Source organism: Rhinatrema bivittatum, chromosome 2 (assembly GCF_901001135.1).
Source record: "Rhinatrema bivittatum chromosome 2, aRhiBiv1.1, whole genome shotgun sequence".
Taxonomy (NCBI): domain Eukaryota; kingdom Metazoa; phylum Chordata; class Amphibia; order Gymnophiona; family Rhinatrematidae; genus Rhinatrema; species Rhinatrema bivittatum.
The window spans coordinates 691,074,364-691,576,380 of NC_042616.1; the positions used below are offsets into that span (position 1 = coordinate 691,074,364).

Consider the following 502,017-nt stretch of genomic DNA (forward strand, 5'->3'; position numbering starts at 1 on the left):
TATTGCTGGAAATAACTACACCTTTTTTCCTGGTGTTAGGCTGTGTGATATGCCTGAAATGGTCATAATACAATTTGTGACTCATTTTTAGAATTGCATTTCAGTCATTTCTGGGCTTGGGAAGGGAGAGTGAGAGAGAGAGTGTCTCTGGGGAGGCCCTCACAGTGTGCAACTATTTATATCTCAATAGGAGGGCCCTCTAATAATTCAAGGTGAGGTGCTGGTGGTGGTTTAGAGTTTAGGAGCCAGTTTCTCATGTAGAGTGAGATGTACAAACAGCACAGTACACCTTGGTGAAAATTTGACATCATTTGAAGTGGGAAAAGTCTCAGAAAGATGAAATTTTGTACTATGTTATCTCGCCCTAGCTTGATGGTACCCTGTTATAGAGTCCATCAAGCTAGGGTGAGAAAACATAGAAATATCATCTTTGTGAGACATTCTTCACTCCAAATGATGTCAAATCTTCACCGAGATGTATTATGCTGTCCATACGTCTCACTTTACATGAGAAACTGGCCCCTAAACCCTACACCACCACAACACCTCACCTCAAGCTATTAGATGGCCCTCCTATTGAGATATATAACACATTTTGATGAATCTAAGGTAAGGGTGTTATAGATGATGTGGCTCATGCAGTACTGACTTGTTCTATTTCATACATTTTCCAGTATATTGCACAAGATTGTTGTAATTGTTTTGTAGGAAAGTGTGACTGCCCTTAGAGTTATTGGCCAACGAGCCATGTTTCCAAAGGACATTGTAGTTGCTTCTGTGTCATTGCTGAAGTGAACAAGACTTGTAAACACTTTAAATCAACACGATAATAAAACTCAACTTGCAAAATGTTTGTTCACTTTTTTTGCTGGATACACTACTATGCATAGGATCTTTATTTAATTCTTCATTAGTTGATTCTAGAGTCCTATATAGGGTTGCCAATTGGCTCCAGATTTTCAGAACAGGTTGATCCAGTCCTTGTTTTACCCAATTGCATGCTGGAACTTATTCTGATTTCCCTATTGCATTCCCTCAGAAAATCAAGACTGTGTGCAGGGGATTAAAATCAGGACTGGATAAACCTGTCCTGAAAATCTGGAGCCAGTTGGCAACCTTAGTCCTATTGCCTTGGATTAATTAGAAACCATAATATATTTCATGGAAAGAAGAAAACTGATTATGAATGAAAGAACCACAATTTGCACAGAAACATAGAAACATGATGGCAGAATAAGACCATACAGCCCATCTAGTCTGCCCATCCGCCCAATTAATTTAGCTTTATAATTCCTATTACTCCTTGATCACACACCTGATAAGTGAAACACATCTAGTACTAACCAGCTATTGCCATTTTATTATTTAATGCATATTTAGATGGCTCAAGAGAAGATGATAAAAACAAACCCTACAAATACAGGATGAACAAGTTAATAAAAGCCAAGTTAGATTTTTAAAAATCCTTTTACAAATTATTTATGAAAAGTCATATGTGTAAGGTTCTATATCTGTCTACAGATTGGCTTGTTTTAACATTCTATTTTATGATAAAGGAATACTATAGGACCTTTTCATCTTTCAAACATGAGCTGTTGTTAATTTACCTGTGATATGCCTGGAGGATTCAATGTTAGAGCCTTGCATTTTCATTATGTTTTAACCTGTTTTGCTCTCAATACAGCTGAGCTGGGACATTTTGTTTAATTAAGGAAATGTATGCAAGTAATCTAACTATGGTTTACTATGATGTACCCAAGTGAAAAATTAATCAATAATAATAGAATTGTGTATATTTATAGCAAAATGTAGATTTGGGATCTGATTCACTAAGGGCTGGATTTTAAAAAGTTTACGTGCGTAGGGCCTATTTTAAAAAGGACCGGCGACGCGCGTAAAGCCCCGGGACGCGTGAAAGTCCCAGGGCTTTACTAAAGGGGTGTTCTGGGGGCGGGATCGGGGCGGTCCGGGGGTGGAGCTAGGGCAGGGCCAGAGGCCTCCGACACAGCGGCCATTGCCGCTGTGTCGAAGGATCATGTGCCGGCAGTCTGCCAGCATGTGCAACTTGCGCCTGCCCAGAGGCAGGTGCAAAAGGTAAAATAAAAATTTTGGGGGGGTTAGAGTAGGGCTAGGGGGAGGAAAGGTTAGGGGAATGGGTGGGAAGGTCAGGTTAGGGGGAAGGGAAGATCCATTCCAGGCCACTCCGATTTCGGGAAGGCAGCGTGGCTCAGCATGTGCAAGATGCACAGTTGTGCACCCCCTTGCGCTCGCCGGGTAGCATGTGCACCTTTTTAAAATCTACCCCATTGGTTTTTCTTCCATCCTGTGTCTATGGGGGAACAAAAAAGCTTCATGAATCAGGGCCTTAGTGTCGGTCAGAACAATGTAATTATATGGTAACTTGTACTGTATTCAACTGTGCTCTCTACGCTTTATCTCAGTGATACCTCTAGAATAGCAAGAGCCTGTACAATGGCAGAATATTATATTTCCATGTACTGAATTCCATACTTCTCACTCGATTCTCTGGGATTTGTTCATCTTAGCTGTTATTTATAGATTGCCTTGTGCTGCACAGTATATATCAAAAGACTGTGAGTTCTATAGTCCTGTTTTGAGAAATCGTCTCTCCTGTAGGAAGTTACTGTATCAATCTATGAAAACAGCATGTTAAAAATCTGCAGCTTTTCATCAAAGATAACATTGGTTGTTTGGATAAATCAAAAAGAATAGTGATGGTTATATTTTGTACTTGTTTTTACTGTTTACTTGTATTACTCAGGATGTTAACAACCAGGCCTTAGGGAAATGTAGGAGAGACTGGGGTATCTTTTACTGTAAGAAGAAGGAAATGTGGTTGGAAGAATTAAAAAGTCAAAAGAATAAACTGTGAAAAAGGGGAGCTATTGTTGTGAGCCTGCTCACGGCAGGGCTGCGAACAGGCTCTTACCTTCGCAGCCTGGGCCACCATCTAGCCGGCACGGCAGGAGCCACACCGGGCTTCTCACATGTGGCAAGAGCCGCCATCAAAGCTGCTGTCCTGCGGCGGGAGCCGCCATCTTCCCAGCTCAGACTGCCACCTTCCAGGCTTCTCTTGCAGCGCGGTGCCACTCCCAGAGGCCTCTTCAGTAGCAAGGAGCCACCTCTCATGACAGGGCTTGCTCTGAGGCCCAACTCCTCCTCTTGCAGGGCAGCAACAGGGACACCACTGTCCAGGGTACTGGACTTCCTCTTCCTGTTCCTCCTAAGGGGCGAGGCCATACCTCTCTCCCCTTCTTAAAGGGACAGGGAGGTGTAGTCCATTGGTAAGCTCCTCCTCGGGCGTAGTCCTCTTCCTCCTACAAAAGGCTCCTGCTGTCACTTCCAACCTGCCTTCGCAAGGAGCCAGTACTTTTCTAGGATCCCTCGTCTTCTGCTCCAGCTTGGCACTTCTTCTTGGGATCCCAATCCATTCCTGGTCTCTTCTTGATGTTCTGTTCCAGTTCTGATGTTCTGTTCCAGTCCTGATGTTCCGTTCTCGTCCTGATGTCCGTCTTGTCCAGATGTCTTCAAGCTCCGCCATGATCCATTCTAGAGTGGTCCACGACCAGCCCGGCTGGGCTGAGTAGGGCACACTGCGGCCCAGTGGTCTGCAACCACCCTTGCTGGGGTGTGTAGGATGCTGGTGGGTCTTCTCCATCAAGTGGAGCCGAAGATCTCCTTGTCCTTCATCACCTCCAAAATCCGGAGTCTTCAAGATGTCTTGCTCGCTTTTCCTCGCTGCCCTTAACTGAGTGTCTTGGGAGTTCGTATAGGATGTCCAGGGCCTTTGCTGAGGAGGCCTGATGTTTTAACCTGTTCCAGATGCTTTGGTTCTGGATCCGACTCCTAACTTTCTTCCGTTCTCTGTCCAACTTCTCTGGCCTGTTTCGCCAGGCCTACGAAGCTCAGTCCAAGATAGAGGTCGCTACAGGCATTGCCCGGATTCCTTCTTATGCTTTTAACCTTGTCTCGTCCAAGTCTGATTTTCAGTTTCAAGTCCTCATCTTCTCCTAATCTTCAGTTCCAAGTCTTCATCTTTCCTGATATTTAGTTCCAAGTTCTTGTCTTTGTCTGACCTTCAGTTCCACTTCCGTCCTGTGCCAGATGTCTCCTTCCACCCTTGACCTCTGTCCGGCCTGCCACTTTTTGCCGTTACCCAGAGGCAGGTCCGAAAGGGCTTAGAGTGGTCAGAGGACTACTCAGAGACCAAACCTTGCGTGGTTGGTCTCACTGAGGCTGCGCAGGTCAACAGGGGCTTGGGTTGCTCCATTCCCAAACATGGATCGTCTCTCCGCAGGGCACACAACACTCGTCCCGCGCTGGGGAGCGCCCCCTGGTGCTCTCTCCCATTGCAGCACAACAGCTACCATATATATAAATGAGATTTAACCAATACTTTAATTGTTACCCTTGTATTTAATCATCTGCCCCAACAGTCTGTGTATAGTTAAAAAATCAAATTCAACATTTATTTCATTTCATATATATATATAAATCGCAAAAATTAAATTTAATATCACATCAAGCTTAACATACCTTGATAAGGTAGTATTCAAGGTTTATTAAAAATGCTTGTTGTAAGAAAAAGCATAGAAAAAAGAATAGTTCTGGGATATGAATGACAACTCACCACTAATAAATGTTTAGTCATTGTGGACTTTGAGTCTCAAATATATAAGCAAGATTGGTGGACTTCAGCTTATCAAAATAAAGCAGCATTGAAGAGCCGACATTTGTGATGAATCTGCACCTACCATTCTTTTTGTTGGGAGTTCTGATGAATAGGAACGTATCTCTGAAGTAGGAAGAAGTATCTGAGGAATTATTATTGATACTAAGAAGAGCTGCTTATAACATTTAATTTTAATAACATTTGATATACTGTGCAAAAGGTCACAGTGATTTACAATTAAGATCATAAAAATCATAAATACAATGAAACATAAATGGTAATGGTAAAATGATAATATTCTATTTTCTTACACCAATCTTCATCAAAACTTTAAAACAACTTTATTATCTAAAATAAAGCCATATATTTAGGTCTCCCACCGTAATCCCTTAAATTGGGACAAATCTTTCTCACATTACCATTGAGACTTGTTAGGATCCTGCCCGCGGCTGGACCTACAGGCAGTCCCCTACCTTTTCCTTTAGCGAGGTCATCGCCAATGCCATCCTCCACAGCCCAGAGACCGCAGCTGTCGCCTGTCCCTCGCAGCAGGCTGAGCCGCCCGATGCCACCTTTCAACTCTGTGGCTGGAGCAGCTGCCTGTCTCCACCATTTCACGGCAGGGAGCCGCTTCCTGTCAGGCCTTCCATGCGGCAGGGACGCCGCTGATGTCTTCTGCCTTCCAGCTTCCTCATAGGCGGGGGCACATGCCTCTTCTCAACTTTTAAAGGGCCAGCAGCGGGAAAAGCCCCGCGGCCCTCAGCAATGATGTCATCAGTCTTCACCAGATCAGCCCTATAAAAGGGCCCAGCCTCAGTTCCTCAGGGCCTTCGGATCCGGTCTTCACAGCGTCTGTGGTCTTCTTCCTGATGCAGGTCCTCCATGGTCTTCCTGTGCCTTGATGGATCTTTGTTCCATGTTCTTCGTGTTCCTGAACTTCGTCACCTTGATGTTCCTTGTCTCGTTCCTCGTCGTAGCTTCCTCATCACCTGTTTCTGATGTCCCAGATGTCCAGTTCTCCTGATGTCCAAATGTTCCGTGTCCAGATATCCTGATGTTCTGTGTCCTGAGGTACCATGTTCCATGTTCCTGATGTCCGATGTTCCTGTCCTGACTCTGTCCGACTTATCTTCAGCTCTTCGTCCAGTTCCTAGGTCCCTCGTCTGTTCACCCTTCCTGGCATGCCACCATCATTGTCCGTGATCAGCCCATGGGGGGCTGTGTAAGGCGCCTCGAGGTACAAGGCCTTCTTCTCGTCTGCAGCGCAAGCCTCCAGGAGGCTTCTGTTTTTAATGCCTTGCTTCTGAGAATCCTGAGTCTTGAATCCTGAGTCTTGAATCCTGTCCCGGTCTTCGGAGTTCCTTGTGCCTGCTTCCTTCCATGTCCAAGACTCTGCCAGAACCTGCTCTGCTCCAGCGGGTCCACGACCAACCACAGGCAGCTGTGTAGGGCACGCCCCGGTGCAGGCCTCTACTAAATCTTCGTCATGTTCCAGTCTCAAGTTCCACTTCTTCGCCTGGAGTCTGCTTCGCGTTCAGCGTGGTTCACGACCAGCCATGGGCGGCTGTGTAGGGTTCGCTGCGATGCTGTTCTCACCCAGTACTTTCGCCTGAGTCCTGAATCCTTGCTTGAGATCTGAATCCTTGTCTGAGTCTTCTGAGTATCCTAGTCCTTGTCTGAGTCTCCCGACTATCCAAGTCTACATCTGAATCCTCCGAGTATCCTGAATCTTCGTCCGAGTCTTCTTGTTCCTATCCTCAGCCTCCGTCTGGCCTCACACACTTGTCGTTCCCAAGTGATGGGTCCAGAAGGGCTATCAAATGGCTGGAGAGCTACTCTCGAGACCAGCATTGTGTTGCTCGGTCTCATTGGTGCATGTAGGTCCAGTGGAGGACTGAGCCTGACTTGTTCCTGTTCCGAATATTCCTTGCCTTCTCTTCAGTCCAGCCTTACTCTGCCCGTGCTTGTACCTGCTCACCTCTCGCGGTGTGTCTTGGGGCTCCTCCCTGAGCCGCGCCATGATCCAAGGGCTCACAACCTCCCTTGAGATAGGACCGCGCCTCCGCGCACCTAACAAGACTTTCTCTTCATGTTTGGGGTTGTTTTTTTTCACAACATTAATCTCTGTATCTAGAAGAAATGTAATATATTAGAAGACTGCAAAAATTGATCTAGTCCTAAGGGGCTTGTGTGCTAACTGAAGTTAAAATCGTCCATTAACATGGGCGATTGTCTTTCTTTGGGACTCTAGGGGGGCACATCTAGGAACTGAGGGGCAATCACACACTGCAGGCTTCTGGAGTTTTTCTGATAAGGATAAAAGACAATCTTTCAAGACCCTTTGGCTTTGGTATTCCTTCATTACCTCTCAGCACAAACTATTCAGCCACATAGGGTTGGTGTCATTTGAAAATAAAGTTTATTAAGGTACTTGAAAAATAAGAATGACTTGGTAGACAGTATACTTTCATCTTTTTAATCTTTACAGAAAGATGGAGGAAAAAAAAACATCTGACTACATAGTCAGAGATGTTACTGTCTCAGAAATCTGCTGCATAAAGGAACCCTTTTCTGTAAACTCCTTCATCAAGGTACTCTTTAGAGATGCTCCCACTCTGGGGCTGTTCCTCTTTTGGTACCTGATCAATTCTGTGCAGAACTGGGAAAATCTACAGATGAGCTCCTGCCAACCCTCCAAAAAGCAGCAACTCTAAACCACCACTTCACTGACAAGTGCCTGTGGAGAGATTTAGCTAAAAGTAAGGGATTAGGAGACATACATGCGTACTATCGGATAATTTTACACAGACATTATCTTCCCCAAAACACTGAATTAAACACTGAGAGGTAGATCTTTAAACAATACGCGATCGCATACTTTTGTTGGCGCACCAGGCGCAAACAAAAGTACGCTGGATTTTATAAGATACGTGTGTAGCCGCGCATATCCTATAAAATCCGGGATCGGCGCGCGCAAGGCTGCCGATTTTGGGCAGCCTGCGCGCTGAGCCGCGCAGCCTGCCTCCGTTCCCTCCGAGGCCGCTCCGAAATCGGAGCGGCCTCGGAGGGAACTTTCTTTTCGCCTGCCCTCCCCTTCCCCTCCCTTCCCCTCCCTTCCCCTGCATAACCCACCCCCCCCCGGCCCTATCTAAACCCCCCCTTACCTTTATTTCGTGATTTACGCCTGCCCAAAGCAGACGTAAATCAACGCGCGCCAGCGGACTGCTGGCGCGCCATCATCCGACCCGGGGGCTGGTCCGGAGGCCTCGACCACGCCCCCGGGCCGGCGCCACGCCCCAGCCCCGCCCCAGCCCCGCCGCGTCCCGCCCCTGAAACGGCGCATCATTAGGCCCCGCCCCCGACACGCCCCTTTTCAAAACCCCGGGACTTACGCGAGTCCCGGGGCTCTGTGCGCGCCGGCGGCCTATGCAAAACAGGCGCGCCGGCGCGGGAGGGCCCTGCTCGCGTAAATCCGGCCAGATTTACGCGAGCAGGGGGTTTAAAATCTGCCCCTGAACGTACTAAAAGGCATTAAATCTTTTCTTCTTAACTAAGGCTGATTTCCATGAACCCCTTCAGTTGCAACATTTTCTGGAGCATTCAATAGGAAAGAAGATTATAAAAAAAAGAATAAATCTACTTTAGAACCTTTGGCGTGTAAAGGAAGTGAGGCAGGGTTTTCATCTCAAAAATCTATAATGGTTTATTCCCTTTTACAGAGGGGAAACTGAATTATGAGGTGAAGTGGGTAAAAGAACTTCAATGTACATTGGATGTGGAGGTATGTGAGAATATTTGTAAGAGAGCAGCTAAATCTTCCATTTCAGCCACTTTTACTGAAAAAACATATAAGATTTACTGCAGATGTTAGCTTTCTCCAGATTGGCTGAAGAAAATATACAATTTAGGGTAGATTTTTAAAAGTGCGCGCACGTCCATGTGCACGTAGTTCCCGGCGCACGTACATGGATGCAGCTATTTTATAACATGCACGAGTCGGCGGGCGCATGTTAGAAAATATGTTTCCCATCATGTCCGTGCATGCATGTATGGGCGGGTGGCCTGCTCCACAGGCAGGGGGGGGGGAGGAATTTTAGAATAATACGTGCGATGATGTGAGTAGGGCTTCCCCAGTTCCCTCTCAGTCCGCTCCAATAAAGGAGCAGACTGGGAGGGAACTTCCTTACCCCAACCCTACCCTTCCTCCCCCTCCCTGACTCCTAAACTAACCCTACCTATCCCCATTTTTTTTTTTTGTACTTACTGCTCCTCTGGAGTAAACTCAGCGCTCTGGCCGGCTGCCGGTGCACACTTCCTCGGGACAGCATTTAATGGTACTGTCCCAGCCCATCTCCCGCTTCGCCACTCGTCACCCAGACCCCTGCTCCCTCGGCCTGCCCCTTTCAGCAGGCCTGGCACTTGTGCGTCTATCAGAGGTTACGTGCGAGGTCGGACCCGTTATGAAATGTGCGTGGCGCGTGCAAGGCCCGGCCACGCGTGTAACCCCCGATTTTTAAAATTTTATGCTCAATGCTGAGATCAATGAGCTCCCAAGGAAAGTTGCCAAGTTGGTTTCACTTGTACTTTTATTAGCTGGATGTGAAGTGGCTGCTGCGGACTGGAAAAGGATGGTTGTGCCTAGCGATCTTGGTTAATTTAAGCGGATGTAGAACGTTTACCACATGGAAAAGCTGACAGCACAGTGGAGAGATAACCTTAATGCTTCTGAAAAAATCTGAGAACCCTTTGATGCTTGGGTGAAGAAGAAGGCGAGGGCGGGTTATTAAGTAAAGAGAGGTATGTGAATTTGCAGTTGTTTTAAAGAATGTGTACATGTGGGCTGTTGAAGTTTGGTCAAACATTTTTCAATAAGCAATTAGTTACAAAAAAAAGAAAAGTGGCAGTTTACTGACAAAGTTTTACTCGATATTCAATTAAACTTGAAAAATGGGTAAGAAAGAAAATTAATACCATTAGGTACAGAAAAGAAAATGTATCTGGTGATATGAATTTAATTAAAAATTGTTCAATAGAAAGCCAGAATACTGTTTATTTTAAAACCTGCAATTCAGCTGAGTCTGAAAAGATAGCCCTGGGGTCCCCTGCCGCATAACATATTTCATTCCAGTAAGAATGCGTGTTGGAGTAATGTAGGTGGTTTTGAATCTGAATAAGAGGGAAAACAATGTTTGATTTAATTTGCTGAGGAACTATGAACACTTATGCTGCCAGAAGCGGAACAATTTTGATTGACTGGAAAGCATGGGTGGCTGAGGAGAGAGCCTTAACAAGGGTTTAATTGGTGATGTGACTTTTAACCAATTGGTGGCAGATTTAATTGATAATCTCTGTTCCTCCAATGGTTTATTACTTTGTATTTTTTTTTTCTTATCTTCTAAAACCTATCATTTAGGGATGCACCTGGGTATTCTGAGGTGTAATGAAAATCTAAAAATGAAGAAAAGGCATTTGTGGCTGTGGTTTTTCAGTTCCTTCCAAGTTGGGGGAGGAGACTCAGCTTCAGAATTTGAATGAAGGGCAGTCTGGTGGCAAAAAGGCCTCTTAATTGCAGAAACTTAGCTGGCTTGCTGGGTTTTGAAGCAAAGGTAGCAGGGACTCAAAGCTGAGTTTGAGAAGTCTAAGAAGCAACAAAGGTAGTAAATAAAATAACAACTGATTTTTGGTCAAATGCGTTAACTATGTCAGTGTACAGAGTGCCAAAGAATTAGTGAGTACAGCCCAATAACATCTTGCCAATCCATATTAAGAGTTAATGTGAAAATAAAGAGAAACGAATGGCAGACTTCTTTGCTTATATTTTATTAGGTGGATACAATGCAGCTACTGCATGCTGAGAACAGACAATTCAATTATGTGTATAATCCTGGAAGATAATTCGGTATCATGAGGGTAGTGGGGGTTTTCTTTCATTTTGTTAGTCCTGCTGGTGTAGGCAGTGTAGTCCTTACTTTCAGTACTAGAGACAATGAAAGACAGGCTTTAGAAAGTGAGAGACACTCATGAAACTTTCATTGACAGCTCAATTACTAGACATCATCATCCCATGCCATCTCATTCCTTCTCCACAGCATAGGACGTTCAAAAAGAAAGACATTAGCTCCACACCATTAAAAATATAATTCTGATCAGAATAACTGAGTCAGAGTGAAGTGGCTAAAAGTTTCATTTGAAATAAAAGCTGGGAGTGTGCTGTAATCTTACCTAAAGTAGTAACTGATGTGAACTTATCTGAAGTCAAAACCAGTTGCATTCTGACTGGCGAATTTTAAAAGCACGACACGCACCAAAGCCGGGAGATACGCGCGTGACTCATCCCAGCACGCACCTCAACGATTTTAAAAACCGCGCTAGTATGCGCATATCTTCTGGAACGAACACAAATCAACAAGTTCAAAAAAGGGGCAGGGTTTGGGTGTGGCATGAACAGGCCAAGTCTGTAACATAAAATCTGCGCGGAAGTATTTATGCGCAAAAGTGCGCCTGGGGTCCCCTGCCGCATAACTTTACTTCTGCTATGGACGGCATGTAAGTAATAAAATAACAAAAACTAGGCTAGTCAGCGGGGTTTTAAGGCTCGGGGTAAATAGGGTAAAAGGAAGGCAAGTTAGCTAGGAGGTTTAGGAAGTCCTCTCCTTTACTGGGGTGAACTGGGAATGAACTGGGGAAATAGATAATTGCGTCGGCATGCGTATCTACTAAAATCCCCCCACACTTACAAGATCGAGGCAGCATTTGGATGCACATGCGGTCTCAATATAAAGTCATGTGCACATATATGAGCGTATAGCCAATTTTATAACAGGCACATGTATATTCGTATATAGCGCGTATGTTATAAAATCACTGCATCCATGTGCGCAAGCCGTCAAACGCGCACACATATGGGTCTTAAAATTCACCTCTCAGAGAAAATCTGTAAGAGCAATAAAGAGGTGATACATTTTTATAGAACTAACAATACAGTTCTTGACTAGCTTTCAAGAGCTAATATTCTCTTCTTCAGTTGTGCGGCTGTCATAAGTGAATAATAGGATGAAAGGGAAGGGGAGGAGGGGAAAGGGCGAGGGGAATTTGATGGGTGATCAGAAGATGACAAGCAGTATAATTTTATGACACATAATGTGATAGGAAACCTAGATCTTTGAGTCCTTTTTTGTCAGTTCCAAAGCGACTGATCATTTTGACTTCAAAAGTGTTGCCGTCCTGGATTGTTATATATTTTCCTTTGATTATCCTAATCATAAGGTCAATAGGATCATAAGGTCATAGGCAATCAAAGAGCTCATTTATTTGAGGCAAGGAGTAGTGTTCCTTCATGGTGATGGCATTCAGGGCATGGTAGTCTAGTTACAGATGGAGGGATCCATTTTTCTTTGCCACAAAGAAGAATCCAGCACCCGCCGAAGAAGAGGAAGGCTGGATGAATCTGTGATATAAACTCTCTTGTGTTATGTTCGGTGTGTCTTGAACTTAATAGTGGGCCCTTGGGTAGAGGCGAATAGAGACTCCGCCCACAGGGTGGAGCCCTGTGGGCCCTTACTCCAACAGGCACGATCTCAGTAGTGATGACAACAGAGGAAACAACATTATTGTACAGCAATAAAACCTGAAGAGCAGAGCAAACGAGTCTGTACTGAAGCTGATCAGTCCAGTAGAACTCCGCAGTGCGGAGAGGTCTGGTGAATACCTTATTTAGGCTTGCTTGTATTGCCTATCCCGGTAGTGGTCCGCAGTCTGGGGTAGTCCAGGAGCCGCTGGTAGAATGCACAAGACACGATGGATTCGGTAGTGGTCCGCAAGCGGGGTAACCCGAGAATCCATGCCACAAAGGTAGTGTACTCACACCGGTAAAGTAGAGGCAGCTGTAGCAAGGCCCCGAGGATGACTGGAGCAGGAATAGCCGAAGTAGATGAGAGCGATGCAGGAACTCACTGAAATGAGAAGAGAGAGAGATGGCTCTCCGAGGAGTGGATAGCCCTGAGTGTGGCAAGGCCCCCGAGGTCACCTAGTAGTCATTGAGGAAGTCCCAGGGTAGTGGAACTAGCAGGACGAGATTCCAACTAGAAGAGAGGAATTAGGAAGGAGTAACTCACCGGATGAGAGAGAGAAGCCTAAAATACCCCAATGAGAGTGATGTCATCTGGAGGATTGGCCCACGGTTTCCTGCCCTAGGCACTTTAAAAAAAAAGGCTGCCGTCGGCGCACGCGTCTAAGCAGTGCTGGGGGCGGGGCTTAGATGGCGGCGACTTCTCTGCCGTGAAGGAAAGCCTCTCGTTCGTGGAGCAGACCACGCGGGGCACCGCCGCTTTGCTGACCTTGGTGTCGGGCGGCCCCGAGCAGACAGTCTCCTGCGAAGGGAGGAAAGTATGGTCGACCACAGGTTCCGTGGTCAGCCAGCGCAACAGTTGCCCCTCTTCAAGGCCCCCCTCAGGAACATCATCATCAGAAGAGTCGTCGTAATCTGTGATCCAGTTGTCATCCGTGTCTTGCGAATTCCAAGTATAAACCTCTGGAATGTAGAGAGGAAATCCTCTCTGGCGTATCTTGCAAATTAGCCTCTGGTTCCAAGACATTAGGGGAAGATATGAAGGAATCCCCTCTTGTGCTTCCCTGCTGCAGGAGGGCGTGTAGATTCCGAATCTCCTGCTCTTTATAGGCCAATACAGAGATAAGGCCTTGAGTGGTTTGTTTATGCGTCTTCACCAGGGCTTCATTTTCAGAGGTCTTGGATACTAGCTGTTCTCTTAGTTGAGTGAATACAGCTCTCAGGACGTCCTCACGAAGTGATCCAGCCCTGTTGAAATCCCCTGGGTGGTTTTGCCCAGAGGAGAAAGAGTAGTTATGGCGGTAGCGATGGTCAGAGGCTGAGAAGGCTTTGAGGGTTCAAGACAAATCCCTGTACACCGAGGACCCCACTGGATTTGGTCCGGTGAAGACCAGTCAAACTGTGGCTGATGTCTCCATAACCATGGTAGGCCCAGAATTATAGGGCTCATGGCCTCAGGGAGAACGTAGAAAGAAATATGCTCGGTGTGATCAGCTCCAACTCTCAATTCTACAGGTCGCATGACTCGTATAACCTCCCCGGGAAGAGGAGAGAATCAGAGGAGAGAATCAGAGGAGCATTCACCAGTAACGTGGGGAGTTGATGTTCATCCATGAGGTTCTGTTGAATGAAGTTCGCTCCTGCACCAGAATCAACCAAAGCTTGAGTAGGGATGTTTGATGAAGATAACTCTAAAGAGGCGGACAACAGGCATAAAGATGAGCCATACTTGAGCCCAAGAGCGATGACTTCGGCCTTCTCCCAATGTGCAAACGTCTTCTCTTTGATCGGACTTTGGTTTAGGGCACGTTCTCTGCCCCCACAAGATTCCAGTGGAGGGTGAGGTGCAGTCACCACCACCGAAAAGCGAGTCTGGCCTAATTGCATGGGTTCCTCAGAAGGAAAAAGAGGATCTTCTAATAGGCAGAGTGGATCCTTGGAATGTCCTCATCAGGGAAAGTGACTCTCCCATGCTCGTTCTTGGAGTCTTCGGTCGATCTTACCCGTGAGATCAATAAGTCCTTCAAGAGAAGCAGGAAGCTCACGAGCCACTAGTTCGTCCTTGATTTGGATGTTTAAACCCTCCAGGAAGATTGCATTCAGACTGCTTCCTTGCCAATTCAGCTCTGTGGCAGGAGTACGGAATTCTATGGCGTACTCGTACAGGGAACGAGATCCCTGTCGGAGCCGAAGTCCCAGGGTAACGTAACTAGCAGGACAAGATTCCAACTAGAAGAGAGGAATTAGGAAGGAGTAAACCTTTGCTAACTCCCTGGATGAGACAGAGCGGAAGCCTAAAATACCCCAGCGAGAGTGATGTCATCTGGAGGGCTGGCCCAGGGTTTCCCGCCCTGGGCCCTTTAAAAAAAAGGCTGCCGTTGGCACGCGTGTCTAAGCAGTGTCGGGGGCAGGGCTTAGACAGTAGCGGCGTCTCTGCCGCGAAGGAAGGCCTCTCGTTCATGGAGCGGACCGTGCGGGGTACTGCCGCTCTGCTGACCTCGGCGTCAGGCAGCCCCGAGCAGACAGTCTCCTGAGAAGGGAGGTAAGCATGGTTGACCACGGGTTCCGTGGTTGGCCAGCGCAACATCTTGGCTATAAGCTGACATGGCTTGGATCTCTGGGAGAGATCAAAAATACACCTAACCTCATGGAGGTGCAGCTCCAGTAATGAGCTTGATACTGCAGTCATATGTGTGGTGAGGAGGTAGGATCTTGGCACTCTTTTTTGAGAAGGCATCCGCGTAATCTGCATATTGAGCAGGAAGACCTGGAAGTGCTGAAGCCACGATCACCGGGTGAGAGGATTTCACAGGTACCAAGCAGGAGTCTGTACATCCATGGCCCCAGCAAGTGTTTTCTGAAAAGTGGTCCCCCATAGAGCTGTCAACCTGGTCTTCCCTGTAGTATTTGATTTTTATATATTTTTTTTTACATTACCTCAATGAGTACTGACATACAACCCTGTTCACAGCCATGACAGCAGAAAGTGTTCATGGCATTTTAGCCTACAAGATATTATGCCAGGCAATATATGAGCTGGATGTGTTGTAGAAGGTGGCAGATACTTGCATGAGTGCAATGAATAAAGGTAAAGCAGGGATGCAGGTAGATGATACAGTGATGGAGCTCTTGTATGTGACAGGTGAGGATCACTAGTCATTGCTCATAGACATGACAGCAATGCGGGGGTGCAGAATTACATGGTATGTATAAGTTAGAAGTGTACAGATAATGTACCGTAATGCTGTTCCCTGGGCAGTCGGACAAATCTGTACCCTGAGCAAGGGTTGCTTTCAGCACTCTCATTCCCTTACAGGCTTTTATGCTTGCAGACTCACAGAATGACTCAAAAGGGCAGCGTGACACCACCATCCCCCACCCCCGGGTCTCACACCCAGTGCTGTCACCCTACGTGCCCACTCTTGCAATGGTCCTAGCTGTACCTTCATGAAAAAGACAGCTGTGAGTGAAGGAAACAGAATAAAATTTGCTCTATTTGCCATTATTTGGCCTCCCTTGAAGCCCCCAGCTCTAGCTTTAAACAACAAATATTTTTATTCTCTGGCCTGCTCAAATAGCTATTCCTTTCAATCTCTATTCCAGTCTCAAAATGAATCACTCTTTGTTATTTTGCCATAGCAATTGAACTATTGCCAGAGCTGATTAGGTGCTAGAGGTGAGATATTTATTTATCTATCACTTTTATATTCTGCAAAATCCAATTTCTTGAACACTGCATATCACAATTCTACACCCATAAAGGTGAATTTTAAAAGCCTAACGCATGCCAAAATTAGAGGATGCACAAATATGTGAGGCCGGTGTGTGTGGAGTGTATTTTAAAAGTTGGCTGGATACACGCATACTTGCCACTGAGTGCACAAATGTAAAGTTTTAAAAAAGGGGAGGCATGTGGGAGTAGTCTGGGCGGGGCATGGGTGTTCTGGGATTGTAATCTAAAATTTGCGTGTAAATACTTACACACACTGGCATGCACTGGGGACCCCTGCCCTATAACTTTACTTCTGCTATGGATGAGGTCTTAGTTGTAAAATTAAAAATTCTAGCAGATTAGTGGAGTTTTAAAGTTTGGGGCCAAAAGGGGAGGAGACTATTAAACTAGGGAGGTTTGGAAGTCCTATCCTTTAATTGGATGAACTGGAAATATACTGGGAAAATGGCCAATTACCACTTACATGGTAGAAGCGGCATTTGCACGCACAAGTGTGTCCACTTAAAATTCAGCACATATGTCGACGCTATCAAGCTATTTTATAACATGCGCGCATACATGTGCATATGTTATATAATGGGTGCATCCCTTGGCGCGGGCTTACAAATGTACAACACGTGCGCCTGCACAGTGCTGAGATGGCAGCAAACCATTTATGTGCAGAAAGCTAATACATGCTGTTGTGTCTGTGAACTCTTGGGCCGAGATGAGACTGACTCTTCCTGCAGAGAAGAGCCCTGTAGGTTCTCACCGTCGGCAAGCGGCCCCTGGCAAAGCAGAGACCGATGGGACCTTCACCTATACTAGCCCACGATCCCCTCAGGTAGCGTATTTGGGTGCCAGGGTTGGCAGGACATAGGCACGGGCCCCTGCTGATGACAGAAAGTTTGATCCAAGGCCAGACTAAGGTCATAGACAGGCAGTGGTCAAAAGAGTCGGGGATCCAGGCAAAAGTTGGTGGCAGGCAGCGGTCAGGCATATCCAGAGTCCAGACAAACGTTAAGGGCAGGTGAGTGGTCAGGCATATCCAGAATCCAGACAACGGTTAAAACCAGTTATCCGTCCAAGGAAGGAGGAACAGGATGGATTGGGCTGAGCCAGGCAAGGATTGGAACAAGTGGGGCAATGAACACTGGAAGAGGCTATGACCAAGACTGTAAGAGGCTGAGATGAAGACTGGAAGAGGCTGGGACTAGAACAAAAAAGCAACACAGACTACTCTTCATAGCTGGATCTGTTACTCAGGTAGGTTGTGTCTGGGAAGCTGCCCTTCTATAGGGCAGTGGTGCTGATGTCATCAATAGGAGCTGCGGGGACTTTCCCATTGTGGTCCCTTTAAAGCTGGAGAAGTTGTGCGCGTGCCCCTAGGGAGAGACACAGTGAGTTGTATCAGGGGCTTCCTGATGCAAGGCCTCAGGTGATATGCTGGCGGCATTTTGCCACTCCAAAGAGTCACATGGCCAGCCCAACACCTGAAGTAAGTGCGGTGGTTTGCGGGAATAGTAGGTGGGCCGCTGAATGCAACAGTACCTCCCCTTAAGTGCATTCTCTGAGATTTTGGGCTTCTTAGGGTACCGTTGATGAAAGTCCTTGAGGAGATTGGGATCCAATATGTTGGATGATGGTTCCCATGAATTTTCCTCCGGGCCATAGTTCTTCAAGGATATCAAATATTCTATTCTTGTATCCCTTCAGTGGGAAACCAGGATCCATTGGACTTTGTATGTTGTCTCTCTGTCAGCAATTATTTCTGAGGTTCTGGTGGCACTCTAGAGGGCCAAAAAAGTATTACTGGTTTGAGCAGAGAAACATGAAATACGTTGTGGATTTTCCAGATGGATGGCAGCTTTAGCTGGTATGTGACTGGGCCCACTTGTCGTACCACTGAAAAAGGCACAATAAAGCATGGCACTAAATGCATTGAGGGGAGCCAAAGGTGCAGATGTTGGGTACATGGCAGACTTTTTCACCTACCTTGAACTGAGGTGCTGGCCTCCTTCGGGCATCTGTCGTTGTTTTGGCTCAGGTAGTGGCTTTCACGATCAACTGATTGGTTTGTTCTCAGAGTTCATGCAAATTTTGGGAAGAGAACTGAGCTGCTGTTGAAGGAACTGTTACAGGTAGTGGTAACACTTGCAGAGCAAGCACCAGTACCACTCGGTGAACTGAATTCCTCTATCTGATAATATATGCTTCAGTAAGACATGTAAGTGAAAAACATGGAGGGTAAACAGGTGTGCCAGCTCAGGAGTGAAAGGAAGGCCTAGCAATGGAACAAAGTGTGCCATCTTGGAGAAACAATCAATCACCATCCAAACTACTGTGGCACCATTAGAGACAGGGAGGTCCATGATAAAGTCCGTGGACAGGTGGGTCCAGGGCTCCCTGGGGGCTAGCAATGGCTGTAACATCCCCCAGGCCATGCAGAGCGTTTTGCTGTGCGCAGGTGGCCTTGACATCTTGCTTCATCTGTGGCCACCAATAATGTCATTGAAGCAGTTCAAGTGCTCACGCCCATCCAGGGTGTCCTGCCACACAGGCCCATTTCAATACTTTCTTGCATAGCCTGGAAGGCACTACCATCTTCCCTGGAGGGACGGGTGCAACAGTGGCCAGAAGTATCTTAGAGGGATCGATGATGTGCCTCGGAGGTTCTGGGATGTCCTCAGTCTGGAAAGAGCAGAAAAGGGTGTCTGCACTTGGATTCTTGAATTTCCAGTTGATATTGTAACTCAAATCAAAGGACCAATGGGCTTGTCTGGTATTGAATTGCTGAGCTTGATGAAGATGCTCTCAGTTCTTGTGGTCCGATTATATAATGATGTGATGTTAAGCCCCCTTGAGAAGATGATACCATTCTTCTAGAGCCAACTTGACTGCCAGAAGCTCTTGATCACTAATGCTGTAGTTGCGCTCAGCTAGGGAGAACTTCTTGGAAAAGAAGGAACATGGGCAGAGTACCCCTTCAAGACTGTGCTGGCTGAGGACAGCCCCTAACCCCAGGACAGAGGAATCTACCTCTAGAATGAAGGGCTGAGTCAGATCTGGGTGGCATAAGCAAGGCTTGTTAGTAAAGGCATTTTTCAATTTCTGGAAAGCTTCAGAAGTCTGGTGGCCAATCTATGGTGATGGCACCATTATGGGTAAGGGGGGCCATCAGGGAGGAGTAATTAGAGATAAACTGGCAGTAATAATTTGCAAACCCCAGAAATCTTTGTAAGGCCTGAAGTTCTATTGGGTGAGGTCAGTCCATGATGGCTTTTACCTTGGCTGAGTCCATTTGAAATCCATCCCATGAGATTATCTACTCGAGGAAGGGGAGTTCCTCTTGTTTGTAGAGACATTTTTCCAGTTTGACATAGAGGTTATTCTCTCGAAGGCATTGCAGGACAGTGTGAACATCTCTACGATGGGAGTTCAAGGCCTGGAAAAAATAAATGTCATCCAGGTATATGACCAAGCAGGTGTATAACAGATCATGAAAGATCTTGTCAACCATCTTCTGGAAGACTGCTGGGATTTTGCAGAGCCCTAAGGGCATGACCAAATACTCGTAGTGCCAGGTGTTAAACATGGTCTTTCACAAGGTTGTACGTATCCCTGAGATCAAATTTTATGAACATCTTAGCACCATAGGTGATCAAAGAGCTCATTTATTAGAGGCAAGAGATAACTTTCCTTCATAGTGACGGCATTCAGGCCACAGTAGTCTAGTTATGGACAGAGGGATCCATCTTTCTGTGATATAAATTCTCTTGGCTATAGGCCGACATGGCTTGGATCTCTGAGAGAGATAAAAAATACAACCAACCTCATGGAGGTGCAGCTCCAGTAATGAGCTTGATACCGCAGTCATATGAGTGGTGAGGAGGTAGGATCTTGGTACTCTTTTTTGAGAAGGCATCCACATAATCTGCATATTGAGCAGGAAGACCCGGAAGTGCTGAAGCCACGGTCACTGGGCGAGAGGGTTTCACAGATACCAAGCCCCAGTTAGTGAGATCCAGGATGGAGCAGTCAAAATGAGGTTGATGTTGTTGGAGTCATGGCAGGTCAAGGGTGATAGGACTAACTGCTCTAGAAATCATGTGGAAGCTGATCTTTTCCAAGTGCAAGAGGCCAATGTGGTGGGTTAAAGGCTCCGTGGTCCAGATAACCTGTCCTGGAAGTGGATCCCCATAGACTGAGGAAATCACGAGTGGGCATGTCATCTAAACCGTGGGTATTCGGAGTTGGTTAACCAGATCTTGCAGGATGAAGTTTCCTCCTGAGCCAGAATCAATAAAGGCCTGAGTGGAGATGTGTGTAGGGCCCAGTTCCAGGGTGACTGGCAGAAGGAGTTGGGGAGCCAGAACCGTAAGGTCTAGGGTCATCTCCCCAAAGGACCTTAGGCATTTAAGTTTCCCGGCCTCTTTGGACATTGGACCAGTAGGTGGCCTCAGGCTGTGCAATAGATACATAGGGTCTGTTACCTGCAATGAAGCCTTTCTTCTGGAGCTAATTGGCAGTGGCCAAACTGCATCGGTACTTCGGAAGGAAAAGGAGAGGCCAAAGGCTTGGCAGCCTCAAGCGAGAGTGGGCATTGGAAGCGGGGTGTAGAAGAATGTTTCTCCATACCGTACGGGTCTCTCAAGCCCTTTGCTGCAAATGTTGATCAATCTTCCCAGTTAGGGCAATGAGGGCCTCTAACGAGGTGGAAAGCTCACAGGCGGCAAGCTCATCCTTGATTCTCCTGGAGAGGTGTCCCAGAAAGATGTTTTCTAGCCAGTTTAACTCTGAGGCTAGTGTCCTAAATTCCACCACATACTCATCTAAGGTCTGGGATCCTTAGTGAAGGTGAAGTAGGTCAGAGGCCATTGCCGCTGCTCGACTTGGCTCCTCAAAAACAGTGCAAAATTGTTCTGTGAACTGATGGAGCTCGAGCAAGATAGGATCTCCATAATCACAAAGAGGGGAAGCACATGCCAATACAGTTCCAACTAAAAATGAAAGGATCTATGTAGTCTTGGCTTGTTCATCTGGGAACAGCAGAGATTGTAACTGAAAGTGCATCCTGCACTGATTGAGAAATCCCCGACACTTCTTTGGATTCCTGGCATACCGGGGAGGAGCTGGCAGTTGGGGAACTAGCTAATTGGGCAAAGAGGGAGACGGCTGCACTGATACCACTGGTGGCAGGGCACCCGGCATGGTCAGGGCATCCTAGTGGGTGGTGAGCCAGTCCATTGTGGCAGACAAGAGCTCCAAAGCCCCCTGTTGGTCTTGCAACCTGCGAGCTATGCCAGGGATGGCCTGAAGTGAAGTCCGCCGAGTCCATGGCCTCAGTAAACTGTTGTATCTGTGAACCCTTGGGTCGAGGAGAGATTGGCTCTACCTGCAGGGAGGAGCCTTGTAGGTTCTTCCACGCAGCGAAGTAGAGACCAATCAGGACCTTCACCTATACCAGTCCATGTTCCCCTCAGGTTGAGCCTTTGGGTGCCAGAGCTGGCAGGATTTAGGCATGGACCTCTGCTGATGACACGAGGTTTGATCCAAGGCCAGGCTAAGGTCATAGGCAGGTGGCGGTCAGATGAGGCTGTGATCCAGGCAAAGGTTGGAGGCAGGCAGCGGTATGGCATATCCAGAGTTCAGGCAAAGTCAGGGGTAGGTAGCAGTTAGGCATATCCGGAGTCCAGGCAATGGTCAAAATTGGTTATCCGTCTGAGGAAGGAGGAGTGGGCAAAGACTGGAAGACTGGAAGAAACTGGGCAAGTGTTGCATCTGTCGCTTTCAGACGGCTTCGACTTCTGTGCCTCACCTTTCTTCCTTCTCTCTCCTCAAGCCTTGAGAGGATGGCTGCTGCTGCGTCTTCATGCCGCTCTCTCCGGCGTCCCCGGAACGGCAATGGCGACGGTGTTCACCATAGATTTCCTGATGGCCTACTAGGGTGCACACGCGCACGCCACCCATGTCTTTATCCACGTCATGGCAGGAACCTCAGGGGCGTCCCCTCTGAGTGATGCCCTTCATTTGCTTACAAACTGAGTTAACAAGGATTGGAATGCCTCCAGTCTAAGCTGCTCTACTGCTTCCTAGCTGCCGCAGGAAGCCTTCTCTCTGCCCTTTGGGGTAATTCATCGCTAACCTTGGTACCTGCTCCTCGGGGGCCCTTATGGTCTCTTACAGGTACCTATCTGGGATATCGGGTACTCGCTTCTCGAGGGCCTGCTCTTCCTACTCTGGTGCCTTACTGATCTACTTCTGCCTGCCAGGATCTTCATCAATACAGCTATCTACTTCAGTGAGTAACTAACCTTATCAGTCTGTCTCACCTCCAGCTTCAGCGCTCAGAGTCTGCATCTGGGACTTTCCTCTACTATCCTGCACTGCCTACCATCTACTCGAGTGTGGGACTGGTCTCCTCTGCTGAGGACCCCTGGACTGTTTCTACTAAGTTACCTCACTGTTGCCCCTCCTGGGCAGTACCACCAAGCTGTATAATAAATACAAATTCTCTGTGTTTGCGTGTATAGAGTCTAGCCTAGTACTGCGGCCCCTCATGGGGCTCCACCCTGTGGGCGTGTCCATCACTGCAGTACCCAAGAATCCACTCCAACACCTCAAAACCATAACAGCAAGAGGACTGGAAGAGGCTGAGACGAAGTTTGGAACAGGCTGAGACGTAGCCTGGATGTGAGGAAGCAACACGTAGTGCTCTCTGTAGCTGGATCTGTTGCGGAGGCAAGTTGTGTCTGAGAAGCTGCCCTTACACAGGGCAGTGGTGCTGATGTCAACAGTAGGAGCCGCAGGGTCTTTCTCGTTGCAGTCCCTTTAAAGTTGGAGAGGTCGTGCACAGGTGCACCTAGGGAGAGGTGCAGTGCATTGTGTCGGTAGCATCCCACTGCAAGGTGTTGGGTGCTGTGCTAGCAACGTTTCACAGCAGCAAAGGATTGCGTGGCCGGCCTGGTGCCTGAGGTAAGGGTGGTGGTTCACAGAGATAGCCCATGGACCACTGAACACAACACATGCACTCCAAGGAATGCCTCTTATTTTTATGTGGATAAGAATGTATGCTTCACACAACTCTTTTTCCACCGAGAAATCTACAATCCACGCACCCCACTCCCCAGGTGTGAGAAAGCAGAAAAGAGGAGGAAGAGCACAACCTATCTTTAAGAAAATGCCATACTGGGTCAGACCAAGGGTCCATCAAGCCCAGCATCCTGTTTCCAACAGTGGCCAATCCAGGCCATAAGAACCTGGCAAGTACCCAAAAACTAAGTCTATTCCATGTAACCATTGCTAATGGCAGTGGCTATTCTCTAAGTGAACTTAATAGCAGGTAATGGACTTCTCCTCCAAGAACTTATCCAATCCTTTTTTAAAACACAGCTATACTAACTGCACGAACCACATTCTCTGGCAACAAATTCCAGAGTTTAATTGTGCGTTGAGTAAAAAAGAACTTTCTCCGATTAGTTTTAAATGTGCCCCATGCTAACTTCATGGAGTGTCCCCTAGTCTTTCTACTATCCGAAAGAGTAAATAATCGATTCACATCTACCCGTTCTAGACCTCTCATGATTTTAAACACCTCTATCATATCCCCCCTCAGTCGTCTCTTCTCCAAGCTGAAAAGTCCTAACCTCTTTAGTCTTTCCTCATAGGGGAGTTGTTCCATTCCCCTTATCATTTTGGTAGCCCTTCTCTGTACCTTCTCCATCGCAATTATATCTTTTTTGAGATGCGGCGACCAGAATTGTACACAGTATTCAAGGTGCGCTCTCACCATGGAGCGATACAGAGGCATTATGACATTTTCCGTTTTATTCATCATTCCTTTTCTAATAATTCCCAACATTCTGTTTGCTTTTTTGACTGCCGCAGCACACTGAACCGACGATTTCAATGTGTTATCCACTATGACACCTAGATCTCTTTCTTTCCATATTAGGTTGTAGCACCTAATATGGAACCCAACATCGTGTAATTATAGCATGGGTTATTTTTCCCTATATGCATCACCTTGCACTTATCCACATTAAATTTCATCTGCCATTTGGATGCCCAATTTTCCAGTCTCACAAGGTCTTCCTGCAATTTATCACAATCTGCTTGTGATTTAACTACTCTGAACAATTTTGTGTCATCTGCAAATTTGATTATCTCACTCGTCGTATTTCTTTCCAGATCATTTATAAATATATTGAACAGTAAGGGTCCCAATACAGATCCCTGAGGCACTCCACTGTCCACTCCCTTCCACTGAGAAAATTGCCCATTTAATCCTACTCTCTGTTTCCTGTCTTTTAGCCAGTTTGCAATCCACGAAAGGACATCGCCAGCTATCCCATGACTTTTTACTTTTCCTAGAAACCTCTCATGAGGAACTTTGTCAAACGCCTTCTGAAAATCCAAGTATACTATATCTACCGGTTCACCTTTATCCACATGTTTATTAACTCCTTCAAAAAAGTGAAGCAGATTTGTGAGGCAAGACTTGCCCTGGGTAAAGCCATGCTGACTTTGTTCCATTAAACCATGTCTTTCTATATGTTCTGTGATTTTGATGTTTAGAACACTTTCCACTATTTTTTCTGGCACTGAAGTCAGGCTAAGCGGTCTGTAGTTTCCCGGATCGCCCCTGGAGCCCTTTTTAAATATTGGGGTTACATTTGCTATCCTCCAGTCTTCAGGTACAATGGATGATTTTAATGATAAGTTACAAATTTTTACTAATAGGTCTGAAATTTCATTTTTTAGTTCCTTCAGAACTCTGGGGGTGTATACCATCCAGTCCAGGTGATTTACTACTCTTCAGTTTGTCAATCAGGCCTACCACATCTTCTAGGTTCACCGTGATTTGATTCAGTCCATCTGAATCATTACCCATGAAAACCTTCTCCATTACGGGTACCTCCCCAACATCCTCTTCAGTAAACACCGAAGCAAAGAAATCATTTAATCTTTCCGCGATGGCCTTATCTTCTCTAAGTGCCCCTTTAACCCCTCGATCATCTAACGGTCCAACTGACTCCCTCACAGGCTTTCTGCTTCGGATATATTTAGCCTGTCTTATCAATGTCTTACATTTAACTTGCCAATGTTTATGCTTTATCCTATTTTCTTCTGTTGGATCCTTCTTCCAATTTTTGAATGAAGATCTTTTGGCTAAAATAGCTTCTTTCACCTCCCCTTTTAACCATGCCAGTAATCGTTTTGCCTTCTTTCCACCTTTCTTAATGTGTGGAATACATCTGGACTGTGCTTCAAGAATGGTATTTTTTAACAATGACCACGCCTCTTGGACATTTTTTACTTTTGTAGCTGCTCCTTTCAGTTTTTTTCTAACAATTTTTCTCATTTTATCAAAGTTTCCCTTTTGAAAGTTTAGCACGAGAGCCTTGGATTTGCACACTGTTCCTTTTCCAGTCATTAAATCAAATTTGATCATATTATGATCACTATTGCCAAGCGGCCCCACCACCGTTACCTCTCTCACCAAGTCCTGTGCTCCACTGAGAATTAGATCTAAAATTGCTCCCTCTCTCGTCGGTTCCTGAACCAATTGCTCCATAAAGCTATCATTTATTCCATCCAGGAACGTTATCTCTCTAGCGTGACCCGATGATACATTTACCCAGTCTATATTGGGGTAATTGAAGTCTCCCATTATTACTGCACTACCAATTTGGTTAGCTTCCCTAATTTCTCTTAGCATTTCACTGTCCATCTCACCATCTTGACCAGGTGGACGGTAGTATACCCCTATCACTGTAGTCTTCCCTGATACACAAGGGATTTCTACCCATAAAGATTCAATTTTGTATTTAGTCTCATGCAGGATGTTTATCCTGTTGGACTCTATGCCATCCCGGACATAAAGCGCCACACCTCCTCCCGACTGCTCCTCTCTGTCATTGCGATATAATTTGTACCCCGGTATAGCACTGTCCCATTGGTTATCCTCTTTCCACCATGTCTCTGAGATGCCAATTAAGTCTATGTCATCATCTTTCTCTTACCACTGCAACAGTCCTCTAGTGAATAGCAGTTTTACTGCTTTGTATTTTGACTTGCACGTTGCCCCCTCCCCCTCCACCTCAATGTCCTGCAATTGTATTTATCACGTCCATATCTCTGGGCCAATAATGTGGGCTGGTGGGGAACACACAGATCACAGCCTTGTTAAAATGGCCACAGTTGGTTTGATCATTATCATCATCATCATCATCATCAATACTGTAATCTATTTCTGATTTAGTGACTAATTTGGATATAATTCTGTTAGCAAATATGAATTGTGGTGATATGTCTGGTCCTGGAATTATCTGGTCCAAGTTCATTAGTCAGGAGATTATGAAATATCAATAGTAAATTCCCTATAAATACCTTACCTCTAACTTTAGATACTTGGGAATTGAAATAGCACAAACAATTGGTGAAATTTACAAGCATAACCATTAAAAATGATAAGCATAACTAGAAAAACTGAAAGATGGCAAGATTTGCCATTAACTTGAATGGAAAGAGTGAACAATTGAAATGGTGGTACTTCCACCGAGAATTTCTATATTCACCAAGGGATGCCAATATTATTATACAATGGCGATGTGCACCTTTCTGTATTTGGTTCACTTTCGGTCATTTGTTTTTCGTCCACTTTCTGACCGCATTTCGTTTTCAGGGAAGGAGGGGGAGAGGTTTGAATGTTCAAATTTTTCAGGTTATTCACTTCGTTGCAGGTTATTAAAAAATAGTGCGCACTATTTGCCAAAATGAATAATCCCAGTATTTTCAGAATGAGTCAATTTTATTTATTTATTTATTTATTTATTTAAGGGTTTTTTATATACCGAGGCACGTTTGCAAAACATCACCTCGGTTCACAATGTAACATAACTTAGCAACAAGCTTTACAATAATAACATTAACAGGGAGAGGGTTAACAAAGGCAGGGGATGATAATACGTGAATTATATACATATGTACATGTTAGTTTTAACAAGTGAGTTAAACAAAGCAATCAGGATAATTAGCAGGGGAAAGTAAAAAAGGGAAGGGGAAGAAGTGGAGTATACCCACAGTGGGTGGGGGGTAGGGAGAGAAAATAGAAAGGGCGAGGGTCAGTTGGGCGGTCATGTTGCATCTTTGGGGAGAGTCAGTTCGTTAGTCAGGGTAAGCTAGTTTGAACAGCCATGTTTTAAGATTGTGCTTGAATTTTTGTGGCAAGGTTCCTGGCGTAATTGGGAAGGCATTTTATTCCAGTGGGCGGTTCCTGCAATGATGAAGGATCGCTCTCTAAAGGTGGTATGCTTCATGAGCTTAGGAGAGGGTATTTGGAGTTTGGCCAGGTGATGCGTTCTTGTGGGTCTTGTCGGAGTGTGAAGCAGGAGGTGTTCTGGGAACCATTGCATGTCATGGTTATGAATGGCTTTGTGTATGAGCGTGAGTACTTTATATACTATCCTGGAGGTTACGGGGAGCCAATGTAATGATTGAAGGACGGGAGTGATGTGGTCATGACGGTGAGTATTGGTAAGAATGCGTGCCGCGGCATTTTGTAATAACTGTAGAGGTTGTAGAGTACTTTTTGGTAAGCCTAGGAGGATAGCGTTGCAATAATCAAGTTTGGACAGGATCATAGCTTGCAGAACTGTGCGGAAGTCAGAGGTATGTAGAAGAGGTTTGATTCTCTTCAAGGTGTGGAGTTTGAAGAATCCGCTTTTTATGGTGGCTGAACTGAACTGAAAATCGATTAATTTGGATCAATTTGCCCATTTAGATTATCTGAATGTGCATCCCTCTTACAAAATAAATATTTTTACAGCTATACTCTGCATTTAGAAATTCTTGTGAAATGCTAAATGGACTAGGGCAACTTTGTAAACCCTTTATAAAACTCTTTGCACAAGAATGAATTCCAGATTCCAGACATGAAGTCTTATTATATAGCAAGTCATTTACAATACATACTAAATTTGTTTAGCAAAAGATCAACTTCAAAGTGGTTTTAGAACAAGAATTGGCAGGAAGGCTAGCACTTACCAAAATTGTGTACAGTACATGGAGCTCAATGAAACTAAAAGCAAAAACATAATAAATGTTAACACTTCTGAGATCTGGCAAGAATGTTTAAAAAGGAAATATAATAGATGGGAATCCTAGGGCCAAATGTACTAAAAGTTTCTCCCATTTTGCATCTATGGGAAAAAGCTAAGGCCTACATTTTCATAGCACCGTGCGCGCTAAAAACATGGGATACGTGCATGGCTGGACGCATTTTAGAAACGGCCCGGTCACTCGTGTATCTCCCAGCACACACAGAAGTGCCTATCTAGTGAAAAGGGGTGGGCTGGGGGTTGAGGTCTAGGTGGGGAGGGGCAGGGCAGGGGCTGATGGCGCGCACTTTCCTGCACCAGGAAAGTGCGCGCCAGCAGTCGGCTGGTGTGCCAAAGTTACTTCTGCTCCAAAGGTGCAGTAAGTATTAAACAAAAAAAATGTGCCTAGCTAGGTAGAGGTTAGGGGTCAGGGAGGAGAGGAGAGGAGAAAAGGTAGGAAGGATACTTAGAGGGATAGGGAAGTTCTCTCCCAATCCGCTCCTTAATTGGAATGGACTAGGAGGCAACTGGGGAAGGCCCTATTGCGTCACCACACATATGTTTTTTAAATCCCCCCATTGCACGCGGCAGAGGCCACCTGCTCGCACACGCTCGCAGACATTAAAATCTGACACACATATGCACGCGGGAATCGTATTTTATTAACATGCGTGAGCCACTGTGCACATTTTATAAAATAGCCATGTCCATGTGCACTGTTGTGTTGAGAAAGCAACAAGGAAGGCTATCTAACAAAGCCGTTGGGGCAACAAAAGGAGGATTAGAAGCCAATATGTCCAAATTCCGATCTTTTATTGAAGACTTGAAATATGACAATGCCCGACTGCATCAGGGGCTTCATTAAAAACAGATCATATTCATATCGGTACAGGTGGAGCATACTAAATTGCATCAAACTGGTCTTCAAATAAAAGTCGTAACTAAAAACTTTTTTGTGTTGAAATCACTGCGGTCCTTTCATGAACACATACAGCTGCAGTGTGCCCTTCAGTTGTAAGCAGCAAGTACACATCCGCTCTCGGTGCATTCGCGGGTAAATCGCTGCTGCTCTCCTCCGCGGCCCGGATCCAAGATGGCCACCGCCATCCTTGGATGCAAGGCCACGCCCCTTCACCAGAGTTAAAGGGACCTCGCCCCTTTAATTGCCTGCAGCTGATTCTTAATTCCAAGGCCAGAGGAAGTATATAAGGAGACTTCCTCTGACCATTCCTCGACTTGGCAACGTCCTCCAACGCTGTCTAGTCTGCTTGCTTCGGTGAGTTCCTTGTGCTCGGACTCTGGTTCCTGTTTTCGTCTTGGTGTTCCTGGTTCCTGACTTCGGATTGGCTTACAGTGATTCTCTGGTTCCTGACTCCGGATTGGCAAGCGGTGATTCTCTGGTACACGACTTCGGACTGGAGAGCGTCGACCCTCTGGCACTTGACCTAGGACTCCTTCAAGACCACCGTCTCCAAGGGCCCACCTAAGTCCCAGCGGCCCGGGTCCCTACGGGCTCCTCCTGGGGGGACCGCGGGCTTCCAGGGCGAAGCTCCAGTTGGCCTTTGCACCGTTACCCTGACCTCTCTAGGTCCACCTATGTCCCAGCGGTCAGGTCCCTACGGGCTCCTCCCGGGGGGACTGCAGACCACCAGTGGTGAAGACCGCCCTTCTGCTCATCTCCTTGTCCGTCTCCACAGTAGGTTCTGTCTTCAGTGCCAAGTGTCAGCTGCTCTCCTCCTCTGTCCTGCCTCGCCACCCGACGAGAGAACCTACAGATCCTCCGCAAGGTGTAACATCCCCTCGTCGGCCCAAATGTCCACAAACCTGAGCATAACATGCCCGCTGGGAACCGTGTGCACATGGATGCCAACATGCGTTTTTTAAAAATCGACCCCTTAGTGAATCTGGCACACAACTGACACAAAATGAGAGAAAATCCTTAGGACTTTATGTCCAAACTGCATTAAATGTATACAAATTTTAAATCCGGTGTCATATAAATAGTGTTAGCTTATCACTATGTAAAAATTCTAGTGTATAGGCACCTTAGGATAATCATCCACCCACATCAATTTTTTTTAAAAATAAAATTCTATCCTGAATCAGTGGTGTATATATCACTCACAAAGTGCAATTCAAAAATATGTTATAAGAACACAAAGTCTCTTCCCATACCCACTGATTGCTCAGAAATCACAGCATTTGGGCCTCTTCCTAACCCCCATCCTTCCCACCCACCTGCAACCCCTACCACAAACCTTCCACCCCATTTGGATCTCCCCAGACCCCCAGAAATGTGGTATATTTGTACCACTCCAGGCGGTATTCCATGTTGCATTGACAGCTGCCAGCTATCAAAGCAATGCAGGACGCAGCTGGGAACTGTACAAATGACCTGCGTTCTAGGTGGGGCGGGGGTTTCGAGGAGGTTCAGGAGAGCTGGGAGGATTGCAGGTAGGTGGGGAGGGTCGGGCTAAGGAAAGGGCCTTGGAATTTTTAACAGTTTTTTTTAACTCCTAGTGAAAGGGTAGCAATATTAAACTTGTAGTTACATGATGTTGGCTTCCATAATAAAAGTTACCATCCAGAAAGAAAAAATGACATCCTAGTGGACAATACTTTATAATCCTTAGTTCATTATGCAAGAGTGATCAAGAAATCATACAGAATATTAGGAATTATTAAAAAAGAATGGAGAATAAAACAGAGAACGTCATAATGCCTCTGTATCGGTCCATGGTGAGGCTGCATCTGGAGTTCTGTGTGCAGTTCTGGTCGCCGCTTTTCAAAAAAAATATAGTTGCATTGGAAAAGGTATAGAGAAGGGCAACCAAAATGATAAAAGGGATGGAATGGCTCTCCTATGAGGAAAGGCTAAAGAGGTTAGGGCTGTTCAGCTTGGAGAAGACACAACTGAGGGGAGGTATGGAGAGGTAAGTTCCTAGAGGAGAAATCTGTTATTAACTAAGTAGACTTAGGGAATAGCCACTACTTGTCACTGCACAGTAGCAGCATGAGATCTGGTTACTATTTAGGATCTTGCCAAGTACTTGCGACCTGGATTGACTACTGTTGGAAACAGGATACTGGGCTTGACTGACCCTCAGTCTGACCCTGTATGACAATTTTTATGTTATGTTAAAAATGTTTGGAAAGAGTTAAAAATCAAATGACCTCTAAAATATCATGAAAGAGTTCAAGTTATTCCAAGAACCATAAAGATATTCCTGGGGCTAAAAGTCAAACTGTGGTCATCCTCTCTGTTAAATGTCAGACTCGGTGAGGAAATCTCTCTGCCGTCTTCTCACATATTACAAGATTCAGCAAGTCCAGTTAACTGTGAGTGGGGATTTGAGCCAGAATCTGAGCTGGGTGACAGCTGACTTGCCCAGCCCTTCCCTTTGCTATTCCCACTATTTTATTTTCCTTGCTGCACAGTTGCCAGTAACCAGCGAGTTTCCCCAGCCCAGCTATTCCTGATCTGATCTAAAATTACCACCTCCTGTGACATCTTCAGGCATGCAGTCACTCTAGGGGAGGGGAAGGGTGGGGGCAATTTTCAGACTGTCCACCCTGGGGTAACATCCATGGGTACTTTAACCTGTGAACTTTGTACCAATTCTCAAAGTGAAAGTACACGTGCAGTTCCGTACCTGCGGACATTTCAACCTGCTCTTTCGGCCAGTACTTTATTCATGGAAAAGAGACATTTTTTGAAAATGCAATCTCCATATATCTTTTTCCTCCTATGACCTACAAAAGCTCCTGGGAATGGCTGCCTCTAAATGCAGCTAAAAGCATGCATGTTGTGGGAAAAAGCTTATATTTTTTTTCCATGATTCTCAGACAGCCAGTTTACAAGCGTAAATCACTATTTACACATGTAAATGGTTTTGAAAATTGTCCTCTGTACTACATACCACGATGATTCGGACTTCTTAACATTAGATACCTTTTATGAAGCCAAACTAATAGCTGCCTCTTCCCTTACCCACACTAATCTAATTAAAATAAGTAAACAACAATGCAAGGTAGCTAGTGGCACTTAATGCATGTTCTTACAGTATTGCTTTTTTCAGTCTCGCCATACCACATTTTCTGATATTTACACTCTGACTTACTGGATTTCTGCACGCTCCGGTGAAATGTTAGTTACATCCTGTATGAAAGTCACTGCAGTTTACTGACTTCACCTTAACTTGGTAAATGAAGTTACTCTGCACCCACCTGGCCTGGGATCCTATTGTTTCATTCCTGGAATGAGTGCACTTGAGCTCAACTTTTGCTGTAGTCTATAGTTGGTATTCTGGGATGGGTTCTCTAAGGTCTGCGGTTTGCAAGTTAGGGGTAGGCATTCTTGAATTTGAGTTCTGTGGTTCGCATTCAGTTTGTGACCTGAGTGCAGCACATGCACTCTAGACCCAGTCGATCCCTGGTTACTAGCCCTTAGTGACAAGAATCTCGGTGTAGAGTTGGGGGAACGGGGGAAGAAGAAAACAGAAATAAAAGAAAGGCATAATACAACCCAATGATTCATCTCTTCTTCTATTACATCTACACCTGTCCATCCACTGATATAAATTCCTCATCTTTGTTTCTCTCTTAGTTCTAATGCCTGTAAAATAAGACAAACAGGATGGTGGATTTTAACACCTTCATCTTCTGCTTTTATTCGAATCTAATTTTGCATATGTTATTTACAACCATGCATCTATATCTGCCAGGAGCTAAATGTGGCGGCACTGCTCATTTCCCTAATGAACGTGACACAAAGCAAGAGAGAAGGAAGTCTGAGAACATTTTCTTATACAGAAACACCATGTCCTAGAGCCAAAGATTCATGAATCATGCTCAGTACTTCTGCTGACCACACTAAAAGGAAATATATTTCAAAGCAACATGAATTGGCAGGAAACCGACCTAGGAAACTTTTTAAACTAATTACATAATTTTCTACCATAAAGGCTGAGGTGCAGGAATCTAACCAACTACCTGCAGAATCATTTGCTGCTTTTTCGAGGTGAATATTGAACGGATTAGGGTTGAGTTTCCTTTATCCTCTCAATCTTCATTTCTTGACCATCTTGCAATTAGTTTGAGAAAATCTGCTTGCTCCTCACTTGGCCTCATAAGTAAATATAAATCTTTTAATCCACTTTTATTGGTTGTGTTGCAAAAATTCTTAAAATCTATGAACTGATTTACCTCTGCTTTCAATCTGTTACCCCCTGGTTAGTTAAGAAAGCCGAACTGAGTTTAGATCAACATTTACCTACAATTGTTAATAAGAGCTTAGAGCAAGGTTATTTTATATTTTCCTTAAAAGAGGCTAGCATTCGCCCTCTCCTTAAGAAACACTCTCTTGATCCAAATGTACTTAACACATGCAGACCAGTGTCTAATCTCCTTTTCCTGGGGAACATTACTGAAAAGACAGTAATTAGGAGGGTCCTGATGCAGGCAGGAAGTTGCTGCTCTGTGGGAAGATTGTTTGCAGTTTTGACTAAGGAACGGGAGAAAGACAGGAGTCCCCTTACTGATGTCATCATCCCAGGACCTGAATCCTTATTAGAACTGAGGCACACTGCACAGAATTTGAGGGTCCTGGTGCAGGCAGGAAGTTACTGTACAAATATCATTTGCAGCCTTGACTTACGGCATGGAAGGAGGAGGGGAATAGTACCCCTGCTGATGTCATCATTCTGGGACCTAAATCCTCACAAGAATTGAGGCACATGACCCAGAGTTCGAGGGCCCTGGTACAGGCAGGAAGTTGCAATGCTGTGGGAAGATTGTTTGCATCCTTGATTATAGAAACGGGAGGAGGAGAGGAATCTCCCCACTGATGTTATTATTCTGAGACCTGAATCCTCATAAGAATGGAAGCACATGGTGCACAGCCTAAGGTATACAGCCTAAGGCACAAGCCAAAAGAGCACCTTGGGGAATAACTGGAAGACTGATTAGCTATGAGTATTGTGTCTACCAAGATTGGACTTGAGCATTTAGATCAAGACTCCTCTCTTTATTTATGTGGGCAAGAAAAGGAAAGGGAAAATATGACATCTTGGAGCCACAGGTTTCTGCCTTAGGGCCTATAGATCATTGGGAATATTCTTCTGTTAGCCATACCTCTAAGACTGACTCAGGAGATAGGTCAGTGTCTGGAATTCTATTGTCATCTCCAAGTACTGACTGTTCCTTCAGTCCTGAAATTTAGAATCCTCTTTTTCCACCTATACAAGCCCACCCTCTTTCTCTACTCTCTGAAGATGGAATGAAGTTGAATATAATATGTGGAGGAGAACCCCAATTACATCTAGATGTGGTTTCCTCTCAGCTACAACCACATTCCAGGACTGGAGTCATTGATATTAAAAGCAATAATTGGAAATTGCAGGACACTTCCACTAGATTGGTTCCAATCACTGACCTGACTTTCAGAAATATAGGCCGAGCTTTTTATGAATAGTCACCTCCTTAGAGGATTTGGGACAGTCGTTTTCAAGAGGTGAATCTATATTAGACATATGTGTAGCTCAATTATGTAAATTTTCAGTTGAAACAGCAATTAAACCTGAATAGTGTAAGAGGGGGTAGCTTTGGTCAAATTTTTGACAGGTTGGTTCAGCCAGTAAGTGTTTACTTCTGGCTCAAGCCCTGCCCACTGACCTTCTCCCTCAGCTAATATGTTCACTTCCTAAGCCCCACCTCTTGTCTGCTTTAGCTCTGTCCCCTTGATGACATCACAGGAAGTATGATATAGCCATGCCCTCAAACACGTCCCTTTCTGGCCCATTTTGATGACATTGCAGAAGGGCATGCCCCTTTCTGTCCCTTTTTAATGATGTAGACTGGAACTGGAAATATGTTTTTCCAAGATGATGCCAGCTGTTGTGCGTCCAGGAAATGATGCTCTGCAAAGATGGCAGCTGCTATATAGGGCTAGGAAATTACATCACGGCCATGCTTGTGCAGTAAACCCAAAACAGAATTCCTTTTTCATTTCCAAATCATCTCTGTATTGTTTTTGCAGTATCCCTCCTTCCTGGTACTCACAGCCATGAACAGAAATGCATTTATAGGTCAGAGGAGACAGCATTAGATCCCAGGTTCGAGCAGTCATTTTTTATTTCTTGCAGTTCATCAATGATCAAGTTTTGTTTTAAATGTATATGACGAAAAAGACAATCCATGCTGTAGTATTTTTTTTTTTTTACAAGCAAACAGCAATGTGTGTGTGTGGTGCGTGAAAGGAGAACTTGATGGGGGTTGCCCTAACAACAGAAGAAGCCAACCAGCATGAATTCTGTTTCTTCCACGTCACCCCCACAGTATGGCAGCTATTTCTGTCTGTATTCTTTTCATTGCTATACATTTTCTTTCTTAAGACCAGTTTGCAAAATATCTCTTTATTTTTTTTTACAAAAAGTGGCTGCATTTCTGTGATTGCTTATTCTGTATCTGGTGAGGGTCTCTTCTGGTCACAGCTGTCAAAGCCAAAGATTAGACCGACATAGCCTGCAACTTCTCTCGTTCCCCCTTGCAAAACCCATGGAGGAAGGGTGGGGGTTACTATGCTGAAATTCTATACCTATACTTTGGTTCTCTGCTAAAGAATGTGACAGAAAACAAAACATTTATTTATAGCTTTTCAGATAAGGCCATTTTACTTTTTTTTTCTTCAAGCAAGGTTTGTCTTTTTAGTACTACACATTTTAAAACGAAGCATGATCATTGGTGAACTGCAAAATACAAAAATGAAAAAGGACTGCCAGAATCTTGGGTCTAACATTCTTCCCTCTGCGCTATAAGTGCATTTCTGTTTGTAGATGTGAGTATCAGGAAAGGGAGTGCTGCAAGAACAACACAAAAACACTTAGGAAATGAAAAGGAATTGTTTACAGTCTAAGAGAGTGGTACACGACTGGTACGTGTTTTCAGGATATCCACAATGAATATGCATGAGAGAAAATGTGCATATTATGGAGGCAAATTTTCTCTCATGCATTTTATTTATTTAAAAACTTTTCTATACCATCATTAAGTTAGATTACCATCATAACGGTTCTCAAAAATGAACAAATAGAAATAAAAGTTGATTAGTATAGATAACATAGTATAGGTGTGCCATCATAGTACTGTAACATATTTGTTATAATAAAAAAAACCTCATAATTTGAATTTAGTTGTTGAGAAGGGCCTCGAAAGGCCTTGCATATGTTGAGAAGGGCCTCGAAAGGCCTTGCATTCTGTTGAGAACGGTGTTTTCGTGTGCCCATGGGCCTCAGCCCGACCCAGACCTTCTAGGCCAAGCCAAGGGTTGACGGTGGCTCCGCATGGCTGACGGTCTACCCTCTCCCAGGCCGGCAAGCTCCCATGGTCAACATCCGAGGATGTTGGAAGGTGAATGGTCCTCCGACCATTCTGGGCCCTTTCGGACCTGCTGCGAGCAGCATGGAGCAGCAGGCCTGGCCTGAGGTTGAGGGCAGATGGGCCTTGACATGAAGACATGACTGTGGATTGATGCGACGGCATCCAGACAAAGACACATGGCTGATGGAACGGCATCCAGGGACAAAGACACATGACTGATGCGACAGCATCACGAGGCACGAAGACTAGGGGTTGATGCAACGGCATCCATGGCGAGGACACAAGGCTGATGCAACGGCATCCATGACGTAGACACTTGGGATCGATGCGGACGGCATCCAGACAAGAGACTCTTAACATCCACAAAGGCAACACGAGGCATGGACATTGGCACTGTCTCTCAGGGCGCCCTACTCAGGCCACCCACGGGACTGAGTCGCGGACCACCCTGTCCGTTATGCGCCCTACACAGCCCTTGCAGACTGGTCACGGACCACGATGGGAGCGGGACAGCACAGGAACACACATCAGGACTAGACGGCTCAGGAGCACAGGACAACCGTCCACCGGCAGGCAGTCCACCCAGGAGTACTGCATCTGAAGGACCCCCAGCCAACTGGACCAGAAGGCTCGAGAGCAAAGACGAGGCGTGGCGTAGGAAAGGACATCACGGAAGGCAGGAACACCAGGACGAAGGAGATAACGAAGACACCTGGACATGGACCTCAGGCACGAAGACTTGGACATGGCACAATGGACGAGACGAGGAGCTCCATGGAGAGAAGAAGACCTTACAACAGGCTCTGGCAGGCAGGAGCCTCCAGAGCGAAGACTCACGATGATGCAAGGCAAGGAACAACAGACGGAGCAGCCCTTTATAGGGCTGGTACAGGAAACAGTCACCAAGGTGGGGCCAAGACACTTCCTGTGTCTGGCCCTTTAAATGTTGAGAGAAAACGCGGCCGTGCGCCTAGGAGAGAGCAGGAAGCTGTGCAGGACCGCGGACAGCGGCCTGCACCGACGCAGAAGACAGAAGAGGCAGGGCTGAGCCTGGACACAGGCTCCGACGTCGGCGGCGGCAACAGCTGCTGCCGGAGGCCCCGGGGGCAGCTCCTGCCGCCACTCCAGCCTGGGGCTTTTGCGGCCTTCAGCCGCGAAAATGGAATCGGCATCGGGGGCGGTCCCAGCCCCGAAGACAGCTGTGGCTCCAGCCGCGGAGGACAAGATGGGGCAGGGCGGCCTCCGGGCTGCATAGGCAGGCCGACGGCGGCGTCCTGCCGCATCGGTGAAGAAAGGCATGGTGAGTCAGTGAGCCTGCTCGCGGGGGAAACCCGCGGGCAGCGCAAATTCATAACATTAGTTGAAATGTTGATTAGAAAATTTCTGTATGCTGAAAGTCTAAAGTTAACACTCTAATGTGTATTTGGAGATAGTTGAAAGAAATTAAAAACTGATTACTTGGTGCCTACTTTGCGTTTGTTTGGTTTTCTTCATTCTCCTTATAAAAAGCTTGTCTAAAAAGCCAGGTTTTTAGGCTTACTTTGAATAGTTTCAGACTTCTCTGCAGTCTTATTTCAAGTGGCATTGAGTTCCATAGTACGGGACCGGCCAGCGACAGCGCTCGCTCCCTTACTTGAGTGAGACGTGCTGATTTCACAGATGGAACAGCTAATAGCGCCTTATTAGCTGATCTTAGATTTCTGTGTGGTACGTGTACCCGAAGTGCTGTGTTTAGCCAGTCTGCCTTTTCATCGTGGATTAGTTTATGAATTATGCACAGTGCTCTTTATATTGTATTCTTTGTTCGATAGGAAGCCAGTGGAGTTCAGCCAGGGTTCCTGTAATGTGGTCTCTTTTGTTTTTTCCTGTTAATACTTTGGCAGCCGAATTCTGCAGTATTTGAAGTGGTCTAATGGTTACTTGTGGTAACCCTAGTAGGAGAGAGTTACAATAATCAGTTCTAGCAAATATCATTGCCTGTAGAACTGTATGGAAATTTGCCAGGGTTAGTAGAGGTTTCAATCTTCTGAGGACCATTAATTTGGCGTAACCTTCCTTTACTTTCAATGAGATGTGTTGTTTCAGGTTTAGTTCAGGATCAATTATTACGTCCAGATTTCGTACTTTCACCGCTAAATCCATAGTTTGATTATTTTTGATTGTTATCAGAGATTGGATGGGATGCATGTTCATTGTGGATATCTGAAAACCCGACTGGCTGGGGGGGTCCCTAGGACAGGGTTGGGAACCACTGGTCTAAGATGAGTTATTTTGCAAATCCTGGTTCTTATATTTTTTTAAAAAGCACTGAGTGAAGATGGCCGCACGGAATGATCCTTAAGTCAGAGGTCTCTTGAAGATTTGTTTTTTCCTTCGAAATGTCAGCTAAGAGGAAGGGGAAAGTTCGGACTTACCCATCTGTGACGACCCCTTCAGTAAGTTCTCAGCCAGAGATAACCGGCTTTATGTATCCAGCATCTCAGACGCAGAGAACCGAGGAAACTGGCATGCGTGACGGCGTGGGAGAGCCGACTACGCCTGCAGGGGAGGTGTCTCTAAGCCCCGAACAGAGACAACCGCCTGTTCAGAGGGCAGATGAGGAGACGCGGAATGTGGAACCAGCAGTGTTCCAAGCCGGCCTTAATCCGGAGAACCCCTCATGGACTCCTGCTAGCATGGAACCGGGACCCTCTACATCGAGTCTGGTGGAAGGACAATGGCCTGCGGGGTCACCAGGTACCAGTGAATCGCTGGAAAGAGGTATGATCGCAGAAAGTGCTGGTAGTAGAGAGTTGATTGTTATTCCAATGCGGCCCACACAGGTGACGCTTGACTCTCTATGGGATTTCATGGCTGGGATGGCCGCTGCTTTAAACTCTTTGAATGATAAAATGGATCACTCCAGTTCACAATGCATGCAGAAATCTGTGGATTTGCAAAACCAAGTTGATTTCTTAAAGGAGAAAGTTATCGGATTGGAAGAGAAAGGGGAAGAGCTTCAGCAGTATAAGATGGCTGCAATTAAAGATCGTGAAGTTTTATCCAGACGTATGGAATTTCTTGAAAATAAATCAAGACATTTAAATCTGCGCTTGATAAACTTTCCTAGAGTAGCTGGGGAAATTCCCTATACTATTTTAAAGAAGTTCCTTTTGGAAAAACTTGAAATAAGCGAAGGGAACTTTCCATCTATCAAAACCTGCTTCTTTCTCTCTCCATCAAGAAGAATGGGAAATGCCAGCAATGTTCCTTTTCAAGGCAATTTGACAGGCTTCTTAGAGGATTCAACTATAGAAGTAATCAATAGATGAACACTTTTGGTTTCGTTTATTACTACTAAGGATTTCGCATGGTGATGAAATCATATTTCAGGAAATATCAGATAAACTTTTATGAAGCCACAGTGAAAATATTTCCTGATTTGGCCCCAGCCATGCAGGCCAGGCGTCAGGGTATTTTAAACCTCAGACAAGAGGCAGTAGGGTTGGGCTATACCGTCAAAATATTGTTTCCTTGTAAATGTTTCCTAAGGGAGTTGAACGTTTTGTGTTTTTTTTTTACCTCTGATCAATTAAAAGAGTTTATAGATGCCAGGAAAATAAATACTCCAACCCAGTAAGGATTAGAAATGGAAAGCTGCTTAACACAACTTCGGCGGAGGAAATTTATTTCAATGAGGTCAGAAGTTGTAGGAAGAGGGGCTAAATTCATTCTTAGATTTCCTTGTAGGTGTCTGATTCTATACCAAAATAATAGATACCTTTTTAATTATCCTGAACAATTAAGACAGTAGCTGGACTCCCACTCTTAAAAAGACCAATAGAAGGGTTATAATGGAATATTGATGAAGTATGACAATGTTTGTCTTGTGAAACATGTTAACCTTAAATCGCTGCTTGAAACTACTGCTATATAATGTCTCTATATTTCTTGTAACAATGTTTTGAATTTAGAGAAGGGTATATACCCTTCTCGTTATTCTACTTTGTAATTATTGAAAATATTTCAAAAGAAAAAATTAAAAGAAAAAAAGAAAAAAAAAAAGAAATGGAAAGCTGTTGTAACGTGCAATATGTGTTTAGATAATTATGGTTTTTTTCTTTTGAACTTCCTTAAAAGATTTCGAATCTCCTCCTCACTAAGTATTCTGCTAGGAGTGGGACTTAATAGCTGAGAAACAAGTGATACAGATTTTTTTTTGTTAAGTTACCCCAACTAAGGAAATATTATCACATAACTTGATTAATATGTTTCTTTAAAATAATTGATGGGTATTGGGGAATAAGGAATATGATAATTAAGAACCCACAGTATTTCTTTATAAGCAAATGTGAATTTTGTTTATGTATTTGGAAAATGAATAAATAGAGAATTAGAAAGCACTGAGCAAGTACAAACCACGGGGATTATTGTGCATGCTTGGTAGTGATGTCATTCATTAAACATGGCTACATTTGAATCCTCCTCCTCGGAAAACAACAAGAAATTTTGACTGGGCATGTTTGGTGGTAATGGCATTAAACATGGCTGCCCCTGCATGGTCTGTGACATCTCCGCTAAAAGGCATTTTGTTTTACTTTTACTGTGCAAGTACAGCTATGATGATATTTCATGGCCCTATACAGTGACTGCCATCTTGGGAGTGCATCATTTCCTGGCTTTATACAGCTGACACCATCTTGGAAAAACTTATTTCCAGTTCTGGTCTATGTCATCAAAATGGGCCAAAAGAGATATGTTTGAAGGCATGGCTATGTTGTACTTCCTGTGATGTTTTCAATGGGGTGGAGTTAATGTGGGATAACTGGCAGGACTTAGACAGGAAGTGAATGTTGATTGGCTCAGAGGGTCAGTGGGCGGAGGTTGACCAAAAAATGAATGCTGATTGGCTGATCCAACCTATCAAAAAAGGTTTGTCAAAAGTTACCCCCTTATACTAACTTGAATGTCATAGTTGTTTGGACAATCATGCTGCTCAGTTAAAAACTGTTTCTGTGCAAGTTTCTGACTTACAGACCCTCAATAATCATTGTGTCTGTGGACCCTTGATCTAAGGTGAGATTGGCTATACCTGCAGGACGGAGCCCTGCAGGTTCTCATTGTCAGCAGGTGGACCTAGGCAAATCAGAGACCATTAGGAACTTCATTTTTACCAGCCCAAGTTCCCTCCGGTTTGAGCCTTTGGGTATCTGGGCCGGCAGGCGAGGGTCTCTGCTGATGACTGGAGACATGGTCCAAGGCCAGGATAGGCTAATAGGCAAGCATCGATTGGGCATACTGAGAGCCTAGACAAGGGTCAAAGGCAGGTAGCGAACAGGTGCATTTAGAGTCCAAGCAAGAGTCAAAGGTAGGCAGCAATCAGATGTATTGGGAGTCCATGCAAGGAACAAAACCAAGTATCCATCTGCAGAAGAAGATGGGTAGATAGGGCTGAGGCAGGCTGAACAGGAAAGGACTGGAACAGGTTAGTCAAACGAAGACTGGAATAGGCTGGGCAGATGAGGACTGGAACAGGCTGGGCAGATGAAGGCTGGAACAGGCTAAGATGAAGGCAGGAACAGGAAGCAAAGTCCAGCTACCACAGTAGCTGGACTTGTTGCTGAGGCAGAGTGCATCAGGAGAGCTGCCCTTATATAGGACAATATCAAATATATCATAACTAGGGCCCGAAGGGACTTTCCTGCTTCATTTCCCTTAAATACTGATACTATCAACTATAGTATTTTGATTGACAGGCTTTCAGAAATTGGATCATCAGGAAAAACATTGTCTTGGTTTAATTCTTATCTGCATGATTGCTCATATACAGTAAAGATTGGAATTTCAAAATCTGATAAAATTCCTCTTGATTCTGGCGTACCCCAGGGTTCAACTTTATCAGCGACTTTAATCTTTATATGTTGCCACTTTGCAAACTGTTATCTGGAGTAGGGATAATACATTACATATTCGCTTTGATGTACAGATGCTTTTAAGAGATCCATTGAGAATACATTGAAATCATTAGAAATATATATGTCTTCAATCCAACAACCGCTTGCACACATGAAATTAGCACTAAATAACCAAAAGACTGAAATAGTGCTCTTAAGCAATAGACTAAAGCATAATATATTAATGTCCTATAAAATTGGTTATTCTAATTTTAAGTTAGTTAATTCCACTTGGGATCTAGGGGTATTTTTGGATAGTGAGCTGAATATGAAGATATCTGTAAGTAATATGATTAGAGATGGTTTTAATAAACTCCACATTTTCAAAAAACTTAAACCGCCTTTATATCTTAGTGATTTTAGAACCATATTACAAGCATTGATATCTTCTAAGATCAATTATTGTAACGCTCTCCTTTTTGGTCTTCCATATAATACAGTAAGACCTCTTCAGCTATTACAGAATGCAGCTGCAAGAGTCCTAAATGGTGTAAAAAAGTATGATCATATTGCACCCATCTTGAAAGAATTACATTGGCTACCGATAAAATAAAGAATAGAGTATAAAGTCCTTTGTTTAATACACAAATCGATAAACAATGAGAAAATAGAAACGTTAAATGCTTCTTTGCGGATTCAGACTCCACAGCGCAATCTACGATCAGATTCCTTTGGTTAGGTCTGCCCATTTGAGCTAAGTCAGGGAAAGAACAGTATCTTTAGCTGGGTCTAAGTTATGGAATTCCCTTCCAATTGATTTAAGATTATAGTCTAATTATCAAACATTCAAGAAAGATTTAAAGACATGGCTATCTACACAAGCATTTGGAGAGGATATAATGGAGTCATATTTTATTAGGGCTGTTTTTGATTGAGAGGGTGAAGCTTTTAGGTTGATGTTTCTTGTACGCACTTTGTATATTTTAACTGTTTTATTAAATTATTGTATTTTTATTTTGAGGTAGATTTTAAAAACATACATGCACGTGTACTTTTGTTCGCTCCACCGGCGTGAACAAAAGTACACCGGATTTTATAAGATACGCGCGTAGCTGCGCGTATCTTATAAAATCCGGGGTCGGCGCGCTCAAGGGGGTGCACATTTGTGCAACTTGCGTGCGCCGAGCCCTGCGCGTGCTGCCCGTTCCCTCCGAGGCCGCTCCAAAATTGGAGCGGCCTCGGAGGGAACTTTCTTTCTACCCCCCCCCCCGCACATTCCCTTCCCTTCCCCTACCTAACCCACCCCCCGGCCCTATCTAGACCCCCCCTACCTTTATCGGAAAAGTTACTACTGCCTCCGGGCAGTAGTAACTTACGCGCGCCGGCGCGTCAGGCCCCGACACAGGCCGCTGTGTCGGGGCACTCGGCCTCACCCCCGGACTGCCCACTCGCCCCCGGACATGCCCCCGATCCCAAACCGCGCCCCTGGCCACGCCCCCGACCGCCCCTTTTTGCAAGCCCCGGGACTTACGAGTGTCCTGGGGCTTGCGCACGCTGCCGAGCCTAAGCAAAATAGGCTCGGCGCATGCAGGGGGGGTTTGGGGTAGGTTTTCGGGGGGTACGCGCATATCTTACGCGCGTACCCCTTTGAAAATCTACCCCTTTATTTTTAAGTTAGAACTTATTTTAATTGTATTATTGTAGTTTTTTAAAGTTTTTATATGATTTTATTTATACTGATGCTGTAAACTATTATGATTATCAGAATATCGGTATACAAAATAATATAAATAAATAAAAGGCTGAGATTGGGTGTGCACATGCCTAAGGGGAGGCGCATGGGGAGTTGAAGCTGGCAGGCTCCTGCTGGGGAAGGAGTCAGCAGTATCCTGCCAGATCAGAGGGAAGAATGCTTGGACCGGCCGCGAAGAAAAAGGCTGTGGTTTGCAGGAGCAACATGTGGACAGCTGAACATAACAATAATGCTTTGATTAAAGATCATATTTCTGATTGCTCTATGGTGGAATCTCTTGGGAATATCTCTTGATATAAAATTTACATTTTTTTAAATTTTCCTAGAAAAAATGTAGCGGCACCACATGAAATAATTACAAAATATTTTGTTGCAAATTTAAAGATTCCATCCCAGAATATTCCACTGATTTGTAGAGCAGATTATATTCCTTTACAGAAACGCTCTACACCATTGCAGGAAGGGAATTCTGATCAATTAGTTTCAATTGATGGTCTTTATGTAACTACCTTGTTTGAAACAACTCAAGAATAAATTCTAGTTAGAAAAACCTTGATTGTAATTTTGCTCTTGTGATGGATAGAGATGTAGTTATGAAGCTTTTATGAGTAGACTTTTTTTTTTTGGGAGATAATATACATCTGTTTTCTTAAATTTGTAAACAAACTCAAAACATAAAAAAAAGCTTTTCTGGATTTAAAATCTCAGGTAGGGAGTATAAGAGTCTTTTTCCTTAAATTTCCTTCTAAATGCATTGTGATTTATTAGAGTAATAACTTTTTTATGAGTTGCTCAACTGAAAGTTTTTTTAGTTGATAAAACCACTTCCTAGACATCCCAAACCAGATGTTGTGTGTGTAATTTGAGGATGAATCCGATTTATTAATTCATTGATTTGTAATTGCTCATCCACTTGTCATGCTACTCGCCATTTGTGGTCAATTCATGAATTTTGTTGCTGAAGTATTTATGCTACAGCCCGCTGATTAAAGAATCAGAATCTGAAGGTTGAATCCAGATAAATCTGAAGCTTTCTGAATCACTAAAAAAGCTAAGCCCCCGATTAAAAATCCTCGTATGGCTGATATAGAGGTTGTCCCATCTGAGTCAATCTCAGTATTGACTTGGTATAAAGACTGATGCCAGTCTTACCTGTTACGCGTGCTGTCCGTAACAGACCCGCGGCACGGCTCCCTCACCTTTCCACAGTGACTCCAGCTTTTGGTTCCTCCTAGCTGGCGGCGTGGGCCATCAGCTTCGTTCTCGGGCCTTCCCCGGTGCCTCCGGCCCTGCCATAGTCCCTGGCATTCCCAGTCCTGCTACTGCTTCTCGTCGGGCCTCTCCACGTGGCTCACAGAGCGACACTGCTACTCGCGCCGTGCCCCTCCCTAGGCGCGTGCACGTGCACCATTGATCCTAGCCACGGCCCCTGATGATGACGTCAACTTAACTACAGTATTTAAGCTCAGGCTCCACTCCCTAGCATTGCCTTTGCAACAGGTCTCCTTGCTGGTTGAGTACTCGTTGCCTCCTAGAGATTCGTCTCATCCCTGCGTTCCTGTTCCTCATTGTTCCTGGTTCCTGTCTCCTCGTTCCTACCTTGCTTCATTCATCGGATTGACTACACGGACTTTGACTTTGCTTTGCCTGACTTCACCATTGACTCTCTCCAAGCCCGGACCTCCGCTGCGCCTGACCACGCCATTGACTCTCTCCAAGCCCAGACCTCCGCCTCGCCTGACCATGCCATTGGCTCTCTCCAAGCCTGGACCTCCGCTTTGCCTGACCATGCCATTGACTCTCTCCAAGCCCGGACCTCTGCTTCGCCTGACCATGCCATTGACTCTCTCCAAGCCCGGACCTTCACTTCACCTGACTATGCTACTGCCTATCTCCAGACCCAGACCTCTGCTTTGCCTGACTACACTCTTGACTATCTCCGTGATCAGACTTCAGCCTTGCTTGCCACTGCCTTCGGATTGCCGTCAGCCCTGACTCTAGCTTGCCCTTGGACGCCTCTCCAGCTTACTCCCTGGATGTGGGTTTCAGGCTTCGGCCTGCTTTTGCTCAAGCACCCTGTCTGCCTCTATTCATTTGGCATCCGAGTTTCCAGGACATTATCCAGTCCAGAGTAAGTCTGTACCATCTCTCACCTGCTGTCTCTGGGCTGAACCAACTCCTGCTTTGACTACACACAGAGGCCCACCTAAGTCCTGCTGGCCCCGGCACCCAAAGGCTCAACCTGCGGGGAACGAGGGCTGGTATAGGTGAAGCTCCAGCGGCCTCTGTCTATCAGCCCACTCCGCCTGCCGACAGTAGGGACCTGTAGGTCCTTACCTATGGGTTGCATCAACCCCACCTCAGTCCAAGGGTCCACCTTCCAGCACAACATTACCTTTATTATTCAAATATCTGTGATTCCATCTTCATTTTTTAATCTATGAATTATTCATTGGATAATACATTTTCTTGAAATGCACAAGGTTCAAATGTTAATTCGTAGTCTTGTTCTGTCAAGAATAGACTATTGGACCATTTTATATTAGAGCTGGTCTCTTGCTTCTCATGGACATCTTCAGCTATTACAAAACACAGCTGCCAAACTGATTTATGTTTTTTTTTATTAAAGTTTGATTATGCTACATCAATATTAGAAAACCTCCATTGGCTCCCTGTTTTGCCAAGGATTAAATTTAAAATTGTATGCCTTGTTCTCAAAGCTATATTATGTCAACCAAATAATCTAGCTAATTTGTTAATTCCATATGCACCATCAAGAGCTCTTTAGTCCTCTCAGCAACAACTTATTGTATTGCCTCACCTTCTGAAATCAGGCTGGATAATACCCATGATTTGTCACTTTCCTATCACATGCCTTGATTATGGAATGGATTGCCAATTTGTATCTGCTTTCAACAGAATTACAGAAAACTTTGCTGTTTAGGAAAGCTTTTAATGCTAGTTGATGTTAATATTTTTATTTGAATACACAGTTTAACTGTTGGGATCTGTGGGAGGGAATGCTAGGGAGCGCTCCCAATTCCGGGGAGATATGTGCCCTTGGACCACGACGCAACTGCAGAGAGGAGCTCCGTGGAAGTGCCACGGCAGGCAAGACGTGTCCAAGCATGGGAGGAGCAGACTGACCACCGCCCTAACCTCCGCCAAACCTGCACGCACAGGTAGAGATCCAGCAACGCTATGCTGTCTCTGGGGTAGCCCTCCAGCCACTCGATAGCCCTTTTGGACCTGCCACTGGGTAGCACCAGATGCGGCAGGATGGACAGAGGTCGAGGACAGGCGATGGTCCTGGAGCTTCGAACAAGACAGGACTTCATCCTTGGAATAGGCTGTAGACTTGAACAAGACGAGGAAGCTCGGAGGCTCAGATGAGTCGAAGACACGTGGAGCTTGGGACTCAGGTAAGACAAGGACACTTGAAAAACTCAGGCGAGGCGAGGACACTTGGTATTTAGGAACTCAGACGAGGCGAGGACACTTGGTACTTGGAAGCTCAGACGAAATGAGAACACTTGGTACTTGGAAACTCAGACAAGACAAGGACAAGAGGAAACTTGGAACTTGGGATAAGCGAGGATATGAGGAAACTTGGAACTCAGATGAGAAGAGGACAAAGCTAGCTTGGAGCTCAGACGAGACAAAGACGTGAGGTAGCTTGGAACTCAGACGAAGCAAAGACATGAGGTGGCTTGGAACTCAGATGAGACGATGATGTGAGCTGACTTGGAACTTAGACGTAAGACGCTCAGACGTAGATGAAGATCAGATGTGGATTCTAGAGAGTCAGGTGAGGATCCGGATACTCCGACGAGGACTTGGAACTTGGGAAGACTCAGGCGAGGGTAAGGACTCAGGATATTCGGAGACTTAGACAGGCGCTGCCCCTCAAGGCGCCCTACACAGCCGACGTGGGCTGGTCACGGACCACCCTGTCCCATGGCGTGCCCTACACAACCTGAAGAGGCTAGTCACAGACCACGCGGAGAGTGGAGCGAGCACAAGACTGAGGCTCAGGACAAGGAAGGAATCCGGGCAGTGCTCGAAGATGGATCCTGCCAGAAGAGGACTCCAGCCACCAGGAAACGGACACCGGATAGGAACGGATTTACTCCCAGGAAAGATCAGTTGGAGACGAGGTCCGGGGTGAGCGGGCTGAACCCAGAACTTGAGGAGTGATGGAACTTCAGGATTAGAACCTGACAGAGGGCATCAGAAGCGAGACTTGGAACATCAGGGTTGGAATGTAGGACATCGGAGATGAATGAACACCGGTACCTCGGGACATCTATGGCATCTGGACATCAGAGGACTTCTAGAGAGGAAAACCACAGGGATGACTGGAACATGATGGACGAAAACATCAGAAGGCTGAGACGCCTGGACATCCAAAGACAAGGGAAAGTCAGGACGTCTAGACATGGAGACACGTGACATCAGGACATCTGGAGATGTGGACATCAGGACAACTGGAGACGTGGTCATCAGGACATCTGGCGACGAGAGGATGGGATCAGTTGAGAGACCAGGACATGGAAGACAACGACGAAGGTTCAAGGACCATGGATAAAGACAAAGAAGACCAACGAGGAACAGAGTACCTTGAAGAAGTGATGAAGGATCACGGAGGACTCCTGGAGTGAAGAGCTGGAACTGATGGTCCAGGAGCAGTCCGACTCCATGACTGACTCCTTGTGAAGGCGAAGAATGACTGAAGGCTGAGCCCTTTTGTAGGGCTGAAAAGGAAATGCCTGGATGACATCATTAGGAGGAGCTAGGAGGACTGGCCCTTTAAATCTGAAGGAGAAGCACGGCCCCACGCCTAAGGAGGCAGGACCAAGGACAGCAGCCATGCTGTGAAGACGGAGCCGAAGCAAGGAAGCAGGCCTGAGGCGTCGGAGGTGGCTTCTGCCACTGAAGAGGAACTGAAGACGGGTCCACTGCGTGGAAAGAAGACTTGAAGATGGAGACTCCCCATGCAGGGGAGGAGACAGCGTCAGCGGCCCCTGCCACGAAGGCAGGCTAACAGCGTCAGGGAACTGGCTGGCAGCGGAGAGAGATAAGAGACTGCTCTCGGCCTAGCCGCGGGCAGGATCGTAGCATTAACTTACTTTGAAATAAGCGGTCATTGATTTATGTTTTTTTTTTATTGTGCTAATATTGTTTCTAAGTGTCCATTATATGTTGCTTATACCCACTTATGTTTATTATTGCTGATGAGTATTTTTAATTGTAAACTGCTTTGATTTGTTTATAAAAAGCAGTATAATAAGATCTATACACCAAACTAAACTCACATAGCTTTGATTGTATCAATACTGCTATGAGTTTCATCTTAATTTTCACTCTCTTCTACTTTGTCAAAGATGGTCTCTTTTTTTTGTTGAAACTTGGCAGAGAGGTTAAAGTATGAATTCCTCCGATTCTGCCAAATTTCAGAGAAGTCAGGTCACAAATTAATGAAACATAAAAAAGTAAAATAAACAATGCTGTACTGTTTCTTTCTTTTCTTCCTAGTGAGTCTAATACTTGTGGATAATGCCAGTTTGACACTGGAAACCAAAGCCCTTCATTTATTTTCTTTAAAGAAAAACTATCATGTCCTTTCACAGTGCAGCCCTTGTGTCTGGAGGCTAATGATAAAAAAAAAAAAAAGCAGATTTCCGGTCAGTAGGCATAAAGATCCTTCTCCTCAGTTGCTGTGCATCCATCCCCTTTCTGAAGACAATGGAGCAATGAAGCAGGCTGCTGTTGCTCCTGGGCGTAAGAAGATGGATGTGCTTGGCAGTTGAGGAATGGGATTTTCAAATTATTTCACAGACCAGCTACCAGAGGTTAAAGTTGCTCCACTTCATTTATTTAAAAAGTTTATATTCTGTTACATCATTTACAGAGCACATCATGATCGTTATCCTTTAAAGAAGTCATTTGTTTCCAGCTAATTATGTTTGGACCTTCCCCCATCTCCCCACTTTCTTGAAGGTAAAAAAAGTCATCAAAGTGACATTAAATGAAACCCTGGCTGAATACCATAGTTTGTTTTCAAATTCTGAAGGAAAACAGGTGAATGTTCAAAGGAGTTAAACATGTAAATGTAACATATCATAGCAATTTTCAAAAGCCATTTACCAATGTTAAGTATACTTCACACAAATATAAAACCTATTGGCAATTCAATGGCATATATCGCAGCAATTTTCAAAAATCCATTTACACAGGTAAAGTGCATTTAAACCCAGTTTTAATTGTATAAATGCTTTAAAAAATCAGGCCCATAGCTTTGAACCCTTATAACGAACTGCCTGTGTCTCTCCACCTGTTGCCAGAAGCATGGACAGTGCATGTATAGGAGTGTGGTACAACTCAGATAGCAGACAAGAGCTGGAAGTGGAGATGGCCAGTGCACTTCTTCTCTACAGCCTCCACCTTCACGATGTGTCCACGAACATGGTGGCACTCCTTCTCTACGCCCCCTCAGCAAGACACTCTTCCTCAACACTCCTTCTTAGCCTGTGACCTCTTTTTCCCCAGTCTAACCCTTCTGTAATACTCCTCCTCCACAACCTCCTCTTAGTGCCCCTTCTCTACTCTCTCCTCACCATACACGCTCCATACTCTCTTACTTGTAGGCAGGCCACTGCTTATTGTTCTACACTGCCATGCCACTCCTCGAACCTTTTCTTCCCCACACAGTTTTCAAGTGCTCCAGCCTCCTCCCCCCACACACCTCTTAAGCATTGTCATCTGCAGACTATTGTCTGTTCTACCCTTTCCCCTCCCCATCTTACCTTCTCTATAGTCATTCCCTTGCAGATTTCCACTGCATCTTCACCCCTATTCCTTTCCAACCCACCAGCAGTGCTTCTCCATATCCACTGCAGATAAGTAGACCACAGAAATACAGTCCTTTGCAGTTCTCTTAAAACAGCTAAAAAATAAGATAATATTTATGGTCAAACAATATCAGTATACAATTCTCCACATCCAAATTAAACCCTCAAGGCTCATTTTAACCAGATAATACTATATATAATCAAACAATATCAATGTCGATTTACAATACTAGACATCCAAGTTATAATCCAAAAGCTTGTTTATACAGCTCTTTTAATTTGTTTCTTTTAGTTTGAGCTTCTGCTGGAAGTAAATCTTAGTCTAGCTTCTGCTGGAAGTAAATTTTAGTCTAGCTTCTGCTGGAAGTAAATTTTAAAGTTTTGGCAGGCAGCATGGAAATGCCTGCTGTCTAATCCGCGCCAAAGAGACAGCATTTTATGTAGTTTCCTGTGCATTTTTATTGTATGTTTACTGTTATTTTTATTTGTATTATGTAGATAGTTAATTTTTATGTTATTAGGTTTTGATTTCTCAGTCTGGGATTCTGTTACACAGACATAAGGGAAAAGGACTGCTTTTACAGCCAAATCCTGAAGGAAATGGAATTGCTTGGGGGCAATTTGTTGGTGCGGCAGTTACTATCCTTAACAGAAGGCATGGAGATTACTACCCTTAACCAATAAGCCTTGATGCTTTTAATGCAACTGCAACATTGATGCCAGGAGGAAAAAGGGGAATTTGATTCAGCAAAACCAAGTGGGCCCCGACTTCCATGGTCTGGGGTACATAACAGAAAATGCACAGGACTGCTTCTGTGGCCAAGACCATACACAAAACACATTGAGCAGCACTGTCTGAATTTTCAAGAACATAAGAACATGCCATACTGAGTTAGACCAAGGGTCCATCAAGCCCAGCATCCTGTTTCCAACAGTGGCCAAACCAGGCTACAAGAACCTGGCAAGTACCCAAACACTAAGGGGTAGATTTTAAAAAGGTGTGTGCACTACCCGGCGCGCGCGCAAGTTATAAAATCCGGGGTCGGTGCACAATTGTTCACCTTGTGTGCGCCGAGTCGCGCTGCCTTCCCCCGTTCCCATCCCCCTAACCTTACCTTCCCACCCCTTCCCCTAACCTTTCCCCCCCAGCCCTACTCTAACCCCCCCCAAAATTTTTATTTTACCGCACATGCTGGCAGCCTGCCGGTACGCGATCCTTCCACACAGCGGCAATGGCCGCTGTGTTGGAGGCCTCTGACCCCGCCCCCGGCCCCACCCCTTTTTGCAAGCCCTGGGACTTAGATACATCCCGGGGCTTTATGTGTGTCGCCGGGCCTTTATAAAATAGGCCCAGCGCACATAACCTTTCTAAAACCAGCCCACAGTCTATCCCATGCTACTGATGCTAGTAATAGCAATGGCTATTTTCTAAGTCAACTTAATTAATAGCAGGTAATGGAATTCTCCTCCAAGAACTTATACAAACCTTTTTTAAACCCAGCTACACTAAATGCACTAACCACATCCCCTGGCAACAAATTCCAGAGTTTAATTGTGCGTTGCGTGAAAAAGAACTTTCTCCGATTAGTTTTAAATGTGCCTCATGCTAAATTCATGGAGTGCCCCCTAGTCCTTCTGTTATCCGAAAGAGTAAATAACCAATTCACATTTACCCATTCTAGACCTCTCATGATTTTAAACACCTCTATCATATCCCCCCTCAGCTGTCTCTTCTCCAAGCTGAACTGCCCTAACCTCTTCAGCCTTTCCTCATAGAGTAGCTGTTCCATCCCCTTTATCATTTTGGTTGCCCTTCTCTGTACCTATAAGAATTTTAAAATAAATAAAATAAAATAAATAAGCTCCTAAGAAAGTTCTTCATTTAGTAAAAAATGTTGCAAGCTGCAATTTTTATGGGTTATCATAAGGCTTGTACAAAGAGGCGGTTACTACTGAAACATGGGAGTAACCTGCACAGAGAGGCAGTTACTACCTTGAAAAGCTTGCTGGGTAGTCTGGACCATTTGGTCCTTTTCTGCCATCATTACTATGTTACTGTATGTATTGCTTTTATGTATTTTTTTTTATTATATGTTGTAATGTTATCCACCTAGCACTAGCATGATTGTTTTATAGTAAGCAGGCTAAAAGAATTATTAAATAAATAAAATAAAATAAATAAGCTCCTAAGAGAAGGCATTGAAAGAAGGGCAGCCTGGGCTGAACATAGAGCTGTCTTGCTGGAAAATAGGGCCCTGGTAAAGCTCGCAGATACGTTGGCCCATCTAAATAGAGACCCTTAAAGGCTCTTAAATTGTACATGCCACACCAATGATAGATATATAAGATGCGAGTAATAGGACCATTGTGGATTGTATTTGAAATGAGTCTGGCTACAGTATTCTATATTAGCTTAATTTTACAAAATTAGATTTTCTGGCAGTCCTTGAAACAAGCCATGTACAGAGGTCTAACTAGAGAACAAGCATCGCCTGAATAACAAAAATTAAATCCCTTTTATTTAAAAATGGCCACATTTGTTTAATAGTACGAAGAAGAATGAATGCACTTTATGACATGTTTGAAAAGTGTTTGTCCAGGAATAACTTATTCCCCAATAGGACACCAAGGCTAGGAACAACCTTGGGTGGAGGCAGAACTATTCTGCCCAAAAGCACTGACTTTAGTAAACTTTGTTCAGGAGAACACCCCCCCATAACACCTCTTTTTTTTTGCAGTGAGGCACACTATTTTTGGTTAACCAAATCTGAATGTCAAGGCCTTGATTTAAAGGAGCAAAGTTATTTCCCTCAACCTGGGGAATAACTAAATATCATCTGCACAGCATATTAGAGATAAGAAATAAGCACTAACCAGTTAAATAATTGTGGTGATAATACAGAGCCTTGAGGTACATCAGATTTGAGAGGTTAGGGGGTGGATTAAAACTCACCCAGAAAAGCTAGTGGGGACCTTCTAAAAATGAATGAAACAAGCATAAGACACTGTGCCCCAAACCAAAAGAGGAAAGATGTTGGAGTATGATACAGTGGTCCACAGTATCAAAGGTGGAGCGAAGATACAAAATGATTAGAATTGTTGAAAAAGATTCCTCATCATAATGAATCAAATAATCATGCAGACAGCACCCTCTCTGTACTGGGGCCACGATGAAAGCCAGTTTGCCTAAAATCCAGTATATTTTGTTCAGTTATGAATTCTTCCATCTCATTCTATAATCTTAGTCATAACGGCAATATTTGAGATATGCCTTATATTAGCCAGATTTTCAAAGTCAAGGCCAGATTTCTTCAATAATAGGTGGATTAATGATCCTCTCAAAATAGAAGAGAATACTCCCTCATTCAGTGCTGTATTAATTATTTGTAGTAGCCATTCACCTAATCTTTCCTGATTTTCTTTTATCAACCACAATAGTCCAGGATGCAAAGGGTATGATGTACAAATTCTTTTTTTAAAAGAATTTCTATATATAGTACGAAGAAGAATGAATGTACTTTATGAAATGTTTGAAAAGTGTTTGTCCAGGAACAACTTATTAGGGATGTGAATCATTTTTCTAACGAAATATGATACGATATTTCTAAATTCGTTAATATATCGGGTAAAAAAAGAAACTATCACTTTCCCCCCAAATTTTCGTAAAAATCGTTTTTCGGGTTAGTGCGAGCCAATGGGAGTTAGTCCGCGCTAACAAAAAAACGTTTATTTTTGTTTTAGTTACTTTTGCTATTTTTGTTAGCGCGCACTAAACCTAGAATTAACTCAAAAGGGGGAATATGTACAGTGGAGGGATAGGAGGTTGTCAAATAAGAGGCCTTGACATTCAGATTTGGTTAACCAAAAATAGTGTGCCTCACTGCAAAAAAAAGAGGTGTTATGGGGGGGTGTTCTCCTGAACAAAGTTTACTAAAGTCAGTGCTTTTGGGCAGAATAGTTCTGCCTCTGCCCAAGGTTGTTTATAGCCTTGGTGTCCTATTGGGGAATAAGTTATAGGGATATGAATCGGGTGCCTAATCGTTCCCGCTTTTGGGATCGTCTGGCCACGGGAAAATCTTGTTTTCCCGCAGATCTCCCCCCCTTTTTTTTTTAGTGAGAAATCGTTTTTCGGGTTAGTGCGCTAACTCATGTTTCTTAAACCAGTTACCTGTTCCTCTAACATCTCCCCCATTACCTATCCGCTCTTCTCTATCCTTTTCTCTTCTCTTAGCCTCTTTTATTTAATCAGTTATTTGTAATAATATAACTTTTTTCTTCCAATTTCTCTTCCTCTTCTTCCCTTTCGTTTTATGTAAACCGATGTGATGTCCATACAAACTTCGGTATATAACAGTGTTTAAATAAATAAATATGATCCTTGCACACTTATGGTCTGAATTTTATTTTCTCATTCAAATATATTTGTGGAGGCACATTTTAAAAAGTTTGACAATCTTGATTTACTTCTAACTTTTTCAGTCAAAAAGTCACTTACTTTCTCACAATTTGCCTTAGAGACTGATGGAACACGTCAGAGATGAAGGTTTAGAGATGGTATTTACAATTCTAAATAACTTGTTTGTTAAGTTCTTCACTTTACTAATCTGTTGGGTGGAGTAATCCTTTTTTGCAGTGTCAATTTTTTCTATATATTATTTATGAAAATTCTGGACAATGTACTTATCATCTGGGTTCCCTCCTCTTTCGCCTCTTCTCCAATTTCCTTTTCTCCAATTTCATAGCCCACAAGAACATAAGAATTGCCAGGCTGGGTCAAACCAAGGTCCACTAAGCCCAGCATCCTGTCTCCCAACAGTGGCCAGTCCAGGTCACAACAAGTACCTGTTCAGATTCCACAAAATAGATCTATTTATTGTTACTAACTCCAAGGGCTAGCGATGGCTTTCCCTAGTCTACCTGGTTAATAATAATTTTATGAACTTTTTCTTTAGAAAGTTATCCAATTCTGTTGTGAATCCTACTCTTTAATGCCTTGATTACATCCTCTAGCAACGGATTTAACAGCTTGATTGTGCACTGAGTGAAAAAAAAATACTTTTTACAATTTGTTTTAAATTGGTAGTTTAATGTTCCCACAACATGGGAGTATGTTCCCAACATCCTCCTCTGTGAAGGCTGAAGCACAGCCCGAAGATCCAAATGAAACTTGGGGACAAACTATTTTTAGAAAAAGTGGCAGCTTGAGTAGAGGAGGTGGTTATGCTACCACTATGCCGCCATGTGCCACACTGCCAACCTAGGAAACTGCCTACTAGAATAGTATGGATTGCCAGTTTCTCACACTGTGTGTTGGTCAAAATTATAGACTTGAAGTGAAAAAATTATGATAAAAGCAACAGTGATAAAACTGTTGCAAAACAGAAGGGAATAACAAGAAGATAATTATTTTAGCATGCTTCATCCTCCTGCTTTGACTGTGGTTATTCTATAATTGGGATGGATAGCAGAGTATTAACCATGCCTGATCCTTATATCTAGGGAGTTTTTTAAATTTTATTTTACCTAGAAATTTCAATGTTAGAACCAAAAAAAATAGTGGAAAATGATTTTGCTCTAAAACACTGGAGAAAAATCAGTGAAAAGTCACATTTCCACTAATATATTTTTTGTTCTAACATTGAAATTCCTAGGCAAAATAAAATAAAAACTTAAAACAAAGGTCCCTACTCATCATATCATACACTTCTTAATTTCAGCCAAAATGTCAAGAAAGGCTCGTGCTCATCTCGTAGTGCAGACCCACACTTAGATCTTAGTAAAAAAGAAACAAAAAATAAATCAGATAAAGTGAAGTTAAGATTTAGCACCTATGTTATCGAGTGTTTTCTCATAGGCAATGAAAGGGAACATTCACTTAAAACAAAATTGTGTATCTTGTGGATTGTGCAGTATAACAAAAATATAAACAGCAAACAGTAGTAGTAACAGTGCTTCATATAATGTAATGTTTTTATGTATTTTTACTATGCGCCTTAAAATGCGCTATGCGCGCTAAAAATCTTTTAAATAAACTAGTATCTTCTTATTTTAATTGTAAAGCTGTTCCAATGATATAGCCATATTAACAATAGATAGGAACGATCTCTGGCAACACTGGATTACTCCAGCTAGCCTATGATGTCATAAATGAACGTTTGTATCAATCCTGAGATGCCATTCAGCTAGAGGTGATTTCTGAGACTCTTCTGGATCCGGCCACGCCACCCTTGGAATCCTGAAGTCCGCACTTGGATTCTGAGCGGCATTCCAGTCATCTAATCACGCGTATTCGACCACTTCTCACTTCCAAAAGGGACCCAGCCAAACTTCGCCACTACGGCTTGCCTCCTACCTTCCAGCCGCAGCTCTGATCGACTTCTCAGGGTGGTTGGCCGGCCCGCCGACGTACACCCTGCGCCAGAGCCCCGCCCCCTTCCCCCGGCCCTCGGAAGGACTTGCAGGCAGCAGCTGCTTCTCCGCCCTCTAGCGTCAGTTCGAGAGGGCGCGCGCCGGCCGGTGGCGGGGGCTGACGTAAGCGAGGCGTCGTTGCGGCGGAGTGCGGGGCTGTGAGATGGCATTCTCTGCAGGCTGCCGCCGCATGAACGGGTGACGGGCAGTATTAGTAGTGGCGGCGGCTGAGGCCGACGTGCTACGCGCCTCGGTAAGTTACAAGAAAAAAAAAAAAAAGAGAAGTAAAAAGCGGGGCATTAACCGGGCCTTCTGCCCTGTCTCCGGAAGGTAGCGACCTCGGAGCTGGAGTGAATGTGTGTGCGCTCAAGGCGCTGCTAGGTGCAGACCCCCCCTGCCTCTTCGCTGCTGTATACTGTGCCGTTTCCCTCCGTAGAAGAAAAACAGGCTTCCCCTCCTTATCCCGCCGCGGTGCCCGGGCCTCGGAGGCGCTGTCTGCTATGCCCGGCCCGTATCGTATCTGGCACAGCTGCGGCCTTTCCCCGAGCAGTGGTTCCTTTTTGTTGTGCTGCGGACACGGTGTAACTTTCAGGACTCGAGAATAGTAGTTGGTACTTGTTTTTGTCATGGCTTTGTTGTTTTGTAATACTTCCATTTGTAACTGTCAAGCATCAGATGTCTTGGCGTGGAATAAGCTATGCAAAATATATGGCCATTAAGGAGTGTAGTGTGAGTTATGGGTGAGAAATGCACAGTACAGTTGATTTACTTTGCAGCATAAGGTTGATTGCTAAACATTTTCAGGTATGCATAAAGTTTACTGCTTTCGTGCTCATTTCCAAATGCCAGAAAATTTTGCTAGCAGTGGATAGTTTTGTAACATTATAGTTTTATTGATTTGCTATATCTTGTTCACTGTATACAAGTGAAGGGAATCTTTAATTACTACTGAATCCTTGCATCAATACATATTAAAGTAGTGCCATAGATGTACAGCATAGACCTAGTTACAATGCCCTGCTACAGAGTCTACAGCCTAGGTATGAGCACAGGTATTCTAAGAGACTTGCTAAAGGTCACATACTATATTTTGGCCACTTGATTTGCTACATGTACATTTGAATGGTGACTGTACTGTACTTCTATTTCATTGATCTATTATTAAAGCTTTGGGTTTGGGTTTTTTTTTTTTTTACTTTCAAAAAAACACAGAGGTAATGTTTCTTCTTAGCTTGATTTTTGCATAAATTATTTAGAATTGTCAGGAATTGTTTTTACAAGGAACGTGATTTCAATTTCTTTGATCTCCCTGTTCATAACCATATTCTGCATAGTCAGATATTTTCAGCAGATTTACACCAGTAGAGTCATGTGACTTGTTTTATGCCACCCTGATGAGTTGCTTTGCAGTCTTGCTGCTGCAGAACACACTATTCTGCCTGTCATTTGACTGCTAGACTTAATTTTTTGCTCAGTAATTTCCTCCAAGCTTTCAACTCTGAGTATTTTAAGACTCACAGAGGCTCCAGCACTGTGAGTCTTAAAGTCCCTTGATATTTTGCCCATTTTTAATACACTTGCCATCCCACATAGGCCAGCCATCAAGGTGATAGTCTTTTGCCAGGGGTTAAAGACCATTACTTTTTTCTAGAATATGTATATATGTATGCATGCTGTACTTGGCCAAAAGGTATTGCTGGGATCTATGAACACTGCCTTTATCACCCTGAGCCCTTGATGGCTCAAGAAGCAGCAGCTGTATGCTGGTCTCCTTACTTGCTGGTGATAGACCATTAGGCTGGCTTCTTAGTCATTTATTGTTTAAATTAAATTCAATTGATTTATTTAGTTAGCACCATTAACATAAGGGATTTTAGGCTAAGCCAGGGTAGGCAACTCCAGAATGCCATGATAATGCAGGATAACCAGAATGAATATGTATGAAGTGTATTTGCATGCACTGCCTCTATTGTATTCAGATATACATTGTGGATATCCTGGAAACCAGGCCTGTTTGTGGCACTCCAGGATTGGAAAATCTTCAGAGGGTTAGCTGTTGGTCTGCTGTAGCAAAAAATGACAGCAGTTGGGTGGCACCTTATGGATTATCCAGTTTTCTGACTAAGTGGACATTGTCCTCGAAAGCTCATACTTAAATAAATTGGTTAGTGTATAATGTGTCACCTGACTCTTGTCATTTTTTTCCAGGATTGGAGTTGCCTACTTCTGGGCTAGACACTAATTTCTGGCTTTGCTACCTGAACAGCAACTTGTTTTTGAATAACTGACTGGATGCTATTCTTAGTGTTGGTTCAGTGGAAAATGCCAATCAGTTTCACTTGTTAAATAGCACATAAGACTTGCTATACTGGGTCAGACCAAAAGTCCATCAAGTGCCCAGTATCCTGTTTCTAATGGTGGCCAATCAGGTAACAAGTTTTTGGCAAGATCCTAAGGGGTGGATAGATTCCAAGCTGCTTATCCTAAGAATAAGCAGTGGATTTCTGTAACTTTACCTTAATGGTTAATTGACTTTTTCTCCAGGAACTTGTCCAAACTTTTTTTTAAATGCAGCTACACTAGCTTTCACCACATCCTCTGGCAACGAATTCCAGAGCTTATTTGTTGAGTAAACAAATATTTTCTCTTATTAATTTTAAATGTATTACCTAGTAACTTCATTGTGTGTCCCCTTGACTTCATACTTTTTTGAAAGAGTAAACAACTGATTAATATTTACTCGTTCTAACCACTCATTTATTTTTTAGACTTGTATCATATCTCCCCTCAGCTGTCTCTTCTCCAAGCTGATGAGTCCTAACTCCTTTAGCCTTTCCTCATAGGGGAATTGTTCTATCCCCTTTATCATTTTGGTCACCTGTCTCTGTACTTTTTCTAATTCTGGTATATCTTTTTTGAGATGTAACCAGAACTGCACTCAATACTCAAGATTAGGTTGTACCATGGAGCGATACAGAAGCATTATGATATTCTCTGTTTTATTCTACATTCCTTTCCTAATAATCTCTAGCATTCTATTTGTTTCCTTGGCTGCTGCTGCATACTGAGCAGAACTGACACCTAGGTCCTTTTCCTGAGTGGTGACTTCTAATGAGGAACCTTGCATTGTGTAGCTAGAATTTTGGTTCCCTGTACGTACCTGGATCAGTTCAGACAGCTGGGTTTTGCCTCCCTTCTAGCAGATTGAGAGAGCCCTCTCTTAACCCGGTGTGCCTCCTGGTGTTCCCCAGTATTTCTCGCGTATTACTTTGCACTTGTTCATTAATTTTCATTTGTCATTTGCATGCCCAGCCTTCCCGTTTTGCAAGGCGCTCTTGCAATTTCTCAGAATCCTCTTGTGATTTAACAACTTTGAATAATCGACAAATTTGATCAGCTTACTTGTTGGTCCCAATTACCAGGTCATTTTTAAATATATTAAAAAGCGGTGATCCCAGAACAGATCCCTAGGGCACTCTACTATTCACCTTTCTCCATTGGGATCATTTACCATTTAGCCCTACACTCAACTAGTGGGCAATCCTCAATAGGACACTGCCCCTATCCCATGACTTTTTAATTTCCTAAGAAGTCTCTTATGTGGGACTTTGTCAGATGCTTTCTGGAAATCCAGATTCACAGTAACAACTGGCTCATCTATATCCACATGTTTATTAACGCCCTCAAAAAAATGTAGCAAGTTTGTGAGTCAAGATGTCTTTTGGCTAAATCCATGTTGGTTTTGTCCCATTAAACCCTGCCAAGCTAAATATTCAGCAATTTGCTTTTTATTATAGTTTCTACCATTTTGCCTGGCACATTCATCAGACTCGCTGGTCTGTAGTTTTCTGAATCACCCCTTGATCCCTTTTTAAAAATTGGCATTTCATTGGCAACCCTCCAATCTTCAGGTACCATAGACGATGTTGCTGATAGTTTACAGATTTCCAATAGCAGGTCCGCAATTTCATTTCTCAGTTCTTTCAGCACTCTGTGATTTATACCATCTGGTCCAGGTGATTTGCTACTCTTTAGTTTGTCAATTTGCCCTAGTACATCTTCCAGGTTCTCTGAGATTTGTTTCAGTTCCTCTGAATCATCCCCTTTGAATATCATTTTTTGGCATGGGTATATCTCATACATCTTTCTCGGTGAATAACGAAGCAAAGAATTCATTGAGTCTCTCTGCTATGGCTTTGTCATCCCTAAATGCCCCTTTTACACCTTGATAATCTAATGGTCTGACTAACTCCCTCACAGGCATTTTACCTTGAATGTACCTGAAAAAGTTTTTATTATGAGTTTTTGCTTCCACAGCAAGGTTCTTTTCATATTCTTTCCTTGCCTTCCTTATCAGTGCTTTGCATCTGACTTGCTAGAGCTTATGCTGTTTCCTGTTTTCTTTATTCAGATACTTTTTCCATTTCTTGAAAGATGTTCTTTTAGATATTATAGCTTCTCTTGCCTCATCTTTTAACCATGCCAATAGTCATTTAACTTTCCTTCCACCATTTCTAATGCATGGAATACATTTGGCCTGGGCTTCCAAGAAGGTATTTTTAAACAACTTCCATTCTTTAGCTAAATTTTTAACCTTTGCAGTTGCTCCTTTTTATTTTTTTCTAACCATTTCTTTATTTTATCACAGTCACCTTTTTGAAAATTATATGCTGTTGCAGAAGATTTGTATAGTGTGCTCCCTCCAGTTAAGTCAGACTTGATAATATTGTGATCACTGTTGCCAAGTGGCTCCAACACTGTTACCTCTCGAACCAAATCCTGTGTTCCATTAAGGACTAGGTCTAAAATAGTTTCCCCTCTTGTTGGTTCTTGTACCAACTGCTTCATATAGCAGTCATTTATTTCATCTAGGAACATTACCTCTCTAGCATGTCCTGATGTGACATTCACCAAGTCTATTTATTTATTTTATTTAATGGTTTTTATATACCGACGTTCATCAAAGGTATCACGTCGGTGTACATTGAACAAAAACATTACGCCAGAGGCGGTTGACAAGGCATTGTATTCCATAAGACAGGACCAGCTAAGGAGAGCGCTCGTGCTTTGGAGGATGCGAGGTTGGTGAGTTTGGGAGAGGGAGTACATATGGTGGCAAGATATTGGTTTTTGGTCAGTCTGGAGGAGGAGTGGAATTGGAGAGAGTCCTTAAACCAGTTCATGTCAGGGTTGTGTAGTGCTTTATGAATGATTGAAAGTGTCTTGTATTGTATGCGGGAGGTGATTGGTAGCCAGTGTAATTCTTTTAAGACAGGTATAATGTGTTCGTTGCTGTGTGTATTGGTGAGGATTCGGGTGGCAGTATTTTGCAGAATTTGTAGTGGGTGGATGGCGTTTTTGGGTAAACCTATGAGAAGAGAATTACAGTAGTCGATTTTGGAAAAGAGCATAGTTTGTAGGACCGTGCGAAAGTCAGAGAAATGAAGCAGGGGTTTAAGTTTCTTTAGGGTATGTATCTTGTAAAAGCACTCTTTAAGTGATGAGTTGATGAATTTCTTTAAGTTGATTTGATCGTCTAGCGTGACCACTAAATCTCGAACCTGTTGGGAAAAGGAGATGTGGGGCGGAAGCACGTGATGTAGGGAGAGGGCGTGGGAGTGGGTTGTTGGGGAAATAAGCATAAACTCAGTTTTTGCAGTGTTAAGGGCAAGATAGATGCTATTTAAGAGCTTATTGATTGACATTAGTGTGGATTCCCAGGTGTTGAAGGCTTTGGGTAGAGAGTCAGTGATAGGGATGAGAATTTGCACATCGTCTGAGTAAAGATAGTGTGGAAGCTTGAGATTGGATAAGAGTTGACAGAGCGGTAGGAGGTATATATTGAAGAGGGTAGATGACAGGGAAGAGCCTTGAGGGACACCTTGGTTAAGGGGAATTTCTTTAGACTCATGGTTTCCAATTTTGACTTTGAAGTTTCTGTTGCTGAGGTAGGAACTGAACCAGCTGTGGGCAACTCCAGTTATTCCAATCTCATTAAGCCGCTGGAGGAGTATATTGTGGCTGATGGTGTCAAAGGCCACTGAGATGTCTAAGATGGCTAGGATATAAGATTAAACCCAAACCAAAAGGAACAAAAAAAGTCTTATCCGTCAAACCCAAACATAACAAAAAGACCCTTTATGTGTTATTATTTCTCCATGCTGTGTCAACTATACAATATCTTTAAATTGAAGAATGCTGCATCAGCAAGCCAGACAACGGCAGTTGTATAACTTGCCGTCTGGACTACTCGTCACTTGCAGCGTATTGTGTCTTTTTTTATATATTATTTAAGAAGTGTTTTCAAAGTCCCAACTTATGAAATAATAGTTGCAAAAGTCCCAAAACCTTAGGAACACACATCTGTGCCTTGAAACGAAGTTGAGAAGCCCCGACAACGGCCGGTGTTTCGCGATAGCTGAATCGCTTCTTCAGGAGTAATTTTAAGCTTAAATCTCATGCCTTTACCCGCGCAAGATTCATTAACAGAGATTGGCTTTTTTTTACCACGCACTATTGAACCCACTGATACTTTAACTTGTGTTTTGCCCTTTTCTTCTATGACTTCAGTCATGAAGCGTATCATCTACAACAACTGGCACATGCTACAGATCCATAATGAATTTCAAGAGGTCCCCAGATTTGCATTCACAAGAGGTTCCAATTTCAAGGACCTGTTGGTACATTCTGACTCATCAGTCCCACAGCCGGGCATCAATGTAGGTGCACATACAGCATGCGGAGCATGTACAGTCTGCCATGTGATGATAGATACATCTTCTTTATATTTCACAAAAATTGATTTCACTTTTGTTTTGAGGAATTTTACAGATTGTCGATCTACGGGGTTAATTTACCTCATAAAATGCCCATGTAACCTATGGTACGTGGGTAAAACTCAGCGAGCATTGAAGACCCATCTTATTGAACATCGATCCTGCATCTCAACAGGTCGACTGACAGCTCCACTGACATCACATTGTATTCAATATCATCATACCTTTGACGACTTAAAAGTGTGTGTACTTAAGCAGCTATCCCCTAACTGGAGAGGAGGAGATTTTAACATCCGGCTATTACGTGCAGAACAAAGATGGATTCACCGGCTTCAGACCGTGGAACCCAATGGTTTAAATTCAGCACTGGAACTTCAAGTGTTCTTATAAAAATCACAACTTTTCATTTATCGTATACTTGGAATCATGTTAACTATCACCTTACAATTGGCTGGGTACAGCTTTCAGATTGTTTATACATCACCATAACAACGTGTGTTAAAGATGGAAGCACGTCATGACGACATCACGTTTGAAAAGCGCAGGCTTTTTTAAAGGGAAAGCAGTTCGGGCTTCGCTTGGTCCCACATATCGCAAAAAATTTTTTGGAGACGTTCGCGTCCGGGAAGAAGGTTTGTGCTGTGGACATCTTGAGTTAAGTATTCATTCATTTATGGATTTTCTAAAAATGATATTGTCTGATTTGTATTTTTAAATTAACAGCATCTGTCCTGAGATTTAAGCTTAAAATTACTCCTAAAGAAGCGATTCAGCTATTGCGAAACACCGGCCGTTGTCGGGGCTTCTCAACTACGTTTCAAGGCACAGATGTGTGTTCCTAAGGTTTTGGGACTTTTGCAATTATTATTTCATAAGTTGGGACTTTGAAAACACTTCTTAAATAATATATAAAAAAAGACACAATACGCGGCAAGTTATACAACTGCCGTTGTCTGGCTTGCTGATGCAGCATTCTTCAATTTAAAGATATTGTATAGTTGTTTATTTATTTATTTATTTAACGGTTTTATATACCGACATTCATCAATGATATCACATCGGTTCACAGCGAAACAAGAAACTAGTGCCTGTGGCGGCGCTTTACATCAAACAAGTTTAACATAATACAATTAGAACATATTGAAACATAATAATTAGAGAGTAAGGAAAGGTAGGGGAAATAAAGCATTAATCTAAAATTAAAATAACATGAATACAAGAGGGTAAAAAGAGAAAAAAGGAGGAAAAGTGACAGAAGAATGAAATTAGATTAATAAATTAGTGTAGGCAAAGATTGCAGGTATATACAAAATGTACAATTATAGGGAATAACATGAAATAACAAATGTGAAGGGAAGGGGTGAGGAGACACAGCATGGAGAAATAATATCACATATAGGGTCTTTTTGTTATGTTTAGGATATAAGATTGCCATTTATCTAGACCTTTGATAAGGTGGTCAGTCAAGGACAAGAGGAGGGTTTCTGTACTATGGTATTTACGAAAACCGTATTGGGAAGGAGAGAGGATTTTATGGTCATCTAGGTAACCGGTGAGTTGCCGGTTGATGGTTTTCTCTAAGATTTTTGAGATGAACGGTAGATTAGAAATGGGGTGGTAGTTGGACAATGGGGTCAAGCATAGGTTTTTTTTTTTTAGAGTGTGCTGGGTACTACTCCTAATTTGATGGATGCATTAATTTATGTTAGCAATGGGTTGGGCTATTACGTTGGGAATGGTAATGAGTTTTGTAGGGATAGTGTCTGAGGGGTGGGAGAATGGCTTGGCTTTCTTAAGTATGGACTCTTATTTCGAGAGCCGTGGTGAGCTCTAATGATGTAAGGTTTGTAAGGGGATTATTTGAATAGGAGGGGTGGGTTTTTTTGGGGATGTGGGGGATAGAAGGAAAGTGTGTTAGCAATTTATTGGTTTTGTCCTGGAAGAAGGTCTCCTTTGTAAAGGTTAGTACCAGCAACCTGGTTCCAGTCTGATTAAGGTGGAGCCCATCATTTCGGAAAAGGCCCTCCCTTCCCCAAAGCGAAGCCCAGTTCCTAACAAACCTAAAACCCTCTTCCGTGCATCATTGTCTCATCCATGCATTGAGAGTCTGGAGCTCTGTCTGCCTCTGGGGTCCTGCACCTGGAACGGGGACATTTCTGAGAATGCTACCCTGGAGGTTCTTGATTTTAGCTTTCTACCTAAAACCCTAAATTTGGCTTTCAGAACCTCCCTCCTGCACTTCCCTATCTCTTTGATACTCACATGTATTAAAACAGCCGGCTCCTCCCAGCATTATCTAAAATCCTATCATTTGATGCATGAGGTCCTCCACTTTTGCACCAGGCAGGCAAGTTGCCAATCAATCCCCACATCCACGAGCCACTCAGCTATCAATGTTCCTAATAATTGAATCATCAACTACAATAGCCGTCCTAATCCTTCCCTCCTGGTTACGTGCACCTGGAGAGTTCTCCTTGGTGTGAGAGGATGCAACATTATCTTGAGGGCGGGTCCTAGCTACAGAATTGCTTCCTCCTCTTCAAGATGATGCTCTCCTTTCTGGTGACTTTTCTCCTCCAAGGCAGCATAGAAGCTACCAGATTGGAGGTGGGACTTCAGTACTATGTCCCTGACTGAAGGTCTCCTCTATATACCTGTCTGTCTCCCATAGCTCCTCCAGGTCTGCTGCTTTAGCCTACAGAGATCGGACTTGTTCACTAAGGGCTAAGAGCTCTTTGCACTGAGTGCACACATACAACCTCTCGCCAGCTGGGAGATAATCATACATGTGGCACTCAGTGCAAAAAACTGGCAGCCTCCATCTCGCTGCTATAGTTTTGTTGATTTGTTATCAAGTTAAAATTTCTAAGGGACCAGGGACGTAAAGCTGACCTAACCTTTTAGTCTATAAATTTATTTTAGATTTGTCTGGCAATGACCCTGAAAATATTATAGTCTACCTATATCTTCCTAGTTACCCATCTTCTTGACTCAGGTTTTGCATTAAATTGCTTCTGTAAAAATCAGTAGAAAATTACTCTTACCAAACACAATTATCATGTAAAATCAAAATATATCAAAACAGTTAAGTCTAGTAAGCAGATAAGGTATAGCAAGGTAAACGGATAGAGTATAGTAAGGAGGTTTGAGGTCTGTGCGCTTGCAGTCTTCTGCTGCTGCCAGGGGTGTGAGGCTTCTGGAAGCTGGGGTTGTGGAGTTCGAAAACTGGATCAAAAACTGAAATATAACATTTAGATAAGTATTTAAACCCTTTACTCAGTGTTTTGTTGAGGCGCCTTTTGCAGCAATTACAGTCTCAAGTCTTCTTGGGTGCGATGCTATCACCTTGACACACCTGGATTTGGGAATTTTCTCCCATTCTTCTCTGCAGATCCTCTCAAGCTCTGTCAGGTTGGATGGGGAGTGTTAATGCACAGCTATTTTCAGGTCTTTCCAGAGATGCTCGATCGGGTTCAAGTCCGGGCTCTGGCTGGGCCACTCAAGGATATTTATGGACTTGTCCCAAATCTATTCCTGTGTTGGCTTGGCTGTATGTCTTGTTGGAAAGTGAATTGACACCCCAGTTTGAGGTCCAGTGTGCTCTGGAGCAGGTTTTCATCAAGGATCTCTCTGTTCTTTTGCTCCATTCATCTTTCTCTCGATCCTGACTAGTCTTTCAGTTCGTGTAGCTGAAAAACATCCACCTTGCTTCACTGTAGGGATGGTATTTGCTAGGTGATGAGCGGGTACTTGGCTTATGATGCTTGGCATTCAGGCCAAAGAGTTCAGTCTTATGCTCTCTGTGAACATTTCTCTGTCTTTCTTGATGTTAACAGTTCATGAAAGAAAGGATCCAATTAGAATGGATTCACAAGCATCAGTGATGTGGTAACAGTCATATTGTGCTGGATACACCTTGGTACTTTGCATTTTTGTGTTTAAATGTCAGGCTTAATAGTCATAGAATTGCTTGTTTTCTCCGGAGGACCCTTTGTTTCTTAGTGTTTTGAAAGTGCTTTAGCATTCTGTGAATGCTTTTGTAACTCAAAATATCTTTGATTAAACAGCATGTTATAATATTGCACTGCCATGATGATTTGGTAGTGGGACAGCATAGTGCCTTGAAAATCATCTGGCATGTCATGATAACTTAAACTTAATAGTAGAGATGTGAATCGGAACTGAAATCCGAACCGATTCTGGTTCCGATTCACATCTCTACTTAATAGTACATTTTGGTGTTAGTGTTTCAGAACATTTTGATAGGAGGTGTACCCTCTGTTGGTGGTGCCACTAGATGAATTTGCTTGTCATCTTGCTAGTATGTCTGTGCTTTGGGACACTGTTGGTTCAACTCTGGTTTGATAGTGCTTTGGTGTGTTGAAACTACCTTTGATATGCATGCTCCAGTACCTTAAACTTGTTTGTTTGTGTGTTAGTGCCTTGAAAATATTTTGAAACCTCATGTGCATTGATATTCTCCAAACAGTCATGACGAAATACTTCAGGTATGTTTGTATTTTTAGAATGCTTGGTATCTTTCTGTCTCTGTTTTGGTACCTCAGAAATACTTTCACTTCTCATTGACTTACCACCACTTTTTCCTTGAGATAGCCTTAGCACAACTGTTTTTGGCTTTTTTTTTAACTTGATTGTCAGTGCCTCAGCACTGTTCTGGGTACCTTGATGGGGTCTCTGTGTCTTGCATTTCTTTTCTTTTGCTTTTGTGCCTGAAGATATTCTTTTAGTGTTGATGCATGGAAAGTACTGCAGTGCCTTAACAATATTTTTTGATGTCTCAAGAGTAATTGGATTCCTGTAAAGTGCTTCTTTGTATCGCACCCCTTGATGCCTTAGTAGTGCTTCAAGCGCCGGATCGGACCGAGAGCGTGCTAGGCCTGTGCAGTTGGCGCCAGAGACCTGCCGGGGTAAGGCCTCAATTACTCCACTTACCCCCAGCCGCTCATAGCGCCGACCGCGAAGCTCCACTCCCCCTTCCTTCCTCCGGTGACTGACACCATCGATCTCGGCCCTCTTCCGGGCCGGCACCCAGCCAATCAACTGAGCTGCGGAGCAGCTAATCTGGGGACAGCCCCGTCGGCCCTTTAAATTCCACGCGGCAGCTAGGCGTTGCGTGCCGAGCGTCGCGCAACAAAGGGGCAGGCCCCTTTGTGCGCCCCTTCGTGCAGCACCGCAGTGCTACCTCAACTCTTTCCAGACCGCAATCACATTCTTTCACGTAAGCTATCGCTCCAGACTTCTCCAAACCTACTACTACCTTTCAGCCTCTCAGACCGGCAGACAACCAATGCCCCCCAGCTGCAGCGCAATCCAACTTTTTTTTTCTCCTTCCCCTAGCTTTCATACCCATCATCTAAATTCAAGCTGACCCCAGCACTCATCCAGTAGTCAAATAGATCCAGCTCTCTTCTTTCCCTCATACAACTCGCTCCAGAACTCAATAACTTTCAGTCAAAACCTCCCTCTGCAGTCCACAGTAGATAGCCTATTCCGACTGAGACATCCTTTCTCCCAGCCACCACAGATACTTCAGGGCCTCAAGAAACCCACCCGGGGCAACACTTGACTACGTAAGCACTCTAGTCTTCTAATGACGCAAGGATACTCAATACCTATCTTATACCAAAGCTCCTCCACTAAGATGAAATCACCAATGCAGCACCAACACAAAACCGATAGAAATCTCATTCCGGTAATGATCTCCCCTTTCATCCAATTCCTGGGGCTTGCTGTATTCACCCTAACACTATTCAATGCTCAATCGATCACCAAGAAAACCCACATCCTACACGACTACCTGCTTGACTCCAAACCAGACATTTGTGCGATCACAGAGACCTGGCTGAAGCCGACAGATGCAGTTTTAATAAATCAGCTTCCCACTCAGATATATGACGTCTTCTCAATTCCTAGATAAAAGAAAAGAGGGGGAGGTCTTCTCTTAGTGGCCAAAAAAGATCTTAATCTCACCCTACAACCTATCAACTCAATATCTAAACTAGAGGTAGGCCTGTTTAAATCCAAAACTCTCCAAATTCTCCTCACATACGCACCCCTCTGGTTTGCTAGACTCGGATGCCTCACCTCTAGTGGAAATCATAGCTAAATACCTGACCCTGGATTCACCAGCTATTATCCTAGGGGACTTCAATTTACACATCGATACCAATCCTCTTTCATCCAACTGCGAAGCTTTCTTATCCTCCCTCACGGACATGGGCTTCAAACAACTTGTCAACCAACCCACACATAAAGCAGGTCATACACTCTATCTCATCTTCAAAAATGCCAGCTTCATACAACATTCACCCCCTTATGCCTCCCAGTTCCATGGTCAGACCATTTTATTATCACCTCCACTCTCAAGACGAAAGGAAGATCTCCTACACCCTCCCCGCTCACCACTCTGCACTACAGGAAATCCTGCTCTTCAGAAGCCCTCAGCAATTCTCTGGTCAAAGAACTTCCCACCCTGGATCTATCAAACCCCAACGCGTCTATACTCTCTTGGCAAAATATCACAGAAGCCATAACTAACAACTTATGCCACCGTTCGACAAAGAATATCAACCCTGCTCAGAAAAACAAACAACCGTGGTTCTCAAAGGAGCTCTGCTCACTAAAACAACACCTGAGACAGAAAGAAAAGAATTGGCGGAAGACCCCCAACCCCAACACCCTAGTCATATATAAAGCTACTCTCCACTATTACAGAACTGCGACACTACGAACTAAAAGAGATTTTTGCGCCCTTCGTATTCACGATAGGATATTCGACGCGAAGGCTCTCTTCTCTTACGTTTCGGAACTCACTAAATCTGCAACCTCACCTATTCCTGATAACCTAGCCCAATGGAAAGCCAGTGATCTGGCTCTCTTCTTCCAGAATAAAATCTCCAACACCCTAACTAGATTATCTTCCAGCCCTAACACACCACCTTTGGACCCTTCCTACCTCCCTAACTCTGATGCGGTGTTGGAATCTTTCGAACCCACTTACACCACAGAGATTGAAACCATTCTAAAAAGAATGAAACCCTCCACTCGCCCTCTAGCCCAAATTCCATCCAAATCACTACTAATACCGGACGCCATCTCTAAATATCTAGCAGATATCATCAACTGCTCACTCTCACAAGGAATCTAGCCGGACGCTCTCAAATTGGCCACTCTCAAACCTATACTCAAGAAACCGAACTTGGGCCCGGACGACCCTAACAATTATCGCCCTATTTCTAATCTGCCATTTGTAGCCAAGATCATGGAGAAAGTGGTTAATAATCAACTATCAAATTATTTGGAAGAACATAAAACTCTCCATCCGTCGCAATACGGATTCCGGAAATCACATAGTACAGAAACCCTCCTCATCTCACTCTTAGACTACGCATGCATGGGTCTTGACAAAGGACACTCCTTCCTGCTAGCGCTCCTCGATATCTCTGCAGCAATTGACACAGTAAACCACTCCACCTTATTAAACCGGCTATCAGATATAGGAATCACAGGATCCGCTCTCAGATGGTTTGACTCATTCCTTAGCAATAGAGGCTATAAGGTTAAAATCAATGACAAGGAATCACCACGCACCAATTTTCCACTCTGAGTCCCCCAGGGCTCCTCTTTATCTCCCACCTTGTTTAATATCTACCTCCTCCCTCTCTGCCAACTACTCACAACATTAAAACTGAAATTCTATATATACGCAGACGACGTTCAAATTTTGATTCCCGTAACTGACTCAGTTACAGCAGTCAAGCAATGGAACACTCACCTGCAAACGATCAACCGTCACCTTACAGGCCTTAACTTTGTGCTTACCACTGCCAAGACAGAACTCCTGCTTATCACTCCAGAAGACAGTCATCTCCAACAACAGTCGCTTGCTAACATCCAAATCTCTCATTCAAGAGACCTCTGAGTCATAATCGATAGGCACCTGAGCTTGAAGTTTATAAACCACACCACCAAGGAGTGCTTCTATAAATTACAGGTACTCAAAAAAACTCAAGCCTCTACTATACCACCATGATTTCAGATCTGTTCTCCAAGGTTGACTATTGCAATTCTATTCTACAAAGTCTCCCTGCAGCTACAATAAAACCCCTCCAGATGCTCCAAAACGCGGTGGCGAGAATCCTGACGAATACTAATCGGAGAGAGCACATTACACCTATACTAAAGGATCTGCACTGGCTCCCAGTTAACTTTAGAATACTCCACAAATCACTCACTGTTATTCACAAAAGCATCTACCATCAGACCCCCCTTGACCTGCTATATTCGCTCAAACTACACTCTACGGCCAGACCTATAAGGGAAGCCTACAAGGGATCTCTATACGTCCCCCCCCAAACAAAGTTGTGCACCGATTAAACATCAGAGATTGGGCATTCTCAACAGCGGGTCCCTCCATCTGGAACGCCATACCTCCGGACCTCCGGCAGGAATCCTGTTTCCTAACTTTTAAAAAGAAACTCAAGACATGGTTGTTCGGTCGAGCCTTCCCCTGTTCCTAGACCAACATTACTGTTACAGAATCTAATCTAACTTTTCTTTCGCTATACCTAGACAAGCATTAAGTTCACATAAACGTCATAATTTAGAGGTATGCTAGCCAAGCCTCCCCACACACTTATCAATATTTAGTATTTATTATTGTATTACCCCCGCTTCATTTCCAATTCCCAATTGTAGTCCCTTTGTTTTATTGTAACTTTATACTTCCTCTAATTCTGTCTCATGTTAATTGTTATTGTGTTGTTATTGTTAAGACCTTTGTTCTATGTAAACCGAGTTGATTTGATTTGTATCAAGAAAATTGGTATAAAAAAGCTTTAAATAAATAAATACTTTATCTGGTCCTATAGCATCTCTAGGGCAGTGCTTCTCAACCAGTGTGCCTTGGGAAAATTCATCCTGTGCTGCAGTTCTGGCAGCCCCTCCTACCTGGGCTCATGCTCTGATGTAGTTGGACAATACCTCAAATCTCCTGCTTGCTGCTACAGCCGCTGTGTCCTGTCCCCTCGGCAACCAGACAGCACTGAGGACAACTGGAAGAGGAATCCAGCAAGGCAGCATTAAATGCAGAGAAGAGTGTCTGCTTCCTGGTCCATCCCCTCCCCACCTGTCACTCTCTACCCCCATCTGCTACCTGGAGTATAGGGCTCCTTTGTTTTGCCCTGTTTGCTTGGAGAGTCAGGGCTCCAGGCCTTAGATGTATGTGCTGCAGGGATTTGAAACTCAGCTGAGTAGGGACCTACCCAGAGCTCAGGTGAGAATGATTTGTGGGAAGGGAAGGGGGGTGAGGGGAGACGTGGGGAGTGCAAAAAGGTGGTGAATGTTGAGGGAGGAGGCCCAGGACACTGTCATAGTGTGTTATGCATTGCAGCTCCTGCCTTCCAGGGGCAGTGAAAGAATTGGGAGGACAAGCTGGGGCATATCAGGGGAGGGGATAAATGGGGAAGGAGGGAGAGGATTGAGTATGAGGGAGATGGTGGGGGGAAGCTAGGAGGGTGCAGGGGAGAGAGGGGACCAGGGACTGAGAGAGAAAGGAGAAAGGACCCTGGATAAGGGGCAGGGTAATAGAGAAGGAAACTGGACCCAGGATAGAGAAAGAAAGAGAGGACCAAGAACTGGGATGATGGATATGGAGCAATGATATGGGATTAGGGAGAAAACGGAGGACCAGGAATAGGGAGAGGAGATCTGAGGATGGGGAGCCAGGAAAGAAAGAGAGAAAACTGGAAAAAGTGAGAGATGGGATGAGAGAGAGATGATCTTGGATTTGAGGGTGAGGAAATCCTGAAAGATAATGGTGAAAGGGATTGAGGAATGTAGGCGAGAGAGGAGGAATGAGGAAAAGAGTGCATTAAGGAAAGATTGAAAAGTATTAAAATATCCACTCTGAAGGAAAGAGAGAGAAAAATGAGACCCAGTTCAAATGGAAATGTCTCCCGGTTAGAATTTACATGTTGGTAATAGCTGGATTTTGTTGGCTAACTTTGATTTATTCTGGTATATAATTCTCTTGTATGTAAGAGATGCCTACTAGCACAGAGGCTTTTGTATCTGGCTCAAAAACGTTTTTGGTAACAAAACTTAAAGAATGTGCTTTTAGGTTTGTTTTGAGATTAGATTAGATTAGCTTAATTTTCCATTGGGACAGTCCACCAGACTTCCCCCCCCCCCCCCCCCCCCCCGCCCCCAATCAAAATAAACTGCTCACTCACTATTAACACTATAGAGCAGTGGTTCTCAACCTTTTTTCTATCAGGACACACTTGAGAGATGAAGCTCACATTGTGTGACACACTGAACACATGACAATCATAGAAGTAAATATAAGCATATGCTCTGCATCCACAGGGAGTACCCCGCTTCCTAACAATGGGTGCAGAGCAGAACTAAGACATTTCCTTATACAACTCACCATACAAAAAAGATATTCTGATTCTGGTCTCATCTCAATAACAGCATCACAAACTCTCTCTGCTACCAGATGCATTGTAAAATAATACAAACAAACCTCACTGTACATGTCTATCAAACCTGCCATACCGCAGAAACACTAACTCCAAAACATGAAACAGCAATAGCCCTAACCATGAAAAGGCAGCAGTTCACCACCAATGTAATATAATATTGAGAAAATACAATACATAAGGCTGATACAAATCTCTTGTAAAGAACTGCTTTCACACCCAGGCTCCATGTGGTAAAGAGAGCATCAGCAGCCTCATTGCCAGGTCAGGCAGGGGGAGATAAAATTGCTGTCCTGCCGGGTTCATATGAACAGGAGTTGGTGATATCTCACTCTGATCTGGGTGAAGGAGGAGGAAACAACCTTCCACTGGGCCAGGAAGAGAGCAGCTTCCTGTCGTACCCAATAAAGGAGAAGTCGGCCAACTCCTGCCCAGGCTGATGAAAAAAGAGCAGCCTTCTGCTGGATCTGCAACACTCCTCCCGGATCATCATGACACACTAGTGTGTCCCGACTCACCTGTTGAGAACCACTGCTAAAGAGAACACATCTCTCAGATTAATCCACCAGAACTCTGGTAATCTTACCTTCTTTCCCACTGGCAGTGTTTCTTACCTGTGTGCACCTCCTTTGCAAGCTCCTGATATATGGGGCCCTGCAGTCTCGCAGGTCCCTCTGGTTCCACAAGTTAAGATGTCAGATTGATTCTCCCAGGACAAGCGGGATAGTAGTCCTCACATATGGGTGACATCATCAGATGGAGCCCTGTCACAGAACACTTTTGTCAGAGTTTCTAGAACTTTGACTGGCACACTGAGCATGCCCAGCATGCCACTAACTCTGTGGCCACATGGGGTCCCCCTTCAGTCTCTTTTTTTTTTTTTTCCCACACAGCAAATTGCCTTGTGGTTAGGAGCTCTGTGAAAAAATCCACACAACTTTCCTCACGGAAATATTTGAAGTTTACCTTCTTAAAATCACCCTCACCGGGGTTCCCTCCGACGCTTAGTAAGCGTCTTTCCTGTGGTTTGCGGTTGGTTCCCGATGGCTTACCTCTCTGTGCCCAATGGTCACTGACTGCGTGTCCGCCATTTCTTTTCGGCATAGCAACCGGGTTTAGGAAATGCCCCAAGTGTCTGAGAACCATGTCCATAATGGACCCGCACAATGTTTGCGTTTTGTGCTTAGGTCCCTCGCACGACGACCGTCAATGCCCCAGTTGCGCACAAATGACCCCTAAAGGCCGGCGCATTTGACTGGACAAGATGGAGCATTTGTTTGCTTTGAAACGTTCTGCTCCATTGACTCCAGTTCAAGTGGCACCAACAAGAGAGGGTCCATCGACCTCAGAGACGCCCCGACCGGATCATCATGGAGCGGGTGACCATCTGTCACTGACACCCTTGAAGGCATCGGCATGATTGTCCTCTGTGCCAGAGAGGGACCGGACCGAGCACTGAGGGAAACATCACTGGCACTGACGTGCGTCCCCGCCCGGTGCCGGCACTGATACCACAGCGGCATTGACTTCCATCAAGCCACCTGCAAAGAGGGCCCGGGGAGAAGAGCCCTCATCCTCCTCTGGACCCAGGACCGCGAGGCATTCCCCACAGATATCCGTGCTGGGTATTGAACCTCCACAGATCGCCTAGCCTGCCTTCTACCCCAGGCGCAGTGCTATCCATACCAGCCTTCAGGGAGGAATTGGACAGACTGGTCCAACAGGCAGTGCTCAATGCCCTCCGGGTCTTCCAGTTGGTGCCGGAACCGGCGCCTTCTATGTTCGCACCACTCTCGAGTGCCTGGACACCCTCATCGGTGCCCTGCCGACTCAGCCTGTGCCATCAGACTTGCAGGCATCGAGTCTACCATCAAGGCCTCCGCAGGTCCCGATTCCCATACCGGGTTCCTCGGAGGATGAAGAGGGCCCTTCCGGCCCAATCCCGGCATGGGATCCACCGATGCTGAAACCCGTTCCAGGGCCATCGGGACTGTCTGTGCCTAAGCGCACGTCATCCACCTCGATGCCAGCACCGCATCCATCGATGCCACCCCGACCTCTAGTGTCTGGCATCCTTCTTCCCTCAGAAATACCGGCAGGTGAGGAAGAAACTCCCTATGATCCATGGGAGGAGGCATCCTCGGACTCACAAGCTTCCAATGAGTTGCTCTCAGAGCCTTCATCCCCGGAAGAAAAGCATCGTTCTCCTCCTGAAGACCTCTCCTTTGCTAGCTTTGTCAAGAAGATGTCTGAAACTATCCCATTTCCATTGGTGATGGAGGAAGACGCATGCCACAAAATGCTGGAGGTCTTACAATTTGTAGATGCTCCAAAGGAGATAATGGCAATACCAGTGCATGAAGTTCTTCTTGATCTTTTGCACTGCCTATGGGACCATCCAGATTCCGTGCCTCCAGTCAATAGAAAGCCCCGGGATTTCAGAAAAGCCAGTTGCCACATCATTCTGTAGTGGTGGAATCAGCCCAAAAGAAGGCTGAGATTCCGTCCACACTCTTCTGCTCCTTTTGGTAAGGAAAAGAAGACACTGGGGCGCAGAGTCTTTCAAGGGTCCGTGTTAATAGCGCGAATAGCTGCATGCCAATTATACTTGACCCAATACAACAAAAATTTCTGGAAAAAAGTCCAGGAATTCGCTGACACCTTAGCTTCCATCCTACAAAAGGGTTTGGAAGCAGGTAGACATGAAACAGCTTCCAGAGTCTCGGCAGCAGGTAACAGTACTAGATGCTGGGCCTGGCTTAAGGCTTCAGACCTACACCCAGATCTACCATGCACAGGAGAAAAACTATTTGGAGACAAAATTCAAGATGTAGTGGCCCATTTAAAGGACCACCATAAAACCCTGCATCAGCTGTCCACTGGCACTTCAGAGGTACCCTCCATAGCCCGCAGGGCCATACATAGGGACACCAGGAAACAGTTATATAGACCACATAGGTGGTCTATAGAACTGAGGGGTTGCGGGAGCCTAGGGATATCCTGATAGCCAGAAGAAAGGCTTGAGTGCTGTGGCATATTTTTCTAAAATAAATGTTTGCTGCTTCAGTGTGGCTGAGAAGGCAGCGGCAGCACTGGGAAATCTGCCACTGCGAAATTAAAGGGGAACACAGCATTGGGGCTCTAAGCAAAGTGTGTGAGAGACAGAGACTGGGCAGGGAGGTGACTGGGGTGTGTGTGAGAGACAGAGACTGGTCATAGGGTTTAATTGGGGTGTGTGTGTGAGTGACTTGTGGGCCCTAAAGAAGAGGACCTTGAGGACAGAGCTTCAGCAGCCGCTGCTGCTCCTGGTATGTGCTTTCAAGGAAAACAAGTAAAGGTGGCATTTTACCGTAAGTTTATTTTTCTTGATTGACTGCCATTTTAATTATTGTGTATTATGTGATGTCTGCTGTTTTGAAATATTTTATTGATATTTGGACAATTTTTAATAATTTTTATGAGTTCTAATTGTTTGACCTTATTCTGTTCATCAGCTGTTTTGAATCATTTTATTAATATAGTTTTACAGTTATTTCTGTGTGGGGATCTATAGCAACTTGGCTTGTTCTGTTTTTCTAATAGGAGGTGTATAAGTGTATAGGACCTGATATAATATTTGTAGTGTTGCCTTTTCATAGATAGGGTTGTTATGTGTTCCATAATGCAGGTGTAACTTTGTGTGGATTAGTTTCTGTGCATTATTGCAGATCCTGGGACTATGGTAGGTACTATATTTCTCTTTCCATTTCTCCAGGTTTGCACTGCATGCAGAGTGGCTGTTTTGGTTTTCCATTCCAGTTTGTCTCCATATTTATAATGTGTGGTCTTTCTGTACTTGGTGAAGGTCTGTGTGTGTGCCCGAGGTGAGGTATTTTACTAGCATGTAGGCAATGTATCAATCTTATTTGTTGTGTTTTCTCAATAGGATATGCATTAGTGGTAAATTATTGCCTTTTCATAAGGAGGGCTATTGTGCCTGGTAGTAAAGGGAGTTTGTTTTGCTTTTACTGAGATGTCATCAGAACCAGAATTTTTTTTTTTTTTTTTTTATGCTGAGTTCTTTGGGTAATGCTCTAGTTCTGCTCTGCTTCCATTGTTGGAGGTCAAGGGGGTTCCCGTGGATTCAGAGTGTATGTTTTCATATAGCCCCGTGACAGTCATATGTTCAGTGTGTCTCGCATGTAGAACCATCTGTCAGGTGTGTCCCGGCTGAAAAAAGGTTGAGAACCACTGGTCTAGACCATGCATCACATACATCTGCTGTATTGCTGACTTCCCTCGGCTGCAGGAAAGTAAAGAGGGGAAAGTCTATATGAAATATAGTTTGAAAGTCAAGCCAGGAGCAAAATGTTCCCTGGACAAACAAATGAGAAGAGGTTTTCAAAGTCGAATTTCAATACTGAACACAAATGGGTGAGCACCAGAGTCTACATAAATCTTCACATCCCATGGTGCCCCCCCCCCCCCCCCCCCCCTTAATCTTCATGCAAGACCACCACTCCCGAGTAGCAACCTTTGAGCCAAGCTTCATTTTATGTATACACAGACTCCAGGAATACCATCCACCCCTGCTATCCAAGGCCCTCTGTCAGACTTTCCTGAACATACCCAGATCAGTCCAGACAAGCGGGTTTTATTCATCCCTACCAGCAGATGGAGGTAAAGAACAACATTTTGGGCACTGCCACATATACGAGAATGCCACCTGCAGTCCCTCAGTATTTCTCTACCTCCAGCAGATGGTAGAGGTGCTAACCCTGCTGTACTGACTGGATATTTTAAGGAAAATTGCTCCCCGAGATGACAGGCTCTGCAGAAGGGTCATCCCTCGGGTTGAGCTGGGTTTGGATGCCCCTGGCCAGCTTCAGCCCATGACCCCGGGACCACTGACAGCCAGTGGTCTGGTTCCCTCGGTGGGCCCGAAGCCCTTCCACCTGCCCAGGACAGGGAAGTACCCTTACTTTTATTTTTGTGCTTTCCTATGTGTTTGGGCCTTTAAATCTTTGTTGTAAAAAAAAAAAAAAAAGTCACTGGCAGCTGTCTGCTTTTGCAACAGCATGTGTGGCCTAGCAGGTTGAATGCAACAGCAGAAGCATGCGGTAGGCTGTACGGCCTAGTAGGCTAAAATCCTTGGTGAGATCGGGTGCAGGCCAGGCAGTAAGTGGGTGGATCGGGGGATTATTAGGAGAAGTGTGGTCCCGGTCGGGGCAGATTCACTCCGGTGGGGGCTGGCTGTACTCCCGAACCAGCCGCGTGGTTTTCAGTTGCAGCAGCGACCTGTGCCGCCAGGAAATTCTTGGGGCAGTACACTCTTTTCAGGGTTTGACAGCTGCTGCGTGGTGCGCCCCTCCCCCTAACGATCTGGGCCGCGTGGAAGCGCGGCAAGCATAGGATTGTCTGTGGATTTTTATTTTGCCTTGCTTTATTTCTTGATGCTTGTTATGACAGATAAGCAGCTCAGTGAGACCTGCAGGGTCTGTAGTAGCCCGTCGGTCGGCCTGAATGACCTCCTCCTTTGCACGGAGTGTGCTGGAGGGGGAGTCTGAAAGGCAAGCAAAGCCGTGGAGGCATTCACGGACCACGGCGGTGGTGCTGGAATCACCAAAGGGAATTGACTCTGGCTGCAGAAGCGGAGCTGGATAGGAGGGCTTCTCCCCAGGGCTCCGGGGGGTCCCCGCCGCTCTTGTCTCCCATGGTTCGACCTGGGGGAAAAAGGTCCGGATGTCTCAGGCCCTAGCAGCCCCAAATGCCCTTCGGGGGCCCCGGGGTTTTTTTTTTGCCCGAATTCGTACTTTTACTGCACGAGGCCATCCTGGCTAGGCAGGCAGGTAAGCACGGTGTCACAGAAGGCCCGACAGGTTCGGCAAAGTGGGGGAAGGTCCCCCTAAAGGTTCCGCGGGCCCGCAAACTCTGCCTCCTGAAGGACGGCTAGTGCGATTGGAATCGGACTCAGAAGATTCGGACGAGTCTAAGCAGGAGGATGATGTCTCCTCGGAGGTCTATCAGGATGGGGACCCGATTGGGGGTCCCCCTCTAGACTCAGGGGACTCTAAAACTGAACAGAGGACCTTGGAGCGTCCGGAGGCTGGAAGCGATGATCTGCGGGTGATCCAGCTTTTCAAGAGAGAGGAGCTTCACCCGCTTATATCTCAGGTGTTGGAGGAGCTGGGGATTAAGCTCACCCTGGAGGATTCAGATGATGAAGGGGTTAATCCAGTTCTGGATGGCCTACGGAGACCCCCCAGCGCTTTCCCAATTCCGAAGAAAATCCAGAAATTGATCAACCGAGAGTGGGATTACCCTGACTCGGGTCTGCGAGTTGGCAAAGTGATGTCCAAGCTTTATTCACGTCTGCAGCACCATTTGGACGTTCTCAAGATCCCGAAGGTGGATGCGGCGGTTTCGACGGTCACTAAGAAGACCACTATTCTGGTGGCTGGAGCTTCTGCTCTGAAGGATGTTCAGGATCGGAAGTTGGAAGTGCATGTCAAGTGAGCTTTTGAGGTCCTGGGGCTCGGCCCGTGGGCGGCGGTATGTGCAAGTCTGATGCAGCGGGCCTGTTTGTGTTGGATCCAGAAGCCGCAGGACCAGTCTGCCTCCGGGACTCTTTCCCCAGTCCAGGCGGCCCGCCTGGAGGCAGGGGTTGCCTACGGCACGGATGCCTTGTATGACCTGGTGAGAACCACGGCCTGCGCTATGGTGTTGGTGGTGTCCAGACAATACTTGTGGCTACGCAACTGGTCAGCGGATCTGTCATCAAAATCGCAGCTGTATAGTCTTTTCAGGGAAATTGCTGTTTGGTGAGGACCTCGATCGTCTGAAGTTGCTGGGAGAGACAAAGGGCAATAGGCTGCCAGAGGATTGAAAGTCTGGCCAGAAACCTTTTCTCTTCTCGGCCTCGCTTTCGGGAGTCCAGATGTTTTCGTCAGACGAGGCCCTCGGGGGCCTCGGCCCCAAGACAGTTCTCGCATAGGCAACAGTCCTTTCGAGGGGCTGGAAGGTCAGCTAGAGGCGGATCCACCCAGGGTGCGGGTGGCAAGAAGTTCTCACAATGAGATCCGGCAGGTCCACTCCTCGTCTCTGGTAATCGAGGGCAGGCTGGCCCGGTTCTACAGGGAGTGGACCAAGATCACTTCCGACCGGTGGGTGCTGAGCGTGGTGAGAAACGGCTATGCCTTAGAATTTTCTCGTCCACTGCGGTCTGTCTTTCTGGAGTCGCGTTGTCTTTCCCGAAGCAAGCGGGCAGCGGTCCAGGAAACGCTTCAGCGGTTGCTGTCTGGAGGTGCTTGTACCGTGCCAGTGTCCGAACAGGGACAAGGCAGATATTCCATCTATTTCATGGTGCCCAAGAAGGAAGGCACGTTCCGACCTATCCTAGACCTGAAAAAAGTCAACCAGAGTTTGAAGGTACCACGTTTTCAGATGGAGGCAGTATGGGGAGGAGAGTTTTTGGCGTCTCTAAATCTCACTGAGGCTTATCTGCATATCCCCATCCATCAGGAGCTCCAGAAGTTTCTCAGATTCATGGTTCTGGGACAGCATTATCAGTTTCAAGCGCTGACTTTCGGGCTGGCCACCGCCCCACGGACCTGTACAAAGGTGATGGTGGTAGTGGTGGCGCTGCAACAGGGGAGATTACTGGTGCACCCGTACATGGACGATTGGCTGATAAAGGCGAAGTCACTAGAGGAATGTGTGCGGTCTGTGGACAGAGTTCATTCGCTCCTGGAATCTCTAGACTGGGTTATCAATGTGCAGAAGAGCCATCTGGTCCTCTCCCATTCCCTCAAATACTTGGGAGCCCATTTCGGCACCCAGTGGAGCAGAGTGTTTTTTACAGACGACAGGGTGAACAAAATTCAGGGGCAGATAGCACATCTGCTTTGTCTACGGTTGCCGAAGGTCTGGGATTACTTACAGGTCCTGGGCTCGATGGTGTCCACATTGGAACTGGTGCCCTGGGCATTTGCCCATTTAAGGCCTCTGCAGAGACCCTTGTTGTCCCATTGGAATCCTCTGTCGCAACAATATTTTCTGCCCCTGGCTCTGATGGAGTCGGCCAGGGCCAGTCTGGCCTGGTGGATGACGTGGAACAATCTGGAGAAGGGTATGCCTCTCGAGGTCCTGTAGTGGGTGGTGGTCACCACAGATGCAAGTCTTCGGGGCTGGGGGACAGTTTGTCTGCTCAGGGCCTTTGGTTGACATCTGAACAGACATGGTCAATCCATCGACTAGACGAGAGCGGTGCGCCGAGCTCTGGAGCAGTTTCTACCCTTGGTCCGCGATCGGATGGTTCGAGTTTTCTCGGACAATTCGACCACGGTGGCTTACATCAACCACCAGGGGGGAACCAAGAGTCCCACAGTAGCACCGGAGGCTCAGCTGCTGTTTGAGGGGACAGATTTATCTCGAAGGCATCGCCGCCTCCCATGTCGCAGGAGTCTACAACGTCCAGGCGGATTACCTCAGCCGGCAGCAGTTGGATCCAGGGGAGTGGGAATTCTCTCAGAGGGCCTGGGAGCTTCTCTGCGAATGGTGGGGAACCCCACAGTTCGATCTCATGGCAACAAGTCTCAATAACAAGATGCAAAGGTTCTTCCGCTGCCGGAGAGAGTCCGGGGCGGTGGAGCTCGATGTCCGTGGCCAGAGTCGTCCTGTACATCTTTCCTCCATGGCCGCTGATAGCAAAGATACTCAGGCATGTAGAGGGCACGTGGGGTCAGTGATTCTGGTGGCTCCGGAATGGCCTCGCCGTCCATGGTTCGGATCTGGTGCAGCTGGCAGTGGATGGACCGCTACGCCAGACTCATTTACTGGAGCGTGGGCAGGCTCTTACCTTCTCACAGCCAGTCGGGCTGCTGACGCTGCTGCTTGCTTTCTCCCTGAATCAGCTGGGGCTGTCCCCGCAGCTGTTCCCATGCGGTCGGCTCCTCTGTTCCTGCCTTCTCCCGACGTGCTGCTGCGATCCCGGGCCCTCCAGTCAGCAGGCCGTCTCTGCTGGTGCCTGCTACAGCCCGGGTCCTTGCCTGGCTGGGAAGCCGTCCCTGCCAGTGCCTGCAGCCTGCTACAGCTCTCTACTCTGCCTGCAGTCTTACCTTTCCTCCTGGGGCTGTCTTCACGGCATGGAGCCGTTCCTGCAGTCAGCCCTTCTCCTGCTTCAGTCCTTGCAGCTCTCTGTTCTCTCTGCCGGTGCCTGCAGCCAGCCTTACCTCTCTCTGCTTCTTCCCGCTTCTATCCTTGCGGCTGGGAGCTGCTCCAGTGAACTGCCTTCACCCAGCTCCAGTCCAGGGCTGCTCCACTGCTTCCCTGGGCCTTCCACGTGGCTGAGGACGCCACCAGCTTCCAGCTCTTCTCTCCAGCTCCCTAGGGCGCGAGCGCACGCCTCTCTGCTCCTCTTCAAGGGCCAGCCAGGTGTGCCCTGCTGACCCCTCTCTGGGCGTTGTCCTCATCAGCCCTACTAAAGGGCTCAGCATTCAGTCTGTCTTTGCCTTCGCAAGGAGTTGGTCACTCCTGAGATCCTTCGCTCCAGGAAGTCGTCCTTGTTCCAGCCTTCTGCAAGGTCCTATGTTTCTTGTAACCTGTCGGAGCTCCTCGTCCAGTCCTGATGTCTGCCTGCCGTTCCAGTCCCAAGGTCTGTCTCTTCGTCCAGTACTTGTGTTCCAGTCCTGATGTTCCTGCTGTTCCAGATGTCCTTGTTCCAGCACTGAGGTCTGTCTTAATCCTTGTTCCTGATCCTGATGCTTTAACCTGCCTTGAAGCTGCCAGGAGTGCAGCGTATCCTTGCCTTGAAGCTGCCAGGAGTGCAGCAACCTGCTCTTCCCTGTGCTCTCTGGCTCACAGGGTGGTCTGCGACTCAGTCCCGTGGGTGGTCTGAGTAGGGCGCCCTGAGGGACAGTGCCCATGTCTTCCTTCAGCCCTCGTTCCTGACTCCACCTCTGTGCATCCTGCACCTCGTTCCTGAAGTCCACGTCTATGCCTGAGTCTACGTCGTTCCTGAGTCTCGTCTGAATCCATGTTCCAGTCTTCGCTGCCCTGGCCTCCATCCGGCCTGCCGCTTTGTGCCGTACCCTGCGGCAGGTCCGAAAGGGCTAGGAACGGTCGGAGGACTGTTCACAAGACCAACATTGCGTTGTTGGGTCTTCCGAAGTGTGCAGGTCCGGAGGAGGGCCTGTCTTCCATGTCTCTCCAGCCCTGCTCCCGGTCCAGCCCATGCTCGGGCATGCCACGCCTCCCGCTGCACCTCTTCAGAGCCCTCTGGGGTCGAGCCGTGGCCCAAGGACACACATCACCCAGGAGTGGGATCGCTCTCCTAGCGCTCCACAACACCAAGTCTGACAAATAGACCAGAACATTCTCCGCATAAAATGCCACTTTAAGCTCCTGCCTGCTAAGTGAAGTACCTTTAATATCCCCTGCTCTCTGAATATGCTCTGCCAGGGGTTGAATCAATAGAGCCAAAAGCAGTAGGGAAAGGGGGGCATACCTGCCTAGTCTCTGTATGTAACTCAAAGCTACCAGGGGAAAATCCCCTTAACCTTCACCTCCACCTTGCTTTCACTCATTGTCAAAAGTTATTTCCAAAACTGAATTCAGGCTCCCCTAAGACTACTTCCAAAAAAACTCCACTCAACCCTTCTTTTTTCCGCAGCTTCTTAGTCAATTATAACTAGTGTCCTCAGTGCATTGTCACTGGAGCACTTATCTGAAATAAAACCTGTTTGATCTCTATGTATTAAATTTCCCATTAAGAGATCAAGCCTATTAACAAATATTTTATCAAAAACTGTCATATTTGTTTAATAAAGAAATGGCAACAAGCAACGAGGTCATCCCTTGGTTTCCCTTCCTTATGTATTACTGTTATAGTCGCCTCATACAATGACGGAGGTAACATGCCTACCAACAGCACATGCTAGAACGGTCTAAGACAGGGGACAGCTTTTCTGAAAACTTCTTCTTATAATCTGTCTATCCCAAAACCATCCTTACCACAACCCTTTCCACTTTTCAGTTTGCTAATCGCTTCACCCACCTCAAATACTGTAATTGGGGCATTTGTAGCCAAAGGTAGGGAAAAGCTTAGAGCTTGTGTTTCTTTCCCTCCTACCCACCCCTAGTTAATCCTTTGATTTATAGGCAGGAGACACTTTCACGTTAAAAATCAATCAGTCTTTTATCTAAAACTCAGGATTTCCCCAGCCCTTATCAAGAGTTTAATTGTCCTGTTGCAGGTCACTACCAAATTCATAGTGAATACACCAATAAATTTAAAGGACTCATATTTACTCGTTCCTGTCCCATTAGCAACTTAATTTTGTTGAGTTCTTAGGTAAGTTTTTAAGATGAAGGCAGCAGTCCAGCAGAAAGAGAGGGGCCTTCCAGTTTTCTGCATTGAATGTCACATGTATGACTTTTTACGCACCAGTGAGATGTTGTAAGTGTGCACCTAGTGCAAAGCGCTCTTGGCTGTCAGAGAATGAGTCTGATCTCTGGAGGCTAGAGTGGAGCTGAGGCAGACAGATTTACAGATGGGGCTTGGCTACTGTATCCCTAAAGGTTTCAACTCTAGTCTGGCAGTCGTGGTGCTGCCTTGGAGGAGGAAGGTCTCCTGGTCAGAGAGCATCAACCTGGTACAGCAGGAAGTGATCCTGTAGCAAAGACCTGCTCTTCAGGTGATGCATTGTCCTCTCGCAGAGAGGATTTATCTCCCAGGGCTGCTGCCCAGGACGAAAGGGCTAGGTCGACCATAATAGTGGGTGAATTGATTATTAGGTATGTAGATAGCTGGGTGGCTGGTGGGCATGAGGATCGCCTTGTAACTTGCTTGTCTGGTGTGAAAGTGGAGGATCTCGCGCATCACCTAGATAAGATTTTAAATGGTTCTGGTGAGGAGCTTGTTATGGTACATGTGGGCACCAATGATATAGGAAAATGTGGAAGGGAAGTTCTGGAAGCCAAATTTAGGCTCTTAGGTAGAAAGCTGAAATCCAGAAACTCCAGGGTAGCATTCTCTGAAATGCTCCCTGTTCCACACACAGGTCCACAGAGGCAGGCAGAGCCCTGGAGTCTCAATGTGTAGCTGAGACGATGGTGCAAGGAAGAGGGATTCAGTTTTGTAAGTAACTGGGGAACATTTTGGGGAAGGAGGAGTTTTTCCAAAGGGACAGCTTCACTTTAACCAGGGTGGAACCAGGCTGCTGGTGTTCACCTTTAAAAAGGAAATAGAGCCACTTTTAAACTAGAACAAAGGGAAAGGATGGCAGTCATTCAGCAGCTTGTGGTTCGAAGGATACTAATGAAGCAGGAGAGTTAGGGTATCCCAACAGAGAGGTTCCAATAAAAGCAAAAGTAGTCCAAGTGCCTTCAAGTAAAGAATCACCTGAGGTAATGGATTCAAAATTATCTCAATTAACTGAAAAGCAGGTTGTTAATACAAACAAACACACTTTGAAATGTTTTTATGCAAATGCCGAAAGTCTAAGAAGTAAGATGGGAAAGTTAGTGTATAGCAGTGATTGATGAGATAGACTTACTTGGCATCTGAGACATGGTGAAAGGAGGATATTCATGCCATACCATGCTACAAACTTTATCATGATGATAGGGAGGAACAGCTTGGAGGCGGGGTGGTTCTTTATGTCTGGGATGGAAAAAGATCCTGCAAGAGACTAAATATACAATAGAATCTTTCTGGGGAGAAATCCCATGTCTGTCGGGGAAGAATATAGCGATAGGAGTATACTACCGTCCACCTGGCCAAAATGGTGAGATAGATGATGAAATGCTAAGAGAAATTAGGGAAGCTAACCAAATTGGTAATGCAGTAATAGGAGATTTCAGTTACCCCAATATTGACTGGGTAAATGTAACATCAGGACATGCTAGAGAGAATTCCTGGATGGAATAAATGACAGCTCTATGGAGCCAATTGGTTTAGGAACCAATGAGAGAGGGAGCTATTTTAGATCTAATCCTTAGCAGATCGTAGGATTTGGTGAGAGATAACAGTGATGGGGCCGCTTGGCATAGTGATCATAAGATGATAAAATTTGAATTAATGACTGGAAGGGGGATAATAAGAAAATACACGGCTCTAGTATTAAGCTTTCAAAAGGGAAACTTTGATAAAAGGAGAAAAATAGAAAAAAACTCAAAGGTGCAGCTACAAAGGTTGAATGTACAATAGACATGGACATTGTTAAAAAAAAAAAACCATCTTAGAAGCACGGTCCACATGTGTTCTATGCATTTAAGAAAGGTGGAAGGAAGGCAAAATGATTTGCCGGTATGGTTAAAAGGCGAGGTGAAGGAGCCTATTTCAGCAAAAAGATCTTCCTTCAAACATTGAAAGAAGGATCCATCTGATGAAAGTAGGAATAAGCATAAGCATTGGCAAGTCAAATGTAAAACATTGATAAGACAGGCTAAAAGAGAATTTGAAAACAAGTTGGCTGTAGAGGCAAAAATCATAATAAAAAGTAGGAAGCTTGCGAGGGAGTCGGTTTGACTGTTAGATGATTGAGGGGTTAAAGGGGCACTTACGGAAGATAAGGCCATCACGGAAAGACTCTACACATTCTTTGCTTCAGTGTTTACTGAGGAGGATATTGGGAAGATACCTGTTCCGGAGATGGTTTTCAAGGGTGACGATTCAAATGAACTGATCCAAATCACTGTAAACCTGGAAGATGTAGTAGGCCAGATTGACAACTGAAGAGTAGCAAATCACCTGGACTGGATGGTATACATCTCAGGATTCTGAAAGAACTAAAAAATGAAATTTCAGACCTATTACAAGTAATTTATAACCTATAATTAAAATCATCCATTGTATCTGAAGACTAGAAGGTGGCCATTGTAACCCTGATATTTAAAAAGGGCTTCAGAGTTTATCCAGGAAAATATAGACCGGTGAGCCTTACTGCAGTGCTGGAAAAATAATGGAAACTATTATAAAGGCTAAAATCACAGAACCCTTAGACATCATTTAATGAGATGCAGCTAGCATGGATTTATTTACCCAAGTGAGATCTTGCCTCACAAATCTGCTGAGTTTTTTTGAAGGGGTGAATATGCATGTGGATAAAGGTGAACTAGTGTATTTGGATTTTCAGAAGGGGTTTGACAAAGTCCCTCATGAGAGGCTTCTAAGAAAACTAAAAAGTACTGGGATAGCAGGAGATGTCCTTTTGTGGATTGCAAACTGGTTAAGACAGGAAACAGTTGGATTAAGTAGTCAGTTTTCACAGTGGAGTGCCTTGGGGGTCTGTACTTGGACTGGTGCTTTTTAATATATATATAAATGATCTGGAAAGAGGTACAATGAGTGAGGTGATCAGATTTGAAGATATGACAAAACTATTCAGAGTAGTTAAATCACAAGCACATTGTGATAAATTGCAGGAGGACCTTGCGAGACTGCAAGATTGGCCGTCCAAATGGTAGATGAGATATATAATGTAGACAAGTGCAAGGTGATACTGTTCTGAATCAGGTACACCTCTGTGCTTTTTCCTATTCAGGCCGTTAAACTTTCTCTCCAATCAGTCCTCAAGACAAAGATTTTTTAAGTTTGAAATCATTTATTGAACAGGTAAATTTTACTTACAGTTGTTGAATCTCAAACATAAGCTCCTAGGCAGAGATCTTTGTCAAATGGAGGAAGGGTAACAGGAGGGATCTGAGGCTGATTTAGTCTTCCAATGATAGCAGTAAAAGAGAAGGTAAAAACCCGATCGTTTTGACAGGGTTTCACAGAGCGTTGCTGGCTCAGAGGTGAACATAGGCAAGACTGATTCTCGTTGAAAGCTGCTAAAGGAAACGCCTCCACAAGCTGGGGGCAGGGGCAAGGTCCAATGGCAGCGAGCCTAAGAAACAATTAACACAGGGAAAACATGAAGGGCAGTCCCTTGAGCCTATAGGGCACCTAGAAAGACTCAAGTTAGATTGAGAAGCATTCAAGCCTTTCCAATAGTGAGAGAAAGAGGAGGGGGGGGGGTGGGCTCTTAAAGATAAAGGCTCACATCTTTTTATCCTAGGTTACACACAGCGCTAAGAGAGGATTGCATTAAACACAGTTAAACTACAATATATATAGATACAACATGTACAGAACAGATACATATAGGGGAAATTAACCCATACAGTAGCTACATGTTAGATTCCATTTTAGGAGTTACTACCCAGGAAAAAGATCTTGGTATCATAATTGTTATTACATTGAAATTGAGAGCTCAGTGTGATGTGGCGGTCAAAAAAGCAAGCAATGTTAGGAATTATTAGGAAGGGAATGGCGTATAAAACAGAGGTCATAATGCCTCAATGGTTAGACCGCATCTTGAGTATTGTGTGCAATTCTTGTTGCCACATCTCAAAAAAGATATAGTTGCACTGGAGAAAGTTTAAGAAAAGGCAATCAAAATGATAAAGGGAATGGAATGGCTTCTCTGTGAGGAAAGGCTAAAGAGCTTAAGGCTGTACAGCTTTGAGAAGAGATGGCTGGGAGAGGATATGATAGAGTTCTATGAAATCATGAAAGGTTGTGAACGGGTACATGTAAAATGGATATTTACTTTTTCAGATAATTCGCTCATCGCACAATCAAGCTCTGGAATTTGTTGCCAGAGGATGTGGTTAAGGAAGCATAGCTGGGTTTAACAAAGGTTTGGATAAGTTCCTGGAGAAGTCCATAAACTGCTATTAATCAATAGGGTACAGCCACTGCTTGTTGCCGGCATTAGTAGAATCGGATCTATTTAATGTTTGGCTACTTGCCAGGTACTTGTGACTTGGATTGGCCACTGTTGGAGACAGGATACTGGGCTTGATGGACCCTTGATCTGATCCAGTATTGCATATCTTATGTTCTTATGTATGTTATGTAAGTCTCTCCCTGTCCTCCATAGCAAGCTTAGGTAGCCCAGCACTCTTTAAAAAAAAAAAAAAAGGTTAGGATTACCTGCTTATCCTTCCCATTCAGGGAGAAGTATAGAGCTTAATAGAAATGTTTGAAGGCCTCTGCGATAGCCATTGGGGAATCCAACATTTTCCCATCCACCTTAATACCCTTAGTCACATTACTAATACAATAACTAATAGTTATTGTGCTAACAATCTATCAGGCTTATTTCTCTCAAAATATTGTGCCCTTGAAAGCTTTAGTAAATGACCTATGCTCTCATTCAATAAAGCATTGTACTGGGCTCTCAATTTACATAGTTCTTTTTTTTTTTTTTTTTTATTTCTGCATTTTCAACAATCTTTACAAAACCAACATTTGTACCGAATACAGAAGATACAACATCTCTGTTTAAAGCATTTTAAACTTAACATAAATCTAATTTGTTTTCTCTAGGAAATCCAGGGGAAAAAAGCAAAATGTATAATGAGCGATATCAAAGTAAATAATATACAAGAGAAGTTATGTCACCCTTCTCTCAACTATTAAGAGATACAATTGGTTTTATTCATTTACTCCTATCCTAGATTCGAATCTGTGGGGTGGGAACTCCTGCAACTTAAAAGATTTCTGAAAAAACATATTTATGCTCCTTGTATATTATTTCACATTTGCAAGGGTATTTTAATAAAAACCCAGCTCCTCTAGCTGAGACCTCATATTTCAATTTCAAGAATTCTTTCCGTCTATACTGTGTGGGTCTTGCCAGGTCTGGATAAATCCAGACCTGTTGCCCATGAAATTTCTCTTTCCTATATCTAAAAAATAGACGCAATACAGTGTCTCTTTCAGAGGAAAATACAAAGGATACCATAAGTGTACCTCTCATAGAAATATCTGTTCCAATAGAAGTTTCAAGTACTTCAGATAAATTAGAAACATCTAACTGTACTTTTTCCTTCTGCCTTCCTCTCTCAGGAATATAATATACTTTTGCTATTGCGGGCAGGGCTTGACTAGGCATTTTCAATATAAATTGTAAATATTCCTTAAACATATCTATTGCTAAAGTCAAGTCTTGCTTAGGAAAATTTTACAACTCTTAGAATACTTTAACTGATTTTCTATAAATTCCATTTTATTATAATTATTGATTTCAGACTTAACTAAATTACTTTGTACTTTCTCTGTTTTCTCAAGTCTCTCTTCACATTTTTCCAATTTATTTTGAGATAATAATATAGTTGCTTCAGCATTCGTTATCCTCTGTTGAGAGTTAGAAGTATTTTGAGTTAATCTTACAATCGCTAATTCCAAATATTTTGTCTGTCCACAGAGTGTCCATTGTAATTTCAGAAGATTTTTGGTGCAGAATTATATCCAGCCCAGGCTGAGATTCCTCCTCTCCCCCCTCGGCTAGGTCTCCATTCCGCAATCCTATTTCAGGTAGATCATCAGTACCTTCACCCGACACAGTCAGTCCGGGTACTTTTACAAATGGTGGGGAAGGAGTTTTAGGAGCTCTGGGACTTAGAGAGATGTCGTTGGCCATTGAGCTAGCTTCTCGCCTTAAAACTGTACTCAAAGCTGGCCTCTCTCCCGTTTTTCCAATTGTAGCATTGAAAAAGGAGGAAATTTGAGGCTGTGATGGCATTAGTAAGGGAGACGAAGTTTGAATCTCCCTTATACGGGCCTTCCTTTTTGTATGAGGCATATAGTTAACAAATGTAAATGTAATAAGAAAAAAATGAAAATTTCCCCTTTTTCTATGCTCTCTATATTATATATTTCCCCTGGAATTGGGGGATTAGGAGGAGAGTGGAGAGAGAATATATTTAATGAAAGCAATCTTACTTGAAGTGGTTAAAGTTGAAGCTACAAAGTCCTTCCAGTCCTCAGTCATCGGATTTTCAAACAAAGCCGTGCGTCCCTTTGGTGCATGCGGCTTAGGCTACGCGCCGGTGGCTCTTACGCGCCGCAGGAGGGGCCGGCTTTTGTAGTCTTCCGGTCCCTCCCTGATGACGTGTAAGGCGCGACTTCTCTGCCTCCAGGGCCAGGCCAGCGTCCTCACCCTCTGAAGCCAATCACTCCGGGCCCGGGTCAGCTTCCTCACCCACTGAAGGCAGCCAATCCGGGGAAAAGGCAGCGTCCTTAGCCTCAGAGGCCAGTGCAAATCCACAGGTAATTTCTCCGAATCTCCTCTTCCCGATCCCTGAGTCTGCCGCAGGAGGGGCCAGCTTTTGTAGTCTTCCGGTCCCTCCCTGGTGACGTGTATGGTGCGACTTCTCTGCCTCCAGGGCCGGGCCAGCGTCCTCACCCTCTGAAGCCAGTCACTCCGGGGCCGGGTCAGCTTCCTCACCCGCTGAAGGCAGTCAATCCGGGGAAAGGGCAGCGTCCTTAGCCTCAGAGGCCAGTGCAAATCCACAGGTAATTTCTCCGAATCTCCTCTCTCCCCGATCCCCCTCAATTTACATAGTTCTTTTTAATAACATATCATGTCCCAGCTGCTTATGTTCCATTTACTTAACTGCTATAATCTGCAATAAGTCATAAAGCATAGCATACTATATCTTTCTTTTTAAAGGCAGCGATCAAAATATTTTCCCTCATAGTAGCCTTCCCAGACTCTCAGTGTTTTCATATCAGTATCTAGTAAATCATTAGATTTTAAAATCTCTTTTCAGCTATTGCAAATATCCCGACAGACTTCTGCATCATGCAGGAGAGGGTCATTCAAACTTCCAATATTCCCACGTCTGCTGAGGGAAAGCTGTCAAAGTCAGGTCAACCACCACAATCCAAAATTATCAGGGTATCAATGTCAAGGTCTGACCTGTCAAAAATACTTCTTTCCAAACCACCACTTATCAATTCAGGAATACAAACACTAGGTACAACCCTTCTGTCCAGGGTGGCACTTTCTTTAAACATTGATTAACTCAAGATCTCTCATAGAATGCTGTAATAAGGTGAACATTTCCTCTCTGGTTATAAAATGCAGCAGCAGTTTTGCATGCGCTCTTATATACATGTAAGTGGGTGGACGTGAGCAGTTTTGAAAGTTGGCCTCATGGTTTGGCCCACTCATTGGGAGCATAAATGTTTAATATGGTTACCATATCCTCATCTATCTGCCCTCTAACCAGTAAGAGTCTTCATTCAGGGTCACAAATAGTCTTTTCAGAGTAAAAATGCACAGGCTTCCCAATCGAGATTGCCACCCCTCTCCTCTTTTTCTTCCAATAAAACAGAGTTGCACCCAGCAATCCAATGGGCCTTAAGCCCATGCTTCTTGAGGATATCTGGCCAATGTGTCTCCTGGAAAAAAGTTATCTACCTGCAGTTGTTTCAGTCTGCTGAGTATTTTTTTCCTCTTGATAACGTGGTTCAAGCCTTTTACATTCCTCTAAAGGAGTTTGTTAAAGGGGGGTGAAGATTTTTCAGTGTTCTTCCTTTTGTTCCAAAGTGTCTTCTCTGAGATAAATTTTCTATTTTGAAGCGTTGTGTGTATGTTGCCTGTAAGATTACATGGAATACCTATATCCTTTGACTATGTTGTCCATACTCTTGGGTCATGCACATAGAGATTCTGTTGTCTGTGACTATTGGGTCTTTTGCTTAACTAATAACATTACTGCTTAGTTTGAGATACTGTGATGTTCAGTGTGTTCCTCACTCACTTCCAATATTCTTAAGAATATAAAGAACTCAAAGAACTCAAGAGTAAATAAAAAAAAATTGCCATGCTGGTTCAGACTAAGGCCCATCAAACTCAGCATGATGGTTTTCAAGAAATTTATTGTTTAGACTTTTTTTTTTTTTTTTTTTTTTTTTTTTATTAACAAAAACACTGTTTTCTCTGTCGTTGTGAATATACCTTTGACATGGTAATTCTTACCTTAATCACTGTATTTTCAAATATATAATATTTAAGGGCATGATTTACGGTAAGTTTCAGGCAGAAAAAATGCAAAAAGCTCACAAATCAGTTTGCTTGCACAATTTTAAAGTAGTGCATTTTTGTTCAAAAGCTTAGTTAGATTTTCCTGTGAATTTAATTATGTAAAAAAATATGCAAAGTAATACATGTCCAGTTGCATAACTAATTTACTCACTATTTTATTGGCATACATCAGGTGTGGCCAACCTTTCATGTACCAAGAGCCAAAAATGAGAATACACAGTGCTAGTCTCATATTTTCCAGAGAGCTTTGAGGAGCAGAAGTATTGCCAACAGACATCTCTTATAGAAACATAGAAATGACGGCAGAAGAAGACCAAACGGCCCATCCAGTCTGCCCAGCAAGCTTCACCCTTTTTTTTTCTCATACTTATCTGTTACTCTTGGCTCTTAGTAACATTTTGATTCTATTTCCCTTCCACCCCCACCATTAATGTAGAGAGCAGTGTTGGAGCTGCATCTAAGTGAAATATCTAGCTTAATTAGTTAGGGGTAGTAACCGCCGCAATAAGCAAGCTACACCCATGCTTATTTGTTTACCCAAACTATGTAATTCAGTCCTTGTTGGTTGTTGTCTGTATATAGATCCTCTTTTCTTCATTTCCCCTGCCATTGAAGCAGAGAGCTATGCTGGATATGCCGAAGTATCAGACTTTCTCCCCTGCCATTGAAGCAGAGAGCTATGCTGGTTATGCATTAAAAGTGAAGTATCAGGCTTATTTGGTTTGGGGTAGTAACCGCCGTAACAAGCAAGCTACTCCCCGCTTTTTGTGAATGCAAATCCTTTTTTCCACATTTCCTCTTGCTGTTGAAGTTTAGAGCAATGTTGGAGTCGCATTAACTGTGTGTATGTTTATTGAATAAGGGTATTATCTCCAGGTAGTAGTCGTCATTCCCGTGAGCCACCCACTCTTCGTTCACGTCCTCTAGACTTTATGGATCCACAGTGTTTATCCCATCATCTCCACTACCAGTCTGCCTCAATGCACCCACCAGTCTCTCTGTTCCCTCACCATGTCCAAACCAGTCTCTCTCAATCCTTCTACTCTGTCCCTACTTCTCTCTCTCTCTCTCTGTTCCCCACCCTGTCCCCACTAGTCTTGTAATTCTTATCTTTTCCCCACCAGTCTTTCACTCCTCCCATCAGTCTCTCTTGATCCCATCTTGTTCTCATTAGTCTCTCTCAAACCACCACCTGCTCTCCCCACAATTCTCAGCAGCAACAGCTTAACCACCCCCATCTCCCACAAGAACAATGATGGCCCCTTAGAGGCCCCAAATATAAACATCTTCTGCACCAGTATGTTCCTGTACCCACCCTCACCTCTCTGTTTTTCATTCTCCCTATTGATACCTCTCTCTCTGACAGCTTCACTGTCTCCTCCCCCCCCCCCCCCCCACCCACTATTTTCTCTAGCTCTCTTATGCACCTTTTGCCATCACCCCTTCTGGCTCTCACACCCATCCTCTTTCACCCCTCTGTGTCTCTCAAACCCTTCTCCCATCTCAATCACCATCTCTCTCTCCCCTCCATCCCCATCACACCTGGCTCACATCGTTTCTCTCCCCCCACACCCCATGATGACCTTTGACCCACCCTGTCTTGATACCTACTCCCTCCCCCCCCAAACATCTTTCTACTCTTATTTCTAAGTCTTTCATGTACCCTGCACTCTTCCCACTCAATTTTGCACATGCACACCATTCCCCACACAAGGCTCTCATACAGTCCACATCAGCATTCACCTCCTTTCCCTTGTCACAAGTCATTCTGGCCTGACAGAAGCTCCAAATGATTGTCTCCTTTCTTCTTTCAACCGAATCCCAAGTTCTGGGAGCACCAGGATCTGCTGGAGCTCGGATAATATCCACTCCAGTTCCTTCCCTCCAGATTTCAAAACAGAGAATAGCCCAGTTGGACAGGATGGGGAGGGCTGGTATTTATTATTTATTTAGAGCTTTTTTATACTGGCATTCATGATACAATCACATCATGCTGGTTTACAGGTAACAGGGGGAGTGTTAAACTTTGAACAATAAACCGGTGATGAAAAGCAAAGAAGTAAAAAGTTACAATAAAACAGGGGAAGTTGGAAGAAGAAGAGAAGAAGGAATAATTTAACCAATAACAATGAGAGGAATAAATTATTTACATAGTGCTGTCGGGTATCTTATAGGGGAATTGACTGTTTTCTGCTACCCTGTCAGGGGTATAGGGAATTGACTGTTTTCTTCTACCCTGTCAGCTCCAACCTCTTTGCCTATCCTCCAGTTCTGCTGGTTACAGATGGGAGGGGCAGAGCAGAGATGGCCAGAATCAAGTCTCTGCTTCCTGCCCAGCCCTGCCCTCCTGTCTCCATGGCAACCAGCAGCACTGCTGTTCTTTTCTTTTCTGCTGTGTGTGCTTTCTGCTCCAGCCCATATCCTCCTTCCTCCACGTGCTTCCCTGTTGCCATGGGGACAGGAGGGCAAGAGCCAATAGGTTGGCCCCCTCTGGCATACATTATTTCAATCTTGACCCTTTTTTTTTTTTTTTTTTTACCAGCTCATTTGTATTTATTTATTTTTTCACTTTATCACTTATACATCTCATTTCCTTGAGTGCACTTGAAATAGAGTACACTCTTGTATTCCTTTCTTCTCTGTAAGTATATTGCTTTTGATGGAATTTCACAACTCTTCAACCTTATTGGGTGAGTCTCTTCCTGTGGGTCACGTTTCTGTCACTGTTCTTTCATGATAAAAGCTATGAGGATGTGTTGTAGATCAGTAAAACAACTTCTTTAATGCCTTTTGAATTGTATTTTTTAGACAGCAGAATGTGAAAAATGTATGAAGTGTGAAGACTGAAGGCACTTTATCTCTTCTAAGCATACTCTAATACTGTCACAGTACTGGTTTCGCCACCTGTCTTGGTAAAGAAGTATTTTTTCATGTTTCCTCTGAGCCTTCTTTCCTCCAACTTTGTCATGTACCTTTGCCTCCTTTCATATGGAAAATTTTACCATTTGATTCATTGACACCTGTCAAATATTTGAATGTTTTTATCATATTTCTACTTTCTCTTCTTCCAGCAAGTGCTTTTTGAATGTCTTAAGCCTTTTTTTGTAAAGTTTTACTTGCAGGTTGTTATTTTAGTACCACTTCTATGAACTGCTTCCATCCTCTCTATGTTCTTATGAAAGTATGGCCTCTAGAACTGAACACAGACTCGCATTAGTAACCTACACAAGAGCTATATATGATTGGGGGGAAGCAGTCTCTCAGAAGCGTATGGATTGGAATGATATATCTTTGAAGGATACTAAGAGAACAGGGAAGTTAAGGCATCCCAGTAGACAGGTTGCAATAAATGTCAAAGTGGACCAGATGTCTTTACATAAAGAGCAGAAAGATTAGGAATTACTCTTGTCAGCTGAATAGGTTGTTAATAAAAACAAAAAAGATACTTTGAAATGTCTGTATACCATGTGTTGCATTAACTTTGCCTCCCCCCAGCGCCGCACTAGATTATCCTGCTAATATAATTTTTTGTACCATTTTGTAGGCCATTCAGTTTGGAATTTAACAGTACCTTACACATTACATAAAAGTATTATTTATTAGAGATGTGAATCGTGTGATCGATCGTCTTAACGATCGATTTCGGCTGGGGGGGGAGGGAATCGGATCGTCACGGTTTTGTTTCTTTAAATATCGTGTAAATCGTAAATCGGAGGAGGGCGGGAAAACCGGCACACTAAACATCCTAAAACCCACCCCGACCCTTTAAAATAAATCCCCCACCCTCCCGAACCCCCCCAAAATGCCTTAAATTACCTGGCGTCCAGAGGGGGGGTCCCGGTGAGATCTTTTACTCTCGGGCCTCCGGTGCATTTTGTTTTTTGTCCCCCGACGTCAGGAGCATAGGAGATCGCTCCCGGACCCCCGCTGGACCCCCAGGGACTTTTGGCCAGCTTGGGGGGGCCTCCTGACCCCCACAAGACTGGCCGGCGCCATTTTGTACGGCAAAACGATTCGAGTGCAAGGAGGTCATTCCCGGACCCCCGCTGGACTTTTGGCAAGTCTTGTGGGGGTCAGGAGGCCCCCCCTCCAAGCTGGCCAAAAGTCCCTGGGGGTCCAGCGGGGGTCCGGGAGCGATCTCCTACGCTCCTGACGTCGGGGGACAAAAACAAAATGGCGCCGGCGCTACCTTTGCCCTGTCATATGACAGGGCAAAGGTAGCGCCAGCGCCATTTTCACAACGCACCGGAGGCCCGAGAGTAAAAGATCACACCGCGACCCCCCCCCCCCCCCACTGGACCCCAGGTAATTTAAGGCATTTTGGGCAGGTTCGGGAGGGTGGGGGATTTATTTTAAAGGGTCGGGGTGGGTTTTAGGGTTGTTTTAGTGTGCCAGTTTTCCCGCCCTCCCCCTTCCCCTCCCCCGATTTACGATTTTTGACGATAAATCGGGGGAATTCCTATTAAATATCACCTCTAATGATTTTTAACGATTTAAAATATATCGGACGATATTTTAAATCGTCAAAATACGATTCACATCCCTATTATTTATGGCTAGAGCACACAATAACTAGAAACAGCATCAGAATGACCATATTAGGGTTATTGAATTTCATGAGGCATGTGATGCTGGAGCAACCTTTTATTATAAAAAAGTGGATTGCTGAAAAATTAGGTTGAAGTGAAAGCTGGGTTCACAGGAAATGGGGCAAGACTGCCAACAAGTGTTTTACCGAATTTGGTGACGGTCGACCTCTAAAATTATTTTAAGAAAATTCTAGCAACAAGCAGAAAAACTGTTATCAAATGGCACGAATGATTTTGGAAGAGAAGAGGAAAAAAGTTGATAGAGGAACAGTTTATCATTATTGTGTCAGGGCTGGTATCCAGAGTAATTAAATCACAAGCAGATTGTGATAAATTGCAGGAAGACCTTGTGAGACTGGAAAATTGGGCATCCAAATGACAGATGAAATTTAATGTGGATAAGTGCAAGGTGATGCATATAGGGAAAAATAACCCATGCTATAATTACACAATGTTGGGTTCCACATTAGGTGCTACAACCCAAGAAAGAGATCTAGGCATCATAATGGATAACACATTGAAATCGTCGGTTCAGTGTGCTGCGGCAGTCAAAAAAGCAAAACAGAATGTTGGGAATTATTAGAAAGGTAATGGTGAATATAACAGAAATGTCACAATGCCTCTGTATCGCTCCATGGTGAGACCACACCTTGAATACTGTGTACAATTCTGGTCTCAAAAAAGATATAATTACGATGGAGAAGGTACAGAGAAGGGCTACCAAAATGATAAGGGGAATGGAACAGCTCCCCTATGAGGAAAGACTAAAGAGGTTAGGACTTTTCAGCTTGGAGAAGAGACGGCTGAGGGGGAACATGATAGAGATGTTTAAAATTATGAGAGGTAGATGTGAATCTTTTATTTACGGGTAGATGTGAATCTGTTATTTACTCTTTCGGATAGTAGAAAGACTAGGGGCACTCCATGAAGTTAGCATGGGGCACATTTAAACTAATCGGAGAAAGTTCTTTTTTACTCAACGCACAATTAAACTCTGGAATTTGTTGCCAGAGGATGTGGTTAGTGCAGTTAGTATAGCGGTGTTTAAAAAAGGATTGGATACGTTCTTGGAGAAGTCCATTACCTGCTATTAAGTTCACTTAGAGAATAGCCACTGCCATTAACAATGGTAACATGGAATAGACTTAGCTTTTGGGTACTTGCCAGGTTCTTATGGCCTGGATTGGCCACTGTTGGAAACAGGATGCTGGGCTTGATGGACCCTTGGTCTGACCCAGTATGGCATTTTCTTATGTTCTTATGTTCTTTCTTAGGTGTTTCATGTTATTTTGAAACCATTGAAAACAGAAACCCTTATCCAAGACAGGCTCTGGCTGGTGAAATGGATACGAAATTGGAATGAAGTGGATAAGAACATAAGATACCTCTCTCCGAACCGTGCGCTGCTGAGCGACTATTGGCTTTCCCCTTTGTTCTAGTTTAAAAGCTGCTCTATCTCCTTTTTAAAGGTTAGCGCCAGCAGTCTGGTTGCACCCTGGTTAAGGTGGAGCCCATCCCTTCGGAAGAGACTCCCCCCTTCCCCAAAAGATTCCCCAGTTCCTAACAAAACTGATTCCCTCTTCCTTGCACCATCGTCTCATCCATGCATTGAGACTCCGGAGCTCTGCCTGCCTCTGGTGACCTGCGCGTGGAACAGGGAGCATTTCAGAGAATACTACCCTGGAGGTTCTGGATTTAAGTTTTCTACTTAGTGCCTTCTGATGAATTTTTCATTTGGTCAGTTTGAAAACCAGATTTTCAGAATCATTTGGTCAAAAATTTTGAATGAAATTAGCAATGAACATTATTCAAAATTGTCAGAAACCCTGCTTGCATTGGTATTTTTTTTTTTGTCATGTTCACAGCGAAGAAAATGTTGTGGTAATCAAAGAACATGGGGAATCTTCAGATGGCGCCTATTTTCGGAATACAATTTTAGAAGAAAATGTTCCATTTTTGAATGATCCAGAAAACATTTTGGTAGTAGGCGAAACTACTTCTGTCCATAAGACGCCAAACAATAGCTGCTTAAAAAAAATGGCATTGATTTTTGGGGTTATGACGTTTGGCCAGGGAACTCTCCAGAACTGAATGCTGCCGAAAACATAGGTGCCATTATTATGGATGAGGTGGAGAGTTTAATGTTGAAGGAAAGCGGTCAGGGACATTGTTCCTTCGAAACTTTGAGTTGAAATTTGGAATTCGTCTTATTACATTGGTATCATTTTTCAAATTTATTTCAAAATTTTGTGTTTATACCCCCTCTCGCTTTAAAGCAGTTTTGCAAGCTAATAGTAGCCACACCATCTATTAATTATATGTTTAATTCCATTTTGAATGCTGTTTAAAATGGTATATTGCATATTTCTATCAAATTTCTGGTTGCTGCTGCAATGGGAGAGGCATAAGTTATGCAACACTCGGTACAAATGCTAGAAGTCTAAAAAATAAGACGGGAGAGTTAATGTATAGCACTGAATGAAGAGACATGTTGGCATCGGAGACCTGATGGCAGAGGATAACCAATGGGACCACTTGATACCAGGGTACAAATTATATTGAAAAAATAGGATGGATCAAATTGGTGGAGGGGGTAGCACTATAAGTGAAAGAGGGCATTTAGTCAAACAGGATAAAATTTCTGCAGGAAACAAAATGCAATGTTGAGTCTTTATGGATTGAAAGGTGAAAAGGATAATAAAATTGTAGTGGGGGTATATTACCGTCCACCTGGCCAGAATGAATGAACAGACAATGAAATGCTAAAAAAAAAATTAGGGAAGCTAAGAAAATTAGCACAATAATGAGGTGAGTTCGAGTATTCCAGTATTAACTGGGTGAATGTCTAGTCAGGACATTCTAGAAAGGTAAAGTGCCTAGAAGAAATAAATGACTGCTTTATGGAGCAGCTGATACAAGAACCAGCAAGAGGGGAAACTATTTTAGACCTAGTCCTTAGAGCAGAGCTTTCCAAAGTGTGTGTCGCCACACTTTAGTGTGTCGCCTGAGGTGTGCCGGTGTGTTGCGTAAGCCCGGTGCACGTGACACACTGGCAAGTGGGAGCCAATGCAGCCGCCGGTGGAGCTCATCCCACTGGCGGCTGAGCAGTGAAGTTTCGCTGGGCTGTGCCTAAGACGCACAGCAGGATGATCGGCAGAGTCATGGTGGAGCGCACGTCACCATGGCCCGAAGAAAAAGGTGACGTTGAAACGTGCAGATGCTCCTCCTCCTTCCTGCCCACGCAGCCCCGGAAGAAAAATGTTGCCGGAGCCGCACAGGCAGGAAGGAGGAGGAGCATCAGCCGCGTGCAGAAGAGGAGCAGCGGGCTGAGAAGAGGAGGAGGCCCGGTAGCAGGGTCCCCACCGCGGATCGGCCTGCGAAGAACAGGGATGTTGCTGCTGCGGATCGGCCCGCGAAGAACAGGGACGTCGCTGCTGCGGATCGGCCCGCGAAGAACAGGGACGCCGCTGCCGTGGATTGGCCCGCGAAGATCAGGGCTGCTGCAGAGCCCAACCTGCAGCGACCCGTGAAGAGCCTAGAGGTAAGAGAGAGGCTGAGGGCCCGTAGAGTGCGTTTATGAGATGAGTTGAGAGATTGTGTGCGGGAGTGAGGACCTGAATGTTTGCAGAGACGGCATGTGAGAGCCTGTGTGTGTGTGAGAGAGACAGACAGCATGTGCCAGTGAGAGCCTGTGTGTATGAATGATTGTATGAGAGAGAGCATGTGACAGTGAGAGTCTGTACTTGAGCAAGACAGCATGTGGGAGTGAGAGAGAGCCTGGGTGTGTGAGACTCAGACAGCACGTGCAAGAGAGAGACTGTATGAATGATTATATGAGAGAGAGCATGTGACAGTGAGAGTCTGTGCTTGAGCAAGGCAGCATGTGGGAGTGAGAGAGAATCTGGGTGTGTGAGAGTCAGACAGCATGTGCAAGAGAGAGACTGGTGTATGAATGATTGTATGAGAGAGAGCATATGAGAGTGAGAGCCTGGGTGTGTGTGAGAGAGAGAGAGAAGTGAGAATGAGAACCTGACTGCATGTTTGAGGGAAGAAGATAGATGGAGAGAAAAGAAATAGAAAAAAAAGACAATATGAAAGGAATTGGCAAAAAAATAAGAAAGGGGAGGTGGAACAAAAAAGCCTGTGACCAACCAATTAGAAAACTAAGATTAGACAGCAAAGGTAAAAAAAATAAATAAATTACTTTTTACTGATTGGCACATGTAATCTTTGGTAATATGCAAGAGTAGCACTTTCTCTATGCGGATCTCACAATGTACGAGATCAACATGGAGGAAGTGGAAACCCACAGGGCCTGCACAGAGGAGGCAGCAGAATGGGCTTCAATGCCAATAGCAGCAATCAGTTCCTCCCAAATAGCCATGCGGCATCAGTGACAGTGGCAGCAGAGGAATGAGAGAGGCTCCGAGGTTGCTGGCAAAAGAAAGAGAGGGGGTCTGCCTTTAGGGTGCATGTGTATGAATGGGAGTCTGCCTGGGGGTATATGTGTGTGAATGCATGGGTGCCTGCCTGAGGGTGTGTCTACGTATGAGAATTTATGGGTGTCTTCCTGGGGTTTGTATGTGTGAGAATAGGTGCCTGCCTGTGTGTGGTGTATGTGTGTGTGTGAGAATGAATTGGTGCCTGCCTGGAGGTCTGTGTCTGTGAGAATGAATGTGTGCATGCCTGGAGGATGGTGAGGGAGTGGTGTGAAAATGAATGGGAGCCTGCCTGGGGGTCAGTTTCAGTGTGTGAGAATGACTGGGAGCTTGCCTGGGTGTGTGTGTTTGTGTGAGAATGATTGGGAACTTGCCTGGGTGTGTGTGTTTGTGTGTATGTGAGGGAGCCAGAGAGAGTGAGAGCATGAGTGTGTATAAGAAAATCCAGGGGAGTAAAAGTTTGTGTGGGGGGTGTGTGTGGAGGGGGAGAGAGTGTCTTAGAGCCTGAGAGTGTGTCATTGTCTGTGAGAGCGAGAAGTTATGGTGGGTATAAGAGCATGAATATGTATGTTTGTGACAGTCTATGTGTAAGAGAGAATGGACATGTGAGTATGTGTGAGAGAGAGAGGATAACCTCCTAATCCTTGACAATATCAGGGTGACTGGAAATCAAGAGCTCCCACGTATGGACAGCAGGGGCTTTTTAAAATCCTTATTAGTTTTAATTATTGGGTGTTATTTGATATATGTGCTGTTTTTAAATATTTTATTGGTGTTTGGGAAATTGTAAAAAATGTATATGATTTTAATTAATAGAAATTCTATTTATCAGTAGTTTTAAAATATTCTTTTATTAGTATGGTTTTACTGTTATAACTGATGCTTTATGTTTCTTGATTTTATTTGTTTTATGAGGAATGGTGGTTCTGTTTTTCCATTGTTAATACACAGAGTCTGGTTTCTTGGGGTTTCCATTTCAGTTTTTGTCTAATTTGTGCCCTTTATTTTGAGTTCTGTATTTGGTGAGGGTCTGTCTCTGCTCTGTATGTGTGACCATGATGAGAGATTCTGCTAGCATAGGGATCTATAGCAATCTGGTTTGTTTTGTTTCCTCAGTAGGTAGTGTATTGGTATTCTAGGACCCAGTGTAATATTTACCCTTGCTTTTTCCACAGGTAGGGTTATTGTTGTTTGAATCCTTGGTGTTATTACTGTTGTGTTACAATGGGATTGCAGTATAGATTTTGAGTGTCTTTTTTGCGAGGTTTTGTGTTAGTTCACAATGTGCCTGGCAGTGGAAGGTGTTTGTGCTGCTGTTACTGTGAGGTGACACCAGAATTTGAAAATATCTTTTAGTATGATGAGCTATAAGGGAAACATCCAAGCTCCATTGTTTGGGGGAATTTCAATGGATGCACAGAGTTACAGAAGTGGAGGTGCAGGATTTATATTGACATTCTGTCCCTTCCTATAAATTCCAGTCTTCACTCTCATAGCCATATAGAATTAGTTGAATGAGGCTATCAAATAATTTTATAGTGTGAAACTGGTCAGCTTTTTAAAATTACACAGAAGACCCTTTGGACTTTCTTATTAACACCAAATATTCAAAAGCTGTGTTCATCCCATCAAGCTCATTTATCTCATTAAAGAGGTAAATTGAATAACACAATAACTTTGTTTTATTATTGTTATTCATAAATTAGAACAATAACATTAATCTTGGAATATTATATATTTTTAATATAAATGAAAGGTTTTCACAAGATAGGTTGTGTCGTGAAACATTTTATTATGTATATATTTAAGGAAACATACATAAATTGTCAAAATACATTTCGTTCGTTTAACCTTTAACCTCTGGTTTGCTAGTAGACTGAATTACTGTGTCCCAAAATTATGTTTGTCTAAAATGTGTGTCACCAACATGAAAAGTTTGGAAAGCTCTGCCTTAGAGGAACATAGGATTTGGTGCAAGAGGTAACAGTTTTGGAGCCACTTGGCAATAGTGACTAAAACATGATCAAACTTGACTTAATAACAGGAGGTAGAGCACTAAAGAAATCTCCTGTGACAGCATTTCACTTTCAAAAAGGTGACTGATAAAATGAAAATGGTTAGGCAAAAACTGAAAGGAGCAACCACAAAAGGTTAAGAGTTTAGATAAGGCATGTACGTTGTTTAAAAATACCATCTTGGAAGCCCAGACCAGATGTATTAGAAAACACGGAAAGAAATCTAAATGACTACTGGCATGATTAAAAGGTGTGATGAGAGAGGCTATAATAACTGAAATAACATCTATCTTCTGAATGAAGAAAACAGGAAACAGCATAAGAACTGGCAAGTTAGATACAAAGCATTGATAAAGAAGGCAAAGAATTTGAAAAGAAGCTTGCTGTAGAAGCAAAAACTTATAATAAAAAATAAAAGCCTGTGAGGGGAGTCAGCTGGACCATTAGATGATCAAGGGGTAAAAGGAGCACTTAAGGATGACAAAACCATATCAGATTGCGGGCTGGCCGTTGGCTGGCGCACGCAACCTATGCCTGCCTGGAGGCAGGCGCAACTTAGAAGATAAAGGTAAGGGAGGGTTAGGTAAGGCTGGGGGGCAGGTTGGGTGGAGGCGTGGAGAGAACGGAGGAAGGTTGCTTGGCGCACAAGTTGCACAATTGTGCACCCCCTTGCGCACGCCGACCCTGGATTTTTATAACATGATAAAAGGGATGGAACAATTCCCCTATGAAGAAAGGCTAAAGAGGGTTAGGACTCTTCAGCTTGGAGAAGAGACATCTGAGGGGGAGATATGATAGAGGTCTATTAAATGAGTGGAATGGAATGAGTAAACGTTAATCAGTTGTTTACGCTTTTGAAACACACAATACCAGGTGACACACAATCAAGCTACTAGGTAATACATTTAAAACTAATAGAGAGAATATTTTTTTACTCAATGCATAATTAAGCTCTGGAATTTATCTGAGGATATGGTGAAATCTATTAGTGTAGCTGTGTTTAAAAGAAGATTTGGACAAGTTCCTGGAGGAAAATTCTATAAACCATTACTAAGACAGAGCTGCAGAAATCCACTGCTTATTCTTGGGATAAGCAGTTTGGAATCTGTCTACCCCTTGGGACGCTGAACTGGGTGAGGTGTTAAATGCTCCCTCTTTCTTTGTCCAAGAAAGAGGAGGAACCACTAGTGGCTCTTGGGATAAAATTTTACAATTGAATAAGAGAATAGTAAGGACAGAAGCACACGCTGGGACCCTTATTGAATATTGTAAAGCACAAAGGATACCAAGGGGATTACGTATACAAAAAGAGCCACGTTTATACCGTGAGGATAGTGAATTTGTTCGGGATTGGAATAGAGTGTGGAATAAGTGTGCTCTACACCTGATGCTTTTAATTATTAAAAAGGCACAAGTCTCATCTAAACAGCTTAGAGTTGATTTGGAATTAGAGGTGAATTTAGTAAAATCTAGATTGTCTAGTGAAGCATTTGACAAGTTTGATAAAGATTTAAAAACACAGATGGAAGATTTTACAGTGGAATTACATAAATTTAAATATTCAAAATTTATCAGGGATGAAAATGATTATAAAAAAGGAATGGTATATCATTGGATGGGACCCAAAGGAAAGATGGGGGAGCGAAGAGTTACATTTCAAAATTCATCAGATGATTCATCAGGAGATGAAAGGGAGGAAATAAGGAAGAGAGAGGAGAGTATTGGAGCAGGGGGTAGAGGGAGGGGAGGAGGTTGTAGGGGGTCCTTTTTTAGGTGTCAGGGATATCAGATCGACTGGATGAGGGGCCATACAGGGCAACAAATATTCAAATGGATGGAACAGGGGCAAGACTGGGTGGGATGCACAGACAATACATGACCGAGAACACGGGCACAATTTCAACAACAACAGCAGTGGTGAACTTATCTTCTAAAACACTGTCATCTGATCAGTTAAGTGTTGGAATGGGAGTTATCATTTATTCCAACTAATCACACAGATTTGTTTCAAATTTCAGTTGCAATACAAAAATTTTTACGGACTTTGCGATTGAAATTATATTTCGGCAATGAAGGACCATCAAAATTTGAAAAGTCATTGGTTCGACCGAAATCGAGTTGGTGCCCCCCAGGTCCTTTAGACCCGGCGTTACATACGTTTATCTCCTTGGTTGAAAGGGATATAAAACAAATTGTTCCAAAGCATTGTATAGGAGGAAAGAGTGATAATCTTACCAAAGGGGAAAGATATGCACTTAAAATGTTACAACGGGATGAAAGCATCACTATAAAGCCCGCTGATAAAGGGGGTGCCATTGTTGTAATGGATACATCAAACTATATGGAGGAGGTGGAGTCCCAGTTAATGAATAAAGATTTTTATTTAGAACTAGAGAAGGATCCCACTAATGACCTGAAGAAGGGCATAGTTAAATTGCTAGAGGGGGCTTTGTCTATGAATTGGATAACCCAGAAAGAATATAGATTTCTAAAGGTTGATGCTCCAGTGGTACCAGCATTTTACACCCTCCCGAAAATTCACAAGCGGTTAAACAAACCCCCAGGTAGGCCTATAATGTCATCATGGGGATCCCTTCTGGAACCTTTATCAATATTAATTGATCATTTGTTACGTCCATCTATGATGGCCTTACCAGCCTATAGTAGAGACTCTGGGCATGTCATTACAATGTTAGAGGAAAGTGGAATGATGGGTGATAACATTTGGATGGCAACTTTGGATGTAACTTCCCTTTACACTAATATCCCTCAGGGTGAAGCCATTGAGATGGTGAGACAATATATGGCCCAGAGAGGCGATAGGGGTAGAATCCCAACTGAATTTATAGTTGAACTCACTACATATGCTATGACACAAAATTACTTTTGTTTTGGGAATAGATACTTCAAAGAAGTAAAGGGGGTTGCCATGGGGGCTTCCATGGCCCCAGATATTGCGAATTCGAGAAACAGGTGATGGTTTCAGAAATGTATAGATCCCATGTTAGAATGTGGAAACGTTTCATTGATGACATATTGATTATCTGAGATGGGTCCCGTGAAGACCTTGAACAGTTCATTGAATGGTTGAATATCCAAAATAGACATCTGCAGTTCACAGCGGATATTAATAATAAGGTTATCCATTTTCTAGACATTGAGATCAGTATACAGGGGAAAGAATTCACATTCTCTATTTTTAGGAAGGAGACGGATAGGAACACAATTCTCCATTTTCAGAGTTGCCATCCTGCAAAACTAAGAGAAAATATCCCTATGGGGCAATTTCTACGTTTGAGGAAATTGTGCTCCTCAAATTCGGAACATCTCTTGAAAGCAAATGAAATGTTTAATAGGTTTAGGGAATGGGGGTACCCCAAAAAAATATTAAAAAGAGCAATGAAACAGGGGAGATGGGCCAATAGGGAGTTATTGTTGACACCGAGACAGAAAGAAAAATCTGCTGAGCTGGTTTGCGTTTTACCATTTATGCCTGACTCCTGGAGAGTAAGAAAAAGTATTTTGCGCCATTGGGAAATTTTGGGTTTACACTCTATATTTAATACTAAACCCATGTTTGCATTCTCAAGAGCACCTAATTTGAGGGATAATTTGGTTCATGCAGGGATTAAAAGTGAGAGGAGAAGTGGGGTTAAGGATAGTGGACATAGTGCATGTGGTCGGTGTAATGTTTGTCCCCTGGCGTATCAAGGCAAGGAGATACAGTTGTCAGGTGGTAAGATTTTTAAATTACTTGGTAAGACCTCTTGTGAATCGGAGCAGGTAATATATGTGATATGGTGCCCATGTGGGTTGAAATATATTGGGAAGACCATGAGAAAATCGAAATTGCGCATTCAGGGACATATGAGCTGTATACGGTGTAATCGGGTGGAAGCTCCACTGGTTGAGCATTGGGTGTCTGCACAACATAAGATTGAGGAATTAAAATTTGCGGTCATTGAACAAGTTGTTCGGGTGAGAGGGGGAGACATTAATAAAATACTTCTATTTAAAGAGCAAAGATATATCTTCCAGTGGAGGACGGTGATCCCCAGTGGTTTGAATAAGGAAATAGAGTGGAAAGTGCTTTTCTAAAAAAAAAAAAAAAAAAAAAAAAAAAAAAAGGGTTCAGAAATGAGACACACCCACCAGTGGGCATCCTTGATGACATAACGACTGGGAGGGGAAGAGGGGGGAGGGGTATAGAAATGATGCGGTATAACTCACTGCCGCTGAAAGATTGGTGTGTATGACTATGGGTACGAATGGGGGTTGGTGTGGCTGATGGGGATTTTAGTTTTAGTGAGTGAGTATAAATACATTCATTGAATAAGCAATAGTAATGAATGTGAAAATCGTCAGGGATTAAGAGCATATACTTATGGATGGTGATGACGCTTATGACGACATGGGGGGAGGAGTTTGGACTTTTAAATTTGATAGGGAATATGGTGAGGTTCACTGATGCCGAGATATGAGCAGTAGGAAGGTGCAGTCAGAAAAGAGTGGGTGAGTGTAGTGCACTGGTTGATTTTGGGGTTGTGGAGTGGACCTTAATTGGTATGTTTGGTATTTAATTTTAGCGGGGGCTTGATCGGGTTGAATAAGGAGATATGAGTAAGAGAAATGGATGATTGGACAAGAGGGGATTAATATACTAGTACATTTATTAGGGTGAGTGGATGTATTAGTTTGTGGTGGGATAGGAAGTGATTTGAAAGGGAGTAGATATGAATGCATATAATAGGTCTTGAGACAGCATGTAATTAGGGGTAAGAATTTGTCATACATACCGTATATATTGTATATTTCACAGATGATCCAGATAGAATTTGGAGGGGCTTCTAAATATTGAAAGAAAGTGAATAAGTTGTTAACCATTTTCAACGGATGGGGTTTTGAAGGAGAGTTCTGAGTGCAACTGTGATAAAAGCAGTGGATACAAAGTTGCACGCACAGCAGTGCGGCACTGGAAGTAGAACATTGAACAAACAGCTTGGAATGAGAGAGAAAATGGTGGCTGTTATGCATGGGATGTAATGTTCGGGTCTTCAATATTTAATGGTAGCCCTGATAAAAGTGATTTTTAATACAAAGAGCTTGATACAAAGGCTAAAAAATCATCGTGGTGGATTTGAATGTGCCAACATCTTTGTGAAGTACTCCTGATGCAGGCGGGACACCGCCAAAACGCCATGGCATCGGGCTTTTGAAACAACATTTATACATCTTCCCTTCCATTGGGAGTTGAGCTGGCTTTTTGAAATAAGGGCTGTTGAAACAACAGTTTTCATAAATTGAGCTGGGTTTTCGAAACAATATTTTGATACTTTTATCTTTGGGAACTAAATTTTGAACCATCGAGGATCCATTTTGTGAAAAAAAGATAAAAAGAAAAAAGATTCAAACGTTGATAAGAAGTCAGCACTCATTTATAAGAAGAAGGTTGGATCTGTATGGGACTTTGATATGTTGGGGTGGATCTCTGTACATTTGTGGTTATGAAATAAGTGTGGGTTTTTAAAAAAATACTAGTATATTTTGAGTGGGATGTTGGTAGTGTGAATGAGGTGTGAATGTTTTATTTAAATAAGTGAAAACGTGAATATAGAATTTCTGAAATTTATTTAATGAATATGACAATGTGTATGGATTGATAAACTGGTGAGCAGAACAGTAATGGTCTCTTGTTTCTTTTGAAAAAGAATTATTATTGGACAAGGGATTTTCGGTATTGGTATTGTTTGTAGTTCTACTCCTATACTGTTCAACTTGTTTACTAGTCTTCTCTGAGAAACACTGTCAGAAGCCTTACTGAAGACGACATAACCAACATCTTCTGCATGGGTTCTTAAAGATTTTGCTTCAAATGTTCCCAATCTGCTGTAGTAAAAATTCTTTGAGCCCACCCCATATAACAGCGTGAATGTGTTAAACATTTTTTTTTGTCACATAAATTAGCTAAACAAACACTTATCCTATGGTGAAACTTGTTGCTGGTGTTGAGCAACAGTTCTGTCAATATGGGGTTGGTATCATCAACAAGCACATGTGATATTGTGGTTAATGTTCATCCTGTTTTGGATGCCCAGTCTTCCTCCTGCAATTTATCAAAATCCATATGTGATATAACTACTATGAATAATTTTGAGTCCTCTGCAGATTTGATCACCTCACTTGTCATATCCCTTTCCAGATCATTTATAAATATATTGAAAAGCAGTGGTCCAAAAACAGATCCCCGAGGCACTCTACTGTTTACCTTTTCCACTGAGAAAACTGACCATTTAATCTTATTCTTTTTCCTGTCTTTTAACCAATTTGCAATCCACAAAAGGACATCAGCCTCCATCCCATGGCTTTTTAGTTTTTCTTAGAAGCCTCTCATGAAAGACTTTGTCAGACATCTTTTGAAAATTTAAATATTTCAATACTCCACCTACCGGTTTACCTTTATCCACATGTTTATTAACCTCTTCAAAAAAAATGTAGCAGATTTGTGAGGAAAGACTTCCCTTGGGTAAATTCATGCTGGCTGTGTCCTATTGAACTATGTTTATCGATAAGTTCTGTGATTTTGTTCTTTAGAATTGTTTCCACTATTTTTCCCGGTACTGAAGTCCAGCTCTCCGGTCTGTAGTTTCCTGGATCACACCTGGAGCCCTCTTTAAATATCGGATTTACATTGATCACCCTCCAGTCTTCAGCTACAATGATAGGTTAGAGATTTTTACTAATAGGTCCGAAATTTCATTTTTTAGTTCTTTCATAACCTTGGGGTGTATACCATCCAGTCCAGGTGATTTGCTGCTGTTCAGTTTGTCAGTCTGGCTTACTCTGTCTTCCAGATTCACCGTGATTTGGTTCAGTTCATCTGAATCATCACCCTTGAAAACAGTCTTCAGAACCGGTATCTCCCCAACATCCTCATTAGTATACATGGAAGCAAAGAATTGAGTCTTTCAACGATGGCCTTTTCTACCTAAGTTCCCCTTTAACCCTTCAATCATCTATCAGTCCAGCTGACTCCCTCGCAGGTTTCCTTCTTCAGTTATATTTAAAAAGTTTTTAATAGAAGTTTTTGCCTCTACGGCCAACTTCATTTCAAATTCTCTTAGCCTGTCTTATCAATTTTTACATTTAACTTGCCAATTCTTATTTTTTTCCTATTTTCTTCTTATGGATCCTTCTTCCAATTTTTGAAGGACTTCTTTTTTTTTGGATAAAAAAGCCTCATTCACCGCCTTTTAGCCTGCTGGCAATTGTTTGCCTTCCTTCCACTTTTCTTAATGTGTGGTTGTATGGTAAGATCAAATTTTAACCTTACATGGTGTCTGGTTTGCAAATTATAGGCTGTCAAGACTTATCGAGTGAGATATATGGCTATTTCAGTGGTTTATCAGGGCTGCTTCTGTTGAAAACATTTGCAAATGTGCTCCTTGGTCATCTGGTCACACCTTCACATCCCACCCACTGTAGTCTGGAAGCATATCCTGAGGAGACAAAAACTTTGGGCAAGCAGTTATGCATAGCCTGTTCACCAAGTAATCCACTCTCCACCTGGTGGGGCTGGGTTGTTTTTAAGCAAGTGCTTCTGGAATGTGTGGGTTTTTTTTTTTTTTTCTTCCCATGGAGCTGGGTGGTCGCGGAAGCCATGTGCTCACGGTATTCAGCTTTGCTCTCTTCTCACAGTTTTGTAAGTGATTTTTTTCTAGAGCTGGACGTCTTCCTTAAGGATAGCTAGTGCGGGACCCTCCTCTGTGAGGAGTTTCAGTTCATCAGCTGGGCAGGTCGTGCCTTTCCACCCTTTTGCCATGTCCATGGCTGAGGGAGTTGGGGAATAGGGTACCCCGCAACAGAGTCATTGCCTTCTGCTCGGGGGTAGCGTGCAAGCTATTCTTCCCCCTTTTCGGGATCACCCTCTACAGACAGAGGAGTCCTAGGTCAAGCAGTGTTGTCCATTGCTGGGCCACATGCTTCCTTAGGAGGGGAAGTATATGTGCTCATGGCTGGGGTAGTGATACCTCAGCTAGTGCTTGGTACTCTGTTCCAAGATCGCCCTGAGCCTTACCTGATGCCCTTCGAGTTTCCGGGCTGGTAATGAAATCATGTTTTACCGGGGTTTGTGCATGCAACTCTCCAGCTTCCTGTCTCCTAGTGGAGCCTTTGGGATTTCTCCACTGGGGCAATCGCTCTGTTTCCACTGTTTCAAGAAGGTTGAGGGCTCCATCTCAGTGGGTTTTACTCCCTGCTGGTTTCGGCAGTGAGTTGTTCGCTTGGGGTTGATAGACAACCAAGCGACTTGTGCTTACCCTGGAAGTCCTCCTGTCTGCCTCCTTGTGTTCTTCGTTCCTTCCGACTTCGATTGGATTGGCCGTGGGGGGAGGAGGTAAAGCTCAGGAGCCCGTTGTATATCTCTGTATACCTAATGTACCATGTTTTTTTCCACTTGTTTTCGCCATTCTCTGGCCAATACTGCATAGTTTTCTTCATTCTCTAGATTGCCCAAAGGGCCTTTCTGCTCCTCTTGTGATTCTGTGACAGGATGCTCTTGAGTGAGCTTCAGGCCTATCTCATCTCCCTGCTTGGGAGTTTTGGACTACGGGTCTGTTTCGGTGATGTGATGCAGGTTTGTTCGGGAGGAACATTGTGAGGGGGAAGGTGGCCAAGGGTGTTGATCTTATATGGAAGAGACATATTCGATGAACTGCCTAGAGATGCTAGCCATCAGATGGGCATTGAGAGCTTCCTTCCAATAGTCAAAGGCAAGGCTGTCCAGATTCTTTCAGATGATGCCACAGCCGTGGTCTTTATCAACAGACAAGGAAGAACAAGGAATTTGTGAGGAGTGGAGGTCATGGAGATAGAGATCTTGGCCACATACCATTACTCAATATGCAAGCAGCTTTCCTAAGCAGACAGATGGATATGCGCATTCTGCTGGCTCGTTGGAGTTCACAGTCTTAAGACTATTTGATACGGTTTTGCCTACTGGTGGAGATCAGCATACAGTTGCTGTGATGGTTGCAAGTGGATCATCTAAGGAACGGGGTTCCCTACGATCACTGGACTGGCTAGTACTCTTGACAGATGAGAGCCTCCAAGGCTGGAGGGCTCACTGTCAGGAATTGACATGATGTAAAGTTTCATGTTAAGAGTTACCACCCAGGAAAACAATCCAGGCTTCATAGTGGAAAATACATTGAAATTGTCATCAGAGTGTGCTGCGGCATTTTAAAAAGCAAACGGAATGTTAGGAAATATTAGGAAGGGAATGGTGAATAAAACAAAGAATGTCATAATGCCTCTGTATTGCTTCATGAGACCACACCTTGAGTACTGTGTTCATTTCTGGTCGCTGCATCTCAGAAAAGATATTGATGCATTGTAGAAGGTAAAGAGAAGGGCGACCAAAATGATAAAAGGGATGGAACAGCTCCCCTATGAGAAAAGGCTAAAAAGGTTAGGGCTTTTCAGCTTGAAGATATTGGGGGGGGTGGGGGGGTGGGGAGGGATATGTTGAAGGTCTGTAAAATCAAGAGAGGACTAGAGTGGGTTAATGTTTAGTCTTTCAGATAACACAAAGACTAGGGGGCACACCATGAAGTTAGCAAGTAGCACATATAAAACATATCAAAGAAAATGTTATCACTCACTGCATAATTAAGATCTAGAATTTGTTGCTAGAGGATGTGGTTAAGGCAGTTAGTTTATTTAGTTTTAAAAAAGATTTGGACAAGTTCCTGGAGAAGTCAATAAATTGCTATTAGTCAAGTTGACTTTGGAAATAGCCACTGCTGATTTCTGGCATTAGTAGCATTGGATCTGTTTATTGTTTGGGTATGTGCCAGGTACTTGTATCTTGGATTGGCCACTGTTGGAAACAGGATGCTGGGGCTTGATGGACCCTTGGTCTGACCCAATACGGCAAATTGTGTTTTAAAAATCTTCTGCAACAGAAAGATGATTTTTGTAAATTTTACCGACATGTCTCTTCAAAGCAAATCTTCTTTATGCAGTTTTAACTTGAATTTGTACTTTAATTTGTTTTAATTTTGCAGGTCTAAAGCTGCAGACTGTGACATGGCCACAGCCTCACCAAGATCTGATACCAGAAATAACCATAATGGAAGACAGCAGCTGCATGTAACTGGTAGGTTAAAAAAAACAGTGGCTATCTAAAGAGGCAAGATTTTTGTTGAAAATTGACTTGAACTATTTTAAACTTCTAACATTCTTTTTGAATAACATTTCATTTTATATATGTTTGCTTTATAATCTTCTAGATAGCTATTGATTTGTTTTGTTATGAATGTGCCCACAGCCTCACCAAGATCTGATACCAGAAATAACCATAATGGAAGACAGCAGCTGCATGTTACTGGTAGGTTACAGTAAACAGTGACTATCACAATCGGGCAGTTACATACAAACAGAAAAGACTTGTTGAAAATTGACTTGAACTATTTTAAACTTCTAACACCTTTTTTGAATAACATTTTATTTATATATTTTGCTTTATAATCTTCTAGATAGCTATTGATTTGTTTTGTTATGAATGTGCCCATTTCAATCTTGTTCTTTTATAGAATCATGAGGTTTATATCATGAGGTTTCCTGCTCATTAATTCATGAGCAGGAAAACAGCATTCAGTTTAATTCTGAGGAAGTTTTTTTTTCCCAGTCTTCACAATCTTTACAACATCTAGGTAGGAATGCTTTTATAAGTGTACAAGTAACAGTATTCTAAATACTTTTGCCATCCTGCTTTTTGAGCTATAACCTATTTTCATGGTTTCTGCATTTTCTCATGAGAAACGTTCTCTCTAATGGGAGAGCATTTATACCTTCTTCCCATGAGCATGTTCAGCTCTGATTATTGAACAGACTCTTCAGACTGTTTTCAGCATTTGTCTCCCAAATTTATGGCCTTTCATTCTTGTTTAGTCGTAGCACTTCTGTTTGGCACACCTGTGTCTGGAGGTGATACTCATTGGTGCACTTATTTCTTAGGACAGCCAGCCATAGTGCATCCATTCTAGTGAGGGCTACGTTAGTGCACCCATGACAGTGAAATACTGGCTAGAATCACGCTTCTCTTCAAATCTTTATTTATATATGCCTTTATTAGTGGTATGCAGCCAAAATTTTCGGATCAGTTTTTGTTTTGTTTTTTTCTACTTTTTTTTTTTGTTTCATTTTGTTTTTAGTGCACACTCAAAATAGTGTGCACAAAAAATGAAATGAAAAAATTGTTGCACATCCCTGTTATTTATGGCAGTTGCCTTTGCTTTGTGTCCCTCCTTTGTCTCCAAAATGGTTATCCTTCAGAGATAGTGGTGTGGGTTGTTTTTTTTTTTTCATACTACAACGTTCACAATCATAAATTGGCTTATTAATGATTTATGAGTTCTCAAGTGCCTTTGAGCTTGCAGTTCCTAAGAGTTAGGTGTCTGTTTATCCTGGTCTTTGTTCATTTCATATTTTTACACTCATAACTGAGGCAGTCACTGCACAGTCTAATTTCTTGGTATGCTTTGAAGTATTTTTGGGACCCACCATCTTGAAGAAACCTTCAAAGTTTTCTCAGAACACTGGACAGTAGCATTTTTGGTTCTGGGCTATACCTAGATTTCTTTGAATTTTGGTAATTTGGCCTTTAGGATTCATATTTTTCTCTGCTTAGGAAAGATTCATATTTTTTTCTGCTCAAGAGTATTTCAGAATTCTTCTGTTAATGGTGTCTCATGTTCCTGCATTTTTGATTTGGTCTATTTGGATTGCTTTACATTCTCTTTTTTTGCTTGTATTTAATTGCTTTAATTCAGCATAGTTTTGGGGTAACATATAGTTATCCTGGTGGGAGGAGAAGGAAATGATCATCCAGCTCTAAACTGCTGTTGTTCTCCAGGGCATCGTAACTTTTTTTTTTTTTTATTATTAATAGTTTCCATTTTTCCTCTTAATTTCTTTAAAAGGAAGGGAAGGCTACAAACAACTTCTCCTGAGCCACAAATGCCAGTTACAATTAGCAACAAGATTTGACACCTTCATTCAGGCTTCTATAATTGGAACAGTTGTACTGTGGCTGTTGGAGGACTATGGAGAACAGATAAAGCCGCAATTCTGAGTATGGCAGTTTCCTTGAGCCCTGGAATGAGAATGCATTCACTGTTCCCTGGAGAGGAGGTGTTGCTCTGACTTTTCCCCAGTGTTATTTCAGAATCCAAAACGTTCCCTCAGCAGTTTGGTCAGAGATGAGAATGCAGAGATTTCTTCAATAGTGTGGGTCAGAGCTGCTTAGTGAGTCATTTGTGTGGACGACAGAAGGAAGAACTGTGGCAACTGAGACCAGAGAGTAAGCCCCTTCATGTGTAGCATCATCTGTTCTGGAGGCTGGGAATGTGATCCAGGCATGTCTTGAGTAGGCATGCAGTGCTCATTTAAGCTCCCTGCTTTGTATAGGGACCCCCAAGGAAAGCTTAGGTATGTCCTTTGACTACATTTCAGGAAATATGGATTTTGATCTTGTGTAGCAAGGCTACCCTTACTGCTTGTGTTAATCAGCTGTGCTCTTTTTCAGTGGATTTGGCCAACATGTTTCATGAGCAGGATCTAATTTTGGGAGTACCATAATGCTAAATTTGGATCCTTCAAGCTTCTAGTTCTGCATTTGTGAAGGAAAGTGCTATCTTACATGATAAGACTGAGGTCTTAGAGAATTATAATAGAAAAATAAATCTATGGTTGATTTTCATGGATTAATTTTAATAACATCTCAGAAATGTTGTAGAAGTATTAAATGTTACTTCTGAGACTGCTTTCCACAGCTAGGATTTAATATTTCCCTACAGCAAGATAGAAAATCTGTCCGAGTGAAGAATGTATAGGCAGGCTAGTAGCATCTGAGAGCCTTTATTTTTTTTGTCTATATTTGAGAGCTATCTGGAAGAACCATCACCCATACAATGTTGTTGGTTACCTTTACATTGATCCTGAATAGAAACTGATTTTTGAAATTATTTTTTGGCATTAAGATTTTTAGTGCATAAAATAAGACATAGGAAAATAATCATTCAGTCTCCAGCCTTTCCTTTTTATCCAAATTAGTGGAAAAAGTGGACTGTTATCAGCTCCTAGATTTCCTTGAGGCCAGCATCCTACCCCCTCACCAATTCGACTTCAGGAAAAGCTACGGAACCAAATCTGTCCTATTGGCCATCACCAACAGGATTCACCGGAATGCAGATCAAGGGAGGTGATTCCCTCCAAGTCCTACTTGATCTCTCTGTCTCTTGACACTGTTAATCACCAACTCCTGATGCCACGCTTAGGACGCATTAGTATTGAAGGCACTGTTTTCAGGTAGTTTGAATCTTTTCTAACAGAGTACAGTCTGTTTGGTTGGCCCATGAACAGTCTTTCCCTAAGGACTTCACTTGCGTCTCAGTTCTTTTCAATATCTTCATGCTTCCAATTTGCGACCCTTATTCAATCCTTCGGCATAGAATGCCACCTTTCCAAAATTGACATCCAACTTTGCGTCAAAATAGGCTCTCATTAAACTTCCTCTACTGCTAATCTCAATAACTGTCTTACAGCACTAGTTCAGTGGCTCAGCAACCATAAACTCAAACTAAACCCCTTCAAATCAGAACTCCTCTGGCTAAGCTGCCAAGAACATCTCCTGGCAGGAAGATTCCATAGGGTCCTCTGCACCCTGTGGAATCTGAGTTGAATCCCAATTCACAAAGGTGCTCAAAACCTCCTTTATGTACTTAACATCAATTGCACAGCTATCTTAATTACAATATAGCTACCATGATTCATACATTGATCACCACCCGAATTGACAGTTGCACCACACTCTGTACAGCCTAAAACACCTTCAGCTCTTGCAGAATACCGCAGCCAAGATTTTGGTAGGGGCCAAAGCTATAGACCATATAAGGCCCATCTAAAACCAGTTGCACTGGATCCCAGTTGCAAGCAGGAAAAAGTTAAAGTTAACCCTTTGCTTTGCCTGTAAATATATGAATAAACAGTCCTTGAGTATCTCTCTCAACCTCTTGCCTCCTACATCCCAACTAGAGAATGCCGATCCTCCAAATTGGCCTTTCTCTCCTGTTTTCTGGTGTTTACCAACTGACTTGCACAAGACTTCGGGGCTTTTAGCTGCTATGCACTTAAAAACTGGAATGAATTACCGTTTCCCCTCCATCTTGAACAGTTACCTCACTTTCCGGAAAAAAAACTAAGGCATGGTTGTTCATGGTCTGCTGATAGAGAAGAAGAAAGAAACTTGTAATGCCACTTTGACTGGACCTTTGATTCAACTATGATTCCTAATGACACTGAAACTATTGTCACTGTTAGTTGTAGTTTGAAATAGTTTTTTTTTCAGTGATAAGCAGGGCGGACTTAGCATGACGTGGGGTGATGTCATCTGGTGGCACCAAATGGACTCTTCTGTCCTAGTAGAAGAACTTTTAGCTCTACCCAGCATATGCAGGAATTCCTGGTGCAGGCATTACCCAGTGAACTTCCTTAGTCTTTTTTCATCCAAGCATGGACATGTAATCTGTTTTTTTCTAATTTTTTGTACACTGGATTTTATCGCTGTAAAAAGTTGTTTCGCTACCTTTGCAGCACTCTCAGCAGCACTTTTCACTGCTACTGGTGGGGAAAAAAAGTATAAAAGTACTTTCCATCTCAAGATGTCTAGCAAAAATAAATGAGTGAATTCAAGAACTGTATTTGTGGCAAAGTAATGTCTGTTACAGATGGACACTAACTCTGGTACTGTTACATAACCAAGTGAACTGTTATAGCCACTGATAGATGACACTGTGGACACAGTGCGTCAGCGCTTATATAATGAAGGAACAGCATAAGTCTCAGAAGTTTTAGTTGCTCCTCCTCCCATAGTGAGCATAGTCTGCTTCACTGGGAAGAGTTGAACCAGAGCTCTTCAAAAACTCCCCCTTCAGCAAGGCAGGCTGAAACATCGGGGACAGGTAGTGCTAACCAGCCTGCATCAAAGAAAAAGTGGTGTCACTCTGCGGAAACTGCTGAAGCAGCCAGTGTTGAAGGAAGTAGGACGTGATATTTTTCTTGCACTGGGCCAACATAACTGTACATGTATTAAATTTAGAGAAAAAGTTTCCAGTGGATATTAATCTGTGTGAATCCATTCTGATTATAATAGAGATAAGGAGTTCAGAGTCAGCTTGAGGAGTAATGGTGTAAGTTGCACTGGTTTTTGTTAGTGTTTTTGTTAGTGTTTTGCATGCTGGGTGTCTCCTCAATAACACTTCCTATAATGTTTTTTTCTTTTGTCCCTACTGCTCTGTTTTTCCCACTCATTTGAGGACTTGAGAGGTATTGTCCGGGGGGGGGGGGAATATAGATTTTCTTTTATTCTTTGTCCTATTCCTCTTGATTTTTGAACAATCTTTCTATTTCCTGTTTAATATATTCTATATGGGGTTGCCTTAGAGGAAGCATACAGCAGAGTCTTCCATCACTTCCTAGATTGCACACCTTAGCAAAGCTGAGGCTAGAGATGCTATATGTTCACAACTCCTGGGGTTGGGAATAGGGGGAAATTATGGCCATCAAAATGGGTGATGCTCTGACTGGATTTGTAGTGCATGATACAGGGTTTCAGAAGGCTTCTGACATCATGACTATTACTGCAATGACTAGACTGGGAACAGTGGGAGGGAAGGTATGTTAAAATAGGGAAAAATTCCTGGGTAGCTGCAAATGAAAGCTCATGACACCAGGATCCCAATAGTGATTCCAGTTTTGTTGGAAGAATGAAAGGAGGAATTACCTGACAAATTTGTTCTAAATGAATTTACTTGGACAATTTATAAATAGGTGGTATTTTTTGCTTTCCGTCGATAAGCAGGCTGAATTAGGTATGCTGTCTGGGTGACATCGGGCGCTCATGCAAACTTTCTCTCTCCAAAAAGTTAGAGCTTTGCTCTGCTGCACTTGCATGGCACTTCTTGTGCGACGTATCATCGGTCTCCTCAGTCTTCTTTTTTTTCCATGCTCACGCATGGATGTTTTCTCTCCTCATCGCGTCTCCTCAGTCTTGGAGGTTCAATTTTCCTCATCTTTTCGCACCAGCGATTCCCCAAAACGTACTTTCCTAGCGTGTAGATGGATGGACTCTGGACCAGTGGATTATGCTCCCCTGCCAGCAGATGAAGATGGCGAAAGCTGATGTGTCAGTATAATCACTCCTGCAGTGACCCAGCCTGCCAGTATTCTCAGTCTCCAGCATATGGGTGAATGTGCATCTTCCTAAGGGGATTGCTCCAGATTTTGGAAGGAGAATTTTAAATTACATTTTATTTATTGATTTATTTGTTTTTCTATACCGATGTTCATTGGACATATCACACCGGTTTACAGGGTAACAGAGGAGCATTTAGGTAACATTTTAGGTTAAGCTTTGTAATATTTTACATTGAACATGTTACATTGAACTTTGTAGCATTAAGTATTGGACTTTTATAAAAAAAAAAAAAAAAAAAAACAAAAACAAAAAAAAAAACTTGCATTGAATTTCAATATAATATTGTAGTGAACTTTGTAGCATGGGTATTGATTGGTCTGTGAGGAGAGGTTATGTATTATAATAGCATCTAGTGTAGTAAGAAATCTTGGGTGGTGGGTGGTGGTTGGGTATGCTTTTTTGAAGAGCATGTTTTGAGGTTCTTTTTGAATGATTGGGTTGTTGTGGTTGAGTCTGAGTTGGGGTGGTAGGCTGTTCGAGAGTGTGGGCTGCCACTGTTAGGGATCGTTCCCTTGTTGAGGTTAGGGGGGCCATTTTTGGTGATGGGTGTAGGAATGAGAGCAGTGTTTGTGGATCGGAGGTGTTCTCTGAGTGGATTGAAAGTGAAGGGCAGGGCTCTGCCATGTTTAATTTTTCAGTGTATAGTGCTTTGTGTATGAGTGTTTAGGACTTTGTATTGAATCCTGTAATGTGATACGGCAGCCAGTGTAGGTTTTTTGAGGATTGGTGAGATGGTGTTCAGATTTTTTGGTATTAGAGAGTGATCTTGCCTGCTGCATTTTGTAGCCATTGGAGTGGCCCTGAGGGTGTTGGCAAGGGAGGCCAAGGAGTAGGCATTACAGTAGTCAAGTTTGGAGAAAAGTAGAGCTTGGAGAACTGTTCTGTAGTCTTGGGCATAGAGGAGTGGTTTGATTCTTTTGAGTATTTGCAGTTTGTAGAATCCATCCTTTATTATTGATTTGATATGATTTTTCATGTTGAGTTCATTGTCTATGATAACAACCGAGATCTTTGGCTAATACGGTATTCTGATTCTGTCCGTCTTTTGCAGGTGCTGGGTTTTGGTGGTCTTTGAGAGTTGTGATGGTCTTGTTGATGTGAAGTATTCAGTTTTGCTGTGGTTGAGGTTGAGGGACATTTGAGGATAGTATTGGTGTTATCTTTGGGAGGAGGTTGTCCCAGGTTTTTAGTGTGTTTGTGAGGAGAATCTGAACATCATCGGTATATAGGAAGTAGGTTAGATTTAGTCTGGTTAGAAGCATACAGAGGGGGGAGGATGTAGATGTTGAAGGAGGGTGGAGGAGAGGGATGATCCTTGAGGTACACCATGTTTAAGGGGGGATTTGTTTTGGATTCGGCGGTGTTGAGTCTGACTTTGTATGACCGGTTTGTCAGGTATGATTTGAAACCATTTGAGTGTGGGTGTTGCAAAGACCGATGTCACTTAGTCTGTTTAGTAGGGTTTCATGGTTGACAGTGTCAAAGGCGGCAGAGATGTCGAGATGGATGAAGGAGGTATGATTGGTCGCGGTCCAGGTCTCTTATGGATGTGGTCCTATGAGGGAAAGAGGAAGCATTTCGTGTTGAAGTGTTTTATATGAATCCGTGTTGGGCATGGGATAGGATATTGTAGGTTTTCCAGGTGTGCTGTGAGTTGATGGTTTGGACGATTTTTTCAAGGATCTTGGCGAGGAAGGGGAAGGTTGGAGTTGGGTCGGTAATTGGATGGATCAGCTTTGTTGAGTTGTGTGTTTTTTTTGAGGATTGGTTTGAAGCTGGCACACTTGAGAGAGTCCAGGGAAAGTGCCTTGTTCGAGTGATATATTAACTATGTCCTGCTATGGTGTTTGGGATTTGCTTTAGGAGTTTTATAGGGATGGGGTTGATGCGGTGGCAGCTTGGGTTTAGTTCTTGAGTTTTTGATTCTACTTCGGTTGATGCAACTGTTTCAAAATTGAGTCCAAGACGGTGTGTGGAGAGATGTGTTTAAGTTGTGTGCAGGCTGGTTGGTGTGCGTATTGGTGGCGATTATTTTAGTAATTTTGTCGGTGAAGAAGTTGGCGAGTTCATCACAGTTTTCTGGTGGAGAATTCTTGGTGAGGTGTGTTGGTGGTAGGTTTGTATCAGGTCTGAGACATATGCAAATAAAGTTTGGGGTTAAATTGGTGGTCGTGGATCTTTTTGGAGTAATAATCTCTTTTGGCCTTTTCAATGTCTGTTCTGTAGATGTATAGTATGGTTCTGTATCTGTCTTTTAGTTGGGGGGATGGATCTTTTCTCCATTTTTTTTTCTGATTGTCTAAGAAGGTGCTTGATGTTTTTTTAGTTCAGGTGTATACCAAGGGTGTTTTGTGTGTGTTAGCGGTCTTGATTATTTTTTTGATGGTTGGGCATTTGATCTTTGCAACTTCTGTGTTGATGGCTGTCCAGGAGTTCGTGGCGGTGTTTGCGTCATTCATGTCAAGATCTTTCAGTTTAATTGGCAGGATTTCTGTGAGTTCGTTGAGTGGGCATAGTTTGGTGAATTCGATGAGTTTGGTTCGGTTTGCTTCGTGGTGGGTGGTTTAGTTGTAGGTTGGTGTGTATGAGTTTATGGTTTGACCAGGGGATGGTGGTGGTTGAAGGGGGATGAGAGTGGTCTATGAGATTGTTGATTGAATATTAGGTCAAGGGTGTGTCCGGAGTTATGTGTGGGGGTGTTGACGCATTTGTTTGAAACAGATGGCTGTCCTGGTTTCTAGGAGGAGTTCACCGGTTGATGGGAGTGGGGGATTTGTCCATGTGTAGATTAAAGTCCCCCTAGAATGATAGCAGGTACGGTCATGTTGATGTTGGAGGTGATGGTTTCAATTAGGGCAGATATTTTGTGTTGTAGAGTTCCTGGAGAGGCATATAGTAGGATAATTTGTAGAGCTTTAGATTTGAAAAGGCTGATTTCAGTGGGGGGTGGATGGTTGATGGGGTGGAGTGTGATGTTAAGTTTCTTTAGGGCCATGAGGAGTATGCCGCCGCCTTTCTTTTTTGGTCTTGGTATGGAGTAGATGTTGTAGGTTGCTTTGGGTAGTTGATTGATGAGGGTGGTGTCTGTGTTTTTGAGCCATGATTCGGTTATGCAGAGTAATGTCGGGGTGCTAGTCAATAGGAGGTCATGTATTATTGGCAAGCCATAGTAACAATGGGGTCTACTCTAGAAACAACAGAGTCCACTTTAGAAATGGAGAGAGACAAAAATGCTGCTGAGTTCTCCATAAGCTTCCATAATAATTCTAATGTTATCAATGCTGGTTTGTCCAGAATCTGAAGCGCTTCCTTCAGCAATGGACCCGCACAAGAAGAAACCATAGAAGTTAGAGGAATCAGCACAGCTCTCATGGCCTCTTACCAACCCAGATCCATCCATAGGGGAGAAAGCGGGTTCTCCAGTGCCGATTGATCCTTCAGACACTTGCAGATATGACTGGAGAGGTGCCATTTCCTCCCCAGCTTGTGTTGCGTCATCAACCAGCCGCCCGACTGTGTCACAGGAAGAATTGTGTCGCTCACTTGGTGGCAGTCTAAATCTCGGGGGCTGAGAACAACCTAGTCCTCAGGCAGCGCTGACGCTTCCCTGCCAAGAGCAGCAACAGGGACTTCACCACCGAAAGGCCAGGATCTAGAGGAGACATGAATGGCAAAATCAACTGCTGGCCAGGTAAAGGAGAGAGTTTGATGGGGTAAACCTGAACTTTACCGTTTCTCTTCGGAGCCACAGATTTAAATGCAGAAACAAGCAAGAAAATGGAGCACAACAGGACCATGTCTACTCACTTGTTGCCAGCCCTAGTTTTAATAAACCGAAGAAACCTCTTTTTACCTTATTTTATTCATGGTTATCATTTTTCTCCATGTTTACCCTTCTATTTGGCATAGAAATGTCTTTTTTTGTTTTTAATTATTTATTTATTGAATTTTTCAAATACAGACAAGAACACTCTTGAATTGAAAATAGGTATTGCTTGACAGAAACATTTCTCAAGGCAAAAAAACAATTGTAATCACTAAGCATCTCCGTAAAGCACATACCAGTGAAAGTCCTCTATAATGGAGAGAAACAAGGACACAATCCAAAGAAAAATTAGTAGAATACTAAATATAATTTAGGCTATATGGCTGATACGGTGCAGTAGTATTTTCATATTTGAGGAACATTATCACGAGAACCCTCAGTTAAGGGATAGTGGTTAGATCTAACCTCAGGGATTTTCCCCATCAAAAATTGTGACAACTGAGGAGGGTCAAAAAAACCCCATAAGAAACATTTTGGTACTTCACCAAACATTTGCAAGGAAACTTTAGAATGAAATGACCCCCGATCTGTTGTACTAAAGACCTCATTAATAGAAACTGTTTACGTCTTTTCTGCATAGAACGAGAAACATCAGGAAAAATATTCACTTTAAACTGCATAAAGGTTTCTAATCTATGTCTGAAAAACAATTTCAGCAGCCAATCTTGATCTGGTTCAAGAACCAATGAAACTATAAGTGTAGCAGGAACCGCGATAACATTATCATTGCTGTTAAGTTCAATGATACTTCCACAGGCTGTAGTATATCTATTCCTTCCCTCTGCTCTCCTATCTCTCTTCTATATGATGGTAAATAGAATACTTTTGATGTTGGAGGGATAGCATTTTCTGGAACTTTTAATATTTCTATTAAGTATCTCTTGAACATATCCCTCGGAGGAACTAGAGGGACTTTAGGAAAATTTATAATCCTCAGATTTTTGTTTCTGAGGATTATAAGCTTCCACTTTCAGAGCTAAATTGGCATTATCCTTAGCCAGCAAATGCTGGGACTGCTGCATAGAATTTGTTTGTACTCTAATAGTAGAAATTTGTTGATTCAAATCTACTGTTGTATTTCCCAAAGTGATTATTTTCTGTTCCAGTTCATTACTTTTCTTGACTATAGGTGACAGCTGTTTCGCTATAGAAGCACGGAGCTCAGCAATTGCATCCCAAATCGATAGTAAAGATATCTCACCGGGTCTTTGAACTGGAGGCAGCTCTGGAATTGCCAGTTCAGTCCAGGGAACCTCCTGGTCAGCTCTCACACGTCTCTCTCCTTCCCCGCATCGCAAACTCCTCCTGTCCGAACCTTCTAAGATGGCTATCGGGCTTGCAGCCTCTTCCACCACCTCGCTGTTCCCCGCTGAATATGTCGTCAAAACCGCTTGGGTCCGCGGCGTCTCCACAGCCATTGAGGTGGCTCTTTCGGCTGCCGGATTACCACGAGGCGTTCCTCGTACCGGGCTCAGTGGTGACAAGGAGCCAGGGAAGAGGGGAGCTCAAATTCCCCTCCCCCTCTCTCCAGCGGCTGGTTCCCCGGTAAAGGACTGCTGCGGGACACACGGGCGTCCATTGGGCCTGAAACAGACTGCCCCAAGGAGGTTGCGGGGTAAGACACAAACCTGGGCTTTTTTGGCATAGAAATATCTTATCTCCTAAGGCAATATTTATAACCAGTATATTCTATTTTAGTGGTTAAGTTGTTTGCCACATGTTTACATTAACTTTTGCATGTATTTTTATTGTAGTGCTTTAGATCATATCCTTAAGCACGTGTGAATTAGTATCCACAAAACTTTGTGTCTGATAGTTTCCTATTTCAAAGGCCAGTCTGGTGGCTCAGTGGCGGTGTCATATGAAGCCAATTAGAAGGACCTGTGTTTTGTTTGCAGGTAGCCTGAGAAAGCTGTGGAGTCGTCATTCACCTCCCCTAGGTGAGAGAGCCCCAGTCATTGTGTAATAGTAACATGTAGTGCCTGTATTTAGCACCCATGGTTACAGGACTCTGAAAAAGAGCCCTGCTATATGGCTCCTGGCTGAGTACTGTCACTGTAGTGACTAGACAATTTGTGAGGGAATATAAAAATAAAGGAAAAAAATCCCTGGATGATTGCTAATGAATGCTTATGTTACCAGATCCCAACCCTAGTTCCAATTCAGCTGGAAACCCAAAGGAGCAGGAAACTGCCAGCTCAAAAAATGTGCCATTTCAGTATAACCCTACAATTCTAACAGCAAATTTTCTCCTTTATGATATATTAACAAGCAAACTGATATTAGTTGGGACAGTTGTATATGTACTTTAAAATTTTGTTTCACCCCAACATTGTTCCTAAACTTTACATTGGTGAATCTCCTCTCTTTTTTGGGGGGGAGGGGGTCTAGAATTTTTGCATTTCAGTACTTCACAGACGCACGTATTTTTTTCCCGTCGATAGCAGGGCTGAATTAGCCATGCTGTCATGGGATCTGTCAGTCAGGTCCGGGAGGCGGAGCTTTACCAAGCAGAGATTTAGATTTTAGCTCTCTGCGGCTGCTCATGTGTTCCCACGCAGGAACTGCGCGGGGCAGACTTTCTCCTCAGCATTTATTATTTTTTCTTAGAAATGTCAAAAAAATCGGGGTTTAAACCCTGTACCAGTGGCAAGGTAATGTCGGTCACGGATGGCCATGACAGATGTTACCGATGCCTGGGGCCAGAGCACAATTTACAAAATTGTGAATTTTTGTGCCTGAATGTCCCCAAGAGCCCAAAAACAGCGGGCTTATAAGATACGGGAACTTTTCGATTTTTCGGAACCATTAGAGGCTCATTCCTCGCCTGGCCCCTCAACAACAATGGCTCCATCGCAAAAACGAGTGTCGTCGTGGGATCCTCAACCCTCCAGGCTTGGAGGTAAGGACTTGCCGAGACAACATAGGCCATCAGATCCGAGAAGATCGAGAGAGCCTCAACGATCGGTGCCTAAAACTTCGGCGTCCACAACTTATGCGCCCAAAGTACCTTCTGCGCCCAAATCACTGTCGGCGCATAAACCTTCTGCGCTGAAAACGACATCGGCGCTGAAGACGTCTGCGCGCACAGCAGCAAAGAAATCGAAGCACAGTGGACTACAACAGTCCAAACACCCATATCATTCAATACCATATGGGTTAAAACGAAGACATCAGTCTCCAGATGTACCTCATTCCACCTCTTCAGATTCCAATTCTACAGAGGTGAAATCAAAATGTATAAGACAATCGCCGTCGGGAAATGGAATCCATACAGGATCATCGTCACGCCATCACCATAGGCGATCATGTCACTCACATCAAAAGGCTGTGAAGACGAGGGACACATGGGAAGTGAGCCCTTCTACTTCTAGATCATCTCACGCACGAAGTGCAGGCACCTTATCTCGTAGAGACATAATACAAATCACTTCCTCTGCTGCATCTACATCCTCAGATAATTCTGTTAAGACCACAGAGGGCAAGATGGGGAAGCAGTATGATGTGCCAAGTGCTTCCCCTCAAATTCCTCCGGGGCAACCTAAAGCACATGAGTTACCAAAACAATCTGGTCGTTCAACAATGCCTCCTCAAACAAAAGAGGCATTTTTTCAATTATCCCAGTCGTTGGCAGGGTTTTACGAAACTCTTCAATCATCCTTTAAGATGTCTAACGAACTATCTGTGAGTTCCCCGGAACACAATATACATACCTCTAGAGAACCTTCGGTGGAGCCTCCGGCATCCCCAATAGAAAAAAGACCAATTTCACCAATACAACAACAAAATACACCTATCGATTCTCTGTCTCCGCAAACATCCCCATCGTCATCTCCCGGATTCCCATCGGATCCGCAGGAACAACCGCACGAACCATATTCCCCTCCAGAGGACCTGACATACCCAAAATGTTGAGAAAAATTGGGCATGATATTACATCTGGAATTACAAAAGGAGACAGACCCTAGATCAGAAACCTTTGGTCTCCTAAAGATTTTCGATGCTCAGGGAGAACCAACATCTCTTCCACCACAGGAACTATTACATACCGTCTTACAGAAATCTTTGGAAACACCTTTCTCTGTCAGCGGTTTCAAAGAAAACGGATATAAAATTTTGTATGCGGAAAACATCGCCTTACTCTATGCCACAACTACCACATGCTTCAATTGTGGTAGAATCTGCAATGCAAAGATTCAAAAAAGCAAAGTCGCATACCTCATATCCACCGGGCAAAGACAACTGATATTTAGATGAGTTTGGCAGAAAGATGTACCACAACTCAATGTTGAATGGCCCGCATTATGCACCATCAATTCTACATGGTACAATACCTATATGAGTGCATACAAGCCACAAAAGGTATGCTTTCCTCGACGGCAGATCAGATACCAGCGCCTCTTCATGACATGGAGGAGTGTTCTCGACACCTTCTGCGGTCGATATATGAGGGATTTGAAACATCTTCTAGAGCGTCTGCAAAAGCCATCGCAGCCCGTAGGATGGCATGGTTACGTTCTAGTACGATACGAGAAAATTTACACGAGAAACTAACGAACCTCCCGTGTACAGGAGACAACCTGTTCAGAGAACGATTTCAAGACACAGTCGGCAAATTAAAAGAGGAAGTTCTAGCAGTCCAATCCTTAACATCATAACCTCACTACTCGACCACACGTTGTTATATAGGATCTACTTGTAGACAATCCTATGCTTGTAGGCCTTACATATCTTATCAATCCTTTCATACACAGACGTATCCATCTTACCAGCGTCCTCCGCCACAACATCACAACTCAGCTCAACGTAGGGGTAAGCCACGTAACCAAAGATAGCAGACACAGTAACCGGCTGCTGCAGTAAAATCAACACCATCTTTTAATAACCCAGCCACCACCACTACATCAAGCACCACCTGGCAGAATTCATTCTTGCCTGGCAGCCTGGGAGAGAATAACAACCGATCAATGGGTTTTAGAGAGAGTACGACATGGCTACCAACTCCAATTTGCCACAAAACCCATACTACCTCACCTTTCCACTCTAAAGAGTCAAAGCTTCCAACCACAACTGGGGGAGGAAATTGCTTTGCTTCGCAAACAGCAGGCCATTCGGATTTTCCCGAAAACCCGACAGACAGGGTTTTATTCCCCATACTTCCTCATACCCAAAACGTTGGGTGGCCTTTGCCCCATATTAGATCTACGGGAATTGAACAAATTCCTGACCAAAGAGAAATTCAAGATGGTATCGTTGAAATCGATCCTACCTCTGATTCAACCCAACGACTGGATGTGTTCCATCGATCTAAAGGATGCTTACACACATATTCCAATCCATCCATCTTCTTGGCATTACCTATGCTTTCACTATGGCCATCAACACTACCAGTACAAGGTTCTTCCCTTTGGACTATCTGCTGCACCCAGGGTTTTCATCAAATGTATGGTTGTGGTGGTGGCTCATATCAGACAACAGGGTAGGACCATCTTTCCATATCTTGACGGTTGGCTAATAATAGCCTCGACCCCGGACATCTTACTTGATCACCTTCGGGTGATACAGTGCTTACAGGAATTGGGGCTAGTGATCAATTTTCAGAAATCACATCTCCAACCAACACAAAGGCTACAGTTTGTAGGAGCAGGCCTGGACACCGTTCGCAATCGGGCATATCTCCCAACAGAAAGAATAACACAACTACGTCAACTTCTCTACTCGTTGAACAACACTCAAAGGCAGTCGGCGAGACAAATTTTGGTAGTCCTCGGCCACATGGTGGCGGCTATTTTCACGGTTCCCAATACCAGGCCACACATGAGACGCCTGCAATGGGGACTAAAACGTCAATGGAAACAACACTCACAACCATTGACACAGAAGTTATCGTTGATCTCCGAGATGAAACAGGACATACCATGGTGGCTCCTAGACTCCACCCTGCCCAAAGGAGCATTATTTAGTCGTCCTCCTCACAATGCAATTTTAACCACAGATGCGTCTCGCAAGGGATGGGGAGCACATCTCGAGATTTACGAAACCCAAGGGTTATGGACAATCTTCAAGCAGACCCTACAGATATATTTATTGGAGCTCAGAGCAATTTGAAATGCGTTACAAGTGTTTCAAGATCACATAAAGGGCCGCAGGGTCATGATCTACATAGATAATCAAGTGGCAATGTTTTATATCAACAAGCAAGGAAGGTTCGGTTCATGGTCCCTTTGCAAGGAGACCCTGACAATCTTCAAACATGCTCACCAACATTGCATACATCTGCAAGCAACTTACCTACCAGGAGTAGCAAATACAAGAGCGGACAGGCTAAGTCGCATCTTTCATCCTCACGAATGGACACTGGATTCGGATGTAGCCCAAGACATCTTCATTCAGTGGGGGTCGCCTGCGATAGATCTCTTTGCAACAGAGATCAACGCTCAAGTTCCCAAATTCTGCTCGATAAGACCAAGTCAGTTCAGGATCGCCCAGGATGCCTTCCTCATTCCGTGGACGACAGGCCTCCTGTATGCCTTTCCTCCCATACCACTCATAACAAGGACAATTCAAAAGTGCATAGCAGAAAAGGCTCAACTGATACTCATAGCTCCAGCCTGGCCAAGGCAACCGTGGTACAGTTTCCTTCTCAGACTGTCCATTTCAGACCCAATTCGGTTACCAAATCGCCCAGATCTTCTCTTCCAAGATCAAGGAACGCTTCTACACCCGCTACACTCATCTCTCCATTTGACAGCATGGAGATAAATATTGCAGTTTATTTTGGTGGACAGAAGGAGAATAAAATATTAAGCAGATTCCCCCATTCAGCAGCATCCCTATCTCTAGTCCATCTTCTGCTTAACATGTCCCTTTCTTTCCCCACAATCTCAAAGAGAATCTCCCTCTTCCCCCACCCACCCTCATTTCAACAGCATTCATCTTCACTAGTGGTGGTTCCAGATTTATCTCCTCTCTCCTTTGGCAGCAGCTTGCTGAGGCTCCCGTGCTCTGCAGCACTGTGCTTCTTTTTTGTGGGGTCAGAAGAGCCTCTAGTGGGCATGACCCACTTCAAATGCTGCATTGGCAGTACCAAGTAGTAGCTACTTTGGCTGTTTGGAGGGAGGGGGAGGCAGGACTTGAAATAGCTCCTTTTGGTAGAACAGGGAGTTTCCACTTCGGCACAGTCCATTTTGTTAGAATCCAGGAAACTCTCAACAAGGAAAAACTATAGCTATAAATGGAAACGATACTCGACCTGGTGCACTTCTAACGGTGTACCACCATTAGACTGTTCACCTGAGTTACTCATGGATTATCTACATACACTGTACACAGCTGGTCTTGCAACATCTTCCATTAAGGTTCATCTCAGTGCCATGGCGGCATATCACAGACCACTTAACAATATTCCTATTTCCAGTCCCCCCTTTCTATCTCGTTTCATCAAGGGGTTAAATCACCTTCGTCCTCCGATCTCCAAACCTCCATTTCCATGGAACCTGAACATAGTTCTTAAACAGCTTATGCTTCCCCCGTTTGAGCCCATGGACTCAGCACATATTAAATACCTCACATAGAAAGTGGTGTTACTGGTTGCAGTTACATCAGCACGATGAGTCAGTGAATTACAGGCCTGGGTCCATTATTCTCTGTATTTACAGTTTCATCACCAAAAGGTGGTTCTCCGAACTCACCCATCCTTCGTACCAAAAGTGGTTTCTCAATTCCATCTCAATCAGATAATAGAATTACCCATTTTTTCCCTAAACCTCATACAAATGACAGGGAAAAATTACTGCATACACTAGATTGCAAAAGAGCTTTAGCATACTACAGAGAAAGAACAAACTCTGACTCCCAAGTTTCTCAACTCTTTGTCTCTTTCAACCTGAAGGTGCCTGGACTACCGGTGGCTAAATGCACCATCTGCAGCTGGATAGCACAGTGCATCAAGTTTTGCTACGACAAACAGAAGCTATAGCTACATTCTGTTCCCAAAGCTCATCAAGTTAGAGCCGTGGCGGCCTCCTTGGCACACCTTAAACATGTACAACCCATAGACATTTGTAAGGCAGCTACATGGTCATCGCTCCATACCTTCACATCCCATTACTGCCTTGATCAACAAGCAGCCACCAATGCGAAGATAGGGCATGCAATCTTCCAATCTCTATCCTCTTGTACACGGTGACTGCCACACTGTTCATGATCACGTACAAACATAAACAACGTAATTTGAGCTTGGGACTCCCATCACAGCATGGCTAATTCAGCCCTGCTATCGACGGGAAAAAGCAAGTTTGCTTACCGTAAACGGTGTTTCTGTAGATAGCAGGATGAATTAGCCATGCTGACCCACCCTCCTCCCTGGCAGTCACCGCCTTTTCGACTACACTACAGCTTAATCACAGACTGAGGAGAATCTGTTACTTTCCTGTGCGGGAACACACGCACAGCCGCAGAGAGCTAAAATCTATGCTTGGTAAAGCTCCGTCTCCCGGACCTGATTGACAGATCCAATGACAGCATGGCTAATTCATCCTGCTATCTACGGAAACACCGTTTACGGTAAGCAAACTTGCTTTTATATTTGCAGTTTTGTTAAGATTTACAGAGTAGACCATAAGAAACAGTCATATTATTAAGAAGATTTCAAAAATATAAAACATGTAATCAAGTTCCCATTATTGGGGAAAGTACAAAAGGAAAAATAATACCTCAGAAAAACACTCCTCAACATTACCAACAGACAAGCTGTTGTATCTTATATAAACCCCTTACAAAAAAACAAGAAGAAAAATAGTTATACCTTTTTTGATTTTTTTTACTTGGCATTCCCTCCTGGACTGTTTTTACTATGCAAATGTTTTATGAGGTATTGGTGCCACCTCTTTGTATATATCTTTTGTTTGCTAACTCATGAAAAACACTTCTTTGGAGGACAGATCTTCATATTCAGGGTTCCTAATTTGGTTGCCTCTCTATAGGGGCGATGGCTATGGAGGAGTTAATCAAGATGTATCATCACTGTTTCTGATCTATCAGAACCAGACTATTGAGAGAGGAAAGCATGTCTGAAGATAGAAACATAGAAATGACGGCAGAAGAAGACCAAACGGCCCATCCAGTCTGCCCAGCAAGCTTCACACATTTTTTTCTCTCATACTTATCTGTTTCTCTTAGCTCTTGGTTCTATTTCCCTTCCACCCCCACCATTAATGTAGAGAGCAGTGATGGAGCTGCATCCAAGTGAAATATCTAGCTTGATTAGTTAGGGGTAGTAACTGCCGCAATAAGCAAGCTACACCCATGCTTATTTGTTTTACCCAGACTATGTTATACAGCCCTTATTGGTTGTTTTTCTTCTCCCCTGCCGTTGAAGCAGGGAGCTATGCTGGATATGCTTGAAGTATCAGTTTTTTCTTCTCCCATGCTGTTGAAGCAGAGAGCCATGCTGGATATGCATCGAAAGTGAAGATTTGTCAAGTTGTCCTTGCTGATTATATAACTGCAAATGAAGACAATTCTCCATTTCATCTGAAAACAGGTCTCTAAATCTTTTTTGGTTTGTTTTTGCCCTGTACTGAAACTTGTTTTGGATTATCTTTAGGGTCCTTTGTTTTCAGTTTACATTGATTTTGTCCAATAGTAGCAATTGGTTTAAACTGATTTTCACCCTAATTTTAGGGGTGGAAGGGAAATAGAACCAAAGGCTACTAAGAGCCAAGAGAAACAGATAAGTATGAGAAAAAAAGAAGTGTGAAGCTTTCTGGGCAGACTAGATGGGCCGATTGGTCTTCTTCTGCCGTCATTTCTATGTTTCTATGTTTCACTTTTAGAGCTACTGATGTATTCTCTCAAGGCCTCCAGCCACTATGGGCCAAAACATCTCCAGTGTTTCAAGTCCTGTCCCCTACAAGCAAAGCACTCGCTCTCCAGTGCCACTGATGTGCTATTTCAAGTCCTGCCTCCCCCTCCCTCCAAACAGCCAAAGTAGCTACTACTTGGTATGGCCAATGCAGCATTTGAAGTGGGTCATGCCCACCAGAGGCTCTTCTGACCCCATAAAAAAGAAGCACAGTGCTGCAGCGCACGGGAGCCTCAGCAAGCTGCTGCCAAAGAAGAGAGGAGATAAATCTGGAACCACCATTAGTGAGGATGAATGCTGTTGAAATGAGGGTGGGTGGGGGAAGAGGGAGATTCTCTTTGGGAAAGAAAGGGACATGTTAGGCAGAAGATGGACTAGAGCTAGGGATGCTACTGAATGGGGGAATCTGCTTAATATTTTATTCTCCTTCTGACCACCAAAATAAACTGCAATATTTATCTGGAAAAATGAATCACATTTTTTCCACTGATTTCTTCCTGTTTTTTGTTCTTATAAACTCCTTGGAAAATTTTTAAAAATAAAAATCGAAATGAAGATCCCTATCTTCTGCCAATATTATTCTCTTTTCCTGAAGAGTTTATCCCAGCAAATTCAACTTCATGTTTGAGATATGTGGCTGGGTTTTAAACAAAAATAATAGAGTATCATGGAGATATTACTTTTAAGGTTAGAAGGTCGTTTTTGAATTCATTTCTTTGAAATTAGGGTCTCATTCTGGAGTTGCATAACCTGTCCTTCAGATCTGCAAGCACCTCTGTTTTTTTCTGATATCTATGCTGAATATCTGTTAGATATATTTGCATTTATTTGATCTGAGAACCCAGTTTGCCTGTTCTTTCTTCATAATATATTATTAAATGATTTCAACAAGGATAATCACTTGTATAGCAAAAATCAGAATAATCATTTGTATAGCAAAAACCCTTCTGGAAAACCAGAAAGGATAGGGCTTCCTCATTGATAGCCTCACTGTACTGTCTGCCAGTTGCTAAGAGAGCATAATTCCAGCTGACTCATTCCTGCATCATAGATATGAAGTTAGAGTTGTCACATAGGTTTTAGCTAGTAGTGGCCTAAAAAGGGGCCTTTACTGCAAATGCACCTCAGCTATGGAATGGCCTGCCTGTATTGATAAGAAATGAGTGCACGTATTTGAAAATTGGTCAAGACATATCCCCCCACCCCCACCTTTTATGAATAGTGAGGGGATTTAGAGGTGGTGTTGCTGGGGTTGACCATTTGTGATTTGGAGTTGAGGTGGGATTATGTGAAGCAAGATTTTTATATTTTGTTTTTATTTGTTATTTTCTTTTTGGATTATGTATTTTGATAATTTTGTTTTGTTCTGTGGGTTCTTTTCTGTTGGTTTTAATTATGTGTGGGTTCCATTTTAAACCACTTTTATTATATGAATAGATTATGCGGTATATAAGTTTTATAAATAAATATAACTGCATATTTACTTGAGTGTAGCAGATGGACTCAAAACAAGTGGGTATAGCGTGCTCTTGCTAGCAGTTGGAGACGGATCTGACGTCAGCACGGGTACATATACCCCAACAGGAAGTGCAGCAACTCAGTAATTTCCGTCTCCAAAGCAGTTTGGAGCTTCCTAACGCTTGCTGAGCGTTCATCCAAATTCTACTCGACTAAATTCTTGAAGACTTCTACTTGAAGATCGAGCCCCGCACTCCTGCGGTGATACCCTACAGTCCCTCCCCCAGTTGAGTTTCCCGAGGCGATTTCCGTGGTCCCTCGGAGGTGAGAGCCTCGGTCCGGTGGCCGAATCGCGGCAGGGACCTAGCCCCCGAGTGAGAAGGGCTCGGGCGCGGCGTAGAGGCGGCCTCGGTCCCGACCCGTGCGCGGTGAGGACTTAGCCCCCGAGTGAGAAGGGCTCGGGTGTGGCTTAGAGTCAGCGGGTGCACTTCCTCGAGTGCGGCGGTGAAGGTACTTATCCTCTCCTCCCGCGGCCGGAGACCGCCCGGGTCACAACCGGGAAGCGCCGAAGATCAGGTAAGGCGTACATCTTGGTTTGGTCTCCGGAGAACGAGAATTAGCGGGGTCGGCCTCCGTGGCGGCCCGCCATTTTGCCTGCCTGTTCACTTCCGTGTTACACGCACATTGTTACACACAACGATTGGTTAGGCGCAGGCCGTAGAGCGCACATAGTTATGCGCACGCTGTTACGCGCACGTTGCTATACGCACAAAGTTGGGCGCACGTTACTAGGGTTACTAGGCGCTCGCTGACAGGCACACATTTATAGGGGCACAGCTTTCGCGCATAGCGATACGATACGTAATGGAGCGTATGAGAGCCCAGGCGTCCATGGAGTTGGGACCTCCAGAATCTGGCATTAGAGCTCTAGTCCTCTGCTCAGCATGCCATCTCAGAGCCACACAGAGCGAGGAAGCAGACTCCCTATGTGCCCAATGTGAGGAGGCCTTGGGAGTTCCAGGGCAGGGACGATCCCAGCCCTTATTAAGTGCCAGCTCCTCAGGAAACACCCCGGACCTCGCAGGCCGAAGTGAGCAGCCGGGGAATCCTAGGGACCTGGTGCCCCTGAGACCAGACCCTGCTTCTCTCTCCTGGGTGGACTTATTCAAGGGAATTCATGCCTTTGTCCAAATGCAGGCTGCTCCTCGACCGGCCCCATATGTACCTGATGACCCTGCCCCTGGACCTTCGAGGCCTAGACTCGGCCACTCGCCACCCGGGAGTCCCATTTATAGGGATTCAGATTGCTCTGAGGAAGAAGGTGAGCTTCCCGAGCACGGTGAACCTCCCTCGGAAACCGAGCCGTATCGAACCATGAGACGCTTCTTCGTTAAGGAGGATCTCCCTGACCTGATCTCTCAATGCCTGTCTCGGGACAGGCATTGAGAGATCGGTCTCGGGCCAGGGCACCCCAGGGTGCCCTGGTCCCGGGCCAGGGCACCCCAGGGGAACCTAGAATGAACCCCCTGCCAGAGGGCCTTCGTCAGACGACCCATCATTTTCCCCTCCTCCAAGCAGCACAGCAGTTGATCGATCTGGAGTGGAATGCGCCAGAGGCCTCATTTAAAGGGGGGCGGGCCTTATCAGGCGTGTACCCCCTGGACCCGGCAACTAAGGAGCTGCTGGCGTGCCCCAAGGTAGACGCCATAGTCTGTGCAATGGTGAAGCGCACGGCCATTCCAGTTGAGGGAGGGGCGGCCCTCAAGGATGCGCACGACCGGCGCCTGGACGCCATCCTGAGGCAAGCTTTTGAGGTGGCAGCTATGTCCCTACGAATCGCGACCTGCTGCACCGTAGTGACGCGTTCCTGTTTGTCACAAGCCAGGAACAACACCCCGGAGGAAGAAATGGAATCGGCTCTCTCATTCCTCACTGATGCTGCCTCCGACTTAGTTCGTACGGCAGCCAAGGGAGTGTCCTCATCAGTGGCAGCCAGGAGGCAGCTCTGGCTACGGAATTGGTCGGCCGACTCCTCTTCTAAGGCACGCCTTACCAGAATGCCTTTTAAGGGGTCTCTTCTGTTCGGCAGCGACCTTGAGAACTGGGCTACCAAGTGGGGCGCCTCTCCATTGCCCCGTCTGCCAGAGGACAGGCCAAGAAGGACCCAGCGCCCTCTGCCTAGGCCATCCAGAGGTGGAGGCTCTCAACGCTTCAACCCCTACAGGACTCGCTATCAGGCACCTCGTTTTCAGACCAGGAACCAGTCCTTTCGGACCAAAAACAACAAGAAGAGAACCGGCTCGGGTTCCGGTCCCGGCCGCATCCCACAATGACAATCAGCCGACCCATCCGGGGTTAGCAGCCATAGGGGGCAGGCTGACCCTCTTCTACTGCAGGTGGGTCGAGATTACTTCGGATCAGTGGGTCCTCGCCATCATCCGAGACGGGTATTACCTGGACTTTCTTCGGCTCCCGCCGGACAAGTTTGTGGAATCTCCTTGTTCACCCCTCAAGAGGACGGCACTAGAGATTACCTTGTGGAGACTCCTGTCCCTAAATGCCATAATCCCAGTGCCTGCAGGGGAGATCAATTCTGGGCATTATTCTATTTATTTCATAGTGCCCAAGAAGGAGGGCACTTTCAGGCCCGTCCTGGACCTCAAGTCAGTCAACCGACACCTACGGGTCCCCAGCTTTCGCATGGAAACTCTGCGGTCTGTCAAAAATGCAGTACAGCCAGGGGAGTTCCTCACATCCCTAGATCTGTCAGAAGCCTATCTACATATCCCAATCCATCGGGATCACCAGCGTTATTTACGCTTCAAAGTCCTGAACCAATACTTCCAGTTCAGAGCGTTACCCTTTGGGTTGGCCACCGCGCCGCGGACCTTCACCAAGGACATAGTAGTAGTGCCGGCGTCCCTCAGGAAGGAAGGAATCCTCGTCCATCCCTACCTGGGCGATTGGCTGATCAGGGCGAAGTCACCGGAGGAGAGCCACCAGGCAACCAACAGTGTTATAGCTCTTCTGGAAAGCCTAGGGTGGGTAGTAAACATGAACAAGAGTTCTCTACAGCCTTCTCAGTCGCTGGAATTACCTAGGAGTCCGATTAGACACCCAGGAAGACAGGGTCAGTCTGACCGCCAAGAGGAGAGCAAAGCTCCGGAATCGTCTGCAGGCCCTGCTGAGCGCCACCCGGCCCACAGCATGGGATTACCTACAGGTCCTCGGCCTTATGGCATCCACTCTGGTGATACCATGGGCGCGGGCTCATATGAGACCATTACAATGCGCCCTCCTATCTCGGTGGAGCCCACGATCACAGAACTACACCGTACACCTACCTCTACCAGCCAGACTGCGGGCTCAGATACGGTGGTGGTTGCAGCCCGGCCACATGAGCCGGGGGTCGAGAATGTCCTCCCCAACCTGGACCCTGCCCACTACAGATGCCAGGCTGAACGGATGGGGAGCACACTGCGAGGAACTCGCCGGTCAAGGGCGGTGGAACATCAACCGACTAGGGCTCCAGGGGCGATCCGGGAAACTACAGACCGGTTAGCCTGACTTCAGTGCCAGGAAAAATAGTGGAAAGTGTTCTAAACATCAAAATCACAGACATATAGAAAGACATGGTTTAATGGAACAAAGTCAGCATGGCTTTACCCAGGGCAAGTCTTGCCTCACAAATCTGCTTCACTTTTTTGAAGGAGTTAATAAACATGTGGATAAAGGTGAACCGGTAGATATAGTATACTTGGATTTTCAGAAGGCGTTTGACAAAGTTCCTCATGAGAGGCTTCTAGGAAAAGTAAAAAGTCATGGGATAGGTGGCGATGTCCTTTCGTGGATTGCAAACTGGCTAAAAGACAGGAAACAGAGTAGGATTAAATGGGCAATTTTCTCAGTGGAAGGGAATGGACAGTGGAGTGCCTCAGGGATCTGTATTGGGACCCTTACTGTTCAATATATTTATAAATGATCTGGAAAGAAATACAACGAGTGAGATAATCAAATTTGCAGATGACACAAAATTGTTCAGAGTAGTTAAATCACAAGCAGATTGTGATAAATTGCAGGAAGACCTTGTGAGACTGGAAAATTGGGCATCCAAATGGCAGATGAAATTTAATGTGGATAAGTGCAAGGTGATGCATATAGGGAAAAATAAGCCATGCTATAATTACTCAATGTTGGGTTCCATATTAGGTGCTACAACCCAAGAAAGAGATCTAGGTGTCATAGTGGATAACACATTGAAATCGTCGGTGCAGTGTGCTGCGGCAGTCAAAAAAGCAAAAAAATGTTGGGAATTATTAGAAAAGGAATGGTGAATAAAATGGAAAATGTCATAATGCCTCTGTATCGCTCCATGGTGAGACCGCACCTTGAATACTGTGTACAATTCTGGTCGCTGCATCTCAAATAGATATAATTGCGATGGAGAAGGTACAGAGAAGGGCTACCAAAATGATAAGGGGAATGGAACAACTCCCCTATGAGGAAAGACTAAAGAGGTTAGGACTTTTCAGCTTGGAGAAGAGACAACTGAGGGGGGATATGATAGAGGTGTTTAAAATCATGAGAGGTCTAGAATGGGTAGATGTGAATCAGTTATTTACTCTTTCGGATAGTAGAAAGACTAGGGGGCACTCCATGAAGTTAGCATGGGGCACATTTAAAACTAATCAGAGAAAGTTCTTTTTTACTCAACGCACAATTAAACTCTGGAATTTGTTGCCAGAGAATGTGGTTAGTGCAGTTAGTATAGCTGTGTTTAAAAAAGGATTGGATAAGTTCTTGGAGGAGAAGTCCATTACCTGCTATTAAGTTCACTTAGAGAATAGCCACTGCCATTAGCAATGGTTACATGGAATAGACTTAGTTTTTGGGTACTTGCCAGGTTCTTATGGCCTGGATTGGCCACTGTTGGAAACAGGATGCTGGGCTTGATGGACCCTTGGTCTGACCCAGTATGGCATTTTCTTATGTTCTTATGTTCTTAGAGGCACGGGCAGTCAGGTTAGCATGCCTGCGGTTTGCCCACAGACTCCGAAACCGAGCGGTCAGAGTGATGTCGGACAACGCCACCACAGTGGCATACATCAACCGACAAGGCGGAACCAGAAGCCGTCAGGTATCCCTAGAAATAGCCCCCCTGATGTCTTGGGCGGAAGCAAATCTCCAGGACATCTCCGCCGTCCACATTGCCGGGAAGGACAACACCACGGCGGACTTCCTCAGCAGAGAAAGTCTAAACCTGGAGGAATGGCAGCTGTCGCCCACAGCTTTTCAGATGATTGTGGATCAGTGGGGGACCCCGCGCATGGACCTACTAGCGGACAGGTCCAACGCTCAAGTACCCAGATATTTCTGCCGCAGGCGGGATCCTCTCTCCCAGGGGATCGATGCCCTGGTACAGCCATGGCCTCAGGGGATCCTGCTATATGCCTTTCCTCCATGGCCCCTGCTGGGCGCCATTATACACAAGATTCAGCGGCACAGAGGCCTAGTTCTTCTAGTGGCCCCGGACTGGCCAAGAAGACCCTGGTATGCAGACATGAGAAGACTACTGGCAGGGAATCCATTACCCCTGCCTCCACACAGGGACCTGCTGCAGCAAGGTCCCATCCTCCACGAGGATCCAGCTCAATTCTCTCTTACGGTCTGGCCATTGAGAGGGCTAGACTGAAGAAAAGAGGATACTCGGGGCCGGTAATAGATACACTCCTCCGAGCACGCAAGCTCTCCACATCACTAACTTATATCAGGATCTGGAGAGTATTTGAAGCCTGGTGCGACACTCACAGCACCAATCCACATGCCGCTAAGATCCCTATCATTTTGGATTTCCTGCAAGAGGGACTTCAGAAGGGTCTGTCCCTCAATTCCATCAAGGTTCAGGTGGCAGCGCTATCCTGCTACGGTCCCAGGAGTGAAGGCCGCAGCATTGCCACACACCCGGACGTTTCACGTTTCCTGAAAGGAGTCAAACACATTCGCCCGCCACTGAAGTGGCCAGTGCCCCTGTGGAACCTCAACCTCGTTTTGGAATTTCTAGCGGGACCCGCCTTCAGACCCCTTCGAGGCCTGTCCCTCCGTTTGTTAACCTTGAAGATGGTGTTCCTGCTGGCCGTATGCTCAGCACGCCGCATCTCAGAGCTACAAGCACTGTCCTGCCGTGATCTGTTCCTCAGGATCACTCCAGAGGCTATCCATTTTCGCACGGTTCCTTCCTTCTTACCCAAGGTAGTCTCACACTTCCACCTCAACCAAACCATTTCCATGCCAACCACGGAAGGTTTGAAGAAATCGGAAGAAGGTCGAATACTGCGCCATCTTGACATTGGCAGGCTGCTGTCCAGATACCTGGAAATGTCAGAAGCGCTACGAAAGACGGACCACCTGTTCGTCCTTCATAGCGGGAAGAAGCAAGGGGAAGCGGCCTCACGGTCAACCATCGCCCGCTGGATTAAAGAAGTTATGAAGGCGGCCTATGTAGAAGCGGGAAAACCACCACCTCTACGGGTCAAGGCTCACTCTACCAGAGCTCTGGCGGCCTCCTGGGCAGAAACTAGGATGTTGTCGCCGGCAGAGATATGTAAAGCGGCGACGTGGTCCTCCCTCCATACCTTCTCCAGATTCTACCGTCTGGACGTCCAAGCCAGGGAGGACACGGCATTCGCTAGGGCAGTCCTGAACTGACCTCGGGCAGCCTCCCGCCCAGTCCGGGAGTAGCTTTTGTACATCCCACTTGTTTTGAGTCCATCTGCTACACGCAAGGAAATGTGGAGATTACTTACCTGATAATCTCATTTTCCTTAGTCTATGCAGATGGACTCAGCATCCCGCCCGGCTGCCGGTATACATGAGGATTCACCGACTCACGGTAAGCCATGCTTTCTTAAATAGGGCATCCACCCTGCCGGGTGTTGACGCTTTCCGGTTGAGAACACTGGCGGTCTCAATTGGTCAGGGTAATCCTGTTCATTTAATCGATCGGTCAGTCACACATATATCCATAAAGCTTTTGCAAGGAAGATTACTGAGTTGCTGCACTTCCTGTGGGGGTATATGTACCCGTGCTGACGTCAGATCCGTCTCCAACTGCTAGCATGAGCACGCTATACCCACTTGTTTTGAGTCCATCTGCATACACTAAGGAAAACGAGATTATCAGGTAAGTAATCTCCACATTGGTAAAAAGGGAAACATTTCTAACCTGCCTTCACTGGGATTAAAGAAATTAACAACCTATAAAAATCCAGTAGTAAATTATACAAGTCCAAAAGAAAAAGGGTGGAAAGGAAGGAAATGATGAATACCTAATACGATATTAAATTAGAAATGAAATATGGCTGTTGTACAATTTAATAGCTAGATCAAAACAAGACTAGTCTTCCTTGCCATGTGCTCCAGGGTTGTTCAGTTAAGGACTGATTTCTTAAGTTTCCTGTGAAATGTATTGAGTATCAAATGGTAAACTTTGTGATTTATGGATGCTTTGGCCCTAACGATGCAGGTGCTGCAATCTCTGCATTTTGTCATCAACTACTCAAAATCCCTTCCCTGCCTGTCTCCCTGGCTGGACTTCATAGGATCCAGGTTGGACATGGCTCAGGCATTCTTGCCCCACGATCGGGCCCTTGCCCTATCTTCGTTGGCAACCTTGGTGCACAGCAGTTAGAGTGTAAGTGCCTGCCTTCTGATTCGTTTGTTGGGCCACATGGCAGCCTCACTCCATGTTATCCCATTAGCCCATCTTTGCATGCGCAGTGCGCAATGGACATTACGGTCGCAATGGTAGCAGGCATCCCAGAAGTTCTAGCCCATAGTCTTCTCTCGCAGCAGACTTTAGCCACTCAGATGAGGTACATTAGGCCCCTCCAAGGTGACCAAGGACCTGGGCTCAGTCACCATCTTCATTACTAGAATCTTGGATTAGCATTCCCTCACCTCTGGGATCTAAAGAGGGTTTGATGGGGATACCATCTGTTCCACCTCCAGAACTTTCAGAATACTCATTTCCCCTGGAAGATCTTTCCTACTCAATAATTTTGGACAAGCTTGGAAAAGCCTTTATGATAAATGTGCATAAGGAGAAAGGCCATGCACAAATGTTACGAGTCTCCTTCAAATACTAGATATACCAACAGATCCAGCAGCTCTTCCAATCCATCAAATCCTGCAAGAATTAAAAATGCAATTTTGGGAATATCCTGTTACCTGCATCCCAGTATCAAGAAAACTAGACTTTAAATACAACGTACAAAAATCTTCAGGGTTTGGCATTGTGTCTATCTGTAGTGGTAGAATTGTCTTTAAAGAAATACTCTCATTCTCCACCAGGGAAGGATCCTAGACAATTTTGGGAAAAAATGTTTTAAAGCTCCATTCTAATTGCAAGGATTTCTAACTACCAATTCTACATGGTCCAATATTTACATGACAGTATACAAAAGCTGAAGCCTTTTTTTCTGACCAGGGATAGTGGCATCACATTCTCTCAACCACTTTTAGATGCTGAAGAATATATAGGTCATTGGAGAATGGCGAGATTCTCTACAAGACAGAGCGTTGCTTCTCTTAGACTGAGTGACTATTCTCATGTCACTCATACACAGCCTGACTACACATCAGTCGACAGCTTGTTCTGGACCACATGGCAGCAGCGATCCATGTGGTTCCTCTAACTTGTGTTTATTTATGATATTTATAATGGGGGTTTTATTCTCAATGGGACTAATTCACTCAGCCTTTGTCTAAAAAAAGAACACATTTCAATAAAAATGAAACAATTTGTGCTGGTGGCTAGACCCTCTCACCCTTCAGAAGGGGACTTCATTATGTTTCCCTCCTCTTCAAGTGACATTGGTGACTGATGCCTCAAAAAAAGGATGGGGGAACCCACATCGGCTCATTTTAGACCTGAGACTTGGTCATTCCAAGAAAGACAGTTTCAAATCAAACTCTTGGTGACAGCGATTATTTATTTCTCTTTGCAATGTCTTCCAGAAGGTTGAACTTACTGGGGTAGATTTTAAATATTTGCGCGATCGCGTACTTTTGTTCGCGCACCAGGCGCGAACAAAAGTACGCTGGATTTTATAAGATACGCGCGTATCTTTTAAAATCCGGGGTCGGCGCGCGCAAGGGGGTGCACATTTGTGCAACCTGCGCGCGCCGAGCCCAGCGTGTGCTGCCTGTTCCCTCCGAGGCCGCTCTGATTTCGGAGCGGCCTTGGAGGGAACTTTCCTTCGCCTTCCCCTCCCTTCCGCTACCTAACCCACCCCCCCCCCCCCCCCCCCCCCCCCGGCCCTATCTAACCCCCTCCCTTACCATTGTTGGCAGATTTACGCCTGCTAAAAGCCCCCGGGCCGGCGCCACGCCCCCGGGTCCGCCCCCGAAACGCCCCTTTTCGAAAGCCCCGGGACTTACGCGCGCCGGCACGCAGGGCTTTTAAAATCCGCCCCACTGTGTATTGTATTGTGGTGTTCTATGTTCTTACTCTGGAGGACCTATACATGCCCCCAGCTGTGCAAACCTGGGAAGTTTAATAAAAAATTATTGTGACAAAAAAAAAGAAATAAATGAGCATAATCCGATTCACTTTCGTGAAAGTCCATCTTTAATTAGACAGACAATCATGTCTCAATATTCTATATATAATACAAATAAAGAAGAACAGGCTAATAGACTTTTTGCCTAGAAGTGATACAGATATGGAAATGGGTGACCAAACATCATGCCAAGCTGCAATCAACCTACCTTCTGGGAATCTCCAACATGCTAGCAGACTGGCTCAAAAGAGTCTTTCAGCCACACAAATGGTCTCTGCAGCAATCAACAGCCAACATGGTGTTCAGTCTGTGGAGTCTACCAGCAGTAGACCCGTTTGTTTCACAACAAAAACAGAAAACTGGAAAAGTTTTGCAACATTGTTCCCAGCAAACTCAGAACAACTCAGGATACTTTTCTGCTTGACCGGAATGCAAATCTCTTGTATGCTTTTCCACTGATCCCACTGATATCCAGAATAGTGCAAAACGTGCTCAAAGATGGGGCCCATCTGATCTTCATAGGTCCAATGTGGCACAGATAAGTTTTTGATTTGCATATCTGGAAAGTTCTCCAATCTCTTGTCCTATCTGGGCTAGATTATTGTATTGCCTTACATAAGAACATAAGAAATGCCATTCTGGGTCAAACCAAGTGTCCATCAAGCCCAGTATCCTGTTTCCAGCAGTGGCCAATACATGTCACAAGTACCTGGCAAGTACCCAAACATTAGACAGATCACAAGCTACTATTGCTTATTAATTACGGTCATAGCAGTTTATGGATTTATTCTTTAGAAACTTATCCAAACCTTTATAACACTTTCCTGCTAATTCTTTGCGGTCCCTTTAAAATTGTTCAAAATTTAGCGGCCCTCTTGCTTACCGGAATAGCCATTCGTGAACAGACATCTGTCCTTAAATCACTATGCTGGCTCCACTTTACCGGTGTATCCAGTGCAAACTAGCAACTATAATTTTCAGTTTACAAAACAATGCTTCATCTCCCTGGCTTATCTTCTTCCTCAGTCTATATCCCAGTTATAGTCAACCACACTCAGGGTGACCCTCTACCAGAAAAATTCAATGCAAAAAAACACCTTGTTGAAAAAAGATTTTACTATTTTGGCTGTCACAAGAAAACAGTATTTAAAGGTGAGCAGTGTTGGTTTCATGACTAGGTTACCATTAATATCCTACTCATTAACTACTACTAAAGCCACCTTGTTTTCTTGCAATCAGTTGAGTATTAAAATGATTTTTCTAATTTTTTTAATAGTTTTTCATGCATATCAAACCTTTTGCTTAATACTTTTCAATAATAATTTGATGAATGCATACCATATGCTCCATTAGTGATTGTTTTTCTTATAAGCCAAAAAAACCAACATTTCATTTCTCAATTCTAAATAGCTTTAGTAGTCCAAAAAAACTTAGCTTTGTGATAACATCCCAACGTGGTTGCATTTCAAAGAAAAATCCTTCATCGGAGTTCTACAGTATCCTTGATGTTAACAGAACAAAATCCATGTTCTTCTGTCAACAGTCTGCATTCCATCTCATCTTTAAATATTGTTTTCTTTTGAGTAAAATCTTTTTTCATCAAGATGTTTTGCCCTTCAATCATCTAGTTTAGAGATATATGACTTCCCATCCCCTGTAGCTGCACATGTGCGTGAAATCCAGGCGAGAGCATTCTCTTATCATAGGTCCTGTATTATGGAACTCTTTACCTGCAACTGTACGCAACTTTAAAGAGCCGAAAGCCTTCAAGATAATGTTAAAACCCTATTTGTTTAAAACTGAGTTTGATCCTTCTATTTAGATTTTTGATTAGACATCTTATTCCCCTGTGCTGGCAGTCATGATTATGATACTTTTTTTTGTTGTTGTTTTGTTTGTACTATATGCTTTTATGTGGTTACTGTGTGCTTATTTTATATACGTAAATTGTACTCTGTTCCGAATTATGGAAGGGTGAGTAATAAATATGTTAAGTAAATAAATAAAATAGTGAAGCTATACAGCAGTCCTCCAAACCATCTCAGGGTCTGATCTATTCTTATTAACTCAAGAAAGAAGATGCCTTTTCCATCCAAACCTTGCATCCTTTAATCTGATGGCTTGGATGTTAAGTGCTCACTAATCTCTGGTTTGTCCTTGCCAAAGGAAATTGAGGACATCATAGTATCTGCAAAAAAAAAACATGAACTAGGAGAGCCTATGGCTTTAAATAGAAAAGATTTTCTGCATGGTGTTAGTAAAATTCCTTGGACCCATTCTTATGTGAATCCAAGCTTGCTTAACTTCTTGCTTTCTCTGTCTGCTTCAGGATTCATCACTTTATCAGTGAGTACATCTCAGTGCTACAACCACTTACATATTCAAGAATAAATGTATCTCTACTCACCTGTTAGTGTCCAAATTTATGAAAGATGTATGGCAGCCTAAACCTTCAGTCGCACATCCATGTTACCATGGGATCTAAATCGCACAACTCATTAAACCACAGTTTGAACCGTTGGAGTCTGCTCCTCTTAAGTTTTTAAATGTTGAAAGTACTGTTCTTGGTAGTAGTAACATCAACCAAAAAAGGTCCATGAACTTCAAGCTTCACCCTACATGAAATTCTTCCACAATAGGGTAGTGCTCTACACTCACCTAAAATTCCTACCAAAAGTTGTATCAGCTTTCCATGTTAATCAAGCCATCATACTTGATATGTTCTTTTCAAGGCCACATGAAAGTGAAAAAGCCCTTCACACCTTGGACTGTAAAAGGGCCTTGATTTATTACGAAAGAAGAACCCAGCCACATCATCAAGCTTCCCAGCTCTGTCTCTTATGATCCTAATCGTCTAGGCATAGCAGTGGCCAGACAATTATTATCTAATTGGCTAGCAGATTGTATTGTACATTACTATACCCTAGCAAGCATCCAGATTACAAATTGAATCAAGGCTTATTAAGTGAGAGCCATGGCAGTATCAGGGCTCATCTACGAGCTGTATCTCTCAAAGACATCTGCAGAGCTGCAGCTTGGTCATCAGTACATACCTTTGTGTTCCATTACTGTGTGGAAAGTTGATCGAAGAATTGCAGTAAATTTGGAAAAGCAGTTTTACGTAGCCTTTTTACCCAGTAGTCTACTTTCCATGGTGGGGTCCGGATTGCTTTTCAGTACTCACTTTGCTGCAATCTTCAGCTTGGGACTCTCCACATGTCATGGCTAATTCAGCCCTACTTATTAACAGAAAAAGCAAGCTTGCTTATAAGCAGTGTGTTCCATAGATAGGATGAAATAGCCATGCTAAATACCCACCTGTCTCCTTGGAGAGCTAGAATTAGGTGTCAAATCGACTGAGGGGGGGCTCATGAGATAATGCTTGAATGGGAATTCCTATACATGCTCATAGAGCAAAAGATCTACAAGCATAAAGAGAGGTCCATTCGGTGCAGTTGGATGATGTCACCTACATATCATGGCTAATTCTGCTATCTATGGAAAACACCACTTACAGTAAGCAAACTTAATTTTCTGATGTCAGAGAAAGCGGCCAGTGGCTTCAAGCATTATCCAGAATGTGGGCAGAGATCCAAAGCTATCACAAAACGTGTTACAAAATGTCCAGATGAGGATCATGTGCCCTATGACACCTAAAAGAATTCTATCACCCTGTTAGCAGGACAATTGTCTTTTCCCCCTGTTTTTGTTGAAAACAACCCTTAGCTAGGGAGTCCCATGTATATGATTACAGTGAATTGCTGGTTTTCAAAGAAAGCAAAATTGCATGTCTCTTATCGATCTCCTCTTTACCAGTCTTATAAATTCTCCCAGTTCCCTGTAGCTACGTGAGCGTGGGAATGCAGGAACTATTGTATGTTCTAGAGAGAGCTTGAAGCTTTTCGAAAAAGCTCTGGAAATGTTCCTCGCATTGCATGGCTCAAGACATCACCCCATATGTATGACTGTCTTCAGAGCAACAATAAGCAATGTTGCTTTCTTTGTGTTTGTCATTTATTGTGCCCACCATCCTTCTCATTTTTCACTGACTTCTGAAAGCTAGTCACAAATTTGTTTAATAAAAACTTGATTCGTTGTGCATAATTTTGGTAGATGTTAACATAGATTGTCTTAACAGTGGAGCCACATCATTCATTGTGTTTTAATTACATTATAGTTTCCAGTGCCAAACTGAAAAGAAAAAAGAACTGGTTTGGGACGTCTGTTTATACAGAATTAGCTGCTGATGGAGAAATCAAGAAAACAGCCAAATCAAATAGCTCTTCTAATCCAAAATGGGAAGAGCAGTTAACTGTGTAAGTAGAAGACTCTTGCTTTATCTTGTAACTTGTAAAGCAAAAATGTGATTTTGAAATTAGGTTGAATTGTCCTCTATCTTGTACTCCAGTTTCTGTGTAGTAAATCTTAGTAAAACAGGGTGGCCCATGGAAAAGTAGTCTGCTTCCAATACCAGTGCATTGGAGGCAGACTACTTTTCCATGGGCCACCCTGTACTATGTAAGCATAAACATTTTAAACATTTAGTTCAGTTTGTGAAGGTGGTGAATAGCTGGAATTGCCTAGTGACAGAGAGGGTACCAACCAAAACTTTGATAATATTCATGCACGCCAGAAACAGATACAGAGAGCAGTGAATGTGTATAAGTGAGGCACATACCGTATTTTTCGCTTCATAAGACGCACCTAGGATTCAGAGGGGGAAAATTAAAAAAAAAAAAAAAAAAAAAATTGTGCTAAACCGGCTCTGTCCCCGGGCTTCTGTGCGTCTTATGGAGCAAATTAGGGGAGTGCATAACATTTTTTTCTCCCCATTTTGTTTTCGGGTCTGGGGAGGTCCATTTCGGTCCATTCCCCAGATCGGAAAACTTTTGTCTTTCTAATTCTGTGGGAAACCTCCCCCCCCCCCCCCCCAAAAAAAAACCCAAAAACATCCCAACACTTTAAATTAACAACCCCCCACCCTCCTGACCCCTCAAGACCTGCCAAATTAATTTACTACAGCCCCCCACCCTCCTGACCCCCCCAAGACCTGCCAAAAGTCCCTAGTTTTCCAGCGGGGGTCCAGGAGCGATCTCCTAGATTTGGGTCATCTGTTGCCAGCAATCAAAATGGCGCCGACGGTCCTTTGCCCTTACTATGTCACAGGGGCTACCGCTGCCATTGGTAGACCCCAGTGACATAGTAAGGGCAAAGGACCGTCGGCGCCATTTTGATTGCTGGCAGCCGACGGCCCAAGTCCAGGAGATCGCTCCTGGACCCCTGGTGGACCACCAGGGACTTATGGTAGGTCTTGGGGGGGTTCAGGAGGGTGGGGGGGGTTGTAGTAAATTAATTGGGAAGGTCTGGGGGGGCAGGGCTTTTGTTAGATTTTTAATTTTTTTTATATTCGCTCCATAAGACGCACAGACATTTTCCCCCCACTTTTGGGGGGAAAAAAGTGCATCTTATGGAGCGAAAAATACGGTAAGTAGTTGGGCTGTTCCTGAATTCATTTGGTAAATTTAAAAACAAAACACAAAAAACCTTGATTATTTATTATTTAATTTTAGATTGTAAAGCAGATTTGGTTTTGATCACAGAAACTTGGTTATCAACTGAGTCCTTTCTCAGCTGTGTCCAGAGGCTATCAGACTGTACTGGTGTCTCGAATAGGTAAAAGGGGGAGGAGGAGTAGCAGTTTTTAATAAAAGTTGGGTGATAAGGAAAAATGATGCAATTTTTCCTGCTGATTTTGAGGTATTGTATTTGAAATGTTTGATACCCTGTGTTTTTAATCTGCTTTTAGTGTATTGCCCTCCCAATGTGTCACGAGTAACTTTTACTAGAATGTATTACTATGGTAGCACTGGAGCACCATTTTTGTTAGTGGCAGCAGAATGTTTTGTATTAGGTGGATGAAGAGGAGAATTGGTGGGTTCATACATTTTTTTAAACTGATTTTGCTAGATACTGGTCCTACACACCCAGCAGGTCACGTTTGATTTTGTAATGGGATCCACAGTGTTGCGCACGGATTTTGCTTTTTATTTTAGAACTTCTTGGAGTGTGCTGTGGAGTGATAATTTGATATTGTGTTTTTAGTACCTAAAGGGGGTAATATCTGAGAACATAAGATGGAAGAAAAAACTAGAGGTAGAATAGACATATCCCAATTTAATGAAGTTGTAGAAGATGTCATGCAGGATTTTGAGATGGGTTCTGGAGGAATATTGGTTAGTCAGTGGTATGGGGGGAGGGGTAGAAAAATTTCTAGATGCTATAGCATCATGGAGATTGGTTTAAACAAAAAACAGTTTACTAGTGAGTTATGAAGTTTGAAGAAGAAAGTATGAGATTATGGAGAAAGCATGGTTCAGCTTTTAATTTTAAAAAAGTGAAGAAATCTGTATCACTGAGAGGTGGTTTTAGCAAAAAAAAAAGTTTTTCAGAAGCAATAGGACTGACTACTTAAAGTACTAGAATTTTGTATCAGATAGTGAATAAACTATTAGGGCAAGAAATGATTTATACCTTTGATCCTCGTTTAGATCTGTTTTCAAAAAAGATTGCGGATTTGAGGATTGGTTTTATAGAAGAGGTGGTGATACAGTTTACAGAGCTTGAAGGAAAGGTGGAAATCCAAAAGGAATATAGACTGTTTTGATAATTTGGGATTTTTGGAATTTAAATATTTAGAGGATAACTTTAAAGCAATCACTCGCATGCCCATATACATGTGCATGCATATGAAAAAGTAAATGAATACACTTTTGCACTTATCCGGATAAATTCCACATTATCTGTCTAAGTAGTTGCATGTATCCAGATAGCTGGACAAGGAGTGGGGTTTTTTTTTTTTTTTTTAGACTTATCCAGCTATCTGACATACAGCTCAATACTGTAAAGTGTGGCCACGGTTACCCTGCTCCTAACCTGCTTTCTACTCACTTTCCGGCCGCGTTAGCCCTTCCTGCGATACACAATCCCCTTTAACCGATTTTTACCGCCTCTTTAAATCACCGGGTAACCCCTTCCGCACGCGGCATTTTTTTATCAGATGTAAACGAGTGAATTAGCTATTCCCTCCCATACAGTAACGTGCGCCCCGACTATCGCTATTTTACCCTGCCATTTTGCCCCGCGTTTAACCTGCTAACACCGCCTACCCCTACCCCTGCATTAGAGGCAAGCGTTAAGGGTAGACGGCAAACTTTCCCACAAAAGAAAACCTAAAATGGGTATAAATACCTTGGATGTCACTTTCCGAATCCCCCATCTCCACACGGGCGTGCGGTCATCGAGGCGGGAGCCGGCGGGCGTGCGTTCATCCAGGCGGAGGGAGCCGGCGGCGAAAGCGGCCTCCAGCAGCCCTCGCCGGCAGTGAATGAATGCACACCTGTGTACGCCTTTGCAATTTCGGTGCTCAAGGCAGGGCATTAGAGAACGCCGTCGTCACATGCCGTGACGTCAAACATCGTGACGTCACACCTTGAGCGCCGAAATTGCACGGGCATACACAGGTGTGCATTCATTCACTGCCGGCGGGGGCTGCTGGAGGCCGCTTTCGCCGCCGGCTCCCTCCGCCTGAATGAACGCGCGCCCGCCGGCTCTTGCCGCCGCCACCTGGATGAACGCGCGCCCGCCGGCTCCCGCCTCGATGAACTCGCTCCCGGCTCGAACGCGCGCCCGCCGGCTCCTGCCAGTAAGTTTACTTTTTTTACACTTTATTCCCTTTTGTTTTAATTTTCGCCCTGCGCCTTGCTTCGGGAGGGGGGGAACCATCCACTTCCTAGTACCTGTCATTTCAAATATCAGTTGAAATGACATTTGAAATGACAGGTACCAGCGCACCCAGGATACTGTATAGGCGCTGTATTAAGCGCCTATACAGTAAAATGGGTTGCGCGGGCCTAACGCTTCGCCTAATGCTTCGCAGAGGCAGCTTGCATTTGCAAGCAATTTAAATAGAGTATCGAGCGGTATGTGAGCAGGACTGTGCGTGCGGCGAACGAGGGTGCGCCTGGCACTGCCTCACTCTTTCTAATGCGTCCTTACTGTATCGACCTGATAGCCAGATAAGTAGTGTTTTAAGACTTATTTGGCTAAGTTAGCGGCTTTGCTGCTATTACCCAGATAAATCGGAATTTATCCGGATGAGTACAGGAATTTATTCTAAGTCGGTTTTTACAAGCATAATTTGGGAGATTTTCTAACATGAGCACGTCACTGAAATCACCAGTTTTTCCAGTCCATCTGCAGGTTATCAAGACCCTCCTGGCTTTTCAGCCTGAAGTTTCCCCCATTTCACTTGGACCCCCATCCAGTCAGTACATAAGAACATAAGTTGCCATACTGGGTCAGGCTGTGAAGGACCATCATGCCCACCATCCTGTTTTCAAAAGTGGCCAATCCAGGATGCAAATACCTGACAAGTTCCCAAACATAAAATAGATCCTATGCTACTAATGCCAGTAATCAGCAGTAAGTAAGTCAGCTTGATTAATAGAAATTTATGAACTTCTCCTCTTTCTTGTCCAAACCATTTTTAAACTCAGATAAGCTAACTGCCTTAATCACATCCTCTGGCAACAAATTCCAGAGTTTAATTATACGTTGAATGAAAAAGAATTGTCTTCGATTTGTTTTAAATAAGCTTCTTGCTAACTTCATGGCGTGCCCCCTAGTCCTTGTATTATCTGAGAGAGTAAATAACTGATTTACATTAACCCATTCTAGTCCTCATGATTTTATAGTCTTCCATCATATCCCCCCCCCCCCCCCCCCGCCTCAAATGTCTCTCCTCCAAGCTGAACAGCCCTAACCTCTTTAGCCTTTCCACAAAGGGAAGTTCTGTCACCTTTATCATTTTGATAGCCCTTCTGTGTACAGTCTCCAGCACATCAATATCTTTTTTGAGATGCGGTGACAGAATTGAACACAGTCTTCAAGGTGTGATCTCACCATGGAGAGATACAAAAGCATTATGATAGTCTCAGTTTTATTCACCATTCCCTTCCTAATAATTCCTAATATTCTGTTTGCTTTTTTATCCACTGTAGCACACTGAGCTTACAATTTCAATGTATTGTCCACTATGACACCTTGATGTTTTTAATGGGTGCTAAATCCTAACATGAAACCTAACATCGTGTAACTACAGCATGGGTTATTTTCCCTATATACCTCACCTTGCACTTGTCCACATTAAATTTCATCTGTCATTTTGATGCCCAATCTTCCAGTCTCACAAATTCCTCCTGCAATCTATCACTAGCTGCCTGTGATTTAACTACTCTGAATAATTTTGTGTCATCTACAAATTTGATTACCTCACTCATCGTTCCCCTTTTCAGATCATTTATAAAAATATTAAAAATTACCAGTTCAAGTACAGATCCCTGAAGCACTCCACTATTTACCTCTCTCCAATGAGAAAACCAACCATTTACCGTATTTTTCGCTCCATAAGACGCACCTAGGATTTAGAGGAGGAAAATGGAAAAAAAAAATTTTGTGATAAACCGGCTCTGTCCCCGGGCGTCTGTGCGTCTTATGGAGCAAATTAGGGGAGTGCATAACTTTTTTTTTCTCCCCATTTTGTTTTTGGGTCTGGGGAGGGCCATTTCGGTCCACTCCCCAGATCAGAAAACTTTTCTTTCTCTGGGACCCCCCCCAAAAAAAAAACCCATCCCAACCCTTTACATTAATTAACAACCCCCCACCCTCCTGACCCCCCTTCAAGACCTGCCAAATTAATTTACTACAACCCCTCCACCCTCCTGACCACCCCCCCAAGACCTGCCAAAAGTCCCTGTACGTACCAGTATCAGTCCAGACGGTGGGTTATGTCCCTTGTCCAGCAGATGGAGTCAGAACGAAACTCGAGGAGGGGGAGGTCCTATATAACCTCACTGCCCTTACCTCAGACCTCAGTATCGTCTGACTCCAGCAGATGTGAGCAGGGGACTGTTTGTCCCCAGCACCTGAGTTTAGGCTTTCTAGGCTACTTGGAGGGATCAAAAAAAAAAGAATTTAGAAGTATAGAAGGAAGAAGCCACCTGCCTTAAGGGAGCGGGGTCTTGCTGACAGGTCTGTTCCTCAGCTTGTTTCTTCCTTCCCTCTCGCTTCCCCTCTCTCTCTCAGTTTTCTGCCGGTTTTTGGGGGTAAGTGGTGGTGTTCTTTCCTTCTTACCTAAGGTAGTCTCGTCCTTTCATCTTAACCAGTCGGTTGAGCTACCTTCATTTTCCTCTTCAGACTCCAGAGATCTTCGTAAGCTCGATGTCCGGCGCAGTTTGATGCAATATTTGGCGACCACCAATGACTTTCGGCTCTCGGATCATCTGTTCGTCCTCTGGTCGGGTCCTAGGAAGGGTCGCATGGCTTCCAAGGCTACCATCGCACGTTGGCTGAAAGGGGCGATCACTTCCACTTATATTGGAGCTGGTCGGCTTCCTCCGTTGGGAGTCAAGGCGCACTCCCTTCGTTCGCATTCTACTTCCTGAGCAGAGAGTACGTCTGTTTCTTTGCAGGAAATCTGCAGGGCAGCTACATGGAAGTCGCTCCACACGTTCTCGAAGCACTACCGCCTGGATGTTCGGGCGCCAACTCTTGTTTCCTTCGGGGATAGTGTCATTCGAGCAGGGCTGTCTTTGGCCCACCCATAGGAAGGAAGCTTTGGTACATCCCACCGTCTGGACTGATCCTGGTACGTACAGGGAAAAGAAAATTATTCCTCACCTGCTAATTTTCGTTCCTGTAGTACCATGGATCAGTCCAGACGACCCTCCCTGTGCGCCGGTGGGGGGCTGTTCGGGGGTTCGCCTCTGCTCGACTGTATTCTCGGATACACCTGTGGTCTCCCTGGGGATTCAGGGGCTATCCTGTGTTCCCCAGTCCTGTTGGCAAGTCCCCCTGGAGGGCCTTGCTTTGAGGACACCTATCTAGTGTGTTCTTCCTTTACATTGAGAATGATTGGATGCTTGATCCCTCCGCCTCTTCTCCTCTTGGCTTTGCTAGGCTAGTTACTGAGGTCTGTGGTAAGGGCAGTGAGGTTATATAGGACCTCCCCCTCCTCAAGTTTCGTTCTGACTCCATCTGCTGGACGGGGGACATAACCCACCGTCTGACTACTCTGATCAGAATTGTCCTCATATCTCCATGAATATTTACTCTGAGCCAGAATCAAAGGTTGGCAGTTCGATCTGAGACTGCATCTGGTTAGAAAACAATGCCTTTGTGAGAGTATGTCTTGCCTGTTAGTGTCTAGACCTCAGTGAACTTGTGTGCCTTGGGGAAGCTGCTACTCCTGAAGTACTGGAAATGGACACTGGTGCAGTGGTCCTCGATGATGCTTCTCCAGGAGCTGACATTAGGGCCCTTTCACTGGATGCCATAAGTTTTCAGCAGAGTGGAAATCAATTTGCAAGGCTTCTGATGAAATTGATGCCAATGTGCCTGGGCTGACAGCTCTAATGATTAAATGCTACTTGGATCCTTTATTTCAATTCCTCCTTGAGATCACATATTTTCTTGGGATATTTGAGGAAGATTGGTGGCTTGTATTTGAGTTCTTGGAGCTTTGGCAATTTTTTGATTTTGTTACAAAGGTGAGCTGCCCTCAATTTGGAGGATTTACAGCCACAGCCAGATTCTTCCTGCTTCCATCATCACATACTGATGTAGACCAATGCTTTTTGGCCTTTGCCTGATGCCCAGCATCAATACTTCTCAATGCCAGTAAAGATTTAAGCGGATTCCTTCAATTTGATTGGATAGAGTTAAGCTAAATGATGGTCTGAATTCCTGGCTTCCGTGGGTGCTCAATGTTGAGGGAAATCAATGTTTTGTTGATGCACTGCCAGCATTGGTTACTGCTTCTGGGACCAGATTTAAGTTTTCTGCAGAATTTCTGAATGAGCCTTAGGCAGGAGTTATGTCCTCTGGGCATCATCTTCCTACACATGAAACATTCTGAGACGACATGGACATCCCCCATGCAGTGCATTAATTTATCACAGGGATCCATGAAAGACTTGATGTGCCTGTAGTAAAGACACTTATTGATGCTGCTAGTCTGCTTCTCTTAGTGACATCTGCCAAAACATTGAAACATAGAAACATAGAAATGTCGGCAGAAGAAGACCAAACGGCCCATCAAGTCTGCCCAGCAAGCTACGCACTTTATCCATTTTTTTCCCCCTTTTTCTCTCTCCCACCTGTTACTATTGGCTTCCAGTACCCTCCAGCCCTAATTCCCCACCACTCCACCACCAATTTAGAGAGCAGCTCCGTATCTGCATCCAAGTGACATCCAGCTCAATTAGGGGTAGCAACCGCTGTAACAAGCAGGCCACCCCCTTGCCCCATACTCTTACCCACCCCTGTTTTTATTTTTTTTTTGTTTGTTTTTTATTTTTTATTTTTTTGGAGATAGCAGCCCTCCATCCTTCCGCTCCGTGAAGGTGGAACACTAACTACTAGCCACTGGCATCCCGCTCCGTGAATGCCTCTGTGGCTACTGCCGCTCCGTGCAGTGTTTGAATGCCTCTGTGGCTACTGCCACTCCGTGCAGTGTTTGAATGCCTCCACTTTATTCATGCCCTCTAGACTTGATGGATCCACAGTGTTTATCCCACGCCCTTTTGAAGTCGTTCACAGTTTTAGACTTCACCACTTCCTCCGGAAGGGCATTCCAGGCATCCACCACCCTTTCTGTGAGAAGTGGTGAAGTCTAAAACTGTGAACGACTTCAAAAGGGCGTGGGATAAACACTGTGGATCCATCAAGTCTAGAGGGCATGAATAAAGTGGAGGCATTCAAACACTGCACGGAGCGGCAGTAGCCACAGAGGCATTCAAACACTGCACGGAGCGGCAGTAGCCACAGAGGCATTCACGGAGCGGGATGCCAGTGGCCAGTAGTTAGTGTTCCACCTTCACGGAGTGGAAGGATGGAGGGCTGCTATCTCCAAAAAAATAAAAAATAAAAAACAAACAAAAAAAAAATAAAAACAGGGGTGGGTAAGAGTATGGGGCAAGGGGGTGAATCAGATGACTCTCTTTAAGAAAAAACTGATACTGCTTGATGGATAGATGCCGATACATATGGCACTTAACAAAAAAATGTAAAAACTTACTGATGCATTTGCTGTTCTATAGGAATAGTTAAAAACTTTGTGGGGACAGTGCAAGGTGATATAAAATTGATTTTGATTAAGATTTAAATGTAATGTTTTTATTAATTATAAATGGTGATTGTAACTCATCTAGAATTAGAATGGAGAGAATAATAAATAGCTTTAAACTTTACATAACAAAAAAACTAAAAAAAAACCTGATCAAAATACCTACTAAGCGAACCTAAGAAAGGTGAGAGGCCTTGTGACAAAACATGCAAAAAAATTTTTCTCTCGGAGAATCATGCAACTGTTAGGCGCTACTGAAAAACAAGAGGTACTGCATGATGTCTATTATATGTGCAGAATGGTGCACATATGCTCAGAACATGTAAAAAAGCTTCTAATAGCTTTGTAGTAACCTCCATTAGTTGTGCTTCATTGGATGACATCACCACCTATAAGGTTTGCACATTCTACTTGTACTTGGAGAATTTCTTTAGGGGAAATTAAGAAGCAATCCTTTCAGTAGATTAGTTGCATTTCTTTTCTATACAAGAAGAATAAACAGTTTGAAGGCTGCTCATTGTTGATATGGGTCGTTTTGGAAGCTGTTACATTTTACTTTTCTATCTTATATTTGCATCATTTTATTCTGTAACAATGTAAAATGTATAACTTGGGAAAGTTTTAGATTAAAAAGATAAATATTTTATTTAGTGAATTTAACAGTTCATAGTGTACGTTCAGGAGCCAATCTCAGCCAGTTGCAGTTGATGCAAAAAAGTTATTTCCATCTTCAGGAATTGAGAGTAATTAGTATTGAAGCTTATTGTAAGGTCAAAATCTTTGCTGTCATCCAGTTGTTGAAGAGAATGGGTCTAAACTGACTTTTATTAGAAATAAATTGTCCATTTTCTTCTAATACTCTTGTTTTATTTACAACTAGTTTAACTTTCTGAACTGCACCAATTGGCTTGAAACTTGGAGGAAAGGTCCATCATAACGCTAGATATTATACCATTGTAAATAACCTGATAAGGTTCAGATAATTTATTTTATAGAATAATGCTGAAAAGGGTTAGATAATGTATGTCTATGCATGATTTTCATCTTCTCCCTTGTACAGAATGTTTTGTTTTTTGATGTCTTGCATTTAATTATATAGGCATCTCTACAAAGAATTAAAATAATTATTTCAAATGGTTATCTGAAACAACTTGAACAGTTAATCCATGTTACTATATGTATGTTTAATTTAAATTTTGTTTAAATAGGAATGTAACACCACATACCACATTGGAATTTAGAGTATGGAGCCATCACACTTTAAAAGCTGATGTAATACTAGGCAAGACCACTGTAGATTTAAGACAAGCTTTGGAAATGCACAACAGAAAATGTAAGTTTTCCTAATCCATTTTTATAAAGGAATTGTTAGTTTGTATGATACTAACCCAGCATGAATAAAAGGAGATGCATTGTGTTCATTAAGGGATCAAAATGCAATACTGAGTCTTTATGGATAGCAATTCCAGATGGAATGGGGAATAAAACAGCTTTGCAGATGTATTACTGTCCACCTGACCAGAATAAACACAGGCACATGAAAAAAATAAATTAGAGAAGCTAACAAAATCAGCAGCACAGTAATAACGGGTGACTTCAATTACCCCAGCATTGACTGGGTAAATGCCACATCAGGACATGCTAGAGAGGTAAAGATCCTATGTGAAATAAATGACTGCTTCATGGATCAGTTTGTACAAGAACCAACAAGAAGGGAAATTATTTTAGACCTAGTCCTTAGTGGAACACAGGATTTGGTGCAAGAGGTAACAATGTTAGAGCCGTTTAGCAATAGTGATCACAGCATGATCAAATTTGACTTATCTGGAAGGAAGGCACTAAAGAAATCTGCAACAGCATTTAACTTTCAGAAAGGTGACTATGTTAAAATGAGGAAAATAGGAAAAAAAAACTGAAAGGAGCAGCTGCAAAGGTTAAGAGTTTAGATCAGGCATGGACATTGTTTAAAAATACCATATTGGAAGGCCAGACCAGATGTATTCTATGCATTAGAAAAGGTGGAAGGAAAACTAAATGACTACCAGCATGGTTAAAAGGTGAGAGAAACTATAATAGCTTAAAATAACATCTTTCAAGAAATGGAAAAGGGATCCAACTAAAGAAAACAGGAAACAGCATAAGCACTGGCAAGTCAGATGCAAAGCATTGATAAGAAAGGCAAAGAGAATTTGAAAAGAAGCTTGCCCTGGAAGCAAAAACTCATAATAAAACCTTTTTCAGATACATTTAAAGTAAAAAGCCTGTGAGGGAGTCAGTTGGATCATTAGATGATCAAGGGGTAAAAGGGGCACTTAAGGAAGACAAAGCCATAACAGAGAGACTAAATGATTTCTTTGCTTCGATCTTCACTAAGGAAGATATAAGAGAGAATCCCATACCAAAAGTGATATTCAAAGGTGATGATTCTGCACAACTGAAACAAATTTCAGTGAACTGGAAGATGTACTAGGGCAAATTGATCCAGGTGTTTTCCCACTCTTTAGTTTCTCAGATGATATACATCCCAGAATGCTGAAAGAGCTGAAAAATGAAATTGTGGACCTGCTATTAGTAATTTCTAAACTATTGTTAAAATTGTCTATGGTACCTGAAGACTGGAGAGTTGCCAGTGTAATGCCAATTTTTAAAACTGGATCCAGGAATAATCCAGTAAACTACAGACCAGGGAGTCTGACATCTGTGATAGTTTCTACCATTTTGCCTATCATAAAGAGCAGAATTGCTTAGCACATAGATAGGCATTGTTGTTGGGGCAAAGCCAAATGGATTTAGCCAAGGGAGGTCTTGCCATACCAAATTGCTACTTTTTTTTGAGGGCGTAAATAAACGTGTATAAAGGTGAACTAGTTGATGGTGTATCTGGATTTCGAAAAAGCATTTAACAAAGTCCCTCATGAGAGGCGACTTAGGAAATTAAAGTCATGGGATGGGGCATGGGATTGCAAACTGGTTAAAAGATAGAAAACAGAGAGTAGGGCTGAATGGTAAATTTTCCCAGTGAAGAAAGGTGAATAGTGGAGTGAGGTGTTCAAATTTGCCTATGACATCAAATAAAGTTGTTAAATCAAAAGAGAATTGTAAGAAATTGCAAGAGGATCTTACAAAATTGGGAGACTGGGCATATAAATGACAAATGAAATTTAATGTGAAGAAGTGCAAAGTGATATACTTAGGAAAGAGTAGCCCAAATTATAGTTACACAATGCAAGGTCCCACATTAGGAATCACCTTTCAGGAAAAGGATCTAGGCGTCATTGAAGATGATACATTGAAATCTTTGCTTAGTGGGCAGCAGCAACCAATAAAGCAAGTAGAATGCTAGGAATTCTAAGGAAAGGAATGCAGAATATGAGAGAGAATATTATAATGTCTCTGTTTCACTCCATTGTGTACCTTTTCTAATTCTGCAGTAATTGTGTACTGTTCTGGTCACCACATCTTTGCAGAATTAGAAAAGGTACAGAGAGAGAAGGGCAATCAAAATGATAAAGGGGATGGAACTATTCCCCTATGAGGAAAGGCTAAAGAGGTTAGGACACTTCAGTTCCCTCTAAGCTGAGTGTGTGAGCGATTGCTTATACATTTCAAAGCATCACTCTCTGGTTTTTACTTGGTTATTCACACAAATTTCTTTGTACTATATATAGACATGCAATGCTAATACTGGTGCTTAATGTTTGGTTTAAAAAAATTGTTGCTCACATGAAAAAAATGTGCACACACATAGGAGGGAACACTGGCGATATGATAGAGAAGTTTATAAAACAAGTAGAGTTGTTTACTCTTTCAAAGAGTAGAAAGACTAGGAGATAGACAATGAAGTTACTAGGTGATACATTTAAAACTAAGAGGAGAATTCTTTTTACTAAACACATAATTAAGCTCTGGAATTCGTTGCTGGATGATGTGGTGAAAGCTATTAGTGTAGGAGTGTTTAAAAAAGGTTTCGACAAGTTTCTAGAGGAAAAATCCCTCGGATAAGCAGCTTGGAATCTATCTACCTTTGGGAATTCTGCCAGGTACTTGACATGGTTTGGTCATTGTTAGAAACAGGATACTGGGCTTGATGGACCTTTGGTCTGACTCAGAATGGAAAGTAGTATGTTCTTAAGGGATCAATTCACCAATTTGAAGGTTGAAAATGTGGCTGAGACAAATATATTCAGGAAGGTGGACATATAAAAATTTATCACTTTTCAAAGCTGGAGCAGAGGCTGTGCTTCAGATCAAATAGGGATAAACAGTGCAATAGTGAGTATATAATGGATCAGTGGGGATCTGCTGTGCTCCAAAATGCAATAGTTTCCTTATGTTTGAGCCTCATTATCTGTGTTTGCACATGCAAAATCACTCTGATATTGGTTTTCTTTAGGAAAAGGCGGAGACTGCGCTACGTATGCTTTAGCTGTGATTTTAGCGTGAGCTAAGGTAATGGAGCCACAAACATTTGCCCACATCTTTCTCCACATTGCCTCATTTACGTAGTCTCCAAAACACACATTCATCCTGACTTTATAAGCTTTGGTGGGGGGAAACTCCAGCATACATGCATGGAAAAAATTGCTAATTACAGTCAGAAAAAATACCAGTGCCTTAGCAAGCTACAGTAGATGAAGAACTGGTGACAGTGCATTTGTCCAAATGAAAACAAAAGCATTTGTTCTAATATACAAAATGTTTAATCTGCCTACTTCAGTCGCAGCAGTTCTCTCCTTGAAGGGACCGCATTCTTGGGTCACTAGTCACACACCTTTCCATTACCACATGTATATCATGTAGTCTTCCAAACCTGAATTAGTTTCATGGATTCACAGTCCTGCAACACTGCTTCAGACAATGGTATTGGTATCACACGAGAACTGCATTACTGTATTGCCTACTGCATAAATCATAACCTAGGGACTGTTCTTCCTTCATACATCTTACTTCTGCAATGTATCTACCACTTTCTGCACCACAGACATTACTTGACTAGGATTCTCTGTATGCACCATCTGCTGTTGCTGCCTTGAACTGGGGTGTATGTCGGTACTCACCATACTGTGCCAAAGGAATGCATCTGGAAACTAAAGAGTGATTATTGCCATTCATTCTTCCTGTCCTTCACTGATACCTGCTGTTTGGAATCATTCAAAAGCAAAGGATTTTGTTGTGTCTAAGCAGCACATACAGATTTACAAAAATGATAGAGAATGTAATGGCTGCCCTATGAAGAGAGGCTATACATGCTAAGGCTCTTCATCTTAATGTATATAAAAACATAGAAATGAGGGCAGAAAAGGACCAAATGGTCCATCCAGTCTGCCCAGCAAGCTTAGCAAAGAGACAGCTAAGATGGAATATGATGGATGTTTATGAAATCATGAGTTGCGTAGAATGGATAAAGGTTGTTTTCCCTCTCAAATAATACTGAAACAGGGTGTCATGCCATGAAACTAATAACCAACAGATTTAAAAGAAATCTTGGAAAATATTTTTTCACTCAATGCACAATCAAGTTGTGGAATCTATTGCCAGAGGACATGGTCAAGGCGACTGGCTTATAGAGTTTGAAAGAGGCTTGCATAAGTTCCTGGAGGAAAAGTCTCTAATAATATGCTAATCCTCCTTTCCTCTATTAACAAAATGCTATTCACTAAGACGCTGGTATCATCTTTGTTTCACTTAACCTCACTACATATCACACGGAGGATAGTGATGTTTGTTCAGGAAAAGTCTATAAAACATTGTTACTTAAGTAGACTAGGGAAAGCAGTTGCTGTCCTGGGAGGGATCAATAAGAAATCTGTTTTTAGGATCTGCTGGAAACCTGTGACCGACTGACCACTGTTGGAGATGGGATGCTGGGCTTGATGAACCTTGGTACCTCCCTAGTGTTCGCAGTGAACACTGTAAACTTGCAAGCATTATGTACTCATAGCCTAAGAATGAATTGTAATCCCTATAATTTCTCCCTCTTCCTCTTCCTCTCCCCAACCACCATCCACCTTGTTGTAGTTGGTTTCCCAGGGTAATTACTGGGATGAGGATGATTACCCCTTGTGGGTATTCCTCTCAATGTTGGTAAGTCCGACATGTCTTCATGCACATTGTTGATGGGGTCCAATGTATGCTGTAAATGGAAAGCAAATCTTTTCTCATGACTAATACTTTGCTTTGCTTCTTGAACTCAGTAAACAAATGAGTGTTGTCCTTTTTTTGGGGGTTTTTTTTTTCTGACTAACCAAAATCAGATGATGTGTTTCCTCATGGTTTAGTGGTCGGAGCATGGGTTCCAGGATGGCTCAAAGAGGACCTCAAGGGTCTGAGAACCCATAAGACGATCCATCTTATGAGTATGTACCTGTATAGGTGAAGTGCCTGTAAAAGCAGAATATAAATCAAATAAATAAAATAAATGTCTTGTCATTTAATGGAATCTGGTGTGTGTGTGTGCGCCTGCAAATGTGTTTTCATGTGGTATTTGTCTCTGAGTCTGCTGATGTGGCACTTGCTGTGTTCTGTATTGTGTGTGTCAGTTGGTCTAAGTTTCCCAGAATATATGCTTCCCCTCCTCCTATCTCTTTCTGTTTTGCCTGTGTGTGTGCATACACATTATAGTGTTTCTGCTTTGTGCAGAGTCTTCTGTTTCACACAATGGCAAGTTGTGCTTTTTCTGTGTGCCCCTCGTACTGTCTATCTTGTTGCTTATCTTTGTCTGTCTTGGTTACATTATGAGAGCAATTTTCAAAGGGATTTACCTGGGTAAAAAGCATTTTACCCATGTAAGCCTCCTGTACCCACACTTTATACCGGTAAAAGTACATGTGCTATTCCATAAGGCACATAGTTCTACCCACACTGTAGTGGAGATATTCTCAGGGTGTGGTTAGATCAGGGAGAAAACAGCATGCATAGATTTGGTTCGAAAAAGCAGGTGCAAATCTCTGCGGGTGCTTTTTCATTTGGCAGGTTTCAGGCAGCAATGGGGGGCATTTTGAAAATTTCCCCTTATGTCTTCTCTTCTTTGCATTCTTTGTTTAGGCTGCTTAGTGTAAATGTTGCCCTTTTGTAGTTTCTTGTCTTTTCTTATCTTTTTGTCTGACTATTCAGTGTATGCAAAAATCTCTTGTAAGGACCGTTGTCTTGCAGACCATGCATGCTTCCACTAGGTGTTTGTTTGCTCTGGTGGTAAGGAGGTGCCTCCTATTAGAGGTATGATTGTATGTGAAGCTGCCTTTTCTTTGTTGCACCTGCTGCTTGCCAATTTGTATGAGAGACATTTGAAATGCCTGTTTTGGTTTTTTTTTGTTTTGTTTTTTTTCACCTCTTCAGTCTCATCCGGACATGCTCATGCTGTGCCACCTGTTTGCAGGAGTAGTTCCAGAGATTGGCCCTCAATCCTATCACATCGAGAGGTGCTAGAAGTTTGGCATCTGAAAATGGGGACAAAATGTTAAATGATGTGTTTTTTTTTAAATACAAGATTAAAATCTCTTCTTTGATATGTTTGATGTCCTTTCTGGAATTATTTTTCCCTAGGCTTAGTGATGAATGATGGGTCTGAGTGCATGTTTACAGAGTAGGTTCAGGGAGAGTATGCTTGTGAGTGATTATAAGCTAGGGGGACACTATGTGAATAGTGTGAGATGATTGTAGAGTAGGTAAGTTTTAGCAAAGCTGGCTTTGAACAGAGTTCCTATAGGTGCTGTGGTGATAGCTGTATCATCTCTTTAAAAGCATTAAGTAGAGCTAATTCTGAGGCTTACAGTAGTAAGTGCTGTGCGCTGCTATGTAGAAGGTCCCTGGTTTGATCCCTGGGTCTGATCTTCTGCTTCCTTGGGTTTGCTGGAGCTGGGGATGCTGTAGAAGGCAGTACTCCTACCCCTGGGGAAAGGAGGGAGCCATGGTTCTTGCTTAAGGATGACACTTGTGGCCAGATTCAGGGCCTATGATTGAGGGATCTGGAAGGAGCCCTGATGCTAGATTCCCAGCCCGGGACTGCCACTTCGACTGGACTAAATGTAATTTAGGAGGAGAAATATGGGTGGAAAATCCCTGGTAGTGACAAATGAAGGTTCATGGCATTAGATCCAGCCCTAGTTAGGATTGAGCTGGAAGCACAAAAGAGCAAGTGGAAAGTGCCTGATAAAAAAAAAAAAATCATAGTGATGGCTTAGAATTGGGGTTATTTTGCAACTTATTCTAGAGCCTTTTTCTGATTTCACACCTTTTGAATTGGATAAAGTAAAACAGTAGCATAGGTTAGCTCCCATGATTTTCCATGGCGAAAAATAAAATTTAAAATACATTTCTCCTCCTACAGGAAGACATAGAAGCTTCAAGGGCAAAAAGAAAGACCGCCTGGACTGAGTTGTGCTGCAAGCTAGAGTATATATATATATATATATATATTAGGAGTAGAAGTCTTTGGAAAGTAAATAAAGGCCACATATTTAGGTGGATGAATAACCATTTTAGAGGTGGGAGAAGAGGCAAAGTAGAGTTCAGTAATGGAGTATATAGATGAGCTCAACCTCCTGCATGGAAGAGAATTTTAAAATGGCCAAGTGTCCTCATTTACAACAGCGGATATTCGATAAAATTAGATATTCAACTGCTCTTTGCCATGTGGCAGCCCAGACTTCCAGGAATAAATTGATTCTGTAGTTGTATCACTAAAATCAATAGTGATGCAGGGATACATAACTGGGTAGATAACTATGACTTATGTTGGTGTCTTGCACATATTTATTTTTCATTGTGTCCAAAGTCCTATTTTTTTCACCTTTCAGTTGAACCATGATTAATCATTTATTTGGGTCCTCAGACACAAACATGTTTTTGTGTGTGAGTGGTCTGGATTTGAGCTTTGTTTTTTTTTGTTTTGGTTTTTTTTTAATCTTTTCTAACTGGCTGAACTGAGGAAGTATTATTAAACCTTAGCTAAAGATCTGAGACCAGTAGGGAGGGCTCTTATTACAGTCTCTAGTGGCCTGCCAAATAAACGAGGAACTAACTCTGGCATAAGCTGCAGTCCTGCTAAGTTGACTTTATATTTTGGAGGAAAAAAAAGGAAAAATTTTGAAGGCAGTGGAAGGAATATTTTGCAAAATGAGTATGGAACAAGAATTGCAGAACATTTTGATGAAATACTATCCTTTGATTTTGCAAATACCGGCGTGATTAGGCCTTCATTGCCTTATGATTAGTCATCAGGCACCTGACTATAAATGTTAGAATTTTTTTTTTTTGTAATGCAAGTAAAAAAGTAATTTATCTTTATGCAGATCAAAGTCTGTAGTGTCCACCCAGCGTTTATGAATCCTGATCCCTGACACAGGGCCATGTTTCCTAATCTGAGTCAGGGGGTTGGTGATACAACAGTGGTGCTGAAAAGCTGTGATGCCTTCTTGGCAAGTTAATTTCCAAGTCACTCAACAGTGGTATTTAACTCCATTTTCATAATGAAATAAGATTTTAAAGCTTGGCATCTCGGCTGCTCTTAGTGCCAAAAGTTAACTGGTTAACTTACAAAATTACAAAAAAATCAAAGATTTATATTCAGGTGACCAATGATTATAAGGGAGTGAGGGTCTAATTAAGCCAGTAGTGTCTAGTATGACTGGACACTAGCCCTTCTGGTGTACGGGTGGTCAGCAGAAGGTTTATTTGCAAAATTATAGGCATTGCTTTCCCTCTTAAGTCTAACACATTCACATGGTTTAGAATGCTATCTTTTGAAACATTTTGGCATGCTCTGCTATGCGGAGGATTTGGGTTCAGTTCCCAGATCCGCTCTTTATTCTCTTGACTGAGGATGCTGTGGAGGCAGCATTCAGTCTCTGGAGTGGAGAAGAAATTTCATCCATTTCTCAGTGATTTAGTGTTTATTTCAAGCCTCCAATAGCCAGGTATAGGGTCCATGTTTGCTGTATTTCCAGAAGGGGGCCAAATTATGTGGCCCTGGCCTAGTACCACAGTACCTAGGCTGTATTGAGAATAGAAAATTAGGGGGAAACTTCAGATAGTAGTGATGAAGGCATAGGGCCTCATAACCCAGGAGATTGAATTAGAACCCCTAAGGAGCGAATAAGAATCTCAAAACATTTTGACTTGAACATATTCCCTGGCCCTCTTATTCTTGCTAACCTGACTTTTCAAGGTAATAGGGCAATCAAGGTAGAACAGTGGCATATGTTACCCTAATCTCCTTGGGGACATTATTTGTATCTGGCTGAAGTCTAAAACCAGATGACCTAAAATAATATTTTTCTTATTTTTTTTTTAGGCTAGCTTAATCACTAAAGTGATTTCATGCTGGTTGTATTCCTTTTTCTGTTGTAGTGGAAAGGGTAAAAGAAAAATTAAAACTTTTTCTGGAAAACAAGAATGGCACAATACAAACTGGAGAACTGACAGTGGTACTTGATGGTTTAATTGTCGAGCAGGAATTTCTCACAAACAGAAGTTCAGAATCGGCAACCAGTAAGCCAGATTTGTGTTTCTGTATATATGTATCTGTCTTTCTGTGTTATCTGTTCACCCATTTGTCCACTGTTTTGCTTAATGCTCACAAAAACAGAAAATTTCAATTCATTTTTTATTTATTTGCTGTTTAGTAGAAGTCCAGCAAAATGGGGACACCGTTCATGAAAATAGAGGTGAAGCGTCTTCAAGGACTAGATCCAGGTTGGGTTTAATTTTATCTGCTTTAAACAGTAGCAGTACAAGGAGATACGTGAAGTTCTGTTAATAACAGAGGTTTATAAGTAAATTAGGAATTTTAACCATATTACCTTTATTATGCCACATATGTTTTATTCACTTAAGTCTCTTATGCAGGGTTGAGAGAGTCCTGGATGTTATGCATAACAATAAATCTCCACACCAGAGATAGATTTGCTCCAAACTGGCTCAGTCTTTTATGCATCACAAGAAGAGTACCATAGGCTGAATATCTCCCAATATTTAACCATTGATGCAATTCAGAAATTTTACAGAATAGAGACCATACATAACAATTCGGCAGGTTAGGGCAAGTAAAATACAGGGCTTCAAGCTAGTTTACTTGCACAATTTGTAAATAGCATGTTTTCCCAAATAGTTTAATTTCCTGCATATACTGTAAGGGAAAGATTTTTCCAAATATAACACTGTGAAAGCAAAAATTTGTACTTGGAACCTTTATAAAACTAATAAAATTTAATTAATTCTGGCAAATTTCTCATTTTTTTTTTCTGAAGTTTCAGCTTGCACAATTTTTCTTTGCCAAACATTGCAGGAAATGAATCTTGGCCAAAATGTGTGATTTCAAAAATGTGCAACAGGCTGGCTTTAAGGCTGGTTGTTCTGTTTTTACCTGTTCCTTAAATCTACCTGATAGACTCTTTATTAAAAGCATGAAAATTATTGTGAGACTTAATTTTTCAAATTATAGTTAGAATAATTTTATTTAAAGCTATTTATGCTGCATGTTTGACTTAACTCAAGAGTAACCAAACCGTTTAGGATCTACTAGTGCAGTGAGAAGGCAGAAGGTCCTAGGTCAAAGTTTGAAATTTCCATGAAATAACTGTTTAAAGTGATCTGCTGATTTGTGCAGTTCTGGGTTTATCAGTAACTGCAATTCATTGCCATTACTTAGTAAAAATGTAGTGAAGTTAATACATATTTCATACTTAACCCTGTTAATACAGTTTTGCATTAGTTGGAGCACTCTGTTGATGAGTTTGGGTACAAGAATTAATTTTTTTTCCAGCTTTTTTGAATATGATAGAAAGTAGTCTAAAGTTGTCCAATAGGATAGTTACATGCCATTGATAAGTATTTTTCTTTATTGTACATGTTGACTTCCTAAATTGCTTCATATGATGAACTGAATTCTTCTTTGTTTTCCTTCGCAAGATCTCTGAGTGACGTTCCTAATAGAATAGATACCGAAACGCCCTCCAGCTCCACAGCACAGAATGTGTTTAATACACATGTAGTAAATGGAGACAGCGCACATTCCCCTTCTCCTGTTGCAGCCAGACCCAAAAATACACCAGCACCAAATTCACTTACAACCCAGCCTGCTAACAGTACTGGTAAGAATGAGAAACGAGCATCACACAATATTTTTATGAAGAAGTAATGCTTCAAAATGCAAACTGAATTCATAAGCAATTCACATCTTAAGCATTTTAGTATTTAGCTTCCAGTTCCTCGTTGAAGTTTTTATTCCATATTTGATTTTGTGGTGGTATTCTTTTAGTTACACATATTTTAAAAGATCTGGAAACAACAATGTAAAATGATAATGCTTCAAACATATTTATCTGAAGACAAGCAAGTTCATCATGTCACACTAGTGGCTCACGTGACCACATGGTGCCAAATAGAATAAAACTCCAGAGCTTTCTAAAAGACACTTTTTCTGTTCATATGCAAGACTTCCTGTGCTGTGGTAGCCCTGCAGTATCTGTCGTCTTTTTTTCCATTGGTCTAGTCTGATATTTTCCAGCAGACTCTAGGATTTTCCTGGCCTTGGTTAGAAATTTTGTTGTATTAGTTCCCTAGTTAAGTTTTCAGCTCTTTATGGTATTTTCTTTTTCAGTATTCCTATGTAGTACCTGTCTGGTATTTATTTTCTGCTTTTTGGCCCTTCAAAGCAGATTACAATTCAATACCTGAATGTAATTTCCCTATCCACAGAAGTCTTACAATCTAAGGCCTAGAGCAGTGGTTCTCAACCCTGTCCTGGGGACCCCCCCAGCCAGTCGGGTTTTCAGGATATCCACAATGAATATGCATGAGAGAGAATTTGCATGTTATGGAGGCAGTGTATGCAAATTTTCTCTCATGCATATTCATTGTGGATATCCTGAAAACCCGACTGGCTGGGGGGGTCCCCAGGACAGGGTTGAGAACCACTGGCCTAGAGCTACTAAACCACAATGTTGTTTTGCAGGAGGGATTTCACTATTGCGAGGGGGTATCGCTATGATAGTGGGACTCCTCCCCTGAAAGATTGCAGTTCTGTGATGCATTCTTTTGTCTCGCAGCCAAACAGCGCTGAACAAAAGAATATGACGAGTGGCCTTTAGGTGTGAAGGTGGCTTCCAATCTCAAGGGACTGCCATTGTCTTAAAGGACTGGCTGCTGAAGAAGTTGTCCATTGAAAGAAAGCAAGGTTGAGTTGCAGCTCAACCCAGTGCTGCCACTCAAGGCGGCTCAGACTCCCCAAATTTAAAATTAAAAAATTAAATTTTCATGCACAGCAAAGCCCCCCCCCCCCCATCTTCCTCCAAAGTTTCAAAGTCTGTGGTGGTTCAGAGGTACCCCCACTCCAATAGACACATAAGCACGTTGGGGTATAGTGTACCCCCCCCCCCCCCGGCACCCTCCTTCTCCTCAAAGGTGTGAACTTTAATGGGGTTCAGGGATCACTACCCCCGGATCCCCAGGCAACCCCCCCCCTCCCAAACCTTAAAATTAAGAAGCAGGTCTCATGATCGAGCTGGGGTGCTCCCTAACACCCAGCCTGGTTGATGCCATTTTTCCAAATGTTGCCAACCTTAACCTTGCCCCTATCACATGATAGAGGCCTAGGTCTAGGGGGTGTCCCAGCCCCATTGTGAAACCTTCTTATTTTTAGGGGTTGGGGGTCCCTGAACTCCATTTATTTAAGTTCACACCTGAGGAGGGGGTCTTGGGGGCCCCTATACCCCAACCCACTTATGTATCTGTTGGGGTGAGGTATACTACTGAACCCCCAAGTACTTTTATTTGAAACTTTGGAGGGGCCATTGCTGTGTGTGAAAATTTAGCTTTTTTTTATATTTTAACTTTGATAAGTCAGGGCCGCCATGGGATGAGCCAGAGGTCCCTGTTCAACTTTTCTTTTGGCCATGGCTTTTTTTATTTTCTTCTGGGCATTTATACGTAACATGGTAGCCTTGGGACTTGCGTTCACATTTAACACTTTCTGAGGATGTGGTGTTTTATCACAGCTGACAACTTGCTCAATCGGCTGCGATAAAATATTAACATCAAATTGCCTATTAATGACCATTGCATGCATTTGCATTATTCATGCACACAAATCACCTGCATGAATAATGTAATGAATAAAGCAGGCTATTGTGATAGGGGAGGCAACCTCGGTGGGGCCATGGATATCACGTATTTCGCGCGATATTGCCACAATAGTGCTCTGTTGGGCAATATATACTGTTTAATTTATATTAGAGCACTACAATCGCCGAGTAAGTTTGTACCAGAGGCAATGGGGAGGGTACAAGGAGCAGCAGTGGGATTTGAACATTGGTTCAAAGATTCTGCTAATTCTTCCCCCTGACTCCCACTGCTACTCCCACCCCTCTGAATTTTCATTGGAGAGAGAGGTCATTGGTGGCCCTCTGCTTTTTTTATCTGAATAATTACTTTCTTCTGGTTTTGGGTCATCTGTTTTTCTCATAACAGAGAGAGAAGCTAGCGGCTTTAAGTTCTGTCTTTAAAGTTTGCATAGAATATGTCCATCATTAACCATCGCACAGTGTACTATGTTAGTCTTGGGAAATACAATGCTGATGTGTCATAGTGGATAACACATTGAAATCGTCGGTACAGTGTGCTGCGGCAGTCAAAAAAGCAAACAGAATGTTGGGAATTATTAGAAAGGGAATGGTGAATAAAACGGAAAATTTCATAATGCCTCTGTATCGCTCCATGGTGAAGACCGCACCTTGAATACTGTGTACAATTCTGGTCTCCGCATCTCAAAAAAGATATAATTTCGATGGAGAAGGTACAGAGAAGGGCTACCAAAATGATAAGGGGAATGGAACAACTCCCCTATGAGGAAAGACTAAAGAGGTTAGGACTTTTCAGCTTGGAGAAGAGACGACTGAGGGGGGATATGATAGAGGTGTTTAAAATCATGAGAGGTCTAGAACGGGTAGATGTGAATCTGTTATTTACTCTTTCGGATAGTAGAAAGACTAGGGGGCACTCCATGAAGTTAGCATGGGGCACATTTAAAACTAATCAGAGAAAGTTCTTTTTTACTCAACGCACAATTAAACTCTGGAATTTGTTGCCAGAGAATGTGGTTAGTGCAGTTAGTATAGCTGTGTTTAAAAAAGGATTGGATAAGTTCTTGGAGGAGAAGTCCATTACCTGCTATTAAGTTCACTTAGAGAATAGCCACTGCCATTAGCAATGGTTACACGGAATAGACTTAGTTTTTGGGTACTTGCCAGGTTCTTATGGCCTGGATTGGCCACTGTTGGAAACAGGATGCTGGGCTTGATGGACCCTTGGTCTGACCCAGTATGGCATGTTCTTATGCTTTAAAATGTCATTCACAGTGGTTTGGTTCTGGAATGATTTGCCCAATACCTTTCTTACTGTTGAATTTAAGATATTGAGTTTAAGAAACTGACCTTGACACATGGGAAGCAGATCCACGGTCCTGTTTACCAAACCTCCACTGAAGAAGTTTTCAGCAGTTTCGGTGCCTCCTACTGAGGATATGCATTGGGGGTCAGGTCAAGACAATCTTTCTGACTGAATCTGAGTAAGAGCTGTAAAGATTTGTAATTGGAACCAATGGCAACAAGTGACGAGTCTCAAATAGAAGCGTCAACACTTCAGCATGATAGAGATTTCACACGATATAAAACTGGGGATTCCTGGAGGCTAGCTCAGTGTCCTGTACCGAGGACACTTTTTGTGCTTTTTATTCCTCAAATGGGCCATCTTGGATGTATACTCTATAACATATAGAAACACAATGGCAGAAAAAGACCATATGGCCCATCCAGTCTGCCCATCTATCCAGTTAATTTAGCTTTATAATTCTCATCACTTCCTTAGAGATCTCCTGTATATATTTCTTGCTTTCTTGAATTCAGATACTGTTTTGTCTCCACTACTTCCACCGGAAGGCTGTTCCATTCATCCACAACCTCTCCGTAAAGAAATATTTCCTAAGATTACTCCTGAGTCCTACCCCCATTCAACCTCATCGTATGACCCCTTGTTCTACAGCCTCCTTTCCATTGAAAAAGGCTCACCACCTGAGCACGAAAACCTTTGAGAGATTTGAATGTCTCTAGTATATCTCCTCCATCTCATCTTTCATCTAAGGTATGTATGTTTAGATCTTTGTCTATCCTCCTATGCTTTAGAGTAAAGACCACTGACCATTTTAGTAACCATCCTCTGGACCAATTCCATCCTGTTTATATCCTTTTGAAGGTGTGATCTCCAGAATTGTACACATTATTCCAAGTCAAGTCTCAAGGGACCTAAATAGGGGCAATATCACTTCCCTTTTTCTGTTGACCATTCCTCTCCCTATGCAGCCAAGCATCTTTCTGGCTTTTACCATTGTTTTATCCAACTGTTTGGCCACCTTAAGATCATCAAATACAATTACCCCTAGATCCCGCACTTCCATTGTGCTTTGAAGAATTTCACCCCAATCCTGTACCTTTTCCATGGGTTTTTGCATCCTAAATGCATTACTCTGCATTTTCAGCATTAAATCTTTGATGTGTTCTCCATGAGGAGTTAGCAATCTGTTGTCAACCTGTTAACAAAGTTCTGTAGTGAAAGCTGGGAGTTAGCAATCTGTAGTTATTTAGAATAGTTGTGAGTGGATCCTTGGACCAGTGGCAGATGACCACGCCCTCGGGGGAAATCCCGAGAGGGACTACTGGTCAGGCTTAGTGTAGGAGACAAACACACACTAGTTCTTTTATTAGACAAGATAGTAAATCACCAAAGGTGGCAGTAGTGGCTCGGCTGGGCTGTAGTCCCTCAGGTTCTGGAACAGCAATCCCAAGGTGGCTGAGCTGTAGAGAAACTAAGAAAGTGAGTAGGCAAAGCTTGCGGCGTTCAGGAACAAGTCCTTGATGGTAACACTCCCACAATAGTCTCTTAAGGCAGCCCAGGAGTTGATATACATTAGGCCCTCGAGGAGCGAGTACCTGGTTCCAGGTAATGCTCTGAGAGATGGATACAGACTCACTGATGTTAAGCAACAAAGACTTCTTAGAAGCAATATATTAAACCACCAAAGGTGGCAGTAGTGAGCTGGAAGCGCCCAGCTGGGTTGTAGTCCCTCAGGTATTGGAACAGCGATCCCAGGGTGGCTGAGCTGTAGAGAAACTAAGAAAGTGAGTAGGCAGTATATGCAGAGTTCTGGAACAAGTCCTTGATGGTAACACTCATACAATAGTCTCTTGAGGCAGTCCAGGAGATGGTATGCATTAGGCCCTCGAGGAGTGAGTACCTGGACCCAGGGAAAGCTCTGAGAGAGAAATGGAAACTCACTAATGTTGTAAGCAGCGAGGACTTCTTAGCAGAAGTGGTATTCAGGAGCAAGTCCGGGACGTGGGCTCTCGAGAAGCGAGTACCTGTTCCGGACTGCGACCTGCAAAGAAAAAGGAGAGCCAGACCCCCGAGGAGCAGGTACCTGTAGTGAAGTCCGAGGAGGCAGAGTAGCTGGGTTTGCGGAGAGCGAATCCCATCCGCAGTGACCAGGAGGAAGCGAACCCTTGCTAACTTGTCTTGTTAGCGAAAACTGAGACCTTAAATATCTGGAGCTAGTGACGTCATCTCAGGGGGATGCCCCTGAGGTTCACGCCAACATTGGTACATCAGTCGGGCCGCGCGCACGCGCCCTTAGGCATCTGGTCAACATGGCGGCTTGCAGCGTCGAGCCGGTCCGGGAATGCTGGAGGAGGACAGCCTGCAGATGCCGCAGCAGCTAGCCTTCCATCAACCCCGAAGGGAGTCGCCAACGAGGTAAGGTAGGCGGAGCAGAGATGTCGGACAGCGACGGACACAACAATCTTAGCTGCCAGACCTTATACCATTCCTCTAATTTCACTAGATCCCTCCTCATATTTTCCACAGCTTCGTGGCTACCTACCCTGTTACAGATTTTGGTATCGGCAAAAAGACAAACCTTTACCAGCAATCCTTCCATTATGTTGCCCATACAAATGTTGAAAAGAACCAGTCCAAGGACCGATCTCTGAGACACACTGCTAGTAACACCTCCCTTCTCAGAGAAAACTCCATTTACCACTACCCTTTGTCATCTCTCACTCAGCCAGTTTCTAACCCAATCAGTCACTCTAGAATCCATACAAAGGTCAGAATTTTTAGGTGGTCTGTGCAGAACTGTGTCAAAGGCCTTGCTGAAATCCAAGTACATTATGTTTAATGATCTCTCTTGATCCAATTCTCTAGTCACCTAATCAAAGAAGTTGATCAGATTCGTGTGACAAGAATTACTTCTGGTAAAAACATGCTGTCTCGGATCTTGCAATCCATTGGATTCCCAAAATTGCACTATCCTCCATTTTAGCAGCGATTCCATTAGTTTTGCTTACCATAGAGGTCAGACTAACTTGCCTTGGGTTCCTCGATTCCTCCTTACTTTCACTTTTATGAATAGGAGCCACATCCACTCTCTTCTAGTCCTATGGAACTACTCCAGACTCTAAAGAAGCATTGAAAAGATCAGCCAGTAGAGCTGCCAGGACATCTAAGTTCCCTTAGTACACTCCCATCCGGCCCCATCACCTGATCTACTTTAATTTTAGTTACACACTGTTCTGAAAATCGATTGAGGTTTACCTCATTTCCAATCTTATTTGTTTGTTTTATGTGGTCCTGCTCCAGGCCCTTCCACAGTAAATATTGAACAGAAAGATTTGTTAAGTAGATTTGCTTTTTCCTCATCAGCTTCCACATAAAACCTGCTCTGTTGTCATCTGCGCTGAATGACATAGAAGAATCTTGCTGATTCTCCTAGGACAAGCAGGATAGTAGTCCTCACAGATGGGTGACATCATCAGATGGAGCTGTAGGCAGGTTGGGGTGCAGGGATCTGTCTGTTACAAGACACTGCTAATTGCCCTCCCACCTTACTTGCGATCCTAAGTCGTGGAAAAGGCAACATGTAGTCTCCTCAGAAATAAAATTTTATTTATCAGATTTGGTATGACACAGGAATTGTGGTCATTTTCTAAATGCTATCTCTAACATCCTGGCCACTAAGCACCAGTTTTCCCTAAAGAAAATTCTGTATCGTGTGGTAACAAAACATGCCATAAACTTGAGCCTACTTAAGATATGAATACTTATGGCAAACTTACTTACCCTTGATTCCAACGTTCAGGTGATACCTCTGTTCTCCTCTGAAGCAGGTTCCAGCTGAAGAACTGGAGAAGGTGTGCAGGGAAGAGGCTTGCTTCCTGGCGTGGTGCTGGCAGAGTGGGCAGGCTGTGCAGGAAGAAGGCTAGCTTCTGGCTGTGGAGTGTGTTAGGTGTCTGGGCTGGTTCTCACTCTTCACGGTATATGACTCCGTGTCACTCCCCACACCTAAGCCTGGGTCTCCTTTCTCCGATCATCACCCCTCAGGGGTCCTCACTCTCTTCTACTCTGTTCAATATTTATATACTGCCCCTCTGCCACCTGCTCTCTGACCTAGGATTGAACTTTTTCTTATATGCCGATGACGTTCAAATCCTCATTCCTATCCAAAATACTCTAAATGAAACCCTTCAACTATGGGACTCCTATCTTACATCCATCAATTCTCTCCTCTCCAACCTCCACCTTGCCCTCAATGCTTCTAAAACTGAGATACTCATAATATCTAATCAACCTGAACTTACCCTCCCCAATATTACATCCTCCCCCCACGTCTCATCTCCAACTGTCAGAGACCTTGGCATCGAACTTGACCAGCGCCTCGATTTCAAAGCCCACATTAAATCCCTTCTTAAGGGAGGCTTTTACAAGCTTCACATCATGAAAAAGCTAAAACCACTACTCCACACACAAGATTTCCGTCTAGTCTTGCAGACCACTATCCTTTCCAAAGTGGATTACTGCAATTCCCTCCTCCTTGGCCTTCCAGAGTCGACCATCAAACCCCTACAAATCCTGCAGAACGCCATGGCAAGAATCCTAACGAACACACGAAAAAGAGACCACATCACCCCCATACTGAAGGACCTTCACTGGTTACCCATTTCTTTCCGTATACAGTATAAAACCCTCACCATACTACACAACCTCCTCTACAAACCCAACCCCTGGCTCAAGGACTCACCCCACTTCCGCATAACCAACCGTCCTACCAGATCCTCCCACGCAGGTACCCTACATACCCCCTCCCTCAAAATCGCCCATCTCACCTCCACGAGAGAAGGGGCCTTTACCATAGCGGGCCCTTCACTCTGGAATACTCTCCCTACCTTTCTCCGCCTTGAACCCTGCCTGGCCACCTTCAAAAAAGGCATAAAAACGTGGCTTTTCAGAAAGGACCTACCCGGAAAACCAACCAAACCTAAACATTTCCACATAATCTACCCCGAATCCAACCAAACCTATACATTCCCACATAATCCCCCCCCCCCCCCACTCAGATTCCCAGCCTCCATCCCCCCACCCCACCCGCCCTTTCCCCCCCCCCTCCTAAGGCTTTCCCTTTTTTCCCTTTTTTCCATTTTTTCCCCTCCTTAGGCCTTTTTTCCCCCCTCCTTAGGCTTTTCCCCCCCTCCCAAGGCTTTCCCTTTCGCCTCTCCTTGCCCGCCCTTCCCCTTTTATCTTCCTACAATTTTACAAAATTGTTCAATTTAGTCCGATATAATCAATCCTATGCTAATTGTCACTAATGTAAATATTCCTTTTTCTGTAAATAAGTTCCTTTTATTTCTTATGTTAACGGTTGTTTTTTATACTCTCACTCATGCTACCTATCTTTCCCTCTCTTCTTCCTGTCTCCCTTACCCCCCCCACCCCCCCTTTCTGGCCTGCTCCCATCCCCCGGCCCCCTGTTCATTGTAATTTCCTCCTTTAACTGAGTTACTTGTAAACCGGCTTGATGTGCCCCACGAACGTCGGTATATTAAAAGTTGTTAAATAAATAAATAAATAAAATCTGGCCACTCCTAGTCTTCTCCCTTCTCGATAGGGAGATCTGGTTGGCCTCGGACCCTCCTTTCACTTCCAGGGGTCGCCTCAGCACAGGTTCCTGCTCTCAGGGTTTCCTCCCCGGGGTTGTGTTCAGGATTTGTGCCTTCGTTTCTGTCTTTCAGGGCTGCTCTTTCCCAGGGGTTCTTTCTTTTTCTCTTTCTCTGCCTTACCCCCCTTGTCTTATACGTCCCAGCTGATAAATGTGTATGACCCCCAAAGACCGTCGTGCCCAGCTGGATAAGATGGAAAAGCTTTTGGGCCCAAAATGCCTGATTCACCTACTCCAGTGTCTGAGATGTCGACACCTAGAGGCCGAGGGGATTCGTTAGATACACCGTCCCTTTCCACTCCCCCAGCGGGCCCATCTCTCCTGAGAGGAGCTGGAGATAGGCCGTCTCTGGTGTCATTACACTCCAAGACGCCAGGATCTTCAGCCTCCTCGGCGCCGGGGAAAGATCGGGCCGAGTACCGCAGCAAACACTGTCACTGGTCGCCATCGATGCACAGCACTGGGACCAGTATGGCCTCGGTGGCCGCTGTGCCACCACCAAAGCAACCCCGTGGGGAGCTGTACTCTATCAGACCCGGGACTCCCAGGCGTTCCCCATCGATAACTGTGCCAGGCACCAAGCCTCCTGGTGGCTCCAGGGAGGCTCTGGTAACTCTTCCTCCTTCCATCCAAGCTTCATTGGGTTTCAGGAGGAGTTGGACTGCAGGGTTCAGATGGCGGTGCTCCGAGCTCTGCAAGGTATCGAACTGGCACCAGTCCTCATGCTGGTGCCAGAGCCTGCACTGTCTCTCTTGGTACCCGTGGGACATCCTTTCAGGCATCCTTCCGATGAAACCGGTGCTGGGAGGACCATCGGATTCTCAGCAGCCTCCGATGCCCCTCTCTGGAGCGATACCCATTATTGGGTCCTCCGATGAGGAAGACTCACTATGGCCATCGGCGCTTACAGAGCCATTGGGCCCATGACTAGATTTTCCTGCTCCCATGCTGGGGACCATTGGGGATCTCGATGCCCTCAGCGTTGTTGATGCTCCCGGGGTCCTCGGTGCCTTCAGAGGACCTTAGGAAGGAAGAGGCCCCATATGACTTCTGGGGGGACAACACCTCTGAATCCTCTTCGGAAGATTCTGGAGATCTTCCCTCAGAGCCTTCTCCACCAGATGAGACGTCGATCTCCCCTGGAGGATCTTTCCTTTGTGGGCTTTGTCCAGGCTATGGCTGAAGCCATCCCATTTCAGCTCCTCATGGAAGAGGACACAAAATGCTGGAGGTCCTCCAGTTCATAGATACTCCAAAGGAAATAGTGGCAGTCCCAGTCCATGATATTTTAAGGAGCTCCTCCTCAGGATCTGGGAACACCCCGTGTTCGTTCCTTTGATTAATCGAAAGGCAGATGCCATCCACCTGGTCTAACAGGAGTTGGGGTTTGAGAGGCGCCATCTCCCACACCAGTTGGTTGTGGTGGAGTGCACCCTTAAAAAAAAAACCAAAACCTCAAATGCTCTCGCACACACTCCTTGGCTCCTCCAGGGAAGAGAGCACAGGACGTTGGATGCCTTGGGTAGGAAGGTGTATCAGGGCATTATGCTCATCGCCCATATCGCCTCCTACCAACTATATATGATCCAGTACAACCGGAACCTGTGGAAGCAGGTCCAGGAGCTGTCAGCGCGCCTGCCTCAACAGCAACAGGAGGCATTCTCAGCGGTAGTACAGCAGGGTCTAGAGGCAGGAAAACACAAAGTGAGGTCCACTTACAATGTTTTCGAAACAGCAGCAAGAGTGGCTGCAGAGGGTATTGGCACCCACAGGATGGCCTGGCTCTGAACCTCGGACCTTCAGCTGGAGGTCTAAGAAAGCTGGCAAATCTACCATGTACAGTTGCAAATCTCTTCAGGGATAAGTCAGGGATGTGGTGGCCCAATTGAAGGACTACCATGAGACCCTTCAGCATTTGCCGGCTAATGCTTCTGACCTTGTGGGCTTACACGCCCCACGCTGGTTCCAGAGGTCGTTCCTGTTAGCAGGCCTCAACCAGCACCCTAGCAGAACTCTGCCACGGGGTTTTGACTGGGAGTGAGGGAGCGTGAGTCAGATTCCTATTCTCTCGGCATCCTGCTCTCCGGTCATAGGCAGGCTGTGTCATTTCGTGGACCTCTAGTCCATGTCACGTCGGACCAGTGGATCCTCACTATCGTTCGCCGAGGGTACCGGGTGAACTTCAGGGAGCCCCCCCTCCCCTTAAGACTCTCCCCCACGTCCGTTGTGGGCTTTGCTCCTCAGGAAATATAGAGCTCTGCCTTTTTAATAGCCAGAGCAGTAGAACCTGTTCCCCTCTGCCAGCAGGGCAGAGGGTTCTACTCTCGGTATTTCCTGATACCAAAGAGACCTGGGGGCCTACGTCCCATTCTTGACCTGAGAGCCTTGAACAAATTCCTTCAAAGAGAGAGGTTCAAGATCTCTTTGGGCACCCTGATCCAGCCGAGACAACCATAGTATGCTTATCTTCTCCATCTTTCTGTTCACCCTCCAATTCTCCTGCCAAAGGACCCAACTCTCCTTTTGCAAGACAAGGGAGCCTTGATCCATCCGATGCAAGCCTCCCTCCACTTAACAGCATGGAGGTTGAACGGCACATATTAAGTTCCTTAGATCTCTCATCCGACATTAGATGTTCTCATTGCAGCAAGAAAACCCTCCACCAAACATAACTACACCTTCAAATGGAAACGATACTCTACATGGTGCACACACCGCAAACTTGATCCTTTTTCTTGTCCACCAGAGTCAATACTAACTTATTTACATTCTTTATCCCTTTCCGGTCTGGCAGTCGCATCTATTAGAGTTCACCTTAGCGTTATTGCTGCTTATCATCTCTTGGAACAAGATCATTCCATCTCTTCCCATTCTTTGATTTCAAAATTTATGAAGGGTTTACTACGCTTACACCCACCTCTTAAGAAACCGATAGTACCATGGGATGTCAACTTAGTCCTCGATGCATTATTGCATCCACCCTTCGAGCCCATATCGACTTCTTCCCTTAAATTTCTAACCTGGAAGGTGCTTTTCCTCGTAGCTATAACTTCTGCAAGGAGGGTAAGTGAGCTTCAAGCACTTGTAATCAATTTCCCATATCTCCAATTTCATCATGATAAATTAGTTTCATCCTTCTTTTCTACCAAAGGTGGTTTCTGCTTTTCACTTGAATGAAACGATATCCCTACCAGTCTTCTGCCCGAAGCCACACACTGATGATTGCCAAAAACTCCTTCATACCCTAGACTATAAACAAGCCTTAGCTCATTACAAAAGCACCACTGAAGGCATCAGACACTCATCTCAATTATTTGTTTCCTTCAACCCCAACAATCCAGGTCAACCAGTTTCAAAACAAACTCTTTCTAATTGGCTAACAGCTTGTATCCAATACTGCTATTCTACAAAGAACACGCCTCTGGTCGGTCCAGTTAAGGCCCATCAAATAAGGGCCACTGCAGCTTCCATTGCGCATATACAGGGAGTGCCGATTCAAGACATCTGCAAAGCAGCTACCTGCTACCTGGTCTTCCATTCACACCTTTACTTCTCATTACTGTCTCGACCTGCAGTCAGTGGAAGATTCCTCACTGGGTTCTGCGATTCTACAAACGTTTTCTAACTCATAGCTGTCCATGTTTCTACCGGTTGCAAAAAATTTAAATAATATTTGTTTTAATAAACAGTGGTTCTCTTTAATATTACTGTTTTTCTGTTATTTCATATCTGCAACCTGTACACTTGGAACTCCCATTATGCATGGCTAAATGCCCTGCGTATCGACGGAAAAAAGCAAGTTTGCTTACCATAAACAGTGTTTTCCGTAGATAGCAGGGAAGTTAGCCATGCATTCCCTCCCACCTCCCTGGACAGACATATGTCTTACAACACCTACACCAGCATTAGCTTGGAAAACCAACTGAGGCAGGCTCAAGGAGTGCGGGAAGTCGCGCTCATGCGCTCTTCAAAGCTCTTCGAGCTTAGAGAGAAAGCTCCGCCTCCGTGACATCTTGGACAATGCCACCCATTATGCATGGCTAACTTCCCTGCTATCTATGGAAAACACCATTTACGGTAAGCACACTTCCTTTTCCCCCTTGAACACCTTTTTATTCTAGATTTCATTCAAAGATGGCTAAGGCTATTCTTTTTGATTTTCAGTTACAAGGAAAACACAAGATCCCGTTGTTAGGTCTGCTGAAGTACCCTTATGCTCCAAAAGAGTTGGTTGCAGTTCCCATCCACCTTCATTTTCTGGGTGTATCTAAGGGTATGGGATATCTATTATATTGCATTTATAATGGGTATGAAGGCGGGCATGAAGTATGTATTTAAGAACACAAGACAATACCATACAGGGTCAGACCAAGGGTCCATCAAACCCAGCATCCTGTGTCCAACAGTGGACAAACCAAGACACTAGTACATGGCAAGTACCCAAACATTAAATAGATTCCAAGCTACTATTCATTATTGATTGATATAAGTTTATGGTTTTCTCCTCTAGGAACTTAACCAAACCTTTTTTTTTTAAAATCCAGTTTCACTAACTGCTGTAACCACATCCTCTGGCAATGAATTGCAGAGCTTAATTATGCGTTGAATGAAAGAATTTTCTCCAATTTGTTTTAAATGTTACTTGGTAACATCATGGAGTTGCCCCCTAGTCGTCCTATTGTCTGAGAGAGTAAATAACTAGAACATAAGAAATTGCCATGCTGGATCAGACCAAGGGTCCATCAAGCCCAGCATCCTGTTTCCAACAGAAGCCAAACCAGGCACAAGAACATGGCAAGTACCCAAACACCAAGAAGATCCCATGTTACTGATGCAATTAATAGCAGTGCTATTCCTTAAGTCAACTTGATTAATAGCAATTAATGTACTTCTTCAAGAACTTATCTAAACCTTTTTTGAACCTAGCTAAACTAACTGCACTAACCACATCCTCTGGCAACAAATTCCAGACCTTAATTGTGCGTTGAGTGAAAATTTGTTTTCTCCAATTAGTCTTAAATGTGCTACCTGCTAACTTCATGGAATGTCCCCCTAGTCCTTCTATTTTTTTTTAAATTTTATTTTTATTAAGTTTTATAAACATATTTGAAGCATTCAATATATTCAGAACTAAAGATATACATCCTTCCATTGGAAACAATAAGAAAACATATTTGTTCTGTATATGAATTATTTACATTCAAGGAAATGAGGGGAGAACAAGGTGTAAAGGAAGCAGTTATCTATAAAGAAAATACATTTCTACACTAACATACTGTAAAGTTAACACCGCTTACTTAAATCATACCAACCCCTAGTGGTGGTCTAAATAAGATCTTAGTTGATCAGGGTCGCTAAACATATATCTAGTATCCTGATATACAATCATACATCTGCAGGGAAATCGTAATGTAAATTTAGCGCCTCTAGCTATTACCTCCCCCCTCATTGCAATAAACTTCCTTCTTTTAAATTGAGTATTCCTTGCAATGTCAGGAAATATCCTAACCTGATAACCATAAAAGTTCATTTTTTGATAGCAGAAGAAAGTTCTAAGAACAGAATCGCTCTCCATTGGAAAAATAAACTGGACAAGCAGGATAGCTCTGGAATTTATAGTTGTCTCGAAGGATTTCTCCAATGTCTGAAACATCCACATTCACATCTAGTTGATTCTCTTGCTGTGTTGCTGTAACTTCAATTGCTTGAGGGAGATAGTACATTTTAGATATCGCGGGTAATGCTTGTTCAGGGTGTTTTAAAATGTTCATAAGATAACTCTTGAACAAATCATTTTGCGGTAATTAACTTGGTTTTAGGAAAGTTTAATACCCTAAGGTTAGCTCTTCTCAGTTGATTTTCCATTGTTTCCAGTTTGTCCATATGGATCTTTTCAGATTTTATTAAATTACATTGAATTTTTTGAACCTCTTCCATTTTTGCATCGATTGTTTTTACAGATAATTCTATATTCTGTATTTTCGTTTCCAAAATTTGAGTTTTATTCATAGCTTCTTGTGCTGTCACAGTTAAATTATAAATTGAATTTTGCATGGTTATCAACATATTCCAAATTTCTTGCAGAGTGATTTTTTGCAGTGTTATGAGCAGGGTATTACATAAAACTCTTATTTTTGAATTCCCAATTCCTACCTCCGCTAGGCTCTCTCCTGGGTCGTCATGGCTTTGTTGTTGCAGTCCAACTTGGCTCCTGGAGCCCGGATCTTCTGGGTTCACCGAAGCGGTGGCTATTCCCTCAAGATTGTTTTTTCCATTGGGTTAACAGGTAAAATTTCCAACTTTCTCGAGCCGGACGGTGGTTCAGGGGTGGTTGGAGCGCCAGGGCTCAGAGATGTTTCATAGGACAAGGGGCTAGGCAACTGCTCCTTGCCGACTTCCCCAGCGACCTCACTTCCTGGCTGAACTGGCGGGGTCCCTCGCGAACAAAGTCTCTATCCGTGGCTGATTCACAACTGAAACCGGTGTCAGTCAATTCACGAACTCTGGCTTTCCTCTTTGTATGAGGCATATCCAGAGAGAGTTTTTTTCAAGAATAGAGGTTTATCCAGAGATAACGAGGCACTAGCTGGAGCAGCTTTGTTCGTGTGTTAACTGCACAGCAGCCATCTTGTCCCCCGGTGTGAGTATTATCCAAAAGTGTAAATAACTGATTCACATCTACTCATTCAAGACCTCTCATTATTTTAAAGACCTCTATCATATCCCCTCTCAGCCATGTCTTCTCCAAGCTGAACAGCCCTAACCTCTTCAGCCTTTCCTCATAGGGGAGCTGTTCCATCCCCTTTATCATTTTGGTTGCTCTTCTCTGTACCTTCTCCATCGCAACTATAGAACCTCGGTATATAAAAAAATGTTAAATAAATAAAAAATAAACTATATCTTGTTTGAGATATGGCGACCAGAATTGTACACAGTATTCAAGTTGTGGTTTCACCACGGAGCGCTACAGAGCCATTATGACATTTTCCATCTTATTAACCATTCCCTTCCTAATAATTGCTAACATTCTGTTTGCTTTTTTGACTACTGCAGCACACTAAGCCGACAATTTCAAAGTATGATCCACTATGATGCCTAGATCTTTTTCCTGGGTGGTAGCTCTTAATATGGAACCTAACATCATGTAACTACATCAAGGGTTATTTTTCCCTTTATGCAACACCTTACACTTGTCCACTTTAAATTTCATCTACCATTTGGATGTCCAATCATCCAGTCTCGCAAGGTTCTCCTGTACTGTATCACAATCCGCTTGTGATTTAACTACTCTGAATAATTTTATATCATTCACAAATTTGATAACCTCACTTGTATTCCTTTCCAGATCATTTATAAATATATTGAAAAGCACCGGTCCAAGTATAGATCCCTGAGGCACTGCACTGATTTACATTTACCTGTTCAAGTGATTTTATGATTTTATAGACCTCTATCATATCCCCCCTCAGCCGTCTCTTCTCCAAGCTGAATAGCTTAACCTCTTTAGCTGTTCCTCATAGGGGAGCCATTCAATTATCATTTTGTTAGCCCTTCTCTGTATTTTCTGCAGTGCAACTATAACTTATTTTGAAATGTGGTGACCAGAATTGCACATGGTATTCAAGGTGCGATCTCACCATGGAGCGATTCAGAAGCATTATGTCATCCAGTCTTTTATATGCCATTCCCTTCCAAATAATTCCTCACATTGTATTTGCTTTTTTGACTGCCACAGCACACTGAGCCGATGATTTCAATGTATTATACACTTTGATGCTTAGATCTCTTTCTTGCGTGGTAACTCCTAATATGGAACCTAACATCATGTAACTATAGCAAGGATTATTTTTCCTTATATGCATCACCTCGCACTTGTACATATTAAACTTTATCTGCTATTTGGACGCCCAGTCTTCTAGCCTCACAAGGTCCTCCTGCAGTTTCACAATCTGCTTGAAATTTAACTACTCTGAATAATTTTGTGTCGTCCGCAAATTTGATCACCTTCACTCATTGTATCCCTTTCCAGATCATTTATTAATATATTAAAAAGCACCGATCCCTGAGGCACTCCGCTGTTTACCTTTTTTCCACTGTGAAAACAGACCATTTAATTCTACTGTTTCCTTCTTTTAACCAGTTTGCAATCCACAAAAGGACATCGCCTCCTATCCCATGGCTTCTTAGTTTTCTTAGAAGTCTCTCGTGAGACTTTGTCAAATACTTTCTGAAAATCCAAATACAACACATCTACTGGTTCACCTTTGTCTACATGTTTATTCACCCCTTCGAAAAAATATAAGAGATTTGTGAGACGACTTCCCTTGGGTAAATTCATGCTGACTGAGCCCCATTAAATCATGTCTATCTAAATGTTCTGTGATTTTATTCTTTATAGTTTCCACAATTTCTCCCAGCATTGAAATCAGGCTCACTGGTTTATAGTTTCCCGAATCATCCCTGGAGTCCTTTATAAATATTGGATTTACATTGGCCACCTTCAGGTGCAACAGATGATTTTAATGATAGGTTACAAATGAAATGTAATAGATCTGAAATTTCACTTTTGAATTCTTTCAGAACCCTGATGTGCAGGGTTCAGGTGATTTACTGCTCTTCAGTTGGTCAATTTGGTCTACTAATTCTTCCAGGGTCACAGTGATTTGGTTCAGTTCTTCTAAATCCTCACCCTTGAAAACTGTCTTTAGAACAGGTATCTTCCTCTTCACTAAACACTGAAGCAAAGAATTTGTCTTTCCGCGATGGCCTTTTCTTCCCTAAGTGCTCCTTTAACCCCCTCAATCATCTAAAGGTCCTACCGTCTCCCTCACAGGCTTTCTCCTTCAAAGTTTTTATTATGAGTTTTTGCCTTTATGGCCAACTTTTTTTCAAATTCTCTTACTTGTCTTATCAATGTCTTACATTTAACTTGCTAATGCTTATGCTTTATTTTCTTCTGATGGATCTTTCTTCCAATTTTTGAATGAAGATCTTTTGGCTAAAATAGCCTCATTCACCTCACATTTTAACCATGCCAGTAATTGTTTGGCCTTCTTTCTTAATGCGTATAATATATCTGGACTGTGCTTCTAAGATGGAATTTTTTTTTTAACAATGACCATGTATGTTGCACACTCTTAACATTTATAGCTGTACCTTTGGTTTGTTTTTTGTTTTTATTTTAATAACTGTTTTTTTCATTTTATCAAAGTTTCACTTTTGAAAGTTTAGAGCTAGAGCCGTGAATTTACTTACTGTCCCCCTTTTAGTCATTAATTCAAATTTGATCATGTTATGATTACTATTGCTAAGTGGCCTCACCACCATTACCTCTCTCACCAAATCCTATGCGCCACTGAGAATTAGATCTACAATTGCTTCCCCTCTTGTCTGTTCCTGAACCAATTGCTCCATAATACTGTCATTTATTCCATTCAGGAACTATCTCTAGCATGCCCCGATGTTAGATTTACCCAGTCAATTTTGGAGTAATTGAAATCTTCCAATATTACTGCACTACCAATTTGGTTAGTTTCCCTAATTTCTCTTAACATTTCACTGTGCATCTAATCATTCTGGCCAGGTGGATGCTAGTATACTCCTATCACTATACTCTTCCCCAACACACAAGGGATTTCTATCCATAAAGATTCAATTGTGCATTTAATCTCTTGCAAGACCTTTATCCTGTTGGACTCTATGCCACACTTCCCGGTCCCCCGCTGAGCCAGCTGCTCACTCAACTCAAGGAAATAGGTCCTCCTCCCAGGCTTAAAATGCTGATTGCCTGGGTGGAATGCGGCAGGACAGCTGGAGTCAGCGTCACCGGCATGCTCTCTTCTTCCCGCTCCCCGGAAGAGGATGTGGTGAGAGGCAGGTGTGTGCGCAGGAAGAAGAGACCATGCTAATGCGGGCAGCATCGGCCCGAAGAAAAGGAGAGGTGCGGCCTGAAGGATGATCAGCGCAACTCAGAGTAAAATGAGGAACAACGCCAACCCCCCCATGGCCGATGGGACTCCTTTCTCCGCAAGGGCTGAAAATGAAGGAGGTTGCTGCTGCCTTTAGGGTTGGGAGGAGGCTGCTGTTGCTGCCGCTAGTTTGGGGGAGGGGGGGAGAGTGAGTGAATGAGTAAGTATGTGTGTTTGAGATCCTGTGTGTGTGAGTGAGATAGCATGTATGTGAATGATTGAGAGCCTGTATATGTGAAAGAGAGTATGTGTGTGATTGAGAGCTGGTTTAGGTGAGCGTACATGTGAGTCTGTGATTGAGAGCCTGTGTGTAAATGAGAAAGAGAGCGAGAGAGAGCATGTGTGTCTGTGTGTGATTAAGAGCTGGTTTAGGTGAAGGGAGCATGTGAGTATGTGACTGAGAGCATGTTTGTAAGCATATGAATGAGAGTCTGTGTGAGAGAGAAAAAGACAGCATGTATGTGTGATTGAAAGCCTGTGTGTGTAAGTGTGAAAAGATAGCATGTATGTAATTAAGAGCCTATATAAGTGACAGAGAAAAAGCATGTGTATATGTGAGGGATTGAGAAGCCAGTATGAGAGAGAGAGAGAGAGGAGAAAGTTGCAGGCAAACCATCCCCCCTCCTCCTAATTCACAGCAATCTCAGGGCACCTGAATATCAAATGTTCCCAAGTATGCAGAGCAAAAAATTTTTTTGTATCCTTATTTTTCATTACTGGATCTTTGTGTCTGCTATATCGAAATATTTTATTTATTTATTTTGAACTTTTATATGCCGACATTCATGTGCAAAACAGTACATATCATATCGGTTTACAGCAAAACGAGGGAAGCATAAAACAAATGCCTTACATCAAACAATGGTTACGGGAACTGGGATGAAATTTAACATATAAATACTGTGGTCTTCCTGATATATAGCAGGCGACAAAAACTAGCTTAGATAATAAGATGTCATGATGGAAATTTCATTTTATTGGTATCTAGAAATTTTTGATATGAGTTTTTAATTATTGGATATTCCATTCATCAGCTGTTTTGAAATTTATTAATTTTGTTATGGTTTTACTACTGATTTTATATTTCTTGATTTGTTTTATAAGGATGGGTGATGTTTCTTTTTTTCCTTTTTTTACACTGTGTACAGAGACTCTGGCTTGTTGCAGTTTCCAGTTCAGTTTTTGTCTACATGCTTCTAGTTATGCATTTTGGTCTCTTTTTTCTTTGTTAGGTGAGGGGTCAGCACATGTGATTCAGGTGAGGTTTTCTGCTGGTGTGTAGTTTCTGTGTAGGGCTCTGTAGCAGCCTGACTTGGTCCGTTTTCCTAATAGGAGATGTATTGGTGCTTTAATGCCTGATGTAATATTTTCAGTGTTGCCTTTTCTTAGGTAAGGTGGTTACTGTTTAAGTGCTGGAAATTGGTGGTGTTTTGGTGTGGGATGTTTACTATTTATGCAATTTCTGTTCAGACAGAATATGTATCTTTTCCTTGTGTCATTCTTAACAATAAAAATAATACTGGACCTTTATTTTTTATTTCCGCTGTGAATTGTAATGAACAGTGTGTCACATGTGAGTGTGGTCTGTTAGGTGTGTCACGATGGGAAAAAGGTTGAAAAACCACTGCTCTATGCCATCTCCTACATAAAGTGCCACCTTGCCAGCAAGCTGCACCTTTTTCATTGCGATATAATTTGTACCCTGGTATACCACTATTCCATTGATTATCTTTCTTCCGCCATGTATCTGAGATGCCAATTAAGTCTGTGATCATTCACTGCTATACAATCTAACTCTCTTATCTTAGGCCTGGATTTATCAAAATGCGATAAGTATCGCATGCGATAGCAAAAGGGGCGTGGTTTATGCTAATAGTTTATTGCAATTTGTGCTAATTACCTATGCGAAGAGGTAAGTTAGCACAAATTGCAATTACATTTTCAGACTTTGCGATAAGTGCCAGACCTGTTGTATTTCCTGCATACAACCACTGGTGAGAGAGAGAGACTAGCCATAATGTCCTCTCCCTAGATAGGTATTTGTATCCCTATGGGAGGCCCACCTAGTAACTCGAGGTGAGGTTTAGGTAGTAGTGTAGGGGGTTAGGGACCACTTTGACATTCAACGTGAGACGTACGAACAGAACAGTGGTCTCTTGTGAAGATTTGATGACCTTTGGAGTGAGGAAACTCACTCCAAGATGATATTTGTGCAAGGTTCTCTCAACATAGCTTGATGGACACTCTACCTGGGTAACATCAAGCTAGGTGGAGAGAACATTGCACGCCCACCAGCCACCCAGCTATGAAACATTTTATATCCCGCCACTTCGTATACAATAGTCCAGAGAGGTTTACAGTATGTAACATTTATATAAAATAATACAACACAGATCAATCATTAAACAATCTGACATTTATTTAGGTTTTATATATACTATCATTCCATGTGAGAATCACCAGATCACAACGGTGTATAAGGTTAAAAATAATGAACAATGAAAAGAAAAAGGAGGAGGCCTGTTCTGCCCTTAGGGCCAGAATTGCGAATCTCACTGCTCAGCACAGTAAATCCGGCTCTCATCGTCTACGGACGAGGCTTATGCAAGCCAGGGAGGAGCTTCACAGACTAGAGCTTGATCATATCACTCATGCCCTCAACCTCACCCGGCAACTCCATTTTGAGGGCGGCAATAAAGCAGGCAAGGTATTGGCCCATCAGCTGAAAAAGCAATCCTTTCAAAACCACATTCTTAAAATTAAGAACGATCAGGGGCAGATTGAAACGTCCACTGCAGCTATCACCCGACAATTTCTTCACTTCTATCAGACCTTATACTCAGCTGAACCCCATATCCAGACTGCTGATATTGGCCACTACCTCCGCACTCTCCCTCTCCCTAGACTCACGCAGGAAATGCACGATACATTGAATGCGGACATCACGACCCCTGAGATCCTTGAGGTCATTAAGACCCTCAAGGCGGGTAAGGCCCCGGGACCCGACGGGCTAACAGCTACCTTTTATAAATCCTTTAGGTATGTCCTGGCACCACATCTTCAGAGCCACTTTAACTATCTCAGGGGTGGGGGCCAGCTAAACCCAGACTCCAACACCGCGGGTATTACTATCATAGCCAAGCCCGGCAGGGATCCGGCGCTGTGTGCCTCCTATCGGCCAATCTCCTTGATTAACTTGGATCTCAAAATTTTGGCTAAGATTCTTGCGGATAGGATTAACACTTTTATTATGCACATTATCCACCCTGATCAGGCTGGCTTCATACCGGGTCGAATGGCTAGTGATAATGTCCGCAAACTTATTAATATAATCTGGGGGTCCAAGCAGAGCCGGGATCCCTACCTTCTCCTGGCCATAGACGCGGAAAAGGCCTTCGATATGGTGCATTGGCCTTTTTTGTTCCATACACTGCAAGAGATGGGGTTTGGCTCCTCTTTTCACAATTGGATTCAAGCCCTCTATCATAATCCTCTAGCGTGTTTAAAAATCAATGGTAGATACACTGTCCCTTTTTCAGTTCAGAGGGGTACCAGACAGGGTTGCCCTCTGTCACCTCTACTTTTTGCTCTTTTTCTCGAACCCCTGGCCATTTCTATTCGAAACAATGCAAAGATACAGGGTTTTCCCATACATACCTGTGAGCCCAAACTGTCACTTTTTGCTGACGATATTATTTTTACAGTTGGTAATCCTATGGCATCCCTCCCGGTGCTGGAGTCGGAATTGTCCCATTTTAGTGCCCTTTCGGGTTTCAAGATAAACTGGGACAAGTCCGAGATTCTGAATCTTACTTGCTCACCTGATATAGCAGCTCACCTGCAAAACGCTCATGCATTTCGATGGGCGCCCACCAAACTTAAATACCTTGGGGTGTACTTGAGTAATGATATAGGTGATTTGTATAAGCTGAATTATATACCTTTACTTCAGAAAGTGGATTCTGACTTGGAGAAGTGGGGCTCCCTGCCGCTTACATGGCTTGGCCGATTAGCTACCATCAAGATGAACTTGCTGCCTCGGTTCCTTTATCTTTTTCAGACACTGCCAATTTCACTCTCTCGTGCCACGTTGCTTCAATGGCAGCGGAAGCTGCTCCGTTTCCTGTGGCGCCATCGACCTCCTCGTGTGGCTCAAAATATTCTTTACCAGCCCAAGTTGGTGGGTGGTCAGGGACTACCTAATTTGACATGGTATTATGTGGCTGCCCAGCTTCGACCCATTATTGATTGGCACTGTACTACTGCTGTGAAGCCATGGGTAGCCTTGGAACAGGCGTGGACTGCACCGGTTCCTCTGACTTCTCTCCTTTGGCAACCTTCCACCACGTGGCGACCTAGTCTTCAACTCACTCCTTGCACTAGGCATACATACAATCTATGGAAGCAGTGGAGACATCGACTGGTGGGCCGTTATGCTTACTTTTCACTTACTCCCTTATTTCATAATGTTAACTTTCCAGCTGGTCTCCCCGATAGAGCATATGATCTTTGGAAGGCTGGAGGTATTTCCTGTTTTTATCACGTCACGCATCAGGGCCGACCCTTGGCCTTCAACACTCTCTGTGATCAATATCATTTGCCAACCACGGAATTTCTGCCCTACATGCAACTCCGCCACTTCTTGTTATTTGTTCAATCTAGGGGACTTCTGGCTCCTTCACGTTCACTATTGGAGGGATATTGTGTCTCGTCTAAAGCCATTGGAGGCCTTATCTCAAAAATTTATAAGCAACTACTGCACCGCCCGTTCAGTAAAGATGCCCACATGAAGGCATGGGAAGTTGATCTTCAAAAAACCCTTTCTGAGGAGGACTGGATTTCCATATTTTCTAAACTATCTCGTGGTAATGTATCCACCCGGATTATAGAGGCCAACTATAAAGTCGTATACCGGTGGCATTTAACGCCGTCTCGGCTACCACCGCTGCTATCCACGAGTGGATCGTCAGTGCTGGCGGAACTGTCATCAGGACGGGACTTTTCTCCATATGTGGTGGAACTGTGTCTTTATTAGTCCCTTGTGGTCTTATGTCTCCGGGCTGCTAACTGCCCTACTTCAAACTCCTTGCCTGCTTACGATGGAGCAGGCGTTATTATTTTCTGCCTGCGATTCTCTACCTTCACATGCTCAAATTCTAGTGCAACAAGTATGCACGGCGACTAAAATGGAGATCGCATACCGCTGGAAACGACCACAACCACCAACTTCTGAAGAGTTGCTAAAACGCCTGGATGGTGTCTGTCTTCTTTATCGACTTACGGCGTTGAAACATCAACGACTTTCCAAATTTAACCGGATATGGGAACCTTATATCACCTGGAGACCCTTAATTTTCAAGCCTCTTTGAGCAATCACCTGACTTACTTTTCAAGACTTTTTGAGCAACCACTTGTCTTCTTTTCTAGTCATCTATCCATACCTACCATCTAACCACTCTGTGTTTCAACTTCGAGATGTTGTAGTCTGGAGTGATATATTTTTGTATATGACCAATTGGACTTTCAATGGCATGCTGGGGGGGTGGGGGGTTGGGGATCATTACCGAAATTTTGCTGTTCTTACTGTGTTATGCTGTTTTCCTGTTTTTGACTTAGGATCCGGATGACGGTTGTGTTATCCTTGCTGTTGTATTTGTTACTTGAGTGACATGGCAATAAAAATTTCTAATTTAAAAAAAAAAAAAAAAATAATGAACAATGGAAAAGTTAAAAGGAAGATAGATAAACAGGAGGACAATGAAAGGAAAAATTATAGATTTAAGTAGAAAACGTTTAGTTATTGAGTTAGTAAGATGGCATTGTTGAAGAGCCAGGATTTCAGATTTTGCTTAAATTTCTTGGTGTTGGTAGATATTCTAAGGTTTTCTGGTAAGGAGTTCCAGAGCATAGGGCCTGTAATTGATACAGCTATCTCTTGTTTGTTTTAGGTGGTAGTTTTTTATAATTGGGATTTCAAGTAAGCCTTTGCTATGAGATCTTAGTGGTCGTGTAGGGATTACATTTTATTCCTAGTAATTCATTGTTGGGATTCAAGTTATGGTGAATTATTGTTAGAACTTTGTAGATGATTCTGGATTGCACTGGGAGCCAATGTAGAGCAATCAGGGTTGGGGTGATGTGATCAAATTTTCTTTTTCCGGTCAGAAATCTGGCTGTTGTATTTTGAAGAAGTTGGAGAGGTTTAAGGTGATTGGCTGGAAGTCCTAGGAGAAGGGAGATGCAATAGTCCAGATTAGAGAATATAAGTTATTATAGTATGGTTCTGAAATCTGATAATGTCAGTAGGGGCTTCAGAAGGCTTAGTATTTGTAGTTTGAAGAAACCAGTTTTGTTTTCAATTTTTTTCTAAAAGCCTTTACGTCTTGTTCTTTCTTTAAAACCATTGGACGGTATTCCACATAGGGCAGAAAAAGCCATTTTCCTGATTGTCTGCAAAAGATACTCCTGATTCACATGTAAAGTGAAAATCCTATACCTTCTGATCTTATGGATCTCTTCAGCTCATTTTGTTGTAATTTGCTAGTAGTTGATTTATGGGAAGCCAATGGAGCTCTTTAAGCACTAGGGTCATATGCTCATATTTACTTGTTCCACTGATTACCCTAACAGCTAGGTTTTGCACCATCTGCAAAACCCAAAGAACTTTCTCTGATAAACCCACAAAAGGCCCATTGCAGTAATCAACATGGCTCAGCACCAAGTTCTATTCACATCCAGGCAGGTACAAGACTTGACAAGCCCCCAACTAACTCACCACGATGTGATCATCAAATTTGCCCTCAGAAAGGCCAAGACTACCAAGACCTGTAGCTTGGTGCTCTTGGGTCATTATTAGGAGGCAGAATTACCAGAGTGGTATACTACAGTCCTGCATTGCTTCTTATCCACTCTGTATAGTTGAATATTTCCTTAGCATTTCAAAAGATGCTGCAAAATGACCACCTTCCTCAAGAGAAGCAAAACAAATTTCACGCCTTTATGGAAAAAAAAGTGAAGTATGAGAGACAGCTAGTTTGGCCGATGTAGCCTCTGCAGTGGCTGTCGACACTCGTAGGCTGTCATGTCGGTGAGTTCCTGGCCTTCATTGAAGATGTGCAGGAAAGGCTTGCTAATGCTGTGCAGTGGAGGCAATCTCTTTGGAGATGAGATCAAGGAAACAGTGGATTCTTCAGACACTTTCCACTGTCTGTACATTTGGTTTAAAGACCTGGCTGTTTTCTCCTTTTGGGCTTCCAGCTCATTTAGAACCAGAACTCAAATCTGGCACCATGAGATTTCATTCACAACTACCCAGTGTTTTTTGTTTTTTTTTACCCACTGTTCTATTTCTCCTTGCATCAGCTCTGAGTTTTCACCTAACTTCTAGCTGTTGTAACAGCTTACTTATGCAAATTGGGGATTCATATGCTTCTCTACCTGGAGCTAACTGATCACGAACACATTTTATTCAGGGATAAATGAAGCAATGCAAGTTGTGGCCTTGAAATAGGTTCCTGTCATAATAAATTTGTACTATCCATCTTCCATGGCCTTTTCAAGAAGTAGAACCCAGTTCCCCTCTTTATAAGGACTATTTTATCATGTTGGATTGTGTTCCCTGTTAAAAAAAAAAATATATATATATATAAAAGGGATTTCTCTCAACAAAATTATTCCTTGCTATTGATGGCTCTTTTATTTATTTATTTATTTATTTATTTCGGATTTTTATATACCGGCATTCGAGACAGCAGTCACATCATGCTGGTTCACATAAAACGGGAGTGCATAATAAACATAAACTAGAACATTGGTGCGGAAAAGGCAGTTACATGTAACAGGGTGGCTAGAACTTGGTGAAGAGGAAGAGAAAGGACAGTTATTAATTAATAATGGCTAACGATAGTAGAGATAGTTAACAATAGTGTAAATGACAATGGAGGTTGAGGTTGTGGTGTTGAATCAGGTGGAGTCCGAGAATGCTTGTGTGAAAAGCCAGGTCTTTAGTCTTTTCTTGAAGGTTGAGAGGCAGGGTTCCAGTCTAAGATCTGGGGGAATGGAGTTCCATAAGGGTGGACTGGCTGTGGAGAAGGCCCGATCTCTTAGCGTGATGTGTCTGGTAGATTTGGAAGGCAGTACCTGAAGCGATCCCTTGTATGCATCTCTTGTCGGTCTTGACGATTTATGTAGTCGGAGAGGGATCTGAAGGTCGATAGGAGCCAGTTGATGGATGTTTTTGTATGTGGTAAGTATGGCCTTGTATATTATTCTGAAGTGGATGGGTAACCAGTGAAGGTCCTTTAGGATAGGGGTTATGTGATCCCTTCTCCTAGTATTTGTCAGTATTCGAGCAGCTGCATTTTGCACCATCTGAAGCGGTTTGGTGTGAGAGGAAGGAAGACCAAGTAGGATGGTGTTACAATAGTCTAATTTTGAGAAAATGATTGCTTGTACAATCGTTCTGAAATCTTGGGCGTGGAAAAGAGGTCTTATTCTTTTCAGCACTTGTAGTTGGTAGAAGCGATCCCTTGTATGTCTCTTGTAACTCCCCCCTTCTTTTCTTGGTTGAAGTCACCCTTAATTAGGCAGTCCCACTTGTATTACATGGTGAGCCTGCTCTTCTTCTGAGAAGCAAAGTTGACTAACTAACAGATGTTCTCTGGATATAGTAATTTAATCACACCAACTCTCCCTTTTTCCATTGGAAGTTGTTCTATTCTTATTTTTGCTAAATGGGAACTGAAAGAGTTGCTTGGTGTCTTATGCAATTACATATCCCCTTGTATGACTGTTATCTCTAGAAAGCACTTGTTTTCAGGTAAATAACATTGCATTCCATGGATTTAACTTTAGAAGAACTGAAATGCTGTTTAGAGCAAAACTTCCTATAGTCTAATATTAGGTAATTGCATAAAACTTGCCAAACTGGATCAGACTAGCCTGTCTCTGACACTGACAAGCAGCTATTGCTTTAAGCCATTGTGTCCCAGCCTCCTGTTTAGAGGACAGCTTCTTAAAAAAAATTGAGACATAATGGGTTAAGGAAAAGCGTATTTCAAATGGGGCATGTCCATCCCCTTCACTGAGCTCAGAGTGAAATTCCAGTCTATTATAGTTGATAACGTGCTTTGTTTAAGATAAACCAATAGAGGCCAATATCTATTCTGTTTTTTAAAATAACCTATCCGGCAACCTTTAACTGGATACGTTATCCTGTTTATTCAATGGGATAATTGTCCCACTGAATATCCTGGATGAAAGTTATCCATCAACCTTTAAACGGATAACTTTAAACCTAACAGGCTATCTTTTGAATATTGCTGGTTAGGTTTAAAGTTATCCGGCCAAGTGGCCCAAATCACAGTCCCCATCCTCCAACATAGTAATGTAGAAAGAATGGGGTGGGATCGCAATAGCAGCATACCATTATCCTGGCTAAAGATAGAAATTTCAAAAGGTACTGGTGGGGGGAATTTGAGAGGGAGGGGAGGCATGTTAGGGGGCTCATTATTGCCTATGCAGAACTGGAGAGGGGGAAGACTGGCCCTGGGCCCCTTGTAGTTTTAGGTTTAACAATACTATCAGAGGGTTTTAATGGGGCGGAGAAGCATGGCCTGACGGGGCCCATGCTTTACTGATTGAGTTAGTGGGGAGGCAGTAATTTGAGATGCTACGCCCACAAGTTTTTTTTGTTTTTTTTTGTTAAGTCAGCATGGCTGTATTCTTTTTACTATAACCAGTTAAGTCTAAAGTTTTCTGGCCACATGAGGTTGGATAACTTAAGACTTTCTGCAGAGCACATAGGCAGACCATTTAGTCCTTTTCTGCTGTCATTACTATGTTACTGTGTGACTGGAAGAAGCAAGTTTCCAGAGAATTTTTAAAACAATTTGTTTGTGACACCAGGTGCCCAGTGCATTTCTGAAAGGATAGTGGTAATATGTTCTCACTTCTAGGATATAGTTTAGACTTACTAAAGACATATTTGAAAATAAGGAGCTCATTAGAGAACTAAGAAAATTACAGTGAAATGAAGGGAAGAATCATAAGAGAAGATGAATGATTTAAGGGCAGAAAACACAATGTGGTGAAAAGTGTTTACTTATGGGGTTTTTTCCCATATTTTGGGTGGAAACCTAAACCCCATAATTCATCATCTTAATGCTTGAGTTATCTCTACATGCACTAGCAAGGAAGAACTGGTTCTCCTTTTCCTAAAATGGTTTGGGGGGCCCATATGATTCATGTTGTAAAGCTTTAACCTCTAATTTTTAAATATTAAACATTTTAATTGTAATATATATGCAGATATTATACAATGCCACGTTCCTGTACCTTTTTTTTCGGGTTTCAAAAATTCTTTTATTTAAATTTTTTTGGCCTGGCAATTTCTTCCTTGTCTTTTGGACTTCCAGCTCATTTGTAACCAGGCTCTGTTGGGCCAATTGCAATGAGTCGTCTTTCATTGCTACCTAGGGTTTTTCCTTAATTTTATATGCTCCTCTCAACTCAGCCCAGTTATTGCAGCAACAGTCGTCAGCTGGGGGACATAAATTGCAGCTACCTTAAACTAATCTAAGGTGACTCTTAGGTGTGACCTGTAGATGTTGCATTAAGTGACTGCTGTGAAACATGCCTCCATAGTATCCTTGGCTATCTTTAAGAGCGCCCTCATTTTGAGCCGCTGCAATCATGCAACCTGAAATTCCTCACCTGGAAAGTCATATACCTGGTGGCGATCACTTCAGTTCGTAGGGTTAGTGAGCTTCAGGCCCTTGTCACGTATCCTCCTTACACAAGGTTTTTCCATGGTTGTGTAGTCCTGCGTATGCATCCTAAGTTTCTGCCTAAGGTTGTCACTAATTTTCACCTCAGTCTGTTGTTTTACCCACCTTCTTTCTGCGGCCTCACTCCCTTTTGGGGGAACAGGCTGTTCATATTTTGGACTCTAAAAGGGCCTTGGCTTTCTATCTAGATCGCACCGCTGACCATAGACAGTCCATCCAGCTGTTTGTGTCCTTTGATTCCAACAGGCTGCGAGTGGCAGTGGGTAAACAAACCTTGTCGAATTGGCTTGTGGATTACATTGCCTTCTGCTATGTGCAGGCAGGCCTTCTGCTAGCTGGCAGAGTAAAGGCTCACTCTGTGCAGGCTATGGCGACGTCTGTGACTCATTTACGGGCAGTCCCTGTTGTCGAAATCTACCGAGCCACAACCTGGAATTCTCTTCACACATTTGCAGCTCATTATTGCTTGGATAAAGACGGGTGTCAAGACAGTGTTTTTGGTCAATCCGTCCTGCACAATCTGTTCCAGGCCTGAACCCAATTCTTCGTGCTTCTGTGGAAACTAGACAGTCCCCTATTTTCCTACAGCACCGAAGTTGTGTTGTGCCCGTTGGCACCTTGTACGGTCGCTATTGGTCTCTCCTGTTCTCAGGGACAGTCTGGAGCTTGGTATTCACCCACATGTGAGGACTACCATCCTGCATATCCTAGGAGAAAGCGCAATTGCATACCTGTAACAGGTTTTCTCCTAGGACAGCAGGATGTTAGTCCTCAGGAATCCCGCCCACCTCCCCATGGAGTTGGGTTCTCCTTCTGGTTTGTTTTATTTTTTCATTCGTAATTTTTTCCTTCTATGTTATGAGACTGAAAGGGGACCTCGCATGGATGCGTGAATAGTCAAGTGTGCTGGTCAAACCTTCTAGAATCTTTGACAAAAGTTTTCTGTGCCAGGCTCCATCGGATGATGTCACCCATATATGAGGACTAACATCCTGCTGTCCTAGGAGAATACCTGTTACAGGTAAGCAATTGCATTATCACCTTCCTGAACATCTAGTTCTCCATTTGTAGTGGTTTTGTAGAGTGGTGAAGTACTCATGGTTCCAGAAGGTGTTGGTAATACTTTGTACTTGTCTCCATTAAATGTTTGGTGTCAAAGTCCTCAAGTGGTGCTGGAGTCACAGCAGTTTTTTGAGTGAGAAACATGGCAGGAGTCAGGATAATTGATGCCTCATGATCAGTAGAAACTGGGTCTAAGAGTCTTGCATTGATGATAGAGACTTTGGTCAAAAGCGTTGTTAGAACTTCATGGGTCAGGTGAGTGGGCCTTGTCTCAGAGAGCATGGAGTCCAGGATACACCTAATGACCCAATCATATGTTCCCAGACTCCACCCATTTGCAAAGAATGAGCAAAATGAAATGTCCAGGTATACTTTTGATCTGCAGGTACCTGTTAACAGCAGAAGCGTCAAATTCTGAGTTAACTTTCAACTTTCTGCAGGCTCCAACAAAGTTGATTCCACAGTCAGAACAAAGCTGTTTGGCAGGTTCTCTGATGAAGAAGAAATTTGAGGGCATTTATAAATCTGGAGGTATCCATGGACTCAAGTGACTTCAGTGTGAACAACATAAATGCTAATGGCGTGAACGTCACAACCCATCATTTGATAGCGAGTCTTCCTCTTGATCATTAGGAGCTGAAAGACCATGGTCCAAAGACATTTAACCCTACATAAATGAAGGATGGTTCCATCCTGAAACAGCTGGCAGGTCTGCTATCTTCTGTTCTTGCTATTGGCCTTGTAATTTGCAGCATTTGATGCATTCATGAATGATGGCAGTGATGCATTGTTAAGCACCGATGATCTAGATGCTGATGGCTCTGACTGCTCCTTTAATGAAATGTTGGCCTTGGTGTTTGACTTGCTCATGGTAATAATGTACAAGCAGTAAAGCAATGTGATGTGATGCCAGACAGAGTTAATCAGGGTTTTTATTTCCCCTGATGTCAGTTTGGCCTGATATAGCTGATGAGCTCCTCTGACTAGGCCATTTTCATCAATTAAAGGGTTTAACTCTTGGTTTCTGTCTTGGCAGATTTCTTTAGCATAAACTTCTTGCTATATTCAATACAGGATGACATTCTCTGAACATGAGTTCTTCAACTGTGTAAAGATTTTGTGCAGAGATGCCAGTGGTAATTATGCATCTGCTGTACTGTCCGGGGTCTGAAGAAAAAAGCACAATGTGGATGAGATTTGGCATTGCTAGTCTCAACACTGACCACTTAAAAAAAAAAAAAAAAAAAAAAAAAGCTTGAACCTGTGTGCACCTAATTTGCCTTCAGGAATGATGTTAGTGGCAAGTATGAGCACCTGTGGACAGATCTCTGTGTCTGATCCAGGTTTCACGAGCTTGAAAGAGTCTCTTTCAGCTGGGAATCCATAGTTGTTTTTTGTGAGGAACTCTGGTCCAGTTAACCATGTCTGTATCAAGTGAGCTGCTGGGGCAGAATTAACAAATCCATTAACTCAATGGATTTGAAGTTAATTGAGTGAGTCATTGAATGAGACATCCACCTCCATCTTTACAAATTTTTTATAAAAAAAAATAATAGACATATATTGGTGAGGTAAATAGAAAAATATATAACAAAAGAGAGAAAAAAAATCGGCACCCCATAGAAATATTTTTGTGGATAAATTGGGATAAAGGGGGTTGAATGAGTATTCTGTGGGACATAATTTGTATCATGGTCCACTGTGTTCTGATTGGTAGGCACATGATGCCACTGCTGTGGTCGTGTTGACTTCTGATGTGCTCATCTCTTTTGCTTTTATATATGTAGAACCTTCTGGTTTGGTTGTGTGTATATATATATATATATATATATATATAGCCTAGCACTACTTTGGTGTAGAACTTGACCATGTCTGGCTGAATGACTTTTTCACTTATCAGCTGTGCTATCTCTACTGCTAATACTGCTCCGCATAATTCAAGCCATTCATTATATGGTGTGGTGTGGTTAGGATGAGCTGCTAATTTAGCCTTGCCAAGGATAAATCCTGTGTGGAATTTTCCTTCTGCATCTTCTTCACATACGCCATGGTGGTTATAGCCTGTGCGAAAGCATCAGAAAAGACACAAAATGCTTTGTGATGAGCTGAAGTGAAGAGATAGAGATATACAATGTGGAATCTGGAGCTGCACGAGATCTCACAGGGAATCCTTTGGTTCCCATTCTTGTTTCTTCTCTGGAGGCAGTGGGGCATCCTATTCTTCTGTCTCTGATGAAAGTTCTCTTAATAAAGACCTTCCTTGTATGGTGGCTGAAGCCATGATAAGTGGATCATATAAGCAGTTTACTGTGGAGAGGATTCCAAAGCGAGTATATGACTTCTCTTCGCTTGAGACTTGGAACATGTACATTTCTCTTTTCAATTCCCAATTTAGTCTGAGATTATACTGGAGTGGTGGCATGTCTACTCATAAATCTAAGTTCTTGAGGTCTTTTGTATGATTTTCTGAAGGGAATGCTTTCATTACTTTGGTACTGTTTGAGGCTATTTTATGAAGCCTCAGATTGGCCTCAGCTAACGTCGACTTTGTTCTCTTTAACAAGTCTGGTAAGTGGGCAGAATAGAAATTTCTATAAATAAATAAGTCAATAGCAGCAGCTTCTGTAGGTACTGACTTCAGTCCATCATTCATATAGAAGTCTCTTTCTATGAATTGCCTGGCATCTGTGCCATACTTATCTCCTTCTTGTTGTGTTCTGAATCCATAAGTAGCCACCACAGGGGATTGACTGTTGCTGAGACATGCACATGCATCCTGTACTCAACAGTCTTGCTGCTGATATTGTTGTCTCGGTACCACAGGAATCTTAGATAGTTTCTATAGTCTTCATGGACAATAAAACAGTAGACACAATCCAACTGGTGTGTTGCAAAATCAATTGCAAAGGTCCATGTAAAACAAACCAGAAAAAAACAATTTAAACAGGAAAAGTTAATAACTCCAAAATGCCAAATCTTTAATAAAATGTCAGTCCCCTGACACAGACCCTGTTTCGCAAAGGGACCAATTACATTTGGTAAATTAAAGGGCATTACAATGCAGCCTTTGCGAAACACGGTCCGTGTCGGGGGACTGACATTTCAATAAAGATTTGGCTTGGAATTATTGAACTTTTCCTGTTTAAATTGTCTCTTCTGGTTTGTTTTACATGCACCGTTGCAATTGATTTTGCAACACACCTGTTGGATTGTGTTTGTGTTTGCTCACCGTTCCACACTTGATTGTGGGTTTATCCAATAAAACAATGGAACATCTGGATATTGACTCAATATTAATCGAAAAAATCCCTTGAGGATTACTGCTAAAAGGCAGATAACTATATTATTATTTTTTATTCAAAAAGAATTTACTGGAAATGGTATCAGATTATAAAGTGCTCCCAGTCTCATGGGCTCTTGCCCTTACAGGGCTACAACCCCTCTCTTGTTTAAGCACTGTCTGGTTACGTCACCTACCATTTCCAGATAAGATTATTTTCTTTTTTTCTTTCTGTGAAAAAATCCACCACACACTCCCAATAAAATTGCTACAATAAAAATTCACACCCAACCCTGTCTTTAACTTTTATGTGAAATTTTTCTATGTGATTATTTATACAATTATCTCTTGCGTCCAAATCACAATCGCCTTCTATGCTGTCAGCTGTTGATTCTCCCGCCCGACATTGGCAATGTTTCGGCGCAATTATTGCGCCTGCTTCAGGGGCATGCAACTAAATACCTATGAAAAAAATATATTTTATGTAGAATTAATCTATATTACATCTAACTTATAGACGGTTAACTCAATAGTACTTACTATTCAGCTCAGCGCTAACACTCCCGATTTCTTACAGCTTTCAAATATGGCGCCTAGACGCTTTCCGTATTCCACTGACGGAAGTAGGTTTTTTTATACCACATCACGGATGATAAAATGATCTATCAACTTTGTTTTACAAATACACCGACCAATCAACCTCTTTGTTGAGTCCTGCCGGGACTACCGTGTTTAACTTAAAGATCCACCTCTGTTCACGCTGTAATAAGCAGAGATTTAAATCACCTCCTCGCTCATCCTGTTCCATTATTTCTAACACCGTACATCGCAAATTATAAAAGTTATGAGATTGTTCCAGACAGTGTTGCACCAAAGGAGCTTCTAATTTATTGCGTTTTAGTGCACTTTTGTGCTCTATCAAACGGGTTTTTAATAACCTCATTGTTTTGCCTATATATAATAGCCCACAAGGGCACCATATAGCATAGACAATATTGCTTGAATTACAAGAAGATTTTGCTATAGGTTTAAATCTACTAAATTTCTCCAAGGGTATGTTGACATTTGAATGACCTAATGGGCACATTGTACAAGACCCACATGGGGAATGTCCCTCTCGTTCTACCACTTTTGTAAATGATGCCTTAAAATGTGATCTGACTACTCGATCTTTAATGTTAGTTCCTCGTTTAAAGGCTATCAAAGGTTGTAATTCAAAAGCTGCATGCATTATGCAGCTGCATAGTAGCCCTTGTGGGCTATTATATATAGGCAAAACAACGAGGTTATTAAAAACCCGTTTGATAGAGCACAAAAGTGCACTAAAACGCAATAAATTAGAAGCTCCTTTGGTGCAACACTGTCTGGAACAATCTCATAACTTTTATAATTTGCGATGTACGGTGTTAGAAATAATGGAACAGGATGAGCGAGGAGGTGATTTAAATCTCTGCTTATTACAGCGTGAACAGAGGTGGATTTTTAAGTTAAACACGGTAGTCCCGGCAGGACTCAACAAAGAGGTTGATTGGTCGGTGTATTTGTAAAACAAAGTTGATAGGTCATTTTATCATCCGTGATGTGGTATAAAGAAACCTACTTCCATCAGTGGAATACGGAAAGCGTCTAGGCGCCATATTTGAAAGCTGTAAGAAATCGGGAGTGTTAGCGCTGAGCTGAATAGTAAGTACTATTGAGTTAACCGTCTATAAGTTAGATGTAATATAGATTAATTCTACATAAAATATATTTTTTTCATAGGTATTTAGTTGCATGCCCCTGAAGCAGGCGCAATAATTGCGCCGAAACATTGCCAATGTTGGGCGGGAGAATCAACAGCTGACAGCATAGAAGGCGATTGTGATTTGGACGCAAGAGATAAGTGTATAAATAATCACATAGAAAAATTTCACATAAAAGTTAAAGACAGGGTTGGGTGTGAATTTTTATTGTAGCAATTTTATTGGGAGTGTATGGTGGATTTTTTCACAGAAAGAAAAAAAGAAAATAAGCTTATCTGGAAATGGTAGGTGACGTAACCAGACAGTGTTTAAACAAGAGAGGGGTTGTAGCCCTGTAAGGGCAAGAGCCCATGAGACTGGGAGCACTTTATAATCTGATACCATTTCCAGTAAGTTCTTTTTGAATAAAAAATAATAATATAGTTATCTGCCTTTTAGCAGTAATCCTCAAGGGATTTTTTCGATTAATATTGAGTTGATAATTTGAGGAAGTGAGCCATTAGTTATAGTTATATGTGTTATATGGTTTTTTGTTAAGTTAACCCCTAAGTTTGATGTAAACCGGCCTGATATGAAGCTTGTCATGAAGTTCGGTATAGAAAAATGTTAAATAAATAAATTAGTTCAACAAACATCTGGATATTGACCATGATGGCATTGAGGTTTTTTCTGTAATGAGTTAAAATGTGGCACAACATTTGAGAACTACCATCCTGCTTGTCCTAGGAGAAAGAGTTGCTTACTTGTAACAGGTGTTCTCCTAGGACAGCAGGATGTTAGTCCTCAGGAAACCCACCCACCCACCCCACAGAGTTGGGTTTCTAATGGTTTGTTTTATTTTTTTTCACAAATTCTATACTATGAGACTAAAGAGGGGACCCCGCATGGATGCGTGGATAGTGTCGTGCTGGGCATGCTCAGTGTGCCTAGTCAGTTCTAGAAAGTTTGACAGAAGTTTTCCATGCTGGGCTCCATCTGATGATGTCACCCACAGGTAAGGACTAATTCCTGCTATCCTAGGAGAATACCTGTTACAGGTAAGCAACTCTGCTTTCTGACTTCTCAAGTTGTACCTTGGGGTATATCGTAGACAGACATATCTTGGAACAGTAACTTCTATAATGGCATTCTTTGCAGACAGTGCATTTGGGTGTGACTTCATGTACCACTGTTTGATACACTGTTCTCACCGCTGTGCTTCAACATAGGGGAGCAGCATTCTGGGAATTTGGCTTGTTTGATATCATCATTGAGATACCTATTGATAAAACTATGTTCAATTCCTTCAGATTTGAGTAAATTGGATAGATTTGTTTTAGTATGCATCTGATGTTTAAATATTTTGTTTATTTTTCAGTTAATGGTGAGTCGTTATCTACTGCAGAAACTGATAGTACATCAACCCCTGCAACTTTAACGTGCGCTGTAGAAACATCCATATCTACCACTTGCACTGGTACTGAAGCAACTGTAGAAGCAACCGAACTCTCTGATAACACATCTGCTACCAACAGCAGTACAAATGTTGCACCTGAAGATCTGACTGACTCTGCATCTTCTGCTGCTGGAGATAGCACAGCCATAGAAACAACAAAACCAAGGCAGTTGTCTTCAAATGTATCTGAGGAACCTGTCAGACAGCAGCCCAGCAGCACCAGTGCAGAATCCTTACCAGCGGGGTATGTAGACTTTACTTTTAGTAAGAAGTATCCAGTCCTACTGTGGTAAATAAACTATCCTCATTGTTATAAACCTCATGGATAGTTTTCATGCCATAGTTTGTACCAATTATGAAAGCAAAATTACACAGGTAGTTTTTGATTGTCTCCAAAAAATTTACTCTGAGATTTGTTCCTGCTTTCTCTCAGGTAATTTTTCCATCAGAAGTCATGCACATAGTTTTGATTATACAAAACTACTTGTGGTATTTCTTCCCCTGACAAACTCTACCCTTAGGAATGCTTCAAAACAATGTGGACAAAACTACACGTGGCAAACACCACATGTAATTTTACCTGAATTAAAGATGAGTAACAATCAAAGAACCCATTTCTGAGAATGAAAATTTTACTTGTAAAATGTCTTTCATTAGTGCCCTCCCTGAATCTAGCTTATGTAGAATGCATAATGGTTGTTCATTAAAGGAATATTAGTGATAATTTTACGTTGGGGAAGGCAATTTCAAAACTTGTTTCATAGTCACAAGTTAAGTTTGAAAAATCTTCCGCCCAGGAGTGGACAAAGGGAATAAACTGTGATTATAATGAGCAAATATTTGGGTATACTTATCCCCTGTACAGCTCACTCTTGTTTAAATAGAAGTTGAACTAACTCCTAATAAGAACATAAGAAGTGCTGTGCTGGGTCAGACCAAGTTCTGTCAAGCCCAGCATTCTGTCTCTGACAGTAGCCTTTCTGGGTCACAAGTACTTGGCAGATCCCTAATAGATTATCTATTTTTTGGTATTTCACTCCCAGGGATAAGTACTGGCTTTCCTAAGTCTACCTGGTTAAAAACTGTTTATGGATTTGTCTAAGCCTCTTTTGAATCCCACTGTATTAGTTGCCTTGACCATGTCCTCTGGCAATATATTCCATTGTTTGATAATACACTGAGTGAAAAAATATTTCCTATGATTTGTTTTAAATTTGCTAGTTGCTAGTTTCATGGTATCCCCTAGTCCCAGTGTCGCTTGAAAAGGTAAGTAACCATTCCCTATTTATCTGCTCAACCCCCACGTATGATTTTTATAAATTTTATTCATATCCCCTCTGTTGTCTTTTCCAAGCTGAAGAGCCTTATCTGTTTAGCCGTTCTCCATAATGGAAGTGTGGGAGACAGAGCAGTGTTTCCCCAGGCTGGAGACGTAAAGCCACATAGACTCCAGCTTTTTCAGAGCACTTTTAATTTATTCAAGTTCACAGTACTTCAGCAATAATCAGGACTGCCTACCTTTGCAGTACATTCCCCACTCTCTGGGGTTTGGGTCAGCATAGATTAACAGGAGCTGCCTCTCCTAGAGATGTAGGGGCCTCTTGAACCCAGTTGGGCATACACTCTTATGCTCCCAAGTTGGTCCCACCCTCAGGCCTCTCCCCTGCTCTGCAGGGAAGAGGCCTGAGGGTGGGACCAACTTGGCCTGAGAGAGCTCTGCAGGCCAAGACCAACTTGGCCTGAGAGGGTGGGACCAACTTGGCCTGAGAGAGCTCTGCAGGGTTCCACCCACAGGGCTCTCTCTCTCTCCTCCTGTGGGTTTTAATGTGGACCAGGCCTCTAGCCTGGTCCTGCACTTACAACAAGATGGAAAATGAGATCACTCCACTACAGGGAGCCATTCCATCCCATTTTTGTTACCCTTCTTTGTACCTTTCCTATATTCACAATGTCGTCTTGAGATGGGGCAGCCAGAATTGCACGCAGTACTCAAGAAGTGGTCGCACCATAGACCTATACAAAGGCAGCATGATATTCTCAGTTTTGTTCTCTGTTCCTTTCCAAATAATTCCTAACATATTTGCCTTTTTGATTGCTGCAGCACACTGAAAACAATTTCAAGGTATTGTCCATAATGACTCAGGTACTTTTCCTGGGTGATGACTCCTAACATGGAACCCCCAACAAACTCATTAATAAACACTGAAGCAAAGAATTCATTTAGTCTTTCTGCAATACCTTATCTTCCCTAAGAGCCCCTTTAATCCCTCGGTCATCTAATGGTCCAACCGACTCCCTCACAGGTTTTTTGCTTCGGATATATTTAAAAAAATATTTTATTATGAGTTTTTGCCTCTTTGGCCAACTTCATTTCAAATTCTCTCTTCGCCTGTCTTATCAATGTTTTACACTTAACTTGACAATGCTTATCCTATTTTATCCTATTTTCTTCAGATGGATCCTTCTTCCTCACCTTTTAACCATGACGGTAATCGTTTTGCCTTCTTTCCACCTTTCTTAACGTGTGGAATACATATGGACTGCACCTTTAGGATTGTATTTTTAAACAGGATTGTATTTCCTGGCGTGTAGCCAGATGGACTCAGAACAAATGGGTATAGTATGCTCGTGCTAGCAGTTGGAGACGGATCTAACGTCAGCACGGGTATATATACCCCCACAGGAAGCATAGCAACTTAGTAATTTCCGTCTCCAAAGCAGTTTGGAGAGCCTGCACTTCTACTTTCTTCTTACTAAACTTCTACAGCACCATCGAGCCCCGCACTCCTGCGGTGATACCCTTGGGGTCCCTCCCCCAGTTGAGTTTCCCGGGGTGATTTCCGTGATCCCCCGGAGGTTTAAGTCCTCGGTCCGGTGGCCGAATCGCGGCAGGGACGTAGCCCCCGGGCGAGGCTCGGGCGGGGCGAACGAGGCACCTCGGTCCCGGCGTGCACGAGGCAGCGGGTGTATTTCCTCAAAGCGTGGCGGTGAAGGTACTTGCCCTTTCCCCCCGCAGCCGGAGACCGCCCGGGTTCCAGCCGGGAAGCACCGAGGATCAGGTAAGGCGTACATCTCTTACTCTTTGGTCTCCGAGGAACGAGGATCGGCGGCGTGGCCTGTGGGCGGCACGCCGTGGAAGGGGCGCCATTTTGTTGGCCTTGCTCAGGTATTGAGCACCCATGATAGGCGCCTGTCTATGACTGCGCGCATATTATATATATTATTAAGCGTACATTGCTAAGCCGCATATTGATGAGAGCATATTGCATATTGTTCAGCGTACATTGCTAAGCCGCATATTGCTGAAAGCATATTGGATAACATTGAGCGTATATTGCTAGCCGCATATTGCTGAGAGCATATTGCATATCATTGAGCGTATATTGCCAGCCGCATATTGCTGAGAGCATATTGCATATCATTGAGCGTATATTGCTAGCCGCATATTGCTGAGAGCATTTTGCATATCCTTGAGCGTATATTGCTAGCCGCATATTGCTGAGAGCATATTGGATATCATTGGGCGTATATTGCCGCCGCATATTATTGAGCGCCTGTTGTATTAAGCGTAGATTGCTGCCGCATATTATTGAGCGCCTGTTAGATCAAGCGCATATTGCTGCCGCTTCTCATTAAGCGCATATTTTTCAATGGAACAGAATGCCTCAGCGGCCTCAGCAGGGGCGCCTCCGGCATTAAAGCTCTCGGCCTCTGCTCTGCATGCCAGCTTAGAGCCACGCACAGTGAAGAGCCATACTCCCTATGTGCCCAATGTGAGAAGGCCGTGGGACCCTCGGGCGAGGACCAGTCTCAGCCACGATTTGCTGACAGTTCCCCAGGGGCCACCCCAGATTTAGCGGGCAGTCTCGACCAACCTGGAATCCCGGGGGATCTCGTACCCCGGCGATTAGAGACCGCTTCCATTTCCTGGTTGGATCTCTTTAAGGGGATTCATGCCTTTGTACAGATGCAAACAGCTTCCCGTCCAGGCCCTGCTGTTCCTACTGTTCCTGCTGTTCCCGCTATTCCTGCTGCGGCTGTGGTTGCGGCTCCAGCGGATCCTGTTCCGGGACCCTCGCGCCCTTATCGGGTGCAGGACCTCCCGCCTCCAGACAGTCCGGATCAGTCGGACCCGGATGTTTCACCGGACGAGTCCGAACTCCCGGACGAGGGGGAACTTCCCTCAGGGATTGAGCCATATAGAACCATGAGGCGGTTCTTCCCTAAAGAGGATCTCTCCGACCTGGTGTCTGTGCCTGGCGGAGTTGGATATTACAGGTCCCAGCGCTACGGTACCCTCCGCGCAGAACCCCCTGCTGGAAGGTCTTCGTCCTACAGCCCGCCATTTTCCATTCTTACAAGCAGCACAACAACTGATAGATTTAGAATGGGCTGCACCAGCAGCCTCATTCGAAGGGGGTCGGGCCCTGACAGGCATGTACTCCCTGGCACCGGCTATCCAGGAGCTGCTGGCGTGCCCTCAGGTGGACGCCTTGATTAGCGCTGTGGTCAAGCGCACTACCATTCCAGTTGAGGGGGGGGGGGGCGGCCCTCAAGGAGCCTCATGACCGGCGACTGGACGCCATTCTGAAACAGACTTTTGAGGTGGCAGCTCTATCTTTGCGGATCACAACCTGCTGCACAGTGGTGACGCGTTCCTGTTTGTCACAGGTCAGGAATAACACTCCGGCAGCAGACATGGAGTCAGCTCTCTCGTTCCTTACGGATGCCGCATCAGACCTAGTCCGGACAACAGCCAAGGGGATCTCATCCTCCGTAGCCGCCAGGAGGCAGCTCTGGATCCGGAAATGGTCAGCTGATGCTCCTTCGAAGACACGCCTCACCAGATTGCCCTTTAAGGGCTCTTTCCTGTTTGGTAGCGACCTTGATAGACTGGCCAGCACATGGGGCGCCTCTCCAGTACCTCGACTGCCGGAAGATCGGTTCAGAAGGAACCAGCGCGCCTTTCCGAGGCCCTCCAGGGGTAGAAGCTCCCAGCGCTTCACTCCCTACAGGAGTCGCTAACAGGCGCCTCGTCCTCAGGCCCGGAATCAGTCCTTTCGGACCAAGCAGCGCAAGAGGGGAGCAGGCCCGCGCTCAGGTCCCGGCCGCGCCTCACAATGACAATCCGCCGATTCATCTGGGGGACGGAGCCATAGGGGGCAGGTTAACCCTCTTCTACCCCAGATGGGTCGAGATTATGTCGGACCAGTGGGTCCTCGCCATCATCCGAGAGGGGTATTATCTGGACTTTCATCATCTCCCTCCGGACAAGTTTGTGGAATCTTCATGTCCCATACACAAGAAGGCAGCATTGGAAGCTACCCTGGCGAGGCTCCTGTCCTTGAAAGCCATCATCCCAGTACCTGCATGGGAAGTGAATTCTGGACACTATTCCATTTATTTCATGGTACCCAAGAAAGGGGGCACCTTTCGGCCCGTACTGGACCTCAAGTCAGTCAATCGATACTTAAGGGTCCCGAGGTTTCGCCTGGAAACTCTGCGCTCCGTCAAGACCGCAGTACAGCCAAAAGAATTCCTCATGGCCTTAGACTTGTCGGAAGCCTACCTGCATATCCCGATCCATCCGGATCATCAGCGCTACCTACGCTTCAAGGTTCTAGGACGCCACTTCCAATTCCGGGCTCTGCCCTTCGGGTTGGCCACGTCACCGCGGACCTTCACCAAGGTGGTCGTAGTGGTAGCAGCGGCACTGACGGGAAGGAATCCTGGTCCATCCCTACCTAGACGACTGGCTGATCAGGGCGAAATCACGAGAGGAGAGCCATCGGACAACCGACAGAGTGATCGCCCTTCTGGAAAGCTTAGGCTGGGTAATCAACCTCAGCAAGAGTTGCCTACAGCCTTCCCAGTCGCTGGAATACCTGGGAGTACAGTTCGACACCCAGGCAGACACAGTCAGTCTCACTACAAGAGAAGATTAAAAGTTCAGACGCGTATCCGGTACTTGATGGGAGCCAGTTGGCCCATAGCTTGGGATTATCTGCAGGTTCTCGGCCTCATGGCATCCACCCTGGAAGTGGTACCTTGGGCAAGGGCCCATATGAGACCTCTGCAACGCTCCCTGCTCTCTCGCTGGATTCCTCGTTTCCGGAACTATTCCACGCACCTTCCTCTGCCAGCCAGAGTACGGACCCAGTTACGGTGGTGGTTGCAGTCCAACCACATGAGCAGGGGGTCGAAGATGTCCTCACCCACGTGGACTCTGCTCACCACAGATGTCAGCCTGAGCGGCTGGGGAGCACACTGCGAAGAACTCACCGCACAAGGGCGGTGGAACAGAGAAGAGTCAGCGTGGAACATCAACCGTCTAGAGGCCCAGGCAGTCCGATTGGTATGCCTATGATTTGCTCACAGAGCAGTCAGAGTGATGTCCGACAACACCACCACGGTGGCATACCTCAGCCGTCAGGGCGGGACCAGAAGCCAACAGGTATCTCTGGAGATAGCCCCGCTGATGGCTTGGGCAGAGGCGAATCTGCAGGACATTTCCGCCGTCCACATTGCCGGGAAGGACAACACCGCGGCAGACTTCCTCAGCAGAGAAAGCCTAGATCCGGGAGAGTGGCAGCTGTCACCCACAGCCTTCCAGATGATTGTGGATCACTGGGGGATTCCGGACATGGACTTACTAGCGGACAGGTCCAATGCTCAAGTACCCAGCTACTTCAGCCACAAGCGCGACCCGTTCTCACACGGAATCGATGCCCTGGTTCAGCCATGGCCTCCAGGGACTCTGCTATACGCCTTCCCTCCGTGGCCTCTGTTGGGCGCCATCATCCACAAGATTCAGAAACACCGGGGCCTAGTTCTTCTAGTGGCACCAGACTGGCCAAGAAGACCCTGGTACGCGGACATGAGAAGACTGCTGGCAGGGGAGCCTCTTCCCCTGCCTCCTCTATGGGACCTTCTACGTCAAGGTCCCATCCTCCACGAGGATCCAGCTCAATTCTCTCTTACGGTCTGGCCATTGAGAGGGCTAGACTAAAAAAAAGAGGTTACTCGGAGCCCGTGATAGATACACTCCTCTGAGCTCGCAAGTTTTCCACATCCCTTACCTATGTCAGGATCTGGAGAGTATTTGAAGCATGGTGCGACACTCATGGCACCAACCCACATGCGACTACTATCCCTATTGTTTTGGATTTCCTGCAGCATGGACTTCAGAAGGGTCTCTCCCTCAGCTCCATCAAGGTTCAGGTGGCTGCGCTGTCTTGCTATGGTCCCAGGAGGGATGGCAAGACCATTTCGATTATTAGGAATGTAGATAGCTGGGTGGCGGGTGGGCGTGAGGATTGCCTGGTAACATGCCTACCTGGTGCGAAGGTGGCGGACCTCACGCGTCACCTAGATAGGATTTTAGACAGTGCTGGGGAGGAGCCGGCTGTCGTGGTACACGTGGGCACCAACGACATAGGAAAATGTGGGAGGGAGGTTCTGGAAGCCAAACTTAGGCTCTTAGGTAGAAAGATTAAATCCAGAACCTCCAGGGTAGCATTCTCTGAAATGCTCCCTGTTCCACGCGCAGGTCACCAGAGGCAGGCAGAGCTTCGGAGTCTCAATGCGTGGATGAGACTCCGCAAGGAAGAGGGATTCAGTTTTGTTAGGAACTGGGGAACCTTTTGGGGAAGGGGGAGTCTCTTCCGAAGGGATGGGCTCCACCTTAACCAGGGTGGAACCAGACTGCTGGCGCTAACCTTTAAAAAAGGAGATAGAGCAGCTTTTAAACTAGAACAAAGGGGAAAGCCGACAGTCGCTCAGCAGCGCATGGTTCGGAGAGATGTATCTTTAAAGGATACTAATGATGCATTAGAATTAGGGCATCCCGACAGTGAGGTTCCAATAATTAGAAAAGTAGTCCAAGTGCCTGTAACTAAAAACTCACCTGAGCTAAAAAAATTCTAACTTATCCCTATCAATTAAAAAGCAGAATAAAAATACAAACAAAAAACAAACTTTGAAATGTTTGTATGCTAATGCCAGAAGTCTAAGAAGTAAGATGGGAGAATTAGAATGTATAGCAGTAAATGATGACATAGACTTATTTGGCATCTCAGAGACATGGTGGAAAGAGGATAACCAATGGGACAGTGCTATACCGGGGTACAAATTATATCGCAATGACAGAGAGGAGCAGTCGGGAGGAGGTGTGGCGCTTTATGTCCGGGATGGCATAGAGTCCAACAGGATAAACATCCTGCATGAGACTAAATACAAAATTGAATCTTTATGGGTAGAAATCCCTTGTGTATCAGGGAAGACTACAGTGATAGGGGTATACTACCGTCCACCTGGTCAAGATGGTGAGATGGACAGTGAAATGCTAAGAGAAATTAGGGAAGCTAACCAAATTGGTAGTGCAGTAATAATGGGAGACTTCAATTACCCCAATATAGACTGGGTAAATGTATCAGCGGGTCACGCTAGAGAGATAACGTTCCTGGATGGAATAAATGATAGCTTTATGGAGCAATTGGTTCAGGAACCGACGAGAGAGGGAGCAATTTTAGATCTAATTCTCAGTGGAGCACAGGACTTGGTGAGAGAGGTAACGGTGGTGGGGCCGCTTGGCAATAGTGATCATAATATGATCAAATTTGATTTAATGACTGGAAAAGGAACAGTGTGCAAATCCAAGGCTCTCGTGCTAAACTTTCAAAAGGGAAACTTTGATAAAATGAGAAAAATTGTTAGAAAAAAACTGAAAGGAGCAGCTACAAAAGTAAAAAATGTCCAAGAGGCGTGGTCATTGTTAAAAAATACCATTCTAGAAGCACAGTCCAGATGAATTCCACACATTAAGAAAGGTGGAAAGAAGGCAAAACGATTACCGGCATGGTTAAAAGGGGAGGTGAAAGAAGCTATTTTAGCCAAAAGATCTTCATTCAGAAATTGGAAGAAGGATCCAACAGAAGAAAATAGGATAAAGCATAAACATTGGCAAGTTAAATGTAAGACATTGGTAAGACAGGCTAAGAGAGAATTTGAAAAGAAGTTGGCTGTAGAGGCAAAAACTCACAGTAAAAACTTTTTTAAATATATCCGAAGCAGAAAGCCTGTGAGGGAGTCAGTTGGACCGTTAGATGATCGAGGGGTTAAAGGGGCACTTAGAGAAGATAAGGCCATCGCGGAAAGATTAAATGATTTCTTTGCTTCGGTGTTTACTGAAGAGGATGTTGGGGAGGTACCCGTAATGGAGAAGGTTTTCATGGGTAATGATTCAGATGGACTGAATCAAATCACGGTGAACCTAGAAGATGTGGTAGGCCTGATTGACAAACTGAAGAGTAGTAAATCACCTGGACCGGATGGTATACACCCCAGAGTTCTGAAGGAACTAAAAAATGAAATTTCAGACCTATTAGTAAAAATTTGTAACTTATCATTAAAATCATCCATTGTACCTGAAGACTGGAGGATAGCAAATGTAACCCCAATATTTAAAAAGGGCTCCAGGGGCGATCCGGGAAACTACAGACCGGTTAGCCTGACTTCAGTGCCAGGAAAAATAGTGGAAAGTGTTCTAAACATCAAAATCACAGAACATATAGAAAGACATGGTTTAATGGAACAAAGTCAGCATGGCTTTACCCAGGGCAAGTCTTGCCTCACAAATCTGCTTCACGTTTTTTGAAGGAGTTAATAAACATGTGGATAAAGGTGAACCGGTAGATATAGTATACTTGGATTTTCAGAAGGCGTTTGACAAAGTTCCTCATGAGAGGCTTCTAGGAAAAGTAAAAAGTCATGGGATAGGTGGCGATGTCCTTTCGTGGATTGCAAACTGGCTAAAAGACAGGAAACAGAGAGTAGGATTAAATGGGCAATTTTCTCAGTGGAAGGGAGTGGACAGTAGAGTGCCTCAGGGATCTGTATTGGGACCCTTACTGTTCAATATATTTATAAATGATCTGGAAAGAAATACGACGAGTGAGATAATCAAATTTGCAGATGACACAAAATTGTTCAGAGTAGTTAAATCACAAGCAGATTGTGATAAATTGCAGGAAGACCTTGTGAGACTGGAAAATTGGGCATCCAAATGGCAGATGAAATTTAATGTGGATAAGTGCAAGGTGATGCATATAGGGAAAAATAACCCATGCTATAATTACACGATGTTGGGTTCCATATTAGGTGCTACAACCCAAGAAAGAGATCTAGATGTCATAGTGGCTAACACATTGAAATCGTCGGTTCAGTGTGCTGCGGCAGTCAAAAAAGCAAACAGAATGTTGGGAATTATTAGAAAAGGAATGATGAATAAAACGGAAAATGTCATAATGCCTCTGTATCGCTCCATGGTGAAGACCGCACCTTGAATACTGTGTACAATTCTGGTCGCCGCATCTCAAAAAAGATATAATTGCGATGGAGAAGGTACAGAGACGAGCTACCAAAATGATAAGGGGAATGGAACAACTCCCCTATGAGGAAAGACTAAAGAGGTTAGGACTTTTCAGCTTGGAGAAGAGACGACTGAGGGGATATGATAGAGGTGTTTAAAATCATGAGAGGTCTAGAACAGGTAGATGTGAATCGGTTATTTACTCTTTCGGATAGTAGAAAGACTAGGGGACACTCCATGAAGTTAGCATGGGGCACATTTAAAACTAATCGGAGAAAGTTCTTTTTTACTCAACGCACAATTAAACTCTGGAATTTGTTGCCAGAGAATGTGTTTCGTGCAGTTAGTATAGCTGTGTTTAAAAAAGGATTGGATAAGTTCTTGGAGGAGAAGTCCATTACCTGCTATTAAGTTCACTTAGAGAATAGCCACTGCCATTAGCAATGGTTATATGGAATAGACTTAGTTTTTGGGTACTTGCCAGGTTCTTATGGCCTGGATTGGCCACTGTTGGAAACAGGATGCTGGGCTTGATGGACCCTTGGTCTGACCCAGTATGGCATTTTCTTATGGTCTTATGTTCTTATTTCCACGCATCCAGATGTTTCTCGCTTCCTGAAAGGAGTCAAGCACATTCGTCCGCCACTGAAGTGGCCAGTGCCTCTGTGGAACCTCAACCTGGTTTTGGATTTCCTCGCGGGATCCACCTTCAGACCCCTTCGGGGCTTGTCTCTCCGTTCTCTAACCTTGAAGATGGTATTCTTGCTGGCTGTATGTTCAGCACGCCGCATTTCGGAACTACAAGCACTGTCTTGCCGAGATCCCTTTCTCAGACACACTCCGGAGGCTATCCATCTTCACACGGTTCCCTCCTTTCTACCTAAAGTGGTCTCGCAGTTTCACCTTAACCAAACTATATCCTTGCCTACCACGGCGGGTTTGAAGAAATCTGAAGAAGGGCGTTTACTACGCCATCTCGACATAGGCAGAATGCTGCCCAGATATCTGGAAATGACACAAGAAGTACGAAAGACGGACCATCTGTTCGTCCTGCACAGCGGGAAAAGACAAGGGGAAGCGGCCTCTCGGCCCACCATCGCCTGCTGGATTAAAGAAGTTATCAGTGCAGCTTACGTAGAGGCCGGGAAGTCTCCGCCTCTACAAGTCAAGGCTCATTCTACCAGAGCACAAGCGGCATCTTGGGCAGAATCCAGGATGCTGTCGCCTGCAGAAATATGTAAAGCGGCGACGTGGTCCTCCCTCCATACCTTCTCCAGGTTCTACCGTCTGGATGTCCAGGCCAGGGGGAGACACAGCATTTGCGAGGGCGGTCCTACAGGGTCCTCAGGCAACCTCCCGCCCAGGCTGGGAGTAAAGCTTTTGTACATCCCATTTGTTCTGAGTCCATCTGGCTACACCCCAGGAAATGTTGAGATTACTTACCTGATAATCTCCTTTTCCTTAGGTAGACAGATGGACTCAGCATCCCGCCCAGCTGCCTGTGTACATGGGTTTCACAGATTCAAGGTAAGCCATGTCATCTGTTTCCATAAGAGTGTCCCCTTTGCCAGGTGTCGACGCCTTCCGGTTGGGAATGCTGGTGGTCTCCAGCTACTATCAATCGGTCAGGGGAATCCTGTTTCACTATTTCACTGAGCGTCAGTACACACATCCATAACAGCTTTTGCAAGGAAGATTACTAAGTTGCTACGCTTCCTGTGGGGGTATATGTACCCGTGCTGACGTCAGATCCGTCTCCAACTGCTAGCACAAGCATACTATACCCATTTGTTCTGAGTCCATCTGTCTACACTAAGGAAAAGGAGATTATCAGGTAAGTAATCTCAACATTTTTAAACAATGTCCAAGCCTGTTGAACAATTTTAACCTTTGCAGCTGCACCTTTCAGTTTTTTTCTAACTATTTTCCTCATTTTATCAAAGTTTCTTTTGAAAGTTTAGTGTTAGAGCTGTCGATTTACTTATTGTCCCCCTTCCAGTTATTAGTTTAAATTTGATCATGTTGTGATCACTGTTGCCAAGTGGCCCCACCACCGTTACCTCTTTCACCAAATCCTGCGTGCCACTAAGAATTAAATCTGAAATAGCTCCCTCTCTTGTTGGTTCCTGAACTAATTGCTCCATGAAGCAATCATTTATTACATCCAGGAACTTTGTCTCTAGCAAGTCCTGATGTTACATTTACCCAGTCAATATTGGGGTAATTAAAATCTAACATAAATCAGAAAGGTGATTTAATGCTCTTTTTGTTTGTGAATGCCATACCTCTTCTTAAATTTAATGTAAATATATTAGTAATGAATTAGGGACCGTCATACCACCCACTGGGCTTTCAAGTTAGTACTTGTATTTTGCACTTTGATGGGTCCTCTTTAATCATAGGTCCAGAAAGTCCAATATTCAAAGCGAGACTTTTTTTATATGCTTTTTGATTTTTGCTTAAAATATAGAAGATACTACTTCCCTTAATTGATGTCTGAGTCAGTGGTCCGCGTGCGTTTCGCGGTCCGCTACTTCAGGGACATATTTCGGCTGACTCTCTTAGCCCAGCGCTCCTCGCATCACTCAGGAACGGGACTTAGCTGACTTTCTTAGTCCGGTGCTCCTCACATCACTTCATCGGATGCTGCTGTGAGCGACTAAATTAGTGAATTTAGGGTCCCTCATGGATTCAGACCCGATGCCATTTTTCTATCTCGTCAATTTAGGCAAAAATCAAAAAGCATATAAAAAAAAGTCTCGCTTTGAATATTGGACTTTCTGGACCTATGATTAAAGAGGACCCATCAAAGTGCAAAATACAAGTACTAACTTGAAAGCCCAGTGGGTGGTATGACGGTCCCTAATTCATTACTAATATATTTACATTAAATTTAAGAAGAGGTATAGCATTCACAAACAAAAAGAGCATGATACCACGTTTATGATTTATGTTCATACAAATCGTGGGTTCACATACAAAGAGATATTTCTTATATTTGGTAATTGAAATCTCCCATTATTATTGCACTGCCAAATTGGTTTGCTTCCCTGATTTCTCTTAGCATTTCATCATCTGTCTGACCATTTTGTCCAGGTGGACGGTAATATACTCCTTTACTCTTACCCAATACAATTGGGATTTCTACCCATATAGATTCCACTGAGCATTTAGTCTCTTGTATGATCTTTATCCTGTTGGGCTCTATACCCTCCCGGCATAAAGTGCCATACCCCCACCAAGTTGATCCTCCCTATCATTTCGATATAATTTGTACCCTGATATAGCACTGTCCCATTGGTTTTCCTCCTTCCACCAAGTCTCTGTGATGCCAATTATGTCAATCTCATCATTTGTTGCTATACAGTCTAATTCTCCCATCTTACTTCTTAGACTTCTGGCATTGGCATATAGACATTTCAAAGTGTGTTTTTTGTTTGTTTTAACAACCTGCTTTTCAGTTTGGGATAATTCGGAAATCATTAGCTTCGGTGATTTTTTTCTCATGGGCTTTTAGCCTCAAATTTATTTGAAAACGTACTACTTGTTTTTACCTCTGTAACAAGCTTCTGTTCAAATTCTCTCTTAATCTGCTTAATTTTTTACATCTCACTTGCCAGTGCTTATGCTCTTCCCTTTTTCCTCATTTGGGTTTGCTTTCCATTTTTTTTTATTGTCTTTTGACTGAGAGCTTATGATTTTACCAGTCCCTGTAAAATTTTCCTGAACCTCTTATGACTTTGATCACAGTGGATTGTCAAGCATATGTTGTATCACTTAATTCTGCAAAGATGAATATCCCTAAAAGTCATACTGATGAGTTTACATGTTCCTGTGAGATGAGGGAGACTAGGTCAGCTATAGAAGATAATGAAACTGACAGTACTTGGAAACTGAGGAAGGAGGATGACGCTTGTATAGATATGTGTTTGGGGGGGGGGGGTGTGTGTGATAAAGTTTTAGATATTATGTGACAGAACTTGTATGGCTGTATATCTGATAGTAGCATTATTCATACATTATAAAAGTGTGCCAGATACTACTGATCTTACTTCAATAGAGCTAAAGCCATTAACATACTGTTAGGTATCTACTAGTTGAGAGATAGGCAACTCTTGTCCTCAAGTGCCACAACTTGGGTTTTCAGGATATCTACAATGAATTTTAATGAGATGCATTTGCATGCACTGCCTCCATTGCATGCATATTCATCGTAGATATCCTGAAAACTTGACTGGCGTGCAGCACTCAAGGACTGGAGTTGCCTACTCTTTCACTAGTTAACTCACATTGTGACATGAGGTGTTAACCCGCCTACTGTTAATTTAAGTGTTTTCTAATATCAGTACTATAACAATATTTTCTTGTTGCATAATTTGCCATAAAATTCTGTGCTTTCATAAATCCAGTTTATTCCCTTGGCAGTATTATTTTTTGTCCTAAAATAAATAGAAAGAATAGAAATCATGTTATGATTTAGAGAATGTGATTTGTTTTAAATATACATGTTTTTATGTTGCCCAAACTTTGTATGGCTGGGAATACATTCTTTAAAAATTTATAAGATTTCATTTTCAACACACGAACAATCTTAATTAGAAATACAAGCTATGAAAACTACAAAACCAAATATATAAGGAAATACAACATAACGAAATTATAATAACTAATATGTTCTGCAGACACCACAGTTTTGAAGGAAGTCCCAAGCAGGTTCGGAAGAAAACCAAACAAGAAATATAAGAATACTGTGAGGGGATTAAATCATAATTATTAATATAGGATAAACCCCCAGATGTTGAAATTGGAGGGTCCTATTTACTTACCTAGAATATTAACCCTTTATAATTTGATACGAGTCCTGGGGAGGGGATTACTTAAGGTTCCAATATTGAAGTATGCACACCTAATGGAAACTAGAAAAAGCAGAGTTACTTACCTGTAACAAGTGTTCTTACAGGACAGCAGGATGTTAGTCCTCACATATGGGTGACATTATTTATTTATTTAAGAATTTTTATATACCGCGGCACGTTGGGAACATCACCTCTGTTCCTTGACGGCTTCATCAGGATGGAGCCCAATCACGGAACACTTTTGTCAAAGTTTCTAGAACTTTGACTGGCACCTACTGGGCATGCCCAGCATGGTACTAACCCTGCATCCAGCAGGGGTCCACCTTTAGTTTCGTGTATAGCAAGAAGTACATGTGAAAAATAAAATAAATCACGGGGTGGTGGGCGAGTTTCATGAGGACTAACATCCTGCGGTCCTGTGAGAACACCTGTTACATGTAAGCAACTCTGCTTTCTCACAAGACAGGATGGTAGTCCTCACATATGGGTGAGTAGCGAGCTGAGGATCCCCGAGCAATGCACCAAATGCACCCAAAGACGTGCAACAGGCACAACAGGGATGGATTTGGGTATGAGGGCGTCCTGAAAACCCTGAACAGGTTGCTGGTAGGATGTTGGGTAGTTAAGCTGAGAATAAGTTTCATAGGATAGACTAGCCAAAAATGGAATCTTGCCGGCCAGCCTTATCCAAGCAATAATGGACTACGAAGGTATGGAGAGAGCTCCAGGTCGCAGCCTTACATATATCAATAAGTGGCACTAAACGAAGGTGTGCCATTGAGGTTGCCATGGCCCTATCAGAGTGTGCTTTCACACGGTCTTGTAGCAGAATGCCTGCTTGCTGGTAGCAAAAGGAGATACAGTCCGCCAACCAGGAGGAGAAAGGGTCTGTTTTCCCACTGGATTTCCCAATTTGATGTTGTTGAAAGAAACAAATAATTGAGTGGACTTCCTGTGGGCTGAAGTGCATGCCAGATAAAAGACTAGGGCACGTTTGCAGTCCAGGGAATGTAGAGCCTTTTCTCCTGGGTTTGAATGGGGCCTTGGAAAGAAAGTAGGTAAGATGATGGATTGATTAAGATGAAACTCCAACACTGCCTTTGGTAAAAACTTAGGGTGTGTACGGAGGACCACTCTGTCATGTAGCATTTTAATGTAAGGCGGGTAGGTGACTAATGCTTGTAACTCACTAACTCTGCGAGCGGATGTTATAGTGAGAAGAAATATTACTTTCCAGGTGAGATAGTGGAGATCACAGAAGTGGAGAGGCTCAAACGGAAGTTTCATGAGCCACCCTAAGACCATGTTAAGGTCCCAAGCTGGGGCCGGAGGGCATAATGGATGTTTCAGATGGAGCAAACCTCTCATGAAGCGTGTGACTAAGGGCTGTGTCGAAATAGAGACATCTCCTACTCCGTTGTGGAAAGCAGCTACCACACTGACTTGTACTCTTATAGAGGAAGTTTTCAGGCCTGATTCTGACAGATGCCAGAGATAGTCCAGAACCTTCGTGGTGGAACAAGTGAAGGGGTCTATGGACATGGACGTGCACCAGACCGTAAACCTTTTCCACTTAGAACGATAAGAGCATCTCGTGGAAGGCTTTCATGAAGCTACCAGGACTCGGGATACCGACTCCGAAAGGTTAAGGGGTTGGAGTATTAACCTTTCAACATCCAGGCTGTCAGGGATAGGGTCTGGAGGTTGGGGTGGCAAAGACACCCGTCGTTCTGAGTTATCAGAAGCTGATCCTCTCTTAGAGGGATGCGCCGGCGAACTGATAGGTCCCGGAGGATTGGAAACCAGACTTGGCGTGGCCAGTGAGGAGCTATCAGAATCATTAAGCCCTTGTCCCTTCGTAACTTCACGAGAGTCTTTGATATGAATGGAAGTGGAGGGTGCGCGTAGACCACGAGAGAGCAAAAGCGTTTCTCGGCTGTGAGTGGCGGCTGCGAGTGAGGGAGCAGATGTTTTCTACTTTGTGGTTGTGGATGGACGCAAAGAGGTCTATTTGTGGATACCCCCAATGTTGGAAGATTCTGTCTGCTACCTTGGGGTTGAGAGGCCATTTGTGCAGATGGAAGGTTTGACTCAACTTGTCCGCTAGAACATTGTCCACACCCACCAAGTAGGTCGCTCTGAGGTACATCGAGTGGGAAATAGCCCACGCCCATATCTGTGCAGCTTCCTGACACAGAAGGTAGGAGCCCATTCCCCCTTGCTTGTTGATGTACCGCATCGCCACTTGGTTGTTGGTCTGAATCAGGATGGCCTTGTTTGAGAGGCAATCCTGAAAGACTCTGAGGGCATATCTGATCGCCCGAAGCTCCAGGAAATTTATCTGATGTTTGACTTCCTCTGGAGACCAGGTTCCCTGAGTCTGGAGGCCGTTGACATGAGCACCCCAACCTAGGTTGGAGGCATCCGCTGTCAGGATAATTTGAGGTTCTGGAATTTGAAAGGGAAGGACTTGAAGAAGATTGGAGAACCGCATCCACCAGGCCAGCGACATGCGGAGCTGCTTGGTAACGTGGATAATGCAGGACATTGAATGATAAGCCTGAACCCACTGGGACTTCAGAGACCATTGCATGACTCATGGCAAGGCATGCCATTAGAGTGACATGTACAGAGGATGCCATGTGACCCATGTGAACTGTCATGTAATCTCGATCCTGGAGGCATTGCGCTAGGGACATGAGAGTACGAGCTCGATCCTGAGGGAGGAATGCTTTCGCCTACACGGTGTCCAGGTCGGCTCCTATGAAGGATAGGGTTTGAGATGGAACTAGGCTGGACTTGGGATAGTTGATCAGAAACACGAGAGACAGCAGTGTATGGAGAGTTAGACGTAAAGAGGCTAGTGCGTCCTTTTGAGTTGGATCCCTTATCAGCCAATCGTCGAGATAAGGGTAGAGATGGACGCCCTGACACCTCAGCTAGGCTGCGACCACTACAAGGCACTTGGTAAAGACTCGAGGTGCGGATGCTAGGCCGAAGGGCAGTACCCGGTACTTGAAGTGCCGGGGGCCGACTAGGAATCGAAGGAATTTGCGGTGAGACAGAGTGATCGAGATGTGTCTATGTACGCGTCTTGAAGATCCAGAGAGCAAAGCCAATCTCCTCTTTGCAGAAGAGGAAGTAGAGAGCCCAAGATTACCATCCTAAACTTTTCCTTCTGTAGATACTTGTTTAAGGCAACCAGGTCCAGGATTGGACGAATGCCTCCTGACATTTTTGGAATGAGGAAATACCGAGAATAGAACTCCTGCCCCTGCTGGGAGAGGGGCACCGGTTCTATCACCCGGGATTTCAGGAGGGTTGAAACCTCCTCCAGAACAGAGGAGTGGTCAGATGATCCCCACGTCGGCTGAGGTGGGGAGTCTGCTGGTACAAACAGGAAGTTGAGGTGGTAACCTTGAGTCAGTACAGCAAGTACCCACTGATCTGAAGTGATCGTGTGCCATATGTTGGTGAAGTGGCACAACCGACCGCCAACGGTATGGACGGTAGAGGAGGTTGGCTTATGCTCTCCAGCGAGGAGTCAAAATCCAGCAGCTGGGCCCGGTGGAGGAGCTGGCTGAGTTTTCTGAGGCCTGTATTGTCTGGCCTGACCTTTCTGGTAAGGTCTGGAGGAGCGACCTTGAGTAGGAGGAGGATAATATCTCAGTGGCTTGAAGAACGGCCGCTTAGTCTCTTCGCAATGTCCTTTTAGAGGTGGACGGAAAATCTCCTGCACAGGGCAGGTCAGCCAACCGGTCCTGTACTTCTGGTCTTAAGTCAGAGGACTTCAGCCAGGCCCATCTTCGTGCACTAATCCCCGCTGCAGACACCCTAGAAGCAGTGTCAAAAATGTCATAGGCAGCGTGGACCTCATGCTTGCCAGCATCTAGACCCTTCTGAGCCAGGGTATTGAGTTGATCCTGAAACTGGTCGGGTAAAGGCTCAGAAAATTCTTGGATCTTTTTAAATAGGTCCCTGTTATACTGGGTCATGTATAACTGGTAGGAAGCAATGCGAGAAATAAGCATTGAGCCATGGAAAACATGACTGCCAAATGCATCCAGGGACCTCTGTTCTTTCCCTGGAGGTATGGAAGAATGAGGCTTAGAATGTCATGCCTTTTTTTGGGCTGATTCTACAACCACAGAATGGTGATCCAGCTGTGGTTTTTGGAAACAAGGGGCTGTCTGTACCAGGTAGGTGGCTTCTGTTTTTCGATTCCCCGGTGGTACAGATTCTGCATGCTCCCAATTCCTCTTCAACAAGTCCAGGAGGACTTCATGAACGGGTATGGACATGATCTCCTTGGGTGCATCTACGAAATGGAGCACTTCCAGCATCTTATGTCTGGAGTCTTCTTCCGTCTGAAATTGGAATGGTATGGCTTCAGAAATTTCCTTTATAAATTTAATAAAGGACAGGTCCTCTGGAGGAGAGAGTCTTCTCTCCTCAGGGAGAGATGGCTCTAAAAGTAGATCATCAGAATCCTGGGAAGAATCATCGGTGCAAGGATCGTAAGGCTGATCACCTGCTCCCATAGGATCTCCAGAGGGACGTAATGGTGCTATTCCTGAAGGATCAGATCTAGGCACTGACGGCATTGGAGGAGGCACCGACTGTATCGATGGTGGCACCGCTTGAGGATGAAGCGGTATCGATGGTATCGGTGACATCGATGGGCGAGTCGGTGGCAAGATCCCAGACGGCCCGGGTGTAGGTTCCGGCCTCGGAGCTTCATCATCGTCCGATGACAAAGGAATCGGGGTGGAAGGCGTTGGACATACCCTTAGCTCCACCGGTGGAAGGGCACTGATCAACGTATCCAGCCTGCCGAATAGCGGTGCGAGTGTCGTGGGAATCGGGTCGGCGACCAGAGCTGAGGTCGATGGAGGCTGGAAGCCTTGCAGTGCCTTTCCAATGGCCTCTTCGATCATCCAATCCAATTCCTTGCGGAAGCCTGGGGCGTGGAACCCCAGCTCCGGAGTAGGAGGCAGCACTGGCGTTGCTGGAGGGTCCACTGGTGAAAGTGTAGTCGCAGCTCCCTGCACCAATGAAGGTGGGGAACGCCTCGGTGACCCAGTCGCAGAGGAGGATAGGGCCTTCTCTAGACGGGATTTATTTGTTGGTGACTCTGTCGACGCCAATGCCGAGGGCTTGCCTGGATCAGCGGATTGAGCCTTCCGATGACTGTGTCGACGCTTTTCACGATGTTCTCCTCAGTCCTTCTCCGGAGCCGAAGAGGAAGAAGTCGATGCCTTCAGAGTAGTTGGTGCCGGGTGGACAGTACTGGTGTCTCGCTGCTGGCGAGAGGTCGATAGCACCGGCTCAGACGATGTCGAAGCGCTCGATGGAGTTGGTGGCTTTGCCTGAAAAAGAAACTCCATCTTCTCTGCACGGGCCTTACAGCCCTTCGGTGTCATTTGGGCACATTTGGTGCAAGTTAAGATGTTGTGTTCCGACCCCAAATACAACACACAGACCCTATGCGGGTCTGTGATGGACATTATCAGAGGACAATCGGGGCAACGACGGAAACAAGACGCCATGGCTTCGACACGATGGCCGATAGGCCCCGAAGGGAAAACTCGATGGGAATCGACCGCAAATGAGGGTAAAGCCTTACCTTATGACCGCGGACTATGGAATCGATAGGGGGGACCCCTATCGGATAGAATGTTTTTGAAATTTTAGAAATAAGTTCTGTGAGGAAAATTCCTGTCAGGAATCTCTAGAGAGCTCCTTAACTCGTGTGGCTACTGCTGCGTGTAAAAAAAAAAAGACTGTAGGGGGACCCCTGCTGGTTGCAGGGTTAGTGCCATGCTGGGCATGCCCAGTAGGTGCCAGTCAAAGTTCTAGAAACTTTGACAAAAGTGTTCTGTGATTGGGCTCCATCCTGATGTCACCCATATGTAAGGCCTACCATCCTGCTTATCCTGTGAGAATGGGCCTTATAGCCTCCCTGATGGTTTACGTGATATGGGTGATTTGACTCCGTTCCATTAACTAAAGGCCTTGCTGTTTCAGGAAGCATTCATGATGACTTAAATCAGGGGTAGGCAAACTATGCCCATGGGGACCAAACCTGGCCCAGTGAGTTTTTTTTTCTGGCCCTCCTTTCTATAAAAATTTGCCCCGTAAATGTTGTAAATGGCCCATCGGCGCCTTACATTGATGTCTTCAATGGCCTGAAATCACGGACCTTTGTTGATGATGTCGACCTAGCTGTCAGCGGCTGTCAGTGATGTTCCCCCTCAGGTATTGCAGCATTAGCAGAGCATTGCGGCTGGCGGGGCAGGAAGAGAAGAAGCATCGCGGTAGGAAGAAAAGTATTGCGTCCCCGGCAAAATTGATTGTGTAGTAGGCAGAGCAGGAAGAGGAGGAGTGTTGCCGTAGAAGGAAAGAGAAGCATCTCATCCCCAGCGGAATTGACTGAGTAGCTGGCAGGGCAGGAAGAGATGCATTGCATCCTCTCTGGAATGAATACGCGGCTGGTGGGGCCTTAGAAGAGGATCATCATTTGTTGCTGGAGGGGGAGAAAAGAGAGCATGTGTGCATGTAAGTATGAATGAGAGAGACAGCATGTGTGTGTGTGTGTGTGTGTGTGTGTGTATGGATGGGGAACCAAACTTGCTTTTTTCAGTGACCTCTCCCTCAGCAGCAAACAGAGCAAGCTGTGTACTAGGGAAAGAGCACAGCCCAAACAGATACAACCAAAATCTAACCCTGCTTTTTGACTAAAATATCAAAAATTCTTCCCAGCTATATGGAAGTTCTCTGAATGAAAAAGAAATGTTTGAATATATTTTTCTGGCTTCTGGAAGTTTTAAAATATCTTTAAAAAAAAAAAAATTGAAGAATTTTCCATATTATTGGTAGTTTTTGTTGTCAGTACGTGCTAGCTATACAGATAGTCAAAATCAGCATAATAATAATTAATGACCAGCATCATTTAAAGCCTCCTGCAGGAACAAACTGTAACACCTTAGAAGTCTTTATTAACAATTCTGTATATTTTAATAAAAATGAAACAATGGTACAACATGGCTGTTATTTTTATAGTCTTCTTTTAATCTATCCACCGATTTAGCAATTTACACTTTCATATTTATTTTTGTATTTGTGCATCACCAGACCTTGTTCATCTTTTGAAAAACAAAAATGTTAAATGGGTTAAAACACTTTAACAGAGTTTTATATGCTGATGTATATTATATGCTATATTATAATAAATTTTAATTTATGGTATATCATGTATGTAAGGCTTATTGCAACATGTTTTGGGTGTGGGCTTTGTCTGCAGAAAGATGTGAGTAAACAAATGTAATAAGTGTGATTTTATGGGTTGCCGTAGAATTGCATGCTAACAAAATTAACAGGGTTTTGTTTATTGATAAGTTATTTGCTTTGAGAAAAAAAAGGGATAAAATCAGAGGGAGAGGTAAGTGGACTGGAGATGCTGCAGAGGTAACATTCATAACTCCTTGGGGGGGGGAAGAGTCAGTCTTGCACGATGACACCTAGTGGCTGCATTTAGCACCCATGATATTACAGGGTTCCGGAAGAAACCCTAGGTCTTGGACCCTGGCCAAGGGTTATCTCTCAAATGACTGTTGGGAAGGGATATAAACCACGGGATATATCCTTGGGTTGCTGCAAATGAAGGCTCATAGTGCCATTTCGCAGCCTTAGTTTCAGTCGAACTGGAAGTCCAAAGGAAGAGGAGGAAAATGCTAGGTAAAAAAAAAAAAGTGTGGAGAGGGTGAGAATGAAGTGATTGTTGGAGAGGGACCAGTGAATAGTGAACTCTGCTTGTATATTCACAAAACCTTCAATTTTTTCATGAGATTGTTCTATGAACCACCTCTCCAAGTTCCTTCTGAAAGCGGTATCTGTGTTCCACATTAATAAAGCTATTTAGCTGCTTGCATTCTTTCCAAGACCACATGCAAACAGAGGAGCATGGACCCTTCACTCCTTGGACTGTAAGAAAGTCCTATCATATGACCTAAATAGGGTTTGACCTCTCCATCAAGGTTCTCAACTGTTTGTGTCCTTTGATCCCAATAGATTGGGCTCTCCATAAACAGCAGGATGAAATACCCATCCGCCTTCCTGGAGAGTAGACTACCTTGCTAATGCTTAAGCTCTGGAAGAGCCTGAGGAGCTCACAAGGCAGCATGCACCCAAGGGAACACCAGTGCATACTTAGTAAAGTCTTTACTGGTTTCTGAGATCTGGATCTGTGTTGGCACTGTTAGAAAATGTCACCCATGCACAATGGCTAATTAATCCTTGCTGTGCTTGTATAGACACACTTTAGGAGAAAGCATTTCTTCCTGTCAAATGAGCTGGAGTTCTGATGGGCCTGTTGAGGACACTTCAGCAGGACTAGATATCAGCGAGGTCAATTTTTCTTCTAGATTGATTTGACCTTGCTATGCATGTGATTCATCTGACTCACCAGCACATGTGAGGTCTTCATTGGGCCCTCTGAGGCCAGTGAAACCAGCTCTGTCAGCCATTATCCCATCAAATCTCTGTAACACCCAAGATGTGAATGTCCCTTCAATGGTGTACAAATCTGGAAGTTCTAACGACGGGCCTCTTTGCATTTTCCTGCACATCAATACTTATTTCTACCAACAACTCCACCAGGGTGTGAGGAGTACACACTGGTGCTTTGTAGATCCAAGAGACTTGATCCCTAGCAGAGAACCACCTGCAGATCTATTTTCTGGATCTATGGGCCAATCATTATACTCTTAAGGACTTTCTCTCATCTTTCAGACAAGAAAATCTTGATCCAGATGGGCAACAAAATGATCTTGTTCTATATAAACAAGCAAGGAGGCATGGGCTCTTGATTCTATGAAGAGACCTTCCAAATCTGGTCATGGACAAATCTTCACATCGTCAATTTCCAGATGACCTACCTTCCAGGAATCCCCAGTTGAAGGACTGTCTCAGTAGAGTGCTGTTATTGCACAAGTGGTCCTTGGTTGCGGATGACTTGTTCAGAATCCTGGGAATGCTGGGATTTGATGTTTTCACCTCTGAGACCAACTGTAAAGTCTGAGGTTCTGCTTCATGCATCTGAGCAGTTACAGATCAGTTCCCGATGCTTATATGTTAGATTGAAGTGCTGGTCTATTCTAAACATACTCACCAATTGATCTCATTGCTGGGATTGTCCAGAATGTCCTGCTTAGACTCTCCAGTGTTTGCTGCTTTCACCTGTACTATGTATGCTGACACTTGCTTGTCTGCTGCCTTGTTTTTCCATTGTGCTCCTGCTACTGAGCAGCTCTCCTTGATCGTCCCGCACTGGGAGATCTTGGACCCACCCACTCGTGACATCGTCGCGGGACCCATTTAAAGACTGCGGCAACATCAGATGTAGTGGGCATCAGTAAGGAGCACACCTTTGTTCACATGGAGAGTGCACTAAGGTGCTTGCCGCTTTTTGCACCCCTTCATGTGCACCACAAAGATGTGCCAGTAGGGAGTGCACTTTTGTTGTGCTTACTAAGAGCACACAAGGGAGCGTGCCCATTTGTGTGTACTGAGAGTCATCAGATTTAAGACATCTTCTTTGCACAAATCCAGTTATGGGGCAGGGTTGTTATGGTGTCTTATCTGGGTATCACCACAATAAGCCAAAAAAACCCTCCAACTCAGGTTTCTCTGAGTATAAAGCCAGCTGTTACCACCATATCTCTGTTTCTGCTGAATACATGATCTGGTAAGAAAATTCCTGTCATTTATGATTTGCTTTATGCCAGTTCTTCTGATTGCTTCTGCCTCATAGAATCATGGTTAATTGCTTCTGGTATTGTCCTGTTGAAGCAGATTTCTCCTCAAGATTACATATTTTCCCAGCCATGCCCACATAGATGTGACAATGGATTAATGATCATTGTTAAATGAACATTTAATGATCCCTTGCTTTAAATGTACTCAATTGTGTATTATGCCATCCACCATTTGAAATATTGCTAGTAACATCTACTGTTGTGACTTTTGCTTATTCTATTGTCCACCAGGCTACCTCTTCAAACAGTGTCTCTCCAGTGATAGTTATTGCCACAAAATGAATTTTAGAGCAGATTATTGTTTTTGGCGATTTTAACATTCATGTTGATAAGGATCCCCCCCCCTCCCCCCCTGTTGCTGAAGCTTTCTTGACTGCAGTTTCTGGCTTAGGATGGCAACAGCAGATTTATGGTCTCATACATAGGCAAAGGCATGCATACCCTTGACTTGGTCTTCATGAGCTCTTCCTCCTTCACCCAGAAATCTATTCAGGTCAAACAGAAGATTCCTTGATCAGACCATTACTTATTAAATATCTTTTCTACTAATCCTAGATCAGTTATAACTAATAAGAAACCACGTCAGATGTTCAAACAAGGATATATTGAACCTAAGTTATTTAAAGGAGCCATATTCCGTAGCCTATCTGAACTTCCAAATTAGCAACATTGAGGAGGCAACTGATTTCTGGAATTCTTGTGTTTGAGACATACTTGATAAAAAAAAAAAAAAAATTGTCCCCTTGTAAATTTATCTTTATCATCTGGCGTTCTGCTTAATGCATTCAAACACGCATCCATTCGCCCCTTGCTAAAAAAAAAAAAAAAATCCATTTGCTGATCAACGTATATTAACTAATTATAGACCTATTACATTATTTAGCTAAAAGCAAGCAAACGTGAGAAGAAATGTCTTTCTAAAATAAATAATAAAAAGGAGAGGTTTTCTGACCTATGATTGCAACAACTGGCACTGAATTCAGTTGGTTACATTTTCAGCCAGTGCTGAGGTCTTTCCTCTCAAGTGATAAAAACTAATATAAAAATAAAATATAAATAAGAGAATTATAGAATATCAATGACACATTTTTTGTTGTTTGCTGTTAATATATGGATCTGCACTAGCCATTGTTTGTATTGGATTCTATCACAATGTATCACCAATAGGTTGAAGGAGCACTGATCTCTATCTACCCATTAGTATCGAAGTTCATGAAAGAGCTGAGGCATTCCAAACCAACGGTCAATAAACCTCCAATGCTTTGGGATCTTGGTGTAGTTCTAGTGCAATTAAAAAAAAACCTCCCTTTGAATATATTGAGTTAGTAGACTTAGTTTCTCACCTGGAAGGTTTTTCTTGTTGCCATCATGTTGGCACAAAGAGTGAGTGAAGAACAGCCTCTGGCTTCATATTCACCATATCTGCAGTTTCTTTATATAATAGGGTTGTTCTGGATAAGCACGTTAAATTCCTTCCAAAAGTGGTGTCTGCTTTCCACATCAAGCAAGCTATTTTGCTGCCAACATTTTTTTTTTCAAGATTGCATGCACACAAAGGAGAACAGGCTCATCGTTACCTGGACAATAAGAGAACCCTAGCCTATTATCTAAAGAGGATTTAACCTCATAATCAAACTTCTTAGCTGTTCATGTTCTTTGATCCCAATAGATTGGGAAAGGCCAAGCAAACTGTCTAAATGGTTATTGAACTGTATGGCGGACTTAAGGTGGCTTATGGATTACAGATTCGATCAAGGCTCATCAAGTGAAAGCCATGGTGATTCAAGTGGCTCATCTCAGAAATACTTACTTTGAAGACATATGCAAAGCTGTTATTTGGTAGTCTGTTTACATCATTACATCTCATTGCTTTCTGGACAGCATGTCATAGAGGATCAGTAACTTTGGACACGCAGTTCTGCACAGCCTGTTCACTCAGTAGTCCACTCTCCGCCTGGTGGGGCAGAGTTGTCTTAATTGGTCCACAATTACTCCTCAACTTGGAACTCCCCACACGTAATATCTAATTCTTGCCTGCTTGTTGACGAAGAAACAAGGTTCTACATAGACAGCAGGATGAATCAGCCAGACTTAATAACCACTCACCTCCTTGGAGAGTTGACTATCTCGCTAAAGCTTAAACTCTGGAAGAGATTACAGGGCTTACGAGGCATTGTGTGTACATTGGAACTCCCATGCATGCTCTTTAAGACTTTTACTGAGCTCTAAGAACTGTCTTTGTTAGCACTATTGGATGACCTCACCCACGTGTTATGGCTGATTTCATCCTGCTGTCTATGGAGAATATTTTTATGTAGGTAAGCAAACATGTTTTTCTCCATTTTCTCCTCATTATATTAATAAGTATAATCTGTGATCTTGTCTCTTGAAATCAAGATAGATCAATTTACAGTTTTCCTCTTATTTGCAGAGTTTATTACACGTTTTTCTCAAGACTGCCATTTTTGTAATTCCATTTTTTGCTTTAAAATAAGCTTAGAATGTTTAGATATTTTTGAATCTCTTAATTAGATGTTGCTTTGTATACACTATCATAAGTGTACATATATTTGGTAAATGCATACACAGAAATTTTTACAATATATCTAGCATTATGTTCCTTCCCTTCCACTCACCTCACTTCCCCTTTCTTATTTGTTGAATATTTAATCCTTTTACATTATTATTAGCATGATGTAAGAATGAGACTTGAGTTGGCAAATTAATACTTTCAGAGAGGGAAGGACAACAGAAATCGTTAACCTTTTGCATAAACCTATGCATTAACCAGTCAATTTGAACAGCACCCATATATTTGATGCAGGCCTCACTGTCACTTCATAAGTAAACATTTTATGTTTTCTTTTGTTTAAAGATGGGAGCAGAGAAAGGATCCTCATGGCAGAACTTATTACGTTGATCATAACACACGGACTACAACATGGGAACGTCCACAGCCTTTACCTCCAGGGTAATGGAAAACTTTCCCTTCCTATATTTACATTTTCTCTTCATATTTTTCATACTAAACATAGATCAGTGTTTTCTTTCCCACCAGTTTTCTCTTCCTCCTTTAGGGCTTCTAAGTTGATTGGACCTGACCCCTACTGGAGTTAAAGTACCAGAATCCATAATATCTGCCTTTCTTCTAGCTCAGCCAATGCTGTGTTAGTCCTCTGGCTGAGAGGCATGAAACATAGTTCCCTTCAGAATCCAACGCAAGTGCATTTTTAGCCATTCAGTGCTTGGACCTCTACCCTTTCAGGCCCTTTCTTCTCTGCCTCCTGGGGGTGGAAAGAAGGGGGACAGGCTATGGATGCTGTTTCTGACGTATTTTCAGCACTGTAGAAGATGAGTTCAAGAATCTAATTCTGATCTCCAACACTGCCACTAAGCCAGCAGGCCAGACCCAAGATATGTACTCTAATTATACATATAAGTAAAATGGGTAAGAAAGTAGAATCCTTACTATTTATGGTTACTGCATTTAGACATATAGAGGCCAATATTCAGTGAGCTGGCGAGTGGACAAGTTATCCGGCTGCGGATAACTTGTCTTGGATATTTAATAGGATAAATGTATCATTGAATATCTCTGATTAAAGATGTCCAGCTACAGTTAGCTGGATAACTTTAAACCTAACAGGCCAGGTTTTGAATATGTCTGATTAGATCATACGTTATCCAGCCTTGTGTGGCCAAATAACCTGCTACTAAATCTGATATCTTAAAATGATACCTGTTTAAGAGGCACTCTCATGGTTAAAAAAAACCAAAACCATAGGCCGCCTGGCCTGATTTCCTTCCCCACCACCACCATCTGTCTTTAAAATCCCTGTTGCCAGACCCTCGAACCTTTCCAAAATGAAAGGATCTATAATAAGGCTGCTGGCCCTCCTGGCCCCCAGTCCCTTACTGGAGAATTACAAAAATTTAGGCTGCTTACCCCTTTGCACCCTCACCCCCCATGCTACCCACCCCTTCCTCCCCTTAAGCCCACTCATCCATCCAGTACCTCAATCACTGCCCTGTTCGCAAGCCTAGGATCACAGTAGGATGCCATCCTGGTGCTTCCAGCATAGCTCTGAACAGTCACACTGGAAGCATAAGCTATCAGCATAACTGTTCAGCCTAGTTGCTGATCCCAAAAAGTAGATCAATTTCTTTTTACTAACTCCCAGGGTTAAGCAATAGCTTTCTCAAGTCTACCTAGCTAATAATTATTTATGGACGTTTCCTCCAGGAACTTGTGCAAACTTTCTTTAAACCTTGCTTTGCTAGTTGCCTTGACCACATGCTCTGGCAGCATATTCAACAGCTTGTCTGTGCATTTCGTGAAAAAGTACTTTCTATGATTTGTTTTAAATCTGCTAGTGTTTAGTTTCATGGTGTGTCAGCTTGTTTTAGTAATAGAAAAAGGGTAAGTAATGTTCCGTGTTTGTTTCCATTCATGATTTTATTAACCTCTAACATATACCCTCTCAGTTGTCTCCTTTCTAAGCTGAAGAGCCTTAACATGTTTAGCCTTTCTTCATAAGAGCCATTCCATCTCCTTTATCATTTTTGTTGTCTTCCTCTGTACTTTTTCTAGTTCTGCTGTGTCTCTTTGGAAGCATTATGATATTCTCTGTTTTATTCTTCATTCTTCTCCAAATAATTACATTCTATTTGCTTTTTGACCACTGCTGTGCACTGAGCTGAGGATTTCAAAGTATTGGTCCACAAGGACGCTAAGGGCACTTGTCCATATTGAATTTCATCTTTTATTTAGATGTGCAGTCTCAATGTTGCTTCTTCATTTCTTCAGTCTGCTGCTGTTTTTTTTTTTATAATTAATATTTTATTGAAGTTTCATAAAGTAGAAAATACTGTGCAACAACCTATAAACCACCATAGCAACATGGAAATACAGCAATGTTCCCCCATTTCCCCCCACCCCAGAGTTGTCACCTGCAATGTCACATCACTACAGCTTCAATATATGTTAAAGCACTATATAAAAAGAAAGAGAGAGAAGAAAAGAAAAGGAATAAAGTCTCTGTCAATATTTAACAAGCTTACCCCTAGTACACAGAAGGTATTAAATATGTCCCCTGACGGATATACTTCCACATCAAAAAACTGAAAGCAGTTAAACTAATACATCAAAAGTTTGGAGTTCACAAACACCCCTCAGGAATAAAAATTTATAAAAGAATTCCACACAGAATAGAAAGAAGACATACAATTATTCTTGGCAGCAGTTAGGGATGCTAAATCACAATGGTGATGCAATTTTTCCAGACCACTTGAGAAAGGAGGTACCGTCTCGGTTTTCCAATTAACAGCAATAACACTTCTGGCTGTGATAAATACCTGTATACAAAACTTCTGTTGATGCTTGTTCAGCCCCTGGATAAGGGAGATTGTGTAATACAGATTCAACTGAAGGGGGAACAGGTAAAACCCAGGACCTTGCCCATCCAATCAAACACTGCGTGCATTAATTGGTTATCATCTAGTCTATGGAGTTCTGTCTTAGCCACTAACAGTTTATGGTAAACATTCTGAGATTGAATGTGCATGTGTTGTTGAGATAGCAGCTCAATCTTGGTTAATAGGGCAGATCTTACTTTCTCTCTTTCCCGTTTACACGAAGCAGCTTATGAGATAAGACCTCTAACTACGGCCTTGGAGAATTCCCAGACCGCTCCAGGCAAAACGGAAGCTTGAGTTTAATTGAGAATATTCCCATAATATTCCCAAGGTCAGGACAAAAGCATCGTCTCTAAGCAAAGACTCATTCAGGCGCCAATAACGCAGGCCACTGTCCTCTGCAAAGAAGTACCGTATTTCCACGCATATAACCCGCGGGTAATGTGCGTTTTTACCTACCCCGCATGCCCCCGCGGGGTATAAACGTGGGCGGGTTATCCAGAAAAAATTTTACAACCAATAAAGTTTCCCGACTCTGAATAGGCTGCAGCTGAGAGGAGTCCGTCCTATCCCTGCGCCCGGCCGCTTCCTGATTGGTCGCGTGTTAAATCTAGGCCGCAGGCGGGTGGGCGCTTGTTCCAGGCGGCGGCGGGGCGGGTGGACGCGCGTTAGTTCGAGACGGCCGGCGGGTGGTCGCGTGTTAAATCTAGGCCGGGTCGCACAGGCGCGCATTCATTCACTGCCGGTGGGGGCAGCCCCCACCGGCAGTGAATGAATGCGCGCCGAAAGCAGCTTGTTCCAGGCGGCGGTGGCGGGTGGACGCGCGTTAGTTCGAGGCGGGTGGTCGCGTGTTAAATCTAGGCCGGGTCGCTCAAGGCAATCTAGGCCGGGTCGCTCAAGGCAGTCACATGCCGTGACGTCACGGCATGTGACTGCCTTGAGCATCGAATCGCAGGGGTCGCATTCATTCACTGCCGGTGGGGGCTGGGGCAGCCCCCACCGGCAGTGAATGAATTCATTCATCCAGGCGGAGGAGCCGGCTGCTTTCAGCTGCCGCTGCCGGCTGCTTTCGGCGCTCAAGGCAGTAGCGGCGAAAGCAGCCGGCTCCTCCGCCTGGATGAATGAATGCGACCCCTGCGATTCGATGCTCAAGGCAGTCACATGCCGTGACGTCACGGCATGTGACTGCCTTGAGCGACCCGGCCTAGATTGCCTTGAGCGACCCGGCCTAGATTTAACACGCGACCACCCGCCTCGAACTAACGCGCGTCCACCCGCCACCGCCGCCTGGAACAAGCTGCTTTCGGCGCGCATTCATTCACTGCCGGTGGGGGCTGCCCCCACCGGCAGTGAATGAATGCGCGCCTGTGCGACCCGGCCTAGATTTAACACGCGACCACCCGCCGGCCGTCTCGAACTAACGCGCGTCCACCCGCCCCCGCCTGGAACAAGCGCCCACCCGCCCGCGGCCTAGATTTAACACGCGACCACCCGGCTCCCGCCGCCCGCCTGGACCCACGCGGCCCTCCGACAGGTATTTAAAAATTTATTTTTTTTTTGAATTGCGGGTTATATGAGGAGGCGGGGTATATTAAAACTTTTTTTCATAAATCTTGAAAACCTGCGGGTTATGTGTGTGGGCGGGTTATATACGTGGGCGGGTTATTGTCGTGGAAATACGGTAAAGGTCCAGCTACACAGGGGTGTGGTCTGACCAAGTGATGGGACCTACTCCTGCTGTGTTGATCCGGGATAGCAATGTTTTATCAGCAAGAAAAAAATCTATGTGGGAATAGGTATCATGGAGGAGAATAGAAAGTATAGGATTGTAATGTTGGGAATTATTACCTCTAAACATCTATTAAGCTCCAGTCCTCCATGATAGATAGGAGAATCTTTCTAGATCCTGGTAAGACCTTAGCATGAGTGTTGGAGCAATCAAGACCAGGGTGTGGCGAAAAATTAAAATCACCTCTTAAGATGATAAACCCTTCCCCATAAGAATTGAGTAACCCACTGATCCAAGACAAAAAATGACCCTGGTTCTAGTTAGGGGCATCTAATGATATGAGAGTAAAAAATATCACTCCCTATCCATATCTTCACTAATATATACCGACCTCCCAGATCTAATATCTGCAGTAAAAGCTCATGCACTAGATGGGAGGAGATAAGGATACCGGTTCCCGCATATCTGGCATCTTTCCCACTAGCTGCCAAGAATTTGTGTGGATACTCTTTAATAGATAGCAGATGTTCATGTCTTTTATGGAGATGCATCTCTTGGATGAAAGCAATTGAGATTTTCTGCAAGACCAACGCACTGTGAACCAAAAAGCGCTTTCTGTAGGTGTTAAGGCCTTTGACATTAAGCAAGAGTATACGAGTCATCCTGAGAGTGTTGAGACTGATAAAAAATGAAGAGACACGTATGTAAGTATGGACAAGAGGTTATTCCGCAAGAGAGAAAAGGAAAATTTGAGATATACCCCATTTTGTTGCTGCAGTGATACAAAAAGATAGTGAATGACAAAAACTGATTCCCAACAAATTCCCCCCCAATATGATTCGCACCACCCAGACTGCGATTCCCACCCCATATAGGGCAGCTCTGTGGGTAGGAAATGTCACATCACTACAGCTTCAATATATGTTAAAGCACTCAGTCCGAGCCTCCCTCCACCTAAGAGAATATCTATAGAAAAGTAGAGCAAATGAAAACCAAAGCCCAATTCAACCCTCAAGGTGCCTAAAAATCATAACTTGCAAGGCAGTCCTGGAATTCTAGCATAATAACATCCAAGATGACTTGAGAATGGGAAGACAATCAATACCGCTCTGCCCAATTAAGTAAATGGGCATAATTACTCAAGTCCAGCAAAAGAATAGGGCGGAGAAACTTCAGCCCTGGTCCGAGTGCTGCTCCCTGTTCGTCCAATTGATGTAGTAATCGTCGACCCCTAGGCCGACACTGTGCCATCTTGGAGTCGGGTCCACGGTTATCACGGCCGAGGCTGTAGATGGAATGGAAAATTCCACCTCCAACCCTGCTTGTTTAAAAGCTACTGCTGATTCAGAAGGAGTCTTAACCCGGTATGAAACCCCTTTGTATTGAACAAGTAGGGCAAATGGAAGCGCCCATCAGTACCGAATATTTTTGCGGCGTAAAGCACTGGTGACTTCTCTTGCTATGATACAAACCAACACTAACCTTTGAGACTTTGTCTGCTAGCAAGAACCATGTCCATGCCCCCGACCTACCAGTTGGGCTTGGACTGAATATTCCTATGGATATGGTTATTTAGATTTTTGTATTCCACTTTTCAGCACTTCAAAGTGTACATCAAAGTGGATTACATTCAGGTACTATAGGTATTTCCCTATCCCCACAGGACTTACAACTAATTTTGTACCTGAGGCAACGGAGGGTAACGTGACTTACCCAAGGTTACAAGGAGCAACAGGTTATGAATCTGAAGACTTCTCTGATTAGGAATCATCAGTTCTCCCTGGCGACCCATCTCCTCCACAGGAAAGGAGAAGGTCTCTGCCTGAGATCCTGTCCTTTGCTAATTTTGTTCAGAGAATGGCAGAATCCATTCATTTTCCTTCGCAGAAAGAGAATGAATCCAAAAAATAAAATGTTTGACATTCTCCAATAAAACCTCCTAAGGAAATTGTAGCAGTCCTTGTTCATGAGATCCTTCAGGAAGTGCAGATGAGAATGTGGCAGAACCCTCACTCTGTTTCTCCCATCAACAAGAAGGTGGACATGATATATCAAAACCAGTAGGCTCCAGGATTCATAAAGCAGCAGCTACCATACCAATCTGTATTGGTTGAATCTGCTCTGAAAAGCCCAAAAGGTCCCGGACCAAATCCTCGGTGCCCCTGGGCAAGGATTCTTGCATCTTGGACTCTTAGGAGTTTCAGGAAGCTGTACTCAGTGCTCACTAGCATCCTGCCAGCCTTTTATGGGCCAGTATTTGTGGAGCTTTCTGAAGAAAATAAGGGAAGCAGCAGAGTGACTCCTTCAAGAACAGCGTGAAGACTTCCAGTCACTGATGGAAAAGAGTATGGAAAACCAACCTTTGATGTCTTCGAGATGGTATTGAGTCTCTGCAATGGGGATTGATGCCCGCAAACTCATCTGGTTGCGTGTCTCAGACTTCTGACCAGATGTTCAGAGAAAACTTACTGATATGGTTTGCAGTGGAGAGAATTTATTTGGTGATAAGATCAAAGAAGCCGTGCTTCAAATCAAGGACCACTTTGCAATGCTTCAGACTCTCCACTGTTGCTCCAGACCCACCTTCCTTAGCCAGGAGATTCCCAAGTGGAGAGCCAAAGAGATATTTCTATCAGCCAAGGAGATTATTTCCTTCACCCCTTCAGCAACAGAGGGCTCTCAATACACAACCAGAATACCAACCAAAACCTGGGATATGGATTTGACTGGATTGTAGAGATCATTGCCCAGATACCAGTACCCATGCCAGAAGACCTTATCAAAAGCAGTCAGAGGTTTTATATAAACTGCTGGCCCAGTGTAACTTCAGACACGTGGGTCCTCTGCATGATCAGGAAAGGGTACAGACTATATCTATCTGACATCCCTCCAAAAGGTCAACAGGGTAGGGGGAGGTATCTCAGCATTAAAAACTGCTGAAAAAGTTGCTGTCCTTCCTCCTGGAGACCAAATACAGTCCAGGGGAAAGAGGGCCAGGATTCTATGCCAAGTATTTCTTAATCCCAAAGAAACAGTCTCATCCTTTACCTGAAGACCTTTTACAAATTCCTAGAGAGGGAACAAGATGGCTTCCCTGAGTACCTTAATTCCCTTTCTAGAAAAATGTGATTGGCTGTGCTCTTTTGATCTAAAGAATGCCTACTCCTACAGAGAGAGATTTTTCAGTCCCAGGAAATCTCAGGTTTGTAGTAGGGGAATGCTAGCTGCTGAATCACTTGCTGTCCATCAGCTTAGTATCAGCACCATGTGTATTCACAAAATGTCTCTCAGTGGTAGAGATGGTGGTGGTGGTGGTGGTACTTCTGCACAAACTGTAGTTACATGTATTCCCCTACTTGGATGATGGATTGGTCAAAAGCACATCTCAAGAGGGTACTGCAGAATCGATGTGCAAAATCATCTGGGTATTGGAGTCACTAGGGTTCGTCATCAACCCCCAGTGTCCCACTTGAGTCCATCATCTTGATCAAAGTTTTTATAGGAGCACTGCTTGACCATGAGTCTGGCAAAAGTATTCCTCCTACAGCACAGGATTATCACATTGATATCTGCAATAGAGAAGAGTGAATTGAGTCAGCAGAGCAAGGGACATGCTGAAATTGTTGGGCCTCAGCATCAACAATGCATGTGACTCCTTTGGCACATCTTCACATGAAAAGAGCTGAGTGGATCTTCAGATCATTGTCTCATCAAGTCACTCAAAATCTTCGAGACAGCATATGCATCACTCTGCAACTGAAGGGCTCCGTGTCCTCCTGGCTGATCCATTTCAATTTGTGCAAGGATATACCCTTCCATGTTCTTCCATTTCAAATTGTCCTGATTACTGATGATTCCAACTTGGAGTGGGAAGCCAACGAAGAGGGGCTTTGCATGCAAGGCTTCTGGTCAGCACAGAAAAAGCTTCATCGGATGAATTTACTAGGGCTAAAGATGATTCGGTACACACTAAACCAGAGGTGACCAACTCCAGTCCTCAAGAGCCATAAACAGGCCAGGTTTTCAGGATATCCCAAATTAATAAGCATGAAGTAAATTTACATTCACTGCCTCTATTATATGCAAATCTGTCTCATGAGGATATCCTGAATGTCAGGCCTGTTTGTAGCTCTTTAGGTCTGGCACTAAAGGCTTTTAGAGATTGGCTGGCCAGCACAGTGCTTCTGGTCCAGACAGACAATCAAGTGGTCATGTTTTACATCAACAATGGGGAGGAACAGAATTGTACCTTCTGCATTGGGAAACTGTCCATATGTGGAATTAGGCCATTTCTCAAGGAATGGTTCTCAGGGTCATGAATCTGGCAGCTGAGGAGAATATTCTGGCAAACAGAATGAGCAGGGTCTTGGAACCTCATGAATGGGCCGTGGATTGAGGGATAGCAAACCAGGTTATTTTATAAGTGGGGCATCATGTTTGTGTCTCTTCAGAACAGAAAGCTAAGAACACAAATACCATGCTGGGTCTGATCAAAGTACATCTAGTCCAGTATCTTGTTTCCAACAGTGATCAATTCAGGTTGCAAGTACCTGGCAGATCCCATAAAGTAGGTCTGTTTCCTCTTAACTCACTCACAGGGAGTTGCACCAAAAGATATGCCATATTGAAACATAAAATATGCCATACTGGGTTAGACCAAGGGTCCATCAAGCCCAGTATCCTGTCTCCAACAGTAGCCAATCCGTCACAACTACCTGGCAAATACCCAGACATTAAATAGATCTCATACTACAGTCGGGTTTGTTGCAGTTTCCACTTCCGTTTTTGTCTGCATGTTTCTATTTCTACTTTATGGTCTATTTTTGGTTTGTATTTGATGAGGGTCCATGTGTGAAGTGGCCAACTATCAACTCATGAGCTTTATTAACTGACTGTGGCACCAGTGAGTCTCCTGGAGTGTGTGGGTGCCAAGAAGAGTGGGAGTGGGAAAGGGAGAAGACTGCTGCAGGCTCTAGAAGAGCTGGTAGCAAGAACTTTATATAATGTAGCAGTACTGGGGCAGGGGCACTCACGGAGTGAGCCAAGAGCACAGCAGCAGAATGTGTGAATGTCAGAGGGAATGTGTGTTAGAAAGTGAGAGTGCGTGTCAGTTGTCATTTTCTTGAGTGTGTGGATGGCATGATAGCTCTCTGCTTCTGCTTCGCTAAATTTCTTTAGTTTGCTTGGTTAATAATGTTAACATTTTCCTCCAGAAACTTGTCCAGACCTCTTTTAAACTCCACTATGCTACTCGCTGTGACCATGTCCTCTGGCAACAGATTCCACAGCACGATTGTGGGCTGAGTGAAAAAGTGCTTCTACAGTTTGTTTTAAATCTGGTTATTCCTTGGAGTTTTCTTGTTTTAATATTTTTTGAAAGGGTAAATAACTATCCTTTACCCATTCTCTTGTTTCCAACAGATGAGTTGCTGGCTCTGATTTTTCAGACATTGAAAATGCTGAGAGTAACTGTGGCTGAATCTGTCTGAACCAAAGAAAGATCTTATTTTGACTTCTTTATGTAAAGCCTCATGTTTTTTCCCTATAATGGAGGCCATTCAAGAATTAATTGATCTTGTGGGGTGCCCCTGAAGGGAATTTTAAAGGGGGATGAGTCTTGGAAGGACTGTAACTCCGCTGGAGCCAGCTGCGAGAGAGTGGTTGTGCTTTCTGAATGTGGATATGCTTATGTGTGCTGGCACCAAGCAAACTGCTATTCCCTGTACGTACCAGGATCAGTCCAGACGGTGGGTTATGTCCCCTGTCCAGCAGATGGAGTCAGAACAGAAGACTTCTGGGGGAGGTCCTATATGACCTCACCACTCTGGTCTCTATCTTCAGTATCGTTCTGACTCCAGCAGATGTGAGCAGGGAACCCAGAGTTCCCCACTGTGGTAGCTTAGTTTTCTAGGCTCTTTTCTTTTAAAGTATTAGGGATCAAGTAAAGAGAGTGTTTTAATATTAATAAAAGGATAGAATTTACATTTAAATTTAGAGAAGTTTTATTAGCAATGCTAGTACTCTGAAGGGTTGAAAATTTCCCCTTCACCGGAGCTTGCTGACAGGCCTGCCTTCTCTCCTCCTTTACATTCTCTTTCCCTCTCGTGGGTATAGGTGCTGGGGTAAGTGTTTTTATTTTTACCTCAGGAGGTGTTTTTCTCACGTCTTTTAGGTCGAAGCTTTCATTTGGGGTGTACGCTGGTGGTGCCAACCCCCCCACCCCACGGACGTTATCGCTGACCCGTGGCCCCGCGACGGTTCAATTCCCCGGGGCCGCCAGCTACCGAGAGGGATAATTCCTCTGTGGTTCTTCGGGTTAGCGGGGGCTAGCTGGTTCCTCTGAGCACAGTCTTCAGCACGAGGTAGTTTGCTGCGCTCGCCGCCATTTTCTCCTCCCCCTCAGCGGGTCAGATGCCGCATTCAGCTGTTTGCAGTTCCTGCGGCCGGCAGGGAGAGAAGCTCTCTTCAGAAGGGAAGTGCTCAGGCTGCCTTCCCAAAGGGGAAGCCAGCCCTCCAGCGGGGGACATTGGGGGCGGTTCAGACCGCGCACCAAGGAAGCGGCAAGCCCCGTTCCCGCTGAGCGCGGGAACGGTGGCCATTTTGGAATCTAATTCTGAAGGGGAAATGTCTGAGGAGGACTCCCCGTTTACTTCAGAGCCGCTTCCCAGGATATCTTCGACCAAGTTAGAGACTGGACACCGGGAGGGGGAACCCCCGGGGGTCTCTACCGGGGGAGTGTCTTCCTTTTCCCCCAAATTTATCGTTTTGATGCACAAAGCTTTTCTGCACTACCAGGATGCACTGCTGGATCTCCCGGGTCCCACGCCTCCCAAGCTGGTTCGTTTGTCAGCTCCACTGGGGGGACCTTCCTCACAAGCCACAGCTCAACCTTTTGGAGTCAATCCTGGACCCTCCAAGAGCCATCCTCTGCCCCCTCGAGCCCTCTCTGAGAGTCAAGGGGGGGGGGTCCCTTCTGGGGATACTTTGGGGGATGATCCCACCTTAGCAGTCCCAATGGAAGGAGATGACCCGAGAGTTCTCCGCATTTTTCAACCTGAGGAATTAGAGGATCTTATTCCCCACATTCTGAAAGAGATGGACATCGACCCCCCCCCCCCCGGAAACGGTCGGACCGGACCCTAATGTCAGGAAGGGAGACCCTCTACTAGCGGGGCTTCGGCTTTTGGCTAAAGCCTTTCCTACTCATCCTTCCTTTCTCCAGCTCATTTCCTGGGAGTGGGATACCCCTGAGGCGACCCTCAGGGTCAGCAGGGCTATGGAGAAGCTCTTTCCCCTGCCACAAGATTTTTTGGACATTCTAAAAGTTCCTGCAGTGGATTCGGTGGTTTCGGCGGTTACAAAGCATACTACCATCCCCGTCACGGGTGGTACCGCCTTGAAAGATACTCAGGACAGAAAACTAGAAGTGTACCTCAAGAGAGTCTTTGAGGTTTCGGCATTGGGGATACGGGTGGCTATTTGTACGCCTTGGCACAGAGAGCGGGACTACGATGGGTCCAACAACTTCTCACTTCGCAGGAATTGCCAGAAGCGGAAGGCCAACAGGTGGATCGATTGGAGGCAGTCATGGCTTATGGGGCGGATTCCTTTTATGACCTCCTCAGGGTCCTTGCGCGCTCCATGGTGGCGGCGGTCTCGGCTCGGCGTCTCCTGTGGCTTCGGAATTGGTCGGCGGACGCCTCTTCTAAGACGCGTCTAGGGTCCCTTCCCTTCAAGGGTAGGTTCCTTTTCGGTGAGGATCTGGACCAAATTATCAAGTCTCTCAACGAGAACGCAGTTCATAAACTCCCTGAAGACCGTCCGAGGACTTCGAGGTCCTTCTCTTCCTCCGCTAGGTATCATGCCAGAAATCAGCGGAAGATACGGGCCACGCGTCAACAAACTCCTCGTAATCCATCATATCGTTCAGGTTCTTGGAACCGGTCCTTTCGCAGGCGCCGTTCCGGTAGGGAGGGACAGGGTCGGAGCTCAGCTAATTCCACCTCCCTCAAGACTACCCAATGATGCCAGGCGGACCCACGATCCGATCCCCAAGGTGGGGGGCCGGATTGCCCTCTTTTACAAAGAGTGGGTCCAGCTGACATCGGACCAGTGGGTCTTAGACATTCTAAAGCACGGCTACGCGTTGGATTTTGTCCATCTGCCCAGAAACAGGTTTCTCTTCTCTCCATGCGGTTCCCGTTCCAAACAAGTGGCAGTTCGTCACACTCTCGATCGGCTCTGCGCCCTCAGCAATAGTGCCGGTTCCCGCCTCCGAGTTGGGTCACGGTCATTACTCCATCTACTTTGTGGTACCGAAGAAGGAGGGCACTTTCCGTCCTATTCTGGACCTCAAGACGGTGAACAAGTTCCTCCGGGTTTCTCGTTTTCGTATGGAAACCCTTCGGTTCTGGCAGCGGTACATCGGGGCGAATTTTTGGCGTCATTGGATCTCACGGAAGCCTTCCTTCATATCCCTATCTGCAGGGAGCACCAGCGCTATCTCAGGTTCAAGATTCTGGGTCGTCATTTTCAGTTCCGCGCCCTGCCGTTCAGCCTGGCCACGGCGCCCCTGGTATTTACGAAAGTCATGGTTGTGGTGGTGGCGGCCTTGCACCGAGAAGGCATCCTAGTTCACCCTTACTTGGATGATTGGCTGATACGGGCGAAGTCCTGGAACCAAGGCCGTCGAGCAGTCAGCAGGGTACTTCGTCTGCTCCGGTCTCTCGGGTGGATTGTCAACTAAGCCAAAAGCCATCTCGTCCCCTCTCAGTCCTTGGAGTTTTTGGGGGTGCGTTTCGACACAAGGGAGGGCATGGTGTTCCTCAAGCAGGAAAGAGCACAGGCTCTCCGAGATCAAGTTCTGAGTTTCTCGTCCCTACTGGAACCCACGGCGTGGGATTACCTACAGCTACTGGGAACCATGGCCTCCACTATCGATCTTGTACCGTGGGCTTTCGCTCATCTGCGTCCTCTTCAAAAAGCCCTACTATCCCGATGGAAGCCAGCGTCGCGGGACTATCGGGTGCTCTTTCCAATACCGAGAAAAACCCTAGACAGCCTGCACTGGTGGCTGGACCCTGAAAACCTAGCCCGGGGATGCTCCTTGGAGGTCCCCGATTGGATTGTTGTCACCACAGATGCCAGCCTTGCCGGCTGGGGGGCTGTCTGTCAAGAGAGTTCACTCCACGGCCGGTGGACAATGGTACAGTCACGATGGCCCATCAATCGGTTGGAGACCAGAGCGGTTCGTCTAGCTCTGAAAGGGTTTCTTCCACGAGTGCATCACAGGGCGGTTCGGATTTTATCGGACAATGCGACTACGGTGTCCTACATCAATCGTCAGGGGGGCACGCGAAGTCTCCAAGTCTCCTTGGAAGCGGACAAGTTGATGAAATGGGCGGAACGTCACCTCTTGCGTCTCGCAGCCTCCCACATCACAGGCGTGGAAAACGTGCAGGCAGACTTCCTCAGTCGGCAGCGCTTGGATCCAGGGGCGTGGGAATTATCGGACGAAGCGATGAATCTGATAATCTCTCGCTGGGGGCGCCCTCACCTAGACCTCATGGCCACCGCAAGCAATGCAAAGGCCCCACGCTTCTTCAGCTGCAGAAGGGAACATGGAGCGGAAGGGGTCGACGCTCTAGTTCTTCCATGGCCAAGGCACGTTCTCCTCTACGTCTTTCCTCTGTGGCCTCTGGTGGGAAAGGTAGTCCGGAGGATAGAGATCCATCAAGGTCCGGTGATTCTGGTAGTGCCAGAATGGCCCCGTCGTCCCTGGTTTGCGGACCTTCTTCTCTTAGCCAAGGACAGACCGGTACGCCTCAGTCATCTTCCACGTCTACTTCGGCAGGGTCCCATATTTTTCGAGCAGGCAGATCGCTTCTGTCTAGCGGCTTGGCTTTTGAAAGGTGCAAACTGAGACAAGGTTACCAAGAAGAAGTCATTTTGACTCTACTGCGGGCGCGCAAGCAGTCTACTTCGGTAACTTATATCCTGGTCTGGAAGGTCTTCGAGACTTGGTGCGGGTCACACGATATTCAGCCCTCTAATGCGTCGGTTCCTCAGATTCTCTCGTTCCTACAGGAGGGGCTGGACTTGGGCCTCGCGTATAACTCGGTACGAGTTCAGGTGGCGGCTCTAGTTGCGTTCTTACATTCCGGGACGGACTCGCTTCTCTCTTCCCATCCGGATGTTGGCCGTTTTCTCAAGGGGGTCAAACATTTAAAACCTCCGCTACGTCCTCCTTGTCCATCTTGGAATCTGAACTTAGTCCTGAGGGCGCTTAGTGGTCCACCTTTTGAGCCCCTGCGTAACTCCTCTCTCAAGGATCTCACCTTCAAGACTATCTTCCTGGTGGCGATTAGTTCGGCGCGACGGATATCGGAGCTTCAGGCGCTATCCTGTCGAGAGCCCTACCTCCGTTTCTCCGCGGAAGGGGTGTCTTTGCGCACGGTTCCATCTTTTCTTCCTAAGGTGGTTTCGGCTTTTCATCTTAATCAGTCGGTAGATTTACCTTCCTTTGAGGCGAACGAGTCTAGGGAGCTGCGCAAGCTGGACGTAAAAAGGTGTTTGATGCAATATTTGCACGTTACGAATGAATTTCGTACATCTGACCACCTCTTCGTTCTTTGGTCGGGCCCCAGAAAAGGACAAATGGCATCCAAGTCTTCCATCGCCCGTTGGTTAAAAGGAACAATCGTGGCCTCATATATTGGTGTCGGTAAACAACCTCCCCTGGGGGTTAAGGCCCATTCCCTCCGCGCACAGGCGGCGTCCTGGGCGGAAAACTGCGCAGTCTCACCTCAGGAGATATGTAGAGCGGCGACTTGGAAGTCGCTCCATACCTTTGCGAGGCATTATCGCCTGGATGTCCAAGCGCCTCCAGGCGGTTCTTTCGGAGATAGAGTTATTCGAGCAGGGCTCTCCATAGTCCACCCATAGGAGGGAAGTTTGGGTACATCCCACCGTCTGGACTGATCCTGGTACGTACAGGGAAATGAAAATTATTCCTTACCTGCTAATTTTCGTTCCTGTAGTACCATGGATCAGTCCAGACACCCTCCCTATTTTTTTTTTTGGAGATATTATTGGGGTGGGTCACCTCTACTCTATTATCCTCTCCTGTCTTTTTCTGATCTTCCTGGTTTTTTTTTTGCCAGGGTCTGTTGTTTATCAGTTCTGTTTTTGGCAAGTTCCATTTTACCGTTAATGTTGGTTTCCACAACAATTTGTGTTTTTTTCTAGGGATTATTTACTTGATCCCTCTGTTATTTTCGGCTTGGCTTGGCTAGGCTAGATACTGAAGATAGAGACCAGAGTGGTGAGGTCATATAGGACCTCCCCCAGAAGTCTTCTGTTCTGACTCCATCTGCTGGACAGGGGACATAACCCACCGTCTGGACTGATCCATGGTACTACAGGAACGAAAATTAGCAGGTAAGGAATAATTTTCATTTCCCGTAGACTACAGGGAGGAGCGGTCTTGAAGGATGCACACAATAGAAGATTTGAAGCTATCCTTAAGCAGGCCTTTGAAGCAATGGCAATGAATTTGCAGTAGCTTCTTGTGGTTCACTGGTGGCTCGCTGTTGTTTACTTCTTTCTCAGGAAATCGATGAATCTGGTGTGAATTCCAGGGCAGTGATGGAAATAACAGCTGCCTTTTTGGCAGATGTGGGCTGCGATTTGGTTCGCACTTCAGCCAGAGGAGTGGCTTCGGTAATAGTGGCCAGGCATCAGTTTTGGCTGAGAAATTGGTTGGCTGATGCAACCTACAAGTCTAACCTTACGAAGTTGCTCTATAAAGGCTTGCTCTTGTTTGGGAGCGAAATGGAGAAAATGGCTAATAATTGGGATGGATCCCAGTTTCCTCGGTTGCCAGTGGATAAGAAGCAAACACCTCGTTCCTTCAGCATGAGAGGCCGTACTAGGGGATCCAAATGGTTTCAACTCTATAGAGGAGTGGCCTTTCAGAGGGCTCGACCTTAGGGTAATCTCAATCCTTGCAGCCCAGGCGGTGCCTATGGTCTGCCAGGAAGCACTATGTCAAATTAACTTCCTGGAGCTCTGGGTGATCAGATACGCGCTGTGGGCTTTCAGAGATCAGCTGTCCAACAAAATTGTCCTGATCCAGACAGACAACCAAGTTGTGATGTGGTATGTCAAAAAACAGGGAGGCACAAGGTTATACCTCTTGTGTCAGGAAGCTGTCCAGATCTAGTCCTGGGGCGTGTCCCACAGGATGGTACTCAGGGCCATGTATCTTGCCAGAATGGAGAACATGTGATAGCAGACAGACAGTCGTGCCTTCAGACTGCATGAGTGATCTCTGACAAGGGGTGGCAAACCGGATCTTCCGCCTCTGGGGAAACCCAGATGTGGATTTGTCATGTCCCCCTGGAACAGAAAAGTGGCTGAGTTCTTCCTGTACAGGTCAGACAGCGAACCAGCCTTGGAAGCCTTTGCCCGCCATTGGGGCAGAATTCTTCTGTACGTGTATCATCAGATTCTTCTGGTGACAAAGACTCTCTTGAAGCTACATGAGGACTGAGGGACTATTGTCCTCATAGCCTGTCATTAGCTTAGACAGGTCTGGTTTTCACTCCTGCGGGAGTTGTCCATCTGGAGACCAATCAGTCTGGGGACTTCCCCAGATCACATCATACAAGATCAGGGCAGGCTGTTTAGGTTCAGGCTGTCTCCCCTTCTGTTACCAACAGCACTTGGTTGTTGTGCCCGTTGATACATGGTTAGTGCTTACTGGTCCCCATTTGTTTGGGGAGCAGTCTTATAGCTAGGGATTCACCCATGTGTGAGGATTACCATCCTGCTTGTCCAAAGAGAAAGTAGAGTTTCTTTCCTCCAGGCTTTGCCTCACATTTTGCATGTTGAGAGGTTAATTCTGCAGCCGCTTGATCTCTTTGAAGATGTGTCTCAGGTCCTTGTGGCCTCATCTGTTAAAATCTTTCCTGATTTAGCCTCTATTACACAAACTCAGCGAAAAGGTTTTTTCTTTTCGTCAGGATGTCATTTCTTTAGGTTTCTCCTTTGTTCTTTGTTTTCCATGCAAATGCATAATTAAAAAAGGAGACAAATGTTTTATTTTTTTCCTTCCTCTTTATAGTAGCCATCCCGATTTCACATTCGGAAGTACTTTCACTTCATTGCTAAGGACGGTAATGAGGTTTTTCATGTTAATTTCATTTTTACTTTTTTCCTTGATGTTTTTCTATTTTCTCATTTATTTTCTTTTTCTCAACGTTTACTTCTTTTTCACTGGTTCCTTCTAACCGTGCAACTGTTTTCGTGGAACATCACATTTCTAGCCTGACACTATAATTACATACCCTGTTTATGATAAGCTCCTTATTCCTATAGTAATTTGTTTCCACTTCTTTAATATGTTCCTCCTTATGTCTTGCAGTACACTATTGAACTTGTGAATTTATAAACTACATGTGGTATGTTATTTTACTATTATAGTACCTTTATTTTCAATATTTTTTTTTTGTTTACTGTTTTACTATTTTCTTATTAATTTTTGCAGGATGCCTCCTATCTAAAAATTTAAATATTTAGACATTCAGACCTTATCCTTTCGGGTATGTGTGTTATGCTGTGCATTTTTTGTTGTTTCTTGTTAGCTGTTTTATATGCCGCTGTTTTGATTTTTTACTTTTTGTTTAGATAATCATTTAGAAATTGTTCCTCATGAGTCCCTCCCAATGCAGCCCCTACAGCGAAACATGTCTGTGTTGGGGGACTGTACCTTTATACTTCTTTGAAACTGTCTACATAAAGCTGTTTTCTTGAGAAATCCCTCGAAGTATTGTCCCTTTATTCCACATGGAACAGCATTACTGATTGGTTTCACACCCTCTTTCTTTTTTTCTATGTGCTTTCTTGTGTGATCTGCATTTACTCCATACTATTTGCAGTATGGAATGCTATACATCCCTCAGTATGACATAGAGCTCTAGAAAATTTGAAGTTTGTGCTTTGCTCTATCCATTGTTGTCAATTGTAAACCTCTCTCCTATTGTGGGAGGGGGCCACATATCTCCACATCTCAGTTGTGTGTTTAGGGACAGACACATGTATTGCACCCACACAGTTAAAGGGTCTCCCAGGAATGGAGAGGAGAGACTGGAGCATAACATAAATATGTAGCTACAGAAAGTGCATATAAATTCACTGCATGCACAGTTACACAGTGCATTAGGATTCTTATACTCTATAGCAAACACAGACAAATGACATTATAATAAAAAAAAACAAAACCCTTTTCTACCAGAGACATTACATCTGATATCAATCAGAAAAAGTTTCAGACGTGAATTGAAAACCTGGCTTTTCAAAAAATGCATATGATCTAACTTAAAATATCAACATGCAGAGAGCTACAATATCAAAAACATAGACAATGTTAGAAAAATGAGAAACAAGTAAAGAGATGTAAAATGTATTAAGACAACTCACTGACTAATATGTAAAGGTTATTGAAATGGAAGTTATGTATCACAAACTACTGCCCTAACCTTCTAGTTAACATGTTTTAGATGGTGTGTTGACCTATAATATGAATGTTGCTTTTGTAAACTGTTGTGATCTTCTTTTGGAACGATGATATATAAAACGCCTAAATAAAGTAAATAAATGTATGAGAACTGATATCCTCCTGTCTTTGGAGAACATTGTTACAGGTAAGCAACTCTGCTAAATGTGGCTTTCAAAGACACACCAACTCTTCTGCGTGTAGGAGGCATTATTCAGCTATGAGCCACAGTACAGGCAGGAAAACTTGCATCTTTACTACTGCTTACCACTTTTGTAATGCTTCATGACATACACAGCACTGTTCAAAAGCACAGAAGAGAAAGTCCCTTCTTAGTAGAGCTTACAAGCATGTCAAGGCAAAACTGGGAATTTCATTTATTAAGAAAAATGGTTAAAATCAATATGACTGTGAGAGGAATAATTATAATTAAAGTTTAAAAGCAGCCTCAAAAAGGTGAGTTTTAAGACTGAATTTGAATAAGGCCAGAGAGGGAGCATGATGCACTAACTCAGGAAGTCTCTTCCAAGCGTGCATTGCAGCAAAGTGGAAAGCACAGAGTTGGGAGTTGGTAGATGAGAAGGGCATTGATAAGAATGACTTGTCAGAGTGAAGGTCATGAGGTGGTGCGTAAAGAGAGATGAGAGGAGAGGTGAGGAGGAGCTGCAGAGTGAAGGTTCTTGTAGGTAAGAGCTTGAATTCTGTATGGAAATGGATTGGAACCACATGTAGTGACTTAAGAGGGGATGCTATGGGCTTAGCAACTTTGGCAGAAGATAAGTCATGTAGCTGAATTTTGGATAGTTTATAGTAGGAAGAGAGAGTCTACTAGGAAACCTGTGAGGAGTAAGTTACAGTAGTCCGAAGGAAGTGATGTGAGTATGGATAAGGATTCTGGAAGTATGTTCAAAAAGGAAGGGATGGATTTTGATGTCTATATAAAGAAAGAAACACATTTTAGTAATGTTTTGGATATTTGTAGAGAAGGGGAACGAAGAGTAAAAGATGACCCCCAAGGTTATGGGCTGAGGGAACTGTGGAGAATGATGGTGTTATTCATAAAAATAGAGAGAGAGAGGGGAGAAGGGATGAGGTCTTGGGGGTTAGATAAGCACTTCTGTCTTGTCCATGCATCCTTTCTGCTGGTGAAGAGGAGACTACCTGAATTCGTAAGTGCTGATTCCGCAGACTAGGTGGGTGGCAGTGTAGGTCATCAGGGTATAGATTGAGGTTTTGGGGTTTTAGTTTCATGAATTGAAAAGTGGGAGACCTTAGGAGTTGGTTCTTTTGTTTTGGGTATTGGGAGCGAGGAGGAATCAAGCAGTCATGTTTTTGGTTTGTTTTTTTTTAAGCGGCAAGAGATGTATGGTATTCTTTAAAGTGAAAGAGTTGGCTGACTAGTGCTGATTTTCAGCACTAGCCTGCTAAATTTAGGTGCTTAAATCTGGTTGGCTCTATTTTAGCTGCCTACATTTAGGAAGTTCCCTAAGTTTGTGTCTGAAAATTAAATGTAGATGGACAAAATATGACTGCCTAGGGGAGATGTGCTGTTTTGAAAATTTACCCCCAAAGACATTACTATTCAGAAGTGTAAAAAAACATATGCAGGAAGATGACATACAGAATCATCAGGAACAATCAAAGGGGAGGCAAGGGTATCAGTTAGATAAGCAAAAGCCTAGAGGAGAAAATTGCTTAGTTAATAAAAAGATGTAATTGCTTTAGAGAAGTATAAGGAAAAGATGAAAATCAATGGAGGAATAGTTCATTGTTTCTCAACCCTCTCCTGGAGGCACCCCTTGTTCAGTTAGGTTTTCAAGATTGCCATAATGAATATGCATGCGAGATTTGCATACACTGGTCTCTAATGTATGCAAATCTTCTGTCATGCGTATTCTGTCATGCGTATTCATTAGGGATATCCTGAAAACCAGACTAGTTAGGTTTGCCTCCAGGAGAAAGTTGGGAAACACTGAAATAGTTGAGAGAGAATGAAAAAGTGTGATTAGTGAGGAGGACGGACTAGCAGGAATGAGAAATCTTAAACAGGTTCTTTTATATGTAGTAGAAGTAGATGATGGCAGACCCAATTGGCCCATCCACGCTTCCGATTTGTTTCTGTACACACAATAAGGATATATCCCAGCTGCCAATCATTGAAGCCTGGCCATTTATAGGATAATGTCTCTTTTCTAAGTTTTGATTTATTTCAATTTGATTCTCTCCTATTCTGGGAAGATAAGCATATAAATTCCCATACCTAAGCACTGAATCTTCTTTCACTCCCACTAATATAATCTAAAAAGCTGTCAAATCTTGTGAAGCTGTTACCTGTACATCTGGCCTCCTAGGTGCCCATAGCCTTGCTGGGCACGAAACCAGTTGGTTTCTGGTGAGTTGTAACGTGTTGGTACCAATTCAATTGCCCCCATGGCCTGCAGCATCACTAAGTCATGATTCCTTTATTCACAGTTTTTTCCTCTGCTCGTCTCTTCTTACTTCTGCTCTTGAGAGAATGAGAGATGGGTTGATTTCAGTATTGCAATCGCACAACCCTGTTTCTACCATTGTTGTTGAATATGACAGCAGATAAGAACTATATCATTCCTAATACATGCCATAAACCCCAGTTGATCTCTGGTTTTCTCTTCAATTCACCACTAGGGGTCATCTCTGCTTATTCCAGGCTTTCTTGAATTCTGTTTCCATCTTTGTCTCCTCCTCGACTGGCCATTCAGCGCATCTGCCACTCTTAATATTGGAGTTACATTACTGACAAGGGCAGCTTGACCAGATCTGATGGCGTCAAGGTCCGTATTGATATGTATCTACAGAACACTCGGTATTATGGTGTCTTAACGTCTTTCAAGTCCCCTTCTCCTTCAGCATGTCTTAAGGAATTTATTGGAGGGTGAGTGAGGGAGTACACCACACCGGGAGCACAGAAGTGCAAGCAAAGCAGATCTTTATAAGTGTGATGTAAGTTAGTAGGTGTTGCTGCTGGCGTGTCTTATTGTTTGATTCTTACCATGAATGGATTTTGCTGTTGGCTGTGCGAATCACAAAGTAAGCATGTCTGATGAGCCAAACTTGTATGCAGCAACAGTTTAAAACAGTATGACACAGTCACATCAGTGTATTTCAGAGCATCTTGATATTTATTTGTGGCCACTGTATAACAGTTTTGGCAGCGGATATTCCTCATTTGCATTTCATAGGGCCGATGTAATAAAACCTGTGCTGAAATTGGCTCTATTTTTCTGCACATATTTTTTTTTTTTAGCATGCGTGGGCAAAAGCAGGTGCCTCTGTGGGATATAAGGAGATGGCTTGCAAATGAGATACATGCAAAAAAGAAAATGCCACAGAATACATAATACATGCACCAATACCAACATAAAAGCCCTGATGCAGAAAGGTACGGGAAAAACAGGCACTAAAATAGCCGCTAATGGAAAAATGTTGCAGACTCATTTCTAACTATTTCAAGTTAGTACTATTTGAAAATAAATTTTCCAGCTCCTACCGCTTTGGCCCTTTTACTTCATTGCTGGCATTAGTTTGGTTGTGTGTCCATGCAGCCTTTTCTTTGCTGGGAACTTGGGGCTACTCAACATGGATCAGCCCTGCCAGGAGAGAGTAAGAGCAGGGTTGAACGGGACCGGTGATCTTTGGGGGCTATAGACAAGTGCAGACACTGCACCACCTGGAACCACAGCATTGCCGGGCCTGGGACCAAAACCTGCCAAAGCAGTATGAGTGATCGCAATCAACAAGCCCCGGGGGCCTCCAAACAGACACTTTCACTTAACTCCTGCCCTGAGCCAGGCGCTAATAAATTTGCACTAAATGCTCGCCCTGCTAGCATGGCTCCCTGCTCGTGAATGGATCATTGCCTCCTTTACATGCCAATTGCAAGCGCTTGTGCAAAACATGATCCGGGTTTTTTTGTGTGTGTTTTTCCACTCTAAATATGTTATTACATACACACATAAGATCAGCACTGGAAAACCCACACAATTACGTGTGCAAAAATCCGCGGCAGATTTTGCATAGCTTATTACATTGGCGCCCCTGAATCCTAAAGTGGTATAGCAACATACCATGGGACTGTCTGTCACTTGGTTTGATCAGAGTCCAAATTTCCCATACTTATAATACTCAAGGGAACTTGTGGTAGAGTCTAAGGATCCATCTTATTTCATGTACATTCATATATAGATTATTGCAGGGTATACAGTAGTCAAAAAGTAGAAAATAGCTCTTGCAGGGCTGCTTCTGGTGCAATTTTTCTGATTGTTGCCATGGGAGCAACACTTGAGTTTTCTGTTACAGAAGTAACATCTCATGGAACATTAAGCGGAATCCTGGAGCCTGTATTACATTCAGCATCTTCTGCTTGGTAGTTAAAATGCTTATAAAACAAAGAAACCCAACAAATATTGCTCATATGTTTTCAAAAACCAAACGAGAAAAGCAGGTTATTACTTAATACATTTGTTGCGATTCCTGGCCGGGGCCTCCCTACCTTCACTCGGGCACCGAAGCAGGACCCCCTCCCGAGGCGGCGAACAGCGTGCGGGCCGCGGCGCGATTTCCCCGGCGTTCCCTCATGCAGCATCGGCAAGAGCACGGCAGGCCCCGCCTCTTAAAGGGGCCGCGGCGCGAAGACCAGGCCGGCCCCAGAAATTGACGTCAGCACCCAGGGAGATTTAAACCTCTCCCTGGGAATTACCAGATGCCTTGTAATTAAGGTTTGATGTGGTGGTCTAACTGTGTACTCTCTGCTTGCCTACTGCCTGCCTTGACCCTGCCTGGACTCCGACTCCGCCTTGCCTACTGCCTGCCTTGACCCTGCCTGGACTCCGACTCTGCCTGCCTGCCGCCTGCCTTGACCCTGCCGGGACTCCGACTTGCTTTGCTTGCTGCCTGCCGTGACTGTTGCTTGGACTTTGCACTCCACCTCCCGGAGAGGAGTTCATCAGGACTGTTCCGTGGTGAGTACCCTCCGGACCAAGGGTCCACAACAGTACAGAATTACAAGGCCATGGACCCGGTGGATTTGACTGGCCTCCAGGCTATTCTGGGCCTGGCTCAACAACTCATGCAACAGTGGCAAAAACAGCAGCAGCAACAGCAGTGCCTAGAGACTCTGACGGCCACCGTTGAACGGTTGGTAAGCCGGCTTGACTCGATGTGAGGAGCAGAAGCTGCCGCCCCTCCTCCAGGAAGCCCTAATCCTTCGACTTCCGTGAAACACATGCCAGCTCCACCACGATTCGCCGGAGAGGCTAAGCAATGTCGAGGATTTCTGAACCACTGCTTCATCGGGTTCTCTTTGCAAGAACAACAATTCCCCACGGATCGTGTGAAGACCTCGTTCATCATCTCCTTATTAGATGGGAAGGCGCTGGCTTGGGTCTCCCCGATCTGGGAACGCGGAGACGCCATCTTAAATGACTTGCCTCGGTTTGTTCAGACCTTTCGCCAAGTATTCGATGAGCCTGGTCGTCTATCCACCGCTTCCTCTGAACTCCTCAACCTTCGTTAAGGCACCCGCACCTTGGCCGATTTCGCAGTGGAATTTCATACCTTGGTATCTGAGCTAGGATGGCATACAGATTGCCTAAGAGGTATCTTCCTGGAGGGGTTGTCTCCCCGCATTAAAGATGAATTAGCTGCACGGGAGATACCAGACAACTTGGAGGCATTGATTGATCTGGCAGGCCGCATTGATCAACGATTACAACAGCGTGCTAAAGAATCTAGACCAGCCTGACGCATGGTTCCGTTAGCCCCTACCTTCTCCCACCCAATGGTCAACCCAACTACTTCTGAGACATCTTCAGAAGGCAGAGAGGAACCCAAGCAGTGTCGACGAAGGATGGGGCTTTGTCTTTACTGTGGAAACAAGGGACATCTTCTGGCCCATTGTCCTGAACGTCCGGGAAACTTTCAGATCTAGGTGTCATTGAGGGACTGACCCTAGGGAGCAATCTCACTCCTCACTGTACTGTTCCAGTCACGCTACATTACCACCAAGGATCCCTCACGACATTGGCTCTTATCGATTCGGGATCAGGGGGAAATTTCATCCTAGCTGAACTGGTCCATCAGCTACAATTACCAGTACTTCATCGCAAATCACCCTTATACATTTCTTCGATCCAGGGCGAGAATCTTCCAGGTCAAATCACTGCCTGTACCGCCCCGATAATCCTCCATACGGGGATTCTTCATAAAGAGGAGATATCCTTCTTTATTTTGGAAAAAGCGGTCCACCCAGTTATACTGGGCCTCCCCTGGCTGCAAAGACACGTGCCCATCATCGACTGGAGGACTCTTCAGATTACAGCCTGCGGGTCGAACTGTTTCACATCTTGTTTGGACCAGAGACCACAACCCAAGGTTCAATTAGCCGCCACCAAACTCCAACTGCCTTTTCAATATGCAGATTTTGCAGATGTCTTCTCCAAAGAAAGGGCAGAGATCCTCCCGGAACACCGTCCGTTTGACTGTGCTATAAATTTGCTCCCTAATACCAGTCCACCTAGAGGGAGGGTCTATTTGCTATCTGGCCCAGAATCGCCTGCCATGTCTCAATATATCAAAGAGAATCTTGAACGGGGGTTTATTCGTCCATCTTCGTCCCCGGCCGGAGTGGGGTTCTTTTTTGTTCCAAACAAAGACGGGTCTTTGAGACCATGCATTGACTACAGAGGACTCAATGCAATCACCCGCAAGGATCGTTATCCTCTCCCACTGATTCCGGAATTATTAGACCGTCTGCACGGAGCCAAAGTATTTTCTAAACTGGACTTGCGCGGCGCATACAACCTGGTTCGAATAAAACCAGGAGACGAATGGAAGACCGCGTTTAACACTTGCGACGGTCAATATGAGTATCTGGTGATGCCGTTTGGACTTTGCAATGCGCCTGCGGTGTTTCAAAATCTAATGAATAAGGTATTTTGGGACTTGTTACATCAAGGAGTAATAGTTTACCTGGATGATATACTAATTTATTCCAAGAATTTGGCCAGACACCACACCGATGTCCGAAGAGTTCTTCAACGCCTGAGAGAAAACCGGCTATTCGTCAAACTGGAGAAATGCTTGTTCGAAAAGCAATCCTTACCATTCCTGGGCTTCATTGTCTCCACCACCGGCTTCCGTACGGACCCGGACAAGTTAGCTAGCATCCGGGAGTGGCCGCAACCAATGGGACTCCGCGCCGTGCAACGTTTTCTTGGTTTTGCCAATTTTTATAGGAATTTCATTCCACAATATTCGCACATTGTGGCACCCATCACGGCTTTGACCAAGAAGGGAGCGGATCCCAGGAATTGGCCTAGTGAGGCTATACAGGCCTTCGAGAGACTCAAGACAGCATTTCTACAAGAGCCCTGCCTCCATCACCCAGATCCCACTCTGCCATTTATTGTAGAAGTAGACGCCTCGGACGTGGCCGTAGGAGCAGTACTTAACCAACACTCCAACCAAGGTACACTCCTCCCATGCTCCTATTTCTCCCGTAAATTTTCTCAGGCTGAGAAGAATTATGGCATTGGAAACAAGGAGTTGTTGGCTATAAAGATGGCGTTGGAAGAATGGAGGCAATGGCTGGAGGGGGCACAACACACTATTACGGTCTACACAGACCATAAAAACTTGGAATACCTTAGCAAGGCGCAGCGATTGAACCCACGCCAAGCCCGCTGGTCGCTATTCTTCAGCCGCTTTGATTTTGTATTACGATACCGCCCAGCAACCAAGAACATCCGTGCAGATGCCCTTTTCAGGCTACACGAAACCGAGGACACACCGGAAACTCTTAACTATATTATAGACCCGGCTAAAGTGATACTCGCCACTACGGCGACGGCGCCACCAGGGTTGACGGTGGTCCCCCTTCGTCTGCGTACTAAAGTACTCTCTTGGGCACATGATTCCCTTACGGCTGGTCATCCCGGAAGACGATGATGGAACTGTTAACTCACTACTATTGGTGGCCCCAGATGTGTCGGGACATGCGTGCTTATGTTGACTCTTGCCCGAAGTGTGTCCAACAAAAACTGTTCCCTGGCCGGCCATGGGGCCTCCTCCAACCCCTTCCACCGCCTCAAGAACCCTGGACCCATGTTTCCACTGATTTTGTAGTGGACCTCCCTCCTTCCTCCGGGAATTGGGTTATATGGGTCGTGGTCGACCGATTTTCGAAAATGGCACATTTCATACCGCTGCCCAAATTACCATCCGCCCCTGATTGGTTGGGCTCTTCTCTCTTCATGCGTTCCGCCTGCATGGTCTCCCACGCCACATAACGTCAGACAGAGGGCCACAATTTACCGCTAAATACTGGGGTGCGCTATGTAGGAAATTTGGTGTGCAGTTGGATTTTACAACAGCCTTTCACCCTCAAGGGAATGGGCAGGCGGAACGGATCAACAGAGGATTGAAGTTGTTTCTTCGCCTATTTGTGAATGACCGCCAAGATGATTGGTCCACATTATTGCCCTGGGCTGAATTTTTGCATAATTTCCACAAGCACTGTGCTACGGGGAACTCCCCATTCCAAATTGTCTACGGCAAGCTGCCACGACCTCCTCTTCCTCTATCCCTCTCTGTCACCTCTCCTGCAGCTCATCTTTCTGCGCTGCAGCTGCATGAACTATGGGAGGTCACGAATGCCAAACTTATACATGCGGCTGAGACTACCAAGTGGATGGCGGACAAACATCGTCAACCTTCTCCACTGTTTAACACGGGAGACCGAGTTTGGCTCAGTACACGCCACATTCGTCTCCGGGTTCCATCCATGAGACTCGCTCCCAAGTATATTGGTCCTTTCTTCATTAGTAAACGCCTGGGACCAGTAACCTATCGCCTGCGGCTTCCAACCAGTCTTCAAATCCATAATTCTTTCCATGTCTCATTGCTGAAACCAGTGCTTCTCTCTCTGTTCCATGCTGATCCACCTCACTCACCGACTGTTGCATCTGAGTATGATCCAATTTATCAAGTACGCGAGATCCTGGATGACCGCCATAACCACAGGAGGTAGGAATATCTGATTGCATGGGAAGGATTTGGGCCGGAGGAGAACTCGTGGGAGCCATCAGCGAACATCTTGGATAAAGCTTTACTCCAGCACTTTCATCTAACCCATCCTGGGAAACCTGGTCCTTCCAGAAGGGGGGCGTAAGAAGGGGGGTACTGTTGCGATTCCTGGCCGGGACAGCCCCCGGCCAGGATCCCTACCTTCACTCGGGCACCAAAGCAGGACCCCCTCCCGAGGCGGCGAACAGCGCACGGGCCGCAGCACAATTCCCCCAGCGTTCCCTCATGCAGCGTCGGCAACAGCGCGGCAGGCCCCGCCTCTTATAGAGGCCGCGGTGCGAAGACCAGGCCGGCCCCGGAAATTGATGTCAGCACCCAGGGAGATTTAAACCTCTCCCTGGGGATTACCAGATGCTTTGTAGAAAAGGTTTGGTGTGGTGGTCTAGCTGTGTACTCTCTGCTTGCCTGCTGCCTGCCTTGACCCTGCCTGGACTCCGACTCTGCTTGCCTGCCGCCTGCCTTGAACCTGCCGGGACTCAGACTTGCTTTGCTTGCCGCCTACCGTAACCGTTGCCTGGACTTTGCACTCCACCTCCCGGAGAGGAGTTCATCAGGACTGTTCCGTGGTGAGTACCCTCCGGACCAAGGGTCCATAACAGTACAATATTGACTCATTGGTATCATATAGTGTGCTAATGAGTTAACAAACTTAAATAAAGTTTATGCAGCAACAGTTCTAATCATATACCAAAGATTACTTTATGAAATATTTTTGTTTTTCTTTGCAAATAACTGTCCCAATTATTTTCAACCTTGTCACTATTAAAAATAATTGCAGTCACAACGAGTAGTGTCTCATCCAAACAGCCCAGTTGGTAAAGATGATGTACTTAACTATTATCTGTGCTACCAAAAAGCTTACTTGCTATGTTATGGGCACCACCAACATCCTCACCCTGCACTGATAATATTTTTGGCGATATCCACCTGCTTCGGGGTTAATTAACACTGTGGCTGTAAACAGTAGTAAAAAGCTTGTGAAATGCTTCAAAATTTCCAAAACCACACAATCAATGTACACACTCACTGAATAGAGCTTGGACAATAGTCTCACGTCTTTATAATACCCACAGTATCTGCGTCAACCAATCAGATAGTACAAAAATGAAAAAATGATTGGCTATAGATTCTTCAAATAGAAACCATGGGCAGGCTAACTCAAAAATAAAGTGCAAGGTTTAGTAGACGATGAGACCATTTTCTTTGGAGATACAGCATTCAATTGTAATCCATTTCTGCAGCAGTATGGAGTCATAGTTACCACCAACTATGCTTTTATATGATTTTTCCTGAATCATAAACTTAAAATCTGATCCGAATGTTGAAATAGATTCCAGTGTTCCAGAAAAGGAGTATCAACTTTCTCTTTGTGGATACAGATCAAATGCTCGAGAATTACTATCCTGGCTCCGGTTGGTAATGAGTTCAATCAACTAACTATATTGGATCATTCTCCTTGTGAACATTGCTTGATGTGTCCATTGTCTTTTAATAGGGAGACAGTGTTCCTCATACGCCATTCTTTTAAATTATTTTCTTCAGCTTTGTGTGAGCTGTATCTATAGAGGGAATGTTGATGCTCCCTTTGAACACTAGTCTCTTCCAACATTCGTGCTCTGCGGTTTGCAGTTCTAGAACAAACGGTATAAAAGTGTAAGTGATGGTAATTATGACATAATAAAAAAACAAACCAAAAACTGAGGTATACTCAGATTCCTAACCCAAATATTATAGACACATACTGAAGGAATCTTCCATTTCAATAAATTAACTACAACTTATTCCTAATTATAACAAACTTACATTTTATTAGAAATATGTGAACACTTTATGTTCAATATATTTTTGAGTGATACCCATGTGCACACTTTGTGATAACCATATACCAAACTATACAAAAATTTAAAACAATAGAAAATTACATCACTCTATACCACATACATGCAGTCATTCATGTCATTCATACCTACACCATAATTTAAAATATACGATCCTATACCAATATATTCCAGGAAGTTTTATAATAATGTACGCCATAGCACTAATAGAAACACTGTTGTTCCACATTAAACTTAATATTTTCCTAATGATAAAATATCCCATTAATTAATCATATATCCCCAGCCATGGTGCCAATAGTTTTGTCAGCAAGGCTTCTTCAGGTGGAAATTTATTTTAAATTCTTATTACAAACACTCATGTATTAAGGTTTCATTTAAAGCAAAATACAGAGAAAGACAGGTGTGTAAAACATGTGTTTGTCAAATGGTTTGGACGCTGCTGCTTGCACTGTTCAAAATTTGCAGAACCTGCTATCACTGCAATTAATCGCGTTCCCAAGAAGACTCAAGTGGATATATGTCCTTTCAGTTACCAACACTACCACAGCATAGATACGGTTCACTAGAACCTCTTCATAACGATAAATGCAATTGGCACAAAACTAGACTGTGTATGGAAGATGGCTGAATAGTTGCATGAGTAATAACTGCTCTATTCTTCAAACTGACTGAGTCTAGTTTGGTGCCAATTGAATTTATCGTTAGGAAGAGGTTCTAGTGAATGGTATTCTATGCTGTGAGTAGCTTTGGTAGCTGAAAGAACTTATATCCGCTTGTTGAGTCTTCTTGTGAACTCGATTAATTGTAGTGATAGCAGGTTCTGCAAACTTTGAACAGTGCAAGGAGCAGCGTTCAAACCATTTGGCGAACACACGTTTTACACATACTATCTTTGTCTGTATTTTGCTTTATATGAAACCTTAATACATGAATGTTTGTAATAAGAATTTAATATAAATTTCCCCCTGAGGAAGCCTTGCTGGCAAAACTGTTGGCATCATGGTTGAGGATATGTGATTAATTAAGGGGATATCTTATCATTAGGAAAATATTAAAGTTTAATATGGAACAACAGGGTTTCTATTAGTGCTAGGGGGACATTATTATAAAACTTCCTGGAATATATTGGTATAGGATGGTATATTTTAAATTATGGTGTGGGTATGAATGATTGAATGTATGTGGTATAGAGTGATGTAATTTTCTATTGTTTTAAATTTTTGTATAGTTTGGTATATGGTTATCACTTAGTGTGCACATATTTCTAACAAAATAAATTTGTCATAATTATAACTTGTAGTTCATTTATTGAAATGGAAGATTCCTTTTGTATATGTCTATGATAATTATGACTCCATTCTGCTGTAACATGAGCACAAATGGATTTACAATTTGAATACTGTATCTTCAGTGGGTCTAAAATTGAATGAGTCATCTTCTACTAAACCTTGCACTTTATTTTTGAGTTGGCCTGCTAGTGGTTTCTATTGGAGGAATCTGTAGCCAATTACTTTGTTTTATGGCGCCATCCTATTGGTTGACTCAGATATTCTAGGTATAAATTGACTGGTCCTACAGAGCTATCTTAAAGATGTAAGACTATTAAGAGTTCTTTTCATTGAGAGTGTACATTGATTGATTTTGTGTTTTTGGAATTTTGAAACATTTTTATAAGATTTCTTCTATTGTTTACAGGTACAGTGCTGATCGGCCCCTGAAGGCAAGCATATATCACCAAATCATTGTCAGTTTCAGGTATTTTCTTCTTGATGGTTTCTGTAGTAGAGCGAAGAAGCAGCTTTTGGTGGTGTGGATACCAGTTAAGTACAACATCTTTACCATTTGGGCTGTTTGGATGAGATGCTATTTATTGCGATTTTAATAGCGACAAGATTGAAAAACTAGGACAGTTTTACTTGCAAAAAAACACCCAAAATATGTTTTTGTAAGTTGACTTTGATTTATGATTAGAACTGGTGCTATATATAACAAGTTTGTTGACTCGCTAGCATACTTTATACCAATGAGTCAATGTACTAAGTAATCACTGCTTCTTTTGGTTTATGAAAATTCTAAATGCTTATTGGTAGAGTTTTTTGGATTTTTTTTAGTAATTTTTTTCCTACAATAATGCATATTTACAACAAGCAAGAAACAAATCAAAAACAATATATATAAAACAAAATACAATATACAGTGTGCAGAAATATGTAGGCTAAGTATGAGAGAAAAAATGTGTGAAGCTTGCTGGGCAGACTGGATGGGGCCGTTTGGTCTTCTTCTGCCGTCATTTCTATGTTTCTATAGAATTGATTTGAAGCCTGCAAGTCCACAATTTTTCTCTTTGCTTTTACCCCCCTTTGCAGCCTCACATAACAAAACAAAGCAAATAAACAGAAAAAATATAGCATCTCAACCAGTCTTACCAACCAATACAAAAAATAACCAGTCAACCACACACCTATCAAAACCTACGCTTCATTCCAGTCTTACCAACTAATCATACTACACACAAACCCTCACTCAGACATCCAGTGGAAACCTCCTGAAGGTCTAAAACCACCAGCTCCAGAACAAGCCCTTCAACAAACAACTTTATGGTTTTAGAAGATATTGTGCTCCACTTTACAGCATAACCCAAATCGGACACACTGGGGTAGATTTTCAGACCGCGCGAATAGGCGTACTTTTGCTGGCGCATCAGGCGCAAGCAAAAGTACGCGGGATTTTAGTAGATAACGCGCGTAGCCGCTAAAATCCTGGATGAATATAAAATAATGCGTCTGACTTAGAAAAAAGTAAGTCCTGTTATTTATAGCATTTGCAGAAGCTGTAGATATTTTCCCATGGAGCATTCCTGATGCTCCCACAGGAAAATAAAAGGGATAATGGCCTTAAAATTGGCCCTCCCGCAAATATCCTGGTCAATGGTGACCCCCTGCCACCTAATGTATAAATTACCTCACCTTGGAGAGGCGCTTCTCTGCATTTATGGGACACAAGGATATCACAAAGAATTTAGTAGAAGCAAATATAAATTTATTATTGCATATCCTTGGGAGATACAGACAGCCAGACCTTCAACACAGGTAAAGCACTACAGTCTGTCTCTCTTAGTATATTGTGAGAGCTCCGTTTTATAGGTTTAAACCATAGAGAAATGCCTGTGAGCCTATGATGATAATCACTTACGCAGTATGACATAATGAAATAGGATAGACTAAAACTACTTTAACCTGAAAACTCTCCACCCACGTGAAGGCCCCTTTGAGACTAGCCTTGCTTTTGCCAGATGTGCCGTTTCTTCTGCAGTTCTTTTGTCCTGTCAATATGTCAATCTTTGTCCATCCTCCTGGGGCAATGGGAAACTCTGATTTCAGTTGGGCCTCTCGCTTAGAGACAATTTAGCCCAAGGATGTGGCCTCAGCCATTTACCATCTGTAACCTCATGACCTTCTAGCATAGGCTTTGCAGAGCCTAAATGTATTCCAGATGTCTTCCAAAGTCTTGAATCTAAGGTCAGTTACAAGTTTATTCCTATGGCCAAAATTGCAAGCAGGCCACAGACAATGAAGAATTCTGGGAGTGAGCAATAGTCAATAGTCTCCATATTAGGCTGCCCATATATCACTAATGAAGAAGTACTGGCCCCCTGAAATAATAAAAAAATAAAAAAATGCCACGTGTGCTTTAGTAGCCGGCACACTTCCCCTCTCCATCTTCTTCTACCCAAAAAATGGCCCCTTTGGCATAGGGCAACACCCCCATTCATCTTTACCCCCCATTTCCAAATATTAAAGTTCCTGGTGTTTAAGGTACTCCCAACCCCCCCAAAAATTGAATCCTGTTGTCAGGGGGGGCAGATGGACCCCACCCCTGACTCACCCAGTACCTCAAAAGTAGATCTTCCATGATCAACGTGGGCCTGGAGCACCCACTTAAACATGGGCCTGGTAGATACCATTTTTCAAAACTGTGCCGACCAGCCCTTTCCCCTGTCAGGTGGGCTGCCATCTCCTGGGAAAAGGAAGTGGTATGGTATTTATTTATTTATTTATTTATTTATTGATTTTTATATACCGGTGTTTCATGAGAACATATCACATCAGTTTACATTTGTTATCAAATATTCATTTAAAAATATTCATTTAAAAAAATATCGCCCTGTCGATTGCAGGACCCTACCGTCTGGAATACCATGCCCTCAGATCTCCGTCTAGAGCCATCCACCAAAAATTAAAAAAAAAAGTTAGACATGGCTCTTTAAACAAGCGTTTCCAGAATAACTCCATCCATTATCACACCTCAGTTCTTCCTCACCTCCCCCCCCCCCAAAAAAAAAATTGATATTCCCATTCAATGCTCGATACATGCCTCCTCTCCTCTCCCCAATTCCTCCTGCTCCAATAACTTTTTATTGCCCCCACAATACACAGCCCTGCTCCCCGCAAACCAGGGTGCCCTCCACCTGACACAGCACCCGCACAAACAAGCCACCTCAACATGGCAGAGACACACCCCATCCCCATACTACCCCCACAACAACAAATCCAAAAGAATCCACAAGAATCACACACTCTGCTCAAAATTGACTACTTCCATCCCCATTAACACTAATACACACTGGTCTGCCCTCACAGTCTTCACCCTGTTCCTAATCAACACCCAATCCATCACCAAGAAAATCCCTATTCTACACAACCTTCTAATAGACAACCGCCCTGATATTTTTTGTATCACCTAATCTTGGCTTAAAAGCACAGACGCAGTACTCCTCAACCAATTCCCTAAATCCATATACAACATCTACTCCATACCCAGACCGAAAAGAAAAGGTGGCGGTCTGCTTTTCTTAGCACTAAAAAAATTCAAATTCTCAACCCAACTGCTCAACCTACTCCCCCCCCCCTTTGAAACAAGCCTCTTCAAAACTAAAAATCTCCAAATCCTCCTACTCTACACCCCCCCCCCCCCAAGGGCTCCTCCAATGCAACCTTTCTCCACTAATTGAAGCCATATCCACCAACATCAACATGGACAGCCCTGCAATCATCCTAGAAGATTTCAATCTCTGCTTAGACACAACACCCCTCTCCCCGACCTGCTAGCTCCTCATCAACACCATGGCCGCTGTCGTCTTTAAACAAATAATCAACTCCCCTACCCAAAAATCCGGTCATACCCTTGACTTAATATTCATCAACAACAAAATCTCCTACAACCACCCACCCACAGCTACCTCCATACCTTGGTCGGATCACAAACTTATACAGACCAACCTCCAACTTCAAAACCCCCTTATGAGGTCGAACAAGTACATTAACTTCACCAAGCCCTGCTCCAGCAACTACCTCACTGAGTTGCTACCAAACACTTTAAAATCCCTTAACAAGAACGTCACCAACTCAGCAACAAACTCATGGATCCTCTATCAACACCGAAATAGCCAAGATCAAATGCCCAACCATAAGAAAAGAAATTAAAACATCCGATACTCACAAGGCCCCCTGGTACACCCCTGATCTAAAAAAAACATCAAACGACTACTAAGGCAAACCGAAAAAAAATGGAGAAGAATGCAAACAGAACTTAAAGACAAATAAAGGACAATCCTCTACATATACAAAACTGACCTTGACAAAGCAAAGCGTGACTTCTACGCAAAAAAAATCCACCAATACCAATTCAATCCCAGAACCCTATTCACCTACGTCACAGACCTAACTACCCCAAACAAGAACGCTACATCGCATTTAGCACATTTCTTCAAGGACAAAGTCACCAACCTCATTGCGAAGATCCCCCCCTCCCCCCCCCCCCCCCCCCCCCCCCCCGCCCCCCGTTAACATGGAACCCCCTAAATTACCAATCATACCCAACACCACCTGGACACAATTTGAACCCGTTGCATCCACCAAAATTGAAAACATCATCCAAAAGACAAACCCTGCCTCCCATCCTCTTAAACCCATCCCCATCAAATTCCTAAAACTGGTCCCCAATCTCATTGCCAGACCCATCGCAGACATCATCAACCTATCCCTCGAACACGGCATTTTCCCTGACAAACTGAAATATGCAGTAGTCAAACCCATCCTCAAAAAAACCACACCTTGACAAAACTGATCCAGCAAACTACAGACCCATCTCCAACCTCTCCTTCTTAGCTAAAGTTCTTGAACAAATTGTCAACTACCAACTCTCCAACCACCTAGAAAATCACAACATCCTACTACAAGCACAAGATGGATTCAGAAAACTATACAGCACGGAAACCCTACTACTCACCCTGACCGACACAATTCTACATAAACTCGACGGTGGCCAATCCTATCTCCTGATACTCCTCGACATCTCTGCCGCCTTTGACACAATCAACCACGAAACTCTACTAATCAGACTGAAGGAAATCGGACTCTGTGACACCACACTCAAATGGTTTAAATCCTACCTCACAGACAGAGCCTTCAAAATAAACACATCAGAATCCTCCCAAATACCCCTCCCCCACGGCGTCCCACAAGGTTCTTCCCTCTCATCCACCCTTTTCAACATATATCTGCTCCCCCTCTGCAAATTCCTATCATAAACAGGCCTCTCGTATTTTGTATATGCAGACAACCTACAAATCCTTCTCCCCCTAAACAAAACCCTTGAAAATACACTGAAGACCTGGGACGCTGCAAGAAAAAATATCGCAACTACTCGCACAACTATCACTCTCCCTCAAACAAAACAAGACCGAAATCCTCTACATTTCAAACAACCCCAACTCACCTCTAGTCTCATCAACACAATTGGAGAAGCATCTAACCCCCTCCATAAAAGACCTTGGTGTCATACTTGACAACGAACTGAACTTCAAGCAACACATCAACACAGTGATAAAAGACGGATTCTACAAACTACAAATCCTTAAACGACTCAAACCACTTCTCCACTACCAAGACTATCACACTGTTCTCCAAGCTCGACTACTGCAGCACCCTCCTCCTCTGCCTCCCAACCTCCACATTCAGACCTATGCAGCTACTCCAAAATGCAGTCACGAGATCTCTCACAAACAGCAAAAAATCCGACCACATCACGCCCATCCTCAAGGACCTTCACTGGTTACCTATAAACTTCAGGATTCAATACAAAACCCTAACACTCCTCCACAAAAAAACAAAACAACAAGATAAACTGACTCGACACATCCCTCCACCTCTACACCCCACAAAGGAGTCTTCGCTCATCTGAATCCAGGCTCCTCACTATCACACCCCCCAAAGCAGTACACTTATCCACCATCAGGAAACGCGTCCTTTCAGTCGCAGGCCCCTCACTATGGAACAATCTTCCACCTCAACTTAAATCTGAACCCTCTACCCAAATCTTCAAAATACACCTGAAAACATGGCTCTTCCAAAAAGCATTTCCTCCAGAAACCTAGTCTATCCCACACCCCCCCAACCACCAGGGCACCATCAACCCACCTCCTCATCCTTCTCGATCTCCCCCACCTAACTGAACATCAGTGACCAGTCCCGATCTTTGAAGCCTACCCTTTAAAGGCCTCCCCGCCCACCATAACTTCATGGTTTCCCACCCTCATCGAAACTCACATAACACCGTAAGCTATTCAGCCTCTGTGTTAACATACTGTTTTTTTGATCCATTAATTTATTTAAGTTTTTAGGATCTAATTACTAGCTATCATTTTTTAAGTTAAATCAAGTTACTATGTTTATGTTTATGTACTCAAGAAACCCAGTTGATAATGTAATCCAATAGCCCTACCTTACATTCCCTAATCGTTACTTGTAATTCTCTGTTATCTTGTAAAATAAGCCACCCATGTTTTATTTGCCTTTACAGTTATATTCTCTAAGTTATCTTATACTAAGTATTCTAATTCTCTAAGTTATATTGTAAAATAAGCTACCCATGTCTTATTTGCCTTTACAGTTATATGTAAACCGATGTGATATTTCGATCGAATGTCTGTATATAAAAATAAATAGATAAAACATGGTCAAAGAAGTTATACTCCTGCTACAATAATGTTATGTATATGCTCAATAACTTTATTTATATGCCCCCTCCCCCCAACCCCCCTCACTACAATAATGTTATTTATATGTCCAATAATGTTATGTATTTGCTCCCCCCCCCCCCCCACTCTCATCTCCTCTAGATCAAACAATGTCATGTATATTCCCAAATAATCCCCGGCACCCTCTCCTTCCTCCAATAACATTATGTATATGCCCAATTAATCCTCCAACCTCTCTCCCTATTCCCTCTCCCATCTCCTTTTGCTCCTTCAGTGCTTTATATAGGCTCAAATATTCCACTGTACAGCGCCTAAATCAAGTTCTCTGTAAACTGTTATGTTACTCTCCCCAAGTTATCACACCCTGTTCTTTGTACAATGTTTAATTCAGTGTTTCAAGTTCTATGTAAACCAATATGATGTACCCACGAATATCGGTATAAAAAAGCTTTAAATAAATAAAATAAAAGACATAACAATCATTCTGTCCCCGTATCACGCATTTTCAGGGATACCTAAGTGTGAAAGAATATCCCAGATTGGTCACTTGAACCCTCAACGCCAAAAAATCTAGCCTTCTGACTTGTGTTGCCCTAGCAAAGTCAGGAAATACCCGAACAGTTTGCTCATAAAAATTTTAAGAAATATTTTTAAAATATCTCTTCATCGTTTCATTGAGTTCCTGTTCCATTATAAAGGAAACAAGCAAGATGGTTCTCTCAATCACTACCTCTGATGAACTCTCAAGGAATTGTGTTAAGTTTGAAATACCATCTACTTGACCTCCCTGAGGAGGTCTATCTTTGCTAGGGTTAGCTAGAAAAAAGCTTTATTAATAGCTGGTGTTTTATCTGCATCAAAACCTAAATTTTCGTGAAAATATTTTTTCAACGTTGTATATATTCCTTCCCCTAAAATTCTGGGGAAATTTACACAGCGTAAGTTCAGATGCCTGGTATGATTTTCTAGATACCCCAGTCTCCGCCAACAGATTCCAAAGTCCTTGTTGTGTAGCAGTCGGAACGGCCTCCAAGGGCCTTGCATTCTGTTGAGAAGGGGGTGTTATTTTTTTTTTTTATTTATTTAAGTTTTTTTTATATACCAACATTCAGGACGATAGTCCCATCATGCTGGTTCACAAGAAACAGGGGTGCAATAATAATAAGACTTTACAATTTGAACAAAAGTGCAGAAAAGCAGTTTACATATAACAAGGAAATCAATAACTTGGAGAGTGAGAAGGAAAATGAAGATCAGATGATTATATATATGTATAAATAGCATTGTATAAATAACATTGTAAGAGGTGGCTATTAATGTTATTATTAGCGAAGCGTGTTGATTGATGAGTTAAATAATGTTGGAGTTAGGAATGCCTGCGTGAATAGCCACGTCTTGAGTTTTTTCTTGAATGTGTAGATGCTGGGTTCCATTCTAAGATCCGGGGAATGGAGTTCCATAAAGTTGGACCGGCTGTGGAGAATGCCCGATCTCTAAGCGTGATGTGTCTGGTAGTTTTGGCTGGGGGTACTTGAAGTGATCCTATGTAAGCATCTCTTGTCGGTCTTGTTGAATGGTGTAATCGGAGGGGGATATGGAGGTCGATTGGAGCTAATTGATGGATGTTTTTGAAAATGGTGAGAATGGCCTTGTAGATTATTCTGAAGTGTATGGGCAGCCAATGAAGGTCCATCAGGATTGGGGTTATGTGTTCTCTTCTCCTGGTGTTAGTGAGTATACGGGCGGAGGCATTTTGGACCATTTGCAATGGTTTGGTGTGTGATGAGGGGAGACCAAGCATGATGGTGTTACAATAGTCCAGCTTTGCGAAAATGATTGATTGTAGAATCGTTCTAAAGTCATGTGTGTGGAAGAGAGGTCGTATTCTTTCAGCACTTGGAGCTTATAAAAGCAGTCTCTGGTGGTTTTGTTGATGTTAGCTTTCAGGTTTAGGGTGATTGTCAATTAGAACTCCTAGGTCTCTTACTTGTGTAGTATTTGGTACGGTGGGATGAGTGTGTGTGAGGGAGCTGTTTTCTGGTGTGATGAGTAGAAGTTCCGTTTTTGATGAATTTAGTATCAGGTTGAGACTTGTGAGAAGCTGTTTGATGTTTTGGAGGCAGGTTTCCCAGTGAGACAGTGTTTTTTGCGAGTGACTCTTCGATGGGGATCAAGACCTGAATATCGTCTGCATAGAGGAAGTGTTTGAGATTGAGGTCGGTGAGAAGTTTACATAAGGGTAACAGATAAATGTTGAACAAGGTAGGAGGCAGGGATGAGCCCTGAGGGACTCCTACTGACGCGGGGGTGAAGAGAGGATTCTTTATTATGAATCTTAACCTTATATCCTCTGTTGCTGAGGAAGGTTCTGAACCATGATAGGGCAGTGCCTGAGATACCTATGGCTGTTAGTTGGTTAGTGAGAAGGGAGTGATTGACCGTATCAAATGCAGACGAAAGGTCGAGTAGTATCAGAAGGAAGGCTTGTCCTTTGTCTAAGCCTAGGATGCTGTGGTCAGTCATAGAGATGAGGAGGGCTTCCGTGCTTAAGGTTTTACGGAATCCGTATTGTGATGGGAATAGAAGGTTATTATCTTCAATGTAGTTTGAGAGTCGTGAGTTTACCAATTTTTCCATTATCTTGGCTATGAATGGGAGGTTGGCTATCGGTCTAAAGTTGTTAGAATCGTTTTGGGTCGAGATTTGGTTTTTGAGAAGGGGTTTGAGTGAGGCAAGTTTGAGGTTGTCAGGGTAGATCCTTGTGTAAGGGAGCAATTTATGATATCTGCCAGGGTTTTGGAGATAGATTCTGGAATTGATAGTAGTAGTTTGGCTGGGATGTGATCCGAAGGGTGAGAGGAAGGTTTCATTTTCCTTAGAATTCCTTGGATCTCATGGATGAAGTTGTGTCAAGTTCTTCTAACCGAGTGAGTGTAGTTGATTGAGGTTGAGGAGTGGTTAGTGGAACAGTGGGGTTCGTGGGGAGCTGCGATAGAAGAGTATTGATTTTGTTGCTGAAGAATAGAGCTAATTCTTCCGCTTTCGATTGAGCTTGGTCATGAGCAATCTCTGGTTGGTTTAATTGTGTGAGGTTGGCTACATAGCTGAAGAGGGCTTTGGCATCGAATACAAGGTGTGTATCTTCGAGGCGTAGTAGTCCCTCTTGGATCTTAGGGTGCTTGATTTGTATTGTGCAGAGATGATTTGTAGATTGAAAGGGTGTTGGTTCCTGGGTTTTTGCGCCATTTAGCCTCATTTTGTCTTAGTTGGAGTTTGAGCTTTCTTAGTTCTGAGAACCATGGCTGTCTTTTGGAGGAATTCTGGTGTGGTTTTTTTGTAATAGGAGGGCATAGCTTGTTAGCTATAGTTTCGGTGATTGTATTCCATGATCGAAGTGCTGCGTTCGGATCTGTAAGGTCCAGTTGGTGGAGTAGTGGTGAATAGGTGATTGTTAAGGTCTTCTGGGGAGCAAGTTTTCCTGTTGAAGGAGGGCGAAGGAATGCAAGCCGGGTTGGTATCTTTTATAGAGAATGAAGTTGTTATGAGGTAGTGATCTGACCACGGGACCTTGTGCAATTGGGATAGATGCGGGCTTGATTGCAGCGTTAACGAAGATCAGGTCTAACGTGTGGCCGGCTTTGTGGGTAGGTTTGTTAACTAATTGAGTGAAGCCTAGCGCTGTGAAGGCTGTGAGTAGTGTTTCACAGTTAGGTGATAGGGTAGGGTTATCAACGTGCATGTTGAAATCACCTAGAATGATAGCTGGCGAGTCAAAGTTGATGAGGGAGGAGTTATTCGACCAGTGGTGAAGCATCTGATTCCAAGAGTCCTGGGGAGCATATACGAGAAGGATTTGGAGCTTGTCTGAGGTGAAGAAGCCGAATTCAAGTTTTGAATTGGAATTGGATTGATGTAGAGAGAATCTGAGGTCCTTTTTAGTTGCTAAAAGAATACCTCCTCCCTTTTTTTTATGACGAGGAAGCGAGAAGAAGTCGTAAGCCTCTGTAGGTAGTTGATTAATTATTGCTGTGTCTGATGGTTTTAACCAGTTTCAGTGATTGCACATATCTCCGGTTTCACGTCGATGAGGTAGTCATTTAAGATTACAGACTTTTCGTTAGAGATTGAGCATTGAAAAGGCTTAAAGAGAAAAGGGTGAGGCCTAGAAGTTGCGTGGAAGGAGTGATCAAATTGAAGAGAGGGATTTAAGGTTGTGTTGTTGGGCATGTCGGAAAGAAATTCTTTTAGGTGGTGTATTATGTTGAGAATTGGAATTGTGAAAAATGGGGCCATTTGAGGGACTATGTTGCGAGGTTAGAAGGATTAAGAAGGAGGGGCTATGTGAAAGTTGGAGGCTTGTATGTGCAGGTTTGATGATGAAAGCTAGAGGCTTGCGGGATGGTGTATGAGTACTTGAAGCTTGCAGGTGGGTCATTGAAGAGTGCTAGAAGCTTGCAGGAGAGGCTGGATGAATGCTGGAAGCTTGCAGGTGAGGCTGGATGAATGCTGGAAGCTTGCGGGTGAGGCTGTATGAATGCTGGAAGCTTGCAGAAGAGGCTGGATGAATGCTGGACGCTTGCGGGTGAGGCTGGATGAATGCTGGACGCTTGCGGGTGAGGCTGGATGAATGCTGGACGCTTGCAGAAGAGGCTGGATGAATGCTGGACGCTTGCAGAAGAGGCTGGATGAATGCTGGACGCTTGCAGAAGAGGCTGAATGAATGCTGGACGCTTGCGGGTGAGGCTGCAGGTGAGAAGGGTGAATGGATCGAGGTTCGGGTGCGGAGGTAGCGAGGTTGTACGACTGGAGTTCTGACAGGGTGAGAGTCTTATTGTAGTAGTCTGTTACGACGCTGTAGAGACTGGAAAGGATGAGGTTGGTTGGGTGGGACTTTTATTCCATACGGCTGAATCGGTAGGCTGAATCAGTGTTAAGTGTGCCCTTGGGCCTCAGCCCGGCCCCAGACAAATCCAGGGCCGAACCGAGGTTTGACGGCATGTCCAGCATGGCAGAACACGGGCTTACTCTCTGCTGGACCTGCAAGCTCCCAGAGCCAGCAACAGATGATGTTGGTAGGGGAACGGTCCTCCGACTGTTCCGAGCCCTTTCGGACCTGCCGCTTGAATCGGCAAGGAGCAGCTGGCACGTAGACAGGACTATGATTGATGAGACGGCATCTCGGACGAGACTGGGCTGATGCGACGGCATCACAAGCATGACGAGGAACTTGATCCAAACAAGACAAGACGTAAGGCAGGAGGACATTGGCACTGTCTCTCAGGGCGCCCTACTCAGCCCACCCGCGGGACTGAGTCGCGGACCACCCTGTCCCACTGTGCGCCCTACACAGCCCTTGGAGGCTGGTCACGGACCACGAGGAGAGCGGGACAAGCGCAGGGAAGACCCAGGCAAGGAGGAACTCCAATGACTAAGCCGGTATCATCCGAAGCTCCACCCATGGCTGGCGGGAGCAGAGGCTCAGGAGCACAGGGACGAATCCTACCTGCAGGCCACTCCATTCTCGGGCACGACATCATCCGAAAAACCACGGCTCTGCAGGGAACGGAAGGCTGAGGAGCACCAGACGAAGACGCAGGGAAGAACATCCTGGCAGGCAGACACATCAGGACGAGGAAGATCATGACGGAACATCAGGACATGGTCAGGGACCTCAGGCAAGACATCAAGACATGAAGACGTGGTACGAAGGCAGAAGAGATGAGGAGCTCCACGAAGAATAGAAGACCTTACAAGGCTCTGGTAGGCAGGAGCCTCCAGAGGGAAGTCACTCTGATGCAAGGCCAGGAACAGACTGACGGAGCAGCCCTTTATAGGGCTAAAGCAGGAAGTCCCATTAAAGGTGGGGCCAGCACACTTCCTGTGCCTGGCCCTTTAAATCAGGCAGAGAGGAGCGCGCTGGTGCCTAAGAAGCAAGCAGGAGCAGGGAGCTGTGCAGGACCGCGGACAGCGGCCTGCACCGACGTCTGTGCGTATAGACGCAAGCAGGGCCTGAGGAGCAGGCCCTGACGTCAGCAGTGGCTCCAGCCGCTGCGGGAGCCCCGGGGGCGGCTCCAGCCGCCGGACCAGCCCGGGGATGCGGCCTTAGCGCCGCGAAGATGGACATAGTGTCGGGGGCAGTCCCAGCCCCGCGGGGAGAGGCAGGCAAGCCGCGGCTCCTACCGCGGAGGAGGAAGACATCCAGGGCGGCCTCCAGGCCGCGTGGGCAGCGTCAGTCCACAGCTCCAGCCACGCCTGAAGCCCGACGGCAGCGTCCTGCCGCGTCGGGTGAAGAAGGGCAGCGACACGGTGAGTGCCTGCTCGCAGGGAAGCCCGCGGGCAGAGCAGTTCATAACAGACCTTAACCCGTTTAATATTACACACTTGTGTTTGTGCCAATTCTTGTTGTGTATCAGTGATTAGAGTTTTCAATTCTTGAACTTGAACTTCCAGGTCAGCGTTTTGAGAATTCATTTTGCAATTTAATTTTTCTATTTCACTCTGGCAAGCCTTCATTGAGCCTCTAAAGTTCACAATAAGATCCCAAATAGCTTCTAAAGTTGTTATGGCTGGTTTAGGAGGGGGTTGGTAACACTCACCCCCTGCTGCTTCAGCTTGTGCCTCTCTCAACATTCCCAGCTATTCTGTTGCTTTGCCCTCTAGCTCCTCTAGCTCTTCAACTGGGGAGGAAGAAATAGGCAATGGGAAATTTTGAGGCAAAAACGAAATCTCCAGTGAGTCCGGAGAGGCTTGGGAGCCCAACAGCAATCTTCCACTCTGTCCCCCCCATCGCAGGCACTCCAATGATGACATCATCCTGACTTACTGACCAGAGTTGAGGTGCGCTAGAAACTGGAGCCGACGGGAAGCGTTGATGTGGGGGACTCAGTGTGGTTTCCCCAGGCGACTGCAGTGCTCCCTCACTGCCAGCCGCAGCGGGGAGAGAAGCCCCCTGTGCCACTGCCCGGCAGCATAAGACGAAATCAATCGCTGTCCCGATGGCACGGGTTCGTCGGGAGGGAAAACCCGAACCCTGCCTTTCCTTTTCGAGGGCATTTTTCAGGTAAAGTCTGATCAGGTCGGGAGAGAGTGTTCCGTACTGCCGCTCATGCCGCCATCTTGGCTATACCGACACAATCAGCATTTAATATGGTAATGTTAATCTTTACCATTAAATATTAAAATGGTAGAGAGAGATGTGGCATGATCTAGAGGACCAGATGATGTATACATCCTTGGATGTTCCTGGCTTAAACATGTAGGATATACCACCTGGAATTATTTATTTACTTTCAGAATTTGTATTTCACCTGTTACCAGAGCCTGTTCTAGGCTGATAGAATAACTTTCTGTACATTTACAATCACCTTAACCCTGAAGCTGGTAGCTGTAAAAACTGCCTGCATTACCAAAGCTATGGACCCTTACACGCATGCGTGCGCACACACAACTGTCAGCTTCAAAATCTTTTCCCCTACTATTCTCCAAGAGGCCACGAACCCCAGCCTCCTACACTCTCCTCAGTGGGATATGCCCAAGCAGTCTCCTCACAGTATCATAAATGATTATTCAAAATCAGGACAAGTCAAAGCCAAAAGTTGGCAAACAGATTCTCAGGCATTCAACACTATGAGCATCTTCCATGTTAAAATGTTACTGCTAATAGTCCTAGATATACTTTTATATAGGAAGCCCACGGTTTCTTATAACATGCAATGAAGAATCTCCTATCTTACAGTAATTGGTATATCCAAATCTGTTAAAGATGCAAATTTAGACAGATTGGTTATTACAGTGCGACTAAAAACAAAAATAAAGAATCATTTACAAACTCTCGTTTGGCCTAACTGCACTGTTACATGCCTTGCAGCATGTCATTGAAACTAGAAGTGCAATGTGACAAATTCAAATCTTAGTTTTATAGATCCACTGTTCAATAATTGCAAAACTGTTAAGCATGGTCTCTGGCATACAAAGCTATGTTTACCAACAGCATAAATCATATAAAAAATAATCAGAATTGTTTTATGCATATGGTTTTCAACATTCGTCATAGCATGTAAATGAGTCAATATCCTATTTCCAGTTATACAAAGAACGATCAAAAAGTATTCTTGTGTCCAAAATAAGATCCAGAAAATAGAATTTCAAATTGAAAACAGAAATATCCATCTGGAATAAGTAATATAGCTGTAAAATTCGAGTTCGTGCACTTTATAAGCCTTATCACAGCTCACTGAAAACAGCAAATGTAGTGGCAGCAATTTGCAATTCACAAATCTACAGTTTTGCAATCCATCAGGAGCGTTGAGAGAGGCCAGAAATGCATTTTCTTCTAACTTGATGGTAAGAAAAAGAATTCTACCTTTGTGTTGAATTCTGAGCCTTTCCCTGGATAAGGGGGAGCAAACTTCACCCCTTAAGATAGAGTTCAGAGCTGACTGACACCATATCTTTTCTCAAGGCCATCATGTAAGATGAATAATCATTGAAAAGGAATATCATGGGACAAAACGTCCAACTGTTTAACCTTATGGTAAGCTCTGAATATGTTTACGTTTTTGAGACCAATTCAAGATTTGAATGACCACAGGCTGTGGCCTACCCTCCTTTTCCTGCTGCAGGCCCAACCCTCTGCACGCTCTCCCAACAGGGTTGATCTTCTGGTGTGGGGAGGCCTAGAACATCCTGCAGCCATTTTTCAATAAAATCAGGAAGCTTTGCATCTTTAACAGATTTGGATATACCAATTACTGTAAGATTTTTCCTGTGAGTCCTCTTTTCTTGATCCTCAAGCCGCTCAAGCAACCTCGTGTTATTTTCTTGAAGCACATCTGTCTGTAAGTACACTTGATTTTCTCTATCCTCCTGAGCAGAAATATACTATTCATCCATCTCAAGCCTCCTAGTATGATTTCAAAGAAATTCCTTAATTTCTTCCATTGCTGCTTGTACTTTTATAAAAGTCATCCAGTGCAGCGAACTCCCTTCTAGATATTTGCTGAACAGTATTCTCACACAAACTCCATCACCTTACCTTTTCCCTCTGCTGCTGCCATACTCAAATTTCAAGCCTTTGTCTTGAGTACTGCTAGAAATTGTGTGCTCGTTTCCATTCATGGGGCGAGCAAAACTGCACAGCAACCACCAGCACAAGTCAGATCTGTTCTTATTGCAAACAGAATTTGTTAGCTTCTATCCTGTAAACGTTAGTTTGTGAGGAGCTCTGCAGGAGCTCCACCCTTCTGCATCCAAACAGCTGCCAGGTATAACTGGAAGTCCTAGCTTTTCTTTTTTCTTTACTAAAATGTAATAATGATTTTTCCCAAGCTTTTGCACCTATAAAAATAATGTAGATAGCTGAGGATTATCATATCCACTGGGCAGACTGGGATGGGCCATTTTGATCTTTATCTGCCATTTACTATGTCAGTTTTTTTCCAATCTTTCAAGCTCAAGTCATACCCACTTTAACAAAAATGTGTGGTACATCAGCCTCCATGGAGCCAGCAGTGCGGTCAGGACTCATGGCCAAAAAAGTGCTAGGGAAGCACTGAACGCCCCAGCAGTCTCTCGCTTCCTAATTTTAAAATACAGGAAGAAAGAGCTGCAGAGAAATATATAAATCCATTACGATGGACCAACCCCCTCTGTATACTGTGCAGGATACAAGACAAGTGTGGTACGGGGAGCCAGCTTAATTAATTTGGCTTCTGTATGTGGCTGCCAGAGCTCCTTCACTGCTGCTGCTCCCAATACTTAGAGTAAGTCACATGCAAGGGTCAGTGCACACACTTCCCATCTCAGCCTGGGAATAGGACAGAGACTGGAATAACTTAAGAGGAGGCTTAGGAGGGGGAAGAGGAGGAGAAGGAGAAGGTGCTGTGTATGTTTGTGCTGCACAAAGCATTGCCTACATGCTGCTCTGGAGTTCATGATGTAGCTAGAAAGCAGAGGCATATATGCTTGCACAAGTTCTCAGAAAGAAGCTCCTACACATGTAACAGCCACTTTGGCACACATGGTCAAGCCTGAAGGCACTTGAATCATCATACACTGTTACTTCATTTTTATGAACTAATGGTGACATCTTGTGGCCACTGAGAAAAAGAATACATTTAAAATAAATTTATATACTTGTGTATACTGCCACCTACACTTATTTATTTATAAAATTTATATAACACCTATCAATTACTAAATGGCTTACAATAAAATATAATTAATACAAAGAAAATAATGAACAATAAACATAATACAACATATATAATAAAACAAAACCAAAATAAATCTCAATACTGCCTAGACGCCTACAACTACCAAAATCTGTTTTGACAGAGGTTCAGAAAGGTGCCACAGTCATATTTCAGTCCGCAAAGATTTTAAACATTACAACTTCCATTATCTTATTATCTAGGGATCAAGATTATAAACATATTATTGAAAGATGGTAATAACTTGGTTATACTAAAGTATTTTAATCCACTTTCTAAACTTCATAGTCAAACTTTTTATTCTCTAAACATAGAAAAACTGCATAGTTTAGACTTCTCTAGGCAATCTAATTTGTAGGTATGTTAAAAGCTTGATTCAAAAAAGTTTTAATTTTCTAAATTTTATGATTGAAACTTTTTTTTTTTATCTCTAAAGGTAAGAGGTTCCATAAAATTGGACCCTGAATCATAAAAAGCTGCTCACGAGATTTAACGAGGCAGATCAACTTGAGAGAACGTCCAGAAGCGACTGACTTCCTGACCTTAGTGATCTCGTGGGTTGATATAATTTTAAATCTGCATTAAAAACAGTGGAGATGAACCCATTAATTCTCTTGAAAACAAAAAGTACAACCCTGAATTTAATCCTCCAAGCTATAGGCAGCCAGTGGTAGAGTCCTAAAGTAGGAGTAATACATTCTCTTAGTGGGAGCCCAGCAATAATTCTGGCAGCTGAATTTTGCACATATTGAAGAGCCTGTATCGTAGATTGCGGTAGACAAGCAAAATGTTACAGTGATCAATGGGCGTCATGGTTAACAAACGCATGATTGTTTTAAATCCTTAAAATTGGAGCTTAATGAATGAATTTCAAACCAATTAATTTACATGAGGACGGAGATGCAAAGTAGTATCCATCAAAATTCCTAAATTTCGGGCTTGTTTCACTCTATTAATTACATTCCCATTGGGAGCACTGAGACAATCCAGTGGGAGCACTGAGGAGAGGATCACCTTGCTGGTGGCTGAAAGGAATCAGTAAGTTTTGCTTGGGATTTTTTTTTTTAAAGTATTGGGGTGAAGTAAATTATTGGGGTATATTATTTAGTGTTTGTGCTTTTAATAGTCAGGCAGCGAATAAACAGAAGTTAGTGTTTGTATTTCCTAACCCTCCCACCCCTGGCTCATCCTTTAATTTATAGGCAGGTGCCAATTTCACACTAAATAAAACCCCAACAAATCAGCCTTTTAAGTTCATTTCATGAATTCCCCATATCTTATTGAGAGTTTGATCATTCCCCTGTAGGCCACTTACCAGACACATACTGAATTCACTAATACATTTAAAGGATGCTAATTAGATACATTCCTACTCCCAAAGCAACCTAAAACTTAACTAGGAACTGAACAGACTGAACAGACTGAACAGACTGAACAGACTGAACAGACTGAACAGACTTTCATGATATGATACAGACTTTCAGATACTTGAAAGGTTTTAATGATCCAAAGGCAACGACAAACCTTTACCATAAGAAAAAAATCAGCAGAACCAGGGGTCACGATTTGAAGCTCCAGGGAGGAAGATTCAGAACCAATGTCAGGAAGTATTTCTTCACGGAGAGGGTGGTGGATGCCTGGAATGCCCTTCCGGAGGAAGTGGTGAAGACCAGAACTGTGAAGGACTTCAAAGGGGCGTGGGATAAACACTGTGGATCCATAAAGTCAAGAGTCCGCCAATGAAGAGTGGGTGACTCGCCAGAATGATGGCTACTGCCTGGAGACAATACCCTTATTCAATAAACATACACATGGTTACTGTGACTCCAACATCACTCTAAGCTTCAACAGCAAGAGGAAATGTGGAAAAAAGGATTTGCACTCACAAAGACGGGAGTAGCTGGCTTGTTACGGCGGTTACTACCCCAAACCAAATATCCAAATTACTACCTCCACCTTCCTCTATTCCTGATGCCTTTCAACTAGCTTGATCACTCCATTCTTATACTTCACTTCAATGCATATCCAGCATAGTTCTCTGCTTCAACAGCAGGGGAAAAGAAAAAACTGTTACTTCACACATCCAGCAGAGCTCTCTGCTTAAACGGCAGGGGAGAAGAAAAAAGGATTCACACTCACAAAGCGGGGAGTAGCTGGCTTGTTACGGCGGTTACTACCCCAAACCAAATGTGCCTGATACTTCACTTTCAATGCATATCCAGCATAGCTCTCTGCTTCAACGGCAGGGGAGAAGAAAAAAACTGATACCTCACGCATATCCAGCATAGCTCCCTGCTTCAACAGCAGGGGAGAAGATAAACAACCAATAAGGGCTGTATAACATAATCTGGGTAAAAACAAATAAGCATGGGTGTAGCTTGCTTATTGCGGCGGTTACTACCCCTACTACCTCTAACTACTCAAGCTAGATATTTCACTTGGATGCAGCTCCATCACCGCTCTCTACATTAATGGTGGGGGTGGAAGGGAATTAGAACCAAGAGCTAAGAGAAACAGATAAGTATGAGAGAAGAAATGAGGGAAGCTTGCTGGGCAGACTGGATGGGCCATTTGGTCTTCTTCTGCCGTCATTTCTATGTTTCTATATGTTTCTATGAACAAATTTGAGATGAAGGCAGCAGGCCAACAGCAAGAGGGGGGCTTCCCAGACTTTTGCATCGAGTTTCACATGTATGATTTTTTTACCCACCGGTGAGAAGTTGTACATGTGCATCCAATGCAAAGAGCTCCTGTCTCTCAGAGAATGAGTCTGATCTCTGGAGGTTAGAGTAGCAGACCTGGAGGAGCTGAGGCAGACAGAGAGGAATATAGATGAGACCTTCAGGGACATAGTAGCCAAGTCCCAACTTCAGACTGGCAGCCCTGGTGCTGCCTTGGAGGAAGAAGGTCTCATGATCGGAGAGCATCAACCTGGTGCAGCAGGAAAGGATCCTGTAGCAAGGACCTGCTCTCCAGGTGCATTGTCCTTTCGCACCGAGAATGTGTCCAAGGGCTACTGCCCAGGAGGGAAGGGTTAGGTCGGCCATCATAGTTGGTGATTCAATTATTAGGAATGTAGACAGCCGGGTGGCTGGTGAGCTTGAGGATCGCCTGGTAACATGCCTACCTGGTGCGAAGATGGCGGACCTCACGTGTCAACTAGAAAGGATTTTAGACAGTGCTGGGGAGGAGCCGGCTGTCGTGGTACATGAGGGAACCAACGACATAGGAAAATGTGGGAGGGAGGTTCTGGAAGCCAAATTTAGGCTCTTAGGTAGAAATCTTAAATCCAGAACCTCCAGGGTAGCATTCTCTGAAATGCTTCCTGTTCCACGCGCAGGTCCCCAGAGGCAGGCAAAGCTCCAGAGTCTCAGTGCTTGGAAGAGAGGATGGTGCAAGGAAGAGGGATTCAGTTTTGTAAGGAACTGGGGAATCTTTTGGGGAAGGGGGAGTCTCTTCTGAAGGGATGAGCTCCATCTTAACCAGGGTGGAACCAGACTGCTGGCACTGACCTTTAAAAAGGAGATAGAGCAGCTTTTAAACTAGAACAAAGGGGAAAGCCGACAGTCGCTCAGCAGTGCATGGTTCGCAGGAAGGTATCTTCAAAGGATTCTAATGATGCATTAGAATTAGGGCATCTCAACAGTGAGGTTCCAATAATAAGAAAAGTAGTCCAAGTGCCTGTAACTAAAAACTCTCCTGCGCTAAAAAAATTCTAACTTATCCCTATCAATTAAAAAGCAGAATGAAAATACAAACAAAAAACACACTTTGAAATATTTACATAAGAAATTGCCATGCTGGGTCAGACCAAGGGTCCATCAAGCCCAGCATCCTGTTTCCAACAGAGGCCAAACCAGGCCACAAGAACCTGGCAATTACCCAAACACCAAGAAGATCCCATGCTACTGATACAATTAATAGCAGTGGCTATTCCCTAAGTAAACTTGATTAATAGCAGCTAATGGACTTCTCCTGCAAGAACTTATCCAATCCTTTTTTAAACACAGCTATACTAACTGCACTAACCACATCCTCTGGCAACAAATTCCAGAGCTTAATTGTGCATTGAGTGAAAAAGAATTTTCTCCGATTAGCCTTAAATGTGCTACTTGCTAACTTCATGGAATGCCCCCTAGTCCTTCTATTATCCGAAAGAGTAAATAACCGATTCACATCTACTCATTCAAGACCTCTCATGATCTTAAAGACCTCTATCATATCCCCCCTCAGCCATCTCTTCTCCAGGCTGAACAGCCCTAACTTCTTAAGCCTTTCCTCATAGGGGAGCTGTTCCATCCCCTTTATCAGTTTGGTTGCCCTTCTCTGTACCTTCTCCATCGCAACTATATCTTTTTTGAGATGCGGCGACCAGAACTATGCACAGTATTCAAGGTGCAGTCTCACCATGGAGCGATAGAGGCATTATGACATTTTCGGTTTTATTAACCATTCCCTTCCTAATAATTCCTAACATTCTGTTTGCTTTTTTGACCGCCGCAGCACACTGAGCCCACGATTTTAAAGTATTATCCACTATGATGCCTAGATCTTTTCCCTGGGTGGTAGTTCCTAATATGGAACCTAACATCGTATAACAACAGCAAGGGTTATTTTTCCCTAAATGCAACACCTTGCACTTGTCCACATTAAATTTCATTTGCCATTTGGATGCACAATCTTCCAGTCTTGCAATGCCCTCCTGTAATATATCACAATCCGCTTGTATGCTAATGCCAGAAGTCTAAGAAGTAAGATAGGAGAATTAGAATGTATAGCAGTGAATTTCAACCACAAAATCACCTCATAAGATATTTTCTTCTGTTCAAATCTTTCAAAATATAGAATTCAATATCCCAATTGAGTATCTTTTTGACAGTTTTTATGCATATTTATTTCTTGCTAGTCTGAAGTATTTTTCTGGTGAGTTACAAAGAATACAAAGAAGACCTCAACTGATCCTTACCTTACCAGCCATTTACTATCAGACATTACCAACACACTGTTAACAATCTCCTTCATTACATTAATTTCTACTACATTGTAAATAATTTGCAACATTGTAAATAATTTGCTCTCAGTTAAACTCCTTCTTCTACTTTCTCTTTTGCTCCCAGTTGTGCACTTCCCTGTTTTATTGTAACTGCAATTTTTCTAACCATGCACTTGTTATAGTTACTTGTATTTCTCTGTATTTTTCACACCCTGTTAAATGTAAACCGGCATGATGTGATACCTGTCATGAATGCCGGTATAATAAAACACTAAATAAATAAATAATATAAGTACCATGACAGAAAAATGGTTGAGGGTAGGGCTTCAGTTTGTTGGAACCATTGCCACATCCACATGCAGTGCAGAAATGTATCATATCATTCACTACAGTGACACAGATTTGTTCACAGATCTGACTCAGAATCATGAGAAGAGCATAATGAGCACAATTTTCAAAGGAACTTTTGTTGGAAAAGTAATGCTTTACCTGTAAAAATGATCCTTTGAAAATTGTGCTACTGATACAAGTTTAAAATTATATGCAAACATGCTATTTGTGTGTACTTTTATGCATACCTGGGAGTGGTTTGGGCAGAGTTTTTGATTTTAAAAACTAGGCACTTAAAGTATCATGCTGAAACAACGTATACCAAATAGATGTAATTTTCTGTACTTAGTTTTGCCTGGATAATTTTCAAAGCAAACTTACATGTATAACTTTGCTTTAAAAATTGTAATTTGGGCACTTTAAACCTGAAAACTTGAGTCCTGTTAAAAAAAAAAAAAAAAAAAAAATTCCCTCAAGTATATACTGTATAGTGTTAGTGTACATAGGAAGTTAGCTTTTCTTCTGATTCATAATACCTAATAATATAAAAAATATAAATATTTCTCTCACTGAAACATAAAAGGTGCAGTATGTTCTTAAAAAAACCCAAAATCTAATATATGAATTTATGTAATAGAAATACATTCATTATTTACCTCTGAATATTATAAGAATACAGTCATGTAGAGAAGGGTTTTTTTTTTAACTTTCTACAGTGCAAGAATTGGTGTGGTTCTCACTTTGGCAGGCTTCTAATCCTGTTTTCCTTTTGTAAGAAAAAAGGACAAATCATCTTCCCTATGGGCCTTCCTCTTCCCCCCCCCCCCCCCCCACCCCAACACACAAAATAAGAGGGGTTTATTTTATTTTGTTTGTTTTCTGTGAGAGCTGGGGCATGTCGCAGTGTCATCAAGCACTGGTAATGCCATTGTTTACCCTTTCATTTTTTTTCACTGTGCATGTTCAAATTATGGTAACCACAAATCATAATGCTTACTTGTTCTCGGCTATTCCGTACAGCTTTTTGCAATGCTTTAAGTTTATTATAGCATTTGCTGAAATCTGAGCATACATAAAAATATAAATAGGAAACTTATTATAGAACTTCTCTATAGATAATCAGAACAAAAATCAACCACACAAGCAGGTGACCTTGTCCGACAGTGCCAAGTTGCAAAAGCTCGCGTAAGGCTCAGGAAAATCCAAAAACTCTGTGAGCATGCACAGGTGTTCCTGCGCAGCTGCCACTGCATGAGTCTACTCAGTCTTTCTTTTTCTGCTTGTGGAAAAGGATGTTTTTTTACTTTCTCCTTAAGTCTCTTGTTGAAAATTTTTGGTCACTTGTTTTTCTTATTAATTTCTCTTCCTTTGCCGAATTATTCTTTAATTATTTTCTTTTGTGAGTCTCAACCTCCCACCTCCCCCCCCCCCGCCCAATTTTTGATACTTTCAGTTTATTCTGTGTATTGAACATTTAGCAATAGAAATATATTTATACAATTTAATAATACACTAAAATGCAGGAGGAAATTGATTTCCTATTAGATGGTCTTGTATTTATGCACTAGATTCAAGAATGTATTTTAAGGATATCCCAATTGGATAGGTTTTTTCATTAGATATAACTTAGCTGCTGTAGCTACTTCAAATCTATAAATCATACAAACAGTATTCCACCAAAAGGTACTATTTAACCAGCTGACATCTTTCCAATTACTAAGTATCATCTGTAATGCAAGTGCAACCTTTCACTGGTTAGGTGAAAGCCTATCTTGAAATTGATATGACTGCAAAATTGGAGACTTATATTTAACTGGTTAACTAAATGAAAACATTTTTGTTATGAATTCCCGTATTTGAGTCCAAAAAAGGTTGGATTTTAACTGTCATATAACATATGTTGTAATGTGCCATTTGCGATTTTGCAATGCCAACAGAAGCTTGATGAGCGGAATCCCACTCTAAATAACTTTACTGGTGTCCATGAGGTGCGATGGAGTAGAAAATATATAGACTAAGATTTGATGAATGTGTTAATGTTATAGATTGCTTCCAGAACCGCATCCAATTAAGAATCAAGTTCCAGAGCCAGTTCATTTTCCCAGATCTTCTCTGATCCCAAACATTTAGATGCTGAGTGAGAACAAAGCAATTTATTGAATAAAGATGATTCATGTCCAAAAAAATAAAATTAAAATAAAACTTAAGGAATGTAACTCTGGAACTTCAAATTTTCGAGAGAAGAAATGCTATGTATAATACATTGGCTTAACTGAAGACATCTATATTTTTGAGAGAATGGTAGTGGAAAATCTTGGACCAACTTTTCAAACAATAGTAGTCACATTTTTTTTACAATATCTGTTGAAGAGTCCATATTCCTTTTTCTTGCCACATAGTCCAGTTAATTATTTTCTTATTAATACGTAACGGCCCAATTTTAAAAGGCCTACGCGTGAGCATACAGGGAGATAGGCGTGTGGTTGGCCGTGCGCGCACCGCGGGCCTAAAGGGCCACAGCCATGTGCGCATATCTCCTGGTACACACCGAAGAAAGGTTTCAGCAAAAAGGGGTGGGCCGTGGACAGGGTTGGCATGGGTGGGCTGGGTCACTGCACGCCGGGATCGGACTGGCACTCACAACCTACTGCTGCACGGCAGAGTGGATAAATATTTAAAAAACAAAAAAAGAGTTTTAGGGGTCTGTGCAGATAGGAGAAATGGGAGGCAGGTTAGCTAGGGGGTTTAGGATGTTCCCTCCCAGTCCACTCCTTTATTGGAGAGAACTGGGGAATGGGCCTATCAAGTTACCGAGTGCTTCTTATAAAACTTGCCCCTTTACGTGTGCGAGTCTGCACATGCGTGCCGCTATAAATCGGGCGCGCATTTGCGCGCAGGTAGTCGATTTTATAACATCTGTATGTCGGCGTGCACATGTTATAAAATTGGCGTGTCCATACGCGCATGCCGGGAACTTCATGCACATGGATGCCCGCCTACGGCTTTTAAAATTGAACTTTAAAAGAATTATGCCAGATTGGAGAATGCATACTGTTATTCCATCTGAATTCCAACAATTTTTCTATTGCACAAAGGGCTGAATGAGTAGCCCCTAGAGTAGGAAATAATTTGACATATTTAGGGACATTCATACCAGGCAACAGATTCAAAGATAAAGGGGCAGCTAAGGATTTTTCTGATGTTAACCAGTTAGGAGTGTAATGCAAGTCCTTTTCATTTAAGAGCCTTTTAATTCCATTCCATAAAAGAAAGGCACAGTGGTAATTATAAAAATCTGGGAAACCAACCCCCCACCCTGATCTTTCCTTAATTTAAGTGTTTTTAACACAATTCGTGGTGGTTTCTTTTTCCACAGAAATGTGGTCAATTTATCAATTTTAGTATAAAAAATGTTGTGAAGAAAGAAGACATACTTAAAATATAATTTGAGAGGACAGATTGAACACATTGAATTAAGTGGTATAACTTCTGCTTTGTCCCAGTTGAAACCTGAAAATACTGAGAAATCACTAATTTTAAAAGGCTATTAATATAATGCTCTGTGTTTATTAAGAATAATAGATCTGCATATGCAGCTATTTTATAACTCTGATCTCCCACAATAATCCCAGAGATATTATCAGATTGTTGTATTGCCTGTAAAAGTGGTTCTAATGATAAAATGAAAAGTAATGGTGACAGTGGATACCCTTGTCTTGTGCCTCTATCCAGAGGGAAGCTACCAGAAAGAACATTATTGTCCAGAATCCTTGAATATAGATTACCGTATAGCACCTTAATATATTTAATGAAAAAATCTCCAAAACCAAACCTCGTGAGAACATTAAAGATATATTCCCATTCTACACAATCAAAAACCTTCTCTGCATCTAAGGATAAAGCTAAAGATGGTATTTGTTGCAGTTTAGTAACTGAATCAGATCATGAAATATTCTAGCATTATCAAAGATTTGTCTACTTTTTATAAACCCAACTTGATCCGAATGAATTAAATCACCCAAGATTGAGTTGAATTTAGTAGCTAATATTTGAGTAAATTTTACAGTCTACATTTAAAAGGGAGATGGGTCTATAATTTTTCACTAGTAAAGGATCTTGTCTAGGTTTCTCTAATACTATATTAGCCTCCAAAAAATTATCAGAGGATTTTCCATTCTTAACGTATTGTGAATATAAAGTATTCAATTTTGGAAGCAGACCAGACTTGAAAATTCTGTAGAACTCCACCGGGTATCCATCGGGACCAGGGGGTCTTATTGGACAGGAGAGTATTAATAGCTTGAGCAATCTCTTTCTTAAAAATAGGAGAATCTAGATACACTATCTGTTTCAGGTGAGGAGAAAATAAATTATTTAAGAAGTCACATTCTTTTTGAAACTTGATAATGCCTAAAACAGAAGTATATAGATTGTGATAATATTGCTGAAATTGATGTAAAATATCTGGATCATTAGTAACAATGGCTGTCTATGATACTTTAATAGCGTGAATTCAAGATCTGTTTTTTTTAACTGCTAGATATTGAGCAACAAGTCTGCCTGAGATATAACTTTCTGCATAGTAGTGGGATTGTTTTAAAAAAAAAAAAACTTTTACCTGCCTTCTGACTAAGTGTATTACTCATATTTTAGTCTGATTAATTTTAGAAACACATCTGGAATACCTAAATGAATGTTCTATTTCCAGATTCGCTATATCTGATTCTAGTTTCACTATATTAAGTTTCTTTTCTTTTTGTGCTACATAACTTATCTCTCCTCTTATTATGACTTTGAATGCATCCCATACCACAGGTTATAGAGTGAGTTCTGTCTCATTAATTGAGAAAAACTCAGGAACAAACTTGGACATCTTCTCCAGGAAGAATTCATCTTCTAACAGTGCTGTATTTAGTCTCCAAATGGGGGATCTATTTGGAGTTTCCTCAATAGAGAGGGATAAAGTAATAGCTGCATGATTTGACACCAGTATTGGTAAGATAACGTATATTTTTTCACCCCCCTTCACCCCACTTGCCCTTTTAACGTACTTATTTCCCCCCTACAACCCCCTATTTGCTTCCTTAACCTGCTGTACCTTTATCATCCTTTCTCACCTAGTATTGTATATTTGTCACCCTTTCCCCCATAGCCTTCCCCCCTTGCACCACCTACTCTTCCTCTTTTCTCTCCTCCTTTATCTCCTATTACTTCTCCCGCTCCCCCCTCTTTATTTCCCTCAATTTTCTATCCAGCCCTTTCTCTCCTCCCCCCTTCAAATTTTGTTTACTCCCCCCCCCCCCCCCAAGTTTCACCTCCCCTTCTATGTACCGCAATCAAGTTCCTTTTAAACTGTTACCCCCCGCCCCCCCCCCCACCCAAGTTACCACACCCTGTTCTTTGTATAACGTTCAAGTTCTATGTAAACCGATATGATGTACCCACGAATTCCGGCCTAAAAAAAGCTTTTAAATAAATAAATAGATTTGTTACTCTTGGTAAAATAGATTTAGAGATTAAGAAAGTCAATATGGGAGTATGAATGATAGGGAAATGAAAAGTATGTGAATTCTATTCTTGTAGTGTGTAAGAGATGCCATGGGTCTACTAGACCCAACTCGGACTCATATCCTTTAGGACTTACAGAGATCACGGGCCTGCTTTTTGATTGTCTATCTAGTTCTAGATCTTGTGGTTGATTAAAATCATCTCCAAAAATTAATGGTTATATCCCCATATTCCAGGAGTAGCTGGGCTGAATCTTTGAAATACTCAGTCCACATTTGGGGCATAAATATTCAAAATCAAATGATGTTGCCCAGAAATTAGGGCCATAACTAGCACCCATCTGCCCATTACATCAGAGTTTTGGGATATAGTTTGAGTATTAAAAGATTTAATAAACAGAATTGCCGCTCCATTTTTCTTTCCTTTGGCAACTGAATAACTACATTCACCAACCCAGTCTTGTTGGAGTTTTGCTGATTCCTTCCCATCTAGATGAGTTTCTTGTAGTAATACTAGGTCAGCTTTGATTTTCCTTACATATGTTAGGATTTTTTTCCTTTTAATGGGATTATTTAAACTTTTAACGTTGACTTTGGAGACCTCATTTTCAATCTATATTAATAAGGAGCAGGAAGAAAACATAATAGAGTAAGGAATAGTTATATCCAATATGTAGTACCCAATAACCATCAATTACCTAAAGTTCCTTAAATCTTGCATTAAAGAAAAATAAATAAAAACCTAGCTGACTAATGTATCCCAAAAAAAAGATTAAGGGGAAAAGCCTGCAGAAGCTCTGTTATGGTTGTGGATCCCTGGTCCAAGGGGACGTTGGCACCACCTGTGCGGAGGAGCCTCACAGCTGTCCACCATCAGCTGGGGAGAGCCTGAGACCCCGCTGGGGTTTCACCACTACCAGCCCTCATTCCCCACAGGTTGAGCCCTTGGGTATTGGAACCGGCTGGACTTACGTAGAGTCTCAGGTGTGGTGAGTCTCATTTTCCGAAGTCCAAGCATGGTCTGGGCAGGTGGCGAATCACGTAGTCTGAGCGTGGGTCAGGGCAAGCAGCGAGAGTCGTAGTCCGTAGTCCAAGCATGGGTCAGGGCATGCGGCGAGTCAAGTCGGTGGTGCAGGCAGGATTCTCAAGGGTCCGAGCAGGAATACAACGAGTCAGGAACAGAATAAGAACAAGATGCTCCAACTGGAGCAGGAGCCAGGAAGCCAAGGCAAGGTCTGGGAGCAGGCCTTGCCTGAATATAGGCCGAGGTCAGGGGGTTGGAGCCAGCGTACCTCCCAGCAGAGCCCCTTTAAATGTAAATGAGTGGCGTGCGCGCCTAAGACTGCCGGGGAGCAGAGGAAGTCGGACGGCCTCGGCTGTGCTGAGAAGGCTGCGCCAGCGGCGGAGGCTCAGCGTGGGGCAGGATGGCATCCACTGCGGCCCGCAGCCACCACCAGTGTCCCTGGACCAGCCGGAATGTTGGCGCGAAACCGGTGAGTGAAGGGGGGCAGCCGCGGAGGACCATGACCGGTTCTCATAACAGTATCCCCTCCTCTAAGCCCCCTTCCTGAGGTTCACGGTTTGTCAGGGTGATCCTTGTGGAATTGAATGAGTAGTCGTTTGTCAAGGATATTGGTTGAGGACTCCCAGGAGTTCTCTTCTAGGCCGAATCCCTCTCACGATAAGAGGTGCTCCCATCTCCGGCCTCTTCTCCTGACATTCAGGATTTCCCGGACTTGGTACGTAGTCTCCTCTTCCGCGGAGACTGCAGGAGTCTTGGGTGGCTTCCGAGAAGGCCATGAAAACCCAAGGGCTTTAGTAGAGACACGTGAAAAGAGTTGTGGTCTTTCAGAGAGGGTGGCAAGCAAAGCTGATACGTGACAGGTCCTAATTGTTGGAGAATGGGAAAGGGCCGAATGAAGCACGGAGCCAATTTCATGGACAGAACCCTCAGTCGACTGTGGCGGATGCTGAGCCACACCTTCTCTCCGGGGCGAAATTGAGGTTCCGGTTGACGGTGACGATCGGCAAATTTTTGGCCGATTGGGCAGCCTCTTGGATCATTTGCTGGGTGTGGGTCCAAAATTCCTTTAGCTTTTCTGCCGTCATCTGGGCAGCCGGAGAGGGGACGGCAAGGCCAGAAATGGCTGCTTCCCATAGACTATTTGAAAGTGCGAGGCTCCTGTTCTGGTGCAAGGGTGCGAGTTATGGGAAAACTCTGCCCAGGGGAGCAGCGAGGCCCAATTGTTCTGGCGGGCATTGACATAAACTCTCAAGAATTGTTTCAGAGCACGATTAGTGCATTCCGCTTAGCTGTTTGCCTGAGATGATAGGCAGTGGTGTAGTCAAGGGAGACTTGGAACTTCTTGCAGAGGTTCTGCCAATACTTAGCAGTGAACTGAGGTCCACGGTTTGAGGTGATGTGCAGGGGAAGACCATGGAGCTGAAATATGTGTTGGACGAACAGTTGAGCCAGTTCGACTGCAGAGGGAAGGCTGGCCAGGGCTGTAAAGTGAGCCATTTAGGAAAAACGGTCTACCACCACCCATATGACCGTGTTGCCCCCAGAGGCAGGCAGGTTCACAAGGAAGTCTGTAGATACGTGTGTCCATGGTTCCTTGGGTGCAGGAAGAGGCTGAAGTAGGCCCCAGGGTTTCCCTACTGGTGACTTCTGCTGGGCGCAAATGGGGCAAGAGTCCACGTATGTGTGCACTTCTTGGCGCATTCCCGGCCACCAGTAATATTGTTGCAGTAAGGACAATGTTCAAGTCCGTCCGGGGTGCCCTGCAGTGCGGGAGTCATGGCCCCATTTTTAGGACCCTGTTACGGATTCTTCGAGGGGCAATAGTTATGTCTGGCAGTATCACCTTGGTAACCGCGACGATGATTCAAGCAGGGTCTAAGATATGTTGTGATGGTTCTTCGTGGTCCTCAGGGGAGAGCGAGAGGGATAGTGCGTCCACTCGGAGATTTTTAGCTGCAGGTCAGTAGCGGAGCTCAAAGTCAAATCTTATAAGGAACAGGGCCCAGTGGGCTTGGCGAAGGTTAAGGCGCTGGGCTTGCTGTAGGTGCTTAAGGTTCTTATGGTCTGTGTAGACCGTAATTCGATGCTGTGCGTCTTCCAGCCACTGGCACCATTCCTTGAAGGCCAGTTTTATTGCCAGAAGCTCTTTATCACCGATGGCATAGTTGCGCTGAGCTTCATTAAACTTCTGGAGAAGAATGAGCAAGGATGCAGGGTCCCAGATGAGTTGTGCTGACTGAGCACCGCCCCTACCCCTTCAGAGGAGGCGTCCACCTCAAGTATGAACGGAACTCTGGGGTCCAGGTGTCGAAGACAGGGCTTGCGCAGAAAGGCCTCCTTAAGCGCCCGGAAGGCCTCTAGAGCGTTGACTGGCCACACTTAGATGTTGGCCCCCTTGCGTGTCAGGGCCGTGACAGGCATGGCCAACTTGGAGTAGTTTTTGATGAAGCTGCGATAATAGTTTGCGAAGCCCAGGCATCGTTGAAGGGCTCGGAGCCCCTTGGCTCGCGGCCATTCCTGGATGCTTCTCAATTTGGAAGGATCCATGAGGAAGCCCCGGCTGGACACAATATAACTGAGGAAAGGGGGAGAGTCCCTTTTGAAGATGCATTTCTCAGCTTTAGTGTAGAGATGATTCTTGCGAAGTCGATGCAGAACCCGGCACACATCCTAGCGGTGAGCCTCTAAAGTTTGGGAGTAGATCAGGATATCATCTAGGTAAATGACCACACAGTTGTAGAGAAGGTAGCGGAAGATCTCGTTCATGAGATTTTGAGAAACAGCAGATGCATTACTGAGGCCGAAGGGCATGACCAAGTATTCGTAATGGCCATCCCAAGTGTTAAATGCTGTCTTCCATTCATCTCCCTCCTTGATCCGAATGAGGTTGTAGGCTCCCTGGAGATCTAATTTAGAAAAGATCTTAGCTCCTTGGAGCTGGACGAAGAGTTCTGCTATCAAAGGAAGCGGAGAGCGATTCTTCACAGTAATGGCATTCAGGCCATGGTAATTGATACATGGCCAGAGGGTGCCTTCCTTTTTGCCTACAAAGAAAAACCTGGCTCCGGCCGGGGACTTCGAGGGGCGGGTAAAGCCTTTCTGCAGATTCTCCCAGATGTATTCCATCATGGCACGAGTTTTAGGGAGGGATAGAGGATACACTCTTCCCCAATGAGGCATTGTACCAGGTAGTAGATTGATAGCGCAGTCGAACTCCCGGTGAGGAGATAAGGTGTCTGCAGCCTCCTGGGAGAAAACATCAACGAATTGGGCGTAGTGAGGAGGTATGCCTTTAGGAAGTGCGGAAGTGGAACAGCAACTGGACTTCGTGGATTTGATCGTACAGGTCCGTGGACAGGATGGGCCCCACTGGACTAGCTTCAATGATGCCCAGTCAAATTGTGGGTTATGCTGTTACAACCAAGGCATCCCAAGGAAAACGGGATGAATAGCCCTTTGGATCACATAAAATGAAATATGTCATGGTGGTCAGGCTCAACATGGCATAGCAAGGGAACGGTCATGCGTGTAATCATCCCCGAGAGGGGATTTCAATGAATGGAGGAGAGCGTGAGTGGAACGGGACAGGGATGAGTAGAAATCTGCAACTGGCCGACTAAATCTTATAGGAGGAAATTCCCTCCTGCTCCGGAGTCCACGAGGGCAAGTGTGGAGAAACCACTACCCCCTATGAAGATGGTTACTGGCAAGGTTAAAAGGGGGAGTTAGAACAGTCAGGCCTAGATCACTCCCCCAGTGAGACGACCTAAGCCCGGGAGTTTACCGGCCGAACTGGGCATTGGGCGATTAGGTGTCCTGCGACCTGCAGTTGAGACAGAGGCCGCCCCACCGATGTCCTTCGCACTCCTCAGGAGACAGAGGCCCACGACCCAACTGCATGGGTTCTTCAGGAGGGCCCTCCGTAGGAGGGGAGGCGGTTGCGAACCAGGAGAGGCCTGCCGGGAGGCGTCCAGGCATGCGTCATTTGGAACTGGATAACTCCTGTGTTCTCTCCTGGAGGCGGTAGTCGATCCGGCCTGCTAAATCAATTAATGCGTCCAGAGACGCAGGAAGGTCTCGTGTGGCCAGCTCGTCCTTAATCCTAGGTGAAAGTCCATCCAGGAAAATAGCTCTCAAGCAGGATTCTTCCCAATGAAGTTCAGTCGTCAGGGTCCTGAACTCAATGGTATGGTCCAGCAAAGGGCGACCACTCTGATGGATGTGCAGAAGTTCGGTGCTGGCCGTGGCCCGCCGGGGTTCTCAAAAACAGATGGGAACAGGTGCAGGAAGGAGAGAGGTCCAGAAGGATAGGGTCCGACTGCTCCCACAGGGGTGAAGCCCAGGCCCAGGGCCTTACCCTCGAGCAGGGATAGGATGAGGTCGTTTTGGTGAGGCTGTGCGGAAACAGTGCCAGCTGAAGACAAAAGTGCATATTGCACTGGTTGAGGAACCCGCGACACTGCTGGGGATCACCAGCATAGCGGGAAGGAGCCAGTAGGGAGATGACTGGTCGGGGTGGTGAAGCCTTCCCCAAGGCACCCAAGGCGGGTGAAGACGTAGAACCCGCTGAGGCGACCGAGTCCAGGCGGGCATTAAGACGCTCCATGGAGGCTGAAGGAACCCTGCATGGATTCATGGTACAATGTATGCCAAGTATGCTCAGAGAGGTTCAAAGTTCTAGAAAGTCTGGCTCAATCCAATGATGTCACCCATGTATAAGGACTGCCATTCTGCTTGTCCTCGGAGAAAGAGCATATTAGTGTGTGTGTGTGTGTGAAACTTTGCTCGCATGTATATGCACATTTGTGGGAAACCTGCTCGTACACACGTGTGGAAACCTGTGTGTGCATGTCTGTGTAAGCCTGTGTGTGTGCATGTTTGTGCAAGTATGTGCACATGTGGAAGCCTGTGTGTATATGTGGAAGCCTGCGCAAACGCATGATTGAGGAAGCTTGTGTGTGGCATGTGTGTACGGTGAAGCCTGTGTATGCGCGTGCGCACTTGCCAGCTTATCCCTGTGTATGGGGGCGTGAGAGACAGGGTTTTGCAACCAGAGCATATTAGCGCAAAGTGTCTGGTGTTGCTCGGGTTGTCTGGTTCACAACTGATAAACTTCAAAACCAAACAAAAGATAGCGTCCACCTAGGCAGCCAGCAGCTACCATTCCAGTCGCCTTGAGGACCTCAAAGGTCAACAATTGTGCCCCACTGTCATTCGGAGAGTGGAGGGGTTTCCAGAATCTATCTGATCAAGTTGAACAGTGTGCTCTCCCTCTGCCTCGGGGTTGAGAGGTCTGACTTTTAGCTTTCGAGAGGTGCCCTCAGTAGGTTCCCTCTCGGTGCTTTGTTTTCTGCTCAGAGAGCAGGTTGTTTTTCACATCCCATCTGAGTTGGCTTAGCCTCTAAATGGCAGCTGCCCTCTGTTTTCGCACGGGATCCGCAAACCTCCCATTTGGAGCTCTCGCTTCCCCATTGTACTTTTGGTGGGCGATGAGCTACCCAGATCAGGAATCCTCTTAGGGTCGAGGGTTCCCTCTACTAGAAATCTGTTCCCCAGTAACAGATGAGGATTCCTCTTGTGTGGGTGGAGTGCTTTTTTTTTTTAGATACCTGCTGAGCGCAATGTGCATAGTTTCACTTTGCCCTTCCTGCTCATCGGTGTCACGTTGGGTGGCATTCTACCTCCGAGGGGAGGTTTCTCCTCTTTCTATTTCTTCACTGGCATGTTTGCCTTCTGACAACTCGCCCTATCTAGGGCGACTTGGGTCAGGGGTGGAGGATCACACGAAGGTGGCTCTCCACCCATATTACAGTCTTGGGTTCTTTTCTCCTCTTTCAGAGGTAACCCTGTTGGTAGATGCATTAGTTGGCAGACATAGCAGTTCCTATTCATGCAAACATTTCCTCTGGTGTGCCAGCGATGACAGGTGGAACAACGGGTTATTTTGAGCCATAGGTTTATTTATTTGAAAATATTTCTTTTGCCTGTGATAAAATCAGGCTAGATGAACTACAGTCAATAAAACAAATCACACTTGGAAATCAGGGACCTCAAGAAGACAGGAACTAGTTGAACGTAGAGCTTTATTTACTAAAATAACCTTCAATTTTAAACGCTGCAATACAGTCAGTTGTCAAAAAATGAGAGAGATGTTCGCAAATTGGAATCTTAGTAATAAGGCAGGCAGCTGAATTTTGTAAAAGTTGTAAAGCTCGCAATTTAGCTTTGGGCAGGACAATATTCAAGGAGTTACAGTAATTGACAGTTGTCATAATATAAGACTGAACTAAAATCAGAAAATCTTAAAAAAAAAAAAAAAAAAAGTGAATGTGTTGTAATTTCAATTTGGTCCTCACAAACCCCACCCGCTTCCCCTGGATGTTGGTTTTTCCATGTATTTGCTATATCTTGGACTGACTGGTCTCTGCCTGAGATACAGAAGGGAGGCTACGGCTGCTCATGCTCAGTAGACATGCTGAAAGCTCTAGAATCTTTGAGATCAAAGTTCCATGCCGGTCTCCATTGAATGATGTCACCCCATGTGTGAGGACTGACATCATGCTGTCCTTGGAGAATACCTGTTACAGGTATGCAACTCTGCAGTGGTTAACTAGTGTGAATAAAGCAATCTATTTCACGAAACAACTTTTGTAATCCAAACTGCCAACAAAAAAGATTGTAATTCAACTAGAACCATGCCATTACTCTGTAATCCAAAATTATTGTGATGTTATAAGCGAAATTTCTTGTAACACACTTTTATCTCTTTGGAAAGATGTGATTTACTGTAAATAAATAATTATAATGATGGTGAAATTTAAACGTATCTGTTAATGTCGTTTCCCTTTAGTCCTGCCAGACCAGTCCAGACAAATGGGTTATTTCCCCCCATCAGCAGATGAAGACAGAAAAAAAAAGCTAACTTAGTCCTAAAGAATGCCTGCAGACATATCCCAATTCACAAAAATCACAGAAAATTTCTTCATTTCAACATAGCCAGCAATTGTACCAATATTGAATTCTCCCTTTCAGATTCTACAGTGCCCAGTGTATACCATCCCAGGGTTCTGAAAGAACTAAAAAATGAAATTTCAGACCTATTATGAGTAATTTGTAACCTATCAATACCATCCATTGTTCTTGAAGACTGGAAGTTGGCCTATGTAACCCCGACATTTAAAATGGGCTCCAGAGGTGATCTGGGAAATTATAGACTGGTGAGCCTGACTTCAATGCTGGGAAAAATTGTAGAAACTATTATAAAGAATAAAATTATAGAATATATAGATAGACATGGTTTAATGGGACATAGCCAACATGGATTTACCCAAATGAAGTCTTGCCTCACAAATCTGCTATATTTTTTGAAGGGTCACTCATGAAAAGCTTCTAATAAAATTAAAAAGTCATAGGATGGGAGGCGGTGTCCTTTTGTGGATTGGAAACTGATTAAAAGACAGGAAACAGAGAGTAGGATTAAAGGTAAATAGTGGAGTGCCTCAGGGGTCTGCATTTGGACCAGTGCTTTTAATATATTTATAAATGATCTGGAAAGGGGTACAAAAAGTGAAGTTATCAAATTTGCAGATGACATAAAATTATTCAGAGCAGTTAAATCACAACCGGATTGTAATAAATTGTAGGAGGACCTTCCATATGGCAGATGAAATATGTGGACAAGTGCCAGGTGATACATATAGGGGAAAAATAACTTATGCTTTAGTTACACGATGTTAGGTTCCATATTAGGAGTTACCAACCAGGAAAAAGATCTGGGCATCATAGTTGGTTACATTTATTTTATTTTATTTATTTTAATTTTTTCTATACCGGCATTCGTGATAATATCACATCAAGCCGGTTTACAATAAACAATGGGTGATAACCGGAACAGAGAACGAAATAATATGAACTATAAATAATATAGATGCAGTTACAATAAACAAGGAGACGTACAACTAGGAGCAAGAAGAAGACAAGATAGAAACTTTAACAAATTGAAATTGAAATTGTTGGCTTAGGGGCAGCTTTTCGGGGATTACGCGCGTATATTGCATAGGCTCGGCAGCGCATGCAAGCCCCAGGACGCGCATATGTTCTGGGGCTTCGGAAAAGGGGCGTTCCAGGGGCGGGGCGGGGTGCTGGCCTGTGGGCGTTCTGGGGGGGCGGGGCCGAGGCCTCCGGAACAGCTACCGTGCCGGGGGATGGCACGCAAGTTACGCCTGCCGAAACAAGGTGGGGGGGGGGGGGGATTTAGGTAGGGCTGGGGGGGTGGGCTAGATAGGGGAAGGGAGGAGAAGGTGGGGGGGGATTGTAAAAAAGTTCCCTTCAAGGCCGCTCTGATTTCGGAGCGGCCTTGGAGGGAACAGGGAAAGCCATTGGGGCTCCCCTTGGGCTCGGTGCGCACAAGGTGCACACCCTTGCGCGCACCGACCCTGGATTTTATAACATGCGCGCGGCTGCAAGCACATGTTATAAAATGGGGCGTGGATTTGTTCGCGCCGGGTTGCACGAACAAATCTACGCCCGCGTGTATGGTGAGACCACACTTTGAATAGATGTGAAATTAGAGTTACCAACTTTTACATAGACCAGGACTGGACACTTGAGGACCGGGGGCGGGGTGGGGGAATGGTACCCCCTCATTTGCATAAATTTTAGATCCTGCCAGTGAACTACCTAAACAGTGTATCTGTGTATCTGCAGAACCACTGGGAGCTGAGGGTTGTGCTGTGCACCACCTCCTCTCCCTATACTGTCCAATCACAGCATGGGAAATGAGGCAGGGATACAGCACAGCTCTCCTCTGATAGGCTCCGACCTGCCTTTCTCTTCCTCTAACTAAGAGGCTGTGGGAAAAAGGAGGATCCAATGCCTGAAAACCTGGCTGTCTGGTCCAAAACTGGACAGTTGGCCCCCTATGTGCAATTCTGGTCACCTAAATCAAAAAAGATCTACTTAACTGGGGAATGTACAGAGAAGGGTGACCAAAATGATAAAAGGAAATGAAACAACTCCCATATGGGTTAAGGCTGTTTAGCTTGGAGAAGAGACTGCTTGGGGGGGATATGATATGTCTACAGAATCATGAAAGGACTTGAACCAGTAAATGTGAATTGATTTTTTTACTCTTTCGGATAATACGAGAACTAGGGGGCATGCCATGAAGTTAGCTAGTAGCACATTTAAATCAGAAAAAATTCTTTCAATGCATAATTAAGCTCTGAAATTCATTTCCAGAGTATGTGGTTAAGGTAGTTAGGGTAACTGTGTTTAAAAAGGGTTTGGATAAGTTCCTGGAGAAGTCCATAAACTGCTATTAATTAATAGGGAGTAGCCACAGCTTGTTGCTGGCATTGGTAGCATGGGATCTATTTAATGTGTGGTTACTTGCCAGGTACTTGTGACTTTGATTGGCCATTGTTAGAAACAGGATACTGGTCTTGATGGACCCTTGGTCTGACCCAGTGTAGCATATCTTATTTTCTTATGGTTTACAAAATGTCATGCAGTGGTTGTTGCTTATCTAAGGAAGAGCAGTGAATTTGTTACTCTATGTTTGGATGTTTAGCTATTATTCAACCATATTCTTCAAGAAGCTCATTCCTCTGCACTTCATACAATGAATACTCTCATATCTTAGGATTCATCATTAATTTTCCAAAATCCAGTTCATATAATATTTATTGGAGCCTGCCTTCCATACAAGGAAAAATATTTCTCTTTTAGTAGAGGGTGAATAAGCTCACCAACATAATTAGTAGCCTTTCACATCAGAAATAGGTTTCTGCCTGCTTCTTCATGTTACCTCTTTTGCATGTTGCAATGTGAGACATTTGTAATGGCACTTGAAGTCTCAATGAAACCAACACCTACAACTACTTTACCACAAGGTGAATATATCCAACACACTCATCCAGTCTCTGGCATGGTGGCTAGAACCTTCAAATCCGTTGTTAGGGCAGACTTTTCACCAACCTCAATTTCAAATTACACTAATCAAAGATGGTGAACACATATGAACAGTCTTTGTTCTCAAGGAATTTGGTCTCCCCAAGATAGATTATGCCACATTAATCACGTGGAGTTGAGAGCAGTCCTCAATTCTTTAAAAGAATTCAGTCCTTGGCTAAAGGGGAAACTGGTGTTGAGCCAATGATCTAGCAATGTGACGGCAGAAAAAGATTGTATGGTCTATCTAGTCTGCCTATCCACCTAACTATTTTAGTTGTACAATTTCCATCACTCCCTCAGAGATAGTCATGCTTTCTTGAGTTCAAATACTGTTTTTGTCTAACCTGCCTCTACTGGGAGGCTGTTCCATGCATCTACTACCCTCTCTGTAAAGACATATTTCCTAAGATCATGCCTGAGTCTTCCTCCTTTCACCCTCATCCCATGACCCCTCACTCTAGAGCCTCCTTTCTTTTGAAAGAGGCTTGCTTCCTGTGCATGAAAACTTTTGAGATATTTAAATGTCTTTTTCATATCTTCCCTATTTTACCTTTCCTCTAGGGTATACATGTTTAGATGTTTGTCACCAAATGTTGGTGGAGAACAATAAGGACACATCAAAATGTAGTCACTTGTAGGGGGTATGGTCCAGTGTTTCTTTCAATCTGTAAATACACTGTAATAAAGTTCAAATCAAAAGTACTTGCTTCAATTCTACTTTAATAGAGAAACTGTGATGCCTTTAATTCTAAAGAAAAATGTTTTTATAGCAGTTATTTCACAATGTTATCAATATCAGGTCAATCGCCCAACACAGTCGATGTTTTGCATGAAGCTGCAGCGGGAAGGTCGAAATCAACATCGTGGATTCACTTCAAGCAAACTATAGAAGAACAATAATAGTTACACAAATCGAAACAAAGCTGCCAACAGAAAAAAATATATAATATACCATACAGGTCTACATGCTAGCATAACAAAAAAAACCTGCTTCTATAGAGACAGTATTGAGCAGTAGACGTATAGGCAAATGCATCAAAAAACAGCCAGCCAATAATGAGGAATACTCAAAGTATAGACCAATCAATGAGCAGCTGCCAAAAGCCAATAAACTATGTGAATAAAGTCATGTGGTTACCCTCAACCAATTATATACCCAGTAAGCACCTGAACTTACGTAGCCAATCAAACTGAGGCATATACACAACTGCGGGAAAATTTAAAATTTAAAATCAAAATAAATTACTCATAAAAAACAGACCACTCGATCTCAGTATTTGAAAGATCCAGTGCTGCTCAAGTTAAGGCTGAAGAATCAGAAAAAAAGCAGACTACTTGATCTTGCAGTTTAGGTCTCTCTGTGCCAGGGCCCCTAATTCAAAGATTCATCGCTGCTCACGTATCAAGAAGGCTGAAAAATCACTACCACGAGTGTGATGGATAACCCCTTCTATAACAAAAAATCTTAAACTGAAATAGATGGCCCTTGTCCAACCAATCAGAGACGAGGGGCATTGCTGTTTGAAATATGTATGCATGAGCAATGCCTTGTTTTAACCGTACGAGTAGTCTTACCAACATACAAGAGAGAGCATGGGCAACATCACATATACAATCCCAGAGAATAAACAATCCGGTTGATTTCTAAGATGATATGATTTTCCCATATCAGAAGGTTGGAAGAGTTTCAAGGAATCTGAAAAGGTGCATTACATTGGCCACATCAAACGTGACCAACGCACACCAGATCATCAGGGACTGTGCGAAGTTCCGATGATACATTAAGGGGTAGATTTTAAAAGGTGTGCGTGCTACCTGGCGCGCACACATGTACGCCTGATTTTATAAGATGCATACTGGATTTATGCGTAGGGCTTTTAAAATCTGGCCCTAAGGTTTTTACCTGGGCGGAATGAAAAAATGGGGAAATTCACAAAAAATGGAATGTAGGAATAAAGTTGTCCAATAATGTTTAATGATAGTACAAATTTCCCTGATTTTACCTGAGAAAGCTAAACCACATCATTCTTTCAGTGGTGACAGTGGGTCATAGTGAATAGAAGGTCACGATTTATATACAGGGCTCATCCCTTGGCTTGTTTAATTACTTGTAGTGGGTAACCCTGTGCTTAAAAAATAAAACAAAACAAAAAAAACCAAGATAGCATTGACTGAGCCTGTATAATATAGTCAGACTGAGATGTACATAAACAGTGCAACCGAAAAAATTGGCCCACCAAACTCTCTCGCAGTGCTTGGGGATGATCACTTGGTCAAATAGTTTCAAGATCAGAAACACATAGACAAGTGATAATGAACATATGAGGCACTAAGGGGTACAAAAGGCTGTAAAAATTTGTTGACAGATTTTGAATGTGGTTGTAGTAAAGATCTGATATTGCTTGTCAGTATGTCTTATGCATAAGACCTTTACTATTTAAAAAGAAAGTCCTACTGAAAGTCCTCATGGCTGGTCATTTTCAATCTAGTCAAACAAAGCTTTTCCTTTACAAAATGTTTTTTTTCCATTTAGATTTCAGATTGTATTTCTTATTGCTATTCTCCGTCATGACAACTTCAAAGTAAAATGAAAGCACATCAAGTCAAAGCTTCGGCAGTCTTTTTAAGCTTTATACTTTCACTGGTCGTTTCTGTCTAGAAAATGCTTCACATCAAGACTGCAGTTTTGGCCAAGCAGTTATCAAAAGTTTAATTTCCCTCCATCTTCATTATCATTGCATGTTTTTCACTACTGATGTAGGTGAATGACAGAAATGCAACTCTCAGCTTGGGATTCCTCACTTGTGTGGCTGATTATTATCCTGCCTGTCCACAGAGAAAGTAAACATGCAAAACTGTAACAGGTGTTCTTCATAGACAGCAAAACAAATCAGCCATACATTCCTACCCACCTCTCCTTAGAGTTGAAGGTTAACTTGCTACAAAGACTGAAGAGACTCATGTGGTGGCAGCTGCAAGGGAACACAGTTCATGTTCAGAAAATCTTGATTTTTCTACATTCTGAGAGAGCTTTTCCATCCCGGTGTTGTCGAATGATGTCACCTTTGTATGGCTGATTTGTCCTGCTGTCTCCAAGGGAACTCCTGTTGCAGATAAGCAACTTTGCTTTCTTGTAAGTAAACTCCTATCAGAATGTTGTAATGGAGAGGTTTATATAAAGGATTGTTATTGACTGAAATTGTACAGTCCCAAGTGCTAATGCAAACTGTTACCTTTCTGATATTTCTGTTGTAAAAGGATTTGTGTGTTCATGTTAGGAAATTTTTTTGTAGGTGGGAAAGAAGGGTCGATGAGCGTGGAAGAGTTTACTATGTGGATCATAACACAAGAACAACAACATGGCAGAGACCTACCATGGAATCAGTCAGGAACTTTGAACAATGGCAATCTCAACGCAATCATTTACAGGGAGCTATGCAGCAGTTTAATCAGCGATACCTCTACTCGGTAATATTCTGTAATTTAAGAAGCAAGCAAACTTCTATCTTTCCAGACAAGTTGCTTCTTGTTTTTATTCTTTATTTTTCCCAGGAATTTATCATGGTTTATTATGATAAGAGCAAAACAGGAGAAAATCAGTTGAAAATAATGGCTCATTATTTTTCCAGGTAAATATCGGAGTTTATTTTGGTGGATAGAAACCATTATCAAGTTCTCCCACCCACCCACTCAGCAGCACCCCTATACCCATCCCCTGCCTAACATGCCCATCTCTCTCTCTCTCCTACTCTACCAAGAATCTTACTCCCACTTTTTCTCCCCCCCCCCCCCCCCCCCCCCCCACACACACACACACTGCAACAGCATTCATCCTTACCGGTGATGGCTCCAGGCTATTGCTTCTCTCCCTCAGTAGCATGCTTATTGAGGCTCCCTCGCTCTGCAACACTGCAATTCTGCTTTTATGCAGGGCCAGGGACCCTGCTAGGGAATGCTGCTGGTGGACAGGGCAGACTTGAAATGCATTCATGGCACCAATGCAGCAGACACTTTGGCTGCTTGAGGGGTGAGGAGGCAGGACTTGAAACCTGACATGGATGGAACTGGAGAGTGAGCACTTTCACTGGTGGAGGGTGGACCTTGAAGCACAGAATGCACTTTGGCCCACACTGGCTTCCAGCAGTTACTGGAGGCCTTGAACACTGCATCTGAAGCTCTGGAAAAATCTGGAAATTTATGGGTGAAAAATCAGATTAAACTGAAAAGAGGACCCTAACTGTAAGCCACTAAGCTGTAAGTTAAGGTTCCGTTCCTTGTTTGAGCTTCTGAGTCGTGGCCTGATTGGAGCATGAGCACATCTAGTAATATGTGCTCATGCTCCAATCAGTGCATAGTATCAACCTCTAGTTGCACTGTATATGCTTTTCATGATAGTTCTTGGTGGCTGGGGATGAAAAGTGTGGCTTTAGTCAGGAATCTTGGGAAGAAGGTGTGATGTATTTCCTTGAGCAAACTCGTGTGTTCCTTTTTTGGGGGGGGAAAGGGAGATATTTTTTTTGCATTTGTAAGAACCATAGTTCTTGTATATTTCCATATGTTGCTTGCAATATCAGTTTCAACATGGGTTAGTTAAATTAACATGGAAGTATTTACTAAAAGATTCAGTAGTACATGCTGCTTAAAGAAACTGACCTGAAAAATTATTTGATAATCATATTCTCTTGAAGATAATATGAATCCGACAGATCAAGATTTTAAAATTGAATTTGTTTCCTGTTTATACATTTTTGAGATTTTTATTTATTCTTTTACTTTTTTTTTTTTGAAAAGCAGCTAATAAATAAACACACACAACCTGACATTTATTTATTTATTTATTTGCAGTTTTTATATACCGACATTTGTTTAGTAACCTCACATCGGTTCACAATTAAGACATGCTAAGAAATTAAACTTCTTTTGTATTTTTATTTTTCCTAGGCTTCAATGTTGTTAGAAAATGATCCACTTGGTCCTTTACCAGCAGGCTGGGGTAAGTGAATGAATTTTTGATATGGAAAATATAATCTTAATGCACCATAAAGCTTGCCACTAATCCAGGGCTGTTTTGAAGGGATGACCACCAGGCCATCACTGCCACATCATTGGAAGGGAACCGGGCCACTGCCTGCAATGTCAGAGGGGACCCCACCTACCTCCAAAGAGTTTTTAAGACACCGGTTAGCCTGATGCTGGTCCCTGCATTAAGCTTTATATTTTTTTTCGTTTTAGAAAGGAGAGTTGATTCAAATGACAGGGTGTACTTTGTGAATCACAACACGAAAACCACACAGTGGGAAGACCCTCGAACTCAAGGGTAGGGTTGCAACATTCATGCATGTTCATAATTAATTAAAAATTGTATTGGTTATATACATTGCTTTTGTTAAAGATGTACTGTTCCTGAATTACCTTATAGTTTACAAGATGAGGATCCACTACCCAAGGGCTGGGAAATCAGATACACAAGAGAAGGGGTTAAGTACTTTGTTGATCACAACACAAGGACAACCACCTTCAGTGATCCTCGAACTGGCAAGTCATCTGTGTAAGTGATCAACTAAGTTTTGCAAAATGAATATTTCAGAACTTTTAAAGTGATTTGTGATCCAGACATATATTCCTTGTAATATAACTGCTTTACCCAAAGGTATGATTTTCACCTTCAATTCTGATTTTCAGTTTTGAGTTAATGTACTGCTTTAAGTTCAAGTATCTGAGAATGTCAGAGTATAGATTTAGTTAAATTTATTTTATTTTATTAAAAATGTTTGTAGTATTTGGTGGGTATTTTATGTTCCCTGTACGTATCCATATCAGTCCAGACTCCTGGGTTTTGCCTCCCTCCAGCTGATGGAGTTTTACTGAAACTGCCACATAACACAAGGTGCCACCTGCAGTCCCTTGGTATTTCTTTGTCTCCAGCAGATGTTGGAGGTGCAAAGCCTGCAGTCTGAGTTTAAAAAAAAATAAAGTGAGACTAGAAGATTGAGGAGTGATTGCCTCCCAGGGGGTTGTTAGGTCCTGGTGGGGGCCATCTGTGAGGCAGACAAGCAGGGGTTCAAGGACCCTTTATTGCTTGGTCCTTTATCGCCTGACAGGGCAGAAAATTGGGGGTCTCGGTTCCCTTGCCCTGAAGGATGGACAAAGCTTGCAGCCATTCTTCTTCGAGGGAACTGTTAATTTCTTATATTGCCTGATTAAAGTTTTCTTAAAAAAAGAAATCTAAAAGCAAAGGGAGTAAACAGGGATTGCCGTGGGATGGCACACTTTACCCCGACTCCTCCTCTTAGGCGATCAGATGGCTCAGTTTTTATTTCCCATTCTTCCGGCCGCTCTTCTGTTGTCACGGCTCCGTGCCAGGTTTCGTGCCATGCGGTTCCTGTTGTGCTGCTTGTGGATACGCACGTGTGTGTCTCTTGCACGATGGCTGATGCTCCCAGTGCCTCTCCAGAAGAGAGGGCACTTCAGGGATGATGGCCTTGACTTTGGATAGGTGCCACAAGTCTGGGAGGCTCTCACCAGCATGGTAACCTGTGGATGATCCCTTCCCGCTAGGCACAGGAACGGCAGCCATCTTGTCCACATTTGTGGCTGCCTCGCAGGCCACAGAGGGGGAGGGGGATTTCCCTCCTTTATCCCAGGTTATTAGGACCTCCAGGGGAGGTCAGGATACTGAGGGGCCTCAGGAGGCAAGGAGGATCCCACTGAAGACTCAGATGCCTCTTCTACCTTTTCCTATGATTTTGTTCCTCCTGTTGCATAAGACCAGGAAAACCATGGGCAGGGTTAGAGCTGCGCAGGGGTCTTTGGTGCACCCAAGACTGGCAAAGAGAACCAGACCCTCTGGGGCTGTGAGGGTCTGGTGGGTCCCAGGGGCCTCAACACTGACCGCCACCAAGGAGAGCTCCTCCGAGGCTTAAGAAGTGGAGGATCCATGGGCCCAGGACCCACTGGGGTCAGATCTGGGTTTGACAGATCAGGATCCGGATCAGGTGCTGACCAAGAGCCCAGCTGTGAAAAGGGATGAACTCATGATGTTACAGTTGGTCCACAAGGAGGAGCTGAATCCCCTGATACCCGCTGTTCTGGAAGAACTGGGTACAAAGACCCTGCGAAAGGAATCGAGGCTGGAAGAAGTGGCCCCAGTCATGGCTGGCCTCCGGGGTCCAACAAGGGCTTTTCCATTTCACCAAGTCAGTCAGCACGTTGATGTTTAGGGAGTGTGATACTCCCAAGACAAGCCTGAAGGTCAGCAGAGCCATGGATAAGATGTATCCTTTGCCAGAGGGTACGCTTGAGCTCCTGAAGCCCCAAAGGTGGATACATTCGTTTCAGCTGTTACTAAGAAAAGATGACTATTCCAGTTGCTGGTTCTATAGCTCTGAAAGACCTTCAGGATAGGAAGCAAGAAGTGCACCTCAAGAAAATTTTTGAAGTGTCTGCCCTTGGCATTCGAGCGGCTGTGTGTAGCAGTTAATGTTGAGGGTGGGCTTGCGCTGGGTACAGCAGTTGCAAGCAGACAGTTCCTTGTCTGAATCAGAGATGCAGCAGGCGGAGCGGCTAGAAGCTGTGGTGGCCTATGGTGCTAATCCGTTATATGATCTCATTAGGACCTCCTCCAGGACAACGATGTTGGCGGTTTCAGCCCAGAGACTCCCCTGGTTGAAGAATTGATCGGCTGACATTTCATCCAAGTCTCAGTTGGAAACTTTCCAGGAAACAAACCAGAAAACAATCTATCAAAGCCAAAAGGCAGAAGAAATGCGAGATAGACCTGTCGCCTTAGGTAGAGAAAGCTTTATTTGCACAATTGTTGAAAGAGTCCAAATCTGGCTGTGTTTCGCACAAAAGGCTGCATCAGTGATATTGGTGACAGTGTTTCTGGCTTACATTTACAACCTTTATTATTCCTTAATGGTACATACACTTAATGATTTCTGACAATCAGTAAAAGAATTTCGATTCATGAGACGCTGTTCATCAATTTTCCTCATTTCGTTCGGTTACCATACTATCTTTGTGCACTTTTAGAAGCATCTTATTTGACCAGCCTTTCATGCAGCCATACGTGTGAAGCTTGGCCAGAGTTGGGCTCTTTTAACAATTGTGCGAATAAAGCTTTTTCTGCCTAAGTCGACAGGTCTATCTCTCATTTCTTCTGTCAGTTGAAACTTTGCCTTTCAAGGGGAAGTTGCTTTTTGGTCAGGACTTGGAGGAAATGGTCAAGTTTCTCGGGGAGAATAAGGTTCATAAATTTCCTGAAGATAAGCTGAAAGGAAAAAGGGTCCTTTCCTCCTCGTCCCGCTTCAGAGGGAATAGATGGTTTTGGCCTTTGAGTGTCAGAGGGTACCCAGAGACAGTCCTCGGGGAGATAACTTTTCTGGAACCAGTCCTTTCGAGGGTGAAAGCTGGGAGGACATGGCTCCTCCCAAGGTGGCGGGGGAGCCAAATCCGCCCAATGATGCGAGGCTGGTCCACTCCTTGGTTCCAGTCATAGGGGACTGGTTTGCTCTGTTCCACGAGGAGTGGGCAAAGATCACATCAGACCAGTGGGTCTTAAGCATGATAAAACAAGGTTATGCTTTACAGTTTGCTCAGCCACTAAGAGATTTGTTCTTGGTCCCCCTGTGTACTTATGAGGAAAAGAAGTTGGCAGTGCGGGAAACAGTTTGTCGTCTTCGCATGCTGGGAGCCATCGTTTCTGTTCTGGAGGAACAGGGGACAGGCCGCTATTCCATTTATTTTGTAATTCCCATCAAGGAGGGCAGGTTCTGCCCAATCTTTGATTTAAAAAAGGTGAATGTGGCTCTAAAGGTTCTTCAGTTTCAAATGGCAACTCTGTGCTCTGTAATTGCCTCGGTGCACAAGGGGGAGTTCCTGGCATCTCTGGAATGCAGCCTGATCATCAAAGATATCTGAGATTCATGGTTCTTGGAGAACATTTTCACTTTTGCGCCCTGCCCTTCGGTCTGGCATTGGTGCCCAGGACCTTCACCAAGGTGATGGTTGTGGTAGCTGTGGCTCTTCGGAGGCACGGGGTCTTGGTTCTCCCCTATCTGAATGACTGGTTGATTCAAGCGACATCAGAAATCCTTTGCCGAGAGGCAGTGGACTTAGTCCTCTGGTGCCTGAGATCATTGGGATGGATAGCCAATCTGTCCAAGAGTCATCTTTTCCCTTCCTCGATTTTGGAATTCCTGGGGGCACGTTTTGATACCAAGGTGGAGAAGATTTTCCTCACCAAAGAGCAGATTTCCAAGATGCAAGCTCAAGTTCATGGATTGTTGAGGAAGCAGGTACCCAAGGTCTGGGACAGCTTGCAAGTTCTTCAGTCTATGGTGTCTACCTTGAAGTTGGTTCCATGGGCATTTGCTCATATGAGGCCTTTACGGTCGGCTTTACTATCCTGCGAGAACCCGTTGTCTGAGTAGTTTCAGCTGCCACTTCCACTTACGGAGCTTCCCAAGTCCAGTCTCTCATGGTGGCTCGTTCCGGACAAGCTTAGATGAGGTGTGGACCTAGATATCCCGGTCTGGATGATCGTCACCACCAATGCCTGCCTCACCTAAAGGCGAACAGTGTTTCAGGATCAGTCCGTTCAGGGACAATGGTCAATGGAGGAAGCCTTGTGGTTCATCAATTGCTTAGAAATGCGAGCCGTATGTTTGGCTGTACAAGTGTTTCTGCCCCTGGTGCAGGGGAAGCCTTGTCAGACACTGTGACAACAGTGGCTTACATCAACCGACAAGGATGGCACCAAAAGTCGGGCAGTGATTCAAGAAGCCCAGGATCTAATCAACCGGGCAGAGCAACATCTAGCACTGTTAGCAGCGTCTTAAATAGCAGGCATGGACAATGTGCAAGCAGATTTTATGAGCTGTCAACAGCTGGACCCCGGAGAATGGGAGCTGTCAGGGGAAGTGATGTGCCGCCTCAGTCGCAGATGGGGCACGCCTTGCATGGATCTAATGGTGATCTTCTATAATGCCAAGACTCCGTGATTCTTCAGTCGAAGAAGGGAACGAGGAGTAGGAGGGGTAGATGCCTTAGTTCTGCCTTAGCCGACAGACATCCTTCTGTATGTGTTTCCGCCTTGGCCACTGTTAGGCAAGGTCTTGCGATGCATAGAGGTCCATCCAAGCCACGTGATCCTCTTCTCGCCAGAGTGGCCAAGGCATCCATGGTTTGCAGACTTGATCAACCTAGCAGTGGATGGTCCATTGTGGCTATCTCATCTACTGCATCACCTGCGTCAAGGCCCCATATTTTCAGATAGGCGGCTCGCTTTTGTCTAGTGGCTTGGCTTTTGAGAGGGAGTGATTGAGGAATAAGGGTTATTCAGAAAGGGTCATTGCCACTCTTTTGCAGTCTAGGAAGACTTCCACCTCCTTGGCGTATGTGAGGGTATGAAGAGTTTTTGAGGCCTGGTGTATGGAGCAAGGAGTAGATCGTATGTGAGACTCTATAGCACATATTTTGGCCTTTCTGCAAAAGGGTTTGGTAAAGGGTTTATCCTTAAATTCCCTCAGGGTTCAGGTGGCGGCTTTGGGCTGTCTTTGAGGTAAGATTCAAAGGGCATCTTTAGCTGTACATCTGGATGAGGTGCATTTTCTCCAGGGAGCAAAGCATTTATGTCCTCCAGTTTGGAAGCCTTGTCCTTCCTGGAGCCTTAACATAGTCCTTAAGTGCATGTGTGCGGCTCCATTCAAACCTCTGAAACGAGCTACTACGAAAGTTGTCACTTTGAAGGTAGTTTTCTTGGTGACAATTTGTTTGGCTCGTTGGATCTCAGAGCTTCAGGCCTTGCCATGTAGGGAGCCTTTTTTGAGAATTTTGGATTCGGGAGTCTCCTTGAGGACGGTTCCTTCCTTTTTGCCGAAGGTGGGGTGTCTTCATTCCATTTAAATCAGTCAGTGGACACCATGTCCTTTCCAATTTTGGATCCTATGGCACCTCAGGTAAAAGAGTTGCAATGTTTGGATATAAAGCATGCATTGTTGCAGTACCTGAAGATCACGGACATCTTCTGCTGGTCAGATCCTCTTTTTTTTTTTTTTTAACATTTCCAATAAATTTACAAAGCAATAAACTTTGCACAGAAATAAAGAAAACATTTTTTCAACAAGTTATAATACATATCCATTAGTAATCATTCTTTCTAACTTAGACCACTAAGAGGCTGAAATTTGGATATGGAAGAATTAAGAATTAGGAGCTAATACAGCAAAAAAGAAATAACATTGTCTAAAAGTATCTCATGCATCCTACCCACTATTTTATATACCTAGGTTATGGGACTTAATATCAGAGAGGAGGTTTGAAGAGCTCGTTTCCGGGATTCAAGAAACAACTTTAAATGCTCAGGCAAAAAATATACATATACTTCATTATTTACTTTCAGTATACACTTGCAAGGAAACTTCAGTTGGAACGATGCTCCCATTGATAGGGCCTCTTGCCGTAAGGCAAGAAACCCTTTCCTCCTCTCCTGAGTAGGTTTTGCTAGGTCTGGAAAAACTTGTATAAAACACCCATGAAAATTTACCCTTAGATTTTGAAAGTAACTACGCATAATTAAAGAGATATCTTGCTCATATACACAGGATATTAATAGGGTGGCTCTTTCTATTATTTCTACTACAGAAGATTCAAGAAATTCTTTTAAGTTTCCCAAATTTAATTGGGGCAACTGTTGTTGTTCCCTCCTTCCCCCTGAACTTCTAAATGGAAGGAAGTACACCCTATTAAATGATGGATGACTCTCTGGTTTAATTTTCAATACCTCAGTCAGATATCTTCTAAGTGTGACTCTAGGCTGTTCACCTATTATTTTAGGGAAATTCAAGAGTCTAAGGTTTAAACGCCTCAATCAATTTTCCATATACTCCAGCTTTCTATTCAGAGATGTTTGATCCTGGATGATAATAGTCTGCATTTCCAGCCCTTTTTTTGTCTCAGATTCCAGCGTCTGTATCCGAAGTTTATGATCTTCAAACTGAGTATTACTTTCTACTGAAAAAGTATCCAATTTTATTACACCTGCTTCTATTTGTTGGGAACACTTCTGAACTTCAGACCTAAGCTGAACCATTAAGTCCCACAATGAATCTAAAGTGACTACAGACGGCTTCAATTGAATATCCATAATATTTTGAGGAGTAACTCCTATAGCTGTAGATGCTTTATTCTCTTTACTCGTCGCTGTTGTTAGATTCACAGATTCCGTAGATGTACCCTCTGTAGTTATTAATGTGCTCTTTGGCTCATTGATAACAACCACCTTGTTGTCGGAAGTCTGTGAAGATGTCAACGAGGCTATCCTCAGGTTTGGGGGGCTAAATGAAACCTCCCCAGGTGAGAAGGAGGCTCCTTCTCCTATCTCTCCAGCGGGGACTTTTGCCACCTCGATTGGGTAGGAACCTGTGTACTGTGGAATAGTACGTTGACCCGGAGGGATATCAGATACAGAGGGAAGCATTCTGATTTTCCCTTTGCGTTTGGGAGGCATATCCAGAGGTAAAAATATAAAGAGGAAATATTATATCAGCCTACCCGGGTCAAACAGTCACAGGAGCACGATAGGATCTTCTTCCTTCCAATTGAGATCTCGAAAGTTGCAGGAGGGATTCAAACCCCTTAATCCCAGTCGAAAGATGATAAAAAAAAAAACTGCCGGGACCAGTGCCACTGGGTTGATCTGCCCTAGCAGGGCTAGACCCCGGTCAGATCCAAGGGTCCTCCCTCAGAGGTGGTCGCCATATTGTCTATGTGGTCGCCGTCACCATTTGGTCCCGTTCGCCGCCCTGTCCGCCGTCTCGATCCGTGCGCATAGAGGTGAGCCGTGCACAAATACCTTGCCACACAACGTTGCGCGCACAAGCGAAGCGCATAGCCATGCGCTCACTGTGCCAGGCGCATAATTTCTACCCGTGCTCACAACAGCTCGCACATCACGCAAGGCTTTTAAAATCTACCTTAAAGATTCTATTATGTATTTAGTCTCTTGCAGGATCTTTATCCTGTTGGACTCTATGCCATCCTGGACATAAAGTGCCACAACCCCACCAAGTTGCTCCTCCCTATCATTGAAATATAATTTGTACTCTGGTATAGCACTATCTTCTTGGTTATCCTCCTTCCACCAGGTCTCTGCAATGCCAATTAAGTCTGTTGGCATTCACTGCTGTACATTCTCACTCTCCCATCTTGCTTCTTAGACTTCTGGCATTGGCATACTGACATTTCAAAGTGTGTTTTTTGTGTGTATTAACAACCTGCTTTTCAGTTGACAGGGCTAATTTGGAATCTTTTAGTTCAGGTGATTCTTTACTTATAGGCACATAAACTACTTTTGTTTTTATTGGAACCTCTCTGTTGGGTTACCCTAACTCTCATACTTCATTCTAAGATAACTCCCTCCGACCCATACGCTGCTGAGCAACTGTTGGCTTACCCCTTTGATCTAGTTTAAAAGCTGTTCCCTGTACGTACCCATATTGGTTCAGGTTCCTGGGTTTTGCATCCCTGCTAGCAGATGGAGACAGAAAAAGTTGTACTGACACTGTACCTGCAGTACCTCAGTATTTCTCTGTCTCCAGCAGATGGTAGATGATGTAAAACCTGCAGTCTGGAGTAGAGTTAGGAGAAAAAGAAAAGAAGAAGAGAGTCCTCCCAGGAGGTTGTTAGGTCCTGGTGGAACCAGTCTTCCCTGGGTGAGGCAGGTGAGCAGGGGCTGGTGACTGGTTCAGTATGGGAGTTAGGATGCAGGGACGGTAGAGCTCATATGTTGCACGTGCGGCTCAGACGTGATCGGTGCACAGCCTCTGAGTCTCCGTGGAGGTGTCAGTTCTGGTGGGGCTGCCTCAGTGGCAATGCTGCAAAGTTAGGAAAGCACCAAGGCGACCGTGGGCAGGTATTTTGGCAGAAGCAAAAATTAGCTTTGGGGGGAGATAGTGGATCAATTTCTACCCTTTCCCCTGCCATCAGGAGACCCGCAGGAGAGCGACTTTGGGCTTCTGCGACTTTGGGCTTCTCTTGCAAGGAAGGCAGCAAGGGGGAATCATCCACATCCCCACAGTGGGGCACAAAGTTGCCAACATCCTGTAATAAAAAAAAAAAACCCTGAAAGAATCCGGAGTGGGGGGGGGGGGTCTAGATTTGGCTTTATGTCCTTGTAGTCCTATGGATGAGGGGGCTGAGAAGCGGGCTGTGAGGTAATGCGAGATGGATCCGCTATGAGCTGTTCACTTGATGTTCCTAAGGCATAAGAGACAAAGAGCACAGCAGATTTCTCTAGGTCTCAGTCCCAGTGAAGAATCCCATGTGAGCCAAAGGACAGTGTGTGGGGGGCATTTGGCATGTTCTCAGATGTCAGATTATACAGGGTTACACCCAGGGATTCACAGATGCCTGATGCAACAGGTCCGGCCGGGGGCACAGAGAGGTCCTGCTGGCTGAAGGGGGATGGATTTCCCCTTGTTCTTCAGGAGTGGAGCATCAAGGTTTCACAGGAGGACTCTGTCCTGCTGAGGACTGATACTGTATTAGAGCGGATACTGTCTGGGATGGCCGGCGTGTTCCAGAAACAGCTTTTATTTTTCATGAGTTAGTTAAGTAGTGGGGTCACTTGAAGACAATGGCAGCATCTCACATCCCCGGGGTAGGCAAGGTTCTCATAGGACAATCAGGATGGTAGTCCTCACAAGTGGGTGGCATCATCAGATGGAGCCCAGCATGGAAAACTTCTGACAAAGTTTCGTGCTCTTTTTTTTTTTGTGGGAAACGTTCCACAAAGTGTTTTTTTTGCTTCTTTTCTTCCTGTGCTGGATCTCTCTCTGGTTCCCAGGTTGTTTTCTCGTTGGTCAGTGAGGTTTTTCCTCTCCTTCGGTGTCTGCCAGCCTTCAAGTCTTTGCGGGCTCTCTGCGCTTCATGGCTACGTCAGGCTTCCGTTGATGCCTCGGACTGTGTCCTTAATGGATCCGCATGAAGTGTGCATCCTATGCCTGGAGGCATCGCACATGTTCTCAATGCCTTAGAGGCTTATCACATTCATGTACACACTAAATCCATCTCTACACATTCAATATCATCTAGTTTTATGAAAGCCCCCGATACAAAAACCTCCCCTTCTGTGGGACTTGAATGTAATCCTTTTTCAACTCATGGGGCCATGTTTTGGGGCACTGAGAAGAGATTCTTTTTAGTTTTTGACATGGAAAGTAGCATTCCTCACTGCAGTTACCTCAGCAACAACAGTCAACAAGCTCCAGGGTCATGCCCACTGTATGCCATACATATGATTTTTCTGTGATCAGGTAGTCCTTCCCACTCACCCAAATTTTATATCAAAGATTGTCTTAGTTTTTCATATCACTCAATCCATCGTATTGTCTACCTTATTTCCGAGACTGCTTGTCCATGAAGGAGAAAGAGCCCTTCATGCCTTAGAATGTAAAAGTCTTCATCTAGTATAAGCAATTAACTCAACCACAGTTCCAGATTTCACATCTATTTGTTGCATACAACATGATGAGACTTGGCATCTAATGTACATTGGCCACCTGGATAGTGGAATGGAGCTCACAAACTCAGTCGCAACTCATAAGCTCAGAGCTCTGCCTTCAATTGCTCTTTTTAGGGTAGTATCCTTAGAGTACATTTGCAAAGCTTCAACTTGGTGATTAGTGCACACCTTTACATCCCATTGCTGTCTGAACAACCTCCCAAAGACTGACTGTACTTGCGCACAATCATTTATTTGTGTTACTGGTTCTCTCAGTAGTCTACTCTCTGCAGTGGATTCTGGGTTGCTTATTCAGTACACCCTCTGCTGCAACCATCAGCTTGGGACTCCTCACAGATCATGGCTAATTCAGCCTGTTTATTGATGGGGAAAAAGCAAGTTTGCCTACCATAAATGGAGTTTTTCTTAGGATGAGCTAGCCATGAGCTATCTGCCCTCCTTTCTGGAGAATCTACTACCTAGTTATAATTAGCTATGATATATACTGATGAGGCTCTTGAGGCAATGCCTGTGTGGGGATTCCCGCACATGCTAAGTAGAGCTCAGAATTCTACTGGGTAGGAGAGACGAGTCTGTTCAGTGCCACTGGATGACAACAATCACAGATCATGGCTAATTCATCCTGCTATCTATGGAAAACACTGTTTATGGTAAAAAAAAACAACAACTTGCTTTTATCTCTTCTTTATCCCAGGACAAGCAGGATGCTAGTCCTCACATATGGGTGACGTCACTGACAGAGCCCTATTGCGGGAAAACTTCTGTCAAAGTTTCTAGAAAATTTTGACTGGCACTGTGAGGCCACTGAGCATGCACAGCATGCCATGATATTCTCTGCCACAGGGGTCTCACTCTAGTCTTTGTTTTTCCGCGCTGCTGTAAGCATCGTGGAGACAGGAGCTCTGTGAGTTTCTTTACTCACTTTTGACTGAAAAAGTCAATTTTTTCAAAGAAATTTCTCCCATACGGGATCTCACTCTCCTTTTTCTCACCGGATGGTGAGAAATTGTTACCATTTTTCACATTGTGAGAACGATATTTTTCTCTCACAAAACTTTCTATTGTCATCGACGGCTGTCTATATTGACATGGCTTCGTGTTTTAAAAAATGCCCGATTTGTAATCGGACCATGTCAGTCACAGACCCACACCTAGAGTGTGTCGTCTGTTTGGGCAAAAAACATGACATTTTGTCCTGCCAACAATATCATGAAATGACTCTGAAGGGAAGGAAACTTAGGCAAGAAAAAATGGAACATCTTTTTCACCTACAACTCCTTCCTTCACCTTCGACGTCCACAAAATCATCCCCAGCAGGAGTTACAAAAAAATCATCCCCTGCTGAAAAAACGTCGACTGGAAGGATTTGGAGATAAAGCATCGCCAACACCGTCGACAGCATCCATAAGGTCAGTAACCGAAATAAGGCCTAAGCATAAGCATCGACATAGTCATGCCTTGACATCACCGTTAGCTCCCTCCCCGGGGGAACCGAGCGCGAAGCGGCAAAAACACACAGATACACCGCTACCATCCGGGCCTACTTCGATACATCCGGTACAGGCATCGCAGGAGATATCGTCTCCTCCTCCTCCACTGGCACCAGCCGTTCCAGCCATCCCACAGGACTTGTTCATGCTCATCAAAGAAGCAATAATGCAAGCCCTAAAAGACCAGCTTCCGGCGACCACGCCGATGCCGGCGATGATGTTGGTGACGTCACCGATGCCGGTAACCTTACCGATGACGATGGCATTCTCAATACCGGTGACATCACCGCTGCCGGGATCATTCCCAATGCCGGGGAAAACCCCGATGCCAGTGACATCGATTCCACTGATGCCCTCGACGTCTATTCCAACGTCGATGCCTTCTGTCTTATCGGACAATATGCCGATGTCGATGACTTCATCGGTTCCGGCACCGATGCCCATCTTCACCCTCGCACTGACAGAAGGGAAAAAGGGAAAAGCATCGGTGACTGCAAGACATCCATCGAAGACACCAATACCTTCGATGCCAAAGCCTTCACCAACGGTGCCACTCCTTCCTGGGGCTCCAAGATCTTCAGAGTCAGCACTGCATAGCATCATTATGAAAAGATATCAGGATTTATTAGGTTCTTTCCCATCTAATCCAAGAGAGAATAATCCAGAAGACTCTTCTCCTGATGATCCTTAACCAGGACCTTCTGGCCTTCCTCCACCACCTAGGACTTCAGCACTTCCACATCAAACTCAAGATTATGATACTTGGAGTGATACTGCCTCAGAGACGACATCAGAAGATTTTATGTCTGACCCATCACCACCACATCCCAGGAAACAATCTCCTCCAGAGGATTTCACCTTTACCACTTTTGTACAGGAAATGGCGGATTCCATTCCCTTTAAATTAGAAACAGAGCAGGACACCAGGCAACAAACCTTGGAGGTACTCCAGTTCGTCGACCCTCCAAAACAGGTAGTGGCCATTCCTATACATGATGTTCTCTTACAATTGCAACATCGTCTTTGGGAACATCTCTGCTCTTTCCCAGCAGTAAATAAGAGAATGGACAGTATCTACCTAGTACAATCCACTCCTTCCACAACTTCCCCACCACTCAGTGGTTGTAGAATCAGCACAAAAAAGGTCAAAAAGAACACGAATGCATTCATCAAACCCCCCAGGAAAAGACCATAGATTTCTGGATTCCCTGGGTCACAAAGTGTTTCAAGGGGCCATGTTAAACTCTCGGATTTCTTCCTATCACCTTTACATGACCAAGTATCAAAGAAATTTATGGAAACAAATTCAAGAATTAGTCCCATCTCTCCCTACTCAATATCAGGAGGCTGCCCAGGCCATCATCCACAAGGGTTTGGAGGCCGGAAAACATGAAGTCAGGGCGGCCTATGACGGCTTCGAAACTGCTTCAATGGTGGCTGCATCAGGCATCAGTGCCAGGAGATGGGCATGGCTCAAGGCCTCAGACCTTAGGCCGGAAGTTCAAGATAAGTTAGTGGATCTTCCCTGCCTGGGAGACTACCTTTTCGGATCCATGGTCCAGGATGCTGTGTCTCAGTTAAAAGAACACATGGAAACAGTAAGACAGCTGTCTTCCCTCCCACAGGATCCCCCTACACACACTGGGCGTAGGCCTCAACGAAAGGACACCAGAAGACCTTTTTACCGACAGCGAGGTATTACACTCCAGCATCTTGACCCAGGCCTTCTAGAATACAACAAAGGCCGCAACCACAACAGCAGAGAGCAGCTAGGCCTCAACCTGCCCCACAGACAGGACCTGCTGCTGGTTTTTGAAATTTCATCCAGAGAACTCAGCCTTTTCTCAAATCCTCAGCCAGAACTTCCAGTGGGAGGCAGGATATCCACATTTTACAACAATTGGATACCAATAACATCAGACCAATGGGTCCTATCAATAATATATCGAGGATATCAACTCAGTTTCCTCTCAATTCCCACAGATTTTCCACCAAGTCAGTGTCATCTCAGCGAAAATCACATGCTTCAGTTACAAGTAGAATTATCCACCCTTCTGAAAGCCAGGGCGGTAGAGCCGGTGCCCCAGTCTCAGAGAGGCAGAGGATTCTATTCCCGTTATTTCCTCATTCCAAAGAAAACCGGAGGCCTTCGTCCCATCCTAGACCTCAGAAATCTCAACAAATTTCTGAAGAAAGAAAAATTCAGGATGGTTTCTCTAGGCACCATGCTTCCACTTCTTCAAACAGGAGATTGGCTTTGTTCTCTGGAGCTACAAGACGCTTACGCCCACATTCCAATATTTCCCCCTCATCGCAAGTATCTACGCTTCATGGTGGGGCAACGGCATTTCCAATACAAGGTTCTGCCATTCGGACTTGCCACTGCTCCCAGAGTTTTCACCAAATGTCAGGCAGTAATAGCAGCTCACTTGCACAAGCAAGGTGTCCATGTGTTTCCATATCTAGACAACTGGCTCATCAGAAGTCAATCTCAACAAGGAGCTCTAGCTTCTCTCAATCGCACAATTACTGTACTTCACTCTATGGGCTTTCTCATCAACTGTCAAAAGTCCCATCTTACTCCGTCTCGTCTGCTTCACTTCATAGGAGCAGAACTAAACACCATCCTTACAAAGGCCTTTCTACCAGATGATCAAGCAAAAACTCTGTCCCTGCTGGCAAACTCAATTCACTCAAAGAAACAAGCTACAGCTCACCAGTTTCTAACTTTACTAGGCCACATGGCCTCCACAGTTTGTCACTCCTATGGCAAGGCTTGCCATGAGAGTAACATAATGGACATTAAGGTCTCAATGGATCCAAGCCATTCAACCACTATACTCCCAAATTCAAGTAACCCACCAACTACGTTCCTCTCTACTTTGGTGGGTAAACAAGGACAATTTGCGCAAGGGCCTACCCTTTCAACAGCCAGTCCCACAGATAACGTTAACTACAGATGCATCCACCTTGGGTTGGGGAGCACACATAGACACTCTCCAAACCCAGGATACTTGGACAAAACTCGAAGCAACATTTCAAATCAATTTCCTGGAGCTTCAAGCTATACGTTATGCGCTACATGCGTTCAAGGACTGCCTTTCACACAAGACTGTTCTCATCCAAATGGACAACACAGTAGCCATGTGGTACATCAACAAACAAGGAGGTACAGGCTCGTATCTCCTTTGTCAAGAAGCTGCACAGATTTGGGGCTGGGCCCTGAACCACTCAATGTTTCTCCGGGCCACTTATCTGGCAGGCATTCACAATGTAGTGGCGGATCGCCTCAGTCGTCAATTCCAACCACACAAGTGGTCCCTGGATCCCTCAGTAGTGACCAGGATATTTCAACTTTGGGGGCAACCAACAATAGACCTCTTTGCGTCACATCTGAATCACAAAGTGGACAAATTCTATTCTCTACACAAACAGAAAAACCAGCCAGCCAAGGACGCCTTTGCTCGCCCTTGGAACTCAGGCCTTCTATACGCGTATCCTCCACTACCACTCATAACCAAAACTCTTGTGAAGCTACAACAGGACAAGGGGTCCATGATACTCATAGCCCCCTATTGGCCTCGACAAGTATGGTTTCCCACACTTCTAGACCTCTGTCAGGGATCCCATTCACCTGGGAGTAGCTCCCACTCTCATAACTCAGGATCAGGGTCGGTTGCGCCATCCCAATCTTCAATCCCTAGCCCTAACAGCATGGATGTTGAAAGCTTGATTTTACAATCACTCAATCTTTCAACCAATGTATCTCAAGTGCTTATAGCTTCAAGTAAACTTTCAACACGAAATAATTATTCTTCCAAGTGGGAGGTTTACTTTATGGTGCAGGCAAAAGGGTATAGATCCTTTCTCCTGCCCTACACCTTCTTTACTAGACTACTTATACCATCTTTCAGACTCTGGTTTTCAGACGTCATCTGTAAGAGTACACTTAAGTGCAATCTCTGCTTACCATAACAAGATGGGGGATGCGCCAATATCCACACAACCTCTTGTCAGCAGGTTTATGAGAGGTTTAACTCAAATTAGATCACCAATTCGACCTCCAGTCACAGAATGGGACCTGAATCTGGTCTTAACAAGACTCATGCGTTCTCCTTTCGAACCCATAGATTCCTGTGATCTTAAATTTCTCACATGGAAGACTATCTTCCTCATAGCCATTACATCAGCTAGAAGGGTTAGTGAGCTACAAGCACTTGTCACGTACTCACCCTATACAAAATTCCTACATGACAGAGTGGTTCTCCGTACACATCCAAAATTTCTCCCCAAGGTAGTTATGGAATTCCACTTGAATCAATCCATAGTTTTACCCACATTCTTCCCAAGGTCTCATTCTATGCAAGGAGAACGGGCCTTACATAACTTGGACTGTAAGCGTGCACTATCTTTCTACTTAAACCGCAAGGCAGTCCACAGGAAATCCACTCAACTCTTTGTATCTTATGATCCAAACAAGCCGGGTAAAGCAGTGGGTAAACATACTCTATCTAACTGGTTAGCAGATTGCATACAGTTTTGCTGTGAAAAAGCAGGCCTTCCTCTTCAAGGTCGAGTAAAGGCACATTCAGTAAGAGCAATGTCAACCTCAGTAGCACACTATCGCTCAGTGCCAGTTCTTGATATATGTAAAGCAGCAACATGGAGTTCTCTTCACACCTTTAGAGCTCACTACTGTTTGGACAAACAAGGACGACAAGATTCTTAGAGAATCTTGTCGTCCTTGTTTAGAGAGAGGAATATCGAGTAAGAAAAGGGAAGTGATTATCCCCTTATACAAGTCCATGGTGAGGCCTCACCTGGAGTACTGTGTTCAGTTCTGGAGACCGTATCTACAAAGAGACAGAGACAAGATGGAAGCGGTACAGAGAAGAGCGACCAAAAAGGTGGAGGGTCTTCATCGGATGTCATATGAAGAGAGATTGAAGAATCTAAATATGTACAACCTGGAGGAAAGGAGGAACAGGGGTGATATGATTCAGACCTTCAGATACTTGAAAAACTTTAATGATCCAAAGACAACGACAGACCTTTTCCGTCAGAAAAAAATCAGCAGAACCAGAGGTCACGAGCTGAGGCTTCAGGGAGGAAGACTAAGAACCAATGTCAGGAAGTATTTCTTCACGGAGAGAGTGGTGGATGCCTGGAATGCCCTTCCGGAGGAAGTGGTGAAGTCCAAAACTGTGAAGGACTTCAAAGGGGCGTGGGATAAACACTGTGGATCCATCAGGTCTAGAGGAAGTGTATAAAGAGGAGGCAGCAAAACACTGCACGGAGCGGCAGTAGCCACAGAGGCATTCACGGAGCGGGATGCCAGTGGCCAGTGGTTGGTGTTCCACCTCCACGGAGCGGAAGGATGGAGGCCTGCCATCTCCATATTTAAAAAAAAAAACCAACAAAAAAAACAGGGGTGGGCAAGAGTATGTAAAATTATCGAAGAGTTCATAAGCTATAGGTATTACCAATTATTAGGCTTATTCAATATTTGTTGATAGATAATGTGGCTTTCAATGCATACTTCACTTTCAATACATATCCAACATAGCTCTCTGCTTCAACAGCAGGGGAGAAGAAAAACTAATAGTTCACGCATATCCAGCATAGCTCTCTGCTTCAACGGCAAGGGAGAAGAAAAACTGATACTTCACGCATATCCAGCATAGCTCTCTGCTACAATGGCAGGGGAGAAGAAAAACAACCAATAAGGGCTGAATAACATAGTCTGGGTAAATAAATAAGTATGTGTGTAGCTTGCTTATTGCGGCGGTTACTACCCCTAACTAATCAAGCTCGATATTTCACTTGGATGCAGCTCCATCACTGCTCTCTGCATTAATGGTGGGGGTGGAAGGGAAATAGAACCAAAGAGCTAAGAGAAACAGATAAGTATGAGAAAAAAAGAAGTGTGAGGCTTGCTGGGCAGACTGGATGGGCCAATTGGTCTTCTTCTGCCGTCATTTCTATGTTTCTATGTTTCTATAAAGCAAAATTGCTTACCTTGTAATAGGTGTTATCCCAGGACAGCAGGATGTAGTCCTCACGAAACCCACCCGCCACCCCGCGGAGTTGGGTCTCATACCTTTTATTATTTTATTTTTTGCTAAAGCTTATTGCTACAATACGAGACTAGAGTGAGACCCCCGTGGCAGAGAATATCATGGCATGCTGGGCATGCTCATTGGCCTCACAGTGCCAGTCAAAAGTTTCTAGAAACTTTGACAGAAGTTTTCCCGCAATAGGGCTCCGTCAGTGATGTCACCCATATGTGAGGACTACATCCTGCTGTCCTGGGATAACACCTATTACAAGGTAAGCAATTTTGCTTTCTCTCTGATGACTGTACTTGAGAGGCTTCAGTTGCCCTGGTTAACTGCACTAGCTGTTTCTATTGTTTCAACAGAAGCAGTTGCCAACCCAGTCCTAGAAGAACCTCTTGCCATTCAGGATATCTGCAAAGAATATGCATAAGATTTGTGTAGTATATGAATATTTCATAAATCCAGATCTTTTGAATGGATGTTGAGATATTGTCCTGTTTCCGTTTATAGCTTTCATATGTTAACTTGTGTGTCATTCCCCTAGTACTATTGTATGGAATACACTGTACTTGCAAGGACTGTATGACTGTTATTTTTTTTGACGATATTTTTCTTTAGACTTGCATTGATGAGACACGTTAACCAGTTATGTACTGCTCTGGACTTTGCTTGGCATCTACCTGCCAGCCTGTCTGCTTTTCATTCTGTCAGATCCTTTACATTTGCTGTAATGTGTTATGTATATTTGTTTTAAATTTAATTTGGTTGTGCGATAAAAAGTTTTAGGTTTTTGATCCAGATCTGATGCCAACTGTTGACCTCTACCACTATTTTTTCTGCATGTATTTCTTTGCAGAACGAAAGGCCCACAAATTGCTTATGAACGCAGCTTTAGGTGGAAACTTGCTCATTTCCGTTATTTGTGCCAGGTAAGGCATTCCATAAGTTTATTTTTTGTTTTGTTTTGTTTTTGTCAGTTGATTTGTTTGTGGCACAAACCTGTATTAATGGATCTCTTTATGTATCTTTTACAGTCAAATGCATTGCCCAGCCATGTAAAAATCACGGTATCCAGGCAGACACTATTTGAAGACTCCTTCCAACAAGTAAAAAAGTGTTAACATTTATATTAGTAAAGAGTTATTAAATAAAAATTGTTGAATGAATTTAATGTATGCTGATATTTAGTATTTTAGTGCCAAATATGTTTTGGCAATATTGTGGAATAATGCCAGAGTTACTGTGTATGATTTATTTGTTGATGGTGTAATAGGATATGATCACTATAGCAGTTGTAACTGCTAAACTACTACTGCCCTTTATTGCAATTGTGTAATAAAGTGCAAAAAAGCTTTGTGCCTGGAAAATCTAGCTCCATATGCACATTAAGAGGGCAATTTTCAAACAACTTCTGCAATTGTAAAGTATGTAGGCACTATTAGCATGTATACATTCCATTAATTTTCGAAGAGAAATCAGCTGAATAGTTCCTCTTTGAAAATTAGCATTGTTAATCACTAAAAGCATTTACTATTTTGTGCAGTTGGGATAAAATAGCATTTTCACTTTTTCAAATGTCCTATATATGCACTATTTTCTCTACCCTTCCCTACACACATCCCCAAGAATACCTTGCAGTCTCGCTTAAATTACATGTACTGTGGAAGTCCTTGCATACAGAGGCCAGTTTTCAGTTAAGCCATTTTACCCAGGTAGATGGCTTTGACATTTGAGTCCTAATTGTGTTATGCTGCAAATGACTACAGTTTTACATTTCTAGTGGTAATATGCAGATGTCCACAAACTCCTCCACTGCTTTCCATAGATCTACTCACAGATTTCAGTGGAATTTTTTTAGCTACGACTATCTTTAGCTAACTCTTCTTACGAGTGATAAAGCCATCTTAAATATATATAGCTAGCTCAAGTCCCCTAGATTAGTGGTTCTCAACTTTTTTTAAAATTTTGTGGCACACTTTCAAGTTTGTTCAATTTTCATGGCACACCAAACCAAATTTTGAACAATTCTCACTTTTTTCTATCGATAAGCAGGCTGAATTAGCCATGCTTCAAGGTGATGTCATCAGATGGCACTAGGTGGAGCTGTCTCTCAAAGCTTTAGAGCTTTTTGCCTGCAGAGCATGCGTGGTATTTTCCGTACGATTGGCTTCTAGGAGTCTCCTCAGTTCTTTTTCGTCTGTGCAGAGCACAGATGATGAAATCTCACTCATGATTCTTTTCCTTACAAAGTAAAAAAAAACCCAAACAAACAAACAAACAAACCTTGCTAATACGAACACCAAACAGCACTTTTCAGTGCTCATCATGGCTCAGAAGAAGCTTTCAGGATTTGAATATTGTGGTTGTGGCCATATTATGTCCATAATAGAAGGCCACAGTTATTGTTGCGTTTTCCTGGGCCATGATCAGGCAAACTGCTGCGACTTTGATCGTATGTCGCACAGGGCACAATAGCAGAGAGTTGAAAAAATTACAAGATTCAGGATGGAGGATGCCCCTGTTTCAGAACACTCTTCTACCTCTTCAGCTTATTCAGGGGAACGAGAAGATCGAGGAAGATTTAAATCTTCCCAGGTTCAGTTGAGAAAATCCTATTCTCTGGAGCACCGACCAGCCTCCACCAGAGAAGCTAGAATGAAGCCGAGAAAATCAGGGGCGACATAAGAGTCGACAACTCATAAGGCAAAATCCTCTGTGGTGGAGATGACTTCCTCTAGGCCGCAAGAGCCGTTACAACTGCCAAGGATGACCTAACGTCAAAATTGGCACGTCCGATGCAGAAGCTGAAACTTCATACATTGCAGACACACCAAGTGTCAAAGATGATGCACCATGTGCAGAAGGTTGTGTAAGTTCAATAGGCCTAAAACTTTTCTTCCTTATGCCACATTCCTCTCGGAAAAGAAAGGCCAAGGAAGCCTCTGATGTTGTAACGGCTAAACCTACATTGGGACCTATGGACTCACACATTCTTCGTAGGATAAGATTGGAGGCAGAGAGCTCCTGAACGATAGGAGGGGAGAAGAAGAGCCATCTACCGTTCCTGAGCTTTTATCATCAACTCTCTCCTCCGAAGGGAGAACACCACCACCAAACCCAGCCGACAGGCTCCAGGTGGAGTGGGGGCAACTGGATTAACTGGAAGGGAAGGCCAGATTGAACCTCCTTTGAGGCAAGTATCCCACCTGGAAGAACAGAAAGAACAGTTTACCAACGTGGAGGTGGTAGGAAACTCAGACGGAGTGATTAAGGTAGTCCCTGAGGGAGAACCAACTGCGCTTTCCCTGATACAATTTCAAGATCTGGTAAGACCCCAGAACTTTACCATGGAATTAATATGGGAAGCTATTAACTCATTAAATAAAAACATTGGTACACAAATATCAATATTATTGGGAAATATGAAAGAGATAGAAAGCAGGGTATTGAAGTCTGAGAAAAATAATTTACAGCTTAATAGTGATGTTAATTCCATTAAGAATGATATAAGGAAAGTTAATGATATACAATGTGCGATAATAAAAGAAAATCAAGATATACGTTATAAAGTTGAAAACTTAGAAAATGTCACTAAAAGTAAAAACATTCGTTGTATAAATTTTCCTAAATCAACAATCTCTACCCCAATGCAGCTTTGGAGGAGGTATTTAATGGAGGTATTGGACATACCAGAAACAACATTACCTATTATATCTAAAATATATTTCCTTCCTCCTTTGAAGAAAACCTCTGAAGCTGCATTGGGAGAAAATATACCTATGCAAGAATTAAAATTGGCTCATGAAGATGAGAATGTAAATATTTCTGAGATGTTGGAAAAAACAAAATCTGACTTAATAAAACCAGCTACATTTCTTGTAACTTTTACATTGGAGTCTGACAAGGAATGGATTTTTAGGAAATACTTTCAAAACAGGACAAAAGAATTTTTGGGCTGCAAATATTTCCAGATCTCTCTCGTCAGACTCAGAAACGTAGGAAACAATTCCTTCTATTAAGATCTCAAGCACTACAATTGGTTATGTTTTTTATTCTAAAATAACCTTGTAAGTGTTTAATAAAATCTGAAGGGAAGACATATATATTCCTACAACCAAACCAGTTAACAAGCTTCCTGATTGAGAAAGGAAAGTCATTGATGAGTTCATCCCCAGAGGCACCATAAATTGCTCTTGGAAGGAGTTTAGACCCCTTAATAGTAAAATATATCCTATAGTCAAATATTGATTTGAGTAATGTAAACATTGCTTTGAGTAATGTAAAGGATTTCATTTGAGGGCTTGATAGACAGAATTGAATGAAAGAATTAATTAATTATTATTTGTAAATGACTATGTTGTAACTAATGAAATTAATCTTTCATTCCTGTATACCCCATTCAAGTGTAATTTTACTTGATGTAGTACATATAAATTCAATAAATATCAAATTTAAAAAAAAAGAGAAGATAAGGCCATCACAGAAAGATTAAATGATTTCTTTGCTTCGGTGTTTACTGAAGAGGATGTTGGGGAGGTACCCGTAATCGCGAAGGTTTTCATGGGTAATAATTCAGATGGACTGAATCAAATCACAGTGAACCTAGAAGATGTGGTAGACCTGATTGATAAACTGAAGAGTAGTGAATCACCTGAACCGGATGGTATACACCCCAAAGTTCTGAAGGAACTAAAAAATGAAATTTCAGACCTATAAGTAAAAATTTGTAACCTATCATTAAAATCATCCATTGTACCTGAAGACTGGAGGATAGCAAATGTAACCCCAATATTTAAAAAGGGCTCCAGGGGTGATCCGGGAAACTGCAGACCAGTTAGCCTGACTTCAGTGCCAGGAAAAATAGTGGAAAGTGTTCTAAACATCAAAATCACAGAACATATAGAAAGGCATGGTTTAATGGAACAAAGTCAGCATGGCTTTACCCAAGGCAAGTCTTGCCTCACAAATCTGCTTCACTTTTTTTGAAGGAGTTAATAAACATGTGGATAAAGGTGAACCAGTAGATGTAGTATACTTGGATTTTCAGAAGCCGTTTGACAAAGTTCCTCATGAGAGGCTTCTAGGAAAAGTAAAGTCATGGGATAGGTGGCGATGTCCTTTCGTGGATTGCAAATTGGCTAAAAGACAGGAAACAGAGAGTAGGATTAAATGGACACTTTTCTCCGTGGAAGGGAGTGGACAGTAGAGTGCCTCAGGGATCTGTATTGGGACCCTTACTTTTCAATATATTTATAAATGATCTGGAAAGAAATATGACGAGTGAGATAATCAAATTTGCAGATGACACAAAATTGTTCAGAGTAGTTAAATCACAAGCAGATTGTGATAAATTGCAGGAAGACCTTGTGAGACTGGTAAATTGGGCATCCAAATGGCAGATGAAATTTAATGTGGATAAGTGCAAGGTGATGCATATAGGGAAAAATAACCCATGCTATAATTACACAATGTTGGGATCCATATTAGGTGCTACAACCCAAGAAAGAGATCTAGACGTCATAGTGGATAACACATTGAAATCATCGGTTCAGTGTGCTGCGGCAGTGAAAAAAGCAAACAGAATGTTGGGCATTATTAGAAAGGGAATGGTGAATAAAACGGAAAATAACATAATGCTTCTGTATCGCTCCATGGTGAGACAGCACCTTGAATACTGTGTACAATTCTGGTCGCCGCATCTCAAAAAACATATAATTGCGATGGAGAAGGTACAGAGAAGGGCTACCAAAATAAGTGGAATGGAGCAGCTCCCCTATGAGGAAAGACTAAAGAGGTTAGTACTTTTCAGCTTGGAGAAGAGACGGCTGAGGGGGGATATGATAGAGGTGTTTAAAATCATGAGAGGTCTAGAACGGGTAGATGTGAATTGGTTATTTACTCTTTCGGATAATAGACTAGGGGGCACTCCATGAAGTTAGCATGGGGCACATTTAAAACTAATCGGAGAAAGTTCTTTTTTACTCAACGCACAATTAAACTCTGGAATTTGTTGCCAGAGGATGTGGTTAGTGCAGTTAGTATAGCTGTGTTTAAAAAAGGATTGGATAAGTTCTTGGAGGTGAAATCCATTACCTGCTATTAAGTTCACTTAGAGAATAGCCACTGCCATTAGCAATGGTAACATGGAATAGACTTAGTTTTTGGGTACTTGCCAGGTTTGGCCACTGTTGGAAACAGGATGCTGTGCTTGATGGACCCTTGGTCTGACCCAGTAAGGCATTTTCTTATGTTCTTATAAACAATAAAGGGAAGCTAATATACCATAAATCAAATAATAAGAGCTTGATTATCATAAATCATATAATAAGCGCTAGAAGTGCAATCACTTCTACAATAGAATGCCATCCAGGGGGTTAGCCCATTCACAGTACAGTCACAGCTATTACTCCAAATATTTCCTCATCACCAAGAATTTGGGGGGCCTACATCCTATCCTGGATCTCAGATCTTTCAACAAACACCTACACTGAGAGAAATTCAAAATGACATCTCTGGGAACCATCTTGCCATTCATCCAGCCAGAGGACTGGATGTGCTCCCTAGACCTCAAAGATGCATATGCACATATCCCTATACACACGTCCTCTTGGAATTACCTCTGCTTCACAGTGGGAGAGTACAAGGTACTCCCATTTAGCCTATCATCAGCTCCAAGAGTCTTCACAAAGTGCCTAGCTGTGGCAGTAGCTCATTTACACCATTCTGGAATATGAATTTTTCCTCCCACACAGAGTCCACCATACTCTGCTTAGAGACTCCAGGCTTCATCATAAACTATGAAAAGTCAAATTTACATCCAACTCGGTCTGTCCAATTCTTAGTGGCTCGAATAGACTCCATACAGTCAAGAGCCTTCCTTCCAGAGGGCAGAGCAACCAAGCTTTGAACCTTTGCAACCCACATCCTACAGCAAAGTCACGCATCAGCATGTCACATTTTAACACTGCTAGGACACTTAACCGACTATACATGTGATGCCTTCAATGGGAGTTACGAACACAATGGAATCAATTCCTGCAACCCCTATCATCCAGAATAACAATCATCAAATTTATGAAAATAGACATAAAGTGGTGGCTCGGTCGATGAGTGTTGAACATAGGCGCCCTACTCCAACTAAACCTCATCAAATCATTCTCCGAGGACAAGCAGGGTGGTAGTCCTCACACATGGGTGACATTGGATTGTGTTTTTGGGCACTGATGAGGTGTGCTGAACCCATGTTGGGGTTGCAGAGCTTTTGCCTGCAGGCACCTCTGGCAACCTTGGTACTGCAGGTCCATCAGAACCTTCGGGCCTCAGGGTCTCTATTGGTGCTGCTTGGCTGTCGATGTCCATGGGCGCCAGGGATGGCACTATATACCGTCAAAATGGTCGAAACATGGTCAAGTGCCATCAAAGCTCTGGGGGCAGAATCGTTTGGTGCTATTGATGCGATCCATCGTTAGTGAGTGCGAGAATGCTATGGGCTTTACGGCCGCCAGCACAGTGGGCACCAGTGGACGCAGATGGATGCCGCAGGACACTACCCCAGAATACCATGGGCACCATCTGTTGCCAGGGACTTTGCTGCTGCCGTTCCATGTGGGAAATGGTGAGCCAGTCCCAATGCAATTTCAAGGGCTGTGTTTAATCTCTTGGAACGTTATCAAGTATTGGGGGTACTATGTGGGTGACTTCATAGAATGCCATCCACTACCATGCCATAATCGGAGCCCTAGTGGTACTGGGGACACAGTTGTCATACTCTTCCTATTCACTCCGTTGTTTGTTAGTGCGATAGTGGAGCACAGTATGTGCATCGGGTACAATAGGGGTCATCTATTCAGACGCTGGCAGGCAGCATTCTCTATCTTTGCAGCGCACAGTTATGCCAGGGTTCTGTCATCGTCGTGTCAAAGTAATAGCCTCTTTGTCTGTTCTGCATCATAAGGGGCTAGGGAGCACTGGCAAGGAAGGCACCATCACACACTCTGATTGCTTTTTAGCAGTGCGCAGCCACCGACTCTAGCAGGTGGTGCTCGGTCCTTGCTGTGTGTAACCCTTTTAAACCCCTCCTGCGCATGCCGAGCCTATTTTGCATAGGCTCGGCGACGCGGGCAAGCCCTGGGACGCGCGTATATCCCAGGGCTTGAAAAAAAGGGACAGGGCCAGAGGCCTCCGAAGGCCTGCTAGGCCAGGGGATCGCGCGCCTGCACTTGGCCGGTGCGCACAACCTAGGCCTGCCCAGAGGCAGGCGCAACTTAAATAATAAAGGTGGGGGGGGGGATTTAAGTAGGGCTGGGGGGCGGGTTAGATAGGGGAAGGGAGGGGAAGACGGGGGGGGGGGGCAAAAGGAAAGTTCCCTCCAAGGCCGTTCCGATTTCGGAGCGGCCTTGGAGGTAACGGGGAAAGCCATCGGGGCTCCCCTAGGGCTCGGCGTGCACAAGTGTGCACCCCCTTGCGTGCGCATGTTATAAAATCAGGTGTAGATTCGAAAATCTGGCCCTTAGTGTTTTCACTATCGCTCCTACTCTTTAACATCTTTATGTGCCCTTTGGGAGCTTTGATGTGTTCACTAGGTCTTACTGTAAGCAGATGATGTCCAATTGGTGGTTCCAGCAGGGGTTGATTCTGCAGTGACTATGGAGGCCTTAAATAAAAACTTGTATGTCTTCTCTTAGTGGCTTTTGGATAGTCATGCTGTTGAAAGCAGGTAAGAATGAGTTTTTGTTCACAGAGAGCAGTGATGCCATCCTAACCGTTAAGATAGGAGATATTGAAATGGGCTGTGTAGGAAAGGTAAAAGAACTAAGAGTATTGATCGATTCTGTGTTTGATATGAGTTTATTTCTGGAGTGGGCCAATGGGTGTGTTAAACTTTAACTAACTCTGGAATTGTCATCTTTGTTAGATGCATCATCTGTCTGGTGGTGCAGGCTTCAGTGATGCCATTATTAAGACTACTGCAATAGTTTGTTTGTAGGTCTTTCTAAGAAGAGTATTTATCGACTTCAGGTGATGCAAAATATGGCTGCCAGAGTCATCTGTGGTTTACCTCGTATACATAGTGCTGTTCCTTTATTATGCAGACTCCATCAGTTGCCTTTGAAGGGGAGAGTAGAATTCAGACTTATGATTATGATCTTTCAGGTTTTGAGGGGGTGGAGCCAGCCTATTAACATAGATTGAGTGGTGTATCTCTGAGCAGATTCTATGTTTCTCTTGTGCTTTCTTGCAAGTCCCTAAAAAGTCAGAGACTTGTAAGGCTTCATTTTATAAGCATGCTTTTTCTGTGACAGGCTTGGTGTTATGGAATTCAGCCATTTGGATGTCAGGATAGAACTTAATTTCATGACATTCAGGAAAAAAAAAGAAAAAATGTGGCAGTTTCTAGGAGAATGATAGAAGGTTAAATAATGTGACTGGTTGAGGGTAGACTGTTCTTTTGATAGTAGTTGGGTTTTGGGTGGGAATGAGGGAGTTAAGAACATAAGAAATTACCATGCTGAGTCAGACCAAGGGTCCATGAAGCCCAGCATCCTGTTTCAACAGAGCCAAACCAGGCCACAAGAACCTGGCAATTACCCAAACACTAAGAAGATCCCATGCTACTGATGCAATTAATAGCAGTGGCTATTCCATAAGTAAACATGATTAATAGCATTTAATGGACTTCTCCTCCAAGAACTTATCCAAACCTTTTTTGAACCCATCTATAATAACTGCACTAACCACATCCTCTGGCAAAAAATTCCAGAGCTTTATTGTGCATTGAGTGAAAAAGAATTTTCTCCGATTAGTCTTAAATGTGCTACTTGCTAACTTCATGGAATGCCTCCTAGTTAATATTAATTTTGTTTAAATTTGCTGTTTTGATTTTGGATCATATTTTTAAATTTGTTGTCTACTATCTTGGGCAGGCAATAGTCTGGATGGTTTATGAATTTTAAATGAAGTGAAATGATTTTGGGTTTTCTTTTCTGTTTGCAGTTATTACTTATTTCTTCCTTTTTTGTTGAAAACAACCCTTAGCTGGGGAATTTCACCTATATAGAACTGTTAAACTTGATTCAGAGAAAGCAAAATTGTTTTAAATCTGTCAACAAGCAGTCATGAATTAACCATTATGCATGAGTGACGAAATCTGACAGCACTGACATGGACTCAGTTGTCAGAGCTCAGTAAAGATTTTACAGAGTATGTGTGGGAGGTTCTGTGTGCTCATGCTGCCTCGTGATCCTCTTACTCTTTCTTCATCTGAGCTACTGCACAGATATGTCCAATCTCTCTCAAATTTTTTTCAGCTTTTGGCCTTGTATCTTGTTACTGTCTTGTTGCTGCTTCTACCTATTGCTACTGCTTCAGGAGACCCTCCAACAGAACTTTTCAGGTCTAAGAAGAAATTAAGTTGAATATTTTGAAGGCCAAGAAGCCCAAGCTCAGCAGCTTCAAGTCCTGTGTCTTTGGGTGTTGGATGTCCATTACAGTTAATGCTTGCCATTTGCTGTTGCTTCCTGGTCCCAGACCATAACTCCTCCAATTTCTACAGCTGTGATTGGATGTCCCCTAGGTTGCAGCAGCATTGCATTTGGAAGATAGAGGCCCAGAGGAAAGCACCAGGCTAGTAAGAGCCCGAATCCTTGGTGCAAGGCTGAACAGTAGAGCCACTTGTCTCAGAGAAGGATGTTGAGCTCTCAGTGCAGGAATGGGAACGCTCCTCACCTTGATCCCGCATACACAGGATCCCCCGTGGTGGCAATTTCTGAATCCACCTCAAGTTAGGGGTTGAGTGTGACACGGAAGCTTCCAGCACCACGAAGAGAGCCCAAATGACATGAGACCCCCTTCGAGCCGCCCCCCATGAAGCCTAAGAAAAATTCAGCATTGTAAGTGGCCCTGTAGGAGCGGGCCCCTCCTCAGCACTGAGGTGCAGGTCCCTTCATCATTCGTGGTATGGAAGGATTTCCATGGTACCAAGACATTTGATGTACCAGGACCCAGGGCTGCCCAGGGCACTGTCTGTGTCCTCGATGCAGAGCTTACTCTGTAAGGTATAGTTGTCCCACTTGGTGTATCATGCCAATGCACCATCAGTCGTATTGGAGCAGAATGCTTTGGTGCATAAGCCAAAGAGGTTCGCTGCTGAGGCTAGGGCATGGCGGCATGTGCAGCTGGTGCCATTCATGGACTAGAGTGTTGTTTAATGGGAAATGTCAACAGAACTGGCATGAAGCACATCTGATCCGGCTACTGCTGTGACAGAGACAACTGACATGGCTGAGTTTTTTTCCATGGCTGTACAGACTGCCCATAATGATAATCAAGCAATCTAGTTTTCTGAAGAGGATGTTTCTATGCCAAAGGAATTCCCAGCTAACTTGCTTTATTTTAACAGGTATTCACTGAAGACAGCAGTTCAGTAGTTTGACAGATCTACTTCCCACCATTTCAGAGTTTTCCCTCCAATAAAATCTTTTTAAAAGGAACTGATAGAAGCTGTGGGGCACTTGCAGCATGAGAATAACGCAAGTGATCAGAGAGGTTTTTGATTACTAAAATAAAGTATTCATCTTATGGTTTCATTTTTTTAAAAGAAAGTGAAGTTGCTTACTTGTAACAGATGTTCTCTGTAGACAGTAGTTAACCACTCACACAGCTAATATGATCATGCATCAGCTACAAACTTTCAGAGCTCTCTGGAGCTGATGCATGATCATATTACTTGTGTGAATTGTAAACTACTGTCTACAGAGAATATCTGTTACAAGTAAGCAACTTCACTTTCTCTTTTAAAAAATGAAACCATAAGATGAATATTTTATTTTAGTAATCAAAATTTGAAGCTCATTCTCTGTTTTAAAATGAATCAGAGAATTATTCACTGCACACACAGAATAAGTGAATTGGTTGATTTTCTGATTGTTCTCAAGAATTGCAGTTTGCTAATGAGTATAAAAGAACTTGTGCATTGAAGCCTCAAAGGGACCAGGAATTTTATTTAGAAATTACTGTTCGAAAGTAACAAAATGCCTTACTGTTTCTAATAAATAACATTAATGTGATATCCTGATTAGACAAGTAACATTGTGCTTCAGACTAAGGTTTTCATCTCCATACATGTCCTTATTGGTGAATTGATTTTTTGACAGATCATGGCTTTAAAACCATATGACCTAAGGAGACGATTGTATGTAATATTCAGAGGAGAAGAAGGGCTAGATTATGGTGGTCTGGCAAGGTAAGCCATTTTTAAAATACTAATATTACACAAAATATACAAGTTAGAAACATGACCAGAGCCATTTAGCCAATCAAATTATCTCGGCCAGTGATTTTGTTTTTAAGAATGGATTTTATCATTTTAGCCAGCACTGGTGCCAGGCTCACCAGCATACTCCAAACACTTCCTAATGCCAAAAAAAAAAATACAGGAGGACTTTATTCCATTTTGAACCTCAGAAACCTCATCAAGCATCTAAAGAGGGAAAAGTTCGGTATGAACTCAAGTATACTCTCTTTTTATTTTGCTTTCCACCATAAATCTCAACAATGCTTATGCACACATTCTGATTCACAAAGATTGCAGGAAATTTCTATGATTTATTGTAGGGAATGAACATTATCAGTATAGAGTTCTCTTTTGGTGCCTGAGTGGCTCCCAGAATCTTCACAAAATGCCTCTCAGTAGTTGCTACTCATCTAAAGCTAAACAATGTATTTTTTTTGTCCTTGCATAGATACCTGGCTCATTTCAGGCCAGACCCTTCTATATTCTCCACACTTTGAATGATGTAAATTCTTCAATTCCTAAGATTCATCATTAATTTTTCAGAGAACAATATAGAGCAGTCTCGTGTAAGGGTCCCATCTGGACACAATGCCACAAAAATCCTTTCTTCTTCAACACAGAAAAACATCTTAAATATCTTTAATCCTGGCACTCAAAACAAAGACAAATTACTGCCTGTCTGTTTATGAAGATATTGTACTTAAATAAAGTGAACCCATGATAGGAAGTGTATCAATATAACAATGAAAAAAGAACTACCACCAATATCATGAAAAATAAGGTAAAGAAGACCTTCATATACACATAGCAAAGTGGAAACATCAAATCATTATAACTGTGCTTAAATAGTCATTTTCACCACTGTAAGGCTATGATGTCTTGTTTAATTATTGGTCTCCAATAACTTTTGGAAAATGTTTTAAGAATTGCAAATAAAAATGAGCTTATAATCATATATTCTCCTAGGACAAGCAGGATGGTAGTCCTCACACATGGGTGACATCATCAAATGGAGCCCAGCATGGAAAACTTCTGTTAAAATTTCTAGAAACTTTGGCTGGCACTCTGAGCATGCCCAGCATGTCACTATCCCTGCATTCACACAGGGTCTTTCTTCAGTCCTTTCTTTTCCGTGGAGCTATTGTCTCGCGGAGGTGGAGCTCTCGCTCTTTAGTGGGAAAACTAGTCTTTTCTTGCAAAATCTTTTTCTTTTTTTTGCATCTTTTTTCCTGCACTGGGTGTCTCTTTGGTCCCACCGGGTTCTTCTCGGTCGGTGAGTACATTTTCTTCTTCCATATCCATCGGTCATCGTGCCATCGCAGTCTGCATGCCTCTTGGCTGCCTCGGGCTTCTGCCGATGCCCCCAGTGTCCCCGGTCTGTGTTCCTAACTGATCCACATGAAGTGTGCATCCCCTGCCTGGGGGTGTCGCATGATGTCCACGGCTGTGAATTGTGTGCCCAGATGACCCCGAAGGGCCGACGGGCCAGGCTAGATAAAATGGAGAAGGTCTTCGGCTCAGGCAAATCCAACCCCTCTATGCTGGCGTCAGAGCCCTCAATTCCTAGGGACCGAGGGGAACAGATTACCCTCGATCCCTCAGTCATACCCCATTCCTGAAGCTCGCGGGGTAGGGGGGCTTTGGGGATCAGCTGTCTCGGTGTCCTCGGTGCTGGGGAAAGACCGGGCCGAGCACCATGGGAAATCCCGCAAACATCGGCACTGGTCCCTGTCTGAGCACAGGTCCAGGCCAGTGAGGACCATGGTGCTTCTCGCCCTGCCGCATAAGAGGCCTAGATACGAGGAGACCCCATCTGGGACCACTGCACCAATTCTGGTGCCAGACATTGACACTAGTTGGGGCCCAGAGGAGGAGTTGGGCCCAACCCTCCCCTCTCAGCCTCCGCTATCATCAGAGGCCTTTGAGGCGGAGTTGGAGTATCATGTGTGCCTGGCAGTGGAGCGTGCTTTGCGCGACCAGAAGCCTGTGCCCCTGCCACCGATACTGGTTCCTTCCCTGATTCCGGTGCCTTCGCCGATGCCTTCAAGGCTTGCTCCCTGCACGGATGCCCGCGCTGATGCAGACTGCAGTGACTGGGCTGGAACCATTGTTGGACAGCCTTGACATCCTCCTCGGTGTCCTCCCAACCCATTTGATGCCGGTGCCTTCTGATCTCTTAGTGTCCCGTAGGGCTCAAAAGCTCAAGGCGTCCAAGTTGGTACTCATCAGGGATTCCTCGGACAATGAAGGGCTGTCTGTGCCATCTGCACCTCAAGGTCCCTCGGCACCACGCTCAGCATCCCCGGAGTCAGGGCCTAGCCCTCTGGGCCACATAGTTCCCCCGAGCCTTCCTGTGCCTGCACCTAAGGCCATACCCGTGGCTCCACGCCCCTCCTCTCCAGGTGGTTTCAAAAAGCCTGAGGACCCATATGACCCCTGGAGCCAGGATACCTCTGATGGACTGAGATAACCTTCTGTCTGATCCTTCCCTTTCGGAGGAACGGTGGCGCTCTCCTAGGACAAGCAGGCTGGTAGTCCTCGCATATGGGTGACATCAGCCGATGGAACCTGGCATGGAAACCTTTTGTCAAAGTTTCTAGAAGTTTTGACCAGCAGTCTGAGCATGCCCAGCCTGCTACTATCCGTGCGTCCACACAAGGTCCTCCTTCAGTCTCTTCTTTTCCGTGGTGTAGTTGCCTCATGGTCCGTGGAGCTCCAACTTTTTGAATTTTGTTCCTCAATTTCTTCGAGTTGTTTTTCAAGTCCTCTTCGGATCCCGCTTCGTGGTCGGTGCCTCATCGGTATGGTAGGTTTTTTTTTGGCCATTGTTTTCCAACTTGCAGTAGATTCCATACTCCCCACCCCTTGGTGTCTGGTCAGCGACTGCACACCGGGTATTTTTCATGGTGTTGACCAGTTTTCGTCGGTGCCCCTAGTGCCCGCGGACCATGTCTTTCACGGATTTGCATCCTCTGCCTTGGGGCCTTGTACGATGTCCGAGGGTGCCATCTGTGCATCCAGATGACACCCAAAAGGCGTCTGGGGTGCCTCGACAAAACGGAGAAACGTTTTGGGACCCCGAAGTCTTCCACGCCTGGTCTCTTTCTTCAACGGCCAAGGATTGCAGGGAGCCATCCAAAGTGCTCCCCCTCGCAACCCCTCTGGCTAGTACATCCAAGGACCGGGGAGAGGGAGATTGATTCTCGGTCTCTCCGCTATGCTGAACCTCGGGGTCATCTGCTTCCTCAGTGCTGGGGAAAGACCTGGCCTAGCACCGTAAGTGGTCCCATAAGCACAGACACCAGACATTAGTTCCGGGTCCGGATCAGCATTGGTGACCACTGAGCCGCCATCGAATCGGCACCGGCCATCAGAGGCCCCATCCTCCGGTGCTCCTGGTAGCCCGAAGCATTCCCCACTGACACCGGTGAAGGGCATCATGCCTTCTTGGGGACCAGAGGATGAGCCAGTGATGTCTCCTCCCCCTCCATCAGTTCTGGCTACCCAGGACTTCCAGGAGGAGTTGGACCATAGGGTACAAATGGCAGGGCTCAAAGCACTACAAAGCATTGAGCTGCCGGTGCCACCGGCCCCATACCTGTGCCCGAGCCTCCGCCATCGATATTAGCACCACTGCTAGAGCGTTTGGATGTCCTCCTTGATGCCCGACTAATGCAATGGGTGCCTGAGGAGTCTCGATGCCCCATCGGCCACCAATGCCCTCCACCGGGAGCTATCATGATTCTCTGGTCCTCTGAGGAGGAAGATATACAGCAGGTGCCATGTTCCCTCGTCCACAGTTCCCCAAGCCATTGCTGGACCTCTCCGGCTTACCATCGCCGATGATCCCCTCCATGCCAAGGGAAATGCCGGCGCCATTGATGCCCTTCACGGACCTCGCCCTCAACACCCTGGTCCAAGTGAGGAAGAGGGGGCCTATGACCCCTAGAGTGATAACTCCACTGACTCGTCCTCAGAATACTCCGACGACACCCTCTCGGAGTCCTCTCCTCCAGAGGAGTGGTATTGGTCACCACCCGAGGACCTGTCTTTTGCGGTGTTTGTCAGGGCTATGGCTGAGGCCATTCCCTTTCAGCTCCTTACGGAGGAGGATGCACATCATAAGATGCTGGAAGTCCTCCAGTTCAACGCTACTAAGGAAATTGTGGTGGTTCCGATCCACAGTACTTTTAATGAACTCCTCCGCATGTGGGAACACCCCATCTCCATCTCCCCAGTTAACAGAAAGGCCGATGCCACCTACTTGGTGCAACAGACCCTGGGGTTTGAGAGGAGACAGCTCCCCCCACAGTCAGTTGTCGTGGAGTCGGCCTTAAAGAAGGCCCGGTGTTCCCATATCCATGCCTCTGCTCCTCCGAGACGCAAGCATAGGGAATTGGATGCAATGGGAAGGAAAATTTTCCAAGGTACCACGCTGCTTGCCCGCATTGCGGCCTACCAACTCTATATGACTCAGTACAACCATAATCTCTGGAAACGAGTCCAGGATTTCGCGGAGGGCCTTCCCCAACAACAACAGGAAGCCCTTGCCGCCATTGCCTCACTGGGTCTGGAAGTGAGAAAACATGAGGTGTGTTCCACCTACGATGTTTTTGAAACTGCAGCCCGTTTAGCTGGTGCGTGCATTTGTTCTTTTTTGTTTCTACATACACGACTAAAGAGAGACCCCACGTGGATGCAGGGATAGCAGCATGCTGGGCATGCTCAGTGTAACAGCTAAAGTTTCTAGAAACTTTGACAGAAGTTTCTGTGCTCTGCTCCAGTGGATGATGTCACCCATGTATGAGGACTAAAATCTTGCTGGCCTAGGAGAACACCTGTTACAGGTAAGCAACTGTGCTCTACATATGATTGTGGGGAGACTTATCTTAGAATGTCAACCAGAGATCCACAGTATTGTTACATGTCTTCACAGCCCAGCCCGACATGATACGTGTTTTGTTTACTTCATCAGGGGCTAAGTCGGTGCGTTATATGCTTGTGCTGAGCCTTCTTGATTGATCGATACCCCATTTCTCTCCATTGCTCAATATGAAGATATTGGGACATATGGGAGCAACAGGTCCACATCATTCTCTTTGCATGCCTTGCCATTTATTTATTTATTTATTTATTTATTTATTTATTTAACAGTTTTTTATACCGACCTTCATAGTAAATTACCATATCGGATCGGTTTACAATTTAACAAAGGGAAAAAAAAGGGAAAAAACTAGAGTAACAAATTCTCGTAAACGAAAGATAACAATAAGTAGGAATAAGTCAAAGTTACAATCAACAGGGGGAGAGAACCATGAGACCAGTGGTATTTAAAATGTTAGTGGAACAAACATTTCTAATAGCTATTCTCATGAGGTGAACCCTGTCATCCATTCTCTAACATGGTGATTAAACCGTTATAGCCTATTCAGAGATTTTTTTTTTTTTTTTACCAATTTCAATTTGAGGAAGCTGTAACCACAGATACTTCCAATCAAGGTGGGAAGTTCATTTCAACAACCTTCTTTGTCATGGAACATGGTCACCAAGAGAGAATGCTTTACATGAGACATCTAGAACTAAGAGCTATTTTAGGTGCTCTCAAAGTATTCACTTGGGGTTGGTCAGAGGGTGGATCAGGATGACCCAACAGATCTCACGACAGATGTCGATCAGGACAGGAATAAGGACATAACTGATCTGAAAGATGTCCCGATAATGGAGGGAGATGATCCACAGGTGGTTCGTCTGTTCCATAAGGAGGAGTTGAGGCCCCTTATTGCCCATGTTCGGAAGGAATAGGAATTAAGGTGATCCAGGAGGAATTGGACAATGAAGGGGTGGATCCTGTGTTGGTTACTCTAGGGCCACCGAAAGCCTTTCCTCTTCCTAAAAGGATCAAGAAGCTGGTGAACCAGGAATGGGACTTCCTGGAGGTGAGCCCCAAGGTGGATAGAGCCGTAGCAAAGTTGTATCCCCTCACGGAGGATATCCTGCAGCTGCTGATATTGCTGAAGGTGGATGCTTTGGTTGAGAAGGGGTCTTTCGTGGGCCTGCCTAGTGTAGGAGTGCTTTGGTACATCCCACTTGTCTGGGCTGATCTGGGGTACAAACAGGAAAGGAAAATTGGTTCTTACCTGCTAATTTTCATTCCTGAAGTACCACAGATCAGTCCAGAGACCAGTACCTTAATATTCTCAAGACTGTTACGGCAAGTCCATGTTCTGGCATGCTTACTGGGAAGAACTTTCAGAATGTATATATAAAATGTATATATAAACCTAAAGAAGTTTGCCAGGTTGTGGTTAGCCCCTGGTTGCAGATTTGGCAGCGTTTAAGGACACGCAGGACTGTAAGCTAGAGATTCATTGGGAGAGGTTGTTTGAAGTTTCGGCGCTGAGCCTGTGAGCAGCGATCTGTGGACGTCTGCAGAGGGCCTGTTTACGCTGGGTCCAGAAATCTTATGACTTGAACTGGACTTTGGCCAGGAATATGGTCGCCGCAGTCTCTATGCAACATCTTCCGTGGTTGTGGAATTGGTCAACTGATAAATGGTCCAAGTCTCAACTCTGTAATCTTCTCTTTAAAGGAAGGAAAATTGTTGTTTGGAAGAGACCGGAAACAATTGATGAAGGTTTTAGGGGAGTCTGCAAGGAATAAGCTGCTGGAGGATGAGATGACAGGTAGTCTTTTTCCATCTTGCTCCAAGTTTCTGGAAGGGCGGCTGTTTTCATCCCAATAAGGGTTCTGCACTGTCTTTGGGGCAGAACCAGGGGTCTGGTAGGCAGTAATCCTTTCGAGGCACCCGTAGACTTCCCTGAGAGAGCTCCGACCAGGGGGCCGGTGGTAGTAAGGCTTCATAATGAAGCCAGTCTGGTCCACTCTCTTGAGATGGTGGTGGAAGGCAGTCTATCACGGTTTTACGAAGATTGAACTGGGATTACCTCGGACCATTGGGTCCTAGAGGTAATAAGGGATGGCTATGCTTTAGAATTTTTTCACCCCATCACGAAAGCTTTCATGGTGTCTCATTGCAGTGTCTGAGGCAAGCAAGTGGCAATTTGGGACACATTATGTCACCTTCAGTTGCTGGCATGATAGTACCTGTGATGGCCAGGGAGCGAGTTCACGGGAGGTACTCTCTTTACTGTGTTATGCCAAAAAAGGAAGGAGCCTTTCGTCCTATCCTTGATCTGCAAAAGCTAAAATGTGTTACTGCAGGTTCCCTGTTTTTCCATATGGAAACATTGTGGACGGTGATAGCGGCAGTTTGTCGTGTGGATTCTTTCGTGCTTTGCTGGATTTGACGGAAGCCTATCTGCCATACTCCGTGTTAATGGTTCTGAGGTAACCTTTCCAGTTTTGGGCCCTCCCGTTTGGTTTGGCAGCTGCACCTCGCACATTCACAAAGGTGATGTGGTGGAAGCAGCTTTCTGCAGGGAGGGGATCCAGTTCATACTTATCTGGACAACTGGCTTATCTGACAGAAATCGGAGGAGGAATGCCAGCAGTCTGTGTGCACAGTGATGGTTATATTGCATTCCTTGAGCTGGGTGATGAATTTGGCGAAGTCACGTGAGCCCTACCCAGATGCTGGAACACTTGGGGGCAAAGTTTGATATTCAGCTCGGCAGAGTGTTTCTCACCTCAGAGGGGATTTGAAAGTTGCAATCCCAGGTGGTATGGATTTTGCGGATGCTAGTGCCCAGAGCTTGGGATTATCTTTAAGTCCTGGGTTCAATGACATCTACGTTAAATTTGGCACCATGAGCTTTTGCCCACTTGTGCCCTCTACAGGGGGCATTGCTGTCATGCTGGAATCTTTTGGACCCGGGAGAATAGGAGCTGTTGAAGGAGGCCTTTGGCCTTATCCAGTCTCATTGGGGGAGACCCCATTTGGATCTGAAGGCATCGAGGAGAAATGCCAAGTCAGCAAGTTTCTTCAGCCGCAGACAATAGGTCACAGCCGAAGGCATAGACGCTTGGGTTCTTCCATTGCTGGCAAGAATCCTGCTGTACGTGTTCCCTCCGTGACTGTTAATAAGTCAAGTGTTTAGACCATCAAGAGGCATCCAGGCCAGATGTTACTGGTGGGCACCGGCACGGAGAGGTTGCGTCGCCCGTGGTTCACGGATCTGGTTCAGCACGTAATTAATGGGTTCCTGAGATTGGCTCGTTTGCAAGGTCCTCTTTTCTCAGATTGGGTGGATCATTTTTGTCTCGCGACTTGACTTTTGAGAGCAGGCACTTACGACAAAAAGGATACAGCCCGTGATTTTGAAAGGCTTAGTTTTCAATTCATTGTGGGTTCAGGTGGCAGGGTGTCTCAGAGGTATTCTCCAGGGAAAAAGGTCATTGGCCTCACATCCGGATATTGTGAGGTTTTGAAGGGGGCGAGTATCTGAGGCCGCCGGTGCATACATTGGGTCCAGCGTGGAGTTTAAACTTGATCTTGTGGGTGCTTTGTGGGCCTCCATTTTGAACTGTTGAGGAAGGCGTCATTAAAGGACCTCATGCTGTGGGTGGTATTTTTGGTGGTGATTTGTTCATTCAGAAGGATCTCAGAGCTGCAGACTTTATCCTGTAGGGAACAATTTCTGAAGATTTCGGCCAAGGGGGGTGTCTTTGTGCACAGTACCCTTCTTCCTGTCTGAAGTGGTATCTTCATTTCTCCTGAATCAGTCTGTGAAACGAAAATACCACCTGCCTTCCTGAACTGGTCTACTGAGTCACCAGAGGCAAAGGTCACAAACAGTTTTCGGTGGTCGGATCATTTGTTTGGATTGTTTGGAGGTGCCAGAAATGAATACAAGGTCTCCAAGGGCATGATAGTGCATTGGCTGAAGGAAGCTATTGTTTTGGCCCACCTTTGTAAGGGGAGAAGAATTCCAGAGGGATTGCATGCGCATTCTACAAGAGCACAGGCAGTGTCATGGGCTGAGTGTCAATGTCGCCGAAGGAGATTTGTAGAGCAGTGACGTGGTCTTCAATTCATACTTTTATCTTGTGATTACCGTTTACATGTTCAAGCTTCAGGAGAGTGCCGACCATTGATGAATGTATGTTGAAAGTGGGTCTTTCATGGGCCCGCCCAGTGTAGGGGAGTTTTGGTACACCCCACTTGTCTGGTTTGATCTGGGGTACAAACAAGATAGAAAAATTAGTTCTTACCTGCTAATTTTCCTTCCTGAAGTACCACAGATCAGTCCAGAGACCCATACCCCTTAATGTTCTCAAGACCTTTACGGCAAGTCCATGTTCTGGTATGCTTACTGGGAAGAACTGTCAGAATGTATATATAAAATGTATATATAAACCTAAAGGAGTTTGCCAGGTTGTGGTTAGCCCCTTTGGTCGGTTTGTGATTTTTCTGTTTGGGGCCCCCAACCTTTGGGTTCGGCTTTCGCTCTCATTTAGGGGTGGTTGAATTGTTGAGAAGTTTACTCTGTAGTTGGCTTGGGTACAGGTCAATACTGAGAGGCCTGCAGGTGGCACTCTCGGTTATGTAGCAGTGCCTCAAAACTTTTAGTTCTCTGCCTCCATCTGCTGGTAGGGATGCAAAGCCCACATGTCTGAACTGATCTGTGGTACTTCAGGAACAAATGTTTGCAGGTAAGAACCAATTTTCCTTTGCTGTTACTGGATTTGTATTTGTATCTGTTGTCATCTTGTTAATTTTAGCTTAAATAATTTAATGGGCTACTCTTTTGTTCTTGAACTTTTCTATTTTGAATGATCTGTGTGCTCTGTTTTAGAGAGTGGTTTTTCTTGCTTTCCCATGAAGTCTTGAATCCCATGTACTGCCTGTTTGAATATGCTGGAAAAAGCAACTACTGCCTACAAATTAATCCAGCCTCCACAATCAATCCTGATCACCTTTCATATTTTTGTTTCATTGGTCGTTTTATTGCAATGGTGAGTAGAATTTTATCATTTTTTCTAAGGTTATTTAAACTTTTTATAATTTTCTAATGAGCTAATTGATCAGTCAAAAGTTATTTTTTCCAGCAACACTGTTTAGCAATTATGTATAACCATATTTATGTGCCTGCATAAGGCCCACAATACTGAATTGTTCGTTAAACTTTTCTATCAGTTTCCCACATATAATTTTTTCCGCTAGCGCTATTCTCTTCTCCATGTTACGTTCATAAATTAAACTAGAATCACATTTTCCCACATTGTATTTTATAAATGCTTTGGTTGGAAAAAACTGATAAAGAAGACAGACAAGGCTTCTGCTTCTTGAGATGACTTGATGGACCAATACTTACTTGCCTTGACTGAATTGCCAGTCCTAGATAAACAGAAGATAAGTTAGTACTAAAATCGTTTTGAAAGAAAGAAACAAAGAGAGCATTCAAACTGAACACCTCTCCTGATTAGGCTTTTGGTAACAAATTTGCTGAAATTCAGTGTTTGCTGGTGATAATCTTGCATTTATTCTCCTTCTTTTACATTTTAGATCAGTTTCAGTAGAAAACTAAGGGCCTCATTTTCCAATATCGCAGTGGTAACGCATGAGGGGGCGTGTCCCATGCAAATAAGGCATTTTTCGTGCAGTGGGGAAACATCGCGTCACGTGATGTTTTCGCGATTTGCGAATCCATTTCCGCAAATGGCGAAAACATCGTGCACCGCGATAAAACAACCAATGAATCGTCGCAGTACACGAAACTGTCCCAAACAGCCTATTTCCACTCTTAGGTGCTGCAAGCAACATGTTATATGTCTCACACCTCTAGAGAGAGAGAGAGAGAGAGACTTGATATAGTGCCTCCTCCCTAGACAGGTATTTGTATCCCTATCGGAGGGCCACCTAGTAACTCGAGGTGGGGATTAGGTATGAGCGTAGGGGGTTGGGGGCCACTTTCACATTCAACATGAGACATACGGAAAGAACAGTGGTCTCTAGTGAAGATTTGCTGGCCGTCGGAGTGAGGACACTCACTCCAAGAAGAGATTTGGGCAACGTTCTCTCAACCTAGCTTGATGGACACTCTACCTGGGCAACAACAAGCTAGGTTGAGAAAATGTTGCCCAAATCTCTTCTTGGAGTGAAGGCACTATAGCAAGGCTCTCTCTCTCTCTCTCTCTCTCCACATGATAACTTTGCGAATTTATCTCCCGTGATAACACCTTGGAAAATGACCCCCTAAATGGGGTATGGGGTCAGGAGGGATGAAGGGGAACTGGGATAGGGAGACTCTTACCAGAAAAAAAAAAAAAGTTTGTGTGTAGTTTCTGGGGAACGTGGATTGGGGGGAGGCTGAAAGAAAAACAAACAAATTTAGTTTTCTTTCATTTTGCACGGATGTTCTCTAGGGTCTCAAACAAAACCATACCAAATTTTTCACCTGTATCTCCATTGGTTGGAGAGCTAAAGCTGTTGAATGGAGGTCACCTCTGATTACCATGCTCCACGCAACCTAAAATGGCCATTTTGTCAGATGCTCTCAGGAACCTGAAATTTTGTGTATTTGTACAACCTCTCGGGTAAGTCCAAGTGCAAACTTTGGAACACAGCATGAGTTTGCCTCCATTATTATGAGCCAGCAAAGTATATGAAAAGTTTACAAAAGAAATATAAGCCTATTTTGACTCCTCATTGCTTCTGATCTATTATTTGATTCAGGCTCTGACTGGACCAGTGTAGTCATGGCCCATGGCATAAATGTATAAGATTTGCACTAAGAGACTTTACAGACAACTGGAAGCAAAGATACAATTCCATAAAAACACAGGGACGTTTTTATGAAATTTTTGCCAATTTTCAGGTGCAAATATCTCTACTGTGTAGTTTTTTAATTTATTTTTTGTCATTTGAAAGAGCATCTTTTTTTCTACAAGTTGCCCTGATTCATTTTTGACCCAATCTTGCTTTGGTCAGAATTAAGGCCCCAACGATATTTATCATTTGCATGCATGGGCACCCTGCTGTGTTAACCCACAAATGAGCTAGAGATGTGAAATTTTACAGTGCGGCGAAGCTCATTGTGCTTTCCATGCTTGTAGCTTATGACACATCTTGCTTCGACATACTTTTACAAATGACCTTTCGAAATGGACATTTTATTGTGCTGTGTTATTTACTGCATGCAAGCTTGAACATGCCAAAGTATCACCTTCAGAAGAAACTATGGTAACATGTTAGTGTGTGTGGCAGATTTTTCGGGAACATGCCCTGGCCAGTGACACCATTGTGCTTCTTGTGGTATCAAATTTTTCTTTGTCCCAAAGGGAGGACATTAAAGCAATCAGATCTGTTCAGGATGAAAGGTTTAGCAAAGGTCATACAGGGTTTGTTTGTTTTTTTTTTAATTTTTTTTTTTTTATATTCCGCTTTTTGGCACTTCAAAGTGGCTGGCACAAGGTAAAATCAATTTCCCGTCGATAGCAGGCTGATTTAGCCATGCTGTATGGGAGCGCATCTGGTGACCTTCGTAGGCAGAGCTTCCCTGAGTGAGTCACAGAGCTTGAACTCTGTGCATCTGCGCGGTGTGTTCCCGCGCGAATTTGCCATCTCTCCCTCAGTTCTTTTTTTTCTGGGGCTAACCGCATGCGGGCTTTTCTCTGTGTTTAAAATTTTTCTCTCATAGTTTTTTCGTGAGATTTTTTCCTTTTTTCTCACAAAAATGGCACTGAAACCTTCCGGTTTCAAATACTGCCAGTGTGGGAAAATTATGTCCATCACAGATGGACATCACAGATGGACATAATTATTGTTATATTTGCCTCGGGCCCGATCACGATCAGAGCTCCTGTCGTGATTGCGGACGGATGTCCCCCCAAGCGCGCCGACACCGAGCGGAACGGATGGGACTGTTTCAGGGCATTGGAATATGCCCAAGCCCTGTCGACGCAGTCTTCGCCCAGCCGGGTGAAGAAGCCAAAGGAGCACCACAAGAGAGCTGCCTCCCTGGGACCACGGGAGAAGCCTCAACATAGGTCGGGGCCCAGGTACCATATGCCTACAGTGCCCAAACACCTTAAAACCAGATCAAATTTAGTTACTCCGGTTAAAGACAGGATTTTGATTGCGTCGTCTGGATCGCAGGGATCTGCCTCCGGCTCTTCGCTTCATACGACGCTGTCGCCGGTAGAAAAAACGCCGCATGCGAAGCAAACGAAGCACTCGACGCATGCCTCGTCTACAAAGTGAGATGACCAGTCCACGGCGCCAACAACGCACCATGCGCCGCCCACAGCGCCAACGACGCACCATTCAAAATCTAAACAGCCAATGATGCAAGGAGCGCCTCCACCTTCATTGAAACACAAAGAGAAGAGACCTCATCACACACAAAGGCTTCATACTCCACGCAGTCACCGTAGGCATACGCACAAGCCTAAGCCAGCTTCAGTGCATTCTGGTTATTCATCCCATTCCAGAGTATCCATCTCAGATGTCGATGTAGAGTGTTTCTCGGACTCACCTTCTGTATCCTCAAAAGCGAGTTCTATATATTCGGATATGTCATCAGTTTCCAAACGGACTCATTCTTCAGTTCTGCAGGAACCGTTATCTAAAAAACACAAACCATCCCAGGTGTTTCCACCAGTAAAAGTTGTCTCTCATGACGATCCTTTCTTACCAGCAACTCCGGCTAGCCCACCTTCCGCACCACTACATCCGGTCCTGCCAAGTGGGGTTTTAGCTTCAAGGGCGATGGCTCGTATATCTCAGGCATTGTCTTCCTTTTTTGAGGACCTGCAAGTTTCTCATGGAGATGCTAATCTTTCACCACAGGGCTTGCCACCATCATCTTCACCTTAGGAACCCTCTCCTATAGGAGTTCAGGATCCCATATTGCCTACGCCAGACCCCACTTACAATCCAGAATTGCCAATCACATCTGTCTCATCTCCCAGTTCCTCGACGGGTCTACCTTCCGACCCACCGGATACCCTACTCCCCGCCGGAGGACCTTACATATTCCAAATTCATTGAAAAAGTAGGGGCACTCCTAAATGTAGAAACAGGGAAGGTGGCAGATCCCCGCTCTGAGACACTTGGAATTTTGAAGATATTTGACATGCCTCAAGAACCTACTGCTTTACCACCGCATGCAGTTCTAGAGAATGTGCTTAAAAAAATGTGGGAAAGGCCATACTCTACGGCTTCCTCCTCTAGATAAACAGACTTAAAATTTCGCATGAGGAATTCTCCAACATATATTTCAGCTCAGCTTCACCACAATTCTATTGTGGTGGAATCTGCAATGTCGAAAGCAAAGCGCCCGAAACTTCACGCCAAATCACCGCCGGGGAAGGATAACAGGTATTTAGATGAATTTGGTCAAAAATCTTACCATTCAGCGATGTTGTCCTCTAAAATTAGTACTCATCAATTATACATAACACAATATCTCTTTGAATCCCTACAAAAATTACAACCTCTCTGCCTTGCAGATGATGGCTCATTACCACAATCCTTTACCGACATGGAGGAAGGATTAAAACACTTGTTGCATTCCATTTATGAAAATTATGAAACCTGCAAGAAATTCCTTGGCAGCGATAGCGGCCTGTCGCATTGCTTGGCTGCGTGCAAGCGCTATACGTCCCATGAAAAGTTGGCTGACATCCCCTGTAAGGCGCAGAACCTGTTTGGTGATCAATTTGCAGAGACTGTATCTAAGTTGAAAGAGCAAAACTTAGCAGTATTGTCTCTCACAACCCCTACGGAGTACCATTCTATTTCTAAAAGGTACAATCCATCTCATCGCAGGAAATCGTTTCCAAGAGGTCAATTTTGTCCTTATTCCTCTTTCTGACCTCAGCCATACACACAACCGAGGGCGTCTTCTATGCAATCCTCGCTTCCTCGACAACGTCCCCATGAACAGCGACCAGCCAGACAGGGAACAACACCACAACAAAAATAGCCCCTGGCTTTTTGAGTTCGGTACAGCCACCATCACCGCTACAGATAGGAGGGCGCCTAATATGCTTCCACAACATTTGGGAATCCATAACTTCGGACCAGTGGGTCCTACAAATAATGAGGGAAGGTTACCAATTAAATTTCAATACCCCTCCCCCCCTACCGCATATGCAACTTCTTCAGGGGTTCGACCACCAACTTCCATCCTTAAAAAAGGAGGTTTCCGAATTCCTTCTCAACGGATCCATACAATTACTGCTGAATCCTCACAAAGATCAAGGATGATTCTACTCTCCATATTTCCTCATTCCAAAGAAGGCAGGTGGTTTTCGACCCATTCTAGATCTCCGGGACCTCAACAAACACATCCAAAAAGAGAAGTTCAAAATGACCTCGCTCAAGAACATTCTTCCCCTTCTACAACGGAACGATTGGATGTGTACTCGCACTGAAGGATGTGTACTCGCACATCCCCATGCACCAATCCTCCTGGCGTTACCTGTGTTTTCAAGTCCAGAACACTCATTACCAATACAAAGTACTCCCCTTTGGTCTCTCCTCGACACCCAGAGTATTCACCAAATGTCTAGCGGTGGTGGTGGCTCATCTCAGACAACAATCAATTCAATTCTTCCCTTATCTGGACAATTGGCTGATTGTAGCTTCAGATCCGATCACTCTCAAGGCGAACACGACCACGACTCTTCAATGCCTTCATCAACTGGGATTTATAATCAATTACGAGAAATCACATCTCCTGCCCACTCAACTACTTCAATTCATTGGAGCAGTAATACACACCATTCACAACAGAGCTTACCTGCCTCAAGTAAGGTCTCATACCCTTTCCAGTCTAGCACAACGCATGTACACTCAAGCGAGTTCTTTGGCGCGTCAAGTCCTACAGCTCCTGGGTCACATGGCTGTGGCCATTTGTGGTTCCTCATACAAGACTCCACATGTGTCGACTGCAATGGGGACTCAAATGCCAGTGGTGCCAATACAGCCAACCATTATCAACAAAAGTTCATATTACCGCAATGATGAAGCAGGACATTCGATGGTGACTCTCCCGCTCCAATCTCTCCACTGGAGCACCCTTCCGGCTACCTCCTTATCAGATGATACTCACCACAGACGCCTCCAGGAAAGGTTGGGGGGCACATCTGACCGACTTAAAAACTCAAGGTCTATGGACCCCTGCAGACTCCAAACTCCACATAAATCTACTTGAACTTCGGGCAATCTGGAATGCCCTCCAAACCTTCTCCACTCATATTGCAGAGAAGCGGCTCATGATTTACACGGACAACCAAGTCGCCATGTTTTACATAAACAAGGAAGGCGAGTCCAGTTCGTGGACTCTGTCGAGAAGCCCTTCCCATCCTTCATTGGGCAGAGATGATGAGCATCTCTCTACAAGCTACCTACTTACCAGGTCTAGAGAAAAGCACAGCGGACCGTCTCAGCAGAATTTTTAATCCACATGAGTGGATGCTCAACCCGAAAATTGCGACAAATCTCTTCGACAAATGGGGCTACCCAACCATAAACCTGTTTGCCACAGAGGACAATCGACAGGTCCTTCGCTTTTGCTCCATCTATCCCAGCAAACTTCGATATGCTCCAGACGCCTTTCTCATTCCATGGACGAACGGCCTACTCTATGCATACCCGCCCATTCCTCTGATTTCACGGACGATTCAGAAGTATATGCAGGATGTAGCAGATATGATCCTAATAGCTCCAGTGTGGCCTCGACAGCCATGGTATGCCTATCTCCTCCATCTATCCATTGCCGACCCAACGCCTCTGGGGTCTGACCCCGATCTCCTAACGCAGGAAGGGGGAGCTCTCCTCCACCTGATGCATCACTCCCTTCACCTAACAGCGTGGAGATTGAACGGCAAATATTAAGTCATCTTGACATACCAACACACATAGACATACTTATCTCTTCCAGAAAGCCTTCCACCAGGTGTAACTATAAAGAGAAATGGCACTGATATTCACAATGGTGCCATCAAAGACAACTTAACCCCTTCTCGTCAGAAGTGATAGACATTCTCCACTACTTGCATCACCTCTACCAGTCAGGACTAGCTACGGCATCTGTTCGGGTACACATCAGTGCTCTTGTGGCTGTCCACCACACTGTCAAAGGGGTTCCAATTTCCCAGCATCCTTTAATCTCAAGATTCATGCGGGGGTAGCTCCACTTGTGGCCACCAATACTGAAACCACCAATCCCATGGGACTTGAATGTTGTTTTGGAACAATTGATGTTAGCACCATTTGAACCCTTGGACAAAGCGCATATAAAATATCTAACCTGGAAAACAGTCTTCCTAGTGGCAATTACGTCGGCACGCAGAGTTAGCGAACTCCAAGCATTAGTTCACTACCCTCCATACCTTGAATTCTTCCATGATAAAGTAACCCTTTGCACTCATCCCTCTTTCTTGCCCAAGGTGGTTTCGGCATTCCATTTAAATCAGACAATCACCCTGCCTATCTTCGAACCAAAACCTCATCAGTTGGACAGAGATCATCAATTGCACTCATTGGACTGCAAGCGAGCTCTAGCTTATTACAAACAGACTCCAGGTCTAAACCTTCTCAGCTTTTTCTTTCCTTCAGTCCCAATACTCCAGAGCAACCAGTTTCAAAGAGAACAATTGCCAACTGGTTGTCTCAGTGCATCCAGTTTTGTTACAACAAACGTTCCTTGCCATTAGCTACTAAGCCTAAAGCGCATCAGATCAGAGCCACGGCCACATATGTGGCTCACCTCCACAAGGTACCACTCTTGGACATCTGCAAAGCAGCCACTTGGTCTTCTCTACATACTTTCACGATACACTGCTGTTTACAACAGCAGTCCGCTTCGGATGCTGCACTGGGTTCAGCAGTCTTGTCACACCTCCAATGCTGATAGGACTGTCTACATGCCTACTGATGGCGTCCTGTTGTTGTTTTGGATATTTCAGGACGCCATCACTAGCTTGGGACTCCCATACAGCATGGCTAAATCAGCTTGCTATCAACGGGAAAAAGCAAGTTTGCTTACCGCAAACTGTGTTTCTGTAGATAGCAGATGATTTAGCCATGCGTACCCGCCCTCCTCCCTAGACAGTCAAAAAAAAAGAAAAAAAGGGGGGGGGGGAGAGTTAACGACTTCCTTCTATCTTGGCTACAAAGAAACTGAGGGAGAGATGGCCGATTTGCGCGGGAACACACCGCACAGATGCACAGAGTTCAAGCTCTGTGACTCACTGAGGGAAGCTCCGCCTATGAAGGTCACCCGACGCACTCCCATACAGCATGGCTAAATCATCTGCTACCTACGGAAACACCGTTTACGGTAAGCAAACTTGCTTTTCAAGCCCATTGATGCAACTAAAATTTGCACTAGCAAAATTTCGAATGGCATCACCTCATTCATTGCAGGAGTTCTAGAACATGAATGTGAATATTTTCCTGCCCTTCAAGTATCCAACTTCCAACCTGATGAATATTTAGCTTGTATCTATGGTAATTCCTGGTGGATTGGCCATATATGCGAAGTCTCAATTGAGGAATATGATGTCTTGGTCGATTTCTTGTACCCCCAAGGTCCTGCTAGGTTATTTTACTGGCCCACCCCATAGAGGCACCTGTTGGAGTCCAGAAGAGCACATTATTGCTACCCTTGATGCACCCATAACTTAATCAGGCAGGCAGTACATTTATTCATAAGCCTCTTTGTCATGCATTGATGGGACATTCAAAAGCATGTACAAGGCAGGAAAAAAGACTTAGTGAATTTTTGGGAAATCTGCAGTTTAAGCAATTCTCGTATATAGTGTTTTGCCTTTTCTTGTTTTGTGCTTAAATAAAAGCTTGGAAACCTGTGGCTGATACCTTGTCTGGCTATCTGGAGTTAGACCCTAGACGATGGGGTTGTCAATTTTGCTGAGGTAGTAGCTCAGCCACCACTGACCAGTGCAAGGTAACTAATCAGCATATAAAGTTTTGATGACTAATTTATGAAAATATTTGTAAACAAATGTGTCAAAAGCTAAAAGTATGGTAAGCACAGTAAACTGAGCTGCATTGTAAAATTTCACATCTCTAGCTCATTTGCATGTTTCATAGTTGGGTGCCAAAGATGGCTCTTTTTAACATAGTGCCTTCACTCATGCAAATGATGCTTGAGTTTGGGACTGTAATTCTGACCAAAACAAGGCTGGGTTCAAGACGAAACAGGGTGACACTTGTAGCAGAAAAGGTGCTCTTTCAAATGACATTAGAAAAATTAAAAGCTATACAGTAGAGATTTGTACCCAAAAAATGGCAAAAATTTGCATAAAAAGGTGACATGTCTTTATGTAACTATTTCTTTGCTTCCAGTTGGCTGCAAAGCCTCTTAGTGAAAATTTTAGATGTACATCATGGGCCATGACTACAGATCCAGTTATGGCCTGAACTGAAGTATGCATCAGGAGCAATGAGGAATTAAAGTAGGCCTTAAATTACTTTTGTAAAATTTTTCACATACTTTGCTGGTCCATAAAATGAGTGGCAAGTTCATGTTAGGTTCCAAACTTTGCATAGGAACTTAGCAGCAGAGGTTGTAATAATCCACAAAATTTCAGGCTCCTAACAGGGGGGGGGGGTTGTTTGGCTGCAGTGCCCGGACAAAATGGCCATCTTGTGTTGTACAGAGCACAGTACTGTGAGTGACCTTCATTCAGCTGCCTCTAGCTCTTGAACTAATAGAGATCCAGGTGAAACTTTTTGCATAGTTTTGTTTGAGGCCCTAGTGAACATCCATACAAAATTCTATTCAATTTTAAGGTGGTCTAGCGTGGATGATTTTCTAAATTGCTCCACTTGAAATGGAATGTCCCCTATGTCATTTTAAACAAAAGCACATCTCTAATTAGGCTTAAAATTGGATAGCATTTCATCTTTTGTTTTATATCCCAAAAGTATTTTTCATAAATTTAGTAGCTCACAGCCTGCATTATTTTAGTTTTTTATTCATTCTGTAACTTGTTTATAAAGTCACAGTTTAAGAGGTATATTAGCAGTCTACATTTGTAAATAGCTCATCAAAACTAACCAGGTCTTAAATGAGATTTTTATGTGTATAGCAAGCACTCACCCCTCATTTTTGGCATTATGACTTAATAGCATAGTGCAAGAAAGGTATAATGTTAGATCATAGTTTCACTGTGCTCTCCAACATACTGAATGTAGGAAAGAATTATATAAAAGGGACCAATGTCTGTCCATCTTTAAACACAACTCTCCAAACAGGGATGGAAATTCACCAAATTTGGCATGCAGGAAGAAAATGTCATATCTCAGACAAGTTCCAAAACTAGATACATTGGGGTAGTACTTTTAGAGAACCAAGACTCCAAAAAAAAATTTCTGTTGCTTTCTGTGGGAATCAGACACTGCATAATGTTGACCAGTGCTCCATTGCAAAAAGTCCCACTATTCACCCTTGTAGCACTTTGGCACCGAGTGACATAGGCAGATTGGGTAAAAAATTATTTATTTATTAAAAACCTTTTATATACCGGTGTTAGTGTGTACATCACATCGGTTTACATCTTAACAAAATGTTTGGAAAGTACATTTAACAAGGGTACAACATTGTAGGGCAGGGTGCACGCGTAAAAAAGGCATAGAAAAACAGCACAACTGGCAAGAGGTTCTTAATATAGGTGATTATTAGAGTATATCATGCCAAGTGAAATGATAATTGTAAGCTGTTATATACATTATGTACAGGGGTGCATATAATCATATAGTACAATGGTAGTAGCGAAGGAGTCAGGTAATGGAATTAGTGGAGACAGATAGACGTATGGAGTATAGTAAAAATAACTGAAACAGCTCAGAGTCACCTCTTCCACGCTTCCAAAGTCTCTATACTCACATGTATCACATGCACTGCCCCTAGCATACCCACTCATATCTACATCTGTTCTCCCCCCCCCCCCAAGAGCCAGAAAATAACTGACACATTGAAGAAAGATTTGTACCAAAAGATGCTTTCTAAGGCACCTCTTCCACAATTCTCAATTCACACACCCCCACAAACACCCCTGCCTCAGAGAACCCCTCACACCTACACCCCAAACACATACAGTACCCTCCCATAAAACACTTCCACAAATGTCCTATCCACCCGAACACACCCTCATGTATACAGCACACATCCATCTCACCAAATGCAACCCCACACCTACAGAAAGTGCTATAGCCACACACACTCAACCTACACAGCTCTACCACAAATCCTCCCATACTCACACACACCCCTTCTACAAATCTGTGTTGGCAAACATCCCCAAAGATATGCCTCTGTTTTCCCTAATTGTTTTAATTTGTAAATTTTGTTCTTGTATTTCTCTGGAATTTTTGATAATAGCCATTTTTGGAGCAGTGTTGCACATTACCTTACATGGATAGGATCCAATTATCTTTTGCATTTTGTTATATTAAGTGTGATGCTATGGCTAGTATGAATCAATCCAGAACACAGTGAGTGTAATGTAATTTGTGATTTCTTACTAGCTGGGCTGCTGGCTGCGGTTCAGGGCAACTTGGTGAGTTGCTTTGATTCTCAAGAAAACAAGCGCTTAAAGTTACAGTACTAGCATATTTCTTGTAAATATCAACATGTTTATTTTTTTGGTTTTATTGCTGCCTCCTTTTGTTGTGTTTCTAAACCTGTTTTACTTCTCTTATATACTATATAGGCCCTGTTTACTAAGCCTTTTTCCCATAGAGACAAAATGGGAGAAACCCTTTAATAAGGTCACACATTGTATTCATTTTGCAGTAATGGTTATCACTTTTTATAATGGCCTTAGTGCAGGTCTCCCAGAATCCTCTTTCCAGTTATGCATATTATGCATATAAATTAGTGCTGTAGAAATATGTATTTGGATTTTGTGCATCACTCTGATGCCTATATGTGGCTTTGAGAAGAAGCATCACTTTGATTTACTGAAATTTGTGAGGGTATGAGGAATGTTCAAAAGCTAGACACTCAGGGCCAACTCCAGGCTAACCCTAGACCTGTGAGAAAATTGAAATTGGTCCCTTCCCCTGTCACCGCCCCCCCCCCCCCCCCCCAAGTAAAAAACAAGTAGTTATTTACAAAGTGACTGTTATATTAAGACCTGCAGTGAAATTGGCGCTAGTTGTCTGCGCCCATATTATTAGCGTATGTGGCAAAAACAGGTGCCTCGTGGGATGTTATAAAGGAAGGGTATGCAAAGAAGATGCACACAGAAAATCCACGCAAAAGTAAAACATGCACGAAAATTTGTGCAAATACCCGCAGACAAGGCCCAATGTAATAAACCAAGTAGAAACCCGCATTAATGTGGTGACCTGCAAGTGATTAACGGGGTGAGAACCTTTCCCTTTCATAAAACAGTAAAGAAGTTAGTGGTCTAGCAGTGGGACTGAAGGTGGGTAGAGCAATTTTCTGTCTCCAATCATGTGGCAGGTATAGTGGTGGATGCTGGTAAGCACGAGAAATGCAGCAGAGATTTCTTCAGCCAACCACCAAATTTACCAGAGCATCCGGGAAAAAATGAAGGTAATCCATGATTACCCCAGAGCTGCACGGACACACATCCACACTAATGCCATCAATGGAGTAAACCGACATCTAGACACACACTTTACCTTAATTCCTGCCCTGACCCAGGTGTTTAAAAGAAAAAAAAAAAAACTGTGTACAAAAACCCGCTCTAACATGCATGGTCCCCTGCCTAGCCTGTGAAGAGTTAATTGCCTCCTTTACATGCACTTGTGCAAAACCAGGCGCGGTTTTTTTAAGCGGGTTTATGCATGCGTTTTTCCCGCGCTGATCACGTTATTACATATATCCGTAAGACTAGCGTGGGAAAAACATGTGCAAAAATCTGCAAGGGCTTTAGAGCAGCCCTAAAAATGAATTAGATAAACATCTTGAACAGAAAATAAAACAGGGTGAAATAAAATTGTAAAACAAAAATAAGTGCAACTTTCACTTTTCAACACCACACTTATGTATAAATCCCCAAATATGGAAGAAGTTCCAGCTCTATTCCTGCAGCTGCATATTTTCATAAGGAAACTAGGGGACTGCAAGCTCTGGGAGGGTTTTAAAAATTGCCCTAAAAATAAAAGGAGAAAAATATATATAATAATGCTAAGACAAGAAAGGAAAATAACATGGACAATTTTTAGCTTCTGTTGCTATTCTGTATTGTTTCTGGCCTGGTGGCAGGATGCAACATTTTTGTGCTATGCCCCCAATTCTGCCACCTCTTTGTTCTTGCCCCTACCCAGAATGTTGCCTGTGACCTCCACCCCCCCCCCTCTCTGTATTGCCCAACCATCCCCCTTTCCTCTTTGTGCACCCCACTCACCAATATTCCCTCCCCCGCCCCCTCCGCACACAGCAGCAATAGCAGCTTGCCTCTCCACCCTTGTTCAGCAGTAGTAGTTGCTTCCCATGCTCCCTCCTTCCCCTCAACCTCAGCTCAGAAGCAGCTTTCCTATCCCAACCTCTGCCTGGCTTTTTTTTTTAGTGGATAGTGGAGTGCAGGCTTGCAGACTTAAGCTGGGAGGCGATGGCAGTACAGGGCAGCTTCTGGGACAGGGCAGCAGTAGGTGTTTATGGTGGCTTCCAGGATTCAACAGCATGCAGCAAGGCAGTTTTGGAAGAGGCTTCATCTTTTATATGAGCCTTCTGCTTTCTTCCGCAGGTGCCATGCTCCACATCTGCATGGCTGATTTGCCTCACTTGATTGGCTGCTGGTTGTTGCCTTACAGATGATGCTGGAAAACAGTGCTGCTGAGGGAGAAGGGGCCACTGGCCTGATGCCCTAAGCGGTTGCACATTTAAAAACGGGCCTTGTAGAGACTAGCATCTTTTGAGCAATAAGATAAAAAGTACAAAGAAAATGAAATATTTCATTTTATAGTTAAAATCATCTTAATACAGAAACATTTTTGTAGTACTGCTCTATATTTTTATTAATAGTGCATGAATCCTGTTTGCCATTTGTATTTTCAAAATGTTTAATAGTACACAGAAGATGTATTTTTCCTGTAAAGTAAATGCTGGCTACCCAGAGTATTGTTACTATTATGAAGCACTGATTAACTCCAAGTGCTGTGGGAAAAATGAATTTCTATAGTTTTATGGTATTGATCCCTACAGTAATCAGCATACTGACTTAAATGTATATTACATCTTTTAGAATGTTCTGCTGTATTCAGTAATGTATAGGTCTGATGATACTCAACCTTAGGATAGGGCATTTTATTTTCTTCAACAAAACCATAATTATAGTTATTGTTCCTAACAGGCATTGTTTCATGGCAAATTTATTGACACTGGCTTCTCTCTGCCATTCTACAAGCGCATGTTGAGCAAGAAACTTACCATTAAAGATTTGGAATCCATCGATCCTGAATTTTATAATTCTCTCATCTGGATCAGGTTTGCCTTGTACTTTTCTTTGTTTCAGTAAACCTTTTTTTTCTTTTATGTGAGTTTTTTAAAAAATCTGTTTACTTTTTCTAGGGACAACAACATTGAAGAATGTGGTTTAGAGATGTACTTTGCTGTTGACATGGAAATCTTGGGGAAAGTTACATCACATGATTTGAAATTAGAAGGCTCAAATATTCTGGTAACTGAGGAGAACAAGGAAGAATATATCGGGTAGGGAAATGTGTACAATTTATAAGAAAATAAGAACTTGCCGTACTGGGTCAGACCAAGGGGCTGTCAAGCCCAATATCCTGTTTCCAACAGTGGCCAATCCAGGTCAGAAGTATCTGGCAAGATCCCAAATAGTAAATAGATCCCATGTTGCTATCTCGCAGTAATAAGTAGGGGCTATTTCTTAAGTCTACTTGGTTAATAGTTTTCTGATTTCCTCTCCAGGAACTTGTCCAAACTTTTTTTTTAAACCCAAACTTAATTGTGCTTTGAATGAAAAATAATTTTCTACGATTTATTTTGAATGTGCTCCTTACTAACTTCATGGAGTGCCTCCTAGTCTTTGTATTTTTTTGAAAGAGTAAACAACTGATTTACATTTATCTGTTCTTTTCCACTCATGATTTTAGAGATCTCTATCGTATCCCCCCTCAGCTGTCTCTTCTCCAAGCTGAACAGTCCCAACCTCTTTAGACTTTCCTTGTAGGGCAGCCGTTCCACCCCTTCTGTCATTTTGGTCGCCCTTCTCTGTACCTTTATTAATATACCTTTGGGATGCAGTGACCAGAATTTCATAATTACTCTAAGTGCGGCCTCACCATATTGTGATATGAAGGCATGATGACATTCACCATTTTACTCCATTCCCTTCCTGCTTTTTTGACTGTCACTGCATGCTGTACCAAGGATTTCAAAGTATTGGCCACTATGACGCTCAGTTCCTTTCCTAGTATGGAACCTAATATTGTGTAACTACAGTGTGGGTTACTTTTCCCCATATGCATCACTTTGCACTTGTCCACATTAAATTTCATCTGCCATTTACATTCCATCTTCCAGTTTCACAAGATGGGTAAACAAATAAGCGTGAGAGTAGCTTGCTTATTGCAGCACTTACTATCCCTAACCAATGAAGCTAGATACTTCACTTAGATGCAGTTCCAGCACTGCTCTCTTCATCAGTGGCGGGGGTGGAAGGTAACTAGAACCAAAAAGTTACTAATAAGGGCCAAGAGTTAACAGATAAGTATGAGAAAAAAAAAGTGTGAAAGCTTGCTGGGCAGACTGGATGGGCCATTTGGTCTTCTTCTGCCGTCATTTCTATGTTTCTATCCTCCTACAATTTTGTATTGTCTACAAATTTGATCACTTCGCTCATTGTTCCCCTTTCCAGCTCATTTATAAATGTATTAAAAGTTCTGATCCCAGGAAAGATCCCTGAGGCATTCCCTTTATCCTTCTCCACTGAGAAAACTGACCATTTAGTTCTATTCTCTGCTTTCTAACTTTTATTTATTTATTTTAATTTTTTTATATACCAACATTCGATCAGAGATTGGAGGGTAATGTGACTTGCCCAAGGTCACAAGGAGCGACAGCAGGACTCAAACCCTGGTCTCCTGGTTCATAGCCCACTGCTCTAACCACTAGGCTACTCCTCCACTCCAGTTTTAACCAGTTTGCAGTTCGCTGTAGGACATTGCCCCCTATCCTCTGTCTTTTTAGTTTACTCAGGAGTCTCTCATGAGCACTTTGTCAAATGCCTTCTTAAACTCCAAATACTACATATATGGGCTTACCATTATCTACATGTTTATTAACCCCTTCAAAAAATGTAGCAGATTGTTGAGGCAAGATTTCTTTGTGTAAATCCATGTCTTTCTATATGTTCTGTGAATTTGTTCTTTTGAAAAGTTTCTACTGTTTTTTCTGGCAGTGAAGTCAGACTCACAGACCATAGTTTCCTGGATCACCCTTTTTAAAGATCAAAGTTACATTGGCCACCCTTCATTCTTCAGGCACAATGGATGATCCCAACAATAGGTTACAAATTACCAGTAATAGATCTGCAATTTCATTTTCTAGTTCTTTCAGAACTCTGGGGTGTATACTATTTGGTCTGGGCGATTTGCTACTATTTTGTCAAACTGCCTTATTACATGTTCCATCTTCACAGTGATTTGAATTAGTTCTGCATCATTACCATGGAAAACAGTTTCCAGCACAGATATCTCCCCAACATCCTTTTCATCAAATCAAAGAATTCATTTGGTCTTTCCACAATGGCATTATCTTCCCTAAGTGTCCCTTTAACCCCCTCGATCATCTAACTATCCAACTGACTCTCTTACAGGCTTATATTTTTAAAAGATTTTATTATGAGTTTTTGCTCTACAAATAGCATCTTTTCAAATTCTTTTTGAACCTGCCTTTATTTTTTGCTTTTTCCTGTTTTCCTCAGATGGATCCTTTTTCCAGTTTTTGAAATACATTCTTTTGGCTGAAATAGTCTTTCACTTCACCTTTTAACCATGCCAACAGTTGTTTGGCCTTCCTTCCACTTTTTTCAATGTGTGGAATACATCCGGACTGGGCTTCAAAGATGGTATTTTTAAACTATGACCATGCCTGATGAAAATTCTTAACCTTTGTAGTAGCACCTTTCAGTTTTTTCTATTTTCCTCAAAGTCTCTCTTTTGAAAATTTAATGCTAGAGATGTAGATTTATTTAGTTTCCTCCCAGTCGTTAAGTCAAATGTGATTGCACTTTGATCACTGTTACTGAGCGGCCCACCACTGTTACCTCTTGCACCGAATCCTACGTTCCACTAAGAATTAGATATATTTAAAGTATCTCCTATAAAAGGACTCTTTTGCATTTGTGTGTTAAGTTTTTCAGAAGCATTTACAAATATAATTCAGTATATTCAATAAATCAGCGTTGATTAAGGACAAAAATAAGAAAAAAACTTCATATAATCTGTTTTAAGAGGGCAGTTTTTCAAAGCATTTCCACAGGAAAAACAAAATTTTACACTCCAATTACTTTTACAAAATTGCCCACCTGATATGCAGGTAAACTTACAGGCATAAATTTACTCAGACAGAGTAGAGGCATTACTGAAGGTGGAGTTAAATGCAAACATATGGATTTTCAAAAGTATGTGTGTACATTTTACATACACATAATAGCAAACAATTAAATGTGGGGAAATCTGGTAGGATAATTTTCAAGGCAAACCTATGACTGTAAGTCTCCTTTGAAAATTTATGTAAATTATGCACCTTTTTACTGCTTATTTTAAGTTGACTGTTAAAAAAAATTACTCCTAAATAGCCCACAAGGAGGAACTTGAAGGAATCCAAGAGGAAAAGAAAAAAAATGATATAGAAAACATCAGTCAAGTTTTAAATTTATATATAGGCATACATTGGGGGTAATATTTAATAAGACGGCCAGTGGACAAGATATCTGGCTAAAGTTAGCCGGATAACTTGTCCCAGATATTCAGCGGGATAAATGTTCCGCTGAATATCCCTGGTTTTTGAATATAGCCAGTTAAGTTTAAAGTTATCTGGCTTTGTGTAGCCGAATAACCTGCCAAGTAACTGGATATCTTCAAAATATATCCAGTTAAGTGGCATTCTTCTGGTTTTTTTTTGTTTATTTGTTTGTTTGATCTCAGGTCTCCTGACCTGATTCGCATTCCCTGTGGCTCCCAAATTTTTTTTAACATCTCTATTGGCCAAGTCCCCCAGACCCTTCTGAAGGAAATAAGTAAAGAGATTCTTGGTGCCAGCCCTCCCTTCCCGGTAAATAGAATAAAACATTTGGCAGACTCATGCTACCCACCCAGTACCTGATTGGGCTCCCTTTAGCAACTTTGGGATTGTAGTATGCTGCGATCCCGGGCACTTCCAGTGTCTCTCTGGCAGCAGGGCTGGAAGCGTAAACTGTCTGCATAACTTTCCAGCAGCGAATGGACAGTTACACTGATAGCTTATGCTTCTAGAAATGCTGCAGAGCAGTGCTGAAAGGGCCTGGGATCACAGCATGCTGCTAATGGGTCCATTCAGGTACTAGGTGGGTGGAATGTTTAGGGCTGGGTGGGGGGGGGGGGGAGGAGGCCATGACTTGTATTTTATTTACCGGGGAGAGATGATTCCGAGAATGTCTTTACTTTTTGCCTTTGGAGGAGGGGCCTGATAGGGATCGGGCAGCAGAGGTGTTAAGTTTATGGTGGAGGGTTGGGAGTCCAGCGATCAAACTTATTTGAAAACAGAAGCGTGCCATTCAACCGGATATCTTTTGAAGATATCTGCTTTAAATGGCAGAGTATCTGGCCACACAAGACCAGATAACTTGAAAACTGCTCTGAGGCAGGACTAAAGATATCCAGCTAACTTAGGGACTGATTTTCTAAGCATTTTCCCCATAAACACAGAATGGGAAAAAAGCTTTAGTAAATAACTCCCTTAGCTAGTTTTAGTAAAAATCATCTCTTAGCTTTTCCCAGAAATAGACCTAGAACACCTCTGTTATCTGGCTACATTTTAGACTGATGAGTTAGCTGTCTAAAATTTAGACAGATAAGCGGGGGAAATATTGCAAAGTTGACATTTAGCCGAGTAACTTGTGAGCTGTCTGGCTAAATGCATCTGAATATTGTCCTCACTGTAAATATAACTTCTCCCAGGACAAGCAGGATGGTAGTCCTCACATATGGGTGACATCATCAGATGGAGCCCTGTCACGGAATACTTTTGTCAAAGTTTCTAGAACTTTGACTGGCACACTGAGCATGCCCAGCATACCACTAACCCTGTGGACACCAGGGATCCCCCTTCGGTCTCTCTTTTTTCCACGCAGTAGTTGCCTCGTGGTTTAAAAGCTCTGAGAAATTTCTCACAACTTCCCTCATGGAAATATTTGAAGTTTAACTTCTTAAAAAATCCCTCACCGAGGTTCCCCATTGCGCTCCGTTCCCTCCGCTCGGCAAGTATTTTCCCGTACTTTGCGGTCTATTCCCGGTGGCTTACCACCTCTGTGCCTGGCGGTCACTGACTGCGCGCCCGCCATTTTTTCGGCATGGCAGCCGGGTTTAGGAAATGCCCCGAGGGTCCGAGGACCATGTCCATAACGGACCCGCATAATGTTTGTATTTTGTGCTTAGGCCCCTCGCACGACGTCCGTCGATGCCCCAGTTGCGCACAAATGACCCCTAAAGGCTGGCGCACTCGACTGGACAAGATGGAGCATTTGTTTGCGTCGAAATGCTCTGCACCAATGATTCCAGCTCAAGTGGCTCCGACCAGACAGGGTCCATCAACCTCGGAGACGCCTCACCTGGAACATCATGGAGCAGGTGACCATCTGTCACCGACACCCTAGAAGGCATCGGCATCATTGTCCTCAGTGCTGGAGAAGGACCGAGGGGAAACACTGTCACCGGCACAGACGTGCATCCCTGCCTGGTGCCTGCACCGATATCGCAGTGGCATCGATTCCCATAGAGCCGCCTGCAAAGAGGGCCCGGGGAAAGGAGCCCCCATATTCCTCTGGACCCAGGACCCCGAGGCGTTCCCCACCAATATTGGTGCCGGGTATGGAGCCTCCACAGATCGCTGTAGAGCGTCCAGTAACGCCTAGCCTGCCTCCTACTCCAGGCGCAGTGCTATCAATGCTAGCCTTCAGGGAGGAATTGGACAAAATGGTCCAAGAGGCAGTGCTCAATGCCCTTCGGGGCTTTGTCGCCACTGGCGCCAGCCCCCATACCACAGTGTTCGCACCACTCCTCGAGCACCTAGACACCCTCATCGGTGCCCTGCCGACTCAACCCGTGCCATCGGACATGCTGGCATCGAGACGACCGTTGAGGCCTCCGCAGGTCCCAATTCCCATACCGGGTTCCTCAGAGGAAGGAAGGGACTTCCGGCCCGATCCTGGCATGGGATCCACCGATCCCAGAGCCCGTTCCAGGGCCATCGGGGCTATCTGTGCCTAAGTGTACCTCATCCGCTTCGTGCTCTCGAGGCCGTCACCGACGCCTTCGATGCCGGTGCCACAACTATCGATGCCACCTCGATATCCAACGATGCCTTCTCGCCCTCTAGGCTCTGGTATCCTTCCTCCCTCGGAATTACAAACAGATGAGGAAAAAACCCCTATGATCCATGGGAGGATGCATCCTCGGACCATTCCTCATCCTCGGAATTGCTCTCAGAGCCTTCACCCCCAGAAAAGGCGTCGATCTCCTGAAGACCTCTCCTTTGCCAGCTTTGTCAAAGAGATGTCTGAAACTATCCCATTTCCATTGACAGAGGAAGGCGCTTGCCACAAGATGATGGAGGTCTTACAATTTGTAGATGCTCCAAAACAGGTAATGGCAATACCAGTACATGAAGTACTGCTTGACCTCTAGCACCGCTTGTAGGACCACTCAGGTAGTGTACCCCCAGTCAAACGAAAGACAGGTGCTATGTACCTGGTTCAACAAGCCCCAAGCTTTCAGAGGAGCCAGCTGCCCCACCATTCTTTAGTGGTGGAATCAGCCACACTCCTCTGCTCCTCCTGGTAAGGAACAGAAGGCATTTGATGCATTAGGAGATAGAGTCTTTCAAGGGTCCATGTTCATAGAGCGAATAGCATATCAGTTATACATGACCCAATTTAACAGAAATCTCTGGAAACAAATCCAGGAATTTGCAGAGACCGTACGACAACAACAGCAAGAGACCTTGACCTCCATCCTACAAAAAGGATTGGAAGCAGGTAAACACGAGGTCAGAACTGCTTATGACTCTTTTGAGATGGCATCCAGAGTCTCAGCAGTGGGCATTAGTGCTAGGTGTTGAGCTTTGCTCAACGCCTCAGACTTTCGCCCAGAGGTGCAGGACAAACTTGCAGATCTCCCCTGTACAGGAGAAAACCTATTTGGGGATATGATCCAAGACGCAGTGGCCCAGTTGAAAGACTATCACGAGACCCTGCGTCAACTTTCAACTGTCCCCTCAGAGGCACCCTCCATAGCCCGCAGGGCTCTGCTCAGGGTCACCAGGAAACAATTTTATAGACCGCGTAGTTATTATCCTTCCGCGTCCCGTGCTCGACCAGCTCGAGCCCCTCAGAGAGGACATGCATGCCAAGCAAGGACACCTAGAGCGCAGCCAGCTCCACAAGCTGGTCCTACGACTGGATTTTGACTCCTTTCCAGAGAGCAGCAGCCATTTCCCCTTGATCCCAGTGGGAGGCTGCCTTTGCCACTTTGCAACCAATTGGCACCCAATTACCATGGACAGTGGATACTGTCCATCATAACCCATGGCTACCACTTAAGTTTTTCAACTATACCCCTGGACTCCCCACCCAGTCTACCATGGAGCCGGGATGATCACACAACACTTCTTGAGTCAGAACTCTCAACCCTTCTGTATGCCAGGGCCGAACAACCGGTTCCCTTGACCCAGCAGGGGAAATGATTCTACTCCAGGGATTTCCTAATTCCAAAAAGACCGGCGGCCTCCGGCTTATTCTGGACCTCTGTGCTTTAAACATGTTTCTTTGCAAGGAACAGTTCAGGATGGTGTCCCTGGGCACCATGCTACCTCTGCTACATCAAAGGGATTGGCTCTGCTCTCTGGACATTCAGGACGCATATGCCCATATTGCAGTCTTCTCTCCTCATCGCAAGTACCTGCGATTCATGGTGGATCACAGGTACTATCAATACAGAGTATTGCCATTCGGCGCCTCGAGTGTTCATGAAGTGCCTGGCAGTAGTGGCTGCACATTTACGCTACAAGGGCATACACGTCTTTCCATATCTGGACGACTGGCTCATAAAAAGCCAGTCCAGACAAGGGGCCCTCGACTCTCTTGATCTCATTATACAGCTCCTGCACTCACTGGGATTTCTGATCAACTACCCGAAATCCCACTTGACACCGTCTCTCCATCTCTCCTTTATAGGAGCAGACCTAGACACCACAGTAACCAAAGGGTTCTTACCCAACGACCGTGCAACCACGCTGTCCAGCTTCGCCAGCTCTATACGCACTCAAAAAAACAGCCTTGGCTCGCTAACTTCTCAAGTTGCTTGGCCACATGGCATCAACAGTCCATGTCACCCCAATGGCATGCTTAGCCATGAGACTGACACAATGGACTTTAAAGTCTCAATGGCATTAAGTCACTCAGCCGCTTACGTCCCTTGTCCACATAACCAGTCAACTTTGTCCCTTACTTGGTGGACGCACAAGGCCAACTTAGAAACAGGTCTACCCTTCCAGCAACCAGTTCCTTAAGTGACCTTAACCACGGACACCTCCAGCCTAGGTTGGGGAGCCCATGTCGAAGGCCTCCAAACCCAAGGGACTTGGACAAAAACTGAAGCGATTTGTCAGATCAACTTCCTGGAGCTTCGGGCGATGCAGTACGCCCTTTATGCATTCAGGGACTGCCTATCCAACAAGATAGTCTTGATTCAAACAGACAATCATAAAAACATAAGAAATTGCCATGCTGGGTCAGACCAAGGGTCCATCAAGCCCAGCATCCTGTTTCCAGCAGAGGCCAAACCAGGCCACAAGAACTTGGCAATTACCCAAACACTAAGAAGATCCCATGCTACTGATGCAATTAATAGCAGTGGCTATTCCCTAAGTAAATTTGATTAATAGCCATTAGTGGACTTCTCCTCCAAGAACTTATCCAAACCTTTTTTGAACCCTGCTCCACTAACTTCACTAACCACATCCTCTGGCAACAAATTCCAGAGCTTTATTGTGCGTTGAGTGGAAATAATTTTCTCCGATTAGTCTCAAATGTGCTACTTGCTAACTTAATGGAATGTCCCCTAGTCCTTCTATTATTTGAAAGTGTAAATAACAGATTCACATCTACTTGTTCAAGACCTCTTATGATCTTAAAGACCTCTATCATATCCCCCCTCAGCCTGTGGTACCTGAACAAACAGGGGGGCACAGGGTTTTATCTGCTTTGCCAAGAGGCAGTGCAGATTTGGGCCTGGGTCCTGTCGCACTCAATACAACTGCGAGCCACTTATATGGCAGGCACACAGAATGCAGTAGCGGACCGCCTCAGCCGAAGTTTCCAGCCCCACGAGTGGTCTCTGGATCCCTCTGTTGCGAGCAGAATCTTCCACCAACGAGGTCAACTGACCATCGACCTCTTTGCGACCAAACAGAACCGCAAATTGGAACACTACTGCTCCCTACACGGGGACCGAAGAGCATCAACCATGGATGCCTTCGCCCGCCCCTGGAACACAGGCCTGCTGTACGCGTACCCTCTGATTCCACTAATCAGCAAGACTCTCGTGAAGCTACAACAGGACCAAGGCTTAATGATTCTCATAGCCCCGTATTGGCCACGCCAAGTCTGGTTTCCCATACTTCTCGACCTCTCTGTCCAGGAACCCATTCGCCTGGACACAATGCCCAACCTCATAACACAGAATCACAGCAAGTTATGCCATCCGACCCTCCAGACCCTATCTCTGACGGCCTGGATGTTGAAAGGTTGATACTACAACCCCTCAACCTTTCTACTAGTGTATCTCAAGTCCTTGTAGCTTCACATAAGCCTTCCACGCGGAAATCTTACTGCTCTAAATGGAAAAGGTTTACAGGGTGGTGCACACAAAAGGACATTAACCCCTTTTCTTGCACCACACCAGCATTCTTAGATTATCTCTGGCACCTCTCGGAATCTAGACTACAGACTTCCTCCATAGGAGTACACCTCAGTGCCATCTCTGCTTACCATCATGGAGTAGGGGATGCGCCCATAACGGCTCAACCCCTGGTGAGTAGATTTATGAGAGGCTTAATACAGCTTAAGCCACCTCTACAACCAGGAGTTGTGGCATGGGATCTCAACATGGTACTTGCACGGCTCATGCGTTCTCCTTTTGAGCCACTGCACTCCTGCGAACTCCGATATCTTACATGGAAAGTAATTTTCCTAGTAGCAATCCCATCTGCTCGCAGGGTAAGTGAGTTACAGGCCCTTGTGACCTACTCACCTTACACAAGATTCTTCCATGACCGGGTGGTTCTCCGAACTCACCCTAAATTCCTTTCTAAGTTGGTAACAGACTTTCTCTTAAATCAGTCCATAGTCTTGCCCACTTTCTTTCCAAGGCCTCACACTCATCCAGGTGAGCGAGCTCTCTACACACCTTGGACTGTAAGCGTGCGCTAGTATTTTATTTAGACCGCACTACTACCCACAGGAAGTCCACCCAACTCTTTGTTTCTTTTGATAAAAACAAACTTGGAGTTGCAGTGGACAAGCAAACTCTCCAACTGGTTGGCAGATTGTACTGAATTCTGCTACCAACAAGCAGGCCTTCCACTTCAGGGGTGTGAAAGCGCACTCAGTCAGGGCAATGGCAACGTCAGTAGCACACAACCGTTCAGTACTGATTGCCGACATCTGCAGGGCTGCGACATGGAGCTCTCTCCACACCTTCGCAGCTCACTATTGTCTAAACAAGGCTGGATGACAAGACTCTGTCCTTGCCATCTGGGAATAAATTCCTAAGGAATTTATTCCCAGTGTAGAAATCCAACTCATCCTACCTCAACCTGCTGTGAATTTCAAGCTGCCTCATCCTTGCCAACAGCACCCCAGTTGTGCCTGTTGCACATGTTGAATGCTGCTTGGCCTCATTCGTATGACTCAGCCTGTAGCTTGCTATTCACCCATGTGTGAGGACTACCATCTTGCTTGTCCTGGGAGAAAGCAGAGTTGCTTACCTGTAACAGGTGTTCTTCCAGGACAGCAGGATGTTAGTCCTCACGAAACCCATCCGCCACCCCGTGGAGTTGGGTTTGATAACGTTTTGTTCTTTTATTTTACGCTTGTAATTTTGCTATAAACGAGACTGAAGGGGGACCCCTGGTGGCCACAGGGTTAGTGGCATGCTGGGCATGCTCAGTATGCCAGTCAAAGTTCTAGAAACTTTGACAAAAGTATTCCGTGACAGGGCTCCATCTGATGATGTCACCCATATGTGAGGACTAACATCCTGCTGAACTGGGAGAACACCTGTTACAGGTAAGCAACTCTGCTCTACACCCAAATCTGGCCCATATAATTCTCCAGAGAAAGACTAGCCACTGCAGTCGCATCTTCTTACTGTCCAGAAAGGACCTTAAATGTGAGATGTCTCCCTATTGTCTAATAAGGCAGTTAAATGGAAGCAAAGGAAAAGCTGCACCCCATGAGATAGCTAGTCTCTCCTGTCACATAGTTAGTTACTGCCTCCTCTTTACCTCTGTGGCCATACAGATATTGGAGGAATGAATTTTTTCTGCCCCAGAAATAGTTCTTCATGGTGTTAAAAATATTTTTAAACATCCAATAGGAGATATCTGAGAAGACAGAGAAAACTTTGAAATCTTAAATTGTTTTCTGTTACACTCCTCAAAACTCTCAACCTTGTATCTCAAGGCTTTGTTATCATTAATAGACACATTCATATTTTGTAATGTAGAAAACGTTTCTCTAGTGATTCCAATATAGAAACATTGGGCTCCTGCAGTTTAGTCTGATGGTCTTTAGAAATATTACCACCCATGTCCACACATATAGATGCTTCTAGAGCGACTATAGCTGACCATGGATTTAACTAAGGCACTACACCTGACTTAACAGAACAGCAGGGAAAGTATTTGAAGCTCCTGGGATTAAACATGTGCCATAAATATAGATACAGCCAGTTGTGGTAAATCCCCTATGTTATGGAGCAGAATACCCCCAATGGCAGACTCACTGTGGGGCCATCTCCTTTGGGGCCACCAGTTTCCTTTCATATGCCTCCTTCAGACTCATGGAGATTCTGTCTTGATAAGAGTCCATGACCTCCAAGCTCTATAATCGCACCGGCCTGTATGTCATCTGCCAGGCTAGATGTGGAGATGTCTGTTGTATTTACACTTCCAGATAAAAGATGAGGAAGACTCTTCCTGGACTCAACAAAATTTCCCTTTCTGGCAAGGGTGAAACTGTATCAAGGACTACATTGGGGAAAAAGCCATTCGCAAGATGGTTCAGTGACTTAACATGGGGAACTCCAGGCTAAACGGGGAAGACCTGTATTTGCTCTGTCTGCTTACCCATTGCCCAAGAAAGGGGAGTTGCTTAAAACAGCAAATATTAAGTCTGTCAAAGCTCAGAAGAGTGTGTATGATTTGATTGCAGCCAATTTTTTTGTAAGTTACGGAGGGCCCATTGTAAGCCTACCATAAGGTAATTAAAAAATTTTATTTTTAGTGTTTCTCACTGGCAGAAAATTGATTTCTAGCCAAAGGTAAAGATGAGCCAGTTGATATAGTGTATTTGGATTTCCAGAAAGCATGTGAAAAGTCCCTCACGAGCGACTTCTTAGAAAATTAAAAAGTCATGGTGTAGGGGGCAGTGTCATTTTGTGGATTGGGAACTGGTTGAAAGATAGAAAACAGAGTAGGTCTAAATGGTAAACTTTCCAATGGAGAGAGGTGATTTAGTAGAGTGCCCCAGGGATCCGTTCTGGGACCACTGCTAGAGTTTAAGTACCGTCCACCATTTAATATCGAAACCTTAAAGATTAAACTAGAAGAAACACTAATACACTCTGACCACAAAGACTGTGTTTCCGCGACCACAGAATGGTTGACGAACATGAGTAAATTAGCTGATGACATTAACCCCTTAAAAACAATGAAAATACAAGAACCTAGGCAAAAAAACCCATGATTTAATGAGAGAATAAAGGAAGTCAAACAAAATCTGAGGAAAAAAGAAAAAAAGCGGAAAAAAGACAAATCAGAGGAAAGTTTAACCAAATTCAGGAAACATCTAGCCTATTATAAGAAAGTAATTCTCGACGCAAAAAAACAACTCTTTAGCTCAAAAATTGAAAAATTTACAAATAACCCCAGAACTCTATTTAACATAGTAAAGAATTTGACTACGGATAAAACAGAAGAACCCCATGCCCCACAAGAGAATAAATGCAATGAAATTGCACATTATTTCTCTGATAAAATAACTAACCTCAAAGCTAAGATACCAATATCGACAAAGCAAGAAATTAAGATGCACAAAAGAGATGTAATACCATGGTCCAAATTTGACGAAGTATCCCAGATCGAAGTGGAATCCATGATAAAAAAACTTGAACCCCGCCCCTCATAAAATTGACACCATTCCCACCATGGATATAAAAAAACTAGCTGACATAACCTCCCCCACTATAGCAAAAATAATTAACCTATCACTTAGTGAAGGCCTTATGCCAGACTCTCTTAAAGGTGCAATAATTAAACCGTTACTGAAGAAAAAAAACAGCGACCCAAACATCTTGAGTAACTATAGACCTGTTTCAAACCTACCCATGCTCGCTAAATTAATAGAAAAAAGATACAAAAACAGCTAGCTGAACACCTAGACAACAACGGCATACCTTACCCCTCACAACACGGCTTTAGGAAACACTATAGTACCGAAACATTACTTATCACTCTAACAGACAATGTACTACGTGGGTTTGACAGTGGGAAACACTACATCATGATATTATTAGACCTATCAGCAGCATTTGACCCAGTAAATCATAACATACTACTAAACAGGCTTGAAGAAATAGGACTACAAAACAAAACAATTGAATGGTTCAGGTCCTACCTAAGCAATAGATTTTTTCAGGTACAGATAAAAAACACTATATCAGACAAAATCGAGCTAAAAACCGGAGTCCCCCAGGGATCAGCACTCTCGGCAACTCTATTTAATATTTACATGCTGCCCCTATGCCACCTCTTGGCAGGTCTAGGTATCATACATTACATATATGCGGACAACATCCAGCTAATTTTACCAGTAGAAGAAACAATTGAAAAAACGTTGAACCTAGCAATGTTGTACCTAGATATAATTAAACAACTGCTGTGCCAAATGGAACTAGTAATTAATATAGAAAAAACAGAATTCATACACCTTGAACGAAAAAAAACTGAATTAATCCAGAATCCCATCAAAATTAGAAACGATCAGATAGTGGAACTAACCGAAAAAACTCGAAACCTAGGAGTAATAATTGACAGTGAAATCAACATATCATTGAAAGCCAGAGAGGGGTACGCGAAACTAATGGTCCTAAGAAGGCTAAAACCACTACTAACTCTAGCACACTTTCGAACTGTTCTTCAAGCACTTATTTTCGCTAGCACAGACTATTGTAACACACTCTTCCTTGGATTACCACAGTCAACACTAAGACCACTCCAAATCTTACAGAACTCTGCAGCCAGAGTTCTGACTGGAAAAGGCAGAAGAGACCACATCACTCAAACTCTTGCGGAATTACACTGGCTACCAATCAAACAAAGAGCACAATTTAAAACACTGTGCACAGTCCACAAGCTAATCAATGAAGAAAATACAGATTGGTTAAACACTGCATTAAGACTACATATTCCCCAACGGAATCTCAGATCAGCAAATAAAGCCTTACTAACCATACCCCCTGTAAAGACAGCTAAACTCTGACACAAGTAAGGGAAAGAGCATTATCATTAGCCGGCCCTATATTATGGAACTCAATGCCACCCGAAATAAGACTAATAAGAGACCATAAACTCTTCAAAAAAAAGCCTAAAAACATGGCTTTTCAAAAAAGCATTTCATAATGAGAATGGGGAATAGGTAGTACTAAGAAACTAGAAAAGGACTTATACACACAGGCAAAAGTCACCAGATAACATATATGCATTCCTTACCTTTATTTTTATCACACTTAAGCTTTAAGTTAAAGAATTACAGTATATCGCATATATGGATAGCCTATTAAGGGAACTTCAATACACACTACATATAGCTTATAATATTTTGAATCATGTATCTGAACAACTTTGGCACCCACTGTTTAAAGTAAAATCTATTTCAAATTTATTTATGTGCCTATTTGTAAACCGTTGTGATGGTATATCACTTAACGATGGTATAGAAAAGTTTTTAAATAAATAAATAAATATATTTATAAACGACCTGGAAATGGGAACAATGAGTGAAGTGATCAAATTTGCCGATACAAAATTATTCAAAGTTGTTAAAACACAAGTGGATTGTGCAAAATTGTAAGAAGATCTTGCAAAACTGGGAGACTGGGCATGCAAATGGCACACAAAATTTAATATGGACAAATGCAAAGTGAGCACTTTAAGGAAGAGTAACCTAAATTATAGCTATACCATGCAAGTTCAACATTAGAAGTCACCATTTATGAAAAGGATTTAGGCTTCATCATTAATACATTAAAATCTTCTGCTGAATGTGCAGCAGCAGCCAAGAAAGCAAATAGAATGCTAGGAATTATTAGGAAAGGAATGGAGAATAAAACAGAGAATATCATAATGCCTCTGTATCACTCCGTGGTGCGACCTAACCTTGAATATTGTATGCAGTTCTGGTTACCACATCTCAAAAAAGATATAGCAGAATTAGAAAATATACAGAGAAGGGCAACCAAAATGATAAAGGGAATGGAACATTTCCCCTATGAGGAAAGACTAAAGAGGGTTAGGACTCTTCTGCTTGGAGAAGAGACGTGAGGGGAGGTATGATAGAGGTTTATAAAATGATTAGTGGAATGGAGCTATTTCAAAGAGTTGTTTACTCTTTGAAATAGTACAAAGACCAGGGGACACACAATGAAGTTACTAGGTGACATTTAAAATTAGTAAGAGAAAATATTTTTTTGCTCAATGCATAATTAAGCTCTGGAATTTGTTGCCAGAGGATGTAGCGGGTTTGGAGAAGTTCCTGGAGAAAAAGTCCATAAACCATTATTAAGGAGGAGTTGCAGAAATCCACTTCTTATCCCTGGGGTAAGCAGCATAGAATCATCTACCCCTTGGGATCCTGCCAGGTACATGTGATCTGTATTGACCACTGTTTGAAACAGGATACTGGGCTTGAGGAACCCTTGGTCTGACCCAGTATGGAAAATCTTATGTACTTGTGGCTCAAAAATGCTTTGTTTATTCCTGATGCTATAGCTAGTGTTTCAGAATTTTTCACAGGACAAGCAGGATGGTAGTCCTCACATATGGGTGACATCACAGGATGGAGCTCAATTACGGAACACTTTTGTCAAAGTTTCTAGAACTTTGACTGGCCCCTACTGGGAATGCCCAGCATGGCACTAACCCTGCAGCCAGCAGGGGTCCCCTTTTAGTCTTTTTTTCTTCGCAGCAGTAGCCACACGGTTAAGGAGCTCCACAGAGATTCCTGACAGGAATTTTCCTCACGAATTACAAAAAAAAAAAATAAATTTTCATACCCCACAGGGATCCCTCCTTCGAATTTTTGACTCCATGGTACTCCGGTATGTTTTTACCCATTTTCGGTCGATTCCCGTCGAGTTTGGCCCTCGCGGCCTACTGGCCGTCGACCATACCGCAGCTCGATTTTTTTATGGCCATGGCGTCGGGCTTACGTTGGTGCCCGGACTGCAATCGCACCATGTCCATAACAGACCCTCATAAGGTCTGTATAATGTGTCTCGGATGTGAGCACGATGTCCTGACCTGCACCAAATGTGCCCTAATGACACCAAACATTCGCAAGGCCAGAATGGAGAAGATGGAACTTCTCTTCCGTGCTCAAACCCCCGACGCCATCAATTGCATCAACGTCGTCAGAACCGGCACAGTCAACTTCGTGCCAGTATCGACCACCGGTCGGTGACCGTCCGGCATCGACGACTTCTCGGCCTTCAACTACCTCTACTCCCCTCAGGATCGAGGGGATCGTAGAGAAAAACATTGTCACCGACATCGGAAGTCTCAGACCATCGAGGGAGTGAAATCATTGACCTTGCCATTGTCTGAGCCGCAGTCAAAGAAATCCCATCCAGAAAAGGCACCGACCTTTTAGGTGACCGGGTCACCGAAGCAACCCTCACCCGAAAGGGGATGGGGAGCCGCGACTCCGCCTTTAATGGTGGTCCCTCAGGCTAAGCCTCTGCCGCCTCCTTCTGTTCCGGAGCTGGGGCTGCTTGCTCCAGGTCTCCGAGAAGAACTGGACCGGCTGGTTCAGGAGGCCATCGACAAGGTGATGCATCGACTCCATGTTCCTCCGGCACCAACGCCAGTACCGATCATGGAACCGCCCACCGATCCGAATCCGGCAGCGTTGGCACCGCTGCTTTCGAGGATGGAAGTGCTCATCGCCGCTTTTCCACCGATGGATCCTGGATCACCGGTGGCTCCGGTGCCCTCTCCGCTTACCTTGTCATCTCGAGGAGAAATACCGTTCCGCATCCCTCCATCGGGAGTCCTATCGATGCCGATACGTCCATCGATGCCGATGCGTCCGGCGCCACAGATCCATTCATCGATGCCTTCATTGGTGCCTCCAATTATTCCTTTGGTTCCTTTGGAGCCTAGACCAGGACCTTCAGGGATTCCGCCGTCCCGACCCCCTAGGGCTCCTAGAGGGGCAGTTGCCGATTCCCTACGATACCTAGACCGATGATTCTTCACCAGACACCGATGACCTGCCTTCACCACCTTCTCCTTCTGAAAGCAGAAAGCGTTCTCCTCCAGAGGACCTTTCTTTCATAAACTTTGTGAAGGAGATGTCTTAATTGGTTCCCTTCCAATTACAGACCGAACATGATGACAGGCATCAGATGATGAAGCTGTTGCAATTCCTGGGCGCTTCCAAGGAAATAACCTCCATCCCTATTCACCAGATTCTTCTGGATCTCAAAAAGAACTGGGAACACTCTGGCTCTGTTGCTCCAGTCAACAGGAAGGCTGACACCACTTATTTAGTACAGTCAGCCCCAGGTTTTCAAAAATCTCAATTGGATCACCACTCTGTCGTTGTGGAATCTGCCCAAAAGAGGGCAAAGAGATCAAAACCTCACACTTCCTTTCCCCCAGGCAAGAAGCAAAAATTTCTAGATGCCATTGGTCGCCGGGTCTTCCAGGCCTCAATGCTCATCTCTCGAATCACCTCTTATCAGCTCTATATGACCCAATATAGCAGGGTCTTATTTAAGCAGGTACAAGACTTGACAAACTCCCTGCCTCAGCAATTTCAAGAACAGCTCCCAACCCTAGTCAACAAGGGTTTTGAGGCGGGCAAACATGAGATAAGATTATCTTATGATATCTTTGACACTGCTACTAGGGTATCTGCAACTGCTATTTCTGTAAGAAGATGGGCCTGGCTCAAGCCTTCGGATCTTCGCCCTGAAGTGCAGGACAGATTATCTGACCTGCCCTGTGTAGGAGACAATCTGTTCGGCGAACAGATTCAACGAACGGTGGCGGAACTCAAGGATCATCATGAGACCCTGAGACAGCTCTCTCTGATGCCTTCTGAGTATGCCTCCAAGCAGCCATTCAGGAAAGATACTAAAAAGTCATTCTTCTGTCCAAAAAAGTCCTATCCACCACCGTCTAGGACTCGCTCCACGAGACCTTTCCAAAAGGCCTAGTCTCGTCACATACGAAAACAAAAGCCACAAGCAGCTCCTCAGCCGGGCCCTGCTTCCAGTTTTTGACTCCTGCATAGAGAGCAGCAGCCAGCCCCCACTGCCTCAGATACCAGTGGGAGGTCGATTGTGCCATTTCCACAACAGGTGGCACACAATCACCACAGACCAGTGGGTCCTTGCCATAATCTCTCAGGGTTATCACCTGAACTTTCTCTCCATCCCACCGGACTCCCCACCTCTGCTGACATGGGGAACATCCGACTACTCACCACTCCTGGAACAGGAGGTCTCCCTCCTCCTCCAGTCCAGAGCAATAGAACCAGTGCCTTACTCCCAACAAGGCCTAGGATTCTGTTCCTGGTACTTTCTAATCCCCAAAAAATCAGGCAGCGTTCGTCCAATTCTGGACCTACGTGCCCTCAACAAGTACCTCCAATGAGAAAAGTTCAAGATGGTAACCTTGGGTTCTCTCCTTCCTCTTCTGCAAAGAGGAGACTGGCTCTGCTCTCTCGATCTCCAAGACGCATACACCCATATTGCGATAACTCATCTCATCGCAAATACCTAAGATTTCTGGTAGGCCCCAAGCACTATCAGTACCGAGTGCTTCCATTCGGCCTCGCATCTGCACCACAAGTTTTCACAAAATGTCTCGTAGTAGTTGTAGCCTTCCTTAGGACTCAAGGTGTACACGTCTACCCCTATCTAGACGATTGGTTGATCAGGGCTCCTACTCAGCAAACTGCTCTGTCATCCCTACATCTTACCTTATACACCCTGATTTCGCTAGGATTTCTCGTCAACTACGACAAATCCTACTTAGTCCCATCTCAAACCTTATCATTCATAGGGGCAGGCTTGGACACCTTGCAGGCAAAAGCTTTTCTACCTCGACAATGAGCTCTCACTCTCGTCTCTCTCGCACACCAGCTGCAGTCTCAGCGCTGCACGACGCTTTCTCATCCTCCTGGGACACATGGCATCCTCAGTTCAGGTCACCCCAATGGCCCGCCTAACCATGAGAGTCATGCAGTGGACTCTAAGGTCACAATGGACTCAATGCATTCAGCCCCTGTCTACCATTGTCCACGTCACCGACTCACTCCGTCAGTCTCTCGCCTGGTGGAAAAATCAGATCAATCTCCTCCAAGGCTTTACCCTTCCAGGCTCCAGACCTTCAAATAATTCTCACCACCGATGCTTCCAACCTCGGCTGGGGAGCCCATGAGGGCAATCTGCAGACACTAGGAAATTGGTCTCCAGAGGAAGGAGCCCATGAGGGCAATCTGCAGACACTAGGAAATTGGTCTCCAGAGGAAGCCAAACACCAAATCAATTTCCTGGAGCTTCGAGCAATCAGAAATGCTCTCAGGGTATTTCAGGATTGCCTCTCCAATCAAGTCATCCTGATTCAGACGGACAACCAGGTGGCCATGTGGTACATCAACAAACAGGGAAGGACAGGCTCCTACCTACTGTCAGGAAGCTGTGCAGATATGGGCGGAGGCCCTCTCCCACTCGATGTACCTCAGGGCCACCTACTTGCCGGGAGTGGACAATGTGTTGGCGGACAAGCTGAGTCGCGCCTTTCAACCGCACGAGTGGTCTCTCAACCCTTTAGTAGCGGACTCGATCTTCCAACAATGGGGTTACCCTCATATAGATCTCTTTGCGACATGTCAAAACCGCAAAGTAGAGAACTTTTGCTCTCTCACTCGCAGCCAACACTCACAACCAAGAGATGCGTTCTCCCTCTCATGGGCGACAGGTCTCCTATATGCATTCCTTCCATTTCCACTTCTCTCAAAGACTCTCGTGAAGTTACGTCAGGACAATGGAACCATGATCCTGATAGCACCTCACTGGCCACGCCAAGTGTGGTTTCCAATACTTCAGGATCTCTCCATTCGCAGCCACATTCCCTTGGGAAAGGACCCGCTTTTGATTACGCAAAACGACGGGTGCCTTCGCCACCCCAACCTTCAAGTCTTGTCCTTGACGGCATGGATGTTGAAAGGTTGATTCTTCAACCACTTAACCTTTCGGATCCAGTTTCCCGTGTCCTGATTGCTTTGCGAAAACCTTCCACGAGAAAATCTTATTCTTACAAATGGAACAGGTTTCAGTCATGGTGCTCTTCTCAATCCCTTGACCTCTTTTTCTGTCCAATCACGAAGTTTCTGGACTATCTCTGGCACTTGTCGGAGTAAAGTCTAAAAACTTCCTTCATCAGAATGCATGTTAGTGCGGTGGCCGTCTTCCATAAAGGTGTTGGGGATGTTCCCATATCAGTACAACCCCTAGTAACACGTTTTCTGAAGGGCTTGCTTCACCTCAAGCCTCCACTGCATCCTCCGGCCCCTTCTTGGGACCTCAACCTGGTTTTGGGTCGGCTCATGAAACCACCATTCGAGCCTCTCCAATCCTGTGAACTACGCTATCTCACATGGAAAGTGATTTTCTTTTTGGCAATCAGTTCGACTCGCAGAGTTAGTGAGTTACAGGCCCTAGTTACCTATCCGCCTTACACTAAACTTCTGTAGGACTGGGCAGTACTCCGCACTCACCCTACGTTCTTGCCTAAGGTAGTATCTGAGTTTCATCTCAATCAATCCATTATACTACCTATCTTTTTTCCCAGGCCCCATTCCAGTCCAGGAGAGCAGGCTCTGCATACCCTTGACTGTAAACCGGCTCTAGCGTTCTACCTAGACCATGCAGCTGCCCATAGGAAAAGCACGCAGTTGTTTGTATCTTTCCATTCCATCAAATTGGGGCAGCTTGTGGGTAAGCAGACTCTCTCCTCCTGGTTACGGACTGCATATCCTTTTGCTATCAGCAAGCGGGCATTCCACTTCAAGACCACACTCTGTGAGGGCCATGGCGACTTCAGTAGCACACCTACATTCGGTGTCGCTTCCTGACATTTGCAGGGCTGCCACCTGGAGTTCTCTCCATACCTTTACAGCCCACTATTGCTTGGACAAAGCCGGAAGACAAGATTCCATCTTCGGCCAATCTGTCCTCCGTAACCTGTTCACAACTTGATGTACCAACACCCTTCTGCCTGCCCGTTAGGGTTCAGGATGCCCACTACCAAATTCCACCCCAGTCCTTGTGCCTATTGCACATCTTAGGTACATTTGGTGCATTTCTCGGATATCCTCAGCTCGGTACTCACCCATATGTGAGGACTACCATCCTGCTTGTCCTATGAGAAAGCAAATGTTGCTTACCTGTAACAGGTGTTCTCACAGGACAGCAGGATGTTAGTCCTCACGAAACCCACCCGCCGCCCCGCTGTGTTGGGTTCGTTACGTTTCTTATTTTATTTTTCAGCACTTCCTGTAGCTTTTTAAACAAGACTGAAGGGGGACCCCTGCTAGCTGCAGGGTTAGTGCCATGCTGGGCATGCCCAGTAGGGGCCAGTCAAAGTTCTAGAAACTTTGACAAAAGTGTTCCATGATTAGGCTCCATCCTGTGATGTCACCCATATGTGAGGACTAACATCCTGCTGTCCTGTGAGGTAAGCAACATTTGCTTTCTCTCTTCACATAGTTTGCCTTTTCTTCTACTTGGGATTTCCACTACATTTCTTGCTTAACATGGAAAGATCATGCTACAAAGTGCAACAAGAAAGAAAATATTTCTATATATGGGTTTGTTGAAGGTTTTTAAAATTTAAAATTTACATTTTTCTCATTCAGTAGAATATGATTTACAAGTACTACATTTTTAATTAATTTAAACTTCATAAAAATGCTAACATTTTAAAATCTGGTCATTTAAATTATAATTGGAAGGTACAGCATGACATGTGAGGAGGTTTTGATGACCCATCACTGGAACTCAGTACCAGTGGACCTTAACAAGAAGATTGACATGCACTAGTTTAAAACCTTTCTCATCTTTATCTGGCCCCCTTTTGTCCTAAATGTTGATGGAACCTTAATGACCAAGGCATTAACAAACATTTCTTGATACATAAAGGCCTGTTCTGGCACAGTTACCATAGTTCTAGCTGGCAGACTATTAAAAAAAAAAAAAAGTCCTGAAAATATAAGCAACTGAAAGTGCTTAAACTGCTCTCCAGGCTTCCAGTCGTCTTAATTTAAGAGAAATAATGCTTTAATAGAAAAATGTAAATTTAAATATCTTAAAGTTCTCAATTCTGTTTGTGAAAAACTATCCTCTTCTAAACTGTGCACTTTGTTTTTTAGGTTAATGGCAGAGTGGAGGTTTTCAAGGGGAGTGGAAGAGCAGACCAAAGCGTTTCTTGATGGCTTTAATGAAGTTGTCCCTCTCCAGTGGCTACAGTACTTTGATGAAAAGGAGTTAGAGGTAAGACACATTTTTGATATGAATTAATTTTTTCCCCTTGCCATTAAATGTAGGTTGCTGAACATAATAGTTCAAACTACAGCTGCCTAACATTGCCAAATAATAGTTCTTTTCTTCTTTCTATTAATTTTCTAGTTGTATAAAGACTAGGTGCCTGATTTTACTAAGCTTTTTTCACAGAGGCACAGAATGGGAGAAAAGCCTTAGTGAATTAGGCCCCAAGTGTTTTTTCTATAATCAGGAGGGAAGACAAATGCTTTTGCTACCTTTTTTGTTAGCAAGATTGAATTCTTGTTTGCTAAATGTAACCCCTTCACTGCTGTAACCTCATTAACCATTTTTTGCACTAAAATGTTATAACCAAAATATATTCATTCTTGATTTGTACAAGGCAACTTGTGCTTCGTCTTATTTTCAGCATAAGATTTGCTGTCTGTGGCTGCAAAGGTCAGGTGGTTATCTGATCTTTAATTGAATACATATTGTGAACTACTTTGTTTCAGTGAAAATACTTCAGTTTGAGTGATTATGGATAATATTACATGGCAGGGGGGAATAATTAGAATGTGGTGGGTAATAGTATAGTCCTCAACCAAATAATGTGTTCAGTTTGAGGACTGTACTCTGTATCCTGTTTGAGGACTGTACTCAGTATCCTGTTTATTTAGAATGTGTATCCACCACATTCTAAATAAACAGATTACTTTGAAAATTGAACAGCTTAAAAGTGTTGCCCCACATTCTTTTGTATTGGACTTACACTGCATCTGTGTGCATTACATTCTACCTTTTTCCTTAGGGGGAAATAATTGTCATCCATACTTGAAACCCTCACTTTCTCCCAGGACAAGCAGGGTGGCAGGCCTCACTCATGGGCGACGACATCAGATGGAGCACAGCATGGAAACTTATGTCAAAGTTTCAAAGCATGCTTTGGCATGCAGTATACCATGCATCCATGCGGGGTCCCCTCAGTCTCTTCTTTAGTGCAGCGCCCATTATTTTGCAGCAAAGGTTCAACCTCTATTTTTGGCTTTTTTGGAAGCTTTTTTCTGTTCACTGGTTTTTTGTGGTAATTCAGGATCGCGCAGTAGACAAGGGTCCCCCATCTCTGTTCTCCCCTTATCGACTCATTTCTGAGTTTTTGACATTTATCAGTAAGTTTCCTTTTGCAGTCTATCCCCCGGGGGCAGTGTTGCACTCTGTGTCTGCCAGCCATTAACAGCCACCGCCATCTATTTCAAAATCACGTTCCTTTTCTTTTGTGACGACATAATCGACTGGTTTTAAGTGATGCCCTCAGCATGCAAGTAGTATGTCTGTCATGGACCCCCATGGTAAATGTGTCTTCTGCTTGAGGGCATTACATGACATCCAGGGTTGCAGCAGGTGCACCTAGATGACCCCAAAGGGATGCTGGGCATGGCTTGATAAGATGGAACAGCTCTATGGGCCGGGCAAGATTAGACATCCCCCCCCCCCTCCCCAATATTGATGGCATTCAGTGTGGCTCTTTTTCGTCGACACCGAAGTCTTTTAGGGATGCCAGAGTCTGGTCATCGTCTGCTTTTCCAGGTCGAATACATCGGGTTCGTCATCTTTAGCCTCTGCACCAGGGAAGAACCGATTCAAGCTGAAGAAGCATCAACATTGGTCAACCGTTCACCGGCTTTGTTTTCCGCATGGCGTCATCAGGTTTTCAGCTGTGCCCCCAGTGCCTTCGGACTATGTTCATCATGAATCGACACAACGTTCTGGGATGCCATCTGTGTGATCAGATGACTCCCAAGAGCTGGCAGGCCTGCTTCGACAAGATGGAGAAGCTTTTCGGGTCCAAGAGATCTGAGCCTTCTACGTTGGCATCAGTGTCTTCGATACTGAAGGATCGTGGGGAACCAATGGGCATCGATCCCTCACCATCTGACCTTCCACCGGGGAAGCGAGGAGCTGGGGATCAGGCTTCTTTGGTATCTTCTAGGTCAAGAGTGTCTGTATCTTCACCGCCCTCCTTGGTGCTGGGGAAGACCAGTCCAAGCACCGTGGGAAGTAGAGAAAGCATCTGCATCGGACACTGTCAGCACACAGAGCAGGGCGTGGACTGGCACTGGTTCTTACCGCAATGCCTCCGAAACATCCCCAAGGCAAAGATGTTATACCGTTCATCGATGCTGGAGCTCCGAGGAGGTCCCCACCGATTCTGGTGCCGGGTGCCGACTTTCCTTGAGGCTCCAAGGAAGATCGTGTCACGCCTTCTCCCGCTTAGCCGGTCCTGGCGTCGGCGACCTTCGAGGAGGTGCTGGAGAGCAGAGTGCAGTTGGCGCTGGATCGAGCCCTGCGGGACATGGGGTCGGTGCCTCCGCTGGCACCCATGGCTGCAGCTTCACTGCTGGAGCCGCTGTTGGAGCACCTCGATGTTCTCCACTCAAAGCCTCCAGGTTTGCATCCAGGTTACACCGTCTCTCCAGGATTCTGTCTTGGTGGAGGACCCTCTCCGATCTGGAGCAAGATGTCTCGTTTCAATCTCCCCCAGTTCAGGTTGTACTCACCACGGATGTCTCCAGTCTGAGGTGGGGATCCCATGTGGAAGGGCTCCTCACCCAAGGCCTTTGGTCCACACAGGAAGCACAATGCCAAATCAACTTCCTTGAGATCCAAGCAATCAGGTGCGCTCTCTGGGCTTTCAGGGATCGACTGGCCAGCAAGATGGTCCTGATCCAGACAGACAACCAGGTCGCGATGTGGTTTATCAACAAGCAGGGGGGCACGAGATTGTTCCTCCTGTGCCAGGAAGCAGTTCAGATCTGGTCCTGGGCTTTGTCCCAGGGGATGGTGCTCTGAGCCATGTACCTGGTCAGAATGGACAACATGATAGCAGACCGGTTGAGTCGAGCGTTCAAGCCCCACAAGTGGTCCCTGAACCCGGCGGTGGAGGATCGATCTTTCATCTCTAGGGCACCCCAAATGTGGATCTGTACGTATCCCCTTACAACATCAATGTGGCTCAGTTCTTCTCCCTGTACCGAGCAGATGGCACGTCAGCCTTGGACACCTTTGCCCACAACTGGGGCCAGGGCTTTCTTTACGCATGTCCTCTGATCCCTCTAGTGATAAAGATTCTCTTGAAGCTTCGCCAGGACCAGGGGACTATGATCCTCATAGCCCCGCATTGGCCAAGGCAGGTCTGGTTCCCGCTCCTGCGGGATCTCTCCTTCCAGGAAACAATCAGCCTGGGGTCTTCTCCATACCTTATCACTCAGCATCGGGGCAGGCTGCGCCATTCCAACCTCCGGGCCCTGTCTCTCACGGCCTGGATGTTGAGAGGTTGATTCTGTGGCCCCATGATCTCTCAGATGATGTATCTCAGGTCCTGGTGGCTTCCAGAAAGCCTTCCACTAGGAAGACTTATGAGCTAAAGTGGAGGTGGTTTTCGATGTGGTGTGAGCAACATGGCCTAGATCCCTTTTCTTGCTCCACTCACAAACTGCTTGATTACCTCTTCCACCTCTTGGAAGCTAGGGTGCACTTGAGCGTGATCAGAGCTTACCACCAGGGTGTAGATGGTTTGTCCATCTCCATGCAACCTTTGGTGGGTTGCTTCATATGAGGTCTGATTCAGATGAAACCTCCCCTGAAACCTCCTGCTGTGTTTTTGGACCTCACGTGGTGTTGGCTCAGCTGATGAAGGCTCCTTTCGAGCCACTGAGCTCCTGTGTCCTGAAATTCCTGACCTGGAAGGTCATCTTTTTGGTGGCAGTCACTTCAGTGTGCAGTCATTGAGCTTCAGGCGTTGGTGACTTACCATCCATACACGAAGTTCTTTCATGACCTGGTGGTTCTCCGGACACACCCCAAGTTCCTGCCCAAGGTGGTGATGGAATTCCATCTTAACCAGTCAGTCGTCCTGCCTACCTTCTTTCCCAAGCCTCTCTCTCACCAGGGCGAGAGGACCTTGCTCAGTCTGGATTGTAAGAGGGCTTTAGCCTGCAGCGGACAGAATATCATAGGAAATCCACGCAACTCTTAGTCTCTTTTGACAGGAATAGATTGGAACTTGCCGTTGGTAAGCAAACACTGGCCAACTGGATAGCAGATTTCATCTCATTCTATTATACACAGGCGGGACTGTGGCTTGGGGATCATGTCAAGGCTCATTCTGTCAGAGCTGTGGCGATTTCGCAAGGTCCTCCTGCAATTCATCACAATCTGTTTAAGTTTTAACTACTCTGTATAATTTTGTGTCATCCACAAATTTGATCACCTCACTTGTCATACCCCTTTCCAGATCATTTATAAATATATAAAAAAGCACCGGTTCAAGTACAGATCCATGAGGCACTCCACCGTTTACATTTTTCCACTGTGAAAACTGACCATTTAATCCTACTCTCTGTTTCTTGCTTTTAACCAGCTTGCAGTCCACAAAAGGACATCGCCTGCTATCCTACAACTTTTTAGTTTTCTTAGAAGCCTCTCATGTGGGACTTTGTTGAACACCTTCTGAAAATCCAAATACATCACATCTACCGGTTCACCTTTGTCCACATGTTTATTCACCCCTTCAAAAAAAAATGTAGGTGATTTGTGAGGCAAGACTTCCCTTGGGTAAATCCATGTTCGCTATGTCCCATCAAATCATGTCTATCTAAATGGTTTGTGATTTTATTCTTTAGAACAGTTTCTACGATTTTTCCAGGCACTGAAGTCAGGTCTATAGTTTCCCGGATCACTCCAAGATCCCTTTTTAAATGTAGGGGTTATATTGGCCATCTTCCAGTCTTCAGATACATTGGATGATTTTAATGATAGGTTACAAATTAATTGAAATAGATCTGAAATTTCATTTTTTATTTCTTTCAAAGCATTTTAAAACATTCTTTCCCAGGCCCCATTCACACAAGGCAAACGAGCCCTGAATAGTTTGGACTGCAAAAGAGCCTTAGCCTTCTGTCTGGAGTGGAAGAAAGCCCATAGTCTACCCAACTTTTTATTTTGATCAGAACAGGTTGGGGATCACCATTGCCAAGCAGATTCTTTCCAGTTGGCTAACAGACTGCATTTCATTCTGTTATGCCCAGACTGGATTGCAATTTGGGGGCTATGTCATGGATCACTCTGTTTGAGTTATGACATCGTCGGTGGTCCATTTGTGAGCAGTCCTCATGGAGATATGCAGAGCTGTGACATGGAGTTCTCTCCACTCATTCGCATCTCATTACTGTTTTAATAGGGATGGCCGATCTGTCCTTCGGAACTTGTTTGAGGTTTAGAATCCAACTGTCTTTCTGCATAGGGCCCGTTCTTTCTGTTCAGGCTGCCCCCCCTCCTGTTACCAACAAAACGTTGTTGTACCTGTTGACACCTGTTTTGTTGGTCCTCTTTTATGTTCGGGGGGGCAGCCTGTAGCTAGGGATTGACCCCCATGTGTAAGGACTGCCATTCTTCTTATCCTTGGAGAAAGCAGAATTGCATACCTGTAACAGCAGGATGGCAGTCCTCACGAAACCCACCCACCTCCTTGTGCAGTTGGGTTTCCATTTCGCGGGTTTGTTCTTTATTATTTTCTTAAGTTTATGATATGACTAAGGGGGACCCCACATGGATACGTGGTATATTGCATAGCAGAGCATATGTAGAGGGGCTCAGTCAAAGTTCTGGAAACTTTAACATAAGGTTCCTGAGCTGGATTCCATCAGATGATGTCACCCATGTGTGAGGACTGATATCCTACTGACCTCTGAGGACACCTGTTATAGGTAAGCAACTCTGCTTTTTAGTTTTGAAAATAACACTATGGTAGGATGCAATAATATACATAGTTTTGATACATGAAACAGTCAAGCTATAAACTATCCATTCTTTTCTGTTTGTTCAATGTGTGAGCAATAAGTTTTCCAAGTATAACTTATATTTTCTGAAGCTCCATGAAATGTGAATTTCAGAAATAGGTACAACTTACTTCCTTTACATGGTTTAATCCATGATGAACTGGACCAAAAGCATGGAATGATAGCCTTTTCTATAAAATGCTTGAATTCAAAGGAGTTATGGCTAAGTCTTGCAGTGACAATTGCCATAAGTTTTGAAGTCTTGTAGGTTGATATACCTTTTAGATGACCATCAATGAAAATGTTATAATATTTGAGCTTTTGAGATATCTCCATCCTTATGTTCAGATGTTACCAGAAAACAGTCTCCAAAAGTAAATATTTTCCCTGGATTCGCAACTCATGTCCTGTCCTGAAAAGAATTTCCCTCAAATAAATGTTGTAATTCCTAGGGTCAGCACTGACAGCACTCCCCTGTCAGGCAGAGGCATTCTAATTTTCTAGGATTGCTAGAGGCCACACAGCTTCCCCAAAACCTGTTTTCCAATAAAGTCTGCACTCCTTCCCATACTGCACTTTTTTTTTTAGCTCCTTCAAGCGAGGCCCTCTCTATGGATGGAATTAACTTTGTGGCAATGAGGTATGCCAGTGGCAATTGCTGTTCTAGATCCTGAAATCCAGAAAGCGTCCAATCAGATTGATTACCTCCTTAGTATAATTTAGGGTTTTTTGCAGTAGAAAAAAACCCTGCTTCTTGTTTAACTTGAAATGCTTGCATTTTTGTTTCAGTAGTTACAAAATAAAATAATAAATATTCATTCTGTAGCACAAAGCACATATCTTTACTGTCTGGTGATGTCACTAACTGGAAGATTTCAAAGTGAGCAACAAGTTAGAGAAAACGTTTTTCTTTCTATCTCTGAGCCTCCAGATTAGAGTTTTTAGTAACTTCCTATAATTCATCCTCTGCTACCTCACACTATTGGAATCTGTGCTATATAAAATATTTGCTTCAGTGCTGCTATATATTTTCTAAATGCAAGTTTTTTTTTCTTTTGGAAAAACTGTAGTTAGACCTGGTTTAGCTATTAAGTTTTTATAGTATCCTAGAGTTCCTATTTCCAATTACTAAAGTGTACAGTCATTTCCTAGATTCTGTTCGTATCCCTGATATTTATATAGTTTATAATTTATTGGGTTTTTTATACCGTTACATCAGTCGTTAGACCATCACAACAGTGTACATTAACATAAAATACAGTTGATTACAATAATAATATAATCAACTTAATGATAAGTTAATAACAAATTAATATCATAAAATATTAGAAACTTTAGAATTATAGTAAAAACAGTAAAATCATAAAACCTTAAAACATTCTTACATCATAATTATAATCATCAAATAATAAGAACAGTGAACTAAAGAATAAAGTTTAATTTAATTGTCATGCTTCTGTGTATGCACATGTAAAGAGCCACGTCTTTAAGTCTGTTTTAAATTTCTTGATGTCTGTTTGTAATCTTATGTTAGTTGGTAATGTATTCCATAGTTTAGGGCCTGCAATAAAAATTGTTCTATCATGAACCTCACTGAGCCTTGCTGTTTTGATTGTTGGTACAGACAGGAGACCCTTATTACTAGAACGGCGGTCTCTTTGTGGAACATGTAAATGTATTTTATTTTATTTATTTAAGGGTTTTTATATACCGCGGCACATTGGGAAACATCACCTCGGTTTACAGAGAACATTAAATTAGCAACAAGCTTTCAATCCACATCAGTTTACAATGAACATTAAATTAGCAACAGTCTATACGATCTGGCAATTATAGAATGGTACATATCGGATAAAAATTAAAAACTATAAACTAATTAAAATATAATACACATATTTACAATATTGGAATAAGGAACGGGGGATGGAAATTGCTTGAGAGTCAGGCATTGATATACAGGTTAGAAGATCATATTATTCTTTGCAATAGTAAGAGTCTTGCAAGTATACAGGGTGTGTTTTGATATTGAAAGAAACTGAGTGGTATGGATAGATGTTATTGGATATGTGTCATAAAAGTCGTATGATTAGTAGGGGAAGTGTTCATAAATTGTAGGCTTGTTTAAACAGCCAGGTTTTCAGGTTCTGTTTAAATTTCTTGTAGCAGGTATTAAATAATTTAACCAATCGATATTATTTCCATGTAGTATCTTGTGTAAAATGCATGCAACCTTATATTGTAGCGGTATGTTATTGGCAGCCAATGTAAAGATATTAATATGGGGGTAATATGTTCACATTTTTTCGTTCCTGTCAAAATGCTTGCTACTGCGTTCTGTAATACCTGTAATGGCCTGATGGTACTATTAGGTAGACCAAGCAGTAATGCATTGCAATAGTCAATGTTTGATAAAATTAAGGATTGTAGAACAGTTCTAAATTCTGTGGATGCCAACATAGGTTTCAGCTTTCTAGGGGGTAAGTAGTTTAAAATAACCTTCTTTTATTTTTAATGCAATATGTTTTTTCATCCCAAGTTCCGTATCTATTGTTACTCCAAGGTCTCTAACAAAAGTGCATGGTTGTATCTTTGCGTTATTCTTAAGGGATAACGGTTGCATAAGAACTTGCCATGCTGGGTCAGACCAAGGGTCCATCAAGCCCAGCATCCTGTTTCCAACAGAGGCCAAAACCAGGCCACAAGAACCTGGCAATTACCCAAACACTAAGAAGATCCCATGTTTCTGATTCAATTAATAGCAGTGGCTATTCCCTAAGAAAAATTGATTAATAGCCATTAATGGACTTCTCCTCCAAGAACTTATCCAAACCTTTTTTGAACCCAGCTACACTAACTGCACTAACCACATCCTCTGGCAACAAATTCCAGAGCTTTATTGTGCATTGAGTGAAAAAGAATTTTCTCTGATTAGTCTTAAATGTGCTACTTGCTAACTTCATGGAATGCCCCCTAGTCCTTCTATTATTCAAAAGTGTAAATAACCGAGTCACATCTACTCGTTCAAGACCTCTCATGATCTTAAAGACCTCTATCATATCCCCCCTCAGCCATCTCTTCTCCAAGCTGAACAGCCCTAACCTCTTCAGCCTTTCCTCATAGGGGAGCTGTTCCATCCCCTTTATCACTTTGGTTGCCCTTCTCTGTACCTTCTCCATTGCAACTATATCTTTTTTGAGATGCGGCGACCAGAATTGTACACAGTCTTCAAGGTGCGGTCTCACCATGGAGCGATACAGAGGCATTATGACATTTTCCGTTCTATTAACCATTCCCTTCCTAATAATTCCTAACATTCTATTTGCTTTTTTGACTGCTGCAGCACACTGAGCCGACGATTTTAAAGTATTATCCACTATGATGGCTAGATCTTTTTCCTGGGTGGTAGCTCCTAATATGGAACCTAACTTCGTGTAACTACAGCAAGGGTTATTTTTCCCCTTCTCACAGGACAAGCAGGATGGTAGTCCTCACATATGGGTGACATCATCAGGATGGAGCTCAATCACGGAAAACGTCTGTCAAAGTTTCCAGAACTTTGACTGGCATGCCCAGCATGGCACTAACCCTGCAGCCAGCAGGGGTCCCCCTTCAGTCTTCTTTTTTCCACGCAGCAGTAGCCTCGCGGTTTAGGAGCTCTGAAGATATTCCTGACAGGAATTTTCCTCACGGAGTTAATTAAAATTAGATTGCCCCACAGGCCGCAGTTCTCCGGTAAGTTTTTCACCGTTTTTCGTCGACTACCGACGAGTTTGGCCCTTGCAGCCTACAAGCCGTCGACCGTACCGCGGCTCGATTTTTCTATGGTCATGGCATTGGGGTTTCTTCGGTGCCCGGACTGTACTCGCATCATGTCTATCACACACCCTCATGGAGTCTGTGTAATGTGTTTAGGCCGTGAGCATGATGTCCTGACTTGCACCAAATGTGCCCTCATGACACCAAAAGGTCACAAAGCCAGAATGGAGAAGATGGGACTCCTTTTCCGTGCTCACACCCCGACGCCGTCCGTCGCATCGACGTCATCGGAACCAGCACCGTCGAAGTCGCACCAGCATCGACAACCGTCCGGTGACCGACCACCCGCCATCGACGTCTTTACGGCCATCATCTCCCGTTTCTCCCCCTCAAGATCGAGGGGATCGTAGGGAGAAACATCGCCATCGACATTGTAAGTCTCGGACTGTCGAGGGAGCGAAATCATCGACCTCGCCACCGTCCGAGCCACCATCGAAGAAGCCCCGTCCAGGAACGGCACAGACCACTTCTGCAACCGGGACATCGAGGCCACCCTCTCCCGATCGGGGTTTGGGAGTCGCGATTCCGCCTGTAAAGATGGTCCCTCCGACTGTGCCTCAGCCTCCCTCTTCCGTTACGGAGCCGGGGCTGATTGCCCCAGGTCTCCGGGAAGAACTGGACCGGCTGGTCCAGGAGGCCATCGACAGGGCGATGCAACGACTCCAGGTTCCTCCAGCACTGAGAGTGGAACCGGTCACCGACCCGATTCCAGCAGCGCTGGCACCGCTGCTATCTCGGATGGAGGCGCTCATGACTGCCCTTCCACCGGTGATTCCCGGGTTTCCGATGGCTCCGGTGCGCTCACCGATGACAACTTCATTGGGAGGAGAAACACCGTTCTGCATTCCTCCTTTGGGGGTCTTGCCTCAGTCATCGATGCCATGTCGTCCCTCGCCACCGATTCATTCATCGGGGGCGATACGCACATTGGCACCATCGATGCCTTCGATGCCGGCACCGATACCCCCCAAGGCGTCCACGGTGCCCCCGGTGATTCCTTCGATTTTCTCGGCGCCTCAGTCGGGCCCTTCGGGTATCCAACCCCCTTCTCGTCCTACAGGTCAGCCTGCTGATCTTTGACACCTGGAGTGATGATACTTCCACAGAGACCGATGACTTACCTTCACCTCCCTCTCCTACTGAAAGTAGAAAGCGTTCTCCTCCAGAGGACCTTTCTTTCATCAATTTTGTGAAGGAAATGTCGGAATTGGTCCCTTTTCAGCTTCAGATGGAGCAAGATGATAGGCACCAGATTGTCGAGGCAATGAAGACACATCAGGCAGGATTCATGGCAGGCAGGAAAAGGGAAGGACCACTCCCGTGGGTCCCCTTTTTATTGTGCATACATTCAATAGCATACAATGTGTCATCACATCATTGGCTCCTCTCCCCATAGCATACAGACGTGTCACTACACTATTGGCTTGGCTCAGGGGGTGTGTACGGATCATTTCATTGGCTGCTGAATCCTATACCTCCTGTCTTTATCATGCATCTGAATAGGTGGCAACTAGCTCTTCTTTCAGGCAATCAGGGTTAATTATAAGCTAGAGAAATACGTGGCAGTCAGGTATCCTCTCCTTAGGCAGAGAGGTTTAAGCACCAGTGTTTGCTTCATTCAGTGCAAAGGCCAGGGAGAAGGGAAGTTAGTGTTAAACCCTGACATGGCCTGCTGGCAGAGCTCATAATTCCCCACACCAGATGATGGAGCTTCTCCAGTTCCTGGATGCCCGTAAAGTGATCACTTCTATTCCCATTCATCAAGTTCTTCTTGACCTCCTCAAAAAGTACTGGGAAAACCCTGGATCCATTGCCCCAGTACACAGAAATGCTGACACTACCTATCTAGTACAGTCAGCCCCTGGCTTTCAAAAATCTCAGCTTGACCACCACTCAGTTGTGGTAGAATCAGCTCAAAAGAAAGCAAAAAGGACGAAGCCTCACTCCTCTATCCCTCCTGTCAAGGAACACAAGTTCCTAGACAATATTGGTCGACGAATGTTCCAAGGGGCCATGCTCATCTCCAGAATTGCTTCTTACCAGTTGTACATGACCCAATACAACAGGGTCATTTTCAAGCAAATACAGGACTTCTCTGAAACTCTGTCTGACCAATTTTACACTTACCTTGACAATGCTTATGTTTTATCCTATTTTCTTCAGATGGATCCTTCTTCCAATTTTTGAAGGATGTTTTTTTTGGCTAAAATAGCCTCTTTCACTTCACCTTTTAACCATGACGGTAATCGTTTTGCCTTCCTTCCACCTTTCTTAATGCGCGGAATACATATGGACTGCGCCTCTAGGATTGTATTTTTAAAAAATGTCCAAGCCTGTTGAACACTTTTAACCTTTACAGCTGCACCTTTGTTTTTTTCTAACTATTTTCCTCATTTTATCAAAGTTTCCCTTTTCAAAATTTAGTGTTAGAGCTGCAGATTTACTTATTGTCCCCCTTCCAGTTATTAGTTTAAATTTGATCATGTTATGATCACTGTTGCCAAGTGGCCCCACCACCGTTACTTCTTTCACCAAATCTTGCGTTCCACTAAGAATTAAATCTAAAATAGCTCCCTCTCTTGTTGGTTCCTGAACCAATTGCTCCATGAAGCAATCATTTATTACATCCAGGAACTTTGTCTCTAGCAAGTCCTGATGTTACATTTACCCAGTCAATATTGGGGTAATAGAAATCTCCCATTATTATTGCACTGCCAAATTGGTTTGCTTCCCTGATTTCTCTTAGCATTTCATCCTTTGTCTGACCATTTTGTCCAGGTGGAGGGTAGTATACTCCTATCACTATACTCTTACCCAACACACATGGGATTTCTACCCATATAGATTCTACGGAGCATTTACTCTTTTGTATGATCTTTATCCTGTTGGACTCTATACCCTCCCAGACATAAAGTGCCACACCCCCACCAAGTTGATCCTCCCTATCATTGTGATATAATTTGTACCCTGATATAGCACTGTCCCATTGGTTATTCTCCTTCCACCAAGTCTCTGAGATGCCAATTATGTCAATCTCATCATTTGCTGCTATACACTCTAACTCTCCCATCTTACTTCTTAGACTTCTGGCATTGGCATACAGACATTTCAAAGTGTGGTTTTTGCTTGTTTTAACAACCTGCTTTTCAGTTGTTTGGCATAATTCGGAAATCATTAGCTTTGGTGATTTTTTACATACAGGCATATGAACTATGTTTGCTTTTAATGGAATCTCTCTGTTGGGATGCCCTAACTCTCCTGTTTCATTAGTATCCTTCAAGGATACATTTCTCCGAACCATGCACTGCTGAGTGACTGTCGGCTTTCCCCCTTGTACTAGTTTAAAAGCTGCTCTATCACCTTTTTGAAAGTTAGTGCCAGCAGCTTGGTTCTACTCTGGTTAAGGTGGAGCCCATCCTTTCGGAAAAGTCTCCCCTTTCCCCAAACGTTTCCCCAGTTCCTAAGAAAGCTGAATCCCTCTTCCCTGCACCATCGTCTCATCCACGCATTGAAACTCTGGAGCTCTGCTTGCCTCTGGGGACCTGCACGTGGAACAGGATGCATTTCAGAGAATGCCACCCTGGAGGTTCTGGATTTCAGCTTCCTACCTAAAATCCTAAATTTGGCTTCCAGAACCTCTCTCCCACATTTTCCTATGTCATTGGTGCCCACATGTACCACGACAGCCGGCTCCTCCGCAGCACTGTCTATAATCCTATCTAGGTGACGCGTGAGTTCTGCCACCTTTGCACCAGGCAGGCAAGTTACCTGGCGGTCCTCACGTCCACCAGCCACCCTACTATTTACATTTCAAATAATTGAATCACCAACTATGATGGCCGGCCTAACCCTTCTCTCCTGGGCAGTAGCCCTGGGAGATTTGTCCTCAGTGCGAGAGGACAATACATCACCTGGAGAGCAGGTCCTTGCTACAGGATCACTTCCTGCTACACCAGGGTGATGTTCTCCTACTGGGAGACCTTTCTGATCCAAGGCAGCACTGGGGCTGCCAGAATGGATTTGGGACTTGGCTACTATGTCCCTGAAGGTCTCGTCAATGTACCTCTCTGTCTCCCTCAGCTCCTCCAAGTCTGCTACTCTAGCCTCCAGAGATCGGACTTGTTCCCTGAGAACCAGGAGCTCTTTGCACAGAGTGCACACATACAATCTCTCACCAGCAGGTAAAAAATCATACATGTGACACTCAATGCAAAAGACTGGAAAGCCCCCCTCTTGCTGCTGGACTGCTGCCTTCATCTTAGTATTATTGAGTTCCTAGTTAAGTTTAGGATACTAAGGGAGTTGGAATGAGAGTACTTTAAATTTACAGGTGAATTTAGTAATTAATCAGCTAGTGTCCTACAAGGAGATACTTAAACTTTCAATAAGGGCTGGTACAATATTATGTTTTAGATAAGACCCTGATTGATTTTTAATGAGAAAGTGTCTTGTGCCTAAAAATCAGGTGTTGAGTGGGTGGGAAAGACAGACACTAGAATTAACTATCTCTGGCTTGCTTATTACTTCAGACACACACAAACTCTAAAGAATATATCCCTTAATTTCACCTTTCACCAAACTTTTATAAGCCCAAAAATTTATTTATTTATTTATAACTTTTATATACCGAGGTTCAATTAACAGAATTAATTATCACTTCGGTTTACATTACAACCAGCAAACGACAACAATGACATAGTCTTGTCTTACATTGAACAAGGTGGAGAAAACTATACTTACCAATCCTCTTAAACCACGGTTAAATTAATCTTCACTCTGTCAAAGGAAGGATTTGAGATTCTCGCGCCGTTAGGCGCGCACTTCCGGTCCTCCTCTACTGCAAACCGTGCGGGGCCTCTGGAAGCTGGGGCGTGGAAGTCAATCCCTGGATCGCTTGCAGTGACCTCTGGACTCCTCTCCCGGGGGATGCTGGGAGCAGTATGCAGATTAGCCTTCCAGTACTCCTCTACTGCCTTCCGGTCCTCCTCTACATGTCCATTGCTGTGGATTTTCTTTCCAATAGTAATATCTCTGTTTTATTGGTATTCAAAATCAGTTTCAGGGGTACTTCTTTGTCTGAAGTTTTACTTTAATGGTATGGGATGATCCTTGGGATAGATCTTTCATTAAACATTAGTAAAGTAATTGGACATCCATTTACTGATATCCCGTTACTTTACTTTTTGACATCTGTAGCCTTCTACTTTGTCACTTTGCTGATTTGAAGTTTCTCCATGGAGTGCCCATAATTTGAATCTTATGTTTCTTTACCGCTTTTTTTTTTTGTTTAATGTATATATACATCCTAAAAGTCCAACAAGTGCCAGCTCTGTCATACACATCCTAAGATTGGCCAAAAGATAAATGTAGAATTCTAAATATTAAGGATACCTTGCTTTGCAATAAATTTATTTGTAAATTGTAATTTTAACAAAGTGCAGAAATTACAGTTTAGGAAAATGTTTATAATGTATATATTTAGAAGCTGCAATTTAAAACCAGTTAATCTACTAGTAATTCATTTTAAGCTTGAAGGCCATAAGTGATTAGAAACAATGGTTTATTAGCAGATTTAAAAAGTAAACTATTGATCAGTTTGAGATGTTTGCCTCCAAAACCTTAGTAACAAAAGATTTTGTTAATTCATAGTGCCTACAATTATTTGTATTTTATATAATAAGTCTGTGTTTTACACTTTCATAAAAGGAATCTGACATAGTCTTTGGCCAACCAGTCTGCTTTTGAACTGGTTGCCAAGCAACTATATTGCCAGCCAGGGACTCAAATCCCCAGTTTTGCTTCTCTTCAAGTTGCTGAAAGGAGTTTCCTATACACATGCACAAACAGGAGTGTTGAGGCTGCTTGGGGGATAGAGAGAGTCTGTTGACCCATTTTGCTGAGAAGAGAGAGCTGCTGAGAAAAGAAATTAAGGCTGAGAGGGATTGACTGAGGTCGAGTGGGTTACTGGGGGGGGGGGGGGCAGGTGTTTGAGACTTGGTGAGGGGCACTGAGGGAGAGGTGGATCAAGGTGGGAAGAAGAAAGGACAGGGAATTGAATAAATACATAACAGAGAGAGATGCATATAGTGTAAAAAAAAAAAAAAGAAAAAGCCTTTGGAATTTTGTGTACTCCTTGTAGTACGGCTTTACAATCTTGAGAGGAAATGGGCTGTGTGTATATCATAAAATTCTGAAATCCTGTTATTTATTACAAGTATTCTTCTAATCATCCTGTTTTCACTAACTGGATATGTTACAGATGAAACAGCTTGATAATTGTTTTTTTGTGAAAGGATGCAAAACGAGAGCTGTTTGTTTTTAGTTTTCCCTGGTCTTGTGTGGTATATCTATGTGGTCAGCTGTGATGTATCAAAAAGAAAAAACATTGAAAATATGTCAGGAAATACATGTAGAATAACAGATGGCAACTCATCATGAAGAGGGATGTTGTTCCACCCAGTGATTCCAGCGATATTGCAGTGAAAAACCAAGCCAAAGTTCTCTGTTACAGGAACCTTGAGGTGGCATTACATGTCAGCTACATGATCAAATTTGCCATCTGTACTTTTGTATTTTATGTAAATTGGATCCATATACTGTAACTCCTCTTAAGTCAGTCCCTTACGTTCTTAACAGTTCATTCATCTGACATTAGAATGATAGGTTAATGAGATTTTGTATATAACAATGATGAACAAAGAGTTTCACTTTAATTTCATAAAAAAAGGATTATCTCAGTATTACATAAGAACATAAGAAAATGCCATACTGGCTCAGACCAAGGGTCCATCAAGCCCAGCATCCTGTTTCCAACAGTGGCCAATCCAGGCCATAAGAACCTGGCAAGTACCCAAAAACTAAGTCTATTCCATGTAACCATTGCTAATGGCAGTGGCTATTCTCTAAGTGAACTTAATAGCAGGTAATGGACTTCTCCTCCAAGAACTTATTCAATCCTTTTTTAAACACAGCTATACTAACTGCACGAACCACATTCTCTGGCAACAAATTCCAGAGTTTAATTGTGCGTTGAGTAAAAAAGAACTTTCTCCGATTAGTTTTAAATGTGCCCCATGCTAACTTCATGGAGTGTCCCCTAGTCTTTCTACTATCCGAAAGAGTAAATAACCGATTCACATCTACCCGTTCTAGACCTCTCATGATTTTAAACACCTCTATCATATCCCCCCTCAGTCGTCTCTTCTCCAAGCTGAAAAGTCCTAACCTCTTTAGTCTTTCCTCATAGGAGAGTTGTTCCATTCCCCTTATCATTTTGGTAGCCCTTCTCTGTACCTTCTCCATCGCAATTATATCTTTTTTGAGATGCGGCGACCAGAATTGTACACAGTATTCAAGGTGCGGTCTCACCATGGAGCGATACAGAGGCATTATGACATTTTCCGTTTTATTCATCATTCCTTTTCTAATAATTCCCAACATTCTGTTTGCTTTTTTGACTGCCGCAGCACACTGAACTGACGATTTCAATGTGTTATCCACTATGACATCTAGATCTCTTTCTTGGGTTGTAGCACCTAATATGGAACCCAACATCGTGTAATTATAGCATGGGTTATTTTTCCCTATATGCATCACCTTGCACTTATCCACATTAAATTTCATCTGCCATTTGGATGCCCAATTTTCCAGTCTCACAAGGTCTTCCTGCAATTTATCACTATTAAGATTCATAAAACGTTGGCAGAATGCTTTGCCTTGCACCTTTTGTATTCAATAGTAGCGTTATCTGTATCGTCTGGCTATGTCCTTCACTTTGTAGCCTTTTTTTCAAATCCCAGAATTGCAAATCAATATAAGGCAGTGACCTGAGCCAGAGGAATTGTTGTGTGCAGAAGAGAGATCTAAGCAGTTGGAATGGGGGAAGGGAACAAAAAAGGAAATGGGTAATTGCCTTTATATAAGTCATCACGTGTTTGTATGTTCAGTAAATCACCTTGCATTGATCATAAAAAGAGGGATTCAAAAGTTGTTTCCCCCATAGATAAACAGCATGAATTAGCCATGCTGTCTGGGACGTCCCTCCAGGCGGCCAGGAGGCAGAGCTCTCTTAGACGATAGTTTTTTGCAGTGTGCCTGCATGATGTTCCCGCGCAGCCCCGATCTTCTTCAGTCTGCTTTTTTTCTGCGTGACTGTCAACACGCAGAGCCCCCCTCTCTGAGAAAATTTAAAAAAAAGAAAAAGAAAACCTCAGCGACACCATGCCGCAGCCGTCTGGCTTCAAATTCTGCCAGTGCAGCAAAATAATGTCCATAACAGTCTGCCACTCTAATGTTGCCTGTGCCTCGGCCCAGATCATGACCAAGTCGCTTGTAGGGACTGTGGACGCATGTTCCCCCAGGCCCAGCGACAGTGGGGAGAAGAGGCATTGGGCTTTTAAATCACTTTGCATTGACCATAGAAAGAGAGATTCAAAAGTTGTTATAAATACATTTGTTAAAACCTCATTTGGAGTACTGTATCCAGTTCTGGAGGCTATAATTCCAAAAGGATATAGACAAAATAAAGGTAGTTTAGGAGAGGCTACTAAAATGATGCAGAACTGCTGTAAAAGCTCTATAAAATGAGATTTAAGGGGGGGGGGGAATTCTATAGAGGCATTCAGGAATCTCAAAGGTATAATTAATGCATAAGAAGCAAACATTTTGCAGTTGGAAGGAAGTTTTTTTTTAACAAAAGGCTCCAAGAGGAACATAAGTGCCATTCTGGATCAGACCAAGGTCCCATTAAGCCTAGCATCCTGTCTCTGTCTATGGCCATTGGCCATTCCCGACTGCCCAATTACCCATCAGATCTCAAATAGTTAATCTATTTTTTGTATCTCAAACACAGGGACAGTTGCAGGCTTTCCTAAGTCAACCTGGCTAATACGTGTTTATAGACTTTTCCTTCAGGAACTGATCTCTTTTGAGTCCCCCTATGTAAGTTTTCTTGACCATAACCTCTGGCAACAGATTCCTTAGTTTATAGTGCGCCAAATGAAAAAATACTTCCTTTGATTTGTTCTAAATCTGCCAGTTGCTAGAACATGCCATACTGGGTCAGACCAAGGGTCCATCAAGCCCAGCATCCTGTCTCTAACAGTGGCCAATCCAGGCCATAAGAACCTGGCATGTACCCAAAAACTGTCTAGTCCATGTTACCGTTGCTAGTAATAGCAGTGGCTAATTTCTAAGTCAACTTAATTAATAGCAGACTTCTCCTCCAAGAACTTAGCCAATCCTTTTTTAAACACAGCTATACTATCTGCACTAACCACATCCTCTGGCAACAAATTCCAGAGTTTAATTGTGCGTTGAGTGAAAAAGAACTTTCTCCGATTAGTTTTAAATGTGCCACATGCTAACTTCATGGAGTGCCCCCTAGTCTTTCTATTATCCGAAAGCGTAAATAACCGATTCACAACTACATCTAGAGTATCCCCTAGTCCTGTTGTTTTTTGAAAGGACAAATAACCATTCCCTATTTACCTATTCCACTGCATTCATGATTTTATAAATCTAAGTCATATCTCCTCTTTTCCATGCTAATGAGTTCTAATCTGTTTAGCCTTTTTCCATAAGGGAGCTTTTCGATCCCCTTTATCATTTTTGATTCCCTTCTCTGTATCTTTTCTATATTCCAGGGGTCAGGAACCTATGGCTCGCGAGCCAGATGTGGCTCTTTTGATGGCTGCATCTGGCTCGCAGACAAATCTTTAATAAAAAAGTAAAAATGTAACAAAACCCCCCACCCTCCTGACGCCCCCCAAGACCTCCAAAATTAATTTACTACAACCCCCCACCCTCCTGACCCCCCAAGACCTGCCAAAAGTCCCTGGTGGTCCAGCGGGTGTCCAGGAGCGGTCCGGGAGCGATCTCCTGGACTTGGGCTGTCGGCTGCTAGTAGTCAAAATGCCGCCAACGGCCCTTTGCCCTCACTATGTCACTGGGGTCGACCAATGGTGGCGGTAGCCCCTGTGACATAGTAAGGGCAAAGGGCCGTCGGCTGCCAGTAATCAAAATGGCGTCGACGGCCCTTTGCTCTTACTATGTCACAGGGGCTACCGCCACCATTGGTCGACCCCAGTGACATAGTGAGGGCAAAGGGCCATCGGTGCCATTTTGACTACTGGCAGCCGACAGCCTAAGTCCAGGAGATCACTCCCGGACCCCCGCTGGACCACCAGGGACTTTTGGTAGGTCTTGGGGGGGGGTCAGGAGGAAGGGGGGTTGTAGTAAATTAATTTTGGAGGTCTTGGGGGGCGTCAGGAGAGTAGGGGGTTGTAGTAAATTAATTTGGTAGGTCTTGGGGGGGGGGGGGTCAGGAGGGTGGGGGGTTGTAGTTAGTATGGCTCTCACGGAATTACATTTTAAAATATGTGGCATTCATGGCTCTCTCAGCCAAAAAGGTTCCCAACCCCTGCTATATTCACTTTGTCTTTTTTTAGATAGGTTGACCAGACTCAGAGGCATGGTCACACCATGGATCTGTACAAAGGCATTGTGATATTTTCAGTTATGTTCTCTGTTCCTTTCCAAATAATTCCTAACATATTTGCCTTTATGATTGCTGTCACACCCTGAGCCAAAGATTTCATGATATTGTCCACAAAGACTCTGAGGCCCTTTTCCTGGGTGGTGATCCTTAACACAGAATGCAATTGGTATTAAATAATGGTTTTCATCCTTCCTGACTGATCGCCCTCAACAAGTTAATATCAACTATCAATCTTCTACTCCATATACAATCCCGTCCGGCGTTCCTCAAGGTTCATCATTATCTCCCATACTATTCAATATATATCTCCTTCCCCTCTGTCACATTTTATCTTCACTCAATCTACAATTCAGAATCTATGCAGATGATATTCAATTTCTCATCCCCTATAAAACATCCTGGTCTGATACTCTATCATTAGTTTCACTCTACCTATCCACTATTAACTCCTGGTTATCCCATAATCGTCTAAAACTCAACCCATCAAAAACCGAACTAGTACATTTAACATCCATCACAGACACTTCTATAGGTCCACCATTGTAGAGTATGGAGGCAAGGAACACACTTGAGACAGCTTTCATCGCAGGCAGGAAGAGAAGGGAAAAAGGGTGAGCCCTCACGAGGCTCTTCCTTTTATTGTACATTCATACAAAGGCAGATGATGTGTCATTACATGATTGGCTACTTTCCCATAGCAACAGACGAGTCCCTACACTATTGGCTTTGGCTCAGGGGGTGTGCACGGATCATTTCATTGGCTGCTGAAATCTATACCTCCTGACTTTGTCCTGCCTCTGACTAGGGAACACCCAGCCCCTCCCCCAGGAATTCAGGGCTAAGCACAAGCCAGAGAAATACATGATGTCAGGTATCCTTTCCTAGGCAGAGAGGCTTAAGCACAAGTGATGCTTTTATTCAGGCAAAGGTCAGGGAGAAGGGAAGTTAGTGTTTAACCCTGATGAAATGGCTTGCTGGCAAGCGCATATTTCCCACATCTCACCCTTTCTGTTTTTGTTTAGGTAGCTCAATAAAGCTTTAGACCCTTACTGAAATCTGTTATGTCTTGGTATGGGCTGGAAATAGGGAAAGGGGGATTATGGAGAGAAGAAAGCTGATTCGGCGTGGTGTGCCAGCCACCGATGAGCTTCTGAATCTCCATATCACCCAGAGCTGGTGCAGGTGGTGTGCCAACGCTGCAGGGCTCATGATTCCCTATTAGGCATCTTACAAGACATCTTTGTATTCGGGCTGAGAGCAAGGTTTCAATATGGATATGAGGTTGGGTATGCACTGAATACAGCATCACAGGCAAATAATTAAGACAATTATGGTCATTATAATAGAAATCACCCTTTTGAGACCAGAAATATCAGGGAGCCAGGACCATAGCCAGTCCCATGGAGAAGTTGGTATTCTGTCTGAAAATGGTGCATCAGCAACCATGGTTTCTATCTGCTCTATGGTATGTGTGAGGTTTGCTTTATAAACTGATATGTACACACAGCAATGAGATCCAATTAATGCACAAACACCACCCTTAAGGCTAAAATTGTGTCTAAGGTATAGCTGTTCTGTAATGCTACTTCTCTAATCTGAGAGACTTCTGTTGTGAGTAGTTTTAATGCATGGACTGTCCGATTAAATAGGGCAGTCGTCCAGTTAGCTAGGATGTGTAAGTCTCTGTAATTCATATCTGTCCCCATTGGGGGAAACAGGCTTCTAGCTATCTGAGTTTCTGTATACTTTTCTATGGGATTATTTATCGCCTCCCTTTTGTTACGGAGCCTTGCTTTGGGTAAATTTTTGACTGCATAGTATGAGGGGAGGATGTAGCCTAAAGTGCATCTGTCTCTCCATCTTGGGGAAATGTACATATATGCTCTACGCCCACATAACATCCATATGTTTCCTAACAGATTAGTGGACATGTCATTGGTTATCATTTGGGCTATATAACTACAAAAGGTAAATCCTTCATCCCCTCTATACTTTCTGTACCTGCTTGGGTCTCCCACTGCACATCCTGAAATCTGCCAATTGCATACATATATGTGGTATAATTATGTAAGTGTTCAGTGATTAATACCAAAGTTCGGTTACAATATGGAAATTTCCCACCTGAAGTCCCTTTCCATCCCCTGTATCATAGTCCCAACAAAGAGCGGCAGTCTCTTGAATAAGGCTACCAATGTGTAGTATGGTATTATTAACTGGAGAGTTAATGAAAACACCTCTCTGTAAAGGATAATTAGTCCATACTGTAAGGTTAAATGGTACAGCATGCATCAGTAGTTCTCCGCAGGCTTGGGTTGGCATGTGTGCGCAGATCCAACAGTCTGTTCGATTCAACAGGTGTGAAAAGTTCGAGGATGTACATGTTGTTCTGTCAGAGTCCTTGTTCTGAAATCGCCATAGCTGGAGAAATAAGGCAAAAGATGAGGATGCAGAACACAATTGTTAATGAGTTGGCATTCAGGCAAGAAAAGCAGCTAATAAGTTCTCTGGAGTTTTCTCAAGGCCTTGCTGTTCTAAGAGTTGTGCAGATTGGTTGGATAGGGCCTTGATCTGTCCCCAGGTCATGTGGTGCTGCTTTTTGCAAGGAGTCTGGTCTCTGTCCTTCTGAGGGCTGTGGAGGCTCAGGGAGAAGTTGGGGATCGGGTCCTACAGAGACCTGGACACCTTTCCATCTTTCCACGGCTTGATTGGACCTGTGGAAGCAAGCAGAGAAACATATCCTCGTTCCCCATTTTAAGGGAACGGGACCGTACCAGACATTAAATATTCTATACAAAACTGATGGCTGTGGGTGACTAACCCTAGTCCCATAATGATTACTCATGGCTGTGGTCTTAAATTTGATATGTTTAGATGATTTAAACAATACTTTGTTCAGGGGGAAAATCCAGGGGCAATTATCCCTCCTTTTTCTTTTTGTTTGGTCCAGAGCTCTTAAGGGTATGATTGCTCTCTCCACAATGGCTTGCCCTGTGGTGTTGTAGGGGATGCCAAATACGTATTTAATGTTCAATTATTGACAAAATTCATGTAAAGGAATGGCTGCAGTAAATAGAGCCATTATCAGTTTTCAGGACAGAGGGTAGCCCCATTATCAAGAAAGTTTTTATGCAGTGATCAATTTTCATTCAGGAAAATAGCAATAAATGTAAATTAATCATTTAAAGGAAAAGTCATTTGCTGTAAGCTGAATCAAATGACAAGTATATTAGACATTACATTAAACATATGTTACACAAGACTGACATATATTCATTCATCTTGCAAATATTCATTCATAGTCTTCTTTACATCAAGACAGACAACAGATAACACATAATATGAGCTAAAAATCTTATCAAAAGGTTATCAAAAACAAAATTAGATCAAGGATCAAAAATCAAAAGTCAAAAGGCGTTAGAAAAATGTTTAAAATAAACTGCAAGGTGTTCACCTTCACATCTTCTCATGGCAGGAAGGCTGTAAATCTGGAAAATATTAAAAACTGGCATACAGCAAAAATTTATTAAGGTAAGGATTAAAGTGAAATTCTTACTTTTTTAACCTTGAAGAAATCAATTCTATGATTCAATTTAATAAAATCAATTTGGATTTGCATGAAAAGGCTTGGGAGGGATTGCTTTAGATGTAGCAACCTCTGTCAGTAAAAATTTTAAGGTTCAGAATTCTGTAAAAATTTGTGAAAAAGAAAATAAAACTGAAGTGTCCTTAATACAGAAGGTCTGTAGGCCTGAAAAATAAAAACTATTATACAACAGAATTATTAAAACAATAATATAATATAACTTGTAGAATAACATAGCGCCTCCTAGTGGAGACACCATCATTACTTTATAGATTGCAAGTATTGTTCCAGGTTGCAATCAGTAATACTCTGAGCTTACTTTCAATGTGGAATATCAGAATAGAATTTCTTCATATAATTATTAGAATAGGAAATGAAACACGCTGTTCAGTAATCTCAGTTCAGTATTAACGAAGTTTGAAAGTATTAAAAAGATTAATAACAGATGAAGGGCTAGTGTAGTAATGCAGTGAAGGTTGAGGGAAAAGATTTGGATCAGCAGGATATCTGAACTGTCTCATGCCCCCCTTTGAAAGCTGCAAGCACAGTTAAAGAAAAGTATTAGTTATAACAAATATAGAAAAGTTATAACAAATATATAAACTAGAGAGAGAAACTGCAGTACTAAGTCCAGTTTTTTTTCTTTTCAAAAGTTCTCCCTCCCTCCCCCATGAGTGGCAAGCAAGAGTTACAGAAAAGGGGGGGAGGAGCAGTGTTTCTCAACAGAAAAGAACTGCACCCAAGGAGTTAATCCTTCAGTCAATAGGAACTTGAAGATAGCATTGTTTAACAATTTAGATAACATCGACCGAGGATTTGCTGATTCCTTGCAGACAGATACTATTTTTCTCCTATAGGGAAAATTGCAATAAGAATCTGTGCGCTGGCAATTCAAGCAATTGCTTTAAACTTAAATCTCAGAGAAATGGAGTCATTTTAAATGTGAGCCAAATAAACTTTGCAAAAGGGAAACTTTCACATGTAATTTACACAGAATATTATTCAAATTTCAGTACAGTTTTAACATAAGGCTGTGCATACACTTTGTGGGGGAAAATACTCTCAAAGTATGCAGATTTTTTGTAACTGAATTCAAAGACTAATAGAAACCATTTTTTTCCAAATCTGTACTGTCTGTGCAATTACTCTGTTTAATCGGGACTGCAATAGGTCATTGAAGTGTATAATTAAATCATTTTTTTCATAGTGATATTTTCTTTGCTTGTAACGCAGGAGTCTAATTAAATCCTTTTTTTCATATTGATATTTTCTTTGCTTGTAACACAGGAGTGCAGCTGCCTGGCCCAAGGTCTTATACGCTGATTTCTTTGAAGACCTGGGGGCATAGCCACTGCTCATGGCATTTGCTGCCACACCCAGCTCTTTAATCCCTTTTGTAATAGGAGAGGCTTGAATCCCTTTCAATAATTCCTCTCTTGTGAGATTTCCATGTTCTAGATGAAATCCCATGCTGACCACGGCACATAAATTGTTACCGGGAGCAGTGGTTTGAGATGGTAATTTACCTGGACAAATTGATGATGCAGAATCAATGACTGTCTCAGGCAATGGCAAATGAAGGTACAGGGAGTGGTTGGTGGGGGAAGGGGATTGCAGGCAAGATGGAGGAAGGCTAGTTTTTCTGACCTCAGTGTTTTCAGTTTCCTGGGGCCTTTTCTCTGAGGTGGACGCAGAGGAAGCCACAGGAGCCATGTGAGTGTGTGTCCCCAGATGTTCTATTTCATTTTCTGTCCCCCTTTGTTCATGGTTCTTTTCTGTGATGGGGAAGGCTTGAAGTCCTTCTAATAATTCTTTTTCTGTAAGGTTTTCTTTCTCTTGCTCCTGCTGAAACCCCATGCGGACCACCCCTCCCATGCCAGGTTGTAGCTTAATTGTGCTCAAGAGCTGGTTTTCTAAAGAGGGCGGAGATGTGTGAATGGCTTGTGCCTTGGGTGTAGGTATGGGGAGCTGAGGATACAAAGAATTTGCTGTCTCTGAGGGAGACTGAGCATAAGATGGGGGAAGGGTATTCTGATTGAGTCTGCCTGCTTCTAAAAGCACATGGTTTGAAACTGCTGTCTTTAAACTTTTTTTTTCTATGTGTTCGATGGCCTCTGTACATTTTTGCCAGATTAATCTTTGCTTTATGGGAGCTCTGGGAGCCGTATGAAGACAATTGCCGATTGAAATCCATTCCTGGGTATTTAGAGTATTTAGAGTTCCAGAATACCAAGGGCAACGGCAAGCTATTTCATTTATTAATTTTTCTAAGTCCCCCAGGCTGACTTGCGCTATTTTTCTTCTGGTGATGAAATAATGATTATTGATGATTTGCTGCAGCTCCCTGGCATGTAGCCTCTGCTGTACAGTCAAATCATTGCCCATGCTCACGAGTGTGGGGAACAAACTTGCTGAGAAATACTTTAAAAATTACTAAGAAGTACTTTTTTTTAAAAAATATTACAATTGCAAATCTGTTAAACGGTACGTACCTTGGCTATGACCAGCCAAAATGAGCATGGAGTTTATCATCACTGTCGGGGTCACCAGATGTAGAGTATGGAGGCAAGGAACACACTTGAGACAGCTTTCATCGCAGGCAGGAAGAGAAGGGAAAAAGGGTGAGCCCTCACGAGGCTCTTCCTTTTATTGTACATTCATACAAAGGCAGATGATGTGTCATTACATGATTGGCTACTTTCCCATAGCAACAGACGAGTCCCTACACTATTGGCTTTGGCTCAGGGGGTGTGCACGGATCATTTCATTGGCTGCTGAAATCTATACCTCCTGACTTTGTCCTGCCTCTGACTAGGGAACACCCAGCCCCTTCCCCAGGAATTCAGGGCTAAGCACAAGCCAGAGAAATACATGATGTCAGGTATCCTTTCCTAGGCAGAGAGGCTTAAGCACAAGTGATGCTTTTATTCAGGCAAAGGTCAGGGAGAAGGGAAGTTGGTGTTTAACCCTGATGAAATGGCTTGCTGGCAAGCGCATATTTCCCACACACCATCACACTTTACATTTAATGGTTCAACAATCCCAATAAAACGTCATGCCACAAATCTGGGTGTAATTATAAATACAGATCTATCCATGAAACAACAAATCTCCTCTTTAACAAAGAAATCATTCTACAAACTGCAACTTCTAAAACGTCTCCGTCCTCTTCTTTTCTATCGTGATTTCAGAACTGTTCTTCAATCTTTAATTTTTTCTGGCCTAGACTATTGCAATGCACTCTACCTAGGTCTATCTGATTCCTCAATTCATTCACTACAATTAGTTCAAAACAGTGCAGCCCGTTTATTATCCGGTATTCCTCTTCGTAACCATATTACTCCCATTTTACAATCTCTTCATTGGTTACCCATAAAATATAGGATAAAATATAAAGTACTCTCAATCATTCACAGTTTAATTTACAATTCTCCCTCTACTTGGCTATGCACTTTACTCCGTATTTACAAACCTACCCGACATTTAAGATCACTTACTCAAAATCTCCTAGACATTCCATCACCACGACAGGCCAGATTAGATATTACCAGAAAGAGAGCATTCTCGGTAGCAGGACCATCTCTTTGGAACTCACTACCTAACCCTCTCCGTTTGATATCAAATCCCCACCACTTTAAAAAAGCTCTAAAAACATACCTTTTTCAATATGCATTTAATACTCCATCTAAGCATCCCTCCTCCAAAAACAAAACTTCCATCATTTCAACTCCACCCATTTGATACACACTGTTTTGACTCTTCACTTTAACCGCCATATATACTTTCCTTTTCCAGGATACGTTCATTTGACGATCCATCCCTCCCACCACATTTGTTCAATTCTCTAATCTTATCCTTATCCCTACCCTTCCATTTGGTCAGTCGATTCCACTTTCTCTCTTCCTTCCCCTCCCTTCCCCCTCCCTCATTCCTTCTCTTATTTTCTAAAGTACCCACGGCACATTTTTCTTTTATTTAATTAAAAAATGTTTGTTTAAGCTAGTATTTATCTAGCTATTTTAGTTAAATTTATGTACATTTTTTAATTTAATTTTACTTATGCTCTACTTTTATTTTATTTTAATTCTCTGTAAACCTTTTTGATAAAATTTTATTTTAAAAAACGGTATATAAATACGTTTAAATAAATAAATAAACATTGTGTATCTGTAATTGGGATTATTTTTCCCTATGGGCATTATTTTGCACTTGTCCACATTAAATTACATCTGCTATTTAGATGCCCAGTCTCCTAGTCTCACAAGGTCCTTCTGCAATTCTTCACAATCTGCTGCTGTTTTAATAACTCAAAACAATTTTGTCATCTGCAAATGTGGTCACTTTGTGTTCCCTTTTCCAGGTCATTTATGAAAATGTTAAATAGCACAGGTCCCAGTACAGACCCCAGGGGCACTCCAGAAATTACCTTTCTCCGTTTGGAAAACTGGCCTTTTAGTTCCACCCTCTATTTCCTGTCTCAAATGGTCTCTAGTGTTGGTCTTATATGCTGAAAGGATGGTGAATGCATGGAATGATCTCTCATAGGAGGAAGCGGAGACAAAAATAGAATTTCAAGAAAGCATGAGATAAGCATAGAAGGATACCTAGGTGCAAAGAAGTAAGAGTAAGCTAGAGATCAACTGGTTTCTCTGGTAAAAAGGGAATCTTTTGTTGTATTTTCTGACAGAATTGAAAGCATTTTCAGTAGTACAGCTGTTTTAAGCTATGTAGAATTCTCCAAGGGCAATGAGGGTAGTCCTCACACATGGAGACATAATCAGATGGAGCCTCAATGCGGGAAACATGTCAAAGTTTCTAGAATTTTGACTGGGCACACTCAGCATGCCGTATACCACACGTCCACGTGGGGTCCCTCTCCAGTCTCTCTTTCTGAGGAACTGTAAGCGGAGCCCTCTGGCCATCAACACCTTCCGCCATTGTCTTTTATTAGTGGCCCTTTTGTTTTGTCCATCATGGCCACGTCAGGTTTTCAGCAGTGCCCTCAGTGCCAGAGGACCATGTCCATTATAGATCCACATGAGGCATGTCATCTGCCTAGGGGCAACGTATAAGAACATAAGAAATTGCCATACTGGGTCAGACTAAGGGTCCATTAAGCCCAGCATCCTGTTTCCAACAGTGGGCAATCCAGACTACAAGTGCCTGGAAACCATGCTTCCGCTGCCAGCAATAGCAGTGGCTATTCCTCAAGTCAACCCAATGAATAGCAGTCAATGGACTGTGGCATGATGTCCAGGGTTGCCTCTTATGCGCCCAGATGACCCTGAAGGGCCGTAGACTTCAACTTGACAAGATGGAGTAACTCTTTGGGTTGAAGAAGTCCGAGCCATCAGCATCATCAACATTGAAGGACCAAGGAGCCGCACTGATGGACACCGAGCCATCGATGTCGGCAGGACCAGCAGGTTCCATTGATGTTGCCAGAGAACAGGGGCACTGGAAATCGACCATCATCTATCTCCAGGCTGAGGAAGTCGGGTTCCTAGTCATCGGGCTCAGCACTGGGGAAGGATCAGGTCAAGCATCGAGGTCATGCATGGAAATGGGCACGAGGATGCAACAGCTTTTGCCGCAATGCCCCCAAAGCAACCCCGCAGAGAGGAATGCCATCCTCCATCTGTTCCAGGGGTTTGCAATGGTCTCCACTGATGCCAGTCACTGATCCACCTTGGGGGTCCGAGGAAGATCTGGCTACCCCTCCTTCCTTCCAGTTGGTCTTGGCATTGGCAACGTTTGAGGAAGAGCTGGAACATTAGTCCAGCTAGCAGTGGACTGGGCGCTGCAGGGTTTTGGTCCCGTGGCTCTGTCTGTCCGTGTACTGCTTCTGGAGAAACTCAACGTGCTCATCTGTGCGTTGCCGACCCAGTTGACATCTGTTTCTGGGACAGCATCAGTGCCCCAGCGGGGCACCAAGGCCTCCCCCTACCAATATGGTGGTTGTCGCTGGTTCACTTGAGGAGGAAGCTCCACAGAGATCGGTGGAGACACCAAGGCTTTCCACCCCAGTCCAGTTCTGCCGGTGCTTGCACCTGTGGACGTAGGCTGAGCACCTAGAGACCCAACCCCTGTTGCATTCAGTGAGGACGAGGAATCCTACGATCCCTGGGGTGATCACATTTTGGAGTCCTCAGAGTTCCAAGAGCCTCCCTTCAGACCCTTCTCCTCCAGAGGAACAAAGGAAATCTTCTCCTGAGGCTTGACATTTGCAGGGTTTGTGAGGGTGATGGCAGAAGCCATCCTTTTTCAGTTATTGATGGAGGAGGATGCCAGGCACAAAATGCTTGAGATCATCCGGTCCATGGAGCCTCCTAAGGAGATCATGGGAGTCCCAATACATGAGATACTTAAGGAGTTGCTGCTGAGGATATGGGAATACCCCCTCACAGTGCCAATAAGACGGGGTTTACCTTGTCCAGAAGGCTGTCGGATTCGATAAGTGTCAGCTATCTCACCAGTTGGTGGTGATCGAATCCGCCCTCAAGAGGACAAAGCGCTCTCAGACTCATTCCTCGGTGCCCTGGGAAAGGACCATAGAGCAATGGAGGCTCTTGGGAGAAAGCTATTTCAAGGCACCCATGCTTATTGCTCACCTTGCCACCTACCAACTCTACATGAACCAGTACTCACAGGGATATCTCTAAGCAGTGCAGGAGGTGGCTGAGCAGCTGCCTCAACAGCAGCAAGACACCCTCATGACGCTGGTGCATAAGAGCCTGGAGTATGAAATTGCGAGATCCATGTGACCTACGATGTTTTCAAAATGGCATCGAGAGGCTGCAGCGGAACTCGGCAGCCGCAGAATGGTATGGCTGGGGGCTTCGAATCTCCGACCCAGAGGTACAGGAGTGACTTACTGAGGTGCCATGTACTGGAGAGAATCTCTTCGGAGTGAGGGATCCTGTGGCCCAACTTCGGGACCACCATGAAACCCTCCAACAGCTCTCAACCAGCTCCAGACCTGTTATCCTCATCCAGGAGGCCAGTGAGACTAGGGCCAGGGAAATCTTTCTTTCACATAAGGAAGTACTATCCTTTGCCTCTTCGCTCCTGTCTACACCATCAGGGCTCCTGCAATCAACCTAGGGAGTAGAGCTCTCCCAAGCCCCAGCCAGCTTCTCAGTCAACTCTGTGGATGGGGTTTTGACTGGGCCGTAGGGAACATAAGTTAATTGCCCGTACCTGGGATGATGGACCCTCCAGTCAGGGGAAGGCTGCGGTTCTTTGTGAACTGGTTTCCCAGTATAAACTTGGACAAGTGGGTTCTGTCCATCATCCATCAGGGATCCCAATTGAACTTATTGGTTGTGCCACCAAATTGCCCTCTTAACATCTAGAGCGGTTGAGCATGTAACACCAGGACAAAGAATGCGGGGATTCTACTATAGGTACTTCCTGATTCCAAAGAGAGCAGGAAAACTCAGTCCCATCCTAGACCTAAGGGCCTTGAACAAGTTTCTAAAAAAAAGAAAAGTTTGATGGTTTCCCTGAGCACCTTGATTCCCCTCACAGGAAGTATTGCCGATTTGTGTTGGGAAACAGTACTTCCAGTACCCTGTATAATCTTTCGGGCTGATGTCCGCTCTATGGTTCTTCACAAAATGTCTAGCCGTGGTTGTGGCGCAGGCTAGGAGTGCATGTTTTCCCATATCTGGACAATTGGCTGAACAAGAGCACATCTCAGGCAGGGGCCAACGGTACATGCGCTTGACCATCTGGGTGTTGGAGTCGCTAGAGTTCGTTCTCAACTAACCAAAGTCCCATCTCAGTCTGTCACTTCAGTTGGACTGCATAGGAGCTCTGCTAGCTCTCCCCTGAGGACTGTCACCTTGATGATTATTGCGGCAGAGATTCAACAGCTGGCAGATATCAACCTGGCACATGTTGAGGTTGTTGGGCCATATGGCTGCAACCGAACATATCACTCCCTTGGCATGATTACACATATGCAGAGCATAATGGTCCCTGAGGTTGCAGTGATGCCAGGCCGCTCAGGGCCTCCAGGATTGCATCCAAGTCACCCCATCTCTCCAGGACTCATTGTCCTGGTGGTGGGTACTTTCAAATCTAGAATGGGGGATCTCGTTTTGAAGTCCCCCTACCCAAATTGTCCTAAACATGGATGCATCCACCATGGGGCTCAGCACTCGGGGTCTCTGGTCCACTCAGGAATGCTCTTGTCAAATCAACTTCCTGGAGCTTTGGGCGATCAGGTATGCTCTATGGACTTTCAGAGATCGGCTGTCCAACAAAATTTCCTGATCCACACAGACAACTAAGTAGCCATGTGGTATGTCAGCAAGCAGGGAGGCACGGGTTTGTACCTCCTGTGTCAGGAAGCAGTCCAGATTGGGTCATGGACCCTGTCACACGGGATGGTGCTCAGGGCCATGTACCTGGCCAGGACGGAGAATGTGGTAGCAGACAGGCTGAGTCTAGCCTTCAGACCCCATGAGTTGTCCCTGGACCAAGGGGTAGCGAATTGGATAGTCCACCTTTGGAGGAACCTGGATGCAGATCTGTTTGCGTCCCTCTGCAACAGGAAGGTGCCTCGGTTTGGCTTCCTCTCCAGGTCAGACAGCAAACCACCTTCGGACGCCCTTGCTGGGGCAAGGGTCTTCTGTATACGTATCCTCCGATTCCCTGTACGTACCAGGATCAGTCCAGACGGTGGGTTATGTCCCCTGTCCAGCAGATGGAGTCAGAACAAAAGCTCGAGGGGGGAGGTCCTATATGACCTCACAGCTGAAGCTAGAATCCCCAGTATCTTCTGACTCCAGCAGATGTGAGCAGGGGACTGGCTAGTCCCCAGCACAGGTTATTAGGTTTTAGGCCTTCCTGTTTCTGAGGAATCAAGAAAATTAAAAAAAAAAAAAAAAAAAAAAAGATATATATTATTATTTAAAGAATAAGTAGAGAAATTTTTCTCTGGCAAGACAAGTGACTGCTACTTTGTGGCGGTCCTTTAAGGGGAGGGACTTGCTTTCGGTCTTTACTCTCCTCTTTGTGTTTCTCTTCTCGAAGGTCCGTTTTGGGGGTAAGTGTTCTTTTCTCCTCAATTTTTTTATTTCAGGACCTCACCTCTTGCCGTTTCTGACTGGCACTGGAGGTCGGCGTTTTTGTTTCAGTCAGGGGTGACTATCAGTGGCACTGATAGAGTTTCCCCCCCCCCCCCCCGCCGCTCCTGGTTACCTTCGACGACTTGCAGCCCCGCGAAGACATTTCCCCGGGGCTGCTAGCTGCCGGGAGGTTCATTCCCCGGCGGCTCCTTCGTTTTTACAGGGAGCTGGGGAGTATTCAAGGCGCCTTTTTCAGAAGGGGGTTTTTTGTTTTCATTTTTGGCGCGCCGCTCGTTCCTGCCTCCCCTCACAGCTATGCCGCGCGCATCGGCTTGTGCCTCCTGCAGTCGGCAGACGAGTCGGCTTTGTTCATCCTGTATTCCGGCTGAGGGAACCGCAGAGCAAGCTGGGGATGGCACAGGAACCCTCTCTGAGGAGAGCACTTTTCAAAAGCGGCAAGCCCCGTTCCCGCTGAGCGCGGGAACGGCGGCCATTTTATTTTCTGACGAGGAAGCCGACGGTTCAGAAGAGGATGCAGGGGACTCGCGTTTGCCGCCTCCCTCCGTTTTGGCTCCCAGCACTGAGAGGATTGACAGTCAGTCGACAGCTAATGTTCCGGGAGGTTTTCCTCCGGGACTCCCCGGGTTTTCACCGGAGTTTGTGGTACTTATGCACCGGGCTTTCCTGCAAAGCAGTCAGCCCCTGAAACCTTTCTTACAACCTACCCCAGCTAAACTTCCACGTTTGGATGTTTCCTTAGGGGGACCTTCGACCCTAGGACCGCCTCAGCAGTTAGGGGTTTCACAGGCACCCTCCAGGGTTCCCGCGGGACCGACAAGCGGTGCTCCTTTAAGTCCACAGGTGGACCCCTCTCAGGATCCAACTGGGATTGATCCCAGTGTGTCGGTTCAAATGGAGGGCGACGATCCACGGGTCCTTAGGATTTTTCAGGCGGAAGAATTGGAAGGACTCATTCCTCATATTCTTCAAGAGATGGACATTGATCCTCCCCCGGAACCGTCTGCTCCGGATCCTAAGGTGAAACAAGGGGATCCCCTCCTTGCAGGTCTTCGGCCGCTTGCCAAGGCTTTTCCCACCCATCCCAGTTTCCTGCAGTTGATTTCCAGGGAATGGGATGCTCCGGAGGCTTCTCTCAAGGTCAGCAGAGCTATGAATAAGCTCTATCCTCTACCTATGGAGTTTCTTGAATTGCTTAAGGTCCCAGCGGTGGATTCCGCAGTTTCAGCAGTAACTAAGAGTACTACCATTCCAGTTACCGGTGGTACTGCCTTGAAGGATCTTCAAGATAGGAAGCTGGAGGTCTATCTAAAAAGAATCTTTGAAGTTTCCGCACTTGGGGTCCGAGCGTCTATTTGCACTGCCTTGGCTCAGAGAGCAGGACTGCGTTGGGTACAACAACTACTCACCTCGCAGGATCTCCCGGATTCCGAGGCTCAGCAGGCGGACAGGTTAGAATCGGTGCTGGCTTATGGGGCAGATGCCCTATATGACCTTCTCCGGGTCTTGTCTCGCTCTATGGTAGCAGCGGTCTCGGCCCGTCGTCTTCTTTGGCTCCGCAACTGGTCGGCTGATTCTTCTTCCAAAGCGCGACTGGGATCCCTGCCTTTCAAAGGCAAGTTCCTTTTTGGGGAAGATTTGGACCAAATTATTAAGTCTCTCAATGAGAATGCGGTACACAAACTTCCAGAGGACAGACCCCGCTCTACCAGGTCTTTCAGCTTCTCTAGAAATCGAACTCGTAACCAGCGTCGAGCAAGAACTACCAGACAGCAGCAAACTCCTCGGTATCCCTCCTCGCGTTCTCAGACTTGGAACCGGTCCTTTCGTGGGCGTAGATCTGGTAAGGAACCAGCTGGATCTCGCTCTTCCACCAAACCAGCCCAATGATGCCAGATGGACCCACGAGCCGATCCCAAGGGTAGGGGGTCGTCTCGCTCTTTTCTACAAGGAGTGGGTCCGCATCACATCGGATCAGTGGGTCCTGGACATTCTAAAGAACGGTTACGCATTGGATTTTGTCCGCGTTCCCAGGGACAGGTTCCTCTTCTCCCCTTGCGGGTCGTTCCACAAACAAGAAGTTGTTCGGCAGACCCTCGATCGACTGCTAGCCTTAGGAGCAATAAAGCCAGTATCCGCCTCCAATCTGGGACGAGGTCATTACTCAATATATTTTGTAGTGCCCAAGAAGGAGGGCAATTTCCGTCCCATTTTGGACCTCAAGACCATCAACAGAGCTCTACGGGTCCCGCGTTTTCGTATGGAAACCCTACGCTCGGTCTTAGCTGCGGTTCATCAAGGGGAATTCCTTGCATCTCTGGATCTGATGGAGGCATATCTTCATATTCCTATTCATCCAGATTTCCAGAAGTATCTACGCTTCAAGATTCTAGGTCAGCACTTTCAGTTCCAGGCTTTACCTTTCGGCCTCTCCACGGCACCACGTGTCTTCACGAAGGTGATGGTAGTAGTCGCGGCTGCTCTCCGCAGAGAAGGGATCTTAGTTCACCCATATCTGGACGACTGGCTCATTCGGTCAAAGTCTCAACTGCAGGGTGTACAAGCCGTGAACCGTGTGGTTTCTCTTCTACGATCACTAGGCTGGATCATCAATCTCGACAAGAGTCATCTCACACCCTCGCAGACGCTGAACTTTCTGGGAGCTCACTTCAACACAAAGGTGGGCAAGGTGTTTCTGAAACCGGAACGGGCACAGTCGTTGCGTGCGCAGATTCGGCGATTCTCATCCCTCCCAGAACCCACAGCCTGGGATTATCTTCAGGTTCTAGGGACTATGGCGTCCACAATCGACCTAGTTCCATGGGCCTTCGCTCATCTTCGACCTCTTCAGTGGGCCTTGCTGTCTCGTTGGAAGCCGGTTTCAGGGGATTACCAAACAGTACTTCCAATCCCGGCGGTGACTCGTCTCAGTTTCCATTGGTGGTTAGACCCTCGACACTTAGCTCGGGGAGTGTCCCTGGAGACTCCGGACTGGGTAGTAATCACCACGGACGCCAGCCTCACCGGTTGGGGGGCGGTCTGTCGCTTGAGTTCCATCCAAGGAACTTGGACAGAGGAACAAAGGAAGTGGTCCATCAATCGTCTGGAGACCAGGGCAGTTCGTCTTGCTCTCCAGGGTTTCTTCCCGATGGTTCGTCAAAGGGCGGTCCGGATTCTGTCGGACAATGCAACAACGGTGTCTTACATCAATCGCCAGGGGGGCACCAAGCGTCGCCTTGTAGCGTGGGAAGCGGATAAGTTGATGCGTTGGGCAGAGCTCAACTTACTCCGCATATCAGCCTCTCACATAGCAGGCGTCGACAACGTACAGGCAGACTTTCTCAGCCGTCAACGACTGGATCCCGGGGAGTGGGAACTCTCCATGGCTGCGATGTCCCTGATAGAACATCGGTGGGGCAAACCTCGCATGGATCTCATGGCCACAGCGGCAAACTCAAAGGCAACTCGCTTCTACAGTCGCAGAAGGGAACACGGTGCAGAGGGGGTCGATGCGCTAGTCCTTCCATGGCCGCAGCGGATTCTCCTGTATGTCTTCCCGCCGTGGCCTCTTGTGGGGAAGGTGTTAAGGCGGATAGAGACCCATCCGGGTCCGGTGATCCTGGTAGCTCCGGAATGGCCTCGTCGTCCATGGTTTGCGGATCTTCTACACCTCGCTCACGACGGTCCGATTCGACTCGGTCACCTCCCACGACTTCTCAGGCAAGGGCCCATATTTTTCGAGGCGGCGGATCGCTTCTGTCTTGCGGCCTGGCTTTTGAGAGGCGTAGATTCAGGCGTCGGGGATACCCGGAGGCCGTGATTTCCACTCTTCTTCGAGCTCGTAAGTCGTCTACTTCGGTTACATATGTAACAGTCTGGAAGGTGTTTGAGGATTGGTGCGTATCGCGCTCTCTTATTCCGAGTAGTGCTTCAGTAGCACAGATTCTTGACTTCTTGCAGTCAGGCCTGGAGATGGGTCTCGCATACAACTCCATTAGGGTTCAGGTGGCTGCTTTGGGAGCGTTTCTCCATAATGGAAAGGGTTCGCTTCTCTCGGCGCATCCGGATGTTGTACGCTTCCTCCGGGGGGTACGACAGTTGAAGCCTCCGACCAGACCGCTCTGTCCTTCCTGGAGTCTCAATCTGGTACTCAAGGTACTGGGGGACCCGCCATTCGAACCTTTACGGACGTCCAACATTAAGGATCTTACACTTAAGTCTATTTTTCTGGTGGCTATTACTTCAGCGCGTCGCATTTCAGAACTCCAGGCACTGTCCTGTAGGGAACCTTATCTCCGTTTCACGGACTGCGGAGTATCTTTACGCATGGTACCTTCTTTTTTACCAAAGGTAGTCTCTACTTTTCATCTCAACCAGTCGGTTGAATTGCCTTCCTTCTCGTCGGAGGATTCTAGACAATTGCGTTCCTTGGATGTCAAGAGGTGTCTTTTGCAGTATCTGGCATCTACAAATGAATTTCGGCTCTCAGACCACTTGTTTGTTCTTTGGTCAGGGCCTAGGAAAGGTTGTATGGCTTCCAAGGCTACTATCGCCCGTTGGTTGAAGGGTGCGATAGTCTCAGCGTACATAACGGCTGGAAGAAATCCACCGTTGGCTGTTAAGGCTCATTCTGTAAGGGCTCAAGCTGCCTCTTGGGCGGAGAGTATGTCTGTATCTGCGCAAGAGATTTGTAGAGCGGCTACCTGGAAGTCACTGCATACCTTTTCCAAGCACTACCGTCTGGATGTCCGGGCTCCCGTGTTCGGATCTTTCGGAGATAGTGTCATTCGAGCAGGGCTTTCCAAGGCCCACCCGTAGTAGGGAAGCTTTGGTACATCCCACCGTCTGGACTGATCCTGGTACGTACAGGGAAAAGAAAATTATTCCTCACCTGCTAATTTTCGTTCCTGTAGTACCAAGGATCAGTCCAGACACCCTCCCTAATGTCTGGGGGGAATTATTTTTTGGGGAACGCCTCTGCTCGTCCTTACTACTCTTTTCTGTCTCTACCTCTGACATTCCCTGGTTCTCTAGGGAATGATCGAGTATTTTGTGTGTTTGTTTTGCAAGTTCCATGTTTGTAATTGGTTTAAAACAGTTCAATTGTTAGTTACACTTTCTGAACAGTTGTGTTTCTTGATTCCTCCAATGTTTTCCTCTTTTTGGCTCTGAAAGTATTGTTACTGAGGATTCTAGCTTCAGCTGTGAGGTCATATAGGACCTCCCCCCTCGAGCTTTTGTTCTGACTCCATCTGCTGGACAGGGGACATAACCCACCGTCTGGACTGATCCTTGGTACTACAGGAACGAAAATTAGCAGGTGAGGAATAATTTTCTTTTCCCTTAGTGGCAAAGACACTCTTGAAGCTGGGTGAGGACAGAGGGACTACAATTCTCCTAGCCCTTCATTAGCCAAGACAATTCTGGTTTCCACTCTTTCTGGCGTTGTCCATCCGGAGACTTCCCCAGATCTCATCATGCAAGACCAAGGCAGGCTGTGGCATCCTAACCTCCAGGCCCTGTTGCTCACAGCCTGGATGTTAAGAGGTTAATCCTGCAGCCACTTGATGTTTCAGAATTGTGTGTCTCTGATCCTGGTGGCGTCCAGAAAGCCTTCCACTAGAAAGTCCTATGGATTGATGTGGAGGTTTTCTGTGTGATTTTTTTTTTTTTTTTTTTTTGTAATTTATACTTTATTAATTTCCAAGTCACACTCAAGTGATAACATATTTTTCAAACGAAAAAATAAAGCAATACAGGTGTACTAACATAACAAATTCAGGAATCATTAATTACATAACAAAACAATTTTAGTACCTGTATCCAATAAGGAGAGCAGTCAACCATAACCTTACTTCATAATTTTTTAGAAGAAAAGGAGGATTATTCATTTATTCTGTACCCACTTCTGTTGTTGAAGCTTGGTTAATCTTTTCTAATTCTTTATCCCTCAAAAAATTCTCCATATGGGAAGGAGTGGTGAAGATAAACTTATTCCCTTGGTAATTCACAAAACATTGGCAGGGGAACCTTAAGAAAAAAGTTGCCCCTAGTTCCAATGTTTTATCTTTCAGTTTAAGAAATTGCCTTCTACGACCCTGCGTGGTCTTAGATACATCAGGGAAAGTATAAACCTTCTGTCCACAAAATAAAATTGCACGATTTTTTAAGGCTTTCTCAAATATAGACTCTTTATCCCTCTCTTGAACAAATGACACAAACAAAGTTGTACGCTTATTGATTATATCCAGGGAATCCTCCAGAAATGTTGATATCCCTGGGGAATGCAAATCATTCATTCCACCTGGTTCACCAATCATTCTTAAGGGGAAATAATACATTTTTTAAATAAGAAGAATTTCGTCCTCCTTGTATGCTAATATCTCTTTGAGATATTTAATAAACATCTCCTGTGGTGACATTAATCTCGTATACGGAAAGTTAACAAATCGCAAATTCTTAATTTGGAAAACATTTTCTAAATTTTCTACGTCATTATGTAAGATCACATTATCCGACACACGAATAGATTCAATATTTTGAATACTCTGAACATCTGATGTTAATTTATTCACTCTAGTTTCTATATCCATCATTTTCCTCCCCTGTTCTGCTATTGTTGTTTTATTAGCATTCACCATCAATGAGAGGGAAGAGTTCATCTGGGTAACATTAGTATCCAGTTTAACTAGCATCCTCCACAAATCCCCCATTGTCACTTTGGATGCATCCAAACCAGTGTGATTTGAGCAGAAAACCCTAGATCTATTCTCCTGCCCCACATAAAAACTGCTTGATTACCTTCTACACCGATCAGAAGCTGGCTTAAAAACCAACTCCGTTAGAGTTCATCTCAGTGCAATTGGTGCATACCACCAAGGTGTAGATGGTACGCCCATCTCTGTACAGCGTATAGTTGTACGTTTCATGGGGGCCTACTTCAATTAAAGCTTTCCCTAAGGCCTCCCGCTGTGTCTTGAGACCTCATCATGGTATTAGCTCAGCTGATGAAAGCTCCTTTTGAGCCGCTGCACACCTGTGACCTGAAGTAACTAACCTGGAAGGTCATATTTTTAGTGTTGTCACCTCAGCGTGCAGGGTCAGCAACCTCCAGGCCTTAATGACTTATCCACTTTAATACTAAGTTCCTGCCTAAGGTGGTGATGGACTTCTATCTTAACCAGTTAATCGTCTTGCTAATATTCTTTCCCAGGTCCCATTCGCATCAAGACTAAAGGGTTCTACACTGCTCGGACTGCAAGCGAGTCTTAGCCTTCTAGCTGGAGCGGACAGAAGCCCTTAGACACCCAGCTTTTTAATTCTGTTGACAAGAAAGGTTGGGCATTGCCAACACTATCCAGTTGGCTAGCAGATTGCATCTCCTTTTGTTATTCCCAAATGGGACTGCATCTTGGGCTTCAAGTCAAGGCTCATTCTGTCAGAGCCATGGCAGTGTTGTGGCCCACTTGTGAGCAGTTCTCATGGAGGAGATCTGCAAGGCTGCGCCATGGAATTTTCTCCACACATTCACAGCTCATTACTGTCTGGATAGGGATGACCAACACAACAGTCTGTTCCTCCAGTCTGTCCTTCGGAACCTTTTTGAGGTGTAGAACCCAACTCTCCCACCTAGGCATCATGTTTGGGTTCAAGCTGCTCCCCTCCCCCCCCCCCCCTCCCCCGTTACCAACAGCACCGGTGTTGTGCTAGTTGGCTAGGAATTCACCCATATGTGAAGACTACCATCCAGCTTGTCCTCGGAGAAAGCGGAGTTGCTTATTTGTAGCAGGTATTCTCCAAAGACAGCAGGATGCTAGTCCTTACGAAACCTGCCTGCCACCCTGTGGAGTTGGGTTTCTCCTATTTTTATTTTAATTATAATTCGATGTTACAAAACTGGAGTGGGATCCCGCGTTGATGCTTGGTATAGGGCATGCTGAGCATTCTCAGTGTGCCTAGTCAAAGTTCTAGAAACTTTGACATAAGTTTTCTGCATCGGGACTCCATCTGATAATGTCACCCGTGTGTGAGGGCTAACATCCTGCTGTCCTCTGAGAAAGCTTGTGCAACTCTGCTTTATTTTAGCAATGAACCAGAAACTTTAAAGGAAAATCACTACTGATTTTTAAGAATATCACTGACTGTATAAGACCAACAACATTGGAAATGGCATCGGGCAAAGGTGTTTTAAGGCCTTTTTAGGGGTATTACAGAAAAGAGCAAATGTGGCTGTTAGCTTTATCTGGTCATCTGTCCATACCCAGATATCAGGCACATGCCATGTAAATATGTCTGTGTGCTATGTAGGCCAGTGAGTAGTTTTCCAGCTTGTTTATATTATAATGTAGTAATGCAGCAGTGGTAACTTGGCTTTTAATGTATTGCAAGTGTGAAATTCAATAACATCAGAAGACCCATTCTCAGTTTAGTAGTACTACTGGAATCAATTAGTACCATGTTAAGTTTTAAATGACTGATTTTTCAAAGTCCTACTCCTGTAAGGTAACTAATTATGGATTTTATTTACAGTAATATTTTAAATGAAAATGCATAACTGTTACCTTATAAAATGTCCCTCTAATGTTTATCTTTCTTAAGCTAATCTTTAGATTTATTTTTTTTCATACTGAACCATAACTATGTGTAAGAAACATGACTGCAACTAATAAATTGGCCAAATAATAGCTGGGATTCAAAAAGAAACTGCACACAGAAAATCAGATGGCTTTATTTTTTTTTTATTGGTACAAAATGTCTTTAATTTCATTTCACATTGGCTGTCCAGCTGGACTCTGCACAGAAGTAGTGAAGGGAAATGCCTCTAAAATAGCTAATCAGATGGCCTTATTTTGCACAGTGGCTTTTGTTCCCAGATGGTTACTTTAAATCAGATTGATGGAAATAAAGCTGGGCTGGGAACAGAGTGCTTCTTTGTTTCTGTAATTTCTTTACCTATTTATGCATAAGTAATGCTTTTTAATATTTCTGTTTTCTTATCTTGGAATTAGTCACTGACATGTGATCATTTTAACAGCTGAAAACATCTAATACATAGTATATTAATGGCTAAACCAATTATTCTTTCCTCAGGTAATGCTCTGTGGCATGCAAGAGGTGGATTTATCAGACTGGCAAAGAAATACGGTTTATCGTCATTACACAAGAAACAGCAAACAGATGATTTGGTTCTGGCAGGTATGATATACATTGCATGTAATTTCTATCCTCTTGGGTGTTCTGCAAGAACTAAAACTCCAGTCAGAATTCCTGTGAAGCAGTGTGCTTGAGTTTAAACTGTATGGGGCAAATATATCAATACTTTATTCACTGTGGACAAGCAGGACTGAATTCATCCATGCAAGTAGGTAATGATATTGGATGGCACTGACATAGAATGTACTTACTTAAGGGCAAATTTTAAAAGCCCTACGCGTGGCGAATGAGGCCCGTAGCTGCGCACGTATCTCCTGGTACATGCATTAGAAAGCTTTAAGAAAAAAGGGGCGGGCCATGGGAGGGGCATGAGCGGACTGGGACAGTGCCAGCAAGTCTGTGTCGCGAAGAAGTGCGCACTGGGATTGAACAACCGCGTGACCTGCTGCTGCTACGGGACTGTAGGTAAGTATTAAAACAAAAAAATCTATTGTAGTCTGTGGGGTTTTAGGGGTCGGGGCTGATAGGGTAAAAGGGAGGAAGGTTAGTTAGGGATTTAGGAAGTCCGCTCCTTTACAGGGGTGAACTGGGAAATGTACTAGTGTGTCGCTGCGGTACCTACTAAAATCCCTCCACCCCTTCTGCGATTGAGATGGGATTCTCGCGCACATGTGCACCCACATGTGACTCTGAAAATCTACCTTTTAGAGCTCAGAAAGACCTAAATATCTTAAGGGATAATTTTCAAAAGGAGTTATGCGCGCAAATGTAACTACTATTGTAGCAATTTTCAAAAGCCATTTACTCAAGTAAAGTGCATTTACACGAGTAAATCCTATGGACATTTCAATAGCATATATATATTGTAGCAATTTTCAAAAAACCACTTGAGTAACATGCATTTACTCGAGTAAAATCCAGTTTTTCTTGAGTAAATGCTTTTAAAAATTAGGCCCTTAATGAGCATGAGTAGATGTTGCTGCACGAGTCTCTTCTGTTTGCTCTCTCTTTGCCATTTGCCACATTTTAGGGTAACTTCCTTTTTTCACTATCCACTCTTATTTTCATGAGACTCCAAAAAAAAATTAGTGTAGTTAATTTTTACCTTGTGTTTTATGTCTTCATATTTTTGTAATAATGTCTGGAAAGAAGCCCCTCTATGCTTTCTTCAAAATGTGAGAAAACAAATAGAGAGGTAGGTGAGCCACACAAAGAAATATAAAAACAGAGTTGTAAACAAAAAGATAAATAGATAATAAAATATATGAATAAATAACTTTTAAAATGCGTGATAAAATATTGCAAATTTAATATCAATAAAAGCATATTTACAATTAAATCAAACACAAAATTTGCACAATTATGGATCCAGTACACCTGACATGGTAATCTTTTGACAAGATGTCTTTGTCAGGGCTGATTATATAATTGATCGTCCTTATTTCCTAGCAAGAACCCATAAAAGTCTATCATCAAAGTAGTAAAACTATTAATAAATAATAATAAAAAACCCCTCAAAATATAAGAAATAATCCATGAGGACTAAAGTTGAATAAATACAAATTTTAAAATATTACAAATTAAAAATGGCAATACATAAATGACATAATATTGAAGCAAGATGATAAACAATTTAAAACAAAATATATAAGAATTAAAGCATACATCTTAGCTAAGAGCGAGGCCTTATGAACCATGGATATGTATCATTAATGAGCTTAATCACAAACCTAAAAACTAAAAGGCAATAAAAAATAAAAAATACACAAAATTAAAAAATATATAAACTAAAAAAAAAAAAGCTTAAAAAAAAATATATACCTGCTGTAAAAATTCCAAGGCACCCTAAGAGGCACCAGAAATCATAAAATGAATAGTCTTTTTTACTAAAAGAAAGTGAAATAATTAATAAAATGAAAAACATACTTACTAAAAACAAAAAACACTATCAAAGGGGAAAATTGGGGCCAAGAAACAGGCAAGATTGAATCAGGGGAAAAGGAAAAGAGAGTAAGGGAAGGAGGAGGAAGAAGAAAAGGGAAGAGGAAAAGAAAAAGAATAAATGAAAACACATTAAAAATATATTAAAAATGGTATAAAAAATAAAACAAAAATATTAAAAAATTAATATAAAAAACTAAGCAGCACTCTGTAGCACTACAAAAAACAAACAGCATAAGCTTTATCTTAAATATTCTTGTAGTAATCTTATTTGCAATCAGGAACTCAGAGTTCTCAGTGGACAGTCTACAGCAGTGCCCCATAGAAAACTTATATTCCCTGTGTGTACCAGGATCAGTCCAGACTGCTGGGTTTTGCCTCCCTTCCAGCAGATGGAGTCAGAGAAAAACTGAAAAGCACCTTCCACATAACCCGGGGTGCCACATGCGATCCCTCAGTATTTTCTCTGACTCCAGCAGACTGAGAGGCATAACCTGCGGTCCTGATCTCAATTTTCCTGGGGCCTTGCCCATCAGGTTTGAATTTCTTAAAAACAAAAAAAAAAAAAACAGCTTTCCGAACTTTTGACTGGATCATTTAAAAAAAAAAAAATAGTAGTTTTCTGATTTTATCATAAATTTTCCTGAAGCAGCCAGTCAGGGGCAGGCAGGGCATTGCCCTACAGCCAATTCACGGAGTGTTCACAGCCATAGCCTGGTGAGAAGAGGGGGAGGATTTACTGGTGGGCCGGTCACTCTCCCCCTCCCTCAGAGATGCTTTAATTCCTCTGGTTTCCCCCCCAGTGCCGTCCCCTGTGGGCTGAGTATTTAAAAAAAAAAAAAAAAAAAGTAAAGTAAAAAGTACAACAAATAGATTTGATTTTAGTACTTTATTAGTTTACAATCTCCTATCTGAGTCGCGCCTGCCAACAGTCTCCCGGGCCTCCGGAGGGGGTGGACCTTCCACCTGGCTGCCACCCATGCCGAGGGGGACGGCGTGTAGCTCTTGTGGAGAGCCAGGGCTCCGGCTCTCCCGCGAAGGCCTCTGCTCCTGGTGTCTCCCCGGGGGCGAGGGGCCTTCGCAGCGTCCAGATTCGGCATGGGGGCGGCCATTTCGTGGCGGAAAAAATCACGCGGCGCGCACGATGCTGAGGGGCAGAGGCCTGGCTCGCTTCTGATTAGCGCGGGAGCAGCAGCCATTTTGTCTGCCTCGGACGGGAACGCTGATTGCTCTGAGGAGGGAGAGGATCTCCCTCCTCCGCTGTCCCCGCCGCACAGACCGCGCGGTTTGGCTGCCAACACAATTCCTCCTCCGTTTAATCCCCCGGGGGGCCCTTGAAGCGGCAGCATCTTTTTTCTTCTAAATTTATCTTGTTACATAAAGCATATATGGAGGCGGAGACTGAGTGGGATTCCCAGTTTCCCAGCCCAACAAAGATCCCGAGGGACTCCAGGGGTCAGGGAATGGCGGATTCCCGCTTCCCCCCCTTTCCCCCGGGGGATAGATTGCCTGACCCGGTGGCCCTGGTGGATCCAGGGTTTCAGGATTCTTCCACCCATGATATGGGCGATAAGGGGAACAATGCCACCCAGGTGGAGGGGAATGACCCCCAGGTTCTCCGTCTGTTCCGACGGGAGGAACTGGATCCCTTGATCTTACACATACTTCAGGAACTGGAACTTCCTCTGTCTCAGGAAACGTCAGATTTGTCTATGGGGATTCAGCTTTAGCGGGGCTTCCTGCTCCACCGCAGATGTTTCCCTTTCACCCGAAGCTAATAAAAATTACAGCTACATACAGCACAAAATGACATAACAGATAAAATACAAGACAATAACCAAAATCTATCTTGGAAGCTGAAATCTTCAAGTTCAAAGCATGACTTTATGCAAATGATAAACTCATGAGGAATTATTTTAGTGCTGTTTTAAATGCTTTTAGTACATTCCATTAGTCTCAAAGCTGCAGGCATAGTATTTCACATAGCAGGAACAGCCACTAAAAAAGCACAGTCTCTTGTTGCTGATAGTCTAGCTGCTCGAACTGTAAGCACTTCAAGAATTCCTCTGTCTTGGGATCTTAAGTTCCTAGAAGGTTGATATATCTGTAACAGGAAGTTTATCCAGGGCACAGAAAAAATACTGAGAAGTTTGAGTGAAGAACTGTATCTTTGACTGTACTCTAAAGCAGACAGGTAGCCATTGAAGATGATAAAGGGTTGATGTAATGGATCAGTACGCTTTTTACCTCTAATCAACTGAGCTATTGAATTGAGAAGTAATTGAAAAGGCTTTAATGCTGAGTCCAGAAGCCTAAGATAGATGGCGTTGCAATAGACCAAAGTAGGCAAAACTGATGCTTGAAGCACTAATTTGAAATCATCTGGATCTAGTAAATTCTGTAAACCATAAAGAACTCTAAGCTTGAAAAAACCACCTTTGACCATGGGTCTTTATATGATAGTTAAAACACAGCTTGGAATCAATCTAAACACCAAGCCATTTAGCATGTGGCAAAATTGGAAATTTGAGGTTATCCAGTACTATGTTTGAAGGAACATTAAAGCATTAAAGCTATTAGAGCATTGAATAACCATGAACTCTGTTAGCTACATTAAGTGAAAGTTTGTTATGCTGCAGTCGCTGCTTGATGGCTGACAAACAAATACCGATTTAATTCACTGTATCAGTCCAAGTAGAACTTATTTTAATGAAAAATTGAATATCGGCAAAGATTCTGTATCCTTCACAAAGACTGACTAAGATCTTGCAAACTGGTGCCAAATAGATGTTAAATAAAAGTGATGATAGTGCCGAACCTGAGGAACATCTGTGGAGTTCGTAATGTACTACAAAGATCTCTGGTCCCCCACCTTGACTTGTGAAAAACGATTAGAGAGAGAGGGTGCAAACCACGTCAGAACTTGGCTAGAGATAACACATTCTCCTAGGACAAGCAGGATAGTAGTCCTCACATATGGGTGACATCATCAGATGGAGCCCAGCATGGAAAACCTGTATGCACACTGAGCATGCCACTATCCAAGCGTCCACGTGGGGTCTCTCTTCAGTCTCTTCGCAGTGGTGGAGCTCACGCTCTCTTTTGTGGAAAAAGTTCCATAAAGTACGTGTTTTGCTCTGCGCTGGGTCTCTCTCAAATTTCCCACCGTTTTTTCTCATTAGTCGGTGAGTTTTTCCTTTCTTTCGGCCGCCGGGTGTCATGCCCTTGTGGTCTTCCATGCGCCTCATGGCAACACCAGGCTTCCGTCGGTCTCCCCGGACTGTGTCCTTAACAGATCCTCAATCAAGTGTGCATCCTGTGCCTGGGGGCATCGCATGATGATCAGGGCTGCGATCTGTGCGCGCAGATGACTCCAAAGGGCTTTCAGGCCAGGCTGGATAAGATGGAGAAGGTTTTTGGTTCAGGTAAGTCCGACCCCCTCCACTCCGGCATCGATGCCATAGACGCCCAAGTACCGAGGGGAACCCTTCGTCATCGACCCTTCAGTGGCTACTCCTTCACCGAGACCTTCAGAGAGAGAGGCCCCGGGGATTGACCCGTGTCGGTTTCCTCGAAGTTGCAGACTTCTGGATCATTGTCCTCTGCCTCGGCGCCGGGGAAAGACCGGTCCGAACACTGTGGGAAGACTCGGAAACACCGTGACTGGTCTCCGTCTTCACACGGTACCAGGGTCTGGCTGGTCAAGATGCTTTGCCGCCTTACTCCTGAAATGGTCCTGGTGAGAGGAGGCCCCATCCTCCCTCAAGTCCGGTGGCCCAAGGCCATCCACACTGATCCCAGTGTCTGTCACTGACCCCCCTCGGTGTCCCGAGGAGGAGCTGGTCTCTCCTCTTCCCTCCCAGCCTGCCCTTTCAGCGGAAGCTTTTGAGACTGAGCTGGAGCGTTGGGTGCGCCTGGCAGTGGAACGCGCTTTGTGCTACAGGGAGATAGTGCTCCTGCCACCAATGCTGATGCCTTCCCTGACTCTGGTATCATCACAGAAATCAGGGCCCAGACCGTTGCCTCTGCCAATGCCTGTGGTGACCAGTTTGGAGACATTGTTGGACCGCCTCAACATCCTCTGTATTCTCCAGACGCAATTGTTGCCAACACCCCAAAATTCCTCAGTGCCCGTTGGGCACCGAAGCATAAGGCATCCTAGCCAGTCCTTGTCAGGGACTCCTCCGGGGATGAGGGATTGTCTGTGTCATCTGCACCACTGGAACCCCCCATGCCCCACCCGTGCTGCTGGGGCCAGTGCCTGGTCCCTCAGGTCTCCCTTTTCCCCTGGGTCCCTCACTGCCTCCACCCTGGGATGTACCCAGTGTTCCCCAGCCTCCCCCTCTGGGCGGCCTCTGAGCCTGAGGACCCTGTGAACTTGGAAGATGTAGTAGGCCAGATTGACAAACTAAAGAGTAGCAAATCACCTGGACCAGATGGTATGCATCCTAGGGTACTGAAGGAACTCAAAAATGAAATTTCTGATCTATTAGTTAAAATTTGTAACCTATCATTAAAATCATCCATTGTACCTGAAGACTGGCGGGTGGCCAACGTAACCCCAATATTTTAAAAAGGCTCCAGGGGCGATCCCGATAACTATAGACCAGTGAGCCTGACTTCAGTGCCAGGAAAAATAGTGGAAACTATTCTCAAGATCAAAATCGTAGAGCATATAGAAAGACATGATTTAATGGAACACAGTCAACATGGATTTACCCAAGGGAAGTGTTATCTAACAAATCTGCTTCATTTTTTGAAGGGGTTAATAAACATGTGGATAAAGGTGAACCGGTAGATGTAGGGTATTTGGATTTTCAGAAGGCGTTTGACAAAGTCCCTCATGAGAGGCTTCTAAGAAAACTAAAAAGTCATGGGATAGGAGGTGATGTCCTTTCGTGGATTACAAACTGGTTAAAAGACAGGAAACAGCGAGTAGGATTAAATGGTCAATTTTCTCAGTGGAAAAGGGTAAACAGTGGAGTGCCTCAGTGATCTGTACTTGGACCGGTGCTTTTCAATATATATATAAATGATCTGGAAAGGAATACGGTGAGTGAGGTAATCAAATTTGCGGATGATACAAAATTATTCAGAGTAGTTAAATCACAAGCGGATTGTGATACATTACAGGAGGACCTTGCAAGACTGGAAGATTGGGCATCCAAATGGCAGATGAAATTTAATGTGGACAAGTACAAGGTGTTGCATATAGGGAAAAATAACCCTTGCTGTAGTTACACGATGTTAGGTTCCATATTAGGAGCTAGCACCCAGGAAAAAGATATAGGCATCATAGTGGATAATACTTTAAAATCGTCAGCTCAGTGTTCTGCAGCAGTCAAAAAAGCAAACAGAATGTTAGGAATTATTAGGAAGGGAATGGCTAATAAAATGGAAAATGTCATAATGCCTCTATATCGCTCCATGGTGAGACCGCACCTTGAATACTGAGTACAATTCTGGTTGCCGCAACTCAAAAAAAGATATAGTTCCGATGGAGAAGGTACAGAGAAGAGCAACCAAAATGATAAAGGGGATGGAACAGCTCCCCTATGAGGAAAGGCTGAAGAGGTTAGGGCTGTTCAGCTTAGAGAAGAGACGGCAGAGGGGGGATATGGTAGAGGTCTTTAAGATCATGAGAGGTCTTGAACGAGTAGATGTGACTCGTTTATTTACACTTTTGAATAATAGAAGAACTAGGGGGCATTCCATGAAGTTAGCAAGTAGCACATTTAAGACTAATCAGAGAAAATTCTTTTTCACTCAACGCACAATAAAGCTCTGGAATTTGTTGCCAGAGGATGTGGATAGTGTAGTTAGTGTAGCTGGGTTCAAAAAAGGTTTGGATAAGTTCTTGGAGGAGAAGTCCATTAACAGCTATTAATCAAGTTTACTTATGGAATAGCCACTGTTATTAATTGCATCAGTAGCATGGGATCTTCTTAGTGTTTGGGTAATTGCCAGGTTCTTGTGGCCTGGTTTGGCCTCTGTTGGAAACAAGATGCTGGGCTTGATGGACCCTTGGTCTGACCCAGCATGGCAATTTCTTATGTTCTTATACCTCATCAGTGGATTCCAATGGTCTTCCATCAGACCCCTCTTTCTCAGAGAAGCGGCATCGGTTCCCACCGGAGGACTTGATCTTCGCGGGGTTTGTCCGGGCTATGGCTGAAGCCATACCCTTCCAACTTATGATGGAGGAGGATGCCTGCCACAAAATGCTGGAGATTTCAACAGTCTCCTACATCATTTGATTGAATTGGTAGTTAAAAAAAAAAAGGAAATGTACCCTATTGTGGAAGTAAGGGCTTGAGGCAGAGATTATTTGCATCTGTTTGCTTGGGTTGGCGGCGAGTTGCGACGAATGCCCCATAGGTCAACCTCCTCAACTGTGGCTCAGAATGCCCCAACACAGTATGCTACAGGAATGTTAGCAATTCCTGACACTGTGGTGCCAGCCAGGGTGGAACCCGCTGGTTCTGACCTCACACCCCCCTGCTGCAGTTGGCATTTCTAGTCAGCAGGGAGCTGGAAGTCAACAGGGTCAAAATAGGGCATCCGGGCCAGTCCCAGAACCTAGGTCCATGCAAGAACTGTCCTCTAAGAACCACGGTACCTTGGTGCATCCTATAGCAGCACCTACTTCAAGTGCCCAGGTGGGGCAGGGGCAGTTCAAGGGTGAGGATTCCCACCCCGAACCCATGCGTCAGGGTCAGATTGACATCATAGTACAAAATGCCCCCCCCCCCCCTCCCCTTTGCGCACAGATATCAGATTTTTTAACATGTGGATCGACGTGCACATGTTATAAAATCAGCACGTCCATTTTATAATTTACCTCTTAAATTTTAACTGACTGCAAATGAATCATTGACTAATGAAAGCTGAGTACCATTCCTCAACAGCAAATTCAGAAAATGGAAAGATTACTATTGTTTGAGAACAGAAGTCAAATAAGCATTAGAGATGTGAATCAGAACCGGAATCTGTTCCGGTTTCGGGGACCATCGGGAAAATTTTTTTCCTGCGGTCTGATTGTTTGTTTTTTTTTATCAGCTGCGCCCGAGCCAATAAACAAAAAATCCACCCCGACCCTTTAAATCTGATTCTTTAGCATCCCCCACCCTCCCGACCCCCCCAAAACTTTCTTAAAGTACCTGGTGGTCCAGCGGGGGTCCCGGGAGCGATCTTCCGCTCTCATGCCGTCGGCTGCCAGTAAACAAAATGGCACCGATGGCCCCTTGCCCTTACCATGCGACAGGGGCTATTTGTGCCATTGGCCGGCCCCTGTCACATGGGAGGAGCAATGGACAGCCGGCGCCATCTTTAAAAATGGCGAGGGGCAATTTTGGGGGGTTTGGGAGGGTGGGGGATTCGAACTAATTAAATTTAAAGGGTCAGGGTGGGTTTGGGGCGTTGTTTTTGTGTGCCCTTTCTTCCCCCCCCCCCTCCCCAAAAGCAATAAGAGAACCCCATGAAAAATTTAATGGGGTTTTCCTATTGGGTTCGGGGGCCCCCCTAATAAGCATAGCACATTTCACACATTGTAAATTCAAAGAGGTTTTCCTTCATATATCTGTTTACTACAGGTTTATGTCAGTAGTTTACAAATACAATGGGAGTGGCAGAAATTCTTAAGTTTGGTGGTACTTTTACCCACCTGTTAAGGCAAATCAATAGTTATACTCATTAGCTACAAAGACTTCTGCTACTCTACCTCTGAAGCTTATTAGCATGTTGCCAATCATTTATGAAACTGGTAGTCAAATCTTTATTGTAGTCGCATGGTCACCTGGCCATTGCATTTGTTTCTCACTATTAGAGCAGGTAATTATCATTCATCTTAGTTTTGGAAAATTTCTGTTGTCTAGTTTGTTAAAGAGATGGACAATGAAGTTCGCTTGCGGCTGATGCAGTTTGTCACTGGTACCTGCCGACTACCTGTGGGTGGATTTGCTGAGTTAATGGGTAAGCATAATTGGACAGAATTTTTATTACTTGTTTTAAATAACACTTCCATTTTTTTAAGTTCAGTGCTTGTCTGATATTTCAATTTTGCTTATTTCAAAGATGAGACCAAGCTGCTATTTGGATCTTTATAGCCATTTTCACAATCCATTGAGTTATAAAGAAGGAAGAATAGTGAAAATATCAGCATATTACTGTTTCCATCCTGAGCAGATTAAACATGTTAGCTAGACGGGATATAAATGTTATAAACAAAATAGCATCCTTAGAGCTGAGAAGTAAAGTGTTCTACTGTCTTTATTTCTTCACTACAGGAAGTAATGGTCCTCAAAAGTTTTGTATTGAAAAGGTTGGTAAGGAGACGTGGCTGCCAAGAAGTCATACATGGTGAGTTATAATGCTGGCCCATTAAGCAGAGTTGATGGAACTTTTGTGTTTAACATTTGTTGTTAGTTTTTCAATTATCTATATTACATATTGAGAAATAGCTTTTAATAATTTTGATGAACAAGAGCTTTATTCAGATAGCCTTCCTGTGTATTTTGCAATTTTTCAAGTATTATGCTTTAAAACCAATTTAAAAGATAATAGCCATACTGGGTCAGACCAAGGGTCTGTCAAACCCAGTATCCTGTTTCCAACAGTGGCCCATTCAGGTCTCAAGTACCTGGCAGGATCCCAAATAGTAGATTCCATGTTATTTATGCCCAGGGATAAGTAGTGACTTTCATCATGTCTACCTGGTTACTAATGATTTATGGGTTTTCCTCCAGGAACTTGCCCAAATCTTTTTTAAATCTAGCTATGTTAACTGCCTTTACCACATCTTCTGGCATTGAATTCCAGAGCTTAATTGTGCATTGTGTGAAAAATAATTTTTTCTAACTGTTTTAAATGAGCTACCTAGTAACTTCATGGAGTGTCCCCTATTGTTTTTCTTTTTTGAAAGAGTAAACAATTGGTTTGCATTTACTCATTCCACTCCAGTCATGATTTTATAGACCTATCTCATTTTTCCCTAGTTGTCTCTTCTCCAAGCTGGAGATTCTTAATCTTTTTAGCCTTTCCTGATAGAAGAACCATTACATTTCCTTTATCATTTTGGGTACCTTTCTCTGGACTTTTCCATTTCTGTGATATCTTTTCTGAGATGTGCCGACTAGAATTATACACAGCCCTTTAGATGCAGTCGCACCGTGGAACAATATAGAGTATTATGATATTCTCTGTTTTATCCTCCATTCCTTCCCTTATTGGTAGAAAACAGTCCTGACAACCAAGCATGTCCAACAAGTAAAAAACAAAAAAAAGTGCCACATGGTGGGGGAAAAAAGGAATGAATCCATGTGCAACTAATTTTAGTATTGTAACTGTAACTCATAACACATATTCAATCATTGAACCAAAATCAAACATAAGAAAATACTAATATGGATTGCAACGGGTCCCAATAAAATTGTTTTGACTTCTACAATATCTGTTTCAAAAATTAAAAATGTGAAAATGAAAAAACCATAATGTAGCAAAGCAAAATACAAAAGATGCACTTGGATATTTTTCACTCAGCACAAAATACAGATTTGCATGCTGAAGCTGCCAGACAAACTTTGTATGTGTCTGCCCAATAAGAAAAACATTACACTAAGGAAACCATGAAAGTGTTCTTACATTGAGCTCCTGTATTTGGACGTCTGTTTTTATTATTAAATACTACAGTTGTTACAAAATATCTGAACATTTCCTTTCCTGTTGATTTGACAGTAATGATTGTATTGTTTTTTTAGGATGGCAGTTAATCTGGTTGAATGGCTGTAGCGGCAGATATTTAGTGTGTGCACGTATAACCAATAGAAAATTCTGTAGAATTGATGAATGGGATTCTTTTAAGCTGTGGTTCCCAAACCTGTCTTGGGGAATATCCTGAAAACCCAACCCTACTGGGTCCCAAGACAGGTTTGGGAACCACTGCCCTTAAGGGTTTAAATAAACCAGTTTATAAATCTTTTAAAAATGTGTTTTATAATGTGGTCTGCAGAGCAGGGCTTTTCAATCTGGTCTTTGGAATACCCCTAGCTAATCAGGTTTTCAGGATATCCATAAATTTGTGTGCACTGTCTCTACTGTATGCAAATCTATTTCATGAATATTCATTACATAAGATATGCCATACTGGGTCAGACCAAGGGTCCATCAAGCCCAATATCCTGTTTCCAACAGTGGCCAGTCCAAGTCACAAGTACTGGCAAGTACCCAAACATTAGATCACAAGCTACTAGTACTTATTAATTACCGTCATAGCAATTTATGGATTTATCCTCTAGGAACTTATCCAAACCTTTTATAAACCCAGTTACACTAACTGCTGTAACCACATCCTCTGGCAATGAATTCCAGAGCTTAACTATGCGATGAGCGAACAAGAATTTACTTCGATTTGTTTTAAGTGATCTATTTGCTAACTTCATGGAGTGCCCCCTGGTCCTTCTATTATCTGAGAGAGTAAATAACCGATTTACATTAACTTGTTCAAGTCCTTTCATAATTTTGAAGACTTCTATCATATCCCCCCTCAGTCGTGTCTTCTCCAAACTGAACAGCCCTTTCTTTAGACTTTCCTCGCAGGGTAGCCATTCCATGCCCCTTATTTTGGTCGCCCTTCTCTGCACTTTCTCCAGTGCAGCTATATCCTTTTTGAGATGCGGTGACCAGAATTGCACACAGTATTCAAGGTGCAGTCTCACCGTGGAGCGATACAGAGGCATTATGACATTCTCTGTTTTATTTTCCATTCACTTCTTAATAATTCCTAATATTCTGTTTGCTTTTTTGATTGCCATAGCACACTGGGCCAACAATTTCAATGTATTATCCACCTTGATGCCTAGATCTCTTTCCTGGGTGATAATTTTTAAGATAGAACCTAACATTGTGTAACTACAGCAAGGGTTATTTTTCCCTATATGCATCACTTTGCACTTATTTATTTATTTATTTATTTATTTATTTATTTAACATTTTTCTATACGAACAGGGGTAAAAAATAACTAGGTAAAGGAAGAAACAAAGTTACATTAAACGAGGACCGTGAACTTGGAAGCTTAGGTAGCTGGAAGAAAAAAAAGATAAAGTTAAGTTAAAAGGAGAAATAACAAATTCCGGACTAGAGATAGTTCGGATTAGAGTTAGTCCACAAGTTAGAGTTGGTATCCATGCTGTCCAGGTAATCAGAGGAGTAATCACTTGTCCATGTTAAATTACATCTACCATTTGGAAGTCCAATTTTCCAGTCTCGCAAGGTCTTCCTGCAATTCATCACAATCCGCTTGAGATTTAACTACTCTGCATAATTTTGTGTCATCCACAAATTTGATCACCTCACTTGTTGTACCCCTTTCCAGATCATTTATAAATATAATAAAAAGCACCAGTTCAAGTATACATCCCTGAGGCATTCCACTGTTTCCTTTTTCCACTGTGAAAACTGAACATTTAATCCTACTCTGTTTTCTCTCTCTTAACCAACTTGCAATTCACGAAAGGACATCACCTCCTATCCCATGACTTTTTTAGTTTTTTTGGAAGCCTCTCATGCAGGAATTTGTCGAATGCCTTCTGAAAATCCAAATACATCACATCTACAGATTAACATTTGTCCACGTTTATTCACCCCCTTAAAAAAAAAAATGTAGGAGATTTGTGAGGCAAGACTTCCCTTGGGTAAATCCATGCTGGCTATGTCCCATCAAACCATGTCTATCTAAATGGTTTGTGATTTTATTCTTTAACAGTTTCCACGGTTTTTCCCAGCACTGAAGTCAGGCTCACCGGTCTTTAGTTTGTCGGATCACCCCTGGATCCCTTTTTAAATATAGGGGTTACATTGGCCATCATCTAATCTTCAGTAGAGCCATGGGGGTGGCTTGCTGGATTACTACCCTTACTCAAAAAATCCCTTGCATGGTTATTGCAACCCCCAACATTGCTCTCTGCTTCAACGGCAAAGGGAAATGTGGAAAAGAGGATTAGCATTCAGACAACAACCAACAAGGACTAAACTTCATAATCTGGGTAAACAAATAAGCGTGGGGGTAGCTTTCTTATTATGGCGGTTACTACCCTAAACCGATTAAGCCTGATACATCACTTTGAATGCATATACAGTGCTGCTCTCTGCTTCTACAGCAGGGGGGAAAAAAGTAGAAAACAGAATTTACATTCAGGCAACAACCAACAAGGACTGAACTTCACAATATGGGTAAACAATCGTGTGGGTATCTGCTTATTACAGTGGTTATATCCTAAACCAATTAAGCCTGATACATCACTTTGAAAGCATAAACAGCGTTGCTATCTGCTTCAGCGGTAGGGGGAAGTAAGGAAAACAGGATTTGCATTCAGACATCATCCAACAAGGCATCGATCTGTGCAGTCTGGGTAAACAAGCATCGGGGTAGCTTGCTTGATGCAGCGGTTACAACCCTTAAACACAAGCCTTATGCTCACCTTTGATGCAACTCCAACATTACTCTCTGCATCAGCGACAGGAGATGGCAGGAAATTTGAATCAAACAGTTACCAACAAGAGTCCTGAAGTTGGTGGTTGGTGAAACAGATAAGCATGGGAAAATAAGAGTCGAAGCTTGCTGGGCAGACTGGATGGGCCAATTGGTGTTTTTCTGCCGTCATTTCTATGTTTCTATATTTCAGGTACATCAGATGATTTTAACGATAGGTTACAAACTTTTACTAATGGGTCTGAAATTTCATTTTTTAGTTCTTTCAGGACCCTGGGGTGTATACCATCTAGTCCAGGTGATTTACCACATCTTCCAGGTTCACCGTGATTTGGTTCAGTTGATCTGTATCAGCACCCATGAACGCCTTCTCCGGAACTGATATCTCTTCAGTATCCTCTTCAGTAAACAATGAAGCAAAGAAATCTATTAATCTTTCCGCAATGGCCTTATCTTCTCTAAGTGCCCCTTTAACCCCTTGAGCATCCAATGGTCCAACCGACTCCCGTGCAGACTTTCTGCTTTGGACATATTTTAAAAGGTTTTTATTGTGAGTTTTTGCTCTATGGCCAACTTTTTAAATTTTCTCTTTGCCTGTCTTATCAGTGTCTTACATTTAACTTGCCAATGCTTATGCTTTATCCTATTTTCTTCTGATGGATCCTTCTTCCAGTTTTCCGCAGATAAGCAGGCTGAATTAGCCATGATGTCTGGGGAATGTCCTCCGGTCCTCTAGGTGGTGGAGCTCCTCAAAGCACACAGAGCTCTACTCTGTGCCTGTGTGTGCCTTCCGTCACGTAGCTCCCATCTTGCCTCAGTCTTGTTCTTCCGCGTTGCAGGTAGCACACGGAGATCCTAGTCTCTTACTGTTACTAGCAGTTTTGGCTACAAATTAACACTCCGTGGTTAGATAGCAAGGTAGAGATGCTGAGACCACTTAGATTTTAATCCTGCCAATGTGGCAAGATAATGTCAGTAACAGATGGCCATGTCCTCTGTTATATATGCCTGGAGCCTAGCCATGATCCATTGACCTGCAGAGACTGCGGCCATATGTCCCCAAGACCACGCGGGCAGCGAAGATTGAGAAGTTGAAGTCAGCAGGATCTTACACTGCACAGCCAGCCCAGGTATCCACTCAGTTCTTTCTAGGCCCCAGTCGGGAACCCCCTGAGAGCCAGGATGAGGAGACCCTCCTCAGTAGACCCGTCAGGCAACTTAAGGGCCCCTTGGAAGCGCGCCCACGCCACCTTGACTCAGGGAGCATCAGAAGAGCAACAACTTCGCAAACCCAGGCAAGTCGTGGGCGATGTCGACACATCAATGCACCGCCTGATGCATCGACGCATCCACTCAAGGCACCGATGCTGCCAGATGCATTGATGCGAAGCTTGATTCCATGCCGAATCACATGCCTCGAAGCATAGGAATCACGACGCAGGATCGGAGAGCATCGGCTGACGCACACATTCACCGAAGCAAAGACCCTTCTGTAGGGCATTATGAGGGTACATCGAAGCAGAGGAGACCTGCAGACCATCGAGTCCCACAGGTATCTCCGGTGGTTACAGGCTTGTCGTCCACAACCCAGCTGTGCATGGAGACCCTGTCCCAGATCTGGAACTGTTGCTCTCAGACGTGGAACTGGCATCAGGCCAGGGGTCGTCGGGATTTCCCAGTCCAGGATCTTTTCCGATCTGTCAACGACATCAAAGTGTAAACGAGAAGGGTCACACTTGCAGGAGCCCCTTGAAAGAAGACATAAAAGGGGTCCCTGTGTGGAACGGGCACTGGTATGAACAAGAGGCCCAGATTTGGACATTCTGTTGGCAGCAGTGCCCCCCAGAAGGGCCCCGAGGGACTCCTCTCTTAGAACTCAAGGGTCCTTGGCCACCCAAGCGATTACTCAAATCTCGCAGGAATTGACGCAGTTCTTGTCCTCACTGGAACACCACAACAGTCAGGGGGAACATTCTCCCCCCATGGCTCCATTCTCGTCAAAAGAGGACATTGACCGGCCGAGGATTACCCCCCACCCCCCCCCAAGAGCCACCACAGGAAGTCTCTGCATAGAGTCATCCATTTCATTTCGACACACACACCCGGAGGAAAAACCTCGAGTTTGTGGAGAAGGTGGGGAGTGTCCTCAACGAGGAGACCAGGAAGGGGCGGAAGTCTTGGGAATACTTCAGATCTCTAGAGACACCAGCAGAACCAACAGCATTGCCTTTTCATGCAGTTCTGGATGATCTAATGACCAGGGCATGGCAGCTCCCCTTGTCAGGATCTGCAACATCACGCAAGACTGACTTAAAGTTTAGAATGCATAAGTCGCCCTATTACAATATAGTCTCTATTGTGGTGGAATCAGGTTGAAGAGGGCAAAGAAATCTCGACTGCATTCGAATACCCCTCCAGGGAAAGATAACAATTACCTAGACAGTTTTGGATGATGCACGTTCCAAGCGGCAATGCTGAGCACCAAGATTCAGCAGCACCAGTTTTACATCTCCCAATATCTGTATAAACGTCTCCAATCTCTGAAGCCCGTGGTGGTGGGCATCAACCCAGATGGCAATCCCCCGCCTCAACTACATGCGATAGAGGAAGGCTTGCGCCATCTACGCCACACCATCTATGAGGCATGTGATACCTCAGCTAGGATCTCTGCAGGAGCTATCGCTACCAGGCATTTGGCGTGGTTACGGGCGAGTGCTATTACAAAGGATGTCCATGAGAAACTCGCAGACCTTCCCTGCCTTCCCGACAACCTCTTTGGCGGATAAGCTGCAGAGACAGTAACCTAGCTGAAGGAGCAGAACATCACAATGCAATCCTTGACTACTTCAGGGGAGCAACCACCCGGAAGGAGATATTATCCTACTCCTCGGAGGACATATGCCCAACTCCGCATGGGCAGATCCTACCCTTCCTTTCGCCCACAATCATTCCAGCCATCCAGGGAGTTGTAGCCACAGCACCATCAGGGCCACGGCCGACAACGTAACCCATGACAGCCGCGGGGACCTGAGGACCCAACTGGCTCCAAGACCCAGCAGGAGTTTTAGGAGTATCCAGTCTATTTCTACACTGGGAGGAAATTGGGACCATGAAAGGAAAGATCTGACAACTTTACCAGGACTGCATCCACTGTTTGGCCATCTCCAGACGGGATTAGGGATCTTAGTTTCCCATAATGTCTCACTTCCAAGAAGTCAGAATCTACCTCATCGGGGGTCAGCTGATGTTCATCAGGCCACTCCACAGGGGAAAGTTCGAACTGACCTCCCACTGGTACATTCTACCCCCCTCACAACCCAAAGGCTGGAGGAGTGCGCTTCATCCAGGGGAGATGAACACCCACTTCCTCACTCTCAGTATCTGTGGGCAATACCCCTATTTCCAGGTCAGTGGTCACCATTCCCATCACAGAGCATTCCCTTCCAGTCTGCTGACGTCCCTGGGAACCCTCGCGAAATGTCTGATAGTGGCCCACTAAAGGTACCAGGGAGTACATCTGGCCCTTCACCTTGCCAACAAGCAGCAGGTCGCCTCAGACCCACCTCCTATGTCAGGAATGATGAGGGACACAAGCATGACTGAAGACCGCCAGGGGATACGCCCTGCGCTAGTCACAGATGCCTCGGGCAACCCAAGACCAATTTGACTCAGCAGTACCATGGAAATCAGCAGGACAGAGCCTACAATCTATTTTGATCACCCCGGCAAGTACTGCCTAGCACAGGACAAGTTCCCCATCCTATGGATGGGAGAACTCGCATGCGCCTTTCTTTCCACCCTGCTCACATCGAGGTTCGCTCAGGAACGGATAGTGGGCAGAATCAGCCTCTCTCTCTCTCTCAGCCCCGAAGTGGATCAAGCTAGCCCATCCATCCAGTGGGCAATTACTGCCCCCCGGGATGAGCTCGGAATCAGCTGCCAGGGGGCCGGAGGATCCCCGGGGCCACCTCCTCCATTGGATAGTGTGGAGATTGAGAAGAGAGTATTAATGTACCTAAAATTACCACTTCCAATCCATCATGATGTATTAATATCCTCCAGGAAGCATTCTACTAGAAAAAACTACCAGGCCAAGTGGATCAGGTACTTGAAGTGGTGCGGAGAACAAGGAATAGATCCCTTCTCTTGCCCACCGGAATGGCTGCTGGAATATCTTCACGCCTTATATCAAGCAGGACTGGCAACAGCATCTGTTAGAGTACATATCAGCGCTATCATAGCTTACCACCTCCCTCAAAATGATTCCCTGGTGTCTTGCCATCTACTAGTCTCTAGGTTCATGAAGGGCATTCTCCAGCTGCGCCCACCAGTGCAAAAGCCACCAGTCCCGTGGGATCTCAATCTAGTTTTAGAACAACTGATGTTCCCACCATTCGAACCTATGGACACTAGTCACATGAGGTATCTCTACTAGAAAGTCTTCTTTCTAACTGCGCTTACATCAACAAGAAGGAACAGTGAGCTGCAAGCTTTTGTCCATTATTCACCAAACCTGGAATTTTATCATGACAAAGTGACATTAAGAACCCATCCATCCTTCCTTCCCAAGGTGGTATCAGCATTCCACCTAAATCAGACAATCACATTACTGACCACCTTCACAAAACCACACAAGGCGGAAGTGGAAAGGCGGCTTCATACACTGGATTGTAAACATGTTTTAGCTTATTATAAGCAACATACACAGTCGGAGTCCAGGGCCTCTCAGTTGTTCGTCTCCTTCAATCCGAATGCCCCTGGACTTCCCATCTCCAAGAGGACCCTGTCATCTTGGATCTCCCAATGCATCCTGTTTTGTTACAGCAGAAGAGCAGAAACCTTGTGTATCTCACCAAAGGCTCACCAAGTCAGAGCAATGGTGGTCTCCATGGCTCACTTAAACAAGGTGCCTATCCAGGAGATATGTAAAGCAGCCACATGGTCATCACTGCATACTTTCACCTGACATTACTGTATCAACCAGCAAGCAGCTGCAGACATTTTAGTGGGTAGAGCCATCCTTATGGGAGGAACAACAAAAAAAGACTGCCCTCAGCGGAGTGCCAGGTTGAGCATGCCTCCTACAAGAACCAGAATGGACTCCACACCACCTCCAGACACCAGGGGGCGCTCAACTTTCTAGCTGAGGACTCCCCAGACATCATGGCTAATTCAGCCTTCTTATCTGTGGGAAAAAAAGCAAGTTTGCTTACCGTAAACAGTGTTTTCTGTGGATAGCAGGGTCAATTAGCCATGCTAACCCACCTGCCTCGCTGGACAGTCTCCTAACCATGCACTACAAGCTTGGATAACAGACTGAGGAAAGCTGGGAGCCACGTGAGGGAAGGCACACAAAGTAGAGCTCTGTGTGCTTTGAGGAGCTCCGCCACCTAGAGGACTGGAGGATGTTCCCCAGACATCACCCTGCTAGCCACGGAATACACCGTTTACAGTAAGCAAACTTGTTTTTTTTTTTAATGAAGATCTTTTGGCTAAAATGGCCTCTTTCACCTCACTTTTTAACCATGCCGGTAATTGTTTTGCCTTCCTTCCATCTTAATGCATGGAATACATCTGGTCTGTGCTTCTAGGATGGTATTTTTTAACAATGTCCATGCCTGCTGCACACTTTTTACCTTTGAAGCTGCACCTTTCAGTTTTTTTTCTAACTATTTTTCTCATTTTATCAAAGTTTCCCTTTTGAAAATTTAGCACTAGAGCTGTGGATTTGCTTACTGTCCCCCTTCCAATCATTAATTCAAATTTGATCATATTGTGATCACTATTGTCAAGCGGTTCCACCACCATTACCTCTCTCACGAAATCCTGCGTGCCACTGAATTAGATCTAAAATTGCTCCCTCTCTTGTCAGCTCCTGAACCAGTTACTCCATAAAGCTATCATTTATTCCATCCAGGAACTTTATCTCTGTAGCGTGTCCCGATGATACATTTACCCAGTCAATATTGGGGTAATTGAAATCTCCAATTATTACTGCACTACCAATTTGGTTAGCTTCCCTAATTTATTTATTTATTTGAAATTTTTATATACCGACATTCATCCAGGATATCATATCGGTTCACATTGTAACATAAACATGCGCCAGGCATGGCGCTTTACATTGAACGATTAAAACATGTAAACAAGGTATTAAAAGAGGGTGGGAGATATCATGGGAAAGTTTGCATTAAATTATAAACAACATTTCTCTTAGCATTTCACTGTCTGTCTCACCATTTTGGCCAAGTGGACAGTAGTATACTCCTATCACTATTATCTTCCTCAGCACACAAGGGATTTCTACCCATAAAGATTTGATTATACATTTAGTTTCATGCAGGATCTTTTATCCTGTTGGACTCTGCCATCCCGCCACCAAAGTGCTCCTTTCTGTCATTGCAATATAATTTGTACCCCGGTACAGCACTATCCCATTGGTTATCCTCTTTCCACAATGTCTCTGAGATGCCAATTAAGTCTATGTCTTCATTCACTGCTATACACTCTAATTCTCCCATCTTACTACTTGGACTTCTTGCATTAGCATACAAACATTTCAAAGTGAGTTTTTTGTTTTGTATTTACATTCTGCTTTTCAGTTGACAGGGATAAATTGGAATTGTTTAGCTCAGGTGAGTTTGTAATTATAGGCACTTGGACTACTTTTCTTCTTATTGGAACCTCTCTCTTGGGATGCCCTAATTCTGTTTCATTAGTATCCTTTGAAGATACCACCCTCTGAACCATGTGCTGCTGAGCGACTGTCGGCTTTTCTCCTTAGAGCAGCTTTTAAACCAGACAATCTCTTTTTTTAAAGGTTAGCGCCAGCAGCCTGGTTCCACCCTGGTTAAGGTGAAGCCCATCCCTTCAGAAGACTCCCTCTTCCCCAAAAGGTTCCCCAATTCCTTACAAAACTAAATCCCTATTCCTTGCACCATCGTCTCATCCATGCTTTGAGACTCCGGTGCTCTGCCTGCCTCTGGGGACCTGCGCATGGAACAGGGAGCATTTCAGAGAATGCTACCCTGGAAGTTCCCTGGATTTCAGCTTTCCCATATTTTCCCTGGATTTTCCCTGGATTTCAGCTTTCCCATATTTTCCCTGGATTTCAGCTTTCCCATATTTTCCTATGTCGATGGTGCCCATATGTACCATGACAGCGGACTCCTCCCCAGCACTATCTAAAATCCTATCTAGGTGACGCATGAGGTCCGCTACCTTTGCACAAGGTAGGCATGCTACCAGGCGAACCTTATGCGTACCAGCCATGCAGCTATCTACATTCCTAATAATCGAATCACCAACTATGATGGCCGGCCTAACCCTTCCCTCCTTGGCGGAAGCCCTGGGAGATGCACCCTCGGTGTGAGAGGACAATGCACCACCTGGAGAGCAGATGCTTGCTACAGGATCATTTCTTGCTGCACCAGGTTGATGCTCTCCGTTCATGAGACCTTCCTCCTCCAAGGCAGCACTAGGGATGCCAGACTGGAGTTGGGGCTTGGCTACTATGTCCCTGAAGGTCTCATCTATATACCTCTTTCTCTGCCTCAGCTCCTCCAGGTCTGCCACTCTAGCCTCCAGAGATTGGACTCGTTCTCTGAGAGCCAGGAGCTCTTTGCATCGCATGCACAAATACAACTTCTCACCGGCGGATAAAAAATCATACATGTGACACTCGATGCAAAAGACTTGGAGGCCCCCCTCTTGGTGCTGGACTGCTGCCTTCATCTTAAATTTGTTCAGTTCCTAGTTAAGTTTTAGGTTGCTATGGGTGTAGGATTGTGTATGATTAGGGTCCTTTAAATGTATTAATGTATTCACAATATATCTGGTAGGGACCTACAAGGGAATGATCACTCTTGATAAGTTGTGGGGAATTTCTGAGTTTAATTTAAAAGGCTGATTTTTTTTTTTTTGATAAGTGTGAAAGTGACACCTGCCTATAAATTAAAGGATTAGCTGGGGTGGGTGGAGAGGAGTAGAGGGTTGGGAAATACAAACACACAAACTTTTGTTTGTTGCCTGACTTTCTTACTACCTTTTTAAAACAAAATACACGAAATAATATACCCCAATAGTTTACTTCTCCCCAGTTCTTCAAGTCTTAAAAATGTCTCCAAGCATACTTACTGATCCTCTCCCTCTGTGTGTGGATATTCTGAAAACCTGACTGGCTAGGTGTGTCCCAAGGCCTGGGTTTATACCCCTAAATTAGAAGGGGGGTTTTCATTAAAGGATCAGGATGGGCAGAGTAACATGAAAACATAGTAGCTGTGAGCAAATAAACAACTCTTGGCCTATCCGTTGCCTGCCTCTGAGACTGCCACTCAATATGTCACCTTTACTACCACCCTGTGTATCTGTCTGAAGTATGCTTGCGTTCTGTAACTTTTTGGGTTACTATCACCTCTCTTGGTAGGCTGGCATCACTTGCCCTCTCAGTAAAGAAATATTTTTTCATATTTCTTCTGTGCCTCCCTTTCCAACTTCATATTATGAGTCCCTGTCCTTGAGCATCTTTTTCTCTGGAAAATGCAGCCTCCTTATTCTTTACTGAAGCCATAACAGAGTTTCTTTGTAAGTCAGGGTTGCAACAGCAGCACTTTATCTTTGACAGCAGGTGGCACAGACCTCAATGGCCATAAATGTGACTTCCTTTCTTCAGCAACTTGTAGAATGGTCTCTCCTGGCTACAGCAGTGGGTCTTCTGCCTTAGGCAGGCTGTGCCTTTCCTTGTGTAGTTCTGTACCTATGAAGACATGTGTTTTAGTTCAGGAATCTCTCCCCCAGAGCAAGATTTTAGGGTATACAAGCAGAGGAGTGTGTAGAAGCCACTCATCCTGTGCTGCTTCTGTGTAGAAATGTAGAGGTCGATATTCAAAAGCTATTTAGATAACTGAAAAATTATCCATCTAAATGGCTACTCGGCTATATTGAGAGCCGTATGCAGCTAAATTCTAGCCGCATAAGCTGGGGGTGTTCCAGGGGTGGGCAAGAAGCATTTCCAGGCAGATCAGTTAGCCACATAAGTTATGCAGCTAACTCTGGTTAGGCCGTAGAGCTGACCTAAAGTTAGCCTGTTAGACATAATAGGCTAACTTTAAGATAGCCGAGTATATTCAGCAGCGTGACTGCACCGCTGAATATATCCTACTAGTTAGCTGGATATATTTATCCAGTTTACTAGCCGTTCCACACAGCAGCTGAAAATGGACCTCATAGAATTTATTTTGTCAATGTTTTCAGTCTAACACATTGCTCAACTAATACATTTGCAAGAATTTCAAAAGGTGTCAAGCTCCTGTGTGAATTTGTATTGTTTGTGTGGCTACCACTTTTAGGGTAAGTGGTTGGGAAATATATTTCTGACTGAAGTGTGATGTATGTGGTTCCATTTTTTTTCAAGACACCACTTATTTAATGATGTCATAATAAACAAGTTCATAAGATTTTCTTGTTTGATATTTTTATTTTTAGTTTTAACCGTTTGGATCTGCCTCCATATAAAAGCTATGAACAGCTAAAAGAGAAGCTACTCTTTGCCATTGAGGAGACAGAGGGATTTGGACAAGAATAGATACAGCATTGTATAGGAAAAGACTTTTGCATTCGAAACCACATCCTTACTTCATGTCAAGCCAAGTAAAATTGCACAGTCTTTAATTGTATATATGCTGTTTCTTCTGTACAGCAATTTTTTTTTCTGGAACTCTAAAAGAATAGATGTCTACGATCTTCCACATAGATATGCAAAACAGTTCAGCCTTTTCTACTTTATTTATTTCCCCGTCAAATGACTGACTAGGAAAATAACTTTAATTTTAAAAGTAAACAAAAGACTTTATTTTAAAAATTATATATATGTATACTGAGAGCTCTAGTTTTATAGGGCTTTACATATAAGAGCCATTGCAGCTGTTTGAGAAGGCCTGGAATCACTTCATCTTGGCTGTATTGTCCAGAAAAATAAAAAAGTGCAAACTGCTTTGTGTTCTTACTTAAGCAGCATCTCCCCCAAGGTTGTTTATTGCATGGCTTTTCTAAATGGTGTTAAAAGTTAATGCCAAAAAAGTATCTCAACTATGTAGAAATTGGCTGCTGGCTTTAGAAGATGATAGAACATGCAAAATTCTGTACATTTTAATCTTTCAGTACTTATGGTGGCTGATGTCCCTGTATACTACATTCATGTAGCCAAGGTCATGATGGAAGCCTATACTACTTGCACAAGAGTCTTTGTACAGTTGAAAAATGCTATTCATGTTAAGAACAATCAGTTGGTGCCACTCTTCAGAATTATTTTAGATGTTGGAATATTGAATTTCATTGGACAATGTTAAAAAAAAAAATCACTAATTATTTTTGGGGGTTAATAATAGAAGGTTGTTGAATAACAATCTTTTAAAATAAAACCTGAATAAAACAGAGACAAAAAAAAACATATTCTCTTTCGACTTGGTGTCTTACAGATTTTTATCTGTGATGTACTTCATTAGCAATTTAATTGACAGGTTATACTATTAAGGTATGTACAAAATATGGGTGATAATTTCAACATATGAGAGGCAATGTCTAAATTAAAATTCACTTGTTTTTGTTTGTGTTTTCTTTATGAATCTTGAGAGAATGATATGGTAAATTAAGTGATCTTTCAACACACAAACTTTAAAAACAGGTTTTGTTTAAAAAAAAATCTCCAATTTAATATAAGAATTCATATTTACTTTGATAAAATATGTTTAAAACTTTCTGGATAAATTAGCGGTCTTAAATACACAACATGAATTACTTACAGGCTTTGATACCTGTATTGGATCAATATAATTCACATTAAGATTCTTTCCTATAATTTGTTATATTATTTATTTACAGGTCAGCAAATTCTTTCAATATTGGTAAAACAAATGTTCAAATATTCTCAGGGATATCATGGAAGAAAACCAGATCCTCTAAAATTAACCTAGTCACACAGATTAATGATGTGTGTCATTGCTATTAGATGACAACACTTTTTCCTAGAGCTTTCTAGTAAAGACCTGAAGACCCTTTTGAGCATGCATTTCAGCTCCTATTACTGTACAGCATACCTCAGTTCATCTTTTTCTGTTAGCACTGATAGTCAAGTTCATGAGCTCGGCTTGATTTTCCAATACTTTTTTTTCCCTACACCTTCCCCTTTTAAAAATAATGTGCTTTAGTGGCTATTCCCCCTTCTCCTTAGTACTTAGGAGTAGCTGCCTAGTAGTTAGAGCAGTGGGCTACGAACCAGAGAAACTAGGATTCAAATCCCACTGCTGCTCTTTATGACCTTGGGCAAATTACTTTACCCTCCATTGCCTCAGGTACAAACTTAGGGCTTGATTCACTAAGATATTTCTCCCATTCTGTCTCTTTGGGAAAATGCCTTGATTTATCAGGCCTTTAGATTGCAAACCCTCTGTGGATAGGATTACAAATAAAAACTTGGGCTATTTTGGCATTTTTAAAGTTTTATTTTGGTTTTCAACATTTCTGTCGTTAGATTTACTGGCAGTTTGATAGACCTCCCTGCCATGGGCTTCTTTTTTCTCCTGAGAAGGCTGTCTGAAAGATTTCTTTTTTTCTTTGATTTTACATCACCTGTTTTTCTGACCATGGCAGAGAAGATTAGCGGGTTCAAAATGTGCCCAGACTGAGACCTGAATATGTCCATCTGTGACTCTCAAGATCTGCTTCAAATACGTGGGTGGACTCATGTTGTGTTTCACTGCAACATCTGCTCCAGGATGTTGCCAAGGACCATCAAGATCTGCACAATGAGACTATCTTTGGAATTATTCCATAAAGTTTACTGGATCCTTCTGACTCTCTTTTTTTGCAATCTTAGAATTCATAAATTATTTTTCTGTTCCTCTTTATAGTCCACCAAGTCTCTCTTTAGTACAGACAGTTTTGTCTATCTCTGCTCACACCATTTTATTTTTAAGCTTTGCCATGTATTCCTCTACTTCTTCAGTCCTTGGGAAGGACATGGAAAAGAAACATGGACCTACAAGAAAGAAATTATCTAAAAAAATGCATTCATTTGAAATGTGGCGCTACAGAAGCATTCTGAAGATTAGCTGGCACATGTTTTCAAATAAAAGGGAGGTGATAGGATGTGAAAAATCCATTAAAGAATATCTGGTTTAAAGGAAAATTGGCTAGTTGTGTACGCACCAGTCCAGGTGTCAAACTAATTTACTACTAGAGAGCAAGGAAAGCAATTTTGGATAAAGACATACAACAATGGTTAAAATCTAGAAACATTGCTGAAGTATGACAGTGTGGTATAAAAGTATTTTTTAAATAATGAAATCTGAGTATGAAACTGGTGCCTGCTAGTTTTACTACTCTTCATATCGAAGGTAGTGCTTGCTACTGCTGTCATTGATTGTTGTATGGTTGCAAAAAACATCTAGAAACATGGATGATCTTGGACTCTGAGGGGAAATTGGTAACAGAACCCCACACAGGAGGGGGCAGTACTGAACCTGCTACTTACAAATGAGGAAAATGTTTCTAATATTACAGTAGGTGTACAGCTGAGGTCCAGTGCACACAGGACAGTGTGCTTTATTATACAAGTACAGGCAGATAGGGGGTCACCTAAGAATGTGGATCATCAGTTCTGTGAGTGCTATGTTGAAATGGGGAAAGACAGGCATGGTGGGGAGGATCTAGGGTAGGAGTGGTCAACTCTAGGCCTTGACAGCCACAGTTTTCAGGATCTTCACCATAAATTTACATGAGATAGATTTGCATGCACTGCCTCCATGGTCTGTAAATATTTCATGCATATTAATTATGGATATCCTGAAAACCAGGCCTGTTTTGGCTCTTGAGTACTGGAATTGGTCACTCCTGATCTAGGGGACGTAGAACAATTGGAAAAACTAAAAGCCACTGTAAGAGAAACTAATAAATTAACATGGTGGATGTCAGAATATAAGGACAGTTTGGCTCACTAGTTTCTTAATTGCCTGTTCCTCTATTATGCTAACTTTTGTCTACAGCCCTTCATGATATTACCATTAACCTCTGCACTAAAGGAGATCTCCCAGTTATATATGCTTGACTGCTTGCAGGAGGCCATGCCTTATTTTTTGCTGTTAGCTAGAAGTTCTAACCATGCTGGGAATTCTAACCAAACTGCCCTGCCCATGTTAAGGGCCTGCCACCTCCTCTCTCCTCCTACCTAATCATATCTCAGAGTGTAGCAGACTCCACTGCTACTTGATGCAGCTCAATTTTGTCATCTTTCTGAGAACTTAATGTAGCTGTACCACCAATTCTTGTAAATCTGCTTTGTCATCTCCTCTTTTTGTCCCTTGACTTTTCTGGATAGTCAGCCATGTGTGTTTCTTTGTATAAATCAATAAACAGGGGCCCTCCTCCCTCAACACACACACTATTCTTTCCTTACTCCCCCCCCCCCCTTTCTGTCCTTATTCCTTTCATCTTTATGAAATATGATTGAATACTGTCATGGTTTGTTTATTACAGCTTCTATTGGGTAGGCTATTCCAGGCATTCAATACCCTCTTGCTGAAGAATTTCTTCAAAGCTTCTCTCTTCTCTTTATATTATAATCATTTGCTCTGAATTTTTCAATGTAAAATAATACAAATGAAGACAATGCAACAGGTATGATGTAGGTTAATATTAGACTCAGACCTGAATCAAACCATATCAGCACGTAGATCCTAAACTTCAGGAAGTCTGACCTTAAGATGAGTGTTAAAGTCCTTATCATGAATCCAAGAGCAGAAAAGAACAGAGGAACTATGGAAATAATTTAGAATGTAACAAATCCTGAGACAAGCAGGTTAACAAAAGGAAAAGGAGAAAGAGATCAATTTAGTTATGTCAAAAGTTAGTACACAATTTACAAAAATACACAAGGAAGAGGCAGAGAAGCAGAATTATCAGTGAAAAGAAAAGGAGAGTGGGGAGAGGGCAGTTAAAGGCCAGAGGAGAAACCTGCTCAATCAATAAAAGTTCTTTTAGCCACTATGTAGAGAAAGGAAAAGCAACAAAACTAAGGCAGGAAATGGCATAAATAGGTTTATGATCTTTTCACATCTATCTAGAGAGGAGGGCATATCTGAAACTTACACACTGAAGGAGCTCAAAGTGCTGATTCCACTACTCACAGCAATGTTCAACTTGTCTTTAGAGGCAGGGGAGGGTCCAAAAGCCTAAATGAGTAGATGTAGTCCTGCTTCACAAAAGTGGAAAAAAGGAGGGAAGGTAATTACAGTCAGACTGTGGAAGTGGGCAAAAATATTTAATGTGTATTTAGCTCACACCTTTTCATTTAGTAGCTCAAGGTGAGTTACATTTGCGTATAGTAAGTATTTTCCCTGTACCCAAAGAGCTTACACTCTAAGGGCCTGATTTACTAAGGCTATTCTCCCATTCTGTGTCTATGGGAAAAGTGTTTAGTAAATGAAAGCCATAAGTCTGTACTTGAGGCAATAAAGGGCAAAGTGACTTGTCTAAGGTCACAAAGAGTGGCAGTATCATTTGAACTCTGGCTTCCCTGGTCCTCAACTAAGACCAACAATAATCCAGTACCCAAAGGTATATCAGACACAGATACAAACAGGATATGAAAACACCATATATGTAAAAAGTGCAAAATTGATGTGTCTAGTAAGGTGTCAGCAAGCTGGGAAGCCAGTGTAAGCCCACCTCTAGGGTGGTTGCCTGGTCTTCTTTATCATCCACCCAAGAGAAAATCTAAGAAAGTGTGGCAGAAAATATTCTTTTTATATTATTTTTTTAAACTTGCATCTAAAAGTCAATACTTTAGAAAAAAACAAACCTCAATGTTCACAATCATGTCCCTGTATAGATGTAATAGATTACGCTCTGTAGTGCACAGAGCGAAACCAGCCGTCAGCCGATGTTTCGGTTTCCCTGCATCGGGGGTAAGGGATTTAACAGATTGATCTTTCAAGTGTAGTGAAGTGCGCTTCAAATGCATCATCCGAGCTCCTACTCTTCACTTGAAAGTGGCTTAAGAACAATTGCATCCTGAGCACAAATTTAAAGATGGTGCCATATGAACAAGCGTTGCAACTCACGCATGACATCAAGCCCTACAATAGAACAAACTTAATCAGCACTGACATTGTATAAAAATGGAAAAAGATTTGGTGAGACAGAGAAATGTCAAAGAAAAGCTGTTAACTCCAATTGTGAATTTAATCCTTTGGGTGTAAGAGTTTGTAAAAGATGGATCCACTTTTGTTCTAATTGTATCAACGGGCAGGAGTCGTCATTCTCCCCCCTCTCTGCCCCCCCAATGATGCTGTCAATTGAGCAAGTGCACAGAAACTGAGATCTTCAAAGGTATGTCCTGAACTAGAACAGCGTTCAACTAGAGGTGCTGAAAGTAGATTTTTCCTCAAACAACTATGGTGCTCAATCATACGGTTACAAAGTTTGTGAGTGATTTTGCCAACATTTATTTATTTATTTATTTATTTATTTGTGAGTTTTTCTATACTGAGATTTGGAGCAAGCCTTCACTCTGGTTTAAAGTTACAACAACATTTTACATTAGATACTGGTGATAACAGAGAACAGTATAACAGTGATAACAATAAATAATCATTTGTAATTTGTACATTGAAATTTACAGCCTAATGTAAAATTGATGGATTATTGCTGAGTCCTGCTGGCTGCATTCCTAGTGTTGTTGCTGTTCCCCAGTTTAAATGGGGAAGAGGAAGGGGAGGGTTTGTTCTTACCTTATAGAGGTGTTGGGCCAACTCCGTTTTGCCCCCATGGACTCTCTTGTGCAGTGGTGTAAAATACAGATGCTGCAGTTTGCTTTCAATGAGACATCACTGCGAGCTGTGGGAGAAGCATTCTCTTCTGCTGTCTCCCCAGATACTGTGCATTCTCTTTCTCTGGAGACATGCCTATCTTCTTGGCAGCTAGGAGAGTTGTGAGATTTGCAGCTGGGACCTAGGAGTGATCAATCAAGGTCAGAAAACATCAACATTGCCCATGAAGAGAAGGGGCCTTTTCTGCAGTGGGATCGTGTAGACATGGAAGCCAGGCCTGTTGGTGAGCTGTGTGCAGCAAAAGGAACTTTTGTAGCCTTTTCATGTCTTCTACACCTGAGTTCCAGAGCAGAGGTTTGGAGTGCTAGTGTGGTGAGCCATGTTTTTCAAACTCCCATTAAATCTCTTCTACCCTGACTTTAGATAGTTGCAATGGAAGGGTTATGGGATGCCACAGCAGCTGATTCTAACCAGATGGATCCGTTTTGTTTCTTGTTCCAGTCCCTATCTACTGTGGTGGTTATGAACAAGAAGGAATTATCCTTAACTAAAGAAGAAAGTGAACAGATTAGAAGAATAAGTATCTGCTGGATACTTGGAAATATGTTGGTTAAAGGACAAACTTTGTTACAGAACAAGATGGAAGCCCTTGAAAATGTGGTGAGGTGAAGAAATTTGAGGTTATCAATTTTCCCAAACAGAAAATGATGTCACCTATAGATGTGTTTAAGAAGTATTTAGCTGAGGTTTTTAATCTCCCTTCAAAATGATTTATACCTGTATATTATATTCCACCTTATAAAAGGATGGATGGGAATGTAATTTATGGATAGTCTTTATTAGATTTGACTAATCTGACTGCTATGCTGAAAAAATCTGGAGATGAAGTGTCACTTTTTTTTTTAATTTAATTTTTATTGAATTTTAACAAATAACACAAGAATATCTTGTACCAGCAATAGAGATAAATTTCATAATCATACATATATATAGAAACAAAGTAAAAAGAAAAATACAGTGAATAAGACACAAATATCCCCAGAAGAATTTATCTCCTATATTAGGAAATGTGGAGACCAAGAATATCAGTGAGCGATTATAACAAATATATATATATATATATATATATATATATATATATATATACACACACACACACACACAACATATCAACCTGAACTTCAACACCCCGACATTTCCAAGCTAGCCAAACATCCTGCAAGGAACATTAGAATTGGAAGTCCAAAAACACCCGCAATTGCGAAGGTTCAAAAAACAAATAATTAGAATTCTGAAATCTTAGCAAACATTTACATGGAAATCTCAAATTGTACTTCGCCCACGTGTTATCACTTCCGATCTCATAGAGAGAAATTTTCTTCTACGTTCGTGAGTTAATCTAGTAATGTCAGGATAAATCGAAACTTTTTGGCCATGAAATAACCTGTCGATTCCGAAGAAAAAATTTCAAGACTGAATTTCTCTCAGATACAAAGGCAAACGTGATTAATAAGGTTGCCCTCTTCTGTATACACGTCTCTTGAAACAGTTCTAATATATCTGACACATTTAAAGCAGTGTCTGGTTCATGATCCTTAAGCATTCCCTCTTCTGATACTTTTAAGTAACAAGCCTTGGTATGACAGGAATCGCTTCTACTGGCAATTTAAGAATTTGAACCAAATAATTCTTAAATAAATCCTTAGATGTAACCAATTTAACATAGGGGAAATTTAATACTCTCAAGTTCAAAATTCTTAAAGTATTTTCCATGTTTTCCAATTTTTTTTTAGTATATCACAGATTCAACCAGTTTATGCTGCACTGTCTTCAATGTTGAAATTCGTGTTTCCAAATCACCCTAGTCTTACACCGAATGAATCAATTTGGCCTTCTGCAGCTGAGACACAACGATTAGTGTCTAAAGATATAGGGGTGGATTTTAAAAGGGTTATGCGCGTAACGAGCCTATTTTGCATAGGCTCGGGGACGCTCGTATGTCCTAGCGCTCGAAAAAAGGGGTGGGGCAGTCCAGGGTGGGGGCATGGCCAAAGGCCTCCGAAGGCCCACTCGGCCCATGTGCACAACCTACACCTGCCCAGAGGCAGGTGCAACTTAAATAATAAAGGTGGGGGTATTTAGGTAGGGCTGGGGGACGGGATAGATAGGGGAAGGGAGAGGAAGGTGGGGGGGGGGGGGGCAGAGGGAACGGGGAAAGCCATCGGGGCTCCCATAGGGCTTGGTGCGCGCAAGGTGCACAAGTGTGCACCCCCTTGCACACGCCGACACTGTTTTTTATAACATGCGCGTGGCTGCGCGCGCATGTTATGAAATCAGGCGTAGATTTATGTGCGCCGGGTTGTGTGCACCCTGCGTGTAGGTTTGAAAATCTGGCCCATAGCTGTTAAAGAGGTAATTGCATTTTCCAATGAAACTAGGGCATTCCAAACCAAATCTAAAGTTATCACGGGAGGCTTCTCAAGAATAGGTTTAAGTAATGGGCGTACCTGGTTAGTCCCATCTCCTTCAGTCGCAGGATTGCTGCTACCTTCCTCAATTCCAGGCCTACTCGAGGCAGTGAAGAGGCCCATGAAATCCCTTCCAGATGGATTCACCGAAGGTAATACCGCAACGGTATCCCTTCTCAGGGTCTCAGGATTTACATCTCCTGTTTGGCCCAAAGCTTGGAAAATTGAACTGCAGTTAAGTTGGAAATCACAGTGTGAGGAGGTAACGGTGCGGTCGGCGCACTGGAGCTGAGTGACACAACTTCAGCATCAGAGCCGGCAAATGCACATCAGACTCTGCAGCGGCTCTCCCCTCCAGTGTAGCTTGCAGGGGCGATGCGAAGAAGGACTCAGTCCAGGGCTGAAGCTGCTCGGGTACGGGAGAAGAGCTCAAGCTCTCCCTCAACTGAGCCTTCCTTTTAGTATGAGGCATTTTTTAATGCAGGAAAATGACTTTCATAAGAAATCCAGAGGAGAGTTTCTTCATCATGCAGTTCAGGCAGCAGCCAGCTTAGTCTTCGAAGTTATCGCTTTCTTCTGTTGCGCACCCATATATACTGTTGACTTTCCCTGCTGCTTTAACTCACTGACAAGCTCACCAAACATTCAGACTGATACTGTACAGTGCACACCGACGGAGCACACTGTTAGCTGGCATTTGGACGCGTGTTTGACGCGCTAGCTTTACCCCTTATTCAGTAAGGGGTAATAGCGCGTCCAAAACGCGCGTCCAATCCCCCCAAACCTAATAGCGCCCGCAACATGCAAATGCATGTTGATGGCCCTATTAGGTATTCCCGCGCGCGATTCAGAAAGTAAAATGTGCAGCCAATCCGCACATTGTACTTTCAGAAATTAGCGCCTACCCTAAGGTAGGCGCTAATTTCTCCGGGCACCAGGAAAGTCCACAGAAAAGCAGTAAAAACTGCTTTTCTGTGCACCCTCCAACTTAATATCATGGCGATATTAAGTCGGAGGTCCCGAAAGTTTAAAAAAGTAAAAAATAAAAAAATTTGAAATAGGCCCGCGGCTCGAAAACCGGACGCTCAATTTTGCTGGCATTTGGTTTCCAACCCCGTGGCTGTCAGCGGGCTCGAGAACCAATGCTGGCAAAATTGAGCGTCGGCTGTCATACCCGCTGACAGCCGCCGCTCCTGTCTGAAGAGAGGCGCTAGGGACTCGCTAGTGTCCCTAGCACCTCCTTTTACTGCCGGGCTTAATTTAAACAAATGTATTTACTGTATCGCGCGCACAGGAGAGTGTCCTGTGCCCGCTCGCCCGTGGTTTTTACTGTATCGGCCCGATTACCACTAAGAGCAAAAAGAGACCAGTATGATTTTCCAAAGGTAAAGGCAAAATAGCTAGTATTGAGAAGGTACCAATGTTCCCAGGAAGGAGGAGGACAGCATAAAAAAATCTGTAAAGGAAGAAGAAAATAGTGAAGTTAGGTCAGCAAAAAATATAAACAGAGATAAAATTAAAGAAGATGACTAAAAATAAAAACTCATAGAAGGAAGTGCAAAGGTGGGATTATTATTCTGAAAAATGTAGGGAAAGAATATGAAGAGGACAAGGAACAAGCAGAAACATTGAATAAATACTTCTGTGCAGTATTCACTGAAGGAGATGGAGAAGTGTCATAGATAGGAGTTGTCAACCTAGTCCTTGGGAACACACCTAGCCAGTCAGGTTTTCAGGCTATCCACCATGAATATGCGTGAGGTAGGTTTGCATGCACTGCCTCCATTGTATGTAAATCTATCTCATGCATATTCATCAGGGATATCCTGAAAATCTGACTGGCTAGGTGTGTCCTGAGGAGTGGGTTGAGAACTCCTGCCATAGATCAATGTCCTAAGTACACTTGTAAGAGAGGTAGAGTACACATCGATGCCACCAACCCTCGGACATTTTCGGCCTGAGTGTTCATGAGTCAGCAGCACCTTCAGGTACCGTATACATCATGGGTGATGCCTGGCTGTCGTCTGCAGGCGCCTGTGGTGCCATCGATGCCGCTGCATGCCATCAAGCATAGTGGACGCCTGTGGAGCTGTCAAGCACCGTCTGAGTCCTGAGCATGGCGTCAGTGCCATAGATGCAATCCTTCACTTGTGAGCGAGAAGGGCACTATTGGCATGGTGCCTTTGCCACATGGTCAGATGCTGCAAGGCACCACCACAGAGCACTATGGGCACCATCGGTTAACATAGGGTTCCCTTCTGCTGTTATGCACGACTCCAATGAAAGAGCCGTGATCAGCCTCTTGCAGCATTGTCAGGTACTGTAGGTACCATGAGGCCAATGCTGCCCACTACCAGGGACAGCCATAGTCAGAACCCCTGTGGCACTGGGGTGCCATCGCCACACTGTATATGCTGACTCCATTAGGACTGCAATAGTAGAGCGTTTCATGCGCAGTCAGGTATGGTGGGGTTATCTACTCCTCCAAGCACCTCAGGCACTGGTAGGCGGCATTCTCTTTGTCGGTGCCGTGCACAGCCATGCCAGAGATAGCAGGACTATCATCGTCATGTCAAGGCAGCAGCTTCTTCATCTGTTTCGCAACTTAGGGTGCGATGGGACACTAGCAAGGAGGGCACCATCACACATTCTTGAACCTCTTGTTGGCAGTGCGCAGCCGCCAACTCTTAATAGGTGGTACTTGGTCCTGGCTGTGCTGAAGGATTCTACACAAGCGTGGTGATGGGGTGCTTATGTACACCGCCATCTGCAAGACGGGGTACCACTGCATGAGTACTGGTCATCGCGTTTTTAAAAGTGGAGGGCTCCAGTTGCCATCTAGTATAGGGATGTGTGTATTTCCCTCATGGCAAGCACAACAGGTTCTGCGACACTGCCATAAGACTAACCTAAGATTGTGTTCCTTGTTGAAACATTAGAGGAGTGGATATCAGGAGGGTATTGTTGGGAGTCTTTCCCACAGAAGAGGGGTATATCTTTCGACCTCTCTGATGTTAGCTTATGTTGAATCCCCTTAGGCGTGATGCTTCTGGGGCTACATCCTTTGTAGATCCATAACCAAGCTGGAGCCTTGATTCTTTTGAATCAGTGCACCTCCTTGTAGGTCAGGACTTGCAGATGTTAGGGGGATGGTGGCAGTGTTTGTTGGCCCATTCTTGCTGGTCCATGAATTACTGTGGTGGCCTACTTGTTTGACGGGGTGGCCACCTTCCGTTGATTTGGTCACTTATGAACCTCATCGATCAGCGACAGTAAGCCTCTGGAGAGTATGAAAGCTTTTCGGGATCAGGAGGCCTGGATTCCCATTGCTTTCCTTATAGGTTCCCCCTTGGACACCAGGTTGTCCACCTCTACAAAGGGTGACCCTCGTTCTCAGTTTCCAAAAAAGGGATTTCATAACCTCTGAAATACTGACGCTTTCCGTTCCCCATGGGATCCAAGAACAAGTCAGGCAATAGCAATCTTTCCTAGGTCATCCTAAGGTGCAGCAGGTCTTTTTCCCAAGGGAATTATTCTTGATTTGTTCTCCCTATTGTACCCAGGGTCTCTCCTTCTGGGCATGAAGATTAGGGGGTTCTCCTGCGTGGGAGTTACCTTTTTGATACCTGCTGAGTACAATGTCAGGTTTTTGCGGATGACTGCTCTTGCCAGTTATTCTCGCATGTGGAACCCTACCTCGGTGAGGAGGGTTCTGGTCCATTTTCATCCTAGTCAGCAGGTGTGCCTTTCAACATCTCGCCATATTCAAGGCTGTGTGAGATAGGGGATGAGGGACCCCACAATAGAGGTGCTACATTTTTAATGCGGTGGCTTGCGAGATGTAATTCTCAGTTTTAAGCACTCCCCTTTGTGCAACCCTTAGTGTTAACCATTCCCTTGTTTTTATCTCCCTTGTTAACAATTTCCATGTTTATTATTGTTTAATATATTGACAAAGGAAAAGCTTGATTTCCTGCATTTTTTGTTGGAATGTAAACCGATGTGATATGTAAAATCGAACACCGGTATATAAAAATAAATAATAAATAAATAATAACCCTGTCTGCGGGTATTTATACCTAGGCCAGGCTGTTGGGAAGTCTGTTCCGAAATCAGACTGACCCTATGTTGGTACCCTTTGGCTTGCTAGATCGGTAAAGAAATCCTGTTTCTACAGGGGTTTGCACTTGTATCCCTGCTGTCTCTTGGTGGATTTCTTCCCCAGGAGGATTGTTTTCAGTTTTGGTTGTTCCTATCATGCTGAGAGGTCTCCCTCGTGGGGTAATTCTACTGGGATCAGCAGTGAATTGTTTGGGTGGGGTTGATAAATACAGGCTGGTGGATTTTTCTTATCCCTGCAGCCCCAGGATCTCCCTCCTTGTGTTCTTTGCTCCTTCCGATTTCTGGTCAGAATGTCAAGGGGTGGGGGGAGAAAAGCTTGGGTATTAGTGCATACCTACAGGGATTGGTACACCACCTTTTCCCTGTTTTTTCACCAAGTTCTAGCCTGTATTGCCTTTAGCTTTTCATACTTCTCTGGGATGACCAAAGTGCTTACCTGAGCTATCCTGTGGACGGGGTGGAGCATGGGTGAGCTTCAGGCCTAGCTTAACTCCCTACTCAAGGGCTTTTGGGCTAGCGATTCCATTTCAGGGATTGCCTTTCATTCCCTGATACAATGCAGTTACTTACCTGTAACAGGTGTTCGCCTAGGACAGCAGGATGTTAGTCCTCACAGATGGGTGACATCATCAGATACCCCGTGAGGACCCCCTTGAGTCTCATAACAGAGAAAAAATACAAGCGAAAAAATAAAACAAAATGCAGGAGAACCCAACTCCGCCGGGAGGGTTTCTTGAGGACTAATGTCCTGCTGTCCTAGGAGAAAACCTGTTATAGGTAAGCAACTTTGCTTTCTCCTAGGACAAGCAGGATGATAGTCCTCGCAGATGGGTGAATACCAAGCTATAGGCTGCTTCCGACTATAACCATGCGCAGCAGGTACCAAACTGGGTACCAACGGGTACAAAAACCAACTGCGGTGCTGTTGGTAACACGAGGAGACAGCCTGAACCGCAGAATGGGCCCTAGACAGGAAGAGTTGGGTTCAAATGTGAAAGAGGTTGAGAAGGACAGATTGGCCAACGGCATTGCCTTGTCGACCATCCTTCTCCAAATAGTAGTGGGCAGTGAACGTGTGCAGAGAACTCCATGTCACTGCCCGGCAAATTTCGATGATGGGTAGGTGGCCTACCGACGTCATTAGGGCCCTCACAGAGTGAGCTTTGATTTGGCCTCCTAGCTGAAGGCCCGCTTGTGCATAGCAGAAGACTATGCAGTCCGCTAGCCAGTTAGTTAAAGTCTGTTTGCCCACCACAACTCCCACTCTATTGTTATTGAAAGAAAGAGTTGAGTGGATTGCCTGTAACCTTCTGTACATTCCAAATAGAAAGCCAAAGCCCTCTTGCAATCCAAAGTATGAAGGGCCCGTTCCCCTGGATGGGATTGAGGCCTTGGAAAGAAAGTAGGCAAAACAATGGACAGGTTGATGTGAAAATCAGTCACAACCTTAGACAGGAACTTGGGATAAGAACGCAAGACCACACGATTGTGAAAGAATTTTGTATATAGCGGGTACGTAACTAAGGCCTGAAGCTCACTAACTCTACAAGCCGAAGTGATCATCCCTAGGAATAGGACTTTCCTGGTGAGGCACTTCGGGTCGCAGGAGCGCAAGGGTTCAAAAGGAGGACACATGAGCCACGCCAGAACGATGTGTGAAAAGGTTTGAATACAAGTATAGAGGTTTCTACCACTAGCAGAATTAAAACTATTACCAGGGAATCCTGCTTCTTGCCTATAGACAAAAAGTTTGTTTAATTTCAGAGATATGTGTTCTTATCTACCACAGAACTTTATTCACCAATAATTCATGCAGCACAGCATGCATTTAAAATAAACCAGTCAGTTTGTAGTAAAAAATATTTTATTTCAGATAAAGAAATATCAATATTAGAATCTCTAAATGACTAAAACATTTTTATGTTCAAATCTTAACTTTACCAGAGTATATCCTACAATCAATGTGACAACCATTAATAGGGTAACCGAAAATATTAAAATCAGGTAGATGTCGACCAATGTCATCTTTTCAATTAATTAATCAATGCATTTCTAATACATCTGCCAATCTAGAAATAATAGCAATTTAAAGGTTCTCATATACTTGAATAAATGATTATATTTTTACCAGATATCTGAAGCAGCCCGCTCTTGTCTCTCTATAGTCACGTGCAAGGAAAAATCCAAAGTCACACTCCTTTCTTTCTGTGTCTGCTTCTAGTTTTATACCATAAAAGTTCTTTGATCAAAAGTAACTGTATTATTTCTATCAATACATCTGTCTTTTTTAGCCTTTGAAGAACTTCAGTTCTAAAAACCTTGAATAAGGTTCAAACAATATTATCCATATCAGAATATGGAAAATAGGAGTTTTTCTTACCCTGTTTAAAGAAGTGCCCATTTTTGGTCTTTTATTTAATGCCAAGGTGTGCCAGGCAAAAAACAATCCTTTCTAGTTCTGAGAGAAGAACTTATGCACTCCCCTCCATCCCAGGATTCACGCCTGAGTGACCACATGTTTAAGGATGCCCAAGGCCATAAAATGCAGACTTCTTTCTCACTAGAGATAAGCAATAAGTCGAAAACAACCTTTCTCAAGGTCTGAAAAGGGAGAGAAGAGGGGGCTGGAGTTTTTCCAGCACAGGCCTTTGACTAAAGCCATGGCTTTTAGAAGAAGTAAAGGCATATGGGTATTAATGCTAACATGTCTCTTTATGGCTAATTGATTACTGACTACACTAAATATAAGTAATTATCAATAAAGCACATAATATAAAAATATTTTCTGACACTCCCCCATGGAGTCAGTAAAGCAAGTACTAGGCATAGCTAGATACATATAAATCAGTGAGGCACTAATACGCCTGGGGGAAAAGTAATCACACAATAAACTACATATAATTAGTTGTGTCAGTGCTCAGCATTGCATAAATACAAGTGAAAATACAAGTGTAATAAAAATTGGTTACATTACCAAATTGATTATAAAGAGATATGAGTTTACAAAGCTGAGTTCGTTTTAAATGATAACCAGATCTAAAGATTTTCTCAATATTTCCTTATGGGAAATAGAGAACATTCATACCCAGGGAATGTAAATTTTAAATTTAAAGCTGCTCATCCAATCAGTTAAGATGAGGGTTCATAATTACCATAATCTCTACTGGTCAGAAGTCTGTGATGTATCATCACCGATTCCATCATGTGTAGGGATCTGTGGGCAATAAATGCCTATTATACTTACCAATTGATGAGCAACGATCCTGAAATGGCAAGGTGCATTATGAATAAGACACATACCAGTCCAGTCAATGATAGACAGTTATTCACAGTTCTCAGTAGATCCAGCCGGATCAGACGTCTCAGATATCTGTGAAGTCAGCCTGAATAATAATAGGTAGTGGGAGCTGTTTGCTCGCCTTCCACTGCTGGTCTAGTCGGAGCAGAATCTTGAGCAGGATTTGGTTGCTGATGTTGCAGGATGACTGATTGACCATCCTCAAGGGAGAGAGCTGAATCCAGCCAAACCACAAAGTCATGTCCCTCATCCATTGGAGAATTAGCCGGAGTAGGATGCGTTGGATCCAGAGTTACCAATTCTTCATCCGTCGCAAAAGACTGTGGACTAGGTGCTGAAAACCAATTCAAGCTTACCCCCGGGCTGGAGGCTCTGGGGTTTCCACCTGAAGCAACAGGAGAGGCATCTGATAGGCCACATCTATATCCTAATTGATATTCTGCCAAAGAGTAGATACTGAAGTAGCAGGGCACAAGTTCCCAGGGAGCGCACTGACAAATGTGGGCATTCAAGGTTCTTCGTAGTGCTTCACGAACAGATGCCAATCTTCTTGGCCAAGTCCAGCAATAGAAATATTGTGGGAACTTAAATAAAACATCACAGTTTTTATGCAGATAATAAGGCGCACATGTATCAGGATTGTTTTCTGAATACATCCAGCTTCCATAATCGGCATACTCATTTAGGAGATCAGGTCCCAGGCTGATAATCATTGCATTCTTCTTAGGATTAGCTGGAAAATGTGTCTTTGAGTTTACACCTGCCATTTCTGGTTCGTTGTTCTTCATTCTAATTTCTCCTATGAAAGAAGAAAAGAACACCAATTATTACTATGATTCCCAGGATTAATGGGAATAAATTGATCCCTATGTCATGAAGGAGTCCACCTGCCCCTTCCATTATGGTTTTAACTACACCAACAGCTGTTTTAACTATTCCACCCACTAATCCAGAGAAAGCACGACCCAGGGCATTTGAAAATACCTCTGGCTTCAGTAGCTCTTCCAGGATCAGCTCCCATTCACTAGCTGTTAGTTCTATCATTCTCAGATGCTGTAAAAACTCATCCTCTGACATTAACCAAAGTGAAGACAAATTTCTCAATAATACATTTACATTTAAAACATGAGTCAATAACATTTTTAACTCAGTGAATTGTACTGGTTTAAATTCCATATACTTTATAGTTTCAGTTAACTGGGCACTAAGTGTAGGATAAAATTCCCACGGTCCACACTTAACAACAGATAGTGTAGTAACTAAATACAATATTCCCGGTTGAAACCCACACTGTGCTTTGTTTGACCGAAGGATATAAGATCCATTAGGTAATTTCAAAAAAACTTCTACTAGAGGACCGGGATTTGGTTCTAGAGGACAATCAGCTTCTCCCTCTAGTGTGAGGCAAGTATTATAGACCTGCACCAGGGAATTACACACAATTACAGGAACTTTGTGACAACCTTGTGCTATAATCCAGTGATAACCAGCATATTAATACATAAGTGTGTTGTTCAAAGATTTTAATTGTTTTAATCCAGGTGTTGCTTCCATTTGAGCTCTCCAAGAACTGACCAAAGTTCTGGATTTCCCAGCAATGTTTATGGACCTAAGTAGTGATTGGGAGAAAAATACGTCTAACCCCTTGTACTAGGGTTGAACCTAAGGTTGCCCATGGTTCTTTTCCCATTTCATGTTTGCTGACCTGCAAAATAACTTGTGAGGCCTCAACATGGGCATACTGAATTTGCTCAGCTGTGAGGTTTATTTCCTCTAACATTTTTCCCCAATTGAAGGTCTCCCCATTTGGGTTTTGGGGAAGTAAGACCATCAATAAAGTGAGTAAGCTGTTCTATTCTTGCTAGAACCTGTATCTTCTCATCAGTTGTGGATATGGCTTCAATCCCTAACTGTAAGGTTTGAGCTAAGTAATCCCTTAATTGAAAAATACCTGCTCTTAGCTGATATTCATTGGATAGAATTAAAACTGCTATAAAAAGTATTCAATCATTAAGATTAAGGAATGTATTTTGAACCTCATGTTTCAAAGCATTCCTGCACTTTCTGTTGGCTGTTCTCATCACCCAAGCAGGCAGGGGAAATGAGTCATTCAGCCATTTTGTCTGTACAATTAAATCTAACACAGAAGTAACCTCAGTGTCATTTAACCCCTCAGCTAAACTCCTGATACAGGCAGCGGTCAAAGACCGGCCTAGCACAGGTGCATTTTGAAAAAAATTAGCCTCCTGAGTAAAAAAGGGTCCCCATACCCTTTTAAAACACCTTTTATTACAAAGGTTAACCTGCTATCGCCAACTAGGGCAACAAAAGCAGTAGTCCTGGATGGACAAGGATCAGGTACAAAAGAACTTATTATTTCCACACGCATTATTCCATAAAGATAAATTATGATAAGGGATTCCACACCAATGTGTAAAAGAAACAGGCAATTCATCACAAAAGACATGATAATGTGTACGATTTAAAAACAGAATTTCATAAGGTAGTCTACAAACATAAAACAGAGAGTCCTTAAGCATTGGGAGAGGGAATCCTGTATCCTCTCCCCTCACATCCCCCCCCCCCCCCCATGTGGAATAATTCTGATAAGAAAGTGTTACCTCAGGAAAGATGTCCATCCAGGAGAAAATAAGACCTTTAATCAAACCTGAAAATCCATAATTAGGTCCAGACAAGGACTCCTCCAGAGGCACCATCGAAAGGGGATTTATGCAGGCACAAGATCCATCACGAAAACAAGGATGAAGGGCAAACAGCCGCTGGAACTGTTCAGAAGCACCAATATGTGGTTGAAAGCAGTGCTGCAGTTTCCAGGAGAGAGTTTAAAGGATCCCAGTAAGATTGACGCTCACTTTCCTGAAACCCAGGAACAAGTTCTGATACCTGGTTGAACAGAACTCAGCACGGAAGCCATCAAGAGGAGACTCCGAGGTGATGGAAGAAAGCTGCAAGGAGGAATGCTCCAGTTGCAGGAACAGAGCAACTAGTCTGGACTCAAGACCCGCAGGCAGGGACTCCGGAGAGATGCCTTGCCAGACCTGGTGAGTGTAAAACCTGAAAGGAACATCAATATGCAACAAAACAGGATCTTGCACCAGCCAGCCATGATATGGAACAAGAATGACACCAGAAGGCAAAGGCACAGCTAGAAGAGACAAGGGCTCAGAAAGCAAGCACTTACTGACATGTGAGTGAGAATAACGGAGCTCCCGTGAAGCTGCGGGAGAAAAGGTGGAATGCAGCTGGGTATGAGACAAGACATAAAATAGTGAGATAGGGGATGCAATAATCAAATACACCCAACATGCAATAACATACTTACAATAAGGCCTGTAAAATAGAAACACCGCATACAAAAAGGTACTGATTGGGGAACAAACCATACAGCATGCAAGCAAAAGCTTCTGCTGAAAGCGGGTTAAACATGGAGGACGCTCAGACGCGGGACTAGCTACGCTGAGAACGACCTGGTCTTCCTGCTCCGGGGTAGGAGCAGTCATGTCACAGCTTGGAATGACATCAATTGCTGGAGCAGTGGGAGCGCTGGGCAGCGGTAATTCCTCCTGACTCATTGGCGTCGGTGGAAACTGCGGATGCAGCAGAGGCTGGGGGATCGAACGGAGGCGCTGGCACCGGAAAACTCCAGTGTTTCGGATACCAGCTTGACATCTCTAATAGACACAACTTTTCTGTTCTCTGGATCCTCAGAGTCAGAAAGCAACAGTCCCGAGGTGCCTAGAATTTCTGTAACAATAAAGGGATTAGACCAGTATGGTTCTAAAGAGCCACGAACATGCGTTTTGCTCAAAACTACGGAACCAATCTGAAAAGGATTTGGAGTCCGAGAGGCCTTGTCAGAAGTAACCATTGCATCTGTGGAGGCCATGTTTTCAAGCATAGAGAACCCAAAGAGAGACATAGCGGGAGCTTCATGATTGGCAGTTATGGTACTATTAATCCGGATTTGGATCTCCGGAAGATGAAGGTACCAATTACTGGGGCTAGATTTCAAGGCAAAAATTTGCAAACTACGCTTAACCTCACCATTAATCCTTTCAACCATTCCATTAGATTCTGGACGATGTGGGTAGGAGAATCGATGAGTAATGCTATGATCAGCACAAAAGGTCTCAACCTCAGCATTTTTAAAGGCCGGACCACCGTCCGTGCAAAGAAACTGAAAAGGCAAAATACCATATACAATAGCCAGACGGTTAACAGTTACAATAGCTGTAATGCGTTTCTGTGCAAATAAAAACACAAAGCCAGTAAAGGAATCAAGTACAACCAAAATATGTCTGTAGCCACGGAAAGAAGTAAGGGGACCAACATGATCCATATAGACCACCTGCCCTGGTCTAATTCCCCGTGGAAGTGTCCCTTCAACATAAGGGGGTCCAGTACATTTTGGATTTGTGCGCTGACAATCCAAACAGTCACTGACCATTTTCTTTGCCCGACTTCTAGTTAAAACCCCATCCGAATGCTGGCACAAAGTAGCCGCATTCAAATGTAAGGAGCCATGCCTAGCAAGACGTGCCCTTACAGTCGTTTCTTGCTGAGAGGCAGCCAATTTAGCTGCTTCATCTGCAAGAGAATTGTAACGAGAGTACCAGCCCACAGTCTGGTGAGCAGGCACATGCAAAACTAGCACCTGGACAGTAAGTTTCTGTGAAGTAGAAAATATTAGTCTCCAGTGAGCTCTGTGTGATATAGGCTTGCCTGTAACATCTAAAAAAGTCATTGTTTTCCCACACTTTCATATGTGAATTAAACCCAGACACCACATATGTAGAATCAGAACAAACCATAATGGACCTGTCAGGATCCAAATTAGTCATGTGTTCAATATGTGTCAAAGCCTTTTGAAAGGCAATCAGCTCCGCTTGCTGTGAACTCATATCACCTAGTTTCCAAGTGTGCGTGTCAGACACTTTCCACTGTCCCCTTTTATTAGGAGTCAAAATAACATTAGCTGCACCAGCAAAAAATGCAGTAAGGGTGTAGCAGAACCATCAGTAAAAATTACCAATTGAACTTTCTGATGAAGCGGAGGAAGGAGCCTATCTTGCTCAGTTGTTAAACAAAGATCCTCACATGTCAAAACAATGTCAGAATCAGCCAAACCATTCTGATAATGGAATTGTACATCATCTCTATATTGATCAGCTCACCATTGCACCCAGCATGTGGAGAGAGCCCTACTCTCTGGGAGGGAATGGCGAATGACAGCCTGTAACTGGGGTATCCCAGTATAACAATGAATGGTCTTACCCTGTGCTAGAGTAGAGACTTTAGACAAGCAATATCTGACAGCTGTCAGTGTACACTCAACAATATTAAATTTCCTCTCAGGCTGAGAGAAAGTGTGTGTAACATATGGGCTGAGATTCAGTATGGTTACTGATTGTAGCCAAGAAATGAGAGTCAGAAACCTGCAGCGTGACATCTAAATCTTTAGAAGGCTTACGGTGTGCCAGAGGGGCTGAATTTTTGACAGCCTCCTGTAGTGCTCTCAAACATTCAGAATGAACAGTAGTCCAATCCCTCACCACAATGGCATCTCCTTTAAGCAAATCATATAAGGGGGCTGCTAATGAGGCAAAACTAGGTACAGTTTTACATACAAAATTGAGGTCCTCATTATTACTTGCAGTTGGCGAGATGTCTTAGGCTCTGGGAAGGATATAATCTTTTCTTGGAGGGTGGGGGCAAGGCTAGCACCTGCTACCCCAATTAAAAATCCCAGAAACTTCCTCAAAACCAATTCTGGCCTTGGCAAAATGTATTACAAAGCCTTCCTCACCCAGTACCTGTATCAGTTTAACAACAGAATTCCAAAGCACATCCAGCTTATCTGAAGCTAGATATATCTCATCAACATAAGGAATGGCATTATCAATGTTATGTCGCTGAAGGAGTTCTTCAACGGCAGCAGAAAACAACACAGGAGAATTTTTAAAACCCTGAGGGAGCCTGGTATACTGATACTGCTTACCCCTAAATGTAAAAGCAGTGACAGGTGAAGAGCTAATAGGAATACTCCAGAAACCATTAGTTAAATCCAAGGTGGCTTTCCACCTAGGACGTGGCAAATTATCAATTGTAGAGGCAGGATTTAAAGTCTGCGCTGCTACTGTCTCAGAAGAGGCATTAAGGACCCAATAGTCTATGACCATACGGGTACTCCCATTTGTTTTGGGCACAGGAAGGAGGGGTGAATTAAATTCAGAATATTCTTCAATTAAAACACCTTGAGTAAGCTGCTGAGAAATTATAATATTTAAGTCATCCCAAAATTTCTTATGTACAGGATACTGTTTTTGAGGACTGAAAGGCTTAGTTAAAACAATCTCTATTGGCTTAGGGATGTGCACTAAACCTGTGTATGTATGGTAGAGCTGAACAACCCCTAACTTAAGCCATTCAGTAAACATTTTGTGCAGCTCAGCGTTTCCAATTAAGGATTTGAGCTGAGGAGAAATTGAAGCTTTTACAGCCTCAAAGCCATACAATGGGTCTTCCCTCATCATAGAAGGAAAAACAGGCACATCAGCCTGTGTGAAATAAACTGCAAACGGATCCTCCTCATCAAATAAAAAAATCTCTATGGTTGCTAAGGGAGCCTGAGACTGCTTTCCTGCAAACATAGTAATTGTAACATCCTCATTTAAGTACTGAATTGTGTCCCATTTTCTAGTCAGAATATTAATAGAAGTACCAGAATCCACAAAACCCAGAAATAGATCGTCCCGTTCCTTACTCTGGACCCACAGGGGGTTGAGTCGTGGAGCCAGCACTACCATGGTGAGTGGCACGCTTAGTCGGCTTCTTCTGTGAAGAAGGGGGTGGGCGCTCAGCTTTAGCTACAGCCCCGGACACCACTGGAGGTTTCTCAGGAGCTGGAAAGCGGGCAGGGGGGGTGTCCCTCGATTATCCCTTACAGGATAACGTGGAACCCGTATTAGAGGGATTTCGTGGGGGGGGGGGTGTATAATGCTGTCTAGAATTCCCAAACCCCCTATTGTCTCTCTGATTTCTATCCTGGGAAGAAGGATTCCTGAAGTTAAATCTCACCCTTCTGGAAGGTTTTTCAGTCTGAGTGCGCTGGATATCTCTGCCCCTCTCCCTTTGCCTGTCGGACCCTGGCTGCGCCTGTTTAAGGGGCTTACAAGGGATTAAAGGTCGACCAGCCGCCTCAAAAACCTGCTGGATTATGAAAGGAAAGCGCTCATGTTTCTTGCCTGGTGCTAATGCACTTAAATGATTACTAAGATCAATACGAATAGAGGTATCAGGCATTATTGTCTTTTAAAATCTCCCAAACCTATTCAAAATTACCCATTGTAACTAGCATGCCAAAAGAATATGCAGCTGAAATACCAAACTTTTGTAAAATATGACGCAACACCTCACCAACAGGTCTATCCAGTACCGAGCGGTAGGAAGAGCTGCGTTAGTGCCCGGCGCACCCGCGGTTGCCGCACGCACAGTGCAGCTCACCTACCGCTCGATCCTGAACTATAATTTCATGCAAATGTAAACCGCGTCTAAGAAGGATTCGTGAAGTGTTAGGCCCGCGCAACCCATTTTACTGGATAGAGCGCCTATACAGTATCCTGGGTGCGCGGGCCTAACGTTTCACGCCAAGCTGGTATCTGTCATTTCAAATGTCATTTGAAATGACAGATACCAGGAAGTCGGGACTGCCAGTCCGCCCTCCCCTCCTCCCGAAGCAGGGCGCGAAAAGCAGCCTTGCTCCGGGAGGAGGGAAGAAGGGGCTGGCAGTACGAAGCGGCGAAGCGACTTACTTTTTGCACCCCCCTCCGGACATCGGACGACCTCTCCTGCCTCCAGCTGCTCGCGAAGATGGACGCCTGCAAAAAGTAAGTTGCTTCACCGCTTCACACTGTCACTGTCTCTTCTTCCCTCCTCCCGGAGCAAGGCTGCTTTTCGCGCCCTGCTTCAGGAGGAGGAAAGAAGAGACACTGACAGTGTGAAGCGGCGAAGCAACTTTTTGCAGCCCCCATCGGACCTCTCCTGCCTCCCGCTGCGCGACTTCCTCTTTTTTGCAGCCCTCCGGCCATCAGCAGGAACGGATCGTGGCTCCCCTGCCTCCCGGCGAAGATGGACGCCTGCACGGGGGAAAGCGGCCCCTGTGCGTGCAATTGGCCGCTCAAGACGTGGCGTCACGGCATGTGACGTCACGTCTTGAGCGGCCAATTGCACGCACAGGGGCCGCTTTCCCCCGTGCAGGCGTCCATCTTCGCCGGGAGGCAGGGGAACCACGATCCGTTCCTGCTGATGGCTGCAAAAAAAAGTAAGTCGCGCAGCGGGAGGCAGGAGAGGTCCGATGGGGGCTGCAAAAAGTAAGTTGCTTCACCGCTTCACACTGTCAGTGTCTCTTCTTCCCTCCTCCCGAAGCAGGGCACGAAAAGCAGCCTTGCTCCGGGAGGAGGGAAGAAGGGGCTGGCAGTACGAAGCGGCGAAGCGGCGAAGCGACTTACTCTTTGCAGCCCCCTCTGGACATCGGAGGGGGCTGCAACGTTTTTTTCGCTTTTTTTTTTTTGCTTCGGGAGGAGGGGAGAGGACTGGGGCTGCCCCCAAGACCGGCACCCATGATCACGGCCGGGGCAGGTGAGCGGGGGCTGGGGGAAAGCTTGCCGCCTACCCTTACCCCTGCCTCTACCGCAGGGGTAAGGGTAGGCGGTAAGTTAGCAGGTTAAACGCGCGTCAAAACTGCAGGGAAAGATAGCGATAGTCGGGGCGCGGGTTACGGGATGCTAGGGAATAGCTAATTCGCTCGTTTGCATGCAATATACATGCCGCGTGCGGAAGGGGTTGCCCGGGGATTTTAGGACGCGGTAGGAGTAGGTTAAAGGGGATTCGGGATCGCAGGAAGGGCTAACGCGGCCGGAAAGTGAGTAGAATGCGGGTTAGGAGCGGGGTAAACGCGGCCGCACTTTACTGGATAGACCTGCAAGATTTGTAATCAAAGGCTTGCCAAAAATAGCACGCTAAAGTCCATGCGAATTAACTTCCCCATGAATCACAAGCAGAGGGGGGAGGAACCAAATTCTGTGGCATCAGAGTAGAAATAATATAATGTCTGGTACGCGAATCACACGTGCCAGTAACGGCTTCAAGGGCAACTAGCCTTGTAGCCAAATGCTCTGGTACCAGATTAACATCAGCTGCTTTACGATCGATCTCACTACGGGCTCCAAATTCCACAGGTGTCCCCATGGAAACAGAATGTATCCCATAATGATCTCTAAGTGTCTGAAAGCAGCACAAGACAGCAGTATAAAAAACATTCTTTTTCCCAGCCGGGACCTGGTCCACGGTCGGTGCATCAAATGACAAAATAGCATCAAGAGGGGGTCGCTGCTCAGTGAATGCCAAATCCCCCCTTTTCTCAGAAACCAGAATCACCGGATGTTCCACAAACAAACATTTACTAAGTGAGAAAGACATCTGACAGTCAGGAAGTGCAAAAGGAACAAATTCCTCTTCAGTCCTGCGATTCAAACCCTGGTGTCTGCCCTGTACAGTAAGGGTTTTTAAACGACATATATCAATATGAAAGCATGGTGAAGAATCATTGTCCACCCATAAATGCAGGACAAAGGACTGATTTTTCCTAATATGATTGGCTTCCACCCACTGGCGGAATGTCGCTTCCTGTGAAGCCCGAATACAATAAGGATCTGCCATAAGAACTGAATACAAAAACAGCTACAACAGGCAATGTCACAAAACTGGGAAATAAATCCAAATTCAAATGTTCTCTGGTCAACACCTTAAAAATTCTACAGTAGATTAAACCATCTGTGGGTGCCATGTGAAAAGGTTTGAATATAAGTATAGAGGTTTCTACCACTAGCAGAATTAAAACAATTACCAGGGAATCCTGCTTAGATCAAAACCCCTTACTTAAATCCTCCCTTTTACCCTTCTTGCCTATAGACAAAAAGTTTATTGTTTAATTTCAGAGATATGTGTTCTTATCTACCACAGAACTTTATTCACCAATAATTCATGCAGCACAGCATGCATTTAAAATAAACCAGTCAGTTTGTAGTAAAAAATATTTTCTTTATTTCAAATAAAGAAAGATATCAATATTAGAATCTCTAAATGACATTTTTATGTTCAAATCTTAACTTTACCAGAGTATATCCTACAATCAATGTGACAACCATTAATAGGGTAACCGAAAATATTAAAATCAGGTAGATGTCGACCAATGTCATCTTTTCAATTAATTAATCAATGCATTTCTAATACATCTGCCAATCTAGAAATAATAGCAATTTAAAGGTTCTCATATACTTGAATAAATGATTATATTTTTACCAGATATCTGAAGCAGCCCGCTCTTGTCTCTCTATAGTCACGTGCAAGGAAAAATCCAAAGTCACACTCCTTTCTTTCTGTGTCTGCTTCTAGTTTTATACCATAAAAGTTCTTTGATCAAAAGTAACTGTATTATTTCTATCAATACATCTATCTTTTTTAGCCTTTGAAGAACTTCAGTTCTAAAAACCTTGAATAAGGTTCAAACAATATTATCCATATCAGAATATGGAAAATAGGAGTTTTTCTTACCCTGTTTAAAGAAGTGCCCATTTTCGGTCTTTTATTTAATGCCAAGGTGTGCCAGGCAAAAAACAATCCTTTCTAGTTCTGAGAGAAGAACTTATGTACTCCCCTCCATCCCAGGATTCACGCCTGAGTGACCACATGTTTAAGGATGCCCAAGGCCATAAAATGCAGACTTCTTTCTCACTAGAGATAAGCAATAAGTCGAAAACAACCTTTCTCAAGGTCTGAAAAGGGGGAGAAGAGGGGGCTGGAGTTTTTCCAGCACAGGCCTTCGACTAAAGCCATGGCTTTTAGAAGTAAAGGCATATGGGTATTAATGCTAACATGTCTCTTTATGGCTAATTGATTACTGACTACACTAAATATAAGTAATTATCAATAAAGCACAAAATATTAAAATATTTTCTGACAGATGTTGAGGTCCCAGGACACAACTGGAGAACTAAGAGGGGGTTTAGCTGAAGGAGACCCCTCATAAAGCGACCTACTATAGGTTGAACCGATATGGGTGTGCCAGCGACACCTCAATGGTACGCACTAACTGCACTAAGATGAACCATGACCAAGATGATTTTAAGCCCAGTTTTGGAAAGGTGCCACAAATAGTCCAAGAGCCTCTGAAGAGGGAACATGAATGGATCTAAGCCATGCCCCTCATACCAGACGGAGAACCTCTTCCATTTCAACATGTAAGACTTCCTAGTGGAAAGCTTTCTGGAAGCCACCAGCACCTGGGAGACATTTTCTGAGAGGGCCAGGGGCTGAAAGACTAGGCACTTAACATCCAAGCTATCAAGACTAACACCCAGAGGTTTGGATGGTGCAGGGCACCCTGATTCTGTTATCAGATTGGGCGTGGTCCCCAGTCTGATGGGATCCCCGATCGACAGGTCCCAAAGGAGAGGGAACCAGGCCTGCCTGGGCCAATAGTGTGCCACTAGGATCATGGTCCCTCAGTCCTGTTGAAGCTTCGGGAGAGTCTTCAGGAGGAGTGGACGAGGAGGGTATGCGTACAGGAGACCCATGCCCCAATGAAAGGTGAAGCATTGGAGGCTGGATGGCTGTCCCACATGAAAAGAGAGCAAAAATTGCTCACCTTGCAGTTGTACAGGGAAGTGAAAAGGTCCACATCCGGGGTTCCCCACCGGTAGAAAATCTGGGCCATCACATCTGGGTTCAGGGACCACTCATGCGGCTGAAAAGAGCAGCTTAGGCGGTCTGCCAGCACGTTCAGCATCCCGAATAGGTATGCCATTCACAAAGACATCCCCTGCGACAAAGCCCAAGACCAGATTTGTGCCGGCTCCTGACAAAAGAGGAATAACCCTGTGCCTCCTTGCTTGTTGATATACCACATCGCATCTTGATTGTCCATCCAAATCAGGACTGTCTTGTGGGACAACCTGTCTCAGAATGCCCAGAGAGCATAACAAATCACCCAAAGCTTTAAGAAATGTATCTGGCATAGAGCTTCCTGAGCAATCTAGTGCCCCTGCATGTGGAGGCAGTCAACATAGGTTCCCCAGCCCTGAGGAGAGGCATCAGTGGTAAGTACCACTTGAGGCGAGGCAGCCTGGAAGGGCATCCCCTGCTCTAGATTGAAGAGATTCTCCCAGGACAGATCTTCAGAGATTGTGTGATAGAGACGGGCCTTGAGGTCCTGGGATGCCTGCCGCCATCCGACCACAACATCCATTGTGCTCTGCGCATGCAAAGGCAGGCTAATGAGGTAACATGGACTGAGGTTGCCATGTGGCCCAACAAGTGAAGCAGAAGGCGAGCACTTACATTCCAACTGCTGCGCACGAAAGTTGCCAATGAAGATAGGGCAAGAGTCCGATCGCAGGACAAGAACGCTTTCGCCTTAGCTGTGTCCTGCCTGGCTCCTTTGAAGTCCAGCTGGGGAGATGGGCAGAGATGGGATTTCAGGTAGTTAATGACGAAACCCAGAGATTGCAATGCCTGCATCGTCAGGGCCAAAGCACCTGTGTAGAAGTTGCTTTTGACCAACCAGTTGTCCAGGTATCAGAACACGTGCACCACACGGTGCCTGAGATGCGCTGCTCTCACGGAGAAAACACAAGGGGCTGAGGCCAAACCAAAAGGCAGCACCCTATACTGGTAGTGAACCTTCCCCACCACAAAGAGAAGATACTTTCTGTGTTTGGGGAAGATGGCAATATGGGTGTAGGCGTCCTTGAGATCGAGGGAGCAGAGCCAGTCTCCTCTTTTGAGTAGCGGAATCAGAGTGCCCAGAGAAACCATCTTGAACTTTTTTCTGAAGAAATTTTTCAACGCCCTGAGATTGAGAATGGGGCACAAGTCCCCAGTCCTCGGCCCTGCTGACGACTCGGAACGGGCTCCACCACTCCTACTGTGAGAAGGGTGGATAGCTCTGTCCAAAGTATGTCTTATTGGGTGGACGAACCCCATGATGGACATGGGGGAGAGTCCTCTGGGTCCTTCTGAAATTGTCGATATCCCTGGCAAACTAACTAAGGAGGCAGTGGTCCGAAATGATGGTTGACCAGTGGTGGGCAAAGTAAAGGAGTCTGCCTCCCACTGGAGGATCTAGCAGGGGTAGGACCCATGCTCCCTCGCCTCCAGTCAAAAGCCCATAGCCAGGGCCTGTTGGGGGCAGGCTGGGTTCTAGGTGTTCGCTGTTGATGAGGGCTGCCCCTGGAGCTAGCACAGGGCGTGAGAGTCTAAGAAGCAGAGGGTAATATTTGCACTGCTGATAAAAGGATTTCCTGGAACTTGGTCTGGAAGATTTCATGACAGGATGGAGGATCTGAAGCACTAGCGGAAAGTTGTTGAAGGGTTTCATGGTGATTCTTCAACTGAGCTACTGCATCTCTGACCTTATTCCCAAAAAGGTTTTCACCTGTACAAAGGAGGTCAGCCAACTTCTCCTGCACTTCTGGTCAGATGTCGGAAGCATGGAGCCAGGTCATCCTAGGGATGCCGACGCCCATGATGGCTACCCTGGCCACTGTTTCAAAAACATTGTAGGTGAACCTCACCTCGTGTTTCCCGGCTTCGAGACCCTGCTGTACAATGGCGGAGAATGATTCCTGTTGCGGCAGTCATTCTGCTAGATCCTGAACCTGTTTATTTATTTATTTATTTTATTTAAAAACATTTCTATACCGTCGCTAAGTTATATACCATCGCAACGGTTTACAAATAGGCACATAGACTAAGGTAAGTAAATGTAGGATATCGTACATTCTAACAGGTGCCAATAAAGTTCTGTTACAATTTCATAAATAAAATCATTATTTGAGTAATGTTGGTCAAGTCCAGGTGTATTATTGAGTACTATCGCTTTGAAATATTACTTCTTAAATGTAGGATTGAGTAAATTCATTCTCATCTGCATCACCCTGTACTTTCATTCTCTACCCTCCACACTCTTTAGTGAAGGCTTTTTTAAAGAGCCATGTTTTTAGATTTTTCTTAAAAGTTTTGAGATTATTCTGTAATCTGAGTTCGGGGGGCATCGTGTTCCATAGTATGGGCCCAGCCAATGATAAAGCCCTTTCTCTCACTTGAGTTAATTTTGCTGACTTTACTGAAGGGATTGTTAGTAGTGCTTTGTTTGCTGATCGAAGGTTTCTTTGTGGAATGTGTACTCGTAAGGCTGTGTTTAGCCAGTCTGCTTCTTTATCATATATTAGTTTGTGTATGGTGCATAAGGCTTTGTATTTTATCCTGTGTTCGATGGGTAACCAATGTAAGTCTGCTAGAGTTTCGGTTATATGGTCCCTCCTCTTTTTTCCGTTAGTATTCTGGCTGCAGTATTTTGAAGTATCTGGAGTGGTCTTATCGATGTGCTTGGGAGTCCTAGTAAGAGTGCATTGCAGTAGTCAGTGCTAGAAAAGATAAGTGTTTGCAATACTGTTCTGAAGTGGGCAGGTGTGAGTAATGGTTTCAATCTTCTGAGGACCATAAGTTTTGCATAGCCTTCTCTTACTTTTATAGATATGTGTTGCTTCAGGTTGATTTCTGGCTCCATTATTTCTCCCAGATTCCTTACTTTTTCGGCTAGCTCAATTTTTTGGTTATTTCTTAGGGTTATCGGTGTTTGAATGATTTTAGTATGTTTTCTCTCAAGATGAAGGAATTCAGTTTTGTCAATGTTGATAACCAGTTCCATCTGGTTTAGTAGTTGTTTAATTATGTCTAGGTACATTTTAGCTAGACTTAATGTTTTTTCAATTGTGTCATCTATTGGTAGAATTAATTGAATGTCGTCTGCGTAAATGTAATGTATTATCCCTAGGCCTGCCAGCAGATGACATAAGGGTAGCATATATATGTTAAAGAGGGTAGCAGACAGCGCTGAACCCTGAGGTACTCCTGTTTCAAGTTTAAATTTTTCTGATAATGTGTTTTTTATCTGGACTTGAAAGAACCTGTTGTTTAGGTAGGATCTGAACCAGTTTATTGTTTTGTCACATAATCCAATTTCTTCAAGTCTTTTTAGTAGTATTTTGTGGTTTACTGTATCAAAGGCTGCAGATAAGTCGAGCATTATAAGGATGTAATGTTTACTGTTATCAAAACCTCTTAGTATTTTGTCTGTTAGTGAGAGAAGTAATGTCTCAGTGCTGTAGTGTTTTCGGAAGCCGTGTTGTGAAGGGTACAGTATGTTATTATTCTCTAGGTGTTCAGCTAGCTGTTTCTGTACTGTTTTCTCTATTAATTTAGCTAATAATGGGAGGTTTGAGACTGGGCGGTAGTTAATGAGGATTAATGGGTCACTGTTTTTCTTTTTGATGATTGGCTTAATGATTGCCCCTTTTAGTGTATCTGGCATTAATCCTTCAGTTAGGGATAGGTTTATGATATTAGTTAGTGTTTGGGGTTATTACATTGGTAATCTTTATCATCTCAGTTGTTGGTATTGTATCGATTTTGTGTGGAGCAGGGTTTATATTTTTTATCATTGATTCAACTTCTTGTTCTGATATTTCTATAAATGAGGACCATATGTTAACATCTCTTTTTTGCATTACGATTGCTTGTTTGCTGTTTTTTGGGAGTTTGTTTCTTAGTTTAATATTTTGTTACTAAAAGGTTTAGCTAATTCATTGCATTTTGATTCAGGAAGACTTTGAGGTGATTCTTGTTTGTCATTTGTGAGATTCGTTACTATGGAGAATAAGGTTCTTGGGTTATTGGCAAACTTTTCTATTTTATTGGAATAGTATTCTTTTTTAGTATTAAGGATCAGTTGCTTGTAGAAAGCTGGATGTTTCTTGAATTTGGTTAGGTTTTCAGTTGTTTTGTGTTTTCTCCAGTTTTTTTCAAGTTTTCTGAGCTTTCTTTTTGCATCTTTTATTTTTGCATTATGCCAGTGGTTATTTTGTTTTGTTTCTTTGATAGTTATTGTTTTGATGGGGTTTATTTCATCGGCTATTTTTTTAGTTGAGTCTAACCAGAGTTCCGTAGCTGAGTTACAATCATTAAGTGTTATGTCTTTTAGTTCTTCTTCTAATTTGTCCTTTAGTTCATCTTTGTTATAGGATGGTCGATATTTAAATTCTATGGGATTATGAGTTTGTATGGTCTGAGGATTGAGAATATTAATATTGGACTGAATAAGGAGGTGGTCAGACCAAGGAATTTGTGTGTAGCTTGTTGCTAAGTGTTCTAGATAGTTGCTATTTATGAATGTTAGATCAAGTGAGTGTCCGGCTCTGTGTGTTGGTTTATCGGTTATTAGTGAAAACCCTAGTGCTGTCATGGCATCCATTAGTGTCTGGCATGTGTTAGAAAGGGGTTGGATATCCATGTGTAGATTAAAGTCACCTAAACACTATGGTAGGTTTAGAGGTGTTTAGATGTGTTGTCAGAAACTCGATTAGTGGTGACATATTTAGCTCTAGTAAACTGGGAGGGCAGTATATAAGGCATATTTGTATATTGTTAGTGCTGAAGATGGCAATTTCATGGTTAGGTGGAGGTATTATTGGGATTAGTTTACATTTAAAAGCTTTTTCGATAATTAGTAGTAGGCCGCCTCCACGTTTATTTATCCTTGGGATTGAGAATACCTCATAATTTTTGTGTGCTATTTGATTTTTTAAGACATTATCAGATTTTTTTTAACCATGATTCAGTAATTGCAACGAAGTTGGGTTTATTGTCATATAGTAGGTCGGAGATGATTGGGAATTTTTTAGTGATTGATTGATTGAGCATTAACTAAGATGAATGTTAACATTAGTAAGTTATTTAGAGTTAGGGTGTTAGATTTGGTGGTTCTTATTATCTGTACCAGGTTGTTTTCTTTTTTAAATGACTTCTGCAAATCTCTTTTATTGTGATTAGATCTCAACATTTTATAATTCTTGTTATATTTACCTTTGTTCATGCAGACTGATATTGGTTGCTTACTTGAGACTTCTCCTTCCTTTTCCATGTTTGTTGTGTGGTTTGGACGGTTGATCCAAGTTCCTTTGGTGTGCGAATGGGTGTACAAAGGGGCATGCCCCTTTGTAGCGCCCCTTCGGAGCGCGGCGCTGGCGCACGGCGCCTCCGGTCCTTCTTGCTTTTTAAATCCTCCCTCTTGGCCACGCTTCCGGCATCGGTGACGTCAGCCAAGGGGGAGGAGTTTGCTGGTCTTCCGGGTTCCTCGGGTTTTGCAATCAGCGTCAGCTGCAGGAGAAAAAAAGCAGAAAAAAGCAGAATAAGCAGGAGGGAGGGGATAGAAAACAGATAAACAAACAGGTTCGTGAGCCACAGGGTACGGCGAGAAAGGAAGGCAGAGGGGGAGGGTAGGTAGGAGCGAGCGGGAGGGTGGAAACGATACAGGGAGCCTTTTGGTTTTTAATCAGGCAGGTTGCAGATCATCTGTGTGGTGCCTCTGGTCCTTCTTGCTTTTTAAATCCTCCCTCTTGGGAGGTTTCGGTTGTATTGGGAAGCAATATGGGCGATGAGCATAGCGCCCTGAAAAATCTTCCTACCCAAAGCATCCAGCTCTCTATGTTTCCGCCATGGATGGCAGAGGCATGGGTGCGGGAGCATTTGGCTTTTTTGAGAGCAGACTCCACTACCATAGACCGGTGAGGGAGATGACATCTTTCAAAACCTAAGACCTGTTGTACTAGGTAGATGGCATCTACCTTCCTATTCACTGGAGCAATGGATATCGGGTATTCCCACATCTGAAGGAGAAAATTCTTAAAGATGTATTGAATGGCAACAGCCACTAACTCAAGAGCATCAACAAATTGAAGGACCTCCAACATTTTATGTCACGCATCCTCCTCCATGAAAAGCTGGAAGGGGATAGCATCGGCCATGGTCCTGACAAAACCCGCAGAGGAGAGGTCCTCTGGAGATCGATGCCTTTCCTCCGGTGGTGAAGGCTCCAACAGGGGATCGTCAGAGATCTCAGAGGAAGACTCTGAAGAATCATACCCCCATGGATCATTTGGACCTTCTTCCTCACTGAGGCTGTGGGATGACCTATGCGGGTGAGACCTGTGTAAATACCTGGCCCTGGGCTATGAGGGTCTCAAGGACACCGAAGGCACTGAGGGAATCAATGATCTCGGCAACTGGGGCACAGAGGCCACAGGGTCCAAGCAAAGGCTCAGGGAACAGAGGCCTCAGGACTACAGCCCCAGAGGCGTCTTTTCTCCTCGGAGGACCCAATGATGGGGATTGCTCCCGAGGGGGGCATCGGTGGCCACTGGGGAACCGAAGGTCCCTCGGGCACCGGCTGCTTTGGGAGGGTGCTATGTAGGACATCCAGATGCTTGAGCAAGAGCACCAAGATGATGCAAGTTCCGGCACTGGTATGGGGACCTGTGGCAGGGGCAGCTCAATGTTCTGTAGGGCTCAGAGCACCGCACTCTGCATCCTGTAGTCCAATTCCTCCTGAACGTCTGGTGAGGACAGGACTGAGAGAGGGGGACAAGACATCACCAGTGCCTCCTCGAGTGCCCAAGGGGGCATGATGCCCAGCACAGATATCAGTGGGGAATGCCTGGGACTCCCGGGTCTATTGGAAGATGGGGCCTGCGTACCACGGCGTCACTTTGATGGTGGTACGGCAGCCACTGGTACTGCACTGGAACCGGAGCCATGCGCAGATGACGACCGGTGTCAATGCTTCCGGGATCTCTCCCGGTGCTTGGCCCGGTCTTTCCCCGGCTCCAAGGAGGCTGAGGATCCCGTCCTTAAAAACAATGAGTCCAGGGAGGACCAGTCACCATCTCCTTGATCCCTGGATGATGCCGCCGGGGGTTTAGAGAGGGATAGCATATCAAACGGGTTCCCCTTTACCCTTGGGTGTCGATGCCTCCGAAGTGGACGTGGATGGAGCAAAATGTTTGGAACCTAAAGGTTTCTCCATTTTATCGAGCTGAGCACAATGGCCCTTGAGGGTCATCTGATCACACAGCTGTCACCCTTGGTCGTTGTGCGATGCTCCCAGGCAGAGGATGCAAACTTCATGCGGATCCATATTGGACATGGTCTGCGGGTACTGGGGGCACCAACGAAAACTGAACGATGCTATGAAAAATAACCGGCACCTGGTTGATAACCGGGGGCCATCAAGTGGGACGCCGGGAATCATCCGCAAAGGGAAAAACATTTTTACCTACCACGCTGAGGAGATAAACCGACTGGAGAAGGGGAACCTGACTTTGGAACGGAAGAGAAAACACTGTTTTAAAGCAATAAAAAAAAGCAGAGCTAAAACAATAAAAAAATGCGAAGCAACTGTACTGCGAAAAAGAGAGAGACTGAAGGGGGACCTTGTGTGGACGAGCGGATAGTGGCATGCTCAGTATGCCAATTAAAGCTTCTAGAAACTTTGACAAAAGTTTTCCGTGCCGGGCTCCATCTGATGATGTCACCCATCTGTGAGGACTACCATCCTGCTTGTCCTAGGAGAATCTTGATGTCTGGCCTAGATGGTCAGATCTGTCTGGTACTTTGTCAATTAAGGTGTGCCACCGACCTGGCTGCTATTGCCACATCTTCTTTCAGGTGTTGCTTGGTTCTTTCTGCCCATTGTGCCTATCGGTCAATCATAGGGTATGCTTCTGCAAATGCATTCTGTCCTTCAGTTGGTAATGGACCACAGTTTCTCTCTGGAGAGCTTTCTTGCCCCAGCTGGTTTTCCGGTAGTCTTGTGACACCGAAGGAAACCATGTGGTCTTCATCCAAGAGTTCTTTTCTTGGTTGATTCTCTAGGCCTTTTCCTGTATCCAGGAGGATCTAGACTTAGTTTGCTCATCAGGGTTTGCTGATCCAAAACCCTAACTACAATAGTTCTGTGAGGTAAAGTATGCTTCTCGCTGGACTTCACATCATGCCCCTGCCTTGGTTACCTCTGCTATGTTTCGGGGTATTTGTGTCTCAGTCTGTTCTAAGGTTTTATTTTATAGAATCCTATTATTTTCCCATCTAGACCCGTTTTTGGGTCAGCTGCCTCACAGGAAAATGGGAAAAAGGTAGTACTTTCGGCACTGAGGGGTTCCCTGCTTTGTCCTGTTTTTGGGCAGCCTCTAGCTAGAGATTCACCCATTTGTAAGGTCCTCAGAGAAAGCAGAGTTGCTTACCTGTAACAGGTGTTCTCAGAGGACAGCAGGATGCCAGACCTCATGAAACTCACCCACCTCCCCTGGGAGTTGGTTTCTCCATGTATTAGCTATATCATGGACTGAGGGACTTTGCCTAGGGGGCAGGATGATAACTATTGAAAGCTCTAGAATCTTTGAGATCAAAGATCTAGTCCGGGCTCCATCCAATGATGTCACCCATGTATGAGGACTGGCATCCTGCTGTCCTTGGAAAACACCTGTTACAGGTAAGCAAGTCTGGTAAATTTCTTCATGGAAAGATGGTAGATGCATGGAATGGACTTCCAGAAGACATGAAAATGGTAATATTTAAAAAATGCACTGGATAAGCTTAGAGGATCCCTAGTGGCAAAGACGATGGTAATAAAACATTGGAGTAACCTGCTCAGAATATCAGTTACAACCCAGACCAGCAGTGATATGAGTACAGGGCAATTAGCCCAATACTCATATCATTGCATGGACCAGTGGTTACAACCCTAAATATACAATAGCAGCAGGTTTTCAAGAAGGTTGGGGTGACCTGTATGGAGTGACAAGGATTAAAACCCAAATGCCAACACGAACTAAAAGGTAATTTATTTTACAACAGCCTCACTAAAAATCAAAGTTGAAAATGGTAAGGCCTGAAATAGTTTGCCAACAGAGGCGATAGAGACCATCACTGTAACAGATTTTGGGCATGTTGGGGACAGATACGGAGGGCAGTGGTAGAAAAAGGATTGAGAGTTTAAGTCAAAAGCATGGGAGAAGGGAGAGTTGGTACTGAGTTTGTGTTGAATTGGAGAAATTACTTACCTGATAATTTCATTTTCCTTAGTGTAGACAGATGGACTCAGGACCAATGGGTATAGTGTGCTCCTGATAGCAGTTGGAGACAGACATCAGCCCTAGTACATATACCCTTGCAGGAAGCTCTGCTCTTCAGTATTCTCTTCGAAAAGCAATTGTGGATATATGTGTGACTGAATAACTTGTTAACTTTGATTATCTCGGATAACTTGGTTTTATTTATTTAAACATTTTTCTATACAGTCGTTCAGTTGAATTCCATCACAATGGTTTACAGTGAGGCACATAAATATATCTTTGGTTACTTGTGTAGATTAGTACTGTCACTAGGTAGTGCCATTAAATTTCAGTAACAAAGTTTCATAAAAAATACTATTTGTATAGTGATATAAATCTTGTCCTTTTCTACGTTCATCAGTCTTAGATACATGTATAACTCTACGGTAATGTATATTTTGTTTTAAAAGACACACATAATGCACAATATAGGGTGCTGTGTGCTGATGGTCTGCTGCCAGATTTCATATTCCACTATTTTCCGTTCTCTTTATAGAAGGCTTGTTTGAAAAGCCAGGTTTTTAAACTCTTTTTGAAAAGTTTGAAATCTCTCTGAAGTCTAGTTTCTAAGGGCATGGTGTTCCATAGTATTGGTCTAGCTAATGATAAAGCCCTCTCTCTCACTTGGGTCAGTCTGGCTGTTTTAATGGATGGCATGGTTAGGAGTGCTTTGTTGGCAGATCTCAGGTTTCGATGTGGGACATGAACATGTCCCACATCGAAACCTGAGATCAGCCATTCTGCTTTTTCGTCAAGAATTGTGAAAAGTGTTTTGTATTGAACTCTATATTCAATTGGAAGCCAGTGTAATTCTGCTAAGGTATCCGTAATGTGATCATTTTTTCTTTTATCAGCTAGTACCCTTGCGGCAGAATTTTGCAGTATTTGTAGTGGTCTTATTGTTGTGTATGTTAGTCCTAGGAAAAGGACATTACAATAGTCAGTGCTAGCAAATATTAGTGCTTGTAAGACTGTTCTGAAGTTTGTCATTGTTAGTAAAGGTTTTAATTTCCTGAGTACCTTAATTTTACGTGATTAACTTGAACTAGTTCCTGAATACCATAAGTTAAAGTGATTAACTTGAACTGGTTGATGTGGTTATAGCTGGAGACCGCCAGTGCACTCAAACGAGAAACACCGACACCTAGTAGGTATGGGTGTCTTAGAGGGAAGCTTGGCTTACCAGTGTTTGTCTTGCTCTCGGGGATTGTCACCTGAGGTTTCTGAGTTTGTCCGCAGCCTTGGGCGGGATGCTGAGTCCATCTGTCTACACTAAGGAAAACAAAATTATCAGGTAAGTAATTTCTCCATTTCCTAGCATGTAGCAGATGGACTCAGGACCAATCGGATGTACAAAAGCTACTCCCAAACTGGGTGGGAGGCTGCCTGTGGCCCACTTAGTACTGCCCTTGCGAATGCTGTGTCCTCCCGAGCCTGAACATCCAAGCGGTAGAACCTAGAGAAGGTGTGAATGGAGGACCATGTCGCCGCCTGACAGATCTCAGCCATTGACAGCATCTTGGTTTCCGCCCAGGACACTGCCTGGGCTCTAGTGGAATGGGCCTTGTAGAGGTGGAGGCTTGCCTGCCTCTACGTAGGCCACCTTGGTAACATCTTTGATCCAGCGGGCAATGGTTGCCCGTGAGGCCGCTTCCCATTGTTTCTTCCCGCTGTGAAGGACGAATAGGTGGTCCATCTTTCGTACGGATTCTGACCTTTCCAGGTATCAGACTAGGAGCCTGCCGACGTTAAGATGGCAAAGGCGGTGAGATTCTTCCGAGTCCTTATGCTCATCTGGTGATGGCAGCGAGATGGTTTGGTTTAAATGGAAGTGAGAAACCACTTTTGGGAGGAAGGAGGGGACCATGCATAGCTGTATTGAACCCGGTGTGAACCTGAGGAACGGTTCTCGACAGGACAGTGCTTGAAGCTCAGAGATGCGATGGGCCAAACAACTGCCACTAGAAATGCAGTCTTCAATGTTAGTAGTCGGAAGAACAGACCGCGGGTGGGTCTGAAGGAGGCTCTTGCTAGGAAGTCTAGGACTAGATTAAGATTCCATAAAGGTACCGGCCACTTTAGGGGTGGTCGGATCTGTTTGACCCCTTTCAGGAAGCAGGAGATGTCCGGGTGAGAGGCTAGGCTGCCAACCTCCACCTTGCTCTGTAGCAGGCCAACGTGGCCACCTGCACCTTGAAAGAGTTGAGAGACAACCCCTTCTCTGTAAGCCATTCTGCATCCAGAATTGTGGGAATTTTCACTGTCAGCGGGAGGATGTCACGGTCTTCACACCAGGCTTCAAATATTCCTCATATTCGTATGTAGGTTAGATATGTGGAAAACTTGCATGGTGTCAATCACCGCCCCCAAGTATCCGCTTTTCTTCAGGTACGTCCTCTCAATGGCCAGACCATAAGAGAGAATCAAGTTGAGTCTTCGTGGAGGATCGGACCTTGTTGGAGCAGATCCCTGTATAGAGGGAGAGGGCTCCCTGTCAGTAGTCTTCGCATGACTGCGTACCATGGCCTTCTTGGCCAGTCCAGGGCCACTAGAAGTACTGATCCCCTGCGGTGTTCTATCTTGCAGATGATCCCGCCCAGTAGTGGCCACGGAGGGAAGGCATATAGCAGGATTTCCTGTGGCCAGGCCTGGACGAGGGCATCAATCCCTTGGGATTGTGGTTCCCATCTGCGACTGAAGAAGTTGGGAACCTTGGCGTTGGACCGGGTTGCCAGGAGGTCCATGGCTGGTATTCCCCAGCGGTTTACTATCAACTGGAAGGCTGAGGCCGACAGCCTCCATTCCCCTGGGTCTAGACTTTCTCTGCTGAGGTAATCTACAGTGACGTTGTCTTTTCCCGCAATATGGGCGGCTGAGATCTCTTGTAGGTTTGATTCCGCCCATGCCATTAGGGGGTCTATTTCCAGGGACACCTGTTGGCTTCTGATTCCTCCCTGGCGGTTGCTGTAGGCAACTGTTGTGGCATTGTCAGACATGACTGACCGATTCGCCCCGGAGTCTGTGACTGAACCGTAGGCAGGCTAGCCTGATTGCCCGTGCTTCCAGTCGGTTGATGTTCCATCCCGACTCTTCCTTGTCCCATTACCCCTGGCCGGACAGTTCCTGGCAGTGGGCTCCCCACCCTCGTAGACGCACATCCGTGGTGAGCAGGATCCAGGTCGGTGGGGATAGCCTTACTCCCTTGCTCAAATGGTCTTCTTGTAGCCACCATTGTAGCTGGGTTCGAGCTTCCTCCGGGAGCTGGAGGCGAACGGAGTAGTTCTGGGACATCGGATTCCATCATGACAGTAGGAAACGCTGTAGGGGTCGCATGTGAGCTCTTGCCCATGAAACCACTTCCAGTGGTGTGGATGTCATGAGACCGAGGACTTGGAGGTAGTCCCATATTTTGGGGCGAAGACTGCTTAACAGGTTTCACAATTGGTTCACCAGTTTTGTTCTCCTTGTAGGAGTCTGAATGACCTTGTCTTTTCTGGTGTCAAAGCGGACTCCCAGATATTCCAGAGATTGGGAGGGCTGCAGACAGCTCCTGTTTGTGATGACCACCCACCCGAAGTTCTCCAGTAGAGTTTTGACTCTTGTGGTCGCCTGATGACTTTCCTCTGGGGATTTTGCCCTGATCAGCCAATCGTCCAGATATCGGTGTACAAGGATTCCTTCTTTCCTCAGTGTCGCTGCCACTACAACCATGATTTTGGTGAATGTTTGGGGTGCTGTGGCTAGCCTGAAGGGTAGTGTCCGGAACTGGTAGTGGTGGTCCAGGATCGCAAAGCATAAAAAACGCTGATGCTCGTGATGGACCGGGATGTGCAGGTAGGCTTCTGACAGATCCAGGGATGTGAGAAATTCTCCCGGCTGTATCGCCCTTATGACCGAGCATAGGGTTTCCATGCAGAAGCGACGTACCCTCAGGTTGCGGTTGACAGACTTGAGGTCCAGGATGGGCCGGAATGTGTACCCTCTTTCTTGGGAACGATAAAATAGATGGAATAGTGCCCAGTATTTTGTTGATGTGTGGACACCGGCGTTATGGCCTTTAAGTCTAGCAATTTGGTCAGTGTGGTTTCCACTGACATCCTCTTGGAAGGGTCGTGGCAGGGAGATTTCACAAATTTGTCCGGAGGAATGTTGTGGAAGTCCAGATAATATCCCTCTTGAATGATGGTTAGGACCCACTTGTCCAAAGTTCTCTCGACCCATCTTTGATAGAATAGGGCAAGTCTGCCCCCTATGGCTTCTTCCTGTGGATGGGTCGGCTGATCTTCATTTCGGGGTGCGGCTGGGGTCTGGACCCGTGCTGGCTCCCCTTTTGCTTTGTTTGTTCCAAAAGGACTGGCCCCTGCCTGCGGGGCGAGATGCTTGACATGTACTTTTGTAAGGTTTGAAGCGCTGTTATCCCCTGCCCTTAGATATTCGGGGGAGGGGTGCTGGCTTCTCTTGTTTTTGTCCTCCGGTAGCCGTGGTACTGGGGATTCGCCCCAATTGTCAGCTAGCTTCTCCATTTCACTTCCGAACAGGAGGGTTCCCTTAAAAGGCATTCTCATGAGTCTCGTCTTGGACGTCGCTTCTGGCTGCCACAACGGATGAAATGCCTCTGGCTGCGGTGCGCACTAGGTCGGAGGTCGCAACCGTGAGGAATGATACTGCTGGTTCTAGTGCTTCGACTGGTGTGGTGGCGTTCCTGGTCTTTGATAAGCAGGCGCATGTCACCACGGCACAGCAGGCCACGATATGTAGTGACATAGCTGATAAGTCAAATGACTGTTTGAGGATGGATTTCAGGTGTCTGTCCTGAGCATCCTCGAGTGCTGCTCCTCCCTTGACTGGGATGGTAGTGCGCTTTGAGACTGCACAGACCATGACATCCATTTTGGGGAATGCCAGGAGATCTCTGGCAGCGGGGTCCAGGGGGTAAGGGTCCATCCCCCCTTGAACGTGGCCTCCGGAGCTTCCCATTCCAGGTCAATCAGCTGTTGAATGGCTTGCAGCAAAGGGAAATGATGGGAGGCCTGACAGAGTCCCTCGAGGAGGGGGTTCGTCTTCGGTTCCCCTGTGGCACTCATGCCTGGGATAGCAAGCTCTTTCAAGCTGTGAGCCATGAGGTCTGATTGTTCGTCTTTGGTGAAGAACCGCCTCATGGTTCAGTAAGGTTCCATTCCTGGGGGAATTTCCCCTTCCTCCAGGGAGTCTTGATCCTCGTCTGAGGTGTCCGTATCCCCAAAGTTTGGGCTTTTGGGCGGGAGGCACTTCTCTGGGTTTAGATGGTCCCAGGATGTTAGGGTCCTCTGGGGGAGGCTGTGGCTGTGTCATCAGAGGCGCCGGTTGCATGTGGACAAATTTATGTAGGCCTTTGAAGAATTCTACCCAGGAGAAAGATGCTAGGTCTAAATTGAGAGGCACTGCATCCTCTGGGATCCCCGTTTGAAGGAGGCTCCCGTTGGGAGTAGAGAGGTCCGGTGTACTGTAGGTGGATCCGGATCCCAGTACTGGCTAGGGAGGACCTTGGCCTAGTTCACCCAGGGCCTCCTCGCACTGTAGACAGAGCCATGGACTCTTCGTGTTGTGCAACTCTTATGTGGCATGCTGGGCAGAGGACCTGAGCCTTGAACTTGTCTGGTGGCGCCATGGCTTGTGCGCGTAGAATTGCAGAAAACCCCAGTTTATGCGTTCAAGCATACGCCAGGAGGCTCAATTATGCGCTCCGGCTGCGCTAAAGTTGTGCATGTAGGTCGGATGCACGCGCCACTGTGCGCACAGATTTAACTTATGCGCCCGGCAGTTGCACGCGTTGCTGTGCGCACAAGTGATTTGTGCACCCGGCTTGCCTCTGTGCACACAGATCGGCGGGCAGGGCAGCGATCAAGGGAAAATGACGTCAGCGACCACGCAAGCAATATGGCGACCACCTCCGAGGGTCTCGTGCGAGGTCCCTCGTATCGGACCGGGGTCTAGCTCAGACAGGGCTCATCAACCCAATAGCACTGATGCCAGCTGGCGATCTGTGCGGCAATTCTAGCCTCGGAGACTGGAGACTTTTAGGAAGTTTTCTACCTTACCTTGTTTTGGCGTTTCCCGGTCTCATTCCGGGCAGTCTCCGGCTGCGGAGAGGGGGGGGGGGGGGGAAGAGGGAAAGGTACCTTCACCGCCGTGCTCGAAGTTGCACCCGCTGCCTCTCAGCCGCAGCCGTTGCTGGGGGCTATGTCCACACTGGGAACCGGCTGCCGGACCGAGACCTACCTCTGAGGGATCGCGGAAATCACCTCAGGAATTCTCAGCTGGGGGAGAGACCCGTAGGTATCACCGCAGGAGAGCGGGGCTCGTCTGTAGAGGTAAGATTTCTTCTTTGTTTTGGATTTCTTAGGTTAGAATACTCTAACGCTGTGCAAGCATGTATAGAAACCCAAACTGCTATGGAGACTGAGAAATACTGAAGAGCAGAGCTTCCTGCAGGGGTATATGTACTAGGGCTGACATCAGATTGAAATCTGACTCCGTCTCCAACTGCTATCAGGAGCACACTATACCCATTGGTACTGAGTCCATCTGCTACACGCTAGGAAATAAGGGATTTAGATGTGCATCTATCCAAAGTGGACAAATTTCAACTGCTATCATTACTTTGTTACTATGAAAGGATGACATCAGAGATAAATGTGTATCATTATGTTTTTATTAAGATCCTTGGGTAGTAGTAGCATAATCTTTAGCTCCGTTGTACAGCACCACAAAATTCCCTCTAATTTTTTCACCAGTGTGTGAAGTGATTTTTGTACTGGTATATATTTTTTGAAGTTATAAATGTACCTATGTTTTTTTATAAATGCCAACAGAGTAGCAACAGTTACTTTTTGTATAAACTGTATATTTTTCCTTCAAAAATATTTTCCATGCTGTGTGTATTTTGTGCATCTGGACAGTTTTGTCTAGATTTTTTTTTTTTTTTTTTTTAACAGGAAGCAGACTTTCATCCTAAGGGATCTTGCCAGCTAACTACAATAGTCTGCTATATTTATCCAAACTATGGGTGTTCAAGCGGGTGGGTTTTGTTGAGGAAGAACACCTTAGCAGGTTAGTGCTGAATTGTATGCACTAACTGGCCTTCTCTGAGCATAGTTATAGGTGACTAGATTTAAGCACATTTTCAGCTGCTGCCTATGACTATGCTCAGAGAAAGCCAGTTAACTAACTAGGTTGTAAATTCAAATTAGCTGATAGCCAGCTTTCTATCTTGGCGACTTGGCATGCTCTCTGAAAATCAGCTTTTATGTATTTGGTTTTTCAAATGTTATCCTCTATTTTGTCCATCAGCAAAATGCTAAGGGAAATCAAGTTTTCCAGCTCAGGGATCATCTTAAGCTGTAACTGTGTAAACCTATCATTGAACTCTCAATGTGCTGTTCTGGGAAAATTACTACTGGCATAGAAAAAGAACAAGTAAGAAATAACACCTGATAGGTGCATTAAGGAACAAGAATGAGTGTCTTCAGCACCTGATAAGTATATTTATCTTCACAGCTACAGGAACCTGGAATACTGTCCCACTTAGCACAACTAATATTGCATAAAAAGGAGTAGAGTAACAGCCTAGTGATTAGAGCAGTGGACTGTGAAGCAGGGAAGCCAGAGTTCAAATACCACTGCCGCTCCTTGTGTCCTTGAGCAAGACTCTTCACCTTATATTGCCTCAAGTACAAACGTAGGGCCTGATTTACTAAGGCTTTTCTCGCATTCGGTGTCAATGGGAAAAATGCTTACTAAATTAGTCCTTTGGGTGAATTTTAAAAGTTTTGCTCGCACTAAAAGAGCTATATAAACAAGTATCTGGGCTGTGTGCAAGCAATGCATAATCTAAAAGCTGTGTGCATATAAGCAGGTACAAGAAAAAGGGGCAGAGTTAGGGCAAGTCGGGGGCGGGTCCAAAAGTTACATGCATAAATTTGTATTTTAATTCCGGCGGCCGTAGCACACGAGTTTGTTAGCCGCATATATTCTCTGCTACGCCTGATGAGGTGCAAGTCTTCAGAAACCTCTTTTGAGGCCTAAGACAACAGCGTGAGGAGTCTGAGTGAACTGTGGAGAGTGCAGGCTGAAGAGCCAGGATGATCTCGAGATAGTTACACCAGTTTACCCAGTCTAATTGGTAAAACTGGGAATGTCCTTCATGTCAGCATGTTTGAAAATCCACTTACCTGCATTTGTTAAAGTCGACAAAGGCCCAAGGAAGATACGCAAAGTACGTTAGCTCACATGACCACTTAAAATTAGGGGCACACATACACACTGTGGGCCAGATTTTAAAAGGGTTAGGCGCATAAGTTATGTGCATAACCCTTAAAAAACCCCCCTGTGCACGCCGAGCCTATTTTGCATAGGCTCGGTGGCGCGTGCAAGCCCCGGGACGAGCGTAAGTCCCGGGGCTTGCAAAAAGAGGCGGTCGGGGGTGTGGCCAGGGGGCATGTTCGGGGGCAGTCCGGGGGCATAGCTGAGTGCCCTGACACAGCGGCCTTTGTTGGGGCCTGCCGCGGCAGCAGACAGCCGGCGAGGCAGGCGTAACTTCGCGGATAAAGGTTAGTAGGGGGATTTAGGTAGGGCTGGGGGGTGGGTTAGATAGGGGAAGGTGGGGGGAGGCGGAAGGAAAGTTCCCTCCGAGGCCGCTCCGATTTCGGAGCGGCCTCGGAGGGAACGGACAGCGCGCGCAGGGCTCGGCGCGCGCAAGTTGCACAAATGTGTACCCCCTTGCGCGCACCGACCCTGGATTTTATAAGAGACGCATGGCTACGCGCATCTCTTATAAAATCCGGCATACTTTTGTTTGCGCCTGGTGCGCGAACAAAAGTACGTGCATGCACTGTTTTTTAAAATGTACCTCTGTGGGCATATTTTAAATCGTATGCGTGCAACCGCGCACACGATTTAAATTTCCAGCAAATGTTTATTTATTTACTTAATAATTTTCTATACCGTCGTTTAGTCATGCACCATCACAACGGTTTACAGGGAGGCACGTACATTCATGATTGGGTAAAAAATCTCTAATAAAGTGCCAATAACATTTCAGTTACATGTTTTACTAATAAAATTAAATGATAGGTGACATGGATCTTGTCCATTTATATGGTTACAGGGGTAACCATACAATTATTGTACTTTATACTGTGCACCTGTACACTTGTTTTAAAGCTACCATCCCTGATTGTAAGCCACCTGGGCATACGGAAATACCTACACTACAGTACCTGAATGTACTTCACTTTGAAGTGCCTGAAAAGTGGAATATAAATAAACTAGAATAAACAAAATAATGCAAAACATTTTGATTAAAAAAAAGTGTGGGTGTTTAATTTGTAAAGAACATGAACACTGAAATAAAAAATAGTT

At 43.9% G+C, this 502,017-nt stretch overlaps 1 protein-coding gene across 6 annotated transcripts; it reads left to right on the forward strand.

The window, feature by feature from the left end:
* Positions 1-57,440: 57,440 nt before the first annotated feature.
* On the forward strand, positions 57,441-456,303 carry WWP1 (WW domain containing E3 ubiquitin protein ligase 1). 6 transcript variants are annotated; one of them, XM_029591608.1, is made up of 25 exons: positions 57,441-57,587; positions 115,585-115,676; positions 115,848-115,907; positions 150,722-150,860; positions 160,936-161,060; positions 170,075-170,215; positions 170,350-170,419; positions 171,635-171,816; positions 208,961-209,282; positions 236,954-237,049; positions 310,091-310,265; positions 311,739-311,790; positions 312,030-312,114; positions 312,217-312,345; positions 330,729-330,801; positions 330,907-330,978; positions 342,025-342,113; positions 351,920-352,079; positions 366,426-366,559; positions 366,644-366,784; positions 389,304-389,424; positions 431,332-431,436; positions 441,210-441,306; positions 441,621-441,693; positions 455,304-456,303. In XM_029591608.1, the coding sequence occupies exons 2-25, from the start codon at positions 115,607-115,609 to the stop codon at positions 455,401-455,403; spliced, it is 2,811 nt and encodes a 936-aa protein (XP_029447468.1). In that variant the 5' UTR covers positions 57,441-57,587; positions 115,585-115,606; the 3' UTR covers positions 455,404-456,303. The 6 variants fall into 6 exon arrangements, with proteins under 6 accessions (XP_029447468.1, XP_029447469.1, XP_029447465.1 ...); XM_029591605.1 differs by lacking the exon at positions 57,441-57,587 and adding an exon at positions 126,791-127,276 and having other exon boundaries at positions 115,600-115,676; XM_029591606.1 differs by lacking the exon at positions 57,441-57,587 and adding an exon at positions 126,791-127,276 and having other exon boundaries at positions 115,600-115,676; positions 170,353-170,419.
* The last annotated feature ends 45,714 nt before the right edge of the window (positions 456,304-502,017 follow it).

What these genes read in the sequence shown, in the direction of transcription:
- WWP1 (XM_029591605.1), top strand. Translation starts at nt 126,985, where the DNA reads ATGGCTATCGGGCTTGCAGCCTCTTCCACCACCTCGCTGTTCCCCGCT. An exon ending in TGCCCCAAGGAGGTTGCGGG is followed by an intron (nt 127,277 to 150,721) that starts GTAAGACACAAA and finishes ATTACATTATAG; the next exon opens with TTTCCAGTGCCAAACTGAAA. An exon ending in GAAGACCCTCGAACTCAAGG is followed by an intron (nt 312,115 to 312,216) that starts GTAGGGTTGCAA and finishes ATTACCTTATAG; the next exon opens with TTTACAAGATGAGGATCCAC.